General features: G+C 40.9%; 30 protein-coding genes across 40 annotated transcripts in view; 16 read left to right on the top strand and 14 right to left on the bottom strand.

Annotated features, from left to right (window-relative positions):
• The window catches only part of dip2a (disco-interacting protein 2 homolog A), a gene marked incomplete at its 5' end in the record, with an annotated part of 73,153 nt that extends 54,610 nt beyond the window's left edge, over window positions 1–18,543 (bottom strand). For all 5 annotated transcript variants that reach the window (XM_079230755.1, XM_079230757.1, XM_079230754.1 and 2 more), the window contains one exon: window positions 18,420–18,543. In XM_079230755.1, coding sequence (XP_079086881.1) covers window positions 18,420–18,543 — 124 coding nt within the window. The remainder of the gene's footprint in view (window positions 1–18,419) is intronic.
• Window positions 18,544–19,759: 1,216 nt separating this feature from the next.
• On the bottom strand, window positions 19,760–24,160 carry LOC306748010 (CASP8 and FADD-like apoptosis regulator; the record flags this gene model as incomplete). The annotated part of the gene is made up of 9 exons (XM_079231121.1): window positions 19,760–20,583; window positions 20,669–21,173; window positions 21,996–22,074; window positions 22,188–22,234; window positions 22,466–22,535; window positions 22,625–22,674; window positions 23,406–23,541; window positions 23,663–23,768; window positions 23,871–24,160. 9 exons carry the CDS (start codon window positions 24,158–24,160, stop codon window positions 20,454–20,456), a joined length of 1,413 nt encoding a protein of 470 aa, XP_079087247.1. The 3' UTR covers window positions 19,760–20,453.
• A 19,831-nt stretch (window positions 24,161–43,991) lies between these two features.
• LOC306747944 (hyccin 2) lies at window positions 43,992–61,341 on the top strand (the record flags this gene model as incomplete). The annotated part of the gene is made up of 11 exons (XM_079231051.1): window positions 43,992–44,042; window positions 45,814–45,915; window positions 46,957–47,136; window positions 49,048–49,128; window positions 51,207–51,322; window positions 53,090–53,185; window positions 53,924–54,040; window positions 56,354–56,441; window positions 56,636–56,792; window positions 57,494–57,670; window positions 60,656–61,341. The coding sequence occupies 11 exons, from the start codon at window positions 43,992–43,994 to the stop codon at window positions 61,339–61,341; spliced, it is 1,851 nt and encodes a 616-aa protein (XP_079087177.1).
• A 7,152-nt stretch (window positions 61,342–68,493) lies between these two features.
• Window positions 68,494–82,044, top strand: trpm2 (transient receptor potential cation channel, subfamily M, member 2; the record flags this gene model as incomplete). The annotated part of the gene is made up of 32 exons (XM_079230700.1): window positions 68,494–68,663; window positions 68,922–69,090; window positions 69,186–69,366; window positions 70,193–70,356; window positions 70,475–70,655; window positions 70,759–70,820; window positions 70,890–71,090; window positions 71,624–71,726; window positions 72,579–72,700; window positions 73,154–73,519; window positions 73,843–73,980; window positions 74,073–74,202; window positions 74,285–74,430; window positions 74,717–74,829; window positions 74,964–75,062; window positions 75,260–75,485; window positions 75,605–75,723; window positions 75,818–75,950; window positions 76,423–76,594; window positions 76,728–76,908; window positions 77,031–77,212; window positions 77,672–77,804; window positions 78,552–78,639; window positions 78,791–78,875; window positions 78,968–79,113; window positions 79,229–79,293; window positions 79,458–79,487; window positions 79,584–79,670; window positions 79,767–79,845; window positions 79,985–80,086; window positions 81,054–81,170; window positions 81,352–82,044. 32 exons carry the CDS (start codon window positions 68,494–68,496, stop codon window positions 81,466–81,468), a joined length of 4,407 nt encoding a protein of 1,468 aa, XP_079086826.1. The 3' UTR covers window positions 81,469–82,044.
• A 20,695-nt stretch (window positions 82,045–102,739) lies between these two features.
• map3k13 (mitogen-activated protein kinase kinase kinase 13) lies at window positions 102,740–110,516 on the top strand (the record flags this gene model as incomplete). The annotated part of the gene is made up of 13 exons (XM_079231143.1): window positions 102,740–103,403; window positions 104,573–104,756; window positions 104,880–105,071; window positions 105,630–105,788; window positions 105,891–106,049; window positions 106,247–106,355; window positions 106,551–106,660; window positions 106,885–107,001; window positions 107,556–107,699; window positions 107,934–108,684; window positions 108,784–108,854; window positions 109,855–110,146; window positions 110,282–110,516. 13 exons carry the CDS (start codon window positions 102,740–102,742, stop codon window positions 110,375–110,377), a joined length of 3,048 nt encoding a protein of 1,015 aa, XP_079087269.1. The 3' UTR covers window positions 110,378–110,516.
• Window positions 110,517–114,509: 3,993 nt separating this feature from the next.
• Window positions 114,510–124,843, top strand: pfkla (phosphofructokinase, liver a). The gene is made up of 22 exons (XM_079230843.1): window positions 114,510–114,597; window positions 115,313–115,386; window positions 115,511–115,588; window positions 116,378–116,567; window positions 118,638–118,803; window positions 119,254–119,298; window positions 119,374–119,482; window positions 119,691–119,786; window positions 120,018–120,110; window positions 120,354–120,479; window positions 120,579–120,643; window positions 120,802–120,865; window positions 120,982–121,128; window positions 121,226–121,296; window positions 121,980–122,067; window positions 122,174–122,326; window positions 122,637–122,801; window positions 122,889–122,950; window positions 123,350–123,461; window positions 123,605–123,704; window positions 123,852–123,957; window positions 124,043–124,843. The coding sequence occupies exons 1-22, from the start codon at window positions 114,513–114,515 to the stop codon at window positions 124,188–124,190; spliced, it is 2,343 nt and encodes a 780-aa protein (XP_079086969.1). The 5' UTR covers window positions 114,510–114,512; the 3' UTR covers window positions 124,191–124,843.
• A 255-nt stretch (window positions 124,844–125,098) lies between these two features.
• Window positions 125,099–129,789, bottom strand: LOC306747539 (uncharacterized protein; the record flags this gene model as incomplete). The annotated part of the gene is made up of 8 exons (XM_079230596.1): window positions 125,099–125,229; window positions 125,404–125,461; window positions 125,542–125,677; window positions 128,487–128,529; window positions 128,622–128,809; window positions 128,912–129,001; window positions 129,105–129,231; window positions 129,738–129,789. 8 exons carry the CDS (start codon window positions 129,787–129,789, stop codon window positions 125,099–125,101), a joined length of 825 nt encoding a protein of 274 aa, XP_079086722.1.
• Window positions 129,790–131,946: 2,157 nt separating this feature from the next.
• On the top strand, window positions 131,947–132,964 carry tmem169b (transmembrane protein 169b; the record flags this gene model as incomplete). The annotated part of the gene is made up of 2 exons (XM_079231455.1): window positions 131,947–132,220; window positions 132,330–132,964. 2 exons carry the CDS (start codon window positions 131,947–131,949, stop codon window positions 132,962–132,964), a joined length of 909 nt encoding a protein of 302 aa, XP_079087581.1.
• A 2,678-nt stretch (window positions 132,965–135,642) lies between these two features.
• LOC306748212 (X-ray repair cross-complementing protein 5-like) lies at window positions 135,643–143,287 on the top strand. The gene is made up of 21 exons (XM_079231348.1): window positions 135,643–135,684; window positions 135,982–136,095; window positions 136,199–136,382; window positions 136,982–137,030; window positions 137,175–137,297; window positions 137,802–137,984; window positions 138,123–138,237; window positions 139,324–139,462; window positions 139,540–139,652; window positions 139,784–139,846; window positions 139,933–140,070; window positions 140,313–140,403; window positions 140,562–140,692; window positions 140,912–141,108; window positions 141,322–141,409; window positions 141,575–141,644; window positions 141,757–141,866; window positions 142,083–142,179; window positions 142,389–142,456; window positions 142,576–142,650; window positions 142,817–143,287. Exons 1-21 carry the CDS (start codon window positions 135,670–135,672, stop codon window positions 142,829–142,831), a joined length of 2,178 nt encoding a protein of 725 aa, XP_079087474.1. The 5' UTR covers window positions 135,643–135,669; the 3' UTR covers window positions 142,832–143,287.
• Window positions 143,288–143,384: 97 nt separating this feature from the next.
• LOC306748213 (collagen alpha-2(VI) chain-like) lies at window positions 143,385–153,025 on the bottom strand. The gene is made up of 28 exons (XM_079231349.1): window positions 152,907–153,025; window positions 151,444–151,608; window positions 149,828–150,438; window positions 149,731–149,751; window positions 149,558–149,623; window positions 149,412–149,465; window positions 149,250–149,294; window positions 149,122–149,148; window positions 149,001–149,027; window positions 148,830–148,874; window positions 148,676–148,729; window positions 148,366–148,428; window positions 148,149–148,211; window positions 148,005–148,058; window positions 147,875–147,910; window positions 147,719–147,781; window positions 147,179–147,241; window positions 146,843–146,905; window positions 146,653–146,715; window positions 146,511–146,561; window positions 146,335–146,433; window positions 145,916–145,978; window positions 145,783–145,818; window positions 145,638–145,683; window positions 145,408–145,560; window positions 144,235–144,687; window positions 144,101–144,139; window positions 143,385–144,020 (listed from the first exon to the last, which is right to left on the bottom strand). The coding sequence occupies exons 2-28, from the start codon at window positions 151,601–151,603 to the stop codon at window positions 143,419–143,421; spliced, it is 3,120 nt and encodes a 1,039-aa protein (XP_079087475.1). The 5' UTR covers window positions 151,604–151,608; window positions 152,907–153,025; the 3' UTR covers window positions 143,385–143,418.
• Window positions 153,026–159,962: 6,937 nt separating this feature from the next.
• LOC306748138 (E3 ubiquitin-protein ligase MARCHF4-like) lies at window positions 159,963–169,586 on the bottom strand (the record flags this gene model as incomplete). The annotated part of the gene is made up of 4 exons (XM_079231265.1): window positions 159,963–160,384; window positions 161,962–162,154; window positions 162,972–163,127; window positions 169,164–169,586. The coding sequence occupies 4 exons, from the start codon at window positions 169,584–169,586 to the stop codon at window positions 159,963–159,965; spliced, it is 1,194 nt and encodes a 397-aa protein (XP_079087391.1).
• A 2,742-nt stretch (window positions 169,587–172,328) lies between these two features.
• smarcal1 (SWI/SNF related, matrix associated, actin dependent regulator of chromatin, subfamily a-like 1) lies at window positions 172,329–182,017 on the top strand. Its single transcript, XM_079230597.1, has 17 exons — window positions 172,329–172,708; window positions 172,799–173,150; window positions 173,506–173,556; window positions 173,682–173,942; window positions 174,074–174,124; window positions 174,228–174,411; window positions 174,654–174,804; window positions 175,987–176,148; window positions 176,303–176,368; window positions 176,924–177,064; window positions 178,009–178,227; window positions 178,981–179,051; window positions 179,279–179,381; window positions 179,635–179,817; window positions 180,667–180,767; window positions 180,954–181,050; window positions 181,183–182,017. Exons 1-17 carry the CDS (start codon window positions 172,370–172,372, stop codon window positions 181,378–181,380), a joined length of 2,730 nt encoding a protein of 909 aa, XP_079086723.1. The 5' UTR covers window positions 172,329–172,369; the 3' UTR covers window positions 181,381–182,017.
• Window positions 182,018–183,350: 1,333 nt separating this feature from the next.
• Window positions 183,351–190,789, bottom strand: LOC306747541 (thioredoxin domain-containing protein 6-like; the record flags this gene model as incomplete). Its single annotated transcript, XM_079230598.1, has 16 exons — window positions 183,351–183,445; window positions 183,618–183,874; window positions 184,820–184,964; window positions 185,069–185,220; window positions 186,075–186,182; window positions 186,259–186,403; window positions 186,931–187,127; window positions 187,442–187,596; window positions 188,201–188,293; window positions 188,393–188,475; window positions 188,632–188,716; window positions 189,077–189,193; window positions 189,750–189,821; window positions 189,991–190,094; window positions 190,591–190,648; window positions 190,757–190,789. 16 exons carry the CDS (start codon window positions 190,787–190,789, stop codon window positions 183,351–183,353), a joined length of 1,899 nt encoding a protein of 632 aa, XP_079086724.1.
• A 39,052-nt stretch (window positions 190,790–229,841) lies between these two features.
• On the bottom strand, window positions 229,842–242,020 carry LOC306748253 (UPF0524 protein C3orf70 homolog B-like; the record flags this gene model as incomplete). The annotated part of the gene is made up of 2 exons (XM_079231398.1): window positions 229,842–231,430; window positions 241,837–242,020. 2 exons carry the CDS (start codon window positions 242,018–242,020, stop codon window positions 230,718–230,720), a joined length of 897 nt encoding a protein of 298 aa, XP_079087524.1. The 3' UTR covers window positions 229,842–230,717.
• A 1,138-nt stretch (window positions 242,021–243,158) lies between these two features.
• ehhadh (enoyl-CoA, hydratase/3-hydroxyacyl CoA dehydrogenase) lies at window positions 243,159–250,832 on the bottom strand (the record flags this gene model as incomplete). The annotated part of the gene is made up of 7 exons (XM_079230836.1): window positions 243,159–244,858; window positions 245,265–245,606; window positions 247,848–247,952; window positions 248,484–248,595; window positions 248,917–249,086; window positions 250,025–250,128; window positions 250,759–250,832. 7 exons carry the CDS (start codon window positions 250,830–250,832, stop codon window positions 243,606–243,608), a joined length of 2,160 nt encoding a protein of 719 aa, XP_079086962.1. The 3' UTR covers window positions 243,159–243,605.
• Window positions 250,833–251,966: 1,134 nt separating this feature from the next.
• On the top strand, window positions 251,967–254,978 carry tmem41aa (transmembrane protein 41aa; the record flags this gene model as incomplete). The annotated part of the gene is made up of 5 exons (XM_079231393.1): window positions 251,967–252,145; window positions 252,611–252,761; window positions 253,367–253,528; window positions 254,332–254,470; window positions 254,758–254,978. The coding sequence occupies 5 exons, from the start codon at window positions 251,967–251,969 to the stop codon at window positions 254,976–254,978; spliced, it is 852 nt and encodes a 283-aa protein (XP_079087519.1).
• A 4,321-nt stretch (window positions 254,979–259,299) lies between these two features.
• On the bottom strand, window positions 259,300–301,589 carry igf2bp2a (insulin-like growth factor 2 mRNA binding protein 2a; the record flags this gene model as incomplete). 5 transcript variants are annotated; one of them, XM_079230752.1, is made up of 16 exons in its annotated part: window positions 259,300–260,566; window positions 261,211–261,324; window positions 261,691–261,822; window positions 261,948–262,022; window positions 262,431–262,547; window positions 263,236–263,304; window positions 263,853–263,990; window positions 265,708–265,843; window positions 267,571–267,693; window positions 270,596–270,730; window positions 271,135–271,425; window positions 272,353–272,416; window positions 274,761–274,812; window positions 276,260–276,308; window positions 300,192–300,252; window positions 301,415–301,589. In XM_079230752.1, 16 exons carry the CDS (start codon window positions 301,587–301,589, stop codon window positions 260,468–260,470), a joined length of 1,830 nt encoding a protein of 609 aa, XP_079086878.1. In that variant the 3' UTR covers window positions 259,300–260,467. The 5 variants fall into 5 exon arrangements, with proteins under 5 accessions (XP_079086878.1, XP_079086877.1, XP_079086876.1 ...); XM_079230751.1 differs by having other exon boundaries at window positions 262,431–262,550; XM_079230750.1 differs by having other exon boundaries at window positions 262,431–262,553.
• Window positions 301,590–305,100: 3,511 nt separating this feature from the next.
• Window positions 305,101–309,526, bottom strand: tra2b (transformer 2 beta homolog). Its single transcript, XM_079231153.1, has 8 exons — window positions 309,422–309,526; window positions 307,525–307,670; window positions 307,182–307,344; window positions 306,826–307,014; window positions 306,614–306,729; window positions 305,741–305,977; window positions 305,519–305,589; window positions 305,101–305,431 (listed from the first exon to the last, which is right to left on the bottom strand). Exons 1-8 carry the CDS (start codon window positions 309,452–309,454, stop codon window positions 305,421–305,423), a joined length of 966 nt encoding a protein of 321 aa, XP_079087279.1. The 5' UTR covers window positions 309,455–309,526; the 3' UTR covers window positions 305,101–305,420.
• Window positions 309,527–310,586: 1,060 nt separating this feature from the next.
• Window positions 310,587–315,033, bottom strand: LOC306747542 (high choriolytic enzyme 2-like; the record flags this gene model as incomplete). The annotated part of the gene is made up of 15 exons (XM_079230599.1): window positions 310,587–310,600; window positions 310,691–310,815; window positions 310,899–310,980; window positions 311,081–311,259; window positions 311,380–311,497; window positions 311,583–311,735; window positions 311,814–311,873; window positions 311,988–312,039; window positions 312,140–312,213; window positions 313,476–313,609; window positions 313,699–313,780; window positions 313,990–314,168; window positions 314,503–314,620; window positions 314,743–314,898; window positions 315,000–315,033. The coding sequence occupies 15 exons, from the start codon at window positions 315,031–315,033 to the stop codon at window positions 310,587–310,589; spliced, it is 1,560 nt and encodes a 519-aa protein (XP_079086725.1).
• A 995-nt stretch (window positions 315,034–316,028) lies between these two features.
• Window positions 316,029–317,708, top strand: LOC306747543 (uncharacterized protein; the record flags this gene model as incomplete). The annotated part of the gene is made up of 5 exons (XM_079230600.1): window positions 316,029–316,079; window positions 316,357–316,457; window positions 317,141–317,278; window positions 317,373–317,494; window positions 317,573–317,708. 5 exons carry the CDS (start codon window positions 316,029–316,031, stop codon window positions 317,632–317,634), a joined length of 474 nt encoding a protein of 157 aa, XP_079086726.1. The 3' UTR covers window positions 317,635–317,708.
• Window positions 317,709–318,630: 922 nt separating this feature from the next.
• Window positions 318,631–323,929, top strand: ankzf1 (ankyrin repeat and zinc finger peptidyl tRNA hydrolase 1). Its single transcript, XM_079231142.1, has 16 exons — window positions 318,631–318,675; window positions 319,055–319,196; window positions 319,282–319,400; window positions 319,510–319,612; window positions 319,701–319,906; window positions 320,007–320,116; window positions 320,480–320,633; window positions 320,979–321,201; window positions 321,302–321,400; window positions 321,570–321,734; window positions 321,833–321,961; window positions 322,214–322,496; window positions 322,624–322,735; window positions 322,818–322,985; window positions 323,067–323,125; window positions 323,250–323,929. The coding sequence occupies exons 1-16, from the start codon at window positions 318,673–318,675 to the stop codon at window positions 323,374–323,376; spliced, it is 2,202 nt and encodes a 733-aa protein (XP_079087268.1). The 5' UTR covers window positions 318,631–318,672; the 3' UTR covers window positions 323,377–323,929.
• Window positions 323,930–323,943: 14 nt separating this feature from the next.
• Window positions 323,944–328,769, bottom strand: glb1l (galactosidase, beta 1-like). The gene is made up of 16 exons (XM_079231141.1): window positions 328,634–328,769; window positions 327,640–327,809; window positions 327,414–327,564; window positions 327,062–327,122; window positions 326,880–326,974; window positions 326,624–326,804; window positions 326,470–326,528; window positions 326,244–326,365; window positions 325,984–326,024; window positions 325,761–325,879; window positions 325,589–325,663; window positions 325,415–325,504; window positions 325,173–325,286; window positions 324,860–324,991; window positions 324,292–324,519; window positions 323,944–324,185 (listed from the first exon to the last, which is right to left on the bottom strand). Exons 1-16 carry the CDS (start codon window positions 328,697–328,699, stop codon window positions 323,982–323,984), a joined length of 1,908 nt encoding a protein of 635 aa, XP_079087267.1. The 5' UTR covers window positions 328,700–328,769; the 3' UTR covers window positions 323,944–323,981.
• Window positions 328,770–337,719: 8,950 nt separating this feature from the next.
• On the top strand, window positions 337,720–388,984 carry myo10l3 (myosin X, like 3; the record flags this gene model as incomplete). The annotated part of the gene is made up of 41 exons (XM_079230840.1): window positions 337,720–337,740; window positions 351,131–351,229; window positions 359,515–359,673; window positions 360,568–360,755; window positions 360,903–361,037; window positions 361,376–361,500; window positions 361,619–361,632; window positions 361,774–361,858; window positions 362,170–362,276; window positions 362,505–362,634; window positions 363,651–363,769; window positions 365,448–365,594; window positions 366,419–366,519; window positions 366,877–366,943; window positions 367,462–367,554; window positions 368,533–368,601; window positions 370,627–370,709; window positions 370,823–370,931; window positions 372,236–372,316; window positions 373,879–374,003; window positions 374,158–374,272; window positions 377,037–377,143; window positions 378,789–379,196; window positions 379,291–379,321; window positions 379,428–380,252; window positions 381,054–381,177; window positions 381,515–381,758; window positions 381,905–382,000; window positions 382,185–382,278; window positions 383,035–383,090; window positions 383,201–383,343; window positions 383,509–383,703; window positions 383,871–384,028; window positions 384,460–384,583; window positions 385,047–385,344; window positions 385,448–385,655; window positions 385,835–385,971; window positions 386,113–386,236; window positions 386,326–386,784; window positions 386,912–387,103; window positions 387,193–388,984. The coding sequence occupies 41 exons, from the start codon at window positions 337,720–337,722 to the stop codon at window positions 387,295–387,297; spliced, it is 6,300 nt and encodes a 2,099-aa protein (XP_079086966.1). The 3' UTR covers window positions 387,298–388,984.
• A 583-nt stretch (window positions 388,985–389,567) lies between these two features.
• pttg1ipb (PTTG1 interacting protein b) lies at window positions 389,568–393,075 on the top strand. The gene is made up of 7 exons (XM_079231232.1): window positions 389,568–389,682; window positions 390,125–390,180; window positions 390,300–390,408; window positions 390,968–391,070; window positions 391,487–391,552; window positions 391,970–392,016; window positions 392,465–393,075. Exons 1-7 carry the CDS (start codon window positions 389,580–389,582, stop codon window positions 392,506–392,508), a joined length of 528 nt encoding a protein of 175 aa, XP_079087358.1. The 5' UTR covers window positions 389,568–389,579; the 3' UTR covers window positions 392,509–393,075.
• A 752-nt stretch (window positions 393,076–393,827) lies between these two features.
• Window positions 393,828–397,643, top strand: sumo3b (small ubiquitin like modifier 3b). Its single transcript, XM_079231204.1, has 4 exons — window positions 393,828–393,917; window positions 394,957–395,085; window positions 395,252–395,323; window positions 396,509–397,643. Exons 1-4 carry the CDS (start codon window positions 393,897–393,899, stop codon window positions 396,569–396,571), a joined length of 285 nt encoding a protein of 94 aa, XP_079087330.1. The 5' UTR covers window positions 393,828–393,896; the 3' UTR covers window positions 396,572–397,643.
• Window positions 397,644–401,440: 3,797 nt separating this feature from the next.
• fmnl2a (formin-like 2a) lies at window positions 401,441–448,127 on the top strand. Its single transcript, XM_079230796.1, has 26 exons — window positions 401,441–401,807; window positions 416,694–416,777; window positions 420,444–420,524; window positions 424,936–425,012; window positions 427,874–427,957; window positions 428,746–428,901; window positions 432,221–432,329; window positions 432,528–432,604; window positions 433,448–433,541; window positions 434,736–434,810; window positions 436,492–436,602; window positions 436,938–437,087; window positions 437,542–437,643; window positions 437,756–438,074; window positions 438,220–438,411; window positions 439,775–439,899; window positions 439,981–440,183; window positions 440,526–440,760; window positions 440,906–440,974; window positions 441,061–441,141; window positions 441,233–441,362; window positions 441,455–441,618; window positions 441,702–441,803; window positions 442,291–442,386; window positions 442,855–442,978; window positions 446,289–448,127. Exons 1-26 carry the CDS (start codon window positions 401,694–401,696, stop codon window positions 446,396–446,398), a joined length of 3,264 nt encoding a protein of 1,087 aa, XP_079086922.1. The 5' UTR covers window positions 401,441–401,693; the 3' UTR covers window positions 446,399–448,127.
• Window positions 448,128–448,254: 127 nt separating this feature from the next.
• prpf40a (PRP40 pre-mRNA processing factor 40 homolog A) lies at window positions 448,255–460,444 on the bottom strand (the record flags this gene model as incomplete). Its single annotated transcript, XM_079230797.1, has 25 exons — window positions 448,255–449,035; window positions 449,238–449,393; window positions 449,503–449,564; window positions 449,661–449,751; window positions 449,901–449,987; window positions 450,086–450,181; window positions 450,283–450,420; window positions 450,571–450,687; window positions 450,851–450,942; window positions 451,293–451,407; window positions 451,600–451,733; window positions 451,873–452,023; window positions 452,192–452,300; window positions 453,200–453,364; window positions 453,464–453,528; window positions 455,018–455,123; window positions 455,394–455,609; window positions 455,809–455,833; window positions 456,134–456,254; window positions 457,288–457,398; window positions 457,567–457,608; window positions 457,761–457,777; window positions 457,875–457,893; window positions 458,444–458,527; window positions 460,301–460,444. The coding sequence occupies 25 exons, from the start codon at window positions 460,442–460,444 to the stop codon at window positions 448,946–448,948; spliced, it is 2,553 nt and encodes an 850-aa protein (XP_079086923.1). The 3' UTR covers window positions 448,255–448,945.
• Window positions 460,445–486,174: 25,730 nt separating this feature from the next.
• rprma (reprimo, TP53 dependent G2 arrest mediator candidate a) lies at window positions 486,175–486,486 on the bottom strand (the record flags this gene model as incomplete). The annotated part of the gene is made up of 1 exon (XM_079230562.1): window positions 486,175–486,486. The coding sequence occupies one exon, from the start codon at window positions 486,484–486,486 to the stop codon at window positions 486,175–486,177; it is 312 nt and encodes a 103-aa protein (XP_079086688.1).
• Window positions 486,487–492,843: 6,357 nt separating this feature from the next.
• Window positions 492,844–520,032, top strand: galnt13 (polypeptide N-acetylgalactosaminyltransferase 13; the record flags this gene model as incomplete). Of its 3 annotated transcripts, XM_079231468.1 has the most annotated exons (12): window positions 492,844–492,985; window positions 500,064–500,232; window positions 502,517–502,683; window positions 503,155–503,362; window positions 504,873–505,043; window positions 505,743–505,860; window positions 507,007–507,187; window positions 508,957–509,096; window positions 511,176–511,274; window positions 512,001–512,135; window positions 512,416–512,445; window positions 514,819–515,004. In XM_079231468.1, 12 exons carry the CDS (start codon window positions 492,844–492,846, stop codon window positions 515,002–515,004), a joined length of 1,746 nt encoding a protein of 581 aa, XP_079087594.1. The 3 variants fall into 3 exon arrangements, with proteins under 3 accessions (XP_079087594.1, XP_079087596.1, XP_079087595.1); XM_079231470.1 differs by lacking the exons at window positions 512,416–512,445; window positions 514,819–515,004 and adding an exon at window positions 519,892–520,032; XM_079231469.1 differs by lacking the exon at window positions 512,416–512,445.
• A 10,614-nt stretch (window positions 520,033–530,646) lies between these two features.
• kcnj3a (potassium inwardly rectifying channel subfamily J member 3a) lies at window positions 530,647–549,654 on the top strand (the record flags this gene model as incomplete). Its single annotated transcript, XM_079230849.1, has 3 exons — window positions 530,647–531,324; window positions 532,187–532,403; window positions 549,059–549,654. The coding sequence occupies 3 exons, from the start codon at window positions 530,647–530,649 to the stop codon at window positions 549,652–549,654; spliced, it is 1,491 nt and encodes a 496-aa protein (XP_079086975.1).
• Between the last annotated feature and the right edge of the window lie 27,062 nt (window positions 549,655–576,716).

Here is a 576,716-nt window from a genome sequence, read left to right on the forward strand (position 1 = left end):
AAAAACTATAGGAAAGATATAAGGGAAGGCTATAAGAGGCTATAACACAGCACCGCAGTCTGTCTCACTCTCTCAAGTGGAGGTGCCAGTGATCCAGTTTTATGCTCTTGATCCTAATGAAATCCAGTATTCAATAGCAGTAATCTCAAGCACCTTCTTTCCTTCTCTCTCTCTCTCTCGCAGCCTCATGCACTCACTGATACACAACACATATGATGTTGCCTGCCAGGTGTGACCTCATTGACCTTTGGTTAATTTGGTGGTGATGCAAGGCTGCAACGGCTCATCCGAGTTGCCTTTAGTTGAGCAGCTGAAGCTATGAGGGGACTCAGACCAACGCAGCTTGGAGGTATAACTGTGTAGGCAAAGCATTAAAAAAGGTCAACCTCAGGCCATAGACTCTTTTGAAGCTGATGGCTCCTGACTGAGGCCCGCAGCACAGTGTTTGTGACACATGACCTTAGGATGTAAACAGATTCCACCGGGCTACAAAGTGAACATCTGAATCCATCCGGGCCGGCTGACCTATGAGTTCAAAGTAAAGAAACAAGTGGCTGAAAGTGCATCACTGTAAACAAACCAAACGTATTTCAATTTGATTGAATGATGCATTGATTTGGCGGTCGTATTCAATGCATTGTTTTTACAGAACAATAGGGAAAGCCTCATTAAAATGCCTTTTAAATGCTTCATACTATAGATTTTTTTTCAGGATGAATTTAAAAGGAAACAAAGACATACATCTGGATAATTATAGAGTATTAGAAGGTCATTTTGTCAGTCCTACACTAAAGAAAATTAAATGAATTAAGTGTTTGTCAAGAAAAACACACGCTCATCAGTGCGTGACCCAAAAGTCGGAAATACCAGCATCAAGGAGAGCCTTAGGTTTGATCGCTCAGCTGATGACGGACACTTCCTCCTGCAGTCTGCCTGATAACGCTGTTTACTCTGGCTACCTCATAGCAAACTCCTCACCCAAAAAGACTTTACTGCATTAGCAGCCACCCGAACAGGCGAAAACCGAATATGTCCTGAAAGATTGAATCGCAGCACAGCCTGGGTTCATTTCAGCACAATACCTAAAGGAAAGTGGCACTGAATTTCAGGACCTAAAGGATTTAATAATGTGTTTTACTTACATGCCCATAGGCAACAAGCATTTCAAGGAGGTGAAATATAATTTGGGAATGTAACTTTTCTGTTAAGGCCTCAGGAAGGTTCTTTGGGACTGAACACTATATGACAAGAAAACAATCCAGAGTCCTGTGCTGGAACAAACAGAGATTATGACCACAGCCGAGTGTAAAAATATACATCTGGGGGCCTTGCTTTTCTTCTCAGTTGTCTTTCAAAAACAACAATTACATGATATACCCTCACATTCTCACATTTAAGAAGAGAGAGATCCAGTGACAGAAGAGAAAGAAATAATCTACTTCCTTGAGAGTCAGTGGAAATCTCCTTTGCTTGACTATTAGATAAAAACGACACCATCGTCATGAAAGCGACAGCCACACACTGACTCATCAGATAATCAGCAGGACCGTGCTACATATTGAAGGACAATGAGGACAAGAGTGCAGTGATTCTTTGGAGGATGGTGTTAACCACTACCCACTTCAGGCAAGCTGCCCAGTTCCTGGAAAGAAAGAGAGAGCGACGGAGGGAGGGAAGTGTGTGACTGACTTAGGGCCCTTGCTGACTCGTGACTGTGCTATGCTTGCAGATGCTAACGTAACGCACATTCCAGTTTGCGATCACAGGACACACATCATCCACTTTCCCATTTGCCTGAGCAGGCAGAATGCGCGCACACACACACACACACACACACACACACACACACACACACACACACACACACACACACACACACACACACACACACACACACAGTTGAGGTAAGCAGGGGGTGAAGAACAACATATTACAAAGAAGTGTGTCCCAGCTAGGGATGCCTGGCTGCTCAGTCACACATCCCAGCGCTGGGATAAAGCCACTTCTGAAGCCCTTATCTGGAGACAGGAAGCACACAAATGGCCTGAATGGCGAAAAAAAATCAGAGTGAAAGTGTTCCCCTGTGACCTGGAGGCTCATTACATTTAGAGGAGAACAAGTGCTATGGGACTAAGTGCTGCGCAATGGAACCTAGCTGGCTCACTTTCATATATTGTGTGTTAAATTTGGCTTAAACTAGAGTGCTTGAGATGACACCTACACTTTCCTTGTGTTTTCTGATGCAGCATTTATGTCAGATCTATGCCACACAGACGTTCATCCATTCATTATCTAAACCCACTCATCCAATGCAGGGTTGTGGTGGACTGGAATCTATCCCAGCATGCATTACAAAATGCCAAAATACTTAAAGTGTACACACCCTGAACAGGTCAGGAAATTGTTTAGAGGGGATGGTAAGTGTCAACCCCCCATCCCTCAGTTGATCACAGCTAATACTGATGACACAAGACCAGCTGGTCAATACGAACCTTAAACTGACTTCAACTCACTGGAGAGTCTATTGGGCCAAACATGTTCCAAGTGGGGATCGTCAAACTGACTTCAGCCGGGTGGTATCTTTACAAAAACTCAGAAGGCATTCTTTTTTTCCTCCGACACTACAATGTGCTGCTCTTATTATCTTATGAATTACTTGAGAAAGGAACATACGATTGATGATCAATCGATCTCCTGCCCGTCCCATCTTAAAAATGTAACCGGTTCAGGAGACCTCAAAAGAAACGTCATCACTGACTGCATTCAAGTTAACCACAGGTACTTGTACAATACTCAGAAGGGCAGAGTATCAGATTAACATCTTAGTCCTCTAGTGATGTCAAAAGAACCTGTTGGATCCTCTCATCTGTGACCGTGTGCAAACTGACACTATCGCTAGTTCACCTGCTGGCTGAGGTAATTTAACCATCCAGCAGAGAGCTTTTTTCTTTACAGCCTGGTCGTTTTACAGTTAAGTGATTTGGAGCTTCTCAGCATTGCTTTCAGACCATCTTTCTTATCTTCTTTTATACTGGACCTGAGCTGAAAGTGAGACATTGACAGGCCGATCCCATAGCTGACATAGCCTGAAGTCCTGGTCTGTAACGCTTACACGCCTCTATCTACACACAATGTACAGTAGTTAATGAGTCTTCCAGGCCTGTAAAACATCAGTTATGTAGGATATTACTTCTGCCTGTTGACATTTTTTCCTGTTTTATCAGCTTTTTCCTGATTTTAAGTAAACATGTCCACTCTTTCTCAGCTAGTTTTAGGGGTGTCGGAAAAAAAAAAGAATCCAATTCAAATTATTATACATGAAATATGAAATAGCCCATGTCATCAATAAGCAATCATTTCCACAATGGTATGTTTTATTTTCTTACCATGTTGAGATATTCTATTACTTTTATTCCAACCATCACATTACCATTGTTTGTTCTACTTTATCTCGTTATCTTCCCTCCATCCTTTACGTCCATCCTGCCTCCCACTGCCTGACATTACTCCCCTTTTCACAGTCTCCCTCATGCGGTCCATAGCTTTGCTTCTTCATCCTCCAGCTCCTCAATCAATGGCCTCCCTTCTGAAATCTCAAGCGTTATTGTCAGCGGTCAAAGCCCTGAATGAGTCTCACAGTGAGGAAACTGACAGGAAGACAGAAAGAAATTTACCCAGAAAAGATATAGTAGAGTCCAGCCAGAGGTGAGCTGAGGTTAGCCGCATGATATTTAAACTCTGTGAGGGAGAGAAGAAAGAGATGGATGGGTGGATCGCAGACAGTTTCGGAACATCTGTGCTGCAGTAACATGCAGTAATGTGCCTCAGAGAAACGCAACCTGCGTAAAACTAAAGGGAAACTTTCATTCTGACAAACATGGTACTTCACAGCTTTACCTTAAGAACAACAACTTGTAATTTTGTATGTGAACAACGACGCAGATGTATGATAGATAATTGATGTTATATCATGCACACAAACAGAATAGCAGCAGCCATGGGGGCTTGTTTGCTGATGTCTGTCAAACAGACAACAGCCTGAGGTCCATTTCACCAGCTTCCTGAGGTATTCTGCCAGCTCTCACAGCTTCCCCATACATGGGGAAAAATATACTGAATAATTTGCTTGTTCTAAAAAAAAAATATCTCAAAAGCCCTCCCAGGCCTTTTTCCAGCTACACATTCCACATACGCCCACAATTCAAAGTCAGGCAGCCTTTGGACCAGGCAGCGGCACGGCTGCTCACTGTCCTCCAGGACATGTGGAAGATAAGACAGAGTCAGCTGTGGTGATATTGTTCTTGCTCAGTAACACCAGCCAGCTGATACCGTCTGCCAACTCCACTGCAGGCTAATCGGCCTCTATTAGCTGAGACGGCGGAGCCTCTGCTAGGATAAGCCTCGCTCGGGAAATAAAAGTTTCAAGCACCTCCCTCAGGAGTTCATTAGGTTAAGTTGCATTTTAAAAAACAGACCTGTGTCAAATATTTGCAATTAATTGCATTAGTTTCAACCTGCTTGGAGCGAAAGATGGTTGAAGCTTAATGAGTGCCAGAGAAACGGGCTGTTTCAAAGTAAATAAAGTAACACTTTAGTGTGGCTTACACTGTGTGAACTGTTAAAGCAGTAAACAACATGTGTGTTAAAATAAAAAGGTTTAGTTCAACCTCAGGAATTATTGGCCCTTCTCGGGGATCTCGTCAAAGGTTTCACCGCAGGAATGCATGAACTTCGGTAAGCTATTGTTTTAAAATAATCATCTCCAAAAATGCAATTAATAAATACCAGTCCATAACACCAGACAAAATAGCCCATATTTATGGAACCAGTGTTAGATTGCTAAGGGTGGGGTTGAACTTGTTAGACGATACTTCAAAAACAAGTGGAGCGGATTCCAAGACAAAAACAAACTCCTGTCCCGGCTAAGTCTTGTAATAGCATTTTTCACAGAGCCAGGCATTCAGTGCTTCAAACCCCTCCACCACTCCTTAAAGAAAAACGACATGGTTAGTTCCACAGAGAGACAGACAGGGCAGCCAGCACTGGGTCTGCTTTTGCACTTATCCTCACACACATGTAAGCCAAGGGCCAAACCCACAGCCTAACTCAACAAACAGGCTGTGACACAAAGGAAGGGGGAAGGAGTATCTGTGTGTGTATTTATGGGCACACACATACACACACACACACACACACACACACACACGTGCAAAGTCTGACGACGGCAAAAAAAATAAAAAATACAGAACGAAGTCCCAGATGATTGTCGGAGCGAACACATGGTCTCTAGCCAGCGGCCTATTCCTTTTGCCCTCAAGAGAAAGTGCAGATTGATGGCGGCCCTGCTGAAGCTCAGCGTTAGCCCATCATTCGTCTACTGGAACCTGCAGGGGATACAGCGCTCATCCTAACAGTGGGTCAGAGGTCAAAGCCTCGAGGACGACACTGCAGACAGTTCATCCTCACGACACTCCAAGAAGACGAAGGGGCACTGAATCATGACCCAGATGTTGGAGTTAGGCGTAACTCCAATCCAGATACACTTTTAGAAGCATAGATCTTTAAAAATCTCTTCAGGAGTAGTTAAAGACAAAAGATTAAATCAACAAAATCGGAAAAAACACCTTTTATTAGTTAATGGCAAGTGCTTTTGATAAAGCATAATAACAATACGCATCTACTAAAAGCAAAGTGATTGCAAACTCCTTTTCAAAGACTGCTCAACAGGCAGTCTCACACACACACACACACACACACACACACACACACACACACACACACACACACACACACACACACACAGAGTCCAGCATTTGTGAATACGTAGCCTTAATTCTCAGCATTTGTTTCAACATTGTATTTACTGCATCTGAATGACTATAATCAGAAGTAAGTCATCCCAAAAAAAGATAGACTTTAAATAGTTTTTCTGTGTATGTTACTAGACTCACTGTTTTAGTCGATGTGGAGAAGCACACACAACTGGTAAAAATAGGATTCAAACAAACAATATTAATAATTGGTCAATGTTGATTTCCCTGACATCTAACGTGCTACAGCTGTTTCTGTGTTAGGGAACTCTTAAATCCAGGCCTCACTTTTCCTCCCACTCTTCCTCCCTTTTTTCTACTCCTTCAGCTGACTCTCTGGACACAGACATACAATGGTCTTTATAGACTTGACTTTCACCTCAGAAAACCAGACCAAACTGCAAGTCTGAAGTGGACTTAAAAGGCATTTCATTTGCAGTACATTTTCAACAGCTTGTTCAACATGACATTAATTCAAACATTTCCCCCAAAATGAGTTAACTACTCAAAAGGCAAGTAGAAAAATGTAATGTATACGATCCAGTATTAAATGATCAAAAGAATTGCACAAGACAAGTTGTGTTGTCTTCATTACCAGCAATGCTTTGTTGTGTAAATCTTTGTGTAAGTCCTATTGATCAGACCTTCATCAGACATGGCAGTTGTGCAGGAACTCATCCTCCTCTTACTACTCTCTTCTCTCTGCATTGGTTATCTGAGTACCTATGTCCTGCTGGCTAAATATAAGCCTGGCCTGACCTCAACAACCGTACAATTAAATTCAGTTTGTCTCATCAAATTAGAAAACAAGGAGGCCAGAGAGCAGCAATTCTGTCATGGGCTTGCTTTCTGGTTTTCAGGTCACATGGCTTACTCACTTACTCACACCATACAATTGCCAATTACGCTGCAAATTGGAAGCTGCAGTAAGCCTCAGGAGAAAGTTTGCACTTAAGTGTGTGTGTGTGTGTGTGTGTGTGTGTGTGTGTGTGTGTGTGTGTGTGTGTGTGTGTGTGTGTGTGTGTGTGTGTCATCTGGGCAGGGCATAACACATATGGTGACCTCCCAGCAGCTATCTGCCACTTGTTGACATTTCAGACTGCTTCCCCGTCCTAATGACAGACAGGGTGGAGTCAGCGTGCACAGTAATGCACATTTGGGCTCGCAGGAATTATTATTAATTAGTATATCTTACTGTTATGGCTGAGAGACAGTTTAGACACACACACACACACACACACACACACACACACACACACATTCTACATTCTTAAACGCTCAAATTCTGTTAAGAATCACAACCCACCCACACAGAACGCCACACTTAGTGCCTGAAATGCTTAATACCGAGAAAGGTTTGTGAAAGGTTAAACTTATACTTGGCTGTCTAATGAGTTTATCGGGTGGGGGCAATAAAGACGACGGAGAGGGGGGACACGAGGAATGAAGAACAGGCTTCTGAGATTCAACAACTGAGCTCCAACTGTCATCGTGAGGCTAGTCGCACACATGTTATGGGACCGCAGCCACGAGGATCAACCGCAGACTGCAGAGGCCTGTGACCTCTATTTCAAGAATGTTGTGAGTAACAGCACTGAGACGTGACGTGTGCATGTGCGTTATATTAGATTACAGGTCAGCTTAAAGTTGTATCCACGTCATTGTTCCTCCCCAAGCGCCTGGGATTCCACAAGTAACACTCTGTAAAAAAGGTTATTCAAAATCTTGCGGATGTGTTGACAAGCAGCACAACTCTGCTTGGCGCGGTGACAAAAAGGGTGCATTTCATCAAAGTATTCATTAGCCAAATACTGTACACAGACCACTAGTGATTATCACGGTGTTCTCGCCGCCGTAATGTTAGGGGGGGCATTTTGAATACTGCTTAGCACCCTATGGATTAACATGGCCTGAGTATAAACACTCCATTTTTAGAGTTAAGTTAAATGCAATTAAAGGTAAGAAGCATGGTTCAGAAAATGTGTCCAGCTGCAGTCTAGAGTTCTCGCTGAACTCCTTATCGGTGAAAACATCTGGTGTGTTAGTGGTAGTGCCAGGGAAAACATTACAGTCATTACTTCAGACCAAGTACATGCGTACATTACTAGACAGGAATGGAGATTGGATGCAATCTCCTTAGTAAGTCCTAGCTGACAATGAAAGCGGGTTTTAGTGATCTCTTAATAATTACAGACGAATACAAAGAATATAAGAGAAAGGCTTCGGGGTACTCAGAAGCCATGTGGAATAACATTAACCTGCTGTTAGTGCTATTATATAGAAACCGCTGTTTCCAAATCAAAGACAGAGTTATCAAGCGAGGGGAGGCGTTAGTTCTTCATAACAGTCTCAACCTTTAATTGTGTTGTTATTTCATGGGTATATATTTATATACATTAATTTTCAATCACAATTTATCATACGTGCACTCAGACAGGCAGTTCAGTTACAACTCTCTCCGTGTCGCTCTATTTCTCTTTTAAATGTGTGTTGGTACCAGCAGATGGTTGTGTAAGTTAAAGCAGCAGGATTTACTCATTGTTTTACAGTTTTTTTAAAACATCTCTATCACTGTCTCCTTACTTCAGCATTAAAAGGGTCATTTCAGTTTATTGCAAGTAAGGTCTCTTGTTAGGAGGCCATCCTTTTTTTATAAACTGTTGTTTCATCTCCTACCTGCATGGCACTGACTCAGACTGGTTGAGTGCGGGTAAATGTCCCCTCAGGCTGCTTGGAAAGCACATGCACTAGCTCTTACATATATGCAGCAGCACCAACTGCAAGAAAAACAGCTTGGATGTTTAACAAGATGATTTGCAACTTGTGACTTCCAGATATTAGTTAGTAACAGTTTGTCAAATGCAGAAAGAGTCTCCACACTTTGTCAGTTATGCCTTAGGAGCTTTAAACACAGTCCTGACTTGCCCTCCCGTCTTTCTGGCTGTACAGGTACACTTTGAATAACACACTTGGAAAAGTCTCTGGAGAGCAACAGCAGCACAGCTTGCCTAAAACAGCATGCTCAATTGGAGCACACGTGCTGAAAACACATTTTCTGGTATGTTAGCTGACTTGAGTTTTAGATCTAAAAAAAGTGCTTTTATTTTATTCCTCCTCTCCCATATTCTATTGGGACACCTCAGGGAAAGAGGGAGGGGCAATTTGGCCTTGTTCTTTTAAAAGGCTGGGACAACCTGCTATGCTTTGTGCCTGTTTGTTGTGTGTAGTCGTGCCCTCCAGCAGTGATGGGGATTTGGAAACCCCTCTCCTCATGGTTAAGTTGATAGGTCACGGCACATTCCAGACATTTTCTGTGTGTTTGTTTTCCACCAGGAAGGATCACAATGCAGCCTGCCGCTGTTACAAAGGGCTCTGTTTGTCTTTAATCTGCCCATCACACCTGAGTAGGCCTAGACATTGATTCAGAACATGTTTATGATCTTCTCAGATATTTCATCAAATAAAAAAAGTATAAAAAGTCTATAATTGTTCAAGTGATGTTGCACTACAGTCAGAGCAATGAGATTATGGCATCACTCTTGGCAACAAACATCCACATTTGAATTATACATTTCCAGGCTAAATTACATTACATTTAGCTGACGCTTTTAGCCAAAGCAACTTACAATAAGTGCATTCAACCATGAGTACAAACTCAGAACAACAAGTACAATTTCTTCAAGAAAGCAAAACTACAAAGTGCTATAAGTAAGTGCCATTTAAGTGCTACTAAATTGCTACTTTCTTTCTTTCTAAATCTAAGGGATGTAAAGCAGCAAGAATTAACCCACTGGGTTTCCCAAAAAGTTCCTCTTTATAGCGCTTCTTCCTCACTTTCTCTGATGCTGCTTGTTGGCCAGCTGTTGATGGAGCTAAGTTCATAGCTCCATGGTCCTGTCATACTGTGCAGGCTGACCTCTGCTAAGAGAAGGTCAAGAGGTGTTGATGCCACTGACCAGTACATAATTACACCGCCTCTCTGGAATGAATTATCATCACTTATTTTAATTAAACACTGCCAGCTCCTGTCATTGGCCGCCTATTTTACTGGGATTCCAAGCAGCACTTATCATTAACACTCTCTGTCAAGGCACAGCAGATTATTTGATAGAAAATCTGAAACTTCTGTGATGCCTCTTAAGTTGTTTTCACATTTCAAGCCTTTATTATAAACAAAACCTGACTATGAATATTATGTGAATATGGAGCCAATACACAAAGGAAGTAAGAGCAGTTTGATGGTTCAAGAGGTTGTAATAGTATCACTAAAGTTAAAATATTTTATTACACCAACTATCACATGTGCACTCTTTTGCTTACATGTGCAATATACAATCACAAGGCACTGTACAAATAAATGTAAAATGTATTATTATTAAAGTATTAAGTGTTCAGGAGTTGATGGGAGTATTGGAGGCTGTACAGTCAAAGCAATCATTGATGCTACAGAATGCATGTGGGAAATGGGTATGCCAGGTGCTAGGTCAGTGTGGCTTGGCTGTTTGGAAAAATGTAACATGTTTTATCGTGAAACGCACAAATTTAATATTAAAATGAGAAAAGTTGAGATTAAATAATTAAAAAAATACAAATAGGAGATGTAAAGAAGAACTTAATTACGTTTTGCCTTAGCCTCTAAAATACTTTGAGTATGAAAGGCTCTCTTAACAGCTCACTGACCTTCTATCCTTTGCAAGCAATTCACTTAGCACCTTGAAATCATTGCTGTACAATTCTTTATCTTTTGGAGGTGTGTAATTCACAGCATTTAGAGATAATTCAGCTATCTGAGGAAGACTCTGTATGTGTGTTTTACTGTGACCATGATTGGACCAGAGGGGACAGATTGAGCTATGTGTTACGGAGCTTTTTTTCTGGCTTTATTCAAGAGTGTGGTCTTTCAATGTGAGAGCAAGACTCATTGATTTCACGTTTAGATTTGTGTAATGTTTTTCTCCGAAACCCTATGCTTACACACAAAAAGCCCCTGCTTGCACTTGGATTTGGTCTGCTTCTGCTCAAACTGTATTCTTGCACTTAGATGTGTTGTTGCTTACACAGATTTCCTGTGCTACAGCCTCAGCCGTCCTCACACTCTAAACACTAAAATAGTTGGTTACAGTAATGGTGGCTGGGTATTACAGTAAAATAAAAAGTACAAATAGTGATTTTATTCCAAAAGTCATAAAGAAAGCAAGGACAGTAGGCTACATAAGAAAGCCTTGGTGGGCTGAAGTCAAGCAAATGCACCAGGGTTCATTTCATTGGTCAAAATTACACCTAGCATTGTATTGGTTGGGGAATTTGGACAGCAGACATTTCATGAGCACACAGAAGAAGAGTGTGAGGAGAGGAAATCTGTGCAAGCACCAATATATCTGAGTGCAAGCATACAGTTTGACCAGAAGTGTCCCACATCCAGATGAAAGCAGAGAATATTGTAATGTGAAGACAGGGTTTGAAGGGAACGCATTACATAATCTGAACATCAACATCAATGAGTGTCATCTCATCTCAAATTGAAAGCGCATACACTTGAATAAAGATAGGGAAAAGCTCCATATGGTGTGAACTGAAGGGGGGCTCCATAGCTGGCATCAAACTTGTATGCTAAGCCTCTCTCTCTATCAGATGGGCACAGGGGGGGATGATACAAGATACACACTCACAAGTAGGAGCATGGACAGCAAAGAGTTTACATCAGAGAGCTGATGGGGGCAGAACAAAAGCCTTGCTGGGCAGACGGATGTATTGCAGAGTGAATTCTGCAATGTGTCCTTGAAGTGGGACATGCAGCTCGTTTGGTCAGCAGATCTCTCTGCGTCAGTGCCCGCTGCACTGTACTGCTCTACACTGCATATGCCATCTCTCTTGCAGCAAGGACACACCATGGGCATCGTACCTGCCACCCATTGTGACAAAAACATGATTCTGAAACTGAGGAAATATTTAGGGTTGTGCTCAACCACCCCTTTATTCATTTAAAAACAATCTCTGGTTGAGTGCCACCAAATGCACCTTCTGGCCCATCACATAGCTGGTCTCTCTGGAGCAGGATGGACAGGATGGACAGGATGGCGGCCTGGCAGGAGGCTGGCACTATCTTTCTACTGCTGTCGTATCAAAGGGCAGGGTCTCTCCAAGTCTCTGGTTGGCTTTAAAAAGATACACTTCCTGGTTTTACACAGCCATCTGATTAAAAGGTCAAGGGAACTCAACTGCAATTGCTTAAGACAACAGAAATAGCAGAGAGACATACAGTATTATACAGTAGGAGACAAGTATTGGGTGCTAGACATAGTCTATGATATGGGGCTTTAATGTATGTATTTGAATACTGACAGAAGCTTTGATATAGTGGAGTCAGCAGTCATTTTCAATCGACAATGGATTTTTCAAACACATGAATGAACAGTTGGAAGATTGTTTAGCCAGCGGGCATTTTCAGCGCTTGATTGTATAGACACTGCATTTATCTATGAAATATTGAAACAAACACTGTGCTGTGTTTTTTTTTTTTAGCTAGCTGTCTTTGATCGTAAACACCATGGTCCATGTCCGACCAGAGTAATTCTATGTATTACATGTCAATTTAAGCTTCACTGATAGTAAATGTAAGATACTCTTTCACTGGAACCTTTAACTTGCGTTCTTTCTTACACAGTACATTGGACAACGCTGCAGTTAGTCACAGGCCGGTGACTGGAGGAAGGTGGCAGTGTAATCAAATTGTGCAGCGATTTGTGCCACAGCAATAAAGCGCTATATGCAAAAAACGCTGCTGAAATAGCACCAGCAAGTCGCTTTATGGGTGAGTCGGTGGAGAGAGAATGAAATGTCATATTTTTGGCATGCCCACAGAGAGGAAAACTGTTTTGTATCTCAAGTTTCAGAACAAACTTGAAAAACCCTGTGAACCGAAAACCTTTACGATACTTCCATAGGGATGTACAAAGTAGCTGGGCAATGAAATAAATCAATACAGAAACATTTAGTTAATGCACATGCTCGTCATGTAAAATGTAACTAGAGAACAAATGAGGCGGTTGATTAGATGGAAGTCGGTAAAAACAACCGTAACGTCAGTTGTCAAATAACAATATGATGGCAAAGATGTACTGCTTTGAAAGTAAGATGCCTTCTGTTCTCCATTTTGGATAAACTTTGCATGAAAACCTTTGGGTTTGTTGACGAGATTGTGGTATTATTTTTTTCAATTTGAAATGCTGCTTTATTAAATACTTAATGGGTTAAAACAACAGCTCAATTGATAATGATAACCAATATTGAAAACCTTAAATTCCAAAGAGGAAAGCCACAGGGACGCCAAAATCCCAGAGCTGGCATGAATCTCTCTCTGTAGACTCTTCCACAAAAGTGGGAAAAGACATATTTCAACATATTACGATCCCATTCCATTAAATATTCACGACTCCTATAACGACAGAGACAGGATGAAGAAGAAGAGCACTAAAGAAAACAAACAGGCAGCTGCAGCTAGAGCTACAAAATACAGTGGAAAGCGCCAGGACAATAACTGGTGGTGTGGATAATTGTCAGGCTAAAATGAAACAGCTCTGTGGTTCGTAAGGAGCACTTTAACAATCCACAAGCAAAAAGTAAATAGACCAAACACGCACACACTTCCATGTGCACGAACTCTCATATACAGGCAGAAGCATATGAGAGCAGCACAAGAATCTGAGGCTCTACTCCGCTCTGAGGCACACCCTTGAAATATTTATGACCCTCCTCGTTCTGTCCTCCACTGTGGCAGGGGCACGGCATAGCTGCCTCTTTATCTCCGAACTGGACTTCACAGCAGCCACGGCAGCCAGCAAGCTCGCTCCAAGGCTCAACATTCTTCTCTTTTGGATCCGATTACAGAGCGACCCAGCAGCCATGTACAAAGTCCCTTCAGTAATCGTCACAAATCCTACCGGTTCTCAAAGCTCTTAATGCAGAATGCGATTCTAAATTCATCAAATGCTGGGTTTTGCATAACAATGGACTGAACTCACTGGGTGAGTCCGGTGGATGTTCTTTCTTCATGAGTTTGGTGGTGGGAGTAAGTGACCACAGAGAGGAATGAGTCCTTCTCTGCACGGTGTGGTCTTTCTCGCTCGGGTTTCCTGTACACTCATATTTTCCCCAAAAGAGTTTTTATGGAACTCCGGCCATCAAAGCTATCCACTAACCCCACCTTGTACACAGGTCTATGACCTTGGCTGTGTTGTATAACAGGCCAATATAATCCTTACTTAAGGATCTGGGTAAACTATGCCATTAATGCCCATGCATATTGGGAATTGGGCTAAACAGTACTTGACACATCAATTAAATAGATAGGGAATTCTGTTCCACTTATTGTGGTATAAGTTACAAAATAAGTTATCACAGCAGTACTGCCATGGATACCAGATGATGCTGAAAGTCCTGTAGGCTCTGTAGAAGTCTCAGACAGCTGCCAACTTGTTCTGCAAAAATGATCAGAAGCAAAAAGGGCGAAGCTGCGAGCCTCAGGTCACATAAATGTGGATCTACTGTAAACTCCAATAATGAGAAACTCATGACATGTATGAAAAAGTATCACGTGTTAAATTGAAAATGTTGCACACGACAACAACTTACTGATTTTATTTTTATTTCTAGCTTCTCTGCTTCACATAGTGTACTGCCGTCTTGTTTCAGACTAGGGAGAAATTAAAAGCTCTTGTTGATGAAACAGCTCCCTGCGAATACAAGTCCTAATCACCATCTCATTACTAGAGTAACCCTCTTTACCTACAAGTCTACAGTGAGAAAAGTTTCACCTTATCTAAGCAATTAGATAAGATGAAACTTAAATGATTTCCATGGGGAAATTGGGTCATTGCACGAGCAGATGCCAGGGTATAGATAAGAGTAAGAACAAATGAAGATGGCGTCTACCATTAAACAAACTGTCTGGATAATCTCACTTATAATAAAGACAATTTTCATGACGCATTTGCAGAAGATTTGCCAAACAAAGTAGTCACATCTATGCTGCTGGATCTTCTTCCAAACACCTCAAACCTGCAGCAAACATGTTCTCTATGAAAACAAACAACCATAAACAAGCCGGGCACCACGTAAACTACCAAAAAACCTGCGCTGCCCCTCTGTAAATGCAAGCAAAACAAGCGCAATGACCAACCAGTACTGGACTAAAAATGACTTTGTAATCAGAGGTTTTGGACAGCAAACAAAAGAAGAGGGAAGAAAACCAGAGAATGGAATAGAGTGAGTCTATGAATTACTCAGCAGCCACGTCTCTCCCGCTTTCCTCCCTCCCTGCAGGAGATAATGGGGATCATCCATTTTCTTGCCCTCCTTTACACCCATCTCTTGGCCACTCATCTGCATCCAGGTCAGCTGAGAGATACCACATGTCCTCTCCTATAACTCTGATGTGCAGAATTTGATAGGAGGGGATTTTAGTATCGTAGCAATTTTTGGGGAAAAGAAAATAGTAAATGGGCTGCATCTAAATAGTGCTTTTCTACCTTACCGGCTCAATCAGGATTTGGCAACACCCGATTCAAAATCTTATGACAATTGGTGGGTTGTTTGGTTACTGTCAATTCATTCTGATCCGATCATGCCCACATGGTCCAGATGAAGCAGATTGGGTAAATTTTTGACTGTTAAACACTTGAAGGAATGTTAAAAATGTTGGGAAATACAAAAATGTGCTTTCTTTCCAAGAGTTTAATTAGAAGATTGACATCACTTACTGCCTGTGCCCAGTACAGCAAGTATGTTAGCTGATAGCTTAGCAATAGCTTAGCATGGCGCAAAGACTGAAAACATGGGGAAACAACTAGCCTGGCTCTGCACAAAGGAGTCAAAATTAAACTACTCTTACCTCTAAAAGCTCACTAACTATTAATATATTTTGTTTGTTTAATCCACACAAAAAACCCTAATGTTGAACCATTCCTTTAATAAATAATGCCTTTTTACTTTGATTGTTGCTTCTTTAGTTATGAATATTTAATATTATGGAGGAATGCGAAAGATTCAAAGCAAAATTTACAGCGACTTCAAACCTAGAAAAGCTCTTTCACTTACATTAAGTCCATTTTCCACATTTAAAGCGATTCCAGGTTTCAATCAGTGAAGGTGTCCAGATTATTTAGTAATCCTGCTTCATGAGGCAGGCCTCAAGTGTACACAGTGAAGTGCTTTTCATATTATTAAACATAGACACACTGAATAAAAGAGAAGCATTGAGTGAAGGTGTCAATAAAAACAACAAATGCACATTGTATAAAAAATGGATTCTGATTAGCATAGAAACTCATCTAATGACAGTAGAGGGAAGTAAGATAAATATTTTAAGACACATGTTGACTAAGAAATAAAACCAGAGCAAGATAAATTGAAAATAAATGCATCTCTGGAGGAAACTGCATGTATTATAACCATAATAATAGTGCACACAGATTGTTTATTTCACTCATCAGCAGCCCAAAACTGCTGACGGCGGAATATTATTCATGCTGAGCTGCTGGATTGTCTCAAGCTCATGTTATTCCAATGGCTGCTGATGCTAAACTGCTAAAGTAAACATACATGACACATCTATTCAGCTTCATGAATAATACAGTGTTCCTGCACACCTGCTTGCACACTCAGGCTAAGAGATGTGTCACTTAGTGTGACACAGACATGCCTGACTTAGACATGCCTATAAGCCAAACTCAGTGAGAAGGATAGAAAACCTGCAGGATCCACAGGCTCTCATCTCCTTCCAATAAAACGAGTCGTCTATTCTTTCCTGAGACAGGATGTACCGGGGAGGCAACCAAAGGGCATCATCGCGAGGTGAAGAGTTCACAGCAGCGTATGGGGATAGGATTTCATAGAGCAAAAGGGAGGTTGATTTAATTTTACCCGAAAGAGAATTACACTTTCTTCTTTGATCGGGGAGAAAATGGAAGAAATATGGAGTTTGGGGAAGTTGTGAAATGAGGCAACAGAGTATATCAGTGGAAGGGAGAGGACGGCAACAGAGTCAGGGAGATTCGGCTATCAGAGCTCCAACATGGCAGGATGTGACATGTGGAGAGCAGGAAGAGGAAACTGGACCGATATAGATTAATTTGGTTGCCGCTCCTGAAAACATGTCTGTCCCATTAGGGGCCTCAGTGGCAGTTATTGTGCTTATCAAAGCGTGCACCTTTGGTCTATTCCTAACCTTGGTGTGGGGCTGCTAACACACAGCTAGCATGGAGAAAGAATGAGTGAACATATTCTTTGGAAATAATTAGGGTCATACCCTGGGGTCATATCCCTAATTTAATCAGAACAGTAATTATGACTTTATCACAGCTCAGCATATTTGACCATGTGAGTACCGCTCATATAAAAGGAGCAATTGAATAAGGAGTCTCATTCAGCAAACATATTAAAAGAAAAGCTTTGTGAAAAACAAAAACACCCTTTTCATTATTTACGGTGTACTGAAACTCTTAAGGATTTCAAGACAGCGGGAGGATGAGCCCAGCTTTATTGACTCTGTACAGCGCTGAGAGACGACACCTAAATGTAAAGTCAAAGTAGAAGTGGACATTTTTTATATGTTTAGCTACAGAAATGTTACATCCAGTACTGTGACAGTGAAATTTGTCCTCAAAGCAAACATCAAGGAAAGGGATTATTAGGTTGCCTAATAAATCATATCAGTAAACATGCAGGACTTTGAACAGGCAAATTATGTCTTGGTGATTCTAGCAGCAGGTACCAATGATAGTGAAGCGACATGTCTGAATGGACATGTCTGTTTCTCACATAAAAAAAAGAGCAAGTTCAAGCATAAATTGTATATAATGTTAAGCATAGAGGTCCGCACATAAACAAGAGTACAGATGAGCAATATCAGCAACATTCTTGGAAAAACTTCATACAGATCCTAATATTCATTCCCATAAAAATGGGAAGGAAAGCAAGGACGTTAGTTAGCGTTTCAACTTTTCTCATGACCTTCTAATTTCATGAGTCAGAGAGAGAACCCTTCATAGAGCTGGTCCCTGGTCAGATAGGATGAAAATGGCCATTGGTAATATTCAGATTTGTATTAGTTACCAATTAGTTACTTAACCTTCCTTTTTCATTAACTTCAAGTAAGGCCAAACACAACTTCTGTGAAAAACAGAGCCATAGCAGCAGCATGGGTGTGTCAGCTGACTCGGCTCAAATAGCCATCTGATCAAATATGGTATTCTAATCTAGTTCCAGGACAATAGGAACATCTGGTCTTCGTTAGAGGTGAAAAGGAAAAACAGAGCAACCTATCAACTAATGTAATTTAGTTTAGAGACCCCCTGTGCTGCAGTAGGTAACAAACTTGAGGAGAAAAGTACAGAAGAAGTTGAGTTTTGGGGGTATGAGTGGTAGTAGCAGAGAGGCTCTGGTGATGCTGGCATGTTCTCAAACATGAGCCACAAAGCCAAGATAAAGGGCGGTGGTTCTGATAGCTGTCATGTGCATGAACCACGTTTAAAGTCCACTCCAGGAAGGAAATAAACAGCATGCAGTGGCAACACGGTGCGGTAGTTTGTGTCCATGTTGTTGTGAACTTACCCTCAGAGAGCTCCAGCTCCAGCTCCGCCAGCTTCTCCCGGACCTCCGCCGGCAGGGTCATAGCGACAGCCGGCGTGGGCTCCAACATCATCGTCAGCAACCCGGTTGAGGTTCTCTCCGCCATGGTAAGAAAGCACGGATAGGTCCACCGAGTCTCCGCTGAATGAGGACAATGCGACTGGAATTTTTGTTTAAATTAAATAAATAAAACAAGCCCTTCCTCACTTGGTTTCGGCTATCGAGGGCAAAACAGGGTGTTGGTGCTCGCCTCGCTGCAACGTCGCACAGATGTGAGAAGGCTCTCCGACGTGCATGACACGGAGAGACGTGCATGCGAGCGGATACACCTGGCCGTGTGTTTGCAGGTAGAGTGGCAGAGGACGGGGGCCTGCCGGTGTCTCTGTGCCCGCTGTCTGTCCCTCGGCACTGACGGCGTCCTCCTTGGCTGTCGGCGGCTGCTTCACTCCAACTGTGGAGGGAACTCATTCAACTCCTCGCTCGCTTCCCACGGCGCAGTCGCCATTGCATCATAGCAACAGCAGCCGCGGCCGTGCGCGTTCACGAGCCCCGCTTGTGCGCGTGTCTCCTTAACTTTGCTCGTGTAACTTGCCTGCCTCCTATTGTCGCAATCACAATGCAGCGTGGAGTACTGTAGGCTGTTATTGACAATGTGTGGTGTTTTTTTGTGTGTGCATTTGGTCATTTCTTGGATGTCGCACAACATCTTTGTATCCCATACAAACATCACTTTAATCATTTCAACCTGTGCAATGTAAATACACTGTTCTGTCTGTATATAATATGTTATTGTGAACTCCTTACTGTTTTACTGTTTATTTATATACGTTTTATTTGTTCTGTATCTTGTGTTTGCTGCTGTAATCCTGTAAATCCTGTAAATATGTAATACTATATAATGTTCACATGCTAAATTGATTTATACAATGATGTGCATTATATGTCTAAATTGATACAGAAAAACTAAGTATCATTCTTTAATAAAAGTAGATATTATATTAGTCTGGTGTGCACTGTTTGGACACACTTGCTGACTTTGATGCTACTTGTCATCTCACCGCCACCGTGATTTTGTACTGTTCTGTGTAGTTAATATGTTTACTTCCATTCGTGTTTACGTTTTACAATACTCTTATTTATTTTTCACTTTCTTATTTTAGAATTTTCCTTTTGGGATCAATAAAGGCAGTCTCAACTGATAATCGTAACAGATTTTTGATTCACTGGTCAAATGTCACTGTGAGCTCACTTTTCTTTAAATATTGCATGGATATAATATCAACCACATAATAGTACTCTCAAAGCAGAACAATATTCCAAGGTAATGGATGCAAACTAGTTGTTTTACTGTTTCTACTTCACATTCACTACACATTTCTACTGCACACATCTAGACAATGCATAACGTTAAACAAATGAAATACAAAGTACAAACATATAAGTAAAAATAGATATAATACCAGTCATAGTCGTAATAATCCTTCATTCAGATAATTACTTTCACAATTGTATACATTGTATAAAAAATTATAGTTACAATAATTAAATACAAGCACTACAAGCCTGTTTCAGATGCATTGTGAGGCAAGAAAAAGGCATTTCACATGAATGCTTCAAAACAATAAAATCAGTTACATTTGATTACATTTCAGTTATGTGTGATTAAAACATTGTGTTATTTTTTTTTTATTACTCTTCTTTTTGTCTTGCATGAATAGATATTTGCATCTATTGTGAGGCTCTGATTGTTATTGTTGTCATTATTGTTTTGTCTTGCCTGTATATTTCTATGTATGTTATGAAACTATAAAAATATGTTTCAAACATGAAATAAATACATATCAAAAATACATATCAAAACCAAAACAAGCGTTAGTGTTTTAAGTTCCTACAACCACCAGGTGTCACTGTATACACAGTAAAAAAAAAAAGAAAAAGGTTCTTCTTAGGCTGAATATGCTATAAAAATAATATGTGGCTGCCAGAATTGAGGGTTTAATGATAGTGATTAACCCTCTATTGTAAGTAAAGATCTTTCCTCAAAGTATGTCTCAGATCGATGTTGTAGTTTTCGCCAGGATTCCTCTTGTTATGTTCAAAGATGGCCCCATTCACATCGGTATGAACATCAACAAGATGTCTTTTCCTGTCGGGACACAAACAACTGTTTAGTCTTAATGCTGACATGAAAACTGTAAGATGCCAAAGTGTGAAAGAGTGTTTGCCTTTACCTCCTTTGACCTTTGTGCAAAGCGTCTGTCAGAGCCTTCAGGTAAATGGAGCGATGGTGCCCTTGCTCCAGTTGACGTTCATCTGTCCAGCAGTGACTCCAGAACACATCTGCATCTGTAGGGATGCGATCACATCTGGACAGCCCAACACAGCCATCTGTCTCCAGATCCTCATCCCGGTGCTCCATCCTGGCACGGGGCGGAAACTCAGGGACGTTGTACCTCTGGATGAAGAAGAGTTTGGGCTTGCCAACCAGCATTGGGCATGCATCAGCAGTGAAAAGACGTCTGACACTGTCCAGATGTAGACCTGCGCCGTACGAGTCTGTACCCAGGAAATGGTTTGCTTTACCGCGGCTAATGATGCAGCAGACAAAGCCGTCGCCTTCAAGGGTCTCTCTTTGTCTGTAGATCCCTCTGAGAACGGAGAGCGTCTCATCCACACCCAGCCATTTGTGGAGGACCACGTTGAAGTGAAGAGCCTTAAATGTCTGTTCCAACATGTCTGAGTAAAGAGATTCAGTTTACTATAACATGAATCAACACTCAACATGGTTTCATTTGAATAAATGTTCGAAGCCAACAAAAGAAACATGATCTATTACTTAAAAAAACTGTTTTTTCCCTTCTTTCCTCTCCCACTAAAGGCAGGGTTGTTATGTACGTAAATTAAGGAGCATGGCTCTTGTTGGAACTCACAGCTGTCAAGGTAGCAGCTTGCAGAAGACTACCGATACTGTGATGAGCAATGAGTGTAGGGGAAGAATACACGCAGACAGTAGGTAGGTAGACAAGAAGGTAGCCCATTCAATCATTACGTTCAGTGCCAAATTAAATGATTGGATGGGCCTGCGACAGCCTAAAATAGGATTAAAATAGGATTTTTTTTTTTTTTTTTTTTGTCAAAGCATTTGATTCATTGATTGTTGTTCGACCGAAATGAGAATTTCAAAAAGATATCAAGCTTGATAACCAACACTACCTTCAATCACTGCACGACCCTTCAGCTTTATCTTGTGACCCTTTGTCCGACCCCTGGTTTAAAACTAATATAGTAAATAAAGTAGCTAAAAGTAGCTTCACCTCGACCAGCTACAACAGTGAAATGCAGCTAACACATTTATTCATCAGTATCCATTTTTTCCACAGAATGTGTACTTTTACTTTAATACTTTGAGTAGCTTTTGGTGATGATACTTTTGTATTTTTGCTAAAGTCAATTGTAATGGAGGAATTGTACAATGGTATTGGTACTTGTACTTAAATAAAGGATCTGAATATGTATTCCAGCACTAGATTTATAGGTACAAAGTGTTTTGTGTCTCACCTCCGTCAATACCCACGCAGTCTACGATAACACAAACTCCCCTGGGTTTAGTGTTCAATGTATACCAATCTAGTTGACTCTGTAATGTAAAGGAGCAAGCAAACAAGTTTCATAAATGCACTTTACTAATTAAACACACTCAAACTAACATGTAGGGGAAGAAACTGCACCAATAGTGAGTGAAGACCTTACCTGAAGGTTCTGCTCTGTGTCAACAGGCACCGGAATGTTTTCTGTGGCTGGTGAAAAAGATTCATACGGTGTTATGAATGTCAGAGTGAAATACAATGAGATACTTGGGGCTTTCCAGCTGTGTTACTGTGTCACTATAAAGCCCAATGTGAAATGTATTTGCTTATGCTTGTTCCGTTGATTTGAAAGTTTTTTTATTAATTATTTCTTTACAGTATCTCTGGCAATAACATATCTTTTGAAGTTGCTATCATTTTCTAATATGCATGCTTTCTTACCAATGTGGAGGGGCTGTGCTTGACTTGTTTGCTGCAGAGAATGGGAACCATTTGCAGTGGGGAATGGATACTGAAGAAAAGACATGTTTTTCAAAAGTATTAGTTGTATAATAGAGTGGAAAAATGTCAAACGTTGAATACCTTTTGTACACTACTTACAGGACCTCTGTGGCTTTGCTGCAGAGATGAATGCCCTTCAGATGTTACAACTGTGAAAGATTTGGACAGAAATACAAGTGAATACAAGCACAGAATAAAATATATGTATAGTACTTTGTGATTGTTCTTTCACATAATAACATGATGAATACAAAGTTTAGTACTGAGACATATGTAAAATTGCATGTGCCCAAAAGAAGAAATATATATATCTGTGTCCAAGTGTTCACAGTACATATGTGAACTGGATGTTATGCTGGTATCAATGAACAAGATAAGATGTGTCGCTTTGGGTTAAATGAAACACATTTTGTTTTATGCTATACTATATATAAAGAAACAGAATCTAACACTTTTTGTTGAAGCTTTTGCATTGTCAGAAAACAGTCTGGACAATGCATAAGACCACCTAGGCAGCTTTTATATTCAGGTTTCTGTTCTGGGTAAAACTTAGTTTTACTTTTTTTTCTGTGGTTTAGGAACTAAATATTTTCTTTGGCACTTGGAAGAAGTTTTTTCTTCTTCTTCAAAAGCGCCATGGACCATTTCAGTGGGAGGAGAGACACGCAAATATTAATTTTCAGCATGTTCCTTCAAGAGCATGTAAACATTCCATACTTCACATGAAACACACAGTGTAAATGTTACGAACCATGCAACGTGCCACCCTCAAACCTCTCTTGAGAATTTCTTTTTCACATTGTGTCACATGAATTTTCTTTTTCACAAATCGCAAACTCTTTTCGAATTTGAGCCATTCATGCAAAGAGTACAGTCTCACCTGACATCTTGTATGCAGTCACTTTTTTGGCGAGGTCGATCCTACTAATGTTTCTAAAACATTCTTCTACAAAGTCGACTCTTTCAGGTGAAACTATATCCAGCTTCTCAAGTTCAATGATCACATCCAGGAAACTCTGTCAAAGGAGAGAGGGAGAAGTTGTTCTCTCTGAGGAAGTTCGAATTACTGTTGTATGCAGATTTGACATTTTGAGAATGGGAAATCCCTCATGATGTCAAGTGATAACAAAACTTCACCTGTGCTTTTTCCATCTTCTCACGAGGCAAGGTGCTGCTCAACAAGAATTTCACACTGCTCAGATCTTCATTGGTCATATCCTCATTTATATTAGCCATCAATACTCTACAGTAAGGAAAATCACGATCACGTTAGGAACTTGAAGTATAAACAATTGGAATGTAACAATCATGCCTTACACACATCTAGATCAGGTACACATCTTACCTGAATCTTGGCAGAACCTTTCTGTGTAGCAGAGCCTTCTCCGCCTCATCCCTGTCGGTGTTGTACACCTTCCTCAGGATATCAAAACGTTTCAATTGCAGCATCAGCTCTGTCAGAAACAGCTGTCCCCTATCGTGGCACGTCACTTTAGATTTCAGCATGTCCTTCATACATGTCACACTGGTGTCCGTGTCCAATATTTCACACAGGTAGAAGAGCCTCCTGCGTTCACAGCTGTCCAGCGCCTCTGCTGTTTGATTGATGGCCTGAAGTTGGTCCGGAAGAGCCATTGACTTTTGTAGAAGAAGAGTGAAGTCTGATGATCTTTAATTAACAGCACTGAAGACCGATATAGTGATCAACAAATAGCAATTTGCCAACCTGGACTGGAATGCCTATAAACTGGTTGAGATTAAAAACAATGTTAGTTAGTTCCAAATAAATAAAATAAATAAATATCATTAAAATATAACAATTTGCAAAGACTATATTGAAGAAGAACACAACGATACCTCATACCGTCGAAATCGGTCAACAGAGTAACATGAAAAGGAATTTGAAGTATGACGAAAACCACAGCGGAAAGATGACGCACCATTAAAAACGCTTCTGTGGAAGTACCACAGTTTAACACAGACCTTAAACAGAGATCTGTCCCACCCTTGCAACATCCGCCGAGTTACTGGAAGCCATAAATGGGTCTGAGCTCTCGATTACGCGTTAGGTGAACGGTAATACCCCCAATTCTTCAAGGAAAAAGAAAAACGACACAAGCGACAAAGACAACAAAGTGAAAGTGAAAGCACAAGGCGGCACCTTAAAAGCACATCCGTTGCTGCGGAACAAAGTCCGTTGAATGAAAATGAACACATACAACTACAGACTTAATGGATTCAGCCCTTTATTAATAACGTATTAAGACTTAAAACTGCAGATACGAGTGAGAACCCCATCAGTATTCATAAATGTATTTATTACCAAATAGAAAAGATAAACACAAGCAGTGGAGTTTTTCACAGCAATCCACTATTTGTTCGTATTAATGGCTTGTTAATGATATGTACACTATTAGTAAACCATAATCAAAACCATTAGATTATGTTAAAGTTAAGTAAAATACCAAGGAAATAATCAACATAATATATAATACATATATTATAGTCATATTTTAAAGCAGGCTGTTTTGTAGTGTTTATTAACAACTCACAATGGCGTCTGTAAGCAAATTATATTTGGTGGAAACAAATACGTGATTTATTGTGTAAAAAGTGTTTACATAATAACTATTATCATCATTTACATTTTTAACACTGAAGCAATGCGCTTGAACCCCGGTGTTGAGTTTTCCCAGTTACCACGAAGGCATCATTTCTGCTCCTCCTGCAGGTCGCGCGAGCGCTCTTGCTCACCAGAGCGCACCGAGTTCCGCTCACTCTGGCCAATCGTGTGGCGCCGTACAGCCCCATTGCAGTGTGGAGAGATCTTACGGAGGTGTAGCTCGCTGAGAGAGAGAGAGAGAGAGAGAGAGAGCGAGAGAGAGAGAGGGGCCATTTAGAAGAAAGACACTCGACCTGGGTGACCGCCCTGAGCAAACACCACCCCTACTTCCCCGATACAGTCACCGCGTGACATTGCCGCGAGCAGCTTCAGTCGGGGTGAGTACTTCATTAAGCTACCTGGTTATTGGTAAAACATGCCGATTTTCTTGCCAGGTAGTCGCAGTGAAGGGCTGCTGGTGACTTGAAACATCATCGGCACCGTTGTGACGCTTTACGCTTGATGCTAGCGTACTGGCGGCAGGAGCGTTAACTGTCTTAAAGCTAAGAAGCACGGGGTAGATGTGTGTTGGAGCCAGGCAGTCAGCTGCTTCGGCCTCGGTCACGACTGGTGAGAAGCGAGGAGGAAGAGGAGGAGGAGGAGGAGGAGGAGGATGTCCACCAGCTGCTGACTATAAACTGGCACGCTAGCGGACACGCCAGCCAAGCTACGGTAGCTAACGTTGGTCTGGTCTGGCTGTCGTGGCAATTTGTTGTCACGAATGTTTGCTGGTGTGCAGTTTGCTGTTCGAGAGAAACACTGAGATAACACCGTAGTTAGCTAACGGCACGATGTCAAAGGTTAAACGGCACGTTGTTGTCAGCATTTTTATCCTGCAATATATCTACAGGAAAATAAACATAATTTCCACCGTGGCTTCTTGAAGTTTGAACTCAAAAGATAGAACGTTGGGTTTATTTTGAAAGTGTGAGCGGAAGTATCACTCTATAACTTTTTGGTGGTAAAAGCAGCACAAACGTTAATTTATTACACACCGACACGTAGTAACCCAACGTGGATGCTCTCAAACGACTTGCTACGTCGTAAATCACTGTCATGCACACAAAAGCCGAGTGAGTGGCTTTGTGACTTGAATGTATTTCTCGCTGTTTCAGTTGCTCGTCATCATACCGTCACGTGTGTTGCACTGGCACCATGTGATTTTAATGACCACCACACAGCTATCAGTATGTACTTATAACACACATAGCTCAGATGTGTTAATTCCCTCAGCACAGTCTCTGTCCAGGAGCCTGGTGGTGCTTGAGCTCTTCACCTGGAAACATTTCCTTTGTTATTTAAGCCTGGCTCTTACCTACACAATTGACCTGAAGCTCATACCCCAGTGCTGTTTGGACCGTGCTGGGACAGAACAGTGTTTCATCAGACCAGTAGTCCTGTTTTCTAAGTTAACAGCAACCAACAATCCTGACAATGGCAACATCACATTTCCTCTCTGCTCCATCATCCCAGTTTTTACTTGTGCTGACTTGTTGATCCTTTGCTGTTGCCACGTTGGTGACATGCAATGATGCCATGAATGCTGCTTGGTGTGATTTTGTTTAATGATAAGTAAACTACCCCTCAAATAATGGCGTCATCATGGGCAAAGATATAGAGTTGAAGATCCAGATAATTCCTTGCCATCTGCTGCTCACCCTCAAACATCATCAACATCCTCCTCCTCCTCCCGTACTCTATCTCTGCCACCATGTGTTTTGGGACGAGGCTATCATCAGAGCTGTGGCCTATTTTAGATAAAAACTCAATTTACCCACTTAATTGTTGTTTATTTCTCCAGGAGTTGAGAGATTCTTCTATTGCTCACAAATGGTAAATTATTCAGCAAGTGCTCTTTGATGAGCAGAAGGCCCTAAAATGATCATATTCTTGGTTGGTATACTGTGGTTGCAAAGCCATGTACTGTATAAAACGCTTAAGCCTGCCTAAAAATGTCAAAGAGGATTCACGAGAAGCTGAGGTAAACTCTTATGAACTTTGAGTTGACTAATAATGCTCAACATTGTCGTTTTCTGCCTGCATGTCTGCAGCAGATGTGAGCTTATTGAGACTGCTCTGAACCAAAACAAATCTAACTGTAAGTGTATTGAGCCTGAGAGTATGTTACCTCCCTCCCACCTATGGTGATGCACACGCCTAGGGGATCAAAGCTGTAATTAGCTTGCCATGGATTAGCAGTGGGGACTATTTTCCACTGTACTCGCTCCCGCAGAGCCAGAGGATCACACAGGCAGAGCCAACCCACTGTCCTTCCTCTTCTTCCTGCAGAGAAAATCAGAATTGCCCTGTTTGTTGTTGTCCCCTTGGGGCCAAGCAAATGAGACGCATCAATATTCTGCCCTGGACAGTTTGGGCATTGGGGCATTTCTTAAGTTGATTGTGGTACGAATAAGTTCTGGTTGCGTGCAGACAGCCTTGAGAATCAGCTGGACATGTGGTTGGCATGCAGAGAGAGCTGTGGTGCTGCTGACTCACTGCACACTGCCAGGCTTGAGGTCTGTCTGTTTGTTGGCTGTCTGCATGATGTATGGTATGTCTCTCCCCTAGCACCCCCCTGCTCAGAGACCTGTCTGTCTGTAAGCCAAACACGAGTTCATACTGCTTCTCTTGGGGCTCCAAAGAGGTGGAGTAGCATAGTGTGTGTACTCTCTTGTTTGTAAATGAATCAATGCTTTCAAAACTGATTGCAACAAGGTTTGGAAATTCCAGGATATATTGCCCCGGCTAATGATCGCATTACCATACAGGAAATTCTGCAAAATACAATGCACGTCCGAAGAGTCAACACTTGTGTTTAGGTCTGCAGCAAACAGTATTTTTCTAATCAATTAAGCTACAGATTTTTTTTTCTCAAAGAATTGATTAGGCGGTAAAATTGAAAATACTGGAAAATGCATGTTGTAATTTTGCACATTCAAATGGGATGGATTCCAATTGCTTGCTTTTGTCCGACCAAATGTCCAAACCCCAAATATAATCAGTTTCATATCACGACAATGAATAGCATCACATTCTCACATTTAAGAAATCGGAACTACTGGATGTTAGGTGTTTTTTCTTATAAAAATGACAAAAAACAAATAATTAATTATTATTATTATTAAATCAACTAATTCATCAATTACAAATCCCTACAGCTCTAGTTGTGTTGCTGACGTTATTGGATTTAGTTGCTGCAATATTATTTAGTTTTACAGAATTTTAGAGGAAGTGTAAGTGTCCAGCATTTAAAAGTGTACTCATAAATCATTACACAAGCAACAGCCATAAATGTGTAAAGGGGCTGAAGTGCCTGAAGCAGACGTTTTGACAGCATAAAACGTGTAGTAGAGGATGAGTACACCTCAACCACACATTAATGTATCTCAAATATTGCTTAAAAGAAGTTACAAAAATTGCAAAGTAGGATAGCAAATCCATAACAATAATCCATGCTTTTGATCAGTGTATCAATAACCTCTTTAAAGAGAACACAGTGGTCCATTGTACAAATTACCGTGGTTGACATATGAAGAGGAATATATATATATAAATATATATATATATATATATATATATATATATATATATATATATATATATATATATATATATATATATAAAACGATATGTGGCAAGTGGCCCGTGCTGCTAAACTTTGCTGCCATCATCGGAGTGCTGGTTTGCTGGAGGTGTGTGAATGTTTTGATTAGGTGAGATCAACTGTATTAGCCCTTCGGGGAAATGCCTAGTTCCCATGGAAGTGGTGAATGGCTTTGTTATTGTTCTGCTGTACAGTATGACCGGTTGTTTGCCGTAGACTCTCACCTCCTTCAGTTAATTTCAGTGGGAGATATGTTCACAACCCTCCATTATCAATACAGTGCTGTGTTGGCGGATCAAGTGGGCAACCTTCAATCCACCACTCTGGATTGGACCCAGTGAATCGTTAATTTACTGCACGTATTTTAGCCCAATTTGTCGTCTGATAATACATCTTGTTGTTATTAACATATGCCTCTCGCGACTACAGAAGAAAAATGGCCTCTTGGCTAACTCCGGTGCATTTACATAAATGTTTGTGTTAATGTGCACTGTCCCCTTAATCAAATAAACCATTATTAGAGGTACTGCACACTTGGACATTTGTTTTTAGCTGTAGACTAAATTGCGTAAATGTACTGTGATGAAACACGGGTTGGAACTAATCTATGTTATGAATTTTATGTTTATACAAATATGTTAATGCCCTCTAATCAGAAGCCAGGGAATGGCACTGAGAAACTCCTCTAAGCCCTTTCCCCATTATTTTAAAAGCATTTTCCAAAATGATGCTGTGTGTAGCTAGGCTCAGAGCCGCTCAGACCTCAGGGTGAAGTTACACTTCAATAAATACATAAAGCTATAATTTTTCTGTTTTTGAAAGTAATTTATTTGATGATGTATCGCAAACTACAGACTATCTCACAGCTGTGGACTGTGTTATGTGCTTCAATTAGGAAGAGCAGATACATCTAGTTAATACTCAGTTTCAAAAGAAAGAGAGAGAGAGAGAGCAAAACTTGACTTACTTAACATTAGCTACCTGACAGGAACAGACTGAACGAAGTAAAAATCTGACCAATTTCATTTAAATCCAGTGTTTACACTTCTGGTAACCAGATAATACTTTGTCAACAAACACAAATGTAGAGTTCAGATCAGAGTGCAGAGTCTTTCTTTCCAATCTGTACTGTTACTGGCGCTCATGCTGTGGAACTATTCTCCTTTCAGTTCATGGTATTATTGACAGGTAATGGTTCAAACGGTCAAACAATACTTTTTGACTAAAAGTAAAAATGTTGTGCAAGTTGCAATTACTACATTTTCACAATTAGTAATTTGACTCAGTGGAAAAGCAAAAACTCAAAGTGCTAAAATGAATTGGATATCCTGACCAGCACCCTCAACGTATTACATTTACTGTGATAGGAAAGCAGCAAATCCTTACACGAGCAGCTGGAGCCTGTGAATGTTTGACATTTTTGTCTGATGAATGACCAACCCTGCTGCTCAGTAGTAGCTCTGTTTGCACCAGAGGTCAAAATGGCTTGCATGGTTGAACATCACACAGGTTTCTTTTTGTACACTGCAACCAAACATACCTAAAGGACTGTGTGGAAGAAATAGTTAAATTTCTTTGCGATTCTTTTACATAATGTTTGACAAAGAAGTCGCCACACAAAGTGTGTCGAATGAGTCATGTTGTTATTTAAGACTGTTCTCTGCTAAAAAGTTACAGCTGCATTGAGCAGTTTGATTAGATGGGCTCATTTTTGAAAAGCTACCAGCAACTCCTGAATTACCCTGCTGTTGACCTGAATGCAGTTTACAAGAGACTGAAAGGCACCTGATCTTTCCCATTGTTGTACTGGATGCCAGTGGGGAAACACACGCCCTGTATCATAAATGTGGCAGCACGGACAGTTTGTTAAAGCCAAGATAATGGGTCATCATCCTCTCAGAGCCACTGTTTTCTGCTAGGCTTTGCCTTCCCGTTGATCGGCTCTGTGCTCTCCTGCTCAGCTTGCTGGTCACGACTCGCCGCCTGTCGGAAGTTGCCAAAGCCCGGTTGATTCCAGGAGCCTTTGAATTATTGCCAGTTATTTGTTGTTATGATATGATGGGAAAGACATGGAAGGAAAGTGGGGGCTTTTGCTGCATCGTGCTGTGATCCATGTGTACTGGAGGGTAAAACAAAAGCATTGTTTGGTCATGGGGGGCAATCTGATCAAATATGGGCAGTTAAAACTCAGTCAAAAGAAACCGTTTGCATTGCATAATTACATTTTATTTTAGGTGTGTAGAGTGTTTCATTGGCAAGCTAAACATCTGGCCAGGGCTCCATGGGTTATACGTATTAACTGTAAAGTTTCCCGCAGAACTCTGTCATTGTCCAGCTAGTGTAATCTCTTTGCGCCTGCTGCAGTGCTGTAGATGGAGCCAAAATGTCGCCCACATTGTTGTTGTTTTCATACTGGAGGAAACAATTTGATTTAACAACCATTATGTGTCTCTGGGGTGGGAGGAAGTTCGGAGGCCAAATTCTCCGGCTTGATTTTCTTGCTATTCAGCGGTTTTGCAGCCCCCCCTTCCCACCGTCTGAGGTCGTAGTGTAATAATGCACCCACTATTCTCTACTTTCCCCACTGGTGGATCCTTTGGTCACGCAGACTGCGGTCTCAGGCCGGTGGGCAGTGCGGTGGTCTTGGCATGTCACAAAAGCTCAAGGTGGCCTTTTGTTACGAGACTGCTGAGCGGCTTATTTGGCAGTAATTTTCCTCCGTTTCTCTGGGGTGAAGTTAAAGGCTGAGCAGCCCCCTCACACACCATGCACCAAGTCAGCAGCCGTGCTAAATACTGTGGAATTTGTAGTCATGTGTCCGTAGTTTGAACTGTCAGCAGGTGAACTTGTGACTGTCCAAGTCTTCACAGAAGAAACAATCCCCTCCACCTCGTGGCTCTTGAGCTACAGTGTGTATTGTGTACGCCTGTACAAACGTATGCAAAACAGTACAGCCCTGCTATTACTTCCTACTCGTGAAACTTGTAATGTTCACTTTTCGTTGACACCTTAAGACAAACGATGATTAACCTCTCTGGTATTCTCTGAGGATGTAGCGAGTGGCGGTGCTATATTGAGCAGCATCTCTATGATAAGGTGTTTGTAATGTTTACTCCGTCTATATACGAGGGAAACTTAATATTAGAAATGCCTTTTCAATATATTGCAATCCAATAAAACTCCATCACTTCTCACAGTTTAGAAAATTGACAGACAGAATTCTTTGACACTGTTTCAACAACTGAACATTAAAACCTTCATGAAGTTTTATTGCTCCACAGTGGTCCCCCCCCCCCCGCCCATTTTATGTGCTGTACACTAGAAATGCACAAGAACTCTCAATTTACTACTTTGACAATGAGATTTCAACAGAGAATAATCATACAATCGCTTGTTTATCATGACACAAATTAGGGTGTTGTACACAACAACCCATTGTATGTTATCGCGAATAAGATCACAAACTAAATGCTTGAAGGAAAAAAAGAAGATATGTTCTTCTTTGATCCCAGGGTGAATATATGTGTGTTAGTGAGGTTAGTGTGGGGCACTGTGGACGGCATGTGTATATCCTGTATGTGGATGTGTGTACACGCAACATTTGCAAGGAAAGCATTTGTATGGAGGAGCCGAAAGGAAGGAGGCAGGATGCTGTTGGCATTCACCTGTGCTGTTGTGTGTTGTGGCTCACCCTGTCTAATTGGTGGAACTGTGTGTGTGTGTGTTTGTGTGCATGTCCGTGCGTGCTTAGTTGCAACACGGGCCCATCCCAACACGTCTGGCCCTGCAGCTGCAGCAGAGCTAATTTTAGCTCAGGATGTGCGTACGCCTCAGTTCCCCTAGCCTGGCCTATCAGAGATGAGGAGAGGATGAGGTAGAAAGAGTAGCCAATCTTTCACTCTCTCCTTCTCTCCTCTATTCTGTGTCCCTATCTCTCTTTCATTCTTTCTGTATTATTACCTGTGGTATGTATTGTAACATACTGACGCTAGTCACTGTTGCCTGCCCGTTGGTGACCTTCACTCACCAAAAGTCCTTTCAGTCAGCTGCCGTCTCACTGAGGTGTGTACCTGTCGGCCTCACCATCTTTATAACTGTGAGCCATTATTCTGTATAGAAAACCAGGCACTAGGGATACATTTATAGTGCTGTATTTGCTATTAATAAACCTCATTACATTCCTGTGCAGACAGCCTACTCCACTGGTGAGTAGCTGGTTCTTCTTACGAATGAGAGGCAACAGGGATGGAGATTACAGCAGACTGGTTCACTATGGTCAGGTATTAGAGTTAATCCTCTACCTAGGGGAAAGTGTCTGGATAAAGTGTGTGTGTAGTATGAGTGTGTGTATCATGAAGAATAGCTACCTAATGTGTGAGAGGAGTACTTGAGCAAAGAGAGGAAGCAGAATTAGTGTGTGTTTTTGTGCTTATGCGTTTCGGCTGTGCTACGTGTTTATGTCAAAATCAGCAGACTGTAACTAACTCACAGTGGTGATGAACCTGCCCCAGATTCTTGTGAAACCTGGCTTTTTGCCCTGTGTCATCTCACGTCAGTTTAATCATTGGTCTAGACTTATATTTTCTGATTAGAGAAGTCCAATGACCCTGATTTAGAAAGTACAACATATTAATCTCTCATAATATTTGTACGTGCTGTATGAGAACAGCATCACACTATTGAAACAGCAATATCTGACCGTTCTCTTGTAGAGATTAAACACAGAAAATTTCCCAAAAATAATATTAATAAATTGTCACACCATCGTTGTTGGATATTTAGTTTGTCACAGCAAACAAACTCTGAGGAAGACGAACAGCGTCAGAAGTGGCACAAACAGAACAGGCACAGAGCTCAGGCTCAATAATTCATGGCTGACTGAGCTAGGTTGACCTTGAAAAATCCCCAGTGCTGGACAGTTGAAACCTGGCACTGCTCATTTAGGGCAGAGAGGAGAAGTGGAGACAGACGGATACAAACTCTCAAACAGTTAATTTCAGTTCAGTTCATATCCGTTTTTTTCTTTTTCCATTTATTGATGCCGGCTAAGAGAATCAACCATGGCATGTTTCATTGTCACAGAGAGCATTCATTTGGGATTTTCATCACTGTAGTTCACAAGTGCTCTCTCTTTTACTTTCTTTTTCTTTTTTGTATCTTCACTACGTTTGAGTACCATGTGCGACTTATGTTACTCACCGTATCACAGTAAGGAGAGAAAAGCAGCCTGCCTTCTGTTCTAATAGATATTATTGTAGAAAGTATAACAAAAGAGATTGCAATAGGTGACATTTTATGTCTATAAAGAAATGGCTCTTGACCAGCAAACACTTGTACAGTCTGTACAGATTTTCATATTCAGCATTTGTTGTTGCAGCATCTGGTACTGTGTAAACATCAGGAACAATGGTAATGAGCACAGACCCGTCATGCTTTGCTAAAGCAACAGGGACTGAAATCAGATTTGCTCCCCCATTCTTCCTCTGCTAAAGGCTCTCACTAGTCTCATGACATGACGATTTAACTCATACCAGTTATACTGTGAACTGTAAACAAACAAAACATGAAAACGCAAACACTTTTCAGCTGTGCGGAGAAAAACTGTTGGCGCGATCGCACACAACAACGACCGGCCTTTTGCTCGATATGTGTGCAGGACATTTCTCCACACGTCATGCTGAAATTATTGCACCCAGTTATCACACCCGCTGACTAAGGCTACTGCCACATTTACTGCAACACTTATTTTTCTTCCTAAATTGGCCCCTGCTTTGATGGCTGTTGCGATGACTCACTTTTGCAGGCGCATGTTTGAAACTGACACGTGTGGGGCAAGTAGTTGACTTCGTGGGGAAAAAAATGTTTGTTTGTTTTTCTTTCGATCACGTAGTGACTGCAGCAATGGAAAAGCATCAATGGAAAAGCCTCCTGTAACACATATCCTAATAATAAGCATTGGTTGTGTCAGATGTTTCAGTGTTTTTTAATGCAGTTCATGACCGTCAGCGGTTCATTCAGAAGACAAAACTGCTAACACTGCAAGGGAAATTGTGTCCCCAAAAAATAACTAATCCAAGTTCAGTACTGATTAATTTGTCTTTGGTAAAGCCAAATTCAGACTTGAAGTCCTGGTTTTCCCACTATGTGACTGACTGGCGCCGGGGTCACACACTATAAGATCTTTCACCAGGAGGAATATTTGATCAGTAGCCTAAAACACAGGCGATAAGTGACACGGTAAATTATGTAATACCATGCATGTCGTTACACTTGTTGATATTGTCGTTGACAGATGTGTTCACAAAATAGCCTGTTTCCACATGCGTTTACCTTTTTAATTCATTGTCCTCAAGGTGCAACAACAACTTTCCTCTGATTGGGAAATTTAATCAGGGAGCTCCAAAAACTGTTTGCGAGTTGAAAATCAGAGCTTAAGTCCTGCAGCGTGAACGAGGCGTTGCATAACTAAGGGCAGTTTCTACTTGGACAACTATTTAAATCATCCATGTCCGGCTCCGGCTCCTCTCGCCTGTCCTGGGTGCAGCAGTGGTTAAGAGTAGTTCTCTGTACTTTGAAGGGCTGTGACCTTGTGTATGTTTACATTGGTTGAATGAGTCACTTAGTCATGGATACTCGTATGATTCATCCTTCTGTAATGAATGATGAGCATTGTTAGGTGCATGAGGAGCCCTCATTTCAGTACTCACTTAAAAAAGGCCGGTTACTTAGGGGATAGCTTGTGGGCTAAAGTGGCATTGTTTTATGCTGTGCATTGTTGGTTATGTGTTCTTTTATCGGCCAACTCATCAGTTGTACTTGAGCCTGCCGGCTAATGCTGCAGCTGTTGTTAGTCCTGTACGTCCCCGACAGAGACGGAGAGGACTGGCTCAGACGTTGTGTGGGTAAAAGTGGAGTCATGGTAAACTCGCAGCAGCCGTGCTTGTTGTTTGGGATTTTTAGCACTGACTAGCCTGATTGCATAAAGGGATTTTTTTACACAGTACTTACTGAGTGCTGAGACTCCAATATGAAAACAATTTCAGTCAGTGTCTGAACAGTGAACACTGCTGTCCCCTCCCTCATAAGTGCAGTTAGGAACAACGCGTGACATCTGCCTGACTGGGCTGCTCACTCGCCCTTTTCTCAGTTATGTATTAATCAGTAGCCCTTTCGAAAGGTTCAACTATTTTAGCCCCATAAAATCAACATAAGAATAGAGACTAAGAAAGGGAAGCTTGTGCACCGTGATGGATTGAAAAATAAATAAAAATGCAACGGCTTTTTGTAGCCATGTCAATATAATTCACCGTGACCGTATATTTTACATGTTTGATTATTTTTTTTCATTTGATTTTGGTGATCCCTAAACCTTTCCTTCAGTGCCATCAACAGGTTACTATCCAGGGAAATATTGCTTGATGGATTGACACAATTTGTACAGACATCCGTCCGTCTGCAAATTCCCACAAGAACACATTGTGTGTTAAAACTGCTCCGCCATCAAACTAAATTCCCCAAAAAACACTTGTTGGCTCAGTTTCAACCGTGTACACCGTTGAACAGCGTGTTTAGCAGCAGCATTGTGCTTTTGGGTTTGAAGTGCCGTAAACAGGATGGGCTGACACTCTCCTATTCCCTTGTGAGCCTCGCCACAGGACAATAAGCAGGTCCTTTGCAGAGGAAGAGCAGCCCTTGAAGGGAACTTTGCTTATTGTAATTTCGCCAGGCCTCGTTAGGTGTATGACATATTTAGCCAACAGTGACGGCTGGCTGGGGAGTGCGGTTGTTACTAGACACACAAATACTTGGGTGAGATGGATGCAGAGGGGGAGGAATTACACTGTAGTCCCAAGGTAAGGATCCGACTTATTGCTGTAACCAGATGGGAGGACAGGGTAGTTGTCATTATTCCCTTTTCCCCAGCATTAGCTAGATGCTTACTTAGTCTTATTATTACAGCAGTTTTGCATTGACTGTGGCTTTTGGTTTGCATGAGAACCCTCCCCGATGGCCGAGGCTGAAGGTAAACACCCTTTTGTTTAGACTGAAATTGTTGAAGCAAAGAAAATGCATGTTCTTTTGTTGCGGTGTCATGTAACTGTTTTATCTTGCACCGTATCATTTGCTGTCTGGCTTGTGGAAAAATTCAAAGACCAATCCAGTGCAGCGCAAATGATGGTGGTTTCTTTCACTTGCCTGTTATCACCTTTAGGTCCTCTAGAGACGCTATTGGTGGAGATGCCTCCTGCATTAGTTATAGAAATGTGCTTTTGAAAAGTCAGGGAGGAAATAGACAAAGGGACAAACTTAGAAAAAATATCTAATACAATAATTGTAAAATTGAAAAAAAAACACCAATTGAATTTTTTGTGCCAGTGTTTGGCATTATGGATGTAATCCTCTATTCAGTAATTTGATATTGCAATATCAATATAACCGTGAAACTGTATTATACATTTGTTGCTAACTGAATTTAGGTATTGAATAAAACAACCAAATGGATGTACTGGTTTTGGCTAATCCAGCTACTTAAATGTCTGATAATAAATCAAAGCACTGCATTACTCTGATGCAAAAATGACATTTAAAATAAAATACTGCCAACCAGCCCTGCTCATTGGAGGCCTTTATATACGATGTCAAAAGGAGAGAGAACTCAATGCAAACAGACTGTACTATTTCTTCTGAATTTATGGAGTGAGATGAACTTCTCAAATTAGTTTGATCACATTTAATGAGTACTAATCTCTTAAAGAACTCAAAATATGTTCCTGTCAAACCTTTAACATAATGAATCATCTAATACATAATATATCTAAGATTGTGTTATGTTATTCATCACTCATTCCTCCCTTTGCTGTATTTACTGGACCTGGAGCCACTGTTACCCTTGGCTTTGATGAGTCATGCAGAATAAGAACGCTTTATCTGGCAAAGCGCAAATAAATACCACATCACTCTGGACAGGTGGGACTTGTGATGGCAATTTCCTTGAGTTTCTGTGATTAATTGCTAATGTAAAAGTCCTTCAGATAAACACACGACTCTGTTTAAAATGCAGATGGAGTGCTCTCAGCGACTCGCAGCAGAGCAGAATCGGCTCTCTATTGTGTCTTCTTTTGTGCCACTGAAGCTTTGACTCATTCTGCCAAGTACAGTAAATACTATGGGCGTGGACCCTCAAGATGCCTTTTTAGCCAGCGAGGACAACAAGTTGGCCAGCTGACTGTTATGCAACAATAGGAAAACTGACTCTTCGCACCTTGTCTCAAAATACCATTTTTGTGCACATTCTTTATTATGAAATAAAATGGATGTTATTTGTAATAATCCTAATATATGCAGTCAGGCTTCCCTGCATCTCACTTCCTTAATGTTGAATCGTTTAGTGGAGGGCTGTGCTGTTGTAGCAACAATCTGTTGGTTTCCAAGTCTCCATGTTGTCGGCTGCTTTGCACATTGCCTTAACTCAGTGTCCGTCATGTATGCTGTGTACTGCTGCGAAATAAGATTTAAAACCATTGTTTGAAAAGTTATTGGAAGTTAACTTTAAACAATGCTTCAAAGACCTCGATCTTTCTTTTAACAAACAATTGATTAATTGTTTGGTCCATAAAACTTCAGAAAAGTGTCGGCTTGTCCCAAATACCATATGTTGGGCTCCGAAGCTTCGATAGTAATCAACAGCAAATATTAAAACTCTTCGGTCGGGGGGAGTGGGTTCAACCTGCAATTCGTGGGACCTCCGAGACCAGAGGAGTGCTTTAGCCTCTCGGTTAGCACGCAGCACAGACTTGTGTCAACAAAGGAGCACAATTTCACACTTCACACGTTTCTATGACCAAAATGGAAGGGACAAGCTGTCTAAATTGAGTGAATTTTTTAGCTAATGATGGGAGCATCTTTTATTGGAAACATTTGTAACACTGGGCTGGATTTCCGTTGGATCATTTTAAAAAAAAAAACAGCGTTTTGTTAGTTTCTACAAAGGAAAAACGGGGTAGTAATTTTTCCGGAGTTCCTATTATTTTCCTCCTAAAGGAGTAATGTTTCATCATTTCAGAGCGTAATTACTAGCCGTAGCCAGTAGAGTTGGAGCAAATATTCGGAATAAACTCTATTGGAGTAAAACAGCGTGACCACGCCCAGTACGGTTCCTTAAGTTCCGTTTCCGCCGCCATGAAACCTCTCTCTACGCTAGAACGAGCTGACGGTTTATGGGATGGAAGAGAGCTGAAAGAAGTTGAATCCAACATATAATTCAATTCTATATAGAATTAAATCCAACTCTCTATAGAATGTATTCCAATTCTAGTAAATGTATTATCATGTAGCGTTAAATGGAGTAAAACATACTCTGAATTATTATCTCTGAGGCAAGAGTAGATTGTACTCTATTTAGACTGGGGGTACATTTTTTTTTCAATTTGAGTAAAATTTACCTTGACAAATTTACTGTGTAAAGATTACCAACTCCGGCTTAATGCGTCATGTTTCCTCGTTGCAGGTGACCCTCAGTGATTGACAGATGTGTGACACTGCGGAGAACCATTTGCCTCTCCTCGTGGAGATCTGAGTTCTGGGACACTGAGGTAAGCTCATTTTTCTTTGTGGAAATTCAGAGGTGTGCACAAGTTATAGGGTCGATAGCGTCATTATCAATTAGTTAAAAAGCTTTTTTTTTACTCTGGTTTAATGTGTTTGTCTTTTATGTCTTCTTTAGCAATTAAACCAAGAAGAACAACATTAGCCCTCACACTTTAACAGTAAAGAGTATTCCTTGAACCTTGGGTGCTCATGGCAGAGAAGAAATACAGAAAATCTAAGAGTTATAATAAACGGTTTAATTAAAGTTCAAATGGTCACACAGTGTACATATACTCAGATGAGGGTCTCCGAGCTTCCGCTCCAGACCGTTCCTCGCCTCATTGGTTCAAATCTACGGCATGAGATTGGCTAAAAGTCCCACAGGGGCGGAGTCTCTCTTTGGCGCAGGTTTTGAAGATGGCTCCATAACATTCTTGTTTTCCAGTACCTGAAGTCCTCACTCCGCCCTCCTGTGTTTACTAACCCAATATTTGACCTAGAAGGAATTGTTATTCAGTTATATATGTTACAGCTCATGAGAATCTTATTACAGCTCAGTCATAAACTCTTCACCTCTCCTGGCTGAAATGCAAATCAAATCACTGTCCTGTTCCTTATCTCGTGTCATAAACCACAGGACGAACCACAGGTGGTCCATTCTCTTTGTTCCTTAAGACCAAATGCTCCTTTGTAAACCCTCAACCACTGTCTGTGTGTAAATGACCTCTGCACTCTCCAGTACAGAGTCCAGGTGACCCTCAGCAAACTAGTGACTCTGTGACCTGATAAACAATAATCCATCTAAAGCATTGCAATGTACACATGGACATCATTATACAGTAATAAAAATGACCTTAATATGCATACAATTACAAATCCTTCATAATAATATCCCGTATTAATTATCATATTTCATGCATTGTAATGTACACAATAAACAATTTCTTTATATAGATGTGCAAGTCCAACTGTGACAAACTAAATTATTAAAACCCATGCTGCTCCTGAAATGTGAAAGATAACAGAAACACAATTTGACATCCTTTCAAGTTTCATACACTGTCTGATATTAATTGTGGTAGAGTATCAGCTCCTCTTTACCGACACTTACTGCACCCCCCTGTTTTATACACCTAATGAGAACATTATAATCCACAAAACGTACATTTCCTTTTCGATGGATATTTGCCATCGCAAGAATGTCATTTGACTACAGTTCCCATGGTAACTGAAAAGCCTGCCCCACCGATGGAGAATTTCACATCAGCGAGTCTTTGACAGTTTGACAAGCCGGAGGAAATGAATGCGTCAGCCTTTCATGAAGAGCTGAACAAGCTTACTAAATGGAGCCTTTTCAATTCACACACTCATATTTTAAGGACTGTGCTAAGGACTGTGCACAAAAACGGTTTTACTGGTTCAGATAGTCATCTGCTCTGAGCAGCGAACATGATCTGTCTCTTCCAGGCACACCGCAAATAGGATATTCTGCTCTCCTAAGCCTGCTTTTTAACATTTTCAGGCTTATCTGCACAGTTCAGAGAGACGTGCATCATTTTATTTTGGATTTGTTTAAGTCGATAACCTCTAAAGTTTGGTTAGAAACACTGAAGTGCCTTTTAACTCTTACAGGATACAGACAGTAGGTAGTCCAAGGTAGAATTTTTGAAGGAGGATGTGTTTATAGAAAATTAGTTTTGCCTCTCAAACAACAGAACAACACTTACATATTGTATTAGATTATAATAGATGAGATATAAACAGCTGTTTATTTAATGTCATATAATATGGCTAATAAAAAATAATGGAATTACATTTTACTTGCATTTAACTACATTGTGTCTGAAATTGTACTTCGAAGACCTTGAATACAGCTTTCATTTTTGCATTTATTTATTTTAATAATTTCTTCAGAAATTTTAATCCAGAGAGACCTTAAAGCTTTGTTCAAGTTATCTGACCTGTAATGATTTGGGTGTACCACATATGATTAAACAGGGGTGTGTCAACATTATGGCCTACTGTGGGATGGAAAATGAGTACTGTGCACACAGTCTTACATTGTTTGGTACTTACGAAAAGGAACAGCGCGTGAACATTTTATAAGCAGGGGTTGTTCAATCTGACAGCTTGCGTATGCATATTTAATATTTTGTGCCCACACAGCTTTTCTCTCCTCCTTGAATCTGAACTGTTTCATACGTTCTGTATGTGTCACAAAGTTAACCGAGGACGCTGACCCAGATACGGCAATGAGTTTACTGACAACACTCCTCTGTCACATGTTGCACACCGTGGGAGCACATCCATGTGTCAAAGGGAGGAAGAGAAAGCAGAGAGACGAGTGAATCGGTCAGGTCTGAGATTGTGATCTCTCTAATAGTGGGAAGGCATATGCTTTAATTATATAGCTCATTGCAAAGCAGTCTAGTGTCTACAAATAGTTGTGGCATACTGCTACATGAGCTTGTGTGTGCTCTATACTATAATCAGTTAATTTGACAGTTGAACATCCACAGTATTTGATAAAAAGCTAAAACCAAGGGAATTGTCTTGACGTCTGACGAGAACACCTTACAATCAGCCAGCAGAGGCTTTTCCCTGAACTGTAATGTGGGATCTTCCCACTTTGAAATGAGAATAAGTTAATTCTAATCACTAATCCCGCCAACTCGAAACCACAACAACTTTACGAGCCACACAGTTTGGCTGCATGGTCAACGTGAGTGAACACGGGGGACAGAAGTAAGGAACTCGACTCCATAATCAAAAGATAAGAAATGGAGCATGTTGAGGATGCATGTCATGTGAACCGAACGATTGGGTTTTCAAAGAGGCTGCGGTGTGACCATGACAGTCCCCACATTACTGAGATCCGGGTCAGGGATTTGTATCTATAAAATTGTGTCAGTTGTGTGTAGTTGCCAGTAGTATAGCTCAGGTTTGGTTGCTTTGCCATTCAATTATCCAATTTCTTCCTTTTTTATTTTTATATATATGACTTTGCCACCTAGTCTAAGTTGCTGATTATAAAATGTACTTAACACTATGTCTTATATATTTAATTTGTTCTAGTTGTGTTACAGGTTGTTGTTGTCACACGTATTGTGTGGGCTTTTGGCTGTCTTAAAGGCTAACAATGGTAGCTCAATATTAACAGTCTGAAGTTGTCAAATTGTGTAACAGGATTTTGCCATTCATGGTAAAATATGCCCAAACTCCAGAAATACAGAAGCATGGTTTATGTCTGTCATTTTGGCTGCTTGGCACATTGTGTCTTGTTATCGCCTACAGGCTGTCTTCAAACTGTCTCTGGAGTCTGTCTGCTCCGCCTCTCACTCCACCAATCTACACACACTGACCTGAGCCATGTGCCTCCATCATAGCTGGCCTTGTTATGGGATAATTACGAGAATATATTTTCCATGGGATGAAGTCTGAAGGAGAAATGGCTTTTTATGTTGTGCAGTTGGCTGAAGCTAATTTTAGCTGCTGGATACAGAAACAAGACCAAGGATAACAGTGTGCCACTGCCTGTAGCTCGAGCTCAGGATATATACAAAGAGACTCGAGACTAACTGTCTTATGTTATCTCATCTCTCCTGATGCACTGGGATTTTTTATTATTTAGGTAATTCAGATCTCTAGCTTTATGTTTTTAACATCATTGCTAGTCAAATCAGTGGTTAGCTGCCTGCGATGTGGGGCTTTGTGTCTTTCACAAGATTTAATATGAATACACAATAAAGACTCTGGCTTGAGCATCACATATTTAATTTGAAAAGGGAAAGCCCATTTGACTTCCAGTAGTGGTTCATCTTCATGTCATCACTTATCCATGGTGACAGGCGAGGTCACTTAGGTAGCTCCTTATGTAACAGTGTGGTCGGCATCATTGCTTCCACACTCATGTTGTATCCCATTTACTACAATTAACACAGCTGTTGACCACTTTCCAAAGCATGCCATCGTTTGTGATAGATCACTAATTACTGTTAACCATGCAGGAAAGGTTTTTCATATTTATTTCAACATGCAAGGCTTAAAACGGGTAATCCATGTCTGTGAATATTTAGTTTCCGTTATTTTAATCTTTACGAGGGATGCATAATATGGATTTCTTTCTTGAGCCGACACTAATAATTGCCTGCTTATAATGGCCGATTCCAATAAGATAATTGATTATTCCAGATGCTTGTATTTTAAAAAGACATTTATAACCTGTAGTTTGTGTTCACCTGAGGGTAAGAAATGCTAAAATATAGTTGTCAAAGATGGATGCAAAAAATCTGCAAAATGCAATTGTGTTTTGTATATGAAGTGCGTTTACTTTGAAAAAAGCAAATGGTCTCAAACATGAAAAAGCTCAATTGCCCCTCTTCCTGTCATTGCAAGCACATATGGAAGTGGAGTGAGTACTCACTGCTCTCCTCGTTCTCTCCCTCTAACCATCGTCTGCATGGCTTCTCTTCCACTCTGACCCGCCCATGTCTCCTCCTATCTCACAATCTCTGTTGTTCTTCTCCTTCTCTATCTCCATCTCCCCTCTCTCTTCCTGTCTTCTGTCGTTTTCCATCTCCTCCAGGCAGCCAAGGGGGGGGTCTCTGAGGAAGATGCTGAGTTCAGAGCGCGGTGCTGTCGAAGAATGGCTCTCAGAATTCAAGGTAAAAGGCCCTCCTCTCCTCTGTTGTCCATCATGGCTCATGTCAATGAAATGTTCTCCTTAAGGTCATCCTTTTTTCATTTTTTTTAACTGTGATGAAAGTGTGTTGAGTGTGGACGTTTGTGCATATCACCACTTCAGCATTTCAGTGCTTTCTAAATTGTTACTAATTTCAGTAAATGCAAGTGAGAACTGGCATGTAGGACAGTGAAGACTCAGGGTCAGCTCTACTTTCCTCAGTGTGAGCTGAACTCTCTCACAGAAGAGATGCACTTCATGTGATTACATTACATGATCAGTATCGTCATGCTTTCATTGAAACTTGTATGAGAAGTCAAAGGTATGCGTTACAAACACAGGCAGTCATTCAGATCAGATTATCCCTTAGTTTCCAAACTACAACAACTGTGCAAGCCTTGATGTTGCCACCATTACAGCTTCACAATGTTCTCTCGGGTGCGAAAAGCTGATGAAAAAGACTAAAAATTGCGAATTGGTCAACTTCACAAACCCATACCTGAAACTCAAACATTCTAAATTGATGACAATAGTTTTCCTGCTCTTGGTTGTTTTGCTTTGGATTTTTTACTTGCGTTTATTTAAACATGAGGAAGTGCAGCACTCCGACTGACACAGACCTAACACCAGTGACTACTACGGTGTCTTTACTCACAGATCTATTTTTGACACACAATTTTCACACGCGCGCGCACACACACACACACATTCATTTATTTTAATTTTATTATATATATATATATATATATATAAAAAAAATGGTATTGTTTCCCTTGTGTTGCATACATTCAATAAAACGAATGGAGCACAGCAGCAAACTGTTATAATCTGTTACTTTACTTTACAATATTGGAAATGTGGCTGCTTGAAGATGTACCGTTTCTAAAACTCGGGTAAACATGACAACATGGTCAGGGCCACTGTAATTAACATTGTTTTAATAATCTGTATGAGATCTAAGGAAAACAAAAAGAAGACGTGCTAAAATGAAGGAATGCAGCAGAGAAAGCACTAAATTGTGAAAGAGAGAAAAAGAGGGAGTATGATGAATAGTGAGGGAGATGGATTGGTATGACTCATTGTGTGAGTTGGTGCAGACCAGGCACATTGTGTTCTGTCCTCAAAATGACCATACTTAGGCTGTTAGGAGAAGATTTCTCTGCCTTCTGTCATCTGCAGACTAACAGTCTTGACCATTTAAAGAATTTCACCACAGGCTATTCTGAGCCTGTCAGATATCATCACTCTGACATTTAGTCCCTTGAAGAAAGTTATTTTGTGATTCCTTTTCATGAGTTGTATCCACCTTCAATTAGCCTGCCTCATTGAATTGCTCGGTCAGGGATTTTTTATTAACACTACCCAAGAGAAAAGGCTTTTTTCATCAAGACTTTTTGACATGGAACTGTAGGAAAAAATGTGAAATACACAATTAATGATGACCGAATTCAGTTCAGCAGTTTCAGGGTCCCGGTATTGGGCCTGCTAGCTCACTGTCCGAGCCATTTTCAATGTTATTGGGAACACCTTTGATTTTTCTGCTGTGGGGAAAAAGGCGTCGAGGTGGAAATGTGTGCCATTCGGGTGTGGGTCATAGATCTAGGTGGGGAGAATTATTATAACTAATATAGCATGAGGTTTAGAATAGACTTCCAATAGATGCAAATTATGATATTTTTGGGCAGCTGCTGGTGAGAAAAAAAGGTATGTGTCAGACAACTACTCTACTACATTTTTCTCTCTCCTCGCTCCAGTCCTTACCAGAAACCCGCATCCCCAGCTACGCCGGCAGCCTCCATCTAAAGAAGTCCTTGGTGCCAGCTCTCTACAGAGTCATCCAGGACCCCAACAATGAGGTGAGAGGGCACAGAGAGACTCCCAAGTATGGCTGTTTTTAGCTCTGTTGCTTGTGACTCATATAAAGTTGTCCTAGTTGACAGTGAGCAAGACCCTGACACACAACTGGGTCTTCGAGCTACACATGCACATTAAAACACGAGCGCACAAGTATGATGGACGGGTGCTTGATGCCAGCCGCTCTACATGTGAGATGGCACAGTGTGTTCTCTAGGCACACACACTCTGACAGACTGGAACATCTGCTGCTCATACTGAAAAGATGCATGTATAATCAAAGATAGAAACACAGATGCATTATATACACAGACTTGGTCACGAACAGAGTTTAACATTAAGTGTGCTGCAACACACAAACCTAATCACAGGACCTAATGACAATGTTTGAGCAAAGGCCTGAGGCACTCATTGAGACGGGACTTTAATTTCACCCTAATGATAGAGTTGGTGCCTCCAATTCGCTTCATCCCCCCTTTTCACTCTTCTATGGTTGAATTTGGGTGTCAAGCAACCAGGGATCTAAATTCCATTAGGGTTGTCAATCTGCCTGCATAATCCCATTAGTTTTTTGCTGATGACATGGAGGGCCAAATGCTTTGCCAAATTCATTAATGAGTTGCCGCTTATTTCAGGGGCAGCCACAGTCCAGTACACAAACACAAAAACACACGGGCGCACACTTCACTGACCCCCGAACAGTATAAACACATTGGCTCAGCTACCGACTCCCCTGAGAGTTTATCTGACCAGACTTCCATTGTAGTGATGTATCCCCTCCGCTCCACTATTGATGTGCAGCAAAACTTTCCCTTCATCTATCCGAAAGTATATAGTCAGGATAACATTCATTCATGTTTTGAAGCAAAGACACTGTCTCAATGTGTTTTATGTTATTCAGTAGACCGGGCAGGTTATTTAAATTTTTGCTATCACCATAGGCATACCATACGTTCATGTTAAATTGATGAACATTTTATTTCCACTTGGGTCTCAGACCTTTACTTATTTGCATTTACTTCTACCCACCTCTCTCTATCCAGCTGCTGGAGCCTGTCTGCCACCAACTGTTCGAGCTGTACCGGAGCTCTGAAGAACGCCTGCGGCGCTTCACGCTGCAGTTCCTGCCCGAGCTGGTGTGGGTATATCTGCGCGTCACAGCCAGCAGGGATCGCCAGAGCAACGGGTGCATTGAGGCCCTCCTCCTGGGCATCTATAACCTGGTGGGTGTCTGTAGTGTGACTTGAGGGGGTAAAGGCAAGACCTTGTACAATATGTACATTTGAGGCAATCAATTTTCACATGCTGGCTTTGATGTACATTTTTGTGAGCCATTTTGCATATCCAATCAAAGTATGTATTTGGTTACTAAGAGGAATGTAAAAAAACAACTGTAAGGTGGCTACAGACAAGGAGCTAATATTCAACAGAACAAATGATCAGTAAATAATAACAAAATGAGTATTGTTCCAACTGCCCTAGTGGATAATTGTCCTTTACATGGAATGTGTGTGCTGATGTGACTGCAAACATCATCCAGGTAAAGTATCCTTTCGGGAAACTTTAAGTCCATGCAGCTTGAGGAATGTTGCCCTGTATCTGACCCTGACACCATTGTTATCACCATCATTATGGCAATGACCAGCAGGGATGGCCTCAGTATCCAAATTCCTGCAGTTGAACTTTGCTCTTCAAACACATGATGCGATAATTGGCTAACCAGGATGGTGTGGTTGTATCGCTACATCACTGTCCGTCAACAAAGACAGACTCAACTCTGTCCAGAGCTCATTACACTTGTACATGATTCATTAAGAGCCTCAGTATCATACTGTGAGGACAGCCTAATAGTGTACATATTTTCTTACTGATCAATATTAATGAATATAGGTAGTTATGATATCTGTAGAGTAAAGGCTGTGCTTTTCTTTGAAACACATCTGATGACATTTGTTTCTACAACCGTGATGATGGCTAGGTGACTGCCTGCACCAAAACTTGCATATGCAAATCCCTGGTTATCGTTGAGACCAAATACAGGTAGAACAATGGTGAGGCTGTACATCTGTTGACATTAAAGACGATCTACAGGGAAAGCCCTGGTTAATGGATAGACCCAGGATAGATTGCATCACCAGGAAACACCCTTGGGGAAATAGCCTAAGAGCTTGAGATATCAATAGAAATGGCTCCATGTCAGCCAGCACTGCTAAAGGTATAACCATGCATAATTTATTCCTCTGCCTATAACACACGCACACACTGTACATGCTCATAGACCTCTCTCATTGATGACTGAGCTCTGATAAACAGCTTTGCTCTCAGCAGTGCCATCAGATATTCAGAGATATACTGTGAGGCAGTGAAGGAGAGGACAAGGCCTGAACCGATTGTACACCCGGGGAGAATGGGAGATGAAAGGATAAAGCCCCTTTTGGTGCCACATTCCAAAACCTAGATTATGGATGCTTGGACTGGTGGATTGATATGTTGTGTTTGTTGTTCAACATTACTTACACTCAGCCAGGATATAAAAAGCTGACCACTTTGATCAGCACATGTGGAAAAAGAATGGCAGTAAAAGCACATGTATCCATATTTAAGGATATTTTCTATATGATGTAGAATATAATTCCCCCAGCATGCACACCTCCCATAAATTATACAGATAAAACGGAGGAAAGTTGTACACTCAAAGAAAACATTGAATACCACTATGCCTCTTATTTAGTTAACAATGCCTATTGTGCTGGCTAACTCCACACCACTTGAATCCTCCTCAGCTGCAGATAATTGGTTTACAGAGCAGAGTAGGAATATCAACCGCTTTCTGCCAAATGAAGAATGCTCAACTCAACGTCTCTCTGGTTGTAATCATCATTGTTTTGACCAAGGTTGTGACTGGTGGAGATAATCAGGTGTCACTACTAGAAATGGTCGTCATTTTTGTGCACCACAGTGTGAAATTGGAGTTGAGAAGTGTGGCAGGGACATTTAATCTGTCAGTCGGCTGTATGCTGCTAAATGCGTTCCCTGTGACTTATCTGGGTTAAGGTTATGGAGGTATAAATTAACTTTTATTATAAATGACACTGCTTTTCTGTCTCTTTCCCCCCCTCTCTTTGGTTTTGCAGGAGATCGTGGACAAAGATGGCAACAGCAAGCTCCTCTCCTTCACAATCCCATCTCTGTCCAAACCATCGGTATATCACGAGGTAGGGCTCTTTTCTGTACCATCTACCTCTCTTCTCAGTGTACGTTGTGGTGGAGGGCGCTTCGGCTGCTTCTGTCTCTTCCTCTCTGTTTTTGCCTTTAGAGACTTTATATAACTGGCTTTTTGGACGATGACACCTCCTCAGTGTCCCAACGCTACAGGAGGTCAATTTGCATTAAGCTCACCTCCAGGGCATATCCATCTGTGCGTTTCAAGGTGTCAGTGTGTTTCTGACACCGGAACTGGGGGGGAGGGGGTTTCCACACAGTTACTTCTGTCACTTTGTGTGTCCTTCTCTATGACGGCCGGCTTTTCACCCTGCCTGCGAGTGTTTCCGTTTTGTTTTGAAGTTCCTCTCTGCCAGAGTTTCTTTTCCTAGTTTCTGTGTCTAACTTTGAAAACATTCAGCTTAAAGTTTGGGCAGGCCAGGAATAAATCCTTTACAGTTTGAACTTATACTGAAACTTTTCTCTTTCGTTTGAAATGAGGGGACTTTTAACTTTAGTTTTCAGCCCTCATTTATTCAGTTTTAGTTACTCTCTGTCGTGGTGGGTTTGTGCAAACTCCCCAACTTCTGACCTGACTGCTAAAACAGGGAACAGTATTGACTATTGTGTTGAACTGGAGTCCATGAGGTGTTTTAACAGGACATGCTGAACTAGGACTATTTACTGAGGGCAGAAAGAAGCAGTGTGTCTTGTTGGCCAGTTTTATTTTCCTGCGACCCAAAGGGAGCGGAACCACGATCTTTTCCAATACCTGACACACTGGGTTTGTTGCCTGAACCTAAGGAGATATTTGACAGAACAGGCTTATACTGTGTGCAGTATATTTTCATACAGTTTGACGGCCCTTAGTGTGTGTGTGTGTGTGTGTGTTAGTGAGTGTTGATGAGACTACAGCATGTGCTGAGGGCAATTTATTGCTGTAATTACAAGCTTCAGAGGCTCTTTCCTCCACGCTGTGAGAATGGAAAAATCATAGAGAGGGGGGGGTTGTGTCGTGAATCACAACAGCCTATGATGCTTGCATCACAGGCTGTAGTACGGCTCCACACATCACGGGGCCTCATCCCCGGGCCTCCAGCATTAGCATACACTCTAGCCTCTCTTTGTGTGTTCATCCATCCTCCCCTCCTTCTCTTCTCAGAACCGCCCAAGAGACACAGAATATCAATTCAATTTAAGAGTTACTTTTGCTCTGCGCACCATCAGGATATAGTGGCCTCGTGATATTTTCTCCGCTAAACATAAATCAGTCATTGGTTTCTTTTTTCACCACTTCCTCTTTCTATTTTATGACCGAAAGAGATGATTTAAGATGAATTTACCATATCAACAAGGTTTGCTAGGAATGTGTCTGATTGCTCTAAATTGACTCAATGTCGGACAAAAAGTGTAGTATGCTCTACATACCTGTTGCCTTTTAATTATGTAATAAAATCAGAATTTTATAAAAAAAGAGCCAGAGAATCAGAAGATTACAGGTTTTAAAATTAAAAACGCCAGGAAATTGTTTGGCAGAAGTGGTAAGTCATCAGGTTGCTGACGATTATCATCTCATGATCAGCTCAGTGCTGCTTAGGTGCCTGACTAAAGGTATGAATAAAGGTATCTCATTTGATGTGTGAAGAGGTTCATGTTTAATTTTGAGTATAAAACACTGGAGGAAACCCTGACCCGTCAGTATAGGTGTGCAGAAATAGAAACATGGATTTATTAGTTGAAGGGAACTAGTGCAGAAATTCTGTTGCGTGAAGGACTTTTTAGAAACTTTTAATGGAGTCGTTGTACAGTCGGCAATCTATCAAATAAAATTGGAAACGAATCCCAAATTTGGAAAATGAAAGGAGTGCTGCCAGCAAATTCAGTCAGAGGTGAGAGTTTGGCAGAGGTCCAGTAGTAATATCGTGCCACTGTAATAAAGTCTGACCATTTATCACAGCACAGGAAATGCCCAGTTTGTCACTCGACAACGTGAAGGGTACAGCGGCTTGTTTGCAACATCATCACTGCCAGTTTACTAGCATGGAGTAAGCCGCCAAAGTGTTGAATTAACTTTGTTTTCTTTTGTGTGTAGCCTTCTAGCCTGGGGTCCATGGCATTGACAGAGGGGGCCCTCTGTCAACATGACTTGATCAGAGTGGTGTACAGCGGCCTACACCCACAGAGAGAGACCTTCACAGCTCAGAACAGGTACCACTCTGACTCCACCAGCTGTTCACAGAGAGGCAATAATCGGAGACGCAGAGACGTCACAAAAGAGATTACATTTCTGCAGCTTAGAGAAGTTGTGTTCAGTCTATCGTACTGAATAACTTACCGGAGGGTGACACCTTTGGATACAGGGAAATGGCAGCGCTCAAGGCCTGTCAGCCTCCGTTAACACAGGTGGCACTACCAGACTGTCATCATTCTCTTACTTATTTTATTGTTGCTTTCACCTCACATCTCATCCTTTCCTTTTCCTTTCCCATAATGTGAATGATACCTTTTGAGATGATCAGAGCTTCACCCTCGACGCTCATTCAGCCAGACTCGGCAGGCCTGAAAGCTTTTTTGGCTCTCCCATTTCCTCTGCTTCTGTGGATGAATGATAATCTCAGCATAGTAATGAAGCATACTGAAGCCCTGCCTGAGATGGGTCTGCTGTTTGCAGGGACACATGCGCAGAGACGCACACATCGGCAGCTCTGACACTTCGGATGTACAGTATAAGAGCAGCACGGATAGCAATGTGGTGCTTGGCCATGATGAACATCGAGCGTCATAAATATAGTGAATGGATTTCAGCAGGGCCAAGCCTCATAGCTTATCTGGAAACCCATTTGTGTGCCTGAGCCGGAGGTAGTGTTTATGAGAAGAAAGCCCGAAGCTCCCAAGAGGTGCCGGCTCACTCCGACGGATGATATATAACCAGGACATTTACCTCCCCCAGCGCACAGTCAATTATGGCCCTTACACTCGAAGTCCTCCTCCTGGTTGTCCACCATCCACACACACACACACACACACACACACACACACACACACACACACACACACACACACACACACACACACACACACACACACACACACACACACACACACACACACACACACACACACACACACACACACACACACACACACACACACACACACACACACACACACACACACACTAAAACGCACATGCACCAAATAGGAATGCACAATGCTGATATTTGTACTGATCTGAAAATGTATCATTTCAAGTAGATAGTTTCATCTCAATACCACCATTTATTTTTTCACCAGAAATATGATGCCATACACACATCTCTAAACAATGCACTGCTCTCAAGTATATTGAGTCTGTCAAAAGAGATGATCACAAATCACTTCAACTCAAATGTAATATTTAATTGTTGCTTTACATTTACCCTAACCCCATCACATTTGTATAGAAATGGCCTATTCTGGGTTTAAAAAGGGCACACTTATAATTAACAGTCGAATCATACCTATTCATTGCAATATGTCAGACATAATTTGGATGTCAATTCCAGTATCAATGACTGCCTTCTGGACAAATATTGCATCAATTAACTATATTATCACTCACCCTGCGTTTGGCCTGACTCTACACCACTGACATGGTGTGTGTTGAGAGTCTTGGGGTGATTACTGCAGTATAGTGGGATATGTGTGCATCTACATTCAGTACAGTAGTTCACAATGGACAAAACTGCTGAGGGAAGGCGTTTGCTTAACAGACTATTTTACAGTTCATAGTTCATAAATTGCTTCAGCAGCTCAACATAATTGTCTACAGCAAAGGTGTCACAAAACTTGTTGGATGGACTGGGGTTTAGCTGAAATCAGGTTAAAACTGAAGCTGAAGTTTCACATGATGATGCTTTCCCTTTAAATTAGTTAGTTTGAACCATAATAAAGGTCGATTACAGTGTTTGATTCATACTTTTTTTCTGTTTGCAGGTTTGAAGTGCTGTGTTTCCTCCTGCTCTCCTACAACTCTGCTGTGGTGTACATGCCCCTATCTTCCTATCAGTCGGTCTGCAGAATGAGCTCACGGTGAGGAAAACCATGCGTCTTTAAAAAAAAAAACACATCACCAACAGTGTTGTCCTTTCTGCACCTAATTAGTGACCACCATCTCCTCTTCCTCCTCCATTATTTGCTCTACTGAACTGAGCGATAAGTCACCTCCCCTACCCTGTAGCCATACACTGTCCTGGTTGCAGGGCCATTTGATAAGTAGGATTTCATTAGGGCTCAGTTGAAAGGCCAGATGAAAGCATCACTGCTGGATACCTGTCTGAGTCTGTCCGTCTGGGAAACATTGAGATTCCCGGGAGTTAAGAGAAAGGATCAATGCGGAATTTACAATATGAGGCTCTGTAGTGGAGCCGCCGCCCGGTGATTGTTCCACCGAAGCACGCAGACTGTTCAGGATATAAAGACTTCCCGACTGTGCCGGAGCAGTCAGACAATGCCTGAAGCAAGCTCGGTCTAGACAGACGGCAAACTGTGACTGTGAAGCTCTCGGGGCACGGCGCACAATGCTCAGTGTTTGAGTTTAGCCTCAATGTGTAGACCCCAAACACTCCGTCATCTAACCTGACCTCTACAAGTGTAAATGTGTCTCCTCTTGCTCACTGTTTGATGCGTTTGCTCTTTTTGTAGTTTATTCTGGAAGTGACTGATGATCTCTTTTTTAGTTTTTTTCTCATCAAGGCTCATCTGATCTGTGCTGCCTCTCTTTGCTGTATCCCTCCCCTTGCTTACGTGTATGTGTGTTCTCCCTTTCAGGCTGTGTGTATGTGGCTTCCCCCGACAGCAGCAGAAGCTCTGGAGGGAACCGTGCAACCGCGTGCTGCTGGACCCCGAGTTCATGGTGCAGATGCTGACTGCCGTTTATCACGCCATGTATGTATTTGTAAAGCTGCATTTCCTGATAGTTGAGTCCAACTTGTTAACCAACATTTGCTCATTTACACATCCAGCACTTACGGAGCAACATTATAATTGATTTAGAGTTGTGTTTAGGACCACATGATGGATACAAGTAGAATTTTCCATCTCTGTTAGCTCTGCTTTACTAACTCTTGAGGGAGATATCTGCCTCTTTTAGCTGCTAAATGTTCCACTATGTTCACTAGCGATCCACTAACTGTCTGCCTGCTGTTTGGTGCCAAGTATGTCGTCTACAGTGGGGTTCTATTGTTCTTTTTAGAGCTTTTTCTATTAAATAAAACGCTGCCTGCTGCACCCAAAATCAGAATTTGGTTTATTTAATCAGGTTTAAATTTAATGTTATGGGAGCGGTGACATTGAAAGAAGTTGCAGCCAGACCGCTTAACAATGAGCTGTAAGATGCTATAAATCTCTGTTAAGCCGAACTGCAGATTCAAGTAATAATTCTCTGCAGGTTCATCGCTTCAAGCGACCCCTTTCAAATTGTCACATTCTTTTTCATTGTCATTTGATATATTGTTATTTAAACAATATCAATTATAGCTTTTCATCCATGTTCTTACACAATGCCACTCTTTATTGGAAGGTCATTGAATAGCACATAATTAGGAGGAACATAATCTTACCTTCAAAGATCTCTTCATGTACATGATGAGATCTAAGGCTGCTAGGGTCGTTTTGGTCTTAGTTGACTAAGACTTTAGTCAATTAGTCATTTTGTATGCTTTTTTCATGCTGACTGATTTATTTCCAAGAAACTTATGAGCACATCTCTGGTAAACGAAAGATTTAAGTTGGTGCTTTTGTTCGATTGTTTATGGAGAAACTCAGTTTTACAGATCTGTCGACTAAATCAACAAATCAATTTGTGTGCTAAGCATTTTTTGTAGCGGACAACCCTAATGAGTTCCTTTTTGAGCTACATAACACAATGTTTCTTATTTTTGTTATTGTGCCTCTGCGGGACATCACTAATGAGCCAAGTCTCTATTCTAGTTTGCTGCCGTCTACTGCAGAAAATCTCCGAACAACATATGCTCACACTCTACCAAGGATAGACACTCCCTACTGTACAGACTGATTACATCAGCAGTGCATTGTGTTTCATCCACTATGAGGACAGTCGTTGCAAAGCTGATTATGGCTCTTCGATGATAGCTCGTCCTCGTAGATGGATCCCCTGATATGTTCATGACTGGAATCACCACAGTTGAGGATGTTGGAGCAAGGGTGTGTGTGTGTGTGTGTGTGTGTGTGTGTGTGTGTGTGTGTGTGTGTGTGTGTGTGTGTGTGTGTGTGAGAGAAAATAATAGCCTTTTTAGTAATCCTGACCATGGGTCACCTTATTGCCAGCCTGAGCTCTCACATTCACCCTTAGCTGGAGCAGGAGATAAACACGCATTCACAGCACCGCAAAGGGACCTTGGCTCTCGTCATGGATACGAAAGGATTTAGGTTAATATGTCTGCTAATGCTACTGCACAGTAATACCACGTGGAGAGAGGGAGGAGGAGGAGGGGGGGTGAGAGGGGAGAGAGAGAGACACCCAGGGATATCAGAACAAATGGACACGCCAACTTTTATTGTGATTATCAGGTTTAAAATGTATTCTGGACCAATTTTCCAGCCCTCACAACATCAGAGTCTGTTTTTACTTGCCCATTCATTCCATCCGTTTCATCTTGAGTCTAAAGGGGAACTCATGCATTTGTCCAGATCAAAGACAGTTCAGCCGTACGGTTCTTTTTTAAATTATATTTTTAAATTGGTATTGTCTTTATTTCTGGTTGCTGTTCCTTTAATCACTCTTGATTGATTCCGAGGTTGTGGCACCTTATGCAAAGCTAAAGACGTCCCTCATCTATAGCAGAGTGCCAGTTGATGAAGACAAAGATTTACCTCTACATGCCCTTATGTTCATTCTTTATTCACACTATTTGCATATATTTTGAACTCATGGACCACACAAATTAGCAGTTTTAACAGTTTCATTATTTTTGTGAATGCCTTTTTGTGATTTTCACAGAATTTCCAAGGAATTAATGTGGTCCCTGTTAACAGTGAGGTATATTCACTCGGACTGGACCGCTTCTCCTTTCCTCCCTTCCTGAAGCTGCAGACATTACTAAATTACTAATAATAGTCCACAGGGATGTGACTCAGACATCAAGGCATCTTGTCAGACACTCGTGTTTACTTAAATAAGCTCACAACATGATGTTGTTAAATGTAGCCGTGCATGTGTTTGTGTTCTGTGACGTGTAGATACAATGGAGAGTGGGAGATGGGACGAGAAGCTCTGGAGGACATTCTGTACAGAGCCCAGCTGGAGCTTTACTCCCAGCCGATATTGGTAAGAAGTCAATTGCATAGTCTTCAACTGTTTCGTGAGCTTGAATCAAATACAAAACACTGTCGTAAAACAATGCTTCTGCCATGTTTTACACAAATCAGCGCAGGCCTTCTTAAAATCAGACTTCAAATGTTGTAAAAACAATCCTGCTTTAATTGTGTAACTGCTTATCGATCTGCATGTGTCATCTCCAGCTGGCGAATGCCATGAAGAACTCGCTGCCAGCGAGCGCTCCCGATGAGCCGCGGGGGCGCAAAGTGCTCCAGGTGGAGGTGACACCCACCATCAGCCGCATCTCTATCTCAGCCATCACTACTGCCTCCATACGACGCCACCGCTGGAAGAGAGAGGGTAAGACTGCAGCAGCCCTAGAAACGGGAAGACCTGCCATCATGACCGCAGCACACAGCGAAGTGAACCAGGCCTCAGTGCAGGAGAGATCACAGTAAATGTGACGGCACAGTAGATCCATTACAATACTCTTTTAAGTTGTATGCAAGAAAAAGCACCAGTATTCAGTTATGATTTAAGCTGTAAACTTACAAACTTTTTTTTTCCGATCAGTGAAATGCCACGATGGAACTATTTGGTATCTGCTGTTTGCCCACAGCAGTGAGAAGGAACCCTGCTTCTGTGTAAACCAGTCACACCATTAGCATCGTCCAAGTGGTGTTTCATGTCAGTTATTGTGTGTACTTGTAGTCATGTAGTCTCTGTGTTGTAGTGCTTCAGCCACTCGCTGCTCCTTATTGCTCTTTATTTGCTCGTCTTGCCTCTCAGGTGTGTGCTGACCTTTGTACCACCGGTAAACTTCATGGCTTGTAGTTTATGAGAAACCCAAGACGAAAATGGTGCCTGTAGATTCTACTGACTCCATTTTCCCCGGCAGACAAGCGATAAATGGGGCAGTTCATTTCACAAATATCATTGTGTTCTACAAGTGAATTTACAAACGACTGTTAGGCCTGCTGTGCCCATGCTGAGGCCCAAATCGGTTGAGGCTTGCTGCCACTAAAGACACACGTTTCCCCATCTGTGTTGTTGACTCCCAGATTGTTTTGACTACTCAACCGCACCAGAATTGAGCTTCATCGTCAATCCTCCTAGCCTCGCCCGGCACCACCACCATCACCACCCTCCTTGGGACCCCAGAGCCAAAGAGGAGAGAGAAGGGCGGCCTCACAGCCACCACAGCAGCAGCAGCGTCATTCCCCCGATCACATTTGAGGGTAGGGGACAGGGGCGGACACTCAGAGCAGAGAGGGTCTCGGGAGGAGGCGCCCCTCCGACCTGTATCCTCCCCACCATCCTCCTCCTCCCTCTCCTCCTACCCCTCCTCAACTTGAGGGCATTAACTGTGCCGTTCCTAATTTGGCTGCCTCTTCACTTCCCCAGAGTATACTAACTCATCCAGTCTATAAGACCCTCAGACAACAACCCTCATACTTTAGACCACTACTATTCTTCGTCTCAACAAAGGAAGAGTCGCCTATTCTGGGTTTGAAGGAAGTGCGGCTCGTGGCCATTTTGCATGGGCCTGTCATCATGTCATATATCCTCTCTCTTTCCTCATCATGCCTCCAATGTATTTTAGACTGCTGCCCTTGTCACTCACTGAGCATGTTAAGTGCCCAGCCTGCAGCTTGACCTTTTACTCCAGGCTTTTTCAACTCTCCATGTCTGATAATTGGTTTTATAGATTCTTTTCTTTTTTTTATAAAATACATCCGTTTTACAAAATTGGCTCAGAAGCACCCGCCATCTTGTTTCTGTTGTACTCCTCGAGGTGTTTGACAGCGCCACAAGTTTTGGGTCACGCAGGCCAGCAGAGTGCCTTCCATTTTGCGTTTCAGTCCGGCAGCTTTATTGTATGCAAAATGTGTGTTCTGCCGCGTTTCTTTTCCTCCGCTCAGTGAGTGGGAACGAGCCTCTCATCATGCATGTGCACGCTACAGCAAGCTTTAAAGAAAAGTCAAGTAAAACACGGAATCCTGGACCACAAACCTGCCGTAGGACAAGGTCAAGTGAGCGGACTGAACTTCGTCACGGTTTACAAATCCAATACTTTGAACTGCAAAGTCATACGACCCATTATGTCTCGTTTAATGTGTAGATATCCATGTGTGGTTGCTACATGTTCATTTTGAAACACCATTGAGATCCTTTTGACATGACCGAGGAGCAGCTCATTTCCTGGCTTTACGGTCAATGTCTGACTGAGTGCCACCCCATCTTCATGAAACTGAGTGTGGCTGGTGAAATAATCCTTAAAGTTGTTTCATTACATAGAAATCTGCTACCCAGTTAAGATAGAACTGTGATTATTGATCACTCGCTGTCTGTGTACAACTACTGGATATTCTGTTGCAGAAAGAAATACCTTCCTTATCACATGTCCTTTAGCTTGGGGCTGCGTTGCAGTGGCATTGAACATTACCAAACTGATGACTTTGCCTCTTTAATCCTGTTTACTACAATTTGCATTTACTTCACAACGTCAACCATTTTTTTCTTTGTATACGATACATTGATGATTAGAAGTACATCCTTCTTGGGGAAATTAAATTCCTTCTTGGAAGCCATTGGTTTACATTCATTTTACATGAAAATGAAAAATAATGTGCAGACTCAAGCTAGCTAAACATGTTCAGACTTACACTAGCTGCTCTAATAGTGAATATTTCATCACTTTTTGTTCTGCTACTGAGAAAATGGCAATTTTATAAAAACTCTCACTATTGGTGTGTTTAAGGATGTATGGATCTTTTAATTTTGTTAATTTGGCTGCCTAACATGTTTTTAATGCCCGATATGGCAGACCAACGCAGTGTTGATAATGTAGCCAAGGCTTTTTAACTTGAAGACTTGAACAAAGCAGCACGTTTTGAGTTTTGGACATGCTGCTTCGTTATGTGCTTCAGACAATATCTCTCTCAAGCACATGTCAGGCTCTGCAGACTGATTTTATATGAACTAATTTTGGAGCCATGACCAGAAACCAATAGCAAGCATATTTAGTAAATGAGTTGCACAAATAAGCAAACTGTAGTTACAAGGCTAAAACATCAGAAACAATTCTTTAATTGCGAGGCTTTGAGGAACTTTGAGCTCTTCATCTGGCATTGGGTTAACTCATAATGGCTTGCAGACTGGCCCATTTAGTCTTGTGGGCTGTCAGCTCTTCCTGGAGTGCTATTGATCTGATGAGGTGTGCGGACTCGCCTCAGTGCTCTCCGCAGATTGGCAGGCTCGACTCGGCCGGCTGACCATCTGATCGCTGGGCCGTCGCTGCAGGATGAACGAGGGATGGGGCGGGAGAGCATGGGTCTTCTCCTCATGTTATGTGCATGTCAGTCCAGACCTTTTCTTCTCGGTTTCTCCATTTCTTTTCTGGTGATGCCTGCGGTTCCCTGTCGTCCAATTTTGCTTGTCCCAACGGTGCATGACGGAGACAGACGGTTGATCCTCTGTCTCCTCTGACTAACAGGCTTTAGCCTGCATACTGTATGTCAATAACATGCTTTTTTCTAACTCAATTTATCATCTTTTTCCCTTTCAGCCTTCCAACAATGATGTCATAGATGGATTGTTAAATGTACAATTGTTTGGATGTCAATGTTGTGCTTGTTCTGTCAAATTATCAGTAAATATTCTCATCCAATATATTTTGAGTACGACACCTTTTGCTAGACACGCTCTGCTCTCTTATCCGGCAGGTTATTGAACTCTCACTTTTCCTAAACAAACAACTAGTCCGATTTTTAGTCGATCTGAATTACATCGGATGATCAAAGCTCAAGGCCATCGTGTCCTGAATTGACTTCTCCTTCTGTTTGGTGCATAATGTTGGAGCTAATGAAGTAGCCAGGTCTGTTAATTACTGTGTGTTAGTGGTAGCTTGCTAGAAGGCTAGTCATTCAGTCTGCTAATGTATAATACATTATTTATATACACTAAGCATTTTAATCCTATTGCTCAGATTAATCAGAGTTTGTTGCAGGCCTGCTCACATCATAATGAACAAGAAGCCTTTCTCTGGATTAAGATAAAATTGTCTAGATTCTCATTTTGGTGTGCTGTGTCAAGATTTTCTTAGAGTATTAAGGTCACATGTCTTGTTTATGGTCCGATTTTAAAATGTGTCAACATAACGTCAGTCGTCTGCCTTGCTCATCTTTCTTATTGTCTATCATGTTTTCATTCTGTCTGTTCAGATGCTGATGGGATGAGCGCCGGGGAAGATTCTTTCAACATCAACGACCCAGACGAGGGTTTCTCCTCCGGGGCGTCCAACAGCAGCCAGCCCAGCGGCACCAAGGCGGGCGGCAGCATGGGGCCGAGGGGCGGCAGCCTGAACAGCAGCAGCAGCAGCAGCATCAAGAAAGCCATCACAGCCCGGCTGTCTCGGGAGAAGGATCGGGAGAGAGATCGGGAGAGGGAGCGAGAGAAGGAGCTAGAGAAGGAGAGGGAGGCGGAAAAACAGGCAGATTTGGCAGCGGATCACCAGGCTGCTGTGAGGAGGCACCACCAGAGGCAGCAGTCGCCTCCAGCCAGCATCAACTTGGATGCCATCCACCTGAGCCCCATAAAGAAGCGCCTGAGCTTCCCTGTGGGGCCCACGTTGGTGCGGACTGGCAGCACCTCCTCCAGCAAGTCCTTTGACTGCATGAATTTCAACCTGAATGGAGATAATGGCGAGCGAGAGGAGGTGGTGGCGGGGGGCTCTGAAAAGGAAGGAATGCCTCCAGCAGGCGGCTCCCACCGCTACTCCACCATTAGCCTGCAGGAGGAGCACCTAATCAGGCCAGAGGACGCCCAGGACCTCCTGTCTCCTGGAGCTCCTCTCACCAAGCAGTCCCGCTCCCCCAGTTTCAACATGCAGATCATATCACAGGTCTAACAACACAGTGCAGGGCATGACACACACACACACACACACACACACACACACACACACACACACACACACACACACACACACACACACAGACACAAAATACCGGTTCATAACACTCATGCAGTTTTTCTCTGCAACTTTTAACAATCCTATGACAACTTGTGTGTGTGTGCGTGTGTGTGTGTTAGTTTGTGCTCAAGAGTTGTGTCTCCACCCTTTTAACGTCTATTACAATCGTGACCTGCAGTCGTTGCTGGTGGGTTTAGCGTTACTGAAAATGCAACGAGAGAAAAGTAGTAAATGATGACTGCCCGCTGCTGTAAGTACAGTCCAGCATGTCGCTGCATCCCCGTCTGACCAAGCTGAGCATTCCACATAGAAACTTGCCTCAAAGGAAGGAAATGTTGAGAGAAGATGCGTAAGGATGACACGCTAGCTGTAGGGGATATATATAAATATATATGACATTTCAGAATTTTTTGTTCTTGACTGATCAGTCAGAAATGAATCAGCAATAAAACTTACCGTCGCTCATGTTTGAGAAGAGTGAGGATTATTGCTCTTTCTCTTCATTCCTTCCCCTTTCATTCCCGGGCTCACGTGCAATCGATCTTGCTGATTATCTTCCTTGTTAATTGTTGTTTTTAACGAGGCAGAAATGGTTTTAATGAATAAAAATCATTTTGAAATGTTTTTTTTTTTTGTTTTTATCACAATCCAAAGAAAGTAACATTTTGTTTTTCTTCACTTGTTTGACAGTGATTTGGCAAAAATCAGTCGGACCAAAGTGGTCCTCTAGTTTTTCAGCCCATGACCTTTTTTTTTATTTATTCTGTAATTATAATTTTCTCATTTTGATCTGTAAATTCAAACTCTTAAAAATGTTGCAAACTGAAATGTGGTTAGGGTTTGTCTGCCCCCAAGCTTTTAGCTGGACAAATCTGAGGAGAATCACTACTGTGCAGCTACAAGAGGAATGAGTTCATCTTGTGACTTGATTTAGTATCTGACGGTGAATCTTTGGGAAGAACTGGATTAAAACGGTTTTGCAAGTTTGGGTCCGAAGCTAAAAGGCAATGGCTGTATTTTATATTGGATTGTTATGATGGTTCAAACCATTTTGTGTGTGTGTGTGTGTGTGTGTGTGTGTGTGTGTGTGTGTGTGTGTGTGTGTTTTGTCATAACTGAGCCTGTGACGTCTTGCCTCCCGCAGGCTTGTATTAGTCACTGCGCATCAGCAGTCGCCGTGGCGATGGTCTCACGTTTTGTGCTCTGATTGGACGCTCATGAAACATTTTGTTCTACCTCATTGTGTGTTCACCCTGCCACTCAGACACTCGTCTCCCAATCAGACGCAGGAGTTAAAGACCCCATTAGGCTCGAACAGTTAGGGGGATTAAACCGTGGGGACCAAACTGCTTTCACACTAGAACTGTAATGACACTGTAGTGTGTGTGTGTGTGTGTGTGTGTGTGTGTGAGGAGTTGTGACTGAATGTCTCGGCCTTGCATTTCAGTTCAATCCCACCGCGCACTAAACCGAGCTGCAAAACAAGAACACGACTGTCTCCAGGATTTTCTGTCAAATATCAAACACCCACATCGGGATAAGCCTGATTATTTGAATTCCCTAGAAATGGCCGGCTTATATTCTTTTTTTTTTCTCTTTTTTTATGTAATGATTTTTGAAGTGCAATTTATTTTTGTTTTAAGCTCATATGCATGGCGTTGGAATCTCTGCTGTTAAATGCCTGCATCTGAGAACAGTGCTTGCTAGCCTTCTGTAGTGCTCCCTGCCCAGGCTGAGTGAAGTGAACATGCCGTGCTTGTCTGCATGTTTAGTGCCCTGCAAAGCACCGCTGCTTCAGATGTGTGAAACAGCCAGCGAGCCAAACCCAAGTCTCGTCCTCGTCTTTGCCAGATGTGCCAATACACATCCTGTCCTTAAGGAAATCATGTTTTGCTTGGGTGTCTTAACTTGAAATGCCTATTTTTCTTTCTGTTTACTGGTCTTATTTTAACGTTAAGAGACGAAAAAAAGGGATGTTTGGACGTATGGCTCAACGTGCCCTTAGATGCAGCTTCACCTTTTTTGCCATGTAGTCGCTTGTCACAGGTGTGTGCGTGTGTGTGTGTGACACACTCACTGTTTGCTGTTCACATGTAGAAGCGGTTATATTATGCGTCCGTGTACTGTAGATGTCCGCTGTTGTATTGCATTTCCCTCTGTCTTGCTCAAGTGCTGGTTTAAAAATGAGTGATTCATGTATATAAAAGTTATTTCCGTCAGCAGTGAAAATCCCACACAGTCGCGCTCCTGCTGTGCTGGAAACCTTCTCGGCTGCTGCTCCTGGTCCCGAGTGAGTCCTGTCCTGCGCTTTAGCCTTAAACATTTCAGGCCAAAAAGCCTCGGCTCTTTGGACTCGCATGCTCCTCCTCCTCCTCCCGCTGGACTGGACTGTGGAGGAAGAAGAGAGGAGTGCAGCTGCAGTTCCCACTCGCCCGGTCCGTCTGCTGTCATCCCTGTGCTGTGTGGCTCACAACGAGCCGTGTTCCCATTTGCTGTCTTCTTGCCGTGAGTTGAGTGGCACCTTTTTTTTTGTTGTTGCTGTTTTTAAAACTGGTGTCGTGTTCATGCCCCTGACCAAGGTGACCAGCAGCCATGTTGGTACTGTGTGTGGACTTAGAGTAACGGATAGACAATTATTCCTCAGTGTCTGGTGTTATTTGCATGTGATCAGGGCGGGAAATGAACACCAGCCAGTGAATGTTGATACAACTCGACTGTGACTGGAAATGTTATCTGCTATTCATTTTAGTAGACTAATAGACTGAAGACAACTCCTCTTAAGGTCCACTTACATTTCAAAAAACGTCTCAGTATGGTAGTAAAAAGTTGTTCTTGGTCAGCCACTGTCGCTGGTGGACAAAGTTCATTTCCTGTCCTGCATGTGATAACTGTGGGCTTTGTTTTATGCACTTTAATCCATCCACCTCTCTCCTCATGATAGTTATTGAAATAATATATACATATATATTATATATGAGCAAATGTGTATACACTCAATGCAGGGTTTTAGTCTCTTTTAAAGTAGTACTTTTATGTGATGTCACATCCAACACAATGCTATTTTTGTTAAAGTCTAAGGGTACAGCTATTTATTTTTTTTTTCTTTTCAAAACCAAAAAAAAATGTTATGGGGGTCTGGAAGGTCTCAGGAGTTTATCAAAAAGCCACATTTAAAAAATGGCAGCACCAAAATTTCTGTTCTTAAAGTCAGAATTGATTCTATGCAACATGTTTTCCCCTCTTTTTATTTGTACCAGCTTTTATTGATCCGTCAACGGTGGGACGGTGCACATGCATTTAAGCTGATTTGTAAGGTGCAAGTCCTCAACAGCGCCCCCATCCAGCGGTTCTGTTCATACACCCTGTCGTGGTGCTGCAGAGCGAAGGACCTCTCATGGGGCTGAAATCAAAGGACCATCCATTTGTCATCCGACTGCCCTCACAGAGAGAAAGCCACGCTGGGATGTTTGGTGCATGTCGAGCCCTTCTGTCAGTTTGCTGCTCTGTGGCTCAAAGACGTTCTTGGTGTATGAAATATAAACAGATTATCAATGATGAATCTAATCTAGTTGCTTCGAGGGAAGCTGCTGGGCGATGTGATAATACTGTACTATTGATGTTGTATAAATGGAAGAGAGAGACTTATTTTAAATCTTGTATATAGAAAATGTACAAAGGTGAAAGCAAGATAAATATAAAAACTGCAGATCAGTCTGAGATGTAGAGAGAAATTCATCTGTATATTGTTGAATAAATATTGTGCCGTAAGGGATACGAGTGTCTGTCTGCTTCTTGTATAGAAATGGTTTAAAATGATAACATCCACAGCACAGTTTACTTTTACTACTGCTACATTTTTAATATGTCACCTAGTAAAAAAAGTTATTTTACTAGGTGACTTATCCAAAATATAAAAGGGTTGAGACTGATTATAAACAGAAGCACTCATTTTTTTTCTAACCTGTGAATATTATTCTACACTTTGATATATCTCCTGAAAAAATAGTTCCTATTACGATGCAATACATGTGGAAATATAATACTAACATTGTACAGCCCATTAAAATGCATACAAATGCAAATTAAAGCAAAACTTCAACACAGTCGTCTTGTTCCAGCTGCTCAAATATGAGGATTTGCTTCTGTCTACTGGAATAATAAACTGACATTTCATAGACCAAAGACTTAATCAGAAGAATTACCCACATATTCATTATTAATGAAAGTAATCGTTCATTATAGTATTGGTATATTTGATAATAGAATAAGTGAGAACAAGAAGCATGGAATACATCAAAGATATGTATTATTCTAGCTCCAGCTCTGGCTCCAGCTTGTGATCGGTGGTGCTATGCTGACACCTAGTGGTGGTATTTCAGAACAACAGTCGATCAGGTAAATCAGGGGTCTCAAACTGGCGGCCATTTTCGGCCCCCTCGCCCAACGACCCGCTACATAATGCCAAATTATTTTTTTTATAATAGTCTTTTCTTCATATAAATTCGAACTACCCCATAATATACAATTGAAGTAAAAAGCAGTTTTGGATAAGAAGCGAGCAGCTGTTTGCAGACCCCTTCTCAGCAGATTCAGAGAGGCACAAGGAAAACCAGACATGACTGGACAACTTATGAGAGAATTGCCTCCATCCTTCCCTGAGCAGACAAAAGTGAGCAGTCGAGTAGTGTGCCTTTTTGGAAGCACATATCTGTGTGAGAAACTATTCTCGACAATGAACTTTAATAAATGCAAGTACAGGTCCAGGCTTAGTGATGCCTATCTTGAAGCTGTACTCAGGGTTTCCACTGTGACCTCGATCAGGGTCAATGTGGCTCAGCTGTGTGAGCAGAAGCGCTGCCAGGTGTCTGGCAAGAAATAGAATAAAGTACAAATGTATTCAGGGATTGCATTTGTTGATTCGGTGCAATGTTTCAATACGTTATTTAAAAAAATCAAATATGTTTGCATGGTTAAAAGCTAATATAAATATGTATAGAAACTGCTAGTTGTGACTTCAATGTTGTGGCCCACCTATGAGATCACAATACCAGCGGTGGCCCCGAGCCAGATTGAGTTTGAGACCCCTGACGTAAATCAATTGAACCTAAAAATTACATAAGACTTAATGACAAAAATAATTCAAGGATTGATCCCTTTATCCAAAATGTACTTTTGTTTGATATTCAAAAAAGTCCCTTATTTGAATCATTTCCATGATTACTGAGATTGTTGTGCTTTGTCACATTGATTTGAGCTCAAACGCCTGAACGCTGCACTTTACCTCAAATATCCCTTAAACAAACAGCCCCTTTGGTGGGCTGGGCCCTGACCCCTTTTACTGGTGGTTACATATTCTCCAGGTTTTACAGCAGGGACCGAACTTAATAGAGTCAAACATTAAAATGAAGACCTCCAGAATTGTTTTGCTTTCATGAAACATAGTTTTACCTCAAACCATTAGATATTAATTTCACTTACTGTTATATTGCTGATTATCTAAAATCAGGTAGTTGTCATAACTGCTCACTTAGTTTATCCTCACAACAAAGCAGATAAACACTCAGCACTGTCAACCACAAACACAAGTGTATACAACAGCTAGCGAGAGCCAATCAGAGCTGCGTAACCAGATCCCTAGTTGAATGCTCTGGAGGTGTCACCTGGCAACAAGGGCCTGAAAGATCTCTTCCACACGCCCAAAAGTGTGTGTTATGTCAAATTATACACCAGAGCCGACTTCATACTGCAGTCCAGCCAAGTGAAAGCAGGATCTGAAGGCAATAAAAAGGGTAATGTGAACTATGATACATTTTTCTATTTTGGTGTTGTTCTGTTCTAATGTTTGAGAATGAGTACGCTTTGTTTCCTTCCACCTACGGTCCAAAAACACGGACTGACATGTGTTACGGTATGTATATGAAAAACTCAGCATCGTGACTGAAACTGTGTCAAGCTCCCATTTATTAAAATATATCTTACTGGTGTATATTGGTGGTGATGTGAGGCCTGACTGGCCTGTTAATGTGGTTTTGAGAGGGTGGAGTTATTTAACGACATTTGAGAGTAGAGGAAGATAATGCAGAACAGGTCACATGTTCACAAGATAAAGTATGTCAGGATACGACATTGTCAGGCTCTGCAGGTTTTATAGATTAAAGGTCCATAATTGACCAGATGCACACTCTTGCACGTGTCCCTTCAGACTTCCTCCACATGAAGCACTTCTTTCAAGCGGGTGGTTTCAACTGGACCCTTTTTGTCTTCCTGAGAAATGCTGCCTCCACGAGAGAATAAGGTTCAACCGCAGAAAACAGTTAAGTGGAGCCGAGAGGTTTCTAGATTTCAAAAGGTGAGTCTTTTCCTGTCTCATTAATTGAACTTGACATCAGACAATGTGACACTTAACTACAAGTAAAAGTCCTGCATTTAGAATTTAATTTAAGTTAAAGAATATATTAATTATTTTACTATACTATGTACTGTATTATACTTCTTATAGAGAATCGTTATGTAATCATATTATTGGATCATCATTATTGATGAATTAATATATAGCCTATTTAACTATTGCAGTTAAATAAATGTAGTGGAGGCAAGTGTGCAATCTATTCTGTGAGGAATAAGGTACCATTAAATGGAAAGTACCTCAAAAGTCCACTTAATTACAGTACTGAGTGGACTGAGCTACTTTCCACAACTGGATACTTTTGTCAGTTTGTAAAAAACCTGAACTACTGTATATCCCCTGCTTACAAGTACAACAAATAGTTTTGATTTAATGTGTTTAATCGTTTACAAAACACACAATGCATCCCTTAATCAGGCGGCTAATTAATCCACTCTGAGTGACGCAGTTCCATCTGCATCTATCGATCCAGAACTAGCCCGTATAGGTGGGCGGTTTAATCAGGTTTCAGCTGTTGGCTCAGCTTTAGCTCGGCTCTGACATCACTGATGCAGTGCAGAGTAAGCCGGCCCCCGCAGCACTGACTGCAGAGGCTCCTCTCTCCTGTCACGCTGGGAGCTCTCAGCCTGAACCAGATCTGTGCACTGTAGCACCCCCCACCCTCCCATGTTGCATTCAGGATGGGGGAAGATGCGGTTCAGTCACGGCTGTTTCACACTCTTGCAATCAGCGCAGTCAGACCCTCTAAGCATCCTTCTCCCTCCCCTTCTTTCCAGCGATGCGCCTTCACGTCCTGGACCAAGGAGAACATCCACAAGAGGGAATGCTGCTTCTTTGAAAAAGGTGTAAGGTAGGATAAGCTGCTCTGTGCTGTGTTGGTGATGAGCGTCTCCGAACTGACTTTGTAGATCGCTGCTGCTGCACTAATACAGAGACACTGTACGCGTCTGCCCTCTGTTGTGTTTAAGTGCAGGGAGGCATCGCCCTTAATCGCTGTGAGAGCAGTTGTGTCAATGTTGAGTTAATTGTTTCCAGTCATTGTTGCTTTCCTCAAACTGTCTTGTTTGCATGAACATATTACAACCATTAGCTTTTGCTTCTCCACTAGAGAGGATGTGTGTAAGTGTGGCTACTCAAAGACGGATCATGTGGATGAAGCCATCAAGCCAGAGGATTTCACAGGCGAGTCTTGGGACAAACACAGACATGCCCACGAAGTGCCCACGGATGCTTTCGGAGACATCAGCTTTGGTGGTTTGGGACAGAAGACTGGCCAGGTGAAACCCTCCTGTCCTCCTTCATAATTGTATTACATGTGACGGCACATCTGTGTGTTTTCACCCTCGTCTTTGCATGTGTTTGTCATCCTCAGTATGCACGAGTGTCCACAGACACAAGCCCGGAAATCCTGTACCAGTTATTGACCGAGCAGTGGAAACTTTCCCCTCCCAACCTGCTCATCTCAGTGACCGGAGGAGCGAAGAACTTCTACCTGAAGGCTCGGCTCAAGAACATGTTCCGCAGAGGTCTTATCAAAGTGGCCCAGACCACAGGTGAGCCTCAGATCTCTAGGTGGACCAATGATTAGCCAGAGCCTGTGAAAGCATGTGTTTTACGAGTACATGTGTATTTATGGAGAGCGGGTGTCTGCATGTGGTAAAACATGCAACTGTCTAACCCTTCTGCTCAACCTCGTGCTATTTAAAGTGCAGTGTTTCATTTTTTACTGCTCACTAATCTTACTGACACCATCCCATTTCATACTGCTCATACTCTAACTGAATTAAGTCTATGGTATATAGTATATACACAATACTTAAGTCGATAGTGTCAAAATCAAAACACTGACTGTGAACTTGGCCTTATCGCCCAATCCAATCAGTGGCCGATCTCTTGTGGCTAAATGGGAGCAAATCCATGTTGCTACTTTAGCTGCCCAAATATTGTGTAGCTTGTATAGCTGCTTATTAAAGGAATAGTTTGCTATTTTGGGAAACACGGTTATTCGCTTCACTGCTGAGAGTTGAATGAGATGATTGATACAACCCTCATATGTGTCTGTTATACAGTATATGAGGCTTCATCCAGTTAGCATAGCTTAGCATAAAGACTGGAAGAAGGGGAAAACAGTAAGCCTGGGTCTCTCAGAAGATGAAAACATATTCCTACCAGCAAAAACAAGTGGAGGTTTTAAAAGGGGTTATATGTGAACCGTGACCAACGAGCAGATTTTAAAAAATTTCAACCTATGGCTTTGATGCCCATCCTTTCATTTTTCAGTTCTGGGTGTATATCCACATATTTTGCGCATGTAATATGTCCACATACTGTACATATACATGTAGATGTATGTGAAAATGGGACCTTTGTTGTTCTCAGGAGCGTGGATCATCACTGGTGGTACGCACACAGGTGTGATGAAGCATGTGGGGCAGGCCGTGAGGGACCACGTCCTGAGCAACTCCACGGAGGGCCAGATTGTGGCTATTGGCGTTGCGACGTGGGGAATAATTCACAACAGGGACGCTTTGGTGCATTCAGAGGTGAATGAACACATTCACTCATGTAACTCATCGCTTTCTTTTGAGGAGATTCATCACTTACATTGCAGAAGTCTTCTGTTTTCCTACCTTTCTCTCCTCTTCCTCCTCTTGTCTGCAGGGATGCTTCCCAGCCCATTATGAGATGGACATCGAGGGCCAGGGCCGACTCTCTTGCCTTGATAACAACCACACCCACTTTCTGCTAGTGGATGATGGGACTTCCGGACACTATGGAGTGGAGATTGATCTGCGTAGCCGTCTGGAGAAATGCATCTCCAGAAAGCGTCTGGGAAACAACGGTAAAAAAATAGCTGATGCAATGTCACAGATAACGTCTCAAATGTGATTCTTTTTTTATCTGTCTTGCATTTGATATTGATTTTGATCTTATCTTATCTCCAGAGGGTGGCATGACAATCCCTGTGGTGTGTGTGGTTTTGGATGGAGGACCAGGCACTCTAAATGTGAGTCATCAGTTTTCTGCCCCTCGCTGTCTCGGCCTTTGTCTGACTGTCTTGTGTGTCTCCTCGCAGACCATTTATAATGCCATGCTGAATGGTACACCGTGTGTGATCATGGAGGGCTCTGGGAGAATAGCAGATGTGATTGCCCAGGTGGCAGGACTGCCAGTGACCCGGGTCACCATCGCCCTCATCCACCAGTTAATGAAGAAGTTCTTTGGCAAAGAGTATGAAAACTTCCCCCACCTCAAGATCATAGAATGGACCAAGAAGGTATGTGAACTTACTGACGACCTCAGTAATTACAGACCAATTTCGAAGCTATTGTTTCTTTCTTATACAGCTTACTACTAACTTAACGTTACCGTGCGGAACATTTAACTGGATCCTGTCGACCTTAAGATCTTGCATAATCGCTTTGACACAGCTCTGGTCTTGTGCCGATATTATCTCAATCATAGAATGTTCACTACTACTATCGTCCTCCACCTCCCGTCTCACTTGTGGTGTATCACAAGGCTCAGTTTTAGGTCCTCGACTGTTTTCTGCTCTTTCTCCCTCAATTAAGGATCTTAACAAATTCAAGGAGACGTTATCACATCACCACTGTCTTAGCCTCCCTTCTCAGGGTACCGGTTGATTTCTGAATAGATTTCACAAATGTACTGATTACTTTCATAGCTAAAAGTCTAGCCCCAAAATACACACAAGGACTCTTGAAGCCTTATGAACCTGACTGGAGCCTAAGATCCCCGGGCATGGGTTTTATGTGAAACCCGACTCGTTGTGTCTCCTATCTGTGCCAGATTCAAGACATCATCAGGATGTCTCACTGGCTGACAATATTCAGAATAAGCGAGGACAATCACGGAGATGTGGATGTGGCTATTCTTCAAGCTCTACTCAAAGGTAGGGATTTGTTGTTCACGCAGATGCTCAGTGCTAGACTAGACTGCTAGACTAGACTGACTATAGGCGTACAACACAGCAATAAGTATAACGACGAAAAAGCTCTTAGCAAGTATAATGTTGCTTCTCAGAAGACTAATCGAATGGACTGTGGTATCAAATGTGGCGATCAAGACAGGAAATCCAACACAGATACAGATAAAATTGCTTTTCCATACAAGGAGACACTTAAAGCCACACGTAATCTATAATTAATTTGTTTGTAATTCACAAACAATATAAATAGATTCCTCCCAATACTACCTAATAATTAGGAGATTGATGAAACCCATGTAGAGCATGCTTAATGCATATTTTTTATAAAAGTATTCTGAGCCAAAGTTTCACTAAAAGTGACTCTACATTCACTTTTTTGATTGTGATTCATTATTCTAGTTAAACTGCTTTGCCTTGGTTTCCATCTTAGAGCTCTATTATCGATGGAGGAATTAAAATGCATTTCCCATCAGTCGCCCTGCTCACTCAGCAAAGACATCCGCTGCCTTTTTTGGTCTGTGGCCAAGTTTGTAGAATCTTTCTTTGTTAGGATTTTGCTGATTATGAGATAATTGCTGCTTGACCGTGCAGTGTCGCCCCAGGTTATGTCAAAGAGTAAGTTAATTTATTTACGTGTTGAGATTAAAATGTATCACCAGCAAAGCAATCATCAAGCCAACACTGTAAACTTCTTCCAGCTTGATGATTTGCCGCTTTACTCCACTTATATGCCCACATTGCTGTACTTGAATAATTGAAATTGAAAAGAGAATTCAGTGTCACGTAAAATCTTGTCGCTATAAATTGTCCACTCAGCTTCGAGGACCAGCGAGACACTGGGAATCGAGAGCTGGAAGAGGCAGCTGGAGCTGGCTATAACCTGGAACCGGGTGGACATAGCTGAAACGGAGATCTTCACTGAGGAGAGCCAGTGGAAGGTGGGTTTGCCTGTTATACAACATACTAGATCACCAACACCAGCCGCAGTCTTTGTAAGACCCTCAGAATTTACAAATAAAGGCCGTCCCCTGAACTTGACCCTGTATTGCAACCAATCTTGTCTTTATTTAGATAAGAAAGTGTAATGGACTGACTGGGAAAACATGGGAAGTGACCCTATATTTATATCTTTTTCGCAGTCATTGGACAAAAAAGCAAAAAGCAGCATAAAGCCAATTTATAGTTTCATAAACCTTTTATGCTATGAGGGGCAGTGGACTATTGCATTATAAAATATTTATAATAGTATCATAAAATACTGTATTTTGCTCCACACTGCTATTACAGACCATTTACATTATTGGCTAATAATAAAACATAATAAGTTAAATAAGAGAAGTATGTCGCTCTGAAAAAAACTGTTGTGTTTTTCCTGGCCTGTTCACATCCAGTCCGGTGACCTCCACTGGGCTATGTTCTTAGCCCTGGTTGGCAACAAGCCTCAGTTTGTTAGTCTGCTGCTGGAGAACGGTGTGAGTGTGAGGGATTTCCTACAGGACGAGGAAACTCTGTGTGATCTCTACAAACAGCTGCCCAACTGCATCTTCCTCCGCAAGCTGGCCAAGCGGGTCCAAAGCTCTAAACGCAGCCGGGGCAAGGCGTTTCGCATCAGGCGTCGAGCTCACTTGGGGCAAGCTGAAATGATCTCTATGACTCATGTGTCTGATGAGGTGCGCCACCTGCTGGGCAGTTTCACCCATGCCCTCTACCCTCCCTCCAACATGACGTACAGCCTCAACCTGTCTGCATCTATATCAGTGAGTTTGTTTATCCATCATCCACGGTTGAATGAATGTGGTTTGACAAGCAAAACTAAGTGATTCATACAAACCTTGTAATCAATTTAGGGTTGTAGTGTTGTGTGTTCTATTAACCGGGGTTTTTAATTTCATTATATTATTTATGTTCATTTTTATTTATTTCATAATTCAGTATGGTGGACAGGACGTTTAGATCTTCACATTGGGAAATATAATTTAGAGGAGGTAGAATTCAAGAGTTTGATGTCATGCCTTATGATATATGGCTCCATCCATAAACCATTCGTTTAATGCAACATATTACTGCCCTTTTAATCTAGCTGTCTAAAAGTCCAATGGGTTCCCAAGAGCCACTCGGGGAGGACAATGCTGATGCACGGAGGGACCCAGGCAGGGACTTTTTCCTTTGGGCTGTCGTCCAGAACAATAAGGAGCTGGCGGAAATTGCCTGGGAGCTGGTGATCAAAACACTTCCCCTTATCCAGTCAAAGTTTGCAAATAGTTGTTTGTGTGTATGGTGTTGCATCTTTCTGTATCTGCATGTGCACAGTGTAGAGACTGCATGTCCGCTGCTCTGGCCGCCAGTAAGATCCTGAAGACAATGGCAGAGGAAGGAAGCGATGCAGACGAGACAGAGGACATGCAAGAGCTCGCCAATCACTATGAGAAACATGCCATTGGTATAATATATGGACTTCACTGATGTGAGATATAAGTGATGCTACAAGTTTAGCATGTGTCCTCATTGTGTGTGTTTCACAGGTGTGTTCAGTGAGTGCCACAACAGCGATGAAGAGCGGGCTCGGAAGTTGTTGGTTCGCGTGTCTCCGTTTTGGGGAAGGACGACGTGCCTGAGGCTGGCACTGGAGGGCGACGATAAGAGCTTTGTAGCACAGTCAGGTGTTCAGGTGCAATTTCAGATTTGTTTAAGAATTTAATTTTGAGACTTGTATGTTTTGTAGTCTATTTGCACCGTAAGCTGGAACATTCACTATTGAATTCAAAACTTTGCAGTAAAACAGTGATCAGACGGTCATTTTGTCTCTGCCCTATGTAAAGCGTCTTTCAGTACCTAGAAAAGCACTATATGAAATTAAAGTATTATTATTATTAAGAAACCCAAATATGAGTCATCAGTATTTCATCTCAGCAGCAATTCATTGTTTCAGTCTGATAAACATGTCTGTCTTGAAGGCTCTTCTGACACAGATCTGGTGTGGTGAGCTTTCAGTGGACAACTCAGTGTGGAGAGTGCTGGTCTGCATGGTCTTCTTCCCACTCATCTACACTGGCTTTCTGGTTTTCCGGTGAGTCCTATCAGTTACATGTGTGAAACTGTGAGAGCAGCCATCTTCTCAAAGTCAGTCTGAATGTATTAATACATTAGTGCTACTGCGTAATGTTTTGTGAGTTATAATTAATGTGTTATGATTCTCCCTAGACGCGATGAAATCATTCATAGAGAAGCTGAGAAGAAGGAGGAGATCAAGACAGTGGAGACAGTAACGGGAAGTACACTTCGAACGAATTCTTATAGCCTGTAAGTCGGCAGTTGCCTTTTAATAAACCAACAGCAAATGAAGCTCTGCACTTTCTATCTGCTTGACCATTTCCTGACTACAAGAGGCTGTACGAGAGTTTATACACATCTTAATATTGTATATGTTTGTTATTCTAAAAGTGATTTTCCAGGTCAGTTAGGGGAAAGCAAGTAAAGAGTGACCTTTCTGTCCCCAGTGACCGCTCCGGCCGGAAGCGCCTGAAGCCTCTGAGCTGCTGGTACCGGCTGGTCCATCTGTACAGCTCTCCGCAGGTCAAGTTTTACTGGAATATCGTCTCTTACTTTGCCTTCCTCTTCCTGTTTGCTGTGGTGCTGATGATTGACTTCCAGGCTACGCCCTCTGCTGGGGAGGTGCTGCTTTACATCTGGCTGCTCTCTCTGGTGTGTGAGGAGGTCCGACAGGTGAGAGAGAGCATTCTAGGCCACGAGGTGTTGCTGCCTCCAGAGTATGCACTATTCTAAGAAATATGTATTCACTACATCACCTCACTGCCAAATTCAATGTGTCTTTTCTGCCTCAGCTGTTTTATGATCCTGATGGCTTTGGGTTTCATAAGAAAGCCAAGATGTACATCAATGAACTGTGGAATATTTTAGATGTTCTGTCCATCCTTCTCTTTATTGTTGGCCTCGCATTTAGGTATGTTTCCTTCGCCCCAGACAATCCCTTTTGGCCATGGAAGTGCTCTCCGCCCTCCTGGTTATCGATAAATCACCAAGTTTTTCTATTTCAGGCTGACAACTGAGCTGTTCTATGCGGGTAAAATCCTCCTCTGCATCGACTTTGTGGTCTTCTGCCTCCGTTTCATGGCCATCTTCACTATCAGTAGAACCCTGGGACCCAAAATCATCATAGTCAGGAGGATGGTGAGAGGCTTACTTACAAATGTGATGAATGCCGACCTGATGTAATGTGGGAGCAACTGCAGAGAAATGCTATGCTCCAAAACACCTTTTATCTAATACAAAGAGAGGCTTCTGCCTCATTGGGCCTCCATCTGGTGTCGGCAAATGATTATATGGTAATAAAAGATGTTTTTGAGCAAAGTGTTGCAGCTGGTCTGTTTGTTCCCAACCAGTCAGTCACACTGCATCATTGTTTGTGCAACCTTTTAAATAGTGTAACTTGTCACTGTTAAATATATAATCTGCTCTACGTGTGATGCTTTAGGCAGCGTGCAGACTGAAAAATCAAACTCTCTGAAGTTTAAAATTCACAAACGTAGCTCAGTAAAAGTCACTCACCGGAAAAGTGTCTGCTGTACACATTACATGTCACAGTTTGCAGTGCTCAGATGTGTCCAAGCTTTTCTGTGACTGATGTGTGTTTATCCTTCAGATGACGGACATGTTCTTCTTCATGTTCCTGCTGAGTATCTGGGTGGTAGCGTACGGAGTGGCCAAACAAGGCATCCTCATCCACAACGACAATCGGCTGGACTGGATTGTCCGCGGGGCAATTTATGAGCCGTACCTCATCATATTTGGGAATTTCCCCAATAATATTGATTGTGAGTGTAGTCGAAACACTGCAGTTTTGTCAAGGGAAAAATTACTAAACAAGTAATGACATTTACAAGGCTCAGACCTGATTGTTTTCTTTGTCGTCATATTTTAATTAAACAATCTCTTTGCCCTCTGCAGATACTGCGTTTGAGTTGGACTCCTGCAGCATGAATGGCACCAATCCTCTGAAGCCCAAGTGTCCTGTGCTGAATGAAAACCAAATGCCAGCCTTCCCCGAGTGGCTCACCATCATCATGCTGTGTGTTTACTTGCTCTTTGCCAACATACTGCTGCTCAACTTGCTTATAGCCATCTTCAAGTGAGTTCCCCTCCACATCTTTGAGTTTTAATTCCATCATCGTTTAAACTTTTTCTCTGCAATAGCGTCCTTGTCCCAGTTTCCCCTTGTCATCATCTGTATCTCTGTGTGTTCCTGCACAGCTTTACGTTCCAGACAGTTCAGGACAACACAGACAGAATTTGGAAGTTTCAAAGATACGAGCTGATCAAGGAGTACCACAGCCGCCCTGCTGCCCCTCCTCCTTTCATCATCTTCAGCCATTTTTACTTCTTCATCAGGAACATGGTGCTGTGCAGACCACCCATCATAAGCAAGGAGTTTAGTAAGCATTGACTTATTTGTTTTCACCCATTCTGAAAGTAGACTTTGTGGTTATATGCTGCAGACTTGCTTTATGTGTCATGCAATAACACTCTTCCGGATTTTTAGACTACAATGATGCATTTATAAGCCACATTTCTGTCATTGTGGTCAAATCCTTGAAATATAAAATGTCCTATTCATAGATCTGCTTTGGCAAAACAAGCTCTCTGGTCTCTAATCAGAATGTGAAGGTGCATTGTTTAACCACAGAAATGTATTAGCACAACATCCACTTTATGAAAATGTTCCCAAGCTTTCAGGCACATCTCATGGCCTTCATCAGCAGGCGAAGTTTACTCTGCCGCCTCTTGTTAATATCATGTGACCTAATTACGACATTTTGGTTTGGTTCATGAGGGAGGATCGCAAACCCCTGACCATTCTCCAGCCATCCAATGCATGTGTCGCTGTTTTTCAGAGAGCGAGCTACCTCAGATGGAGGAAGAGGAGCTGTTGTCCTGGGAGGCCTTGATGAAGGACAGATACCTGCTGTCCACACAGCAGGAGCAGAGCCAGAGCATGGAGCGACGCATCCTGGACATGGCTCAAAAGTAAAAATACCACAGAAATGCCGTCCAGTGTAACTGCATGACAATCCTCCAGAGCCTGTATATGTGAGACACCACGTCACACCTTAAAGTTTCAGTTTTTATAGCATATGTAGCATTTTCTTGTTATCATCTATATATCATTAATCATCATGTGACTCCTCAGATTGATCTGGCAGCGCCCTTCTAAAGCCCTTCAGGCAGTTGGAAGTGGACTTTAAAGCTGGCCTAATCAATGTTTTTGTATCAATAACGGGTCAAATATCTATGTGTAATGTGTGAAGGTGGAGGAGCTACCACCCTCCAGCTTTGTGGAGTTTGAGCGTCTTTCAGCTCTTTGTTTTGGTTCTGGATTCGTCAGCTGAAGTTAGTTAATGCAGTTGCAAAGGAATAGTTCAACGTTTTGGGCAATGTGCTTATTTGCTCTCATGCCAAGAGTTAGGTGAGAAGATCAATTCCACTGTCATTTTAAATATGGAGCAAGAGTCAGGGAACTACTAGATTAGAAAGTGTTATTTTTGGACAAATCGGATGGCCTGGCTGGATAGTGTAGCTCCATCTTTAAGAAACAAACATGAGAGTGGTATCAATTTTCTCATCTACAGCAATATTTGACAAACTATTGCTTTAATGCAGCAACATCGTGTATATTTTAGGTTAAATTCTACTGCCTAAACATAAAGAATAAGGTTAAACAGGAGGAGTCATATTCCAATGAATAACAGACACTGTGCTTGTTTGTTTCCTGAGGGTTTCCACCATCACTGATCGACTGGAGAGGGAAGAAGAGACGAGCTCTGCTGCCGTGGCTCAGAGACTGGCTCGACTAGAGGAGCAGGTTGTGAGCTGATGTTGCGCATGTCTCTGTAACATTTCACACTGTATGACCTGTGGGAGCAGGTCACGATGCAGAAAAGAGATGACACACTTCTTAATGTGTAAAAATCGCCATCACAAGTATTTGACCCACTTTTATTTTGTCTCACCAGGTCGTCCAGTCAGCCAAAGCCCTGCAGTGGATTGTGGACAGTCTGAAATGTGGGGGTTTTGCAGCAAAAGAAGGACAACCACAGAGTCAGCAACCAACTTCCTCTTTCATTATTATTGTTGACATATTGCAGGTCAGATCTCCTCTTGTTTGTGCTCACTGTTATCCGTCCCTGCAGCATTGACTACAACAGACGAGTCCCCTGAGCCTTCGACAAATACTTCAGAGAAAGAGGACGGGTTCCACGTGAAAGCCCGTCAGTTTCACTACCCGAACAGCAAACTCGCACGCTTTCCTGTGCCTGAGGAGAAGGTGCCATGGGAGGTATTTCACAGACACTTCCACCCAAAAAACACCAGCTGCTGGTTCCCCACAACACCACTGCATTAAAAAGATGGTTTATTGGATCCAGGTTGATTTCATGTCCTTTTTTTTTCAGGTCAACTTCAGCTCATACATGCCGGCGTATTATGCCTCTGAAGATAATGGGGGCCATGTGGATGGGTATGTTTTTACCAAGAGAAGACCGTACATGATGTTTTGATCCTATTAGGTTTCATGGGTGTAAATATGTGCAGTTAAGACAAATTATTATGGGTGTTGTTGTCAAGATATCAAGAGAGTCTCCTGCTTATCGCTTATGTTTCATTTATTATTTCTTCTTCCAGATCAGAATCAGAAGCCTTAAATAATTACAGGTATGATACGAGATAAGATACATAAGGCATCAAACAGCACACAAGTAACTTTACAGGCATGCCTTAATGTCTGATGTGTATCGGATCCGTCATTAGAAACCCAGGAGGAAGGACTGGCATCAGGGGACGAGGTGCACTAAGCCACCTTGGTCCAAATCGGAGTGCAGACCTTGTACTTACATGGTCAGTCCCCTCATGTCCGTACAGTACTTTTAAAAAAGTCGTTCAGCACCATTGGATTGCAGGGCCTGGTCGATGACTTTGACAATTTATGTTTAGCATGCGAGACAGCGAGAGATCCGTTTTTGAGTACCTGGTGGTTTGGGATGAGAGCCATGGAACCTTGGCTTTACCCGGGGTGAGTCCTGCTGTTTGTTCACCTCAGCTGTTTGTTTGTTTTTTTTACTTTCGGAGCTGTTCAAATATAAATATTATATATACATATATGTGTATAATATAAAATAAATACCTTTCTGCTGTGGCTTTGAAACCTTCAGGGACCTCTCCAGTCTGCTGATCACTTGCCAGTGACTCTTAAGAGAACCATGGGGAAGACGCTGTATGAAAAGATAAATGCAAAAGTTTCAGAGGGAACAAAGGTATGTCTGTTCAACACTTTGGTTTTCCTTTATAGAGGGCTTGAATGTTCCTAGAGGGGATATTTGGTTTACAGACAGACAAATGTGAAATTAAGTACAGAGGCGAATAAAAAGCAGCTAGAAGATGTCTCTAGGGGCAGCCACGTGTTATTTTCAGCTGCCAAGAGAGATTTTGTTGAAAAGAGCCACCCTCAAAGCCAAAACCTTTTAGGAAAGTAAGTAAAGCCACAATAAAATGCATTCAATATCATATTTAAAGAAAATTTTAAGAATTGTTAACAAATAAGAACAAATCAAGTCGAGGAGTTGTCTAGAAAATGAATTTAACAATGATTAGGTCTTGAGATGAGTTTTAATCACTCAACATAGTCTGACCTCCAGAAGGAGACATACATTAGAAAAAGGTCATGGACTTGAGTGTAATTTAGAATTGGTCAAATCCAATTACCCCCACAAAAACATGCTGACATCAATGTATTTTTTGAAGATGTAATCAAAATACAATCAAATAAATGTTGCCAGTTTAACGATAATCTGATTGCACATTTTGTTCAAATGTTAACCTGATTACATGTAATCAGCTACTACCCACTCCTGCTTGGCAACAAACACTCATCAGTTTACTAAGTCCACCAAAACAAATGCAGTCTTAATACAGCCGCCCTGCCATCAATCCATCCAAATCCATTTAAACTGAGAGGTGCTGATTCAATTGTATGATCACTTGGTAAACTGTTTAGCCTGATACTGACAGGTGTTCCTGACACGTATTGATGTAAATGAACAAAAGCAAGAGAGTTTGTGTCTTGTTTAGAACACACGGCTGCTGTGAGGGACAGAACCTGTTGATTTGATTACTGTCTAAGAATGAAATTAATTCGATGAATGATAAGTAATAAACATGCTTCTTTTGACTCTGAGGAACTTGTTGATTCTGACTTACAGCTGCTGTGTTGCTGTGTTTTAGGTGTTTGAGGGTTATGTGGATGACTGCAGGAACACAGATAACGCCTGGGTGGAACTCACCGTCCTAAACATTCACCTGGACAGAACGAGCCAGTTGATGGTTGATGTCAACGGCATGGTGAGGACATTGTTATTATTTCAGGGTTTTAAATTGTATTGTATTAAAGAGAATGAACATGACTGATGGAGTATTTGTTTCCTCTGCGTTTTGGGTGATATTTGGGCATGAAATTCAGGTCATGACTCCCCCTACAGTGGAGGTAGAAGGACTTATTGTTTCGTGATTATCTCTGTCTCAGGTGGCGAGCAGCCATGGCGCTCTTCAGTGGCGGGAGGTGAGCGGCAAAACCAGACTGAGCGCAAACCAAAGAGACTCTCTGCGGCAGGTTGCTGAGCTGCACAACAGGAAGTTCTGATGTTCAACACTGCTGTAGCTTTAAATGTGCCTCTCCATCCACAGGGTTTCTTCTCCCCGTTCATGTGGCCTTTGTAGTAATTCAGTTGTACTGAAAGCACTTGAAACAAGACAGTATAAAGCCATAATGCATGCTTTTGTACAAATGTTATAGCACAGCAAACTAAATGTGAAGCCAACACATTGCTTTACACTTCCTGCATGTGTAAGGAGTCATTACTCAGAATAAATACCTACGTTTTGAGGGAGTTGTACATTAAATTCCTTCCCTACATGTATATGATAGTACAGTTAGTTGTTACTTTTTCCATACAAAACATACAAATGTAAATCATCATCTTACTGTGTATAAAATATGCATTTTTCCAGATCAAAATGCCCTCCACTATATTAAGTACTAGCCCAACCATCAATAATAATGCAACAACAACATTTACAGTATAATGTTATAGTAATATAGACCTCTGAAAGGGACCATAACTGCATAATGAGGACTGAAACAGGAGTTTCATGCTTTGTGGTAGCTTTCTGTTGCTTATATTTATACGTAACAAAGTAGTGCACTATTAAGATACTTAATCTGCAAAAAAAAATCTGTATATCAAGGTACCTTTGTATATTGCACTTAACTCCACTTGTGACCTAATCAGCACCCATGACCTTAACAACTATTTAAAAAAGCTTCTGAAATTGAATTGTCTCGGCTTCTTTTGGTGTTTATTATAATGTGTTGTCTCTCACATTGTTCTGCAGGGATATTGAACTCAAGCTGAACAATTTGGGATGTATTTTAACACAGTGAACTTATATTCCTTTGTTATTATAATATTACTACTAATATCTGACAGTGATTTTGTCCTCAAGCCTGCAGCCTTGCAGTAGTTTCGGAGCAGCGCATAAGGTTTGCTCATTGGCTCAGGAAGGTGTTCAGTATCGTGTTCACACCCTCTTCATTCCGCTGCAGGTTTTCTTCCTTCAGATAAGTCAGTAAATCACGTGCGTTGACTTAAATGTGGTTATTCCACACATGTGGTCTTGTGGACTGATGGCAAAGTTCCCACCGGCACCTGAATGAAGACGTTTCTTGTAAAGATTTCACTCTCCAAGCAGTCCTGCTAACATTAACATGTCTAATCTGTTCCAACATCCCTGCCTTTATTATTATTTGTCCCTGTAAATCCCCGGCGGCCCAGCGCCATTGAAAAGATACAGGTGCTATTTTTAACCACAGTGTCAGAGAGGAGACAAACGAAGAGCCCTCACTCTGTTCGTATTCCACGATACTGTAAACAGCGCCACAAAGCGCAGCTTACCAGAGTCACTGCACTCAGTGAATCACTTTATACACCAACACGATTTCAGATCGCAATGTGTTTGTCAATTCTATATGTCTAACCACTTTTAATGTGGCATGCTGGCATTTGAAAGAATTATGAATTTTGTCAAATTTCCAGTGTGAAAACAACGTAATCAGAAGCAAGTGTTGCTCTTGAGTGACCAGTGGTTTAGACAAATACAACCTTTATGGCATACCACACACCTGATATTATATTATTATAATACCCTTGATTTGCATATGGACAACCCCAGCTTATTAATCAGGTTAATATGGTGATGATAAGGCGTTAAGAGACCATTCAAACAGCTGCAAGGGTTTTTTAAACACTGAGATACACAAATCCATTAATACATGTATATAATGGCAGTGGTGGAGGAAGCATTGAGCTATTTTACTCAAATAAAATTATAGCAGGCCTAATAACACAGTATTGAAAAACTCTGTAAGTAAAATCCCTGCATTGAAAATCGAAAGTATTAGCATCATATTGAATCAAAGTATCAAGTAAAAGTTCTCCTTACTCAAAATGTGTTTTATATATTCATAACTTATTATTGGCATAACGTTGATGCATTTGCGTAATCATTTTAACTAGGTTACTTAATATACTGTTAAAAGTAAAAAGTACAATATTTCCTTCTGACATGTAGTAGAGTAGATATATGAAGTAGCAGAAAAAGTACCTCAAAATCGTACGTTTCTTTTGTCAGCAACATTTCCAGGTGTGATATGGCAGAACCAAAAAACGTGTATCTCCCGTTGTATAGTGGAGGATTAGAATTTTTTTTTTTCTGTTGAATACTTTATTCATTTTAGGTATTTTTTTTGGGAGAACTAACACTATAGTGCGAATCACGTATAAGAAAATGAAAACAGTAAATACGTAAATACATTCATTAGAGTTATTAGAATATACTCTATTTTAGCTATTGTTTGTTTTGTTTTGTTTTGTCTTTTATTAGGTCCTGATTATGTTTGTATTGCGTGATCCGTTTTCTACCAACAACTGATGATAATGATATTACTTACAGATGTTATACATTTTCTACTTCAATAATATAACAATAAACATTTTTTATAAAAGGACTCATTTTCTAATACACGATCTTCGATTACGAGCGGTTTACAGGTGCACGGGCCGCAGAGTGTCCGGAAGTGACGTAGCACACTCACAAGCGCATACTATGGGATTGGACGATACATGGACAGACACAGAGAGAGAGAGAGAAAGAGAGACATGGGGAGAGAGCAGTCGGACGTCTCTGAGAAATTCAACGGACCTTAACGGTAATATTCTCAATTTTGTGTGACTTTTATCGAGAGACGGAGATATTAAAGCACTTCTCGTGTACATTGTTTCTCGATAAACGGTTTGGTTTGAAGAAGCTAACGTTAAGTGTGCTGCCAGCGGAGCTCCGGTGTGTAACGTTATGCAGTAACACGACCACGGTGGACTGAAACCTCAACTGTTCATGCAGCTTATGAGCGAGTTGTTCAACACCTAAAACACCTCGGTGTCAACAGAGACAGACGGCACCTCTAGTTTGACTAACTAGGAGTCAAGCAGCATAAAGTCTCGAGCATACACGCATTAAAAGGCTTGAGTTGTTTTTGCTTCCTTTTTGCAACCAAGTGGATCATCTTGCTGATTCATTGAACGAGAAAAAGACTCTTTCCTTCTGAGTTTTAACCAGGAGAAGCAGTAAATTATAGGTTGCTGCGTGCTGCTGCAGGAGAGGAGGCTAGATTATAGTGTTTGGTGAAGAAGTGTTTGTCTTTTAGAAAGGGGGCGTTACTCAGAATATACTTTTGTTTAGTATTTTTGACTACGTGGCTAAACAAAACAAAAAGAGTGAAAAAGATCCTGGATCCTTTGGCTCTGAGTTAATATCCTGTCAATGCACTACTACACTATTACTTGTTTTCACTCAGTTGCCAGTGTGTTAGTTACACCTGGCTTTAACTAATACAGTCTAACACAATAACCATGCCTCCATTAAAGGTATAATGTTCAGCTCTTGTTTAAACTGTTTTATGTTAAACCCTGTGGTCACTTTCGAGGTGTAGGATTGCATCACAATAAGCAATGTTTCTAATAATTTGTCCAACCCATTTATGTAATGTAGGGGAGACTGAATAGTATACACACCTCTTAGTACAATGCAATACATCTAAACTGCTTGTTGTTGGTCTTGAGTCTTGCTTTTTGAAATTCTTAGACAAATCCAAGTCATAAACAAGTAATTATGCACCCTTCATAAAATTGAATGCTATTACAAAAAGAGTGATTGTATTATAATAGAAATATCGCCCGTTAGTAGTTTACTTTATATACACTTTATAAGGTTTAAAACCAACATGATCAGGTTGGTCTTATTACTGAGCCACATGTTTTGCATGTTTCCTTCCTTTCCAACTCAAACAATGTGTTTGGAAGGAGATGATTGGCTGCACAGCTTTTTCATAATATACATTTCATCTTTGGGCTTTAGCAGGATATCAAGTCGTTACAAAAAAAAAAGTTCAAACATAAGTGGAAGTCAGTGGTGTGATAGTCAATGTCAACTTTTTGTTTTTTATCAAGATGATTCTAAAGGCACCAGATTCATGAGTTGAGTCTGACTCGACACTTCTGTCAGAAATGGCGGAGTTGAATCAACACCAACATAAAAAAGTTTCAACAAAAACAGATCTTTAGATCCTACGTTTTATGAATAAGTGATGTGTTGCAGGATTGTTGTAGTATTACTTTTCGCCAGGCGTACCTGATTAACTGGTGATGCGTCAGATGTGTGACTGGTAACATCTCACCCTGCATGTTCTCCGTGAGCAGCTCTCAGCCGACATCTGAAACAAACTGCACACAATCATTCACCCATCTTTCATGTCACAACAGTTCATTTCGGTCCCATACTTTGACAGTCACTCAGCGGTTCCATGTTTGAGCGGTGGATGCTGTGCACTGTCACGCCGGCAGCATCGTGTTCCACCCTCATTGTGCTGAGCGTGACATTTCAAGTAAGTGTCCACGTGTGTTACTGATTGCGTCGCCTCTTTTGTAACTGCTGCCCGTCTGTGGTGCAGTTACAGGTCACACACCCCAATCAGCCAAATGTGGTCCCCCACTAACGGCGTGTTGAAAGCTACACCTCTCCGGTGTTCTTAACTACGGCACGGAGACACCAGGTTTACAGCAAACATGAGTGACTACAAGTAAGATAAGATAAGTTGTGCCTTTTCAAGCTCTTTGGTTCTTTTTTTTTAATGTAGGAAGAACTCTTTTTATACAGGAGAGCATTGCCATTTTACACCAAAGGGAGTGCAATTTAACATTGTTAAACAGGGTTCCTTTATTGCCATAAATAAGTATGTTTAACGTAAGATTTACGTATTCAAGAGAAGTGGATGGTATTGGCGTGCCACAGGATGTCGGGGAGTATTGAAAGATACGGGTTTTTTTCATGGGATTTCTTGACAATAATACAAATCTAGAACAACACTATGCTGACACGATGCTGTTGCATGGCAACATGGTGTTTGTCCGGGTGTCAAGAGTACCTGCCCCTCCGAGTACCACAGTTTTGAGTACCACGTGGAGCAGAGCGTCAGAGGGGGGCGGTCCTGATAACGGCGTGGAGACAGGAAGCTGTATTTATGTAAGTGACATGTGTAGCCTCGCAGCTGGTCTGATCTCCGTAATCCCAGCCCAGGAGACTCGGCTTGTTTGTTTTGGGTCGCATTTATACAGCGGTGACTCCAGTCATGTCCCATCAGGCTTAATGAATAAGCTCTTTTCTGTGTTTCATAAGATGAAACAATAATGCACATGTCAGGTTCTTATGTGGCGTCAGCAGTGTGCTGCCCCTGATGAAGATCAATTATTATATTACAACCGTGATGGCTGTAATGTGGGAAAAAAAGTAGTCTACTAAGGTTTATGTTTGAGAGAGTGATTTTCTCTTCATTAGTTACTCCTCGGCAATTATTACATAATCGCTTTATTGTGATTATTGTTACCATTTTGCGTAATCGTTGGATTCCGCAATCGAGGGAATTTAAAGCCAGTGTTACAAATGTGGCAGGACATGGAAAGTCAATTCGGTGCGTTTCAGCTGGATAAACAGCGTCTACCTGAGCACCAGGTTCCAATGTCCAGATAAAAGCATGGAGAAGGAGAGCGTGGCTGGTTAGACCGTTCTGCTGTTTGAGCTCGTAACAGGTCATGTGTGTGTTGCTTACGAAGCAAGAACATAATGACAGACAGGTGATGAAAACGGGTCTCCTTGAGGGCAGGTTTCCCTTCGGGTGCAGCGGTGTGTTTGACAGCTCTGGGGAAAGTTATGCTGGGGTTGTAGCATCCACACAGCTTTTCTAAATCTAGAGCTCAGTGACGTTTGAGATCAGAGCAGAGTGTAGGTGATCGTAGCAGAGAAAACATTGGAGTCAAACTGCCAGGGGAGGCCAATACAAATGTTTTATAACATGTTGTTAAGGATATTAAATCTATGTGCAGCAAAGCAAGAGGTGAAACATTGTTTCAGCAAACTATTTGAAGACTAACTGACACTGCCAATCACTGCACCATTCCCAGGAGCAGCCATTGAAATTAACAACAGGGATTTCGGTCTTGTTGCAAAAGCAAACACAACAGCACCGCTGTGTGGCATAAATTGAACAAAAATAGACTACTATATCGTTAATCACAATTATTTTTGTGTGAAATTCACGATTGTGTCATAGTTACTCCCGTACACGCCCATAGTTCACCTCCACAGGTGCTTTCACTTTTGGTTGATTAGACTGCTTGATTGACATCTCCATCACTCTGTTGTCAGCTTTGATGGCAGTGGGACTAATCAGAGCAGAATAACACCTCTGTGGGTCTGCAGCTTGTTTCTTCAGTTGTGTTATTGATGCATTTGTACAGGAAAACAAAATGCAATTTTGTCTTTTTGGAAAATTGTTATTGATATTACCCATAATGTTGACGGAGTGCTAATTTTGGGCTTAGTGATGCTCAATGTTTTCTATCAAATGCAATTTTCAAGTAACCGGTCCGGTAGACAATGTGACACAAAGTGTGGCAAACAGAGATACTCTATGAAATGCAATATGCACTTTTATTCTCTGTAATATGTTGTAAACCCAACCAGCTCTGAAATGATTAACCGTCTGTCAAGCAGAAATCCTAAACAGAACAAACGGATCATTAAATACACAGTAAAGAAAGTGCATCATTCATAATCTCCCTCAGGTTTAGTGTGCGATTTACAATGAATGCCTGTTAAAAATAGACATGACATTGGTTTATGTGCTGGATGTTCACATGGCATGTAGCACAGCCATTGACGGGCAGTTGAGTAGAAAAAAACAAACAACAAATGTTGGGCCAAAGGATGTGAACATAAATGTTTAGCCCCCTTCCTTCTCGGTCCCTCTTTTATACTCACTCACCCTCTCTCTTCCTCCGCTACCTCAAGCCCTCTCCTCCCTTCCCTCCTTCTGAATGACATGTCTGTAATGACACTGTCTGAGCTCCTGCCTCCATCCCTAGCTTTCTGTGCAGGGCCAGCTTGTCACACCAGGATCCCGCCAGGCACTCCTCACATCTATATCGGACCACTTAATGCCAATAATGGCAACTCGGCTAGATTTAAGAAGGTACGCATCCTCCATCTTCCGGGCCCCTCCGTTTTGTTGGCTTTCCTGGAGATGGAGTTGTCGTTTGCCAAAAGGGTTTAATGGACACACTCAGCCTGTTTGAGGATTCGGATTCTGTTTCGAAGTGGATTATGTCCAACGTGTCTTTATATTTGGGCTGGGGTATTACACAGTTTTGACTGTGAGGGGGGGTTAGATTAACTAAACATTGTTGAACCCCAAGTGGGCTTGGGCTTTGCTGCTAATATTATGCAGGCTTTATTTCCTGGAGTAATGGTTGATGGATTTTGAGAGTGTTCTGTGTCTACTGGCTCTAGGTTAGTTATTAGTGAAACATTATACATTATTTATATGAAGTGTGTCCAAAAGCCATGAAAAACACTCTCAAAAGAGCAATTTTATATGAGAAAGTTTGATAAAAATGCAGTTAACGTCAATGATACATTTTCATACAATCATCTACAATGTTTTGGTAGTGTGCGTGTGTGTAGCGTGCATGCTTTGGTTTGTGTGAACTGTACTGTATTCAGGCAACTGCACATGGCTTTAAATGTACTTCTCTCTTGTGATGCGTCTGCTAACCGAGCTTCTATAATTACCGCAGCCTGCAGCGCCTCATGGGGAGCATATTAACACACACGAGTGGAGGAGCAAGAACCAGAGCACAAGTCATTGTGTGTGTGTGTGTGTGTGTGTGTGTGTGTGTGTGTGTGTGTGTGTGCGTGTGCGTGTGCGTGTGTGTGTGCGTGCGTGTGTGTGTGTGCGTGCGTGCGTGTGTGTGTGTGTGTGCGTGCGTGCGTCAGTATCTCCGACCGCTGATGTGTACATCTGTAGAATAATATGTGAATAAAAGGGATGCACTGTTACTCGTAAATCATAGTATAATGCGTTCTTATCTGACCATGAGTTATGCTTGTCTAATGCTATAAGGATCAATCCTCTCAGTCAAAGACAAGGTGTTAATGTGCAGCATGCACCACATGGTAAACTAATGTTGAGCAACAACAGGCCTAAATATGTATATGTAGCCCGGCCGATAGTGATTCTTTTCTATCTTAATACCAAATTGATAATGGAGAGTTTAACTTTTTAACTAGAGCTGCTACAATTAGTTGATTGTCTTTAAATATATTAATAGCGTTATTGATACTCATGTAATTATTTAAGTCATTTATCAAGCGCATTGGTAAATCTTCTCAAATCGTCTCTGTTTTAAACACTTTAAAAGGGATTATGGATTCTAACTTCATGATGGGCACAGGGAACTTAAGATGGATATTTTCCACTCATACTAAACGATTGATCAATTAATAAAAAAACAATTACTTGGTTGATAGATACATCTAAGGTTAGTTGCAGTTAAACAACCATTTTCCAAGGATATATATTATTTATTATTTTGAGAAAAAACATATTATTACTCCACTTTTGGAAAATAATTGAGATTTCTTTTCTGCTAATCATGCAGCTGTATACAGTGCATACTTTATGTTCAGTGTATGCTCTGCCCTGCAGTCTCCTCCCCTCTCTGTATGTCTAACCACACGTATTCGTCTAACCTCTCACTCCAGCGAGTATAGCAGCCCCATACACCTCCAGCTACACAGTTGAGATCTCAGGCAGACCACCACTGACTGCCACCCACTCTTTCTTACCGCCTCCATTCAGAGATGTGGAAGAAGGAGGTGAACTGTATGTGAACATGACATCCCAGCGCATGTTCATTTCCTCACACTGTAATTCCGTTTCGTGAAATAATTAGCCGCAAGAAGGTTGGAGAGATGTCTTAAAACGTTACGTTATCTAAGACTGGCTGCTGTGAAATGCATTTATAGGTCTGCACGCAATCCCATAAATCACACCTGGGATTACCAGGTTCATTCAGTTGGGAAGGAGAACAGCACAGCAGGCTTTCTGTCTGCCGCTCCTCGTCTGTTTGCTCCGGCAGTCTACCCTGAACTTGTGATAAAGAGGCAACCAGGATAGATGTTGTGTTGTGGTGCGGGCAGAATCCTGCAGGAGTGATGAACAGCCATTGTTATGTAATTTCCTCTCAGCGTGGATTGGCCAGGCTGTGGGGTTGTTGGTGGGCTCAGCATGATAATCTCACAAGCATTATCTGTCTCTCAGAATCAGCGGTTGTTGTGGGATGAAGACTCACTCATCCATGCCTGCTTTTGTAGACCGACCAATGAGCCAGGCCGGGCTGTTTTTATCATCCATCTTAGCCAAACAGGTTTAGCCTTGTGCATGAAGTCAACATATTAAGGACCAATACTACTCATTAGTTTAGACATTTCCCTGATTCATCGTACTTCCTCTCTCCAATTACTCCATATTATCCAACGGCTGACCAGCTGGCTCTGGGATGCATGATTTATATATTCAAAGATGGTACAAACATTTGGTAAAAGTATGGGAACAGTCCCAACAACAACAACAACAACAACAACAACACACTGGCACACCACCTAATTACAAGGATTGTTTATGCAACAGCTGTGGCCGGAGGCATTAGATTTTCGGGTTGTCCATCTCACTATCGTGCACATTTGGCACAAACATCCTGTTGGACTCGAAGTTGAACTGATTAGAGTTTTGCTGGTCAAAGGTCAAGGTCACTCTAACCTCACGTCAGTCCCATTCTCGTGAACTCAATAATTTATACGCAGTTGACAATTTCACACAAAAGTGATGATACTTTTGACCGACATGTATGTACATGAAAAGAAAATCCAACCAGTCATGTGTACGTACGCATGACTAATTGGATTTTCTTTTATTGATGGTTTAATTGCACACACTAGATCAACATATTGATCTCTCTGTTAGCAAAAATGTGCAATGGATGCGCAATGCCCAAGTCAAGTCAGTTATTGGGACAGGCCTACCTTAAAGTGTGTGTGTGTGTGTGTGTGTGTGTGTGTGTGTGTGTGTGTGTGTGTGTGTGTGTGTGTGTGTCGGTGTGTGTGTCGGTGTCGCAGAGTGTCTATACCTGGCCGCTGCATGCGATGGCAGATTGTAAAGGTAAACCACTGTAAACTGCGATGGTGCTTTTTCTCTTATTAATGCGGAGGACACAGGAGCTGTCAGTGCTGTTGTTCCGCTGCTGGTGAAATAGTAATGAGTGTGTGTAACAGAGCTCAGCCAGTGTGCTTTACAGCCCTGTTGGACTTGGTGGCGAGCCAGGGCCCATGGAGCACTGCCTGGCTGTGCATCATGTATGTGTACCGGTGATGGAGACCCAACAGGAGGCTTTTGGCCACCGCTGTAGAAAATCTAAGATTTGTTGCTTTTATCTGCTTTTTCTTATTGTCGATTCAATATTTTCCTTTTTTGTATTCTTTGTCTGACAATACGAGAAGTTTGGAGATGCCACACTGAGCCCTGTGTGGATTTCAGTTTTAGTTTGTTGTCTTTCCTTTTGAATATCAAGCCTTAAATTATTCACTTTGCTTGGAATGGATTCTGATTTTACTAAAAAAAAATCCATTTTCTCTATGGCTGAATCAAAATATATCTTTGATCAAGACAGATGTCTGAGCTGTCTACCCGTGCTATTCAGTTATGACTTAATTTATTTTGTTTTAGTTGTAGCTTGACAAAATCACGAGTGGCTCGTGATTGCTGATGATTAAAGACATTCAACACCTCTGTGGCATAACAAGCAGTGGCATGCTACGGAGAAAAGAATTTACCTGCACACTACAAACGAAGCGTTTGGAGCAAACAGAGGCAAAGCACATCGTCTCCTCAAGAAGTCAGGCAGGCGGCTTGTCCATTTTTTTTGTTCCAGCAAAAGTAAATACAGCAGATGGTTGGTTGGTGATCATTTATCAAGAAATATTATACCCAAAGGCAGTTTGTCAGCTGCCCTACTTGTCGCTTTCAAAAGTTATTTGAAACTTTTAATTAAAGTTAAATGAATTTAAATGTGTTTTAATAATGAGGGATTGAGGAAATGCAATGAGAGAATGACCTTGAGATCAAAGCCTCATCAAGCTTTCGTGGATCACTGTAGCTTCTGTTTTTTTTATGTGATACTGAAATTAGTTGTTTTATGTTGGTTTACCACTGTTTATGCATTATTTCATGGATAGATGGGTAGAAAGTCCTCACAAATCAATACTGCTTTGATGAGTTTAAAGTAAACATTTAAATATTTGTTCAAAGCTACTACTTAGTTAGCATTTTGAAAAGTTAACTACATATTTAACAAACTGGAAAGCCACTTTAGCTTCAGGCTAAGTGGCAATGTTTGACGTAACACTGCAAATAAAGACACAACAACAAACTGATAATGTCATGTCCCTGCTAATATTAGAACAGATAGGCTTTAATGCGCTTACACGCCATGCTTTTGTGAGACATTATTGGCAGAGGGAGAAGTTTTTATGTTTTTTTTAACAGAAATATAGAGTATCATTTGGCTATGACATCTTATACAATATAAAGATAAAAACTGAAGTTGCTGTCTTGGCTTTACAATTGTTTATTTTCTATTGAAGAACACTTGAAGGGGAAGGTTTCTTAATACAATGTGGCATTGCTTGTTTCCTCGTGAGCCCACAGGCTTGTGATCTGCTGACCTTTGGAATTTCAGCCATTGAGCAAAGCTATATGTTCTCACTAAGCAAACAGTTCAGGTATTTCAATTCCATGCTCCTATGGATATCCAATGCCTCTCTATCTCTCTTGCCAATATTTAACTAGAACTATATTTTTGGGAGTTCCCCTTCTGTGTTTTTATGTGTGCAGTGTTCACACGAGCGTGTCTCCAGCAACGTGGCAAGAATAGTAATTCCGGCTCACACCCACTCTTGTTCTCCTCAAGGTCAAGAGAATCCTTGACATTGTGTTAATTTTGGACTTTGCATCACAAAGGTGCAGTTTTCTATTTATCTATTTTGTATCTGTTTTATTATTATACTTGTTTTATGACATCATTTTTAGGACATTGTAATGTTGTGTAAAGTGTCTTTGAGTACCATGAAAAGCGCTATATAAATTAAATGCATTATTATTATTATTATTATTATTATTAGTTTTCACAGGTCCAACTATCAGCTTAACACGCACCATTACCTAACGTCAGTCCCATTGGAGCCAGTGTCCTCGGCCATCTGTACCGTGACTCATTTGACTGTCATTTCACGCCATTTATAGTCCGTGTTTAGAAGTCTACCCCTCAGCCTCACCCAAGGATACCGGACCCTCTCCTTTGGCAGCCCCGCAGGGGTGTGGCCTGAGGATGGAGATTTGACAATGCTGCTCCAATTTCCCAACCCCCCAACCCACCATGCATCATTACATTCCTACTACTCCCTCCCCATCTTTATCTTCCCCATAGGTTTGGGCCTGTAAAGAGAATATGGGGTAAAGCATCTGTTCCCCAAGCCTTTCTTTCCACTCTCAATCAGTCTCTTCTGATATACCCCCTCTGGTAGCACTTATTCTCAATCACTGTCGTCACCACTCACAAACTGTGTGTGTGTATATATCTATATATCTATATAGATATATATATATATCTATATATATAGATATATATATATATATAGATATATATATATATATATATATATATAGATATATAGATATATAGATATATCTATATATATATATATATATATAGTGTAATATATATATATATATATATATATAGATATATAGATATATATATATATATATATATATATATATATATATATATATATATATATATATATATATATATATATATATATATATATATATATATATATATATATTACACTCCCTTCGTCTGAGCTGCACTGCCCTTTCTCTTCAGTCTTGATTATCTGGTAACCCTGAAAATGTTGCATATGGCGATAACTTTGTTAACGCATGCATTTTCATTTATACCAGTCCTCTGTCTGTACTTGATTTACATGTCACTCAATTATGAACCTCTATGTGTGTTGATGCAGTTGAGGAGCGTGTACACAACTGCAGACAAATGCACAAAAGCTAAATGGCTGAATGAAGTGGTTTTACTTCAGTACATCGTGAGAGACATAAAATGACCTTTTTGTGCAGATAAATAGGTTCTTCTGACTTTCTGGATCTGACCTTTTAATTTGTCTCGGACTGTCGTAGTCCTTCAGCCTTGAAGCTTGAACTTTCTTATTCCTCCTGAGTATGGACTTCTGTCTTTGAGATTTGAGTGCTCCGCATCATGATACACTTGGCAAATAGGTCGAATACGTCTTTGCCTACCAAGAGAGAGAGCAACTGTGCAGAGCATTTACATCCTGTGGAGAGTTTATATTAACTACAGGCGCAGGTCTGAACTGAATGAAATCCTTTGTCACAAATTTACAGTCCCTGCTAGAATACAGGATACACCATGCAGTCATATGTGGGATTGTAATGCAACTGGCATGGAGAGAAGTGATTACTGATTTTTATACAAAGGGATTTTCTCTTGTGCAGAAACTGTCTGTCCTACTTACAGAGACGCCACTGCAGCCTAACCTGCTGTTCCCAGCTGGTGCTGCTTTGAAATACATCCCCGCCCTCCTCCTTTTCTTCTCCTCTCCTCTCCTCTTCATCTCTCTTTACTCCTCCTCTCTGAGTCTGTGCAGGAGGCTCCACTCCTCCCACACCCCCCTCCTCTGCTCTTTGAGCCGCGTCCTCTCTGCGTCAGACAGCTCCATTCATGAAAAGTGTGACGTGAGCAGGTCTTCAGCGACCGGGTGACGCTACCAGCCACCCACTCACATCCCAGGTGCTGCGGGAGTTAGAGGAATGTCCGTCACTCTCCAGCCTCTGTCTCACTCTATCCATGCTTTACTAGCCGTTTTTTCTTCATTTTGACCATCAGTTCAGCCTCTCTCACGCCGGCTTTTTTCTTTCCTCCATCTGTGCCTCAGAGCTGTGCGAGGACCATGAATCTGAGCTGTGTCTGCTGTGAGTAATCTGCTGATGCTGTGTCTTTGCCGTACATCTCAGTAGAAACAGTGTGATGTGGAGGTTCTTCTGCTTGCAAATGTGTTTTATATATTGTTTTCTTTGATTGTACTTCTTTGATGTGCGTATGTGTGTGCGTGTGCGTGTGCAAGGAGACATTCAAGTGTGTGTGCTGTTTGTACTGTACATGGATCAGCTGTGTCAGTGTTTGTTCAGTAGCAGTGCTGCAGGAGTGTGTTGAGCGGTCGTGCGTCGGTGCGTGCAGGAGCTATTTTAGGATCAGTGGTGATGCTGCTGCTGCTGCTGCTGCTTTTTGATGCAGTACGTCTCCGTGCCCTCTGAAGGACAGGTTGAGATGTAGGTAAAGGTATACGTCAACAGAACCACCGCCCTCCACCTCCTGTCCCAGAGTATCATCTGGCTGCTCCTGACGGAGCAGCCAGATGCTACTCTGAGCCTGAGGCATTATAACGCTGGTGGTCAGAGAGGGTAGACCTTTCTGGGACACACGTGTATTGCACACAGCCACAGGCTTTTCAGTACGTGTCATAAACAAATCATATTCACTCTCCAGGTTTTGTCTTTAACTCTGCCTCTCTTTTTACCCATCTTCACCATATTTGACTTTTCTCTCCCAAATTGCGTATTCATCTGTCTCTTTATTTTACTCTGCTTGGCAGCAGGAAAGCTCTGTGTATGCCCACCTCTGTCCTCTGCTACTAAACATGTTTATATAACTGCACAGGATGAGTAGCCGGCAGCCGGGCTTTAGTGGAGAGGAGGAGGAGGAGGAGGAGGAGGAAGAGAAGGGAGAGAGGGGAGAGCTCCATCCATCCATTCTCCACAGAGCGTTAAAAATAATGGCTGCCTATTGATATCCATGTAGAGTTTGCCATTTGGATTATATTTCTATGGTGTCTAACATAGGATACTGTATTAAATATTAAAACATAGATGAGCTGCATGTTGCAGGAGCTAATAGAAGCACTAATGTGTATTGATTTCCGGGCTTTCTGCTGTGGGGTCTGTATTTACTCCCACTTCCTCTTGTCTGACATGCCCCATTTTTTTATTTTGCGCTGTAGCTTTGTGTATTTCCATATTGCGACCATTAAAATGGCGTCAGTCACAGCCAGTCTCCTGCAATATGGGTGTTTGTCTGTTGTGTCACTTTTTGTGTATTTGTCTGTCTCCTCGGCCCTTGTTGGCGGTGCAGGCAGGCTGTCCCTATTAAAAGAGTACAAGGGGGATTGTTGTGGCAGCAGCTGCTCTGGTGTGCAGTGTTGAGTGTGTGTTTGCCTGTGTCCTTCTATATGTGTGTGAGTGTGCCGCTGTCTCCTGGCCGTGCAGGGCAGACAGGCCCAGTTCACATGGAGCCGGCTCCCCTTGTGTCCTTTGTTGTCGCTCTGGGAGTCTTTCCCATTGGAGCGTGGTCAGTACAGTATCATGCCGCAAGCAGCCACAGCAGCAGCAGAAAAGCAGTTTCTCTTTCTCCTTTGTGTCCGTCGCTCATTTCTTTTTTGGGTTTCCAGCAACAACATTTTCCTCGCTATCTCCCTTCTTCATTACCCCCCATTTTCTTTTCTGTCTCCCTAATCTTCTTTTCTTCTTCTTCTTTTCTCTAAGCCATTCTGTCCCTCCACTGTCTCCTTGGGCCCATCGTCCCTTTCTGTCTGTTTGCATTCGTCATCTCCCGAATAGATCTGGTTAGCATTCATACTGTAAGTAGAGCTCTGTAAAGCTGTATCGCCAATCTTTGCTGGGAACAAAGAGTCTGCTTTGCTCAAAAGGGAAAAGTAAAGATATTGAAGCCCTGTGAGCTTTTCAGAGCAGAGTATGTGTGAAATTGAAGATTTGGTGGTTGCAGTGCTCACTGAGAGGCTGGGAGAGTGAAGCTGAAGGGAGAGTGTGTGACGTGTCGATGGCGCGCACTCTTTCCTTCAGTTGTTTATTTTCTCCAGTTCTGGCTGACACTGGCTGTGGCTATTTGAGGAACAAGTTGTGCGCGTGTGTTTGGAGTGCTAATGATTCACAGCCCTGAATTGTAGTGTTTTTCTCTAGAATGTGTTGGTCAGCTGAGTTCTGTTTGTTGAGCTCGCTGACGAACAAGGAAACCGCACAGTCAGACTTTGATGTTTTGGACTTCAGAAAGAAAAGGCAAAGTGTAGCCTGTTTTGTTTTTGCACTTTCGTCCTCTTATCAGTCGGCTCTCTCTGGCAGTTTCATTCATCCACCTGACCGCCTCCTCCCCTCTCTGAGAAATCTCTCCTTCACAACAAACCAGGTGATCCCACCTGGCATTTTCCCTTTGGCCTTAGCAGGAGCAGCTTTGACCTTGTTCCTGTTTGCCCAGGAACACCAGTCAAACCCTGAGCAGGCAGGTAGGCAGGCACGGTGTATTGCTCTGTGTCCTGCTTTAGGTATTTTAGTCAGCTCAGGTGAGTCCCCAGAGGGAATCAGACTATGACGAAAGAGAGATTATAGGGAAATGTCAGCCATGTGACGGCAGATGCCTGAACGCTGTGCCAGAATTTGTTTATTTTCCCCTCCGCCGCTGTGCCCGCACCAGCAGATTACTTTCACCCACCTACATAAGGCTGCCCAATCCCCTCTGGCAGGACTCATGGCCATGGTAGCGAGGGAAAGCTGATTTAGACATCGGCCCACATCCCGACAATCAAATCAGAACTGGGTGGCTGTGTTGGCACGGTCTTGTTTCCGAGACCTCTGAATTCGATGCTCATATTGCTAAATATGTTATAATTCTGTCCGCCTACTACTATGAGCAATGGGTTTTGCTGCTTCTGTTTTCTAACATTGTTTACTCGCACGATGAACACCAGCCATGAAAGTCCATAGTCTGCATTGACGAGGGAAAGAAGTACAAATACCAGAGTTCAGCTGTTCAACTGTGACCCAGAATAACAGATGGTCATGTGTAGTTCAGACTGTAGAGACTCCAGACCTACTGATGGTAAGAGACTCTTGTATCTGTCCAGTTGATTTTTTTTCCAGTTTTCGCTCTAAACCTTTCCCTTTATTGGTTATTTGAGGTGCTCAGAGGAGACAAGTGCTGCCTTCGCCATTCATTGTTTGTTTTAAGACAAGAGGTCGGGGGGGATAGAATTGGTTCGGGTTGTTTAAAGCGAATATTTTTTTCCCTGACTCTGTGTACTGCAGTCATACGTCTCTTTAAGCCTTAGCTGTCTAATATTATGAAAGTCAGGTGAATTATAAATTAGCTTGGGGTGTTGGTTGCTTATGAGATTTCTACCCATCTTCTTTTGAGGTAAAGAGATATAACATGTACGTTGTTGTAAATATATATTCAGATTAATGCAGGATGCTATTCTGGATGGTTTACCCACTATTAACTTCAAAGATAGTGAAGACCTCTATGCTGTTATTCTTTAAAAGCTTCAATATTCTGCTTTCCCTGTGTGTGACACGCTTCATGGAACTCCTTTAGCCTCTCCAACCCCGAGTGTTGGATGGGAGTGAGTGTGACTGGCACCAGAAGGTCAGGATGGATGCTGTGTTGACATGGTGATGTGTGAATGATGAGGTGGTATAGCGGCTAAATTGGTTCTTTGTTGGTGGCGCAGCTGTCACCTAAAGGGAGGTTCCCCCTATGGGGCCCAGCAGGGCTTCCCTTAATGAGGAGCAGAGTGATGGAGAAACAGATGATACTGTGTGAGTGTGAGCATGAATGCAATGTGCACCTCTGTGTTTGTTAAAGGTCCGTTTGTTGCTGCATTCATATAACGTGAAAGGCCCAACTGCTTTTGTGAAAGTAGAGTTTGTCTACACACTAACTAAACAACCATGTTGCTGTTTGCTGAGAGCCACACAAAAAAAAACTCCCTTCCCCAGAGAATTGCTGCGAGTATTGGGATTAATGGATCCTGCCGGACACGCCCCTGGTGTGTATGTATGTATGTGTGTATCTCAGAACCTGATCCTCCTGCACCACCAGCTGCCACGTAAACACACACACACACACACACACACACACACACACACACACACACACACACACACACACACACACACACACACATACACACACACACAGTCATGAAGTATGGACAGTAACAATATCGGTGAGGTCTTTCTCTGCCAACACGGCTCCACGTCTATAAGTGGGCTCATATGCTAAAGATGTATTTGTCCTGATGCACAGTGCTGTTGGTCGTTGACATTAGGTTGCGTTTAGAGAGGCAAGAAAATGACAGGAAGTGTTTAGAGGATATATGGAGGGGGAGGGATGAATAGGGTCTGTGTGTGTTTGTACAAGCTTGTCTCTAGAGCCCTGTAGAGGGATTAAAGGATCAGTCCTTGATAATTTATCTCTCTCTTTAGCTCTCTCTCTCCCTCTTTATTCTTTTTACCCTCTCTGCTGAGCACCCGCATTGTTTCCTTCGCTGAAGCATTGTATACTTTATGCAAGCATGTAAGAGAATAAACTTTAAACATGAGAGGGACAGTCTGTGAGTTATTTTGCCCAGTCACGGCACTTTCGGAAAGTCCTGTAAATAAATGACTGCGTAAATGAAACCCTGAGCCCTTTCTTAATGAGGCCCAGACAGTATTCATGGGATTCTATGCACATAGAGATCTTCCATTAGAGATTAATGGGGGAGAGCGAGAGGTGCGTTTCCTATTCTTGGCGTGAGATATAGATGCAGACAGAGGCTCAGTCCTGACTCCGCCTGTTAGGGAAGAGGAAAGAGACTGACTGGGCAGAGAGAGTACAAATGGGTGAAAATAATTAAAGGTTGAAAGGCATCAGTTTTTCTGTCAAACTGTGCTCTGTCGTCATCATTTAGTCAGTTTTAGTTGGGTTATAGGGGTTGCTGTGTGTGCAGGCTTATGTCTGAACGTGAGCGTTTCTGTCCAGCCGACCACATCCAGCCTCTGCGGTCCACGTCAGTTGCTCAGCTCCAAGAATCGTCCGTGGGGTGGAATTTCAGCACAGGCCTCTACTCGCACAGCTCGATTGTCTCTGCTGTGGAAGGGACAGATTTATTGGATACCTGAGAGAGCATTCTCTCCTTCCCCTGCACTCTCAGCAACCTGCTTAGAGACAGGCCTGCATTATAGATGAGCTTCTGGCAGCCACTACACTCTCACAGCGCTCGGGTTACCCCCCAGTAGATACACAGATACAGTACATGCATTTGCACAAGCATCTGCGTGGACCAACGGACTAGGATGCATATCATGTAAATGTGAGCATCTCCACTTTGAGTCCTGTCGGGACGTTTTTTCTCTCCCCTTTCACTTTCCCCATCTGTTCTTCATTTTATTGTCAAGTACCCAAAAAGGCAAAATAACAAATGCATCATTAAACACACACGTTTGGCTCTGAAATTAAGACATGTTGTTTTGGCGTTGCAGCATTTTAGCAGCAAAGTTATCTGCATCAGAGGCCATGGGATCAAAGCTTTAACATGAACAAAGTGTGTTTCAGTTGGACTTCATGCCTGTCCCCTTCTGGAAACCTCCACGTAACACAGAGCCAACTCACTGCCTCTCTGTCTCCTCCCTCCTAGACTTTGATCTCCTGTTCCCAACTGTACACACTGTACAGCCTCTCGCTATCTCCCTCGCTCTGTGTCCCTCACACTCTGTTCTCTACGGCCCCTTCAAAGTTGATTGGATTTCTAAGGGCATGTCCTCCTGAGTTTAAAGGGGGTAACAAATTCTAAAAAGAAATTGATTCACTGATTTGTGACGTTTTGTTTGCCAAGATTTGGAAAACGAGCAGTCAGACTGTGGATAAATGGCCATCTGTTTGTCTGAAAACACTGTGCATACTACAGTTGCAACAAATTAAAGCCCCCGTGTGTAGGATTTGATCGTTTCTGACTCCCAGTGGTAATGTTGAAAAAGACCCTGTGGCAGACAGCAGTGCAGAACAACACACACCACAAACACTTAAATCTGACCCAGATGAAGAGAAAGAAATAAACTCATACTTTCGCGCTATAGTGGCTTTACTACATCAGGTTTGGTAGATTAACAAATGCAGTTTTCGTTTCACATGTTTCTTTGTGAAGCACAAGATATTCGAGCATGAACATGAATAGTGAGAGACTTAGGTCACGTGATGACACCTAAGGCATTTTGCTTATAAAGACTGAGATGCAATTAATAGCTCAGAAAAACATGGACTATGAGTTGAGATTATTATGTTTCATCTTTGTTTATTCTTTAAGCCTATTCTCTTTGGCTGTACATATATTCGCCCTGAGATCATTTGCCATATTTGAGAATTATGTGTTCAGGTGTTGGTGACTAGGTTTGGGCAATATGACAACATATACTTTTATATGATCATGTTCATCAGAGATTTTGCCATACTGTTGTGGAAGCTGTCCCCTTTTAATATATCTGAGTGACTTTGCGGACAAAGTGGCTAAGTCCTCCAAATCAAATGGCAGCTCTAATTAATGGAAATAATTAATTTGTATCTGATTTTTCATTAGTGTGATCATTTCTTGTGGCTATGTCTTGATTGTTCTAGTTTTTAAGTAGCCAACATAGACACTCCTCTCTGGATATGATATCTAACAGTTTATTATCTTTTCAGAAAAAATGTCTGTCTCACAATATATTTTAATACATCCATTAATAGATGGTATGAATTTAACTTGCAGTGATTCAATGACTGAGCTACTATGTTTGTTCTGCGGCTGGCTACTGGCCTGTGGTGGCTATGGCCGTTCCTGCTGGTTAAGCAGTGAGAATGGGCTGTGTGTGCCAGATGTTTTGCTCTCAGCGGTCCTAATACACAGCAAGACTTTTAATCTCTGCTATACTGTTCCTGTTTCACTGAGAACATGGTAAAGCCCCGGTTGTGTGTGTAATTGGTTTAGTCCAACTGTTACCCAGACATTTCTCAGAATGACATTATTTTTATCTACTCCGCAATGTCTTTCATTCAGCAACTCTGTCTTATGCTCTGATTTAAACCTATCTGATTTTTTTTTGGACCTCGTCCACCCTGCAGTGTTTGCACTCCATAGTTAAAAATAATCATCATTAATGTAAGCTCTCTCAATCCCAGATCTATGAGAGGAAATGAGAGGATTGCATTTCTCTTTGTGGAAGTATTAGGGCCCCATGGCAACAGTTACAATCCTGTTCATGTTTGGTGATGCATCTACAATCATCCAAATAGATTTAACTCAGCTTTTTATTTTGATCTGCATCTTATATGGACTTTATTAAAGATAACATGTCTCTCTTTTTTGTTCTCTGTAGGTGATTTTCAACATTCAGAAGTCAAACCAGTGTGTTAGGACGCGCCCGACTCATTATCAGTGGGTAGTCCATGCACATGCACGACATCATGGGTAGCTCCCCTGAGGTGCTCACGTGGACTTCCTGCCCCAGTCTGCTGGTGGACAAACTGAAGGAGGAGCTCAAATTTACCGTGGTTGGGGACACCGTGAAGAAATCAAACTCGCCCAACTCCCAACCTCAGCCTCCTCAGGCCCCTCTGGCCATTTTACCTCCTCAGATTATCACAGACCTCGCGCCGCCGACACACCTGCCTGTTCCCCTGCAGACGCTACAGGCGCTGCAGACTTTGCAGACGCCCGGCCAGGACGAGGACTCAGTGCTGGGGGTTGTAAGTTCCCCAAACGCAGCCTTGAGTGTGGACTCAACTCGGAGCGAGGGTGGCCACTTTGACAACAGCGTGCTCCAGCTGCAAGAGCAGGACCACGAGGAAGCTGGATCACCGGCCTCCTGTGAGCACGGGTGTGGCAGTGGGATGGAGGAGCAGACGGGGGAAGGGGACTGTCCCGTGGACCAAAGTGGAGAGGGGAGGCAGTGCCACCACCATCACCCTCACCCTGATGACATCAAGCTGCACTTCCAGAGAGCGGGGCCTGGGTCGGGTGGGTTCTTAGAGGGGCTGTTTGGTTGTCTTCGGCCTGTCTGGAATATCATAGGGAAGACCTACTCCACAGAATACAAGCTACAACAACAAGGTTAGTTCTGGCTTTCTTCGTGGAATCAATTTAGGAAACAAAGTGCACTGTTGTGCAATTCATGTCTCTTTCAGGCTCCCATCTAGTTTCTCCTGATATAGTTTGAAACTGTAATTGAATAGCCAACCCCGGCTTCACCATATTGCTGTTGTGGGTGAAGCTCTACACCTGTCAGTTTGAATTGAGGTCATGGTTAATGTAGACTCACCTTGCTGCAGGGCTGCCTTCACAGGCGGCACAGAGATGCTGCAGGATCGAGTCACGGTCAGACAGACCGGGGCTGGGTCTCGTTGTCCGTCAGCTGATGTCCAAATGTAGCATAGCTTCTGCTGTTCGCTGGTTTCAAAACCACATAACGAGGATGGAACAGCATATTGACAGAAATGTGTTTAAAACAACCTCTTTACAACATGAGAGTGTAATAAATACCAGGACGAGTCGTATCTGACCCTTTACCACTGTTAAACAGCTATAGCTGTTGAGCACAGGGTGTTGTTTTTGCTTAGTATGGCGAGAGAATAAGATATTTAGTGTAAGCTATGTTGGGTGTGTTTTTCATTGTGCTGTAACTCTGAGATACTGTGTTCACATGAAGATGGTTTTAAGGAGCTTAAAGTAGATGACATTTATTTTGTTGTGATTGTGTTTTTGTCGAGGAATAAACAAACAAACAAGATATACATTTTATTCCCTTTTGGATTAGGGCTGCACTAAAGTTGACATTTAAATACTAAATCAACATTTGAATGCGGAAATACATACACATTTCATACATACATATCTTATTAGTAGGCTATTATACTCTTTGTAAAATCAGATTCCAGAGGGGGCTGCGTAGTCGGGCAGGTTCAGGAAAGCTTATCAGAAAATCACAGTTTCAAGCTGTCTGGTGACAAAGCAGCGTTCCGAGTAAGTAAGTTATAACTTGCAGAAACAGTGTGTACAATAGTCCACCTTCTCTTCCCCTCGCTCTGTCTTTCTCTCAAACACACAAACAGACAGCGAGCGCTTCAGTCTGCCTCTACATGTATTTATGTTGACGAATCTACTCATCAAACTCTCAGAAAGAATATTGATGGACAAAAACAATGTGAAAGCTCAAAATTAGACAATTGTGTACAATTTAAAAAAATACTTTAATTTTGACAAACTGTAATGTACTTTTGCAGACATGTGGGAGGTGCCATTTGAGGAGATTTCTGAGTTGCAGTGGCTGGGCAGCGGTGCACAGGGAGCTGTCTTTTTAGGCAAGTTCCGGTCTGAGGAGGTGGCCATCAAGAAGGTGCGTGAGCAGAAGGAGACGGACATTAAACCCCTGAGAAAACTCAAGCATCCAAATATCATCAGCTTCAAGTAAGTCTACAACCACTTGATCTTGCATGTTACCTGTTAACACACACAGTTTTCAACACAAGTTTCTCATTATCAGGATCCGTGTCTCTTTTAAATATGTTTTATGTATTTTGTCTGTTTTAGGGGTGTGTGCACCCAGGCGCCTTGTTACTGCATCATCATGGAGTACTGTGCCCAGGGCCAGCTGTATGAGGTGCTGAGAGCGGGGAGGAAAGTGACCCCCAGGATGCTGGTGGACTGGGCCTCAGGCATCGCCAGCGGCATGAACTACCTTCACCTGCACAAGATCATTCACAGAGATCTCAAGTCTCCCAAGTGAGTTTCCTCTTTTCCTGGTATTGTAAGATTTCTTACTCATTTGATCTACAAATGAGTACAGTCTGTTTTCTTGGTTTGTCACTCGTATGCAGCAGCCCACGGGTGCCGTGGTCACATTCTTAAAGTTGATCAGCCTTGTCTAAGATGTCTTAGCCCACAGCAACAACAAAGTCATCCTTTTCAGCTCTGAGGAATCTGACAACTCAAATGCCATTCTCAGAATTGAAAGCTAATAGCACTGACTTAAGACAATGTCCGGTCTCATCCTCTGCACACTGTAGCCCTCTAGTTTCTCTAATCAATATCATCATGCTGCTGCAGTGCTAAACACTGTATTAGTCAGCAGAATGGTAGCAGGCTGAATTTGCTGAAAGGTCCGTCTCATTCAGCTAATGGGGTGTTTCAGATGCAGAAATGTGCTCCTATAACAGTTTATATAGATTATTATAGGACTACCATAAACTTGTAGAAGATACTGTCTTCTTTGGGCCGCTTAATCAAACAGTCTGACATGGCTAACAAGTCTGTGTGTTTTCTGTTTGTGTCTGTTTTTAGTGTTTTGGTCACCTCCAACGACACTGTGAAAATCTCTGACTTTGGAACGTCCAAAGAGCTCAGTGACAAAAGTACAAAGATGTCATTTGCGGGTACGGTGGCCTGGATGGCCCCAGAAGTGATAAGAAATGAGCCTGTGTCTGAAAAAGTAGACATCTGGTGAGTATTACAATTGCATTGATTAATTAAATAAGAAGACATTAGGGCAGTGTCACCTGTTGATGTTGCTGTCATGAGATCTGACTTACTTTTCTGTTCAAGGTCATTTGGAGTTGTGTTGTGGGAACTTCTGACCGGAGAGATTCCCTACAAAGATGTGGACTCCTCAGCCATCATTTGGGGTGTTGGCAGCAACAGTCTTCACCTTCCTGTCCCCTCAACCTGCCCGGATGGCTTCAAAATCCTCATGAAACAAACATGGTGAATGCGGATCATATATATTATGTTAGTACCGTATTTGGCCAGCACATCTGTTAGAATATTGCTGTTAAAAAGTATTTTTACTGCATTTATACTTCAAAATGAACGCTAACAATGCACCACACAGGATTGCCTAAAAGTACATTCTAATCATTCTCATTTAATCATATCTTTCCCTGTTTTTTTGCTGATTACAGGCAAAGCAAGCCCAGGAATAGGCCTTCATTTCGTCAGATCCTCTTACACCTCGACATTGCCTCTGCTGATGTCTTAGGAGCTCCTCAGGAGAACTACTTCAAGTCTCAGGTCAGCACTCTTACTGCTTTTATGATGAGTTTGATATGCAACAACATTGTGTGTAGTTCACAAGCCGTAGACAGTATTTACTTGTTCTATATATATATATATATATATATATATATTATAGGTACAGTGATGAGTCATTTGATGGCTTTTGTGTTTGAGAGTTGATTGCCAGCTTTTTGTCCCTCCACATTACAGTCAGAATGGAGAGAGGAAGTGAAGAAACATTTTGAGAAGATCAAAAGTGAAGGCACCTGTATCCACAGGCTGGACGAGGAGCTGATCCGACGCAGGAGGGAAGAACTCAGGTGTGTAATAAAAGAGAGCCAGAAGGAGACATGACCAATTAAAAGAAAAGCAAACGATAGTAAACATGTTGCAATCCATAGCTCCTCCTGATTTCAAAATGACTAGTGTAATTTACCATCAGTTCCATTACTTGTGCATGTACCTGTTTCTTTGTGTTAATTATGAGGTATTGAAGCAGAAGTTGCTAGAGATGAATATTTGTCTGCATTTCTCAAACTCTCAGGCACGCACTGGACATCCGGGAGCACTATGAGAGAAAGCTGGAGAGAGCCAACAACCTCTACATGGAGCTCAGTGCCATCATGCTGCAGCTGGAGGTCCGAGAGAAAGAACTAATGAAGTATGTGAATAAGTTATTTATCACAGTAGTCATCAGATTTCTTTACTGCTGTCCTGCTCCTTTCCTCATTATCAGGCCTTACTGTGTATACTATCATTTCCTCTTTATAAAAGGCATTTCTAGTCATTTATGATATTTGAAATTATTACAATGGCTGGAAAGACAACTGACCATATATTCAGCAAGTGAGAAGAACAGAATAAAAAAAGTAATTGTTTTAGGTCACGTCCTAATGTTGTAATGACTAGAATAATAGGGCATTTTTAAGCTTCTAAGACAATTACTTGCCTTGACCTATTTTTTGTCAGCCGTCGGAATTTCCTTCCTCGTCTGAATAAATCCTGTGTATCTTGTCTTGTGTGCTCCCCCCAACAGAAATAAACAGAAAGTCAGATAATCTGTATAGGTTTCAGATACATTAATATAGATTTGTAGACCTTACTTGATTTCTGTCTTCTGGAGCTTGGAGTAATGAAAGTTCAACTCTACATAGAATTGAATGTGAATTATTTTCATCGTCATATAACTCCTTATTAATTCTGCCATCCCTGTAGGAGAGAGCAGGCAGTGGAGAAGAAATATCCTGGATCCTACAAGCGTCAGCTTGTCAGACCCATCGTCAGGACCAACGCTGTAGAGAAGCTCATCAAGAAGAAAGGAAGCATGTCCCACAAACCTGGGATGCCGCCCACTAGAAGGTCTGAATCATAGCAATTCAACAGCTAATTGTAAAAGAAAAGATTTTAATTTCCCGTTTCAGTTTTCTTTTTTTGCATTTTCAGGATTTTCTAGATGATTAATATTCATTAAATAAGTGACAATTCTCTTTAAAGTAGTATGAATATGTTCTGGTAAAGATAGTATATACGTTTTGGGGAGAATAAATTCATTCAGATACATCATGTTTATGTTGTCAAATGTATTTATTTCAGACCAGACTTGCTCCGTTCTGATGGCATCCCCGGCCTCGACCCACTCCCCTCCCCTTCACCTCTATCAGCCAGCCCGAAGCTCTCCACGCCTCCTGGCAAAGCCCGCTACCGAAGCAAGCCTCGTCACCGCCGGGCCAACAGTAAAGGAAGCCACAGCGAGTTCCCCGGGCTGCTGAAGCCTCTTGCTGCGGCATTGGAAGACACGCAGTCTCTCCAGGAGCAGCCATTCCTCCCTCACCACCACCACCACCCACAAACCGAGGGGCCCTTCCTCCCCTTAAAGGGCCGGGAGGAGGCCGTTGTCAACTGTGCCAACAACCTGCGCTACTTCGGCCCCGCCGCTGCCCTCCGTAGCCCTCAGACAGACCACCTCCAGCGCCGCGTTTCTGGATCCGGCCCTGACCTCATATCCACTGCTGTGGATGCAGACACGCGACAGCGGACTTCGTCCACCAGCTCCAATCTTGTTCCAGGTTCTAGTGCTGGTACTTTGTGTCCCTGCTGCCAGGCTCACCCCTTCCCTGGCTGCCTACACTGTCAGGAGACCCCTCCTGCATCTAGCCATCCAGAGTTGCCTCACTACTCTTTGCTCAACACCCAGGAAGGCATCGCATCTTCTTTAGGGGCTCCCAGCAAAGATCCAGCCTCAGACGGAGAGGCCACAAAGAAGGCTCAGCCACAACTACAGGCATCCCAGCGCACTCGCAGCCTGCTCACTGCACTGCCCCGCTCCCTCAGACCTCTCAGGAAGGTGAGCAAAGCTGGTACCCTTCCATCATGTAGTATGTGTTTGTGTTTAAGAAAACTGTGAAAGATGACTTATTAACAGCTGCAATTGCATCTCCTACAGGGTGGTGAAGAGTCATCTGAAGAGGAAGAGGGCGAGGTTGACAGTGAAGTGGAGTTTCCAAGGAGACCAAGGTAAAATACAGTTACAATTCATGAAAGCTGGGGTATGTAGTTTCCCAGTAGCTCACCTGGTAGTGCCATCTCTCCCCCTAAATGTCCTGTCTCTCTCCAAACTATGTCTATCAAATAAAAAAGAAATGCTGAGGAAATATCTTTAAAAATAAAATATCTTCTAAAAAATGTCAATCTGGCTTGTGACAGGAGACTTTAGTCGAGAGCAACAGAGATGAAGACTCAGCTGACAGCTAAGAAGATAAAACACTATAGTAATTTCAGAGAGAGGATGTTCCTATTGCCGGTTTTAGGAATGCTAATGTGCGTTAACGTCTCTTCAGATGGTGAAAGCCCGATTCAATGGCAGAATATCCTGCAGAAAAAGTTGCTATTCCAGCATTGGCAGCAAATGCTGGAATAGCAACAACAACAAAAGGAAGACTGATTTATCAAAAAGAGTCTGCCAATAAACACAATAAAAGACATGTCAATATTGGCAAAGTGTTACAGAGATGGAGAGAAAATGTTGCTAATAGTTTAGCCTTCTGCTGACCGTAGCAAAGCTTTAGCAAAGCTTTACACGCCCACAAGTCTGCAAAGAAAACAAAACTGTAGTTCTCATCTAATTGCCACTATATAACGGTATCTGGATCACATTCATGATCAGAAGGAAGTTTGAACTGAATAACTTGTGGTCTTACAGGTTACTGTATTAAGTGTATACACGTTCTCGTCTGGTGGGAGGGGCTTAGGACAGAGAGGTTGGCTGCAGGATGAGAGCTGTATTTTCAAATTCTTTCCGGTTTCCAGAGAACTGCCTGTCCTAGCTTTAAATTTGTCACTTTGACCTTAACTGTGCTCTAACACTGTTACCATCATCATGTGATGCAACAAAAGAAAAGACCTTCCACCACGTCATGACCAAAATAATCATTATAGTCTGTAATACTGACATGTCTTTAAGGCACTGAATTAAAACGGCGTCAACATTTTTTCCACTTCTTTTGCGCCCTCACAGACCTCATCGCTGTATGAGCAGCTTCCAGTCCTACTCCACATTCAGCTCAGAGAACCTGTCGGTGTCTGATGGAGAGGAGGGAAACACCAGTGACCACTCCCACAGCGGCCCCCTGGAGAGAATGAGCACCAGTCAGGAGGAACATCTGGATGAGCTGCTGTCACACACACCGGACATCCCCATCGACATCTCCACCCAGTCAGACGGCCTCTCTGACAAGGAGTGCGCTGTGCGCAGGGTGAAGACCCAGATCTCACTGGGGAAACTGTGCTCCGACGAACACAGTTACGAGGTCGGTACTGTGGTGTCATTGTGGTGCCATTGTGTTAGCTCTCTAATTTTAGCAACGCAAGTGATGATCAAAATATACAATCAATATTCTAAAGCAGATACTGAATCTGTGTTTTCACTCTTGTTTTTCTCCCAGAATCCACTGCAGTTTGGGGATTCAGATACGTCAGAAGCGGAGTGCTCCGATGCCACCATTAGAAACAACAAAGTCGGGCCTCCTTCCTCGTGGTGAAACCCGCCCCAGGGCTCGGTTCTGTTTTTGCCTGGAGGCCATTGTGTCCCACTCAGCCCTGCAGAGAATACAGCAATAAGAGGACGACATTGTAAACAAAGCTCCTTATAGCAAATCCCCACGCAATCTCTCCCAGAACCATCCCCAAAACCACCCTTCCCTTCATAAACCCTCATTTCCCCTCCTCTCTTTCACAGCATCCAGGCAACCCATGGCAGGGATTCCCTTTTGAATGATACTGTACAATAGATTGTGTAACATTCATAATTTATTTTTGTCTGAGTTTCAAAGGTAAAACTAAATTCTCTGACCATTCAGAGAGAAGAAAAAAAACTTTTTAAACTGAGCATGGGCTAAGTGTGTGTTGTGAGAATGATGATGATGATGAGAAGGAGGATGTGTTGAAGTGTCAGTTACATAACTGTAACGGTCTCTCAGGTGACTGACGCAGACAAGAAGTGTCACTACAAGCCTTTTGATCATTGCTCTCAGCATCTTATTGTTTTAGACCGAAATCCCCAACCAACAAGGACCCCCTCTTACTAAAGTAAGATCAACCTGCTTTATCATGAGTTTACAGTGCAGATCCCCGTTATCCTACCTCCACCACTTCCATCCCATGCCCACTGTGGTGGGTGGGGAACCGGGAGCTTTTGAAAACAGTGTGAACACCAGCATGAACAACTTGCCTCGCAACCGGACTCCCTTCCTTTCTAGAAACCAACCACGTCTCTAGTCGGTCATCAGGATCCCCGCTGAACTGTCCAAGCATGCCTGTGCAGATCGCAAATCCGCAAAATCTGCCAGAAGACTGCATGAAGCGGACGAGCCAGCAGAGCAACAGAGATGAAGACTCAGCAGACAACTAAGAACAAAAATAAAACACACACAAAAAAGAGACTCTTCCTCTGTGACCCAGCTCATCCTTCTCCGAGATGCGCCAATGTCGTTGTCATCATCAATCAAATTTCATGACCAGAGTTGTTGTGGGACTGTGTGTGTGCGCTTGTGTGAGTGTGAGAGTGAGAACACAAACCCTTTCCTCTCCATTAGACATTACAGTTTCAAGTCTCATCTCAGGATTGTTCGAGGACTGTGAGAAACTGGACTGGACCAATTATTGCACGTAGGACTCTTCTTTGAGTGGCACATAATATGGACCATACAGGAATTATTTAAAAATAAGTCTTATAGCCTTGGTGTTCAACCCTTTATTGCTATAACAGACATTAATGTTATGTAGAGATGTAGAGCGTTTTAGTTGAAATCCAGGTGCAGTAACCCATTTCTTGAAATCACTAGGTGCAGCGTGTCCCATTTACTATTTTCTAGCAGGGTAATTTCTACTGGCTGATGCACAATGTCCAAAAATAATAATAGTTTTTATGTGCTGTAGTGAATAAAACAGCAATAATGTAGGTTGGCGCTCAGGTGAGAAAGAAGCCTTGCTCAGGATCTGAGGCGTCTAGCTGGCTAGACACAAAACAGTGACTGGTGGTTGTCGGAGAGCAGCAAGTGTTAAACGGCTTATTATAGATGCTGTGTTTTAATATTTCATGAATTTGCCTTTTGGGGGGTTTGATGCTCAGGTTTTATGTTGCTGATTGAGAGCAGGAGCAATATATCAACAGCCACTAGATGGGGAAAGTTACACTTATTTTGCTTGTGTTAAGGTAATTTATCTGGAAATCTAAATCCTAGAATCCCAGCAATATAACTCTTTTTGTCTTGTTATCTCTGAAAGGGGATACTGCACCTGTGAGAGCTTTTTTTTATTTATTCATCCCTATTTGAGTGTTTGTAATCCTCTTAATTCTGCAGTTGAAAATTTGCCAGCCAGGGTTGAATTTAACGTTAATGATGTCAAGAAGTCAGCTCATGTGTACGCAGACGGCTGAGATTCTAAGTTAGGAATAAAAGCCAGAGACGAGGCCACAGAGCAATAAAGCTGCTCTTGGTTTTCAACAACCTCATCTCAGTGTAAGTTACTCCCGTATATAAACATCTATAAATGTACTGTAATCTGTTTTTTCCTCCCTATAACGTATCGCACAGCTCTGACAGCCTTCTGTCACTGTTGATGAGCCTGACTAGTTAAAAATGAGCCGGAAATTCTTTGTATTACATCTGTATTGAACATTGCAGGAGGGCGTGAGTCGTGAGAACTGAGGAGCACGAGGTGAATCTAAAACTGTACTGATGGATCAATTACTCTTTGCTTGAAAGCTTTGGGAAGGCTTCCACCTGATACTGAAAGCAGCTGCTGCTTTTCCTCGAGCCTCCTTTCAACCTCCTTCACTCTGTTTACGTACGTGTGAAATAACCTAGTGTATTGTAATAACTGGGTAGTCCGATCAAGCTGTTAATAACATTGTCTTTCTGGCATAAATCCTGTGAAGTTTGATTGTTGTAAAGTTTTAATTTAATTTTGGTTGTTCTTTTGTTTTTTTCTTTGTAGCTGGCCTACGTGATTATTGAATTAATTTATTATGAATGACTGGCAAGGTTTCAGGCAGCTTTAGAAATGTTATGATCTATGATTTCTCCTGAAAAGTATTATTTTAAAGGAAGCACAATGAATTGGTGTGGGTAGAGGACAGTATTTGTACGGGAGAACAAACGCATATCATTGGCATTGTCTTTGTGACCCTGCAGGGGATCATTCATCATTGAGATCATGAAGTATTGATTTGACAGACTTTTTAATTAGAAATGTCAGGCATTCCTAAAGTTTTTGTTTCTTTTCTTTTTATCTCGACAAAGGCTATAAGGAATCACTATTGCAACCAAAAGCCAGGCCGTGCTCTCAGGGTAAATGAGATGTTACGGCTGAAGGCTTGTGTGATGCTGATTTCTCTACTTCTGCAGAGATCTTTTTTTAAATCAAAATACCAGTTACTCACATCTGAATTTCAGTGAATGTGTCTCCAACTGTTGATGTCATGTTGCCTCATCCAATGTATCGAACATCTGTTTCTTTGTTATTCTCATTTCCAACTCCCTTTCCTGTTGAATGGCATTACGATCAACCAATCCTGTCAGTTTCCTGTATTATCCAGTGTACAGTGCAATGGGCATCTGGGAGAATAAAATCAGAGCTAACAACTGCATGGAATAAATGCTGATGTACTGTACCCAACACACTGTGGTCCAGCTCGTTTGTTCTAATTTAAATTTATAGTATAGTCATTTATAGACTAATTGAGTTTTAGAAGTTAATTCTCTAACTGTTTCACATGTATTATAGAAGCCATATAACATCAATAATATGAATAATGTGAAATCTGACCATAGTCTGGATTTTAGAAGTACTGAAGTAGCAGAACTTCACACCCCTAAGAAATGTATGTTCTACAACAGAGCTCCCAACATAAAACTGTAGCAAAGTCCTCTCAAAGCTGCCAGGAATTTGGTAACTTTCCTTTTAATACCAGGCACGAAGATGCTAGACAATAGAACATGATGGGTAGCTATGATTTATTTATTTGTTTAAGTCAATGTAAGATGTAGGTTTTTCAAATGTTAAATGTTTTAAGCATGACTATTGATTTGGTATTTTCCAGTCAAGTCGAGTGTGCACTAACTAGTATAGAATTTAAATAAGGCGATTTAAAAAACAAAACAGAGAAGGAAATTAAGTAAAATCTTAATTAAGGGCCACTATTTTGTTATATATATATATATAACAAAATAAAGTACACAATGAATATATATTAATTTGGAGTACGCTCTTAGGCAATACCAAGTATTACACATAATATAAACTTAACTCCGTTGACGGTGTTTTCTGGTCTGTTTTACGTCGTTGTAGTAAAACCTGTTGAAACGGTGGTTCGTGTTGTACGTGTTGTACGTGCTGTGGTTGAACTCGTGGAGGAGGCGGGGTTAACGTCGTAAGACTTGCTGAAGCGATAACACCGTTCAGCCGGCTGGTGCGGAGCAATAAAATAAGCGCTCACTTGGACTCCTCGAACGGGGCGGAGCCAGAGCCTGGTGTCTGCTCGTTTACTCAAGTTTTACTCAAGGAAACGACACCTGGATTAACCCCGATATACCCCACGAACCACTTAATTTAACTAGTTTACGGCCATTTTTGTTTGTTTTCACCCGGGTTTCTTGTCGTGAACTCGTCAACATGTCCACGATGGACTTGGAGAAGCTGAAGATGACGGGGACTGGTCGAGCCATGGCAGTGCTGACCAGCGGTGGAGATGCACAAGGTGACTTTTAACTCACACAAATGAAGAAAATGTTGCAGTTAGTAGCCTTTAAATAGGTGTAGCTATTAAGCTTTTATGTTTCATGCAATAAATGTCAACATAAGCATGACATAATAGCAGGGGTTTGTTTTTGGAGAGGAGTGAATACCATTTGACAGTTGTAGAGAGCTTCGCGCTAATGGGTCAAAGGGCGTGTGTGGATCACATAAACAATCAATGGCTGCGGTCGAAAAGTCAAAAAATGACCCTCTACGTCTATTCCTAACGTTTTTCCCTTGACCTCGATGGAAAACGTGTCAAGGAAAGATGTGAAGGAGAATGTTATGTAGAGGACAACCTATGTGCTTAGGCCCAATCTTCTCTCTCAGGCGCGCGCCCTGCAGACAGGTTGAGCCCTTTTCGTAAATCCGCATTTCTACAGACTTGGCCCAAGGGAGTCACCCACAATTCATAGCGATGTGACCGGGGTAAAAAAAAAAGAAAACAAAAAAGGTCAACAATGGGCGTTTCTGCCTGCCAAATTACATTTACACAGAAACATGAATTAATTAGTAAAGATGGAACATAAAAACACATGAAATCAGAGGAATGGAAGCAAAGATTTTATTACAGATGTGTATTCATCTAACATGTAATTTTGTCATTGTGTAGCAGCTTATGTGTAATGAAACTCGTAGGCAAGTCTAATATTTTTATGCAACTATCCTCGATCCAGGCATGAATGCTGCTGTCCGAGCCGTGACCAGAATGGGCATCTATGTGGGGGCCCAGGTCTATCTTATATATGAGGTAAACAAACTTTTTTATTAATAGCACCATATTAAACATTGAGTTAAGGTCTCAAGACTATTCCTGCTTGACCAGTCCGCATTCATTTTGTAATTAATACATCATTTGGAAAATGACTTAACAGGGATACCAGGGCATGGTGGATGGGGGAGACAACATCAAACTGGCAAACTGGCAAAGTGTGTCCAACATCATCCAACAGGTAGGTTCAATATTCCTGTAAGTCCCTGTTAACAGCAGGGTTAAAAGTAGCTTTAATAGGATTTTTCATTGCAGACATTTTGTCTTTTAATTCTAGTAAAAGCACAGGTGTTACAAATAGCATTAACGATGGCTTTGTTCTATTCATGCTGTGCTGTACGTAGAACCATTACTCATTTTATTATTTAAAACTGTGTTTTTAAAATCTCTTCTGTGAAAAAGGTCTACTGTGTCTTCATTTTCTTCATTTCTTGTTTTAATCTCATGCTCTATTTCTTTCTTTTCTATGGTTTTAATAGGGATTTTATTATTTCATCCATCTCCTCTGAACTCTTCTCTCCCTGCCTGTCTAATACTGGTTATAACCTGGTAAGGGGCCTTGCTGCATGTTTCAGCCATGTCAGGTGTAGAAACAGCAAGTTGCACTTTCTGCATTAGTAAATGATGGAGCAAATGTGTTGAAGGGCACGTGATATCTTTTCTAAAGCAAATCTATTGTTCACGACCCACATGTTGGGAACCACTGCTGTATAGGGAATGAATGGCAGTTACAAATCAAAGCACAAACGTCTTTGAGTGACTACTTGCGATCTGTCTCTGCTTCTAATCCCTGCTCAAATTCCATCTAATCTTCCATCTCCGATGTTTCATGTAACTAACATTACCACCAAGAACCAGAGAAAAAAATTCAGATTTCTGTCATTTAGCATGCTCTTATTCAGTGACAGATTACAATGTCGCGTTTGTCTTTATTTGACTCGTCGCTTGTGATATGACGTCTCTGCTGCAGGGTGGGACTGTGATAGGTAGCGCTCGATGCAAGGCCTTCACAACTCGTGAGGGCAGGATCGCTGCCGCCTTTAACCTGGTGAAGAAAGGCATTACCAACCTGTGTGTGTGTGGTGGAGACGGCAGCCTCACCGGGGCCAACATCTTTCGCAGTGAGTGGAGCAGTCTGCTGGATGAGCTCGTACAGAAAGGTAAGGTGCTCTCATTGTTCATTTGTCATTGAGCCTTGAAAAATACTCAACCCTCATTATGTTCTCATGCTTTAGTGGAAACAATACTGTAAATAAAGTGACACTCTTTACTGAAAATCTTTTAAAGTATGAGTTCATTTTCCAGTTTATTTCATGGCAATACAGATAAAACAAAGGTGTTTTAAAAGCATTTATACTTTTTGATTATTCAACCGAGTAATTTAATTGGACAAGAAGTATTCCATGAGTGCCAATTTACAGTACAACACATAGACTGTATAGAAGAAGTGGAGTTCCTCTTTGCTGTCATCGCCGTATTGGTCGTTGGCCATCACCAAGTACAACCGAGCGTTAAATTATACATTGGTTTACTTGACCCACAAGGTTTCAATTACCTTTCATGAACTGAAAACACTGTGAAAGGGTTAACGTTGTAAGATGAAAACACAAGGTAGCCACACCCTAAAGTCTATCCTGCTTTATTGTCTATTTTATTCTAGATGTTACCATAATTTACTAAATTAACATCATGGTGGTTTGAAGAAGAATTGATGGTAACAATTAAGACCATGAACTCATGTTTACAGTTTTAGTCGCCCCCTGATGGGCATTAAAAAGGATACAAGTTCATAATTGGATTAACTTTTCAGACCCAGAGGCTGCTGCCCTTGTACAACAGCACTGTGTCTTTTAACTATGTATCATTGTGCTTTACAGGATTTAATTGTTAAACATAATTAAGTATCTTAGATTGTAACATATTTTGCACTGCTCAGATGAACATATTACCATATTTTAAATTATGAATGGTCGTCAGGAGAATGAAGGGAAGGAAAGAAGCCTGGAATGTTTCAGTGCAAACCTCCAGGTGTGCTCATGTGAAATCAGCTGACCTACACAAATGAAAGGAAAGCAAAAATGAAGCGAACACAGCTCTCGAAAAATGATTGCGCAAAGTTCTGCTTTCTGCAAAAGCACTCCAGCTGCAGCCCAGGAGGGTAACAGCTGCAGCAGACAGCTTTTGGTATACCAGCTGACACAGATGTCACCCAGGATGTGCAAAGAGGCGTGGGCACGCACGTCTTGCATCAAGCACAGCCTGAGACACACTGTCATTCAGAACCTGATGTAGGACTCGAGGCGAGGGTGATCATGGCAGTGTGTGGGCATAGGAGAGATGCTTTATGTAAACACACAGAGACTATGCTGTGAATTAGGATTTATAATGAACATAAAAATGATATGAACACTTGGAGGTCTGATGAGGCTCTTTACTCATTGGAATCAACTGTGGCACCAGACTTTTATTTCACTGGTTGTCTGGGAAAACACGTGGGGGCAAAACATGTTTGCAGGGGATGGATCCAAACACAGAGACTCCCGGGAGCAGAGGGATATGTGACAGGGAATTCTTTAATAAACCAAAACAAACGAAACTGACAGAACATGGGAGTCCAAAAAAGTGTCACAAAATCCAAGGAAAACAGAATGGGCAAAAAACAAAACAGGACAAGGAGCAACACGGGGAACCTACCATAGATCTGGGCAGGGAATGATAGCAGAGCAGGTAACATGACAGGCGGACTGAGATAAGAGACATACAGGGTTTAAATACACTGGGAGGTGCAGGTGATTAAATGGAGGAGGATTCAATCAGGGGCGGGGCTGACAATCACACAGGCGGGAAAACATACACAGGCAGGAAGTGAAGTGAACACAGGACACAAGAGGCAGGGAAATTCCAAATAAAATATAATACACACTCTACATAAACCCAAGACCGTGACAGGTTGCACAAGAAATGTAAACTGATAAATATAAATAAATACAAAGTATCTGGCCTGCGGTAACATGACCTACACAACGCAGCAAGCCAGTATGCAGGAAAATGTTGTGTTGCTCTTGACAACAGTCCTGTCCTAATTTTTTTTTTTTATATTATAAATTATTTATAAACAGACAAACGAATCGAAATATGTTGTTGCCTATTGCCATCAACTAATAAATGGTGCATATTGTGATAAGCAGATGATTATTTCCTTTGGTGTGTGTGTGTGTGTGCTACTTCAGGAAGGATCACAGACACTCTGGCCATGCAGCATGCCCACCTGAACATCGTGGGGCTTGTGGGCTCCATCGACAATGACTTCTGTGGTACTGACATGACCATCGGAGCCGACTCCGCACTGCACCGCATCATGGAGATCATCGACGCCATCATGACCACAGCACAAAGGTCAGACACCGTGGGAGATTGAACACTAAGCACAGCTGGTGTTTAATTACGGCGCTGTTATGATGATGATATTCAGTCATTGTGAAGATATAACACAGTAGTAAATATACTGGTATCTATTTTGGACAGTTTTGCTGACATAATGACTATAACTAACTCATGAGAATAGTTCACAAATTTATAGAAAAACTACAAATTATTAGATTAATTGATAGTGAAAATTATTTTAAGTTGCATCCCTATATTACACCCAAAGTGTATTTATGCCTTAAGTTTTGTTGTAATTCAACACACCCATTTAAAGCATGTTTGGCATGATGTCCATGATCTTGCCTGGACTTGCTCCCTGTGATCTCGGCATGCTGCTACAATATGAAAACTCTCAGTTTCACGGTTTGTATGCTCACATACTTGCAGCAAATGAATACAAATGTTGTGTACCTCCCACAGCCACCAGCGCACTTTTGTTCTGGAAGTCATGGGGCGACACTGTGGGTGAGTACCACTTCAACACACTTTGCTCTCCTTCATACTCGGTCACTGAATAAAACAAAAGTGCTGCTCCTCCAGATATCTGGCCTTGGTGTCTGCGCTGGCATCCGGAGCCGACTGGCTCTTCATCCCAGAGGCTCCTCCTCAAGATGGCTGGGAGGACCGTATGTGCGACCGTCTAGAGGGAGTAAGACTGCACAGTTTATTAGCACCCGGCACATTTGTATTCACAAGAGAAGTTGCACTGTTTTGAAGTAGAAGAAAAATAGACATGCTTTGGTCTGGAAACATTTTCGGACTAATTGCTGAATTGCTTCTGTTAATACACAGTACACAGAAGCAGGATTGTGTTAACTGATTTAGTGGCTAATGCGTATGTATCTGTTTCACTCCAGAGCCGCACAACGGGGTCGAGACTCAACATTATAATCATCGCAGAGGGAGCCATCGACATAAATGGCAAGTCCATCTCCTCAACCTACGTAAAAGATGTAAGTTTAAAGACCTGAGAAGAAGAGTCTAATTGATGGGTGTCTATTCTGTATGTAACAAATACCTGCGATGTTAAATATCATTCAAAGGCTGAACTAGCAGAGTTCCGTGTTCAGAGTTTCCTCTCAGATGGTTGAAAAGGACTTTTCTCTCATAGTAGATCTGGTGTGTGTCTGCCTGCTTAATGACAAACTCATAACACACTAAAATGCTCCCATGTGTGTTTGAAGCTGGTGGTACAGAGACTGGGCTACGACACCAGAGTGACAGTACTCGGCCATGTTCAGCGAGGAGGAACTCCCTCAGCATTTGACAGAATACTGGTGAGCTGGACAACATACTGAGTTGTAATACTGCAAAAATGCTGCTATGACACATGAACAAAATGTTGAGGCCATACAATTATTAATTCAGCAATATTTTGCAACATTAAACTGCAGATCTAAACTGCCCCAATGTATCACATGCCTCTCATTTAGACAAATTATTGTCGTAACCAATACAATATATGACTGATGCATCAACATTCACTATCTATGCATGTATTTGCTCTCTGGTGTTTTCAGAGCAGTAAGCTGGGTGTGGAGGCGGTGGTCGCCCTGATGGAGGCCACTCCCGACACGCCACCATGTGCCATCGGCCTGTCGGGTAACCGAGCTGTCCGTCTGCCTCTGATGGAGTGTGTGGAGATGGTGAGTCGCTCTCCTCTCCGCTATAACTGTTTTTAATGGACATATTTGGAAGCAGTGGGATGTTGCTGTCATTTTTTATGACTGTGCCGTCATTTGCAGACTAAATTGGTGCAGGCTGCCATGAACGAGAAGAGGTTTGATGAGGCTATCAAACTGCGTGGAGGGTGAGAGATGAGACTACCAGATAGTTTGAATACATGATCATATTAAAATATAAAACTGCCTTGATGTATGTCAACATAGTCTGTTGTAAATGCATTATCCATTCTTATTAATTTCATCATGCGCAAGTCCAAGCTAAAAATAGTGATTTTTCTTGCAGGAGTTTTGAAAACAACTGGAAAATCTACAAGCTTCTTGCCTTCCAGAAGCCCATCCAGTCGGAGGTAGGTTCATCACTAACATGAACACACACATGCGGTAGTAGCCCCAATATGTGTAAATGAATCATCAATGTTTAATTAAAATGTGTTTATTGATATCAGACTCATTTTTCCCTCAGGGCAAGGTCTCCTTGGCTGTTCTGAACGTAGGCGCTCCGGCTGCAGGGATGAACGCAGCGGTGAGGTCTGCTGTGAGGTTGGCGCTCGCTCAAGGTATGAAGGTCTACGCTGTCCATGACGGCTTTCAAGGACTTGCCGACGAAAAGGTGAGGGCTTCTACCTCTACATCTCTTCCATACTGCAGCAGAGTTCAGCAACAAGGAAACTGTTCAGTACCGACTCTACGCGTCTGTCTGTCTGCAGGTTATTGAGATGCAATGGCGCAGTGTGGCGGGATGGACGGGCCAAGGAGGCTCACTGCTGGGGACAAAACGGTGAGGAACAGGACACTTTGGTTTCTATCGTACGGACTTATTTAAGAAATCTGAAGGGTACTTCAACAGTTTAGTATTGTACATCCATAAAGTTATGGAGAGATGAGACAGATTTTAGAAAAGGCAAAAATGTATGCATGAGAGGCAATATGACAACGTGTACCATCTTATTAATTGTTGTCATTCCAGTTACACTGGGTTATGGGTCACTGGATGTACTGGCAATGTGGAAATTTATTAGAAGGAATGCATTATAGCCAAATTTGAGTTATAATTATATTATTAATCATCTATATTTTTGGATTAATGTGATCAAGTACCTTGATTTACTGAAACAAACATTTTCTCAATAGATTTTTCATAAAATGTACTATATATATTCCAACCTTTAAAACAAAAATATACATAGTAATCTATACTGTGATAAAGGATTTTATCAATATTGTCACCGCATGTTACAGTTCCCATAATACAACCTTCCCTCCCACATCTTTCAAATCTGGTGTAAAACAGCCAGAGGCCAGAGAGATGTCACTCGAGTCATTTTATCAGATTTTTTTTCGACCCACAGGAGAATTTAAACAATTTATTACAGGCTGTGCGATACAACCTGTGAGCAAATTACCACTTAAAATAGTCAGGAGTGTCTCATGAAGGGATTTTTGATTTATGTCCCATTTCAGAACTCTTCCAGAGAAACATATGGAGAAGATTGTGGAGACCATCAGCAAGTTCAACATCTCAGCTCTGCTTGTAATTGGAGGGTTTGAGGTACAAAACACAACCCCAAATCACCAGAATTGCAGGACTCGTAGATTATTTTATAGTGTCAATGTCACATCAAAGAGGTTTTCTCATCTCTCGATGACTTTCAAAGGGGTATGCAGGTGTGCTGCAGCTGTTTGAAGCCCGGAGCCGCTATGATGAGCTCTGCATCCCCATGTGTCTAATCCCCGCTACCATCAGCAACAACGTCCCTGGAACTGAGTTCAGCCTGGGAGCAGACACGGCTGTCAATGCTGCCATGGAGGTAATGCTGAGCAGATGGCAAATTAACAGTGTGACTTTGATGTTTCAGGATTAACACGAATAGAGACTGAACCAGGCCAGAAAACAGGACATGTAATATCAGCTGCTGTATTCCGAAAGTACACTTTGAACTCGGTATACTACGTCAAAACATGGGTTGACGGTTAGTATTTAGAGATTTAGTTTTTAATCTTTAAACATTGAGCGGAAGGAAGTTGGGCCAGCACTTTCAGATCACCCCTGTTCTTCTATATTAAGCACCACACCAGCTACTACTACATTCACGCTGCCAGTTTTGCTTTCTTCCTCAGGGTTGCGACAAGATCAAGCAGTCTGCCTCTGGGACCAAGAGACGAGTGTTTGTGGTGGAGACCATGGGTGGGTTCTGTGGATACCTGGCAACCTGCACTGGTATAGCTGTGGGTGCTGACGCAGCCTACATCTTTGAAGACCCCTTCAACATTCACGACCTGAAGGTAAGACCAAAAGACAAACATCTGCTGTTTCTTTTCTTTTGTCTATCGTGTGAACAGCTTTCTCTCTCTTTCTATATATATATAAAGACCAACGTGGATCATTTGACGGAAAAAATGAAGAAGGACATCCAGCGGGGTCTCATACTGAGGTGCATGACACTCATTCAGCCGTATAGAGAATCTAATGCTATGCAAAAGCTAATGTGGAGCTCTTCATCTATGTTACATCTTTGTTTTCACCACCTTAGTTTAGCGTGTTACCATTTTGACATTTGCTTCACGCAAAGTAATGCTGAGGCTGATGGAAATGTCTGTAGTTTGCAGATATTTAGTCAGTAGGATTTATCTTCTGGGCAACATTATTGTTGTATAACATTTCATATCAATTGATGTCAGAGCTACACCAGAGGTGAATACACTTTAAACTATTTAATTTCAACAAAACAAATTCAAAAGGACATACTAACACCATATATGGAAGATGTCACACTGTATATATTTGAAATGTTGTACGATTGATTTGTTGAACGTTTTCTCTGTCGTAACAGGAATGAAAAATGCCACGAAAACTACACGACAGATTTCATCCATAGGCTGTACTCGTCCGAGGGGAAGGGCATCTTTGACAGCAGAGTCAATGTGTTGGGGCACCTTCAGCAGGTACGGAGCCGCCATACAAGTCGTCGACTCTGGCAATTCATAAATGTCTTCAATTACAGTCGCAAAATAAGTCACGCTCATATACTGCGAAGAGACAGAATCTCATAATATATGTATAAACTGCTTGTGTGTTTGCACTCCAGGGAGGGGCACCTTCTCCCTTTGATAGAAACTATGGCACTAAGTTGGGTGTGAAGGCTATCCAGTGGATTTCAGAGACTCTGACTAAAAACTTCCGTCAAGGTACAGTTACTGTTTAATGTCAAAGTTGACACACACACACATATCTATCTCTCTATCTATCTATCTATCTATCTATCTATCTATCTCTATATCTATCACGGCAATGTTATGATTAAAGCGTTTTTTTTTTTTTTTTCTCCCCACCAGGCCGTGTGTTCGCCAACTCACCAGATTCAGCATGTGTGCTTGGCCTCAACAGGAAGGTCATCTCATTCAGCCCCGTCACTGAACTGAAGGCTCTGACTGATTTTGAGTAAGCAATGTCACAGTTTTTGCCAAAGAACAAGAGTTCATTATGAATAAGTCTTAATAAAATCTGATTTATGACTATTTTTCAGGCACCGGATGCCCAAGGTCCAGTGGTGGTTTAATCTTCGTCCGTTGCTAAAAATGTTGGCAAAGTACCAAACCAGCTTCTGTGAATATGTCCCTGGAGAGATTGAACATGTGACTCGACGCTCCATCAGCATTGACCATGGGTTCTAGGCTCTAAAACTACAGTATGCTCGCTGCACTTTCTGACCCTTAGTTGTCCTTCCTTTGTCTCTACATACTTTAGGAATGTGCTTTAACCCACTGCCGTGCATGTTAACAGGACTGAAAATTATGAAAGACATTCTGTTGTCAGCATCATAGTAGCTATGAAAATGTACTTAAAGTATTAATTTATCCAAAGAGTAGATCTTTCTATTCCTTATGCTATTCTAATTAAGCCTCTGTGTCTCTAAAGCAGCTGTGCCACAAGCTAAAACTCTTTTGATTCACGACTGAATATATTAAATAAAGCAGATGTATGTGGTGTGGTATGGTATGATCTGAACAAGATGGAACTTAAGTAAAATATTTGTGTATAATGCATGTTATCCAGCTACATTTTGGAGCCCCTCTAATGTGCCCAGTGGGTGATTTGAGTTTCTGAATTCACGTTTAACACACTTGATGTCAGAATGTGCGATGACTCATGGGACCAGTGAGATGTTAAATACATTTTATTTATACACTAGTAAATACTGCATGGAAATGAACAACAAAATTGATAGTGTAATAAACGTAACTACTGTACTTACAATAGAGAAATCTGTAAAGAAATATGAATGTATGTTGTGTATAATTGTATATCTTCCATTAAAACAGTGATACAGTGAGCAAAATGTTCTTTGAAATGTGTGAAGAGATATTGAAATAAGATATTGAGTTAAACAGACAGCCGAATAGCATTTAACAGAACAAAGCTTAAAACTCAAGTTTTATAACCATGTTAAACCGTGAACCCTTACCTAAGATATTTGTCATTAACCACTGTATGAGAACGTTAAAGAAGAAAATAAGGAACAAACTGATTTTACAAACACAATACCGGTAATTCAGCATTGCAGGTGTTTGTCTTCCAATTCTCAAAAATTGAATGAAAATGGAAAATCCTCCCTGGTGTTATCTTTGTTAGTTGGCGGAGGGCTTTTGGAGGCAAAGGCAAACTGGAAGGCTTCATTTTGCTCCGGTTGTCCAAACAGGAACTCAGGACCTGCTAAAAATCATAAACAGTACGTACTGGTCGTTCTAAGAAGGTAATGCACATGACAAAAATAGAGGGATTTGATTTGATACATACAGGTTGAAGACTTAGGTTCTGAAAAGATACGAACATACAGTAGTTTGGTATTTTGTTCTAGTAGCACTGTATGAAATACAAAGGGGTGACAATACAAATGCAGTACCTTATCGTTGAAAAAAGGGCAGGAAAAAGCGAAAGGTGACTCCTGCAAAGAAACTTATGGTAATTCCAAAACTGAGAAACAGATTTCTGTCAAATCACGTATTCCTTTTGCTCACGCCTCACCTCCTCCTGGGAAGAGTTCCCGTCAAATCCAAACCCAGAGAAGCCCGGGGTGCTAGGATCAGAGTTCAGAGAGAACAAGAAAGCTGGAGATTTGGTATCGGAGGGGCCTCGACGTGGGGAACCAGCGGGGCTAAAGCTGAAATGAAGAAATAATACCGCTCAGTGTCTGTCTTGACAGTGATTCTAAGTGTTGGACAAGTTAGATAAAGTCTTACTAAAATGGGAATGTTGAGGTTGAAGGAACAGCTGCCGTTTCCACCGGGGTCGGCCGAGGATTTTTGTCTTGAGATGACGACTGAGAAAAAACAGGAAGTCCCTCATTGTCCTCTTCACTCAGCGCCTGCTCTTCATCCATAGCTGCCTCCACCTCAACCTCCACTGCTGATACAGTGGATTGCTGTTCATATGCAGAAAACACCTTGTATGTTAAAGCATTTCCAACAGGAAAAATTGAAATGGCTAAAGTAGCATTTACATCATGGACCATAATTAATAAGTACACAATATTAGAGATTTACACAAATGTTAAATTTACATTTGAAAAATGTAACTGCAACATCTCTTTATCGACATATGTAATGACTTAGTCTTTATCAGCGGTCATACATTGGTAGAAAATTGTTCTCAATGAAAACCGTTTACTGAAAGTGACGTGTGGATAACCCTCAGTAACTTGAGATTTATTCTGGAAAGAGACGATGCTACTGGTTTTCTCAGATGTGAATAAAATAGTACTCATGAATTAGTGATTTTAATTGCATAAAGTTGGGAAACTTGTAGAGATAGATTATTAAAAATGCAACCGGCAGACGCAAAGATAACCTGACTTTTAGTTTCTGTAAGGGTCAAGCTCCAAAAAACAATGGGAGCTTGTGGGTTGTTTTTTGGGCGTACAAAGTGGCCATTTTGTACAAAGTCAAGGTATAATGAAACAAAAATTACCAAGACTTGATCCTCTTGTTCAGTTTCCTGATCCTGCTCGTCGATGTGCATCTCATCTGGCTGTCTTTGCTCTGGAGAAATAATGGTTGATAAGTTTGATGCAACATAAACATCCAAACTTGATGTCTGGTGCGGACAAAGTGTTGACTGAAACACATTGTGGACTCTACTTACCATCCAACGGCTGAGCCCACAGCTCATTGATTTCTTCTCCTGAGGACGGACTGCAGACGGTAGTATACTGTACCTGGTTTTCCTCAGAAATTTCCTCAGCATCAGTTGCCTCTACAGTTGTTTTATTACCATTCTGAAAGATCAATCAACACACGTAATAATAACCACAAGGCCAAGGTCTGTGGAATTGGCTATATATTCCCTTCCATTACGCAAACCGCTTATTCTATTAAGGATATAAAGTGAGTAAGATAAATATAGCAGTGTCAGTAACATCAAATGTAGACATACATCAACATCACATGACCAACATACATTATTCACATATAACAACAAGATGAAATTCACACAGTATTTACATGATGTATTTACAAAGGTTTTGATACATAAGGTTTTAAGAGCACTACATCTGCCAGGGCTGGTGAGAAGTGTTCAGAGAAAAGACAGATGGGACGACAGAGTGAACAGGGACCTAAAGCACCTCCTCCAGGGCATCAGCGGGAAGAGGTGGTGGGCAGGGAGAGAGGGGTCAGATTGTATTCTTTTGATTGTCCATTTTTGATCTAGTGACTCAACTGATGGGGGTTGAGACAATAATCATGGATGATGTATTGTCTATGAGCTGCAGTTTTTTGCATGCTGCTGTACCAAAAGAAGAAGTGAGCATGCTGTCAATGATGGCAGAGTAAAACTGAAGGAGGAGACTTTGCTTTACTTTGAATTTTGTCTTTGGAAAAATAGTCTTTGCTGGGGTTTTCTTTGGTGATGTGGTCTGTTTTGATGTTTCATTTTAGTGTGTTGCTGATGTGTGTGTGTCAATAACTTTGAATGAATCAGTGGTTATGAATGCTCCTTAGATGTGAATGGCGGTTTGTGGGGAGGGAGGCCTTGCTTGAAATCTATAATGAGTTCTTTTGATTTAGCAGTGTTGAACTGGAGGTTGTTATGAATCCACCAAGTGACTGCTCAGGCTACCCGCTCACAGTATCTGTATGGTTGTGCCGTCTGCTTGTTTAGGAATGGTGATTGAGCTGAGGTGGGAAGTGGTTTGTGTAGAGCGCCTGTCCTGAGGGCCAGATGAAAGGCTATTCATCTAAACCCTCTGTTGCCTTCTCAAAAGGAAGCTCCTGATCCAGTACATATACAAGGGTCAATACTCATGTCCAACATTGTTGTGTGGCTATATTAACAGCATGCTCAGCAAAACTATTGGCTCGGGAAGCAAACTGGTAAATAAATATCAGAACGATGCGCTTAATATTTTCATGACCACATTGGGGGCAATTCGTCTGAAGTTGATGAGGCAGGAGATCTTATTTGATTCTGGTTGAATCCTTGAACCCCTGTGGTACTGCACATTGACGGTGGGAGGTGTTAAAATGTGAACATTGAGCCTGTGGTTCACAGTGGTGAGTGCAGTCTGGGCCCGCTGCTTTCTTCTAGTTTGTTTTCCTGAAGGTGGCCCTCACCTCCTCCTCCTGAATGTAGAATGGTGAGGGATGTGGGCAGCGTAATGTGGGCCTGGAGACTGTTCAAGCCTCCCATAGAACTCATGGAGTTTGTCTAGGAGGTCACTATCAATGTCAGACCATGTCATAATAAGCTTCATAATTCCATTAGCCTTGTTCAACATACCTTTGTTTGGTTGAGATGAAGAGAAGAGATGTCAATGGAATAATTACTTTCCTCCTCTGTCTGAGGATCTAATTGTTTGTCTGGTTCTTCTATGGGCTGCTGGCCAGAAACACTAGAAAGAAAAGAAAGACTAAGTTTTGCTGGAGGCTATGTGTCAATATTCTTTGATATCTATAAAATTCACTGAAGGACACCTGTCTGGTGGTTTCTCAGTGGAAGAAGAATCAACGTCTGGACCTGGGCAGGCAGAAATTGAATTAGCTGTATCAAGAACTGTAAATATTTCAGCTCTACCAGAGCAAGTTATGAGGATATAAAACGCTTATTACCAGTGAGTTGGTCCAGCTCCTTCTGTTTCATTATTATTTGATCATCACAAGTCTTGATCCTCAACTCAATCTCCTCTTTTCCAGCCTGCAGCGTGAGGAGCTTTTGAGCAAGGGGATTTTGGCAATAATATTCTTTATGCGACTGGAAGGTCTTCCTGCAGGTTGCAATTCTCTCTGCATAAACTTCCCTATTCATGTTACAAATGAAGAACAATTCAGCATTGTTTATTATTGCCCACAACAAACAAACATTAAAAGCAATTCAACACCACAGCTACATCTGAACCTACATGTCGCGGTTGTAGCTGGCTTTTCTGCTCTCCAGTTCTGCTTTTAGTGTCTGCTCGTACTGAAGAAGCAGGCTGTTAGTCGCCTTCATGCTGAAGTTACATGGATGAAAAGCAGTGATGTATGAATATCAATACTAACTCTGCACTGCCTATCTTATATGTCCAATCTGTATGTATTGCCTAGTCATCATACCTTTTAGCATTCTCCTTATTATGTATCACAGTGTTTTGCTTCACCCTGATTTGTTCCTCAAGTGTTTTGATATTTCTGTGGATCGCCTCAATGAACGACCTCCTCTCAGCAGCCTCAGCTCTGCAAACTGGAGACAAAAATGTGAGCATGTGATGGACCATTTCACAACATAAAATATATCAAACTATTTGTTTGTTATCCCGCTTTACATACAATGTTCTGCTCTTGTATAACTAGTAATGTTAGTTAGCTTAATAAGAATTACTGTTCGACACACAGGAAACATTACCTTTAACTTGTTGGCTGACTTCATTCTTCTTTTGGGAAAGCTCCCTCGTTTGAAGAGCTATCAAATACAAACAACATCTTGTTTAAAAGAACACACATCTATTTATATAATTATTAGTAATTGAAGTATAGCACATATCTCCTCACATTAATTATTTTAGGTTATTTAACGTTAACCTTTAGCTTCACACCAAAACTAGCTTAGTTAGCCACTGACGTCTGTTAGCCAGCTAACGCTTAGCTAGTGTCAAAACCATTACTTTGCACGTCAAGCGAACGTTAACTGGCAACTAACTCGTGTAAAAACCGAAGAAAACGTACAATAAACTCAATAACTGAACTCACCAAACTGAAAAAGCAGGCCGTCGATGGTATTAAGAGAATATTTGTCGTTCATGTTCACACCAGCTTCACCTCTCAGCTCCCGGCCGGCTGCTGCAGTCCGTGTTGCCAGGTCTGTTCGACAGGTGTCGAATCACAACTTAAAACCGACCCAAATCATAAACTTGCTAGGAAATCGTGTAAAATCATAAGCTTACAATTGTCTTATATCTGAATCAAATAACCAAAGCGAGTATGTTAGATAATTAGACTGTCGCAACCCACAGAGGGACTTATGCCAATCAAATATGTAATACATATTATTCAAATAATGAGTCAGTGGACTGACATTTGTACCTGTATTTTTAACTATAAAATGACATTGTTTTTATTGTTTTCACAATACTTTCAATAACCTAGCAAATGCGGACCAAAACAACAAAAATGTCATCTACCTGTCTGTACACAGTATATGCTACTAGCACAATGATATTTTCCCGCCCAACTTAATCAAAAGTAGCGCAATCGGGCGGAACCTGCCAGATCTGGCAACCCTGGCAACGTCAGACACGAGCAGCCATTCACCATATAATACATTAAAAACCTCTTTTCTGTTACTGGTGGAAGAGACCAAAACCGATTAACCCGATTAAAGTTGTAGCCAATAATTGTATCTAAATATTTAATATACTATATTATTATATATTTTACTTTTAAAAACGTTTTAAACAGATTGTTGGGGGCCAAAAGAGATATAAATATTGACAGTGTGCATGAAACCATTTGACTGAAATAAGGGTTTGCAAGTGGGCAGTGAATAGAATATTGATAATAAATTAAATTATTGGATTTTAATTATGATGCATTAATCTATGCATCACTTTATTGTTTCAGCTGCTACTAATGGCGGTCATTTAAATTACTTTGTATACAGCTGGGTAGCTAAATTAATACTTTGTATTCATAATATAATACACAAGTAAATGCAACATTTTGCTGAACAAAAAGTACAGAAGTATTTTCAGCAAAATTGCTCCAAAGAGTATCCTGCTTATCATTCAGATTAGCCCCATGGTTAAAACCAAATAACGAAAAATACACTGCTGTGTAGTTTATTCTGTTAATGCATCATATTATGTGATTTTATTGTAGGCCTTTATATTGGTGTTTCCTACTTAGTATTCTCGAGGACAGATGTGCTTGTTCCCCCCCCCCCCCCCCCCCCCAACACATTATTTTTTCACATGATGGCAGTCAGGATCATGGACGGTTCGGGATTGGTGTACAGAGGTTAGAGGGGCGGGGTTAGTGCTATTCTGGAAATCCTTTTGCGTAGCGCATCTGTATCTGCAAAACACACCGCGCTGTGGTGCGTGGGGTCCTGCATTGTTCCACACAAATCCAGTGATTTATCCGCGCACTGTGTAGTTTGACTACCAGTTGCTCGTCCGACCTCTTGAAGGTAAGATTACATCTCCATTTCTACGCTATTTATAAGTGCATGTTGTTCTGCCGGCTGGCGTCTGCAGACAAAAGAGCGGACATGGGTGGGATTTAAATGGGAGGGGATCAGCTGTGTGAAGAATGGGTTGCATTGTCGATTTCACCCCCTACTATAAAATGATGCATTATTTTGGGAAAGCACTATAATCTTTCAATGCCTGTGTAGTTTTTCTGTTGATATGTCTGTAAAGGCGATGGGATGATGTTAATGCACTGAGCTCCCTGCATATCCACTGAGTAGAGCCTATCGGTGCGCTGTCATGCAAAAGAGAGAGACAACCTCCCTTTTTTAACGAATCTATCACGCTTTGTTTATCATCTATCTGGAGTGATATAGTCTCTGTCCGTTCAGATACATACTGTCCTTAGATCAATGATAATGTGATATTTAGTAGTTTTATCAGTCATCATCACACAAAAAGCGACTGTGCAGAATCTAGGCCAGGATCCCTGTAAGGAGTGCATTATTGTGCCTGTGGAAAAGCAAAGCTGCTATATAATGTCTCTCTCGCTCTCTCTCTCTCTCTCTCTCTCTCTCTCTGTCTCTCTCTCTTTCTCTTTCTCTCTCTTTCTCCCTCTCTCTGTGTCAGCTGGAAATCTTCCTTAGATTGAACACTTACAAGTAATGGGTGGACATAGGCTGTGCTGCACAGGACTTCCCTATTAGTCTCCATATAACCCACCAAAAAGAAGCTTCAGAGTCAAAGTGTTTTCTGGATCAGGTGAGAGCATGGCACAGGTAGAGGAGTCTCAAACAGAGGGAGATGGCAGCCCGCAGATGATCGCCTTAAGATCGGACACATCAGTGAACCATGTGGACGACGGAGAAGTGGCGCCCTCCATGAGGAGGAAGAGGAGGAAGAAGAAAGACCCGCGTCCAGAGTCCATTATTGTTTACCGCTCTGAAATGGAGAGGGCGCCTGGAGAGGACCAAGGCGGTGAGGAGGGAGCAGAGAGGAGCTCAGAGGAGGGAGCTAAATTCCTCAGCACACCTACAGGCGAAGGTGAGAGGAGTGTGAGATTCTGCTAAGAAGCCACAAGCATCTTCTTACTTGCCTTGCTTTTTAAAATATGTCATATATAATTGTCTCATGTTGTATTATCTCTCAACAGGAGGAGGATGGAGCCTTCCTCCAGACAGCCGCTACGTGACCCTAACAGGCACTATCACCCGAGGGAAGAAGAAGGGCCAGGTAGTCGACATTCACCTCACTTTGACAAAGAAGGAACTCAGGGATCTGAATAAGTCAAAGGAACGTCTTGATGCAGAGTGCGAGGCAGGGGACGGCGCTAGACGCACCTGCAGCTTAGGTGTGTGCCAGGGACCCCATGTCGTCCTGTGGAGCCTCTCCTGTGCCCCCGTGATTTTCCTCCTCTCCTTCATCACTTCCTTCTACTACGGCACTCTAACCTGGTACAATGTCTTCCTGGTGTACAATGAGGAGCGGACGTTCTGGCACAAGATTACAATATGCCCCTTCCTCATCATCTTCTACCCCATGCTCATCATGCCCATGGCGCTGTCTCTGGCTCTGTACTCCGCCTTGGTGCAGGTCTCCTGGGCCTTCAGCGAGTGGTGGCAGGATGTGAGAGACCTGGAGAAAGGCTTCTGTGGCTGGGCCTGTGGGAAGCTGGGGCTGGAGGACTGTTCCCCTTATAGCATAGTGGAGCTGCTTGACTCTGATACTGTTTGTGGCACTCTGCAGAGCAAGGCCCCCAGTGAACTCGCCCAGACGTCCTCGGTGTGATTGTTGTGGGCTGGGTGGGGGGATGCTGAGGTCCAAGGCACATGTTGGTGTTGACATATTTTCAAGTGATATGACAAACCTGCTAGAACGTTCAAGTCAGTCACAGGAAAGCACTTGAAAGCTGTTTACTTTTCTGTAAATGAAAACCTACCAAACACTGCCTGAATTGTCCTGAAATGCTGAAATATTGTGTGTAATTTTGTAAAACATTATTAGTCAGATCACTGTAAATGATTCCTCCTAGCATGGGAGTGGTAATATTGGGCATTACATTTAGGTTGTCCTCCAATCACTGAACCCTAACTCATGACCTTTTGACACATGTAGGCCTGGGTGCTTCCTGTAGTAAAGCTTAGATAAACTAGCGGTGGAAACCGGTGCACATGTTGTTGGTGCCCTGGAATCCCAACCAAGTTTCACTTCATCTGTAAATATCTGTAATTATGTGTGATCACTGATCTGTGCAGTGACATCCAAATGAAGATGCATTTCAAAGGCAACACTGTTTTGTCTGTGAAGCCATCACAATCCCTCTGTGATGTTGTAGTTGGATCACCAACTGGAAAAAGTGGGCAACTGCCCCATGGGCTCCAGATGGGTCAATTACTTTGTGGAAATTAGATTTGATTGTGAATATACACCATTGAGCATAATATTGACTTTAACAATTTAAGCACCTTAAGATGAGCAATGTCCTGTGAGGCAATTCTGTTCCAGCATTTAGTTTGAAGGATAAGGATGACAATACTTTATATTTTTCCCATCAACAGTTTCAGCAGTGTGCCTCATTGATGTGTTTTAAATATGTTTCGGAGTACAATGGAAGTGTATGGTTTGGAGGAATAAGCTACATAAGGCTTTGGATACACAGGATTTACATATTGGAAGCATGAATTCAGTGTGGATTTTTATGGGTTTTGTTAAAATTAGGAAAAATATAGAATATTACTAGCCTTATCCTTTAATAACTATTATTCTGGATGATATTGTGCTTACATGTTGCATATTCTGGAAATGAATTGTGTTTCATCAAGAAGTACACCAGCATATGAGTACTTGTTGGTGTCTGGGCATCTAGGCTGATTATAATTAAGCAGCCATGTGTTGCTGCTGTGTGTTCTGTATATGTAGGTGACAGAGTACATGAAGAGAGGGGGTAAGAGGAATCAATAGGGACCCATGGGGTTAATCCAGCCAAGATGCAAAGCCATAGTCAGGACGAGGTGAAACGTTTCCTTGGTGAAGTAACATGTTTCATTGTCATTCAAGGCATCAACACAGATGTTTGTGATCTTAAAGTACTTGTTTTGTTCTCACAATCTTGTTTCACACGTGAGCAAGTTCACTGTCATTTTCCACCTGTGAGTTCCTGTTACATTTCCACACAGTAATTTTTTTGAATGTTGATTTAATTTATTTTTAAATATTTAAGTCTAGTACACTTCCTGAAATAGTTCTAGCTCTGTGTTTTATACTCTGGCATTTTGAAGTAAATGTATTCCAAACCGCTATTATGCAATGGTTGAAATGCATTGCCGAGGGGGCTGGTTTGGGTGCATCAGATCTGATGTTTATGATCAGATCTGACTGGGTGGAGTAATTCAATTTTGTTTTCATACCGGCAGAGACATGGATCAGGGGTTCTGGATTGAGTCTGTATTCCACATTACATGTTGTGAAACAGGATGCAAAGTAAAGAATTACACAAATAAATAAAGTGTTATGTCATTACATCACAACTGTGATCATTTATTAATTTAAATTGTGTGTATGTGTGTGTGTGTGTGTGTGTGTGTGTGTGTGTGGGGGGGGGGGGGGGGGGTTTTAATCTGATTATTGGCCATATGCCCCAAAACAGTATACTAGACAAAAAGCACTGCCAGGGTCCATACTTATTTACAAACTTGAACTGGGTTATTTGACAAGTAATTTGGAAACAATTTAAGGTGAAAACACTGAACACAGACTATGGGACACAACTTTGAAAATGAGCCAGGGCCATGGAACTGTATTGAGGACAACAAGGTCATGTCCTATGTATTTCTTCCTGGATATTTTGGGGTTTTAGTATGTTTTTCTTTTGTGAAGTATTAAGTGCGGAGAAGGTTGTATTTGGACCTATATGTAGATAAATACAACTTTTAGAAAATACAATAAAAATAAATTGAAAATGAACAATCCAGTTATTAAACATATTATATTTGGTTGGGAGTGGGTGAGTTTGTTTGTATATTAATACATTAATTTTTATAATTTGCATTATTTATTTATCATAGCATTTTACCTAAATATTTCTGAATCCCTGGCCACAGCCATGAAATTAGCCACCAGTCGACTCTATTTTTCATAAGAGCCCAGACTACGCACACCATAATATTCCCTGTGTGCACAGTGGCAGATGAAGCGCTGAAGGGCGTTTGACCTACATCTCATTATTACATTTCATTGCATTGCCTCGTCTCAAGCTCAAGAACACCGCAACTGACATAATCACAGACTGATATAGGTCTGGTATTTTTCGTTGAAGAGGTATACACTAATTTATGGTGAACAGCTAATAACAGATCGTGTCGTGGTGCTCTGTAAAATTGATGCGGAACAATTACCACTGGAAACCGGAACTATATTCTTGTTACTGCCGGTCACAGTTTCTCTTCGGAGCCATAATAGAGTAACGCAGAGTTTGGAAGAAGGAAAAAAAGAAGATGGCAGGTGCCAAAGTAAGTTGACTTTCTTTCACATTTCTTAAATAATGTACAGACTCTTGTGTCCAGTCTGTAAGCGTAAGTTTGCTGTGTTGAATGAGCAGTTTACAGACATTATAAACCATTAGTTCTCTCTCATTGAGCTTCAGACGTTCAACGTTGGCGACATGTTGAGACATGTTAAGACCGAAGCGTTCATGCGCCCCATTGAATGTATACGGAACATTACAAATATGTGAACATATAGGGGCCCTACATTATGCACGTTTAAAAACATGTAAAATACTGACTTGTATTGTTGTTTTTTTGTAGTCAGCGTTGGTGTTGTGTATGGATGTTGGGTTTTCCATGTCCAACTCTGCCCCGGGGGAAGAGCCTTCTTTTGAACTTGCCAAAAAAGTAATCCAGAAGTTTGTCCAGCGCCAGGTAAACTTTGACACATACATACACACACACATTGACAAAAAAACAAAAAACGTTTTAGGATCTCTGGAATCTTTGACACACACAGAAAAATGCCTTTTGACAGGTTTTTGCAGAGACCAAGGACGAACTGGCTTTAGTTCTGTTTGGCACAGACTCCACCAAGAACCCACTGGACAAAGACGGCCACTACCAGAACATCACTGTGCATCGTCACCTTATGATCCCTGATTTCGAGCTTCTTGAGGAAATAGAGAATCAGGTCCATCCAGAGAATCAGCAGGCTGATTGTATCCTTTTGCTTACTTAAAAAAAATACAGTCTATAAAGGTAGCATCTAATGGTACTAAATATTTTACAGTGGCAGATTTGTTACAAACTTTTTTTATTCCCAGGTAACAAAGTCATTTGTGTGTTGAGATTACTTTTATCAGACCTGCTAGTTTATTATTGTGGCTTTGGATTTGTGTGTCATTGTTACATCGATGCGATTTTAAGTAACTTGTTTTGACATATTTAATTTCCTGGATGAGCCAAAATAGGCAATCCTGGTATGTTATTTTATACATTAACAATTTCTTAATTGTTTTTTCAAATAGTTTTATTTTATGACTATAGATGTGATCGATTTTGATATAAATACACATGCAACATGAAGGGCTTTCTTTTTTACTCTGGCCATGTCACACCAATCAGAGCTACTCTTTTTGTTTGTGAAACTGTGATCAAAACATGATTTTACTCTTTTAAAAGTTAAAATAGAATATTAACAAAATGATACAATATAGCAGACAATTCTGTGCAAGTTGTGAGTGTATTCATGCATCAGATCCTGTTTGTCCTCGATGGCGTGTGAGAATCAGTTTCCTCCTTAACTCCTGTTTAACAGGGCTGGATGCTCTTGTTGTGTGCATGGATCTCCTTCAGACCGAAACAAAGTAAGGAGCCGCCTGTATCGCACACATGATTCTCACGATTAACGGAAACAAATAAACTGATGTCTATGCACTTAAATGTTAATTTTGCTGAAAGGATAATTGTTCTTCCAATGATATGACATTGTGTTTGGGGTTTCTTTTCAGGGGAAAGAAGTGTGATCGTCTCAACATTTCCCTCCTGACTGACCTCAACACTCAGGCCAGCTCGGAGCAGATAGACGTTATCATTGAAAACCTGAAACAAGCTGGCATCACCCTGCAGTTTTTGTAAGCTTCAAACACATTCACTATGTGTCGTTTCTAAGCAAATATGATTCAGAAGCTCCAAATATTTCCATTAAAGTTATAGAATAATATATTAGTAATGCATTTGTGTGCGTCGGTAGTTATTTTAATAAATGGCAGCCATTTCATTATTATTACAATGTCAATCACAAAGCTGTGAAAGAGAGCTTGACTAAAATATTTAGGACCACCACTGGTCATCAAATTTATTGGTGGGAGATATTTTATTTTCACTAATAATTAGTATTTTCGATGAAACTTGTTTTTCATTGAAAATTCAATTTGTTTACTTTTTTTTTTTTTTTTACAAACACACACACTCTTGTTCTGGATTTTCCCGAATACTAACTGTACAGTTATTAGAAGTCACTTCTGATTCTGATCAAATACACAATGTTAAATGGGTTTCTTCTAATGTGATTTGAGTTTAGTTTCGTGGTATTTACTCATTCCTATGTATGCTTCCTTCCACCAAACCAATCTCAGCTTGCCTTTCCCTGTGGAGGAGGATGATGAAGAGAGTAGAGGAGATGCGGACAGAGGAAGCCCTGGTCACCCGGGCATGGGCAAAGGTCTGTCCAAGGAACAGAAGAGCAGCGTCGAAATCGTGAAACACATCATGCTAAACCTCGATGAGGAGAACGGACTGGATGAGATTTACTCCTTCAGGTTAATTTTTTTACTTTCTTTTTTACGTGTGTGTTTCTCTCCGAATGATATGGTGCTTTTTACACTTAAAAGTAATTCATACTATTATTAGTTATTGAATGATGACTTTGCTTTCCCTGTGCTTCCCTCCCGCTGTAGGAATGCAATTGAGCAGCTGTGCATGTTCAAGCGTATCGAGAGGAAACCCATGGCCTGGCCCTGTCAGCTGACCATCGGCAGCTGTCTGCCCATCCGCATTGTTGGATACAAAGCAGTAAGTGTACTGTGAATTGCACTGGATGAATATACACTACATGCTTAATACAAAGCTAAATTGAATAAAGGAATGCTGAGTTCTATCACGTCTGAAAAAAACATGATATAGATATATTTGCTCTGACACGCACACAAAGGCGGTGATAACCTCACGAGATCGAGGCGGCTGCAGTCTCTAGAGCCAGGCGCCGCAGCTGCTCTCCACCGACTGCAAGACCCAGAGCATGATGGGAAACACGTGTTGCTTTATCAAACAGCTGATTGGCTCTTAGTTTCGACAACGCCATGTTTTCGAGGTATTCCTAATTTTCTGTAGGCAAGGCAAGTTTATTTGTATAGCACATTTCAACAACAAGGCGATTCAAAGTGCTTCACATAAAACCATTAAAAGCATCAAAACATAATGCAGATTTAAAAACAGTTAAGAAAACATTAAAACTATGCTATAGGCTATAAATCTCATTAAGGTTTTAATCTGTTCACGAACATCCTGTGTAGTTTATAGTAACAAAAAGACTTACCAAAATAAGTATTAATTAAAAACTAAAAAGAATAAATGACAGAATACAATACCAGGTGTGCACTCAAACACACACACACACACACACACACACACACACACACACACACACACACACACACACACCTGTTTATTTACAAATAAATATAAATGCATCTGAACGTGGTCTGCAAACTACAAGTAGCCTACAGCTTGGATCTAACAGTCTGTAACTTCCTGTGTATTATTTGAAGGCTGCTTAAAGCTGTCTAACTTTACCGCAGCTTTTGTCACCCAAATCCACTTTCCAGTCAAGGTGCAGTTCATCTTGAACGAGCCCAATATTATCAGAAAGCGCTGATAACGCCAACTCAACCCATGGCTACGGAAGTGTAGGCGCCGTGGGTTGAGTTGACCTCATCAGCGCTTTCTGAGTGCAGTGCAGAGCGGCCGTGATTAGCTAGCCAGCGGGGCACACACAGGGACTGACATGCATGTGCTCCAGACTGGCTTTAAAAAACAAAGCACAGAGATGATTGCAACACACACACACAGTGGGAGTGTGACTTTATTCTCTGCTTCCAGGTGACAGAAGAGAAACTTAAGAAATCGTGGACTACAGTTGATGCCCAAACCAACAAGAAAGACGACGTGAAGAAGGAGACTGTCTATTGTCTTGATGATGACAATGAGACAGAGGTGCAGGGGGATGATACCATCCAAGGTGAGTAATTGTATTAGATTACTTAATGTTCTACTTTTTATAAAATAACACTCTAATAAAATGTCTTTTGTCCCCAGGTTTTCGTTATGGAAGTGATATTGTTCCCTTCTCCAAAGTAGATCAAGAACAGATGAAATACCAGCATGATGGGAAGTGCTTTGCTGTCCTTGGCTTCGCCAAACAGCACACGGTATTATACTTCTATGCTGGTGTGATGTGCCTGGGATCTAAAACAAATCTCAGATCAAGTAAACCTGAACCTTTTTAGACTGCACTGGTTACTTTATTCACCTCCTGTTTCTTTCTACCGTCTGCCTGCAGGTACGTCGCCATCAGTTCATGGGGAATCAAGTCATCAAGGTGTTTTCTGGCAAGGATGATGAGGTACATGAGGATGAGGAACTGCCACATTGTTGGTGACTACACGTTGATACTGACCTGTTTCTGTCTCTACCGTTATGTCTGAGTAGCATGCAGGAGTTGCGCTGTCTGCTCTTATCCGAGCGTTGGATGAACTCAACATGGTGGCCATTGTACGTTACGCCTATGCCCGTAACTGCAACCCTCAAGTGGGAGCAGCCTTCCCCTGCATCAAGAAGGACCATGAGGTGAGATCTGACTAAACATGCTTAAGTTTATTAAAGGGCCAGTGTGCAGGATTTACTGGCATCTGTCTGTAGAGTTGCAGATTGCAACCAACTGAATAACCCACACTCGCACCCCTCCCTTTCCAAGGCTGAACATATATTCCATTTCTGCTATTAGATCACCCTAAATCCTACACTGGACCTTTTAACTGTATTTGTGTCAAGAAGCACAGAATTAATGATCTGTCTCTCCCCCTCAATAGTGTCTGATCTACGTCCAGCTGCCCTTCATGGAAGACCTCAGGCAGTTTACATTTCCTTCTCTTGAAAACAACAAAAAGTTCACTCCGTCAGGTACAAAACACCAAACATTTGCAGTTTATAACCAGTTAATATGCTTTCTGAACTAATGTCACCTACACTGTGTGTATCCTTCAAAGAGCAAAAGCAATGAGAAGCCCTCACTAAGAGATGCAGGACTGGACTTTTGTGTGTTATGTGGTTCCTTTTAGATACTCAGCTGTCTGCTGTGGACTCTCTCATTGACTCCATGATGTTGTTAGAGGAGAACGATAATGGAGACCCAAAGGACATGTTCAAGGTCCACCACATTCCCAACCCTGCCTTTCAGAGGCACTTCCAGGTACTGCAGCTTGTATTTGAGAGATACAATACTTATATTACTTACTTATCCTGAGTTGAGGCAGATAGTAAAGGTTTTAAGGCGACAGGGGTGTTATTTTTTTAAATCAAATTTTAAATAATCTATGTGACTGGAGCTTTACCAGCTTGAGGCTGTTCATGTTCAACCAGGATTGCTTCTCCCTCAGTCACTGTCTGTCTCACCCAACCTTTCTTCCAGTGTCTGCATCATCGGGCAGTGAGCCCCGGCACCCCTCTTCCCCCCATAGAGCAATGGCTGAAGGCTGCTCTTGAATGCCCTGATGTCATTACTGCACGTTGCCAGGGTCCACTCAAGGAGGTGAAGAGGAAGTTTCCTCTCACAGAAGTGGAGAAGAAAAAGAAGCTGAAGACAAGTGCAGATATTTTTGGCAAAGAGTAAGTTTGATATAGTGAGGTGGTTGGTTTTTTGAATGTTACAGACAAGAAAATATTCATGTAGAAGATTGTGTTTTAAAAGAAATTGGAATGTGATTTTTTTTTTTTTTTTTTTATTATCTTACAGTAGTGTTGAATACATCTCAGTACGGACCTTTTACTGACTATAAAACCATTTTTTAGTATCGTAAATGACCTCTTTGCCGTTCACAGCTCTGAGGAGCCAGATGCCAAGATGGCAAAAGGAGACGAAGAGGAGGATTATAACCTGGCTGACATTGCCGAAGGCTCTGTTACTTCGGTGAGAATCAGGGGAGATGGATTGCATAATAATCTGAGAGAGAGCGAGAGAGAACCACTTTCTATAAAAATCAGCTATTCCAAAATAAAGTACTTTGCCACTTGTTGTAACAAGCTTACTCTTCCATTTGACCTAATTTCTCACTAATTTTAAACTCCTAACCAGGTGGGAAGCGTGGATCCAGCCAGAGACTTCCGGACTCTGATCAAGAAGAAGAGTCTTCCATTCGGAGAGGGTGAGATGCACAGTTTTTTCTATTTGAATTATAAAGCATTGTGAGTCATGTTCAGCCTTTGTAAATTGTGTTTCTCTTTGTTTGGTTGTGGTGACCCCCGTGTCCTTCCCAGTCTGTCAGCAACTGACTCGCAGGATAGAGCAGTTGCTTAGCAACAAGAACACACCATACTACATGAAAAGCATCACCTGCATCCAGGCTTTTAGAGAGCAGTCTGTTAAGGTAAATAAACATTCACTATCTTTCATTTCAGCAAATGCATGATGATGTGGGGGTTTCTGGCGCAGAGGTCTGTGACATTATCAGAACACATAGTTGTCGGTTTGCTATGGAGATTATGAGTCAATTTGGGAAGATTACAATGAGTCTGTTTAATTTCTCGCGACTTGAACCAAGGCCAGTTCTTGTGTGAGTATATGCTTATGTTTCGTCACTCAGCTGGGGGATGCCAATCTGTACAATGGCTACCTTCAGTCTCTGAAAGGAAGCATCCCAAACAGAGGGCTGGAGGTCTTCTGGGACCTGCTTGTTCAAGGTACGATAAGCCTCTTTACTCTCGGCTGCTGGATTTCCTCTAAATCATTTCTCCCTTGAGATGAGAATTCACACATCATTTTCTGGGGGCAAAAAATAAGTAAATAATGCAAAAGTGGGAGCTGATGGATGCTTAAAAATGTGCTGTGGCCTGAATCAAAAGTTTGCTGAAAGTTATTTTAGACTTATTTCTTGCTGTTTCATTGACAGATGCCGTAACTCTGATCAGCAAAGACGAGGTTGAAGGAAGCAATGTGTCCAAAACCGATGCTAATCAGGTGATGGCCCCTTTTACACCATTGTGAGCTGTTCAGGAAACAATGAATGTTTTACATATTGGAAACAAAGGTGCTCTTCAGAATGTACTTCTACTGACTGAAGCATATTTTGACCTCAGTTTCTGGTTACTGGTGAGAAGAAAAAGGAGGCGGCTGCACCCCCAGCTGAAGATACTGGAGATGTTGATGACTTGGCAAGTGTGATTTCTTTTATTCAGACCTCTTCAGCTTTTAAATATTTAACTGCAGTTGCCAAAACTCGTGTTCAGACCATTTCCTGTCTTTTTAGGATGGCCTATTGAGACCTTTCATATAAGCGCTCCAGTCTTAAAACTTTTTTTTGTCTCTCTACCCATGCAGCTGGACATGATGTAACAGTGGAAGCAAAGGGAGCGTCTGCAGTGGACATGCAGAGAAACAAGAAGAATGCTATCATTCAGCTCGACCCGACCAAACTAATTCAGCCGTCCATTGTTCTGCCTCCCACTTTCAGCCCCATGACACTCTTAACACTGAGTAACTGCATTGACCAATGATTGATTTAGCTAATGTTTGTACCAGTACTGCATGAAATACTTTGTTGAGGGCTTGAGATGTTTTTTGTCTTCATGTCAAAATGATTTGAAAAAATGATTCAGTTCTAATTCCTTGGGAATGTTGGAAGTGAGTGCTCTTAAGATTTTTGTGTATGAAAAATCCTTTGTCATTTTACACAAGACATCACTGCCATGTTCAAGAAACTGCAAGTTTATTATCTTAAAGCTTAATGCTCGACTTGTACTTTGATTTGTATAACAAAACATTGTAGATAAATACAGTTTCCTGACAAGAGTAGTAAAGCGCAATGCCGTGGTGTCATTTGCAACTTGAACAGTGCAAAGTATAATCTTAGTAAACCAGTATCTGATGTTTAAAATGCTAGATGAGCAGCAGTATGATGTCCACATCTATGTGGCCTTTCTTTAACATACCCACTGGATAAAACGGTCAAACAAACTGGACGTGGACAGATCAGAGAAGTCTTTTCCTTTGAAGATGGCGTCCTTGTCATTCATGGCCAGCTTCATTAGAACGTTTTGGTCGACGTCACTTCTTGTGGCTATCACCGTGGAAACGACCTGTGCCCTGCGCATGGCACTCACGGCCTCGTTCAGGTTGTTGCCGTCAGTGATGCCGTCTGTGATGAAAACAAATGAAACCTCTGCGTTGCGTCTCGTCTTGCGAACATTCCCTTTACCTACGATGTTGTCGATGGTGTATAAGATGGCAGGCCCTATGCTTGAAGAAGAATCAAGGTAAGGCAAGCGTGCGATGCCCTCAGCGATGACGGCGGGGTCGTGTGTGAGAGGAAAAGCCATGTGGCTCTCGGTCTCCTTGCCAAATTCTAGTAACGCAAGGCGGGCTCGCATACGATCAGTCTTGCTGTCGGCCAGTCCCAGTCTGTCTGCCACCTTCTGGACAAATTCACGGACGTGCCGGAAATTGTCCATCCCAAGGCGCTCTGAGCCATCGAGCAGAAATACCAAATCCACCGGCCGCTGGAAACATGGAGCGACATCCGGCTCTGTAATGAAGGGAACCAAATCAATCACTGAGCTGCACTCCATTATACCAACAAATCGCCTAACCGTAGATGACACCTACCACTTCTACAGGGGAGATCAGGGCACACAATCACAGGATCTGGAGGGGACATTAAACGGACATACGTTAGAGAACTGGTCAGAAGGACAAGTGTTGTCATCCTACTGTGTGTGTACTGCTGTAGACCGTCTCACCAGGACAGAGAACAGTCTCCATCTTCTCTATGAAGTCCTCGGCCACCAAGTCCACGTAATGCTTCATCCCAGTGACGCGCTCCTTCTTTTTGCACGCGATCGACACCAGGATCTCGTCATCCTGTTTCTTTTGAAACATGTCACCGATCCCGATGGCATTCACCACCACATCGTTGTCGCAAAGGTAATTGAGCAAATCCTCATCATCACGTGGGTCAAAGCGGCCGTCTGTGATCACCACTACGGATACTTTGGCTTGGGCTCTCTTGCCGTCCCTGATGAGGTGATCGTAGGCGAACTTGAGAGCGGAGGGTGTGAAGGTGCCCCCGGCTATCCACTGTAGCTTCTTCACAGCCGTTTTAAAGGCAGACATGGAGTTGACGTTTGGGTCGTTGAGACGAATGGCCTCAAAGGTCCCGTTGTGACTGAATTGAACAACTCCGACTCTTGTGCCTGGAAGAGGTAGACATGTCAAGTGGTGCAGATGAGGCTCGCCTTAATCTCTGAGTCATTACTGTCAAAAAATCCCCAAACATTTTTTTATTATTTCTGTCTGTTTCTCAATACTTTACAAAAGCTTTAACCTAAAAAACTGGATCACAAATGATTTTATAATTTATTTTTTTTGGAAATTCAAACAAGTGTAAATTGTCCATTTGTCGGTGACTACTTTCAGTCACGTATTAATACAAACATGATGCTGGTGTGAGTATGTGTTTTTTGTTATTTTTAGACATGCAGGTAGACCAAATAAGCTATATCATGCCTGGGCTGCACGGAAAATACTTTTCTACATCATAAATTAATTAACCTTATTCATAAATGTGTTTTCAGCAATTAACAGAAACATTCAAACCAAAACATTGCTGATCTTTTGACTTAATGTTCACATTAGTTTAAATGAGAAAGTGTTTACAGTAGGATGTTGAAATATGAACTGGCTACACTTCCGATGGCTGAAAATATGCAGTGCTGCAAATCTGTACTTTCTGTGCAGGATTAATGATCTGTGTAGTGGGGTCCTGTGTGTTGGCTCTTGACTGTATATTCAGTGGTGGATTAAGTGACTCACTCTTTGGAAATGGTTAATCTCTACTTCTTGTCACTTGAAACTGTGTCTGCTGTGTCTGCAAAAAGATTTGCAGGGATGTCTGGGCTGTGTTTTTACTGTACCGGTTGATGACGCAGGGTCGCTGGCCATAGATCCCAACCGATTGATGGTGTTGATAACAAAGTTCTTTTCCAGGGTGAAGTTTGTCAGCCCAACACTCTCTGAGCTATCAATTACAAATACAATATCCAGAGCTCCACACCGCTTCTCACAGTCTGAGGAAAAGAACGCAAACTGGATCAGTATGTTGAAAGACACTGAACGATGAAGCTGTTTGATCAGTAATATTTACCACAACAACCACATGTCTCCCTGATGTAAGTCATGACATCACAGTCCTGCAGTGACAGGTGTGCATGTTAGAAGTAATACAACCAAGAAAATGTAATTGCTATATGGTATTTTCAAAACTGTACTGCTTTATGAAGTTGACTCACATTGAGCCCAGGATCGCCCACTGGTCCTGGGTTCCCCTGCACACACGAACACGCACAAAGCGAGCAATGCAGTTGGATCACAAATTTGCACGCATGGCCAAGTCATTATCTGAGTGGTTGAGCTGTTACTTACATCAGGTCCAGGATCTCCTCTAGGTCCTCTTGGTCCAAACTCACCCGGCACACCTGGTTCTCCCTGCTCAGAAAACATTTTTCAGTGGAAGTGTTTCTACATGAAGTTGCTTTCTCAGTAATTTCTTTATTGACTGCATCTGTGATCCTGTAGAAGACTAGCAGAGCATCCAAACCACAACACATGTGGTAATGTGTGGTCTTTCTTAAGAACTACTAGAGCAATAAATAACTCAACAAAACATCTCTAACTGTGCAGCTACAGCTTTTACAGTCTTTGAGGCTGAGCAGCATACACAGCATATATGTTAAGGCATTCTCTGCACATGCATCATGAACATCAATTGACTCACTGGTCAAAACACAGGTTGCTATGACTGAAACCCGACTGCACTTCAAACATTTTGTTATGTAGCTTACAGGCTCTCCTGGTGTTCCGTTATCTCCAGCTTCTCCTTTGGCACCACATTCCCCTCTAGCCCCCCTGGGTCCTCCTCTACCTGGATCACCTCGGTCTCCCTGGAAAGAGCAGAGTTACTTTAGACTCAATGATGCAACATATGCAGGCATTTTGTGAGGGAAACAGAAACTCGTACAGTAGATCCTCTCGGTCCAGGATAGTTGAATCCTGGTCTTCCATTGTCACCCTTTAATAGAAAGAAGAACAAAAATCACATCACTCACAAATTGTCAGAGCCTTTTACATGATGAAAGTGATTGCCGGCATGTTTTACCCACTTTAGGTCCAGGTGGCCCAGAGTCTCCCCTTGGTCCAGGATCCCCAGGATTTCCCATGGTGCCCTGCAGCCACAGAAGAAACTCAAACAATGTTTCATCGTCAACAGTGTATTTCACACATATTTTGTGAAGAATATACTTAAAACACAAGGAGACAATGAGCAGTTTTAGCATGGTATTAACAACACACATTTCCTCCGGGGCCCCCTGTTCCTCCGGGCTGACCTCTCGATCCTGGCAGTCCTTGGTCTCCCTGGAAGAGAAAGTACAAGGGAAAACATCATTACTGGACACGACGTTCACTCCAGCCCACATACACAGACTCATTCAGGCTGATGTGAATTTGGCAATGCACAATACTGAACAACTAAAAAGAAATAGCTTTCTTTTGCAGTACAATTTCCCTGAAAGATGTGTTTACGATAACAAGCTCATCTTGGCAGCGGGCCCAGTACATGAAGGCGAATCTCAGGATGCTGCTGAGTCATCCCTCTGCCAAAATCCACCCACAGCATGATCCCCTCACCTTTCCGCCCTTGAGTCCATATTCTCCGGATCGGCCTCTGCCTCCCTGTGGCCCAAGTTCTCCCTAGAAAATAAATGAGTGTGTCAGGATTTGCATCACACCATTAATCATCAACTAATGTATACAAAACATAACGGTAAGGCAATAATTCTATTTCAGTCGAATATGGGCGTAATTATCCAGAGAATCTGATTATGAAATGACCAATAGCAACACTTAGCTGAATCAGCCCAGCAAGGAATATTTGTGATCTTTCTCTGGAAGATTACATCCCTGCAGAGGGATTTGAAACTCATGGGACTCATCTTTTTAATGCTGTTACAGTCAACAGAGTCCACTAGGCATTTTGTTAGCGTTTCACAATAAGTCGTTATTTGGCTCTCAGATTCTCAGCACCAGCTCTCTTTCCCACCATGTTCCTCTCTGCGTGTTATTTTTAAAGCACATTAGCCTACGTTGAGTCATTTTTCTGTGGAACTGTATTTTCTGCTGCTGTCCCAAGTTGGACTTTAAAAAGCTTCTTTTGAGCGCTGAACTTACCTTCTCTCCTTTTAGCCCATCAGGACCTTGTTGTCCCTTTGGCCCAGAGTCTCCTCTTCTTCCCTGTTAATGTTTATTTAATGATCATTTATAACAAACTATGGCAATATTTCTCAAAATTATACCAATTCTTTTCAATAAAAGTGTTTGAGATACCACTTCGCCGCTTTTTCCAGGTAGGCCAGTATGCCCCTGCAAGAGTTAATAGAATTGAGTCAGCTTTATAACTTGTTCACAGTAATATATAGCAGAAGTAAATATGATGACAATAAATGTTGTTCTGTACCAGAGAGCCCTTTAGTCCCGGTGGGCCTGGATTTCCAGGATTTCCATCTTCACCCTAATGAACAGAGATTTTTTTTTTTTTTTCACCAAATAATAATCTTCATTTTCAAACAATGTTTTCTGTTGTGTTTAATTGAAAGTGTACCTTTGTTCCTCGGTCACCCTGAAGGCCAGGTGGACCCGACTTTCCAGGGTGGCCCAGATCTCCCTAAACAAACAAAAGACATTATCTACTGCACATTTGAGACGTCTGAAAGTCTACGGGGCCCATAACATTATGAAACCAGCATGGCTGAAGTCTCTAAGTCTTGTTTTTAATTTGCCAGGGTAAAGAAAGATCCCAGTTTTGATTTGACACTGACCTTTCCTCCTTTGTCACCAGGTGGTCCAGTGTCACCAACTTCTCCATGGTAACCATCTGGTCCCTTTCAGAGACATGAAACAGAAAAATACAGTAGTTCAGTGAACCAGTAAAATAATGCTTATTTTCGATCTATAGCTGATGGATTGTAGCCACGTGAATCATTCCATAAATATGATTAAATAAGACGGTTAGAATACCACTGGATCTACCCACAAATGATCTTACCAGAGATAAACTCTCTCATATTGGTCAAAACATTTAACATGTCAACATGTAAAAAAAACATTTAATAAGACCACTAGACTTACCTTGTCACCTCTATCACCTTTGCAACCAGGAGCTCCAATTCGGCCGATTTTACCCTGAAGATTTCCCAGAGACAATGACATCATGTCAGTGAGCTGAACAGATGGAGAGTCACTGTGTATACTGTACATTTTACTTTGTCATATGAGGACTCACCTTTTGGCCGTCAGTTCCATTCCTGCCATGTACTCCTGCCACACCCTGGTTATTCGGACGTCAGTGAAGACAAAAAAAAAATCACTACAGTAAACAAATGCTGACCGTATCGGATGTAGTAGGATATTAAATATAAAATATGTGCAAGCAAACATTAAAACTCTTATTGACCTTTGCTCCACCTGATCCGAGTTCACCCTGATGAGAAAAAGAATAGCCATCGATTTAACAGAATTTCATTACATTTGACGGATGGAACAGAAAAGCGAAAACAAATAAAGATTTCTCTCACCTTGTCACCTTTCAAGCCGATCTCTCCCTATGAGCACAGAAGCACACGTTACTGAGATGAAGAATGACCAATTAGTTAACTATGAATGTGTAGCACACAAGATCATCAATCAGTGGGCTTCAGCAAACCTTCGGACCGGGTTGTCCGATTGGACCTTCAATGCCAGGATCACCCTGTAATATAATAAATCATACTCAGCATTAAAACGGTACAATATAGGCATATATTTTATTTTTATTTTTTATTTTTCAGGATTCCAAAGTGTAATAACGTTGCTATCTTCGACCCACCTGTCGACCCCTTTCTCCTTTTGGCCCAATGTCCCCTCTGTCTCCTTTCATACCCTAGAAATAAGTAGTAAGAACAAAAATGATTTTGGTACAAGCAGAAATATACATAATAAGCATATTTTTTTATTTTGTTTTTTGCTACTCACTTTTGGACCTTGCGACCCTATTGGTCCAGGGAGCCCAGGATTTACAAAGCATTTTTGTTCAAAGCACTACATGATCAAACAAAACAACAACAAAAAACATATTAATTGTAGCAACACATGAAAAAATGTCTGATCAAATAATATGGATATAGTCATTGTTAATTCCTCCTTACCTGTAAATAGGCTTGATGTTTCTGCAAAGAAAAAACGACAGTAAGTGAAAAGTCCCTCATAATGATACTGTAAGTTAAGTCTGAATTAGAATATCACCATAATCTTTATGATACGATCGATGGATTCGGTCTTTATTTGTGGTTTCCCATCAACGATGTCCACAACTATGTAGTCCTCCCGGTACACTTCAGGGATAGAGCTGGCTATCTCCCTCATTCCTGACTCATCGATGCTCCTAGACGCTGCCACGGAGAAAATTTGGATGCCTTTCTCCCGGGCCCTCTCTGCCATTGCCTTAATCCCCCCACATCGATCTGCTGTCACATGCCCGTCAGTGATGACCACAGAGAAGAGGACGGCCTTCGTTCCTGAGAAGTGGTTGGTCATGTGGTGAGTCATTTTTTCAAGGGCGCAGTCGGTGTGGGTGCCTTTGCCTTCGTATATAATCCCATTGAGGTTCCTGATGAAGTTCTCCTTGGTTGTGAACGGACTGAAGACGTGCTGCGACTCAGAGAAGTTCAGGCCTCCGATGGACCAGGAGATCTGGATCTGACCCCTGTACTCCACATCAGACAGCCTCTGGGCAAACATCTTGGTGAACTCCATAACCTTTTTCACCAGGCTCCCAGGTGGAGACTCCTGTAAGGCGATGGTCTCAGAGGTGTCGAGGGTGAAAAACAGCTTGACGGGACAGTCAATTATCCCGGCTGGAGGAAACATTGACAAAGTGTGAACATCTTTACTGCGTCGTTACCATTGGTAAAACAAAATAGGTACATTTACTTAAGTACTGTATTTAAGTACAGTTTTTAGGTAATTTTCTATATTTTTCTCAATATATGCACATGACCTCAATATTTTTTACGTTATCAACTTATTGTATTTTAGTAACAAAGCCTAGGGGTCTATTTTATTTATTCTTCTGATTGGTTGTTCAACTTATTTAGCATACTTTAATATGAATTCACATTCCAAAGTTCCAAGGTTTTTATTTGTCATTGTACAACAGGGTTGTCGCAATTTGCTACATAGGAAAGAAAACAAAAACAAAACATATTTTATATTGTATATGGATGGTAGAGGATGAATTAAGAAGTCTCACAGCCAGAGAAAAGAAGCTGTTTTGAAGTCTTCTGTATCTTTTTCCAGACGGCAGCAGGGTGAACAGGTTGTGGGTTTGTCTAATATCCCCTTAGCTCTTCGCACCTCCTCTTCTCACCAATATCACTGATGCTCAGCAGAAGGGGGCCAACGATAGAGCCCTCCTGTTCTGTGCTGTACACATCCCATGCAGTGTGTTGTCAGCAACAGAATCTTGATTAATATTTGATCAGCGCTGACTAATTTGATCGGAGTTTACGAGCGTCACAAGTGATTGACAGCTACGTTAGAGACTTCTCTGCTAATTTTTTTTTTTTTTATTTAGACGCAAAAGCCATAAGGAGCAATAAAAGAAGGCAGAGGAATCTTGTTTTTTTCCACAGATTATTAATCAACATATAGTGTCAGTTTGAGAAAATGTGAAAAGAATGATTATTTGTATTAATTATTATTATATTAATTAAATATTAAGTATATTTCATTGCAATTTTGTGGTATTTCTACTTTTCCTGAAGTCAAGGATCTGAAGACTTATTCCACCATTGAATACATTAAAAGGCCTACATTATTTGATGACACTCAACAGGTCAATGGATATTAACGGAACTCACTCGTACAACCTTGAGGTCTGGATATTGGCTGGCCTGGAGATGGAGTTGGAGATGGACTGTCACCTCGCCCAGGTATTGGTCTGGGCCCACGAGGGGTCAGACCTTGAGGGATTGCAGCTTGGAGCATGCACAGAAAGATGAACCCTGCAATCATCGCCATTTTTCCTACAAAGAAACAGACAGAGAGGAGAGGGCAGTTGTTGAAGGCTTGCTTTTCCCTTACTTTTTTTTCCAACGCTCCCTTTAAATGCAGGAAATAGCTGTCAAACAAGTGAGTCTTCGCAGAAGGCGTCTTCACAGGGCTTAGGAATGTTTATCGTTGTTTTAAACACTGTCTGTGAATAACCACACTGTTGAAAAGAAGGACAATTTTTAAATTTAGGGCTGAAATGGAAAAACATTTTGTTGCATCCCACCTGTTTGATGAGACAGTCATCGATGCTGGGGGTTCCCAAACTATTTCATGTCATGCATGATAAAACATAAAAAAGACAACAGAATCAGCCCTCCTGTTTGGTGAGGGCTGATTAGACAGCGGTTTGCTTTATGTGAGTATAACTTTTACTAAAAGCACAACATACAAAACAAAGATATAATTGTTGGTTAAGTGTCACCTAATCCACAGGGTGGGTTTCCAAAGCATAAAGCTGACAACCGAGGGATAAGATTTTATCGAGGGGAATCGAAGCCAAGCAGCTGCTGTTGTACAGTGCTGGAATGTACATTTTCTTATACTACTTTGAGGTACTTGTACTTATCTTGAGTATTTCCTTTAAATGCTGCTTTATATTTCTACAGCCCATTAGGGAATACCATATTATACTTTTTTGCTCATGCCATTTATTTCACAGCTATATTTGACATGCTTTACACATTCACATTATATATATATATATATATATATATATATATATATATATATATATATATATATATATATATATATATATATATATATACTTTTAAACTTAAAATGTTAATTATTAAATAATAAAGTTATAGACAAAATGTAGTGAAGTACACGGTGCAATCTTTCCCTCTTAAATGTAGTGGAGTAAGAAGTATAAAGTATTATCAAATTAAATAGTCAAGTAAAGTACAAGTACCTCAACATTGGATTTAAATGTAGTACTTGAGTAAATACTTGTTACTTTCCACCACTGCTGCTTATGTATTAATGCATTAGTAATTGTGGTCCAAGGGTATCATATTTAATAATGTAAAACTCGGACCGTGGCCATTCTGGATGATCTATACTTTTACTTATGATAAGCACATGTTGCTGCAGTTACAGCTGACAGATGACTTTCACTTGTAACAACGTATCTCCCACAAGGCGCCCACATCAGTGACTCCTTAAGTTATTTTCTTCCAAAAACACGCTCAGCTGTGAAGTACAAACCGAAGATTTAAGCACTACACCTCACTCAACCTTTAGAAAAGTTAGATAAAAGTGTACTCACCGCGGCGACTGTACGGACGAAGCTCTTATTGTGAGATGCGATAAGAAAGTACCGGGAAATTGAACCAGTTTTCATGTAAACTATAGATAATCTTCTCAATCAGAGTTCCCATATCATTCGACTGGCCCAGGATCAGCTCTTGATCGAGAAGACGCCCAGTTTTAATCTCAATTGACGCACGAGCGCGCCTGGGGCGCGCGCTCACACGCACGCGGAGAGGAATTCCATTGGAGAGATGATGTTTAGATCTTCGGCTGGTGTTTGACACAGCAGCTGGAGTCAAGGGAGACAGCACGCTGTCCAAAATGTCGGTGTAATTCTGAAAAATAAAGCAGCTTTAAATAAACACAAGATGCTTTCATGATCTATTTATCTGCCTGGTTTGACAGAATAAATGTGAGTCACAGACTGAATCCCTCCAAATAGCAGCTTTACAAACACTTCAACACCACTGCTGCATATCCTTACATGGAGAGAGCTGCAGGCTCCCAGTCTGTTTATGCTTCACGACTGTACAGCACCAGAGATGTCACGTTGGAATTGAACCGCTTCAGCTATCCAAAAATGATTGTTTATGAAAGACTGATTTGATTAATCAATCGGTCAATTAAAATAATAATAATTTAATCTGCTTACTTTAATCAGTTTAATTTTTTTTCATGAATACTCATGAAAATTTAATAAATAATGTGAACCCATTGGCCACTCTGGCTCTATTGTTGTCCAAAACTCCACGTGGGTATTTTTCTTAAGGGATCCGCTATTCAACCTGTAACTCAATAACTTGTTACTTTAAAATACCACCTTTTAAAATTGTGTTTTTTATTATATACATTTGATCTAAAAAAACTAACTCAGAGTATTTGCCATAAAACACCCACACATGTCCTCTGAATTTGATGGCACTGCAGCATGAGCTTAGTTCTCACTGCCACAATAAAATCTATTTTTTATTGTGTCCTCCTGAAGGACATTTTTCCTTTCAAACTCTGCTGATCACAAATGACATGCCTGTCTTTTCATGCCTCTATGACATTATTTTTTTTTTATTTTTTATTATACATCAAGGTCAGAGATCTAACTCCAGCGAGGTCACTCAGTGGTCCTGATGATTGAAACGTTATGTTTCATTTAACTTTAGTATTTAAAAGTACAGATATGCTTTGGTGAAAATGTAATGTGAGGTACTTAACATACTGGAGTGCAACCTACAAAATCACTGGAAGTTTTGCAATAGCTAACCAAGGACTCATATCATTAAGATTAATCAATTATGTTTTCATACTGGGATACAATACTGCTTCTTTTTAGCCTCTGAAGTCCATGATATTTTATTTTTCCAATGAACAAATATAATGCCAGAAAACTGAAATGTATCTAGTAAGATACCAGGAGCGAGGTAGCATTAAGCTTAGAGAGAAGGGCATATAAGGAGAGAGAATAGACCTGACCCTCAAGTAAACCATTTGCTGTTTATCTAGTTCCTTGATCACATTCATTTGTGGATGAAACTAAATACAAGATCTCTATCACATTTAAAATATGATCCTCAAGCGAATGGTGAAATCTTCACATTCAAAGCAAAACAAAGAAAGGAAAATATAGAAAATACATTGAAAAACATAAAAAGATGTGGAAAACAGCAAGCAGGATGTCAGACCTGCCCTGTCAAATCTGGATATAATGCTATTTATCGCTGATTCAGATTTTGCTCAATAGCATTGCCCAGACACTGTAAACAAATGTTGTTTAGAAGGATTGAGCATTTCAGGGAATGTGCCCTAGTTTGAGAGATGTATTTTAATCAAGTCACACTGTACTCTGACACAGCGTGACAATCAGCAGGAATGCACTAGTGCACTGGGCGGTCTGTTTATCGACATTCAAAGGCTTCGTGCTCAGGAAGTCGCTCATCAGTGGCTCAGTTAGAGAAATGCATCCGCTGCTGCTATTGACCTGCTCACAGAGTGCTGCTGCTGTTTGTAGAGAACCAACGAGTGTGTGTGTGTGTGTGTGTGTGTGTGTGTGTGTGTGTGTGTGTGTGTGTGTGTGTGTGTGTGTGTGTGTGTGTGTGTGTGTGTGTAGGGTGGGGGTGCATCTGAAGAGATGCTGAGCTAGCATGTGAGCGATTAAGAGAGAGGCAGGCAAGGTGGCAGGCAAACTCTTTTTAAATGCCTGCTGCATCCAGATTAACATTTACAGGTCGAGCAGCTTTGCACCACGAGGAGCAAGAGTAAGGAACAATGAGTTTAATGACCTCCTCAAACAGAGCACTCAAGTATCTTGCACATTAATAAAGCAATGACGTCCTTCACTGTTTCTTTAAAAAATAAAGGCCAGACATTTTTTTTGGCAGAACATATTCAAATAGTTAGTTATGTGTTTAACCAATGCACGGTGGTGCTTTACCTTTTTTTTTTTTAACTTTATTAATATCAATACCACCATGAGGGATAAAAATTGACATTTTTATTCTATCCCTGACATGATATGTTGTATTTTTATAATATATAAGACTCAAACCACAACGCAATCATACTACAAGTAAAAGTCCTGTTTTAAGAGTGCTAATATACATGATTTGTAATGTAAATGCTTTTAGTGCATGTTCGTGCACGAGAGAATGCCCCACTGGTTAGCTGAGGGCAGCTGCTGCACTGCGCTCAAACAGCCGGTACAGCTGATCCCGTTGCGGCAGTGCACCCTCCATATGGCCCTCAGGTAAACACGGTTAGTTTGTTAGTGCTGTTGCCCTTGATTTTCACTGTTAACGCTGTTAGCACTGTTTTCTGCAAACTGCCAGCTCAGCTGTTGCCATGTTGAGAGTCATTGAGAGGCAATCAAAATGCTCCTAATCTCATATTTAGCACATTTAAAATGAATCAGTCATGATTGGGGTTGGGGATCATGATGGCACCACAAAGTAATTATTGATAGCCTACAACTACTGAATGGTGCCAAAGTTAAATTTAAATGAGTTTTTACGTAGTGGCTTTATGTAGAAATAATGGCTACATATTCTAATATTGTATTATTATTGATGTATTTGGACACAGCATTTCTGTGTTGTAGCTCGTGGAGCAAACTTTATTGGGTTGGTACCATTTGTCGCATGATTGCATCATATTTTACGAGCTGGTCAAATGTTTTGGATGCAAAATATCTGAATCTACAAAGTAAGAGCTGTAGTTCAAGGACACTGAGTTAATGTATTTTGTGTGTTTGTCATTTTATGTGGGGGATATTTGAGGAGGAAGTTCTTAAGTAAATATAATTTGTTACTTTCCACCACTAGTGATGCCTAAACTGGATATTATCATGGTTTCACACAGACAAGCAAGATCTATTACAATGGCCAGTATGGTCTCTGCTCTACTGTTTGCAGAGACATGCCACTTGTCACGTATAATTACTGTTAGCAAGACAATAAAGGCCTACTTGTAGTTTGAATTGTATTATTGCAACTGTCTATCAAAGTATGTAGCAATGTTGAAAGAGCATACTAAGAGTTTCCTGGGTCCAGACCTGTAAATCACTGTCCACACCACAAATGTTGCCACTGAAGTGTAAATATAAAGCTGTCTTTACTCAAAGTGGCCAGAGAGAGCAATTCACCAATGGGCCACTAGGGGGAGAACACACGCTACAAAAACATGTTACTGACAATCATTTCTATTACTGATCTTACAGATTTGTGAAATGAAGTACAGAATGTGTTTTCACAAAATTATTATTTATTTAGCTGTGTTTAGTCTTGTCATCTCACACCAAGGCAGTTGTGGCTGGAAATCTCCTCTGTAGACTTCCTGTTTAGAGTTTCTTCCTGTGTGCGTGTAGGTTTCCTTTCCAGTCTAAAAACATGAAGATGCATTGAGCTGGAGCCTCTGAATTGCCAATATGTTTTGTTTTTCTGTGACAATTAACCCAAATGGTTCTGCCTCGGGCTTCAGTAGCCCCTGACTCCGAACAGGTGTCTACGTCTGGACTAAAAAGGATTCAAAAGATGAAGAATCGAACCATAAGTGTTGATGCTGCCTCTCTTGAAATTTCTCTCAGCATTATCACTGATTCTAGCCTCTTTATAACAACTGTCATTTCATCTCACCTCAAATTTTCAAAGGAAGGTGAGGCAGCAGAGAGTGAGTGCGGTGTTTTCTGCCCGTCTGATTCAGCTTGAATAGCACATTAGCTGTATGCAATTTACCCAGTTTCAAAGGTTCAGTATTGTATAGAGTCTGCAAAAATCATTTTTGGGTCAATTTTCTGCAGATGAAAGCAATGCTTATTCAGTGGTTGTATTACACAGTACAACCAACCAGGAGAAAGAAAATCCGTCTGAAGTCACTGCTTTGTATGAATTTCAGACGTTCAGTCTCTGCAAAGGACCCCAATTATTTGCCTCAGCATAGATGTTTGAAATATAAAAAGCCTTATCATTTGATAATATAATTGATGAGCTTCATGAATTACTTTTTGTCATGTTTGCCTCAAGCTCAAATTTACATAAATCTACAAACCGCAACAGTAGTTCTGCTTTGGTTTACATTTTGTCTCATTTTATATTGACATATTATCTATGATTGGAGAAGTATTGAGGTGATCCAGTGATCAAATTAAACCTGAGAATGGCTGCTACGCGACACAAAATTTCCCCTTGGGGATTAATAAAGTATATATTCATTCATTAATGCAAATGGAAAGTGAACCTTGAAGTGTTTGGTTAATTGTTTTAAAAGAATGGCCTTAAAAACAGAGAAAGTTGAAAAAACAGAGTTACAAGTGTGTCTTCATACTCCATGCTCCAACCTTCATTTTTAAATGGAGTATGTTATTTCCAAAGCATGATATAGATGTGATCTTATCATGTCCAACTGAGCACATTCAAACTGCTGGAGACTTATTAACACATATTAATCCGAAAACATGCTAGTAATATATTCCTGTGCATTTGGTTGTTTTCTGAGTTTTATCAAAGCTAAGTGTGAGTTCTAAGAGACAAGGTGTGAAGAAAACTGAGGCAAGCAGAATCATGATGAACTCTCTGCAACCTCCCAGCTCTTTGCAAGCTGGATCTATACAGCAGCTCCCACCCATGGATATCAGCACTTCATGGCTTAAATAATTCAGCATAAAATCATGGCGCTATACCTGACTCTCTGCAGATACTGTACTCCTGGCTTTTGATTATGATAAGGAACAGCAGCTTCAAAATAGCACATCCACCAAATAAGATGGAGATTAATTAGGAGGAACACTGGAGACTAAACATAAAGCAGGAAATGCATTTCATGATCACTCTTTGTTTCACTTCAGTACAGCAATGAAAGTCTCTGCTAAACAAGTTAACAGCTTTATATTGATAAGACAAGGTTACAGTGAACTGCTGCTTTGCATATAAACCCACAGGAATACAAATCAATTACATGATATTAAGCTTCTCATTAATATCAGATGTATTTTAAGCTAATGATTTGTTTTAATGTAATACATGTTGGAAAAAAAAGAGCATTTGAGGCAAAGCTCCTGAAATTTTTTTCACACTTTGATCAGCTTTGGGTTTTTTACATATAATGGACTTTTTTTTTAGGAGAATGCATCTGAATGAGAGACCATAGAGTAATGAGTAGTTTCTTCTGCACAGCATCAGTCAGTCTATTGAAGTTGTGGAAAAGAATGAGTAACATACAATAACTCCGCCCTTCTATGAGCATGTTTTTAACAGTGTTATTTCCCTCACATAACATGCTTTATAGATCTAGAGTCCCCTGGGATGAAATGAATCTTTCATGGACATGAAACAAGAGCTGTGTAGAAGTATCAAAGAGCATATCTGAATATGAGAAACAAGATGTGAGCTTTGTGAGCCAAATGTGATCATGAATATGTGTCTAATGGACTGCAAGTGACACCACTGCTTTGGAGCAGAAACGTGTTTTCATGCTTGAAGATACTGGCAGGAGCAGTTACGCAAACTAGCTGATGATCTTTCCTTAGTGTACTTTCCCCCATTGTTGTACGGACGGATAGTATACTGTAAAAGGCCATTTTGAGAAAAAGTGGCACAAAGTTGGGTTACGAAAAGAGCAAATGCATTCTCGAAAAATCAACAAAATCATATAATGGTGTTTGAAAAAAAAATGATGGAACAACAAAATTGCTCAAATTGTACAAAACAATGAACCAAACCAGGCATTGACTTAGAAAGGCAAAAATCCCTTTTACGGTTTCTGAATTATTTTTGGTTGCTTGTTTACTGCTCCATTTCTTGAGTTTAGTTGTTGCTGCCCATTTAGACATTTTCCCAGCTTACAAACAGCAACTGCAATTCATATTATCTTTGCTTCTATCTTTTACATATATTTGATATATTTAGGTGGTCAATCTACACCCAAGAACACAATGTATGCAATGCTTTTGGAGAGTAAAGAAAAGCTGCTGTACATCAATTTAACATGCAGAGATATGTTTTTGACATAATTTTCTCATGAACTAACTTCACTTATTAAATAAGGAAAATGCCGATTGTATCCCAAAATTGTCATTGCGTTAGTGCAGAAGGGTTGAAGGTTTTCTAATGTAAAAATAAATTTAGAGGAAGTTCTTTCGACCATTTTTTTCTCAGACCATTGCTATGTAATACTGACAGATTAAAAAGTGATGAGATTCTAAGCTCAAAAGTCCTTTTATGAAAGATTTGGAGTTTTCAACCCAGAAGTGTCACCAGAGAAGCGACGGAAAGCGTTCAATCAATAGTAATCAATAGTTTCCTTCAATGTGTATTTTTTTGCTAAAATCTAAATTTACAGTAACTTCTATGCACATGTTAGCAAATATTCTTTACCCCAAATATGAAAAAAATAATACATTTCCAACCAATTGTGCAAATCAAACCACTTTTACTTTTATTCAATGCATGTAAGGACATCAGAGATTCATTTTGAAATGAACAAGAACATGGTATTAATCCAGTGCAGTTGAGATAAGACTTTTTTTTAAACTGTCAGCTGGTTCATAAATTGTTCACCTCCATGTGAGATAAGGCCTCAAACTGACTCTTCAGACTGTAGTGACTCTCATGACCAGCTCTCGTGTGCTATTGCTGGGTTGGCTGCGGACCTCTGGCTGCCTGAGGTGGCTGAGGAGGTGGAGGATGTTGTAGGGACAGTGTTGGTCTGGCACTGTGTTGTCGTTGTTGGGGTCCACGTGTGTTCCCAGTCCTTCTGCAGCCGTCACCACGGCTGTAGAGGTGGAGCCATCGGCTGTGGAGGCCACCACCATCAGTGAGGAGGTGGAAGTGGACACTCCCACCCCAGTCTGATAACCCGGGCTGGGCTGTGACAGAGTCCTGTTCACAGTGGTATTCTTCAGGTCGTAATTGTCCATGGACTTACAATAGTTCAGGACCTTCCACTGCTGGTTCACGGCCTGCCAACGGTGGAATATACGAAATACAGACGGTCCCTCGTGGACAATTAGTGCTGTGGAGATCAGAGCATCAATTAGACTATGTCACTGCCTGCCGGGGAAGTCTCAATGACTCCACAAAGTGATATATAGCTCTGCAGTGGTAGAATCACTGTGTTAAGGTATTAACTGAGAGAATAGCAGAACAAAACAACTTATCTTTCAAGTACTGCATCAGAACCTGAGATATGATCGTTATTTCTTAGAAAAATTGTAGACATGGTACAACTTACGACACAGCAGCAATCCTCACCACTTCTGGATTTAGGTTAGCAAAAATGATGTATCTGCTCTCTGGGGTTGTTCGATAAAATCTTATCACTCTTTAAAATTGCTTATTGATTTATGTTCATTGAACTCAGTATCCGGAAAATTGAAATCCATGTGCAACTGCTGCTTGGAACCCAACATTTTACTGCTTTTTTTCCATTTGAAAGTAATGTAGAGAGAAATAGTGTACGAATAGGATGTTTTGCCTGCTTAACTGAGCTGATTACGTTCCGCACAATTGCCACTTCAGCCAGTACAGAGAACTGTATCACCATACAGCTGAAAGATTTGAGTTTTTAATGTCTTTTATTATAGTTATGGTAGAATTGTATCTTCTGATGTAAGAAGTTACATACCACTCTCTGCTGTAGCAGTCTGCTAAAAATGGACCCTTAATAATTCCCAACCTTTCCTATATTTACAGAGTCTCTTGATAAAATCCTGTCTCTCCTCTTCGGCTCTGTTTCTCTCCCACTCCAACTTGGTGGATAAGTGAAAGTCAGGTCTTTGTGTCTGCCCAGTGACAAGTTAATCTCTTTAAAGTGCAGAGTTAATGACTCCACAGTCGATCCTCGCCACCAAACCGGAGACAATCAATCTCCCCTTCCTCTTATCCTGCTGTCTACTGCAGTGGCAGTAAAGAGTTTTCTTTTAGACGCAGAGTAGGGCGTTTCATTCCACGGCCATACCAGGAAAAAACAATCAAGAGGAAGACCGCAGGCTTAAAGTGGATGCTACAAGTTTAAATCTGGACACCCAGACAAATCCAGAAGATGGTTAAAGATACACCTAGTTTTCTGTAGTGTTATCTCAGCGCACGATGGTCATCATTGAAAATTTTGTGAGTGAAACGCATTTCAATTTATGCCATAAAAAAACACTGCAATTGCTGAATGCTCAAAAGTTACATTTATGTTTAGTTAATCTAATACATTTTGACTGAGCACTTCATCACATTTAATATAGTAACTGTAATAATACATAAATATAAATAATAATGGCAAAAAATCATGTGTGTAATTAAAATATAAGCCAGTGTACCATGATAAGACTATTGAGATGAAGAATGTGCGGTATAGATTGATTATCAATAATGTAAAACTTTCTTGCCACAGCTGGCGGGAGTAATTATTGACTCTACTAAAAACCTTTGACATTATGTTTTCTTTGCCTGTTGAATGCATAATGTACCAGACTGAAAACATGAAATGTCATCCACAGTCTTAAAATGCACACAAATCAATTCCAAGAGGAATTATGAGGTTCAAATTGTACTAAACAAGAATAATAAAAGTAATCAATGTGAAATCTAGCCCCTCACCGATGCAGACGATATCCATGAAGCCATACATGCCGTAGCAGATCTGGAATAGCAGGTCTTGTCGCTGCCAGCGAGCTGACGGGCTGAAAGACGACCACACCAGCCAGGAGATACTGGCCATCAGGAACAGGGAGCCCAGGATGGCTGCTGCTATCTGCACTTTCTCTATCACTGTCAAGGAGATGGCCTGCCACTGCAGGAAGACACAGAGCACAGTACAATTCTCTTTTAACTTTAGTGAGTACTTGAAAACCCCTATGGACAAAAAACAGGAACAAGTACACTGAGAGTAAGTGCCAACAAGAGAAAGATACAATCAATGTGTACGATCACTGATTAAAAAGCATTAATTAAAAGATTCACACTATAAGGCTGATAATCACAAAACTATTCCTCTAAAAGGAAACGCTGCCATGGGGTGTGAGAACAAAGACAGTGGGCAGGTACTGTACATACGGTTATGCAAAACAGATTCATTATCTATATCTGTGAATTTGTTTAGCATTTCAATGTCCACTCACAGAAGCCCCTATCGCACCACCAACGTCTAACACTGAGAGACTGCTTCTGCTATGTTTCTGTCTTAGAGATCAGAGGGAAAGCAAACCTTGTTTGATTAAAAAACTTTCATTTTTAGTTGAGCTCCTCCATTTATGATCAGAGCATTACTAGAGCCTCAGTCAAGACAGTGTAATTCCTGAAAATGGTGCTTTGCCCTAAATACATTTTTATATGAAAACCAAAAATGCATCCAAATGAGTCTCAGTGGAGAAGGGTCTGGGGCTATTCCCTTTACTCATAAACTCCAACAATTATCCTATAATGATATGATAAAACAGACATTTTGGTACTAGTGTTTTGAGGTTTTCATTGGACTGGTAACTTGCCAGGACCTCCTATTTTCAAGAACCTACAATTTGTCAATATTTCCATGCTTTGTATTTTCATGATAAAACCTTCACTTCTGATCCCTTTAAATGTCTACAGTGCCCTTTACACCCACAGCTCACCTGAAGCGGGTTCTTGGTGCTGATGGCAATGACCTGATATTTGTAGTAGCAGAGCTCACAGGCCCAGGATCCTCTCTCGCTGATCCATTTGATGAGGCAGGGATGGTGGGTGCAGCGTACTGACCCACTGCACCGACATGGGCTCAGGAGCTCCCCCTATGAGAGAGAGAGCTAATCAATACCAGCAACCCAGGACAAGAGTTTTTCATAATTCAGCTCATTTAAATGCATACATATATACTTAATATTTATAACTTCAGTGGATATCTTGTTCAGGCAATCTGTGCTGCTGCTGCTGCTGGAACATTAACCTTGCTACCTGTGCAGCACTGTGATGTAAATGAAGAAAAGTCCTGCTCTCATACTGGGTTGCATTTTTCAATAGAAGCACATGGAATGCAATGAACTGCTGCAGACTACAACAAGAACATTGGTACACTTTTCACCTCATAATACTGGACTCGATCTTTAGAGCGGCTCAAGTGTTACTTTGTGATTCAGGAGAAATATCTCCCTAAAGCAATCATTGACATCTTGATAATCCTTTGTTTACTCACTGTATTCACTCTGTGCAAATAACCTTTACTGTGCAATATACTACAGGTTAAACTACATGAATATATATTTTTTGCAGTTCTTTTGTGCTGGCTTATTGATTTTCTGAGAGCGTCGCATGCACAATGTAATGGTAAAATATAGCATTGCTCAGGTTACAACAGGTTTTAGAAGTTACATAGAGAAATTGTTTGTGTCTAATGAAAAAGTACTTCTGACATAAGCAGAAAGTGATTTGAAGGCTCCCAGGCCAAGAGAAGACAATGGGCCTCTGTCTTGAGATAGCCTACCCAGCTAGCAGAGGAAACAACGTATCACAATGTGCCTGGGAAAGCAAACCTAAAACATTGATAAGAGTTGATTGTATTGTGATGTGAGAAAAATGCTTACTGGGCAGAAACCATATCTGGTTTAGACTAGTTCAATTATACTAGTGTTCAACTAAAATATACTGCATAAATATACTGGTGACTTTTCATATGTCGAAGAAATCGTGCTGCAGACTGCCTTGGTACGTATTTCATGTTTCCTCCATTTTCTTGCAAGAAATAAATGGACAAAAGACAACTTTGATTCTTGAGACTTTATTCCTCCTTCCCAGAGTGACAAAGAAAATCTTCCATCACAACAGTCAGAAAAGCACGCACACGCGCACACACACACACACACACACACACACACACACACACACACACACACACACACACACACACACACACACGTGGCTGTCACTTAATCATAAATATTCTTTTGTAGTTGTAAATAGTAACTTCAGACCAAAAACGAGGTAAAAGAGGAAAGAAAACAATTAATTTTCACTTTTACTCTTCCTTCCTCCACTTTCTGCTCTTAGCGCCTTCCTTCTCTGCCTGCACATTATCATTAGAAAAAAACATAAACTTGTGTGGATGGCTGTCCTTCATTTGTCTATTATGAGTGTGTTTTAAACAACATCCAATATGTCTCACTGTTATTGTAAAATATATGGTTACTTGTCATACTGGTCATCATGAAATGACATTTCTGTCAGTCAGGATGTTGGTTGAGGGCATTTCAAATCCCTGGTTCAGTTTAGTGATGGGTACGTATAACTGATTTCACTGAAAGGCAGATTAACTCTGTTTATATGGCTTGGCTAAGCTCTAGGCTGCAGTAGCTTGGATCTTAAAGAGAGAGTTTAAGTAGCTGAAATAAAACCACACCTTCACTACAGCACCTCAGAAATTGGAATAAAGATCGTTTTTTGAGAAGCATTTGACCAGGGCAATATCATCAATTTACTCCTGAAGAGGTGCTCAGGCTTGAGAACTTCAAACCCATCATAAGATAATACAAAATATACAACATTTGGTATGATAAGTTTTTCACTTAAGAGCAATATGTGCCTAACCAGTCATTATTCTTAAACCTTATCCAGCCGTAGGATGTGCGATTTATAATCTCTCACCCTGGGCCCCAAGCTCGTTAAAATATATTAGTCTTGTCATATTGGATATAGACGATGAGCCAAAGGCCTGCCACCCTTTTTAGGTCCTGACCTATAAAGTACCTTGGATCCATAAAACTCAAATTAGGACCTTCTTGTATAGATATGTTAATCTTAATGGGACTGAACAAAAAGCCTGTAGTGAATGAAAAAATAAATTAGCCAACCACCTCTGCTGCATAAAGCTCTCCACCTCTCTAAACTGAGGCATTCAATTCCTAAGCCACCGTATTGTTAATTAAATATTGAATACCCCCAGTCCCTGTCTACCATCAATATGGCATGGAGATTGTGGGAAGAAATGCAAAACGTAGTAAGTTTCCAAATGATTTCTCCAAGGCATTATTGTGCTGACATCTCTGACAGACGGAGCAGCACCCAGGTCGAGGAGAAGGGAGGAAAAGGCCCATCTACAGATGGCCGGGGTGGGAGTGTATTGGCAGGACCACGAGAACACTTCTGCCGTGTCCAGTGGGACTCAGACCGCTCACTGTGGCTGGCCTGATCGCTGCCAAGAACTGAAACCTAGAACATTCCAGTACAAACTGAGGCTGGAGAGCGCAAGAGAGACACACGTACAAAAAGGGATAGCTAAATGTGTGTTTGTTGATTAAACAGCAATGGTCATTAAAAAAAAAAAAATCACAATAGAACAATGTTTTAAAAAGTTGATTGGTCAGATAGCTTTGGCAGAGTTATTCCATTTCTCTGCGCTTCATGATCCTAAAAACACCCCAGTGCACCTCATTTTCTCATTATAGAATTGGACCCACTCCCAATGTATGTAAGGACATGAAACTACATTAGAGATGGCTATTCACATTTATTTAGGGTCTGAAATCAATGCAAGTGAACTCCATTAACTCTACAGTAGGTGAAGGGAAATTGTGGAATAATAAACTAGCTTCCAGTGACATTCAGTCTACAAGCATGACCGTGTAAGTACCTACAATACTGCAATCATTTGAAAAACTGTTTCATGTGCACATTTTAACCACATTCAACAAGTTAGAGGGTGAATAATAACAGAACATTTGATTTGATATTAAATACATTATATTATATTATGAATGTATACATATTTACCTGTTATTAATACTGGGGGACGTTCTACTCATTGCTTATTTTACAGCTATAGCCCGTTAAAAGTAGTAATAAAAGAGGAACTATGGTTTATAATTTAAAGTCTATAGACTTCAGCAAGACCAAAAAATGTCATGTTGCGTGCTTGCGTAACTTGTTGATAACCCTTTCCGATGTTCATATGATGGAGTACAGCAGCATAGAGCCTCTGCACTGTGGGGCCAGATAGAAAAAATGATGCTAACTTGACCCCTCAAGGCTTCTTATTGAGTCTCAGACAAGCACAGCAAGTACATTATCTGGGTAATGATTTAGGAGGGAAAGACAACATTATTTCAAAGCAGCAGGAACTCGCATATTCTCAACATGCAGCTCAAGTAAGGTCAGGGCAGTAAAAGCATTGGCCCCAAAGGGCACTTCAATATAATTGTGCATGACAATTCAGGAATAAAGTATTCCCCACACACTGATGCATTTCATTACTTTTCTTTGTGAATTACTTTTTAAATATTCTTTGAATAACTTTGTGCACTACATGACTATTACTTGGACATATCTAAGATCTGAAGATAGAGCAGAGAAATTGCTAATTCTTTGAGAGACAAGCTCAAAATCAAGCCTGAAAACACAGTCTGGAATAAAGCAAGCGCTCTTTGATGGCAAGCCGGAGCCCCGCATAAAGCTTGTTGCATGACCTTTAGCTAAGTAGAACATTTAATCGATTTAAATCTGTCTCAGGTTAGCTATAAAATAATACACGAAAAACCTCGGAGATTGAGTAAAAAAATTCATGCATTTGTGAGATTGGCTCAGCTGGTCACCGTGTGTGTCTGTGAATGTAATTTATCCTCCATCAGAAATAGTCTGGCTTCAACGAGTGTGAATATTTATACATTTAAGTACAAAACTCTCATGTCCGTATAGACTGAAAGAAATGACCAGTCTATGTAATCATTCCACCGCCCTGAAGATATCGCTTCATTGTGTCAATCTATTGAAGGTAATGGGTGACCAACTCCACAGTGTTTGTTTGGTGATATCAAGTGGATATTATCCAAAGTCTTTTAGTATTCAATTCCCTATTTGTGTTTCCTTGTATAGTGTTTTCTTGCTGAATTATTGGAAAATAGTAGAACACATACCAATACCTTTCAATGGGCATGCCAGTAATGTGTTATAGTTTTAAGACAGATTTAGAAAGAAACCTTTCCTATCTTAAAAAACAGAGGGGCTTTGGTTGAGAATCACAAAGGGCACCTCAAAGAAAATGGCACCAAAAACAACGACAGAAATTCGATTACACAGACTTATTACATCGTTTGGTGTCATATTAAATCAGTGTACAATCATTTTTCAACGGATGCATCTGTCAGACACTCAAGGCCCTTTTCTAGTGCGCTGCTTGAGGAAAGCAATGTCTCTCGCTCCCTTCTTTACTCTGTCTTGAGTATCTCAGCCTTGGGGATGGAAATGTTTTTGAGGTGGATTGTCAGATCAGATACTGGCTGCCTCTGTCTATGTGACATCCTGGAGGCTAAGGGAGAACAGTGTATAACTAATGTGTCCGCTGCCTGTATCACACAGTGATACACAGACAGTCAACTCATCTCTCTTTTCAAATGAACAGGCATGCTCTTTGTAGCCATTTACAGCTCAGCAGATTCATATCTGGAATTCATATATATTCACAAACCAACAGTAGAGATGACCAGACAGGGAAGACCAGTGAGAACTTGCATAATGAAAAGATGGCATACAATCAAGTGCTATTGACTAGCTACAATGTCTCAAAGAAGCATCGATGAGATGAGTTGAAGGAGGCCATGGGAAACACTGCAAATTACGAAAGCGGTACTTTGTATGCACTGCAGAGTGTGCTGACTATCTGGAGTTTTTGAAAAAAGAATTACAAGGATGAGGCCTTGTCTTCCAATCTCAGGAGTAGAGTCTATGTCAGTAATAATTACAAAGTATGTGCTTAGGGGTGGAATGATGCACAGAATTGCTGTTGGAGTAATTAGTTGATGAAACATTGAGAGTTTATATCGACCATACACAGTGCAATAGCCATGAAATGATACAGTAAACCTGATCCTTGGGTGAAGGAAAAGCAACCATGAGCACAGACAGCCGGATAAGTCATGTTCTACACCTCAGTTATCATGCTTTACACTTTTTGTAACCTCCCGACCTCCATTAACAATTGCTGAGGTGTGACATATTCGTCAATGTGGTCTCAAAGGCTTTGTCAAACACTGTAACTAACGTGTCGGTACATTGTTAACTGCTTGCTGCTCTGATAAAATGTATTAATATTTATTGTGGCACACCTTAGCCATCTTGTTTCAGATTTTTTTCCTCTCCTGGTTGATGTAGTGTGACATTATGGCCCCAAAGATGGAGGCACACAGTGTGAAGGCTCTTCCCTTCTGCGCACATTCTTCTTCTTTTGTTGCTGTTGCTGTTTCCAGGTGGTGCGTGTGAGCAGCAGAGTGAGAATTATTATTGGATTTTTGTTCATGCATGTAATGCTTCGATATGAATTCTCAGTGTTTGGTTTTAATGAGTTGGTACTGAATCTCTGTGTATTCTCCACACTTGTCAACCATGGGGCCAAGGTCTTTCATTATCCTCCCACTGCTCTAGCTGCCTTTTCAAGCCACGCACGAGTGCAGGATGCAGTGAGTGTAGGATGCAGTGAGTGCAGGATGCAGTGAGATCCCTGCTCGGAGAGCTCTCAGTGTGCATGCCCTAATAAGACATGGGGGAGTGGGTTTTCTCAAAAAGCTTGATCAGTGCACCCTCATGTAGAGGCTCTGCCAGGAAGGGATGATTTGGGGATCTAAATGGTAAACATTCCCATCACCTGGTCTGGTATATAGTTAACATACTCTTTGGAGAGCAAGTATTGGGAGATTCCAATTTAAACAAAACACAACAGAAACAGATTTCATTCAGATTTCAGACAGAAGTTGTAAAAAAAAAAATCTTTCATGGATCAGATGCACATTTCCTACATGATATCTTATTTTAACGATTGAATTATGAGGATAAAAGCATTGACTTACGTATTCTGGTCCCTGGAAGCAGATCCTGCACAAGGGAGTCCAGCCACTTTCCGTGTAGCTGGTGAGGGAGAACCTCTCCTCCAGTTTCCCCTTCGAGCAGTCATCAGAGGAGCTGCTGCAGCCGCGCAGGGCCGCCGATAGCTCCGCAGCGTCGACCCAGCACGGCCGCTCTCCAGCCGATGTCCCGGTGGCTCCGGCTGCAGGTGGGGCGATTCGGTCCCCCGCGTGCTGATGGCTCCGCGTTAACGTGTTGTTGTTGTCGGGGACGGTGACGCCTGTTTCGTGGCTGTCCGTGCCTTGGACGCTCATGGGGGTCAGCGGAGGCAGTGGTGTCGGCGGTGTCGGTGGCCCGAGAAGGAGCACCCTCAGGTCACCGAGCAGGACGCAACAGCGGCTCTTCAGCATGCCCTGGCTCCGTAGCATCAGGCTGTATCCGGCCACACACTCACAGCACCATGCGAAGGTGCTGGAAGACAACACTTCTTCATCTGTCGTGGAATGAATCGTGGGGATGCGATTTCCAGTGTTTGTTGGGGTTTGAAGCAGCCTTTTAGTTTTCTATGTTGATATCCGTCTATTCTAATTGAAAGTCTTTTATTGTCTTGCTACGAGAATGTAAATCCAAAAGGCGAATAAATTCCATCGATGCAAACAAGTGTCTGAAGCCATTAAGTTAAAAAAATGAAACCGCTAAAAAAAATTAAAAAGAAGGAAAGCCACATGTTAGATTGATAGGAATACATGCATTCAAGTATTACAGCTATGGCCCGCCCCGTTCACTCGGTTAATTGTCTGCCTGCTTTGTGCAACATAAACTCTCCAGACAGGTTTCTCCCTCCAGATTCACGAGTGCACAAACCAAGACACAAATCTGCCTTTGGTACATTGGACTGATAGAGACTAACAAAATGTCAGCGCTCATACAATTCAAATGGGCTTTTACAACAACATCGAAAGACTCATTTTTAAATCACCAGAGCTCAGATTACTGTCGATGTCTTGGGCTTTCAAAGCAAATCAAGTCAATCAATGGCGTGCCACGACGCAAAATCTGCCTTACCTGGCGAGCTATACCCAGATTGCTATACGACTCGCAGTTTCAGGATTATTTTTCTTCATAAATCTCCTGCCAGACTGCAGGTCGCCGACAAGTCTGCGTGAAGCTTACATCCCAAATTTACCGAATTTCCATGCCCGAGGAGCAAGCCGATGGGTTAAAATCCCTCTTTTAAAATCCAACACGATTGTCGGACTGTCCTGCTCCGGGTGAAAGCGTCCGTAGCCCCGGATTCTCCTGTGATCATTGGCTGCTGAATTGGTGCTGCAGCTTCAGCACCATGATTCCTGGGACAGCTCCCAGACGCCACACGTCACCACCGCACAGTGATGCAAGCAGCCAACTCGTACAACTGAGACAAATGCACAGGAAAATGGTTCATTAAGCCGAGACATCCATCAAGGAGACACTTAGTTAGAGGCGAGAAATGCGTTTTTGTTCAAAGAAGGTGATGTGTATTACCTTTCGTCATGCAAACAGACAGCAGAAAAAAAACAAGTTGGACCCAAATTATTCATAAACAATTCAATTATCAGGCAACACATGGCGAACACAAAATATTCAGAGCAGCTGCTCGGTTAAATGTGTCATTTTGCTCAACACAAATATCAACTAGGTTGAAAACAGGCTAACGACAAAAAATATATAATTAGGCACGACACCATGAGCACTTCATTCACCACATTTTCGTAAATATTAAAAAGAACATGAAACCAAATCACACAATCAAACCCAGTGAAACTCTTAATCTGCTTAATATACCTAAACCTATAATATACTTAATATACCTAAACATGTATATATATATATATATATATATATATATATATATATATATATATATATATATATATGTATATATATATATATATATATATATATATATATATATATATATGTATATACGTATATATATACATATATACGTATATATATATATACATATATATACGTATATATATATACATATATATATGTGTGTGTATATATATACGTATATATATACATATATATATGTATATACGTATATATATATATGACATGGATATTACAATCATAACGCAAAATCACCCCTTACAAGTGCTATAGCCTGTCATTATATTGGCTATATCATATAGGCTATCCTTGTTATTGATGCATTAACATATAAGCAGGGCTTCACTGTTGTTGCAGTTCAGCTAATCATTTCAAATAATGTGTATATTGTTTAGTATAATCTATCATATATACATTTTAATCTGAAGAAAATAATTAAAGTGCAGTTAAGTACAACATTGCCAGTGGAGTAGAATTATAAAATACTCCAGTAAAGTAGGCTACAAGTAGGCTACCTCATGAGTAAAATAATTCAGAAGGCCAAATGTGCTTGATTCATTTTCACCACTGATGAATGATGAGACGTTTGCAAAAGGGGAGATAAATTAGTCAGGGCAGCTGTGTCTTGATTAAACAATTGGAATGAACACATCTGTGTAAAACGCGTTCACGTCCACTGGATCCATTATAACTCCATTACAAGTGAACATACTTATGCTTTATCTTTCAAGCTAGCATTTTAAAGATACCTGTCCAGGTCACGTACATTTGCTCGACACGACAAAAAATAATGTAAAGTTATTATCTAAATACCTTTTTTTTTGTATTGTGACAGCTGTGTTTTTTTGCCGTCTCTCTACCTCACCAAAGCAATCGCCATCTCCACGTGCCCGCTTGTTTTTCTATGTCACTTCCGGCGCGGCAGAGCGCTAACCAGCGAGCAAACGTCTGACTGCTGTTAGCTTCAGGTGCTTTGTTCGTGTACTCTTAGCAACCTTTGTCGTCTTTAGATCGCACTATTGGCCTTCTGCCGCACACAAATTAATGCTCACGTATGTTTAAACCGCTGTCGATATTGTTGCTATGTCACTTATGTTGTTACTGTCACCACGCTAGCAACGTTAGCTGATACCGTTAGCAAGGGAGGCTACAGTACAAGTTGGCGAAGTTTTAAAAGTAGCGGTCATAGTTGTACTGATAGTCCAGATGGGTTTACAAGGGTCACGTGCTTGTAGGTAACTCGTGTTAGATGTTTTGGCTATAGTATGACTGATACTCCTCTGAATGTGTGATTGCCTCAAAGTTTGCATTAGTTTCAGCAAAGTTGATCATCATGTCGAATCAGCTGACTGTAGAGCAGCAACGAAAGATTGAGGAAAACCGGCGGAGGGCCTTGGAGAGAAGAGCTCAAAGACTAGGACAGACCACCGGCAGCAATGCACAGGCGTCAGTCGGCTTCAGCAGCGCTCCAGTGCATGTACAGCCCTCCACACGGAGCGGTGCCTCGGATCATGCTGCCCTGGCTCTTCACGGGCACCCAGAAACACTCGGCTCAGCTCCTGCACGAGCACAGTTTGTTCCACCCTTCAAAACCGACTCGAAGAGCTTCAATAACTCCAATCATCTACAGCCATCGAGCACCAACCAAATCAAACAGAGTACGAAAAGACAGGTGAGATGTGTGTTGCAATATTCAACCATTTATTGTTTTGAGGGAGAAACAACAAAGTTGAGTAATTCCTTGTGCTGTCTTTCCTTGTAGATACAAGTCATTGACCCACTTCCTCAGGCAAGAAGTCAACATGTGAGCAGTCCTGTTTTGTCTATTGGAGGAAGCTCTGGTAGGAAGCTAGCTCATCCCAAACCTAACGTCCCCTCCAATAGCTCTGGTGGTGCAGTTAATTCATTCTACAAGCAAACTAGTAAACCTACCCAAAGCTCTGTGGCACGGCTTCCCTCCAATTCATCAACTTTGAATGCTGTACCTGCTAAAAAGCCTGCCATCTCTATCAGAGGAAAATGTGTACCTCACACAGAGGGCCACTTCAGGGTAGAAGTGGGCTACCACGCAGCGTTGATTGCTGTTTTCAAATCCATCCCCTCAAAGAACTATGGTAAGTATCTGCTCGTGCAACCATGCTGTTTGGCAGCTCGCACCCTTCCTCATGCAGGGAAGATGGCCATGAATACATTTTGAATCATTAATAAATGAGCAACATTTTCTTTTGTTTAAATATCAATTACCTAAAAAAGCCCTTCAGTGTCAGTACAGTTTTAGAAGTAGTATAGGAATGCAAAATCATATATTCAACAAATGTCAGCATTCAATTTCTCAAGCTGATCGTGTTGCATCACATCTAAGTAAATACACCTTCAATAGACAATGTAAAAAATCTAATCTGGTTTTATATGTTCATCTCAATGTCTGCACTGTCTTTTAGAATAAATAACTATTCTGTTCTGCTTTAGACCCTGCCACAAAGATGTGGAACTTCAGTCTGGAGGACTATCAACCGCTAAGTATGAACATCGGGGAGATTTTAATGGGAACATGCACTCTGCAGAAGTAGCCTAAATTACAGGCATGACGGTATTTATTGGTCTTCTTTGGGCTGCGGCTCCTCTGCCTTTACCCCGTGTTGCAGTGAGGGAAGCGGCTGCTATTGCCTCTGTGTCTCTGAGGCCTCTGGAGGGAATGGAGGCAGTGGACGTTGCAGAGGCCACCAGCCGATCTGGTGAAGGTGTGGCCCTGGGGGCCCTGCTGAAGCTGTGTAACGGCTGGCAGAAACCTGAAGCCAGTCTGCAGGGCCAGTGCATCATGGTGTCGCCGACAAAGTTTGAGATTGAGATTGGTTACAACGTTGATGTCATTGCAGCATTCAAACAGATGCCAACAAAGAACTATGGTAACAGTGAAATTATGCTATTCATTTAAGTTTTCTTTCTTCATGACAATCTTTTATCATGTTGTAGATGCATGTTGCATTTCACAACTTTTGATACAGGATGTTGTGTTATTTTTATTGTTGTGTGGCAGACTTGAAAACAAGAAAGTGGAGCTTTTCACTGGGGGATTACAAGAGACTTTGTGAGTAACAGCATTTGCTTTATTTAGATGGTTTATCACTGTGGTTCTGTTTGTGTCTGGTACATTTGCCATCTTGTCTGACCGTGCTGTGTTCCACACCCAGTGGATCTCCTCAGTGGGATAGCAGCAGTGGAGGTGGAGCCTCTGCCCAGGGCAATAGTCCAGGCTTTCTCTGCCAGGTTTGACGGGACTGAAGCCAGGTCTTTAGACGTCCCTGAGGCAGACCTCTCCAGCATCGACCCCTCGCTCGCCTGCAGCCTCATGCCCTTCCAGAGAGACGGAGTCAAGTAGGTATCTATGGAAAGCCAATAGTGCTTTTTCTGCATGGTGTCGCCAATACCAGGAGACAGCTATTCATTCATCTTTGATTTGATGAGTCTTGTGTAAATAAGGAGATAGTTATCATACCAGGATTTCTGTGCCATTCTTCTGTAACCTTAAGTTTGCAGATTTAAAGGGTTGGAACCGTATGACTTGTACTCTCTGTCCGGCTGTAGCTTTTATTTTTAGCATTTTTGTGTCCCTGTAGTTTTGCAGTGTCTAAACAAGGCCGCCTCCTCCTGGCTGATGACATGGGCCTGGGAAAGACTGTGCAGGCCATCTGTATTGCAGCCTACTACAGGAGTGAGTGGCCCTTGCTAGTGGTGGCTCCCAGCTCTGTACGATTCACCTGGGCAGAGGTAAAAAAAAAACTTCTGCAGATTGCGTTTTGAGAGAAAAATGGCTCATTGCACAGTAAGTGTTATAGTTGATCACTTTGTTTCCATTTAATAGTGCCAATATCGGTCTGCATTAAGACAGCAGACAGCCTCTTAAGTATATTTTTCTCTCCTTTGACAAAAGTGCTGCCCGATACATTATAATGCTGATAATGCATTTCAGGAATCGTAATACCAAGGACTGCTTGTATTCTGTTCATCTTCAGTAGGGAAATTTTTAATTTCTGTCTCTAATACAGTTTATTTACTTTGTTGAATCCTGTCGTTCCTACAGAAACACTTCATCTGATATTGGTTGAACTTTACATGTATTTACACAAATTAATTGATATGGCTTTTTGGCTTTAATTTGATTTTGGACAGAAGGAAGGTATACTGGTCTTAGACCACAAGGCCATTATGACGCACTTGCATCATTGAAATGTTAGCCTCTCTTTGTTCCCACTTTCCTTCTACAATTTCAGTACTTTCTATTTCCATGTCAGGTGTCCTTTTTCTCAGATTGGTGTCTGATTTTCTTCAGCATCTATTCTCTGCCTAACTCTCAGCAGCATTACCAGGCTGCACTAGCAGCACATTTTTAGAGGAGCTTTACTTGGCCTTCTGTCTATTGACAAGACAGTCTGTTCTCCAAATGGATATGTTGGATAAAATACCATCTCCGAATCAAGAGTTGGAATCGCCAAGGATGCTTTAGTCATAGGACGTCAACCTATTGAAGGGCAGTTAATCTGTCTATGTTGGATCTTATCTGCACTTTTCTTCTGTTGGATTTTGCCAAATCTACTGCAAAACATGAGCGCTGTAATTTAGGGAGTTTAATCCAGGCGAATGGGAATCAAGCAAGAGAACTGTCAGAAATATTTGGGCCACAGGGGACATTTTTATTTACTACATGATGGTTGTTTCTAAATGGGAACCTGTTATAGCAGTTCAAATTAATTGTTAGCAATTAGTAACATTCAAACCAGCTGTCAGTAACACAATTCTAATTGAATGTTTCTATAGTGCTCATTACTAATTTCAGAGTCAGACTTATTCCTGGTGATAGGGAAAAAGTACAGCCTGAAATCCAGTGCTGTTATTCTGAGGAGTTTTTCTTCCCTCTGCTTCTCTGACATGAGTAATGATCTTTGCCTGTAGGCCTTCAGACGCTGGCTCCCCTCCCTGAGTCCTGACAGCATCAACGTGGTGGTGAAGGCCAAAGACGATCTGCGGTCTGGTTTGGTCAACATCATCAGCTACGACCTGCTGAGCAGGATGGACAAGCTGCAGCTAGGAAATCCCTTCAATGTTCTCATCATGGTTAGCTCTGTGATTCAACTGTGCAGTATTTAGAAATGGCTGTTTCCAGTTTAATTATGCTTGTTTGTTATGGGTTCTAAGTTCTTGTATTTTGTCCTTAAAAGCAACTACTGTATGTTATAAACTAAATATATGATTTTGTCGTTCTATGCAGGATGAGTGTCACTTTATGAAGAACATGAAGACTGCTCGTTGTAAAGCAGCCTTGCCTTTGCTAAAGGTGCTTATCCTTCCTCTTTCATTTCATGTTTTATTTTGATTGCTAATTATGTAACGTTCACCGAAGAGGTTATATTTGTACTTGTTAGTGACGTTTAAAATGATTTCAGCAGAATATCTCAAGCATATCCAAAGCAGCAGATCAAAGAATACCTAATTCAATCTGTTCAAAGAATGAGATTTACTTTTGTATCGAGGTATAATTTTGCCGGGTCAAACCTGGAAAAGGTTTCTTTACATACAATTTGAGTTTCCAGGTTTTGCAAGTTAAATTATCTGGACAATTCATGAAAACTCTTTTAAATAAATATTTCACCTACCAGATATATTTTATTCTAAGCATACATCTCCGATAGGCACCGTTTTCCCTCTGTCACTGTATTAAAAATAAATCACTGTTTTGCATATGAAGTGTATATTTACCTGTAACACAGATCCACAAACCAGCTGAATCCATAACATTGCAGCATTTGGCTCATGGATAGGTTTAATTTCTTGCCTTGTCAGCTAGTCTCCCTCAGCAGTATTCTGATCAGAGTTGTTTTTCCGTCCTCAGGCAGCAAAGAGAGTGATTCTTCTGTCTGGGACCCCTGCCATGTCCAGACCCTCCGAGCTCTACACCCAGATTCTGGCTGTCAAACCTACACTCTTCCCTCGCTTCCATGAGTTTGGGATGCGCTACTGCGGTGCCACACAGGTAGCTTAAGCCTCTTTTGTTAAAGTGGGATGCTTAATACTGTTGAGCTGTAGTTGGCTGTAATTATAATACACCTCAGAGAACATAGCCAGCTTTTGGTGCGGGATTAGTGAATATTAACTTATCTGCCTCACATGCATACAGGTAGATACATGAAATTGTGTGACCTCTGAGTTTAACCCCTTCTAAGCATTTAAGAGCAGTGGGCTGCCATAAAGCACCTGAGGAGCAACTTGGGGTTCAATGTCTTGCTTAGGGACAGGAGGAGCTGCAGTTCCTCAAATGGGAAGTCCAGCTTGTGCATTGGGGTGGGGCATTTTACAGGTCTGCTGAGAACAATAGGTAATAGAACAATACAGGTGAAATTAGTTCATTTTAAAGTCAGTGTATCTTGGTGAACATTGTATACATTAGAACTGCTTTTTAAGTGTCAGCCGATTCCTCTACTGTGATTTTTTTAATTTTATTATTTTTTCGTCTCCTTTCGTTGCTCTACTCTTGCCACTTAATCTCCTAATTAATTTTAGTGGGTTCAAGTATCGAACAGGCTACACTATTTTAAAGGCCAATTACATCCCTTATTTGATCGTGATGACTCATTTTGAAGATTGTGAAGATTTTCTGTGCTCTGTAGATTTCCATTTTTTTCCACTATGAAAGTCCCATATCAAGCTCGGACTGGAACATCACTGTTTGATTCCTGTGACGGAAGTCTGAGCTTTTCAGTTAGTCTCGAGCTAGACTTTCATTAAAACTAATCTCTATTTTTGGTGAAAAAGAACCATGACATTGGACACTTCAAGGATCTGACACATGCTCTTGAGGTTTTTCTGTAAAATTTACCTCCATATTTTTGTCTCCATTCTTTCTTTCTTCCCACCATCCTCAATTATTTTCTTCATTTCCACTCCTCTATATCCTTGTCTATCCTCCCCCTCCTCTAGTCAACCTGGGGGTGGGACTACTCTGGCTCATCTAACCTCGGGGAGTTGAGGCTGCTGCTTGACGAGTCTCTGATGTTGCGCCGCCTCAAGTGCGACGTTCTCTCACAGCTTCCTGCTAAACAACGCAAGGTTGTCGCAGTGACCATCGATGGTGTCAACACCCGCATAAAAGCTGCTCTGTCCGCTGCTGCCAAGCAGTTGGCGAATGTACAAAGCAATGTAAGTTACAAATGTGTCCCGCAGTTCCAGTAAAAACCTGGAAAAGTCACAGGATTTGTAGTTTTTTTTTTTATTTATAAATAGAAATATTCACAAACCGAAAGAAATCTGGCTCAGCGGGACTTAACAACCTTCCTATATTAGGAATGACTACAAAATTAATCAATCTTTCCAAAAGTGATCAAATTGGAAGAAATAACCCATTTGAATGAATGGAATAACCAAAAATGCAGCCTGCTACATTAGTGTTCATCAGAAAAGTGCATGGTTTCTGTTGCAAAGATAACAGAAATTGAGAGATGTCCTGAAAGTTTCTTAATAATCCATCACTGCCATATTTAAAAATCTCAGTTGGCTGAAAATAGTTTATTCTGACCTTTGAGTCATTCATTACCCAAACTTTTTGATTAAATGTATCCAAAGGACAGAATACAACAGTATGTTCTACTTCAAATGGAGCTTCTGTGATTAAAAAGGCATCTCAGTTAAAATAACTATTTCAACTCAAGAAAGTCACGTTAGTTCTGTCCTCGACACACGAGGGAGTCTTTTCAGGCCACAAACGCGCACAAGTGCTTTTAAACTGACCTAGAATACTCCAGCAAGTCTTATTTTACACTCTGATGAGAACGAGTGGCTTTGCGGGATTGTTCATTTCACCACTGCTCCTCTGAGTAATGGCAGTCTTATCAAATCATCAATTCAAATCTACTGTCTGTTCTTATCTTGTGCTTTTCCTTATCCCTCTCTCAGAAAATGCAAGAGAAGGAAGCCCTCCTCGTCTTTTATAACCACACAGCTGAAGCCAAGCTACAAGCCATTATGTAAGTACAAATACCCTCTAATGGTCCGAGATCAGTTTGTCAATTCAGATTAGATGTGATGAGCACTGAGATTAAAATGTAAAATGAATCCAAACCTTTTGTCACGCCATTGTGATTGCACTGGATTTTAGATGACTTGAAGGGTTTTAATAAATACACATGAGAACTGAACATTTCGCTGCTTTCGTTGAAGCAATCGAGAGCTATGTTGTTTCTGCCTCTGCCAGGGAGTACATCACAGACATGCTGGAGTGTGGGAGGGAGAAGTTTCTAGTGTTCGCCCATCACAAGTTGGTCCTGGATCATATCACCACCCAACTGGTCAAAAAGGTGAGTAGGATACAGACTTCACAAAAGCCTTCTATGCAATGAAATTTGATTTTGACTCAAGAGTGCATCTTCACTTTTTCAACCAGACTCTTAAGTCAACACTCATCAATAGCTGCAGGGAACAAGTGTATGCAGCTAATATAAGCTTTGTACTACTGCTACTACTATGAAATATCATAAGTTTCAAGGAAGGGTTGTTGATTTGCATTGGTCAGCTACATAAACCCATCCTGGCCTTTGATTTCTCCTACAGAATGTCTGTTACATCCGTATTGATGGGTCCACTCCTTCAGCTGAACGGCAGCAGTTGTGTGAGAAGTTTCAGTTCTCGACCAAGACCTGTGTGGCCGTACTGTCCATCACTGCTGCGAACATGGGTATCACCCTGCACGCTGCTGACCTGGTGGTCTTCGCTGAGCTTTTCTGGAACCCCGGGGTAAGAATTGGAAAGTTATTACTACAAAATACTGTGTACTTACTGTGACTGCTTTATCTGGAACACATTTTATGTTGTAGTATTTTCCTTTTGGACTCCATTTTGGCCCCGGCCCAACCCGTCTTGTAGCTTCTTTTAGCTCACCTTGACTTTTAGACCCACATATTTACTGTATGCCAACACCAAATGATAGACGGAGAAGATTACAGAGTGGCTGGTGAAGAAAGTAAAACATTTAGCAGCTAAAGAGCCAAATAACTTTCTCAGCAGTAGGGGGAGACCTAAAGAGATGAACCTGATGTCCTTGTCCATATCATGGAATTATAAAGAGAACTGGATACAGTGTTGAAGGAGCCTCCTGTTCATTCCGATGATAGTTGCTCAGTGGTGCATGAAGCCAAAAGAAGTTTTGACTCGGTCTCTGGCTTTCGCGCATGGGCAGCACAAAAATAATGATCTTTAAAAAAGGGTTATTTTGTACTGGGAATTTCATTTACCTAAAAAAAAAAAAAGGTGCCCAATGGCATCATCACAGACCCAAAAGTTGCAATCCCATGGTTTGGCCACTGTGTCAAATTGGTTTCAAGGCCCAGTGCTGTTCCTGGGGGTTTGATTCATATATGTAAATTGGGACCTAGTTTCACTATGTTGACTGCCAGTTTTCATCCAGGCATTATGGGAATTCTCCATTCCGAGTTTTTGTGGAGTTTGCACTGACCATAGTACATTTGTATTGACATCTTTCCTCAAACGGAGCATTCAAACCAATGAATGAACAAACGCAGGAAACATTTGTTGATACCAAGAAAACTCAAATGCTCTTTTTTGCAATGCTTTTTTCTCCTGCAGATTCTCGTTCAGGCGGAGGATAGGGTGCACCGTATTGGACAAACCAGCAATGTGAACATTCACTACCTGGTTGCCAAGGGAACCGCTGATGATCACTTGTGGTATGTGTCAATCAGTGCCAGTACGTCCCAATTACAATGATAAAGTCATTCTCTTCTTGAATTTATCAGTCTTCCACTACTGAAACGGTAGAGGATCAAGTCAATGTGTGTTCTCTGATATAGTGACCAGCAGTGAATTGAATTGTATCTGCTCTTTTATTATAATTGATCTCTTCATTGATCCAGGCCAATGATCCAGGAAAAAATGAATATCCTGGAGCAAGTGGGCCTCTCTGAGTCCAACCTCTCAGACAAAGCTGTGAACATCAGCTTCCACTCTAAGGTGAGCATCTGCATCTGTATATAAATACATGTTATACTGTTTCTCAGTAGCATTCACACAGAGTTTAGCGAGCTAGATTAAGAATGGTGTCTATAGATTCGATGATGAACCTAATTAATTGGATTTGTGCAGGACCCTAACCAGAGGAGCATCATGGAGATGTTCCAGAGGTCTTTCACGGAAGACGACGACGACATGGACGAAGCCATCTTACTGGAGGCCGTCAACGACTGGGAGGACACACCACCTGAAAACAGTTCTGGTCAACAACACGGCGCGGCCGGACAGAGCCTCAGCAAAAAGAGCACCAGAGATAATTTCAGCAGATGAATCTGAGACTGTTCGTGTTGACAAATGATATTGACATGAAACTGGGACTTGTTATTGGAACAAGTCCCAGTTTTTACCTCATCATGATGACGAATGTGAACTTATTTTGTTTGAGAAAAAAGTTAGCAAATGCGTCAGTGAATTTAAATAGATGTAAAATAATAATCTAATGAACTTTATATAAATTTGTATGCTAAGAGTAAATAAACAAATGTCTGACTGAAGGTTGTTTTAGAATCCCTCTGAAAATGTTCAAGTTTCCTAAAACAGTTACTCTGGTGTTACCTTTTTAGTTTAATTCATAAACCCCAGTTATCTACCAGCAAACTGATAATAATGCCAAGAACTCTGTGGTACAGCTTTCATAACTTAATATTCTCGACATTCACACAGTTGATTTATCCTCAGTTAACAAGCAATCCTGCCATCATTAAGCTAACAGAAAAAAAAATAATCACAGCATGTAATAGTACAAATTGATAATGGTGTATTGTAGGCAATCCAAGAGACTGATTGAACTGTTTGGATTCAGCTAAAGGCTTCTCTGAAATTATCAGTTGCTCTGTGGGGACTGATCTTTGTCTTAGTCAGGAAGTAGCTGCTGTTGCGAGAATGCCTATAAACTGTGACCATCAGCAGTATTTAAAAAAAAAAATTTAAAAAAAACTCAAGTCTACAAGTACTCCCTTTAACTGTCTATTGATCCTCCACCTACATTGTACACACAAATGTGTAAATGTCAGGTACGTGTCGTCTTGTTTATTTCATGATTTATGGAATGATGGACATTGTTCCCATAATGTTTCAGAATTAGCCCACAATACAAAAGAAACTACGAAGTGTGCCGATTCAGTTTGGGTGCTCTTGATTGTCACTTCCTTCTGTCTCTGGGCCGCAAGGATTCAAATTAGGTGGCTCGCCTGTAAAGTAAAGAGGGAATTGGCATAAATATTCTGAATGACGCCCACATATTAATAAATCAACCACATAAGGAAAGATCCTGCAACCAATAAAACGGTATTAGATAGTAATACATTTTACACCAGCCACAGGACTCAGAAACATTTTGTCACTTAAACCTATTAATACTTCAACTAAATGGAATCATGAGAATATATTGCACATTTGAATTGAAATGATCCTCAATGCAGCTGGTCAAGATTTACTTCACACTCTAGACAAAGTGACTATAACAGCTCTTTCATTTCCATTTCAGCTGATGTTAAGTGACATTATGAAGATCAATGGCCTCATTTTTCTCTGAATCAGATGAGGTGCCTCTTCTTGCTCATGGAAGCTATCTGCACTGTCAGACAAGAGAAATGTCTACTTGCTAGTTCCTCTCACATCCCAGGACGTAATGCAGTAATTGCTGTGTCTTAATTCAAAAGATTGATCCGTTTGAATATGCAGCCCACACAAAGAAGGACACAAATACAATTCTAGCATCAGAAGGATAAAATGACAAAAGTAGTTCTGTTTTCGGGCAGCCCCCATCAAAAGTGTAACATTTTTACGAGCTGACAAAGTTGAAATATCAGCGGTACCAAACTCAAGGATGAAAATGGCAAATGGTGGACCAGGTTAACTATAAATGTTCTACGATAAATATATAACTAAATATATCTATACAGTTAATATATATTATTCTGTAATGTTCTGTAATTAACAACTTTATGTTTATGACATTACAGCTTCCAGAGGCCTGGTCTTAAATAAATGGGATATATTTACTGGTGAGTGATGACCAGCACCTCACAAAACTGATGGGGATTGCCTGTGCTCAAACTGACTGGAGCGCAGTGCATTGTGGGATACTAAGGGCTGCAAAGGCATATCAACTGGTTGGTTGTTGTCTATGAGTCTTTGGGCAGAAACATTTGTCTCTGACATATCTAATCTAAAGATGCAAACTGAAGGCTCAAGCCCTTGAATTGTGATCACTAACATGTCAGTGAAATACTTCTCACTCATTGCCAACCTTCTCGATGGTTATCAGACATTTTTTCAGTTGGAGATCTGGACAGTCTTGTGTTTTCATCTGCAGAATTGTCTTGCTCTTTTTCTGCAAGAAATGGATCTTTATTTCAAGCAGTATTTTTCTTTTCAACCATAATCAATATAGCAGGATGAAATATCGTTTCTAGCAGGAATAAACATCAGAACAAAATTGTTATTTATTTGGAACCAGATGGTGTGCCAGATGGAAACGACTGTCTCACACATCTTATGATTACCTAAACTGGTTGTGTCAGTCTCTCCATCACCGGTGAGCTCTGCGCAGATGTCACCGAAGATAAAACGGATCTTTTCCTCTGCATGCTGCTCATTGGAGGAGCCGTGCACAGAGTTATGGAGGATGTCGGAGGCAAAGCGGGCTCTCAGGGAGTTTGGGGATATCGCCTTAGCTTGATCAGGGTCTGAAGGGCCCATAGTGGCCCTCCAGTCCTCCACTGCATTTTCCTTGGTCAGTACGAGCATCATACAGGGACCCCTGGAACAAACAATGTCAGGGTGTTCATATATCACTTCTTTTTTTTTTAAACCTAAACATCTAGATGAATACTGATATGCAAATCAATAGATCAGAGCAATATAATATAACTAACTATACAGAATAACTTGGCATTCACAATGCATTTTCCGGCTGATCAAAGAGGGTTTTTAAAGAGTCTATTCAGCTCAACACAAGGAACACTGCATCCTTCAGTTTATTACAACCATTCTAAATCAACACATCTGGAGAAACGTGGTATTCACTGGACAACAAGTTGACGAAAAACTGTTATCTGAACAGTAACTAAAGCTGTCTGAAAATTCTAGTGCTGATCAAATGCAATATTTGATAATTTGATATTTGAGGAATAAAAGTACCTTGAATTTGTACATTCTAGAGTAAATGTTCTTAGTTACCGACCTGCTGGGTGTGCTTACACGGCCACACCCAGCAGGTGAAAACAGGCCAGAAACGTCAAACCAGAGCTAGCAGCAAAACACTTACTGGTGTTAAGTTACTCCTTGAAGACATTGTTGGATATAAAGTGGTATACCTTAGCTATAAAAACAAACATAAACATTCCACAATGGTAAGAATATAACACTACAATTAAGGGTAAAACCGAGCTGATCTTGAGGGACAGTGACAGTAAAGGTAGCTGCACACATCTCTCTGCTCATTGTGTCTGAGCAGTTGTGTAACAACCGGGTGAAGGGACTAATCGGAGCGGAAGATCACTCTAAAATCTAGATGTGCGATGGAACAAAGGATGAAATTGAGATGGACTTTCCTGGCACTTGCCTGGGGCTGCCTTGATTTTAAGCAGCTAAGATTACTGTGAAAAGTACTGGTGAAACTTTGGGCGGCAACAGGAATTAGGGCAGGTCTGCTGCTGTGCTCACTTTGGCCTTTTCCTTTGGCTGTGTTCAGGTAAAGACTTACCGACACATGAATTCCACCAGTTGGCTGAAGAAAGGCTTCTCTCTGTGCTCTTTGTAAAACTCCTCAGCCATCTCCCTCGATAGCACCATCTCCTTCAACTGCGTTACAGAGAAACCGCTGCCTCTGACCTCCTCCAAAATCTTCTCTGTTACAGTGAATAGAAAATACATTATGAAGATTATGTGATTATTTGTGCACATCTATACAAACACAAGTACATTTGTATTGCTCTAGATGACCAGAAAGGACCTCCATGCTGATTTAAGGCATCCGGTTTGATCACTGCCAGCGTGTGCTGTTTAGGGAAGAAGAAGTTGATCTCTCGCTTGGCGTCTTCATGACTTTCACTTCCATGCAGCTGGTTGATAGGCTTGTTCTCCACAGCAAACTGGGCCCTGAGACTGAGTGGTGAGGGATACAGAAGTCAGCATGACAGGTATGACTAGACTGAGTTACCATCTATATCTAATGGATGAAGTGGTTGCCCAAAGTCAATTTCTACTTGTCCTACAAACGGTTGGATTTATTTGGTCAAGTAAGAACAAATACCAATGTTGTCATGTTTAATCTTTAATCGAGTAAATTAATCTGTCCACCCACATCCTTGAACGCCACACAACTAAACTCCTGTTTCCAGCATAACTGCTCGCTAGGCCTAATCTCATCCATTTTCTCGCAAGTACTGCGCATGTGCAACTGTCAACACAGATGAGAAGGAAGCGAGATAGCTCAGACCTTAGCTACTTCAATCCTCAGCTCCAGATAACACCATGTATTTAAGTATTTATTTTCTACTTGCTCAATCAGGCAAGTGAGTTGCTAGATTGAATAGCCCAAAGTGGCATTTTACTTGCTCCAGGCAAGCGGGCAATCCTTATTGTTGAGCCCTGGGTGTAATATATTTTACTTTTCTTCACTTTGCCTTCTCTGCTTCTGGTTCAACTTGTGATTTTCCACATTTCTAAGATAGCCTTTCAAGGGAGCATTCAACACGGGGCATTACAGGCGAAGAGAGACTACACTAGAACTTTGTGTCAAAAATGTATCTTGTGACAGCACTATTGTCAGAAAAGAAAATGTTGAACGATGAGCAAATTAAATTGGTATTTAATAACCTGCAAAACCTGACAATGTTAAACAGAGAAATAAAGAGTTATTTTGAACAAGGTGTAAGTAGGATTAACAGTTCATTCTACACAGTGACTTCTCTGGACTCATTTAATTGGGAAAAGAAATAGAGCCACGTATCACTCACCATTCAGGACTCTCCTCTCTGGCTTTATTAACATCAGAAGGACCAAGGATGTTCTTCCAGTGATGGACAGCTCCCGTTCTGGCCAGAGCCAAAGCTAACACTGGCCCACTGTAAATACACACATGCTAAATGCCCATCTGCAGTAACACACTACTTTTATTTTATTTGCGCATGTGTAAGTTACCTGGTCATGCTTTGGAGCAGTGCAGGGAAGTAGTCCTCTTCAACATGTTGGAAGTAAAACTGTTTGACCTGCTCTTCTGTCAACATTAGCTCTCTTTGGAGAGCCACGGTGAAGCCTGACTTGTGGATTTGAGCCAAGACCTCCTCTGCAAAACCATAATACATATAAAATACATGGCTAATGTATAATATAGATACAATCATTAGCCAGTTTATTAGGTACAGCTAGCTAATACAGTCCAATTCAGTCCTGCAATAAATCCCACCTTCATGAAAGTTATACTGTTGGGTTTTTGTTGTTGTTTTAGTTTTAGTTTTTAGATGTGCTAATTGATTTAGTTGCATGATTATATAGCATTAGTTTTAGCTCGGTGTACCTACTAAACTGGCATAAATGATTGTTTTAATATAGATAGTCATATTCTAGTTTGAAAGGGTGATCGATTTTTATGCATTGATCAATTACATACAAAATCTGGAACTGCACCTTTGTCATGCAACACCTTTGCTCTGGGAATCAAAAAGCAGTCATGTCAGTATGAACCACCCGTGTGTGTGTGTGTGTGTGTGTGTGTGTGTGTGTGTGTGTGTGTGTGTGTGTGTGTGTGTGTGTGTGTGTGCGCACGCTTGCACACGTGTGTACTTGTGCTTGTTTATTTGGCACGGGCATCACCTCTGTTATCTCTGGCAACGTCAGGCCGGATAAGAGCAAGTGTCCTCTCCACAGGCTCTTCCTCCCCATCCTGCTCCGTCACTGAGGCCGTCCTAAAGTTTGGGAAAAAGAAGGCGAGCTCCCTGCTGGCCTGGTCCATGTCCTCACTACCGTGCACTGCGTTGAACAGTGTCTGTGTGCCGTATTGTGCCCGCAAGCTGCAGGAAGCCAGGGGGAAGACAGGAGAGGAGAGCAGATGGTTGCTCAGCTGGTGCTCAACCAGAGAGAAGCATAATGTTTGGGTGTGTCTGACGAAGCAGGCGAGAATATGCTGTTCATTTGCTTTTTCCAGACTTAAGCCTGAGATTGTTTCACACTGTAATCAACAGTGCATGAATAAATGTCTGTGCTATAAAGAAATGTTCTTCTTTACAAAGAGCTCTCCATCATATCGTTTCTTACAGTTTTAATGCCATTGTTGATGTTTTTGTTTTTTGTGAATGTAGCATTTGCATCATTTCCAGTAACTAACCTTTTGGGTTTATCTCTCCTAGCTTCCTCGATGTCAGCTGGGCCAATGAACTCTCGCCATACTGGCACAACATTCGCTGAGCTCTCAACCTGAGAGAGTACCAGGATATGGGACGGCCCACTGGACATAAACTGCACCAAGTCTTCAAAGCCAGCCTAAAACCACCATCACTCACTCACACACACACACACACACACACACACACACACACACACACACACACACACACACACACACACACACACACACACACACACACACACACACAAGAGCATACACAAGCGCATACACATATACATTTACAGGGTGAGAAAAACAGGAGTAAATCAGTATGAATATCATTTGAAAAGGCAGATACAATACTGTATGTGTACTATTATATTATTTCATGAACATTATTGCTTTACCTATCCACCTTTCCTCACATGTTTTGTATTTCTGAATCTCTAATCATTTAGTCTCATCACAAACAGCACGATAAGCAAAAACAAAAGCTGCTTACACAGCGGATCTATTTTGAGCCCTGTGCAGAATTGCAGATGGAAGTGTGATGTATTGCAAACTAATTGAAGTATTTTTTGCTGGTTGTGACTGCTCTCCCATTAAAAAGTTGACCACACAAACATACAATGGACCAAATAGCAGTTTGACTATTATGTCAACCTCTGCAGTGAGATACACACACAAGTGTCTGCATCTGGCAAATTGTTTGTGTGAGATGTGTCTTTTTGCTACTTTTCTATTCTACTCTCGCAGTACCTCTTCTGCTTTGTGCTGGTAAAAGTCTTGAGCCTCAAGCTCAGTCAGCGTACGTTCCTCGTGGGCCAGGATCTCAAACCCAGCATCTTGAATCTAGCCAGGGGAGAAATGTCAGGATAATGAACTGATGTGAGAAGGAAGGCTTGAGACAATCTTATTTTCTCAGATTGTGAGCAGTATTAGTCTCTGTACCTTCATAATGATCTCATTTGCTTTGCCGTGAGCAACAGCATCTGGTTTGATGATAGCAACTGTGTAGGATTTACTGGCAGGAACTACAGGAGAAAAGAATAGCTTGAGTCATGATCAGTAATGCAGATTAAATACTGAACACACTCATGACGATGCTGGTAAACAACAATGATAATCACGTTAACAACATTACCAGCAATAAACTAACCACTAATATGATTAAATAGTTTCCACAGTACCAATTATGCTTTCTTCATTTTCTGACTGCCGTGGTGTCTCCTCCTCGTCTTTCTTCTCATCATCCACCAGACCATCATCTTTAACCTGATAGAAAAAACAAAACCGATTTCTACAATTTTTTTGAAGAAAAAAATACTTAAAGTTGCTCATTACTGTGAGTCGGGGCAGCTAGTTAAAAATAAGTTAAAAATAAAATATTTAAAAAATAATTCAACAATTAACTGATTGTCTAAATAGTTGCTGATTAATTTCAGTCTTATGACTAATTGATTAATTGACTATTAGGCTTTTTTTCACAGAAACTATTTTGACATGTCAAAGTAGGAAAAACTCGAGGGATGCTGTTATTAGTAACACCAGTTGCTATAAGTCAAAATGTCTACTGTGAGAAAGACCTATTGTTTCAGCTTTAGAAATGGAATGTGTGTGTATCGTACTGCTCACCGTTTTGCGTTCACCACCTTGCTCCAGGGCCAACTTCTCCTTGGACAGTTCCTCCACAATCATCCTCTGAAGGGAAGGAGCATTGGCCCCTCGCAGAACAGCCACTAGTTCCCCACCCTGCTCATTCAACAAAAATACATTTTAATGTTTTTTTAACCCATCTTTAATTATATTTAATTTAACATGCTGTAACATACAGAGATGCCTTGAAGACACCAGGCCCACGTAGGTGCAAACTAAATGCAAAATGAAATGTGTCTGCAACAACAGACAATTGGACTGAAAGTTCAGGAATGAGCATAATTCTAATACAAGTAGATGAATAATACAAATGAAATAATGGGTAGCATATTGCATAGAGAATAGAGATCAACACTCTATTCACAGCCCTATTTCCTGGCCTACATCATTACATCTCTGAGCATTATAGAGCCCGCAGGATAAAAGAGAAAAGAAATACAGACAGAAAACATGTGAAATAACTGAAGATTGAAAATATAAATATGAGACAGAATCTTATACATTGTGGACCATAATACAAGACAGTGATTCTATATAAAGGACAAAAAGGCAATGCATAGAGTGTCTGTTCATGCTTCAAATATGTTGAAGCATGAACAGACACCGAACACAAATGCAAACACACACACAGTACATAAACACACACACTCACCCCATAGAAGAGGAAAGTGGGCTCACATTTCCCTCGATACCTCTCCAAAGCATCAACGCTGTCTGCCTCGGCCTACACCGGCAGAACACACACACACACACACACACACACACACACACACACACACACACACACACACACACACACACACACACACACACACACAAATACTCGTTAAGGGCTGCTGAAAATGATGGTTTGAAATGAAATTGTTCACGCTTTAAATTCACTTGTGTCTTACTGTGGCAAAATGTAACAGGTCATCAGCGAGTTCGTTCTTTATTTTGCGTAGGAGACTAACCACAGCTCGACAGGGACCGCACCACTGCTGGTACACATCTACAACTAGAGTAGAGACAGAATAGGTGCAAGAATTCAATCTGCAGTAATCTCAATGAACACAGTGGGGCAGCAACATACAATAAATTACCCTCACAATGACAGAGCTCATTCGCACTTTAACGTTATTATTATTTTTAAATACATTACAACTGTACGACAGTATTGAACAGATGCGTAGTGTTTCTGTTTCCTGTTGCCTTTAATTGAACCTTTAATTGAATCTCACTACTGCAGTTTATTTCTTAAACTGCACTGCAACTTGTATTACATTTTTTGCTTTTTGACTGTTTTTTATGTTTTAAAATGAATGTTCTTAATTGTTTTTAAATCTTGTTTTCTTCTGCATTATGTTTTGATGATTTTAATGCTTTTATGTGAAGCACTTTGAATCACCTTGTTGTTGAAATGTGCCATACAAATAAACTTGCCTTGCCTTGATGATTAGTATACATAGTACACTTTTAACGGGACATAACAGGTTTATGTTTTAAGTTCTTACCCGTTAAACCTTTGGTTGCGAGCATCTCCTCCCACTGCTCCTGGTTTGTGACAGAGTTCTGCGCAAGAACAGCTGCATTAATGTCAGAGCTTCATAAAGTTATTTCACATAAAACACACATAGAAATACTACAGTCAACATTACAGATATATTGTGTTTGTCCAACCTGCAGACTCGCCTCTTTCTTCTTGCCTGCCATTAAATGACTTAAATGGAAATATTTAAAGCGATATTTTAAAGGAAAGGGTCAATTAACACGAAACGCTCATATGTAGAGTTTCTGCTCGCGCCTGTTTGGGCACCTTGGTTGCTAAGCAACGGTGCTTTCCGCCATCCGGGTCCGTAACCGGGATCTGACGTCAGATTAAGACTCGTGTTGTCGCCAATAATTAAACCCAAAACAGGTCCTATTTTATCATCGATGCGCAGTTTAAAGAGGGTGATGCTACCATGTCAGTGAAAATGAACTCTTCTACTCTCTCCTTTACTTCCTGGATGGTTCGCTGTTACTTTACAGCCCGTTAGAAACCGGAAATAACGTCGCATCTCTGTGTTACCTGTATTGCTGTTCGGCTCATTTCTTTATTCTTTATTTATGTATTTAGCGTTAAATAGCCTACAGTTTTGAAGAAGGCATTAGGCTACTTACTATACTACTATAGGGATGAAGTTATTTTAACGCCACTACAATACTTATTTAACAGCTGTAGACATTTTTTATTTTGCATATGATCACTTCAGAAAATAACATGCATTATCGTATATTAAACTATCCAACACTATAACATACAACGTTTGAGGATACAACAAACATGTTGACGAATCAAGTATAATAATCCCATGATATAGTAATATGGGACTGACAAGAGCCATTCTGCATCATGAATACTTCATACTTATTCAGTGCAATTTTACTTCAGTAAAATGTTAAATGCAGGACATCATTTTAATGAGCATTTTTTTAAAGGGTGGTACTTTTACTGAAATCCCTGAAAACTTACTTTCAAACAAAAGATGTAGAGATACATAATTAGAACAGTTTGGATCCAGCATTTCTAGATCTTTACCCATTCTAGGGACTAGAAGTTAGGTTATCTCGGTCTTTTTGCATCATTGTTGACTATTTCTTTTTTCTCCTGAAACATTAGGGCAGTGCAGTACTAAATCAATTGAGTACCCATTTAAACACATTTATTTAGGAGTATTCACACAATGCAAGTAAAATAATAAATGTATCAAAACGAGCTTTTGAAACCACCCCCATAGAAAGAGCCTTGCCTTCTTCCTTTTTCTTAATATTTTTCTAGTAGTACATTCTAGTATATATTCTTACTCCTTATAGTTTGTGTTGCTACAAGTGCTGTAGTTATTTAGGTCATTTTCTCGAGAGAAAAAACACACACACTATAAGAATACCTATGTCTTCCCTTTGGTGTTGAAACCCTTCCTCACTCAGAGCTATCCTGACACCTCAAAGAGGTTTCCCACAAACTGCAACATTTTATTTAATAGTGAAATAGGTCTTCGAAAGAGATCAGACCACTTCGGCATGTGCTTCCCGCATGAATTTCAATGAACTGCTTCCACTTAAACGGTTCAGCTCCACCCATACAAAGTGCCCAGAAAAAAAATTGAACAATTAGAGTAATTTTGTAAAAAAACAAATCACAGTGCATTGCGACAGTGAGCGAGTAAGAGCATCATAAAATCAGACACTCAAAAATAAATTGCACAGCACCGAAGTTTGTTTTGCTCCGAATGTGCTATATTGTATGGCATGTTTCTATTAGTAAGCCTTTGTCTTGCTCTGAGCTCATTATGCAGCCAGATAGAAACTAGAATAACCTCCCCTCCATCATTCCATCATGGCAGCCGTGACAAGGTCCTTGCCCTCAAAAATAAGATTTTTGTTTTGTTTTTATTCTACTTCTTTTTTTAGAGAATTGCAAGGAAGTGAATGCCTTTGTTTCATGTGCCCAATTCAAATATTGGCCTTTGTGTTGTCAAATGTCATCAGTAATGACTGCTTCCGCGTGTTTGCGGTTGACTGTACGCTGAACAGATATGCTCCTGCAAACTGAATTGTGATTGCTCTGTCACTGGGGAATGCACTGGGAGAAGATTGTTGGAGGGTATTTAGATGGGATGTCACTATCTCATTCAAAGGGATGAAGCTAAAATAATCACTACTGCAAGTCAGTATGGCACATGTTCAGACAAGGGATGGCTGTACTATCTTCAAATTAATACGCAGCACTGTCTATATCTTAGGTAGGTGGTGAGTAATCAAGCCCACAGAGTTCACCTTCATGTTACGAATATTCTCCACAGTCTGCATTCATCAAACAGAGAAACAAATTGGTTTTACTCTTATTTAAAACATGTAGTTGGTCTCATTCAGGTTCCTCGTGCAATTACTGACAAACAACTTTGGTGTACTTGTCTGTTTAGATTATGTCTTAAAGCAAAGGCTTTTTAAACATATCTTGGCCTCAAACATTGTGTTTTATAAACATCAAACAAAATACTTTAATGAAAGACATGTAAATCCAGCAGTACTTTACTACTGACCCTCGACTGAATTCAGAGAAAATTATTCTGCAGGATGTCAGAGGCTTTGCCACGGGCCATTTGTTTGAAAGACTTTGAAGGTCTTTGCTTGAAGCTGGTTAACATACTAATGTAAAAGGTTTCCATGGTACAGTGCAGGTCCTTCCCCAGTTTACAAGCCTTCAGCCCTATGTGGCCTTGAAGAAACCACTTATCATTTTCTCTGGTGGATAACTGTTAATCTCTCCGCAGTGGTGAAAGACACAGAGGATTTCAGGCTACGACAGTTCTGAAGATTAATCTCCATTAGCACATCTTACACACACAAGTACTATTTAAGACTAATTATCAGAACTCCATTTGTTGGGTTTATTTTGTAAGAAGCTTGATCCTACCATCTTTAAAACAAACGCCCAAAGGGCTTTAGTCTAATGGTTCAGAAACAAATGTTGTAGAACTCCCAGTTGGTCTGTAGCTTCCTGCTTTTAAGGAATTGTTCAAAACAAACAAAATATATTTATTTGTTTACTTGTTATTTATTTTTTTCTTCTTGAGATACAGTATTGTACAAACATGAGACTAAATATGGGCAGCGGTTAACAATTATTTTCATCATCGCTGAATCTGCCCATAATTAGTTGGATTATTCGGCTAAAATACATAATTTGCAGAACCAAAGGCGACATCTTCAAAGTCCCAACGTTTCTAATTTGTGAAGTACTTGCTAGTAGTCGCTGATTTTTTTCCCGTCGATTGTAGGTCAGGTTTTAGATTGCCGCAGTGTAAAACAAAATGCAAATAAATTCAAAAAGCATTATGAAAATGATGAGTATTGATGCTGTACACAAGTTCCCAAATCACAGATTTTTGTTACAGCTTCAGTAGATGAAGAAGAAGCCAAAAATGTAAATGTAATTTCACTGGTGACATCGGTAATTAAACAAGAGCAGAGCAAAAGCCAGACATGTTTAACTGACAGATTTGCAAATATTAATGCTATTTTTATGCACAAAGATCATGATGCAACATCAAACAACAGATTTATGTGATAAAACAAACATCCAATGGCATGAATGAGGCTTTTTTTCCCACGAGGGCACTGTTGTCTCAACATTGAACCACTCCTCCTCCCCATCTCGCTCCTCCCAACAGTTTGTAATAGCAGGAAAGCCCTGTGCTTTCAATATGCTGGTTGCATGCTTATCAGCTCTTCCAGGCCAAAAATGTATCCCATACGCAATACAGCAATTGAATACAGAATAGCTTAATTTCCTGCCAGCATAGTTGTTAAAAGTCACGGTGTATAATGCAAGATTTAGAAATACTATGTAACCAGCGTGTGTTTAGGAGTGACAGCTATGCTTCTGAGTGACATGGTGCTGGATGTATTGAAGCTGAGACACAGTTTTAGAGCTGTTAGTATTTCATCAGCCAACTTCCTATTTTTCTTTTACATCATGACAACCATGACATCAGGCTCTGTGCATTCATACACATGAAGGAGTCCAACTGGGAGGTGGTTTGTTCTCTTTTTGCTGCACTAATGGATAATTTATACAGAGTGAAGGAGAAACAGTGTGAGCCAAAGGGGGTTGAGGGGGAGTGTAGACTGGCAGACAGTCAGTCTCATAATATACAGACAGCGGCAGTGATTGACTTTCAGACTGTAGAAACAGGAGCAAGCTTTCTTCTCTTTTCCCTGACAGGCGGCAGTGACAGAGGAAGCCAGTATGGAGGAAGTCATGTGCATCTAAATAAAGACCGCCAATGGCTTTGTCAGAGTCCATTAAGCAAATTGCCATGTTTGATAAATGCAGCTACCATCCTTTTTTTCACCCATTGGTACAAATCAGCCTGAAGCAAAAAAAAGGCTTTTGTTTGCTTTCCTAAAAAGGGAGAACATGCAATAAGACGTGAGAAAGGATTCCTCTGAAATATTATTTTGATGCAACTTAGGAATGATTTGTGCATTGTATTATGGGTTGCCTCATATCAGGTGCTCAATGAAAGAAAATCCCTTGTGGCCAGTAGACCTGTTTGGATTAAAATGTGGAAATGCATGATTACCTTTGTATGGATGCCACTATTATAATCATTCATTATTATTTGCTTATCTTTTGTTTGTTAGTGGTCACAAACAGCAACGGCGCAGCGGATTGCTTCACATTGTAGTTTTAATGTTGATCTAAGGCAGCGAATCTTTGTTCTTTCTCTCAATTGAAGCGCTCGATTGTTTCTGTGATTCTGTCTCATCATTAGAGGCAGGTCTCTGTTATCTGTCACAGCGGAAACAGCTCCAGGTTAATAGCTGCAGTCACACAATCTACTTACTCAGCTCTGCTGCTTCCAGAGAGCCTCCTCTCCCAGATCTACAGCTCACTTTCTCTCTTTCTTTAGTATACAGTTTTGATTGGATTGACAAATCTACCAGGGTTATATTTTCTTTCTGTAAAATATATTCTGTATGCAGTCTCTGATATTGGGAAATTAATGATAATGATGAGACAACGTGTTTTACAGTGAAACAACGGTAAAACAGTAAAAGATGTTGAGAACATTAATTGGAAGCTATTTTCATAATTGAATGCCAAACATTTGATGGTTTCTCTTGTTTGTCTTTGTTTCGCATGACGGTAAACTGGAAATGTTCTGGTTTTGGACCTCTGGTCTATTAAACAAGACACCGGATAACATCAGCTTGCGTTTTAGATGAATATGTTTTACTGTTTTCTGTTGTTTAATAGACCAACTGTTAATATATAATTTAAATAATTGTTAGTTGCAGCGCTAAACATAAGGCATAAAGATAAATACATGATATGTAAAATATGCAAAAAAGAAAAGAAAAAGGATGGTTATTCCTGCAGACTTGGGGTTAAGGTTAAATCTAACTAACTGCACCAGTGAAGGTGTGTTGCTGAACTGTGAATCCACATGTTTAACATCTGAGGACTTAGCTTTGTTCATCTCACCTCTAAAGCTGTCATCAACACCCCCTACACAGAGAAAACACTATCAGGACCTCCAGGGTATTAGCTGGCCTGCTATCTCAGATGTGCCCTCAATACTGATAATTCAAAGTGATACCTTGTCCTGGTTGGAGAAAAAAAGCCCCGGGGAAGCAGTGGTGGAAGGGGAGAAGAAAAAAGAAGAAGTAAAATCAGACCTATTAAGTGGATTACGAGTTATCTGCTGCATAGTGTGTAATTGCTTTTGTGTTATCATTGTAACGTCAGATAGGTGCTAATTGAAAAGCCAGTTTATTCGTGGGTAGACAGTCTTCAGAGGGTTGGCTTGTGGTTTAATGGTCTTGTTTCAGATATCCTCCCAAATGATTATAGATAATAGACTTGAAGCTTTCAGCTCTTTTAGATATTATTCTGCCAGTTTTTTTTTGCTGATTTCATCCGCACTTTGCCTCCAGGTCTTATGAGAATATAACTCAATTTCGAGGTAATGATATGTTCAATATGTTTCATTCTGAAGTTAAGATTTTATTTCTAGTGTCATCATATTCTTCAGCAATTTTGTATTCCTCTGCAGGGCTCTTACAATAGCAACATTCTGTACGAGACAAAAACAATCTGTGTGATGGCCACTGTGAGTCATGAGGCAAAACAAGCAAACACTGCAGTGCTCCAATCTATTTTGTGGGGCTTTTTGTAAAAACTATAGAGACAAGCATCGTCTCAGAATTGCTACTTTCATTACTTTCAATTGTTCTGTCTGTTACTTGAAAGGTCTCTTGATGATCCAAGTGTTTAGAAAATAGCAGTGAGCATTCACACAGAGAGCACGGACTCCACACACTGCCAAGTTCTTTGATTTGAGGCATACAGGTTTTACATGGCAGCAGCTGAGTTACGACTGCCAGACCTCTTTGGCCACAACCAGTGCCAAAGGATAAAAGATGAGAAATGCCTCTGTCTCAAACTAAAAGCACATAATCCTAAAATATCATACAAAGCTGCAACAATTGAGATATGCAAAGCATCTGTGGAGGCTGCAAGAAATTCTGCATCTCACAATGGTCAAATCGAAGAAACCGCTGGATGACGGCATACAGTTGGAGACACGCAAAGAGAGCATGGGTGATTTCTCTGAGGTCATGTAGGCTTTTGGAAATGCTTCTCAAATGAGCTGTGGGCTCTAACTGAGGGCTGCAGATGGCACAAAATGAGTTGCGATCTTTGCCATTGGAATGCAGAGAGAGCTAAGGTGCCCAACTACTAGCTCTGCCTCCATCTTTCATCTCTCCCGTCCAAGAAATTTGGTTGACAAAATAAAATAGACATATGCACAGACAGCAATGTACAAGCAAAAGAGCTGTTTATGACTATGTTGGGATGATGGTCAAATTGTTTTTAATAAACAAATAGAGAACAGATAAATGTCCTGAAAAAATAACGAGAACATTTAAATGAATACGCAAATAGTCCACATGGCAGATAGGAAGGCAGTGTTCCCTTTATGCAGATAGACTATGGATTGCTGTAGCACTGGTGCTGCTTTTTTCAGTGCTGATGGGTGCAGATGGGATGCGTACAGTCTGGCTGTGAAGAAAGACCATAGATGATTGTGCATCTGCTGCTGATGCATGCTAAATGAATGCCTTATTAAAAGATGGAATGCAGTAAAGATGATGTGCTTGACTCACATTGATGGATGAACTGCCACCACAAGCTCTAATAGTTAGCTTAGCTGTTTCCCTTAACACTGCTCATTATTCAGCTCGGACGGTTTTCATTCAGCATTAATATTTGTCTAACTAAATCCCTCCAGCACGGGTATGTATTCCCTGAAAAGGTATAAAACAGCACAACCTTTGTGATGCTGTTATTTCTTGCCATAGATGCAATAAAAATGCAGCTGGCTTTCTGTTTATCTCATAACAGAGAGAGGATCTTTTCCCACTCTCAGCACAGTAGATGTCAGCTACCATTCACGGTGTAAACAGAAAATGAGGGTTTATTGAATTAGCTTTGTCTTTAAAGTGATTTGGAGTTGATTGTCACATTCACTTTCGTTCAGCTGTGCTTTTATCACCAAAAAGTGTTCGCAGCAGGCTGAGCCAACCTGCTTTTGCTTCAGCGCTGAAAGTTAGCCTCTATTCCACAGCATTACACTCACAATACAAGATCATTTAAATGGTAACATCCCTAAATGGAGGAATTGGCTTGGTGGATAAGCTATAAGCCTGTCATTTTGTCCACAAGCTGCATAATAATTACGTAAGGTGTTACCCAACACACAATCACTACTAAACGCTACACACAATGTCAAGCTGCAAAAGAAGAATGACTCCTCTGGAATTTTTATTTGGGCTTTTATCAGCCTGCAAACTGTATGACAGACAGTCTATGATGTCGCAGGACGGACTGCAGCAGAGCTCATTCAATCTATCAAACTGTTAAACAACACTGGGCTCAAAGTGGGCCAATGTGGAGCATATTGTTAAAACAGAGATTGAAGACTTGTTTAGTGAGGTGGACAGTTATGCTGAGACAATGAAATATAATGCAATGCAACTTTGTGAATATTGAATGAGTTGTTTCTGAATGCATTGACACATGAATTCCCTTTTAAATAAAACATGTGACAATACATTTCTAATCTAATCTAAAATAATCTAAACTGAATCATGGAAGGTTAAACCGTTCCATAAAAACCGAGCATCCTGCTGAAGATGTTGTGTTACCCAGTAAAAGCTCCAGAGCAAAGTGAATAAGACTTTTAGTTGAATCTGTTTTGTCAATTGATTAAATCTAATCTCATTTCCTGTCTCCAATAAATTATGGGTATATACTACTGATTTGTTTAGAAAATTATGTTGGTCGGGCATTTTAATTACTGCCTCTATTAGGAAGTGTTACTTTTATGTATCGGGTGCAGCTCTGGTTAGCTTGTTTTAAAGATTGTGGTTGTTTTAAAACCTGCAAAATGTTTGGCCAGAAATAAGTTGAATACAGAATGTATTTGAGCTGAAATTGTTATCAAATAGTTGCTTATTTTTACATCACTTACGTATTTACATTGCAACAACATTACTTATTTGCAGTCTTCTATATATATATACTGTACATAAAGACATAAACACGTATTTGCACTCCACCCTGTCCATCAGCGATAAACTGTGAAACCATTGCCAGGAAGAAGTATTTAGTTGTGGTTGAGCAAGTACATGTGAATACGATACAAACAAATAAGGGACAATACGTAAAAACATTGCTATAAGGTAACTGTTAGAAGAAAAATGTATTTACTCTTAATCAAGTACTGTTTCACAGTTATATTATTAATCATATAATGTGTAAAGGCTTGTGGCTTCTCAGCTGCATCATAGACCCCTGGTCATAGACCCCTGCAGCAAAGCGCACTTCATAGTATTGCTCGGGCTTAATAATAATAATAATAATAATAATAACTAGAAAATTTCCCAAGAAATTTTGAAAGTGCGGCTACTACTGCCGTAAGACGTCGCAATATATATACATTACCGGTAGTGAGATGTGTGTATGAATAGGACAGCACTTTGCTGCAACATATCACGTGATTACATATGAATACCAGCCCCTATTGTCCTTGATCTCTAAAGAATCAATAACTCCTTGACTTTAAAAAAAAAAAAAAATATATATATATATATATATATATATATATATATATATATATATAAATATATTAATTCTTTGCATAAATATGATCAAAAGTCAAGAGTCTGAGTGCACGTGACCGTATTACCACGTGCACGCGCGCGCACCTATGTGTGGATTGGATATATATATAAATGCCAACATTAGCTGTGAGGGCTTGATGGTGTAAATATGAATGGGACAGCACTTTGCTGCAACATATCACGTGATTACATAACATCATATTGTGTACAATTGTCTATTTATTTTCTATTTAATACAATAATCCTCATTTTAGCTTTATGTTAAGATACACTTAAATCATGGGGCTTTTATGTTGAAAGTGAAGACAGAGAGACAGACAGGTAGACATAAAAGTCCCTTGTCCCGCATGTCACCAGTTGCCATGGTGGCAGCTTGATTGATTGGCTAATTGGTAGCAGCTGTGACACTGTCACAGAGCAGGAGACTGGACTGTGGATTTAATGAGAAAACAACCTTTCAAACTATTGTATTTAACAGACAACCGTGGATCCCATCACAAAAATAACGCAATCATAAGAAGCACAAGACTTCTGAGAACGTTTCCGTGTACTTAAATATTTGTAAGGATTTATAAATGAGAGCGTAAATTGAGTTTGTAAAGTGCTCACATTTCCGTCATGAGAGAAAATTGTGGTCCGATTTAACATGGAGGTTGATGGAGCAGTTGGCCGGACTTCATGTCGCTTTCAAGCTTGCTGACAAAACAGTATAAATTTGTTGGATTCCACGACGCATGAGTAAATTGTTCTAACAGTAACATAAAGTAGTCATTTTTTAGGACATATTTGCTGTTGGAAATTAGTTTACAAACGTAATTTCTATGAGATAGGGGTTTCACGCGTTTTTCCTTCTCCCCTGAATAATTACTCCAGGTATAAGAGCAATCTCTCATGTGTTACTTCACATCTAATTTTAAAAGAACATATGTAAAATTATGCAAGGTGCTCTCAAAGCGGTGCTTCACTGTGAATTTAATGATAGTGTATCTGTTTAGTACTCGTGCAGTTATAGATAAAAGCCCTTTTTTGAAGATTACTGAATGACTATTTACTGTCATAAAGAACTACAATCAAGCCTTTTCAAAAGGCATCTCTGGATGTCTGATTATCTATGAATATGGGCTGACTAAAGCGCCTGTCTTCCTTGGGCCCACCCTGCTTCGTGCCTCCCCTCCCTTCCCTCCTCCTCCTTCCCTCTTACCATCACGCCCGCCCCCGCGCTCTGAACTCTACAGCCCTGAAAGTTCAAGGGAAAATCAGCCCACCATCAATCACTAATGCAGATGAGAAAAGCAGGCTCTCTGGATCAGCTTAGCCTGTTGAACATTACACAGCACAATTAAAATCCCTGAATGCAAATCATCTTCAGTAGACCACTAAATGAAAAGAGCCTTCCTTTCAAGAGTACTCAATAGTGGCAGGCTTTTCAAAGCCTCTTGCCCATGTGTGCAGTTTAATGATGAAAGTGAGGAAGGAGGCTGTGTCAGAGGGAGCCTGCACCCTGCTTTGCAAGGTTGTTACCGTGACATTTAGCAACAATATCAGGCTCATGAGGATGCTGTAACACGCTGTTTCAATGAGTTAAAGGTGCTGGGGAGGATTTTCAGTGTCATTCATAGTTAGATACGCCCTGCATCCTTCCTATGTTTCAAAGGTGGACACATGAAGGGAAACTTTGCTCATTAAGAGAAATACCTGAAGGGACTCTTTGATTATTGGTGTTTTAAGTCTGTTAATTTCTTAAAGTCTTTGACCTTGCTGCCTCTGTGGGGAAGTTTGGAATAAAGTAAAATTCTTCTCCCAGGACTCTGGCCACAACGACGTAATTAAAATGGGATCCACAAGGCCCTAACCTTATTACTACAGCCTTGGAGGAATACCTTCAGATGTTCTTAAACACTCCTCAATGGGCCTGGGTAAGAAAGCTTATTTGGACGGAGGGTCTGAAAAAATTCTGCGTCAGTGTACACTGTGACATTTTGAAGACTAAAAGCCACTGTTAGGACTGTCTTTGCGCTGCATTTTCTACAGCAGCTTTGTTCTCTTTTACTCCAGGGTGCACTATGCTTTCATGCTGACTCGTACTCAGTGAACCTCACATGATACTGGCATAGTTACTATACAAAACATGTTGGCTGTGTTCTCCAGAGGCAATGCTACGAGTGTCCATGTACTCTACTGCTGGATCTCTTACCAACGCAGTCGGAGCCCACATTTCTCAAGGTGGTAAGTGTAGGCGTGGATGATTCAGGAATATTAACTGAAGCCTTTCCACGAAATCTTCCAAAAATATCTTTAAACTCTAATGGTCCTAAATTCACAATTTCTTAAAGAACAGTTCATTTTGGAAAAATAAGCTAAAAAGCCCTACCGAGTGCAGCCAGGCCAAGGCTAATATGGTGCACTGACAGGGCGGTTAGCTTGCATTCTCTCTTAGCATTTTCAAAGCTGTCTTGAACACTTTCAGAGAGAAGTGCTACAGAGGCTCAAGGGACCTTTTACCAGGGCCTTGAGCTCCACTGGCATTTCCTCCTAACCCCCTGCAAGACCTTAAAAAAAAGTCAAAATCCTTGTGGCAGGATGAAATGGCCACTGTACATACTTCAACTTTAACAGTGACATGAGACAGGACTTTATCCACCAAACACAAGAAAAGAAAAGGAGAATAGAACCAACCGCACAGGACAAGGAATCTTACCTCCTTTCCTCACACCAGGGGGCCGGAAAGGTGTAAATCAGCTTTCTTTGTCATGACAGGTGTGCAGATGTGTCTACCCCAAGGGTCGGATCATCCTGCTGTTCCAGGGAGAATCATAGTCACATCCTTCTCTTTGCCTAACCTTTTTTCAACAGATGTTGAGTGTAGTGTGAATGGTAACCAGGCGCCACTTGCGCTGCTTGGCATCCAAGTGGAGGCTTGCAAACCACCTCTGCAGATGTCGCATTTGCAGCAGCCCCAACGGCAGCCCCATAGAGTCCAGTAGAGGGCTCTATCTGTGCTTATAGAAATAGGGTAACCTTCGTTTCTTCATTGACGTCATCGTAAAAATACAATTTATTTTCAATTTATATATCTGTGAACTGGTCGTTGCTCTGTAGATGCAGATGCCATGCATTTAGGTGTTGGAAGCTCCACTCCTCATTGTTTCAAATAGCTTTATTTTGAATACATAAATTGAGTCTGAAAAATACATGACCGTCCACAAACAGTTTCTACACTGCTGTTAAAATTGACCTTGTAATAGAGAAAATCAATATTATATTTATATCAGATAGCTTCACAGACATTAAGTGTGTATGTTCTGTATGTCAGTACAACACAAACGCTTTGACTGATTGATTAGACATCTTCATTTTGTCAGTGAAATGAATTTTCTCAATGCTGATTAAGTGCTGCGGACCACAGTTCTTAATCATTCCTCAGAATATGAAAAGATAATTAAAACAAAGTACAATAGAGGAGGCCACCCAGTGTAATCACAGATCTAATGAGGGTTAAAGAAGAAATCCTCCTACACATCTTAGGACACTTGAAAACAGAACACCTGTAGACCCGATCACTCCTGTAGAGAGGACATCCATGATTTATTTATCAATCAGGAAACACTCTGTGACTAATTGGTGTGCGTTTGTATGCATGGGAAGCATGTGCATGTGTGTCTCCGTCATGTACGCTGACGTTAATTAAACTTGTTACCTAGTTTCCAGGCAAGTGGCATCCTATATGTAGTGAGCCTTTCAGCATTAACATCCTGTTCACACCTTTTCTTCAACAAAGCCAAAGGCAGAAGCTGAATGTCATTTACTTCCCCAGTATTGTTAAAGACTCACTTGATGTGAGCGATACATCTGTATATTACTGTCTGGTAGAAAAGCAGTGAGCTCCTCCTTGTGTTCTTGCTTTCTACCACTGAGCCCCAAATGCCTGAGCTCGGCTGTTTAGAGATCAGTACCACCTGAAATCAATATGTTTACTGTCCAAGAGGCAGCTGTTGATTGCCTCAGACAGGACACAGATGAGAAGATAGCAGCCAATCTAAAGGCACTGATCCAATTCACCATCTGCTCACGGAGACAGAGGGAAAGGCTGCATGAATCAGATGCTCCTCTCTCATCACCTTTGCAATGTCCTCAGCCTCTTCCAGTAGAGGTGAAGAGGTCTGAACCAGTGGTCTGAAAAACAGCAGTTGCATAGGTGATTATCTTTGACTTTCATCAGTTTTGGGCAATGATTATGAAATTAGATGCCAGAAGAGAAAAGAGGATTTAATTATTTATTTTCAAGGATAATTAATTTAGAAATTATGCTCACTACTTTTTCTTTAAGATGGTATTAATACTTGACAAACATGTCAGCAAACAACTGCCTATTTATAAATCCAGCAGACACAGTGCAACGTCGTGACTGTAAGTCCAACAATACTTTGAGCTCTGTTTTTGCTCTCAACCAACTCTTGCTCTTATTCTGCTAGATGCTCCGCTATGTTCACCAGCTTTCTAACTTCATCTGCAGACCATTTGCTTCTGGGCAGATAGCGTATTGTAGGTTGTTAGAGCTGTGAGAGTGAACAAAAATAATAAAGTTGTGGGCCGTGGAACCAAAACAATAAGCTGCAAGAAGGTAAAATGCACCATAGAGCAAACGGGAGCTCTGGGTTCATTACTACAAGCGATTAATTTCACATTACATGTAGTCATTAGACCCATAGTTTATATGAAATTGTGGATTAATGTAGCATTAATGTACCAGGCATTCAATATCGAATTAAATCAAAACACTATGAATATGAATGAGACATCAATTTTGTTTCAATGCTATACGAATACAATTGTTTTCTTGGCTCTCTTGGCCGTCTTCCTGTCAATTCCTCTTTTAGATTCTCTCTGAGGCTTTCACTCTGTTTCATGTGGTCAGCTACTCTCACCTGAGGCAGCAACAACACTGGGCTTTGTGTGAAGTGTTAATAAATGTGACAGACACTCAAATTGTCAAGGGACACAGCGATTCACAGATTCAATGCTTCAAACAAGTACAATAATGCAGCTGTTCACCTTTTTTATTACCTCTGGGCGCTGGACAGGCTCATGCTGAAGGCTGCTGCAATGTTATTGCATTGATGATATTGGATTATAATTGAAACCTGTTGAGCATTTCAGCTTGTCACACGCGCAGAAGATGTTAATTTAATTCACAATTAGGGGAAAAGGTTGGTATATGTGTCATTGCTCTTCTACTAATGCTGCACTTGACACCAAAGACAATAAAGAATGCATGACTTATTTAGATCTCACATTGCATTCATTAATCAAAGAAGAATTTGAAAATCCCTCGCAGTATGTATATTTTTGCTTGTCAAAGCATAATAGAAAGTGAAATGAAATATCCACAACATTTTAATCATCTCATGATGCAACACTTACACTTACAACCTTACATTAATAAATGTCAAAACAAGATTAACTGATGCAAATACACATTTTATTGGATTAGCAAGTTCTCCCATTTTCTCACCACAATTTATTTAGACTGAATAATTTAACTGAATAAAAGAGACTTTCACTAATTTTACTAATTAATTGCAGGTACCAAAATAACACACCACATTGTGGAGGCTACCAGCCTTATATACGTCTGTGCATATCTTACTGTGTCTTTGTTTCTTGCATACATATTAATTCAAGGCTGCTAGGTTCATTAAGTTGCCTGCAAAAAGCTGTTGAATTCATGCATTTAGTAACAGCACGACCTCTGTGTCTAATCTCAATTTAGAAAGGCATCCTGTGGAAACAGGAGGCAGTGATCTTGTGCAGCCTATGACAGCCGTTACTCTCAGCGAGGAAGAAAATTCACTCTGGAAAAAGACTCTCCCTCCCACCCAAGATCAGATATGTTGATTTTTCTGAGGGAAATAAACACTCCGGCAGCTCCCTCTCACGCCCACACGGCCAAATTAGCTGTCACCGAGGACATTAATCTGTCATCTTCTCAAACATGTTTGCAGCATATAGATGCTCTGTGAATGTCGCTGCCCGAAATGGCATTTTGGAAATAGCAATAGATGCACTTTATGTTGTCTCTCTGCCCACATAACAGACTGGATAGAGGGAAAAATACATGACAATGATGTCATGTGATGTTTACAGCCTTACTGTCCCTAGGTGCATGCAAACTAACCACAGAAAAACAACAGCTACCCTGATAGTCCAACATTACACAACACCACTACAGTGCCAGCCCTTGAAGTTAATTTGCTCCCTGTGTGCGAAGATGAAGTGCACCTTATTGTGCATACTAATAGCCCACATAAGGCCTTCACAATGATAGAATGGCTCTGTTTTGGAGATAACAATTCAAAGTTAAAATTAGTTTCAGTTTATAGACACATCTCTTCCATCATAATGGTTATAATTATGTTGGTGTATTAGCATAAAACAGTAAACGAAGACAATTTGCTCTCGGGTCTCCAGTGGGAGAAAATTATGCTTTTGTGTATGGTGTAAGTTTATGTTTAGATTCAATGTTTTTTTTTTGCTTTGAAACAGCAGGAAAAAAATGCTGCTTTTCCATTCCTCATTAGCTAAATCTCCGTGAGTGGCACTGCTTTTCACTGTCATCTCCGGACTAAGGGTAAAACAGATGTCACTCTGTTGTTGCTTAGTTATTATCTGTCGTAACTTTGCCCTGTCAAGCAAATGTTCAGCAGTGCATACACGGCAATAAGAGCTATTTTTTTGCAGTTAGTTTAGGCCCTGTTGAAAATCCCAGACTTCTAAAAGGCAACAACACTGTTTTCAGCATAAGACAGTGTGAGGTAGCCACGCGTAGGCAAACACTACAATTACCCATCACCAAGGAGGCGGATTGAGGGCAGTGCCTACGTGGCTCTGTCACTGATTCAGAGCATTTCTTTTAAAATAACAGCAGCACTTGTTTAATCACTTCACACTATGTGCCACATTAACACTTTTCTATTAAAGAAAGAGTTCATAAGTGTGCAAATCTGACAAAGCCTTTATCACAGGCTTTGTTCTATTAAATGATCCATTTCAACAACAAAACGCTTTTGTCATCTGCAGCAGTACGTAGGTTTTAGGGGATGCAATGTTGGTCTGTTGGCTGATCTATCCGCCACTTTAGTCTAGACTAAATGTCTCAACAACTATTAATGGATTGAAATGACGTTTTGTGCAAACATTCTCATCATCCATGACTTTGGTAGTCCCCTGACATTTCTCTTTTTTTAAGTATCTGTACATTTATTTGATGGATTGCCATACAAATTTGGTTCAGATATTTAACCCCGTCAGGATGAATTGAAGTCATTTTGGTGATCCCTCTTACTTTTCCTCGAGTGCATCATCAGGTCAAATTGTAATTTGTTCTATACTTTATTTGAAGATCAAATACCAGCATAATTGATGACATTCCCATCAGCATCCGCTTTGTGTTTAGTTCTAATTAACTAATGTTAGCATGCTAACATTACCTCTCCCCCCCACACCTCTCCCCCACCTCCTGTGACTATATTGCATGAAGCTCCTGGTCGTTCATCTTGAGAGCAGGAGGAAAAAGGTCAAATCAGTTGTGCTGGCGGCCAGTCTTGTGTCAGGCTGAAGACTCTGATCTGATAACTTCCTCATTAGCCGGCCTCCGCCCAACGGAAACCACGTCCGGGAGCAGGAGGTCTGCTCTGTCGGTGACAACCACCGCCTCAGGGCCGTCATGGGCCAGATGAGCCCAGATGGCAGCTCACACACCTCTGGGCTCCATCAATCACAACTTATCTGTAAGAGAGAGGAAGGGACAAAGTTAAGAGGCTGCTGCTGTTTAAGGGTGACTTTGATGTTTCCTTTAGTAGGTCAATTTGATCATGTGACAGAAAAATATAGCACCTAATATCATGTATGGGAAGAGCCAACAGTCGTATGTGTTTATACTGTGTTCTCCCCTCTTTCATCTTTCTATCTCCATCTTATGACGCATTACATAGATTGGAAAACCAACAGGAAATCACACCAGCACATCTGGCGCTTCAGCTTTGAGTATACTCTCAGAATAATATCCCAATAGAAAGCTCCACTGTGGCAATAATCCTGCTCCTGTACATGCTGCAGCTGCTTATTGTCTGGTTTGGCTGCTTTGTTTCTCCTGTGACAGAGATCAGTTTATAGCCTCGGTGGCCTTTATAGCCCTGAATTTATTTCAACTATCAGCAAAGTCAGCATGAAGAGATGCCCCCTGAGTGTGTACACAAACATGTTTGATGCTCCAAGATAACGCTGCCACAGCTGAATGGGACAGCTAGAGAAGGATGGTGGAACTTTTTTTAGGAATAAAGATATGTAGTATGGAATGGAAATTTTATTCGGCTCTTTTTTAACATTATAGGATGCTACATTCTCTTATTCGAGCCTCTCGAGATTAAATGATTATATATTTAAAATCTTTGTTGGGCTCTTTTTCTCTAGTTTCTGTTATATCTTAAATGAAAGAATGAGGCAACAATTTGTATCAGCAGATTGATTTATAATGAAAATGATAATTTGAACAGGCCTCCTCAAGAAGATGAGTGTGGCAATTATTGTTTAGTGGATTAATTATGCGTATGTTATTTCATGAGCATTAGTCCCAGTATAGTCACAGTAGAAAGAGGGTACAATAAAATACACATATGGTCTTGAAAAAAAAACGATGTGCTTTCAAATGTGTATTGTCCAACTCCCTATTTCCCTACAATATGAACTCATCACATAGAAAAGTGTTGCTTTCATATGTGATATTTTACATTTAACATGTGCAATAATGAAAATAACATATATATCATGTGAAATTACCAGAAATTAAATTATGCAACAGTGAAATGGTGCTCCACTTGTGATTAATTCATTTAGGGAGAAAGAGTTTTGAAAACAATCTTACCACAACGTCAATTCAGTAGCTGTTCTCGAGCTTTTGATCATACCACATGATCTTCATTAACAGATGGAGTTCGCCAAATTGTCATGTAATTGTAGATTTTCAGATTTATAGAATTTCTCGTCCAATTTGCCAAGCGGAAGTTCAACGTTCATTCTTGACCTTAAGAATACAACGCTTCAGACATTTCTTTGCCATGCGGTCCACTTCTCGACAAGAAAAAGAGATTTCATTTAATTATCAGTTTATTATTACACACAATTTAAGGTTTTTTCTTTGGCCATTTGTGCCTAGTCTAAATGAAATGTTAATTAGGACAGAAAGTCAGAATCAGAGTATCAATAAGGAACAAAATCCCTCTGAGTGATTTTCTAACATACTATCTTTAGATGAAGACCATTATTTTTCCACTGTGTGAAAATAGTTTTATTAAAAGAATGGGTTTTTTGGCCAAAAGTTAAAAGTAAATAAACTGTTATTGAGAGAGAGAGAAACCCTTCATGACAAACAGTGATATAAGAGGTGAAAAGAGGGTAACTGCTATATAATGCATCTGAAAGAATGATTGAATGTGGTGCATCTCGTTTGACCTTTTCCTTATTCATTGCTGCAGCGTGCGCTGAAGTTATTTCCTTGTCACCCATAGCTGATGCAATCTGACCATCACCATTCTTCTTCCTCTTTGAACATACAGGCAGGATTAGCAGCAGTGAGCATACACGTCAGCTGTTGTTTTCCAATGCTCTGCCCTTAAAGATTTCCTTCTTCAGTTTCTCATCGGCCATCTGTCATTTCCAGATGCCATCAGCGCCAAACACTCTGGGCTCGTAGAGAGTATAGAGGCTGTCTTACATGCATTTCAGTGACATAATGTGTTTAGGCAAACACTAGCAAAGGCCAAGCAGTCTTTGCGGTATGTTTTCTGTCATCTCGTTGTCTCTCAAGTAGTATTCTGGCAAAGAAAGCAGTAAGGCTGAGAGTAAAATCATGTAGTGAGTCGAGAAAAAGGAAGCGATGACGCTCCCAGTGGGACTTGCCTAGCCAGCTGGTTTTAAAGGCAGGTGTTTTTAAGACATCTCAAGATGTTTCAAATATTGTGTATGTCATTTTTTTGTTTTCAAGCCAGGAGCAGGGAAAGGTGTTGCAAATGTATGTCTGAAATATTGCTCTATTTTGGTATCAGAGTATGAAATACTGTATGTAAGTGAGTCATTATGTCAATCAGCTAGCCTAACCCTGAAGTCTTTTGTGTAATTGCATGCTCCGTCTCTGAAGCTTGTAACTCAAGCAATTTCTCAAGGTTTTGAAAGCCTGTCATTGCAGGACAAGTTCAGCTAATCAGTCTCATTTTGAATAGTGATGCCATATGAACTACATGCGTAAACAAGACCATCAGCGAGAAGAATGGCTATTTCTGTATAGTTCTTGTCATCGGTGCCTCCAGGTCAGATTCTGGCAAAATCATATGAAATCATGCAGGTTCACCAGAAACTCCTTCAGCTCAGACTCTAGCGATGCCTCTGGCAGTGAACAGCCCGCCGCTGACAGATCAAGATCCACCTTTGCGGACGCCTTCGACCTATACCAGCGGCGTCTCCTCCTGCGGCTAGAAGCAAAGCCCACACCGACACAACGTTGCATGAGGCTGTATGCTGTACATTTTTACATCTTCAGTAGGGAGACTGAGGACCAAACAGTAGGATAAGAAGGTAGTCTCAGAAAGACAGAATAATGGTCTGAGTGAATAGTTGATTTGTTGACAATAAGAAAAATATAGAGTAACAACAATTTCAAGAAAGCACCATTGAAAGAAACCATCTATAAGAAAATCTGCTCCCTTGCCGACAATGGTGGGCATCACAATTATGGTTCCACAAAAGGATTCTATATTTGTAAAACACATTAACACTGAACATCTGTTTTGTAGCTAATCACTTGGTTGTGAGAATATGCTTTTTTAAACATTGGGTGGGCAAAACTGTGGTTCAGAAACTGTCTTGAGGGTGAAAACAACGAAATATGAACATTGAATCCATAAAGCAATAAATCAGATTTGAATCATTTTCCAAGCTGTTTGTGTAACCTTCTCCTACCGGGGGAGTGATCTGCACCGCACACCACTTTATCGCGCTGCCCTTTATGTATAATATGTCGTCTCTGGTATCTCATTCTGTTGCCTTTTTGTAATATTGGAAAAGTTGACCACCGCCATTATCTGAAGCTTTTTTATTCAAATGTATTTACTCTGCGCAGCTTTTTCTATGATGGGAGTTTATATTACATAAAAGAAAGAAATAGTGGAAGAAATACATTTCTATTAGCCAATGAGTGATTTCTAGAGTACCCCTGCCAGCTAAACAGTGTGGTAGGCATGTCTGCACATGTCTTTGCATTGTAAACATTCACATCCGAGTGTAAGGGCTTTGCAGAGAAACCACGGTGCTGTGCACTTCTTTGTTTCCCCCGGGTTACCCGGCACAGTGTTGACATGGCTCGTAGTTATTCCTGCTCGCTCATTCATGCAAGCGCTCTCTTCCTCTTGCCTTACATATCTCACAATATCCCTCTCTCTCTGCCTCCCTCACTTTGCTCTCTTTCCTGCTTTCCATCCCCTCTCTCCAGACCCATTCATCCGTAGCTGGTACATCGGTGGCTATCCGGTGTGCCGTGCCCGATGCTTATAGGCTGTTCTCAGATCTCTTGTCTCACCCCTAGGCAACAGCACAGATTAAATACTTAACTTTATTCATTTTTTTTCTCTCTCTCCCACCCTCTCTCTTGCCTGGCATTACAAATTCATCCACTCTGTGTTGTGTTAAAAGCACATTACGCAAGACTCTAAATATACCCCCTCCCGGGCAGGAACCGTTTGTCCCTCGCTGCCTTTACATCTGTGCTCTGTCTGTGTGTATGCATACATTGTGTGTGTGTGTGTGTGTGTGTGTGTGTGTGTGTGTGTGTGTGTGTGTGTGTGTGTGTGTGTGTGTGTGTGAACTGAGAGCTTTTTCAAAGCTCTGATGCTGCATCTATTATGTCTATTAGGTCTCAGGAGGGGGGCAGCTACAGTGCTCAGGAAAGTCCCCTTAGGTGGCAACAGGGTGATACAGTAGACTGACAAACAGGACCTCTCAAATCAACGAACACTCATGCCTGTTCAGTTTTAAACAGCACATGCTTATATTTTGCTCTGATGATGATGGAGCTGGTTTTCTACAATGAAAAAAATGTCTTATTTAGTGCAAATACTTTCACCTATTTTACCTGTAAGAGGTTGTAATTGCTGCAAAGTTTGACCGATCACTTGGAACGCAGTTTATCACGTAGAGATGGACATTCCAAGAAAAAGAAAGTGCTGCTGTGAGCTTCAGTTTCTCCCAAGGCTGGTCTGCCTGTCTGCCTTCAGCAACAAAAGCTGACAGTCGAATCGTTTGATGCTGCCTTCTGGATGAAAAGCCTCTGTAATTGGCAACTATTACAAACTGTACGCCATCCTTGACTATGGCAGTGAAAAGAAATAAAAGAAACATGTTCCCTGAACCATCTTTTGAAACGTTGTATCTTCCAAAGAGCAAAGAACAAACTGATTGTTTAAAATGGAAAATAAGCATGTTTCTAATGTGGTGATTAATTTATCTTCTGCTTTATTCAATTGCAAAATCTCCGCTAGTGTCTCACTACATTTATAGATCTGCTACCTAATTATTCAATATAAACTTAATATACTGAATAGTGCAAAACCCTTCTAGTCCACTTTTGAAATGTAGTTTGTTCACTTGATGATTCATGTGTTTTCACGTCCATAATGTTGGGCAGCATTGCTGAAGTAAGTATGTTTAATTCCCTTAATTGGATATATACAATGTGTAACTAATACGTGTGGAGAATCTAATTTAAGCAATAACATGCTGAAGCGCTGCACAGAAGTAATGCACACACACACACACACACACACACACACACACACACACACACACACACACACACACACACACACACACACACACACACACACACACACACACACACACAGTCCTCTGGCGCTCTTGTGCAGCTTTTTTAGATGTCGGGTGCATGAGTTCAGTAGATCTAACCATGATGAATATCACATGGCTGGCTTTGACAGAATAAGGGTTTATTCTGTTCCAACAATCCACTCCACATATGACACCTTGTGCTTGCCAGCGCGACTCTCCATAGACAACACCTGCCAGCTCGTCTTGCCAGCCTCCACTGATGTGTGGCATTCCTAACTCGATCACGATCGTGAACACAACACCTGCACTCTACAAAGTTGAGGGAGCCGCCAAGTTCCTCCCATGGTGAAATGTTTCTCTCTTTGCATGTCTTCCTCTCTCTCTTCCTGTCTCTTTTATGTCGCCATTCATCACCATCTGTACCAGGTGTGTGTGAGAGCCACTGCATCGCTTGTCTTTAGCGGGTACTGGGAGCAGAAAACAATGCATCTAATCCACACCTATAAATTCTTGCTCTGCTCCACAATAGATAAGACCACCACGCCTCGAAAATAATTAAGTTTCAAGGGAAGACAAAAGGATGTAGTGTTATGCTGCAGTACAATTCCAAGGGCATATATTAGTTAGAAAGGGCTACACTGTAGAGAAACATCTGGTCCCTCGTGGCCAATTCGTCTGCTTGAGCACGTTACGTTTCCAGTGTCCCCTTCCTTGCTCTCCTCAGCAGAAGGCTGTCTGAGTGACAGTAGTTTGCTGCATGTTGGACTGTTCTCTCATCCCCCGGGTCTAATTTGTGCAAGCTCCTTTTAAATTGTTGCAAAGAAGATGCAGGAACAAAGCCAGTTGAGGGGGCTAGGGCGTGTGGGACCTGCTGTTCCTCTGTGCCTTTGGTTCTGGTGCCAATTCATCTGCATGCTTCTGTTCCTCTCTGCCCTCCTTCGTCTTTCACCCCAAAATGTCAGTATTGTGTTTGTACTGTTTGGTGATGTAATGGAGGAGTGGTGGTGTGAGGTAAAAAGGTTAATGAAGCACACTTTAATGACTAATTACATGAAAAACACATGCAACAGGTAAATCTGAACCACCAAATGTTCTTGAGTCATTATTATTGGTCATTATTTTGTAGCAATATACAGTACCACATTTTATGTTATTATTTACAAAGTTTAATTGCAGTACATATTGGTCCAACTGCTTCCCTGTCTTCTCACAATGTCATCTTAACCTGGCATTTGCAGCAGCAACTAATTATATCATTCAAAGACTTTGATTACTCTGTGACTCAGAGACTCTGTCCCCTTAAGGCACAGCCCTGCGTTTAAAGTACAATAATCATACTGTAGTTATTTTCTCTACAGTGAACAGGATAAATCAGCAACATCCGAACTCTGCAGGAAAAAAGTCAACAGAATGAGCTGAGACCTTCAAAGTGTTAGCTTTAAAAAAGTCAGCCTGTCTGTTTGACAAGTGAAGATTAGTCACCTGCAACTTCCAAAGAGCCAGGGAGCAGAGCTTCAGCAATACAAATGTGTCATTCCTCTGCCGAAGGACAGCTCAGTTTGTCTTTGTATGTTGGCTTTTTGAACCTGGATCTCGCAAGCGAGAGGAATAGAGAGATAGATGGAGATAGATAGTTGACTTAATTAATCCCCGGAAAGGCAATTCAAATGTCAGACACATTAATATAAGACAATAAAACAAACACAGATTAAAATAGAAGTTTAATATTAAGCCGGTCAATAAGAACAATACTAAAGTGTGCTGTCCAAAGGATTCAAGTGTTATTTATTGTTCTGGACTTGCAATAAGCAAAGTCTGATAGGATCCAGCATGAATGATCTTTCGTAACGCTCCTTTGCACAATAAGTCTGCTGCTAAAGGTGCTCTTTGGCTCAGCTGTCATACTGTGTAGGGGGTTGGAGGTGTTATCCATGATAATCAGCAGCTTTGCCAGTATTCTGCTCTCCGCCACCTCCTCCAGTCTGGCCAGCTTGGAGCCAATGACACACCCAGCCTTCTTTATGAGTTGTTTCAGTCTGTTGGGGACATTTGCTTTGATGCCCTCGCCCCAGCACACTACAGCAAAGGAGATGGTGCTCACAACAACAGATTGATAAACATGTGGAGCATCCTTTTGCAGACGTTGAAAGACCGGAGCCTTGCCAGGAAGGAAAGTCAGCTCAGGCCCTTCTTATAGATGGCCACAGTGTTGGTGGACCATTACAGTTTGTCGTTCAGTTCCAGGTTCTTGTATTGAGGTGACGATCTCCATGTCACTCCCACTGATGCGGACTGGAGGAGGTAGGACTTTATTCTTTCTGAAATCCACCAGGATCTCCTTCGTTTTGACCACATTCAGCTCTAAGTGGTTTTCCCAACATCTCTTATCAAAGCGGTCCACCAGGCCCCTGTACTCCTCCTCCAGGCAACCCTCCACAAACCCCACAATGGCAGTGTCATCCGAGAACTTCTGCAGGTGACGCATTTCGGAGTTGTACGTTAAATTCGACATATAGATGGTGAACCGGAAGGGAGATAACACTGTACCCTGGGGGTCCTAGTGTGACTCACAAGCTGTGCAGACAACACAGCTCTGTAGCTTTACAATCTGGGAACTGCCCAATGGGTAGTGCTTGATCCATTAGACCATGTAGGCATCCACCTGCACATCCTCCAGTTTAGTTTGTCCTTCAGCAGTCTGTGCTTGATGGTATTAAAGGCACTGGAGAAGTTGAAGAACATAATCCTCACCTGTCTGTCCAGGGAGGAATGCTCCTGACACTTAAGCTATAATGACATGCCAATGTACAACTCCCCAATGGAGGAATTAGGAAGGTTACATTAGAAAGTGAACTGTAGCTTTGTCAGTGCTCAGCATCTTTAAACTAGGAATTTGCATCCATCAAACTGTTGCCAGTAGTGCTTTTTTCGAGGATTTGAGATCCCAAATATTGAAGGAATAGTGACAGGAATTTAAATAACATGTTTGAAGTTCAAAAATGAAGCTCAAGCGGTAGTTCAGAAAGGAAGACTATCTTTACGCTCCTTTTCATTCATAAATATCCTTGTCTTTATTTCTCCCTGTGATTACTCTATCAGCTGCTTGGGGGGCGTCCTTAACCAACCAGATGCTGCACAATTTTCTTAAGCCAATCAAATCATTGCTGTCAGACTTTTAAATAGGTTCTCCTCTCTGCTGCAGTCAGTTGTCATTTCAACTCGAAACCATATGCAACCCTCCTCCAACACAGGCACCTCCAGTCAGCATTCAGTCATGCTCCTCATTCATCATCGGATTGCAGCATCTCCCTTCTTCACCCCCATCTTCGGTGTCTGTTTTCTGGGGGATTCTGCCTTATCAGAACTCAGCATCACTGCCCCTTGATTATCCTAATTCGGGATAGAGTCCTGATGCCGTTCTCACACATTCTCACACCAATGCGTCAGATAACACTGTGGTCAGTGGCATTAAGCTTCAAACTGTGGTGGTAAACTTCTGTCTTCTCAGGAGGTTTGGTTTAGTCAACCAAACCTTTTAGTTAGGTTGAGGAAAAGAGCGTGGTTGATGTCAACTGACTACACACAAGACCACTGCACGTGAGTTCGGTACCTAATGACTAATGTGACAAAAATGACTGTTTACTTTTAGTTTAGCACAGGAAATGAACACCAGTCCTCGGATCTCCCACCTTGGGTGGAATATATATCACTCTCTAAATTACGTCAGTTACTCTGCCCATAATGCGGGGTGGGTGAGTTGCATGCGCACCAAATGTGTATGTGTGAAAATACGCTAAATGTGCATTGGTGTCAGACGCCGAGGAGCACTGACTAAGCTGCGTAACATGACGCCTATGAGTGAGCACGGGTCATGCTGTCACCCACCCTCCGGTTTCTCCTCAGTCAAACATTGTTAGTTCTGTCAGCACCGTTAGCAGATGGCTGCTGGCTCAGCCGTCATCATGTTGAGCGCCATATGGAGGCAATCCCATAATCATAGATTTGCTCTGAATTCCTTACATGTATATATTATGTTTACTGTATAGGAGCACACACCCACACATGTGGCAAGATTACAGAGGCTGAAGGTAGAGTAGCCCGGAGACTCATCTCTTTTAGAACATCCTCATTTACTGACTCTTCTCTTTTTCTCTTGTTAGCGGGTATTTAAAACAGCTGTGGGTGGCATAGGAAAGTAAGAAAGTAACAGCTGGTCTTGTCCAAAATGTATACAAAACGTATGCCCAAAACATAAAACAGCTCCTATTTTTATAATCCACAATTGTGAAAGTAAATGCAAGGCAGAAAGATGCTGGGAGGTTTATAACAACATCTGTAATGATCCATGATGGAGGAGAATGGAACATAAATCAAAGCGATATCCAGCTTAAGAAAATGGGAAATTAAATTGGGTAATGAACTATGCAAAAGCTTGCATCAAATGCATGCAGAACTATTGACAATAACAACAGAAGCTGTGAGGCTGACATGTTCATCTCTGAGTCTCCTGCCTTGTCTTTTGAATAAAAAGGAAGGGCGCCATGTTACAGGTAGCAATGTGAACTACCTCATCTGATTAAATAATTACGCTTTTAGACATTTATGACCTTTACCTTTATTTGCACCTGTTTCGCCGAGGTATGAGGAGTTCCAGTCTTCAGTATGGCTTCCCAGTCCTGTTTGTTTTTTATTTACTTGCTATTTACAGTTCCAGCCAGCCTTTAATGCTTCCAGGGACAAAATGAGACAGCCGCTAACCATGGTCCCACGCGCATTGTGCGTGTCCTCAACAATGAGCAGAGGCAGTGCATGCATGATGTCAAACAATTATCCCAACATCATAAAAAATAGCCTCACTGCAAACTCTGGGAAATATATTTTCGAGGGTAAAACATATCTCTTGGCTCAAATCTCCAGATCTTATTCAATAAATTACATAACACAGCATGTATGTGGATAGTAACTCACTATTGTTTTATTAAAAGAGACACATTAAAGAAACATCAAATCAGGAGGTTTTTTTTCTTGTCTGAAAGGTTTCCTTCTTAGTCCCGCTGTGTCTTGGGCCATGTGAGGAAGCAAAGAATGATTAGAAAACACTCTCGAGACATTTAAGAGACACCGACTGAAACAGTTTTGTTTTCATTTCGTGTGAGTTTTTTTCAGCCAGAGGCCATTCTGAGGCAATATCTGCTGCTTAACATTATTGCTCCACAGTGACCTTTCCAACTTGCATTGATGCATCTTGAGACAGTGAGCGTGACGGAAATACAGACGCTTTGACAGGATGGATCCAAACCATGAGGGAGATGATGGGTGATGATTATCTGGAGTGAGAAGGATGACAGCAGGCCCCAGACAATCACCAGACATCTCCTGACTTGGCATTTTGTCGGTTTAAAAGGACACACTGCCAACACTTTATGTCCGTGTGTTTTTGTGTGCATGTGTGAGGTGTGAGGGTGAGTAAAACCTTGCACATTGTCATTTTGAATTTAAATCTAATTATACCAAATGAATTCAAAGTATTTGTGTGCTTGTCTGCCTTTGTCACAGACACAGTTGAGCATGTAACTGAAGACAGCTTTGACAAAGTGTGAAACAGAGTCAGACGTGTTGATAAATACTGAGCAGCATGCAGGTTTTGTACTTAGGATGGGTTTCAACTGGGGGCTAAAGAAAGTAGAATCAACTGCTTCCTCTCTTGACATTTTTTCTCTGAAGCTAATGTTGCTAGTTACAGCATGAATGGAAACCAGGCTGCAATAAAATTAGTTTCTAGTATCTGTTAATCATGCTGCAGATCAGATGCTGCCATTACTTTTTGTGTGTAGGTAGGAATTGAAATAATTGAAAGTACAAATATCTGAATATGCACTGTAGTATTTCCCCAGGTAAGTGCAGAGGAAAAAACAGACTTTACTGTTCTGCACACATGGATTTGCAGCGTGATAGGTGTAACAAAAGATCTAGGTGGTCAGGTGCTGGGAGTGAGAGAACTCAGTGATCATCCATCACCTTTTTTTAGGGTTGATTAGTCACACCTGAGGATGAGGAGAGATGGACTGTCACATTCAGAAAGGCGTCTCAGTGTGGGGAAGTGGGGGCGCTGGCAGCGAGATAAAAGGCAGCAGAGGTTGAGTTGAGGACTGAGCCACCTTTGTTTGGACCTGGCTGCAGCCACCACACTGAAATGCTCTTTAGACACACAGCCATCCTCTCCACTGTGATCCTGCACCCTCCAAAGAGATTGGTATTTGTTCCTGCCTGGCATCAACACATCTGCTTGGAAACCTTGACTATACTCCATTTGCAGCAGCGAATTCTGAACCAGATACCAGCCCTGTGATAAAGCCACTACAGCCATATTTCTCTGCCATGTTATTTCCGGCATCGGTGCCCCAACTCTGTCTGCCTCTTCTTGGGCTCATGGGACGCAGAGGAGAGGCTGTTGGCTTTCCTCAGAGATGGCTGCTGAGTCTTAAATAATTTAGCGCTGCCACAGAAAGCTCAGAGCAGTGAAGGACACATGCATTCGCTAACTGATGTATATGGAAGCTATATAAACCCACAGCAAGGAAGAGGCGTTTCATACATCTGTGTGTGAGTGTGAGTAAATTGCTGAATAAACTACCTTGACGTTTGTAGACATCACAACAAATGAAAGCACAGCAAAGGTGAGATATAGCCTTTAGTTTACTGGAGTAGCTTTGTGTCAATATCTGCAGTTTCACCAAGCAAAGAATGCAGACTGCAAAAACATTCAGATCAGGATGATGGCAAATAAAATGTGCAGGTTTGACCTGACTTGTAGACACAAACTGAATAATTCACAGAGAGTACAAGTTATTTTAACATTTTGCTCTGAGTAAATTGGGCGAATTAAATGTTTGTTTATGATGTGACATGTACAAGCCTGATGATTAAAGTATACAAATGCAGAGTGAAGTCAGGCAGTAGGATACAGTTGGGATGCATCAACTGCACTCCTGCAGAAGTCAGGATGAGACAATAAAAAAGGAGGTTGATCAAAGGAAGCTGCAACACTGTACAGCTCTAAATACTTTATGTGGTTGTGAATGTTTTTTTTATTAAATGGGGGTGGGTTGATGCAAGATGTGATGTGATGTTCATCAAATCTTTCTGTAGGATTTTTGCATACGCCTCAGTAGCCCCATGCCTTTTATTTTGCTAAACGATCATTGCAGCCTTCGGCTAAAAATACCAGCCTAAAAGTCTGCAATTAATAACAATTATCTTTACAAGCCTCAATGTGCTGCACAAAAATGAGGAACCAACATCGGGAAACACAACACAAAGTAGCAGCATTGAAGGCAGAGGAATCAACAATAGGTACATGGTGAAGATGTATGACTTTCTCACAAAAAAGTCAGCTGCTCGTGTGTGAAAAAGGTTTCCCCCTGGGGCTTTTTAGTTTGGGGATCCAAAAAGTTGTTAAAGCACGGTAGTGTTTTTAAAGGCCTTCTGTGTTCGCTGTTTAGTCACAGAGGCAGTTATTAAAGCGCTCATGTGTTTCAGCCATTAAGACCTTCATCAGGGCAAGAACAATGTGGTTGCCTTAGGACTGGTCAGCAAGTAGTCACATGATCAGTTTGGACAATTTAGACACTTAATTAGTGTAGATTAGTGTCATCTTTAAGGATCTTTAGGTCAAAAACTTGAATTTCAGTGAAAGCATAATCTAGGCTAAACTTTACATTACTGTCAGTGTTATTTAAGTGCAATGTATCACTGAAATGACAGAAAAATTGTATTCAAAGCATAAACCTACTCATTGACCTTGCTGCAAAATGCATTTAATGGAAACTGGAAATGATTTGTTAACATTTGGAGTCTCTTTACTGATTTTATCAGAAAGGACATGGACTCTAATGCATGTTGATTTATGTGCCCCTCAAAGATTGGCTTAATGTAGGCCTTCTGTTTATTTGATATTTTGGGAAATATGCTTATTCTATGCTAAGACACGTCTGTACGGTAAATATAAAGTTACAGCCACCAGGTTGTTATCTCAATTTAGCAATATCATAAACATATAAAACAAACGAGATCTAACATGATCAATTTTGAGTTTAAGAGGTGCTGGAGAGCAGATTATTTTACTTTTGTCCCCGGCTTCCACTGTCCTTGACATTTAGTGCACTGCACAGACATGGTATAAGTGGTATCATCAATACAGCAAATAAGCTTGTTTCTCAAAATGTCAAACTATTTATCTAAGATAATTTTCCTAAAGCACACTCATCAGACATCAGACATTATAATGTGTCTGTGCAAATTCCGGCCTGTTTGGACTCTTTTTCTTGGTTGTGTTTTTGTGTGCACCTGTTTAAAAAAGTTACAAATAAAACAAAAGTAGAGACATCAGTTAGTGATTAGATTACACGATTTCTCTGCCTTAACGTGCATTTATTTCCACTGCCTACAGATGCTGCTGGACTGAGGAAATTATTGTAAAATCAATAACAATGTAAGCTCCCATATGACCTTGAATAAGTGGGAGAAGAAAATAGAACAAAAGGCAGCTGCATGGAAACTGAACATGTCTTTGTGTTAACTGTTTGTCTCCCAGTGGCATCTCTCCTTTCCTGATCATAAAAGTTTCTCTCCTGTGTGGTGTTCTGTTGCAGAAACCTTCACAGCCAGAACTGCTGTCCTTGAGGGAGCAACACTGCTGCCTCTTTATCCATTAGAAGTGGTGTGAATCTCTACAATACAACAACCTTTTATATTCAAGTATCAAGCCAAACTGACCGCTCCACACCCAACATAATCCCACAACAATGAAGAAAATTATATTAATGCACCGAGAAGCTGGAGGTCTGGTTCAGCCTATCAGCACCCAGAGGCGAAGGGGCTCAGCGCTCATTTACATGCTAATGGTGTTAGTGGAGGCGATGAGAATGGGGCCGGGGCAGGGGGCCACGCTGTGCTGCAAGTTGGGGCGTTTTTATGAGGGGCCCTGGTTCGAAACAGCTCAGATACAACCCCACGGTGTGGAAAACCATCTGCTGGTCCTCATCTGGTCCAGCCAGCAGGTCCATTTACACACTGCTTAATCAGACGTGCCTCCTCCTCCTCCTCTTCTCCCCCAGGCACACAGACACAGCCAGGCCTCCTTTCAAACACAAATTAGTCGGTCTTATTTCCTACTGCTTGTTGTGCCCATGGCTTTGGCCACCATTAAATGTCTCGCAGTTCGGAGAAGTCTGTTTTCATCGTTAGCATTGAACTATATGACATTGTTTGTGGACATTCATGTGTGTTTTGAGTTGAAATATACAGCTATTCTGTGTGATGTCTGTGTGTAACATACCTAGGTCTTCATGACCATGTTGTGTCACTGACAGCAGGATTCAAGCAACCTTTATTTTTCCCCCACACTCTCACTGTGTTGTGTAGGTGTCCTCCATTTAGATGCAATTCAAAGGTTGGTGTGGGTGTACTGCAACTTAAGCCATCCAGAGAAAAATGAAAAAGCCCAAGAATAGCCTTCTACGGTAGAGCCAGGATTGAAGTATGCTGGTAACCACACCAAACTGCTCTCACATGTACACTAAATATGAAGCAACAGGCAGTAGCAGGTTAGCTTTGCTTTGCAAGAAAGGGTATAGCACATAGCAGTGAGATATAAACGTGTTAATTAGTGACATATGGAGTTGCTATAAGGCAGTTTTTCCCATTTCCAGTCTGGGCGCTAAACTTAGCTAACCTACTGCTGGCTCCACAGTAGACATGCTTGGACATTTACATTACTGCTTATATTTTCTGTATTTGTGTATAATTGTACAAAAACAGTGAATTGATAGAAGGATATGAAATAATATGTGTGCCAGTGTGGAACAATGTGTTGATGTGGGTGTACTGTAACTTAAACCACCCAAAGAAAAAAAAGAAAGAAAAAAAAGAACAGACTCCTAGATCATTGATCAACAGCAATCACCTGTGAAATAAGAGATTATTGCGTGTGGTTAGTTGGAAAGCTACACACTGACATCTTAGAAACATAAAGAACCTGTTCAAGCTTCTATAACTTTTATCATTACTTTTCATACTTGAGTTACCGGATGATGTGTTTTTGAGGACAATATTTTCCTTCAAGATCTCCACGCACATTAATGGATCAACAAAGCTCATCCTGAGGCACTATAATGGCTAAGATCTCATAATGCAATAATTCCCCCGAAGCCAATGCTTCTTAAGGTTGACAGGCAGTAGGCATTTAGATTTAGAAAGCTTGCATCCCATATTATTACAGTCATATCTGCTAGAAGCAATCTGGGTCCAGTGCTGGCCTAGTTCTGTCCCTCTATTCTGGGCAACCTTTTAGAAAGTATTAAACAGTGGAGAACAATGACATTTTTGAGCGACAGCATTATAAAATACTCTCGCAGATGAGGGAAACATCTGTCCAAAGTGTTGTGGGAGAGGACTGGAGCAACGTCAATTGTGTGAATGTATACTGTGATGCTAATCAACCCTTGACCGGTGCAGACTGAGAGGAAATAGTTTTATAATGTTACAGTGTGTTAATGTCACATCTGTAATTTCTCTGTAAATCCATCATTTCCTGACTTTAAAGTTGTTGTGTGTGCATGAGGGTTGACACGATTAAATACTGCAGTTTTGTGTCCTCAAAGTTCAAGTGATTGTAAGCACCCCATTGCACACTCAGGCACACTGCTTTGATTAATTCCTCAAGTGATTTTAGCTGTACTGACCTTTGAATTGGGGACACGGTCTCTCCACAGGTACCGGTACTTTATGTTTTATTTCAGTGCCGTGTGAGGATGAAAAGATAGAAAATGACTCTCTTGTCATCATGTTCTAATAAAATGTTCAGCCGCTTCAGTGGTTACACATGAACGTGAAACGATTTCTATGCTGCACTCCTTCAAAAATAATTAACAGAAAAATGAATCAGATAAGGGAGAAGTAAAATGAGTGTGCATAGAGAGTAGATAAATCTGCCCACTCGTAATGATGGTAGTTAACTTTCCCTTTTTTCTGTTCCTAAAAATCAAAAGAAGAAAATTTATGCGAGGAAAGATTGAACAAACTGAAAAGCAGACACTATAGAAGGCGGCCATATTGACTTCACTCGCTTTCAAGTTGAAAGCCTGTATAGGCCTTCCTGACATCCTCTGACTCTTTGATGAGATTAAGATGGATTCAGACTTTCTCTCAGTGTTCAAAAAGCACACAATTGCTATGCCAATGGCTGCTATTAAAACAATGAAAACTGCAGAAAAGTAAGCATGTGCTAGCTTTTTTAAAACAAAGGATTATTGTGTAACAGTGAACTAGTTGAACTCAGGCTCATTGAGTGAGAAATGTAAAGTTCATTTTAAACGTAAAGGTATTGCAAATGATATGCACAAATGTGATCATTCATAGAGCACTTACTCTAACTTCAGAATCACCATCTAATACTCAACTAATTCACAGCAACAAAGCCAACTAATCACATTACGGTATATCACTGTAAGTCATTCTGCCGTTGCGCAAAAGCACTTACAGGCTCTTCAGCAGAAAGGATGAATCACCAGTAGCTTTAAGCAACACAAGGAGAATACTTTCAAACACAGCACTGTCTGTCCTCACAAGAACTTGAAGCTGTTGTCGGGAGTTTGCAGGGAGAAAGTCACGCTCTGTGTGTAAAAGGAAAAAAAGTGCTCTAAATCCATTTCAAAGACGAGGGCAGGCAGTGACGGAAAAAAGTAATGAATATTTTACAGGCAGGGAGTGCGAAGCTGCACTCCAGGTGACAATCTCGCGTTTATAGAGCTTATCAGAAACCCATCGCCCATCGAGCACGACCAAGGCAAAGCCATGTGTCTGATTGTTTATCAGCAGCCTGTTGGTGGGCCTCTGGTACCTGCTTACTGCCTGCATCAGGCCAATCACAACGACACTATGCTGTAAATTGGACATATAAATGACCCATTTGATGGAGTGCTGCTGTTGAAGTTTGGCTCTGAATGAGATGGGGCTGTACGAGGAAGCTGTATGCCGGCAATATAGTGCAGGTTCCCTGAAGGGAGCTGATATGGATTTTCATGAGGTGCACTGTCAAATTATAAATGATGTTAACCCCATAACTTCTGGTTTCCGCTTCCAACTTTCCCTGAAGTTTCTTTGAAGTTGGTCAAATAATTTGTGTATATTGCCCTGTTTGACAGATTCACATTCTGTATCTGTATCAGCTTGTTCCAGCTCTTCTTTGAAGCTGCATGACCTTCACATGATGTTAATGGGAATTTGTGCGCCGTTTTATGAACTTGAGATTTCCCCAAAAACTGTGACGTCCACTAGATTTCAAAATAAAGTTCTGTTGATTTGAACAAAACATTACCGAGGATACGAACACAGCTCCTACTGCAGGCGTACAGAGACCGGATGGCCCGTGCCAACGGGTCCGGCACCCCATACTCCCGCAGCACCCCACACAAAAACCCCCGAGGGACCCGGTCGAAAGCCTTCTCCAAGTCTACAAAGCACATGTAGACTGGTTGGGCGAACTCCCAGGACCCCTCCAGTAGTCTTGCAAGGGTAAAGAGCTGGTCCACTGTTCCACGACCGGGATGGAATCCGCACTGCTCGTCTTGACTCTGAGGTTCGACAAGCGGTCGGAGCCTCCTTTCCAGCACCCTGGCATAAGCTTTTCCCGGGAGGCTGATCAGTGTGATGCCACGATAGTTTGAGCACACTCTCCGGTCCCCCTTCTTGAAGATGGGAACCACCACCCCGGTCTGCCAGTCCATGGGCACTGTTCCCGACCCCCATGCGACACTGAAAAGGCGTGTCAACCAAGACAGCCCAACAATGTCCAGCGCTTTCAGCATCTCAGGGCGGATCTCATCCACCCCTGGCGCCTTGCCACCAAGGAGCTTTTTGACTACCTTAGCGACCTCTGCCAGGGATATGGGTGAAACCACCCCAAAGTCTTCCAGCGCTGCCCCCTCTCCGGGGGACATGTTGGCCGGGTTTAGGAGTTCCTCAAAGTGTCCCTTCCACCGCCCGACGATGTCCTCAGTCCGGGTCAGCAGTTCCCCCCCCCCTGCTGAGAACAGCCTGGGGTAGCCCCTGCTTTCCCTTCCTGAGCCGTCGGATGGTTTGTCAGAACTTCCTTGAGGCCAACCGAAAGTCCTTCTCCATGGCCTCCCCGAACTCCTCCCATGCCCGAGTTTTAGCATCCGCGACCATCGCAGATGCAGCCCTTCTGGCCTGCCGGTACCTGTCAGCTGCTTCAGGAGACCCCTGGGCCAGCCAGGCCCGAAAGGCCTCCTTCTTCAGTTTGACGGCTTCCCTCACCCCCGGTGTCCACCACCGGGTTCTCGGGTTGCCGCCACGACAAGCACCGACGACCTTCCGACCACAGCTCCGAGCAGCCGCGTCCACAATAGAGGCTTTGAACATGGTCCACTCGTATCCTCGGTAATAAGTCAGACACGTTCCCGGTGGGTGTTGGCCTCCGCCAGGGCTGCCCTTTATCACTGGTCCTGTTCGTGACCTTCATGGACAGGATATCTAGGCGCAGCCAGGGGGCGGAGAGGATCTGGTTCGGGAGTCTCGGGATCGCCTCTCTGCTGTTCGCGGATGATGTGGTCCTGTTTGCCTCCTCGGACTGTGACCTCCAGCATTCACTGGGGCGTTTTGCAGCCGAGTGTGAAGCGGCAGGGATGAGAGTTAGCACCTCCAAATCTGAGGCCATGGTGCTCTGCCAGAAACCGGTGGATTGCTCCCTCCAGGTGGGGACAAACTGCCTACCCCAAGCGAAGGAGTTCAAGTATCTCGGGGTCTTGTTCACGAGTGAGGGCAAGGTGGAGCGGGAGATCGACAGGCGGATCGGTGTGGCTGTAGCAGTAAAACAGGCGCTGTACCGGTCCGTCTTGGTGAAGAGGGAGCTGAGCCGGAAGGCGAAGCTCTCCATTTACTGGTCAGTCTACGTTCCAACCCTCACGTATGGTCACGAACTCTGGGTCGTGACCGAAAGAACGAGATCTCGGATACAAGCGGCCGAAATGAGCTTCCTCTGTAGAGTGGCCGGGCTCAGCCTTAGAGATAGGGTAAGGAGCTCGGACATCAGGGGGGAGCTTGGAGTCGAGTCGCTGCTCCTTCGTGTCGAAAGGAGTCAGCTGAGGTGGTTCGGGCATCTAGTCAGGATGCCTCCTGGACGCCTCCCATTAGAGGTTTTCCAGGCACGTCCAACTGGCAGGAGACCCCGGGGAAGACCGAGGACACGCTGGAGAGATTACATCTCCCGGCTGGCCTTGGAACGCCTCGGGATCCCCCAGAATGAGCTGGAAAGTGTTGCAGGTAAGAGGGAGGCCTGGGTCGGCCTGCTGAACCTGCTGCCACCGCGACCCGACCCCGGATAAGCGGCTGATGATGGATGGATGGATGAACAAAACATGAGTTTGTGACAGTTGGGTGCTTGGTTGATTTGACTATTATGCCTATATACTTGGGGTAAAATGATGTGTAAAACCCAATCTTTAGAGAGAAGCGTAAGAAAAAATGGTTGTTAAATTATTTTAACAACATAACATTTTTTAAAACCTTTTTTGAAGAATAGAGAGGGACTTAAACTGTATCAAATGAATAAAGGTGCAATATACAAATTATGCGTTACAGGAAATGCTTTGATTCAACCAAAAGCGTCTCCTCTTACTCAGGTAATGCACTGCTGGCGCTCCATGTTTTGATTTTGTCACTTAAATCTCCTCTGAGTATTTGGGTTCCTGATTGTCTAATATGTGGCCACTGGAGAGAAAGTGCAATTTTATGAAATTAAAAGGAAATCTGTTGAGGAAGGTAATCTGTTGGTACGCACATCCAAAGAGCTGACAACATTTCTCTACCTCTCGTGTGACTCGTGCTGTGCCAACCCTGCTTCTAAAGCAGTCCTTGAGCAAGGGCGTTTTTGATTTGGCGTGTATATTCCTGTGTGTGTGTGATAGAGCGAGAGAGAGAGAGAGAGAGTCTTTGAGTTCTCCAATGCTCAAGGTGCCTGCCAATTGAATGACTTTGCTGCAAGGGATTAACAGTAACAGCGATCTATCTCTTCATGAAATCTGTCTGTAGCTCATGGAAAAAAATATTTCAAGATTTTGAATTACATGCAACCCTGTGTGTGCGCACACACACACACACACACACACACACACACACACACACACACACGCACACACACGCACACACACACACACACACACACACACACACACGCACACACACAAGTCCGTGCAAAGACTTTACATGTGGTTGCATCATCATCATCCTTTTAATTGAGCTTCCTCTGCCTGTTGCTGCACTCCATCCATGCACTCATACTTTCTCCCCTTCTCCTCTGCTCTCTGTCTTTCCGTCCAGCCAGTAGCACACTCCTCCTCTTCATCACTCAGCAGAAGAATGAATGCATAATATAAAAAAAGATTAACATTTCATCCCGGCCTTAGTTTTCTCTTTGCACTGGCAGAGTACAAATAATCAATAGACTCAATGAAGCGGGAAAAGAGAAGCATGGAAAAATCAATCTGGGCTCGAAGTCAAGGTGAGAGAGGTACTGGCATTGTTTCTCAGAAAACCAGCTGCTAGGTGAATACTGTCTGGTGCGGAGACCCAGAGGATATGGCTGGACTGTCTCTATCCCTGGTCTGGATCAATAACAGGAAGCCTGTGGGTCAGAGGTGGAGGGGCTCGACTCTAACCTGCATTGCATTTCCTACACTATAATTTACACCATCAAATTGAGGCACAGGTTATCTTAACTCTCCACTCTTTCTCTCACTTCAGTTTTGTTTTTCTTTTGGTCTAATGTGATTTTTCTACGCTGGCGCAGTGAAAGAAAATAAAGGTTACAAAAGATGGAATGTGAGACACAAAAACAAAGGACATTTGTTAAGACATGTCAGAGGAGAAAAACAACCACCGCTAAAGTAATGACTCAATTTTAGTATATCTCTCACTGTGCTTTGCTATTCCACTCAATCGCTGGAGAGATTAGTCATCTGTGTGTCAGGAGAAGAAAGTTATTCAAAGAAGATTTAAACTGTCTTTTTCCAGAAAATGCTCTACACTGACAAATTGAGGGAGAGAAATTGTGAGTGTCATTTGGATTTATTCATATGAAAATAATATAACAATAATAAGACCATAACATGTCTTAAATGCATGAAGAGGGACTGTGTTCAGTGTAATGTCAAGGGCTGTTCCTGAAGAAGAAAAACACATTTAAATTGAAGGACAGATATAGGATTCGTTCACTTTTTGAACACTCTGAACCACACATTTGTTAAATTGTTTTTTTACTTGAGGGACTTCTGCAAATGAATGCAGTCATGCAAAATTATTATTTATTTTTTTACATCTAACGTATCATTGTAGCAATACATATTTGTGAAGATTTTAGTGCCTTTTGAGGATCCAAAAAAAAATAACTCTTGAAACATTAAAACATTTTTTTAAAGACCCAGCCCATCTTCATTTTACTAACTAACTTCAGCTGTCGCACAAATATTATATTTGAGTGCATTTCTTATAACATCACAACACACTCAGCACCCTATTCCATACTTAAATCTCCTCTTTCTTTTAATCGCATTAAGTAACATTTTTCTGCCCCATAACACAAAATAGCTGTGACATACAAGTCTAACCTGCACACCTTTACCAGGCTCCCTTCGAGCTGGCATCACACAACATTTTACTGTCAAGCCCAAAAAGCAAATAACAATTCATATTTTATTGTTATATAAGTGTATATGTATATATATTTATATATATTAGATATATTCCCTCTTCCATAGGTGCTAGTTTCTGCTGTAACAACGTGACTCCTACTTTTATCACTGTAGCTCTGCCAGAGACACGTCTGTGCTATTTAATTTCTTGGCTGCTAATAGAGGTCAATGCAAGTCATGTTTTGCTTAACGCCCATTTTAACCTTGAACAGCAGAGCAGTTCAGACCAGGATGACCAGAATATGTGGTCTAAACAATGTGTTAATGTCTGATAAATGGTTTTATAAGAGTATCCTTGGCCCTCGCTGGCAGGAACAGTATAGGAATGTGCTTCTGTGTAATCCTTGATTGTCAAACACTGACCTACCTACCTACCTACCTACCTACCTACCTACCTACCTACCTACCTACAGCTTGTGTTGGTGTCAGTAAGGTGCACACAAACTGTAGGCTGGGAATCTTTTCATTATCGTGACAGAAGCAGTCGTGTCCCAGCAGCCCAGAGGTGAGTGGTTAACAGGCTGATGTGCTTTAGGCCCATGAGAGGTAGCTGACCTTGTAGTTATTATGCTGAAGTGTTATAATTACTAATATGTGTGGGTGGCAGCCATTGACCAGAGAAACAAGAACTGGCACATGTATGTATATGCCTCTTAAAAGATGAATTAGAATAAAGTATGTCTGGCAGATTGGCGACTAGAGAACATTAAGAATTGCCTAACTGCTCAATATCATCAGGAAACCTACTTAAACAACTTTTGTTTATACAAAATTGTGTTCCAGTAATATATGCCTAAAGAGAAATCATAGCAAAAAGTCTCACTTTTTCTCTTACCGCCTCGTACTGAAGTGCATCTACTATTGAGTCCTTTTGTATTTACGTTTTTTTAGTGCGTGAGTACTACATACAGGAGGTCTATTTGGTCCACTGTGCATGTGCTTAATATTATTGTGCTTGTGTCTTTCTTCTGTATTGAAATAAATTCTAGAAATTCACTCCATGCAGGGGGATGTGGACAGATTAGATGATGTGTGCGAGCGCCGACGCACAGTCCTCGGCCACCTGCCGGAAAACACATTCACCCAAACAACCAGGCGAAGCCCAGCTGAAGCGTCAGAGAGGGGTTTGTGTCCTATTAGTCTATGTAGAATACATCCTCAAGTGTTCTTCTCTGTATTCTCATTATATCTGCTCTGTAGCTCACGCTCCCTCACAGCTGGTGTCCATGTCGATGTTGTGTCAGTTACACAGTTGTTTCAATCTTTTCGATGATCTCTATCATTGACTTGGAGGGGGAGAGCAGAGAACAGTCGTCCTGATCCCAGAGGCTGCCGGGGCTGGAGTTCCCATCTGTGCTCAGCTCGTCCTCCTCCTCCTCCTCCTCCTCTTCCTCCTCTGTCTCCTCCTCGCAGGACTCCAGGTAGTGCAGACCCAGTGCGTTGATGCCGGAGTCCTCGGAGCTTGACGGAGATGAGCAGTGGTCCATTTTGGAGCCTTTTATCTTATCCACAGGGGTAGGATGTTTGTGTTCACTGTACACTTGCTGGACCTGCTGGACCGGCTGCAAAGGCGCGGGCGCGTGCTGGGTTGGCGGGGCAGGCTTCACTGGTTGCCGAGGCTGAGCGGGCTTTTGGGGCATCTGAGGTGTAGAGAGAGCAGGTGGGCGAGCGGTGGGACAATGAGGAGGTTCTGGTAAGGGAGGCGCGGGGCGCTGCACGTAGCACATCTTTCCATTGATGCGTTTGACAATGTAGTCATCCACAAACAGATCCGCAATGACGCAGTACTTGGGAGACTCCAGGTGAGGCGGGGACTGGAAGCAGGGGGCGAGTTTCAGGAAGCGCTCAGCCAGAGAGACGGACAGGTCCATGGTGTTGCTGTACTCAGTCTCAACAGCTGGCACGGTTGTACTGGGCAGCTGGCACACATTGGTCATGGGCTGGTACACATACTTGCCTAAAGGGGGAACAAAATAAAATGCTTTGATTAATTCACTGAATGCTTCCTGCTCAACAGCAAACAGAAAACTAACACAGTGAGAAACTTGTAGGTGAACAAACTGAAGCATTTAGCAGCTAAATATGCTTTGAGGTCAGAGCATAGAACCCTGAGGTCAGATCATAGAACCTTGAGGTCAGATCATAGAACCCTGAGGTTAGAGAATATAACCCTGAGGTCAGAGCATAAAACCCTGAGGTCAGAGCATAGAATGCTGAGGTCAGAGCATAGAACCTTGAGGTCAGATCATAGAACCCTGAGGTCAGAGCATAGAACCCTGAGGTCAGAGCATAGAACCTTGAGGTCAGATTATAGAACCCTGAGGTCAGAGCATAGAACCCTGAGGTCAGATCATAGAACCCTGAGGTCAGATCATAGAACCCAGAGGTTAGAGCATAGAACCCTGAGGTCAGAGCATAGAACCTTGAGGTCAGATCATAGAACCCTGAGGTTAGAGCATAGAACCCTGAGGTCAGATCATAGAATCCTGAGGTCAGATCATAGGAACTTTTATAGACACCAAAACAAAGCTAAAAAAAGAATGAATATTGGCTCTATTACTGCCGACTAATATGTTCACCACATCAACTTAAAAGGTGATTATATGTCAGTGTTGTGTTTACAGCTTGTTTTCCTCCGCCTCAAGGCAATTAAAAAACACTTAATGCAGGTTTAAATCAATAAAATATTAAACTCCAAACAGGCACCATGTGGAGACATTTGGCAGGAATCCCGACAGCAACATGAAAATGCCCTGTGAAAACTGTAATTAATGCAAGCTTTGCTTTTGAAGACAGGGAAATAAAAATATTTTTTACAACTTGTTATCCTGTGCCTCAGCCATAATTGTTATGTTCACTGCACCGATAAATGTCCCAAACAAAGCCTTTTTGAGCATTTACATATCAAATCTCTATCTCTTCTCTTCCAGTCATCTGGAAACGGATAGGCCAAATAGATGACACTTGAGGGCGTCTACATCATCCATCCAATCAAGTGTAAAGCCTTCCCGTCATATAGAACTTCCGTTCACTCATACATCGTTCGTTGTAGCTAGCAAAGCAGTAACAATCATTGTAAAATGTGTTAATTAACATGTGTTTTCAGTCAGTCTCGACCAAGGACAACGTTTTTGACGCCAAAACGTGTGGGAGGCACAAGTGAATGGTGTCTCTGTGATAACGTATCATCTGTCCTTTCTTTAGGTGGTAGCAGTAGCAATTATCACATCACAAAGGATTCCCTGCTGCCAAAGGCAAAACTACCTGCCTTGCCATCTGAAATGAAGCTGCAGCCAGAGTGTAACATCATTTAAATTGCAGGCCCTCCAGAGCAGCGCAGCAATCATTTTTTACTCTAAGAAGCGGCTACAAGGCTTTATGAAAACATGGCAAAATAGTGTATAGGATTAAAGCCATATACACAACAATGTGGTTCTTGATTTACATCTGTATTACTAACATACTGACTTATAATAGTGTAATATATAGTGGCACATGCATCCTAGAATAGATAAAGGCTTTAATGTTTTTTCTGGAAACTGTCCACTTCTTTTAAAAAATTCTAACGCCTTCCATGCAAGTTATGCCTCCCATCTTGGCAACCCATATACTGGTGGAGATTGTGCAAAATGACTGCTCCCAAATGTTACTCATTGTTTGCAGCCCACTGCCTCCGACTCTGAGTCGCGCTGCCTGAACAGTGCGGCTTGGATGTGTATTTAACTTGCTCCCTGAAGAGAGAGGAACTACAGAAGATGACAGGCCTACGCATCACTTCCTCTCACTCTACGTCCTTTTCTGCTGTCTCACTGGCTGGGGAACCATTCAATCAAAAGCTTTTCCCAGGTTACATTGAACACTCCGTTAATTTTATGGAAATGGCTTTGTTTTGAGAGGAGAGAGGAGGAGAAACACTGCACCACATACAATATATTAAGTTTAATTAAAGTGGCAATCTTGGCTAATGCAGGATTTCTATTTGAGTGAAGACAAAGGAATTGTGCTTCGAGCAATCTGGGAGTCTTTTGCTGCGTCCGAAATCCATAATAACATGCTATTTTTAGAATTGTGTTCATATTTCCATATTTTGTGAAAAATGGAGAAAAAACTCTGATGCAGCATTTTATCCAGGAATATTAGTCCAGACACATCATAATAGTGCAAATATACATAAAAGTATTGCAATACTTTCATCAGTGGGCCAATTGGCTCAATTATTATTGTTATTTGTTTCAGCTATAGACAGTGACTAAACTTAACTGACATTTATTTAAAATAAAATCTTCAAGATTGCCACTTAAATCTGTATTTACTGCCCACAAGAATGGTTAATTTAATTTAGATGACCACATCTTTGTTAAGGACACAAAACTGCATCATCCACCCATGTGAAACCATTAAAAGAGTCTTAATGTCTCTGTCTCTGACTCTGTATTCTTTGTAAACATTGTTAACACAAAACACAGGAGCTTATAACAATACAGACAAAAGGGGAAACAGTAGCCGTCCTCTGTTTAATGAGAGAAACTCAATGGTCCATGTTCAGACTGAGATGAGGCCATTCAGGCAGACACGATAGCAGCAACAAACGAGAGCTAAAGCTGTAGACGGCAATGTGTTGGCATTTAGTTTTTAGCATATCCAGATTCATCCATCTGGAGTTGCAAATACTGAGAGCAATACTGGGGACAGGCAGATGCATGGGCAGACAACAAAACAGACAGACATATGGGGCAACACAACACTGGTTGTCCTCGGCAGCCTTAGAAGGAACACGGCCTGTAGATTTATAGGCTGTGTGCGGAATGCAGAATTAGTTTGCAATAAATTCACTGTTTCCCCATCACTGTTTACATCAGTCCCAGAAGAGGAGAATCATAATGTTAAAAAGAAATACAACTTTCTGATTCCAAATACTTGAACTGCATGCTCTAAGATACACAGAGTTGGATTATTACAAATACTGTACATTAACACATATTATTATTATTATTATTATTATAACAAATAGTGGTAGTTACTTAAAATATATTTTGTTTTCAGTCTCTCTTAATGGCATGTGGAACTACAACAAATAAGTTGATTGACAGGAAATTAACCAGCGAATATTTTGATAATCAATTATTACATTTATTAAAGCAAAATTGCCACACATTTGCAGATTTTAAATTGATTAATTGTAAATTGAATATTTGGGGATTTATATATATATATATATATATATATATATATATATATATATATATTTGAAAGATGAATCAATATTGAAGACATTTGTTTGTTTTAGCCCAAGTGTGATTATTTCCTTTCACATTCTTGCATGACTGATAATTTAAAGGTACCGTGTGACGTTTTGAACACTAGTAGCGCTACAGAGCATTGCTTTTAGTTTTGTTAGCATCATGCACGCTAACCGGAGCAATGCAGCCGAGATGTAGACTGCAAGCCATCATACACTAGTGAACAAGGTGCACAATTTACACTTTGCAAATGTTGTAAGAGGGAGAAAATGCAGCATGTTTGTCAGGCCGTAACGCCATATGTACAATAGTTATTGGTGAGTTATGATGGTTTGTTTACAAGTCAACTCAAAAAGGGACACCTTTTATGTAAAATTCCTGTCAAAATGTTGGTTGCTAGGAATATACAAACACTGACTGACAGCCAGTGAACACTGTCTATGCAGCTTTATTGATATTCATTTATACTCCTTCTGTGTTTCCCAGTGCTGGAGCCCTCAATGACAATGTCAGTTGTTAAGCGGCCTCTGCTCTCTCTGTGTGTGTGTTTGTATTTCCATACCAACAAAGACCAGACGTCCTCACCAAGAAATAAAAGAAATGGCTAAATCCACAATACTGAGGACATTTTTCCACCCTTCACTTAGTTTAGATTCAAGACATGAAAGATGAGGCTGGAGTTATATTATTTCCTATTGTCAACAAAGTCCATAAAAGAACTAAAAGCAACAACATATTCAACCTTTTTCTTTTCACTTTCTGATTTCCTTCCCCTGTCTGTGGTTCTCAGCCACCCTCTCATTTGATTTACTAAGATGTACATTGTTGAGCTCAATTTAAAAAAAGAATCTTATTATTATTTTCTAAAACAGCTGGGCACCATGGCTTTAAGCAAATGTTACTTCAACAACCGCCAATGGTGGATTTGTAGGGGACTATTATCTGTGGATGATTACACACTTTAGTGGGCTGAGAATGTATGGCAGTGCAGTGTGTGTGGGATTGAATCAAAATAAACTACTGTGTCCATGTTCATGTCAGTAAAGGAATATGTCACAAGGTGCAGACGTTTGTATGTAATAGTTTCTGGACTCTACAGCACAGAGGGAAAAGCAGTATCACAGCACACACACAGGATCAATACTTTGTTGCATTTTCTTTTTTTTAATGAGAGTGCAAAATGTTGAATAAATGTAAGATATATCACAAGCAAAGTGATATATCTTACATTTACTGTCCTTTTGTGCTTTTATCGTGTGTTGTCTTCTTCTTCCTTTTGCACTTAGAGTAAAGCAAATGACTCCGTACTTGTTTTCTTAACTGGAAAGCCTTTCATTACATTATAATTAAGAGCCGCTGAAAGCAACAAGTTCACTGGAGGCTGATGAAAGGCATTCTGGGGGATGTAGGAGATCACAGACTAGACAAGATGTAAATGAGGCATGTTGGGTACATCAAAAGAGGAAGCAACACAAATGTAATTATAATTTCAGGTGCCTTTAAAAACAGTGGAGGTGACTCTTTCCCCATCTTTTACAGATAAGGAGTGAACTTTGTCAGTGGAAAATACAAAGAGAAGTGGCTAAAGATAGCAAAAGACCATAAAATGTCTATAATAAAAATGTGGTCAATTTTGGATTCATTATTCATTATTCGAGCAGATAGAGAATGTTATATACAGCCAAAGGGGTTTTATAAATAAATGAATTGGTAAAAAACAAGAGTTCAACAGGTTAATGAGAGGGTGGAGTGTAGGAGCTGAAGTATGAGTCACTCCCACCTGCCTCCATCTTGCATGCCTTCTCGGCTCTCTGTCTCTGGACTGTGGCTGGCCGATGACTGCACACTCTAGTTTAATACAGGAGATCGTCTCTGTGAATAATGCAGCGTGTAGATCCTCAATATCTCTCTATCTCTCACACAGAGCTTCAACATCACTCTGTCTAAATTTCAGCTCTAGTGTCTATTACAGCTGAAAGGAAAATACTTAAGGTGTTTTATTAAATTCATCATTTAGTGAAGATGAATGGACATGACACACATATTATTTCATGTTAATATCAGCGTATATCAAAGCCTTAGTAGTAACTGAGTCATGAACAACCCCCTCAATTAGATTTTTTGGTATGTTTGAGCGGAAGCCAGAAGTCTTCATGTGCAGTCTGAGCAAATCATCTACTATAAATGCAACACACCAGTTCAATGCAATGTGTTGGCAAAACCAGGTGAACAAAATCATTTCAGCAGATTGTTTTCATACATCAACAGCTGCTGCACCCATTTGGCCGATGTATACGTCCCGCTCACACATCCGCAGCTCTTTGTGTTTAAATCTGTCCGAGAGGCTACAGCCGAGGCAACAACATAAGTTTCAGGTTTCAGCGAAGGGGGAACTCAGCATCATGTGAAACTCCTTTCCTGTTTCCTGCCTCCAGAGGCAAAAAAAAGCTGTTCCTGACTTGCTGCCAGCTTGGAATTCACTGTTAAGTCTGTCATCATGGTGAAAAAATGCAAGTCGTTGGACTGTTTTTCCTGAGAGTGAGCATTAAGCTTCAGCTCCTGTAAAGGCCTAAAGGATAGGATTTCTTAAAGTCTGTCTCATCCCCAAATGTACTTTTAAAGAATGTATACTTCCTTCACAGGGATCTGCTCTATGGATCTACAACATCAATCAACTCCATAAAAGGCATTTTTTGCAGCAGACATTTAAAAAAAAAATCATTTAAAAAAAGCACAGGGGTTAATAATAACGTTAACGATGGCTCTGTTCTGTTTGTGTCCCAATATGCTCTGACAGAGAGCCAGCAGGCACAAAAGAGCCTGAAACTGAGGCAGCTAAATGGAATTCAACCATAATTTTTTATCATTTACACCTTCTGCTTTTCCAACTGTGACATGTCAAAATATCCTCCTATGAAAATTGTAAATGCGTGATGAGCATATACACCAAACCATTTGGATTCAACATCATGCAGGGCGAGCGAGAGAGAGCGTCGTGGATAATGGTGAAGTTGTTTGCTGCCTTTTCAAAGACATGACCACAACAATGACTGTGGCTAAGTGGTTAGCATGCCTATCTTTCAATCAGAGGGTTGGTGGTTTGGGCCCCGGCTCTGCTAGTCCATGTTGATGTGTCCTTGAGCAAGACACTTAACCCCTAATCGCTCCCCGTTGCTGTGTCTACAAACATGTAAGTTGCTTTGGATAAAAGTGTCAGTGTAATGTAACAACAAGGCTTTGGTCAGCTGTTAGCAGGTCAAAGTGAGGTCACCAGGATTAACAAAACAATTATTAAGCTAATTGGGTTTTGATGTCTTTAAAAAAGAGACCTTGTTGAAATGATAATATGCGTTGTGAAGCTCTATGCTCTAAGCTTTATGTTCGAGAAATCAAGTCGGTATCTTTAAAGTTGCAAATCTTTCTTTACATTATTTCCACTTTGTGTTCCTTTTGCCGAGCCTCAATGAGGGAATCGTAACACAAACAAATACATTATTTTGTATTAAGACACTCTGCAATAATCCTTTAAAAACTTGTTGAACTTTAGATTGGGGCTGCCCTGTTTCCAACATTGACAGACGAGCAGTTAAAGTGATTCCCAAACATGAACAACCAATTGAAAAACATCCACTCTGGGCTGACAATGTATCGACCCTTTAATAATAGCTGAAGTGTTTTATGATTCAGTACTGCGGCATATTTTGAATTGGTCAGCAAATCAATCAATGTAAGGCAGAGCTTTACCCAATAACCCTCCATATTCCCTTTAGAAATATTTGCTACAGCTGCACGATGTGACAGATGAGATGAGGAAGTCAGACACAAAGATCCCTATTTCTTGCATCTCCAAAAGAAATACACATTGTAATGTACAAAATTGGAGCTGGCAGAGAACAAGCAGACTGACAATAATGTTCAGGACGCATTAGACTCTGTAAGACTTCCTTAATGAGTAATTCAATGCTCTGCCTGGTAATTGTAATCAGTTAGTCGAGGATAAAAAGAGAGAAAAAAATATTCAGACCAGGTGGTTCCAGCATAGCTGTGAGCAGAAGCTCTCATCAGACATGACATATTGGCGGTAACTCTAAACATAGCTAATTACTACTAAGAGGGTTGGACTGATGTTGTCACCAGCTGGGAACACTGCCTCCACATGCACCCAATTGTAGTTTTCCCAGTTTCCTCTGCCAAAGGTTTCACAAAGCTACAACTGAGTGGAAACTAATGGTCAAAACAGCACTTTCCTTCTGTAGCCTGCAAAGACGATGCAGTCTGGGAGCAGACAATGAGAGGGAGACAACCTGAGTATTTCGCTTGCGACGGCACGTTAAAAAAATAGGAGAAACCAGAAAGTCACAGGTAATCACTGCTCCACAGGTACGATAATGGAAATACTTTGTGTTTGAGAATTCAAATGCAGAGCCAAAGTCTTACGACACATTGACCTTTTGTATTTGTTTGCCTGGAAACCTATTACAAAATGTAATTAAAAAAGCAGTCTAGCAAGGCTCCCTGTAGTGAATGCACAATTATCAGCCTCAGAACAAGTGTATACTCCAGACGACAATCATAGGAACGTATAAAATGAAAAACTGACGAGATAAGGAGCATTACAACATTTTACTCTTTTGCATCCAGCGTTATTATGTATTAGCTAGAAAGAAGGGTGTGAGCTAGGGAGAGCTGGCGGGCATTTCATGCAGAAGCACGCTGCTATACTTTTCTCACTGGGTGCCCTGTTTCTGCCTGATTCAGCAGTCTAAGCTGGTTTATTCTCACTGTGGTTCATGGGTGTCCTGCGAGGGGAACCTGCATATTACAGTGGAAAGAGATGTGAAGGTGAAAATCTCCTTCATGACGTGGCTGTCTTTTTCTTCATAACAAGCCTGAATCAAATAATGGGGACTAAGTGCTCCATGTCCATTGTGCAGCACATTATCAGCTTGAGAGATGGATATTTCAAAGCAGAAAGGAGGCGCAAGACTAAATGTTTACAAATGATGTAACACTACACTGGCTTTGCTGAGAAACATAAAATCCCAGTTGTGGCTCATCATAAACACCAGAAAGACTCCATCGTTTTTCTGCCTCATCAGATATTTCAAATCACTGGGCTCATTCTGGACGGAGGCAGGCATCTAAATCCAATGATTACACGGCAAAGATTACAATGTGACTTGTGCAGTTGCACACTATAAGCCCCGACTGAGCGGTGCAGAGTGGAGGGTGATTGTGTTTCACACTGATCTGAGGATTTTCAGTGCAGCCAGATATGGGATAAATTAGTGCAGCACAAAGAGACGGACATCCTGTCAGGTTCAGGCACAGCCATAGTGGTTCTGTGATGGTGTGGAGGTGGCAGGTCGAGAAAGGCTCAAATGGAGATAAAGTGTCTAATAGGTGGTGAAAATGACACTAACACTTCACAGAGAGAAAATAAAATGCTATGTGTTTGAGTGGAGCTGCTGCCATGTAGTCTATTACCAATACAGTCAATTCAACAGTAAATATACATTATATTGATTACAATATGGTAATACTATTGAGTTAAGTTAACATTATCAAATATTTTACCTACAACTGAAGGATATCAGCTGATGAACATGACAAACGGCTTGACTTTGTCTGAACGTGGGCTGATTTTACTTTCAAGGATGGTGCTGATGATATGTTTTCTTTTCTTGTCAATAAGTCCCATTAAAAGACCAAAGCAGGATGTTAATTAACCGTTCAGTACTTTCCAACATTGCTACACTATCTGTAGCACTCAACACCCCAGCCCAGTCTTGCATACGGAAAATGTAAATCTTTCAATTTGGGTCCCAACTATTTTTTGTAAACATAGATACAAAATATTGTCCTAAAACAGCTGGGCACTGTAGTCTTTAGCAAACATTGCTCAAACAGGAATACATATTTCATTTTTTGGAGAGTATTTTCAGCTGTGGATTAATACACATTTGGTGCTTTATTGTAGTCACTGCACTTGGATTGTTATGTGGGATTGGCTCATAATAAACAACATGTTCATAGTTATGTAAATAATGTGTGTAAAATAGAAAAGGAATGTGATACATCAGGGTTTGGCAACACAAACAACACTTCTTCGTAGAATAAAGTCATGGTTGCTTTTTGGTCTTTTACTGGGTCTGAGACATTAAGAAAGATATCACAAGACATTCTTAAAAGCAGAAATGAGAGTGTGATGTCACTTGTCTAAGTATCTCCATTAACAGTGAAGTAAAGGAAGGCACTGTGCACTCCATTTAGTGGTTTTACATAATATACTCTCTCATATGTAGGATGCAAGACAGACAGATGCATTCATAACAGGCATGCATATGCTACAGTATAAGCCTATAGGCCTACTTACAAAGTGGATTGCAAGACACTGGAATATCAAAAATTAAGATTATTTTAGTTGTTTATGTAAGTGTTTTTCCATAACTACATTTGAATACATTATCATTAACAGCAGATACATGCACTTCCAGAAACATAATTCAACTCAACATCATTATACTTATAATAATCTGTGCTTGAAATGTAACACACTATTACAACTGACTAAAGCTAAATATTCAAACAATATAGATACAGGAGGACTGCAATCTGTTTTAGTCGCTATACATTGTCATGGCCTGCAATGAACTACAGCATACTGTATCACGACAGTTTGGGCTGTACATTCAAATTGGACACAAATAAAATAGTAAAAACAAAACCAGTGGAATAGAAGTAAACACCATAACCAGGCCCCTGAAACATCTACTTCCCTGCTTCTGAGTGTTGCAGCCTCCACTGTTTAGATCACATAAACTATTGAATACTAGGGCGTCTCTTTGAAGGTCTCTGATCCGGGATAACGGTGACTCGAAAAGTGTGACCTCGATATTATTGCAAAAGATTACAAACAAGACTAACATATTATTACGCTTTATCAAAAACGTAATAAGGCAGCAAATGTTAATATATATTACATCTAGGTTTTTTTTAGAAACAGTGAACTGGTGCTTCAGCATTCTCAGCATGGCAATGTCAACCAGCATATGTTGCCACCACAGTGCCCGTGAGATTCCCGGCAATACAGAGAGCCATTAAAGCACGTAAATAAACTTACAGTGACACCAGCCCAAGTGGCAGCACCAGTGCAGCTTGAAGCACTTCCCGTGGCTGTGGGTAGCGCAGATGGAGAGCCCGTCGCAAGGCAGGAAGTCTGGTCTCCCCGCGCAGCTCCTGGCCAAAGCCTGCGCCTCGTCCAACTTCTCACTCTTCGGACTCTTCTGTGCTCGCGAGGCGGCCATGCCAACATTTCATGTGTCCCCCCTCCACCTCCCTAAAAAAAAGACTTCGCCCCGAATAAACTACCACATTACTGCGGGGGACCGAGTCGAGGTTTTACGGTCCACGCAGCCCAGGAAGCCTCTCAACTGGGGGGGCGGGGGACAGACGAGCAAGGCGGTGGATCCAGAGCCGCTGGGTTAAAAAAAAAAATCTCGTCAAAGTAAAACAAAAAATAGAGCGTCAATTAGCTTCGTGTAATGTGACGTTCAAAGGCTCCCATGGTCGCGAGCCACACATCTCTCCATCCTACCCTCGCGTCGGGAAGCTCCTCTCTGTGCAAAGCTGGTGACGCGCGTGCGGAACTACGGCGCGCATCTGAACTTCATCACACAACGGGAGGAGTCCGCCACACAAAGCCAGCTGCTCTGCGCACTTCAAACACACCGCCGGGCTTTCATCGGCTCCTTTAAAACTTCAAAACATCGGGGTCTTGATCTGAAAGAAACACTCCTGTTCACCTGAATACGATTCTCAAATAGGTTACATTTTCGGAATAGGTGCTTATTATTTAATCTTGGTAATATTTTTTAATCATATTGATTTATAAATCTTTTGTTCTGTCATGCTTTTAAACAACGAAATGTTCAGAAGTAGTGTATTTGCAGACAAAATGGAGCACCATGTTTAAAATCCAGCTGCTGAGTTTGAGGTCTTCAGCCGCTAGATGGCGAAAACAACATCGACTCATTGCTGAGGTGTGAGATTTATTTGGGAAGTGAGCCATTCATTTATATAAAGGCAGTTCAGCTTCTGTGTGTCTCCCTCAGCTCTCCTGTCACCACTCCAGCTGAGTCAGTAGAAGAAGAAAAAACAGGAACCCAAGTCACACACCACATGAAGAAAACATTTAAATTGTTCTTCTCCATAACAGGTTTGATTGCTGAAACAGATCACATGAAATGACACAAGCACGTTCCTGAATAACAAGCCAACACATGTGTACCAGATTCAGGTAGGACTGTATATACATCACAAAAAAATACATGAGTCTATAACCGGTGTTTATTGAGGTATCAGATGGTAGATTTTGAGATATTGTAAATTAAAAGAGTACTAGCATTTATTAAACATGATTAATTAATAACCAATCAAGCCTGATATAGAAATGGAATGGTCTACTACATTTCAGAGCATTACACAAAAGATTTAACTGCAGATTGTATTCTAGGATCTTTATACAGATCTGTCATTTCAGAGTTAGAAAATATATTTACATTTCTGCAATACACTGAATTCCCAGTTTATCATATAAATCTGTACAATATAATTTATTCCAATATAATGCAAATAATGCACATCAAATTGTTGTAAAGCTTGTCATATTGAACTATATTGTAAGGTGTGTCTATTGTTTTGGCCACCCAGCATTTACAGGAGGATACACAAATAAGACAGACCAGACAATTGCATCCATAATCACATCATAGAAAAATATCTAAATGATTTATTCAACACAATACAAGTGCAGTTCATTAACCGCTCATCACAGTATGATACCCTCATTATTAAAGTGAATAAAGAGATTAAAGCTGACATGCTTGAGATTTAAAGCTGGCTATGGAGTTTCTTGATGACTTCCCTCCACCTGTGGACAGGTGGGCTGCCACTGGCCACCAGCCTCTTGAGGAGGCTGCAGGGCTGCAGGTAGGGCACATCAGGGTGAGCCTGGTGGTAGTGCTCCAGCCTCTCCAGGACCTTTGCCAGCCCCACCATGCTGGCGTAGAACATGGGACCTCCGCGATGCCTAGGCCAGCCGTAGCCAAACACATAGATGACATCGATGTCTTCGGGTCCTGCAGCTATTCCGTCCTCCAGAATGCGGAAGCCCTCGTTGATCATGGCATAGAGGCAGCGCTCCAGCACCTCCTGGTGGTCTATGCTGCGTGCCACCAAGCCGTGCCGGGCTCGGTACTGCTCCAGAAAGCTGTGCAGCCAGGGGTCAGACCTGGCCACCCGACCGCCGGGTTTATCATAACGGTACCAGCCCCGGCCTGTTTTTTGGCCAAACCGTCCCTGCTCACAGATCAGGTCTGCAATGGGGCTGTACCTGTAGCCTTTTCGGATTCTAGCTGATTGCCCTGATGCCGCTACAGGCTCCGCTAGCCCGGCACTCTTCCGGATTCTCCAGCCCACGTCGAGCCCAGCAAGGTCGGACATTGTGAACACACCCATGGAAAAACCAAACTCCTTCAATGCTTGATCTACCAACTCAGGTGTAGCTCCCTCCTCCAACAGGAAGAAAGCTTGTTGGCTGTATGGCATCAGCATGCGGTTCCCCACAAAGCCCCTGCAGTTGCCTACTGCCACACTGACTTTGCCCATTTTCTTTCCCAATTGCATGGCAGTGGCCACGGCCTGAGGAGAGGACCGTGGTCCATACACCACCTCCAGCAGCTTCATGACATGGGCTGGGGAAAAGAAGTGCATCCCAACCACAAGCTCCGGGTTAGGGGTTTCAGAGGCTAGCTGGTCCATGTCTAGAGCAGAAGTGTTGGTGCACAGGAGAGTTCCTGGTTTACAAACAGCCGACAGCTGCTGGAATACTTTCACCTTCAGGCCCATGTCCTCAAACACAGCCTCGATGACCAGGTCGACATCTGCTACAGCCTGGATGTTCTGGCTGTAACTGATCCTATCAAGTGGAGGAGCCACCCCACGTCTCTTAGCTCCTCGCTCCAACATGCTAGATATGGCCTGCTTTGCCTCCATCAACTGCTTCTCCTGGGTCTCAACGGCAACCACAGAAAACCCTGTCTGAGCAAGGGCTACTGTTATGCCTCGCCCCATGGTGCCGAGACCTGTGAAGACAAAATCACATGGCGATGACAGAAATATTACCTCCGAACCAGTTGCACATATCACAGACATGTCTGACCAAGACAAATTACAGTAAATACAAGTTTAGAGCACTCTACACAATGCTAGACTGTAAATAGTTTTAGCCTGGGAGCATGAAGTTGTTCCAAAGCGTGCAATGTTAATGCACAAGCTGCAGAGCTTCACATATCCAGATTGTCATGCAGCCAATCCTCCCTGCAGGGAAGAGCGGGGTCATCCATTTACACTCAGCTGAACTATAAACGAGGGCTTAGTTTCCATAGGCAACATGAATTTGGAAAAGCCACACAGATAGCTTGATGAGTGAATGTGCATGTCCTTTTTGAAAGCTTGGACAAACAGAGATTACTAGTCCAAAGCTCTTACCAATGACCGCTGCTTTATTTACGGGCCTGGGCTTGCTTGTGTCCCAGCTGGCTCCATTGGGCATCCTCCACCTGCCAACGGCTCTCTGAGCAAAGAATATGTACTGCAGGGCGCGGGCCTGGCCTGAGTTGAAGAGAGTGGCCATCAGCTCTCTCTCCCGCTCCATGCCCTGAGTGTACAGCAGGGTGGCAGCCGCCCGCACCGCCTGGACACATGCAACTGGCGCTATAGCTCCACGGGCACTTTGACGCACCTTCTGCATTACCTCCTCAAACAGAGCATCCAAATCAGACGGCTGCGGACACGGATAAGTACTTATACGACGGGCATCCATTGACTGACCTGAAATAGAAACATGGAAGAAACATGACTCCAAAAGGAATTACCTTTTTACCTACAGTTCTCAGAATTTTGCTAAAAGAAAATCACAAAATTGACTGTGTAATAGCATTTCTATACAAGCTCGTCATTTCATTTTCTAAACTGAAAAGCGCTTCTTAGTTTCCATTTGTACACAGCTTTTTTACACTTTTTCAGCCAGCAGCTGACCATTTCCAGCATAATTGGAAGAACAGTTCCCTTTGAACATCACCGATTTGAAACTTAAAAAAAACTATTTGGTTCCGGGTAAAATAGTCTATTTTTTAAGCCTGCAAACAATGAGAATGTAGAAGAAGGCCACTCTGCTAAAACCTTGTTAAACGCATCTTAATACCCATTTCTGTCTCCTCTGACATGATTACATGAGACAGTAGTCAGAATCCTTCACAGCTCCACTGAATTACACTCAGCTGAGGGTCTAGGCCAGTATCTGGGTCACCATGGCAAAGCTTAAAGGGGACAGCCCTGATCTGTTGTCTCCAATTACTTATAATTTAGCCTAATGAAAGTCAGTATCAATATATCCGAAAGAAGAATGAATGTTCAGTTAAAAGTACATTCTGAAAAGTCAGTGAGATGCTGTGTGGCAGAGCAATGTGATACCAATGTACTTCAGGAGGACATTATTGCAGCGGTTAATCTGTAAATGGTTGAGCTGTGTCGATGGATTTGTTGTGCAGCGGGTGGAAAGCCTGGTCGTCCTGACAGATGTAGCGGGCAGATGTTGCAACTACTGGGGCAAAAACGTTAATCTCTTCCCCAGTAGAGACTTGAATCTGTGCATGTGTGTGGGGTGTGGGTGTGTGTGTGTGTGTGTGTGTGTGTGTGTATATCAGCCTGCACGTGCCTACATACACCCATGTACCAGCTTTACTGCTGTGTAGTGTTTTATGTTTGCATGTATGGTTGTGACAGACTAAATTATTCTGCGCTGGTTGACTCACCAGCCGTGCATCTCAATGTCACTAACATTCACACTTTTTTTGTTGTATATTTAGACACACATTTCGCGTCCCAATTCAACACGCCTGCAAATCAGCATCGGAGTATATCCGTAAGTCTCCACAGATTTCAGTCCTATCTTCTCAAATCGCCCATCGTGTGAAGTGTTAGCTTCTCTGTGTGACTCACTCTAAGCCTCAGCGTTATAAACACTCACTTGCTCGCCCACTCAAAGTCATCTTGGCAGTGTAGAGTAGGGGAAAAAAGTATTTGTAAAAAGCACAAGACTTCAATCATCTTTCGATTGTGAAATTTTTACATGCAATCCTGGAGACTCACTGTTGACATTTTGCACAGACGTAGTACGATCGTTTGGTATTCGGCACAATCTCTAACACAATTATCTGATTACCTACAATATAGTATGTAAATAATATAGTATAAAAACATCCTCTCATATTCACTTCCAACCAAGGCTCTGCTAAAACAAGAGTAAACACGTTACTCCTACCCCTCATGTAATCTGACAATGTAAAACATACAAAATCTCACACCATAGTGGGTGGTACGTGGATTAGTTCACAATACCACTTACAGGAATAGTTTGACATTTTGGGCAATACGCATATTCATTTTCTTGCCGAGGGTTGAATGAGATGTTCAAACACGCTCTCATATCTATAGGTAAATAGGACGCTAAAAAAATAAATACAAAATGTAAACTAAAATGTTTTAGATTTTTCATTTCAGTTGAGCCTAATAGTATTATCAGTCAGTATTAGAACGTAGCATGTAGCAAATCTGAATGGTTAGCCTTTACACAGACAGCGAAATCATTCCTGGTAAACTGTAGGGATGTGGCACACATTAGCGATCCATTCAATGGGTAAATGAGTCTGATTCTCGTGCACAAAGACATTTTCATCCTCCTAAATGAATGGCGAGGGCATGTTATTAATATTCTAGGAAAGTTTGTCCCTTTTCGCCCTTCTGAATAATACAGCAAAAGCAGTGAAGACATCAGAGCACATCTGACAGAGCCATGAAACATTTATGTCTTCCGTGGTGGAGGATCTGCCTGCCGTGTTTTCTGCTTCCTTTGACTTCCACAAACCCACATGTTGACACTTCTTGATGTCGGGCTGGCCCAAAATAACTGCACTGGGAAGAATTTTTCTTTCTTTTCACCGAGTCCATTTTTAAACCCCATGAAGAGGGAGTGGCTTTTATACCTCGTGCGATTTGTTTCCTGCGTCTCACCTGCAACACTCAGGGCAAACTTCACAGCCGCGTCAACAGTGTTGTGATCGGTAACCTGATCCACGATGCCAAGTTGCAGTGCCTCAGCAGCAGTCACATGGCGGCCTGGGGGAGATAGGAAGGGCATCAAAGGTCTATCAGGGTGACATGTGACATTTCAAATGATTAGATAAGTAATAACGAGCCATCCAGGTCCCGTAAAATCCCCTGTTGGATTCTGACATTTATCAAACAACAACACAAAAATAATCGTAAAAATTATGAAGAAATCTGAATAATTTGTTTAGAACCGAGCAGTGAATCACAGAAAAGGCTTCTGTAGCGGTGAGTGGTGTCAAACTAAACACATGCTGCCTTCTGCTGGTCATCAGAGTAAACACCAATCTCTACATGTTAGCAGCTGGACTCTTCTGTACAGGGTTCCTGTGCAAACAGTAGTGCAGTTAATTGCAGTGTCATCTGCAAAAAGCACAACTAAAATACGACAAAATGCGGATGCACAAACAAAACCCTGGAAGAAAAACAGTAAAATGATGACTTCTTTATATGTATTGATACTTCCTTGTATCTGGTTTGGTACTTTAAGGAAGGTCTAAACTTCTACCGTCAACTCTGTAATAGTCAGGCAAGGTAAACCTGTGGTGATGAGGTTCAAGGCAGCTGGGACCCCGATGAGCCTTGGCAGCCGTTGGGATCCTCCTGCAGCTGGCAGCAGACCCAGAGTCACCTCTGGAAGACCCAGTCTGGCCTGAAGGGACACAACGTTTGATGAATAGGAAGTGCTGATCAATGTGGGGTTTTCATGACATTCATAGAGACAGCTTTAGTAAATACATTACATTGGTTATTACATGGAAAATATTATTTTACATTACAAAAATAACCCATCTAAAAAAGATGTCATGCTCAAGCAGGGCTGTGTTTTGAACTGGTCTTATTTCTAATGAAACATAACTATTAAATTAACAAAGCCACTCTGTAAAGTGAAAGACAACACTGTCAGTTAGACACTGATGCAACTTGACATTGACCTTAAAAGACAGACACGAGATATGAAGCATGGACTAACTTTAGAGTGCGCGATTCGATAATGACAGCCAAGTGCCAGCTCAAGGCCTCCGCCTAAAGCAATCCCCTCTATGGCTGCCACCACCGGCTTGTTCGCAGCCTCGATGGCGTGGATCATCGGTATCAGTGGAGGTCCGAACATTGCCGACCCAAACTCCTTGATGTCCGCCCCTGTTATGCAAAATGTAATTCATGCTGTTACCAGGGCTTCAAACTTTATGACATAAACAAAGCATTGTAATAAGAAGTGCATCTGATTCCACAGAGATGTTTGCTTCTAGGCGATTTGAGGGCATCGAAAATGTCTTAAATAATTAATGTTTATTAAGTTTGTTAAATAACACACGTGCACTTTTTATTTAATAAACACAAACTATTCTTTTTTTTTAAAAATGAGCCTCCTGATTATTTAATTTTCTTGATATCTGTCATAGAATTCTTGCTCTAATCATTACCCGTGACGGTGTTTATGTGAATGCTGTGCTCGCATGTTTTTGATTAAATCCGGTGCAGAGGTATGTAAAACAAGAATAGTAATATCCTCTCTCGTTTCTCCCCTACATGGTTGCTTCCGGGCTAAAGTGTATCCCATAAATCATCTAAAAAAATCGGTAGTTGTAGTCAAAACAAAAGCCCATAAGCATTTCCATTAGTTTGAATAGCAACATCTGTTATATAACAATTAAAAGTAGTAAAGAAAAACACAACGTTAACATTTTTGTCTCCCAAAATAATAATGTGTTTCAAATGTAACAGACACTGATATTAAAGTTCAATCTAATTAAAGATTGTACCTGGAATAACTTTCTTTTATTTTATTGCTTGAGAAGACAATTTGATTATATATATATATATATTCAACAGCTCGTGCTACCTTGCTTATTGTAGATTATAAAAATTAGTGAAGGGATGATATCAAGCGTGTGGTGTGGGACCAATGACAGCCATCATTTCCAAACCACATAATGTCATGGAGTTTTGTAATTGGAAAAGATGTTCATAAACTCTCTCTCTCTTTATCTTTAAGGGCACACTGACATCTGGCAGTAACAATAACATGATTTGCGAAGTTACAGGAAATAAAAAAGAAAAAAAAAACATGTCCATACCTCCACAGAAGTTTCCATTCTGGCCACAGATGACCACAGACTTCACCTTTGGGTCACTGAGTGCTGTCTCCACCTTGTCAACAATGCCCTGCCTCACCGCTGCACTGTATACAAAAAGACACATTTATACATGATACTGAAGTCTACCTACACTACATTACAGAGCTTTCTGATGCAGCCCTTCCTCCTATTAATAACGTGCATTATCTAGAATATGAATGAATATGTTTCTGTAAAATGAGGCGGTGGCGGTCTAATTACATTTTTGTGAGACACAACTTAGGTGCCCTTGAAAAACTTTAAACCCTGCTGCAGTAGATCATTGACCAAGAGATCAGACTTTGCTCGTATATCATACTAGAAATTATCTGCAAAGTATACTTAAAGTAGTAAAGGTTTAAGTACTCATTATCTGTCATAATATTTCATAATCACATTATGACAAATAATATTAAGTACAGATCTTCAGCAAATATTGTTACATTCCACCATTGAAAGTATTTCCTCTGACGCCACCCTCTGGCAAAATATAGATATTTTTCTCTTGTATTGACAAATGTTGTTATTCTCTCTCGCAGACAGAAGTTATATCTGCACATTTTGCTCAAGTCTAGAAAAGTTATTGCATCTCGAACACCCAACATATGGATTTGCAGCAAATTGTCTTCGGACAAAAAACAACAAAAACAACGTGTGTGACTGGCTCTGCAGCCTGGTTTTTGACTTCAGCTCACCTGAGTGCGTTGACAGGCGGATTCTGGAGAGTAATTAAGCCAACAATCCCCGAAACACGAGTATACTGAGCCATCGATCCTGTCGACCAAATACAAGCTATCGCACTTATTTTTTAGGTGTGCAAAGACTGAACTTTGTAAGTAACTCCACCCCCGCTGACAAGGCTGCATTACATTTGACTAACTTTGATCCCATGAGACGCATAATCAGAATTTTTCAGCGTCGGAGGCGGCGCCACGTTCATGAAGTTGCTCAATGCCGCCTGAAGCAACACAAGTTCGACTTACGAGTGGAAGTCATATGAAAATACCCGGATCACTGGGCGCACAGAGAAAGCGCACTAGCGTTTCTCTTAAACCTTCCTGCTAAATATTGTGAGGCAACAGCCAACTCTTGTACAGACTCAATCAACCATTGTAAAGTTATATCATCACAAGTATGTGCTGTTTGATTTTAAGTATAATACATATTGTATTCTTAACACAAAATACCACATCAACAAATGCAAATGCAATGGATCCAACACGGTCTTTTTCCAAGTTAAGTGGAGTTAACACCATGAATATATAGATGCCGTAAAATAGTCAAATAACTTAACCTTTGTGACCTCGCAAGACTGATTGACTTTGACTGAAATTGGTACAAGGATTTTGACTTTTGAATGAAAGAGCCTTACTCTTGGCTACTTTTGCCCGTACTCCTGGGCTTTGTATTGTTGATGTTGTATATTGGGTGTCTTGGTATGCCTTATATGTATTGTATATTATATTACAGTTTTTAATAAAGTGTTTAAAAACCTGCGCTCTTTATGTGGTCTTTCATGAGACTCCCAAACTGTCTTCTTCGTTGTATCTTTTTCTGGTTTCTACTGGCCTTTGATGGTATTCGACTCGGACCATTACCGTCCCCATCTGGCCCGGAGTTAAAATACAACTAAATCATATGTATTTATTATTCCCTTGTTTATTTAATATTCTCTATTTAGTATGTTATCATATATCAATAGAACAATATAATTCGATTAAAATATTATAATATTAGCCGTAGGAGTTGGGCACTTATTACGTCCAGAAGAGGGCAGTGACGCACACCAGGATGACAGCTGCCATTAAAAAGAAGAAGAAGAAGAAGAAGCAGCGGTTGGCCATTACTTCACTCGCTGGCATCAAGGAGGCGAACCCGCGTTCCGGCTCACTAAGTGAGGAATATGCGCGCACTTGTCGGACTCCTCGCTGTTGTTGCTGCAGCTAGCTTGTACCTGTACTCGTTGACATTGTTCCTGCCTGCGGCCCCGCGGCGACGTCCTCATCCACCTGCCGAGAGCAAACATGTGGAGACAGCGGAGTCCGAGCAGCAGCCCGATGACAGCTCCGGAGAACCCGGCAGGTAACTGACGCGTCAGTAGCTTTCAGCCAGAGAAGATAGTGTAACCCTACATCTCTAGGTTATTTGTTATTTTATTCTCATTAAAAGAGGTATTTAACTTTCACTAGCTAGCTAATGTAAGCATGCTCCCATCTCGTCCAGTCTCTCCTTCACTCTCTGATTACTAGATAATAACAAAATGGCTCTTACACTGACGATGTATTGTCTATTGATCAACCAACTAATTAATCTAACGTTACTAGTATTATCGTCAGTAAACAATGGGGAAAAAAAACAAATGTCAGAAATAGTTTTAAACTTAGTTTGCCAGTTTAAAAGTATCACTATTTGATACACGACCTTGTATTTGTTAACAGGAATTAATTTAAATATTGTATAATCCAATTAGTTTATACCTTGTATGCATATTTCCCAACCCTGTCTGTTAATAAAGTAGATTGGATGATGTGTAACTTGTTCCTGCAGGTTGAAGTTCCCCTCAGACTTGGAGGAGCTGAGGGAACTGGCTGAGCTCCTGCAGTTTTACAAGACCGAGCACACTGGATATGTTCTGCTACTCTTCTGCAGTGCATATCTCTACAAGCAGTCCTTTGCCATTCCTGGATCCTCGTTCCTGGTAAAGGTTTAAATATACAAGTGTGAAATGCTCTCTGGTCTAATGTGTGTTGCCAAGGCAGAAACAGGCATTTCTTATGTTGGATGAAATAGGATTAAAGCAATTTATTTGAACTTCATGGATACACATTAGTCACAGTATTATTCTTTGTTTTACATGTTCACAGAAAATATGATGCATGGTTTAAATTAGCAATACAAAATGCCATGGCTGGTAGGTGTAAAAGAAAGTAGGCCCACTTTAAGGAAAAATGAAAAGGCTGGGTCTCTCTTCTCTGAAGACTCACTGCAGAGGATAAAAATATCCGGCTAGCTCAAACAACAAAGAGATGCCAGACTTGCTTTTGTGTGTCTGCAGGCTTTTTGTGACAGTTTGTCTTCCCCACTTGCATTAGTTTAATCATGCTGTGCAGCACAGTGAGAACTCCGACACACTGCTGGTTAAAGTGACACCCAAAGTCTCACGCTTAAAAAAAACCCACTGTTAGTATTTCTCTCTCTTCACAGGAAAAGATACAGTAGCTGTGCGTGTGTCAGAGCTGATCATTACACGTGCATGTAGATGATGTCTAATAACCCAGGCCCTGTCCACATGTCATTGTGCAGAACATTTTAGCAGGAGCTATATTTGGACCATATCAAGGATTGCTGCTAGCCTCTGTGCTCACCACTGTGGGCTCCACCATGTGCTACCTCCTGTCCAAGGCCTTCGGAAAGCGCTACATCACTAACCTCTTCCCTGATAAAGTCTCCTTGCTCCAGGGGAAGGTAAATCTACGAGCCTATTTAAAAACAATTCATTCCAAGCAACACATGTTGAAACTAATGATCAAGATGCTTCTTGATAATATGTAAAGCACTGATGAACCAAGTTTAAGTCTCTACAATCAACAAAAGATGAAAAGATATGTACAATGCATAGAAATACACAGCTAGGCCTACCTGTTACTTCTTAACTTGCACATGATGCTGAATTTGTGGGGACATTGCTCAAGTAAAGAAGTGAAAAGACAAATGTGAACGCAATCATCAGTGTCTTACCAAACTCCCATCAAAGATGCTTCTTAAAGTGAGACGTAGCCCATATTGACTTCAGGTTCACCTTATTGCCACGCACATCTCAATGCTCTGAAATCACACATACACTTTTATACAACACTGCCAAGATATCTCATTACAACATAACATATATATTGGTCACATAGAAAATGATTTTACTTTGAATGTTTATTGATTTCTCACCTGAACGCTCCATTTTCGGGTCCCAATGAATCCTTGCAATTCTTTTTCTAAAATCCCTTTAGGATATGTTTTGTTAACCACAATATTAAGTTGTATTTTCCTGGCCTGAGATCTTTACTTACACATGTAATTGTTACGTGTAAATAAATATGCAGCGACTATCAAATATTTAGTTCTGCAGTGTTATTTACAATAATGTATCTTATTCTACAATAACAAGTTAATCAGAAGGTAGGTGGCATAACATCACAACAAAACACATGTATCTGCTGTCCCTTCATAGACTCTTGCATCATCTTACGGCCTCTCATCTCATCTTTATCTCCCAGATTGAGGAGAACCAGGATTGTTTGTTCTTCTTTCTGCTCTTCCTGAGATTCTTTCCCATGACCCCCAACTGGTTTCTGAACATGTCTGCACCGATTGTCAACATCCCCATCACCTTCTTCTTCGGCTCAGTCTTCATTGGTAAGCACACATGGTCACCTGACTAGTAAACAATGTGGCGACATATTCATCATATTCGTCATGAAACTCACACATTAAAGTAAAACAATACCAACCATTTTCCATTGTTTGGCTCCCCTCCAGATAAATAATGTAAATACTAAGAGAAAAGGGACTTCACTTTCAGCTAAAATCTAACACCTTTTTATATTTAAAGTATTCATTGAGCATTTCTGCAACTGAAAGTTCAGCTATAAAGCTTTGTATAATGTCTAACTCCATTTTTGTTCTGCTATCTACCTTCCTAGGCCTCCTGCCGTACAACTTCATCTGTGTCCAAACGGGCGTCATGCTGTCTGAGGTGGCGTCGTTGGATGACTTGTTCTCCTGGGAGAGGTTACTGCAGCTGCTGGCCATCGCCTGCATGGCTCTGCTGCCCGGCGCTCTTATCCGCCGGTTCAGTCAGAAGCGTCTCAAACTGGATGTCCAACCGCAGAACGGGCTAATCACAGATAAGAAGGTCCAGTGATGTTTTTTTTTTTTTTTTACTGGAGCCACCTGGAGCAGGAAAGCTTTTGGGAAAATAAGACTGGCGCATCGGAATTTGAAGCCAAGTATTTTGTATAACCAAATGTTGGTGTTTCTCTGCCACAACTTTTATGGGCACAGTGTATATGTATAAATGTACAGTTGTCATGTGAAGACTTTTCTCTTGTTTTATTATTATACTGTAAGAGTTTCAATGTAAACAGATAGCATTTTAAGTGCCTGTTGTGCAGTGATGGTTTCAAACTTCTACCTCCAAGATGGACTTGTGGAAAGGTTAATAAGACAGACTGCTCATGTTAAACGTGGCTGGATGGTTCAGATGATCATTTTTTAGGTTTTTGTGAATCATTATACTTGTAACAGAAATATGTATGATGTTTGCAACATATTGTACAACTGGAGGTATTTATTTTTTCTTGTTTGACAATCACATTTTTAAACTCAGTTTTTCAAATCGTGTAATTTGGCCTGAGTTTTTTTTGAGTAACTAATTGAATTACATATCATGACTAAATGACATGATATCTAACTAGCTGGATTCTTCTGAACATGAATGTGCAGTTAGTTCAGGCAGTGCAAGGCCTCTGTTGAATAGAGCTTAAATATCACTTATCTTTGCTGCCTCTTTGTCTTTTGTACTGAACTGGTTTTATTTTAAACTCTTTCTTCATGTGGGGCAAAATGTTGTCAGCTTTCTGTAGATTCCAAGATGTAAATTATTTTTAATGTAATGCATATTTATAGCGTCTCAGATCACAAATGGCGTGCCATCTTTTATTTTACAGGTGAAAAAACTTTGAAATAATTAAACGGTAAAACATACAGCATTTTTTTTTTTTTTTTCAAATATTCTTTATTGCTCAGATCCAGGTTGCTCAGCAATACAGTTCACTCACAACTCAAAACAACAGTATGGCTGTTATCAGAAAGGCATGGATCCAAAAGATGGATTCAAAAATGGATCATATGTCAGTCCAGCGCTCGGCCACAAATTACCTTGAGGTGTTTGGGACCTTCAGGCCCGTGGGAAATGTAGGACTTGAGGGTTGTAACAAAAGGAATCTCCCGAATGGTGAAATGCAGTTAAGAAATGGATCCATGTAAAACCACTACTGAAAGTCTAGTGCTATATGAAGTGTACACACTGGATCGCCTACAACAGTCTCATGCAATGCTTTGTGTTTTCCCATTTAACAACAAGACAGTACAAAAACACTGCTGTGGTTCTGCATACATCCAACCAGACTTTACGAAATTCTTCCTCAGCTGTTATTTTTGGATGGCTGTTGAATGCCCTCTGTTTCTGTTCAGTTGCAAAGGCAGAACAATATTTTATCAGTTTTTTAACAATATAATCATACTTGGATACTCTGTCAACCTTCCTTCTTTGCATGTCAGATTAATTTATTTTGCCAATCTGATTCTCAAATCTGTTAAAACTCCCAGCTAGGAAATGTTCCAAACAAATTTTAACAGCTAGTATTATTTGTAGTGATCTAAAAGGAATGAATATTAAAGCAAAGAATCGCAGCTACTGCTCCGGACTACATTATTAAATCAGTGTAAATGACGAGAAAACCAGATCAACAGAAGAAAAAAAAAAACTAAACTATCAAACCACCATGTGATATGACTAACAACACAGTACAGTGATGTGTGTATTTGTGATTTTCTGGTACTGAATATTAATGTCTAGCAACACCCCACAAAACCTAGAAATACCAATCCTTGGAAATAAAACGAAATAAAAAAGAAGAAAAAAAAGGTTACTATCATCTTGACAAGTTTCCTCAGATTGCGGTCGACCTGCAGATGTCTCAATAAGAAGGACGCTGTGCTGACAGCACCACAGTGAAACCAAACCAGCTGAAAGAAAACCTGCACTTGCTGTGTAAAGAGCCAAAAACACGAGCGCGACAGGTCTGAAGAGCCCTCTGTGATGCAAGAAAATAGCCTCAACTTCAAAACTGCTCTAAAGAGTTACTCCCGACAAGTCAAACAAACCACGAGTGACAAACTACAATTTCCAGTGCTACCGTGAAAAGACGTTTTCTCCTCGACATGCCCTTCTACAGTGAACCAGACCACCACAGGAGTCACACATTCCAGTAGAAGCACCGTACTGCATTTGTATGGCTACGGTCCGGGTATCTGAACCAGGTCTGGTGAGCTATCATCATCATCATCAGCAGCATGAGGTACTGTGCCGGCTGTGGCGGAGGCTTGCTGAAACAGCCTCAGGCATTGTGTGAGTTAGATAGACCTTTTATGTTTATTTTAGCACTGCTAGTCTGTGTTTACTGGGATGAAAAGGATCCAACTCATCTGATGACAAAAGTCTGCCCTCGAAAAAGTAAAAATCAGCTCTCAACAGGTAAAAGGACTCCAAAGAAAAACACTAACTTTCACTATATCATTCATTTATTTAATTATTTTGCCCTACATTGGTTTTAGTAACTAAAGTCAGCCTTGGATTCTGAGAGGTAATTCTGAAATGTACAGCACAACAACAAAAAATCTACTCTGTAGGTTGATGAGAACCATTTAGAGGTCAGTTTTGAGGGAAGCTGTGACGCTCTAAAATTCTCCCATCATCTCTCACAGCGCAGGTGCAGACTGATAAGTGTTATAGAGAGACAGAAAATTATGCATTTATGTGTGACTATTGTACATGTTTACAGATATACAGTTATTTGTCGTACACAGTGACATATTAACGACTAGAGTTGTTCTACATTCTACACAGAAGACTGGGGTTTTTACACCATGTTCAAGAGTCCTGTCAGTGTATTTTTGCAGCTTCATGTTTTAGTCAAATCAACCCCAGAGTATGCTGTTATCAAAAAGAGCTGGTAAGATTGAATTGGGTTGTTAAAAAAAAAAAATGTCACAAGTGAATAAACTTCATTGTTGTTTTTGTTTTTTTTTAAGTCTAAAAAAAAAACAGGAGGTACAGTTGGTTAGTTTTTGTTTCTATCAACTGATTTGTATCTTTTTTTTGTTTTTCTTTGATGGTGAAATCAGTACACAACATCCACATTCAGAACCACTTCGGGCAGGTATGTACCCCTTACATCCTGCTCTTTATTCCTTTCTAGCAAAAATGTACTTTTGACGTGTATCATTAAGAGGTTGTATGGTGTCCAGGCAGAGACAGTCCATCAGAGTTGACTATGGTTTACAAAGGTTCACTAGTTGGCTGGACCTGAAGAGTTTAGTGATTAGCCTACTGTAGATATTTTGTCTTGTTCTTTTTTTTTCATTAAAAAAGAAAATTAAAAACGCTCAAATGATCAGTTAACAAGGCATACAAAATGTGGAAAAAGGGGAAATGAAAGATTGGACTGAGGTACCCTGAAGCCTGAGGTAGATCACAATACTGACATGCGCACTGTTCACATCCTGACCGAAGTTAACGCGGTGGTTCACTTTACTGTTCTCCTATTTTTTCAGGTTTTTATTTATATTATTATTCATAGTCTAGTTTTCAAGAAAATAAACACTTCCCTTCAAAATAATATGGCAGTGTCCCACTGAGGAAAAAAAGAAAAGGACTTTGTTTTCTTTTTGTTTCTTATCAATAGCTCTCATCACAAAATAGGAAAAAAATAGATTCATAAATATTACTCTCTCTTTTTATATATATATACACACACACACACACACACACACACACACACACACACACATGCGCACACACACGGAGGAAGCTGTGCGAATTGGCAATAACCTTGCGTCTGGAAGATGAAGCTGATGGGTGATGTCTGAAAGGTGACAAAATAAGGCAACAAGCTTCCATGGTCTCCAAAGTAAAGCACAAAGGGACACCAGGACCTGCGTGTCCAGCGCCAGCTCGCCAAAATAAAAGAAACACAAAATAAAAGTTAACGGAAAAGAGCGAGAGTGATAGGGGCAATGACAATCTGTGCCTGCTGGACACAATCTGTGCATGCTGGACACGGCAGGAGTGATGTTTCTAAAAAGGCTGCATATCGTACATTCACAGCTGTCATGCCGTTTTAGAAAGCTCCCTGACAAGAGAGGGTTGAAGCCAAACGCGGCTGCGGTCACGTTTGCGGTTGTGTGTGTACCACAGGTCATACAGTTCCTCCCGGTGCCTCCTCAACCCCAACCACGACCCACCCTCTACCCAAAAACGTTTCTTCACTGCCACTCCACACACCTCAAGTCTGCACCCGGCCGCCCTTAAGCCCACGTCTCCTCTCTGGGCCCTCAGCTCACATGTCGTGTCGGCCCTCGAGACGTCATCATAAGGCAGAGCGTGTGGCGGTACACATTCAAAATGCCTGTTAGCAAGCAAAGGTGCATACTTTTTTTTTTTAAAGACGTCAATTTTTGCTCTGATCATTGAGGAGAATGCCTTCAGAGACATACTTTTGATTTTTTCTTTTTTTATCAGGACAACAAGCATGAATGTAGATATAGTCTACTGCACATTATGGAAGAGTGATAGTTGTTGAGTAAAAGTGGCAGTCAGTTCAATGTTATCAAAAGGCTACGGGGTAAAAAAAAAAGAAAAAAGTTTTTCTTGACAACAAATCTTTTCATCCTATTAAAAAATGAGAGAGAGAGTGATGAGAAAGTGAAGCAGAAATTAGCAGAAAAGAAAGAAACAAAAAAAGAAGTGAAGCGTCAGATATGAATGGTGAGAGACATTTCAAAGGGACGTTATACCTTTTACGTGGGCACAAACAGGCTGTTACAAAGACCCATTCACCATATTTACTTATAGAGGTTTTTTTCATTTTGATTTTAGTGGCCTATAATGTGAACAAACAAGGGAAACTGCTTTATGTGGCTGTCAGAGCCCAATCAATCTCTAACATAGTAAAAACTACACCAAATTGTACTGCCATTTTGATATCACAAAATAACAGTGCATACTCTCAGTGTGTATCGATGTACTTATCTACACTGTGTTAATACTGCTAAGGATATTTCATTTTGCAATCTGAATATCTCACACTCTTGTGATAGAAGGTGTCCATTGTCACTCGCTTTCATTCTAACCCAAAATAATAATCACAATGCCTTGTATATGCTAATGTTAATACCGCGGCTTTATCAGTTTGTTAGGCCTATGTTAGTCCAACTAAAGAGATAACGTTATGCAGGGCAACATACTATTTCCTGTTTACCTTTTTAACTGTGAGAACAACAGGTGCCAAATTTTCTGCCATTTCTATCTGTCTTGTAGATTTTTTTGGTCTTTTATTATTATATCATATCAGTATGGTTTCTCCCACTCTATCTGCTCTCACAGGGCTGGCAGTGTACACAATGCCCTCAGCCTTTGGCTCTCACTTGTTTCCCCCCCTAGTGAAGTTCTTTGGTTTTGATCCCGGTGCTGCTGGTCTGCCCTGCATGTCCCCCTTGGCCTCGGCCTTTGTCTGGGTAGTTCTCTGTCCGTTTGGGAGGGCTACATTCATTGGCTGGCCGCCCCGCTGGTCACTTAGAGTGGTGCGGTGACACGGTGCCGGCCTGCTGGTGCTTCTGTTCCTGCTGTTTGACCTGCAGAATGATCTCCCGGATCTTTCTCTGGGCAGTCTGTTGGAGAGACACCACATGCAGGACGAGGCGTTAATGGATACCTGACTAGGTGGTCATATTCCCCAAAAAAGAGAGAAATAGACTGACTTCATTATTACCTATATGTCATTTATGTTAGTTAAATCTTAGATACTGTTGATGTACAGATCACGTTTCTATGAATTGCAAAGCATAAAAAAAGGCAGGTTGTAAAGTGTGGGTGAATTAATTGCATTGTAGTGTACGACTGGATAAATGAGACTTGATTATACTGCACACCAGTTGTGTGAGAGTTTGTAAACAGATGTTTTGATAAAGTTTTGCTGTTGTAAAATGTGGCCCTCATTTACTTTAATTTATCAAGACTGCTCTGCTCCAGCTAAACTCACATTCTTAAGCATCACCAGTATTGGCTATCATACGTTTATTCAGGACATGCACGACGTCTTTGCTTTGCTTTGTTTATTGTAGATTACATGATGCCCTATGCACTTAATAAGGGACCGTCTCTCTGCACGCGCCACCTACATGATACATGGTTGCCAATGCGTTAATAGCAGTCATTCTTTTGTCACAAGTGTTTAACATTAACTAACTAATCAGCCCAATTGACTGACGCCACCTGTGTCAGATTACAGGGCTTTAAGGCTTGTTGTACGTACCTGGCTGGCAAAGAAATGACCGCTGATTTTCACAAAGACCTCGTCGTTCTCGTCTGGAGTTTGGTCCCGAGGTACGATGACCTCAGCACTCGTGAGGTTCTGCAGCTCGTTTACCTGGGGGAAAAAACAGACTCCAGTGATCTTCTTTTTTTTCTTTTCATTGATTGCTTATTGTTTATTTATAATACTTGTTTTGATCTTGTTTCTTTTCTACTATGCCTTGTTTACCCTATGCTGCTGTAATCCCGTAATTTCCCCACAGTGGGACTAATAAAGGATTATCTTATTTGATCTTATCTTGCTTTGAATTTCACCTCCAGCCTCACTTACAAAATGCACATTACTCACTGAGGCTGAACACCCTTTAATAAAATCAAGCAAATCAGGTGCTAATTGATGCTTATGTTAAAGTAACGTTAATAAATGCAACTTTTTTCCCATCCTCGACCATAACTCAGCTCAGTTCAAGCATCAACTCACCGTTTTGCCGCCTTTACCGATGACCCTTCCGGCTGCAGTTGAGGGAACCTTGATCTGCGCCTCCAGTTTGACCTCCTCCTTTGCTGAGAAGAAGTTCTCCTCTTTCAGCTTCCCAAATATTCGACCCTGGGCCTGGAATACAGAGGAGGGAATGAGACATGGAGAGACTGGGGGAAATGCTATTTTATCCTCAAAATTCCAGTGTTAAATTATTACATTTTGATGCATATTCATACACATATTTATTGTGCTCTTACCTTAAACTGAGCCTCTGGGGTTCCAGTAATGATAACCATCCTTTCAGTAACATCTGGGCTCTCCGCTGGGGCAATCTGAGAAACACACACAGACGGGTTATGGAGACAAATAGGGAGAAAATGTGTCCAAAAGCTAGTGATCTTACGCCCTCAGAGCACTGAATGTACTGAATATACTGAATACTGAATCATCTGAGAAGTCTGCAAATGCCTACGAATATATAGCTTTAGAGTACGTTATGACATTCATTGACCAGCTGTTCAATCTCTCCAAACCGAGATGCTCAGCGTACTAGTCATCTCCTTTTCTGACCATTATTAACTAACATCCTCAGCTGTGGTCCATGACACGCTGCTGACTCAGCCAGTACTGACCGCCAACTTCACCCTAACACTCGACATGAAGCTTCTAAGAATGCGTTGCATGTTGATCAGATACGGTTTGACCTCCTCATTCCCCTTTATTGACGCTGACAAACCCACCTTGATGGAAGCTCCAGCAAAGTGGGCGAGTTGTTTGATGTGCTGGCCCTTCTTGCCGATCAAGGCCCCGACTGCCTGAGTTGGAATAAAGAGGTAGACAACCTCCTGTTCTGGAGCCTGTTGCTGAAAAAAAAGACCACACAGAAACATACATTTTACTACATGTTTACTAAACTCTGTTACTGATTGTGACAGAGAAAAACATTTCAAAACGGTTTCAACATGTTATATTTCGTACTGAAAGCGATGACACCACATGCAAGGAAAGCTAAACTGAGCTCTCTTTGAGGGTTTTCTCTTCGGGTAAACATCCCGCTGCGTCTATGCGGAATATTTCCTATTAGGGCCGAGGGTTGCCCTATGTTTTTGTTTTTCTTAGCATGGTAACACTCATGTACTCAAGGTTTATGAAGTGATTTTTTTTATGAGCCACAGGACAACTCTGGGAAAAGTCCCCTTCCAGAAATATTTGTGGTGTTCTGGTGACTGGGCGCAGGAATGCCAGACTCAACATAGCTGCTGACTGAGAGGTTGTCATGGCCTCTTATTTATGTCCTCCTGTCCATTAGTCCTACACCTTCCTCTTTTTCTTCATACTTTGGCAATCCTTCATGTATACCAGAAGTCACTTGCAAAGAGAGACTTTATAGAAAGCAGACTAAGCTTGAGGCTTTCTTTTTTTTAAAGCTTTTTGTGTGCAAAAAACATTCTTTCAACTATTACCTATTTATCTAGCTTCACAAAAACCGAGAAATTAGTGGTTAAGTCTCTGTAGTGACTGTAGTGCATATTTTAGGGAACATACTGAGTGCTGGTGGGTGATGGCACTTGCTGGAGGAACCCCGTACATGCCACTGAGATGTGAAGAGTGACTCTGAAAGTGAAGCCACAAGCAGACCGTTCAGATGGCACACAAACAACTCACATTTACAGACACATGCGCATACTCTACTCAAGCTTTTATAAGGGGGGATTTCAGGGCATTAACTCACAGTGAATCAGACATTAAGCTTCTTGACTACAAAGCACGCAAATACATTCTCACACACTGTCTCACAGCACTTTGACTCGACCTCGCCAGGCAATGTGTGGAGACTTTGTTTTACAGACAAACTGACTCATCTCTGGAAAAGATGGGGGGATTCTGGTTGTTTCTAACTGTGTTGTGTACAGCATCATGCAGGAAGACCTGAGTCAACACTGTGTTGTTTTTATAAAAAACACTCCAAGGAGAACCTGGTTTACCATGTGTTGGAAACAAATTGCTTAATCAAGTCAAAACTAATCCCTGCAGGAGATGTGCATTGCTGAGCTGGGCGGGAAAAACCAACAGTGGCAATGTCCTTCTAAAAGAAGCATTTAAACATATTTCTTCACCACCTTTTATGTCTGTGTGCAGAGGTTAAAAAAAAGCATACTCACAAAATATGGATTGTATCCAGCTGGTGCCATTTGGGGCAGTGCACCACGTGGTCCACCAGCGGGGGGCAGAACCGGCAGACCAGAAGAGAAGATGCCCAGAGCATTCAGGTTCAAGCCTGGGATAAGGTTGGCCTGTTGCTGTGCAGAAGAAGAATTGTAACCACAAGTTGAAAGCTAGAAGAAAGACAACAAATCAGAATTGAATTAAGGCTAATTTTTTACAGAAAAACCTGCTGATATGCTGAGGAGCAGCTCAATTTAAACTGGGTTGTTGTGTTTCCTTCTCTGAGAGGACTCTGACTAATACAATTAACAGAAAAAGAAAATCATTCTACAGTAAGCACACAACTTTTACTGCTAATAAATAGTAAAAGAGAAAAATGAGAAGCATTACTGTATTACTGTAAGTAAGGACCGCTTTTTTATTAAAACAATTATAACAAAGTCTAAGGTCTTTTTCATGTTTTTCTCTTCATCACCTGAAAGATAAGAAAGTTAAATGTGTCCTCCATAATGTAACAAATAATATTAAAATGATTTCTCAAGCAAAAGGTGTAAAATGGTTTCCAGTTTCTTAAATATAAGCAAATGCTGTGTTTCTTTGTTTTCTGTTCCACTAAATTTAATTTATTGGGATTTGATTGTTCAGACAAAACCAGCTAACAATTTCAACTGATTCATTGAGAAAATAATCAACGGATTAATGAAGTTAATAACAACAGCTAATTGCTTGTTTTGTGAACTGTTCCTTTACGCCTACTAACTCCCTGACAGCGGCTGTTTCACTACAGGACGTTCTGACAATCATGTGAAGTGAATTTTATTTGTGTATTTTGTCCTGAAAAAAAAAAGTATCAGATAGAAGTGAAGGATTAAGTGGTCTTTAATGGGTGGAAAAAAACCTCCCCACTTCTTAAGATGAAAAAAAGATGAGCATTTTAAAAGCCACTTGACTAGGGCTGAAGAATGCAATGTCACAACATCGAAAACAGGGCTGCTTGCTGTCGTGATGGCATTACAAAGATATTCCGCTTTTTGGGGTTTCATGTCCGTGAAGAGACACGCGGCCTCCTTTCACTTCCTCGTTCCCAGTGCGCTTTGTGTAATATCCACAGTGTCTCACTAGATGGCCCTCACCGATTACTGGAGAGTCGATGCTCTGCATGACAGGTGCCAGATCGGCTCTCCCCTGCCAGTACAATCTAACCGCATGCAGCGCGATACTTCTTGATGATTATTTCTGAGGCCAATATATGTCCGATCAAAACATAGGAGAACAAAAGCAGATACTTGGACATCAATTCTGAGTAACTGCTGCTCGTTGTGCAGAGCATCATCACAGTGAATACAGCGGTCATTTTTGTGTTCTAGGGAGTGTGCAGCGTGTGATATCATCACTATCTCTCCTCCTCTGAGGTTGACCTCGCCGGCTGGCTGCAGCACTGGTGATGTCATCGGGGCAGTGTGAGAGAGGAGCAGGGTGAGAGAGCAGCCTACAGATATCAGATGGATGCTGGGAAAAGCAGTGTGTTACAGCAGGAACACAGACACACACAGCGGGGAAGTGAGCGTGAGTCAGAGGCTGCATGGAACAGGCACACACACACACACACACACACACACACACACACTGTCGTTAAACGCTCACTGATGAGCTATCATTCACTGTTATCCATTTACCAAGCAGACACCAACGGGTATTACTAATGCTGGAGGTAACACGCACTGAAAGGGGAGGCGACTTCCTCCTGCTGTATGTCATCACTACGCTGTTCACCTGTCAGTTTACGTGAGTCAACCTGAGATCATAACCACACACAAGGCTGGCAGATGGTAACCTTTAAGCTGGGCTTACGTTCATAGCAGCAATGTCATTCTCGTAGGCTTCTCTCAGTTTCTTCATGATCTCCACCTCGGCTTTACAACTCGCCTCCAAGCTGCCCTTCACCATGATGGTCCTCTCAGGGTTGTAAATGGTTAAGTCTTGTTGCCTGGAAGAGAGATCACACACACACACACACACACACACACACACACATAAATATGTATGTGGAACTACAAATACAGAGGACAGAAACACTCACATTCTGCTCACCATTTCCTCAGAGTTGACTGAGCTGATTTTAATTGCATTTCCTGTCTTTGTGTTTGTCTAACTTTAGTGTAGTTGAAGACTGTGTTATTACCATCCAAAAATGACGTTTTCTTGCGAGCTAACAAGCAATTTAGTGTTGCATTTCCATAAAGTTGGAGGACACAGAAGAAGATAAAAGAATGATGAAAACTGAAGAGATAGCATCATAGTCTGACTTTAAGTTCCCTAGTGTGGGTCAAGCGCCAAATCACTTCCCATTACGTAGCTCGATAGAGTTTCAAAGCACCTCATTCACATCACATCATCATCAGAGCATTCAGAAAAATCAGACTATTCAAGCTGTAATCAACAACTTAGATGTTGACACAACTTACAAGTTCTGTAATTAAATACATATATTTCCTGTCTGGGAACACAGACACCTTTTGAACCCTATCTCATCAATTTGTCATGTCTTTGCCCAAACTAAGATGACAATACTCCTCCAAAGACACAGATAAGAATACATAATACAACTCTCTTCACAGTTTTAGTATTGTACTTCTGATGATGATTAAACACATCGTTATGTCAACGCTTGGTGGATCTCCCTTTCAAACAACTACTTTGTCCCTCTCAGGATGTGGATATTAGCACGGTGACACATGTGAGAACAGATGGAATGGATTCATCAATCCCCTGCACTGCGGCAATATATTTAACTTAATCTTATCGTGTTGTGCCAAATAAGAACCAATCTGTCTAAAATCAAACCACAGACATCAATCATTTAGGTCAGAAAAAGTTGAGAAACTATTTTGCTCTGAAAGTCATTCACTTGAATCTGGTAAAATCTTTTTCTCATCTTTACAAGGCACGTATACAGCAGGTGAACTGACCACTTCACAACTGAGAAAATAGCACAGCAAGACTTAATCCATTATGACATGAATCAAATAAGCAACTGCTCCATAAAGCCTGGAAGTTGTGTGAACAATAACAACTTTGTGCCTCTGAAGCAGAACCAATCTTTTCTCTCATCGCTGTCAGTGGATGTGGAGGAAGCTAACGATAACATCACATAACCGATACTATTGAATGTGCCGTTTGCCTCTTTTTAAAAAGGGCCCTCCCCTTCTCTCTTCATCTCTATGCCTGTCTCCTTCTCGGGGCTCATTACGTCCTCAAGAGCTCAGAGACAGAGCAATTCATTAGCCCTAAATGAACAAAGGTCGGTGAGCACGGCCTGTTAAACGGGGTCTAATTACCACTTCTCTAATATGTTCTGGAGTGTAAGCAACTTTTCACATTTGGTCTCTAACAAATCAGTTAAGTGAAATCACATGCCAAGTGGCTAATGAGCCCGGTTGTAGAAAGGTGTGGCGCCAAGAAGTTGGAATCGCTGCCTATAATTTGTGCTCCGGTTAAATTGATAGCAGTCAAAATTGCTGGTGTGCCAAAATGCCACAATCACACAAGCTCTCACTACAAAGTGTTCAAATACTCCCCAGTGTGTGTGTGTGTGTGTGTGTGTGTGTGTGTGTGTGTGTGTGTGTGTGTTTGACTCAATGTGCTAGTATAGCTGCAGAGCACTGTAGGCGTGTGTGAAAGCAGAAGGCGGGAGCAGCGGGAGAGGAGACTTACGAGGAGATGACAATCGTGACCCCTGTGTCCTCCTCGATCTTCTTCAGGTTGCGGCCCTCCTTCCCAATCAGCCGGCCCACGAGGCTGTTGTGGGCGAGGATCTTCAGAGGGATGTCCTCCGTCCTACACACACACACACACACACACACACACACACACACACACACACACACACACACACACACACACACACACACACACACACACACAATCAGGTTAGATAATAGAAGATATAAGTGCTGTGAGTGTCACTGATGTGGTGTGAGATATGTCATGATGTGATAGGGATGAACAGGAATCTGGACAGCTGATCAGCTGGTGAAAGCACGGGGCCCAATGTTAAGACTTGAGCTATTTATTTAGTGATGTGTGAACAATTATTCCTTTATGTCTTTTACAAATGTTCACAGAAAAATACCCAGATTTTCTTTTACGAGAAAGAAGAACACTTTCATTTATTCCTGCTGCAAGAAGACAGCGTTCACTGCAGTTTACAGTAAACAAACTACGGTTGCAACAACCACAGCTTCTGGTAATAGGAGGAAAAGAGAAAGCAGGCTAGAAACCAAAATGATCTGCTGATAATGTGCTGCAGTCCAACTAGGCATGTGAAAACAGTACGACTACAGATTTAGTTTAATTCCTCATTAATTCCAAGGAAGTTTCCTGGAAAGAACCAGAAAATATTGGTTACATTGTGACAGTGTTCAATTGATGTATTTCCATTTAATTAAAGTTTTACCTCTGGGCAAGCATGCAATTTGACATAATGAATAATAAAGTTTATGGGAAATGATACCGCTTGTCAAATCCAATATTAAGGTTTATCGTCAGAGTCACAGTTGAGAACTTCATTTTGCTGTTGATGTTGGTAGATTAAAAAAAATATGCTGGAGAAAAACAGATGATGTAAACTGTAATTTAGGTGAAGTGGAATGATTTACCAGAGTTTATTTTCTATGAAATGGTCCGACAAAACCATAATTATTTATTTGATACACAGATTGGCAAAAATTGTAACGGTTGTTTCATTTTGATAATTATGTCTCGATATGATCTCAGAAGCCTGGACAAATATTGATTCAGATTTCTCCAGTATTATATAGTAAATGTGTTGTTTCCAGTGATTTGTATATTGTTTTGTAGACACTGAAGGATGACGATTTGTTTGTGAAATAATAATTCTGACTCAATATTTTATCAGGATAAATTAAGCTTTTATTTTAAAGTAATTTATCTGGAAATGCTTTAAAACGCAATACGACTAACTAAACTATGTCAGCTCTCAGACCCTTGTCTCCATTTTGCCCATGCAAAATTACATGGTTATCGCCAAGATACTTTCAAGAAATTAATAGAAAATAACAGACCCATACATATTGATATTGGGACAGGAGGAGCTTACTTTCTGTATGATCTATATTTCTGTGGGACAATTGTTAGTGTGAATGTAGGTTGTGGAGGGTAACCAGAAGCTGGGGGTTTCTTTTGGGCTGAGTCACAGACATGGCGGTGTGTGTGTGTGTGTATAATTCTTTTGATTTTTTTTTTTTGTATAGCGCTTTTCTGAATACTCAAAGACGCTTTACATAGGAATCATTCACCCACTGATGAGAGGAGCTACCATGCAAGGTGCCACATCAGGACTATGGAACATTCATACACCGTAGGCGCAGCTACGGGAGCAATTTAGGGTTAAGTGTCTTGCTCAAGGACACATCGACACAGGTTGGCGGAGCTGGGGATCGAGCCGCCGATCCTCTGATTGGAGGACGACCCTGCTCACCACTGCGCCACGGTCGCCCCAATGTATATGTTTAGGAGGAGGGGGTGGCAGGTCAGGACATGTAATAATCTGTAAGCGTTGATTTTGCTGTAAAATGGAATTAGTTTAGGGTGCGCTGAGGGGCAAGTAAGGAGAGATGATGTGTTATGCGCTAAGAGACCAAGTTTAGTGATTCGGGTTTCACTGGGTCTTGGGACTACTTACGAGAAAAATTATAGGGTGTGAGGCAGTCGAGGTGAAGTGTTAATTTCTAAATGTGTTGCTGAAAATTGAATGAGAAGATCGATCCCACTCTGTGCAGTAAATAGGGAGCTACAGCCAGCAACTAGTTTAGTGTAGCACAAAGGCTGGAAACACAGCTAACTCGGCTCTGTCCAAAAGTAAAACAAATCCACCTAACAGTACCTGTCAAGTTAACTAATTAAAACAGGAAACAGTGAATTGTATTTCAGTTTTCAGCAGACGAAACAAATGAGATATCGGCAAACTAGCCGTTTCCTCAACCTATTTTCCAAAATGTCAAGCTGTTCCTCTGACGGTATGAACCTGGCTTTGATGTCTTCCTAGCAATCAAAAGAAGAAGAAGACCACAGATGTGATCACAAAGATTTAAGACCTAACTTCCTCTAGATGTCAGGAGATTGGCAGGAAATATGAAATATGTGTCTATGCTCAATGCTCAAATATTCTCTGATTCAATAGGATACAAAAACACCAGCCACGAGAAACAACTTACAAAATAAATAGCCTTTGATTCAGCAAATTCAAGCGTAAAGTTTCCTCGAAATGCAAGTCTGTGGAAACATGTTGGTATTTAAATGAATGCAAATGTCTTTTTCTGAATGCAGAATGTAGTCCTTACAACGCAGCGGTTAATGTAAAGGCGTGCAGCCCCCTCGACAAACAACGCACTTCAAAACAAATATGGACATACGCAAGCTGGGTGTCGATGCTAAGATCCAAGAGTTTGAAAGGTGCAGTGTCTTGTTCAAAGTGTCAAGCTCAATTAGACAAGTTGGCCTCGTTTCTTAAATGCTAAGCTGTGATCACGTGTTAGCCTATGTGTGTGTATGAGTTAGTGGTCCAAGCGAGAGAATGCACAGTGAGATTAAAAGGTGCAGGTTAAAGGATAAGATTACAGCCCTGCAGACATTATGGCTAATCTCTCTGCGGGAGCGTATACATGCGCTGCATCAGCAACATCTCAGTGTGTTTATGCATGTTTGTGGCATGACTCACGTCTTGGTCTCGTTGGCTTCCTTCTGCATGATGTCCAGGATCATGCGACAGGCGGAGGAGCAGCCATCGGGAGTTGAGTGGATGGTGATGGGCTTTTCTGCCGCACCTGCATTTTCCTTCCGATGGATGTCCACTCTGAGAGAGGGAGAGACAGACAATCAGAGTGAAGTCGAATTCATAATTATGTTGCTGATTAATGTAATGAAAAGAACATCACAAAAACAACAATTTAAGGTATTAAAAAGAAGGAAAACGATTTAATCGGATGGTGTTTCATTCACAAAAGAAAAATCTAAGGTGACAGTAAACGTGCCTTGAATAATTTGGACTTCTCATTTCCAAAACTGTATTGCGTGCTATCTTGCATAACATATCAAATTCGATAAAGCTTCGATAAACAGTGCCAAAATGCCAAATTCATTCAAGCCCCAGCTAAAAAAAAGCAGAGCTGTTTGAGAAGTTAATAAAATAATAATAATAAAAAAACAGGAAAGCCAAAAAATAGCAGCAGCCAGGCCAGTTCATCAGAGTAAGCTTACTTGGACTGCGTCTGTTTGGTGACATTCTTGATGGTGAGGCCCTCCTTGCCAATGATGGCTCCCACATACTGAGTAGGCACGAGCATGCGCAAAGGAAAGTCGTGTTGTCTGGAGCGCGGAGCGCCAAAGTCTCCTGAGGGCCCAGGTGGACAGTTGCCCTGGTCCCGGGATGACCGTCCCCCGCGCCTTGTGCGGGGAGCCTGGTCGGGCGGAGCAGCATCCATGTCCACAATATATGACAACTTGAAAGAGTAGTCTTCAAGCTGGTGTCCCGTTAACTTCTCAATAGCTCTGGGGGGAGGAGGAAATAACAATAAAATGAGTTTGCAAAAGTTGATTACTATATTTTAAAATGTGACACGACAAAATCTAATTTCTTAAGATAAACTTGCTTTCAACTACGTGTGTACATGATGCACTGAAACATTCTAACAATAGGAAAACAGCTCAAACTCTTCTTCTCTCTTTTTCGTCAAACAAGTAAACAGCACATGAGAGCATAACATCTGGTAAGGAATGGCGTTGACACAGCCCAGTTTGTCTACTGAGTCTCAGCTGATTAGACCCTTTTCTTATTGACATTTTGATTTGTCATAGTTGGAAAAGTTGTATTAAATAACCTTAATGATAGTTGCATTCCCCTCACAAGAGGCTGTGGCACTCTGGAATAGCTTACTGGGGCATGCAGTGTTAATGTTATCGATTTTTATTTTGAATGAATAAGATCTCTTTCTGCTCTCTGTGATCACCTGTTACAGACAATAAATATATTTATTTGATCTTTCTGACATATTTTACCTTCACACAGTGAGACTAAGCTAAGCCGGCTTTTGAAGATTCATCCACTGTGGGCGCCATTATAAAAAAACTGAGCTCATGGGTGAGAAAATGTGAACAGAGGACTGACATGGAGAGGACAAGATACATTCAGCTTCATGTGGATGTACGCTCTAATAGAAGTTGTTGGTTTTTTTCTGCCGTCCTCTAAACAAGAAGCGACTTCCTTGGGTGTCACTGTGTTTTATTACACTCGTAAAGTGTGAAGTTCTGAATGACTTGGCCCTGCTCCTTTTGGATGTACTTTTTTAATTCTCAAGGCACACACAAAGTACACAGACAAGTAGGTCAACACTGCTGCTTGTCTGTGCACACACAGGTACATCACACGCCTCGCTCTTAGTAACTGGCTGAATTAGAGTCATTATTTGTGCTGCTTACTCTTTAGCTTCCTCCTTAGTTGCGTACGTAACATTCACCACCGCTGTTTCTGTGTCCGTGTTCACTGTAAAACAAGACAGAGAGAGAGGAAAAAGAAAGCACAGGATAAAGTTAACAAATGTTCGGGCCACATTTACACATGCCAACAGTGAGTCTTTGTTGTTGCTGTATAGGTGAGTCAGACACGTGTCCAGGTTCCCGCGGTGACCCAAAGAGTCTCTTCTCTGTGTGAATCCATTACAGCCATCAGCACACTGGCTTCCCTCCAGACCAACAGCTGCCTCTACAGGAGCTGCTAAATACAACAGCCTCTCTTGCACTTGCACAATAACGGATTTAAGTTCGACACGACAGCCCAAACAAAGTTATCGGTGATAAAGTGTAACCACTGGGTCACACCTTGGGAAGACTCAGAGCTAACGCTGCCACAGTTATGGGTTTGATTCCCACTGCAACCACACATGCTTTAAATTATTAAACTGTGGGCTGACTTTGACTCAGGTGTCCACAGGACAGCACATGCAATGTTAGAACAGGCTCACAGTCAATTCATTAATTAGTTGATTGACAAATGATTAATTGGCAACTATTTTGACACCAATTAATAATTTAAATACATTTTCAAGCCAAAATGACAAACATTTCTCAGTTTCAGCTTCTCGGTTAGGGCAATTTCAGATTTGTTTCACCCTTGTGATATGGTAAATAGTATATACTTAGACTGTGACTACCAATAACTAAAAGCTAAGTAGTGTGGTAAAAGAACAAGCACATCATCAACACAGTATGTCTTATTGATGAAATGTTTTTTGGTCTACCAAGTCCTCTGTCAGAGGAGACAACAACATCTCTGCTATGTCAATGAAGGATATGTTTGTGTAACTGCAAAATGTCAAAATGATGAGTCAACAAAGAAGCCACTGTTCTTTGAGGGTCAGGAATGATGCCAAAGCCTGCTCGAAAAAACATCCACAGCAGATGCTTTAGATTTGAGAAAAAGTAGACATGGGAGCCATATAAATAGTGAAACAAATGTTTTAAAGTGGTTTTAAAGTGGCGGAAATCAAAATCATATCGAGTCTCTCTGTCAATGAAAACGGAAACTTCCAAACCTTCGAGCGCGCTGGCGGACAGCAGGTTTGTAAGGGTTAAAATCAGTGAGAGTGCCCAGCTGGCTTAGCAAGGGTGAGTGGGCAGAGCCTGGCATGGTGCCCGGCCCCATCGTTCACAGCCAGCTCTGCCCCGCCCCACCCGCCCTGCCCCGCCACAGGCAGCCTTCACCACGCCACACAAGACCATGGGACACCTCCAAAGCCTCCCCTCGTAACAAGAGCGCACGGGCATGGGCAGAGAAAAAGTGACAGACAGACAGGAAGTTGGACAGAGATACAGAAAGCGACGAACGCGGGGACAGATACACGAGCGAGCTGGCTCTCTTGAAGCGTCTATCATACACTGCTACTGTGCTGCCGCTCGGAGAGCCGGACTGAAAAGGAAGGATGAAACGCTGCGCTGGTGTCCGCTACGGTACAGATGAAGGGGGCCGGTTTACGGCCGAGTCTGGGAAACTCTGAGTGGAGTAATTTCTCTGCTGGGTTTTCTTTTAGCACCTGTCATGAATACAGTGGGTGGTAGTTGGAGTTGGCTGCTTTGACACACAGAGAGGCTGCGTGTGTGTGTGTGTGTGTGTGTGTGTGTGTGTGTGTGGTGTGTGTGTGTGTGTGTGTGTGTGTGTGTGTGTGTGTGTGTGTGTGTGTGTGTGTGTGTGTGTGCAGGGTAGTCAGTCCTATTTTAAGTTTTAGCTGTCTACACACACGTGCGCGAGTAGTAGATGAGCACACACAGAGACAAATAAACACACACACACACACACACACACACACACCATCAGAGTGCAAAAGCCTCACCACACGTGTCCTCCCACATTACCCTGATGTACCTCAACAAAACATACGCTCATGCAAACATGTATGGATATAAACACACACACACACACATATATATATAGACACATTACTGCTGAACGTTTGCCATGTCTGCCCACTTTAATCATACACTGAGAGCAAGGCCCCGTGACAATACACAGTGCTTATTAAAGAGGCTGCCTGTAATTCAAACACTGCTTTCCCTGGTCAAACTTATATGACACACATGCACATAGACAGAAAAGAGGATAAAGGCTGATTTATATGCAAAGATGGGTTATGTTTAGATAATGGGTGTGTGGGATGGTGGTAACGAGGAAGTCAAGTCACACAGGAGACTTGACTCACTGGGAGATCTGTGTGTGTGCATGTGCGTGTGCGTGTGCGTTTGCGTGTGTTGCTAAATAGACACATGTGCATTGAAAAGCTGAAGCCAGATGATGATGTGATGTGAAGAAAACAGAGAGGAGGAGAGTTCTGTACCTTGTTCCACATTTTCTACAGTACCATACTGAGCTAGAAGGCCGTCCAAAACCTGAGGGAGAAATGAGAGCGTGGGTTAGAGACACAACTCCAGCCACTGAAAACACACATGGATACACACACAAGCACCCACACACACGTCTAGTGCTCCTGGTGCTTTTGTGGGTCAATGATCAAGTAACAAGGTAGCAAGTGGAAGCAACAGAACTTAAGAAACTCATTCAAAATCCCTTTGACATTTGTAATGAAAAATATCATGTTTATACATTGCATTTTATTTAGCTGATGCTTTTATCCAAAGCGACTTACAGAACAACAAGAATCAAGAAAGTGCAATTTCTTCAAGAAAGCCAAACTACAAAGTGCTTTAAGTAGGTGCCATTTAAGTGCTACTGAAGTGCTAATTTGTATTTCTTTTTTTTCCCTTTTTTTATACAGTTGATGGCTTGTGATTGGACGTCTTTACCGCTGTTTCCGAGCAACTAATTTACACAAACTTGGATTTTACTAGCTGAGACATTATATAAGTTTATAAAAGTAAGTTTGAGACTAGTTATTAAGAACTTATTCAGACATGGTGAATGTGTTTTAAAGGTACTATCAATAGATAGTACCTTTAAAACACATTTACCAAGGTTACATAATTGCTATAAATCACAAAATTGTGTTTTTATTCCATTGGTGCCATGGAAGGCTGTTTACATTAGAAATGTAATTTTGCTATGTTTTATTCTGTTTTATTCCAAATAATGATATATAATAAAAGACCACAAAGGTCATTTTATATTTTATATGTTTATATCTCTATATGTCTATCTCTCTCTCTCATATATACATATGTATATCTATCTATCTATCTATCTATCTATCTATCTATCTATCTATCTATCTATATATATATATATATATATATATATATATATATATATATATATATATATATATATATATATATATATATATATATATAGATAGATAGATAGATAGATAGATAGATATAGATGGGTCCATACATTCATCTATAAAGATCGGAGTATCGGAGATTAGGGAAGGGTTTACTCCCCATTTAATTTACTACTACACGTACATATATATGACAACGTTTTATATATGTATATATAATCGCAACCCTGAATTGTCAGGCTTGATGATAGAGACACTCGCACTGAAAAAAAAAAATAATCTGGACCCCAGCGAGGTTGCAGATATTGACGCAAAGAAACAGTCTCATTCACAAAGAAACAAACGCTGACGAAGATATAGGCGAACATGCACCTAAATACTCAAGTCCACAAAGAACACAGTATAAAGGCTGGTGACTCATGATCGGGAGACTGGTTCATGTGCTACCTGGTGCTTCACTGGGCAACACACAACCACACAACACAACACGCACACGCACACGCACACACACACTCACACACACACACACACACACACACACACACACACACACACACACACACACACACACACAGACAGCCTCTCACACAACTGACCTCCCACTGTAGATGAGGGGGAATGTTCCGGATCTGGATCTTCCGACTCCTGCAGAGATGAGAGACATAGACGGAGTTGATTTAACAGACCTGAACCACACACTCTTGTGTGTTTGAGAGTTACAGTCATCTGTTGTGTTGGTACAGAGAAGCCAAACTCATTTACAGTATAGACAAACAGCCGAGGAGCAGATGTTTCGGTGACAAGGGTAGAAATACAGAGTCAGAGCGGTGCAGTAACAGTCAGTGTCATCTTTACTTTGTGAAACACCCACGGCTCGTTAGACAGTGTGACCAATCAAAAGAGTGTTGTCGAGCTGCTGAAGGATGTGCAGGTGAATATGTTTCTTAGACTGCAGCTTGTGACTCTCAGCAACACCCTCCTACAAGTGCTAATCTTAATTCTCTCACTACGAGACGTTGTCACATAGTGACACAAAGTGACACAAAACACGCGAATAAGCAGATTTTAATAAAAATATCTGTTATTGACACAACAAGAATGATGAAGCATAATTTGATAAATGAAAACAAATCTCAAGAGATTATTATTTTTAAAAAAAAACAGTTTATTTCTTTTAAATAATTTATTGGACCTAATAAGCAACAATCTTTTTTTAGATTAGTCTCTGAAAGGAGAACTCAAATGCACTAAAAACATATTCATAATGAATTATAATCTGTTTATAGCACTGTATAATTATAGTAGATAAGATCAAGTATTATAATACTATATAATACACATTTTTCGTCATAATAATACATTATACTATTTCTATATGGCAACATAATCAATACAAAAATTATCTTTACTTTAATTGAAAGCAAACAATTAACCGTTTAAACTATAGTCACATTATAAGAGTGAATATTATGCATTACAAAAAGATAACAATGGGAATTATAAAACGTCAGCAAGTGACCAGCAATTAAGTATTATGATACTTGACCTTAGAAGTTATGAATATTGTTATAAAGCATTTTGTATGTGTATACGTTTGTATAATATAAGTATACATGATATCAGCAGATCATAATGCATTAGTATTGTTTATAATGCATTATAGACATGGAAGTCATAGTAAGTGTTAGCAAAGTCAAAAATAAAACAACAATATCAAGTCATACAAATCACAGATTAAAAGTGCTGGAAATGTACATGATGAATAATCAACTGAAGAAGTGTCAGTTGATTATGTTGTGTTTAGAATAGGGAACAAAAGAAAGCAACAAAATATACTTATTTATTTATTTTCTTAAAAATCTAAATTACATTAATTTCCGTGCATCTATACTTTTCTATTGCCCGTCAACTTTGTGAGTTTGATTGACAACAAAGATGATCAAATCCTGAGTTGTCAAGATGAAAATAATTTGAACGAGGTTGGTTTAACCACAACTAGTGATAGAAGGAAGAAATATGGACGTGCGAATGTGGCAGCGTCCCTCTCCGGACAGTCATTTTGGGATACGGAGCTTCCACACAGGCTTCCACTCTCTCTTGTGAGCGTGTCAGCTCAAACAGCACAGCCACCCGAACCGCCTGCTGACCACAGGCTCTTAACAACTACATCAACGTGAGAGAGTCCAGCTTTGCAATGAGAGCTGCTGATTTAAAAAGTTAGGGAGGCTGGCGGAGAAAAAGTCACGCTGCTGAGCAACCGTATCCCCCGGAAGCATAATTTAAGGACAATTAGGCGGAATTACAGGAGCGAGACTGGAGGACAGAGTACAGAAATAAAGTAGAAGAGGAAAGGTAATAAAAACATGATAAAGGGAGGTGGCTCTAAGTTCAGCAAGATTCCGTACCGGAGATATAAACGCACAGATGCAGGCATAAAACACTGAGTTAAGTCCTGCATCCTCGCTCTGTATTAAATGCACGTGCTCACACACTAACACACATTACTACATTTACTACACAAAAAGACTGCAGGTCAGAACTTCCTGTCAGCAGTAAAGAGAGCACGAGAGCACGAGAGGACCGAGCCAGCGGCTGGACATGAATGAATGAGTCTCTCATTGTCCTGCTTGAGGGGGTGAAAAAACACGAAGAGAAACACAGTCACAGATTTAGGACCTCCTCTCTCCTCTCCTGAAGTAACCATCCATCTAAACTATTGTTAAACCATTGAGTAACAGAATAGACTGCTATATTATTAAAATGATATATATTGATTAAAAGATAAGCATTCACAAAAAACGGCAGACACAAATAGTGGAACCTTTTCCAATTTCACATGTAAATGGCATTTATACAAAGGATTCTGGACATCTATATGAGTGTCCAAAAGGTAAACGCTTACATAAATAAAACAACAGGCAAAATGAGTTACGTCGTGTGTTTCCTACAACAGAAACTAACAGCGGACACAAAAGCCCAGGAAACCAAAACTATTCCCTGATTATACGGTGGCCTGCAAGCTTTCTGTCACTGATGGTGGTTTAGAGCGAGTGGCTTGATGAAAGATCTCTCTTGGCAACCGGTATCCAAACAAGGCTAAACCAATAAAAATCAGCCTGTACCACAAAGACACATCACCTTTTTTTAAACGTAGTAAACAACCTCCCGCTGTCCAAAAGCAGCCAATAGCTGAAAAGCGTTTGGCCAACTCCAAACCTCAAAACAGCCCCAAACTCTGGCATCCCCGAGCCACCCAATAAAGAAACTAAAAGATCCTTTCATTCAGCGTCCTCTGCTTAAATAGCCCTGTGGATTCTTTTGGCCAAGCTCGCTTTTGTGTTTTTACTAATTGATTTGCAAATTGATGTACTGACTATAGACGCTGAACTGCAGCACAGTGATGACCTCCTCTGGATTCTTAAAGAAAGTTAGAGAGTTTACTGTCAGATGAGGACAACTCCTGCAGGAAAAACTTCTTTTTTTTGATCAATAATGTCTCATCTATCTATCTACGATCTATCAGCAAGACCTTTGTGGCTGTAGTTTCTTCTCTGTAGCTTAAACATGTTCAAACATGTTTATCTCATCCTGAAATATACAGGGCCAGCTCCCTGAATGGACATCCCTCGGAAAAAGTGACAGTGTCTCCCGACAGTTCTTCAAGGTCTCATTTTCAGCATGCCTGTGGCTGCAGGCTAACCATAAGATCACTGCTTTCCGTCACTGTCTGTCTCCAGGGTAGGGAGAGGCCCATGATATATGCCACCCTGCAAAATATACTATTGTCTGTCTGCAGTGTTTAGGTCGAGCTACTACAGACATCAACTGTCCTTAGGTTATGTATGGTGCTTTATAATCTGGGAATAACCCTATGGCCTTATATGAGGCAGCAGGCTTCTGCTAATATCTGTTTGTTTGCATTCAAGGTGAACCCAGCGCCCCTTTCTCAGCTCCTCCTTTCCCAAAGTCCAAAATGAGCTGCAGTAGAAGATTGAAGTCAACGGTTACTTAATGTTTGTTGAATGTGACCGAGCTGTCTGCTGTTGGTTTGGAGCAGCCAGCCAAGAAAAGAAAAAAAAGAGAAAGCGTCTCAATTTAGGCCTTTAAATATCTGAGGGTGGCCATGTTCATTTGAAAAGCTAATATTTACTGCACCCACCTGCATGAGGTAAGAAACTGTGCATGGGAACACGCGTGCGTACTAATACACAAACATGCAGGCGTAATAGGAATTTAACCTCTGAGAGGGCGGGCGGACAGAGGGGTGAGAAAGAGGGTATTCATCCCTCGCCAGAATTTAGCAATGTTCCTAAAAATGAACATCTGATCATCATAAGTGATGAATTATACATTGAAAAACAATTTTCCTAGATTTGTGTGTTCTGCAGTGTTTTTACTTTTGCTTTTTGATTAACATTAAACATATTAAGCCACAGGAAGTGTCTCAGCAAAGTGATGCAGTAATAAGCCCTGTCGCCTCACAGCAAGTATTTCAAGAACTCGGAATCAAACCCTGATGTGGAGTTTGAATGTTCACTTGATTGATCACTTGCTTGTCACAAGTTGAAATAACTGTAATAGTGCCACAACCATTATTTGCTTTATCTAATAGTTGAGAAAATGTATCCATAATGTAAGGCCAAAGTGCTATGGTGGTTCATGTTTATGTGAGAATTGTTCCTTTTCTTGGTCTTACCATGAATCATAATGATGTCTTTGGGTTTGAATTGTCGGTCGGATAAAATAAAATCTTTGACGGCGTCGCTTTGGGCTCTAGGATATTGTGCCGGCCTTCTTTTTTCACTGTGCTCTAGTGTTATATTCAAACAAATAATCAGGTAAATTAACAGCTGATTAATCAGTAAGTAAATAAATCATCCATAGTTGCAGCTGTATAGTAAGGAACAATGACCTCTCCATATTCATATGACCTGAAAGAATTAGCAACTTCAAAAGTTTGTAATCATTTCCACATCCTCTACAACTGTAGTCCGTCATACATGAGTCACAGAGCTGCATGCGGGGAGAGATGATTGAATAAAGAGTGTGTGTCTGTCTTTGAAAGCAAACTATCTTTGGTGGAGGCAAAGAAAAGTAGAGGGATGAGACGTCAACAGCTAAGGACAGTTTGGGAAGAATTATACCACAAATGATAGACTTAAAACATAACACAATCTAAAATATGGGACGCATTTACAAAATACTGGGATGTTTTGCGAGATATGATCTATTCAATTCGACTACAAACTACCACATAGGAGAAGTTGTTATCATGTGACCTACACTTATGTCCAGCAGCAGAAGATATATTAAGATCTCTTACTTGAATTGAAGTAGCAATGTTATAAAAATATGCAACTAAAGGTCCTGCATTTAGTGCAGAATTATTATGAAATATACCACTTTAATAAAGTAATGTATGTATAAATATACATAGTTAATTTATTATTTAGGATTCATCACATGTGTTCTTCTGTGATAGAGAAAGGGAAAGTATGAACAGTACAAAATGGCCTTTAAATAATAAACTAAATTACCTTTGGTTTTAAAAAGCCCCCTAAAAATCTAATGCCGTGTTCACACCAAAAGAGTTGCGAAATATTCACGGGAGTAGATTAGCTTTTTCGCCAGGCGGCGCAATAGAGGCGAAAAGGCGTTGCGAACATTCGCTTTTCCGCTTTTTCGCTTTTTTCTGGCGAACATTCGCGAAAGCCAATCAGAGTTGAGAAGCGCCGCCCGTCGTCACCGCCGTCCTGCTGTCGCTGAATCCAACTGCTTGTCCGCTGAAGGAGCGCTGGAAGCGGCTCCATTCAGACACTCGTCCTGGAGGAGTCGGAGCTGTGTGCGACTACGGATAATATAACCCAGACACGGGGGCGTTTGATGTTCCCACGTGTGTGGGACTTCCTCAACAAGTATAAAGCAGAACTAGTGGTTATTTCAATGGTGAATGGCGGAAATGGTAAATGTTTTCACGGAGTAAAGCCACCGAGATAAGCCACGCCCCCTTTCCCCAGCGAATGTTTGCGAAAAAGCGGAAAAGTGAATTAACCACATAAAGTCGAGCGAGTAAAGTCAGGCGAAAAAGCGTTGCGAAAATTCGCAAAATCGTTTTCTTTTTGTACAGAAGAAACGTGCTGTACAGAAACTCAAAGGAGTGAATGATTAAACATGTCCTTCTCCACTCAAGAATTGGGTCTAATGAGGCATTTAAAAGCCTGGTTTACTTTTCTGTCCCTGCTCTGTGTGGATGCCCTTGCTGTCAGAGATCGGCTCATAAGGCACGCTGTCTTGTGCCCAGTGGGGAACCTCCATCTCTGGACCAATAAAAAAGGCATCCTAAATGGCCTTTCAGTCCAGCGGCCCTGTCCGGCGCACACTGCCTCACAAACACTTCTGCGCACACAGTCATCTTCGATAGAAACCTCACACCTAATTGTTTCTACATGGAAAATATACTTGACTGATTAGGTTTTTTCTCCATTTAACTGCAATTTTCTTTTCTCCTGTGTCCATTTAGCTGTCACTGCTCTCACCGGCTGACTCTGCAAAAGTCTTAGTTTAAAACCTGTCTCGCCGTTGTTTCACACCAGCCACATATTTACTGCTTAACGCATAACAAGATAATTTATTCCTTGTGATAAAATGGTGAGCAATATCACCAAAGTGCCTCGCTTGATGACAGACACAGGGAGTCCAAATCCATCCCAAAACAGTTCGCTGAAAGACTCAATATCACACGCAAGATAATTGATGACTTTCAAACTGAAAGATGATCTAGCATTCATCACAGCCATTTATGTGAAGATAAAATAGGAAATGAAATCCTCTGCGGTGATAAATCACACTGGAGGCATGCGATTATGCACCTATTATATGATCATATTACAAATGATGTGTAATGCACTGTCCAAGTACTCATGTGTCTGCTTCTTTTATGTGTAGTGGTCCAACGTTTTAGTGGAGAGTGCAGTATAATGTGATCGTCTGACAATCAGCAGCATTTACAGCTACATGTGCATGTACGTGAGCTCTCACATCATCAGTATTGTAGACTGTAAAGCTCAAAGCTGACATAAGTCAGCCTTGTTCTTATTCCTTTACATCTTACCGCAACTAGCACTGATAAAAGGTCTAATTTATACCCAATCTAGAAGTGAAAAAGCACTACCTTGTATGGGTCAGTTTGAGTGGTTTGAACAAATAGGCTGGCGGTCCGAGCCACAGACACGTCTAATCTGAATTGACCCAATTTCTAGCTTTGACCCTTAAGCTCTTAAGCGCTTAAATGCCCTGAATCTCAGAGAGGAAGCAACAAGTCAACAATATTCAGTAGACCCTACTGTGTGGGAGATGTCCCTCTGCTCCTCTTTTCAAACTCTGGCAGCACTGTGTCCCCATTGTGTTGTTCAATTAAGACAAGCTCAGGTCATTTCTTTGTGGTGCTCCTATAAGCGCTTCTCTAGGGCCCATCCAATTGTTGTGGAGCAGAGATAACAGGATTTGTATGAGAGAGGTGTCTATGCTTTATTGTTGTCCTTCAGCCACAAAGATGTGTTGCTGTTTGTCCTCTGAAAGGACAAACAAACCCTCAAGCGATTCCTTAGCTCGGAGCAAGACGTCGTAAAAATTCGGGGCTCAGCCCAAACCCAGAGGGACATCCTCGATGAGGAAGCTTTTTTCCCATTTCCTGCAGTTATATATATCAAGTCATTTGATAAACATGTAGTTACTTTATCCACTGTTGAATGTAAAAAACGTGATTATATCAGCTTTAACTTACTGAATTAACGATCTCCCTAATTACGATAACAAAACATATCACATCATATTGCTTGTATTTGAGAGTGAATGAGAATCTTCTGGGACAGAACATTGCTTATTTCTCCTTAAAGGAACAGTGTGTAAGCTTTAGTGGCATCTAGTGGTAAAATTGCAGATTGTATCCTACTGAATACAACTACGCTCCCTTTCCAGGCACGTCAGAGTACTACGGTGGCCTACAGGTGACATACAGACGATAAAGGCCTTCTCTAGAGCCAGTGTTTGGTTTGTCCATTCTGGGCCACTGTAGAAACATGGCGGTGGAACATGGCGGACTTCTGAGGACCCGCTCTTTATCTAGATATAAACGACTCATTCTAAGGTATCAAAAACAAAAAGAGTGTTAGTTTCAGGTGATTAGACATGAATGAAAACTTAGTTATGAATATTATATTCCATTTCTGCCAATAAATCCCCCTTAATCCACCACACTGCTCCTTCAAATTGTAAAGAGACCCTTGAGACCAAAAACAGGGTTAGTCCCTGGCTCATCTAAAAGAAGATATACTGTACTGATATTTCCAAAGTAATAATAATTGGAAGTGTCCTTCCATTCATTCTCATTAAATCCTTTCCTTCCTGCAGGCCTTCATTAGCATTAATCAAGGATCTTTCTGCCCATCCTCTAACTAAGAAAACAGCCATTGGATCTGCTCTTCTTCATTGCTCCTTCACCACACATTTTTCACACCGATACTGCAGAATGAACAAAGCTGCCGCTCCACGGCTCCGCTAACCATCTCATCTCAGCGTGCATCTCGCTCTGGTACCTGCTTCTGTTTCCCCTTCCAGTCCTCAGCGGGTGAGAACTCATCAGAATTCAGCAGGCTCACCTGCCTGCCTGTTTCTCTTCACACATTAGTTTTCTCTGTGCCACTGAGGCAGGTGGGCTCATGCTGCTCCAATGGAAGCCACAGTCTTCTTGTTGACGCCTGTCTGCTCCTCGCTGTCGATGCTCACTCAGCTGCTTAACAGAAAGGTGTAAATACGAAGAAACGGCACGTTGCTGCTTCATCCATCACGTGTGGTACAAAGGGCATTGACGAGGTCTATTGGTGCGCAGGGAAATTTCAAGCAGATTAATATTTTGTAACAGGGAATGATTCAGTGTCACGTGACGGGGATAATTACAAGCGACTCAATAGGTTTTAAATGACCCAGGTGAAGCAAGACAATCCTGTTTGAGATCCACCGACGTGAGACACTGTTTCACTCTGATTCAGACAGTCTTTGCTCATTATCAACTGTGTCAAAAGAAGCTGATTTGTAGAGGCTGATTTTCACGACACGTCAGCTCAAAGATATGCAGATAATGTCATAAAGAAATGAAGAAAATAACCTCTTTCCAGCAAGTTTTACAATTGCTCTGCATCAGGGAGCTCATAAATGGCCATGTGTTACTCCTGCCTGGATAATGAAACATTACTGATTACAAGAAGAAAACTATATTTTCAAGATCATCTAAACCACAAAGATTCATCTGAATTGGGAGCTTCTACCCCACATATGTATTTAAATACACAACATGTTGATCCTAGTCAGATCTTCATCCATGTAAAATATGATATATATAATCTAAAAGGTCCCAGGTAAAATGAGTCTGTGTCTGAAATAGTTTTTCCACAAAAACTTAAATTGTGTACTGCACACAATAGTCCATTCTCAGTGTACTTACGCTGGAGGTTTTCCACATCACACGTGTGCTAAGTTTCATATTGGATTGTGATTGGTTTGCAAACTCCAAACTCACATCTAAGGTGTGAAAACAATGAAGGTGTGAAAACAGCCGTCTTATGTTTAACTGCACATAAATCATTCTGTACAATCAGAGTAAAATATCCAAGTGAAGAAACAATAAGCAAAATACATATTTGAGTGGAAGGGGACTTTAAAAATGGTTACCACACCCACCCACATGTTGTTGGTATATATATATATATATATATATATATATATATATATATATATATATATATATATATATACCAACTGTCCAAGTATATATATATATATATATATATATATATATATATATATATATATATATACCAACCGACTGATTCTGTCACCCCCAGGACTACTTTTCGGACTACTTTTTCATTCTTTTCTTTCCTCTTCTTTTCTTTCTTCTTACCGGTCACTCCCATGCACACTTCATATTTAAACACTCATGCCACTTACATACACTTTAACTTAAACACATGTCACTTTAACATACACTTACATTAACGTTATCTGTTTGTCTGAGCACTTTATTACTTTACTTGATTTAATATCACTGCACTGTTGTTGTCGTTGATTGTTGATTGTTGTTTGTCTCGTGTCTAATGTATGCACCTTCCGCCTAGAAAAATTCCTCGTTTGTGTAAACATTCCTGGCAAATAAACGGTTTCTGATATATATATATATATCAACAACCAACCAACAGCCCTTTAAAAAGAAACAAACTAAAACAAAAGCTCATAAATGTGATGGATAGGAAACATTACGTGTATTCCTGTTCAGCAGTCATTTCTGCTAACCATGCACAATGCAGCACATTCAATGAGCTGCAATTACAGCATTTGGTTCAATTTACTGCTGCTAAAACCACTGCCCTTGCCACTGAGCCACACTTGTCAGACTAAATGAATAAATAAACAAGCAGAAAGATGATTCAAGAGGACTTGCAGAGTCATGTGCCGCGCTGCTCTGTCCTGTTCTGCGTACATCAAGCGCTTGCATGCTCCTTCACACTGCTACTTCGCTAACGGAGGACTCCTCTGAGTCCCCCCTCACAAAGCCCGTAGTCAGCACTGTCACTGACAGGCACGCAGGGAGCCCACAGGGACACAGCTGACACGCAATCACACACACACACACACACACACACACACACACACACACACACACACACACACACACACACACAAAATTTACAGCTGACTGTTACGCCTACTTTTTGCTACATGCACACGCTGATGTCTTTTCTGTGTCTCTCTCACACACCTCAGTGCTAAAAGCTACTGACAGGGGGATACCAGCTCATACTGCGTCGGTGCAGTGTGGGTCCGCTGTTAGCTGCTCCTCATGGCTGCTGCTGTTGCTTTATGTTGAGTTGTGCAGCTTGCTCCTTAGGTCTCATCCTTTAATCTGCCGACCATGAGGTTTTATACTGGAGCTGGGAGGATGAGCCCGCCCGCCATAGGTGTAGCAGGTGTGGCAGGGTTAACCAGGATCAATACCGCATGCAAACCACTCAACATTAATAAAGCCCTCAAACTGTTTCCCTGCCTGCCTCCTGCTAGTCTACAATCTTTCTCTCACGGTCCCTCTCTCTGCCCATCTCCCTACTCCATTCAGCTCCCTCTGGAGAGCAAGCTATAATTGTTCACACACACACATAAACGCACTGCCTCTGCTCTTTCCCTTCTTCTCCTCACAGAGTGAGTGAAAACGAAGATTCATCCACTGAGAATCAGAAACACTGACAAACCTGGTCAATAAACAGCATTTTTTTTAAACACTCATGCCAGTCACAGCTGTCCTCGTTCTCCAAACAGCGGCAGAGCAGAACTTTGGGAAACAGCGAAACACACACTGTGTTTCTCAAACACAGGGTCGAGGACCGGTGCCAGGTCGGGTGACACTAGTTGATACGTGTGCGTGGTGGAGCATTAGTCTAATTATAGCTTGTGTTCACTTTTGATCATTTAAGTTCATTTTAAAGGATCTGAAAAATAACACTGTTGGTTTATTGTTTTTACTCTGTATTTATTTTATTGGACCATTTTTTCAAAACTATTATGGAGTGCGTTACAGTTGTTTTAGCCTGTTTATGTTTGTAATTATTTATTGAAACATTTATTTGAATCTCAAACAGACTCAGAAAAATTTATCAAATAATAAACAACAAATTTAGGGAAATGATCAACAGACAAATTGGCAATGAAAATTATTGTGAGTTGCAGCCTTGACATATTTAATAAAATGCTTCAATAGAGACCTTGTGGTTATTAATAATGAATTTGAAAAACAAACAAAATCAACCATAAATTAACAGTTATCTATCAAATTTATTAGTTTGAAATTGCAAATATAGGAAAACAGAACTTGCGATACATAAAAACCAGATTAAATGAATTGCATACTAGCAGCAATTTTACACAAGTGACTAAAGTGTAGTAAAGTAAATAAAGTGTCGTAAATCCAATAAATCATCAAGAGATTTGCAAGGCGTTGGGATTATCTATACAGGAAGCACTTGTGCGGGGTTGTAAGGGCAGCACAAATGGGTTTAAGGTTAAAATTACATCAATAGCAGCTTTAAGAATTGGAGAGACTGGATTATATTTACTGACCGCAGAGGGTGCAAAAGTGAGCGTGGAAAAAACAACGCATCATTGTTTTCCTCACCGTAAAAGTGCAGTTTTTATTGTTTATGGGTGATCAGCTCTACTATGGGTGGAGTCAAATGGATAAGGGCCTCCAATACATTAATTACATACGTAGTGCTCCTCTCAAAACCTTGAATCATCTTGTGTCACGTGACTCACAAGTGGCTGAAGTGGCATTATCCCTGTCAGACTGTAATCCTGCGGCTAAAATGGCTCCAAATCCTGACCTACTCTCTGAAATGAGGCAGGGGGCTTGAGGAAGAAGTTGATGCTGAGGATGGTTCAGACAAAGAGCTGTGTCTGTGTGTGTGTGTGTGTGTGTGTGTGTGTGTGTGTGTGTGTCTGTGTGCGTCGGTGACACGTTTGGAGGACGCCTGTATGCTGTGTGGGAATGTAATATGTAGACTAATTCCATTATCGGAGACGCTCAAGGGGTTTCAAGCCCTGATCAATATGCAATAAATACTTGAGTAAATATCCTGAGTTGACATCGATATCTTAAGTTAGGAAGCTCCACTGCAGAGGGGAGCGAGTGCAACTGCTTGTTGTGTGGGCAGCATTTAAAGCGAGACAGAGAGGACGAGGGAGAACTATTGGTGATTGTAAGGAAGCCTGAGGGGAAGGCTTTTTGTTGGTACCGCTTGTATACATGTGACTATAAGGCACTCAGTAAACGTCTGCCGAGCCGGAGCGAAAAGCCGCAGCCTCCGTGACGGGTTATGTTTGTTTACTGTCTGTCTTCCGGGTTTGATTTTCGGACAAAATCCCAAAGTATGAATGCAACATTACACAAGCACAGTAGTGAAGTTAAAAACTAACCAAACACATGTCATTGTACCACCTGAGGGTCAATATGAAAGGATTAATAAAAATTAGAGACTGCCTATGTTTTGCTAGATGGGATATACAAGAGGGCAGTTCACTAATTTAACAACTATTTCCAGCCCTACTTGGGCTTGTGACTCTCCTCCACACAGAAACACCAAAACAAATCTGTAAGCATTTACAGGCCGACTGCTTTAATCATTCCTGGCAGAAAACATACAAGGCTGGTTCCCCTCTATAACAAACACTGTGTCTAAGTTTAAGGAGCTAATAGGAGTGAGGGCTGACCTGAAAACCTGTCTATGGGACAACCAAATCACAACTGCTCTGAAAACCAACAGGCAGGGTTGTGAAAAGCAAATCTAGTGGCATTTCTGTTAATTAGCACTGACGTTTTGTGTTTAAATCAGATCCCATCTGTGTGTGTGTGTGTGTGTGTGTGTGTGTGTGTGTGTGTGTGTGTGTGTGTGTGTGTGTGTGTGTGTGTGTGTGTGTGTGTGTGTGTGTGTGTTTGAGAGAATGATGTGCCTTGAGCATAGGGATGCGGCTGCTTTGATGATGTGCGGTGATGGGGAGGAAGAAGCAATACTGTTAATGCTCTTCAAATGCTTGAGGTGGCCGGGCATCCATCAAAGAGCGCAACAACTACACTTGAAGCAGGGAAAACAAACACAAGTCCTGTTCTATTACTATTCTTTAAGTGCAGCATATTCAATGTCTCATCTTCAGCGTCTCCACATCCAAACCACTGTCTCTTTGACATCAAATCTGCCTTTGAAGCCTGTCATTCTACGTCTCTGTAATTTATTCTCCCGCAACGTCAAGCGTTGGGAAACCGTCCTGCCTGGAGTCACTTCTCACACCACTTAAAACAAAACCATCTCAGCAGCCATCTCTGAAATGAACTGTTGCCTCCCACTCAGGGGAATGGCAGGAACAAAAAGACACTGTACAAACACACACATTGTACCATGACACACGACGTCTACTGTTGTCAAAGAATTCCTCTCGTGGTAACCACGAATAAGAATAAAGCGTCCGTCTCTGTTACACTATCTGATAGGGTGGCTCGCATTCAGCTTACAGTACATAACGTAGAGTTGTAGGCTACGCTATTTACTCCCGGTCATGCTAGCACACAGCTGCGCCGCTACAATGTGCCAGGGGAGCTGTGACATTGTGAGCTGGAAGGAGGCGGTGAGAGACAATGCACGCACTCTAGGTGGTTCACATGACATGGTACACTGACACAAAACATGTGCATGCTGGGAAGAGGAGGAGGAGGATGGAGGGTATACGAGCGCCAAATGCTGCAGTGTAGACTGTGCAGCAGGGAGAGTGTGACCAGGGAGTGTGACTCTCCCTGGTGTGAGGAGGCAAGCTACAGCTGCATCTTGTGGAATTCAACAATTATTAAAAAAGGAAATCACCTAAATGTGCACAGAATGAGCTTGTTGATGTTCAGTAAACATTGGGGGGAAAGAGCAATCTCACAAGACCGCATTAACTTCTGGAATCCTCCGACAAGAACTCATGCATGGCTGCATCGGCATCAAATATTTAAAATCCCGGTGTGCTGAAGATCTGTGCGTGGTTTCTTTTTTTTCTTCTTCTTCTTTTTAATGCAAGATCGTGCTCTGCTATGGGGCACTCTTCAATTTTAATTGGATTTGTGTCAGCGTTTGCTTCATTTAACCTGACAGGGATGGCAATTCATCAGTCAGTGTCATGATGTTGTTTGCATGCAGGAGACAGAGCTGCTACATTTCTGGCTGGGCAACCAGTGTGTAGGCAACAGCTGAAGACAGATGGTAACAAAAAATATCAAGAACTCATTACTAAACACAAACGCTCAATCGATCTCACGTACATTTTGTCCGTTTCATTCGTGATGTTTTACTCATTAAACAGGAACATCTTAAAAACCTCAGGTTTGCCATCGTACTCCTCGTGTAGACTATAGTAGAGGTACCGCAGGAGCTACTGCACCCATGAACCCAAGTATAGATGGTTTAGTGAGAGTGTACACTTCACGATAACACCTTCTGCGCCTCCAAGGAAATATTAGCCGAGGGTCATTAAGACAACAACTATTTACAAACTGTTTCGTCCTCATTCTGCCCCTGTGCGTGCAGCTCTCTGCAGCGGCTGTCTGAGAGCACTCCGCTGCAACCTGACGTTTGGTGTGAAACAATCAAAGGGACTCCCATGAGGTTTTGTCTTTTTTTTACCTTGCAACTTTCTTCTTCCCTTTCTGCCTTTCCATCACTCTCTCACTATTGCTTTCGCACACTACGACTGACTGGGTATTGGCATGTACTGGGTCACTTGGCAGGGATGCAGATGGAGCTGTACTCTCTACTCTCCAGCACCTGCCTGTCCCACATTACCCAACTCATCTCTGGCTCAGCAAATCATAGCAGGATCAAGCCCAGCTGTGTAAAACAACAGGCTTTATGGCATATCACAATTCGCCAATTGCTAAAAACTACTTCTGCTGAAACTAAACTGCCACAGCTCAGTTCTATGAAACTTAAGGGGTGGATGTTCAGAAATGTGGACTTATAGACGGACATTTAATCAAGGACGCAACAGTTATGGTACACTAATTCTCTTTCTTGCCAATACCCCTCTCATATTTGTATGCTAAAAGCATATGAGAGTGTTATACTCGGTTAACTCATCTGAGCAGGAAGACCAGAAACAAGGAGAAAGAGCACGTCTGTATACTCGGCTCCTATCTTCATATGAAATGGACAAGCAACCCACCCAGGGGTCGGATCATACCAAAAAGATCACTTCACAATCTCCTCCTCCTGAAATGGGAAGACCACTTCACCATCATCCAGAAGAAAGCTCGCCAAAAATGATTGCGATCATTATTAAATTATCTATTACAGAGCAGTAATAGAATCTGTGCTTGCTTTCTCAATAACAGAGTTGTGCGCACAGCTTAAAAATTGATTGGCTCAATACATTTCAGAACTATATCACATCTGCATCCAGCGGTTAGGTTTGGACATTTTAAAGGACTCCTCACAACTTACCGTTCCAGTGTTTCTAAAACTTTCCCAAACACTTTTAAAAAAAGCAACAACAACAAAATATGGCAGACCAATTCCCAATAGGCCTCATCTACAAATAACGAGAAGAGGGAATGTGTGCGTAATTCAGCGTTCCTGAGTATTTTTACAACACGTGTTAAATAACTGAGACAAATAAATTCATTATGTGAAGTTAGCAGACTCTCACGGTAAACGCTAGCCTTTCATGTTAGATTCAATGTTATACGTAGGCTACAATTATCAGAACAACACAGCCTCAAATGTGGACTGTATATCAAAATGTTAATAAAAGACTATGGAAGAAATTCAGCAAATTTATTTGGCGACCCGAATAAAATCTCCTGCTATATTGGACTTTTGGAATGACGGTTCAATCTTCTACTTTCAGGTTAAAGACTTCACAGTATTAAGACGTCCCTCCAATATAATCTATCCTGGAGCAATCCGCATCCCAAATGATTCAAGGGTTATTATATAAAAGAGCAAATGCACTTTAACTTGTCACTTCAAGAGCATAAGTCATCTGGTTGTGCCATTGCAATTAGTGTATGTTCACTGTGTAGTAATTGTGGCAGAGAGGTTTGTGATTTTGTCATTATATGTTTTATTGTTGAGCACACCAAAACATATTCCTAATCTTCTGTGATTGATATGGCAATACATTTTTTAATCTTGACAGGACAATTTAAGAGACTACCCAACATGTGTTGTGATGTAACATCCATCCTGCAAATACTTGTATTAATTTTGTTGTCATGTTGGTCTTACCTATCTCCTATTTTAGTTTTTATGTTATTTTCTAACAAGACTGCAAACCAGGGTTATACATACACATAAACACTAGCTATATGACCAAAATGCCTGTGATTTAATGCAGTGAACCTGACACCTTTTAAAACTAAAACTAAAACAAAACTTCACCACGACAGTTTCAAGAGTGAAGTTTAATAGGACTGGACAATGTTGAAATATACCTTAAATAATAATAAGGGATATTGTTTATTATTTAAACAAACTACTAGCAGGTGGTTGGATAATAAGTTAGGCTACAAACTCATTGAGGGACCAAAAGCAGTTGATAAGAAGGTAAGACTGGATGTGACAATATATACACTGTCACTCTGAAACGAGAGAACCCCTCCTGTTTGTGAGCAGACCCATCACTGTTGAGAGAGGCCAAAAGCCAAAAGCAGCCTCCCTGACAGAGGGAGAAATACTGCCCTCTATCAGCGGTGCTCATGTCTCCCCCACGCAGGAGCGCACACACACACACACACACACACACACACACACACACACACATGCACACGCGCACACACATACACACACTGAGAGGAAAGCACGTCTTTCACTCGGAAGTCTTCTCCGTGTCTTCCTCTTCCGTCAGAGACAGTGTGAATTAGAGGAAACACAATGGTCAGACTGTGCTCCAGGTTGTGTTGGAGGCTCAGCTGTGTGTGTGGACCATACTGTAGAAGACTGTTCTGTTCTGTTAGGAAGGGAGGGGGGATTTTCCCAGCTTCCGTTGCATACATATGGAAGAGGATGGAAATGGTGGCTCCAAGTGGGTTTATGAATAAGAAAGGTCACAAAAGGGCTGTGGCGGTGACATAGATGGACAGCCCACTCAGCAGTTTTCCCTGCAGCACTTGTGGGAAGAAAAGGAGCATGTGAAGGTTTCTGTGGAGCAGTAGCTGTAGACAACTTTATTAAGGCACCTTACCAGGGACTTTACTGTCATATAAAATCAGCACTATAACCACTGCACCGCCCATAGCGTCAGCCACCAACACACAGCTGAACTGCCGTTATGACCAGTAGGCAGTTTCCACTCTCTTGGGAAATGAGTGAAAATTACAGTCACAAAACTGACAGCAGTTCATAACACATTTAAGCTGTAATCGTGGGATGCTGACAGTGATATCAAAATATTTGATAATGATCACTTGCTGAGAGAATCTTAGGGTGTTGCATGCAGTAAACTCAACTTGTGTGTGGTGTTCTGTACACTGGAGGACTTTGGGTTCATTTCTGAAACCTTCATCATTAGAGCTCTCCTCCTATAACCAAGCAAAACACTCAAAACTGGTTCCCATGGCAACATGGAGAACCTAACCTGGAACAGTCGGGGAACTGAATACAGTGCTACCTGTAAACACACAAGGACACACATATTCACGAGAGCAATGCCACAGTTTTGCTCCAAAATCTAGGTGCTGTAAATGTCAGATGTCTGTATCTTTTTCTGTTGGATCTATTTTTACATTCACAGAGAGCTGACACTATACATTAAAAAAAACACCTCCACATGGGAGACATGGTGTATACAAAACAATCCACGCATATTATTCCACCATATTATATGGTGGATATAATTACACCATATCCAGATGTTCCTGGAACCAGGGGCAGCCTTAAAACAATTTGAATGGGGGAACCAGACTGAGGCATTGTTTTAAAGAAGGAGTAAAAATGTCAGGCCTGCAAACTCCAGTGGAATAAGAAATGTGACAGTTCTGTGAATAGGGCTTTGCATTGCAACAAATCCTTTTAAGCTTGTTGCCGTTGGGCCAAACTATGCTAATGTAGTTAAGGAGGAACTACACATGACATGATCTCATTATACACTTCTTGTTGGCATATGATGTTAATACTGGTGATTAAACAAATTCATACTGTGTGTAAACCAAAGTTTGGTTCAGTCAAATTCTTTGGCCCTTCGCTAACCGTGACATAATATATAAAATATATATGTTTTTTAATATGGAGGAAGAGACGTTTTTTGCGGAATTTAAGGGTGTAGTTACCCTTTAATCTTACTTTGGAAAGTGACATTACTGAAGCTCAGTTAAATAATAAAAATGTCAAGTTACTTTGTTTAATTACAACTATGAGGTCAAGCAGGGTCCTGGGTGAAGCTTCAGGCCAGCAGCATTCCCAGCTTGAGGCTCTAAGCCAGTGTAACATAGCCTCTTCATGGGCCTCGATCCATACCACTCAACCTACTTGCATACGATTGGCTGCATGTACGCATTGCGGCCCGTGGCTCACTCTGATTGGCTGTTGGAAGTTTTCACCATATTCATTTCACCTGCTCAAGACCCATCAGAGCTATAATGTTCCACCAGGGTTATATGGTGTTGATATGGGACAAGGACGGGGTTTGGCTGTGTGAGAAATGCCACCTGCTGTGCGCCTCAGCTGCCCATCCTTCCATGGAAACCACACCCTTGAGTGCCCACAGGGAACACTGACACACTGAGAGGTGAGTAACACAGAAGTTCACATCCGGCATTTAGCATTCAGGTTGGATATTACAGTTCTTTCTGTTTCTCTAGTGTGTGTGTGTGTGTGTGTGTGTGTGTGTGTCCATCCACACATGATGTGCACACACAGACAGAGTGATCAACAGAGGGATATAGAAAAAGAAAGGAGCGACGGAACAGCTGTTACATTTTTAAATTACTTCCCTTAATAAGAACTTGGGTACAAACTGCGACAACACTCGTAATCATTATTTATAATTAATTAAATATTCACATAAAGCACATTTAAGATTACAGCAATTCATCAAACCCTGCTTAGCTCAAACAGCATCCTCAAACATCTGCTCAAACCAAATGTCGGTCTATTTGGCTGAAGATTGGGACTTTTTTACAGACAGGTATGTACGAAGATCTCACGGTCACAAGGTCAGCACTGAAACACACCAAAACGTGTGCAGAATTGGAAACGTTATATCTTATTTACTGTTAGTAGAAAATAAGATATAAAGTTCAACAAGTCAATGAGAATGAAGAAAAATTATCTCAGTGGTTCAATTCAAGTATAGGCTTCCTGCCTCTCATCTAATCAATTAGTGTTTATTTTACCACTTGGTCCTCTTCTTTACCCTCCAAATTCAATACTGAGAGGTAATGTTTAATGGTCAAGTCACAAATAAAAACAGGCAGAGGAAGCATCCCTTCCATCTCGTGATTTAGTATTAACAGAAAAATGCGGGACTGGGGGCGGTCAGCTGGAGAAACCCTCCTCATCTCGGCCACACCTTCCACGGCTCCTCAGTCATCTATAATGACTTAACTCCTGGTATAACTCTGCATTAAGATATTACTAATGCAACAGGTTGGAGGGGAATATGAATGACAGCTAAGAAAAATTGAGAAAATGGTCTTTACGGTTTCTGCTCTGATGCGCATGCAAGTGTCTGTTCAAAGGAGGAGATTCCAACTCTCATGGAGCTAAAACAGCGATCCCACAGGTCTGATAGACACACAATACATTTACAATGCTCTCACATCGTATCTCGCCGCTCCCTTAAGCTATGTGCTCAAGTCTTTTCCCAATTCTGGTGAAACATATACTACACCACTTTCATGAAAAAGTTAATAATTGCTTTACACATCTAGCAGAAGGGCTCAAATTTAAATTCAGCAGCTTGAACAAACTAAAAATAAAAGGCTTCAGCCAATACCTGAGAAGTATAGATATTCACTATTTCTGGAAGTGTTTACAGAGAACTTTCTCATTTGGCTTTTTTTCTTTTCACGCCTCATGAGCATTATTTAACACAATAAGGGCTTAGTCAAAGATAATTTGTTCTGCGACAGAAAGTCTGCTTCACTCTTAATGAGACAGACAAACCGTAAGTTAAAGAGACATCGACAAAGCTCTTTGAGGCATACGATCATGGTGAGGGGACAACTCTGGGATAAGCTCCCCTCACTCCACGAAACAGATTGCTTTGCGCGATCCCACAGGTGAGGGGAGGCATGAGGAGGTAGGAGGAAGATGCAGCGGATGTGGCTTTGGAGGGGAGCAGCGCAGTGCCTCCTGCTATCAGTCCAACCAAAACCAGAGTATGAATCGGAGAGCTTCCCCTACACCCAGGATCAACTGGGGAGTATTAATGGATTCAGAATGGATCAACTGATGGCTATCGTATTTCGCTGTTTTGACTCCGTGTGCACTGACGACCAAACTCACACATGTGCATGTGTCCCACTGTGGTGCATTGCAGATGTTTACACCCATGTCTTGGTTGGTGTCCTTTTGCGAGAGAAAAAAGGGTCTCGCAATCAATTTCACTTCCTCAAACAACATTATGCTGCAAACTTGGATTTATATGAAGAACACAAAGAGTTCAACCTGCGTTTATTGGGATACAGCCTAATGGAGAGTAGCACACGCGTTAGCACTCAATCTGAAATGTATCACCTGTTTATTTGAATTAATTTTCAATCCAGATTAAGTCAAAGCTGTAGAGATATCATTAGAAGCAGGAAGCTCTGGTTTTGTTTCTATCAAGGGCTAAGCAAGCAAGTAAACAAACTTGTATACCTTTCAGGAAGACAGCTTTAAATGTGTTAACCCCACAACAACAAGGCTGTCTTCACATGCTAGATATTACTCATTAATCAAGCTCACAGCGAGGGATCATGTTAGTCCCTCTGTCCACACCTTCAGCACCTCGCCTATTTGATAGGCAAACAACACCGCATATAGTTTATGTAGCACCAGTTTCAATAAACACCAAGTCACACTCTGAGTCCTGGTGTTGCAGACACTCAGCCACTTGCTTTGTTTAACAAGGAAGCTTAACAAGGGTGAGCACAAATTGTGATATCTAAATAAGCCACAATTAAAAAAAACAAAACTTGAGCAAACAAACTTAATTATCTTATTAAAGTAAGAGTAATTCTTCCAAACAAACATAGACTATACACATTAGAGAAGCATTCCTATTCTACATCATCCATTTTACATGAAGCTACCAAGAGTTTAGTTGTATTGGTTATTTCACCGTCAAATTATTTAACAGTTCTTATTTCAAACTCAGGTGAACACAATACCTAAATAATATGTATCCAAAAAATACCTAATTGACTCATTTTAAATAACAGTTATCTCAGCACTGAAATACAACATCATTTAACATTAAGTAGCCTACATTATTATTATTATCAATAACTATCAAGAAAATCATTTATATACAAAATAACAATGATAATTTCAAAATATCTATTTGAAATATTACTAAAAAAGTACAACTAATTAATCGGTTTCCAAGACAAGAAGTTTTACCAAATAAAATCCAAAAGATTGTTTGCTTCTGCTTAAATTACTAGTATCTAAATAATATGAATGCTGACACATTAGAACCAATTTGGAATATCAAAATATAAAATGTATCTAAATGAAATAACGTTAAAAAAAATATATAGGACAACAAAACTTCAACAATTCAAAGTTGTACTTAAAAAGGCCCGATCTTAAACCCACTAACAAGCGAAATGTTATTACAAAGAAAGTATAATAAACAATCAAAAATGTTTCCTTTAAAATAGACATAATTGAATAGTTAATCCTGTATACCTATTTGAAAATAGTAAACAACAAAACACAGCACAGATATATAAACAAACAGTATTCACAGCAAGCAGCAGCTGAAACTACAGCAGTCTCACAAAACTATAACTAGGCCTGAAGATGAAATCATAAGCTGCTTCCTAAATGACAAAACCAAAATGAATGTTTGGTTTACTCCTCAACTCACTATAGTAATATGCATATTAAATTAAAATCACAACGTAATTATTATATGATTATCTAAATAAACAAAATACAGTATTCTAAACCTGTATTATTAAATATAAAAGTTATTTCTCAATATGCCTGAGACAACCAATGGATTCAAATGATGTATCACTAAGATTGAACATGTGCATCTATTAATTACAACTAATTAGTAAATATTGTAATAACTGCAATAGCAAACTAATTTGCATATTCAGTTTTACATTTTAAATCAATGTAAATATTTCCGCAATATTAGACAAAGGCTCTAATAATCTGATAATAACTGGAATACTATAGGGAGGCTATGGCATTCAATGAAATGATCACCGTGGAAAGCGTTCTCACAACATGGCGTTTCACCGCCACGTGATTCCGCCCAGTTTCCCCTGATCCAAAATGAACACCTGTACGTGTTACACGCTGCTCTCGTGTCGCCCTCGCAGACATGGCGGAGAGAAAAGCCTGCTCAGATCATTCAACGGCTCCACACGGTTTCGATTGGACACATGCGAGCAAACGTATGGACATCTGCTCCATCTGATTCCGCCTATAGCCGAGCAGGGTGCAGGGCCATCATGGCAGCCATTATGAGGCTCTCCAACATTGCCATGGCCTACGTGCACACTCACTGTGGGGAGTGGCGCAAGCTTTCATAGCACGTTGCAGCTCACAAAACGCCTTCAAATCGAGCCACTGAACGAGAATACGGCACAGCGGCTCGACCGTTCAACATTTCAAACGTACACATTGTTCTTTAACACAGCAGAAGAAGGCGAAAGCTGTAAAGCAGGAAAGTGTAGCCTGCACTGGAGGGGGAGGACCCGTGCTGGTGGCGCATAAAGTATGGGTCACGTGTTCCTCCACAAGGGGCTTGAATATTTACCTTTCTGTCACGCAATGTAGTCTTTCCCTTAAAGCCAAAGGCATTGTTTTGAAGCCCACTATACGTGTTGAGCGTGTCGGCTTCACAATCTACCACAAACGTAAGGAGTTTATTACGCATTGCGCTGGGGGGAGGGGAGGCATGTTTAATTATTATTTCCATGCAATTAAAAGCTTGTGGATTTCTTTTGTTTTGTACACTGCGTGGACAAGCTGACACAACAAGCACACTATAGGACGTGTTGGTGGCGTGGAGTTCAGTGTTGACCGACAGATTTGCTCAAAAAAACGTTAGACTCTGGCTTTCCTCGCATGCACGCGCACACCCACACAAGCCGTGTCCCTCACATACGTACGCACGCGTGCACATAGTATCCATAGAGGAGCCTCAGCTGATTGGTATGCAACTCATCGTGCATTGCAGTGTTGCAGTCAATAATGAAACCTAACTTTATCGCTTACATACAGGGAAACACAAACATGTATGAGAGATTAACAAGCAGTTATTGTGTGTGTGTGTGTGTGTGTGTGTGTGTGTGTGTGTGTGTACACGTGTGCGCGCGTGCACGTGTTTTACAGTGGGCCTTTCTGCAGATCACGCGACACGGCAGCAGCCACCGTGTTTTCTGCGAATGTTGGGACTAAATTGTTTCTTTGTCGCCGTCTTTGTTTTGTTCAATCGCCATGCAGTGACATTTACATCGCAGGGGAGTAAAACAACAACAGCCCGGTTGAAAATCCCACATAGAAGCCGAGAGAAGAGGGAAATCTGCGCGCTATATTTCACAGCGGAAGCATACAGGTCACACAGTTTTACCATGGGGCACAGTATAGGCGTATGACACGATGTGTGTGTGTGTGTGTGTGTGTGTGTGTGTGTGTGTGTGTGTGTGTGTGTGTGTGTGTGTGTGTGTGTGAGAGAGAGAGAGAGCAAGAGAGAGAGAGAGAAACAGAAAGAGAGAGATTGTAGGCCTACCTTAGTTTTTTGGGAACAGAGTAGTCTACCTCTATCACCTTTCCGTGTAATTCAACTTTACCTGTAGGGACACAAATGATAGTGTAACATTAGCTGTGTGCCATGAAAGCAACAATGCAAACTGGTAGACCTACACAGGAACACTTTGAATCACTTCAGCAAGTAGGTGCGTCCCCATTCAAACAGCTACCCTCTAAAAGAAAAAGTACTGTATCCGGGCGCGTTGTGCGCACGGTGGCTGGTAAACTGGGTATGTTTGTATTAAAAACACCACAGAGGGACATTTCGAGTGTCACAATTTAGGGGAATCGGCGCCAAAATGAAGCATGATAAGCTTATATAGTATGGGGGGGAAATAGGCAGCCATGCTTTCCACTCTCACAGCCCTCACAGTGCAATGAGGGGTATTTGTTTCTGCTCTGTAAAAAAAAAAGCAACATCAAAGAAGATTTGGTTTGAAAGGAGAATGACTTATAGCCTACTCTTTCTACTCTAGGTAGGTGTTTCTTAATTCTCCGTGTTGACCCAACCGGGTGTGAATTTGAAGCGCTCTTCGGCGAAGCTTGAACACGGGTTTTCGTTATTATGAGTGGCCTGGCGCAGCACGGAATTAGCGTCTCACCTCGTCCCCCCTCAGCTACCTGTTTATTAGCTCTTTCCTCCGGACCCCCATGACCCACCTCCAAGACACCTCGTAAAAACATACCCAGACATCAGAGGAACATGGATCTGACAAGTTTTCCGCGGTCGCTTCGCTCTGCTCTCTTCAATAAAATCAAGATAAAAAATAAGTGAAAAATAATTATGCCTACCCGAACCATCAGACCATCCCATACATTCCAGCGGGTGATTGCAAAGTAGCGCACCAGACTATCGGAATCTCCAAAATATAGATTATTGTGCGCGTTTATAGCATTACAACGACTCGTGTTTTCTTTAGGCAAACGGGCACTAAAGCCCCAAGTGTGTCCTGTGATCGATACATTTTCCATTTTTTGTTGGAGCGTGCATGGCTGAGCGTTCATCTAAACTCTGATGGCACACGGATGTGATCGCAAACACTGTCCCGAGCAACAACAAAAAGATATTAACACAATCTATGATCACTATTTCACATTTTGGACACCCTGAGCTGTAGTGTTTTTAACCCGATCGCGCAGTTTGACTCGCCGAGAATTTTTTTTCCTGTCACCAGCAGCATCACTTATCAAATCCACACTTACCAGAAAGAGTCTCTATAGCCTTTATGGCCGAGTTCTGGTCGGGAAAGTCCACAAAAGCATAGCCGGATTTCAGCAGGACCTGGTCGGCCACTGGCAGCTTCCTCTCCCCAAAGAGCTCCTTCAAGTCCTCGACAGTAACCGAAGGACTTAAATTCCCAAAATGTAGTTTGTTCATGATCTGAAAGGAAAAAATCTCGAAGGGGTTTCAGATCTTGAGAGTGAGAGGGTGGCGATATTTGAGAGAAGTAGAAAAATAAAAAAATTGAAATAAAATAGAAAATCTGATGGGATAAAAAAAAAAACACACGCAGCAATTACCCCCCAGGAAATTACTAAACTATAAGCGACCCCCCAGCACCAACTCTGGCCCCGGTCTAACTCTTTTAACAGGGACTGGGGGGGAAAAAAGTGTCGTTACGACGCTACTCTGGAGCCAACAAGCACCGCCTCTAAATAAAATCTCCCTTAAAAATCACAAGAAAAAAATGTTTGGAGGTGAATGTGGGATCACTCCGGGTTCTCCAGCATAGAAGCCTACATTGGGGTATGGAAGTGGCATGATGATCACTGGGTACATGCAGCGAAGGGATGGGCTTAAAGGAGGCAGAGGGGTTATTTCATCAAATCATAATAAGGGCCGTGCCTTGGGTCCCTCCAGGCTGGGGGAGTGAAAAAAAGACTACTGTGTGGAAAATCAAGTCGTTGTCACTTACTTGTCGACTCAAACAGTGTCACTGATCCCCACAGTTTGCCTTTTATTTATTTATGAGAGACACAGAACTATGGATTTATGGAGCTATCGACGCAGGGGGTCTAAACCTCGTCATGGATGCCTGCATGAGATAGTCTTCTAGAATAAAACATGATCTTCTAGGATTTTACTACATTTATAAAACTGTAAAAACAAACAAACAACAAAAGACAATTACGGCTATCTTCTTAAAAACAATACAGAAAGTGAAACCTTGGACCAGCCAATCTTGCACATTCTGTCCTCGTGCAGAAATAACAGTGAAATAAACAATAATGTTTTGCATGCTTATCAGGGGCCACGGATTAAGGCCTCCGACCTGCAGCTTTACACACTGTTATTAAAGGTGATGCCACTCTCGCTTTGCGTTTAGCCTGTGAATAGTGATAATGGGTCCAATGGCGAAGTGTAAAACTAAGCAAATATTTACCTTAGATGCAGATAAGGAGACATGGGGGGATTCCTAGCCCTCAGTTTTATCTTTGCATGGGGGAGGTGCTCTCTATGCAGTGTCACTCAGTCAGTCTGAGCTCATACTCCAGGCACAGACATGGTATAGCATCTTTTTTTAAATGTAGGTGTGTGCATGTGGGTGTGTTTGGGAAAGGAACAAAGCATCTAAGCTACTAAGTAAGGAAGTAAGGTGGATTTCAAAACAAAAGCTGAAATGTGAGAGGAAGGGCTGTGGAGCTGCAGTGCTCATGCATGGATGTGTACCTTCAGCAGTTACCAAGGGGAGGAGTCTCCGCCTACAGCACTTGAGTGTTTCTACATGTGACTGGCCTGCACCTGGAACATTACTGCCACCCTACTGTAGTGGAGAGTGCCAGCAGCAGGAGTGACCGTTCCTCGTCTTGTTTACGTCAGTGTGTGAACAGAGGAATGTTCAAGCTGTGGCCTATTTACAAAACAGCTCTTTAGTTACTTTCCTGGTGACATGCTAACACAGTTGTTGCAGGCCTATGCAGCTGAGATTCACTCAGTTCAAATAAATGACCCGATCATTTTCTTTAATGCACTTAAAATGTACATAATCATTTCTGTTAAACTCTTGAAATGCATTATTTGTAAATTCAACTGTCTAATGACGACATTTACCGTTAACCTACCTGCCTTTGCGTAACGATTTATGTAGCATTTACATTTGACACTTTATTTTCTAAGTGGATAAACACTTAGCAAATTAAATTGCATTGAACATTTCCCTTTTCCTCCTGCAACCACCCAAAATGATTTCCACACAGAAAGAAAAAATAACCAGAACGGAAGGGGATGTGACACTCGGTCACACAGAGTGACTTGCTGACCAAAACAAACAGCACACCTGTAGTCTAGACTTAAAGTACGAGAAGGAAAGAAATGAGCGGATGCTGTTTCAAAGGTGTGGTCAGTGGTGCGACTGGTGTCTTTTCACTTTCCTCCGTCATACCCCTGTATTACATTTTCTGTGTTAATGATGCGAGTACCTTTGCTTGTCTTAACAGAAGAAAAAAACTCCCATTCTAATCAACTGATGCTAATAACCACAACATAGGAAATAAAATGGCAATTAATACAATTATAGGTAGACCAGTTACATTCATAAAAACGAGGGGGGTGGCTTGGAAAAAAGAACAATCCAAACAGCAGCATAATAGCAAACTAGGATTGAAATGGAATTCATATTTCAGTGTACATCTTCCTGACATGTTTCTGGTTGTACTATGGTAACCCCTGAGAGATAAAACGTGGTGCAATAACAGTTTACGCATTCATATTAATAGCTAGACTGTCTCAAAGGTCCGTTCTTTTGTTGTGCAATAAAATGTGTAAAGTAGCTATTTACTTGATTTAGTCAAGTATTGCACACAAAAACGTTCTCAAAACTGAACAGAGCCATCAGTTAACTAGTAACCTTTCTTTCCTTGCCTGTAATTCAGGAGGACAGTTGCATGCAGAACATGCGCTAAAACTGTATAAAGTACAATAGAAAAAAGGATAATTGAGAATTTACATGCAAGTGCATCAGTGTACTACTGGCTACCTCTTACATTTAAAATTACTTTTAGAGGGTTAGCTCGCTGTGAGCGCCACAAATAAAATTCATTCACCTCTGCTGTATTGGTGTGAAGGGCACAATATCTGAAGGTTTCAAAACATGAACAAATGATCTGCAATGCTTGATCCCACTAGTTGATATTTCTTTTCATCACTTTGTTGAATATACCCTTTAACTAAATCAACAGGCTACAATAAACTGGAGATGTCAACAAGTCCTTCAGTGTATCATGTACTCTGTGTGACCAGCAGGGGTAGACGTGAGACCGGACAGATCGCGCCTTATATGTTGAGCAGCTGTTTAAACACTGTACTTGGTGAAATTAACTTGTTTAGCTGCATTTACTTTTGGATTACTCTTCCCAATAACTTGTAAATATAGTGACAGTAAATTAACCCACCTATAGTTTAAACATGTGCATTCCCTGACTAGTAAAACAGATGTACAGTTTCTGGTCGGGGAGTATTAGTCTGAAAATCAGAAGAAATTGAGATGTAGGCAAATATTCAAAGATATGAAACCAGGCAGAGGGAATGTGTAGTTTTCTAATGCATGCAATCATGGAACAATGTGGTTCTGGAGACCCTTATTGTAGCGGGAACTATCACGGAAGTGGTTTTGAGTACTTTACCAGGTGTTTGTCTCGGTCCACCTGTGGACAGATCTTGTCACAATTTTGTGTCACAAGTGAGCAAGAAAAAAAACTTTCCAGGTGTGTATTTTACATAAAAATGGGGTCAGAATTTGAGGATGTGTAGTCTGAAAATTCTGCAAAAGTCAACACAAAGCAATGTGGTAAAATGAAGGTGTTGTATGTTTGTATCATAACAGCCTTGCAGCAGAAAATGGTTGAACTGTAGAAAAGCTGTAAGTAAGGACGAGTCAAAGGAGTCAAAGTGAAAAAAAAAGCTTCTTCCTTTTAATCTGTTCAAAGATGAACGTTCACTCGATCTTGTATACAAAAAATACATTAATAAGAACATTAATATATTTTTCATGGAGTTGTTGCCTATACAATTAAAATCATGAGGGGACAGTTTAGTCACGTAAAATGACACTTCTTCAAAACTGATCCCAGCATATATTTACTGGTCATACACGTTAACAAACAGAAGTATGAAGATCACCTTAAGAAAAAAGATCAATACTGAAATCAATCATTCCACTCAGAAACATTTCCTGTTCGTGTGTGGGAGTTGGAGGGGCTTGACCAACGTTCAATAGCGACCTGTGAAACAAAAAAGCGAGTAAACCCATTGCAACCAGTTTAATGCATGAATTAAAAAAAGTGGATAATTTACTAAAAAGTACTCACGGGGAGAATAGGATCGCGATCTGGACCGAGACCTGTACGCCCCTCTGTAGTATGGGGACGGAGAGCGCCTTCTGAAACCAGACAAAATTAACACATTTCAAGAGTGTAGCAAAAACAAGGAGAAAAAAACACGCACAATTAATATCCTATTGTTATTCTGAGGAACTACCTTTAAAAACATGATATAGATAGATAGATAGATAGATAGATATATATTTTTACCTGTATGATCTGTAGTGGTCCCTGTCGTCATAGCGTTCACAGCCACCTCTGTCGTATCCACGGTCGTACCCGCGATCGTATCCACGGTCATAGTCACGAGAACTGCGGCGAGGGCCACTTCCACCGCCGCCACTGCTGCTACTTCTGCCGCCGCCGCCCCCGCTGCTACTTCCGCCGCCACCCCCACTCTCCCCGCCTCCTCCTCCTCCGCTGCTGCTGCTGCCTCCACCACCACCACTATACAGAGGACAATGCAAAGATGAAACTTCATTTCCAATTTATTTAGATTTACAGTTATGTCTAACTATATATTCTATCTAAACAATATCATTTCAATTTAAAAAAGACAGGTACCTATTATGTCAAATATAACATTCAGGTCATTCTAATGTTTTAATAAACTCAATTTAAGTGCTCCTTCACATAATCTGTTATTTCTTTCTGAGCTCTGGATCTGGTACAGTTTTAGCAAAATAACAATACAGCTGGAAGTTCTATAAATATGGTTGTATGGGCAGTACTCTGCGTCTATTTTATAAGTTACATTTAGTTTATGACATGACACAAGCAGTTCTTGATTACTCACCTGATGATACACTTCTAATATAACACAACATTTCTTTTCCAGCTAAATTTCTTACTTCAGTTAAGGCAAAATAAAGTAACCAGAGCTGAATCGATTCCATAAATTACAGTAACTTTAGCTCCTAATGGCCAAAGTAATAAAAAGCCATCTATTTGGAAGATACATACTTAAGAAATTATAAGCAGAGCAAATAAGATGCACCCTCAACCCTTTAATGGATCCTATCTTTATCTTTGATAGATTAGAACAAAAAATAATCAATCCACACAAACACTATAATGCCTTACTATGTGGGCCGACCCATGTAGATTCCAGGGGTTGGTGTGTGGGGTCTTTTTGTAATAGAGAAGTCCACCCTGATCCTACGACCATCCAGCTCCATGCCATTAGCTCGTTCCTTTGCCTGACAGTGAACAAACATAAATTACCTCTTTAGACCCAGAAAATATTCCAGGAACAGGTTAGCCAGGGGACTTTTCCCCAACTTGTGTTCTTATACCTCGTTAGCGTCATCTTTTTTCTCGAAGTAGACGAAGGCAAAGCCCCGAGAGCGCCTCGACTGCTGGTCATACACGATGGAGACATCCGCCAGGGGGCCATATTTAGAGAAGACGTCCCTCAGATCCCTCTCTGTGGTGTACAAGCTCAGACCAAACACTCCCACGCAACCATTTGGGTCTGGATTGGCCTGCAATTTGAAAGATATTAAGATTCTGAGGAGTCCTTTATAATCAAAACACAAGTGTTTTTACAATTGAGTTTCTTTTCTTTCTTTAAGTAAGACATACTCCAAGATGAATATAGTCAGACATTATGCAGAAAGCTGACTTTAAAAAAGGTCCATTGAGCACTTACGCGATTGCCGATATGCCTGCGGCGGTTGGACATCGGTGAGCGGCTATGACTCCTGCGACGGCGCTCTCCACTGTAGGACCTACTGTGAGATCGGCGCCGAGAGGACCTTGAGCGGGAGCGAGATCGGCTATAGTGTCTCCGTGAGCCACGATGGGAGTGAGACCTATGGAGACAGAATCACTTCCAACATTCATACTGGTTCTGCAGTTATTCAAATCCAATTTCCTTACAGATGCTTCAAAAGACAGATATGTATCTACTGTATATATCCGATCTATCAAATGGACAGATTGGATATGAAGATATACGTGGAGTGCTTAAAAAATAAATAAAAGCCACTCACCCCGATTTTGACCTGGACCGAGAGTGAGTTTTAGAGCGGGTGTGTCGTGAGCCTTCTTTTGAACGGGCAGGTGACCGGGCTGGGGAGCGGCTTGCCGACTTCCCAGAGCCCCTTGGACTCACACTTCGGGAAGCAGAGCGAGACTCCTGAACGAACCACACACACCAACACACCTCTTATCAGCATCAACGAGAGGACAAACTGAGAAATGTGCCTGAATCAATCATTCTATGCAGTAATTAAGACTATCCTTTGAAAAATACAGAATTTAGTTGCCGTGGATTAGGAATGCAGGTAAATGTTATTTAGTTGCCGTGGATAATATGACATCAACAGGATTACAAAAATCAATATAATTATATAGGCAACATGATGAAATAACAGGAATTTGTCAGTTGTATAAAAATTGCAATGATTAAACTGTTTGTTGTATTCAATAACAAAAACATGCACGCATTTGACAAACAGACCAGAAGATTACTTAGCGCTGTGGCCTTATCCAGATTACTTCCTTAACTTCATTTCTGTAACTTCATTACTTCACATTATTCTTCTTTCTTCAATTGTTTTACTTCTTCTTACTTCCCCCATCTCACACACTGCCCATACTTCTTCCCTCCTCCTGTTTTAGCATGCATTCAACAATTTCAGCTTCACACATCAGAGCTTCATATTATTGAAAATTAAGTGGACTTCTTCCGCACTTTCTTCTTCACCTTTATGAAAAAGAAAAGGATGAAGAATATATGACTCCAATTAAAATGGCACCCTCATTCAACTTAGTGTTATTATATCTCATGACAAGCATGGACATGTTTAAGAGCACACAATACAACGTTTCAATGTAAAGTTCAATACATATTTCACATGCAGCGGTTCTACATTTACTCTTATGTCATATAGAGGCTTTTTTTTTTGTCAAACATGCAACACAGAACAAACATTGTCCTGTAGAATAATATGAGCTGTGATTATCTCATATTTTTTAACTTTAACCTTTTGCAATAAATATACTGTCTTCCATTTTAAATGGACCCTGTTCAATTAAGTTATGTCAAGTGGCCTCCAAGAGTACATCAAACCACTGAATGTGTATAATACCTCCTAAACATTAAACCCCACCAACAGTTATTTCCTTTAACACAAATAAATAAATGTCGGTTTAAGTTAGCTCTAACGACCTCAAGATGCTTCCGCACAGACACGACAGACATCTTGGGAGTAACACTGTAAAGATACATTTTCTTTAAAGAGAAACTATTTCGGTTAAACACAGCGGCACACGCAAACACATAACGCTACATTGTGGCCTTGTATTGACCATTTGCTTTACTTTAACAAAAGCATTACATTAAGACAATTACTATGCAACGGGACAAGGGGCTGAACGTGTGTTAATGCAAATGAATAAGAAGACATCTTGAGGCCGTTTGTTTTCGTCTAAAATCGTAAAAATGTTGTTGGATTGACAGATTGTTGCAATGCCCAAAATGAGAGATAACCCACAATTCAAGTTTTAGATGAAGAATATATATATATATATATATAACATGTTATTCCTTCAAAGTACAATTCCTGCACATTTTAGAATTGACGTTAGCTATTCAGCCCACACGGCCGACTGCGTAAATAACGCCATTTGCCAACGTAACGCTAAATACATGGTTAAAAATGATTAATGTTGAACGAGTAACATTGAACTCCTCTCAAACCCGCAGGTTGGGGGTTTTACTAGATTAGTTGGCATGTAATGTGTGGACTGAGGCCTAGCTAACGTCGATCCACGAGCTCGTGAGCTAGCGTCCGTCCACACAATGTGGAGGCTGTTAACGTAACGTGACCTTTAAATTCCACACGACGAGTTATTAACGAAACGGCAGGACGCCCTCATACGTACCCGCTCGCCGTAACCTTTGTCGTTATCGCTCATTTTTGTTAGTGCCACTGAATATACTACAATGCCAGGTTTTTATGCCGCGGAGCTAACCAGCAGCTAGCTACAACAGCCTGTGTGCGTGGGTGTGTGCGCACGCGCGTCACTGCCTCCCCGCCCTGGACGCTCGGGATGGATCCACATGATTATGATAAGCAATCAAGCTACTTTCTTCCTAAATATACTCTTATAGTTGCTTTAACTAATTTCAGCCTCTTAAAGAGTTAGGTCCATATTTCCTATTTGACTCTGTATAGCCTAATAACAAAGCAAATTACAAAAAATAGTTTGGGGGAATAATGGTATGAAGGATTTTTTTTTAGATTGCAATGTACTGGACATTGATCAAGTTCACTCAATCTTTTACCTTGAGGGATTTCTAAATGAAAACAGGAAATGCTAGTATACTGTTAAAATTCAATAGGAGATGTACTGGTTTATTAAACCATAAAACAATTATATATTGAACATGTTGATGTGCACTATTTCAAAGAGAATCTAACTGCATGCTCATTTAGCCAAAGTTATGTTAATATTTAATGTTATATCACACAGGAGCTAATAAGACTATATGTTTTCTAAAATAAAATGTTTTTCTCACATTGTTGGCACTATGTATTCCATTAGAAACACTGTCTGTTCCTGCTAGTGTTTCTTTGCCTTTCTTCCTTTTTCTCTTCCACTACAAATGTATTTAGGCAGTGGAGAGCAGAGATGTGACCAAAGATAAAACAGACTATTACTCCATTACAGTTGTACTTTCTTTATTGCAGGTGAGCAGAAGTTGAGAAGAAGGCAGACAATGGAACAAATTGATTTAAAGATCAGATGCAACGATCTAATTGGCAGCAGCCGGCACATCAAAACCACAGTGCTCGTTTGAGCTATGTTAGAGAAAAACAGCTTTCAATTCTTGCCCCTTTTATTCATCCATATCTTTATCAAAGGTTAGTAGATTGTCCTCTATGGTACAGAGTAGAATTTTTTTTATAATAATTCAATTATAGAAAGATGAAATTGCTAGAAACTAATATTGCCCATCTTATCTATACTCAAGACCAGAAGTTACAATGAACCACTTCACACATCTGACAACAGAATATGACAGAATTTAACACTCTGGATCCAGTTACTCATTGACACCTGGAGTGGGGAGTAGAGAGAAAATGCAATAAATCATTTTGAATGAAATAAAGATTTTCTTTCGGTCAGAATATGTGTGAGTTCACCTACCACAGTTATATAGGACATTTATTTTATGAAGATCTAGGTTACTGGGTCCATCTCGCTGGCCAATGGGAATGTAAGGATCTGGTCTGGGGATTATTGTTGGTCCACCATCTTCAGAGAAGGCATATCTGTATGAAGGAGACATACAAAATATGGTATTGCAGGACAACATGCAAAACCAATAACTATGTTGCCTCGAAGAGCAGCTCACCTTCCATAATGCATGACAGAGTTGTAGTCATATGGACTATTGAGATTGTTCGTCACCTGTTTCCTAAAGTTATGAATGCGGTCTGTCAAAAGATGAAAGATCCAAGGAAATTAATAAGTAGGTAAAGAGAAGGCTTTCTGAATGTAACAACATAATGTTGAGAAGTCATCACTCATCCAAACCTGGCATGATGTTTCTCCATGCAATTGAGACATACTGGTCTCGGTCTGAGCGAGACTGCTCATGTACAAAGCCCAGGGCGTGCATGAACTCGTGGGCGGCCACTCCTGACCACATGCACCCAGGACTCTGCAGTGACAGGACCTGGCTTCCTCCAGTCTGCCCCAGAAACGACCAACAACTTGGGGTACATAATCAAAAAAACAAAATGTGTCATCATCGCAATACACTCTATGTAAGAATGATATTCACAGTCCATTTCAAGACGTTTTAAAAAGCCACATGTAGCAGTCATGCTCACCCATATCTAGGCTGAACGTCGAGGAAGCTGCCTTCATGAGTGCGTGGAACAAATTTAACACATGTCCCAGAAGCAATGTCTTGCATCCCAGTTTCTATGGTGATTCTGTCCATGTCGTCTACCGCAAAAAAAAAACATTTGAGTTCAACAGATTTGAACTCCCAATGCCTTTTCAACACCTCTTTAAATCGGTGTATTCGTACCATATAGTGGAGAGAGCATGAAGGGAATATAAACAAATCCATCAACTGATTTTGGCCACAGACAGGCATTGCCTGGGCAGGTTATGGCACTCCGTACATATGAGTTGGCGATATCGCCATCTCTGAAGGACATTCCTCGGGGGGCTCGCAATCCTGATGGGAAAAAAAAATCACATTGAATTAGTCTAGGGTGTCCCGAACAACTTTTACCCAAATACACAGCTTACTTACTCCTGTTGACTTCCAGGATTTGATCCATTGCATTAATGTCATCGTACTCTGCAATTTCATCTGAACACAAAAACAGACAGATCAATACAATCTTCCTCAATTTTCTAATATGTAGAGTGTTATTATTTACATTCACGATGACTGTGAATGTAAAACTTTTTCAAAAGAGCCCACCTGAGTATTTCCTTTTCAGCCTCACTTTTCCCTCATTCACTCCAGTAGAATTCTGTAATTAAAAAGGTGCATTATAATACATTCTGGTTGCAAAAAGAATTATGAGATTAAAAGGGTCTTTTTGCTCTAAAATATGTTTGCACGGTACTGACCTTAACAGGTAGAGTGTATGCCTGGGTCAGCAAGCCAAACAAAACACCCAGAAGTATCATGGTAGAATGCATTATTGGGTTTCAGACTGGTGGACCGTTTCAGTCTGCAGTCTTCCGATGCGAGCGCTAAATGAACTCCTCTCCTCCACTGAATCTATATATGCACCTATCCTCCTCGGCTCTGTACTGATTGGGCAAATGTTCTGTGATGAAGCATGATTAAGACCCCTCATCATCCAGTGTGTGTAATTTACTCAAGTCCACTGCTGATCCTTAACAGGTGGTCCTGATGCTGACCTTGACTTGTGTCCTGTACTTAGTGCATGTAAGATTCAGCACTTTCAGAAATGAAGATACTTTAAAGGTGTATTGCTGTTGGATTTGCTACAACTCAGCAGTTGCTATCACGAGAATAACTGTCCACCCAGTCCAACAGACCAGCAATTTGTGTCTGACTGTACCAGCAACCAGTGATTTAGCGATAAACTATCACTTGATAACTGTCTTGACCACGATCATTTTGTCGCGTGGGTGAATCTATAAAAACAAACCCTTATCCATTTCCAAATAGTGTTTCTATTTTAATCAAGGGGCCAATTTGAAGGGCAATGACTGATATAAGTTTATCATATGTCACTGCAAAACATTATAGTACTATATAATATACCTGGATCTGAGTTAAGGGTGCATGGTTTCAAGTATGGATAAATTTGTGTCTTGGAAAACCACAAATTGGTTCTTTTTTAATCCAGGTCTGTTTTTCCAGTCTTCATCTAACTAAAATGTACTTCCATCTAGTTATCCTTTAATGTGATCACATGACCCATGCTTTATGGTTTCAAAAAGTTTATTTTGCTGCAGTATTACGTATATGCTAGCATGTATGCAAGTAGTATTACATTTTCTTCACATACATCTGTTACTGATTCTTGAAATGACATGCTGTATACTATATATTGGGTGGGGAAGGACATTTGGATGACTGTTTCTCTCTATACTAAAACAATAGTTTACACCCTGGCTCACTTTCTCAGCCTTCTAAACATCAGCAACATGTCTTATTTAAACACACACGACTGCATGCACACCGGTTAAATGCTGATACAAAGCTTGAATCAATCTTTATTGAAATTGTTTCTATGATTTGACATTGTTTTATTGTATGAGCTTTTAGCAAATTCCTGTTTCAACTCAGTTCAGTTGGGTTAGTAATCATCCTTGCCACCTGTGGAGAGAGAGAGAGACAAAATGACATGGTTGGTATTATATGTCCATTTTGCAATATGTTGGCTCTGAAATAGTTACTTGAGGTTAGTTCAAGATGTTTGTTACTAACCACATTTATAAAGCTTGTTGATTTTCATTTTGTCGATGTGGCTAAGAGTTGATGCCTGGCCCAGCCTTATGTCCTTGCTGTTCTGGACGTTCTTTGGAATGATGGTTGGCTGCCCGTCCTGAGAGTATGCATACCTAAACATATACATATTATGTGTTACATCATAATACACACACCACAGTAGAATATATTGTTGAGTGATCTACATCCAATTATTACTTACGTCCCAAAGTGCATGATTGAGCCATAGTCATATGGTAGGTCCAGACTGTCAGTCTTGAATTTCTCAAAGTTCCTCAACCGATCTGTTGAAAGTTGGGAAATATTTAATGATTCATATTTGTGAGCATTCATTTATTTTGATATATTTTGTTGTTGTTGTTGTCAATATCTCAGTTTTGTTTTTAAAATTGGTATAGAAATACAGTTAATCATAATTGTTCTTAACTTTAACATTTGTGGAGATCTCATTCCCCAGCACCACCACCCCCCCTTTCTGCCCCTTTGAAATTACCCCTCCAAATGTTTGGCCACATGATGGTGACATAGTTGTCCCGGTCAAAGCGAGATTGCTCGTGCACAAAGCCCAGGGCATGCATGAATTCATGGGAGATCACGCCAACACGGAGGCAGCCGGGACTCTGAAGAGACACGGTCTGTCTTCCACCACGAGCACCAAGGTAGGACCAACAGCTGGATTAACACACACAGACAGACACACACACACACAGACACACACACACACACACACACACACACACACACACACACACACACACACACACACACACACACACACACACAGCACATATCATTCAATCAACTTCAAGGAGTGAGTTTAGTGCTGTACCATAGAGCAGGGAAGTTCATATTAATTGATAACTGCAGGTCTTTCCATGAAAGTTCGACTTATAGTTCTAAAAGATGCTCCATTTCCCATCTCTTCCACACAGAAACATTTGGCAAAAATGTGGTAAAATGTTCAAAATAAAGACTGCATGGATCAAACTCTTGCAAAGACTCTCACCCAGACTTTTGCTGGATGTCGACGTAGTCTCGTTGGTGAGTCCAAGGAACAAATCGCACACAGGTACCTTTCTCTACACTTTCCATCCCTTTCTTTATGAGCTTTGTCTCCATTTCAGCTGTAAATTTATGGACAGAGTAGTATGGAACAAACAAATGATAAATCGTCAAATACAAAGTTAGTGAGTTCTGACTGTAATGTGTTACATTTGTTTACACATAGAAAAGTTAAATAGCATACAGTAATCAGGTGAGAGCTTGTATGCAACATAGACGTGTCCATCCACTGATTTAGACCAGAGGCAGCTACGAGCAAAGCAGACTTTGGAGCGCCGTCCAGAAGAAACAGCAATGTCTCCCTCTCTGAGACTGGTAGTGCCGTCTATAATTCGGGAGGCTGAGACAAATATCAGGGAACATTAAATAAATCTAGACATGGCAACAGCTCATTTATTGTGTAAAGTGCAAAAAAAAATAAGTAAATTGTGAAAAACTTACCTTGGAACTCATTCGCTTTAATTATTTCATCCATTGCTGTCCCATCATGCTCTTCCCGTTCTTTAAAAAAAATAAGCTTTTCGTCAGCAAAGTGCGTTTTTACTGCTGTCTCACATAAACATTTAGATCAAATCCAAATTGCATTTACCTTTGTAGCCAGCAGGACCCCATTTTGGGCTGAACAAAAATTTCTGCAAATAAGGTGGACAAAGTTGTTTGCGATTCTATTTAACGGTGCTGTTGAACTTGTTAAAATCCCAGCCCCACTCCAATCCTGAATATTTACCTGAGCATGTACGGTCGATAGAAAGGTGGAAACCAGGCACAAGAGGATAATCTGCTCCATCTTCAGTCAGATGTGTCTTCAGTGTTGCCATTTTACCTGCACAAAGACCTACGCTTTATAGGTGTTCCAAATCACTGTCCAGAGATAATACCCATGATTATATCAGGTAAATTACTAGGTTACTGTTATTTGTTTGTGAGTGAGTTTAATCCCCATATTAGATTGATTCTTTCATAAACAACAACTCCAACAGTAGGGTAATGCAAGGTCTCACTGTGGGTAATTACAGCTCCACTTCAATGACTAGCTTAAAATTAAATGGTTTCATGTTTGGCACAGGTTTCTGGCCAATTTTAGGCTTTGGGTGTCTTAACGTCTACCAGGAGGGCTGTTTTCTCTCTACTGAAGCAAAGCTCACCAACAGTTAACATGCTATGTTGTGCTGCTAATTTCAGATGATAAATTACTATTGCAAAACACACTAGCTAATAACATATAATCATTCTAAATAGGTTGTAAAAAGAAGAAAATGCTACCGCCCGAACAGGGACTTGAACCCTGGACCCTCAGATTAAAAGTCTGATGCTCTACCGACTGAGCTATCCGGGCTCTGGCATTTCATCCGGAAGTGCTTGACATAAACGGGACAGGTAGAAAGACAGGACCCGGGATCGATTCCCGGTATCACAGTTCTATAAATAGTGCCAGAGATTTTAGGAATCACTTACGTAGCAAATGTCATCATGCCCGCTTATTTTGGTGCTACACTTCAGTCACAACACTGTGATTCTACGGTAGGTTGATGCGAATGCTATTTACTGTGTGCCACGTAACTTGCATAGGTCAGTGTTAACGTAGCTCATTTATCGTTACATGTGCAAAGTTTGATGTCGGTGACTACAGCGAAATACGCTAATGTGAAAGGAAGATTGCATTCATGTGACGGCTAAAGAACCTGCTATGGCAGCTTGCCAACAGTATAGCGAATGTTGGTGTTAGTTACCTCTTTCTCAGAAAACTAATTTACGGTATGTAACTAAACGCTGCGACTCCCCTGTCATTAAATTGCAGGAGCAGATCAAAGAGCTGCAGCATGCAATCCAAGAACACATTCGTGGACTGGCCGAGGTCAAGCAAAAAAGACTGCGTATTGAAGAAGAGATCATTCAATGGTACTTTTACCTTTATTATAGTCCACATATTTAGCGTTAGTATGGTTAATTTGTGGTGCATTGAATTTGGTCTCTTGGGAAGAAAATGGGGGCGGGGGAAATACGACTTTGTCTCCACCTGTGTCTTCTGTGAAGTTGTTGCATACGATGGCATGTTATTAGTATGGGTATTAAAACGTTGTTCTATCTTTAAATAACAAACACATGAAAGCACACTATTGACATGATGTTATGCAGTAGTGTGTTTGGCCCATAGGTGAATGTAGGTTTAACAAAATTACAAATGTAAGTTTATTCATACTAACAACCATGGCCTAATTGGTGTGATAGAAGTGACATCCCTGCTCTACTGCCAATCTCTGGTAATATGCAGCATGCTTACCAAATGTAAAGACACAGCCGCATGTCAATACCTTCATTCCAACAGACATTTTTACTGATCATCGAAGAAAAATAGTCAAAATGACTTCCATGAGAAGTATGTATTGGAAGTGTTTCATGCTTAAAGGAACAGAACATGGATCCTTTTTACATGATGAACCTAAGTTGCTTAGTGTCCTGTTACCCAACAGTTTTTAGCTTCACTCAAGGTTGACCAAACACTACTTTATAGACTATCATATCATACAGTTGTGACTTTGTTCAATTCGTATTTGTCTTATGGGTCCCGTTCTTATTTGCAGTGAAGTAGAAACTGTGCGGAGAGTGGATCTGATGATTGGAAAAGGTGACGTTTTAGATTCATTGGTGCAACTGGGTCATCTGCTGCAAGAGGAAAAGCACCTTTCTGAAGAACTGAATAGACAAGACTCTGAGGAAAGGTTAATGTGCTGTGTTCCATGCATATAGAGAGTGAGAATGTAACCTTGGATAAACCCTGTCCAGAATAATTTCACTATACTTATTGTCTTTCAGAAAACAAAGGAATGATTTGCAGGAAAGGAGTGAGCGCATCACAAACAAAGCGAGAAGTCTTGCTGCTGAAATTCGGGAGGTGAAGGAGCATCTGGCAGAGACTAAGGCTCGTAATATGGCTGGTAAGGGGAGCTTGTAGTATAATAAACTTGGCTTTGAAATACAGTAGTTTGTAATTGGCTGTCTTTCTTTGCCAACAGCACAATCTTTGATCCAAGCACCAACTATCAAATCAAAGAGACATCGACGCAAACCCAAGTGAATCAAAAATGTAATGTTTGTTTTCAAAGATTACACGCGTGTTTGTTTTTATTTCCCAATGCATTTCATATTCATACATCCTTGTGTCTATTTTTAGTTTCACCTAATAAAATGTTTGACTTGATCTTGTCCCAGAAGCTCTTGTATTTAATAGCCCAGTAGGATATCTCTTTGGGTATGAATATTTGGTTTGTTAAAAACAAAAAGCAAGTGGTGGTACTCGATGTAAAAGCTTAAAAGGAGCTTAATATGGAAAAATATGAAAATCCTTCATCTAAAAGGATAATTTGGTCACTGATACTCCTGGTTTGTTTACCTGTCTAACTATTACAGTGCTAAAATCTACTACAGAAAACTCTCCATTTATTTCAACACTCAATATACTCTGTTTGACTAGTGATGTACACAAACATACAGCCCTGTACATGGATATAAACTTCTATTGCTGACGCTTCCCTCACTATGCATACAACTGATTAATGCTTGTAAAAAAATAAATGAATAAAGGGGCCTTACTATTTAACAAGAAAATGGGACAAAACTCAATGTACCAGAGCATAGAAATACTCTGTTACAAGTCAAAGTCCTACACTGAAACAATAACTAAGCAAACATATTGAAATCAAAATATAATGAAAGTACTAAAAGTAAAGCACTCATCATGCAGAATGGCCCACTTCAGAGTTAATGGATAGTAATTGGTGATGAATTGGAGTGGGGGTAAATCACACAACTACTGGGTTCCTTAACCTATGATAATAAATCCCAACTAAAGTGATCAAATACATGTAATAGAGTAATCAATATCCGTTTCAGAATTGTATTGGAGTAATGGAAATACTCAAGTAAAGTACCAGTACGGTCAAATTGTCCCTTCCTTTCAAAGTAAATGTACTTCTACAGTCCGCTTTGCAGTCCACTGCCTGCTGTGGACGCCTTCTCGTTGACGCGTTATTGTCACTTTCGGGCTTCCGTAGACATATTATGAGGAAACAAGGTAACACAACGTTAGTAGCACTGCTTTTCGAAACATATTTTTATGGTAAGTTGATGACTATTTTTAAGTTAGTTAATTGTAACTTACACAAGCTGTAATATACTAAATTACCTATTAGAAAAAGATAGACTGCACACCTTTTTTATTGAACGATAATGGCTATTAGTCACTGCTACATGTGGCGTTCAAAGAGCAGTGAATGTTACATCAGCTGAAATAACGTTAGCTTTCACAATAGGGCCAAACTGGTTTGCAGTCTGTTGCCAGCTCATGACAACAATGTTGTAAGAGCTAGACTAAGCTGTTAACTGCAGACTTGGCGTTAATTATTGTGGCAATATCCGAAACTAAAACGTATTGTTTTGGATAACTCCGATCAAAACTTACCGTCGGTTTCTCTGTTTCTTATGTCCTAACTTGGCAGGCCAATGAGATCCAGAATATGACGACTGGTGTCGAGTACCGCTCGATCTTTCATTTGTGCCCAAACGATGAGGCTCTGGACGGACTGAGAGGAGTGAACCCCGTCCTGGGTCAGGCTGTAAACAATGACCCAGCCTCAGACGGTATGTATGAATTGTAGCTGTGGTTTCTGTAGCAAAGACAGTAATTTTCCGTCTATTAAGCTGACATTAAAAGCCTTCCTCATAGAGTTGGAAGACAAATCGCCAGAGGATGACAGACAGCGGGAGTCCAGCCTGGTTAGAGAGGTGTCAGGCAAGATGGTCTGCTCTGCCTGCAGATGCACCTTTATTAGTCGCGAGGAACAGGTGACAACGCAACTTCAAACTATGCTTTATTAATATGATGCGATTCGTTAATGTACTGAAGACTGTACACAAGCATGGGTCGAGTAAAACATTGTCTTTTACATTTCAGACGGAGCACTACAAGCTTGACTGGCATCGCTTCAACTTGAGGCTAAAGATTTCGGGGATGCCGCCCGTCACAGCTGAGGAGTTTGAAAGGAAGACTGGAGCCGGTGAGGAAACTAGAGTCCTGCACAATGAACACAAGCGAATGTATAGTTTGTAATTTTTTTGTTTTGATTTTCATTCATTGCTTTACAGGTGACATGTCGAGTATCTCGGGCTCGGACTCAGATTCAGAGGACTCGGATAGTGAGAGTGGAGGAACAAGCAGCAATGTGACTGGCACTGATAATGACAGCTCAGTTGAAAGCAGTTTATTTACTGGCCGGCATTCCAGCAAGGTGGTTTTCCAGAACTCAGCCGGACAATATTTAACAGTGTACCGCTCCATTCTACAGGGACAGGTGAGGCCCCGTGGGTACAGTGTGTGATGTGTATGTTCACGGACATGTCATGTATTTTAGTCTACGTTCTGTTGAATGTTCTGTTCCTGTAATATTTCAGTCGGACGAGGAGCAAGAAGTAGGATCCTCCCTGAGAGCCATAAGTGAGAAGACTGTGTGGGTCATTCTCATGACAGGTGGAGGCCACTTTGCTGGCGCTGTATTCCAGGGGTGAGTCTGAGGGAACAGTTTTTTGGTTATGTCATGGAATAAGTAAGAATTCAATATTGTATAATAATACACATTTTTACAGTAGTCTTCTGTGGATAACCTCCCATGTAATGGATGTATTCTGTCATTTTTGTTGCATCGCACTACTTTAATGCATAAAGAATACACTAGTAGTATAACCGGTCACGTAAAGTAAGGTATATAAACTTGTGGTTGTGTATTAATAGGTTGTGAATGGTCTAAGAATTTTTGAAAAGTTATGGGAAAGTTTTGAAATCTTGTCCATAAAAATGTGTGGGGACCCTATAAAAGCCAGCTCAGTAGTGTGTGAGCATCTGTCCAACACAATGTGTTGAATTACAGAAAAGAAGTCCTTCAGCACAAGACCTTCCACCGCTACACGGTGCGAGCGAAGCGCGGCACAGCTCAAGGACTCAAAGACTCTCAGAACCGCAGTCACACGCCTAAGTCCGCAGGAGCTGCTCTGAGGCGACACAATGAGGCGGCGCTGGTCAAGGCAAGCTTACAGTTCATTGTCATTTCTTCCTTTAGAATGATAGTTAGATATACTTTTTGTATTTACCGAGTACAAACTAATTTGGCTATGACCTTCTGTCACATGGCTAAAGAGGATCCATGCTACTCTTGACTTCCATTCTTTTTCCCTTGTACCAAATACGTTTCTGTTGGGGTATTTATCCTCCTTTTGACAGGTCATTTCGTTTGAAAGTAAACCATGAAACATGTTTTGATGTAATCCATTTTTAGTTTCTTTTCCGTAGTGTTTTCTACAATTCAATTATAAGGTGAGGTAGCATGTTTTTCATGTGCACACACTAAACACTTGTATATAATTTTGCAGGAGATTCAGGATGTTCTGGTCAGCTGGGCTGAACACTTAAAGGAAGCCTCTGCAATATTTGTACGAGCTCCCAGCTACAATAAAAGCATCTTTTTTGGTGGTCGTGCAGCTGCGTTTGACAAAAAAGATCCCAGGATCCACACAATCCCCTTTGCCACACGCAGGGCAACGTTTCGGGAGGCACGGAGGGCACATGAGGTGCTTTCCACTGTCCATGTTTATGGTAAGTTGAATTACATATCCATGGAATAATGACATGTTATCTGCTCATGGCCGTACAGCCAGGGTATAATCAATACTGTGTGCAACATGTCTTGTTGCAGGGAAAGACACAAACATGTCTGCAGTGCTTGCTCCATCTAAGAAGGCCTGGAAAAAATCTGTTAAACCAACAGCACAAATAAATACAGATCAAGATAAAGGTAAGCTTAAGAGGTTATCATGCACCGTGCGTACACTATGGGCTGACATTCCAATGTGGGTCAAATATAATTACTTAACTTAGGAGTTCATATTATTGCCGTTTCAGCACATTTATTTACTGTGAATTTTGGTATTTCAGCCCACTTTCTTAATTTTTGGCATCAGCAGATGAAAACCATGATGGCTCTGGTGAAGAAGAGGTCGGAGACATCCAGCTGGAGATGGTGGAGCTGACCATAGGAACACTGCACCTCAAGGATTTTGAAACCAATCCCTCCAGGCATAGGAGAAGAAAGAGTAGAAAGAAGGAGGAATCCAAACTGCAAAATGAGGGTAGGTCGGGTCCAGGGTGCTCCCACATAGGTGGCTATAGCTACATTACAGAACCCCAAGGAATGCTTACATCACATAGAAACATCATTGTGTGACAGAATTGAGTCCCACAGAAGCAGACAATCAAGAAGAAGTGCTCGAGGCTACACCCGAAGAAGAAGCCCCTCAAGAGACACAAACAAAGCACAAGAGGAAGAGGAAAGCACAGAGTAAGAAGCAACTAGAAGGTGAGGAAGTGCTTCTTTCTCACTATGTGTTCATTATGTTGCACCATCATGCAACTTGCCACCTCTGTGATATACAGCAGGTAAAATAACCCGCTGTATGTATATATATCACCATTTTGCTCAGTAAATATATTTCCAAAGGTGCTATTGACATGATTGATATTACTGAGCAAAATGGTGACGTGTTCAATACTTATTTTACCCGCTTTATAATGTTTAAGATACTTATTATTTAACTTTCTGTGTCTATAGGAATTGTTGATGCATCGTCAGAGTATGGCCTGAGGGATGAAGTGTTCACAGCCTGTAAGGTTGGGGATGTGGACGCTCTACGTGGACTCCTTCAGCTACCTGGAGAAACGTCACAGAGTCAGGACCAGTCGGAGAGCAACCCTTCTGATGTCCCAACTCCTCTAATTCTCCTCAATCAGCCCATAGACTCGGCAGGGTTTACTTTGCTGCATGTTGCCTCAGCTGCTGCACAAAAGGCAGTGGTCAGGCTGCTCCTGGATGCAGGAGCAGACCCAGCCTGCAGGTATGAAAAGGATATATTCAACTGTAGTAAAGGTTACAATTTCAGTGTGATTGTAGTAGCAATTGTAGTGAATGCAGTGATTCTATGCCCAATCTTAAACATTATTTCTGAAATATTCCTTTTGCAGGGATAAAAAAGGGCAGACGCCATATATTGTCTGCCCTGACAAAGACACAAGGAATGTCTTTCGTAAATACATGGACGAGAATCCTGACAAATATGACTACATCAAGGCACAGGTAAGATTGTAGTCTAACTTTTACATGTATGCCATTAAATAGAAGCAGCGCACTTATTTTTGTTTTACACTTACACCTCTAGGTCCCTGGGCCTCTAACAGCTGAGATTGAATCCAAAAAGACAGAGAAGAAAAAGGCGCAAAAGGTCTTAAAAAAACAGCGAGAAAAAGAGCAAAGGGAGGAAAAGAGGAAACAAGAGGCAGAGGCAGAGGAAAAGAAGAGGTTTGCATCTCTGACGGATCGTGAAAAGGTGAGTTATGTGCATTTAATCTGATATTCAGGTTGTTTTTTTAAATCTTGAAAATTTGAACCGTTTTCTTTTTTGTTAAAGAGAGCTCTGGCAGCAGAGAGGAGGTTAGCAGTGCAAGTAGCTGCAACATCTAATGTCACGTGAGTCATCCACTCATTGAGTGCAGTCATAATGTAACTAAGGACTTCACATCAGGGAATAATGTAAAGGCTTTTTTTTTTTCCACGCAGAAATACAATTTGCTTTTTGTGTTTCTGTCTCCAGGAGGTGCTGGTACTGTGGAGAGTCTCTGCTTGGGAAGATCCCATTTCATTACCTGGAGTATTCGTTCTGCACCCCTAGCTGTGTCCAAGCACATCGAAAAGCCCACACTCTTACGGCCAAGACTTAACACCCAAATATGTATATTTCTATGGTTTGACTCTATGTGGAAGAGCTTGGTTGGAAGGAAGCTACCTCATTAAAACTACAGTGAAATTGGGCAGCCTTGATAAGAGTTCTAATATGGCCGTCTTGTCAATGTGCTAGTTTTATTTTCAACTCAATATGGATCTGAAATTCAATTTTGTCAGATAAAGACAACGGAGAATACACCTTAAACATAATACATGTATTTATTCACAGTATCTGCAACAATGGAAATGGTAAATGAGCAAATGCAATAAAAAATTTAAAAAACTTGTTACGTCGTTGTCATTTTTCCACAGGCGTCAGTGTATGTTCAACCTTTTAAAGACAAAGTTATCTTTGAGTCAGATTAACTAATTGGCTGCTGTTTTAAATCAGTCAACATTGGTTTGCTACAATTATGAATTGGCTACAAATGATACACTGAACTCTGAAGTGGTTAAGAATAATGGTGCCACCGAAATAATGCTGGAAAAATCTATTTTCTCATGTCAGGTGAATTATTCGGAGGACTGCTTAGACCTGGCTTTAATCAAACTTGCTTTATTCAGATATTGGCATGTGACATTCAAAACTCAGTGCGCTCTGTTAAGACTTTCCAGCAATGACATTGATCTGAGGCCGGTCCATGAAAAGAACCCGTAGGTGTGCTGGGGCCCTCTCCAGCTCAAGCACTGTGATGTTGTTGGGTAGGGTAGTGCTGAGCAGGGGTCCAGGGACATAAAGAGTCTGTTGAGGGCCCCTTGCTGGCCAGTATCGTCCCAGATTCATACCATTTATCCAAATCTGACCCTGATGTAAAAAAGGACAAAATGATAAGGATACAATTATTTTTCCCCTCTGGAATAATGAGGTAAACCCACATAGGAATTAACAGATACAATCAAATTAGCATTACCTTTGTCCATTCATGGAGCTTGACAAAGGTGTCCCAGGCCAGGCCGTTGGGCTGTAAGGTCCCCATGTACAGGACTGGTCCACCTGATAAGTCTTTCTGAGGGATGGGGAAGGACTTTTGACTGTCTGAATGAGGCCATCCTCCAGTGATGGCGCCATCAATGTCCAAAGGGTAGATCGTCCAGTCAGACAGTACATCTTTACCCAGGATCAAGTTGCTCAAGAGGCCCTGAGGTACATACATTCCATTTAATAGCTTATGCTTTGTAAGTAGGTCAGAATAAACACAGTAGCCATCAAGCAATAGGAATAGTCTTCATTTTTTTAGTAATCATTTCAGGGTTTTGTCAGGAACTGTCCCGATACTATGGCTCTATCAATCTTTACGGTCATTTTTAAAAGCCAAATAATATTTACAAATATTTGTTATAATACATTTTAGCTATTGGACAAGTAATTGAACAGATTAGTAGCCTTATGTGAATATCCGTCATTGCAGTTGAAGCTGTGATTTGTGTGTCCATACAAAAGTAATGTACTGCCTACAGGATTGGACTTTGTTCTCTTGCCTTGTAGTCGTTGATCTTGCTGCCAAAGTTCACCCTGCCCATGTTCTCAACAAGGATGTCCAGAGTGTCCCCCTGCTGTCCCGTTACGTTCATCACCAGCACAGTGTCTCTCTGCAACAGACCCTCGAAAACCTGTTCACGCAGACACACTCAATGAGTATGGACATTCAAAAATAACTGAGAAAGAATTAAAACTGTCCCAACCTGAAATTTTTAGAAACAATCATGCCTAGTTTTAACCTGTGATGTTTTCCCTATACCTGACATGACACATCTGATTGCTAGACAACAAAAGTTCATTGTGAAGGCTTACCCCATTGACGGACACATATGCACGGTCATGAACCCCATTCAGTGGAGAGATAAGTGGCGTAGGCGCCGAGAGGTCCCGGGGCAACGTGGTCCGATAAAGCATGTATCCATAGTACTGAACACAATAGACATGACAGGTTGCAGACACAATAGTCTAGAAGTTCTCCACGTTTCAAGAGGTTAAATGCCACCACAACACCAGTCCCCTCCCCTGTTGTTGCCTTTTAGACAGACATACTATACCTGTTTCAGCTCTTCAAACGTCAGAGGGTACTGGGATTTCACCGGCCCGAGGGGTGAGAGCGTGTTCAACAAGCCGCCGATGTTGCCGACCTGAAAAGGTGGCCAATATTGGCATCAGTCACAACCTCTGGCTCTTTACACTTTTTGTACTTTAAAAGCTGAAATTATTCTTACTTTTTTCAGGGTCACAAAGCCATAGGCAAACTTAGGAGTTGCTGGTGGCATGGGGCCAGAGGGAATATCTCTAAACTGTAGAGAAACAGCGTTGCATTAATCATGTCTTAGACATATGAACAAGTGTAATCAGGACATCAGCCTCAGTGGGTGGCAGTTAAATCAATGTTACCTGCTTAATGACATCTCTGATGGCCAACAGCTTCTCTGTGGGGTCTCCTGCCTCAGACAGCGGGGCGTCGTAATCATAACTAGTCACCACTGAGCGGAACCTTGTGTCATGATCGGCACCTTTGGGGAGTTACAAAGGAACGAATGCGCCATGAGCTGAGCCTCCATCTTCATCTAAACCGTGTGAACAACTGAGGTACTGGTTATGAAACCAATGACTTTACCGTTCCAGTAGCCAAAATTAGTGCCTCCTTCAAACATGTACCTGAGACGAGAGAGGGGAAGAATGTGTTGCTTAGTGGGGAAACTTACTGTTCATCACGTAGACGGGCGCTTTTCACCTTTTGTGGAGCAGCTTCATCTCAAACCGGTGGCTGATGCATCCTAAATAAAAGGCTAGCAATATTCTACATTCATGGGATTTGTTGATAAGAAAATCTAGAACAATGCCAGGAAATGTTTGCAAGTGTTCAAGGAGACATACATGTTAACGTTGGCCCCCATGATTAGCATTTCTTCTAGCACTCTGCTGACCTTCTGAGCATCAACCACAGCATGCGGATCTCCCCAGTGGTCCAACCAGCCAGTATAGAACTCAGAGTTCACCTGTAACATAATGTAAAATGTAATGTAAAACATTTACCATCATACACTTGGTTTGAGTCAGTAATAACTGCATCTTAAGATAAGTGAATGAATATATGACTAACCAGGGGCCCTTGAGGTTCAAACCGCCTTTGCCGGCTGAAGGCTTGAGTTATGTTGGTGTCTGTATTAAGGGATAATTTGTAAAAATTACAACTTTCCGCATGAATAACAAAGCACAGGGTGCCATCTTGTTAATCATGTTTATACAATACCAACCTGTCCCAAAGTCCACTGTGGCATATAATCCCTCCAGAGTCCCACATGCCATTTCCTTGTCTGTGTTTCCATCAGTGGTGAACAGGACTGTGTCTTCCCCGAGAAAGAGGCGGGACAGAGTCCGCAGGTGACGCATGTAGTTGTAGTCACAAGCAAAGTAACTTCCATATTCATTCTCCACCTGTAGGCAAAGAAGATGAATAATTAAAACCAATATTATAATAGTAATTTATCCAAAACGTACTTCATGCTCTACCTGGACGGTGATGATGTTGCCCCCGTTGATATACAGCCAAGGCTTCATTTTGGGAAGAAGAACAGCAAACCAATTGCTGACTGCCTGGATATAATCTGGGGCAGAGGAAAACAAATCAATGGCATAATAGTATGAAAAACAAAAAAAACAAAAGACACATGCAGTAGGTGCAATAGTCATACCTGTATCAGCTGAGCGAAGTATGATGTTTGGTTTCTGAAGTAGCCACGCTGGCAATCCACCCTGGGTAGAAAGATCAAACATCAATAAAAGACTGCAGCAAATAAAGCATACTGTTCAATAACAACAGTATTGCTCACTTTGATTGTACATTTCCACTTACAAAAATGTGACAGGTAAACCTTTTATTTTTAAATGTCTTGATTTAAATCTGTAATATCTAGTGTTTTATTTATTTTCTCAATTTCCACATTGTAAATCTTGGTTTAGGACACGTTCTTGATGATTTATCACGTATTGTACTTTCGGCGTGGATGTTATGAACTAATCTGTTCAAAAAGATACATTTCTCACCATTTCCCACTCCGCACAGATGTACGGTCCGGGTCGCAGAATGACCAGAAGACCCGTCTGATTGGCCAGATCCAAAAAATGCCCCAGATCTCGATCCCCGGTGAAGTTTTGGACCCCCTGTACTGCTTCATGGAAGTTCCAGGGCACATATCTGTGTACAGGCAGAATAAATGTCTTGTCAAGAAAGAGCATCCCTAATGCAAAATATGCAATGTGCTGAACTTACACTTGGATAGCATTGAGTCCAGTCATGTACATCTTTAGGAGGCGGTCCTTCCAGTAGTACCGTGGGATTCTGGAGTAGTGAATACTACCTGAGATGTACTGAAAAGGCTTCCCATCTTTGAGAAAACAGTTGTTTTTGTAGTCTATAGAGAATGATCTTTCACCAGAGACCTGCAAGAGATGGCATCGTATCTAGAAGCTTGAAGTTTGTATTGACATTGTAATCTCTAGATACAATCAGTGGTGTAGCATTTACTCAAGTACTGTACAAATAAAACATTTGAGGCACTTGTAGTTCACGTAGTATTACTATAGTTCCACTACATTTGAAGTAAATATTCTGCTTTTTACTCCGCTACATGTATTTTGAAGCTTTAGTCACAACTTACTTTGCAGATTTGTCGTATGTGTACAGATTGTAAAGCCCTCCGAGGAACATTTTAATTTGTGATGTTGGGCTATACAAAATAATAATCTACATCTATTCAATTCTGTTTAATACAAAATATAAAATCAACTAATACATGATGATATATTATTGGTTAAGTTGCACAGCCGAATATAAATGATTTTAAAATAGCCCCTTACCTTGACCATGCAATCCAGATATATATTATCCTGAAATGTGTCTCTTTTTGGTACTAGTAAAGTATATTTGATGTCAATACGTAGGATCTTACTTGACACCAATTTTGAATGCAGGAATTGTACTTGTACACTATGGCTATGCTGTTTGTATATCTGAGTACTTGCACTGCAGTGTGGTATTTATCTCCATTAATCGGTCTTTATGGGATCATATTAGCACTAGAATAGATAGTACACTTTATATCGGTCAGACTCAGCCTTGAATTCAAAGAATGTTCCAAAACCAAGTTGAAATGGAGAACTGTGTCTACTTTACTTTATAAAAAAGTTCCAGGAACTGCGGATGTGATCAGGTGACTTTTTCTATAATTAATGTAACGTCAGTCAACTATTAGTTTGTTCCTTACCAAGTTTCCACTGGCGGATAAACAAGCGAGGTTCACCGCAACGAAGAGAAAGACCGCAGCAGCCATGTCCGCTGCCTTCCAGAGAGGACCTCACCTTAAACTACTTCATCACTAATAAGCATCACGCGAGTACCGTTTCATGTTTGTTAGTGAAGTTACGTTGCATCCAGTATTCACTTAAGTTCGGGGAGAAGCGCCAAACACTGTCACGTGATTATCACTGGGCATCCCGCAGGGTCCTAAAGGTCGACACGTTCTCCTCCAGATTTATCCTGGCTTGTAAAAGGTCCCAATGCTCTGCATGGTTGAATTCATTCAAGACTTAAGTTTCATAAATAGTCCTCTTTTTGGTATTTTGTGAATAAATAACGAATATATATATAAGAATACAAATAATTTGACTCTAATCTACGAAAATAATGTGTTTACAGTTTTATTATTAGATGTCACTGTTCACGCTAAACTGCTCATTTTATGAGACAAAATAGATTTAAACTAAGTGACATATTAATCCTCCTGCATATGTTTAGCATAGTATATCAATTGTTTAAAGCTGGATGGAGTATCCATACATGTCAACAACCCAAAATAAATAACGATCAAATGAATAGATTATATCACATTAAAGTGGTAACTGTGTAGGGGAAGGAAAAAAACAGAGAGCCAACAAGTGGTGTAATGCTGTCACAACATGCTATGCATTATGTAGCTTTAGAACAATTCCATTGTGTTTGGCATGGCAAGATAACAAAGCAGCCAGTTCAGGAATGGTTTTGCTTTATCGTAGCTGCAGGACATGGCTCTGCCTCGTCCTTTTCATGTTGTTTAAATGATGGTTAAATGTCAACCTTTCAACATAAAACTCACATCATTTATTCAAAGGTTCAAGGCACTTATAATACCATAACTATAATTTTGTAAAGAGATGGTAATGTTGGTGTGATGATTTCAGAACATTTGCAGTTAGACTTCTGATAACAATTAAATGTATAATAACTTCACATACTCATATAGAGCACTAGATGGCGCTTCGATACCTTAATGGGAACTCAAATGAGCTGAAAGAAGTGAGTCCTGATTGAGATGAGACATATAGTTTCTTAGAAAGAGTTATGCTTTTATGTTCAGATTTATTTTTCCAGCAAAAAATACATACATCTGTCTTGTCACTTCATCTGTTGCAGTCCTGACTGTGATGACCCATTTATAGAAAATTAAACGTGCTTCCAGGACACATTTGCTGCTGGCTTGCACATCATTATGGTTCTAGAAAGCTCCTAAGTGATAGTGAAGTGGCTGATGTTGAATGGGAACAACCGTTTATCTTAGTCATGTAAACTAAAAGCAGTTGATCTTGCTCATTTGGGTTAATCATGACTGTATCAGCCTGCTGGCCTGTCATTGTTTTCATATGTACACATACTTTTCCCACTTGGTTTATCTTTTTCCAGTCCCACCCACTCAACAGTAATGATCGTCCATATAGGCTCATTTCCTGCACACTCCCTCTTTATTCGCCAATCTACATTTTAAGAAGACTGAAAGGGTGGGTGCTCACAATTGCTAATGGAATGTGATCTCAACTGCAGATAGGACAAATGCTATGGCTCTTTGGCTTATTAGCCCACTGTCTGACGCTGTTAATTGTCCTGGGAATGAGAGGATGAACGACATACATGGGCTTGTAATTTGGTTATGAGCATGGTAGTGCCTGAGGATAGCTTTTCAGTATCCCATCTTTGAAGCCCCCGAGCTTGTAGAAAATGGATGTTCAAACCACAAAACCCAAGTGAATAATGCACTGAGGACAATACCACTTACTGAAATACTGTAGAAATACTGGAAGTCTGAAGGAAGTGACTGAGACTAATACAAACACCACAGCGACTACTTAACTCTCATTGCTGCAGTCACAGCCACTGAGATAAGATCAGGCTGCATTTACTACATTACATATGGTTTTAAAAAAACTTCTTATTTGACTTGCAAAACCCTGTTGTTAGTTAATTACTGTGTAAAGGTACGGACCAGTCTTGTACTTGGAGAGGCCTGTCCCTAATATGATGGGAGACACAGAGAAAAATCACCCTAGGGTCGGGAGTCACCTCAAAGAGGTCATCTACCCAGAGTCTGTAATTAGATTGGAGCCACACTGACCTCTGAGATAGCCCTAGCTCTTTGTTGTTTCGGATGGAAGCAGGTGTATTCAGAAAGCCCCACCCCCACATACTTCCACCTCTTGGAAATACGGATCTGTCTGTTTGGAACTGCTCAAAGGTCTGTCAAAAGTTCACTCCATCAATTTGCCTTTCTTTATATTGAAAATCACAATTTACTTGTCATGAGGAGTATCACTCTGACGCATTGACGGTGGCAGAGATTCAATGCAAGGTGCTCACCGGGCCATCGGGGAAAGCTTGATGGCACTTTGACATGTGGACAAGAGGAGCTGGTAATCCAACCATCAATCCGCTGATTAGTGGACAACCTGTTCTGGAGTATTTTTCAGATCATTACATATAACCTCTACATGTCCTGTGGAGATATGTATAGTATACCTGTTTAACACCAATGTCTGTCTTTACCCATCCTGAACATATAAGTTAAAGCTCATTGATTAGTGACGTGTAAGGGGCAATCGTCCATGATTCACACAGTTGAATCACATGCCATGAGACAGAGCTGCAGAATTCCCCACCGTCCTGAGCTCAGGGTACAATGAGGAATGTACCCTGTCTGTTTTCTCAGCCTCTGAATGGCCAGTGAGTCACTGCTGGACTCACTCATGCTGATGATGCTCTGGACACTGAGAGAAAATTGTTCTGAGAAACGAAACAATAAACAATAACATCCCGGCAACATGACAAAGGCCCAGTGGCGTGTTTGCGTTTTATAACAGATTTAACTCAGCAGTTGTCTACATCCTTGGCTTAATTTTACAGGTTTCTGAAAGCAATTAATCCAGATATAGGAGCCGATATAGAGGGTAGAATACAATCTTACTGTGGGAGCACTGACACATGAAGCTCTATAAACAAACAGGAAGTTGACAGTGTGGGGGAGCATGGGAAGTGTGTGAGCTGGGCCTCATTCCTCAGCCTCGAGGAAGGTATGGTATGTGTTTGGGGTGCAAGCATGTCTGAGGAGGAATGTTTGTGGTGAGATATATTGTGAAATCTTGCTCCCTGCTGTCAAAGCTGATGAAGGGGCTTATTAGGCCAAAATTAGTCAGCGATTTACGTATTTATTGCGTTCTTTCCCCTCCTTGTCATATGTTGATCTATCAATCCATAAGCTTTCTCCGTTTTATTTGTAGCTTTATTTTAAGCCATACTAGCAGCAGGGCTCTATGGAAAAGTGTGTTAGTTGGTTGAATACTTTGGTTCCGACTGACAAATCTATCAAAAGGATTGCCATGAAATTCTGTATTGACATTCATTTCCACTGTCCAAGAGTATAGCTGCACAGAGCTGATGGCATGGCTGGAGACTCTTATTTTATTTGTTCGGATAATCTTTTAATGTGCGTTTGTTTTCCTGTTCCTTTAAATCAAATACATGTATTGCAGAGTTGTATTTGTTGATACAAAATATGTATGCAGTACAGAATTCAAGGAAATAATATAGCTATATGTACATAATACACCAGCTTTCACCTTGGTTTCAGACGAAATGGCGCCACATGAAACCCATGATCATTTGTTTTTCTTTTGCTTTTGCAAAATAAAAGTTTAGATTTTGTAGATTTGATTGAGATGTTTTGCTTTCATTAATAACTGTTATTTTTCAGTTACCTGGAAAAAAAACACAGGAGAAAACAACAACATTTTATTGAAAACAAAACCACTTATAATTGAATCCACTGAATCGTTACAGCTTACGGAATATTTTCGTTCCATCGTCTTTTGCCCTCCATCATGAAAACCGCAGACACTGTTGACAAAGGTGTGAGTAATGCTTTCAGTTGGCGACCTGTCGGCTCTTTGGTGTTCCAGGATCAGCCACATAATTTAATAAATGTGGCACCAGGATTTGTCATCGACCATATTTACACATTAATGTGATGCTGCCAGCGAGAGTGATCCAATAAAGATTGAATTGCCTTTGTTTACTGATATTGTCAGATGTTCCATTTTTATCTCAATGTCCAGGTTATCTTCTCTTCTCTTGCCATCCATGTTAGATAAACTAGATTTATTTCAATCAATGTTATAGCTTCTGCCTCCCTCTTCTTTGTTTGCTTTGTTTCCTGGGTGTGTCCAATAAAGCACTGCTCCCCTGACACAGCGGTCCCTATCCTGAAAGATGAATAAGCAATGACCACATCGATTTCATTAATGTAATTCAACAATATATCATTCCATAAAAACTCTCATCATGGCTTGACTAAACGTGTAATGTGTAGCTTCAGCTTCACACATTATATTTTTACATAATATTCTATATCTATACCGTATTTACATAATACTGTCCTTTTGTTTCTCTTGAGGTTTCTAATCATTTTCGTTTTTAAAGGTTATTTTGTGCATTTTTCCTTGCCTGAATTGAAAATAAATGGATAGTGGGTGTGGTATGTTGCACAGATTGTAAATATATCCACGATTTTATGTTCAAAAATAAATCTTTCCTTTTCCTTTTCTTTCAGCAGTTTTTTTTCCCGCCGTTCGTTCCAGATTGACTGTGTCAACTTTGAGCTATAAAACAATGAAAATAATGTCTTGGTACCAGGGAATGGGTTTTCAAGATTTGTATTACGGTAATAGCTTAGACATTGAAATGACAACTCCAATATTGCGAAATAGCTTTCATCGGTGTTTCAGATTAACTGTGTCGACATCACAGAGTTCAAACATTGTCTATAACACAACATCAGTATTTGCAGGTCTGACACCAATCACACATGTCATATTTTCCGCTCAATACAAAGAAAGTGTGTATGGATTTTCAGTACTTGGACATCATTGAATTTGACATGTTGCCACGGACTTTGCATGAAGCATACGTCATTAGAAAAAAGCAGGCGGTGATATAATGATTTCACAGTGCATAGATCAATGGTTGTGCTTGTTGTTCAGAGGGCACTCAGGGTTCCGGCAATAATACATGGATGGATGCTTTTTACATAATCAAGCCTCCAGTTAAGTAATTATTATGGTCTGGATGTGACTAACACCTCTTGTCTGTGTAGCGACTAATCAAACATCGCTCTCAGCTAGTGGGACCTCCATCACATGTGCTGAAGCAGACTGTTTGACATGAGGCTGAAGTATCCCGACCTGAATGACTTTGCCTGAGGTCAAATGTGCGAACACGAGGGTCATCAGAGACTCCATTAGCCCTCCACATACACAATTCCTAACAATTCATGCACTGTTTTCATGCTTAATCAGACATATATTTAAAAGAGCTATTGATCTGAAATGGTCACATTCCCTCGGCTTGGTACCTCGGTTGGAGTACATCATCAACATATATAGCACCTGGCTCTGTTTGTTGGCGCCATTGCATGTCCGCACAGAGGCCATTTCTGAAGCCACAGATCTGTACACAAATGTACTGCATGCTGTAAAAGCAGGAAGTGGGGGCAACGATTGCAAATTAGATCCATATTAGTGCTGCTTCTTAAGTTTACAGCTCGCAAATAGCAACATTAGAAAGCTTTTAAAAACATTTTGATACCGTTAAATATGCCTTACAACTCCATCTTCTGATGTCTTGTTTCCCCCCTTATATAATAAAATATGAGACCTCCTTATTGCATTTGTCGCTCCTGCAGGATGAAGGACTGATAACCATCGTCTATTATGAAAGCACATCTGTTCGTGATTTCCAATTTCACGCTGAACACAAATGTACAGTATCAACCCTGCAGACCGGACACTCAGCTGTGTTACAAGGCTGTAGATGGGAAGACACATGCCATTTAGTGTTCATTGGCTCTGACATATTGCTGTTGTGCCTGATCTCATGTGAGCAAAATTAGCTTGTTTCCCCTCTTTAACATACGGAGCCATTGTCCTGCTGGGATGGTCCACAAGTGTTTTTTAAATACTGAACATTGTTCACCTGCATGGTTGTTCTCCTCAAAAGACCAAACCAGCACATGTTGACTGATTGAGACCATAGCAGGAATCAAGGACAGCAGGTCTTATGATCCCTGTCCCTTCCCCCGGTCCCTCTGGGGATCTTGATGATCAAATGGATGTTTTGTTCTTGCTCTCTTTGTTCTCTCAGGTAGAGTCAAAGAAAGCCTTGCTCGAAATCTACTCATTTTCACATTGACGGGTCAAATTAATCACTCACTTCAAGAGCACTTCTGTCCCTATTGTTAGGTTTTGGCGAATGGGTAATAGGTCATGCTTAGTCAATGCAATGCTGAATATCCTCAACATGCCACCCTGATGACTACTCAGTCAGTCTGACGACTCAGTCAGAGCTGACAATCATCCCTGATTTCAGGAATAACGTCAAATCACCTGAGAGATGATGTAAACGGTTCCTCCACAACGTTAATTTGGTACACTCCTGATGCTGCTCAATACAGGACCACTCACAAATCCTTCAACTTTCTCAAAGCACACTGGATGTTTCGGTAATAAACTGTTCCGAACTAAATATAACTGTAACTTTTAGCCCTTGTGAAGATAGTAACTACAAATAAAAAGCACTGCACACAATTTCCTTCTTAGAAACATTAATAAACTCTATGAAATATACTGTAAATGCATATTAGCATTTTTTTAAATCAGCATAGTTACAAAGAAATGGTAATAATCAAATATTTTGGAAATGTTGCTGCTATGCATATCTGCCAACCTTTCACATCCATGGACAAGCCCCCCATTTCAGTCTCTGAGCTTTGGCATTGGCAAAGGTATGTTCAAGTATTGTTCTCTTCTTTGTTCCCGGCTTTACAAGAACACAAAACAATGATTGTGTTTTTCTTATTGAAGCTGCTTCTTGCTTCATAATCAAGAATTACTAACTCACTCCATTAAACTTTTTGTACCGACAAAAAAATTGTAATATACATCCATATATCGTTGTCATGTTGATCAACTAACCATCACAAAACTACATCACCACATTTTACCATACACCCAAAACACAAATCCCGAGAAGTCCAACCTAAGTTTAGTAGATCGAGGAGAAGAGAAGAAGATACATTTATTTATTTTAAAATAGTATCCAGATGGGAGAACAAAATGCAAAAAAATCCAATAAAGAGCTTTGGGAGCTCTAAACCAACATTACCAAAATAATTTCAGAGACTGCGCTCTGCCATGTCACTTTTATTAGCTCCACACAATCAACACTGATTACATAATGGACGCGACACTATTTGCCAGTCTGGATCTGTTGCATGACTATTGCATATAGATTAATTTGTGTCGGTCTATCCACTGTTATCCCCAGGTCATGAGTGGGTGGCTGATCTTACTGGCATAAGGGCGCAGATTAAAAAGCTTGTGTTTTTTTCTCTCTGAATTGATTGTAAGCTTAAAAGACAACCAGTAAGATTCCATCTGGTGACTGTGGGGAAAGCGTACAATAATAATAAAGCTTGGTTTATTTTAGCTTGTGCACGAATATCTATATGCCCCAACGCGACTGTTTGCTACAATGCAAATTCTCTCACTGGATAAATTATATTAAAAAATGAGAGAACAGAACGTGTGGCATTTATTTAGCCTCAGATTTTGAGGCTAACACACGTTTGTTTGTCTCATTTTTTTTTTTTTTTTTCTTTGTTTATTTGTGTGTTTACATGAATGGCGTAGTTTTGATTACTATATGCACTGATTTTAAGACTGTAAAAGCGGGACATTGTAATAATTACTTGAACTATAAATACCATCAAGGGACTGGTTTGGAAAATTAGATTTGGTTATATAGTGCGTTGAACACTGCAACTGTTATTGTTTACCTGTACTTGTCCTTCACAAATCAATAAATACAATTAATCTGTGGGCCAAAAAAAACAAACAGAAAATGGCTAAAAGCTATACTGCAAAATTGAGCATTAGCAAGCTATTTTTCAGTTGGTTCTTGGAGTTTAAATTCATGACTACACCATAATGAAATCCCAGTTTTCTCACTAGCTAGTCAATTTGTATTATCGGTACAAAAATACTATGTTTTGTAAGCAAAGATTATCGGTGGCTATTGTTTGACATTTTTGATGAATTAGTAAAAAAAAAATCTGTTTCTAAGAATTTAATGCTATCTGTCAGTACTTGGCAATTTGATAGTGTACTTGGTTGCTAGAGCCATATTTAAGTGTCTCAGCCAGTGACCCATCTATTGGACCAGTGTCAAAACGTTCAACCTGTATTGCATAATGTCTGTATAACAAAGCATTTATATATTCTATACCAAAAAAAACAAACTGCCTGGTGACCCACATCACATAAACATCTTTGACAAAGATGCCATGGCTACCGCTTATGTTCTTCTTCCTTCTCAGTTTATTTTTCCCAAAGGAGGAAGTCAAAAATAAGGACTCCTTATAGTACACACATACTTGGAGTGAATTCAGTTTGCTGCAGAAACTGACCTGTAATTCATTTGCAACAATTTCTCCCTTAGTACACATATTCCTGTCATATATTCAACAATATGCATTGTGTGTGTGTGTGTGTGTGTGTGTGCGTGCGTGCGTGCGTGTGTCAGTGTGTGTTGAATAACGCAGGGGAAACGAGCACATCCTTTAAAATCATCAGGCCCTTTGTAGGAATGGGCACAAAAAGGGCGTATGCCGAGGGGAGTGGCCGTGGCCCTGCAGGCTCCGCCCCTCTGCATAATGTACCGGGTTCATTGAAACGACTAGACAGCAGAAACACAGCAGCTCGGCACCACACAGGCTTCACGGGACACTCGTCAAAACGGGGAAGAGAACTCTCAAGTGTACGAACATATGACCGCGAAATGGCTCGAGTCCTTTGAGCGACGGGACGGGACGAAGAACTTTTCTTTCTCCTGACGACGCGGATGGAAATCACTTGGAAATACAGCTTCCTCTCCTCCTCGACCGTGGTACCCTGAACTCAGACTACAAAGGGACGAGAGGCTTGGGCACCGGTGGAAATGGAGACATTCTTTTCAGAGGTAAGTTAAAAACGATTTTCTCCATGAGGATGCAGTGTTTTTGTGTTCGCTTTCTACTATAAAAGTGACTTCCAAACCACCGACCAACCGACCGCGACGTCTTTGTTTTGTTTTTTTACTTACACTGTGCGCGTGCCTGAGCCTGGCTGGTCCCGTTCTAGTCGATCTGTACAGTGTTAGTTAAGTTATCACCAAAAACACCCCACTTTTTGACATTAAATCTGTTATGATTTTGGTCTTTGTGATGCTTTCTCGCGCAGTGGAATATACATATCCCAGACTAGCACCGGGCTGGTCTACAGGATGCAACTGTAATAGGAACAGCAATACTCCAACAAGCTACATGTAAGGGCACTATTGCTGCTGCAACTTGGCTGTAAAAGCTGAGTGTGTGCCCTTGTAGGTTTGATGTGTCATCTGCAAATCAGACACCGACACACTCACACATATAGAGGCTGTGTGGAGACTGGCTGTAGGTCTGCTTTGTCACCCTCCTCTGAGTCAGAGGATGGCACACACACGCACACACACACACTCACACACACACACACACACACACACACACACACACACACACACACACACACACACACACTCACACATGTGTGTCTCCTCCACTCATCTCCTGTATCTCTCCCATCAAGAGTACTTGGCCCTCAGTGATGAGCCGTGTTGTGACTCGGTGTAGGTTCAGTTTCATGCTGTTTCCCACTTTGATGCTCCATATTTAAGTTGTACACAGACTGAAACATTGCTTTAAAACTGATGTACACAGACATTATAAGACTAGCTTAGGTAATTCATCTCTTGACATGATAGAGACATAGAGTTTTGACCAAAGCAATGTAATACCTGCACAGTACAAGGTTGGGGAAATTACTGAATTCTTGTCATTTTCTGGTTAGACTGAGTGGTATTTCCCTACAAAATAGCGCCTTTCTCTGACTTCAGTCTATTGAAGTAAAAACATCAACCGTAAAAAACCCATGCAAACTATAGTTTTTAATATTCTGTTGCATAAACCCAGCTCTGTAGCAAACAGATTGAGGTGAACTGGATTTGGGGTTATAATCAGATTTGCTGATATGCTTTCCAGAGGAAGGTTATCATTTCAGATCAGATCGTTATAGAGCAAAATTGTTATTTGGCGCGTGCTCTTCATTCTGTAATAACTGATATCCTCAAACATTGATTTGAATTTGATCCAGGGTGCATTTGTTTGTTTTATTTCCTAATGTGGGTATGTAATATATTGCTTTTCATCCTGTGATAACCAAAAGTGCTTCTCTGTGTCTTCAATTTATTTGAAAAGGACAAAGGTTAAATTGCATCAATGTTTTGCTGTTGTTGTTTTTTTCAATCAAGTAAAACTCTACCTCGTACCTTTAATGGACAGCAACTGTAGAAAAAGCAGCACAATGGGTCCTTTTGGTGGTTATTTCACATTTTTATGAAAACTGCATTAAAAGGAACGAATGGACTGTCCTGTTTTTTAAATGACTGATGGGTCAAGGAAACACATCAGCTCCCTAAAACTCCTCAGTGCAACCAGTGTGGATTTAATTAAGGAGGAATTCTGGAAGTGAAGTAAGACGAGGATTAAACTCAGATTCAGCCAAAACAAGTGCAGCAGGATAAATCTTCGGCATGATTCATTACTGTGCATCCAGTGAATCCGTCTCAGTCTCATTTCGACGGCGAACATGATGTTCATGTCGACACATAAATGATTTGATCGGCTTTTTGCATATAACGGCATGTTTGAATCTGCTACCTGATCTGAGAAGAGATTATTTTGAAAATCAGGTTAATTGAAATAAACACTGACCAGCCTTCATCAAAAGTCAGTCTATCTAGAATCTTGAGTCATCTTTCCCCTTGCATGTCACTGTTGGCGATGGGGAAGGTGCTGATGGGTATTGAGGTAGTGGCAGGGACAAGGGAGTGTGCTCAGAGGTTTCTCCTGAAAGCCCATCCTGTCCAACGAGGCCTTTGCCCCCAGGAGCTGACACGACACCGTAAAACCCTCAGCGACGCTGCCTCGACTCCACACCCAATCCGTCCTCTGGTCAACGTAGACTTTCATATGCCAGGAATCCCCGTGATAATATTCCCGCATCTGTGGCTTTTTTTTTTTACGTGTGTTTGAAAATAGAATCTTTATAAGATTGTGAAGCCTCCTGTGGATGAAGTAAAATCCCAGCTATGTGGATTTCTAAACTTGGTAATCAGTTCCTTTATAGCATCAGCTGTTACGCACTGTAAAGCCACATGAGGACCTTTCCACACCCATTAACTACTTCCCTGCACTGCACACCAAATACCTTTCTCTTGAAGATACTCTGACAGAGGGAAGCCCAGATTCCCAGCCCTGACCCCTGACATTCCCGGTCATGGCCGACCTGTCATCCTTGCATTGTAGAGATGTGGTGACGAGGCTTTAGGTTTCACACCATCACCAGAGCCCCCCCACACCGACAGACACACTCTCCCCATCCTGAAACATGGCTCACAGCCCTATGTGCTGTTTATGTCTGGTTCTTTGAAGCTGGAGCCGTGGGTCAGCATGCTCAGTAAGCGTTCTGCGTTGAAATGGGTAACGTGAGAAAGGCCAACCTGCTCCGGAGGCTGAACTATTTTTCTACCCAGGGTCTTTTCTACCCAGTTGTCACTTCCTCCAGCTGCCACTTTAGAGAGCTGAGAATCTGAGATCATCGCTCTCCACTTCCAACCACGCAGGCGGCTCATGGAGTAAAGAAGGAAGTCAGGAAGTGCAGTTAGGATGTAAGGAAGGAAGGAAAGGTACAAAAATAGCGAATGGATCCTGCATTTCTTCAGTCTCAACATGTAATTATACTTGAAGTGGTTATTGTATGCATTGTCACATCAAATGAGGGGACTTTTAAACAACGTTGTTGCCTGTCTTGAAGTTGTGGTGAAAGAACAGCGCTGGTTGTTTATGAACAAACAGAGGGAGGAATTATTAAGGCATTGGTTTATGTGTGTCAGCAGAACTCCTGCAGCTTTGGTACAGTCTGGAGGTGGTTTAATCTGTCACCAGAACACTGGGACTAATTACCAACAGGCATTGTCTGACCACACACACAATAACACAGATAATCCGTTCCCGTAATGACACAGATGCGTGATATTAGGGAAGGCGGTTTAGGTTCGGAAACCACCGTTCATAACGAAAATGTGTAGTTTGTTGAATTTGGATTTTCCATTTTAACATAACAAATAGTTTTCTACATTCAAGGTCTGCTTTGAAACTAGAATCAACATGTTTGAGTCTGAATCAAGCCTTTTCCCCTCGCTACCTTGTGTTTGCATTTCTTGTGTCTCTATCAGTAACCTGGACCCCGTCTATCAGCGAGCTGACCGTCACACGGGGAGCTGTGATAACCTCCTGCTGACACCACGCTGTTGACTTTAGCTTTAACATGCTACATTACCAAGCTTTACAGACAGAGCTGTCTATTTGTGGCGATAAAAGGAGAAGAACACCTTTCCACAGTTTGTTCACAAACAACAAATAATGCACCGCGGGAGCTCGTCTTCCTGTCGATGAGCTCATGATGATGGACAAACAGTTGCTCTATGAAGTGCTTTGACAACATTTGTCATCATCTAACGTTTGGCCGAAAAGAGAATTAAGCCATTTCTGAAAATGTTGAACTGTTCAGCAGCTGACCTTCACAAACATCCAACATGTCCAGAGGACACAGCTCATACAACATATTAGTAAGTTAATGTTCAATCTACTCTCTCCACTCTTCAACACCCATCCTTATTGCCCCCAGTCTGTGTGTGTGTGTGTGTGTGTGTGTGTGTGTGTGTGTGTGTGTGTGTGTGTGTGTGTGTGTGTGTGTGTTCATATCAGGGCAGTCCTGGGTGTGTCATCCTCTGAAATAGAGATCATCATCTTGGAGCACTTGTGCAAATTGCTAACTGCCTGCCATCTCAGGTCATGATGAAAGAGAACAACTATTGTCTGCTGTATCTAAATGAAGAAGTCTTTGTACAGTCATGCAGAGTTACGTCGGGACTTGTTGAAGCAATAGCTCACGGGTTGATGTACTCACCTTGTTCAGTGTCAAAGCAACAGCGACATGGAAGAGTACAAGTGGCATATTTCTTTAAGGGAGTTCAGAAAAAACACTATTTCAGTGGAGGAAGCTATTTTAATTCAGTTGTAAACACTTTAGAACATGATTATGTATTTGATTGCTGAGAGTTAAATGAGTAGCTTTCTGTACAGCAAAAGTAGCTGAGGCATGGGGTTAGTTAGCTTAGCTTAGCGTAAATACTTCAAAGATGGTGAAACAGCAAGCTTGGCTCTGGCCATAGGGAACAACATCTACATGTTGTGTCACGTTTGTTTAGCTTTTTGCTAAACTTAGCTAATTGGCTGCTAGCTCTCATCTCATATTTACACATATTACACATGTTATGGATCTGCTAATTTTCCTCTCACCAAGTGTATTTCTCAAAATGCTGCTTGTGTTATGTTTGGCCGCACACACGTGTGTTTAGTATGCTGTTCTGTCTCTTCTTCATGTCTCAATAACATTTTCAGTAATCAGGTGAAACTGGTTTCTCAACCAGATCAATCCGGCCACACAACATTTTTTTTATACCAGATTAGAGTGCATTGTATTTGTGGAGCAGGATTTTTTACGCAAAGAAAATCATCGTTGCAATATATCACTGCTTTATTGCTCAGCGATAAAGGTCTGCTGGCCTTCACCTTGGCCGCCCCACCTGACAGACACAGTGAGCTGGTAATAAGTGTATAGCTTAAATCCTCTGAGTTCAGAGGTCTCGTCTGGAAGCTTAATAACAGCCAACCTGTGATTACTGCTCCCAGGCCAGATGGTGACTTTCCCTTTTTAGCCCCCTATGATTACTGCTCACAGAGGCAGCCTATTATGGGATGTCTCTATACACACTTGCCTGTATATTACATTTTCCTGTTTAAACACATTGCCTACAACAACCACAGGAGAATATAGCCTGAGGTAAAACAATATTTTTAATTTATTTTTTTATGTTGACTCCCTCGTGATGAGGTTACTGCTACAGTTGTATTTTCAGGACTAAGTGTCGGAGGAACACCCCGCCGAGCCTAACTATACACCCCACACTGCATGAGCCTTTACTGCCGTGGCCTGAAGAGCCTTACTGACACCTTGGTGCTTAAAGAGGCAAACACACAGCATGGCACAATCCACAGTCATGACCGGGTAGCATTCCCATCCATTCCCAGTTTGTTTTATTAGACATGAGTGTGTGTGGTTTGGCCCCAGGTTGCTTGTAGGATGGTACACTGAGATACTGAGACTCGCATGTTCAGTGTTTTCAAGACTCTACATATGTGTATACCTCCCACTCAGGCCCAACCTTCCTTCACATCCTCATCCTATATAAAATACTCCCCACATTCCTTAAGAGAGCACATGAACTTTCAAATGGTGCACAACCTCATATACATATCTCCACTGCATCCAATCAATGCATCATATTGACCACCAATGCCCCCTCCCTTTAAACAATTATAATTGATTAATCATTTGGTTTCTAAAATGAAAAAAGAAAACAACATTTTGTGTCACATTTTTTGAAATAACTTCTTGAAATTCCTTGTTTTGTCTAACCAACAGTTCAAAACCCAAAGATATTTACATAAGACAGGAAATGAAACAAATCTAGTTTGAATATATTTGGCTTTTTCGTTAACTTAATTGATTATTAATAAATGTTCTGTCTATCAGTTCATATACTGACTAATTGTCTTTCATGTGTGTGTTTTCAATTCAGTTTATGTTTGTGTGTGTGTAGTGCTGCCAGTCAACAAATTGGCAGATGTTAACAAAAGCCCAGAATGCATCAAGTTATTCAAAGTATTCAATTCAAAATGACATTAAACGGAGAAAAGCAAGCACATCACATATTTGAGGAGTTGAGACGGGCAAGAAATCAAGTTTTTGTCATTTGATTAATCAGTCATTTGTGTTAGCAAGACAACACATGTCCAAAATGTATAAACTGTGTAAGACAGGACAGTTATATTATAGCCCATAATGATCCACCTGGGACAGTGAGGTATGAGTGAAGGTTAAAGACAATGTAACAGGACCCAGGTCCTCTAGCGATGGCTCCTCTCAACCTCAACAACCAATCCCCCACTGGCCTGTCCCCCGGATGACTCACACAGTCAAACACACACAGTCCTGACAGCCGCATTCCTGAAATATCTCTGGGATTCCCGCTGTGTGACCCCACAACAGTCAACAGATGAGTACAGAGGAGGCTAGATATTTAGATGGCAGACAGGAGGAGGAAGGCCAGGTGGCTGTGTAGATATTCAAAGTAATTTAAGCTTAGCTGACAATCAGGTCAAACCTGCAGTAATCACATCATGTGTTGCCTCTTGGTCCGAGCCTGGAACCCTTTCTGTTGTCAGAAAATGTATCATAACCCCGAGCACAGGATCACACTAATACTTTGATCACTCTCGAACAGTAGTGGAAGGGAAATATGTGCTCACAGGGTAAGGAAGTAACGCAGGATACGGTGACAGAAGTTTGTGTCAAGTGATGCTCTTCTTTATGTGCTCCTGCAGACGTGATTCGTTATGCAAATTCTCTTCAGTAAACTAATTAGCAACATGGCAGATTAGCTACATCAGACGATGACAGAGGGGAGGTGTGATTAAACCCCCAGACACACACTGGCAGAGACAGGAAGACACAACAGACACACAAACACACGTAAACCTCCTCATATTTGCTTTACTTGCCCCTGCGATTCCGTTTAGTATGTTAATGATAGGAGCTTAAAAGACAGCGAAGACAGCAAATTGCTGGAGTGTTGCATGTGTTTAATTTCCATTAACCCAGTGACACAGTTGCATTCATAACTTCATCATCCCCTAACATGCTCCTTGAACAAAACCAGTCTATGAATATGCAAATGAAGCGTGGGTTAACTGGTGAGGCGGCTGCCTCCGGGCCATCCTGCTTTGAATCTGTTTATAGCTTCCTCAGCAGGGGGTCCAGGCAGCTCCTCGGAGTCGAGAACAATTGATGCGCTGCACCCTTTTTCTCTCTCACTCCCACCTCCACCACAGTCTGGGGGAAGCCCTGCTCCCTAAGGGACTCCTCCTCCTCCTCCATTAGCTAATTTCTGATCAGCTGCTCCCTCCATCATTAATTCATACGTCTTCCAGCACAGATGCTGAAGGTTGCCTTTAATCATGTGGTTTCTCCCCTCCGTCACACTCACCCTGCCCCACCCCGCCCTCACCTCATGCTGGTTGTGGGCATCAGCAGGCGGACATCACAGTGGCAACAAGGAAACAAAGAAACAAGAAAATGTTTGAGGGACACGCAGAAGCACACTTGGTATTACATAACTGTTAGTTATTCTTGATTTAATCTCCATATTGGTCGGTAATTAACAGGATGAGACAGTTAGTTGCCTGGTGGTTACAGAAGCAGAATACATTTTCCTCAATAACTGCTACTAATGAGCTCCTGAATGACACCTAAGCCGTGGTTGTGCCCAGAAGAACAGTGGATAAAGAACATAAAATAGAACGTCCCGACTTTGCCCCACTGGAAAGTTTGTGGCCAAAGACCGAGAGGGATCTTTGCCCAGATTCCCCTCTCAGCTGCAGTCAGCCCATTTCTTTAATCTCACCAGCTACTTGGCAGTTTCCTCCTCGTTCCACTCGCTCAGCATTCAGGAGATTTGGTTACAATCCCTGAATTTGGCTTTTCTCCCTTTTGATGGACAAAGCAATACACTCCTGCATTGTTACTGTTGTTTGTTCTTCGGGCTACATGCATTCATGTGTCGTAGTTATCCCTTTCAAATACTGATTATATCCAAATTTAAAAGTCTACACTTTACACACACACACACGCACACGCACACACATACAAACACATACGCAGGAAACATGGAAGTGTCAATATGCTGTTTGACCTTTTTAGATGCAGGGTGTCCGTCCAGCCAGTGTTCTGGACTGCACATCTGCCCAAGTGAGGTCACACAGGGTCTCATGCCTCTCTATTGTTATGGTAATGAGGTTACATCTTGGTATTTGAAGTGTAAATAGCGTGCTGGACGATGGTCATATATATGCTTAAAAACAAGATGTGTTTTTGAACATCTGCTTCTAAATGAGATGCATTGAGAAGTTTTCTCCGGCCTTTGGCAAACACAAGTCACCTTGAATGAACACAAGAAAGCATATTTGAGTGAAAGCGGCTACAGCGCGAGTTTCTTTGAGACAAATATGTTCCTGGTGGGTACGTTCCGGTGTTACGTTTATCTTAGCACAACAAATAAGCTGCTGGTCTGAATCCAGCTGGATGTTCTTGTCCCTCAGCCAGCCATCCGTTCTGGCCAGCAGACAGCAGCTGACTGCAGGCGCTCACTCACCGCCCCTTGAAACCACGCTATGATCCAGGAAATTGGCTTATCATAACTAACTGTTCAACCGTGTCCAAGTCAGGATGAGTTAATTAGCTTTCTTTTATTCTGGCTGATCCGATCACCCGATACCGCCTGTGCTCATGCTCCGCCAGAGAGCATCGAAAGAGCCGTGGCACCTTTTACTATGTCTTCCCCTAAATATTTAAAGCTCATTCATTGGCAAATCTCTGAGCTGGACATCATTATACGAGCTGCAGAAACTCAAGCCTCCAACTCTGGGATCACATCGTTCAGCCCCAGTGGTTTCTGATTCAGAGAGTATGATGGCACATTGGTGTGCGGACAGTTTTGGTGGCTTGGATTACTGTTGTCAGCTGGGTTCTGCCCGAGCAGTGCTACACGTGCTCAGTGACATGTAGCATTAAGAATGTTAAATTAGCTTGAGCTGGAAATGTCCACGCAGCAGCTATAATAGAGCTGGTAAAACATCTGGTAACCAGAGGCATGGGGGTGGGGGTTAACTCAATAATTAAATCCAGTGAAGGATTTGTTTCATTATGAGATTAACGTTGCACTTTTCAATGAATCATAAGAATCTTATGCAACAAGAACACACACATCACTGAATACATTGGTTTAGTCAGAACAGTTAGTGGTGCTGCAGCAGGTGACAGGCAAGTTTAGGGGCCTGAACAAGCTGACACCCGTGTCTGTTTTGCGTCCCTGCTGGCTTTTGTTTGGGATATTTCCGCCTGGTTAACTTCTGAGCTCTCAGTCAAAGGTGGTTGTCTTTGTCTTGACTTAGTGACGGAGCTCCTGAGGATGGAGGAGACAAGGGGGAGGAGTTCTGGTGAGACCATCTGTTGCTGGGACAATTCATCTCCACTTTATACCCTTCAGCTTCGACTCTTTTGGCAATACACACGCTCTCAAACAAAGACACAAACAAATGGACAAACACGTCTGGTGTTGTCTGTCTTGAGCCCCGGGGTCACTGGAGAACCGCACCACTCAATTTAGGTTTTACTGGCTGACTGTCATCCAGACAAATCCCTGAGTATAAATATCCAAATGTTTTGGGAACAGACTGTTTTATAGTGAATGACAATTCCCCGCAGCTGATGGGGTTATGCTGACCCCTGAGATAACATGACGCTTCTGATGAATTTTACTAAGACAAAGCAATGAATGCTTCCTCATTCTGCGATGGCTTGATATAAAATCGTATAAATGTGAGCTATAAAGGCAAAGCATGTTGCAATCGGGATCAAGTGTGCACCTTCTTAGAGAGGGTAATGAGCAGATCTCAGAGTAGGCTGCTGTAGTTGTTCTTGAATGACTAGCTTTCAAGATTATTGATGATTTTTGTAGTTTGGTTGCTTTTCTCCATTTTACTTTTTCTAATTTGGAAAATCTTTGAATCACTAAGCCAGAAGGCTGTATTTTGTATCTGGTACAAAGTTAACAAATGTTAAAAGGAATACAAAAGGAAATAACCAAAATTGAATATATTTTTTTCAAATGATTGGTAGAATATATATATATATATATATATATATATATATATATATATATATATATATATATATATATATATATATATATATATATATATATATATATAATATATATGTGATAGATGTGCAACACAAAACTAATACTGCTTTTTTGTTTGTTCGACCACTACTGATGTGGCTTTTTCAGCACAATTTAGATTATAGTGCTTGGTGGGCAGTTCTCCAGAGAGCAGTTCTCTGCACAGACGCTGGTGCAGTAAGCCAAGCCAGAATTGGCATCTTTATGTGCCAGCTTGTTGCTGACTTTTAGTTTACCGTATAGTGTTGACTCATTTAATTAACCAGATATTATGTGAATTATTGGGTCCCTTAATTCCTGAACTGTGCAATGAGTATGCTGTGTGTAGCATTGTGTCTGACTTTATCCATACAATTGTATATGGGCTTCTTTTTGTTTATGTGAACGGAAAACCTGTGAGACTCTGACTCAGCCACAAAACCATTTCAATCTTGGAACATTTTCTTTTAATATTTGCGTCACTGAAAATGAAGCAATACCACAATGTGGTGTAGAAAAACACAGCATCATGAGCCATCTCACTGCTTTCCATGTCGTGGCTTGTCTGCTGCTTCACTCTGTGTAGCGTCTCATATAATCTACCTTTTGTTATAATCCACTCCCTGCATGTTACTTTGTCAGCTCCACTGTTGGAGGTTTGAGTACAAACAGCCTCTACGAGACGACCAGTGCCAGCTATATTCTGCTGCTTTCAAGTCCCTGTGATTTGCAGTTACATAACAGAAGTGATCTTCTTAAAATCTATAGAATAAATCTCCTCACTGGACCTCAGCGAGCGCACGTGAAGTAGCTTTTCCTTGAGTAGGCCGTGCATGCTCGGCTTGTACCAGGCAGATCCAGTCGGCCGCTGGTATGGAGGTCACCAATGGTCTCATATTAAATAGAAACGGAGTAATACACGTGGCCACGTGTTAGAGAGTACCGCTGTTCTATTTGTGCCCTGATGCTTCTGTTTGTCTGCCTCTTTTTTTCCAGACAATGGGAGGCGGGTCATTATCAGGTGCCTGCACCCTTCCTCTTTTCCCTGTCGCCTCCCCCCTCAGCCTCCTCTTAATTTACACGACCCCCTTTATCCCACTTACCACTCTCCCTCGTGGTTTGAGAGTGAGCTACATTTAGCTGCGCTCCATTAGCCGACTGAAAGGAGAAGAAAAAAAAACTTGATGATGGAAGTAGGTTTGCAGACTGCCTGGTTGGACTGAGTGACCCTTTGTCCAAAAAGGAAACCTTCATCACAAAATAAAGCAAATAATCGAGACCAGTCATCACTCTGAGCGGGGGAGCAAGTTAAATGAATGGACACTGAATAATTCTTTACTGAACCAATTTCCTCTTTGTCTCTGTGATTCAGCACTGTTACAAGCAGATTGTATTTCACTATTAAAAGCACAAAAGCATCTCCATATTTGCCCTGACCCTGGTGGCAAACACATTTGTGTTCCAGGTATGAGAGGACGTGTGCACACGTGGCAGCCTGTTGTTAATAGTTAATGAGGATTGATGTCTGGTTGTGGTGACCTTGTATAAGGTTTCCTACAGGAATCCATGCACATTGATCTCTCTGGTTTTATGCTCCGTTGGACACACAATTCCCTTTTGCTGCGTGTTTTTCCCGGCCACTTTAATGGGGGTGATGATTAATGGTGCTTAGTTTGTCAAACACTGGCATCTTACAAGAGAGGGTCACTTACAGTCCGAATTTTGTGCACATCCAATAAATGTTCAACTAAAAACCAAAATATTTAATTTGTGTGACATATTTATAGTTGAGAACATCAACTGAGGAAATAAAAAAGTAATCTTCTTAAAGCAAAATTTCGAAACATTTTAAAGTGTGCTTTCTTGCAAAAAGATAAGTTAGAGGATCACTTTTATAAATGCAAATCACCAGTTTTTGACTGTTTAAACCAACCAGATAGCTGTTTCCTCCAGTCTTAAGCTAAGATAATGATATTCTGGCTCTAGCCTTATATTGAATCAACAAACTTGTGGCATCCATCTCATTTAACCCTCGCCAAGCAAGCAAATAAGCACATTTCCAAAATTTTAAAATGTTCTAAAGAAGGTATACGTTTATCATCAGATGGTTTACAGTAATTTATGTTGTTTAGCCAAAGGCCACATTTATTGTTTTTGACCGTGACGAGTGTGGATTTTGTCGTCCTAGAAGACTTACAATTTAGCCCGCGCAGGCGTTCACTCTCATTCACCACAGTCATTAAAATGCAGCCGGTTCTATAAATGTACCTTCCAACACTGTAAGGAAATGACAGTCATTCTGAGCAACCAGCCTCAGATTCCTGTTATTGCTTCTGGTTACTGAGCTGCTAACAAACATGTCTGGGAAGACCAGTGACTTCACATAGATACACTGCAAAAACAGCCCTTCTAGAAAGAAGCAAAACATTCTTATATTCAATCAAATCATCCTATATCAAAGCAAAAAAAACTTACCCCATTGGCAGATTTTTTTGCTTGACAAGATTTCTTAAAATAAGCCAAAAATCAAGAAAAAGTAAGGCATACTTTCCTAAAGTTAGATATTTGTTCAAATCAAAACATGCTTGACAAGATTAATATTCTTTTTTTGGGCAAATATGACTTATTTTCTTGATACAAGGCTTTTTTTGCTTTCTTGAAATTCCTTTTTTGCAGTGTACACAAACACAGGAGAATAGGCCGGTCAGATCAGCTACTGCTGGTGATAATCTCCATCTGGAACAAGGACTTGATCCGGGTGGTTTGCCTGATTGAAATATGGGAAGAAAATAAAGAATGGGGGGCATGGACACATTTCTTTTGTGGAAAATGCTCTTTTGGGTGCATATGCTTCTATTTTATGTAGTAAAGCAAGACTGAAAGCCCTTTTGACAGTTTTACTGAGTGTGTGACTGAGTTGTAGTTTCGGTGTCTGACACACCCTCTGCATGCAGGCCTGGCACGCATCGTTTCTCTCCTAAAAGGGAATGACAGTCTAATAAGAGGATAACGGTGCCAGTTTAGTGTGGTGAGGGAGTTACTGTGTGGCAGTGTGGTGAGCAATGCTGGGAAAAAGAGAAAATGGTGGAAAGACAGAAGCAATAAAACTATAAGATGTAATCTCTGCTTAGAATTCCTCTACTGTCTCTTCTGACTGAGCAGTTGTTACTCACCTGGTGTTCACATTACAATTAAATGGCGAAAATATTTCTCTAGTGTATTTCTGGGTTGAACTTTGCCTTTTTCTTGTTCCTAAAATGCAATGGTAATGCCAATGTCCGGTACTTTCTTCCTCAAACCGATGACTCCAATAAGACTCCTGGATGTGTCCAGATGCTAACTTTGTGCTTTTCTGACTATTGTGTTGCAGGGGGCCCGTGTTTGGCTGAGACACAAAGATCAGCTCCTCCCCTCCACCGTCAGCTCTTGTGATGATTCGTCCTTGGTCCTCACAAGCGACTATGGGAAGGTAAGAAGAGTTATATTTTTCATTAAAAATTCACTTTAACCCATCCAAAAATTCTCATTCTCATTCTCAGTGTGTCTGCACCATAACGTATTTGTCATTGGTTTTAGGGCTCTCACATGATTTTATAAACCCATTAAAGTCAGGAAAAAAGCCAACACATATGTTTGCAGGCTTTAACTGGTATCATGTACATGTGAAGCCTCCCCTCATATTTAATTTATAATTTACATGGTTGTAGTATAATGTAGGAGAGGAGAGGCCCAGTGTGTGTGGGAGAAGGTTCATTGTTTGCACACGTGTTACATCTCAAAGGCTCAGCGTTGGAATCAACACCTTTTGTAATAAAAAAAGAATGACAGGAATGGGCTCCTTGTGTCAAGTCATTGGCCCAAGCTTATCCGTTTTGCAGTCCAGGGTGGTCTTTGTGTCTGGAGGAAATCCTGTCAGAGAGAGAGAGGGAGGGAGAGAGAGAGAGAGGGAGGGAGGGAGAGAGAGAGAGAGAGAGAGAGAGAGAAAGAAAGAGAGAGAGAGAGAGAAAGAGAGAGAGAGAGAGAGAGAGAGAGAGAGAGAGAGAGACGGCAAAAAAAGAGTTTATCAGTCAAATGTCAAAAAATGTCAAAAAATGATCGGCCATCACCACTCTTATCTTATGGAATGCCTTTGTACTGAACAATCCCTAAAAGCAGTGCATATAATCGTCCTTTAGTTCCTGACTGTCCAAAGTCAGCCGCAGGTCTTTGGTCAGGTCAGGGCTTCGGGAAGGAACAGGGTAGGGCCCAAGGACTGCAGGATTTCAACATCCAACATCATTTCCACATCTAGACGGCCATCATCCTAACCACAAGCCTGAGCCCTGCTTTATTCCTTCACTGGAGTCCTTGACTGTTCATATGAAGAAGGGTTGCATAGAGAGGTCGCCAAGCACTGACATGTCGGTTCTCTTAGTTGGCCTGTGTGTTGGTCTGCATGGCTGGAGCTGAGGCTTGGGCTGACGGCAGTGTTCGATAGGTAGAGAGTTATCAACGATGAGCGAGAGGGAACATATGAATTCATTCTGACGATATGTGTTTGATGTTTCTATAATCAGCACCGGGGATTCTTTTAGTGTGAAGTCAACCCTGTGTTTTCAAAGGGACGGGATGACTCCGACCAATGGAAACAGCATCTATTTACAGCACCAGGTTAAAGGTTGAGAAATGAATCGGTCTTATTAGGACCGGAGGATGCCACTGGGTGCTGCCTTCACTACCCGCAGTAGGATTAGAAATAATAACATTTGGTTGATGTGATGTCATAGTGTATATGACTGGGTGTAGCTGAACTGAAGCTGGACTATATCTCAGATGATCCTCACATGCAAGCTCAGGATGTGTTGGTTCAGGCCAGGCATATGGTCGAAGGCTGCAGCCAGAATGACAGGAATGTAAGACTGAAAAACAGACGGTCTCCACCTTCAGGATCACCAGCTGACCTTATGTGATCCCCTGTTTCTGAATGACATATCTGCTGAGGTTTATTTGCATCGCCTGATTAAGTTGTAATCTCTATAAAAAGGGATAGTTTAGATGTTTTAAAGTGGGGTTGTATGAGGTAATTATCCATAGTCACATAATTACATTCTGTAAATGTAAACAATGCAAATGATCTGAACTTAAAACGTATACATTCTCTCTTCAAAGCCAACCGACTCAATTGACTAAAACAGTATAAATAACTTCCACTTTCAGTTCAGTTCAATGAGATTTAGCATGCACTTAAACTGATATTGATTTTTTTAGGTTGGCCTTTCTTTTAGGTGACTAAAATACATTTCAGCTGCCCGGGTCCTCAGCAGGACATTGTTGTGTCCTTGTTGGTACTCCTGTCTGCTTCACCAAACTGTGTGTGTGTGTGTGTGTGTGTGTGTGTGTGTGTGTGTGTGTGTGTGTGTGTGTGTGTTGTCTGTCATTCTGTCTTTGTCTTTGTCCTGGTGTCTTTGCTCCTGTGTGCAGTGTCAGAGGTGGTTTGGTAAATGTATCTTTGCAGCATTTTACATTTTACCTCAGGGGGGTGGGATATACCATTATCCATTGCTTCAGTGCTCACACTAAGGTGCAGCCCCCTGCCTGAGTGCTCATCTTGCAGACTCAATAGTGTATCTTTACCAACACTGCATCGGCTTTTACAGGCTGACCTGGCTGCTGTCACATTAAGCATCATATCAGCATTCATCACTGTCTCATCCCCGGTACACCACAGACCTGAGTGGACCAGTATTATACAGCAGACACACTCCCGCTGAGATAAATGTCTTGTGGCTTTGTGTGTGTTTGCATCTGTCTCTGTGTGTGTGTGTGTGTGTGTGTGTGTGTGTGTGTGTGTGTGTGTGTGTGTGTGTGTGTGTGTGTGTGCGTGCGTGCGTGTGTGCGTGTGTGTGTGTGTGTGTGTGTGTGTGTGGTGACCAGATGGCACCAGCTGGATTATCAGTGTGTGAGTTATCCCCAGAGGGGCGCACATGTAAAGAAAAGGCTCTGTCACCTGAACTAAAAAGCTGCGGGTGATGTCATCTTTGCCCACCTGAACAATACAATTGAGATTGATGGTCTGTCTACGAGCCACAAATACAATTTTTATGAATCCATCATGTGACACTTACAGTACATATTATTGCTAAAACCAAATTTTTGTTGTTGTTGTAAAAAACGGAACCAAATTATGGCCAGATATTGTATTTGTGATAAATGTAAAGAAAAAATTAGTCGATTAATTGAAGTATTGATAATCAAATAATCATTTAAGTACATTTAAAATAACAAATTCCATTAATTTCCTTCAGTTACAGTTTCAAAATTCTGTTTCATTTGATATTAAACTGAAAATATTTGTGTTTCTGACTGTTTGTCAGACAAAACAAAAGCAATTTGAGAATCTCATTAAATTCACTGATGTGTGTCTGTTTTTTAAAATGTTACATGGCATGGCTCCGCCTCCGCTTAGTGATCCTATTAAACAACAAACTCAAAGTGGCAGACACACTAGATCTGCTTCAAGAGGTGATTGTGCCATTTTAGCTCTTTTAGCAAATCTGCATTTTCGGTGAATTCAGCAAACTCATGGAATGCTCTTCCATCACACATACGCACAAAAGGAACGTACAAGACATTCAAACATAGCCTTAAGGAATGGCTTGTTGCCATCAGGTGTGAAGCATTAATGTACTGTCTGTCCTGCCTGCTTATTTGGTGTATGTGTGCATTTGTCTTGTTTAGTGTTAATGTATTGTATGTGCCTCCAGTGTTTTATATATGCATCTACTGTGGATACACTTTTCTTTGATGTGAATTAGTTTTGTCTATACATTACTGTCTGTCTATCTTAGTTGCATTGTGTTATTGAAAATGTATTTACAGGCTGCCATAAAAAAATTCTGGCCAGGGACAACAGATGAAAATTAGCCTATCTGGCTAGCTCTGGCTCACTTACAGTTTTACTGTTGATTAGTGTGCATTGTCCCTGCAAAATAAACAAATAAATACAAAAAAATTAAAATAAATGACAGAATTGTCTGGGAATGGTGATTGCCTTTTTTTGTGTTTGTTTAAAAAAATGTAATCGTTAACTTGAGAAAGTAATAAACAGATTAATCGATAATGAAATTAAGTGTTATTTGCAGCCCTTAATAAATATATTTAGCTAAAGAAGGATACCACAGATAAAAGAGTCCCTCTCCTTGGTTTTGGATCTCATGTTTTTGTCATCGTGTGCACAAAATAATATTTACACAATAAACATTACTCATTGGGTCAATGCCTTGCGTTAACATGTGTCGCTTAATAAGTGTGATGTCTGACGTTGCCCACGGCCTGCAGCCATCCATTCGCTGAGGTTTAAAATAGGTCTTTGATGGCCCCTCAGTTTTTTTTCTGGATTATTGGTCAATGGAGCCATTATGTGAGTCTTTATGCAAGTGATGTGTATTCATGAGAAACAACATGCACACTCAAACGCCATTGTGAGCATCTGTGTGTGTGTGTGCTTAGCAAAATTGTTTAGGTTTGGGGCTTGCTGCCATGTTTTTTGATATTCAGGATGTAATGTAAAACTCTCAGTTTTTTTTAACGATTTTCCCCATTAATAAGCCTAACTCCGTCCTCCCCCCCATGTCTCGGGGGTCAGGGTGGGATCTCCCTTCAGCAGATGGATTCTCTGTAAGACAGGGAGAGAGTCAGAGGAAAAAAAAGATAAACAAGACAGTGTTTGTGTCCACAAGCCCTGTGATTCTGTATCTGCCCATGTGTCATTTCTAAAGGCTTGAATCAATCTGCCAATAAAAGGCCACAGAGAGACAGAGGCTGACGCCGCCCACATGTGAATATTTAGCAGAGCTGGTGAACAAAGCAGCAGCAGGGTGTGGTTTCATGAGGAGGGAACAAAAGGGAAGAGCGTTAAATCTGCAGGAAAGTTTCAAATGTATATTGTCAATGTGGGTTTTTATTTTCTTACACAAGGCACGAAGAAAGAAAGGAAATTAAAAGGAAATACCAGCAGAAACAATTGACTGTCTCTCCCAGCTTATTCACTTAAAAACCTTCATCACAAAATCCAAGACTCAAAGAAAAGGTGTGACTTCTATAGAAGCAACATTTCCAGTGTTGTTATTAATTTGTCTGCTTTGTGTCCAGCCGTGTGCCCGGCAGTGTAGTGTACTCTGTCAACACCAGCCTCCATTTAGAGAAGATTGATTTTTACAGTGAACATTTTCCCTAATCAATCATGTGAGTCACATGTTGCGATAATTGGCATGAAATTATCTCCAGCCATCATTACACCAGTCAGATCATTAACACTGATGAGGCTGCATCCCCACGTGAAACATTGTGATAACTGTCTGACGTGCACTGACTGACATCATGAGCAGAAATTAAACAACCGCTTTAATTAGAGCTCTAAATAAACTATATCTGCCATGTGTGCTTGAGAACAGGAGACAGTGTTACATCACTGCTTTTGTTGAAAAATGTTCCAGTGTGTCTAATAGTTTTAATGGACACTAACGGAACATTATTGTCCCTCCAAAGGATTGAAATGGAAATAGTAAAGAATATTAGTCTGCGTCTAGACCTCATAGGCTCTCATATTCCATCTTAGTTTCCTTTTAGCCGAATCTTCTGTGGTAGTGTTGTAAATCATTTGGAAACAAATTTGAGAAGACGTAAATGGACATGGATGAGAAATGTGAGAAATGTGAGGACAAAGCTCGGTGGGGCAAAAACGGAGGAATGTGAAACCTCTTTTGAAGCTGGAAACTCATCTCTGATGTTTCAGGAATGAAAAAGTCCCTCGAGGCTTACCCTGTGAAATTTGAACAGTAAATTAAGTCACATCATGATGCAGAGACGCGGCAGTTCAAGACATACTGTAGAGTATCGGGCACGCACACGCACATAAAGATGTGACGACACAATTCCTCTCTCGTGTGTTGTATATTTTTCTGCAGCCGTATTTGTTTTCCCCTTTGAGAAACTTGAGGTCCTCACTGCAATCGAGAGTGTAACATGGACTTGAGGCCTCACCGCGTTGTTTGTTATCTTGCCATATCCTTTTCTCCCGGCCACCTCAATGTAGCTTTGAACCAGACCAGAATGATAACACGGGCACAAGACGTGTCCCCAATTTCTTTCTGTCAACAGAAAGTGAACTCAGACCTGGGAGGTCGGTAGTGTTTTCAAATAAATGAAAGGATGAAGAATTTAATTAATATTTCTTATATACTATGTTTCAAAGAAACTATGATAAACGGTGCGATCAAATGTACTTTAAAAGTGCTTTTTGTTTATCTTTAAAAGTGACACTCTAACACATTCTTCCTCTTGCAAATGAAAAGTTTAATTTATCAGCAACAAAACTAACAATGTGTCTATCCAGGACACTTTGGGGCTTTGCTGCAACAGCCTCTCTGGGTCGGGTATTACCACTAGCTCAGGGTGGCTAATGTTAGCAAACTCTCCACTTACAGCAAAGTGACAGAGTCTCCTTTTAAACACACAAGATGTCATTTTCTGCTGCGAGGTAGCGTGTGATCGTGGGAGTGACACTGACAGGTCTCCTCCCTTCTAAGAAAAGCGGATTGGGAGATTGAAACCGGTAAAAAAAATTGTGTCCCTCCGACACAGGACGTCCCAGAGGTGCTGTGAGCCGACGTGTCACTGACTTTTGCCCTGCTTGCTTCTCTCATAACTGAAGTTCCAGATGTCCGATGACTAACATCCTTCATCAGGTTAAAAATACAGTCTACAGTTTGAAATGACTGAGATCTAAAAAGGTGTTTTGTAAAAATGTGGCTTGAAAGTGGATAAAAAGACAAGACAGCTTCTGACAGACAACCACAACGTTGACATATGAGCAAAGGGAATATTTTGTTGCGTGGCAATTTGGGACATTTGGGAAAATGATAGTTTTTGTAATGTAACAAAACAGACAACATTTGGTCATTTTTTTAAATGATACCTTTAAAGATCAAGAGTCATGAGCGAAATCCTATATGTGCTTTTAATATGCCATTTAAAATGATGTAGTTCAGTTGCGCTTTTTGATGTGTTTGTCAAATAATTTGCAGATTTTTTTAAAACTCTGAAATAGATTGAATATGTATTCGTATGACGACACTTTAGTCAGTAATCCTCCAGAGCCCAGGTGTTGATACTGATATCAATCACATTAAGTGAGTGATGTTATTGAATGTAAAATGATAATACTGGTTAAGGATGTGATTTATCAGCCAGTTCAGCCCCGCCTGGTGAATCAGAGACAATTTGTTAGAGAGGAGAGGGTGGGGTTAAGGCTGAATGTTTACGGACATCTGGCTGTAAATCTGCAACCTTCTGCTCGGTGGATGACATCACTGCACGTTCTGCTTTTCTCCCTGAGGTCCTCTTCACCCTTTCCCAAACCTTAATACCACATAAAAATGTAGCAACCCACTGATGACTGCATTGTTATTGTGCTATTGTCCCATCGTACACCCATTCTCTAACGGCCATCATCTCACATATGTGGAAGGCCTTTTCCCAACTTTTAATACAGATTCACAAAAGATGGAATCCACACATGCACATCAATGTAATTAATCACTACTACAGTTTTTAAAATACTAACCTCAACAGCTTTTCCAAGCAGCCCCACTGTGCTGACACAGCAGTTCTGTGAAAACTAATGTGTGCTCCCAAATGGGACACAAAGAGCCAGAAGTAATTCACTGGGACGCCACAACCCCCAGCTCCTTGGCCATCAGTATTGATCTACAACAGTGCTTCCCATCAAGTGACCATCACAGTTGTAGTCTGTCTGTTCTCTTATCTCTTGTCTTTTCCAGCAGAGTTTTGATAGCCAGAAAGTCTGCCAGGCTCTATGTAGAGCTATGTTGGTGTATGAGGCTTATTTCTCCCTTTGTCTTTCTCACCAGCTCCCATTTGATCCATTTCAAGTCACACAAAAAAAAGGGTCTTTAATGTCCAGTCAAGGACATTTCCAATCATCACATTTACTCTGCTGTTGCATCTTATTGGCCTTTTTGCTGGAATGCGACATGGAGAGGGATTGTTGTTTAAAACTAATCAAGGAGAGAAGTCCGGGCATGAGCTAGACGGGGGGTTCCCTCGCTGTCAGGTATACTGGCAGCATGCACAGATAGGCACACATCAGGGACTCAATCTGTCATTTTGACCCCAGTTATTTATGTATCATCGCTGGAATCTGCTGCCATTCATGCAAGCGGCGCCACGGTCACAGTTGAAGAGTAGAAGAGAGATTTATAAACGTTACTTATGCAGAATGTTCTTCTGCATAAGTAACGTTCAGACCCCGAGGCTGTGGTGCCTGTACAGTAGGACTTGTCAGCTACTGAAAGGGAGCATGAATCCCTCGCCTTTTTTAGTATTTAAGATATATTCTGTGGAGTTCACCTTGACAGTGGTGTTGTATTGAAATTATATGTTTTTCTGTCGTTCGTCAACAATTTTGATAATTTGCACGGCTGGCAGACACCATGTCACACTGCAAAGGTCTTATATTTCATGAGTGTGGCTGCTGTTTAGGCCGTCATCTACTAATTACATCGGAAAAAAATCAATAAACCGTAGATTCATTTACCAAATAAAAACATGAAATCACTGAAAACCGAATTTTGAGGTGTTTTGGGTCCTGGGAAATTGTTTTTGGTCACTGTTTTCAGACATTTTAAAGGCTAGATTTTTTAGACTAGTTTGTTTTGTGGTTGTGAAACCTTTTGGACATGTGTGTTGTTCCAGGTGACCTACCTGCAGACGGTGGAGCTGAACAGGGACACGGTGTACCCGATGCACCCCAGCAGCATCCATGGAGTTGAGGACATGTCCACACTGGCAGAGCTGCATGAAGCTGCCATCATGCACAACCTCTTCCTGCGCTACCAGAAAGACAACATCTATGTAAGGCACCACCACACTGTCTTAATCTGTGCACCGCCATGATGTACCTGGGAGCTGTGGGTCTATTGTCCTGGTCGGGGGGGGGTCTTTGTGTTTCTGGGAACTTTGGATGTTCAGCACAGCTAGACAGAGACTTCAAAGTGTAACAAATCTCAAACCATCAAAAAACATCAACCAGAACATTCAGTTTTTGGTGTGTTTTTTTTGTTATGCAAAGCAAATGCAACGTAACAACAACATGTTCAAACAAGTTTACACACAGTTTTTCGGGACTTGTCAGAAAGCAGGGTTGGAAGTAACCACTAAAATTAAATGTAAGAGAAGCAAGCCAGGCAGACCAAAGATAACAAGACTAAATATCAACATTTAACAAAATGCAGAAAACCCCTGAAGAGTATTACAATTTCAGATGTATTTGTTTGACCCTGTTTCACTCCCAGTATTATTTTCACGGCAGGGTTCTGAAGTCCTCTTGAAACACTACCCGTGCTTTGTTAAAATAATCATTGCCCACAGTCACATGGTAACTATGTTATTCGAAATCCTATCTCCTAATCTGATCTCGGAGGGTTTGTGCTGGTCTGTCTGCATGGCATCACAGAACGATATCATTGTGGAAAGATGACCCACAAACACACTTTTGTTGAGCACTCCCCAAAGCGATTACCCGAGCGAAGCAATGGATTCTAAAATACCACCAGCCTCAGTGTAAACTAGGCCATATGCAGTAGTTTAAGATTGTTACAGGCTACAGGTACTGTGTCACAGGAAACTGTTTGTACAAGATGTAAACATTGCAACTTGTGTATTCTGTCATCTTTCACTGATCAGTGTCTTTCTCTCTCATTTCCTTTTTCTCCCTCAAACTTTTGTCTGCTTTATCATTTCCCTCAGACCAACATAGGCTCGATCCTGGCTGCAGTAAATCCCTATAAGCAGATAGCGGGCCTGTATGACGGCACTGCAGTCGATCTGTACAGCAAACACCAGATGGGGGAGCTGCCTCCTCATATCTTTGCCGTGGCCAATGAGTGTTACCGCTGTCTGTGGAAGAGACACGACAGCCAGTGTGTTCTCATCAGGTGAGGATCCACTTTTAACACAATTATTACAAAATCATTTCAAACTAATCCATGGTAGACAGTTCTGTCTATAGCATTTTAAAACTCCTCGTGGATATTTAAAGTTAAACGGGTTCAATCGATCCTTCTTTGTCTTTGTATCGTCAGTGGGGAGAGTGGAGCGGGGAAGACAGAGAGCACCAAGCTGCTGCTGAAGTTTCTCTCAGTGATGAGTCAAAACACAGCAGGCACTCCTCTGTCAGAGAGGACCACCAGGGTGGAGCAGGCCCTCGTCCAGAGCAGGTACTGTTTGAATTCAAGGTTCAACACCTCCTGTCTTTACATCATACAAGTGTCAGAGCAATATCCATGTTTACTTTGTTATTAAGTGTTTGTTTAATGAGTCGTGTTACTCTTTGATGTTGTCCGTATTTAAATATATTTGTTTGCAATGATTTACCATTATAGGTCCAAATTCATGACATACTATAAAATACTGTGACCAGGCTGCACAAACTCTATGGCTCGCGGATCAACATCTGGATCCAAACACACAGCGATGGAGAAACATGTGACGTGTAAAAAAGGCTTTTTTAATAGATTATTTTATTTGCATTTCCTCTCTCTCTCTCTCTCTGCAGTCCCATCATGGAAGCCTTTGGGAATGCTAAGACCGTATACAACAATAACTCCAGTCGCTTTGGGAAGTTTATCCAGCTTCACTTTTCCCAGGATGGAAACATTCAGGGAGGCTGCATCATTGACTGTATCCTTCAACGGTTCGCTCTATGTACACTCTAAACTAAGAAATCACACGTCCATAATGTCTGTTTCAGAGGATGTATTGGACATTGTCAATGTTCTCCTTGACTTTCAATTATCAGATTTGCTGGAAAAGGTATGGTTGTGTTGAAACATTCAGTAGCAGCGCCTGGGATCAGCAAGTTGAATATTTTAATTAATCAATCAGTCCTCATCAGAATCCATTCTCTCATGAAACACTTTTAATATTTTCTTCTAACCATCTTCTCTCTCCAAGAACCGCGTTGTTCGACAGAATCCTGGAGAGAGAAACTACCACATTTTCTACGCTCTGTTAGCGGGAGTAGACAAAGACCACAGAGGTTTGTGTGAGAGAATGCACCGTTTTGACAGTTTTTGACCAACGTAGATGTCAAAGTCACAGTTTTCCTACATTCCTACTACTTTCCTAAGTACTAACACTTAAATACACTCAACCCCTAATTACTGACAACATGTGTCTAAAATATCAGAGTTACAAAAACAAAAATCTATCTTAGGCAGCTCTTAAGGATATGTGAAATCATTTTATTCTAATTTAACAATATTCATTCCATCTTAAATTGTGGGAAAATCTCTCAGTTACATAAAAAATGTGATAAAAACAAATCCACATTTTGTGTCTGTGTTGCAGAATTGTACCTGCTGTTAGAGGGTCCTGAGTCGTATCACTACCTCAGCCAGTCAGGCTGCATTCAGGACGGCAGTCTGGACGACAAGCAGCTCTTTGACAGTGTGATGGTAAGGATCCGTCCGGTTAGTGTAAGTAGTTTGTTTGAACCCCAGAGGGCGCCATATGCCTTCATCATGAGTGTGATCGTGCCTTATGAGACTGACTCTTTGGCTTTGTAGGCACATGATGTATTATGTACATATAAGTGTTTTAAACAAGATTTTACTGCGGTCACATATTGAATTGTGTCTTTTTCTAGTGAAATGTTTTCCAACTTTGTCTGTGTTGTGTTGCAGGAGGCTCTGAATGTGATGGAGTTCACTGAGGAGGAGATCAGAGACGTGTTCAAGTTGCTGTCGGCTGTCCTCCAGATGGGCAACATTGAATTCATGACTGCTGGTGGAGCTCAGATCACTTCCAAAGGGGGTAAGACAAGGAATATAACATGTATATAACAGATCTACTCCACAGAGTATGTTAAATTGATCCTGTCATACACATCTGTCACCTGTACCGTTAAAACTTTGAAGGACGCAGATAAGTTCAAATAGGAAATTGTGGGAATGCTTTACCTCTGTAATTTTTTAACTATTTCTGAATTATTTCCTAGGAAGTTGTCATTTGGAACTAATTATATTTTATTCGACACTAATTAAAAGATAGGTCAACATTTATGGAAGTTTCAAGTACTAAATGTATATTTACTTAGGTTTAAATGGGGTAAATGGTTGTTCCCCCTATAATAATAATAATAATAATAATAATAATAATAATAATACTAAATGACAGTTATTTCTAGTTCACTAACTAGGAAATCATTATAAAATGATTTGGAAATTACATATAATCTGATGTTACTTATTCCCTTTGAAAACCAAAGTATTTTAAATCATGTAAGCTCAGTGCTTTGGTAACCAGACAAAGATTGTTTTTTTTCTAATGAGCTAAACGTTACGGCAATGTTAGGGAAATAAATGTGTGTTTGAGAAAACTGGATACAAAATGTATCTGATGTTTTTCAAACAGTGGAAAATTATTTAATCTCAAGAACATTTTGGATTTTAAGCAAGGTCCAATAACAATGAACTTTTCCAATGATTATTGTAAAAAACTGTTTTATGAAGCAGATAATTAGATGTTGGACAACTCTGCTGTACTCTTCATGCCCCTGAGTTTGATTGACGTTGCACTAGCAGACAGCTCTGAACAAGCTGTAACTTGAGCTCAAGGCTCCTTTGTTTGCTGTGTCTGACCTCTTTTCCAAAGAACCAGTGAACTACAGTGACAGCAGAGAACTGCAACCCAGCCAGCAGGGCTGAGTTTCCTATAGACTGTATAGGATCACAGCCTATAAGTCACGTCCGTTGTTTGACATGAATAGGAGACACCTGCACGTTATATACACACTACACCTGAGACATTTGTTTATATGTGTGTTTCAGTTGTCAGTAACGTCAGCGAGCTGCTTGGCCTGGACTCCTTCCAGCTTTCAGAGGTGTTGACCCAACGCTCCATGATCCTCAGAGGAGAGGAGATCTGCTCACCGCTTACTGTGGAGCAGGTAACGACCCATCCAAACTTCTCATTTCAAGAATCAAACCGCGTAACACAGCTCCGTTATATCCCAGAATTTAGGGATTGTTAAGATGTCTCCACTGAAACATACAGTAAATGCCTGTTTGTTCCCTCTGTCCTCACCCCCTCTCCCTCCCCTTGTCTTGGTGACACACACGCACACACACACACACACACACACACACACACACACAGCCTTTCTCCGTCACTCTCCCCCACATGCCTCTCCAGATCCCTTGCGTGACTCCCAGCCATTTCCTGCTTTTTGTCTGCCAGATTCCTGGCACAATAAACCCATCGTGATAGTGATCTGAGTCAAAAGCACAATAGAGCCAATGACTGAGGGTGAAGCGAGAGTCTTCTCCTCTGGAGGCAGCCCAGCCGAGCACCAGGACGTCGGTGTAATAATTCTCTTGTCGGCTTCAAATGTCCACGGCGTGCTCTGTAATTAATGTGAATATTTCACAAGTCTGTATATGTGTGTGTTATCCTATTCACCACACGCCACATTCTGACGCATGACGCAATCCGTTTTGACTGAGCTCAAGCCTTCAGCCACCTCATATGCATAAATATCAGCAAATATGCAGCATGGACCTTTACTATTATCACAGTGACACAAAAGTCACAAGGAAGCTTTTCATGACCAGACAAAGACCTCGTGCTGTCACCCTGCTGCTGCTCGTTCTGCCTGGCCTTGGAAGCAGCTTGTGCCTTAATAGAGTTCATTATTCCGGCCCTGGAGTCGGTAAGAATGGCTTCTTCTCACAGCGGCCAGGGGTCACCCACCCCACGACTGCCTGCGCTAGCCCCTCTCCCTCGCCATCCTGGACAAACAGCCATTCTTCTCACTGCTGTGACGGAGATCCTGGAGCCACCAGCGCTCTGTTCACACCCGCTAGTTGCGAGAGGTGACGGGGGCATGATGGATTACTCAAAAAAGCCCAGGAGTATTGTTGGCCCAAATACAGTACACAACGCGGCGGTCTTGTTTTGTTTTCAATTCAAGCACAATGTCTGTGGAGGAAGTGTATAGCTGGCAAGCTCCATCTTTTTTATGTTCACACACGGATGCTGTCTGGCTGAAAGGCCGACTTCACTGCAGCTGGAGAAAATCAAAGCTGTACGTGTCTCGTGTTTTTTGTGTGTCATATTTTCTTCTTGTTTCCGTCTTGTGTGGAGTGCTAAATTAGGGGAATTTGTCGCAAATTACAACACCTACCTCATTAATCAATCAAGTAGGGTTGATTATATAGATTATGATGTTGTAATTATGACTCAAAGTCCACTTGCTCTCTTTTCTGGAGCATGTGAGGAGAACGTTACACTGGAGTTTTTAAATAGACCAACAAATAGTGCAGTGCGTCACTCTTAAGATATGTAGGTGATAAACGACGCTGTCTATTGTGACAACACAGACATTGCCTGCTGTCTGCAGACAGACGCTGACACAATACACTATTTGTTTTACAGACGCCCCACTGAGGCCACACACACATCACATTCAATCATGTTTTTATCCGCCATCTGACAGAATTAATGACATGTACATGGTGATTGATGGATTGATGCTGTGTTTAAGACGCAGACTGCAAAGTTTCCTCTATTTATTCCTGCATTGGTATCCATGCTAACCTTTCATCTCTCCATGTCATAATTTGCAGGCGGTGGACTCGAGGGACTCGGTTGCAATGGCACTTTATTCTCAGTGTTTCTCCTGGATCATAATGAGGATCAATCAGAAGATCAAAGGCAAAGACAACTTCAAGTCCATTGGGATCCTGGACATCTTCGGCTTTGAGAACTTTGAGGTGAAAGTCTAATTTAAGCTTTTAAAGAGGACATATAATAAAACAATCACTTAGTCAATGCTTTGGCACATACAGTACATTTGGATATCTGGAGTGCGTACCAACCCCAAAACTGTGAAGTAAGTCAATCCAGTCAGTTTTTTGTTGGCTGCCTGGATCATGAATCATTGTGATTCAACAAGCCCCTTCCTGTGTCACATGCAGGCTCATTAGAATATACCGATTATCTCCACACACGGCATAAAAAATACCTTTGCAAAGGTGCATCATATTTTTCCCACAAGCCAATCAGAGCAGACTGGGCTTTTTCAGAAGGGGCTTAAAGAGACATGCATTAAACTGAGCGTTTTAGACAGAGGATGAATGCAGGTTTATTCAGGAAAAAAAACAGTTGGTGGGTTGTTTGTCACTGTCTATTAAATCTGATCTGATTTAAAATCATAATTTATTCATATATTTTAGAGAAGTGAGATCACTTTACCAGCAGGATTCTGTGACGTCTGAATTGTGGTCCAATATGCAACTTACATACGTGCGGTGTAGAAGCTCAAATCTTTCAGTGCATAAACACTAAGAATGGACTTTTCTCTGAAACAGGAGACACTTTGTCCAGTCGTGAAACTTCTAAAGGAAAAACATATTTGATGTTCATAGATTTGGGATTTTTCAATTCGGGAGACAGAGAAGAAGTGATTTTAACACAGTAATTGAATATATTCAAGCAGTAAAAACTAATTATGAATCAAAGCAGAATATTTTATATGTCTTAAAACATGTCTGAAGTGACAGAATTGTTTTTTAAATCATGCTCTTCCATCCTGTAGGTGAACCGGTTTGAACAGTTTAACATCAACTATGCCAACGAGAAACTCCAGGAGTATTTCAACAAGCACATCTTCTCGCTGGAACAACTGGAGTACAACCGGTAAAGACGTTTCTCCATATCTAAACAATTAGAGGCATCCATGTATTCAGATGGGGCTTGTTTGCTGGTGAATACAGTGAAAAACAAAACAATTCTCATGTGCTGGAGACAGATACAGCTGTGGATCGGGGATGGGGGTTGGGCCTCCTCACGGCGATGCAGGCTAACTGCCAGAGGTTGGGGATTCTTGCCCAGACAGTTGTTTTCTTGTATAGTGAGCCAGCAGCTTGGACATGGATCATTTCATCACATGCTCATGCTGGACAATACAGCCATTGTGTCTTCATAGTTGTTTATATTTGTATATATATATATATATATTTATATGAGTGTGTGTGTGTGTCTTTGTCCTCACAGGGAGGGGATCCAGTGGGAGGCCATAGACTGGATGGATAACGCAGAGTGTCTGGATCTCATAGAAAAGGTAACCCAGAGAGAGCAAAGTCACCACCGGGGGCGGCCGCTAACCGCCAGCCAGAGCGTACAGACCCAGAAGCCACACTGTACTTACATTGACCTCCATCTCCCACAGTATCTTTATGCATATGTCTCATTTTGCATATTGTGTGCACAGTAATGTACACCAGTCAGTGGCTGGAGGTACGGTTGAGGTGAAGCATGGAGATGATTTGTTTTATTTTGTCACCATGATTATAATGATGGGGGAAAATGAGCTTCTACAGAGGTGGGCTTGTGTCTGAAAGCTTTCTGGGTCAAAATCACAAACGTAGGGGAAAAGTTTAGAGGGAGCGAAAACCGTGTCTGCTCGGTGAACCTTCTTTTGGTAAATAAAAGAGAAAGTTGAATGAATTATTATGCTGTTTCCTGTACGCATTGTTATGATAAAAGCTGCTAGATGTGCTCCAATAGGATTATAACGAGTTTCATCATGACTGCGTTGTGTTTAACTCTCCCTACTCCTCTTGTCTGTCTCCCCTTTAGAAGCTGGGCATGTTGGCTCTTATCAATGAAGAGAGTCGCTTCCCCAAAGGCACGGACTACACCCTTTTGGAGAAACTACACAGCCGACACGCAGTGAGTCCACACGCGCACTTGAAAACATCTTTCACACATGTCTGGGAGACCCTCACAAAGACATAAAAATGATCCATATCCCTCCACCAAAGCGGAAGAAACGCCTCCAGCACCCACCAGCTCACACAACCCCAAAGAGTTAAATCTTTCTTAGGGCCGTTGAATCGCCTGTTGCCTTCGGTGAAGGGTTGAACGTCTGTGCAGCACTTACACGCCCCCGAGCGCTCTCACATGCAAACACAACAATGCTGAAATGTGATCAGCCATTCTGATGAGCATTGTGTGCAGGAGAAAAGAGTGTCCTCAGAAAACCCAGCAGAGCTTTCTATGGCTGATGGAAAAAACAGAAGAGGTATAAAGTGAGACTTAAGAACTGTCTGACCTCTCCCTGAGGTGTCTGTAGCACAAGATAAGTTTTAAAGTCTTGGTCAGAGCAGTAGGAAGCTTTCATGCAGGCAACATGATTAGTGCTGTAATCATTCATTGTCGATTACTTGATTAGTTGATGTTTAAGAAACGTAAAAAAAATAATAAACAGCTGTTTTGATTATCAATACAAAAAGGTTCTAGTTTTTTCTCAGTTTTGAGTAGTAGCAAATTAATTTATTTTTTACATTAAGTCAAAATAACAGACACAAAAACCCACTCAATTCAATTGTAACACTAATAAAATACAGTGATAGGCAGCTATTAAGCTATTAAGCTATTAATCAACCCACATTTCTTTCATCTGAAACTAGTGCAGCAATGGTTCAAGGCAGGTTATTAAAACTAAGTTTCTCCACATTTATGGCACAAATCAGTTCTTATAATCATCTTTGGAAACAGGGCGAGATTGTTGTCTTTGTAAATGCATTGATTGATTTTTGGATACAGGACTGTTCTGGATGATTATGAGAGATATTTTTTCCACTTTTTTCTGACATTCTTCAGACTAAGATTCTAAAAGTCAGTGGTCTCTTTGTGCTTTCTCCTCAGACAAACCCATACTATGTGAAGCCCCGAGTGACCGATCACCAGTTTGGCATCAAGCACTACGCTGGAGAGGTAATTAGCAACACTGGCACACACATACATACAAGCACACATACAGGGGAAAACAGGGTTCCTCCTGCTTCCTGAACAAGTGTGTTGGGGAAGTGAGGTAGTCGTTGGATGGGCAGGAGGGCATTCTTTGCCAAAAATCAGCTTTTTCCTGAGTCAGGAGAAACCGCTTCACTGCCATCCTCTCCTTCCTTTGCTTCCACGATAAACAGAGATTACTCCTGACGGAAGTGTAGAGCAAGTCAAAGAGATCAAGGAAGAGAGATAGAGTGAATAAGGCTGTGTGTGTGTGTGTGTGTGTGTGTGTGTGTGTGTGTGTGTGTGTGTGTGTGTGTGTGTGTGTGTGTGTGTGTGTGTGTGTGTGTGTGCGGTAGGGGGGTAGCACATGAAGCCCTCCTCAGACAAGGTCTCCTCAGTGTGGCAGCTCAGTCACAAGCCTGGCATGGATTACTATGGTAATGACTTGGTCCAGAGAGGACAGGCAGGCCAACCAGTTGTTCTTTCTCTCTCCAGTGTGTCTCTCTGGGGAGTTCAGTCGCCTCTCTGAAAGCTCCTTCTGTTATCTGAAACTGTGCCGTGAGTTCAGCGGGGAAATAGTAGCGTCCTTCCATAGATTTGATTATCAGCGTGGTGCTGGGGGGCGGGTGGGGGGGTCCTTGCTGGACGTGAACTTGTTGTTAACAACAAAACAACTCACCACATCTTGTGAATTTAGGAATTAAAGAACAATAACCCAAGGAAGCAACTTTGATTAAACCATGCAAACACAGAATTTCAGATGAACTGTATATTTTCTTTTTGTGGATTCAGTGTTTGCATGGTTTGTGCACCTGTACGATTTAGCATTTTTTGTAAGATTAAATCCTCATTTCCCTGTAGCATCATGAGACCATAAGAGTAAACTTAACCTGAAAGTGACCAACACAGACAGACTATTGTACGAGTCTATACCCATGTGAGGGCAATGGAGGGCAATTAGTGTCCCTCTAATTTATAAATACATGTGTTGTCTAGTTTGTATCTCATGGCTTCCCATAAGCCTCAAGGCTTGTGAGAGGGTTGTTATTGAATTAGTATACCCACACACAGCTGTGAATACGAGCTCACATACACGTATACAAATGTGCCTGTGATTAGATTACAATATGTTTTATATTATTATTTCCATGCACTTCTTTGCATAAAATACTTTCCTTCGAACGTGCAACAAACACACACTCAGAGTGCATTACATGTGGGTCAGGGCAATGCTGAGAATGGGGTGTCGCTAAGATGAAGGCTGAACAGAACTCAACAGGTGACTGCATTAGCACAGGCTCTCTGCTGGCCGGTCCCCATGTGTCAAAACATTAATTTACAGCCCCCAGTCATGTCACACTTTGTGCATGTGTGTTGATGAATGTTGTCATCAGAAAACATCAATCACCCAGTCTGGATAATGAGCCTCCAGAAGATAAATATAATTCATATTAATACAGACAAATGAGCTTCATTGTCTTTCTTGTGTCCAATCTGTGCGTCAATGGCATTCATTTTCTAAGCATTTTAAATTACGACATCTTTGAGATCAAAAGGTTTTAATTTAAAGTTTGAGTCATCTGCACACAGTTTAGGAAAAGCTGTGCTTACAATAACACCCAATTTGCTGCAGTGCATATGTTTGCACACATATAACAACTTTTGGTTCATTATCTTATTACATTTGAACATGTTATATATTCTTTTACATTACAATTGGAAATATCTATGTGGTTGTAAATCTTTGTTATTTCTTATGTCTTCATAATGTATTCAGTTTCAGTATTCAGCCATTGATGTTTAGGCAAATCACTCTCAAGCAAATTGAAAATGCATTGCTTCTGCTCATGTAGATTAGTTTATTCTATTTTGTTGCATTTCATATTTGATATAGCTCTCTTTTTATTTTTCTCGTACGGTTGAAACATTAATATTAACATTAAGTATTGTCTTATTTTAAATGTAGACACAATCTGCCCTGACACTTTTTTGTTTTAATGTCTGTTTTAGGTGCTTTACGATGTGCGTGGGATCCTGGAGAAGAACAGAGACACCTTCAGAGACGACATCTTGTTTATTCTCAAAGACAGCAGGTGAGCATATCCCACTCTTGTCCTTTAGCATGCTGAACGCACTTCTGCAGGATTCCGTTCATATGCAAGTTTTTACATTCACGCCTCCTGTTCTGCACCCTGTGTGTCTGCAGGCTTGACTTCATCTACGACCTCTTTGAGCGCGTCGGTAGCAGAAATGGAGATGAGACCCTAAAGATGGGCACGGCCCGACGCAAGCCCACCGTCAGCTCTCAGTTCAGGGTGAGGCCGAAGCTTCTGTGATCTAACTGTCACTCTCAAATCAGAGCAGCCCAAGCACACAGACAATGCATTAATAGTCTCCCATGTGCTGCTGCCGATGAGGATCACATAACCTGTTAACTCTTGGCTGGCATGATGAGTGTGAGTGCGATGGCATAGACGGGAGAAAAAAAAGAGGATAGAAATCATGGAGAGACAGAAAGGGAAGGAGAATGCAGCGGGTGCATTTGATCTGCTGATGATGGGTGATGGGATATATAAAATATGTGGTTGTGGCGGTGGAGGGGGAGCAGTGAAGGGCTTATCTAAGCATGTCCTAACTGCAGTGGGGAGAGAATGAGCAGGGGAGGAGTTGGCAGGCTGCCTGGGCTACAGCTTCTAAAGCCAGGGGATTAGGGTTGATGCCTAGGCAGAGAGGGGCCAACCAGGGGCCACTCATGCTCAGTTCTGCCAGGCCGGGCCTCGCTGGAGACAGACTGTCTGAGGCAGCGAGCAGAGCTAGGCTGACATAGCCTGCGAGGTTCAAGGGTCCTCGGTGTGTGTGTGTGTGTGTGTGTGTGTGTGTGTGTGTGTGTGTGTGTGTGTGTGTGTGTGTGTGTGTGTGTGTGTGTGTTATGATTTGTATGGACTGACTTCTGAGTAGTAAAGAAAGAAAGTATAAAATTACATTTAATCTGTATCTTTTTATACATTTTGTCAACAATACTTAAACATGTTTATTTTAACATTTCTAATTTAAGGACTTTTACTTGTATTCTACAACAGGCCCTCTGACAGTGCAGTACATTTACTACTAAGTACTGTTATATTTTGAGGTGCATTCATTGTGTCTGCTACTTTTAACTTTTACTAATTTCATAGAGAAATGTTGTACTTGTATTCATAGTTTGTAGATTAGCATTCTGCATCATGCAACCACTACAGAAATCTTAATGTTACCAAGTAATTTGTGTAATTTAATCCTAAAAGTCTTAGTTTCTTAAAACAGATAGAAAAAGGGCATTGCAATGTCAACTGTTTAGATGTGAACTAGTTTTATGAATTTTCTAAGTTAAGATTCTAAAGCAGCAATCTCTCATTCTGTCTTCTTTCAAGTTCATCACACTCACCAAAGCACAGAACAAACAATAAAGTCAGGCTTTTATAGATTTCAACTTTTCTTGGTCCTTTTTATTATTGTCCACAAGGTGAGAAGCACATGCATAAATGAATAGACATGAAGTCATATATTTAAATAACTTAGCCTAATTGTATAGCTTCTCTGCTGTCTTGATCTTGATCCTCTCAGTGCTGCTGTGTTTCAGGACTCTCTCCATTCCCTGATGGCCACACTAAGTTCCTCCAACCCTTTTTTTGTACGCTGCATCAAACCAAACATGGACAAGGTAGGTCATGCAAATTTCATTGCACAAAAAAAAAGAAAATGTGAGAAACCCTGCCAAGTCTTGTCAAGGTCAGCGCCTGCAAAGTTAAACCTCGTTGATGCTATTCATAGTTCTCATTTCCCAGAACTAATCTTTAGTCATGTAAATGTTCCACTTGAAAAGTAACTATTCTTTTTGTTTTTGCTGCAAATTCTCTACTGCTCTCAAGACTCTCATTGTACTTCCTCAAATAAAAGGGCTGTGTACCAGCACATTCCTACCACTTTATCCTTTACCGGAGGTCGGAGGTCACAATTGGCCACTCCAGCTGCAGCAGCTTGGCTGATGCTCTGCTGATCTGGCTGCATCAGTGGAATGCCAAGATAAGACCACAGTGCTGTAGCTGTTGTGAAACCAGGCAGACGTTTACATTTTCTCTGTTTAAGAGACTGTTATTGTTGTTAGTTAATAATGTACACAGATTGTCCCTGTCTGATTGTCTCTGATTGTCCTCTTCTGTCAGCTCCTTTCCTTTCCACTCCTCCTGGGCATCATTCCATACTTTTCGCTGACATATTAGCATTGAAACTGCTCAGCCTTCTTCCCTCACCCGTTCCCTGCTCTCGCTGGCTCTGCCTTGCATTCGCTCACCTGGCCTCAGTCGGTCAAGATGGAACAAGCCTCTGTTAATCCTGCAGTGCGTGCATGCAAACAGACACCACATACTATGTATTTGTGTGATTTACATGCACCCACCCTCCTTGGAAAATATGTCACTGAGGGAATGGTCAGCTTGTTTTCACTCAAACAAGTCAACATGCCGCACTTCTTTCAGCTGCCTAAATCCCCTGCTAAAGAGCAGAGTTTAGAGCTCAGAGTGGTGCACATTTATGTGCGTGTGCTTGATTATGAACATGAACACATGCAAGCGTGCCTTTGTATCCAAGTGTCTGTTTCCATGCCTAGTAGCATTAGCCCGTAATTAGATTGACACATTTGGGGAATGCTTCGGTCCTGTGTGGGGCTTATCTAGTGCTGCGTGCCCTCTGGGAGACAATGGCCTTCATGCGGTCCTTGTAAGCGGCCAGGCAGCCTGTGTAGGGGGGTGTAACTCAGCAGATATCACAGATCCTTTCCGATAAGCAGACCTGAGGATCATCTGTAACTCAGAGCTGTGAACAATGCAGCTGATTATTTCCAGAAAGAAAGGCTTACCCAGTTGGCCAGGTCTTGTTTAACACTGTTTGTGTTTCTCTCCGGTGTGTGTTTGCTTTGCAGTAACCTGATTGTTAATGTAAAATGATAGCACTCCCCATGGTAATTTACTCTTTAGTTCATTTTAAACATGACTCAGCAGAAGAATGATTTGTATAGGTGTGTAGGCTCAACAGTGGAAGAGGATATTTGCCTTCAGTGTTTTGCTGTCCCATATCAACAACCCAAGGCCTGTTTGCATCTTGACTTTCAATGCATAGCTGAGAATGACTTTAAGCATAGAACTGTGTTGTTATCATTTGAGAGCAATGATTAGGCATTTTGGTTGTTTGTAGTTTTCATGTTGTTTTCTTGATTGTCATCTCCAGAAGGCCAACCAGTTTGATCCTGATGTGGTCCTGAACCAGCTGAGATACTCTGGGATGCTTGAAACGGTGAAGATCCGCAGGGCTGGATTCCCCGTCCGTAGAACCTTTCAGGACTTCTACAGCAGGTCAGCAAAATACCCAAAAAATACTGGACACACAGAGGCTGATGAGTCATCTCAAAATGATTGAACTATGTCTTTCAGGACTGGTGAAAGAAACAGCCAAAGCCAAATAAAAAAGCAATCCCTGTACTGAAATTCCCAATATTTGTTTCAACAGGTACAAGATGATCCTGAATAACAAAATCCCCTCAGACGATGAGAAGCACAGCTGCTCGGAGCTTCTCACACTTTATGACAAAGCCAAGACAGCGTGGCAACTGGGGAAGACAAAGGTGGAGCACATACACACACACACACACACTCACGCACACATATGCCCCAACTTGTTTTTGTCATCTAGGAGGACATTGCTTTGACACACTGTCATGCCCTAGATACTCACAGCAGTAACCATAACCACTACCCAAACCCAGTCCCAACCCATAACCCTTAACCGTATCCCAACATCGTCCAAAAACAAGGTCTTAACCCTAAAATTGTATTTGTTGCATTGGAGAGACCAGCTTTCTGTCTCCAAAATGCCCCATAATGCAACACACATGAACATATATTTGTCCTCACAATGTAATTAATACAAGAGCAAACCCACACATACATTTTCCTGTAAGATGGACTCTGAATACACCAGTCAAGTTCTTAAAAACATGTTCAACAAGTCACAAATCTTTTTTCACCATTTCTTTTTTCTTTCTAAATATGTGGGATTTGGACAATTTCATGCAGAACATCCGGAGAGCATATTGGTTCAATCTGGTGTCTTCTGGGTCTGATTTCTTCCTCAAGAATTCATGTTGCTGTCATTCCCAAGCTGTTAATGTGTGCCACAGTTTGGACAGCCCCAACTGTGACTCATGTCGTAAAGATTTTTTTCTGGCCGGTTGTGGTCAATCTTCTGCTCTCCAGTTGACAACTTACAGAGTTATATGGCTACTCCTCAAAAACCCCTAACACCAACAACTGTTACTTTAACTGTAAACCAGCGGCGGGGCTTACAGTAATCCTGAGGCAGCCTTATTGTAGGTGGAAGAGTGTTAGCCTCCTGACACTCGTCGCACTGTTGATTTAATAAACTAAAATCTCAGTCAGTGATTTGGAAGCAGTGCTGAAGGGTTGCAGAGGTTAGAGGAAAGTCATGCCTTCATCTTGTAGAAAAATTATTGTTGCGAAATGATCTCCATCGTTTTCTTTCTTGGCCTCTTTATCTCAAACAATCATCAACTCCCCTCAGCAAAGGCCTCTCTGTTTCTCTGCACTACCATTGAATGATTAACCTTTAATGACTAGCACGATCTGGACAACAAAACCTCTTTTCTTCATGTTGAACTCAGCAATAAAAAGGGTAAATAAACCTGTTTTATAGGCTTTCTTGAAATCAGCTAAATCCACATTTGTCCCACTGTTACTTCCTGCTCTAAGTTGTGGTTCCCCTGCAGCCGTTAAATCCCTGAGACACAGTGTTTTGCTGTAATATCCCATTTGGCTGGCACACCATGCATAGTGTGAGCTGCGCACATGCTGAAATACACGTCAAGACCAAAACATGTTTGATGTGTTTGCTGTGTTGGTTCTTATTAAGTATATAGCCAGAGCATAACCACTTATGTGCACATGCCTATCTATATTACATTTTTCACACATGCACATAGTATAAATCTCTGGAATCACTGAGTATTACAGACTTCAGAGAGAGAAATAAGTGTTTTTTCTGTGTGGATAAAACTTAATTATGCATCCAGGATCTGCATTTTGATCTTTTGCTGCAACTGCTGATGATGTTTCACTTTACACCGTAAACTAAAGAAATAGAAAGAGAGAAATGTTTTCAATTACGACTGAGTCTGTGTCATTCTGTCCACATGGTTGTGTTTTTGATGGCAGCGTAATATTTCTGGGCTCAGGGAATTAGGGTAGTGTGGGTTGTGGGAAAGGGGTCTCAGAGACAGATGGGGGCTACATTTCCTTTGGAGAAACAATCTGTGTGTAATTATATACGTTCTGATTGTGTGCAGAGGAAGTGTGTTGCCTAGAATTAGGGGCTTGGGCGACGTTGCACGAACTGTGTGTGTGTGTGTGTGTGTGTGTGTGTGTGTGTTTGCCAGACATTTGTTTTACAGACGAGGGAAGGATGTGGATGAAGAGGAAGCTTCCTCCTTTCACAGACTTTGCAGAGGCAGGCAGGGCTGCAGCTGTGGGATCCTTTGATTAGTGGAACATCTGGGACACACACACACACACACAGTCACTCAAAGGTCCCCCTCCTAGTTGATCCTCCAGGCTAGCAACAGTTATCGCATTATCACATAAACCCAGATACACAGCTGGCTGGTTCTCCCAGCCTGCTAACATGGTCAGACAGAATAATCTGATCATTTATAATGTCGAGTTACCACTCTCTGCTCATTTCTGTTAGAGCGTTTTAGTTTAGGAGGAGCTGGAAGCTGTCATTTGTCCCACAGTAACCAACTTTGAAAAAAAAAAAATGGAAAAAAAATCTCCAGGAGCGAGGAAAGGGTTAACTAAACTTTTTCTCCTTCCTTCACAAGAGCAAGGAGGGGTGTGGCTTTCTATCTGGACACCAGCCACCACCCCCCTCATCCCTCCATCCCTCCTCTCCCTACCTCTCCACTCCCTCTCTGTCTGTGCACGTCAGTCGTGCTACCAACGCAGCAGCAGCAGCAGCAGCAGCAGTAGTAGGGAAATGTTGAGGAAGGACGCCTGAATACAATGAGGCTCTGCAGTGGCGGCATTAGCAGCAACTCTGCAGTCCCCGTGCCAGCTCTCCGCTCTGCTCTGCTTTGCATTCAGGAGGAGCTGCTCGCCTGCTAGCCTCAACTGCACCACAGCTTCCTCTGCAGTGGGCACAGGGTGCTGCCAACAGACAAACAGGGGCCCTTCACATCTCTGCTGCTGGCCCATCTTTTGCAGCCTTACCAAGAAGAAGGAACTAACCTCGTCCTATTTCCTTCCCCTTCCTCCTCCTCTCTGTGTCTCCCTGTCTGTCACTCCCTGTCGGCCGTGGCGCTGCTCGTCCCACAGGTGTTCCTGAAGGAGGCCCTGGAGCAAAGGCTGGAGAAGGAGAGGGAAGAGGTGCGGCGCAGGGCTGGCATGGTGATCCGCGCTCACATCCTCAGCTATGTGGCAAGGTGAGTGGTGGAGTGTGGAGGAGGGGCTGAGGGCTGAGTGGCAGCGACTGTTGTCCTTGTTTAGTTTTGTAAGAGAGGTGTGCAGCCTGTGTGTTTTTGGAAGGGGAGATTATGTGCATGCCTTTGCACTCCATATTCGTGTGGGTGTGTATAATGTGGGTTATACAGTGTCAGTGCAGAAGTTCCCTCCCAGATTTTCTAGTGCAGTAAAGATGGACAGTGATTTGCTAGTGGGCCAGTTATTATAAATGCATGCTTTATATTGTTCATATCTACAGAACATAAAGTGTAGCCAAGATCCCAGAGTTTCCTATAATACCAGATATGTCCTGCAAAATGTTGGAGAAAATTCACTACAAATGTCCTGTACTCCAGAAAGTCTTATAGAAGGAGTGTGGAATCATAAAGTCTGATTGCAAAATAATAATACAAAATCCTGCACTTCGTATAACTTGATTTCACTTTATCAATAACGTTCCTCAGACCCTCATCAGGTAAAATTGATCAGGTCAATTTAATTTTGATGCATTGAGTACAATTCTTTTTTTGTATTATTCCTACACAGTTGGAGGAATGTGTATAAAATGATGCACGTAACATCTAGTATATTTCCATATGATGTAATGGTGCAGCCATAAAAAGCCATTGTATGAAGATATTATAGTTCCAACAGATTCAGGATGAGGAATAAGAGGATTTTAACAACCCTTAAGCAACTTCAGGACAAATGGGGGATAACTGCTTTATTTTTTTTGTCTAATCTGAGGGTTACAATGTGGTATGCACTTGACAAGTATATCTTGAAAACACAATTTTATGTGGAATTCTGGACAGGTCATGCCCCTCAGTTGGACCACCCCATGGCAAACAGGCTTTAATGTATTGGTAAACTATTGGCCGTGCAGTCAATGTTGTTTTATTAAAAGTGAATAACTCATTCTTTTGAGCCTGAGCGGCAAGTTTCCCCCCTCTCTACTCTCCCTGTCAGACAGTAGGGCATACATCTGTATTGTGGTTAAAAAATGTGTACATGCAGGCGCCCTCAGGGATGTTAATTGCACTTGCGTGCTACAACATATCATGTCACATACAGTCCTTCGAAGGCTCTGCTGGGAGAGTATAATGGGTCTGATGACTGTGTTCAGGTTGTGAGTTCCCTTCACTTCAGAGGCACTCATACTAAAGACCCAGGCTAGGAAAGTTCCCTAAAGACCCAAGCAAAAGCATTTGTATTATTATATGTAACATTATCTCTGTCCTGAGACCAGTCAGAGGCCACGGAGTCAGGCTATGGGTAGAGAGTCAGAGCAGTGTGTGTGTGTGTGTGTGGTCCTTTTGCAAGTTACTTGTATTTGTGTGTGCACTGTTTATATATGTGTGTATTCAATGCATGTGCAGTGTGTGGGTGATGGGGTCACAGGGCTAAACACAGCAGCCCACATAGCCACAATGGAACAGCACAAGCTCATCAGACTCAACATGGCACAGTTCACAATGTACAGGCGTTTATACCTGTGTGTTTATTTAAACGGAGAGAGATCCTGATGCTGAGCGACGTCACAAATAAGTTTGTGGTGACACACAACATTGGATTAAATATGCCTATGTGCTTGACTGAAAGGTGCGTGTTTGATTTTCTCCCTAGGAAACGATATAAGAGGGTTCAGTCCAGCGTCGTCACTATCCAGAAGAACTACCGCGCTCACTTTTGGAGACGCGTCTTCCTGCGGCTGCGCTTCGCCACCATCGTCCTGCAGAAACATCACAGAGGCCAGCTTGCCCGATCCCTCCATCGCCAACTCAGGGGGGAGAAACAGAAGCGAGAGGAGGAGAGGAGGAGGAGAGAAGAGGAAGAGCAGAGGAGGCGAGTAGAGGAGGAGAGAAGGAGGATGGAGGAGGAGAGAAGACAGATAGAGGAGGAGAGACAGATGCTCATGGACAAGGAGAAGAAGAGGCGGGAGGAAGAGGAGGAGTCAATGAGGAAAGAGAAGCTGAGACTGATGAGGGAGAAAGAGGAAGGGCAGAAAATGGCAGCTGAAGCAGATGAGAAAAGGTATTCACTCTTCATGACATGTTGAATATGCATATATTAAGATCAGATGATCATTCCTTTAATCCTAAATGTTATTTTTTTTCCATTTTTTTAGGAATTTACTGGTAAATGGTGTTTGTCAGAAGGTAATTCCTTTTAAAAATACTGTCCTTCAAATAACAAAACACCTTATGAGGTGTGTATGTGGTGGCATAATATTACTTAACTTCCTCTTTCCTTGTCCATTTACAGAAGGAGCTGTCCCAGACCCTGTCCCACAGTCACACCTCTGAGGAGGAGAGCCGCCAGATGGAGGAGATCCTGCGGCTGGAGAGGGAGATCGAGCGTCTGCAGAAGCAGCAGGAAGACGGCGTGTCCCTTCTCGGGGACGTCTCCCACGAGGAGCTGCGGCAGATGAGAGACGCTGAGATCTACAGACTGGAGAAGGAAGCTTCCCGTGTGGCTACTGAGTTTCTGGAGCTCCTGGACTTTGGTGGTTTAGAGCCATCTCTCTCGAGTGAGGAGAACCTCCACGACCCGACTGAATCTACCGCCCCTCTGGCCGAGGAGGAGGTGGACGAGGGTTTCCACGCTGAGGACGAGTTTGTTCCTTTACCTGACTTCCCGCCTCCGGCTGCAGTTCCTTTGGACAAGGAGGTATTCCGAAGTATTCCCCCTCCTCCACCTGCCTTTGCAGAGGGACTAGTTGCCACCCCCTCCATTGCCTCCTCTCCTGCACCGGCAAAGCTCTCCCCACTTACCCCCAATGGACTGAGTCATGGCTCAGATCTTACAGACTCACAAACCTCCAGACCTCCTCCTCCTGTAGTCACTAATGGAGAAAGGGTACCGTGCCATAGAGCCAGCGGGGGATCAGACTTTGAGCCTGTGAGCGAGGAGCCGTCCCACTCAAACATGCCAGACGCAGAGTCCGACTACGACCAGGAGGAGTTTGAGGAGGCTCATGGGAGCTCAGGTGCTAGCACCAATGACGGCCATATCACAGATGAGGAGGTGTTGCGAAAATCCTCCTGTACCCAAAACAGCCTGGACTCCTTCAGAGGCAGCGCCGACTCGGTGAGAACTAACGGGCTGAGACTCATGTCTGTCTAATGCTACAGATCCAATCCAGATGGATATTAATGTGAACCATAAAAAGTGACAGGAATTGCTGTTGAACCAAAAACAAATAAGTGTTGCCCTTAAATTGAAGCCAAACATGGTATTGCTGCATTTTCCATTTCCCATGTCAAATCACACGGTGAAAGCCATTATTCACATATACACTGACACACACCTAGCTTTCTTCTGAGTATAGTAATCCCCCCGTGCACTGACTTTACACTTATGTGTATATGCAGCGTTTGGCTGCGCGTGTGCAAGCCTGAATCTCCTCTTCACATATCAAAAGGCTATGCTCGTTTTGAATCACAGTGAAACACTGTTACAATTATTTGTTTTGCCTCTGCAGATGAGCATGTTAATCTATTCCCTCATACAGCAAGTCCAGCAGAGAGCTCAGAGCTAACTCTGTCTGATCAGCAAAATGTCAAAGGGAAAGGAGGGAATGTGTGTGTGTGTGTGTGTGTGTGTGTGTGTGTGTGTGTGTGTGTGCGTGTGTGTGTGTGAGTGCGTGCGCATGCGTGCGTGTGTGCGTGCGTGTGAGTGTGTGTGTACAACAACACAAGGTCAAGACAGACTTTGAGCACTGATTTAGGTACTGAAACTAAAAACTTCCAGTAATTTTCCAAAAAAAAATAAACATGATGGTAGTAATGTGCAGGTTATATAAATTGTAATTTATATGAATTGCTTGTGAAGGACGAGGTATTCTCATGGAGGACAGCAACGTCATGAATGTTGATGTTTGTGTTTCAGTTCATTGACAGTGATGAGGACAACGATGGCTATGTGGACACAGACGAGGAAGTTTCCAATGGGAGAGTGAATATGCTGAATGGCAGTGGGCCTCCTTACTTCCACGGCTACCTTTACATGAAGAGTGAGTAGCTTTACCAAATCACTGCCCAGCAGGCATGCAGATGATTTCTGCACAGCTCAACGCAGCTCAAATGTCGAACAGGCTTTCTTTGTTTCTTGCTTATCTACATTGTCGGCATATACTGAATTGTATTTGTTAAATGTAGTTTATTGTTGTTTTGCATCATTGTGTGTTTTGTTTCCAGAGGATGCATATGTGTGTGAATATCTGTGTCTATGGTTGATGGTGGGAGCTGTTTTAAGGTGTTTTTACTACTGCCATTCTACTGAGATTCCACATGATACATTAGTAGATAAACATAGTTTCTCTCTGCTTTCCGCACCTTTCCCTCTTTCAGGTGGTCTGATGATCCCGTGGCGTCGTCGCTGGTGTGTCCTGAAGGACGAGACCTTCATGTGGTTTCGGGCCAAGCAGGACTCCGTCAAATCCGGTTGGCTTTACAAGAAAGGAGGAGGAATGTCCACTTTGTCTCGGCGCAACTGGAAGATGCGCTGGTTTGTTTTGCGGGAGTCAAAGCTCATGTACTTTGAGAGCGACAGCGAAGAGAAGCTGAAAGGAACCATCGATATCCGCACAGCCAAGTAAGATCCTGTTCTCAGTCATTGGGGTAAAACTGTTTAGTTTTCGTGCCATTTGTTCACTTATTTTGGGGGTCTAATTATTGCTCAAAAGAGACGGAAAAATTGACGGTTCATTAAGTTTTGTTCCACTTCGGGTGTGACTGTAGGGACATAGTGGACAATCATGAGAAGGAAAACGCGCTGAATGTTGTGACTGAGGAGAGGACCTACCACATCTATGCAGAGTCGCCAGAAGATGCCAGGTACATTATATCCATAGTACCACATAAATTCTGAACTACATGTTGCTGTTTTGTAGGTATTGTCTTTAAAAGTGATGTGTGGGAAAAAGGTCCCCCTTGTGGTTTCCAGTGGAAGTGCATGGTGTAATTTTCAATTATGTGTTTGCTGACTTTCACTTTCTGAACTCCCTCTGACCCCGTCTAGTGGTTGGTTCAATGTGCTGAGTCGGGTCCACAGCGCCAGCCCGGAGCAGCTCATGGAGATGCACAACGAACAGGCCAACCCAAAGAATGCAGTGGTTAGTGCTGTTTTACCTCTTTCCTGCCGGGGCCCCAGCCTCAACTCTGTTTTTCAGCAGTAAAGATGAAGCGCATAACTGAATCAGCTTCAGTATGATGGTTCAGATTTGGGTCATTTAGTAATTTAAGCTGAAGAAGCAGAATACACACAGTGGTGTACCATTGTTAATTTGTATAGACATTGAAAGATTGCAGTGGAGTTAATGAAATTTGCTGATTTTCCGAAATCAAATGAGCTAGAAATGTAATTTAACAAGATGATGGAAAGACAAACACGCGAGCCAAGTTTCATCGAAAGAAGCTTAACATATATGTACAGTATACCCTCATTTATTAATACACCCATTGCCAAACTACTCTCTTAACACACATTTGCTTTCAGACATGGTTGGATGCCATGTTTTACAGACTGCTTAGTTTCAAGCATATCTTGGTATTTACTCCCAATAAACTAAACTCCCTTTGGAACCTCTTCGCTATCTCACCCAACTCTCTATTTTACAGTATTTTACTGTAGTAATAATCTGTACTTTACAGCAAGAAGTTTTATTTTCAAGGGAAATCACAGAAGAGAGATGACAGGAAATTATAGGAGAGAGAGAGAAAGGGAATGATATGCAGCAAAAGACTCACCACTAAGGAGACCAAACAAGTGTGTTTGTTGCCTTCAACTCACCTTGAAGAACATATTAGCGAATGGTCAACCAGCTACTAACATTTCAATATGTCAATCCTCCCCTCTTCTCTCTGTCCAGGGCACACTAGATGTGGGCTTGATTGATTCTGTTTGTGCATCAGACAACCCCGACAGGTGAGGAACGACTAATATACCTAAAGGATCCATTTAAACTGCAATCTCAGTAGTATGACGGCATCGGTGTAACTACATGTGTGTGTGTGTTTATGCGTTCTGTTCTGCAGACCGAACTCGTTTGTGATCATCACGGCTAACCGGGTGATCCACTGCAACTCAAACACACCAGAGGAGATGCACCACTGGATCGGCCTGCTGCAGAAATCCAAGGGAGACTTAAGGGTTGACGGACAGGAGTTCTTAGTCAGAGGTCAGTCAGTTGAGACACAAACTCGTGGGACGTTTTTGATTTAAGAGTTGATGCATGTACTTAAGTTTGCGTTGGGATACCTCTGGGTAGCTCCATAAATGGCGGATGAGAAAGAAAAATAGTTTGAGAGAAGAAAATATATTAAAAAGATTTATCCTCCTCCAGGCTGGCTACATAAAGAGATGAAGTCAGGAGCCAAAAGCTCTTCTCTCAAGCTGAAGAAGCGCTGGTTTGTTCTCACCACAACCTCTCTGGACTACTACAAGTCGTCAGAGCGCACCGCCTCCAAACTAGGAACTCTGGTCCTCAACAGCCTCTGCTCTGTGGTGCAGCCAGATGAGAAGGTCTTCAAGGACACTGGTGAGTTCATGATCCACGTTATTGTCAGTCGTCTTGAGCACCAGAAATATCCCTTCAAGTTTATTTAGTCATTCCTCAGGTTTGAGCACTTATTTCTGATTTGTTCAATCTTAAGCTCCATCAGGGAGTTGTTTTGCCGCTACTTACCTTCTGTCTTGTTCACCCAGGTTACTGGAATATAATCGTCCATGGACGTAAACACTCTTACCGTCTGTACACCAAAATGCTGAATGAAGCCATGCGGTGGGCGAATGCCATACAGGGAGCAATAGACAGCAAAGTTCCCATTGAAACGCCAACACAGCAACTCATCAGGGACATCAAGGTATTACAGATTTCATTTGCCGGTTTCTCCTTGTAATGCTAATAACTGCTCGTCTTTGTGCAATGTCTGACCAATGAGATTTTACGTGCCGCACTAAATGTGCTATTAATAATTGACTAATGAGATGTCATTAACATATTGATATTATTTGAACTCCAATTATTTTCAGTCATGCAAACCTTTGGCAGGGACACTGTAGTAAAGTGAGGTACTTGTACTCACTGAGTGTGTGCTGTGATCTTCTTTAAAGTATTTTGCTTTGCCTGCTTCAAAACAAATATGCTAACTCGTTTCCTAGCTTTACTGCAATATTAATATCCATCACTGATATTGCTACTCTGTTTTTTGCCAACACTGACTTAATAAAGGAATTCTCCCTATTTTGTGATGCTTTACTTTGTTACAAAGGTAACTTGTTTTCTGTCTGTCAGGAGAGCAGTTTGAACGTGGAGGCCGTGGAGCAGACGTACTGGAGGAACCCTATCTTGCGATATACCCAGCATCCTTTGCACTCCCCTCTTCTACCTCTGCCCTATGGAGATGTCACCGTCCTCCGTGAGTGCGGTGGTCTGGAGCTACTGACAAAATGAGATACTGTGTTTAAATTGTTGGGTGTAACACAGTGACATGCACCTCAATACATGCAATCTTCTGTTTTCATCATTCTTATTATCTTTCTTTCGTAATTCCAATTTTACAACATAAAAGCTCACTAGATGGAGGGGAAAAAGACAGGCATCGTTATTTTTAACAACATAATTAAATGAGGAACTTCCAGTTTGAGTGCATAGATGAAGACTACCCCTTTGCATTGAAAGCCCCCACATACATGGTGCTCTATCAGCGTTAGAAGGCATTAAATGATCATTTGCAAGCACATTGTTAAAACCTATGGCACAATATTTGAAGTGATCTAATGTAATTTAATTGATACTAGGTGTAAAGTAAAGAAATATTTGTATGCAGTTAAAAATAATTGTCCTGAACTTTAAATACCCACTCTATTTATCTCTCCTAGTGCAAAAGGAAAAGGGTTATACCAGCCTGCAGGATGAAGCGGTGAAGATTTTCAACTCACTGCAGGAGATGGAGGCTGTGTCAGACCCTGTCCCAATCATCCAGGGAATCCTACAGACCTGTCAAGACTTGAGGTCATTAAGAGACGAGGTTTACTGTCAGCTGATCAAACAAACCAATCACGTCCCGCACCCAAACAGTCCGGCCAATCGCGCCCACTGGCATCTCCTGACCTGTATGTGCTGCACCTTCCTGCCAAGCCGAGGCATCCTACGCTACCTCAAGTTTCACCTCAAGAGGTGCAGTCTATTTCTGGGCACGTGCCATGATTCAAAACAATCCTATGGTCGGAGATTACAATGGGCTGGAACTTCTGTTTTACTGTTTTTTGTGTGTTTTCAGGATTAAGGAGCTGTTTCCCGGTACAGAGATTGAAATGTTTGCCCATTTCATCTGTGAGTCTCTGAAGAAGACCAAGAACCGAGAGTTTGTTCCCTCTCAGGAGGAAATCACTGCATTGCTTACCAGACAGGAAATGACCACCACAGTGTACTGCCACGGAGGAGGCTCCTGCAAGATCTCCATTAACTCACACACCACCGCTGGAGAGGTGAGAGCTGTCGTCATTGGAACACAAGCTGTTTTAAATGTCCCTCTGCAAGATATTACTGTGATTACTTTACAGAAACGCTGATACAGATGTTTTGTTTTCTAACAAGGCAAGAGGAGTCGCTGTACTAATATATTACAAGTGTTGTGATTGTTGTCATCTTGGCTTGCTCTGTCCAGGTGGTGGAGAAGCTAATCCGAGGTCTGGCTATGGAGGACAGCAGGAACATGTTTGCACTCTTTGAACACAACAACACCATAGACAGAGCTGTCGAAAGCAGGGTTCTTGTGGCTGATGTTTTGGCTAAATTTGAAAGGTATGTTCCCTGTGATTACGGGTTACTCTATTACATATTATATTTGATAAGGTTATGATGAATTCCGGGTCCTGTCATATAGGATAGCTAACACCATACAAAATCGATATGTAAGTGACAAGTCTGTGGCTTTCCCACCAGACTTGCTGGCAGTGAGGAAGCTGAGGATGAAGGCCAATGGAAACTCTATTTTAAACTCTACTGCTTCCTGGATGTGGAAAGCATGCCTAAAGAGGGGGTGGAGTTTGCGTTTATGTTTGAACAGGTGTGTTTTACTCATCCTTTTGCACTTTATTGACTCTTTTCCATCACAAGTTGGTGCTCATGACGTTAACTCTTGTGCTGATCCTCCAGGCCCATGAGAGTTTGACCCGGGGCCACTTCCCCGCCCGCGAGGAGACCCTGCAGCACCTGGCCGCGCTACGCCTGCAGTTTCTGTTTGGCGACAAAGCAAAGGTCACCTGGAGTCTGGAAAATGTCTACCCCGTGGGGCGTCTGCGCAGTCGCATACTCCAGTTCACCAAGGTGGGTGACCGCGCCTCGGGGTCAGGCCAAACTCTGGAGCGTCGAAGGACTAGCTTCCTGGACGGGACCCTGCGACGGGGGTTGAAGACGGGCTCAATGAAGAAGCAGCGCATGGAGGAGGAGCAGATGTTGGAGATGTGGATAAAGGAGGAGATGTCTGCCACCAGGGCGAGCATCGTGGAGAAATGGTCCCGCCTCAGCGGTCTGGACCAGCACCAGGCCATGCTCCGATACATGACCGTCATCAACGAGTGGCCTGGATATGGATCCACACTGTTTGACGTCGAGGTAAGTTTACGCGTCTTTGATTGGTTGATTGGTTCCCGATCCGATCAATGCGTCAGATGTGTCAAGCTGCCAGCCCAATGCACACATTGGATGATGTTCATAACGCCTTGTGTTTGTGTCTTTCTAGTGCAAAGAAGGAGGCTTCCCTCATGATCTCTGGTTGAGTGTGAGCGCTGAAAATGTGTCTGTCTACAAGAGAGGAGAGCCCAAGCCTCTGGAGACCTTCCCATACGAGCACATCATTTTCTTTGGCGCTCCACAGCCCTGCACCTACAAGATTACTGTGGATGAGAGAGAGATGCTCTTTGAAACACCCCAGGTGCGTAAACGTTGCTGTAGATATTAGACTGTTTGTTTGGAATAAGAAACAGGATGTCTTCTGATTGTGTTTCTTCTGTACATTGTCAGGTTGGAGAGATCACAAAGATTATGAAAGCCTACATAAACATGATTGTGAAGAAGCGCTGTAGTGTGAAGTCTGTCTCCAGTTACGGAACCAACTGGATCCGGTGATTGACTTCCAGGACTCAACACGTATTCGCCTACAGTAGATCCGCCGGATAAAAAGCAAGAATGGGGAGAAGAGGTAAAGATGGCAAGAGGAATAAATCACCTCTCCAGAGATTGTTTGAGAGCTTTTGACCGGCTACTTAGTAACGCAGACAAACTCCACCCAGAAAGATTCCTTTCAATAAAGACACATACAAATGAATCTACTGCTTGAGACAAAAGTGGGAACATTAAGCTTCTGCACCATTTTAAGCTTTACAGTCGTCCCAAGTGTTGCTTCCCTCTATGCAGTCTCATTAGTTACACTGCTCATATGTCACATCTTATTTTCATTGTATTTCAAGCATCTTTTCATGGATTCTTTTTTTTGCTAAATATCCAAGAAAAGACTGTCTCCAATTTCGAAACAGGCATTCATTCAACATCTGAATTAGGACTTTTCAATTTCTAAAAGTGTATATTTTCTTTAAACATGCATCCAAACTACAAATAAGAATGTGTTACAGTGGCAACTGACTGAGTTGTCACTTTTTTCCAAGTGTTTTTCCAACAGATGTTGCTCCCCATTGTAACGAATGTTCTCCTTAATGGAGATCCCCTCAGGTTTATGTGTAATATACTGCAACTGTCCCAGGGAGATATCCCTCATCTTGCCTTATTTAAGATTTCATTTGAGCTATTTTGGACTCAAAGATTCAGTGTATATGCGGCCTTTCAGGAATGGAATATAAATTGTGGGGTGTTGTGTATATTGGTCAGTGGTAGTTATGGCCTCCACTGGTGCATTTGCTACAACAGCACACCCCTCTCTTTTTAAAAAGAAAATTCTACATGAATAACCACTGCATCAGTGGAGATGCATCGTCTATAACCACTGCAGTCAATTTTTTTCTCTCAAAATGCACGATTACTAAAAATCAATCTAACCAAAATATACTTCTCTAGAAGAACAAGTACTTTTTGCTGAGCTGTTTTATTGTGTACTTTTATTGTGACTTGAGGGTCTGTAGCTCAAACTGATGTCCAAGGTTGTGTTTTTAGAAACAAGCAGGATAGTGCTTGTTCAGTGTGTCTGTGTCTAAAGACAGTTTTACTGGGTTTTTCTCAGTGACGTCAAAGGCCTTGTAAGGGTAGGGTATTTATTTATGGAAGTGTCAATGGATTGGGAGAACAAGCAGAGGTGAACACAGGGCTGAAAATGTATTGATGCATTTGTCCTAATACTGTTGATTTTCTTTTATTTGTGCATTCTTTGACACAGAATTGTAGATTCAGACATTGTGTTCATAACCTACTATTGATTTTCTCCAATTTGTGCCCTGTTTCTGAGCTTTTGTCAACATAAAATAACTGAAGTGTGTTGCCATCAACACCCAAGATGCTCAATTAATTTTATTGATCTAATAGGATATTTCTCTCTTCCAATGTACATGAACACAAAGTATGCCTATGCCAGTTGACTTACCATACAGTTCATAATAAGAGACATATTGAGCTTAGTATTTACCTCACTTCGCATCACTGTCTTCCATCGCTCTCCCATCGTACTCACTTAGGCGATCTGGTCAGCTGCCGGCGGCCACACCAGAGACTGATCTTGCCATTGATGATGACTGTATTTCTGAGATTTCTGATTGTTTTGAGGAAGAAAAATCAGAAAATGTTTTATATCAGAATTTAAAGATGCTCTAATAAATTATTGTATTTGAAAAAGCTGTTTTGTGTTGATTATTACTGTCTCATTGTCATGTCTCACAAGGGACAAAATTGCACTGACAGTAAATCTGTCTGCCAACTCTCTGGATCTTAATCTGTATGCACCAGATGAACAATATTAACACACTACGACATATTACTACAGCTGATACCAATGTTGGTTGAAACACAGAAGCTTAGTCCATGTCTGTGTATATAATGAAGAACAGCAAATATGAACAATACCATTACACCTGTCAGAGTGGAACAATTATACCTTTAGCGAGCTTATTTTATTTTTATTACAACCTGGCAACCCAAAACGTGATGTTAATCATGGCTTAAACGAATAGGTATATCAAATGAGCATTCATCAAATCATTCATATCATTATTTTCAAATACAACATGACGGGACGGACACAACATGTTCTGGAAGATGTTTCCCTTTTCGGCCGTTTCATGACACCAACGTCAGGAGTTGATGACGTCAGCCCTCGAGGAGGTCCACCCTCCAGTTTGACTCCTCCGCTCAGGAACGTTAGTTTGCTCGTTACTTCCATGCAGTCGGTGCTCTGCTCTCGTCTCACGATGTCCGGAGTTTACAGAGCTTCAGCCTTTGTTTTTGCCTTGGTTTTCTGCGGTGGTTTCCTGAGCACAAAGGCGCAGGAGCCGACTGCTTCTCCAGCTCCGAGTAAGTGTGTTTGTGTGTGTGTGTGTGTGTGTGCGTGTGTGTGTGTGTGTGTGTGTGTGTGTGTAGGTGTGTGTGTGTGTGTGTGTGTGTGTGTTTTTGCTTCTTCTTTTTCAGCTTTCGCTGTTGCACTTTGTTTTGTATGACCAGAGTGAAGTCAGGAGGAGGTCACATGACTGCAGAAAAGTGGAGGCAAAGATAACCCTCTGAATATATGATACTGGTTCGCAAGCTAACTTCCCCCTAGTTTTACTTGTTGCACAGTGTGTCTTAATAACTGTAAACTCTGTTCATGATTTGTCATTGGGAATACAGTTAAACCTCTATTAAGATTGTATGTCCTTCCCTGTAAGGCCATTTATACAACAGCTTGAACCTACCAAGTAAAAAGAGGGCCAGTATGCCATAAACAAATATAACACACTCTATTGCATCTCTGTTTCAGCTCCTTGTGCCTTGAGATCCAACACCAGTTGTACTGAATGCCTGAAGAATGTGACAGTACGTCTCATGAACTCCAGCTCAGTACTGTAACTGGTTTTAGCTCTGTTAGTGGTGTATTACTATACATAACAGCGCTACAATACTAAGCCCAGTGTTGACTGCTGTTTTTGTTGCAGTGTTTGTGGTGCGCACCAACCAAACAATGCATGGACTATCCAGTGAGGAACATCCTGCCCCCCAGCAGTGTGTGTCCATTGAACGACGCACGATGGGGGTTGTGTTGGGGTAAGACTGACAGAACTTAGACCTCACAGCTGGGTATGTCATGCAACATGGGTTAACCCTAACTATTTCATTGTTTGAGTCATTTTGCCAAACATTCTCTTGTTACATCTTTTAATTAGTGATGATTTTTTTTTATTTCTGACTTAATAGTAAAGTGAATATCCCAAAACCTATTTGTAGACCTGAACTTGTGCTTTAGGAATTTCTAATATGCATTTAACACTCATTTCTGACATTTAAGAGTTGAACAATTGTTTAATCCGTAGAAACAATTATCAGCAGAATAATTACATTAACTACATAACATCTTAGTTTGCTAGTAGTCATGTAATGTCAAGTAATAGTCAAGTAATTAATTGGTCGTGTCCGACTCGTCAATTCCTTGACTGAATTGCATATTATGGTGCTCAACACAATATTTGTATTGGTCTATTAAGACCTGCACTACCAATAGTTAAATTAAAAAGGCACAGTAGTGTTTATTTAATATGATTCATAGTATGATGCAATTCTCATCATAGAGTGTTTTTCTCTCTCTGTTCCTGCTTTTGATTTCCAGTAAACTTCCAGATTTTGATCATCACCATGTCAGTGCTGGGTGGTGTCATCATTATTGGTATTCTGGTTTGCTGCTGCTGCTGCTGCAAGTGTGAACGAATTGGGTGAGCATCGAATCACGTTGAAGTGTCCGCTGTGGCATCTGGTCCAACGTGGAAGGAGGAGGTCCGGGAACACAATGGGTCGTTTTTGTGCGAGGCCAGGCTGATACCGCTGTCTCCAAAAGCCTGCCAGAATTTGTAACTGCAGTTTAGCTCTGAAAATAATAACATTGATCTTTCTATTTAGCCGTGGTCTAGCCTCTTCTAAAAACGTGTTAATTTAACAATGGCATATGTATTTATATATATATGTATTGTTAGACTATGAAACTGATTAACTGACTGTTACTTGTGCTGTATGAGGCGAAAAGAAAATCACATCAGACTTCTGGTCTCACTATGGTCATTTATATTCCAATGTGAGCTTTTATTTACAAAAACACAACTATGATGAATACCAACACAACTGTATATTCTAGGAACAAGAAGGAAGACGCAAAAGTGGAGCGACAAACCCGTGCGAGGAAGAGCCGCCAGAATGCGAAGTAAGTAACTGTTGAGGAGGGGATCTAAAAATAACAAATGTAATTATATATTCAGATAAACAAACCCCTATTCATGTTATTATAACAATAACCATAAAAAAAACATAAGATGGAGTCTCCTTGGGCACATTGTGGACTGTCCACATGAGCCTGTTGATAAATAAATATTCATGATAAAAGGGGCAACATTTGCTTGCCTTCTCAAAAATGATGCAGACAGAAATATATTGTATTTTGATGTTGTTGTGTATTTTTAAGTGGCATGTATGTAAAATGTGAAATAGGTTTTGTGGTATTTACTGTCAGCATATTACATCAGTACTTTGTGTTGATCCTTAACTAAGGATTCAAACAATGTCGGCGTGAGTGTGTCCATTGTTCTGTGTTGTCCAACAGCTTGTCTTTGTTTCTTTACAGGAGAACAGAAATGCAGCTGAGACATGATGAGATCAGGCAGAAATATGGTGAGATTACTTTCTTGGTTGTGTTATTTGAGTGGGATAATAAATGCAAATGCTGGAATATCAAAAATGCTTTTTTCACAAAGCTTTGCTTACATGCAAAGTGCCAAAAGAGTTGGAAGATAGTGGAATCTGAGCCAAGGAAACTAGGAACAACATTTAAAAGAAAAGACAAAAAAAGTAGCGCCATCTACTAGATATAAATGACACTGTCAAAGCTGATGTATTATAATTCAATTATAACACTTTTTACTTCAATGATTTTTGGAAGACATGGATTTTAGAAATACAGTTATTTTACTTGCTTTTAACCCACAATTTAAATTATATGCAACCAGCCAAACACTTGCTAACTAGTCTGGATATGTTCTATTTCTAATCCAGTAATATGATTGTCCTGCTGGTAGCCATACAACGGGTTATACAATGTGTTCTCCATTGTTTTTTTCAGGTATGGCACAGGGTAATCCATACGCCCGTATGAACGATAAGTGAGAAGAATTTCAGCGATGATTCCTTAAGAAAATCCCATAAGATGATTTTATTGATGCCAGTGACTTTGAAATACATCTGTAGCATATAAGAAACTGTCATTATCTAATTCTATTTCAGTGTCTGCAAAAAACACCCAAATGTTCTGAAATTATTTTGCGTGCACTATATTTCAATGTTTCATTTATATACATGTTGCTCTCTGTTGGATATACCAGATTCAACTTTGTTATGCCTTTCTTAGATGTCAAGGATTATAGGAGAATGTGTTCAGTTAACTTGTTTGTCTGTCAAATCTGCCAAAACATATTGTCCACCATGATATACAAATATTAGTGTCATTTTGCATAAAATGCACTATTGATGAATTGCTATAACTCAAAAGTGGATCAGAGCTTGTGGTGCTTCTTTTATAACTCTCATTGTCATGCTATAGTAGTAATACACACCATTTTACTGATCACCATTCACATCTCAAGTACAACATTTATTTTTATATAAAACATTAATTTATCACATGTAACTCATTTTACACGTATTGCTTTTTTATCTGTGAATAAATATCAGGATTAGAAATTGTTTGAGAACTTTCCTTGATCAAAACAAAAATTAACTACATGTGAGGGATTTGATTTTTGTGCAGCTTTTGTGAAACAACTAATTGTGACCATTTAAAAAAGAAATGGATGCAATTTTTAATCAATTTACAATTTCCCCATTTACCTCAATCCCTACTCTGCCCAAATACAGAAACAAGAGAGGACAAAAGAAGATATTCAGAACTGAGAGAAAGTATGGAAACATAATTCTTATGTTTAAATAAATGTGATCTCGGTGCTTTCATCCCACCCTCCTAGATCTATCACTTTCCAGAAAAGGAAGCACTCAATGTATGTTTCTGACAATAATTTGCCTGTGAGATCCACACTATGAATCCTAATCCAGAATTGTTTGTTTTTTTTGGGCCATAAATAATGTTTCATAACCAACTGAGGGACTAGTTTTAACCATGTACAATCCTAAATTGCATACATTTCATCCAATGACTATTACAAGTGTAATATCCAGATACCTTCTTCTTATTTTATTTTTAGGTTGGTTTGTTGTTGTTTCTGATTCCAACTGCCAGTTCAGTGTCATGCTTTAGAGTCTGTCTTTGCAAAACAGACCTTTTGTTTTACCTATGTCGCGGGGATGCGCAAAATTAGCTTGCGCGTTCACGTATCCGCGTCCCCGAGGAAAGGTGGCGCACGTGACCCATTTCGTCGAATTGTGTTTTAAATTTCAGTGCGCGCTCCTGGTCCTAGCGAAACGCCGGAGGAACCGATAACCCGCTTCACCGCAAACAGTCTGTCTCTGCGTTATTAATAAACACCGGGAACATAAGCACAATGTCCGAAGAAAAGCCAAAGGTCAGTAACGTCTCTGTGTGTCTTCGTAGCAGCATGTTGTACGTGTTTTGCGTTAGTTGCTCATGATGCTAGTTGCAAGTTAAAGTCGGCTCGCACGCTCGGCTAAGCTAGCCGAGCTCCTGCTACAGTCACCGCATTTTGAGCGGGTCGACGGAGAAAACAAAGGTTGACCAATGTGCGGATCTTTTAGCTTTAGACGCACAGCTTCGTGTTTGCACAGTCCCGCTGATACAAACATCGGCTGCTGCCAGTCACACACACTGGTTTACTTTTGTATTAGGACGTGTTTTTTGCGAACATCGGCGCCCGGTAGATTTTCAATGAAATGCACGATTTGTGTTTTTCCATTCATTTGCGCCATTGTGGCTTTCTGCGCCAGTTTGAGCACGGACTAGCATGCCATGCTAACCACACGGGGAAGCGAAATTAGTGCGCGTGCAGTGTTAGGATGTGGTACGCCTGCCCCACGGGGTCTAGGACATGTAACTTAAGTTATCCGTCTCGTTGTGTTCGCTGTGTGTTGCTAGATGGACGTCAGACTACCCGGACACCGGTGTTCAGAGCTCCTCGGGTCAGATTAGTGAACCGATTGTGTGCGGTAGCTTGTTGTTACGGCAGATGTTGAGAGCATAATGAGGAAGCAGATCCGTCTCCTGATCTGTATCTTCTCTGATTAAAATGTCTAACATACTCCAGCTTAGATGTGGGGAAATAAGGCACCCAGCAGGTCTGACTAGTTGCAGTTTGAATGTGACCCCCCAATAACATCATCAGCATATAGGAGTCTATATCATTCCTAAATAGTCCTGTGGGACCAGGCCTCTCGCGAAGGAGCCGGCTATATCCTGCTCAGACTGTGTCCTCATCGCCTGTCCAACTGACTTGTACAACATACTGTCTGATTGATTTGTGTCATCGTGCACGGTCCCCTTTTTTTTTTTTATTTATTATAAAACTTTAAATTCACAGATGGGAATAACATTATCATAACGCGGGTGTTTTGCGTCCACTGATGAGTGTTTTTTTTTTTTTGTTGCAGGAGGGAGTGAAGACTGAGAACGACCACATTAACCTCAAGGTAGCTGGTCAGGATGGGTCGGTCGTACAGTTCAAAATCAAAAGGCATACCCCACTCAGCAAACTCATGAAGGCATACTGCGAAAGACAGGTAAATTCATTCTGAAAGGCTGAAACTTAAACGTGTATTTCCATGTGCTAACAATAGGCTTTTGACTTTAGTCCGAACACTAGACTTGAAGAAAATAACTTTTATTGAGCTCAAACTGGGTGAAAAGTCTCCCTTAAATGCTATTTCTGTCTGTTCTGTTTTACAGGGATTGTCAATTCGTCAGATACGGTTTAGGTTTGATGGACAGCCGATTAATGAGACGGACACACCTGCACAGGTTTGTAAAAGCTGGATGCTTCAAAAATCTCCAAGCTGTTCAAGCTCAAGTAGTCTAATCGTATATGATTATTTAATTATTTTTTTGACAGTTCAGTTTGTAGTTAACTGTCATGGCGTTGACTTTTGTACACTGTCCTAATTGGTCAAGTGTGTGTGCAGTGGAGAGTAGTGTAACAAAACATAGATGATGTGGTAAATAATGGAAAGGGTTCTTGTTTGTAGAGTATTCAGTATTAGCCAGTATTCTATTTTTTTTATTTTCACCAGGTAACTCTAAGTAAAACCACAACCTATCATTTTTGTGTGTGTGTGTGTGTGTATATGTGTATATATATATATATATATATATATATATATATATATATATATATATATATATATATATATATATATATATATATATATATATATATATATATATATATATATATATGTATGCATGCGCTCCTTAGTGAACTTTAAAGATGCTGGTGGGAGGATTTTGTTTCATTCGGACAGACTAAGGGTCTGTGGCATGACGTTTGCCATTGTTTCTAGTCTTGTCTAATCACCAGATAGCACTGGCTTCATTTTTACTTCACAGACATGAGACCCTATTGATCTCAAACTCATCTTAGTCAAGAAGGCACACTGGGGTGTTTTAAAAAAAAAAAAAAAAAAGGACTTCTGTAAAGCTGCTTGAATGCTGAGCTCAGGATAGTACTATTATTTGCCCAAGATGGTACTAGTATGATACCAGATTTCTGTTACTGAAACCAAAGCAATACTTTCCTTCAATACCTCACTGTGAATATGAACATATTGTATACGAACAGCCATCCAAAAATTAACTAAATACATTTGTCTTAAAATATTTGTGACTCAGGAACTATGTAGATGGAGCAGATAATTGCTAATCTAACAAGACAAGTGATGCTATTTTATGGTACTCTTTACTACTCTGTGCAAGACGCATTGCTGTCTGTACCAAAAGGTATTTAGGCTTCTATACCCAGCTCTCTAAATATGTTGGGGCATGTCTACAAGGTATGAATAATGTTTCATAACCAGTCCCTCGGTTGGTTATGAAACATGTAAAATCCTAAATTGCATACATTTCATCCCATGCCTAGCAAATGTGTAATATCATGAGACCATTTTGTATTTACTGTAGAATAATATATTTTTGTTTGGTTCATTTCAGCTGGAGATGGAGGATGAGGACACTATTGATGTATTTCAACAACAGACAGGAGGAGTTTCTTAAGTCGGATGTGGACTCTTGGAAGAACATCCACATTATTTTCTTGTCTTTGTTTTCTCTTAATTCCCCCCTCACCCCACTGTGCTTGGTCAGGCTGTTCACAACATAAAAGAAGGTAGATGGTTTTTCATTTGGGCCAAATCATAACTTTGAGATGCAGGGTAATTTTAAAAAAAGTGTTTTATTCACATAAATGGATGATTTGAAATTGCCCAAGGCAGGGACACATCTCAGATAGATATGGCTTGTAATTAAGAACAAATAACACACTGCGATCTTTTGATGTTGAAATGACCTAATGCATGTCTCATAAACCATAAGCTGAACTACATGCCAAAATCCTTTTCCCTTTTTGTTTAAGTTTTCGAGATTGTTGGGAGCATATACATTCAGGGTGGGCTCAACCATTTTTAACTCATGTAATTTCTCAAGTAATAGCCTTTTAGCAGTCTATTTTTTCTTTTTTCTTTTAGGAACATTCAAAATGATTTGTATCTCTGCCCAAGAAAAAACTGTTTGTGCTGAGAAAGATCCATATGGATGGTGTACCTCAATACTGTCACGCTCGACTCATTGGTAAATAAAGTACAGTAATGTGTCTGGACCAAAAAGCTAAGTGAATAGTGTTCTTTTATAAAAGGCTATGGTTAATATATAATATGTAGATATAAAGGGTTACTGTGACTCTTTGTCACACAGCAGAACAGTTCTCTTAATGTGTTATCTTTCCATCTTTTCAGGACAAAAAAATTCACCATAACCAGTCCAGAAATGGAGTGTACCATCCGAGGTTATATATTTCAGTCCGTGTATAAATATATATTGAGTCAATGTTGTGTTGCCAATTTGAATACATTTGTCCAAAATCTATCCAAACATTCTTCGTTTGTTTGACTCTTGTGTGTTGGTAAGTAGAACTCTTGTTTTATAAGAATGTCCTTCATTTTTGTGTTTTCATTTGTTAGTTTTGCAGGGTGACATTGGCAGATACCACTCCCCACACATTTTTGTTTTCGGGATTTGTACATTATTTGTTGTCCCTATACTGTATACAATAAATATAGTTTGATACTCAGCCTCTTGCATTATATATTACCTTCCATTTGTGTGCTGCAAAATATACAGGACAAGATTTTTTTAATATTCACCACTTTGGTCTAAATAAACATGCAGTTATTAAACGGCTGATTACATTAACGTTAAAATGTTCCTTGGTGGTTTGATTCATGTAACCATAGGTGCAAATGCATTCTGGCCTCTTAATGCTATCCTGGAAACTAAGAGTGATTGTTTCCAGCTTTGAAACCCAAAATTATATGACTTTTAAGTGTCTCCTAAAAATGTTTGTGTAATTAAGCTGAAAATGTTGTTAAAGTAGTTTGATCCCCTGGACGCAATACACTTTACATACATTAGAGGGCGTTGTTGTTCTGAAGACTCTGGATTTCTGCTCTCTCTTCTAGATCAGCATCTCTACTTGTTTGAATCACTAAAGTTTTCAGCCCCTTAAATTAAAATACAAAGACACATTTGTTGCTCCACTCCAGCCTTGTGAGGGGCCATAACTCCACGAGCCTTCTTTCGCTGAAGAGAACTTCATTGCACAGATGTTACTTAACTGAGCAGCCAAATGAACTCCCTGTGAGCCTCCTCACACAGTGGTTTGATTGTGCTGCCTTTATTTCTGGCATCTTCTTTGCATTTTTACATTTCCTTGTGGACATATCTGGAGTCTCTCATATTCCCAGACATCCCAGAGCTGCAGCTGAAAGGTGCCCCCTCCACCCGTACATTAAAAAACCTCCTGGATATAAAAGCAGCACACAGACGTCAACTAACATTCAAGATATCGTCAGGGCATTACCGTTGTTAGTTGGTGCTGGGAGTAGCAATCAGCTGTGTCAGGAACCACATATACTCAATTGTTTTTTTCACAGCACATAATGGAGAGAAGCTTTGTACAATCGTTATTGTTTTAAAGCTCATTCATAGTCTATCTTATGTCATGCACGGCTCTGCTGTCAGAATAAAGTGAGGATTGTTTGTTTATTATTGTGACAAGATAGTAGGTGGATTATTGAGTCCAACTACAGTTACATGTATTTAGAATAAGAAGGAATTATTTGTATATAAGAATCAAATGTGTGCTACACAAGTTTATGTTTATGAATAACTAATAATATTCTTCTGTGTATGAACAATCTAATTGTATGAATGAAACTTGGCCCGCCTCCACTAGTCGTATTACCAGCCGGGTCCCCAGACCCCCACCGCCCCAAAGATAAGAGCCTTCATGTGGGCCCTGTTTTTAAGATGGCTGATGTGTCAACAACTAATTAATTTGTGTTTAATGAGATTACAACACAGCAAACATGGGGCCATGTAATAATCCATCATAGGAATATTGTACACATGCACTCTAGGGAGCAATAGGGGGGCCCACCTGCTCATTTCTGCTCCGGGGCTCTTGTCCCTAATTCAGTTTCTTCCTTATCTATTGATCAGTTACCCATTATTTCTTCTTTTTTTTAATATTTTTGTTGTCACTTTAGTGTTCACATTCAACACAACACTTAGCTGTAATCTGTAGCAAATTAATACGCATGATGAAAGTAAGGGAAGAGAGAATTCATATCTAACATTACATGCCAGCTGCTCTAAACACATAAACAACATGGTCATATGTTCTCCTGAGATATGAACACACTAAACATAAAAAATATGCATTAAGTTGACAGCATTTAATTATTTGATCTTTGTACATTTTCTTCCGTTTTGAATGTTGAATCATAAATTCCACATCATCTGTCTGATTGTGTAGCTCCTTCCTTCACAGGGGTAGTCGCGGTCTTGTTGTGTGATTTGAAAGAACATCAGAATGAACAGCATCCTCTCAGTAAATAAAATCGGATAAGTGCCTAAACATGTTATACACATGTACATACATTACACAACACAAGGGAAGGGGTCTTCAGACAAAGCAAACCAGCTGAACTTGGAACACATAATGATCGTATGAGGTCAGTCAGCCGTGTTTTGCATCCTCAATGTGCCCAGCCAGCATTGTCAGATGTGGCACCCTCCCTCGTTGAATCAGTCCAGCAGCCTGAATGAAACCACTGTGCATCTGGAGAACCTCTGGATTGTCTCCAGAGCGCTACATGCTGATGTCACCCTCTTGTGCGTAATGTGGTCCCCACCCTGTCGCCAGATCAGATTTCCCTCCAATGCATAGAGATCTTGAGGGAGCATAAACGTGCCGGTGGCTGTTTTATCATAAAATTGTTGTTGTACAACAATTCTCGAGTTTTTCTACAGTTGACAACTGTACTAGAGGTCCTAGAAGTTGCGCAACCTTTGCTTAACTTGTTTTTGTTTTTGCAACAGACATTTGCATGCCATAGTAAGAAAACACATGTGCTTTTTATGTCAAATGTCTTTGGTGAACAAGGCACATTGCTCTCACTCAGGGAATATTTTAAAGTCATAAATCCTCAGATAGAATCGGGACAAAAGACCTGTCTATATTTGCTCAAGGCTTTGTCCCGTAGATATTGGCTGAAGAGAGATGTTAGAGACAAGAGAGACAGGAAAGGTTACACTACAGATTCCCTCCAAATATATAATTAAATTCTAGAAAATAGATTCAAGAAATAAAACATGTTTCTCTGATTATCATTGAAACCATCTCATATAGCCATATGAATAAGTGAATGATATTGACTGAGATTATGAACGCAGCAACACTCACACTTAGTTAACAGTGATTCAATTCAATTTAATACAACTGTATTTAGTCATTACTCATTTACCCATGTAAGAGCAAATGTATTCCACTTCCCAACCCAGATAAACAAATACACACGATAGATAAGAACAGAAGGGGAAAGCACAAGTCATATCTGTAAAGGCTCTATAATATTTGCTTTTCATGCTTTGTTTTTCAGACATGCTTTAACCGATACCAATGTTAATCATGCAGGTTTAAGACACATGCACCTAAAGTATAGTAGTAATTACTGAGTGCAATTTACGTGAATTTTTCACAAATCAAACACAGGTGTAACCAATTATGATAATAATTGTTGCATTACATTCAGAATCAGGTGTGCCAGCTCCAGGGTCTTGGTGATGTACAGTGCGCCAGCCATCACACTGGAACATTTCATTATTGTTAGTTACACCTGTGTGTACAAGTCCATAACAAGTCCAAATGTCTGCTGGGAAAAAAAATGCAAACCTGTCACCTGCATGGAGGGATTTCAACAATTTGATGATGATGATGAGAGATGATGGCCCTATAATCAAGGGTGTTTCAATCATAAATTGAGGGAAAAACACATACACAAGAGTGAGTAATGAATCCACCTAGCACCCCTGTAATCATCTCTAAACAAGTTTGTTGTCTCTCACAATGGACTCGAAGTACCACAATGCAACACAGACAAATATCATCTACTTAGCTACGGCTTTGGGAGCTACGCCCCAAGAAGAAGTGGGAGGCTTGCCCCTGAAAGAACTCATTGTAGAGAAGGATGAGAGGGTGTGCAGCCGCGGTGTGACTGTGTGTGTGTGTGTGTGTGTGTGTGTGTGTGTGTAAACGCGCGTGCGTGTGCATGCACGTGTGTGCTTGAGGAGCCCCCTCCTCCTTAACTAGCTGGTCAGCAGCGGAGGGATTAGCGAAGCCATCTCCACTCACCACTAACTCACTGGGGGGGAGGGAGGGGGGGGAGAGATATGCAATACGCGTGAATCATGGTCGTCGTCATTACTACCGGCTGGGAGTGGAGCCGAAATTGTGCAAGATACGGATAGCGGCGAAGAGAGGTCCTTGCGGATCGAGTCACGCTTCCAGGTCTCCTCACTGCGCCGTGGAAATGCCTCACCAGGGGCTCCGCTGCTGCCGCCGCCGCCGCTGCCTCTCCTCGGACCCGTCGCCTGCCTCCTTCACATGTGCTTTATGTTGAAGAAGTGACCGGGATACAAACCTGCTAAAAAAAGGAGTTCTGCTAGGGCGACAAAACCAAAAGGACTTGCGGATATTTTTTTATTTATTTTTACTTTACTTTTCGCCGTGCGAGAGAAAGAGGGAGAAAAGTTGTACTTGTTGGTCGAAGAGGAAAACATGGGGAACGCAGGGAGCATGGACCAGCACACTGATTTTAGAGGACACAACATGCCTCTGAAACTCCCCATGCCCGAGCCAGGTGAACTGGAGGAAAGATTTGCAACCGTTTTGGTAAGAGGAGAAAAAAAAAAAAAGCCAACACATTTTCATCTGTCTTCTCTTTGTTCCCTCCCATGCTTCGACGTCCTGGGACGGGGACAGCTGTGTGTAGGTTGGACCTCTGTTTGTCCAGCACGCCTGTCCTTTGTTGTTTAGGCAAAAGAGGTATTCCGAGAAAAAGAAACAAAAGCCACTTGTGCCAGAGGTACAATAAGAAACGCATCTGTTGCTCTGCTAGAAGACACACGTGAGGGTGAAGCAAAGTCTTTTCAACTCTTATCAAAGTAGTGATGAAGTTGCAGCTGGACTGTGAGCATGTTGACACTTACATTCATCTTTATTTTTTACTCAAAGTTTAACTGAGCCTTCTCAACCTTTTGCCACATCAGGTTGAAATGCATCAAACTTCACATTTTGACTCCCCAGACTCCAAACACAAGATAACAAAACATTTTATTGTACAGTAATCTTCTCATTCAGCAGCCTACGTCCTGCCTGGTTTGCTTCTGTAAACCAGACACCTGCAGTCAAATATTTTTTTTTTATGGCAACCCCCCAGCCCCCCACACACACAACTTTGAGTCCAGGCTCTGGCTCACTACTGAAACTCTAAGTGCCCAGCATGTCGGCTCTTTTTCAAACATCTGTCACATCATAAAGTGTCAGCAGCGTCTGTCAACAATTATGTTACCTGGGAGTGAACGCTGAACATTCCCGGTGTTGTTGAAAGATCCACCAGACTTTAATGGTGCCTTCAGGTCATTTAGGAGGAAAAGTGTTTATGTTGATGGTTGACTCAAACTTCCATTGCCAATCTGTTGATTAATTTGTCTGAAGGACCTCTCTGGTGCTCTGAAGCATTATTGTAGAGGCCATTATTGTGAGTAACAAATGCTGATGAGGAGACTTTCCAGCACACAGCTCCTCGGTCAGTGAATAAAAGGCCTAGATGGAAGAACAGTGTAGCGATGGTGAAATTTGAGAGCTGGCAAAGTGTGGGTCAAACGTGATTGTCGCCTGGCCTACTGCTCTTACGAACATTATCTGCTCGACTAAAGGAATTTGACTTGAGCAAAAGCAGGTTCTTGCGGCAGCGTGGTTTTTGAAATGTCTCGTGTTATATCTGTTTACCGTTGCTGCTTTTTTCTTCTGGCACAGGGCTTTGTTTTTGTTAACATTGGGCATGCTCTTTAATGGACAGAGATCTTTTAGTCTGTAAGCCTATCACAGAAAGTGGATCAAGTTTAGGTGGAAGTTCAAATCGTTGTGTGCCACCGTGTTGTGTTGAGTGTGATTGCTGCTTGTCAGACACTGATGAATCTCATTCTGCGCTGGAGGCTGCAGACTTTGGGGAGAGAGGTTTGACGTCACAACACAGAGGGATTTGGGCCTTCTCCTTAATCATGTCTGCTTTTAGAATCGCCTACTTTATTTTCTTTGAGCATCGAGGTATTCCCCCCTTACATCTGGGTTTATAAACCGCAGTAAATATCAAGGATCAGAGAACGATTCGATCCATAAATATGTTGTGCAAAACTAATCCTTGTTATGCTTTTAAGAAAAAAGAAAAAAACAACCTGTCTAACACAAGTATTTCGTGGGCTGCATGTCAGAAAAGCCAATCCTCGCAACACGTCAGGATCCCCCCCCTCCCCTCTCTCTGCTGCCAGCATAATGCTCTTGGCGGGATGGAAGCCCTCCAGCATTAGAATAACTTAGTGCTATAATCACAGCATTTAGTGTTATTTACTGCCATTTAAACCCTAATGTGTCTCAGCCGTGCCTGATGGCAGTTGGCTCCATTGATTACGAGAGCGAGTGGCACTGTCTGACTCTGATGACCTCACTTTGGTTTGAATAGCAGATGATCTTCTTCATATCAGTTGATCCCAGACCTGATGAATTAACATTTAAAGTGTACTTGGCTGCTGATCAATAGTCCTTTCACCCACTCGTTAATCATTTCTTCATCTATTCCTTTATCAAGTCTGACACTTAATAGACACTTTTTGTTTGACAGTTACATGTATTTTTGACATGTTGCTAGTTTTCCCTCAACGTATTGTCAACCTAGGCCTGATAGAGTAGCAACCATTTACCTGCCACTCATATGTTTGATCAACGGGCAAGTTTTGGACACAGTGGGGAGCCGTTTAGATTAAAGGCTTGTGCTGTGTGCCACTTCATTCATGCACTCGCCTCACTAAACCCTTGACATTCTTATCAAGGACGTAGGGTATATGAATTTGGGTCCATACTGTGTGGTGTGAAAAGGCTCTTTTCATATATTGACTAATGACCTGCATCGTTTGAGCAGACCAGGTATGTGTGTGAAACTATAGAATAAGGCTAATTTCTCCACTCAAAAATGTTCCTCATATAGATTATAAAACGCCCTATGAAATAATAAATCAACACGATCAAGAACCCCTCAAAGCATTTGTCAATACCCAGCCCCATTTACTGGTTTTGTCCGCTGCTCAGAGTAATAACCAGGACTTTGTTTACATAGAAACGTTTTGTACAGTGTAAAGAAACTTTTTCCACAAACTTGTCAGCTGTTTTATCCCGATTAAACTAGGGCTGTCATCGACCAAAGGAATTCTTAGTTGATTTTAGTTTAGTTTCAAGTCATTCAATATGACAAAGAAAAACATTAAAAAAAGTCTTTTACTTGACCAAATAATTCTCAGTCAAATAAGACCAAAACGGCCCGACAATAAACGTAAGAAAAACGTGGTTTACAAAACCGTGTCCACTAAAGGTCAAAGGCTCCAGGAACTTGTGGTGAGTGGAACAAGTGTCGAAGTGGACCTTGCGTGGAGATTGTTTTGTCAACTGCTGTTGCCAAGGTCAATAATGAACTGTAAAGCTCAATGATGATTGTGTCTTATCATTTTGTTATGTCTAAGTTTAGTGAGTTTTCTATGTACACAGATGCGCATTGTACTACACTCTGACGTTGGTTACGAGACAACACTAAGAAAGTCCCCCACCAGGAAACAACTTATTATTCGTCTTTTTACAGAGACCGTGTTTTATTTTAAACCAGTTTTGCCAGTTCAAAGTAGTAATAGTAAATGAAACGTAGCCCAAAAACTATCTACTTAGCACACATATTGTATGCATTTCCAAACTGTGTATATTTAACGTAAGCAAACATAATTTAAACTGACTTCAACTCATTCAAAGCTTTTAACACTGTGCTATCATACCATCATTCTTCAGCTAGCATATTCGTATTTCCAGTCTGATGTTATAACTCAGTCATTATTAATGATCTGACTATATGATTGTAGTATCACTTCCTTTTGTTGGGGTTTACTACTTCCTGAGTCTGTGTTTACTACGAAATGAAAAGCTCCCAATGAAGTCTCTGTCTCTTGAATCCCTCGAGGCACGGGCCGATCTTCAAAATAGACTTTGGCTAATTGTCATGCAAGGCCTCTGCCGTGATAAGAGAGGCTAATTCTCATGTGACCTTGGCCATGAAGTGAGGTGTAGTTTAAACCCACATATTCATTGTTTCAAGCACTATAGGGGAAGGATTTCCATGCAGGTGAAAGATGGAATATATTCATTGTTCACCAAGCAGTTGCTGCGTGTTTATTTCCTGCTCTTTGCTTTGTGTGTCTTGTAAATGTTGCTGGTTTTAGTGTTTTAAGGGGTTAAGTTTTTCCACAGAGCATCCAGGGGAAATGGCTCTGTACTCTAGAAAGCATGTTTGCAAGTCTTCACCTCTCTTGTGGTTGCCATAGTGTTGGTGAGACAAGTCTACAAGAGGAAGATGGGTCACACATGGTGATGAGCCAGTATCAGGGCGGCCCTCTTAATGTTAACTCTGCACAGCACTGATCTCCCAGTGACTCTACTGGTCATATCAACATCCCAGTAGATCACTCTACTCTGCACTCATTGCCTCGTCAATCCAACACTGTCATCCAAGCCAACCATGAGGGAGTATAAGCAAGGCTTCAAAGTGGCAATTATGTGTCTTGGCCTGTAAGTGCACACTGGCTGAAAACACGTGAAATGACTGCAGTCAATCTCTGTGAGTCACATGTACAGTATGAGCTGGTCTATATGCTTCATGCAGAACCACAGAGAAATGACTCAGGCCTCATGTCGGCTCCTCTGCCTTAGCTCGCCACAGAGCTGACTTCAAATGAAATTGTACCCACATCCAGGACACCATCCATTTCAATCTCAGGGCCGTCCCTGTTTGCTGAATATCATTGCTGCTGTCAGGCAGGCAGAGACGTTTACAGCCATGACATGCTGAAATGCCATATGGGGACTACAGGCTTAGCTGTTGTTGTAGCTGCTCTTCTTAATGGTCTGTCCAGCTTACATCTAAGCTACTTTGTTCAAAGGCTGCTGAAGCACTCTGAGCTGCTGTTCTTTGTGATGTGAGGTTCTACATCTGAAATGTACTCCTCAGATTAATCACATGAGTATCCGTCATGTTCAATTGAAGTATAATTTGTCACACTGACGGTGTGTAAAATGTGTGTGTGATGTTCAGCTTGTGCCTCTAGGCAGCCAAATACATCAATTAATGCTTCTTTGAGTATTTGCTTCATTATATTGTTGTGAAAACATCAATTTTATATATATATATATATATATATATATATATATATATATATAAACTAGTAATTTTGTAATTCAATATCTATATATACTTATTCAGACATGTACAGTAGGTGTATGCACAGATGAGTGGCAAGAGATGCAGATACTTTCAAAAGAGCATGAGGAGTTGCTGAATCGGTTTGATAATAAAATAATAAGAATCATGTACACTGAGGTGCCACCACATCTCAACCCACATGCACGGAAGATGTTAGTCTCTTCCACCATCGTTACACATGTTTATCCGTACAGTGAAGTTTCACAGATGTGAGAAGAAAAAGATCAACTTGGATGGTGGCGTTATGTACACACATTTTAGTTTTCTCTGATAGACAGTTTGACAGGCTGTCTGTTATCTTGTGATTTGTCTTAATGCTACTCACTTTACTTTTTAGCCTTTTGTGCAAGCACAGCCATCCATCCATCTCCTACATTGATCCATAGGACCCCGGAAACGACTAGTTTTTCCATGTTGACTCTTCTTCATTAAAAAGCTGAACAATAGGTATTGTCTGAGTAGCAGAGGGTGAACACTGGCTGAATCCCGTGCAGCAGGCCCGGGAAACAGAGCTGCTCTTTATTCTGTGGAGAGCCCAAGACGGAGCCTGGCACTGGACCCAGACCCGGCAGGCTGCGAGAGGCCACCACACATACCCAAATGTGTGTGTGCGTACATGCATGTGTGTTTGTGCTGTAGTCGAAGCCCCGGGATGCTCACCCACCAATTAGCCGTAACAGAGCTGGGCATGAAATGCTTGGGGAGCGATGAAATGTACTTCTGCAGCCAGTGTGCTGCCGGAGTTCGCAGTCTCTCGGAAGACATGTGAAGGGCTGCGGTGTTGAGCGATAATGTGTTGCTCATACCCAGGAGCGTAGCCTTGAGGCATCTCGTCTCGCTGGCAGGGTCAGATGATTATGTGGGAACAGGTCTCTCTTGGCTGTGTGCAGGAACCGCTGAGTTGAGACCACTGGGGCTTCAATCCATATTGTTGTTCCCAGTGCAGTTTTGACATGCATACTTTTGGAGGTGGTTTGGTTTTCTTTGCACTGCAGCGTGGGCGGCAGCGAGCACTGACCAGGCTAAGCGATACAATTACTCAGAGGGTTTTCAGCATGATCACACCTGATCTCAACAGTCCCTGACCCCTGTTTGGGTGCTGGAGTAATAAAGTCTCCAGAGGCTTAGTGCCCCTTTGTCTCAGCTACCGAATAGCAAGAGCAGTTGAGCTTTCTTTCTCTTAAAGTTACTGAAATGTTGTACTGAATGCCAGCTATCAATAGAGACTGTTTTAAAAGAAAGAGAAACTTTCCCCGACAGCTTTTTGTTGTCACTCCTTAGTAAGGCTTTATTGGATGTTGCTTCGTACTTTGCCATGAATATCTCCGCTGTAGGTCTTTCTGCGTAAGTAGCAGGTGTACGATGATGCAGCTTGGAACTGGCCAGCTCTGTCCTTTCATGTCGGTCACAGCCAGTTTCCAGTGTTGTCCAGCAGGACCGGTCCAAGGTCCACACAAAAGAACAGGAGGGTCACCACTCTGTGGAGAAGTGCATTATGGTCAGGATCTGTCCCGGCTCCAACATGGCAGCTGCGCTAATAAAATGAGATTGCTCGGCCAATGTGCTGCACAAGAGTGGGTGCTGTGTTAAGAACTGTTAAGAATCAGATGTTGATGTCCATTGTGTTGAACTTTTTTATCAGAAGCCAATTCAGAAAAGCCTTCAAATGTTGGTGTCATTGTGACAAATGAGTTGTGTGTTGTGGCGTCAGGGTCAGCTTTATCTTGTGGCATTAATATTATTGTTTTCCTTTTTTTTGGTGGCCTTGAGCAATGTTGAGTCTGTTTACAGTCTGGTGCTAGGCCTCCTCTGATCTGCAAAAACCTCATGTTGTTTTCAATCTGACTTACTTACTGCTGTTTGTTGTGGGTTTTTGACGTTAGTATAAATAATTACATGGACGAATAGTCTCCGCTGATGTTTTTGAGTTGTTGGAACACATGATAAACGGTTTCACAACCTTGTACATTATCTACGATATGTCTGCACACCTTCTTGCATGTTGGATTTCAACATGCAGTATAACACCATATTCTTCGATCAAACTTGTAGTCTTAACATTTTTGTTGTTGCAAAGACACAGAAGTTCCCTTTTCAAAGTGGCCTAGTTTCTTTTTAGGCTTTTCTTCCTGAATTTTTTTTTTCCGTGGGACGCATTCTGCTTTTGCCAGAGTCACAAGGGCAGGTTTTGTCGGGTAACGACTTGCCAGAATTAACATCTGCAGAATGGGAGGTCCTGTTGCATTTGAATGTACGATCCCTGAAGTACATTCACATGCAACAGGACCACGCCAGAGTGTGATATAGGCCTCATCACAGCTCCATACAATGCAGCAGTCTGTTGTTCCAAGCTTCAATGGCCTCTCACCCTGGACCCCCCACATGAAACCAAAGCAGAAGGGACCAGCCTGAGTATCATGGGTTAGGATTTAGATTAAGCTATTATGTATTTCCAGTAAAACTCAAAAGCCAAAGCAGGGACTTGACAAAATGTCTTCCTGAAAAGAAAGCATTCTTTCAGAGGGTCTGAAGATTCACAGCCCCCTTTTGTTTTTGTAGGCTTTATTTTCTTTTTCCTACAGGGCTTCAGCCAGTTTATTCAACTGGTATTTGGTTAAAAACACATTGAAATAATTCTCCCACAAAATATAGCAGATCACAGAACTTACTATGAAAGGATCACAGGCTCAAAGTCATCCGTGAGCCTCCAAGGAAAAGCCTGTAATAACTGGCCCATGAGTCACAATGCATGATTAGACATATCTGTTTCTTATAGACTTGTGAGTAGCTTCAGTCAGACATTTAGCTTTTAACAAATCTGACAGTGAAGACACACATTGGAATTGGGCCAATCCTAACTCAAATTGCAAAGTGGGCACTTTGTCCTCACTGTATCTGCTTGATGCACTTCTGCCTGGCCCTACGGACTGCAGTGGTTTTCTTGACTTAGGGTAAAAGGTAGTAATGCGATCAGTGAACATGTCCTTTTTTGTGTGTTATTAAGCTCTTAATTGAGCCATTTTTCTTTTAATCACAATACAGAAGCACATTTCTGTGTTGCAAACCTCAAATTCAGCTTGCATTAATCATCTCATTAGAATAAGTGCATGTTCTCTTTGTGTTGGAGAGAGGATGTTTTCCCATATCAAGGAAATTGTCACATTGTATTTTCCAACCTTTCTGAGATGTTGTATTGAGTCTGTTATAGCTATTTGTTGTTATTGTTGTCTATTTGTTTCTACATTTACTCTCCTAGATAACCACTCTATGGGTAGTATTGAGAGGACAGACACTTGATTGTGGCCTCAATGCAGGAGGAGGTGGAGATGTTTACTGCACCACAGAAAACATTCCAGTGTGACGATTCGAGAATACATCTAGTTATGTAATGCTGTGCTAAAACGTTACCATGACATAAGAGAAGACGCTCCCTCCCCCCACACACATGGACAAAAAAAGGATTCACTTTATTCTGTTTCCAAAAGGTGTATTGTGAAAGTTTTGGTCACAGGACCATCATCAACACAACTTCTAGATACATATTGATATTTCACAACTTTACAGTTGAGTGTGTGGTCGTCACAGGATGTTATAGTTGATAGAAGATGGTTTAAAAGCTTTAAAGGATTATACTTAGTGGCATTATTTAATTTGTCAGCCTCCTTTTTGTGAGCTCATACATTTCCTGTTCATCCCACTGCCACCTACTAAAATAAAGTTTAAGGTTGGACAAATAACACAACTTTATCTTTATTCTTTCAATCTCCCCACATTTCAAGTAAACCAGTGATTTAATTCAACAACCCACTGCATTTACTCTCCATTGTTTATCTCACCGATAAACAACTTTTCTGATTCATACTTTTTTTCACTTGAACTAGAACATGGACTCCACCTCAGTCCAGACACTTTCGCAACCTCGCAACATCTGGCCTGGCTGGAACTCATCTGTGTTCATGTATCACTTGTTTTGTTTGTACAACTTCCTGCTGCTCCAAACCATCTCCGTAAGGTTTTCGTTATTTGGATAATGTCCAACATGAAAGCCATCCTGTATCAAGCCAAAGTGTTTTACCCACAATGTAAACATTGCACCAGCCTTTTTGCAATGTACTGGGTGTTTGCAGCCAAGTAGCAATTTCTTGATGTCCCCCCCAAGATATATTAAACACAAGTTGAAACTGCAAAGCTTGGCTTTTCACCAACATATTAATATATTGGAAGTTGAATTTGATTCCTCCCATTTGCAGCTGCTGTATTCTGTGTGTATCTCCATTGGTTTCACTTTGTAATTAATAATGCACATTATGGTGTTGCATGTCGAGGCTCACTGAATGCATTTACAGAAAGTAGTTTGATGACCGTAGGGAAATGTGTTGAGAAAATAAGGCCAATGAGGTGATGTCTTTCCCCAAGAGTAGCTGTTGATGAGCTGCTGTTGGAGGATGCGAGGTTGACAGAAGTACAGAGCGATCATACTGTCTTCACACGAGGTAAATGAAGGGAATTTCATTGGAATGTGCTCGTAACGGGGGAAGATGATAGGCTATCCTCAAACATGTTAACTCACCGTTTAGTCGACAGGCATTCCAGAGAACAGCTTCACAAACAAACACTACTGTCCTGATGGAAGGGGCTGCTGAGCCTGAGCAGGGGGTCCTGCGGATTACAAAACTAATCTAAGAACAGACAGGGGACACCTGTGCCCTCAAAGAAACGCCAAGGATTACGGATCCACGCTGCGCTAATGAGGGGAGGACAGCTCGGTTTGGATAGCACAGGCCTCGGGGCGCCCTACTCCTTTCTCCCGTATGTAGGCACTTATCACTATGAAAATGATTTAGATTTGTATGTGTGAGCTGCAGGGCTCCTTCACCACCCTGCAGGGTAAACAAGAAGAGAAACGGTGACATATTGGTACATCTGTAGAGGTGTTTTACAACTCACAGGGTGGCCTGCAGAGCTAACCTCATCATAACTTGAAAACATAAATTTCCCCAGTGACGGATGAAGCAAGCATCGGGAGAGAACAGTATAGCATCCAGTCATTTCCGGAGTATTGAGCAATTTGAACATATTTGTCAAGACTAGTCAAAACATCTGACTGCAATAATGCAGTCAGATGTTTTCTTGTTGTGGCCTGTAGTTCTTTGTACGTAATGTTCATTTAAAAAAGACAGCGAGAGGTATCCAAGAATAGTAATACATTAGAGATTGGAACATTGTTTCGAGTGATGCAACTGGGTGTTGACAACAGGAAGAAATGTAATCTCTTGAGGTCATTAGTTATTGCCTAAAAGAGAGGAGAAAACATACTACTGGGCCTGCTGCTGACTCATTCTGAAAGATAGGACTTTTTTTCTGGTTGTGATGCAATAGCAGAGAAAAAGGTAGAGCTGGAAAAAAGAGGAGAGTGTGGGTGTGCCCCAAGGTCATTGTAGTCCAAGTCCCCAAGGACAAATCAACGCCTGCTCTGAAAGATATCTGAGAGGCGCTGCACTGTACACTTTTGTCTGTTTCTGTCTCTTGCTAATGTGTATAATACGTATATTCGAGAAGGGTAATGCAGTGAAGCATGGGCCTGTTTTCAATCACCTAAAATACTTTTCTTTGAAGGAGCTTTCTTGCCATGATAGGTTGGCTTTTAAATTGTGTTGGAACAAGAAGGCTATCTAATGGGGCATGAATCAGAAGCTGATTACCTCACTCACTCCCTTTCACCTCCATTTTTTTACTTTGCTTTATGTTGTCAACACACCACATTTATTGCAACTTCACTCTCCAAAATGAACTTGTGCACTCAAATAAAAGTTGATTTCATGTTCAAGAGCATTTGTAGAATCAAGTGCTGATGTGAAATCCAGGATGTGGAAGTTGACTAATCATCCACTTTGTTCAGTGTGCTAGAGATTTATTCCTGGAGTTTTCTTCCAATAAGTGCACACACTGTCTGCAAGAAGATGAGAGGCATAACCCTTCTGATAGGCCGCATTAGAGGAAAATTAAAGATCTGCAACATCAGCACGACAGCGATGTTAACTTGTGTTCAGCGACCCTAAGAATGTCCATTCGTATATCTATTACTCAATGCATGTGGAAGTCTTAAAAAAACTACGGTTCTTGCTTTCCTCCACGGTAAATGGAGATTCGTTCGCAAAAGAATTGATCGACAAATGTTATTCCGTTAAGACTTTTTTGCTTGTCCATGTAGTATGTACTGTTTGTTTGACCCGTTTGAAGGCTTGTTGTGAGCTGGTCTGGAACATGCATGTATAAGTGTGACTGTATTAGGTGTGTAACAGGTCTGTTTACACACCTACGCTTGTAAAATAATCCATTTAGACGTAGCGCTATTCAAATAGATAGTCAGACTACATCTTTTCACAGTAAGAGCACCCTTCCCAGGCCCTTCATGTGGGGTGTGTTTGCTTGTTTAGCCAGCTGTGCTGTGAAGGCTGTGCCTCCGCAGACCTCCTGGAAGGTAGTGGGTGGTTGGTCGGCTTTGAGCCGGCTGTCTATTTTTACTCTTTCTATGACTCAAGCTGCTGAATAAGAGGATGCATGCACACTAATAAGATCTGTCTATATTTCTCAGCCTTGTGGCCCGATGGGAGTTAAACATTGACATTTATTGATATCAGTAGCAGCTGCTAAAGTTAAACGACTGATTGTAGTATTTACACATTTCTGACTGGTCCAGTGTGGCATACTTTAGTTTAGCGGCTTTACCTTGTCAACCTGCTTGGGAGCAGAGAGCCAAAAAATGTAGCAGTCCACACGCTGTTTGTGTGACTGAACATCCACATGTTTACATGTAGAGTGGTGCTTTTTGGGTAATTGGTTGTCACTGATTTTACAATATGCACAGCGACTTACAGTAAAGTGCATCAAATGCTGAGTCTCTCTTTTTTTTTTTACGAGCATCATTTTGCCAAGATGTATTTGTAAAGCTCAGAGATGGCTGACACACACACACACACACAGACACAGACACACACATGCCTCGTACAAAGTCTACAGCAATAACTTATATGGCTTTTCATCCAGTTTATTATCCATGTCTTTGAAGATATATAGCCCTTCTTTGGCTGGGTGTCTTTGTAATTAACTTGTGAGGCTCTCCTTTACTCAGCAAGAGTTATGCACACTAAAACCAAAAAGGCTAGAAATACTGTTAAACTGGCAAGAAGGAAACTGATTATTTTGAATTTTTCCGATAAAATACTGCAACTGTAATTATCTGCCAATGATGCACTTATCAGATGATTTTGTTTACCTTTTTAATATATAAAGTTCAGAATCGATAAGAAATTAAATGCATAAGATGACTATCTATATATAATAATGTAGCTTTGTGTTGCAATCTGACATGTCCTGTGGAGTTTTCTGTTTGCATCGGGGGAGTCCCCCATGTGTGAGCCCCAAAACTGTCGCCTGGAGTGGTTTACAGTCCAATATTGGATTTATGTTTGAGCTCAAACACACAGTTGTTGTGTTTTCCAAAGAAATTACCTCACTAGCAGTACAGATGCGGGACAGCTGCTCTGGAGATAAAATGTCAGATTGGCAGAGAGGCTGGAGATGTTGAAACCCCACATTTCACATAAAGAGGGATGGTCATCCAGCAGAGTAAAATCCATGATTCCCCCATAGAGTTCAATACACACATTTACATTTGTCACACGTTTTTATATCAAACTGTAACTGTTTATTTTGCTTAAAATCCAGAATAGTGTGGTTGTAGACGTAGGGTAAATTGACCCCAGCCAGCTGAGTGCCTGTCACAGCTCATTAGCGTTGGGATGAAATGAAGGCTGGTAGAAGTGGTTCTTTGCTTTAGTTGGAGCCTCACCAAGCAGGAAGCCCGCAGCTCCATGCACCCACAGCGACTCAGCCAACCACCAGCCTGCAGAAGCACAGCACCTAAATCCAGCACCTACATCATTACCTCAAACCATTTGTCTCCAGGCCAACAGTTCTCCAATAGCCTAACACAACAACACTGAAGTCTAGAAATAACTTAATGATTTACCCTCCTTTTTAATTTGAGCTTGCAATCCATAAAATGTCTGTTTTTACTTTTCTGTGTAATATAGTGAGACTGTTAGTGGCTTTGTGTCATTAAATGTCACATTCTACTCAGGTGTCAGATTGTATTTTAATGTACTTAAGGAAGGAAAGTGGGTACTAACTCTAGTCATCTGGTTAGCGTCCAGACTGAGTCAATGGAGCCTCTCCAACTCCCGGTTCCGTTCAGTCAGCACAGCGGCAATCAGCCGGCCGGCAGCATCTGCTGAATACTAATGTAATTTCCTGCTCGCTCTCGTAGAAGAGAGTGGATGGGCTACACCCTTTGTTTGCCCCAAATACAACATAACTGCTGTGCTTTAAATTGTTGTTGATTCATCTATAAACATTGAAAGCAGATTGTACTCCTATATTGGGATTTGTATACATTTTGACGATTTTATTGGCAAACCTGTGGAGGAAATCAATTGTGCTACAATTGTGCTACTGCCTGAAGAACAACCGGATGTAATTATGGAAGAGACAGAACATGATTTAATGAACATAATGACATCATCAGTTAGCTAAAAAGTCTACAAACTTGGTTCACTTTATTACTATTGGCTTCCATTGTTATCAGTTAACTAATTTGTATGAATCTTCTCTTGACATTAGTCTTCTTTTTAGGAGCAATTAAGAAAGATGTGTACGAGCTCTATCCCTGCGCCTTCTTAGCTCTCGCTGTATTGATTTTCTTTTACGAATGCACTCTCTTAAAAGTGTGGATGATTGAATAGATCAATAGCCAAGCCTTATGATAGTATACAAAATGAAATACTTTTAAAACTCCACAGCAAGTTGGGGATCAGACCACTCTGTCAGTGACAGACAGTATCCTGCTATTACTTGATCATGGAAATATGCTGGATCCCAGGATTTTCCTCATCCATCTTCCTCACGCTCCCCCTGAAAGCGTTGCTGGAAAATCCAGCGAAGGAAAAGTGGAGTCTGAGCACTGAATGCACACTGATAAATGATCCAGCGCATCGAATGTGGAGAGGAAAAGAACCCCAAGCTGAGCAGTGCAGGATGGCCACGTTTCCCCTTTTTCCTACACTTTAGCAATGAAAACATTCTCACTAAAACAATGTATTTTAAACTGAAAACTGCCGACGACATGACTGTTTTTAGAGGAGCTCACACCCCCTATACGATTGTATGTTTTTAATGTATATTTTCTCTCTGGATTCTTTTGTCCGTATGAAGTGTTTGTTGGCTAACCAATCTCCAGCTGCGACACACGTTTTATATAAAAAAAAAAATTGCTGACATATATGTTTGTCCTGTGCTTTCCATGCTGTAGGTGGTACGATTTACGTGCCGGTTAATTGTTTCAAGCTTATTTTAATTCACATGAGGGCGGGGTGAATCATACAGGATAAAGAAATGAGTTGTGTAACACATGTTGGATGGGTCACATGGGTCAGATTAGATTTGTCCTGAACATCACATTTCTCAGGAAATCACTCTGAACATCATGAAAGAGGAATATAGTATTCATTATAATCAGAAAAAGGAGAAAAGTTTGGAAGTACAGCGCGGACAAACATTCGGACATCCTTAACTTCAAACCCACAATCAAATTTGGGAAGTCTGCTCATCTGACGGCTGTTGAGTGACGGCTGGATACATTGATGCTGTTTAGTGTGCCGGTGTCCAACTCAGTCGCCTGGTAGTCAAATTCAAAACGTTGACTCTGACAACAGAGCTTCGGTGTTGCTGCTCTACGTCTGTGCCACAATCTATCGCTCATTATGGAGACGCCTCCTTTTCCCAGCTGTGTTGTAATATTTCCTCTGTAGGTATTTTGGGATTGTCTCATTAGTAGCTTTTGTGTCAACCATATATTCTGTAACTGGGTTGTATAACATAGAATAAATTTATGTAAGATGTTTTAACCTGGAGGAGTTTGAATCCTTAACTGTAACGTGAAAAATAACGGCCAGATTGTCACGAGATTTGCTTTGTACATGCATCTCACTAATATTGGCAGACAATTATTTTGCATACCGTTCCCTCCTGTGTATGAGCTTAATTGTTTTTAGTTAATCTGGGATGTCAGTTTTTACCAGACTCATGTGACTGAAGCCGTTTCATTATCCACATCCAATTAACTCTGACCTTTTTCTCCCTTTCAGAACTCGATGAATCTTCCTCCAGACAAAGCGCGACTGTTGCGGCAGTATGACAACGAGAAGAAGTGGGAACTCATCTGCGATCAGGTGGGCATCAATCTCTCGTCTGTATGATATGGTGCAATGTAGTGCCGTGCAGGTCAATGTACCATAGCTGCATAATTACCACTCGGGGAAAAAAACATTTTGAAATTAATTAGGTTTAGGTTCACAGTTGTATGGCTTTAAAGTGGTGATTTATTACACTCCTCAGCCTTTGATACAGTTTAATCTCATATTACTACTGACTATGTAATCCACTGTGTGTCGTGACCACAGCACCCACGCTCCATTGCCTCGCCTTTTATTCTTTACACACTGCCCATGCTTCCCTGGTCAAGAGAGTAAAGCAACGCAGCAAGGCGCAAACATCAGTTCACCAGTTAAAGCACTCAGTCGGTTATTGGCGTCGGCTCTGCGTGTAGGAAATAACAGAGGGTGCACGTTGTGCAGCGAGCTGTGGTCTGAGTGCTCCACTCAGCCTGCAACCTCCATGCCAGAGAGTTTTTCTGCCTCGCTAAGCAGAGAAGAAAAACTGAGCCGAGATCAAGACCACCACCCACTCCAACTGTATTGATGGCCACTGACCCTGAAGGGAACGGTGCCAAAGAGAGCCCACCAGGCCGATGACCGGCAGTCAGAGATCCTTTTTCACTTTGAAGTGGACTCCATGTTCCTCTGTCAGACCTGAAGGGAAAATAGTTGGTTTCCCTGTCATTGTCAGTCTCCACAAACATTTCCCAGGGATTTTGTTGACTGGCATCTTGGTTTCTCACACTTTCTGAAGGAGAGCAACATGCAAGTTAAGTGTGTCCACGTCAATCAGTGTTATATATGCTTAAAATAAATACATCTACTGGTTGAGTGAAGTTTCCTAAATACACTGCATCATAAATAATTTGCTCATTCATAAAGTGCCAGAGAGAAGTTGACATTATAGTATAAGATAATTCATTTTTTTAACATGTTTTAACATAAACATTTCTCAAAAAGCCTATACCGTACTTATGACAGCACACACAGCCCTGGGAGGAAAGTACTTTCTGTGTCATAGCTACAGTCAATCTTTTTATGTAACCATGGCAACAGTGATGAAGGGAGTCAGAGAAGCAGAGATGACAGGTACATCCCCTCTGCAAAACAAGCCCTGCAAACTCAGCCAGAGGTTGATATATATTTTTCTGGCAATTATGGGGATTTATTAAACATGTAGGATGCCGATGATTAAGGTTAAAACATACAAATAAAGGGATGTTATGAACTCATCGCTGTCAAAATCTGAGACTCAAGCCTTTTCCAACCATCAAAATATGTTTTATAAGGTTCACAGTTCTTCATGCATGAATTGAAACCATCCTAAACAGTAAATGACAAACAACTACAGAGAAAGAAGTGTACCTCACCTCTCAAATATAACCCCAACCAGCTCCCCCAGACAAACTCTTTTACGGCCATATAGCATGTTAGAACCTGCTCGTATGTGGGTCTAAAAAACAGACGTTCTCTATGATTTAGTCTCTTGCTTCATGTATTTACTGCCCTCCATTCCTCACATTGCTTTGCATCCAACAGGACATATACAGCACTTGTCAGCTCATTTATTTCCCAGACTCACGGATAATTCTCTAGCAAAGAAACGTTCAAATAGGGCTTAGCTCTCTGTCTGCAAGCTCTGTTTCCTGACGCCACTGTTGTCTTTCCTGTTTTTCGGAGACAGACACACTCTGGCAGTGATACGTGTGATGTTTCTGAGAATACAGTGTAGTTTAGAGATTTGATCTGATCTCAGTATCTGTGTTCCGAGAGGGTGGCATAACGATGTGAACACTTTACAATACAAAAGCCTGATAGTGAACGCTACCTTTTATGAGTAGAGTTTTCAGAGAGGAGTTTTTATTTTTCAGCTGTATTGTTGTGGTGCTCTTGTGTTGGAATTCTGTTAGTTGGCATCCCTGATGGTATACAGAGGGAACATCTTCCAAATGAATATGCATTTTGTCGACTGAAAACCTCCTTCCCCCTCCTCAACAAGTCCATGGCCATTGGCTTTAAATGACCAAAGACCTTCTAGCAAATATCTTCTAACTCATGTAAAATGTAGGAAAAGACATGCCAGGTTGAAGGGACATTTTTGCACACACAATTGTGCTATTTCCCTTAAAGAGTGTAATTGCACATCACAAAAATAAAAATAAATAAAATAAAATATTGTTTTCAGAAAATTGCACACACATTTTCTCTGACCCCTGCATATATTTAAGGCTCAGTTTCCAGTTATGCCACTTTTCCCTCCGAAGATAGACTGTGCAGTGGATGGAGACAAAGGACGAGAGCAGAATAGGACATCCCAGATTATAATAAAAAATCCAGCCAACACCAAATTGTCAAGATGGCACAGAGAACTTTTTGATTTCAGGGCAGATAGTCTTTATTTCAGGTTAGGAGGTTCACCTCACTGTAAAACTCTGCATGGAGCTTTGAACCACACAATGTAGAAAAAATGCATCGACTCAGAAAACCACACAGTTAACGACTTTCCTTGAGCGGCTTAATGAAGGTGTGACTTCATGCAGCACTTTTCTTCTGATGTGCATCTGAGATCCTTGCATACGCTGGTGTTGCATTAAACAAACACAAATGGATGATATGTAACAGTATGTTGCCTCAGGCAGAAAGTGTCTTTTGTGTCTTTGCCCACATTATATGAAGAATGTAATTCCTAATTGGCATCCTCTCCAGTCTCTCTCTCTCTGGTGCAGTGTAATGGGATAAATACCTTAACAGAACCATTCATGCTTCTGTGGTGTGCCGCTCAGCCGGATACAAATACTGTTTCCCGCTCTACTCACCGATCCAAATCCAGTACTAATCTCTTGTATTTATATTTAGAGGACAAGCAAGAAGGGAATTGACCTAAAACCTGTTCCTGGCTGTGAACACAAGACATGCACGCACACAGCCCCCACATGTTTAGGCACAATCCCCAAGATAGGTTATGCGTTTCAGCATATTAAAACGTATCATGATCATTCACCGCAAGATCGTTCATCTCACGCAGTCACATCGGAAGAGTTCATCACCTTCCTGCTCATCTACTTCTCAGTCAGCTTCAGTCAGCTAAACAAAACTATTGATGTTTAGTTTGAATATTTTGCGGAATGGAAGAATGGAAAAGTCCTCTAATAAACATTACATTTGCAGTCCCAGGACAGTAGAACTGTTCACACGAGAGCTATTCTTAAATATAGTTTTCTGAGAAGCAAAGTATTGCTGATCTCCAGTCAGATCTGCGTCATAAAGGCGTGTCATGTCCAGAGAAGACAAGGATTATTGTTATTTTCTTTCCGCCTCTTAAAGTAAAACATAACCTAAGGTTCCCACCAATTGAAGGATGAGTCATGTTGACTGTAATTTACTTAAAGCCTGTTCAGTTTCAATCTGACAGCTTTACAACAGTTTGCCTTTTACTGGTGATGTGTAGGACTTGTGAGGGTGTGGTTTGTCTTATTCCGTTGTGTGTGGCCACATTGAATGAACAAAACGGTAAAAACAGAAAAACTGCATAACTGCCTGAAATTAAGCTAAATTCATAATTGTACAGTAAGTGTAATGTAATTATGACCTTGTTACTACAATTATTAAACTGTCACTCTACTGTCTTGTTTTCTTTTGCTCATCTCACTCTTTTTTTTCTTTTTTTCTTGTTTTTGACAGGAGCGATTCCAAGTGAAAAACCCGCCTCACGCGTACCTCCAAAAGCTGAGGAGTTATCTCGACCCAGCAGTCACAAGAAAGGTGAGTGCCCTTGCTAACACGCCATCCTTTTCCACTGCTGCAGCTTTTCCTTCCCCTCTGAAGCTCTACTATCGCTTGTCCAGGATATCCTTACAGCTGAGAAAAGATGGCTCACATGACTTCTGGGGCAGACAGCTTAGGAACTTAAGTTCACAGTCAACAGTGTGACTTGGTGAGAAAGAAGACAGTTGTTTATCTGGAACGCCCAGGATGGAGAAACCTCTGTCCAGTGGAAGTGTGATTAAAAAAGTAACTGAATCCCTACCGATCCCTTGTGGAGCGCTTCTGTGGCGGACAGCATGCTCTGAACTCTGAAAACTGAAAAACACACAATAAGGGAGGATAGAATTCTAGTTCTAGTTTGCTAGTTTCTGCATTGACATTATCTTGCAGCCAGGAGATAGAAGAAGTGTCGTACCTACATGATGAATATGTTCTTATGTCATCCGTTTCCCTGGCTGCTTAGAAGGGAGCAGTAAAGAGTAAGAGGAGGGGCTCAATGAAGCACAGTGCCAGCCGGCCTTCAGACTTTGCCAAAGTGAAGTCCTTTAGGCCTGCGAGCGCTGTGGGGGCAGTGCTGGGAGAGCAATCTCTGTGATAAACACATTAACCAATAGACTCTGCCAGCATAACAACAAATCGCTGAAAAATTCAATTGGCACTTAATATTTTACATCACAATATGCCAACTAGAGCAGCGTGAACAGCGCTTTAATGACATACATACTCCTGCTAATCGCAGTACACATGCAAACACAGAGCTGTTGACTTGCATTTCTCCTTCTTGATTTGGTAAGAAAATGCAAAAATGTGTTGTGCAGCCTATCTTGTGTGTGATATGGTTCAGAGCCTCTTTATTGATGTGCAGGACAGAGATTCTCAAATGGTGTCATCTCAGTTGGGGTGGTTTTGCCATGTTTATGTGGATAGATTGAGGAGTAAGTTTACTACATTCATGAAAAAAGGGCCTTTTCCCTGAGCAAAAATGTTGTATCCAAATATTCATAGTCAGCTATAACACCTGGACACCATGTGCTGCTGTGTGAGTTTATTGAGTAAGAGTACAAATGCAAACTAGACCAAACCACTCTAAACATTGACAGTTCTGATGCCGAAAGTCATGCATGAGAGATTACACACATATATCTGATAGAACCTGGAATCCAGAACAGACTTGACGCAGGTTGAAGCAGACAAAACCCTGTAAAGTATAAAGCGTGGTTAAAACAGTTTGTCCTGGCAATTGTCTCAAGGTTAAAGAAGCATGTGTGTTGACATGTGATTTGAATATCTAGGGTGGCTGAGAATAGAAGTAATCCTCTTCCCTGCTTCTACACCTACTGCTAAAGTCCTTTTTGAGCAAGGCACATCCAACTGCTCCATGGGAGATAGTTTGTGGCCGTCAGTATGTGGAACAAGACACGTTTCCTGTCTAAATTAGAGATTTGAGGTGGGTGCACTGGATATATGAATGCGTTTTGTGCAGTTGGGAATGTTTGGAGGTGTCCCATGTTACAAGAATCATTTGACATATTTGACTTCTCCCACGTGCGTCTATTAAATATGAAGCACCAGTAAGGAGGCTGTAGGATTAACTTAGCATAAAGACTGGAAACGGAGGGAAACGGCTAACCTTGCTCGATCCAAAGTAAAAAAAATCCTCCCAGCACCTCTAAAGAGCATTGCTTTGTATGTTATATCCATACATAAATGTGTAAAAACACAACACGTTTTGATCGCTTTAGGTAGTAGGTGGGTCTTTTTCATCGGTTTCCTCTAGTTTTCATTCTTCTCAGCTAACTCTTAGAATAAGTGTATTTTCCAAAACTCTTCCTTGAAGTAGATGGTGACCATGTTTGAAGCTCTCTGGATGTAAACACACAACATGTTCACGGCTGAAGGACTTTAGAGAGACTACACAACATTCACTGTTTGTCTACAAGAGCTGATCTTAACCACATCCCCCCTCTTGTTTTCATTTAACTCATCTGTGTCTGCATGACTAGCTGGTTGTTGGGTCTATATTAAACCACTCTAGATGGGGCAACATCTAAAAAGACATGCCCAAGCCTCTTTTTGTTTATCCTTCATCTCGTTTTCAGAAATACGTGTGTTTTGGAAAATCATCCTGGCGGGAATTGCCTCTGCCTAGTCCTGGCCTTGATCAAAGACTTGAAGCAGACAAGGAAACAGAAATTTCACGAGAGAGTAAAGTGAGAAGGGCAAATGAGAGGGAGGGGAGGGACAAGACTGAACAATAATGGTGAGGATTTAGAGGGCGAGAAAGAGATGGACAGAGAATGAGGGAGAGACAAAAAAAGAAGCGCGATAGAGTACGAAGGAAAAGAAAGAGTTATGGGCTACTTTCTACATTCCTGCTCCATCCCCCTTTTCTTCAAACTCAAAACAATTGCCACTTTGTGCCGCTGTGAGAGAGCTGGAGGTCATTGCCTCTGCTTTCCATAGGCAGGCTCCGGTGCATTCCTCTGGGCAGCTCCCAGCCAATAGGCAGCCAAGGAGGAAGAGCTGCAGTCCAACTAGTCCCCGAGAATGTATCAGCCATTGATTTGTTTCCAGGATGACCCCTCCTGAGCTCACACTCCCCAAAATCTCTCTTTTTCCCCCTCCCTCCTGTCCACACGGTCTCTCTTCTCTCACTTTCCCCTTTCAGTGCTCCCTCCCTGTCTTCTTCTTCTTCTTCTTCTTCTTCTTCTTCTTCTTCTTCTTCTTCTTCTTTCCCTTCATGCCATCCTCACGGCTCCTCTCTCTTCCTGCTCGTTCTGTGTTGCAGCTGGTAGTACTTAAAAAGTGTGGCGTGTAGGGCGTTTGGAAGAAGAAGAAGAAGAAGAAGAAGAAGAAGAAGACGAAGAAGACGAAGACGACCACCACCACCCCCCCCCCCCCCCCCCCCCTTTGGGAGCCTGCGCAATATGCTTTGCTTTCCACACAAAGGGCTCCTCCCTAATAAAAACACTCTGTTTCTCATCTCCTCATGTGCCAAACACACACCGCCCAAAGACACCGCAGACTGGAGAGAGACCCTCGCTATGGGAACAGCTCTCTTCTCCGTGGATGTTAATAATAGGCCAACACGGGGCTGAGCTGTTTCCTCCCTCTCACCAGCGCATCATGGAAAGTGACCAGGCCCTCCAACTCTGGGTGGATACTGGGACCGCTCCTCTTCTTTTGACTGTCGCTAGAAAAATCTAAACCCTTTTTTTTATGTTGATGTTGTTGCATGATTAGAGCGAGTCGAGACAATTATTTTCCAGATTTGCCGGTTAATGGCCCAGTCTATTAAATGTCCGAAAATAGTCAAATTCCATCCCAGTTTTCATGAATCCGGGTGACATCTTCAAATGTCTGTTTTGTCTGACCAAAACTCAAATATATTCAATTTCACAATGACATAACACAAAGAAAAGCTGAACCGTTGTAATTGAGGACTTTTGGGCATTTTTGCTTAAAAAAATGACTATTAATTTTGAAATAGTGCTCAAGATAAATTTTCAGTTGATCAACTTCTTGGCCTAGCGCTCAATAATGTTTTACACTGAAGACAGAAATAGTTAAACATTTTTTATATTAAATAAATCCTTACTTTATTGTTATATTTTCCCATAAAACATATAGGACAGTTCATTTGTTTGATTGACAGAGGAACATTTTAGATGAACTCTCCTCTCTTATACAACAGTTTAAATCCCTCATCAGGGATTCCTCTCCCGTTTGATCCCCACCGATCGGTCACTCTGCTCGTCTTGTTGCTGCGGTTGTGTCACCGCATGAAGGCCCTGTTTGGTCTTTCTATCAGAAAGCTAAACCAGCTCATGTTCTGTTGTTCAGTTCATACCTTCATGCTGTCGCTCACACACGTTCACTCTTGCAGCGGTAGCCACAGTAACAGGATAGAGAGAGAGTGTGTGTGTGTGTGTGTGTGTGTGTGTGTGTGTGTGTGTGTGTGTGTGTGTGTGTGTGGCTGGCTGGCTGGCTGCTGGTAGGGCTTGAGAGGTAACCAATTAGGTTACTTGATTTTATCACAGTGCTACCAGGAGGGATTACTACCATATAAAGAACCAATGTGAGCAAACAAGATAACAGGAACTCCATATTCACAGTTTCCAATGAGTCAGCTCTCCTTCTCGGTTAGCCTGTTGAATGAGTCCTGGCAAGTAAAATGCCCACTTAAAAATCTTAAGAGAACAATCCCAACTCTTTATTTTGTAATCGGAGCACGGCTTGCCGGCTTTCACATTTGAATGTCACTGTGGTTGTGTCTGTTTTGTCTGACCTTTTCGTCAGAAAAAGGTTTCTCCAGCCAAAACATCGCTGGGTTTCCACTCGATGATTTACTATTCTTACTGCTATGATGAAATATTAACCCCTCTCCCTCCCTTTTTTCCTTCCACAGAAATTCAGACGGAGAGTTCAGGAGTCCACTCAAGTCCTGAGAGAACTGGAAATTTCGTTGCGGACCAATCACATAGGGTGAGTCATTCTGGGATTGTGTGAAGTGTTGAATATCCTGGACCTGGTTATATTAGATTCAGGGGGAAAAGTCTGACATTCCAGACACCCGGAGACGCAGACGTTGACACTAACCACCACCATCCCCCATTCTCCTCACTGCTCCGGCTTAATATTACACAGAAAGCCATGTGGCGATGGTGAAAAGATGAATCGATTGATTGTTTTATGCGGCTGACATGTGAACGGCCTGGGGAAGGAAAATAAATGTTTCTTGTTGCCCAACTTGACTTCAGTGTTTCAGCCTGCCGGCCTAAACTGGCCTTATTGTAGATGGGACTGAAGAGATGAGCGTCACACAATGTCTCCGTGTTTTGTGTTGCTGAAGATCCCAGAGCCTGTCTCCGTGATTACAGACCCTGATAGTTAAAGACTGATGGATTAGTCAACATTACGATTGAGGTCTAATGCATTCTGGGATCTGTAGGACCCAGGTCCCTTATTTATGAAGGAAGCTTTTAAACAAATAAAGGTACACTACAACGATAGAACATCATTTTATTCCATGTTATGGGTAATCAAAGAATGGCAGTCCACTCGGTCCATTTGGGAGTTTGACTTTGTTGTGCAATGCTCTTTTAACTACATATTTTCAAAGTTGATGAATCTGAATCTAAATTTAAAATTGTAATAATCACACACATACATGAAACCCATCCCAATGCAGGCGGGCTGCTGTAACAGTGTCTCTCTCTCAAGGACACGAGGCATCAAACCACTGAGCAACAGACGGCTCCATTCTGTGTGCACAGCTAGCGTATGCATGACTCAAGCACAACACTGTGCATACATGAGGCCCAGGATCCTTTGGTAGGAATGAGGATGGGGTCTAGCAGCTGGTGTTGAAGGTGGGCGGTCACAAGAGACATGGAGACCCTGACTAGGACAGGAAGAGGCCGCCACGACGAGCGTCCTCTGGCCACAGATTGTTGGGACGACAAAGACACAGAGATGCTTACATCTTTTGCGCTGCTTACACAACCATCACCAGACCTCTAATACGCATTCAAGTAATCTAGACCTCTCCTCTTAATCCCTCCGTTTCTCTCTCTTTCCTCCCTCCCACATACACACACATTACTGGACCTCAATTTGCCCACTTCAGTGACTCTCACACAAATCATCCCATGTTCCTGACAACATCGGCTCTCACACGCCTACACACTGTTTACACACACACACTGATCAGATTCTGCTTCTCAAACCAAAGTAAACTCCGACCACAGCCAGAGACGATGTCCATCTGGCGAACCAGTGGAGGCATTGTTGACATGGATTAATTCCTTTCAGAGACCGTATGTTGGTAAACTAGATTACATAAATAATCTACCTAATCTAGATTAGACAAAGCATTACCATAATGGCAGAGGGACAGGGAGAGAGATTGAGATAGTAGAGGGAGGGGGTGGCGAGGGAGCAAGATGTCACCCACTCAGACAGTGAATAGTTGCTGCTTCTTTTCAGAGGTGAAATAGAGAAATATATCTCCCATGTAGGCTGTGTATAATGGGTAGCTTGTTCCTGTATGAGCGCTGTTGAAGATTACCCCATCTCCCTGCCTGCCTGCTCCTCACATGTTGCTCAGTGCTCATCAGCATGTGGTGAATGGGAGGATTGTTAGTTAGTGTCCTGCGGTAATGATTACCATGTGGCCCGACAAGCCCTTTTTTAAAACACGACGGGCCCCACCAGGCACCTCTTTACTGGACGCTCTCGTTAGTCTTACTCGCTCCCATGCAGTCAAACCACAGGGGAGCTAATAAAGAAGCAGCTAGTGGACTTTTAAAGCAGTTTAACTGTACATCTTCATCAGCACAGTACCACTCAAAAGCCTGCCTGCGTGTTATTAAGTTTATGCCCTGTACATTTATCTAATCATCAGTGAAAAGCAACTTCAGAGAAGCGATTTAAAACATATATTTTCTGTGACTCAGCTCGCATTGCTTATAAATATGGAAGGAAGAACAGCACATGTCAAAGGTTGCGGGAGCTTTCCCAGTGAAAACCTGGGCTTTTTTGTGCAGAATAAAAAATGAAAGCATGCCCAGTGCTGAATGGCTGGTCCACTTCAGTGCCTGTAAGGAAGGTGTGAATGGGCTTTGGATCGGTCTGGGTGCTCGTAGGGAAAGAAACGGAGAAAACAGGCACACTCAATGATGAGACTCAGTATATGTGTGTGGATGCCTGTGCTTTGGCAAACACATGCGTGGATATGTTTGCTGCTTTGAGCCACAAAGCTTTGAAGTCTGTCAAACGGGTCATTCCAATTCTTCTTGGCAAAGGGAGGTAGACACCAAGGGAGAGAGGGTGAACGCTCTGCAAACATCTGTGTAGCAAGGTCATGTATGGTCAAAGCCTGCATAGAATATTATTAAACACTGTAAACTATACATAATGCGAATCTCAAAAATATCTTAATGTCATTGTAGCCAAGTCATTTTCCAGATCTAGGACCAAATACATTTTTTGTGAAGTTTGTGTTGATATCGTTTTTTATTGTGATTCTGAGGCGTGTCAATTACAATGTTATGTTAAACATTAATTATGAAGCATCCAGATAAGAGACAAAAGAACATGAAATTCTTCAAGTTTGTCTGTCAAAACACGTTTAGTTGTTGTTTCCAGACTCAGAGATTTTTAGCTGTGATTATCCCAAAGGAGTTAAGTTTTTCTTGAAAACAATTTAACTCAGAAACTCACAATATTATAAAAGCTGTTTGTGGTTGTAGCTGCTGATAAAGTATATTTGAACGTGTGCTCTTTCTAGAAATGATTTCGATAAGCGTCTGTGTGCTGATGAACTTTTGTCCGTCTCTCTTCAGGTGGGTGAGAGAATTCTTAAATGAGGAGAACAAAGGTCTGGACGTGCTGGTGGAGTATCTTTCTTTTGCACAGTATGCCGTCACGTAAGTTATTCTCCGTTCTTTCTCTCTATATCACTATACTCTATACGTAGAATTGACAAGCAGCATAATGCTGCTATTCTGCACAGCCGCTGATGCATCACCACTGCTGCTGACACATTGGCACTGTGTATTATACCAACCATAGGCTTCTATTCATAGATTGATGGTGTGATTATTAGTCAGTCACAAGGTCCTTGTTCTGGGCCAAACAGCCACACAGTTAAATTTTTAATTCACCCTCCCCGCTTCACCATAAGTTATTATGGTCTGTCCACATTATGAATGGTTAGCCGTAAAAGTGTGTTTACCCTCGGTACCACCTCAGCAGCATATAGAGTCATGAAAACGACCAGTTTAAAAGCTGAAATAGATCAAAAGGTATGCCATAACTACCAGCTTTTTCCAAGGTTTCTGCCAAGTAAAATACAACATGAGACTTTTTCTTTACCTGTCCAAACCAAAAACCTCAAATGTTAGCGGTAGCAGCAACACATTTTCACCTCTGCCAGCACTCATTAATTCAAGCTCGTACCAATTATAAGAGATGCAGTATGAGGGATATTGACTTAGCTTTTTTATCTTGACCCTATTTTCTCATGATTTCATGTGTTAAGTAACTAACTGAGGATCTTTGAAAATGTTATGTGTATAAAAGCCTCAGATAATTGTATTTACATTGTTGTTGTTTTTATTGCATTGTTCACAAATACTTATACTGGCTTCAGAAATTCACTATAGGGTCGAATGGCAAGTTTCTCATTGTATGTCTTGTTTACGTGGTGCCACAGGTTTGATGGAGACTGTGAGGAGAACAAGCCAGAGGCTGCTATGGATAAGTCTAAGCCCTGGAGCCGCTCTATAGAAGACCTGCATGGAGGAGGCACCCTGCCGTCTTCCATTACTGGGAACAGCCTCACACGTGCTGGCCGACATTCCACGATACGGTATAATACACACACACACACACACACACACACACACACACACACACACACACACACACACACACACACACACACACAGATGGTTAAGAAGATTCACCACTAACCAATGTGTGTTTCTGTGATTTGTAAGTGTTTACAGCTAACTTTGCCTTTCAGGGTTATTTTCTTCCCCCTAGTTACCTAGTGTTCAGCCAGGGCAATGCGGTTGTATTGTGATTATTTTGAGAAGTCACACTTTTCATATGATGCCCCTTTTATAAAGTCATGAGGTCTGTAAGACTTTAAATAGCTTAAGACACATTTCTGCAGCAGGAGGCCAAAAGCCTGTGTGGACCTTTAGGATTGGTCTGGTTTCGCACACGGTTGTGACGCATAATTGACAACAGTTTTTCATGTGACAGACAATGAGGCAGAACAACAAACTTTTTTATGGACCAAATCAGTTTTGTTTTTATTAACACCAAACCAAATCCTATGCACAGTGGACTTCATTCATAAAGCCATGCTAATATATGCTCTGAAGCGCAAATCCCATTCGGTTGTGCATTATTTCTCTAATCCGCCCTGTCGTTCCATTGATGTTTTGGTGCAGCACTCGCCCTGACTTCTGTGACTTATAATGTGTTCTAGCTTGAACTCTACACAAAGAGCACCATTGATTTAAGGAGGCACATGTCTCTTTGATATTTTCCTTGCATGATAATCAAGTCTGTTGTTTTCTATCGCCTCTTGTCTCAAAAGTACTTAAAATAACATGTGAAATAAATTAACGTAGCATACTAACATGTTCTGTTTATCTCTTTTAATTCAAGTTTGCGATGAATCATAACCAGTCATAGTTATAAAAGATGTATCCGGTTCACAAAGCCACACCTAGTACCCTGTTAAACTACCTCTTCAATTTTGTAATATCCAACGATCATCAGACAATCAGGGCTTGATCAATCCTTATTTCCATTTATTTAATCTGTGACTCATTGACGGATATTTCTTTGGCACGCCTGTAATATCAATATTGCCCCATAACTGACGTTCACTATACATCTGCCTCCTCCAGATGTACCGGTGTATCATCAGCATGTAGAGTGTGTCAAACAGGTCAGAGTGTCTTCTGACTGTCTCCTCTGCTCTGTCCTGGTGTCCCTCCATAGTCATCTGCTCCTCTGTCTGCCAGTCTTCGACAGCAGGCAGGTCTCGGGTCTCTCACTTTGCTGGCTCACAGTGAGCTTTCTACAGCTTTAGCCCTGCATCCCTGCTCCCTCCCAAGACACACACACACACACACACACACACACACACGCACACACAGACAATCCCCCTGCCTCATTGTATTTTATACCGCCCTGCTAGCGCTGCCCAGTTTATTTGTCCCGCTGTCTGTGTCGGGGATGTGAATTATTTGTACTGCCAGCCTCCCCTCCCGCGCTGGAGACGGAGTTCTCCTTTCCTTGGAGCAAATGTTTTTTCTGCACTCATTGTTCTTGTCTGTGCCTGTGTGCTGCTTGTGTGGCTCCCTAAATGCCAGTCTGTGAAGAAGCTAGCCTAGTTTCGACAAAAGCTCTGTAAAAGCGAGGGTTTTTACTCTGCTTAGCAGCCTCCAAACATCTTCTGTATTTTGGATACACTATCTGTTTTCCTGCTTGATAAGAGATGTCACTCTAATTATGAAGCATTGGCTCTGGTGCTATACATTCTTAAATGTCCATTATACAGAATATTTGCCCTTTTTATGTGTTTATCTTTAGATTAGCTTGAAGTTAGAATAATGTGAATTCAATAACTGCAAACAACCTGGTGTCAAAATACGATTTGTATGTGTCTTCTTCAAACTGCCATCTTGAAGGACACCAAGCACGCTGAGCTGTCCAAAGTGCTCTCAAATTAGACGGTATGGAGTTTGCTAGGAATGTGTAGCTGTGTTAGACCTGTATCTTATAGTTATACTGTAGTTATAGTTGTAGTGTTTGATGTTGTTCTGTGTTTTTTTTAGAACATGTTCTGTTGTTTGTGGTCGTGCCATTTTGAGAAAATGCGCAGGATCTTTTAGTTTTTCATGTTTTGTAACTAGGGCGTAAGATTCTGGACGGCTCAGAACTTTCTCCGGCCTGATGAAAATAAATCTGTCCACAGCATCTCTCACCTCTTTTCTTCCTCCAGTTGTGGATGCCTTGTTTCCTCCGAGTCATATTTGATTCAGTGTGTTGTGTTGTATAAGTTGAGTAACTTCAGACGAGTCAAAGCAGGTCAATGTATTACATTTTGCTGGTATTATGTAATGCTTTATCATAACCTTGGTTTGAGATTAAGCAACACTTTTACTCATGTCCTCCTTCTGGTGCCACGCCTCAAGTTGGATGTTGATTACCTGGTAGAAGAAACCTGGATGAACTCCTATTTAGGATGTTTGCTTCTTTGAGAGGCCGTAGCAGCATGTCCTCTGAATTGACTGCAATTACGTCAGCGAACTTGTTTTACACCCGGCTAGTACCACATCCTGCTGAACACATGTAGAATGCCCATAATTACAACGATTGCATACATGTCGGACACACACAACAATTTCAAGGCATGAGTTACTGTTTTTCCAGCTTATTTCAATGTGAGCCTTTCTAATTAAGAATAGTTCTATCTTTGTCTCAAAACGGCTGACTCTTCCATGAAAGCACTATCCTTTTACACACACACACGCACACTCTCACAAATACACTGGCACTCACATAAACACCAGGTTGTGACTCACACGGGAGTCATGCCTTTGAGCACGGGAGCTGATGCAAATCGGTGTGTCTATCAGTAGCCTGAAGACTAATTTCTCCTCAGAATTTATGCCTGTAATTGAAGCTTGTGACAAAAGTCTGAAAATAAAGCATTATGCTCTAACTTGCTATGCATATTATTCAGTAATTCTGCTGCTCCAGCATTTCTCTTTGTATCGTGAGAGCTGCACCAGGAGAGAAAAGGCCTTGTTTTAGCTGCACAATCACTGCGCTGCATGCAAATGACTGGCTTCTATTGTACTAGCTCTAAGTGATATCTTTGTGAAGGACATAAAATTAAAACGAAGCGGGAATCCCGTGGCCCCTGACGAGGCTGTAGATTATGAGGTATATGAGGTGCCGTGGCAGTTTAACAGCCTCCCTATGTGAAGGAGGTGGTGTGCGTGATGGTGGCTCAATGGCAAATGGCATCTGTTTTCTCATTTATCTGGGCCTCGGTCGCTCTTGTTTGTGTCCAAAAGCTCATAGACTCAACACTTGTTTCAGTAAAGCACTTTCCTATTATCACTGAATTGTTTTGTCTTTCCTATAATTATTTTTAGCAGCAACACACTGCCGAGCCGGAGAACTCTGAAAAACTCCAGACTGGTCTGCAAGAAAGACGACGTTCACGTCTGCATCATGTGCCTGCGTGCCATCATGAACTACCAGGTCAGCCCTCTACTATGTCCCTATGGACTGAAGCATACTTATCTAACTGAAGACAAATTAAATTAGCTCCACTGCTAGTGCTCCATGTTTCATTTGATATGCAGAGGAATGCACCTCTTGTTTATTCAGTGGCTTCTCTCTGTTAATTAGCTTATTTGTCTCTGTCCTTCTCTCTGTGGTTTGTTTCTCATCTCCCAGTATGGCTTCAACATGGTCATGTCTCACCCACATGCTGTGAATGAAATTGCACTAAGTCTCAACAATAAAAATCCGAGGTAAGTTTTAACACAACATTGTTCCAAGATAGATCAATTGTTTGCTCTTAAATCTAAATGAATACCTGAATGTTTTTAAGTTGCTCTTTAAAAACTCTGGAAACCTTAAAATTCAAGAGAAATGTGTAACATTTGGAGCTCAACACATCCAGATATTTTACCAACAAAGACTGAAACCCATAATGGAACATTCAGAGTCCAACATTGGCCTCAGTGCACCTGCACAGTCTGATCCAGAGTGAGTGTCTTTGTAGCTCAGGGACACATTCATGCCGACAGACGGGTCAGGGCACCGCTGGCACACTCCACTTCACTGGCAGCTGCTCACTGAGACGGCAACCAGAAGGACTCACTTCTGCGTGTGTGTGGGTGTGTGTGTGGGTGTGTTTTCACTTTTTGCCAAGAGGCTCAAGGATTTCCTCAAAAGTGGATGTGAAACCACTCCGCATCACCTGTCACATATCGTCTCATCCAGGCAGAGAAATCCTGCGCGCGCACACACAGACTGGGCCTGAAGTATTCATTTTTTACGAGTGCCTTTTTAATTCAGAGGATAAAATAAAAATGTGGAGCTCTTTTATTTTTTTACTTTGAGACATTACAAAAACTTTTTTCAAGTTTATTTAAAGTTTGTTCAAGTTGATTCATATTCATAAAGATGGATAAACTTAAACAAATATATTAATTGAAATGAACCACACGTAGATCCATTCTACACAGAGGTTTCAACATTGTTAATCTTTACACTATTTTCCATTTTGATTACTCCGTGTTAAAGTCAAATTTCGCCGCAGCACTTGTCATTTGCTCACCATTCCTGCCTTTTATTTTCCTGTTTTACAGAACTAAAGCTCTGGTCTTGGAACTCCTGGCGGCAGTTTGTCTCGTGAGAGGAGGCCACGAAATTATTCTCTCTGCGTTCGACAACTTTAAGGAGGTACGAGCTGCACAGTGAGGGGAAGTGGGGTCTGAGGAGATGTCATTACATTTCAACTGTGCAATTTCAAACCGTGACTCAGCCCTGGTGGAATGCTTCCCCGGCAGATGTCAGACCAGCAGATTCCTCAGGATAGTGTCTAGTAATGAGCTCTTTGTCAACAGATTACAGACACTGAATTTAACTGAATAGCACAGCAGGACCCACTCGACTTCCAGAGAAGTATGTAAACTAGATTTCAGACACATCAAAGCTCAGAAAAGCAGAGAGAATGACGCAACAGTCAGCCTTGCCTGACCCTCGTCTGTCTGAGTGAGGTATTCTGGCTGCTTGAGAAAGGAGTGGGGGGTTTATGATGGAGTAGGCGCTAACAGCAGCCCCATTTTATAGCACACTGTACGGCCCGCAAAAATGGGCCGACTGCAGTTAATGCAATATTTACACCCCTGAATGAAATATTGAGTGTTGCTCTCAGTGGCATCGGCATTAGTGGGAGAATAAGGCTTAGGCAGAACGCAGCTTCTCTAATGAGATGAAGGGTAGTGTAATGATAGTGCTGGAAGCATTTGAGGACTCACTCACATTTCTGTATCTCTTTGCAGTTTTCAGTTGTTTTTCTCTTTTATTTAAAAAGCGTCGTTAGATCTAGTTTGCTAAGTGACTTTGATATCCTGTGTTTGATGAGAGGGCTGTAAGCTGAGAGTCGAAACATTATTCAGAGGTTTTTGGATACACACCCATCCTCTTCCTCCCCCCTTCCTTCTCAATTCTTCATCATGCTCCATTTCCCTTTTTGCCCTCCAGATGAACTGTCTGAACTGCAGAGCATCTCTCTCTCCTTTTTTTCTGTCTCCCAAAATCTAGTTCAGACAGGCAGGACAAAAAGTGCAGTAGAAGTGGTGAAGGTTGGACCACAAGCAATATTGAACACAGATGCTCTGTCATGAGTTAACAGTCATGGCTAAATTACCGGTTTAGAGCATTCATCTCTAGTGTCACTGTCTACGTGCAGCATAAAAGTTCACACTGAACTTGGAGTTTTCTTGCTTCAGGCTCTGGTTTGTGTGAATTACGAGGAGTTGGTGGTGTCATTTATGCAAATCAGTGATTGCTTTCATAAATAAATCACTGTGGGTCGCTCTCTTCCTCTCGACTCCAGTAAATACATCAACTGAGTTGTTGTTTGTTTTGCAGGTGTGTATAGAGACTCAGCGGTTTGAGAGGCTAATGGAGTATTTCAAGAATGAGGACAACAACATCGACTTTATGGTACACACACACACACACACACACACACACACACACACACACACACACACACACACACACACACACACTCAGTCCTAATGACTATTGACATCTTGCATCATCAGGCAAACCACAAATGGCTAGTGAAGGTTTTTGAGAGAAGGATGTCTCTTTCTCATCAGTATCGAGATTGTAGATTAGTGTCTCACAAACCTCTTTTTTTTCTGGTCACACACTTTTAAAAATGATAAACCACCGCAACCCAATTCACAATAGGCCATAAAGCGAATTTGTGTATAACTGAATGTTCCTGACCAATTTCCGTATCACATTATATTATCTTGAATAGGTAAACTAGCCAGAGATATATATTGACGCTTGTGTTATTTAAAAACATATGCTTATGTTAAATACTTAGTAAATGACACCAGATAATTAGATTTAGGTGGAGTTAACAGACTCACTTACGTTTCCTCTCATCAGTAAAACAAACACTATGTAAGCTAGCCTTTAAGATGAGAGTCAATGTGATAAGTGGGCTACAATTATCAGAACACTATGAACATTCAGGCTCCATCATGTGGCTCAAAGGTGTTCTGCAGATATAAACACTATAAAGACTAATGTGAGTCCCGAACCAGTCTTTAAGAATGATTGCATCAGAGGCAGTGTTTAGTTTAGCAACTGGCATACTTTTCAGCTGGCTAGAAATGTAGATATTTTGAACACTGCTGCTCATGCGTCCTGATATGTTTGTTAAAAATAACAAATGGATTCAGTTTTGCTTCCAGTTTCACGATACACACTCACAGGGCTATCAGTCTTTGTGCAAGCCCTCTAATTGTTCTCATCACAGCACAAACTGCACATATGTGATGCAATACATCAAACTGGAGTGCCACAAATCAAGAACCCTTGCCACGTCTGTCATTTCCAGGCCGAGTAGTGCTAATTAGCCCGACAGATGAGAATAAAAGACACTGTGAAGTGCCAACTTAGACAGTATTTCATTCAGTTTGTGTGTGTCCATTTAGGTGTCTTTAATTTATGTGAAGCAAATGCTGCATGTGCGTGTGAGTGAAAACCAACAGCTGCTGTGTTTGAATAGGACGTCTCTCACGAGTCCGCTCACAGTCGCTTGGTGGGCCGTCGTCTGACAGCAGCACTAAAGCAAACAGACTTTGTCAAAGCTGCAGTGTCGCGCCGAAACAACTGAGCTTCGTACCGCGAGTTCATTAAGCCAGTGTCAGGGTGAGAAGAAGTGTGTGCATTAGACACTTAGAGGAGATCCCCCAGATCTGTTTACACAGGCTCCCATAAGGCATCCGATGGAGTTGAATTGACTGGTTTTGTTAATTTGTTTTTTTCAGATCCTCTTAATCTACCAGATAAGACACTGTGTCAGTCAAGCAAGCACAGGAATGACATTTACACACACAATATGAATTCAAGTCACATTTAAATGAATTACATGTGATAATGAGCATAAAACCATTTAATAGAGATAGATAGATAGATAGATAGATAGATAGATAGATAGATAGATATCTATCTATCTATCTATCTATCTATCGGTTGTACATTTGTTTATTAACACATTTTGACTGTATTGTCAGCAGGCGCACACAAAGTACTTAATATTCAGGTTTTTGAAAACATTGAGGATCCTCGTTCACCGTTTTCTGTTGTTTTCATTCCCCAGGTGGCCTGTATGCAGTTCATCAACATAGTCGTGCACTCAGTGGAGGACATGAACTTCAGAGTTCACCTCCAGTTCGACTTCACCAAGCTGTGTCTGGACGACTACTTGGACGTGAGTTGAGACAAACCGCCGACGGAAAAATTCACAGACAAACCGAACACTCCTGCTCTTAATATCCAGCTCAATCTAGAGCACAGGTTGTCATTATAGCACCCCTGAGACAGCAACCATAGAAACACAGTCGATAATGACTTTTCCATTACTTGAGAGAGAAAAAAAATCTGTCAGTTCTGTAAATCCTTGTCTCCGCCTCACTGCACAGGTGAGATCAATGCTGGCCTCCGGGTCTGAGATGTCAGCCTCAAAAGTGAATGTCTCCTGCTCTCACTCCCTGACTGCCTCACTCTTATCATCACGGCATTTCTTTTTGTGTGCACGTTTTCCAGAAACTGAAGCACACAGAGAGCGATAAGCTGCAGGTTCAGATTCAGGCCTACTTGGATAACGTGTTTGACGTGGGCGCCCTTCTGGAGGATGCGGAGACCAAAAACGCCGCCCTGGAGCGCGTGGAGGAGCTGGAGGAGAACATGTCGCATGTGAGAGCCCTTGACTGTTTGATTTTACTCTCTGAAAATCCACAAAACTGACTCCTAAATCTCACTTAAATGTTCCTGTATGTATTAATGTCCAGGATGTCAGCGTGGGATTTGCTAAGATCTCATTCTTTCACCAAACTGTCAGCCACCATAAAAAGACTAGGAGGCAACACTAAATATGGACACACTTTTTGTAACACTAATAACTTTTAAATCGTTATAATTTGTTTTAATCCAGATTATATATATATATATATATATATATATATATATATATATATATATATATATATATATTTGTATACATCTGTGTATATATGTATTATTATTTATATATATAAATGCTTACATTACTGCCACACTAAATTTCTTTGACATATTGACTTGGATGTTTCCATCACAATGACTTCATGTCACTGTGTCGCCCTTTTCCTCCCGGCTGTTGTTCTTGTAGATGACAGAGAAGCTGCAGGATACGGAGAATGAGGCCATGTCCAAGATCGTGGAGCTTGAGAAGCAGCTGATGCAAAGGAACAAGGACCTTGAATCGATTAGGGTCAGACTCCAACTCTGAACATTCACATGTCAGAAATATATTTAAACAAAATATGATTATACAATACTTTATTAACAATTCTCAACTCCCTGACTCCCCCTCTCCCACACAGGAAGTCTACAAAGACACCAGCTCCCAGGTACACTCACTGCGGCAGATGTTGAAAGAGAAGGATGAGGCCATCCAGCGACAGAGTAACCTGGAGAAAAAGATCCACGAACTGGAGAAACAAGGCACCATCAAGATCCACAAGAAGGGAGATGGAGACATCTCCATCCTAACCTCGCCCTCCTCCTTTGTGGGTGGCTTGCCAGGTGTTGCGATGGGAGGAAACGGTGCAGCTGTCACTCCAAATCACGTGGGCGTCGTAGCTGGCACGCCGGCTCCACCACCTCCTCCTCCACCCCCCCCACTGCCAGTGAACGGCACATGTAGGTTCAGTATTGGTGCAGTTTATCAGCATCTAAACTGTTAATCGTGTAATGCAGAAAGAAGAGAGAAAATGGGAGGGAAAATGCAGCTTGTGTGTCGAATAAGACGTATTATTAAGCATTGAGCGTCTCTCCTCTCTCCTAGTGTCAAACGGACCATCATCAGCCATTCCTGCAGCTGCAGCCCCCCCACCTCCACCGCCTCCCCCTCCACCTCCGCCTCCGCCTCCTCCTCCCTCACATATCTCAGGACCTCTCCCTCCGCCGCCTCCTCCTGTAGCGCCGCCGCTGCCCGGCTGTGGGACGCCCACTGTCATCATGAACTCTGGGTTAGCAGGTATAGAAAGAAAATACACACACTGAGTCAGGCTTGTGTTCACATGTGAGTTATGTGAGGAATAATTATGCTGTGGCATAACCGTTTCAATTGGTTAAAATAGAGTAATATACAGATATTTTCAGCAAAACATTGATACCCTTTTATTATATTAGACTTGTATTCCAACTACTTTTGTCGATCACAAAATTGTTGTGGTATTCCCACCTCAACACTTATTGCAGCGGCTTCATGGTAAAAGCCTTCCAGTTGCGGGGGCTGTGATGAAAGCATAAGCAGGAGAAAAGAAGAAGTCTAGAAGGTGCTGGAAGGCTTTCACTGTGATGCAGCTGCATTTGTGAGATGTACCGACTTGTCATTTGCCGGGTGTCAGTATACCGTGGAAACCCCTTTTTAAGTTTTATATGAAACACACGGATCCTCTACCTTACCTTGTGTGTTTGAGATGTGCATGTGTAAGCGTTCTCTCACTAACTCTGCTGATTTCTTAACGATTTGTCTTTTAATTGTTTCTTTTTCTGCTAACCAGAGGGACCCATCAAACTTTTCTGTAGGTTCTGCTTGTCGTGTTTGGTGTTGTGTTCCTCCAATGTTCCCTTTCTTTATTTCATTTTTGGAAAATGGTATTTCCAGTCTCTGAATCGAAAACGTTCTGCTATTTTTGCTCTCACGGTGACGATTTATGTGAAACATTAAGAGGATTTTAAACGACAGAGAAAATACCACATTTCAAAACCCTGCATGGTTTACCTTCACACCTTGCTGTAGTCTTGTTTGGTGTGTGTGTGTGTCTGTGTTAGTGTGTTTGTGTGTGTTGCATTAAGTATCGCCACATCTCGGTGCCAGTTGCATGCTGAGACACAGTGACCTGCAGTGGCACGCAGAGGATAGAAAGTGATGGGCTTTATGCAGAGCTGTTGGAATGCTGTTTACCCTCTCGTGACGGCCTTATCTTTCTGTCCCTGCTGACACCTCGACTCTGTGACTAAACCAGGCGCCACCTCCATGCTCAGCTTCTGTGAATCAGCCCAGGTGGCCACAAATAGCCATAATCGGTCCAATAAAGTATGTCACCGGGCCAGGCAGGAAATCCTCAGCATGTGCACCATTTACTGTACAGGGTATTTACACGTTGGCCTTGTTCTCCTCGCCAGAGGCCAACAGGCCGTGTCCTTTTTGTGAACCCAACTTGAAGTAGGGATGTATGTTTTTAGAGATGAAACGATCGTATCACTTGTTCGTCAACGATTCACATACCTGTCTCCCTTGTGTGTGTGTGTGTGTGTGTGTGTGTGTGTGTGTGTGTGTGTGTACTCTCATAGTAAATAGCGATGTGTTGATAACTCTTGTGTTTCCTACTCAGCTGTTAAGATCAAGAAACCCATCAAGACAAAGTTCCGTATGCCGGTCTTCAACTGGGTAGCCCTGAAACCAAACCAGATCAACGGGACTGTCTTTAATGAGATTGATGATGAGAGGATACTCGAGGTAAGAATCTGCTTTAGTCCACTTTCTGCCTCATTTCCACGATGACGGAACATTAACAGATTCTTTGACGTCATCTTTAAGGACCTAAACGTGGATGAGTTCGAGGAGATGTTTAAGACGAAAGCTCAGGGTCCGGCTATCGACCTCATCTCGAGCAAACAGAAGGTCATCCAAAAGATGCCCAACAAGGTGACTCTGCTGGACTCCAACAGAGCAAAGAACCTGGCCATCACACTGAGAAAAGTGGGCAAGCCTCCTGAGGAGATCTGCAAAGCCATTCAGATGTAAGTCTCAAAATACAACAAAAGACCCCAACTGATGTCGTTACATGCTTTCTATGCTTGAAATACTGTTCCTGAATGAAACACATGATTATTACGGATGTATGAACATTATTATCTCAAATTTACAAGTTAATATATAATTATTTACTTGTTTGAAGTGAAAGTCTTCAACTTATGGTTCGTGTTCCTTTTTTGTTATTTGATGTCCTTCATTTTCCTACCATAAGGTTTCAACAATGAATGGCATAAGATATACAATGGTCTATGTCTTTTTACTTTGAGTTTTAAGTATATAACATACTTTGCATATTTCTCCCCCACCGCGTCTCACCCGTCTTTCAGCTTTGACCTGCGAACTCTGCCGGTGGACTTCGTGGAGTGTCTGATGCGCTTCCAGCCCACAGAAAATGAGATTAAAGTCATGCGGCAGTTTGAGAAGGAGCGCAAACCGCTGGAGAGCCTGACAGACGAGGACCGCTTCATGATGCAGTTCAGTAAAATCGAGCGGCTCATGCAGAAGATGACCATCATGGCCTTCATCAGCAACTTCTGCGAGAGCGTGCAGATGCTCACACCGGTGAGAAACTGGGACCAAATGTTCCGAAACTAAAACACTGAATATGATTTGAGGCGGCCTATTTAGGATGCTGTGACCATCGGAAGTGACCGTGGTTTCCTGAATTCAACATCTTCTCATGTCATCCTCTTTGTTCGCCCCACAGCAAATTCACGCAGTCATTGCAGCATCTGTGTCCATCAAGTCGTCACAGAAGCTAAAGAAAATTCTGGAGGTTACTCATTTATTTATATCCAAACATAAAGTAAAATGAATGCATGTATTTTTTTTTACACATTATTGTTCCTTCTTGTTTGCCAGATTATCTTGGCACTTGGAAACTACATGAACAGCAGCAAAAGAGGAGCGGTGTACGGATTCAAGCTTCAAAGTTTAGACTTGGTAAGTTGCTGCTTCTGACTTTAAGGCCTTTTACTTTTTCTATAGAGATGTTTTCTTAAGTTTTTAGTTTTCTATTTTACTTTCTCCACAGCTACTTGATACCAAGTCGACGGACCGTAAGATAACGTTGTTACACTACATAGCCAATGTGGTAAAGGAGAAATACTCACAAGTTGCTCTCTTCTACAATGAGCTGCACTATGTGGAGAAAGCTGCAGCAGGTGAGTCGGATAGTGCACATGTGTTCTTCTTATCTGACTCTTTACAACTCAGTGCGTTGCACGTGCACTCATCCGTACGCTGGTGTTCACAGTGTCGTTGGAGAACGTCCTGCTGGATGTTAGGGAGCTGCAGCGAGGCATGGAGCTGACCAAAAGAGAGTACAGCATGCACGGCCACAACACCATGCTCAAAGACTTCATCACACACAATGAGAGCAAGCTGAAGAAGCTGCAGGATGATGCCAAGATTGCACAGGTAACATGAGCACACCTCGCTTTGCAAACCTAATGCCTTGTTTGTTTGTTTTTCTAAGTAAGTCAACTGTCTGTCTTTGAAAGGATGCCTTTGACGAGGCAGTGAAGTTCTTCGGGGAGAACTCCAAAACAACGCCACCCTCCGTCTTCTTCCCTGTGTTTGTGCGATTCGTTAAGGCTTACAGGGTGAGTTGGATAATCATCTCTCATGCATGAGGCTGGATATGTTAATCCTTGTGTATGGGAGTGTGTCCATATGGAGAGTATATGACGAGACATCAATACGCCCTCTGGTGTTATCACTACAGCACAGTATTCTCTTCTATATCAAAACTAATAAGTATTTTACAAATAAATCTGCACACTTTAAGCAAGACGCACTACAGTACCACAAGAAACAAAAACCCATCCCACCATGTGTTACTGCTACTCATAGCGTGACTCTTTCCAGATGCTACCCTCACAGCTGCTGTGCATCCTTAACTACTCCAAACCATGTTAATGACTTCATTCATCACATTTCATGGTTCGGAAATGGAATCTCAGCTTGCACAACACAAGCGAAACTATTAGATGCATTTTAAATGACAGTTTTCTCTGATACAACTACTATATAACAGTAGTATATTTAAACAAGTTGTAACTGTGTGATATGTTTATGTAATATCCTCAGCAAGCAGAGGAGGACAATGAGCATAAAAAGAGACAGGAGCAGATTTTGATGGAGAAACTTCTAGAACAGGAGGCCATGATGGAGGAAGACAAGAAGGTAAGCCACTGTTCTCTCAACCCCCTCCACCCTCCTTTTTTTCCTCATCCCCTCCCTCCCTATACCCTCATCCCTTCTTTCTAGGGCAGGTGGCTACAGTGGATCCTGAAGACCACTTCATCCCCTTTCCGCTTCATCCTCCCTTCCTCCAGATTCTTGATCACAGGATTAGTTGAACACTGACTGCCTGCCGGGTGTAGTTATATCTGGTTCTCCAGTCTGACACCCCGCTGAGCCACATCACATCGACTCAGGATCAGCGGTTATACTTCTTAAATGGTTCACTTAACGCACACATGCACAAACCTGCAGAGTGAAGCGATGTGTGGAGCAAAAGCATGTTTGAGCTATAAAGAAATCGTGGGTGGGAGAAGCCTTTGTATATTATAGTGGACTGATGTCCAAGAGTATGACTTATTAATTAATACATGTTAAAAGAGGTGTGTGTATGTGTGTGTGTCTCCTCAGTCTCCATCTCATAAAAACAAGCGGCAGCAGCAAGAGCTGATCCATGAGCTCAGGAAGAAACAGGTGAAAGACAGCCGCCACGTCTACGAAGGCAAAGATGGCGCGATAGAGGACATCATCACGGGTAATATCACCTGGGCCTGGCTGCAGTCTCTTGCCACACACACACATACACACACACACGTACAGTACAAGGTGCTCTGCATGAAGGTCTTCTCCGATGCTATACATTCAGTCATTAACAAAGGGAATCTAAACCAACTAATGCAATGATTTTGGCTTTTTATAAATTCAGCTGTCAGATTGACAACTGAAGGTGTATAACCTAATGAGTACAAACATGCCACTGGCAGCTAATCCAGTGGCATTCAGCTCCAAATGTGTCTGATGATCATTTCTCATCTATTCTGCTTTGTCATTGCTTTGTAACACCATCTGTACGTAGACGGGGCCGGGTCATTCCTTATAATGGAATAAATACGTCTTCTGTTTACTGGAGTGTGATAAAAGTACTTTTCTAATGTCCTGTACTTAAGTACAGTTGTACTTTATATGTTATATACTATTTTTAGGCCATAAACACATAACATACAAACAATCTTGATGGTAATCCCTTAAATTAATTTCATTAAATACTGGGCGGAACATTTTACAGCTAAGAACTAAACTTACAAACTAACAAAGTAAGGACACTAAATACAATTAATTCTGCAATTTCTTCGACATTCACCCCAGTAAGATATATATATATATATATATTTGTAAAAAACTGATATCAGTCGATATAAGTCTAGCTCTAATACTTTACTCTGAAAAATAGGATTTTACATGTAAAAAGTAATAAGTTAATACAATGCATTGTTGTAGATGTTGTACTGTTAGTTAGACACTGAAATACTACTTACATATTAATGCACTAGTATTAACAATACAATATGATGTAAAACTGTGAGTACATTTTGTCAATAGCAGTTTTTGTTAAGTAAGATTTTAAACTTGTAACAGTATTTTTTCACTGAGGTATTGCTTCTTTTACATGAGAAGATGTTCTTAATATTGTTTCCTCCACCAGGAATGTAATGATGTAAATGGGATTCCAGGCGTTAAAGACCTCCGACAATTTAAATTCAGATCTCTGTAACAATAGAGCATTAACTGCTATAATTCTCTTAAAGACGTTATTTCCTGGCCCCTCCTGATGCTGTTGTTGTATATTTGCTTAGCGCTAACCAGTGCTAAACCCTGTAGAAGTCTGCTTTTCTTAAACTGTGTGTGTCTTGTTTTGTCCTGGCTGTTGTCCTTGTTGTTCTCAATGCAGTGCTGAAGACAGTGCCCTTTACCGCCCGCACAGCGAAGCGTGGCTCTCGGTTCTTCTGCGAGCCCGCCCTCAATGACGAGTACCATTACTAAGCTTGTAGAACTGTCTCTCTTCTCTAAGGTTGCTGGAACAAAACATTCTCTTCTTTACGTCTCTCTCTCCTCCATCCTTGCATGCCTCTTCACACTTCCTCCCTTTTTTTAACCGTCACACTCAACCCTCACACTTTCGGACCCGTGTTTGTGCACAGTGCCCGGTCTCATGGTTTTTGCACACACGGCTGACCGCGTGTGCGTGTGTGTGTGCGTGCGTGTGTGCGTGCGTGTGTGCGCGTGTGTGTGTGTGTGTTCTCTCTCCTGAGCATGACTCAGTGTCGGTGTAACGGTTTTCTCTGCCCACCTGCATGAAGTGTGACCCCCTCACTTATCATCATCATTTTATCAACCATGGTAAACCATAATGCCACAGAGGAAACTGTCTCCAAGGTCATACTTTCATCTGCAGTGACAGGAGATGAAAATTGGTGAAATAGTGAACGTTTTCTCATCAAGAACTGGAGTAGAAAGTTAAGCTGTGTGCTGCCATCTAGTGGTCACGGATTGAAAACCAATACTGAGTCATGAGTCGAATACTTTAGGGTTTATCACTGATTTATATTCAAATTTAATGATTATTTAATGCAGTTTGTGTGTATATACAATATACATATATAATCTTTAGTCATCTACATGACAGGTATGACTCATTATTGTGTAAGGGCCTGTGGCATTATAACTTGCTTTCTTTGTGTTTCAATCAATGTTTTAATGAAAAATGAATGTTTGTGTGTTCGTTATCACATGTCATTACTGCTGCTGAAACAGCTTCTTGCATGCTGATTGCTTAATTCCTAACACTTTCCCACAATGCATCCCTGCCCTCCCAGTCAGCCCATGTGCTGTGCTTGCTCCTGCTGCTGGCTGACAGGTCCCCTTCTCTGTCAATGACGCTCTGTGGGGTTGCAGGCTCACTAATATTCTGCATGACGTCAACATATGAATAATGTCTTACATTGCAGCAGTCTGTCTTTGCGGCTGCATTGTGTGTGTGTGTGTGTGTGTGTGTGCTACTAACACGCAGCCAGAGTTTACACCTGTCATCAGTGCTGGCTGGCTGCATGCATGCTTTGGTTGCTTTTTTGGTCAAGATGCTGTTGAATGTAACAATGTCCTGGAACCATGTTTGTTTAATTTAGTTCACAATCTCGCTGTACTGGAAGTTTGAAATGGGCTCTCTTTTTCTATCCTGCTGGTAGCCGCTCTGCAAAGCAGACTGAGTTCATAACACAGAAAAAAAGAATCTACAGACGCTTTGATCCTCCTCCCTGCCAGATGAACCAGTTAACATCCTCCAGCTCTGTCCCCTCTCCTCCTGCCCTTACCTCCTCTGGCCTTTTCCCCCATGCAGCCTGCTGCCACTTTGCTTTGCTCTCGCAGTGCTTTCTTAGCGCTCTATTAGCAAAGCAAGTGTGAATATGTCAGGCTGACATGCTCCTGTCGGCCTCCTCATCCTCCATTTTTAACCTCCATTTTGTCTTCTCTTCGTCTAGCCCTAAAGAAGAATAATATTACTAAATTTCCCAATGTCTACTCGAGGGTAAGGAACTCCTCCAGTAGCATACCTGTAGTGGTGGATGTGTCCCAAACCTGGCAAGCATCACTTTATTACCTCCATTTCCTGTTTTACTGTATTTTCATTTAGGGTTCACTCAGTATTGACCTTCCTCTTCCTCTGTTCTCCATTCATTATATCTCCTTCATAACAATACATTTGAATGTCTAACAATACAAAATAGCAACTCTTTTCGGTTGATAATTCACCCTTTTATTGGTTTCACAAGATCCATGTAAGGTTTTCTACTCACAAGTCAAAACCCTGTGGCCTGTTCCTGTCATAATACCAAGAGACAGCTGACCTGCAAGGCTGTTTTTTCTGTGTAGAACTCGCGCTGCTTTGAAAGACAGGCTGCCAGCACTCTGAGCATGTGGGCTCATCAAAGTGCCTCCACAAAATGACTGATGGTTCTTCTACTCCCCTCCCCCAAAACCCCCCATCCGATCCATTCTACCCTCTTCAGATTTGAGGAATCAGCCTTACAGGCGAGCGGACGCTGTGCGAAGGAGTGTCAGGAGACGCTTTGATGATCAGAACCTGCGGCCGCTGAACAACGCCGAAGTGGTCGTGTGACGAGGGAGCATGTGCTGGGGGCGGGGGGATGAAGATGAAGATCGTGAGGATGTGTATGAGAGGGAGAGACGGGAGGGTCGATGCAGAGTGAAGGATGATAAGTGAAAGATGACGAGTGTAGCAACCATAGAGACGATGAGATGTGTGTGTGTGTGTGTGTGTATATATTACATAAGAATACATGTTACTCCATGTCTGTGGTATAGCAGCAGCTTTTCACTATGAAGGACTGGGACATGTGGGAATTTTAAGTGTCAGAAAGGTTGATTCAGAAACCTTAGACAAGCCAAGTGCCTGAACCTATTTTTGTGGGCTGATGTCACGCCGTCCTGTTTAAAAAATATATATATATATATTATCCACAAGCAATACAACCTGACCTTGCTTTAAATGTAAGACTTGTAAAACTGGACTTGCGGTGGCCTTAAGAGCCACGTGAAGAGACGCTTCCTTGGAAACGTAATGTAGAATGTATGGGACGCGTTCCCTTTAGCTGTTACAAAAATGACATCTTTTAGTGTTGGGTTTGACAGGTATGTGGTATCTTGGTACATTCCGGTGCTGTTTTCCATTCCTCTTACGATACAAACGTGCTCAAACATCTCAAGAGGTTTTTCAATTTTTTACTAGAAGGGCTGATGATCAGGCATTAAGGTGTAATTAAGAAAAGTAATTAAGACTTTATATTTGTACTAAAGTATGTATAAGGATGATGAAGAATGAACGAAAGACTTCAAAACGAGACTGGGCTAATGTGAATTCTATCTATCGGGCACATTCTATGCTTACTTCTTTCATAATTTGTTATGAATCAGTTATCAGTTAATGGATCAAGCCTGAATTTTTAGCTCTTAATCCATAGAAGTAGGCCGCTTGCTCTCGTAAAACTTTACCGTCAATTTAAAAATGTTGCATTTCTGTAGCAGCAGTCATTTATTTGGGAACAAATCACAAGAATACAAGCCTGTAAAGCAACATTAAAACACAATTTCTACCAAACGTAGAAACTGCAGGAAAGATACGGAACCCTACATGATGGTTCTCATTGTCGAAACTGGATCAAACTTTGCATTTCATCTGCCAAGTTTTTTTTTTTTTTTACTGATTTATATTTCAGGCTACTTCGTCTACTCACTTTATTGTAATTTTAATGTATAGTATTTAACCACTGAAAGGATTCCTTTAAGCTCATCTTTTCTTCTGTGTCCATGTCCATGAAAAACATGGAAAAATAAAATACAAAACAAAAAGTTTCCGAACTGTACAGATATTTTGCTACAAACCATGTTTTATTTCTTTTTTCTTAATTCACATTACCAGATGGTTAATATTGTACATATTGTTCAAACAAAAGTTTTCATCGCCTTGTGCTATACAACTTGAATGTTATTTTTAACTTATAGTTTTTGTTTCCATTTTTTTGTATATTTAATTAAGCCAAATGCAGCCAGAAGCTAAATCACACACACACGGTTTAATCAAACTTGTTTGTTAGCAGACCTGTGATTAGCTGGTTTTGTGGCTTAGTGATGTGCTGCCGTTTCTCTCAACTTCAGTCTGTAATAGTAACATTTGTCTAACTGGATATTACTGGCATGTTTTTCTTTTTTACTTTCACCGGAAATGTATTTTAGGCAGTTTGTGCTTATTACAAAATAACAAGCTTTATTTTAAAAATTAGGTGATATGAGATTTTCAACAAATGATCAAATAAACTATTTACATTGAATATATCGCAGTTGGCCTTGGTACTTCTTTTCTTCCGATGCTGCAGGACTGTTGCATTAGTCAATGCTAGATGTACCTAATAAACTAGCAGTGCAATGCATTATTTAACTGAATTAAATACTGGTTACAAGATGGATCCCCCTCCAGCAGCTGGCTCATCTATTAATGAAACTGTCCATTTTTACTATATCCTGTAGAGTTTGAAAATGTCTCAAGTACATAAAAGAACCTTTGACTTTGATTGTATTGATCTCCTGAAGTATCCAATTACACATAATCCATTGAAACATTTTATTACAGTTCACTACAGTATGTCAATTTAAACAGATGCTCAAATTAAAACCTGTTTGGATAATTAGAGAATACAGCTACAGTTAACTTAGACCAAATCAAAAACATTATTTCATTATCTCTGAACATGTCCAGAGATAATGAAGACACTGTATGTTGTCCTTAAACCTAAAAAAAGCGCTACTTCTCAGGTGAAAGACAGTCCGTGTGACATTTAAGATATACTTTTAATTGAATATAAAAATGATTGGCAATGGAAAAACATGTACAGCTAGTCAACTAAAAAATACTAACAAAAGCAACAAAAAGACAACCTGATATTTAAAGGTTGATCAGCTGATCAGTTTCCTGATATCAAATTAGTCACCAAATAAGTGTAAGCTCAATGTCGCACATTCCCATGAATACCAGAGAACCGTTATGTCACACAGTCCGTCCAGGTGGTACGCCCAGTAGTCATGAGCTTGGAGGGGAATGCTGTTTGTAGAAGTGTACAAATACAATTAAAGGGCAGCTGAGGTGACATCATCAAGGTGCATCCAGCTGTTCCAGTAAAGTTCTTCTCCTTTTCTCCAGCTCCCCTTCACTCAGCTCACTGCCTGATGTATCCCAGCCACCCTGAACACAACACAAACACTCAGTATGATATAAACTATGAGAAATTAAACTTGATTGCTGAAAGAAAGTGAGTCACTGACTTTTCACATGATGGTGGTTAATGGTAACTTTTACGAGTTAGATCTCCCTCAAGATCAGGTAACCATAACAACATTTAAAAACAATCTATATTCATATTTTAACCGTAATAAAGAAAACCAACCTCCTCTTTTGCAGGTTTTCTTTTAGGAGACTTCTGTTTCGAGTCGGAGCGAGATTTAGCCCGAGACTTGTCGTTCTCTTTATCTTTCTCTAAGTCCTTTTCACGCTTTCCATCGCGTTCTCTTCCTTTCTTCTCATTGTCGGACTCTGGCGATGCCTAGATGTCAAAACCATCATCAGTTCACATACAGACAACATGCACATTCAGATTATACGCGTTAACATAGTTACAAAAATTCATTTGGGGGGTTTTCCTGGATACTTACAGACTTGTGGCGTCTCTTCTTGCCCTTCTTCTTGTGCTTCTTGGACTTTTTATAGCTTCTCTCTGGTTTCAGGCAAAAAATGTCAATCAATGTTAAGTGCTGCACTACTTATTCCATACAATGATGAATAGATCATCAAAGCTTTGAAATCCACTCACCGGATTCTCCACTGGATGAGCGCTCAGAGGGAGATTTGGATTGTGACCTCTTTTTCTTCTTGTGGTATTCATCGTCCTCAGACTCTGAGCCCTGTCAAAACATTTAGGTGAAGTAATTCAGAGATTAACAAGACTGGATATGGAGTATTGACATCAAGGTAAAAGGTATATTTGTAGACTATTACTGCTAAATTGTCTCTGCAGCGCCTTGTCTTGTCTAAGCACAACAGGACTACTTACCGATCGAGAGCGGGATCGTTTCCTGTGGTGCTTCTTGGACTTCTTCGAGTGCTTCTTTGTCTTGGAGTGGTGATGTTGGCATTCATGCTGTTAACAAAAATAAAATACATGCCGTGGTAAACCTTCATCACCTTCTCATCAAGATCGATCATTTCAGCCCATTACCACTGTCCTGGCAGACTTACCTCTAAGACATGCATGAAGTCTTTGAATATCCGTTTCCTCTCTGACTCCAGAGTCACGTCTTCAAAGGCCGATTCTTTTAAGAATCTGTCTCTGATCTGAAATCACAAAACACTCAGTACAAACAGAAAAGACACGCTACTGTGAAGTTAATATAAAGTTTAGAACTAGGAGAATATATTTTGCATAAAGGACGAACCGCCTCCCATGCAGTCTCTGGCTCCAGTGGAGGTGTGGCCAGCTTCAGCATGTTTTTAAAGGCTGCTTCTTTCCTTTTCATTTTCCTGGCCTCCTCCTTCTCTCGCTCTCTCTCTCTGGCTTCGGCCTTCTCCAGTAACTACACACAAATAGGTGGACAAATGTGTTAATCTAATAAATATAAACAATGAAAACAACATCAATACCAGCATCTGTGTTCTTCTTACGGAACTATGTAGGACTTAAGGAAAGCTAGTGGAGGAAAATGTATGTAGGACAAGAGTCTTACACTGTTGAATGCCAGCTTTATGTTTCCTGCATCCAGTGTGGTGGCTCTCTTGTCTGAGCTGATGACTGATCCAAAGTCATCAAAGCTAGTGTTGACTTCCACCAGAAAGCCTTTGTCCTAGCAGCACAAAAGCACAAATGAAGCAGAAGATTAACAATATGTGACATAAAAAGAACAAAATATCACAACAAACCTCCTAAATGAAACACTGATATGAGCAGATGTGAAGAGAGGTTCCTGTGACACGATGCCAGATATAAACATACCAGAGTACCCTTACCTTAAGAATATCTTTGATGATTCTCTTTTCATCATGGTAACGGGCCTTCAAGTCTTCCACATAGAACTTGAACAGATCGAGGGGAGTGGAACCTGCAGAATAGACGGGACACGTCAAAAGATGGAGACTATGTGTGTTATGCTGCAAAAAACAATTATAGTCCACCAGCAGAAAAAGGTTGCAAACAATGAAGCAAAAACATTATAATCATAATAATTATACAGAAATATGTGTGCTGAATGTTTTGTTAAATGTATTTGCTAAATATATAAAAACAAACTATCTGAAATGAATGGGCAAATTTTTTTTTTTACTTATGCGTGAATTAACTGTTGTAGTTCATGCCGTGTTTACGCCCTGAGCTGTGTATGCTTTATTTCCATGTTCATGTCATGCTGTCTGCATATCATTCAGCTCATGTGTCTGTGGCCTGCTGTCCTACCCGGCTGGCCCAGCATGTTGGCAAAGCGGATGTCTGAGCTCAGGGTCGGGTACATCTCCATCCAGGCCGACATGGAGTGGAGCTGACCGTGGTCGTGGAGCTCGTCCAGGAATTTCTGAGAAAAAACAACAAAACAAGAATTCAGGACAAAAACTGACATGCAATATTAAGGTGTCTCTTCTGTGCAACAATTTACTTTTGCCATTTAAAAAAATGTAACGTGAAGTAACTTTAGGTCATCAAGCCAGCATTCCTTTCCCTAATGTGGTTTGAGATGCACATCTTTTAGCCCCCCATTCCCTCTCACCTGGAAGGACTCTCTGTTCTTGCGTTGCCGTCTCCTCTCTCTGAGAAGAGTCTTCTGTTTCTCCTCTTCCTCCTCCTTCTCCAGAGCTCGGATGTGCTCCTCAAAACAAATGAGGGCATCCTCTTTGTCCATATCTGTCAGCCGGGAACAACACTTATCAACATGGAGCATTGAGAACCAAGTAAACCGATGATTATTGTAAATATAATGAGGTAGAAACTATTAGCTCCAAACTAATTTGGTCAATAAAAACATGACTTTATGTTCTCATACTTTGCAGCTCCTCATCTTCTGCAAAGGTGGGGTTGTCTAGCAGGTACTGCTGGGCCTCAGACCAGGTGGTGCGGTATGTGACGTTGGCCATGTTGTCCAAAATGTTCTTCAGAGCTTCCCAGTTTCTCTTTCTCAGCTGCTTGGCTTGCTCCTGGAACATTTTATAGAGGTGGAAACCAGGATGTTAATTGTGCCAGTGTTCCCAAAGCCCGCGTCTTTAAGTAACATCATTTATGATGACTGACAGAACGTTGAATGATTCTACAATATTATGATAAACATGCAGACTAAAGCCTGAGACTGTAGAACAATGCCTTACCTTCTCTTTCTTAGCGAGGTAGAACAAAACATCTTCATAGATCTCCAGCCTGTCCCTCTCTGGTACACAGCTCCACACCTCATGCTCATTAAACATCTGTTCTGCTTTCCTGGATAGCAAGTACACACATACGTTTAGGATATTTTCATACAATAACCCACATGAGGGCAGCAATTCACTGGGAAAGTTGCCCCTTTTAATGCTTAGTGCTAGTCGTCAGCTGCACAGATGCGTAGCGATAATATCAAATTAATTACATGTTAATAAGAAAAGGTACAGCTGAACTTATTGAGTGCAGCTGTCTTTCATGAAACTCCTTGACGACTGCGCTAAACATGATAGTCAGAGGCGGTGGACTCTAGTGAAAAAGGTATTACATGCAAGGAGACACATTATCAGCCAGCCCATCTATCAAGTCAGACTGCCTGATGTGTGCCATCCTAGAGTACAGTTGGTCAGCACAACAACCCCCCTGCTAGAAGAAGTCTGGAACTGGCTCATTGTCAAGGTCAACGGTCGATCTGTCCGGCCCCTCGGTCTGTCTGTCACGATGACTTTCACACAAATGCCAAACCAAAGAGTGCTGGTGAACTGGATCTCACAGAGAATGATCACAACTCAAACATGTTAAATGTTTGACTCCCTACTACATGTTTATAGAGGGAAAAATAAACCCTGAGCCAACTGAATAACTAGATATTTAGTAAAAAAATGCTATTTCTAGTTTACAGCATCTCTGCTGCATTTATGCAAGTGTGAAATTCAATGAAAAGGGTGAGAAAAAGTATAAAACAGAGTTTCCAAATCCAAAAATGTCACAAGCACCTAACCCCCAACATCAGAAACAACAAATCACAGTGTTCCTTAAGTGCTGTAGCCGCATGATGGCGTGCAAAAGCCACTGCTGACCTTGCACTGATCCCATCTGCATAATCATATTGACAATACAGGGAATCACAAATCGATATAGGAAAAAACAAAACTTTACGAGATCACTGCAGCACTTACTTGTATCTGGTGGTAGATGTCATCTTGTCGTGGTTCTCCAGGAACCTCTGAAAGGTTTCTTTGGACTCCTTGTATTTAATTCTGGCCTCCTCTTTTTCTTCCTTCTCCGTTTGGACTTTGTAGGCATTGAACGCCTGTTTCTTCTCACTCAGTTTGGGAAGGGCACTTTGTTGACAAAGGAAAGTGAGAAATTTAGGTCAGAAGGGCATGATTATCACCTGCCAATGGTAATAAGGATAAACCAAACCAAGGAGAGTAATGTACCTGTAGCGAGGATCATTGATAATCATTTTCATAGCCTGTTCCCAGGAAGAGTTTGAGGACACACCCTGAAATATAGAGAATACAATTTAACGTCATGATGACTTGTACTCATTGACAAGTTAAACTGACATTAAGATATTTCTAAAATCTGAATTTTTCATTTTCATTTTCATTAAATAGATCGTTTTTTTTGCAAGTTGTTAGAAAAAGCATGAGAAACAGTTAGAGGAACTATGAGATGTGCTGCTTTGTCGCGTAAAAGCCCAAACATTTTCTTAATTACTAATACATGTCTGGGTCAAAGGTGTGGAGGGGCAATAATTCAAAGAAGTGCTGCCGAGGACTTATGCAAGCGCCCTTTCTGCCCCTTGCCTCTCGGGGAGTGACTCCTTCATCCATTATGAACGGAATGAACGGATTCTACAGCTTGCCCGTCTTATACATTGTCACAGTTATTCTAACTCACTGAGGCATGCCACTTTTTCTCACTGTCTTAATCTTAGCCAGCCCTGTGCCGTTGATCCAATAAAACTAATCATAAAGACAGAGCTATTAAGATCTTGCAGGAAATGGCAAGCAATCTCAGAGGAGAGCTTTGTGCACAGAATTGAAGAGCCTAAATATAGCAGCATTCAAGGTGGGTGGTGCTACGCAGCCCTGCAACAAAACACATCCACGGCAACCTGAGGGTGACGCTTAACAATAGAGCTAAGACCTTCCAGTGTCTCATGAGGAGGGACAGGGATTAGATCCAGATCATAATGCAAAACATGTGCTGGTAAACACGTCAGACATGAGAGACTGACCTGATTTAATTAATATTAAAAACAAACCTATGTATAATGGTGTGCAACTTAATCATCAAAACACTTGCTGGCAGTTATAACATTTATATATAGTATGCAACATTTATCCCAAAACACCTCATTTAACAATAACATGGCTGTATAATGATCAACCAGTTGTTTGGTTGGTTGGTTATTGAACACACAGCACTTTTTAAAGAATTTAACATCTATACTTTTTCTTTTACTGCAACCAGCAACTATATAGCTCACTCTGTCGGTCACACCGGTTTTTCGCCCAAGGAGGATGACATTTGACAGGTTAAGTGTATGGGTGTTGCAGTGAGGGTGGCCTATAACAAAAGGTACATAAACTATGTACTAACTAACAAGGTCGCAGCTATTGAGAATTTTCGTATATTTTACTACATTTTAAAACAAGCTAATAATTAATGGCAAACTACAGCCACCGTGAGGATATTTTGCATTGGAAACAGAGCTCCACCCAAAGTGATGAGGCAGTCAGCCCTAACACTCTTTGTAGCCGGCACATGCAAAATTAAGTCTAAATTAATAATGGATACTAATGTATGTGCAGACAAGCGCGGCGATACAAGCAGACCAATTTTGTTCTTCTTCTTCTATTTGACCTGCTAAATGTCAAGTAATGCCATCAGGCACTACAGGCAGACAGAGACAGCACAGCACTCTCCTACAGTGAGTAGCCCCAGTTCAGATACATTTTAACCCTTTTGACAGCCTGACTCACCTTCTCCTTCAGCAGCTCTTTGAAGGCCTGCTTGGCCTCCTCTTTTGTGTTCCATTTGTAAGTTTTCTTCTGAAGTTCTGGCCGTTCTTCTTTTGTGACTTCAATACTGAGGACAAAGGAAGATGTTAATGCATCAACTTAACTGTGTTTGCATGAAGCATTTAAGACGTTGAGCATTCATCACATCGGGAGATGGGAACATTAAATAAATTTATGAGACGCAAAAATAGACCTCCTCAACCATGAATACATTACGTTGAAAGGGTGCCGTGTACATAAACCCAGGGTCATTATGACTATTCCTGTCCTGATGAAAACAGTGTATGTCCGAGTACTAGACAGAGTACCTGTCTCCATATCTGACATAATTGTTTACCTGGAAGTGGCCTCTGTGGCGGAGGAGCTCTCTGAGGAAGCCACAGGTGCATCTGCAGTCTTGACCTCAGCTGCGTGATGCATGGCCACCTGAGACAAGTGTTCCTCTGAGACTGCTGTTGCAGTTTCTGCCTCCATAACGGTTACCATAGTGGCTGTATTATCTGCTTGCACTGTAGGAGCTGCTGCGGTGCCAGGAGCCATTGCCTCTGCCGTCCTGAAATCAGACCATGACGGGTCAAACCACCACACATGATGGAAAAAATAGCAGGACAGTGTAGCAAAAATGAAAAACATTCATTATAAAACAAAAAGGGTTGCGATCATATTTAAATTATTTTCAATAATCACTGTATTTGTTGTTCATAATACATGCAGCATTGAAGAGTAACCTAAGGTAAATAGCAAGTACTTACCCATTCTCCTCTGCTTTGATCATAGCTGAAATAGACAAAAGGTGATCGCTGTTAGGGAACTTGTTTTGATTTCAAAGCATATTGCTAAGACAACAAGACAACAGCACAGAGATAAATGTGCTGCAGGAGCCACAACGTGCTTCTTGCATTTGTACATCAACAATCCCTGAACTCCCTCTAATGCATGACATGTATAACAAGCCAGCGGCCTACCACCACTCTTCATGCTGTTAAAGGCTCATCCATTCAGCGCAGCACAACTTAGTATGGAACATCAAATCCTTCCTCACAACAGGTTTGACATCATCAGAGAGCAATTCTTTACCTTCCAGATCCTCCAGGTCTTTGGGTTTCGTCCATCTGGACTCCTTCGTCTGAGAGTTGTAATAATAAGGCTTCCCTGTGTCTGACTTGTACTCCTTCCAAGGGCAATTGGACAGCATTTGCTAAAAAGGTGGCAAACCAAAAGGGAAGGCATTTCAAGTAAATAAACTGCACAAAGATAACTAGTGTGATGTTACGATCCATATAAACATACATATTGGCCACGATTCAATTAAAAATCGATTCTCTATTAAAAATGTATTCTCAATTTAGTATAAGGGGTGCCAATTTCAGGATATACTCCAGTTCACAGAACGCAATAAAGACAGTCATGCAAATTATGCCATGAAAGGAGGGTAAAGTGTGTAAAAGATGATGGAGTTAATAGACTTAAAAAAGTTATACAAAAAGTTATGTCAAAAAGAAATTATACACAAAGTAACACTGTAAAACAGGTATTTTGTGTGATTTTTTAACAACTCACATTATTTCCATGACAATGTGTCCTAACTGTCCGCAAAGAAGGCAGCATTACACAGCACGACATTTTGAGCTGAACTTTTGGTGGAGGCCCAGATTCTATTTATTCCTACTGACTTTTAAAGCGTCGCAATGGGTGAGGAACGGCTTCATGAAGTTGAAATCAGGAGTTAACTATGTGACAACACCTGGCTAGAGGTAGACTGCCAAAGGGTTCCTACTTGCTGTTGACTATATTATATGTACAGTTAATAACACGATATACTGTTTAAAAAGTACAAATGTTGGAAGATAGCAAGTACTATTCACCCATCATTTAAGTAGTTGCATCTCTAATCTGATAGGTACGTTGTTTGTTTATATGACGTAATGCAGCACTTGTTAGGACATGGTGTCACTCTCTGCGGCCGAGTTCTCTGCCATCATTATGGGGGTGAGTGGTATCCACCATATGAGCACAACGCAAAGCGGCGGCAATTAGCTGGTCAGTGCCACATGCTGTAACTCACGGACCAGCAATGTAAACAAGAGAGCACAGAGAGTGACTTCATTCTTTACTCAGGTTGACATAACTCCACTATATCTGTATGTATCAAATTGCTGTTTGCTGCTATGTTGACGCGTTTCAAATGTATTACATTTAAACATGTTATGAAAGTAATAAAGGTTGTGTACCTCTGCAGGAGATTTGAGATCATCTGGTTTCTCCCATGTGGACTGCTTGGTCTCTGTATTGTAAAAGTAGGTCTTCCCATCCAATGATTTGTGTTCTGTCCACAGGGACTTCTAAAGAAGGAACAAACAACAAATAAAGCAGGTCTGTCAGTTCTTGAAAGAAAAGAAACAAAGCAAAAAAACACTTCACTTTGTGTCGATTTTAAATCTTTTTTACAGCTCCTAGTTAATATTGTCACGTCTTTTATGTCTATCTGTCCATTTTCAAAGTGTACAAACCTTCTTTGGTAGTTCTTCCTGTGGAGATCCATTAGTGGTGCTCTGCAGGGACAAAGGAACAAATTCAATGTTGTCAGACTTCAGTTATTGAGGAGACAGAAGACAATAGTCTGGAGCTAATGATAAGTACACTAAATTGTCACAATTGTAAACTTGTAATTACTGCATATAAAGAAAAATTATGCTACACTTACAGCCGTTCCAGGTGCAGCTGCGGTGAGGATAAAAACAAAAATCAGTCAGACACTTTACTTCTAATGAATACAAAATATGCAAGAATATGAAAAGGGACTAATTAAGGACCTTACCTATGGAGTCAACACCAGGCTGAGGAAAAGACACATTTTTGTGTGAATTATTACCCCAAGAAACACTCACAAATAATGAATTCAGCTGCGAATACAGACTAATCATTCACAATACACAGTAACTGACAAAGCCTTCCTAATGGGTACAAAACGCCACACTCTTAAGCTGCAACAACATACTTGAGATGATAAAGTGGAAGTCTTATGATCTCTAAAGCCGTCTGGATGTTGTCACAAAATATTTATGTCTCATATTACTCATTTGCATTACTTGTTTATCTCTCAAAATAAAATTGACAGAACTGTGTATCATAACAATTGCAGCTGAGGCAAAGACAAAACAAAACAGTGACAATAAGGGAGTTCATTTTAATTTGATTGTCACTGTATAAAAGTATGTTTTTGTTTGCTGTTTCACTTCAACGTGTAGTTAATGTACAGATTTGTTTTGTGAATGACAACAGTGTTACTGGGCATTGCAAATTATTAATTTAGCATTTCACAGATTGCAGTGAATTTTAAGATGTGTGAAACAGAGGACTAAGGGAAAAAGTAGTGAGGAGTGTTACCGGTCCTGTTGGTTGTACAGCTGCAGCTGGCATGCGAGGAGGCATCATCATCCCTGGCATCATAGGTGGCATCATGCCTGGCATCTAATAAAAGAAGCATCATGAAATATTCATCTGGCATTTCCATACCACCCAGTGCAGGAAGAAGTATTAAGACACAGTGTGAGACAGGGTGTTTGTGTCTGTGTGAAAGGCTGCTTGCAACTGGGGGGGGAGAAGGTGAGACTGAAACAGAGTTCGCTGTGCTTATTTAATGGTGTGATGCCACCGCTTGCAATCTGTGAAGCAGAAACACACAAAACTACATGCCATGTTTTTAGGCTGGTGTTGCTGGCACCTTGATCAAACACCCTCCAACATCACACGTATTAATAAGTATGAAAGGACCACATATGCTTGCTAAATGTGAACTAGTTTTGCTTCAAAAGATAAATAAATAAAACCAGAATCCGCGTGTTGCGGTTGTACGCCTTCACCAACTAGTCAGGCAACAATTTACATCATTGTCTGTCAAAAAAATCATCATTTAATAATGTTGAAATTGGTCTAAGATACTTAACCCCAAATGGGTGTGAATGGTTAGTTAGTCCTAATGGACAGGGTAGGCTCTGCCATCAGTGTATGAATGGGTGTGAATGGGTGAATGAACATGTAGCGTTAAAAGTGCTTTGAGTGGTCAAAAGACTAGAAAAACACTATACTAGTCCATTTACCATTAAACCTTGAGTGAAAGTGGACATTTGCACTAAATTCCCTCCAGGCATTCCTGTGATACTGCATTCACGAAAATAGGACAGACAGACAGACGATCTGAAAACATAATGCCCCTGGACACGGCTGTTGCCAGCACAATAATAAAAAAAGTAAGTGACTCCCTCAGCAGGATTAAGTCAATTGATGGTAGAGGTGTAAAAAGTTGCACACGTTAAATGTCATCTCTTTAGGAGGACTATGGGCACTGAATGGGCACTTTAGCTGAACACATCTTCTGTGCAGAAGTGCTAAACAAAACCAGAAAGTTCAAATTAGCATTCTAATAACGAATACATGATTGAGTTGATTGCAACTTGGGTTTTATTTTTGTTTATATCTCGCTCTAGTGGTTATGATATTGTCGTAGTCACCAAAGTAATTTCTGAGAACAGTGACATTGCAAGCCAACATTGATTTTTTACAAGTTAGCTGCAATTTTAGTTGAGGGATGCTGCTAATCGTCCCTTATGCACAGGAAAATCCATGAGCTACAGTGGGTTAAAGTTAACCCAGGAAGTCTGTTTGTAAACTGTGAAAAATATTTAATATTTACCTTTCTGTTATTTTCCAAATAAAATGTGACTAACATGGAGTATTATTCTTCTGACCAGTCATGTGTAATGCCCAGTTCTTTGAGAAGTTGCCGCTTTTGGATATCTTAGCCATTACTTTGGTGGGTACAACCACCGATAAAACTAATGACCAGAGCAATCAGTTACAATCGGAAACAAATGACTAATTAACTAACTAATTAACAGAACAAAGTGTAGATTTAATTAACATTGGCTTATAAACTAGTTTGGAGCAAAGTTGTTATATACAAATAAGTATTTTGCAGTACAGTGGTTTGAAAAAATTAATTAAAACCTATAATACTGTACTCTAGAGAAGCACCATATGTTTTTCTTTATTTAAATAATAACATCTGCCACCTAGCTTTTTCACTTATCTGCTTTGGAATGTGTACCATGGTATGTCCTTGTTTGACTCAGGAGCAAGATGTCTACTGATGTGAGAAGAGCAGCAACACAGGCTACCAAGCCCTTAGAAATAACAACTCCAATAAATTAGAGACAAAACCTAAAAGCTTCCTACAAGGCTCACCTGTCCCATTGGCGGTGCCCCCATTGGTGGCATTATACCAGGGGGAATTATACCAGGAGGCATAGGGGTCATGCTGGGCGGTCTCTGTCCCATCGGGGGCATTCCAATGGGAGGGAAATGAGGCGGTATTCCTGGTGGTCCCATCTAGACAAATTAATAGGGAAAAGGAGGATGCATTTGGTTAGACTTACATTAATAAAGACCTTAATATTTACCACTCTCAGTTCAACCCGGTATGACCTCTGACAACAAAACGTGAGAACCTAATTGTCATTAACATATCTGTCACTGACTTACAAATGGGGGAGGTATCCCTGACGGCGGCACACCTGGATAAGGTGGCGCTTGGCTTGGGCCATTATTAGCGTCCGATGAAGACTGTCATAAATAAGAAACACCACACAGAGTTAGTAAACTCAAAACAGTAAGTGGTGTAACGCAAATGTATCAGCGTGCTTAATTCAATAAAGCCACCATTGTGGTTTCTCCAAATATATCCCGATGTTTTTAAAAGGCTGTTTAGATTTTCTCACTACAATTAATACTGCTGTTAATATAATACATAAATCAAGTTGACATGTTAGTATTATTCCACAACAACTCCAAGTATAAAGGCAGAACAATTCAACAGCACCACAAACTACAGCCTCCAAAATCACCATTAGGTGAAATTAAACAGCTCTCTAAAAACATTTAACAAAATGTCAACATTATAACCATCACGATGATTTATTGCAGGACTGTATTAGCATGCACTAAAACAAAAGGTCTAATCAGTCTCCAAAACAACATTTGTAAGCACACAGGCATGGATTTGTAAGAGTGGAATCAGATGTCTAGGTGCAATCCTGATTATACACTTGATCAAGCCAGATCTCTCAATTTTCTTAATAGCGAGCGAGCAAGCGCGCGCGCGCACACGCGCACACGCGCACACACACACACACACACACACACACACACACACACACACACACACACCAGGGCCATGTCTTTTTCAAAGACCACACCGGGTAAAAGCAGTGCAGGCAATTTTGGCAATACTATTGGGACAGTGCAACTAAAGTACAATATCTTCCAATAGGTCGTTGTGACCAGTGTCATGAAAGAGACACAGTGGAGCATATTCTGGTAAAATTCAAAAAACCTCATGCACATAAATCATCATGAGCATGATACCATATTGTTGGCTCAAATAAAGCTACACAATTTGTCTTGCTTGATCAAATAATCTGATAAATTCAGGACAAACTGTGCACTCTTAAAGGTTGTCTTGCAGACTGAGTAACACTCAATTGTATTTTGAGCTCTCTCAAATCTTTTGTCGTCACTATAGTCCCAGATTTTAAGAGAGTAATACATGCTCAACAAGCGGTTACATATAACCAATGGGTAAGTACATTTTAAAACACCCCTAACGTTAACTAGAAAATTAAAACTTTTATGTGTAAGAGTCTGGCCGACCTAACTCATTAATTTGTATTGCAATCCCGTGAGAATGTTAAAATGTAACTAATATTGCTGCAGACTCGAGGGATTTAGGTTTATGGAACTTTACTTAAAAAGGGACAGTAACCTACATTAAGCTAACCTTAATGTAGGTTACTGCGTTAAAGTTAACGTTACCAGGGAAGCTAAGGTTACTTCGCTATAATGTTAGTTGTGTCTGACAGACTGTTACTTTAGTTTGTATCCATGCTTCATGGAAAAGTACACCTTTGCATCTGAGTAACGCTAATTTACCAAGCAGAAGAACTGTTACTGTGTAAAATGCTGTTCGTAATGAATGACTACAGACTTCGTCTAACAACTGGAGGAGAATAATGGTTCACGTAAAGCTAACGTGAGCATTTAGCGTTAAGCTAGTTAGCCAACTAAGTTAACTTATTCAGCTAGCTATACGCGACTTTATCGGCCTCGGGCTGTGGTATAGCTAAATGTCGAATATCGTTACACATATTTATCAATGTGATAAATAACAAAAGTCAACTGCACGTGAGTGGCCTCTACCACTATTTTATGAAAAGTATCTGTTCCAGGACATAGTCGGAACCATGACACTATGTGTGTGGCGCTATCATAGCTCAGCGCTAAGCTAACAAGACATGCTTGTGATGTTATAGGACATGCAACAATATTATAGCCTCGTGAAGACAAAGAGACGGTCATTAACCAAACGCCAAACAAGTACACATATCATCTTTACAGTTATTGGCTTTTATTTTTCGTGCGATTCGTATATTCTTTTGAATGGTTGTACTCACCATGTTGACGAGAGGGTATCAACCTCCTAGAATCCTGAACACCTCTCAACAACGAGCACAACGATTGGTTCAACTTCCTCCTCGTGCAGCGAGGTCAAAGGTAAAGATTCTGTCGCGTCATTCTGCGGTAGTAATGTGCAGAAATGCGCAATAACTACCAGACAGAGTGGCAATATTCTGATCCTAATACTTATTTGAGTTCCTGGAAAATACAATCAGCCACAAGAACATGCAACAACTGAGTCCTCTCCATCTGCGAGGATGAGCGAGAAATGCAAAAACAGACCGTAAGTGGACAGATAATTTCAAAGTGATTAAAGTCACATACAAAAATAAATGGTGCTAATAAAATACATTATTGTAAATTAAATATAGAAATAAAATTACAACCTGATGATGAAATGTAAGTACATATATAGATTACATTGTTTGTAGATATCCCAACTTCCAAGAGTAGACATAAAATACCTTACTGCTAAAGATGCAGACAAACTATATTAAAAAGCACATAGACAACAAGAAATACAGAAGAGTTATAGAGCTGCATCGTATAGACAGAAAGGTATAGCAATTAACAACATTGGACAAAACAACTTTTTATTTTTCTATACAGGTTAAATTCTTCCTGTATACGGGATTGTAATAACTGTGTACAACTGTGGCAGAACATTTCTTTACACAGTACAATAAGACAATGCTCTATTTACACAGATATTTGTCAGAATCAGAAACCGTTTATTTGCCAGGAATGTTTACACAAATGAGGAATGTTTGTGTATTGCTAGATTAAATAGGCTTATATGTATTATCTCTTTCCCATCACAGCTGTTTTGTTTTTGTTTTTTTTACAGTCAATGAAATGGATATTGTTTAAAAAGGTGGATCATTTAAAACATTGTGAAACAACATTAAATGTATTAGGACCTTATTAATATATTATGTATTATGTTAGATCATTCATTATTTCATTATAAACATGTTTTATTGTTAATGAGTGATTTCCTCTTTCTGCCGGCAGTGTGTAGCTCTAATGAGTCCCAAAGATGGTGGAAAATTAGAATGAGCTCAGTCTACACACGTTTCACCTCTTTAAGTGCCATTCACATGCACGGCTATGGTCTTCATTCGTTCTCTGTTCCTCACACAAAACAAGGTTAAGCAGTAGCTCACCCATTATGAGGGCTATTCAAACAGAAAATTAGCTTGACGGCCTAATGAACACATTGATTTTCATGTATTGCTGTTTGTGTTCTGTAAAGATGCTAGTTCACCTTCTTAAACATTTTGAATGAGCAGAGTATGTATTCAAGATCTTTTTAAAATGAAAAAACAGATGTTCATCATATAGCTGCTGCTCAGTGCTGTTGTTTACTGTGGAGTTGCCACTGGGATTCAGAGTGCTATTGGAGTGTGAAGCCACAAAGAGCTGAGAAACAGATGAGCCCACACTCAAGGTAGACTGCAATAAGCTCTGATATATTTACTGACAAGTGCAGGAGAATTCCCTATCCATTCTCTTAACAAGCCAAACAGACTACAAGGCGACAGTTAGGGCAGTGATGGATTGAGCTTCAACCTAATGATGGGAGTCAGTCAACCACAGAGCATCACTTCTTTTTCTTCTTCAGGGAAACACACAGACATAAAACAAGCCATGAATCAGCAATAGCTGCAAATGGTTTTGGTTGGATTGAATGATTAAAAAGAAAGATCATTTAAAAAACAATATTAAATGCAGGCCTACTAGAGAACAGTTGAAATGGTATCAGAAGTTAGAGAGGCTATTCTTTTCGCTACTCAACAAGTATTACACTGTTTATAGCCTTTAATCTTTACAGTCAGTGTGACACAACTCATATATCAGTTTTGTTATTACGAAAAACAAAAACAAATACTGAAAGATGCTTATTCTTGATAGCAGACAAAGAATATACATCACAGAATACATGCTATATTAAAAAAAACATATACTTTTTATTTTATGTCAATTGAATGTGGATTATATGAAATCAACATTTTTTTTAAGATAGAGTTTCGAAATGAAAACAATTACAGTTCTTAACTCAACAATATATATTTGTTATTAAGAATTTAGAATACATTTTAATTAAAGACATTTTAAACAGTTCAAATTATATAATATCCAACTGGAATCAATAAGAAATATTTCGATTTAGAAAAAAACAGCTCTGGTATGAACAGTTTGCATTTTTAACTCATCACAAATAAATATGCAATATAAAAGGAAAACATTTTAGATCGTAAAACTGCTTGCTGTTGTGTTGCCTTAGTGTTCTTGAGCAATGCACCAAGGTCCTGCTACCAGCAGGGGAGCTGTTCTCCAGCTGACAACAAGAGTATTGCTGAAGAAAGATTCTCTTAACAGGAATCAATAAAAGATGTCTAACACAAATCAAATATCACTTTGGCACAAGTTTTTGGATTCATATTTTTATTGATCTCACTATTATCTTTTATCTAGTATCCATTTGCTTGCAGATGATTGATGTTAAATTTGCTGAAACCATTTCTCAAACCGTCTTCATACACTGCAGATGTACACAGTATAGTTATTCGCTTTAGTGTTCTATTTATACGTCCTAACACAGTTTGTCTCTGCCTCACTGTTGTGTGTGTTATTGATTCACAATATATGAGGTGGTCAATGTTTGCCTCTGGCCATTTTAACTTGTGAGCTTTGAGTCCAGCCTGCGACTGACCTGCCATACAGGCACACTTTTCTCATCTACCAATTGGCTTCCTGTCAACAACATTCACATTAACTCTCAATAGCACACAGTATGACATTTGTGGCATGCTTTTCAATTTCCATGTTTTAAAATAAAGATCATATGAGTTTGTGAAGATCTGAAGAGAGCTTTCACAAAACAAACATTTGTGTGAGAAAATTGTTGCAACGGAACAGTTTTTTTCTGATGATTTGAATCTTCATCATGTAGGGAAGAGTTTCTCTAACTTAAGCAACTCTCAACCGATTGATATGATCACTGATTTAGCACAGTTTACTTTTTACATTTATTGTGTTGCTTGAGGGTAACGTGTTTTGTTTAAAAGCATATTTGTCCTCTGGATGATTATGGACTATATGCCACATGATCAATAAAAGCATGACCTCTGAGCCCAAAAAATCAAACATGATCTATTTACTACATGCTACTTGCAGTCTGGTTGACTTTACATGGCACTGGCTTCTATCAAACCCCAGGATCCAAAATGTAAAATTTGTATCAGGAGTCGAGAAACTATTTTTGGTAAGAATCCTCCCTGGGTTGTAATTATCACGCGCAAACACACAAAGCTGGTGATTGCGTACCCGTCTCCGGTTCTGAGATGTTGATTTCATGGATACCATTTATATCAAAGGGTTTACTGTACTTGGTCATTGCAATGACACACACACACACACACACACACACACACACACACACACACACACACACACACACACACACACACACACACACACCATAAAACCACATTGTACAGAGCTTTGTCTGATTGAGATGACGTCAGAGCACAGCTGAAAAAAATAGGAATAAGACATGCCTGCTGAATGTCACTGTAAATGTCAGACACTATATTTTGTCGGTCTTACTCTTTTCACACTTTGAATAGAAATTCTCTCTTAAAAAGTCTTCTGAGCTACATGACGACTCAGAAAGATCCCCAGGCTCAGATAGGAATATCTCCCGTGTGATAAACCTGACATTACGCTCAGCACTTCTGCTTCTGCTGCATGTGTTGTTCTGTGGCCTGTAAGGACATGGGGCACTTTGAGAGGACCGGAGATGCATTGTCATCTGTCAGAAAATAAATTGGTCAGGCTTCTGACAGGTTGTCACTCAAGGCTGTTTGTGTTGAGGCGAGATAGACATAAAGAGAGTGTCACACACTAGCTGGGTTCGAAATCACATTTGTACCGCCTCATACATCAGTATGCAATGCTACTGCCTATGAATGATTAATCAACACACTGTTCACGACTATCACATGACTAACGGCCGGTCTCACCCAGCGACAACAAAAAAACACAGAAAACTGCAAAAAAACTCTGTGATTGGGCCCTTAGCCTGGCTCAAAATCTCAGACACTGCACAGTCTGAAGAGACACAATGCATTGTGGGGCAGCTCACTAATGGAAGGTATTGGTATAGGTATTTTTGTAAATACATTTAGTTACTTCTTTGACGAGAGCGAGATGAGAAGATTGATACATTAGTGACTGATTAATCTTCTCACTAGTCCTTTAAAGTGAGACCCTGAGTTATAAGATATTTCTTATGTATAGAGTTCAATCCCACTAAGATACACCATCAACTATTGACACAATTTTGCTAAAACAAAAAGTGTATTTCATTTTCTGAAGTTTATTTCTGAAGTTGATGACTTGCAGCTAGGGAGATGAAAGGACTGATGATTTATATCGAGCCTGGCAGTGACACACATATGACTCTTCATGTGGCAGACCAAACCACTACACTATCTCTGTGCATTAGTAAAAGCATAGGTAGGATTTGCATGACTGGTGTCAGGCATGTCGTGAACCCTGTTCTTCCTCGTCTGAAAAGCATTCACAGCATGAGCATTATTATTTAAATTGCAGCTTTAGTTACTAAAGATGTCATGCACTTTGTCTTTCCAGCAATGCCTCTGCCTCCATAATGAAACGTGAAATATAGTCTCTTTTTTTAGGCATATTGGTAGGAATGAAGGTGGTTAATGGTTTTAATTTGAGGACTGATGTCCAGCTGTTGTCACTCGCTGTGTCTGTGGCATAGTGAGAGGAAAATGGCTGGGGAAAAAGGGGGAGCAGCAGGAGCCGGGGGATTTATGTGTAATAGCAGTCTATGAAATGGGACTTTATGCTCCATGTCCTTCATTCCCAATTTTCTAAAGAATAGAATGTGTTTTTTGTGATTTTGCTTGAAAATAACTTGGCTTACATGGAACATGGTGTTATATCTGAATATTACGGCTGCCACTATTGGAGGTCTTTTAGAAGTTTCATTTGCTGTCGGTGATTTTCATATGAATGTGTTCATATCAGGCCAGTTTTTGATGGCTTATTTGATGCTGTTCAAATGAGATTTCTTGATTAGTTTTTTTGGCCTGAATGTTTTCAGGTAAGTAGGCACCTGTTTTGTGCTAGTGTTCTTTAAAATGTCATATTTGTATCTTGAAGACTAAATAAGAACAAAGTCAGCAAAAAGCAAATTTATGCCCATAAACTATTAATGATATACATTTTGAAGATACAGAATATCATACATTACAACCAAAGTAGCCAAACAACAACCTATTATTCATCTTTTTTATTATTCTTATTACATTTCTTATTCTTATATATATATATTTCTTAAAATGTTATAAAGTCTGTCCCAACCCTTGTTTCAATAAACTGGCGCTACATTTAACATGGAGATTCTGTTTATCAGAATAAACCGAGACCAACCATAAAGAGATCCTATCGCCTATCTTCCCGACACAACACAAAAGTCCACTAGTTACATTTGGCTTACCACGCACCCTCTGGAAACTATATGATGATGTATAGAGGCAATAGCTTGCCTGTCTCCTTGCTTTCTTGTTTACCCCATCATATAATCAACAGCATATTCATGAATAAGGCACATTTATATTCCTTCTGTGCAGCCTTTTAAATAAGTTCAGCAACTCTGTACAGCATCTCATATTAAAGGCACTTTACTTAAATGTATGCATTATGCAGCCACACATTACAGCTTTGTACCACAGGTTTAATTAAAACATGAGAGCTCTCCACCAAGTGAGTGCAATATCACATACACTAATAGACATGAGAACGTATGCTCAAACGCAGGATGAATATTTTAGCCATTGGATATTTTCAGCTTATCGCGACGAAGAGCAAGTAGGTTACGATGTAATCTCTGGATCAGCTCTGGCTTTTAACCACACTCACCACACTGCTCTAGCAAGAATACTTTGAAATATCGACTGATTTTAAGAGAGAAGCCCATTTAAACCCATCTGATATTAGTCCTATCTCCAAAGAACAGCATAGGGCTTTCTTACCCAAAGGAAGTGAAATATACACAGAATCAATAAGCACATTGACTTCCACTGCTGAATGTAATTGCTGTTATACAGTCCCTCCCCTCTTCAGAGAACATTGTGTTCAGGACATGAATGAGCGGTCAATTAGCTATTACATTGCTCATTTGACTGTGTGTAATACTCTGCCTGTCAGTCAGTCAGAGTGCCTCCATGGAGATAATGATACCCACTAAACTTTATGAATCTAAATGTGTGTGAGCCGTCCTGGCGCTGTGCAAACAATCAGAGGGAAAATATCTGCACCGTCTGTAGGTCTGAAGTGGCATCTGTTTGTGAAACTGAGCGTGGTTGTTTTTTGAAAGACTGACGAGATCAGGTGGGGAACCAACATCAGGTGTGGAATGAGACACAGATCCCAGAGGGGGGGCCGCTGTGTGAAGTGTACTGCAAAATGGGGCCGCGATGGCAGGTTCACCACACCTTGTTGAATCCCTCAGTACTTGACAAACTGGAGATAAATATCCCCCCACCCCACTTAAAAAAAAGAAGCGCATCCAGAGGAACCATTGGACATCTGTTACGCAGGAAGACTAATTCTGTAACACACTGGAATGCTTCTAAACATCTGGCAATACCAATTAGACATGCACGATTGACCACTTGGACCACAAGAGAACAGAACATTTTGTTTGAAGTTTTGTTGAGATAAATTCACTAAATTCAATCTGTGAATATATTATGTAGTAGATGGAAATGTTGATCTGTAAGGCGGTCCACCACTTTGACCCAGACTGAAATATTTAAATAATTGTGGATGGATTACGGACATTCTTGATCCCCAGAGTGTATCCTCGTGACTTCTGTGAGACGTCTCTTCCAGCGCCACTGAGAGGTTAACATTTGGGGTTTTGTGAGAAATGACCCAACAACTATTGAATGAATTTTGTAAGCTCCCCAGAGACCACTCTAGCACCATGAAGTCAAAAATCTACCTAATTAGCCAATGTTTGCATGCAAACACTAAAATCAGCCTCACAGAACCGCAAGCACGGCCGTAGTCTTGTTGTTTACAGAATTCAATTGTAGAAAGAGCGTTGGTACATCACATGATGGTGCAAGGCATTAACGTCTGCAAACTCAGTCCAAGTGTTTCAGCATTATCAAACTGTAAGTGTAATAGAAGTAAACTGACATCCAAAAAAATATTCAAAAGATTTTTCATTTCATTCTTTCTTTGTGTAAGTGGCCTCTCTTAATCATTAAAATGGACAGTCAACAATGGTAATTTTAATTTAAATGTCACATATCTATTGATATGCCATTACTTTTTCAATTATAACGGTAAAAAAAAATATTTTCCATCTCGCCTTTTCATTTATGTGAATTGTAAAGTAAACATTACATTTTTGGTCTTTTTGCTGATCTTTTTTCTTACTTGCATTGAATGCTCTATTTCCAAGCCTCCCAGGGACCCTCGGCGAGTCAGACAGACCCATTGTACCCCCAGATGTGGTGTGACTGACACAGCATTGTGATATTCAGTTAGTTGAAAGCACCTGCTCCCAATCTGTAATAAGTATGCAGAGTTTGCTGCACATGAACCAAATGGCAAAACCTGATGGAAACTGTGAGCCCAGGCAAAAATGAATGACCTCATGTCTGGAGCTCAGGTGGGGTGGCTCCATTTTAAAATCCCTCACCACTTTAACTCGCTGACACACTTGATATTTCATTAAAAATGCCATAAGCCGCCACTGGAATGTGATGAACCGATCTCATGTTGTTCTCTGCACTCTTCAGAGGTTTGTTTTCATAATTATTCTAACCTGCAAAGCAATTTCTCACCACGTAGTGAAAGGTCATTATTTTTTTCTAATCAAAATGTAGTAATAAAGAATAAGGGTCCTACATTTTTACATTAGAATCACATTGCACTCTCAGCACTGTGTCTGACCTGTTTACTGAACACAGCATTGCATCAAATAAGGCACTTGTTTTAAAAATATTCTTTAAATAATATTTTAAGTATTTATAATATTTTTGCTTTTGCTAATTGTACATTTATTTCATTTACCTTTGGCTGACCTCATTGCATTAGGACCTGCAGTATAGTATATACAGTACACTCATTTTTGTTGACTATTGCATCCTCTCAAAACACTAAAAAACATTGAGTTGTTTTTCCCTCTGCGATAAGTAATAGCTGCTAATGTGGGAAATCTGACAGTTCCTCACCCAGTGCTACCTTTCAGCCAACTTGGACATTTCTGAATGTGTCAGCATCTGGCAATCCTTGATTGCCAATTAGATTTTGTGTTAAACTGACATTCTCTGTTTGCTTGAATTATTTAATTTGCTCTATCCCGAATGCTCTGTTCCCCCTTATCTCCAGGAAACAGTTGGGCTGAAGCCATCTCTCCCTGGCTCTCATTTATGCTGCTGCAATCCTGTTGACTTCACACGTTGCTAAATCCTTTTGTGCTGTTTCTCAGCCGCTCTGATACCACAGGTCTGTCCTGGCATTTAATTAAAATAGCATTGCTGAGTTGTTTTTCACTGTCTTGCCATGAGCCATATCACTCCCACTTCACTGGGTCAAGAGGTATCTAAGGCACTAACTTCTGGTATTTCAACTTCTAAAATTTGATATATATTTAGAAATGTATACACTTCTAAGTATCCATTTGATAGAAATTGATAAGCCTTAGGTTTTGGGGATAGATTTGTTGAAATGAACTGAATTAAATGAGATTGCCAGGAAACACATTTTCATTTCATCACTTGATGCTGTGTTTGATGTCTTGATTAGCTCTATTAGCCAGCAAGATCTGACACCACTTTTCATTTCAGAAAATGACATTCTCTGAGCGTCTAAACCTGATAGAAGAAATTACCCCTTAGAATTAGTAAGTTATGTATTCCTCTATGCTTTTTTTTAAAGAGTGAATTGTATGCCAATCTTGCTGAATTCAGTACAGTGGACAAACCATTTCTACAACGTGTGGGGGACATTTACGTCATAGGATTTAGGAACATTAAGAACTTAAACGATTGGTGGAATAGGCTCTGCTTCTGCAGGTGCTCCCTCGAGAGCTATGCTGGAATCATTTGGGGCCGTGCAGTAGTCTGTGCTACCCAGAGCCGTACCCAGCTGACACATCTCACAGAGATATCAGACACATGCACACAGCATCAGATGCCGTCAGCTTGTACATTAATAAGAAACTATTGTAGGAGGAGCTGGAAAAATCAGTCAACAAAGCAGCAGCTGCAACATGAGTGAGAAGTTGTCAGAAAATAAAGACTGCTTCATTGACTTCATGTCTATGATTGGTGTGTTTGAGCATGATTAGCAATTATAATAGTGTGTTTATTCTGATGATGTACACAGCACTAATATGATTCTTCACTGTTACACTCTCTATCTACGGTCCCTCATCTATTATCAACTCCTGGTTCCATCTGATGGGAAGAAGCGAACCAATTACCAGCCTCAGCCTCCCTCTTCATCCCCAGTTGCAACAAAAGGCTTCATGTGACAATGACAGCTTCCTGTTGGTCAATGTAGCAGCTATATGCGCAAGGTCTCCCAGCTTGCCTATGGGCAACACGCATTTGTGTGTGTGTGTGTGTGTGTGTGTGTGTGTGTGTGTGTGTGTGTGTGTGTGTGTGTGTGTGTGTGTTCTGCATTGTTAATGGTGTTTTTTTTTCCGTTTCCACACTATTTTTCCAAATGAGTTGTTGAAGCAATTGGGATTAGGCTATAAGTGGTGTTGTGTGTACAACTGATGTTCTCTTCAATGCAGCATATAAGCATACAAATTGACCTATTTACTTACTCTTTGTAATGAGGGGTTTATACACTGCAACCCTTCAACGTTCTAGATGCCACAGTCTGATCATTTGGACTTTCGGAATGTGGAACAGTTGCTCTTCTGTCTTATTTTTCATTTCACTTCTTTCCCACAGGAATTCTGAATGTCTGATCTTTAATGGTCACTTAGATCTTTTCCTCTTGCCATTGTCCATTGTGATACAAAACTGATGACGGCTCAGCTTAATCAAACAGAGCATGATATGATGTTAATTGTGTAATTGTATCTCACAGTATACATGTATAGAAGCAATTGTTACATAATACCAAATGTTCAATGATGTTTTTTTTGCTTTATTTTTCATCTGTCTGAATATTTTTGAGTTTTCTACATCAGCTCTCATTTGCATTTAAGGAGATCACCTTCATGAACTCAACATCAACTGAAATGAACAATGCAGTCATTTAACACAAGTCTTTTCATAACTGGTTTACATTTGTTTCAAATACTGATTGAAACAAATTATGAACTTCATGCATTATCAGGGATTGTGGCGTTAATGTTTGAGTGGCAGCTGCTCCTTGTTAGAGTCACTCATTAAATCTGTAAGCCCACACATAAATTCACTAACATGCTCATTTCCATAACAAGAATCTCTGAAGGACGTGATGGCTTTTATCTGTAGACCTGAACATGGAAGTAAAGGTCAGGAGCTGTGGTTATTAATTCAGTATTTGAGGACCGAAGAGGAACGAACACTCCTTTGAACAGCAATTTGTTGTCTCTGCATGACCAGACAAAAACCAGGTTGGAGAGAGACACAAGCCACAGCTGAATATGTATTTATTTATCCACCATCTATCAGATTCAACTAGTGTCCAAGCTCATGTCAAAGTGTCAGTTGCCTTCTGTCAAATCTGTTCAATCTGCCAGTAATCAGCGCCTGCATTCAAAGGCTTATCTAATTTGACAGTTTGTCAAACCCATAACGCAGGTCCCCTCCCACATCCCTCGAGGAAAACACAGTACGCTGCTCACAGCGATTCATGGTGTGTTCGTTAAGAAATGGCAGTGTCCATCTTAACATGTCTTCATGGTCTTTACTCAGAGGTGTTCTATTTGTCTGCTCATCACATGTGATACATATTTGGTATTCAGAGTGTAGCTGTCATCAGAGGAGGTAAATAATGCTGTTAAAAAGCTTTAGTGGAGTTTGTCAATACTGTATAGACTGTAGAGAATACTTCATTTTGGAGAGGAGGTACAATGAGAAAGACTGAAGATCACAAGTTAAAGATTTTGAGATTATGGTGAATTTAGAATAATATAAAATGTTTGTCTTCAGTGTGTCAGAAACAGCCCATGCCAACATAATTGTTTCAACTTCATTTTTGTATTAGTTTGACCTTGATTTTTTTTATTCATTCATATCCTGCACATTGTCTTTATCTTTTTCTTCTGAGTGTTGTATTCTCAATGTTCATCAAAGTCAAAGCATTTCAAAAGTGATAACTATATGTGGGTTCATCACTATGAGCAACTTCTTTCACATAACACATGCAGTTGCTTTATCCATCCTTAATATATATTATTGTATTGTTATTGTACTATTGTTTATTGATTAGTGCAGCTAACAGGTACCAGAAGATGTTTGCAGGTGTACATTTATTTATTGAATCTGACTCATTCTACCTTTTCCATCCGACTGTCGTGTCTGCACCGCCAGGCGCTGCATCTGCATCTGTTGTTACAGTTCAACCCTGCTTTTTATAGACCAACACACAATTAGCAGTTTCTATATTCACCCCCATGATGTAATTTACATGTCTTAAAGCTGCAGTTGTCCTCTCTCTCTTCTTATGGATCTTCACGAGGGCGGTACCCACAAAGGAGTATTTCGAGAAGAGCCTCTGAAATTGGATGCCACAAAATAAAGTGGGGATTATGAGGCTAACCAGTACTGAGACACTCAACAGCACTTGTATTATTTACGACCAGAGGCATGAGCTGAGCACTCCTATTCATCCACAATAAGACCGATCGATTACAGACAGACTGCCAAATGTCTTTAAAAACAATAACAGGGTTGCATTGTTCTCTGATGAGACACAACAAGTCAGTTCACCAGAAAAATGTCCTCCATGTTAATGCCAAAGTTAATCACCTTACCTGTCTGTTATGGCAGCTCCGCTGTCTTTTACATCTCTCCCTGCTCTTGTTTCCAGGTGTGTTGTTGCTATGTACATTGCTATCTACAGACCCATCATTCTTCCGTAAACACATTATCCTGTTTATGGGTATTATTAGGGTTTAATTTATGTTCCTCTTAGCCTTGAGCAGTCTGTCAAGCACTTATTACAAAAACACTGCAGTCATGTTATTGGGTGTGGGAGCAGCTTTATTGTCGTGGTTTGGTCGGGAAAGATGCGGGTGTATCTAACCCCCGTGAGAAATTTTCCATTTGCATTCACAGAGCCAGGTGGTAGAGCCTGGTGGCACTGAAACCAGCTGATGTGTTTTGACATTGCTGTCACCAAAATGCCGGCTGAAAGAAAGCAGAGGGACTCCAAGGACCCAAGAGAGAGTGACACTCACAGAGAGATGGGAAAAGGTAGAGAGAGGCGGAATGAAGACCATTGGACACCAGGGGGACAAAAACACAGAGACAGATGCAGAGAAAGAGAGAGACAGATTTGATTTTAGTCATCGTGAAGTTCTAATATTTTCCTGCCTAAAAAAAGCTCCATTTCAAAATCCGACAGCTGACATATGCTGCTATTACATTTTCATCATGAAGTGAACAATTTTTTCAATGTCACCCGGAGTTTTCAGGGGTTTTATCCGTCAGCAGATGACCAGCAGGAAAAGACTGGAACGGAGACAGCTTGTCATACACTTATAGAAGTCTTTGTCAGCGTCATTGCTTCCTCTGACAGTTTATTTGTGTATGTGTGGATGTACTTATGCATTATATATGTGTGTGTTGCTTGTATTGAGAGTGCTTGGAAGTTCACTGACCCTCTATCGCTTCAGGGGGGGACTGCTGTCACTTAGCTGTCAAAGTACGTTAGTCCCAAAAACACATAATGTAATGTCATGCCTAAGAAGACGAGTGAATCTCTCAATACTTTCACCACAGCCTGTGATATAAATTTGAGATTAAAGGAGGTAGCAAAATCATCGGCTCATTTTGTGCCATGACACTCCCTGTGCATCATCACATCTGCTGTGTAAAAATAACGTGGCAGGCACCACACTGACTTATTTTTAGAGAAAACCTTTGGAAACCAATTTCTCTCTCCAATAATCTTTCAAATACGCAGACAAAATAATGTCCATGTCTGACATATGACGAAGAGACCCCCCTCAGAGGCTGCCTGTTTCAGGATGTGCGTTGCGTGATGAAGGTGGGAGGCAGCAGAGCGCTGCTTTCTCTCTCGCTGCCCAGGGGTCGCTCCAACAGGGACCTGCTCAGCCTTTACTGCTGGCAGCTGAGGGAGTCTATGTTGAACTGGTCTAACATGGCAAGCTTGCTGTGCTGGCTCCTGGTTTGTAAATGCATTTACCAGTGTAAGAGGGAGACTTGTCTTTGCTTGTCTTGACTTTTACTGGTTTGAAAAGGACACAGACAGGACAGATGTTTGGTGTCTCAGGCATCAGAGAAAGTCCCATTGACAGGTAAATGTGTGATGAGAGGTGTAGTGAAAGGCACCATGGGTCAGGTGAAGCCCTGAGGCGTTGTCAAGGGATGTGATCAGGTCTGCCAGCGGTGAAGGAGAGGAGGTCAGAGTCAGAAAGTCAGACTAAAATGGTGCACACCAGCTGCAGCTGCTGAAATTGGCTGCGACGAAGGACTCAGATTAATGACAGCCATGACGCTCTTGCACCTCTCTCACAGCGGCAATGGCGTGGCAGGCTAGCACTCTAAACACCTCTAGATCTCCACTTAATGAGTATGTCTATATCAGACATCCCCATATATTCATGCCGAGTTTATGCCAATCCTGGATGAAATAAGCCATCTAAATTTGAAAAAGCCCTTTTTTGGCCCTCCATCCATACTAACCTGATGTCTACGCTCACCAAATGAATGGAAGGTTTTTTAAATTGTCATTGAACTGGGGATGGGGAACACAAAGCCATTGGCAAAAGATGACTAAAAGCCTGCATGATGTCAGGGACTGTGTGCCAGTGAAGTTAGAAGACAACTTTCTGTTGGATCGATTTTTTTTCAGGACTATCTAAACACAACACACACACGTCAATAAATGTGTGGTCAGACGGAAAGCAAAGCAAATGTTTGTTGGCCTTATTTGTGTGAATTTGGCCACTCGACCATCTCTGTGTTTGATGTTTATTGCCCTAAACAATCAGCCGACAGCGCAAGTATTAGCTGCAATTAGCTATCGTAGAGTACATACATGAAACCCTGGGATAAGTGACATGTTTGGGCTCAAATTAAAACATTAAACTTGCGTTGACTTTGCTTTTATAAATTAGTGATTGTCATCTTAGTAAAGTCGAATATTGTTTTCCCGGAATGTGAATGGAGATGTTTACCAAATCAATCTGAAAACCCTGGTGAGGACACTTTTTTTAAAACTTAAATGGCACTTCTAGATTTAGCTGGTATTTGACGTCATCACCTCAGTCACAGCCACGGCTAGTCTCTATTCTGTAAAAGCCACCAACACAACTGAGAATCTGTTTGGACACAAAGAAGCCTCTCCTCCTCTTTCCTTTTTTAATCACAAATCAATTTCCCCTCACAGGGACCAGAGAGCCGTTTAATCGTTACAAAGAGGGGAAGAAGCAAAGAAATAGATCAAAGCATCTCTGCCACTAGCCAGCTGCAAAGCCCTGAGATCCAAGCTTTTATGTGGCGACTCAAGCAGCTGCGTGAGTAATCCACAATATAACAGCCAGGCTTTGTTTTGTTTTTTTTAAATGGGTGTTACAGCTCAGTCCCAATGCAAATGAAAGGAGGTCACATAGGATAGTCATGAATAGGCTAATCATATCTGAAATGCTTGATTGGATGACTAGTTAGAGGATCTGTGGCTCATTTATGACATTTCATAAGAGCTACTTAAAAGCTAAATGGCATGTTAGTGATTACTGATTAAAATGGTATGTTAGATTTAAGAAGATGTTCAAGGGGAACTGGTGTGATTTGTGTGAGTCACCATAAAAAGGTATTCATTTGCGGGTGTCAAACTAAGCACATTTTATTGGGAAATTATATGCTAAATAATCCACAGAAACCAGCTTTGTGGGACTGCTAACATGAGTTGATGCAAACTGACACACTCAAACCGGTCAGACAGTATTAGTCATGTGATGCAGCTTACCTATCGTTTGTAAGAATAAACAGTGAGGACAACAGAACAGCAGAGGTCTTTTAGAAAGCAGCTCCTGGAGTGTGGCGGTCTGGATAATGATCCTCTGTGACAGCCGTTGTGTTGTAAAGGTGTGGCTCTGACTGCTAGGCTGGGATGTCACACTGCTGCAACACTCCTGCACTCGTGGTGCTGACCCTCATAGCATATATGAGCAGAGGAGACAAAGCTGTCACACACACACACACACACACACACACACACACACACACACACACACACACACACACACACACACACACACACACACACACACACACACACACACACACACACACACAGACGCCCACCAGATAGTAGAAGACAGCTAAAAAGAAGATGTTATCGGGGTGGTTGTAGGTTTTTTAATACAGTCCAGTTCCCGTATATTCCACTGTTATTTTGGCACGTAGAGCTGTGAAATAACACGATGGATTCAGCATGTATGGGTACTGTCAATAACAGTTGGTGTTTGGCTGCTGCCCATACATTGACTGGGACTGGGATCGTATGTGTTATATTAGTGACTTTTTCCGGATGTCATCCTGTTCAGTGGCTGTGAAGTTGCACACGGCTTGTGAAGTGAAGTGAATGATTCTAACACTGAGTGATTGATGCTCTTTTTCTGCACTCAGATAACATCATTGTCACAGAGTAACATTTTCATAAGTCACTTCCTTTTCTGACTCATTTGCTTTTACTCCCTTCTTCCAATCTTCACGTTTTCTCGCCCTGTCTCCCTGTATCTCGTCTGCTTCATGATAGATCTGTTCTGTCAATGCAACTGCTTATCCTAGCTCACCAAGGTGCCCCTTTAAGGAGTCTGTCTTTTTTATGAAATAGTATTGATGGGAGTAATTGTTCTCCATCACAAAGGCAGAAGAAAGTTCTGTCGGTTAGTTGCTATCGTTTATAATGTACTTACCGCAACTTACCTTAACTTTATGCCATTGGAAGTGACCCAATTCAACTGTATCACTCTCATTTTAATTATTTGCATTTACATTAGTGGAATTGCTGATTTGACTGTTTGGAGATTGGCAGCAGAATGTTGTATGCTTGTTTTCTCTGGAGCAAAGCTACAGCATAGCTTAAATGGAGGAAGTCAGAGATGTGACCGAAGAGCACTTGCAGGCACAGCCAGGCGATAATGGAGCCAGGCCTGAGGGAGGAAGAGCTTGCAGCACTGTGAGAAGCAATTTGAGGAAGCTCAATAAGTCATGACGCTGTAGAGGTTTTATCATACAGCTCTCTGGCTTACTATCATGTGCTGTGACAGAACCAGGAGGTGCACCATCAGGCATGAATTCCTAAGGTATAGCATCAGACCTGAAACACATGGCAGTGTTCGGCTGTCTAATCAGATTACCATTCATACTATGTGTCAACAGTATAGTTTGTGAACTTGGTGCCTCTGTGTTGAGGTTTCGTATACACAGACTGTAAAACCATAGATCTCCAACAAAAAGGATTTTCAGTACACACAATAGATTTATTCTGGTACAAAAATGTCGTTAAGCATAAATCCTGGAGGGACTTAAGTGTAGAAACGATGCTGTGATTAGAGGATGATCAGGGGAGGACATACTGTATCTAGTGGTAAAGGATGGCTTAGCCAAAGGTGGTTCATAACTGGTACAGTGACTGAGTGCAGCTGACAGCTGGGGCACGGGAGTGCGGCACATAGGCAGGCAGGACACTGCTACTTGGTAGGCAGGTCCAAACTGTCACCGCTGATTTCTACAGTCAGGTCTGAAGGGACCACTTCTCATCAGTGTATCTTTGCTCAGCCAAGAGTACCGAAAGGACTTTTGTAAATGTTACAGTTTTGATTTACACAATTATTTATTTTGTGGTATGTAAGAAGCAAATCTTGAATTTATAAAGATACTATTTAGTACCATTAATAATGGATATTTGCAGTATCACTTACCATGTTGTTCTGCTTTCGACACAATCCTGTACAATCAGTAACAGCTTCACTGTGACAGTCAGGTGTCAGGGGTTATACACCCGGATGATGGTGATGGTGATGAGCATGTTGGTGACATAAGGCCTGAGGATGAGCCAATATCTGAGATGCCAGTGTGAGCCAGGTGTAGAGCTGAGGTCTTGAGGTGCCGTCATGGCCACTAACCACCTGTCAGAGCACAAAACAAAAAAACTCTGCACACAATTGTCTCAAAGACCCTTTCAACCAATCCAGTCACACAGCAGTTTCATAAATTAGTCACTAAATTAAAATCTACTTTGATTCGTGACACTAATGTTCCTTTTTCATCATGTTGCTCTGCACAAAAACAATGCTAATGGGGTCAATAAAGATCCTTTTTCCTGGTGGACACACAAATTATACCCATGTGACTATGCAACGGTGGATAGGTCTAGCAAGACATGACTTTCAACCTTGTGTCCCAAAGTGTTGTTGTGAACTGATGTGTTTGTTGCAGTTTTCCTGAACCTGACTGAGTGGTTTTGTTAACTAAACCTAGACATACTTATTTTAATTAAGTATCCAACTATGATGTTTATCCTATATCTTACTAAGTGGTTTTATTGCGTAATGTTGAAAAAACTACACAAAAGATACTTTCAACTGAAAGTTGTGCCAACCTAATTAAAATGTGTATCCAGGTCTACAAATCACCTGGTTAAAATGTTGTGACTATTTCTCAAACTGCAATGTTTTAACAGTTTGATTAAAATACATCAGGTTAGGAAATTGTTGTACATACTATGATGTGCATCAAATTACTATGAAAGGAAGAAGAGCATGAGAGGGGGCTAAATTCATCTTTGAATCAGAAATACTGTAACAGAGAATGTAATCGAGAATCTCTTGTTGTGACAGCCAATTCAGTAAATGAGTTGTACAGTACAGTTAACCCCTCTTGCATATTGTGAAAAAACACCAGAAAAGGTTTGGATGAGCTGAACTTGTTGAATAGATGCTGGAAAAGTGAGAACAGTAGTAGGCTATCCAAACATGTATGACCTACGTCCTACGGTATACAAACAGCAGACAGACACGTCCACGGGTCGAGTGTGCCAAGACAAGCTGTTGGCTGAATAATGCATATTTCTATTAAAGATCTTCCGCAATGATTAGGAAGCTTTGCTCCTCACACCTGCCATACATTATTGATGGCTTCCCCAAGCTAACAGGCATTACAAAATGTAGGTTTGCAATGTTGAAGTGGATTTAGAAAATGACAGCTAGTGGCGTCTTTACTTAGGCTCAAGGGCATTAAGCTGAATAGTGTCAGAGTATGCGTGCAGAGTGTACTATACAAAATGATCGTCTTAAGCTCTTTAGAACATGATGGCTGCGTAATACTTCAGGTAATAACGATTTCACTGGGATAAAAATGATCATGAATACACTGTTCACTGTCCTCATGGGAAATAGTGTACCTGTATTTTATATATACTGTATTTATACCACCAATAAATTGTAGTTAAGTACACACCATCTTTACCAGTGAGTTGAAATGCTCCCTTGAAAGTTTTTCTCATTGTAGAAAAAAAACACCCACTTGAAACTCTATCTGTGAGTTTGAGTGTTTTCTTGAAAAGGTTATTACCAGTGATGGTTTATGGAGAAACCTTCTGCTGAAAGCAAAAGTAATAGTTTGCTCTCAGAGACAAGGCTGTGCTGACGCTGATGTATGTAGCTGCCAGGGAATTGCATGATTAGAAGGTCAATATGGCCTCAACACGCTCACGTAAGAATCAAAATGGATTTCAGGGTCAATATTAAATCATCATAGCTATTATTTCTGAAGCAAGCAACGCTAATTACACATTTGCAGTGAATACCTGCTGATCATCTATAATGATGCTGCATTGTGTCACTTGTGTAAATAAAGGCAAATATGATGATGCTATTTATGTTTAGGCAATCTATTGAAGCCTCTCTATACAAGAGTTCATTATTGTTTCTTGAACTGATGACCGACTTTTTCTATAACTACTGGCTGCATAACCCCATCCTGATAATTTAAACCTTAAACCTACATCAATCCGTTATTGTTGACCACTTTGGGGCAGAACTTAAAAATAGCTAGAAGTCACAACATGAAATGAGAACATTCATATAGAGTCGTGTTTCTGACCAGCTAACAAATGTAGGTCCAATATTCACATCTCCTCTTAACTCTATTTCGGTCCCATCAACTCTTGAGGGAAATATCTGAATTAGGTTGTACCAGCTATTCCTTAATCCATTACTGAATGTGTGTACTACTTGTGCTGATAGTTTCAAATGAGAGATTACAATCTAAGACTTTTCCAGCTAAAGGTGTTTGTGATGTTACTATGTTATTTAAATGACATTTTGTAAAATAATCAAGTGTAATTTAATTTTCCCCTTTACAAATGCAGGGTCACATATGTTGACCATTTTCCATATTATCTCTTTTACTCATCACTCTGAATGAGTTGTATATTAGCAAGTTCACTGGTTCAGTACGAAACAGTTAAATGTGGCAGCTACTGGGTTTAAATCTTGAGTCAGAACTAATATCAATGTCAGACCTCGTTTGTGTGGTGCAGTGTAAACCTCAACTTCGTAAACACTCATTTTATCAGGAGGCTAAATTTGGGGTTTGGGGTAAATATGTTGTTGGGCTGTGGGTTTAATTGAACTAATCTGAACACACACACACACACACACACACACACACACACACACACACACACACACACACACACACACACACACACACACACAGGATTACAGTAAAGTGTTAGTGGCAGGATTGGTCAGATGCTAAATCTCTGTGATGTTTGATTGTAAAACAATCAACGGTACAACAGAGCCATGACTCATCCCATAACTGGAATCAAACATGTCAACTAATGGAATCATTCTTCAAAACCAGTCTGCATGGATTTATCACAGCTTGACTTTCACAATTACTGCCGCCGTCTCAGAACCTCGATGCCACATGATGTCGGCAACAGCTTGGTTCAGACTGAATAGGCATTGCTGCTGATGGAAATGTCAGCATTTCACAGCCTGTGGTCAGTAGAAGAAAAAAAAAAACGATCGAGTATCGTTCAAAGGTGTAGTTCCCACTGGAGTCAAAGATCTAACTAAGGCCAGAATGGCTTTTAAGGAACCACAGTAGAAAATCAATGTGGTGTGCATCAAATATTATTTTCATGAAAAGAGATACAATGGAAGAAAACGTAATATAAACTAACCACAATTTATAATATACCATGAACATAAACAAACAATAAACAGACAATATACAGACATAAACAATACACCACAATAAGAGTGTATCTCCCACCACACAATAGCAGAATAGCATAAGAATATATAGCATGGGAAGGATGGATGAGGAACTGTGGGAAAGTAGGAGTAACCAGGGGAGATGATTGTGTGTCTGCCTCGCTGCTATTTGGAGCTTTTAGTCACCATCCAGTTCATCGACTAGACCTCGACTGGACAGCCAATCACACCAGAGCCAGACAGGAACGGAAGCCTTTTTTAGCTCACAATCAACACCCTGCAGATGCTGTGACAGTTGGACACAGCTTACATACAGTAGACGTTGGATACGTTGACGCTGTCTTTGATATAGGTTTCTCTAACTTGACTGCAGGTACACGATGAAAACAGTGATTGTTCCGTTTTTCTTGTTTGACCTACAACAATGTATGCCTAGGGAGGAAATGTGAGTACACACTGTAAAACCAGGCAAATATTTTGAATTGAACCATGTTTTTTTTATTACCTGAACTCCTGGTCCGCTCCTAAATATCTGAGGTGTTTCCCATAAGCCCTGTAGAGGATTGTCATTTTGTTGACAGCAAGAGTGCCAGGGGCATAGATAACTATTTGCTGCAAAGATCTCTTAAATCTTAGTATTGGAGTATTGGTGTGAGACAGGTGTGCGCAATCTTTGAGTTGGCAGTATCAACTGTCCATCAAGAAACTGACTCCATGGACAATTCAGACAAAAATGTGTTTGCTTTAATCTCCAACTTTACATCCACTTCTTACAGGCTCTCTGATATCAATCAGAATCCAGTCTGAATACATGTGTATGTGACACCGCAGGAGGAACTAACAATGGTTCATCTGCACACAGAAGATGGTTGCTGCTGCCACTACATTTTCCTGAGAGCTATTCCCAGCTCTCCCTAATGAAAGCAATCACACACAGTAGAGAGAAACACATGGTGTGACGTAGAGAGAATTATTAATTTTACATTGTGTTAAAGTTGTTCCTCTTCTACTCACAGCAATCATTTATGTAATTAATGATTGTTGGTCTGATTTATATTAAATTTGAATTCAGTTTTGTTACTTATTTTTTCATGATACAAATCTTAATTTGAGATAATCTTAATCTAATCTTCTCACTGTGCAGAATCCTTCCTGAGGTAAAAAAACAACAACTAATTTTACAGTTATGAGTTTATCATACATAAACTATGTATCTGCTATTTCAGGTCGAGGTGAAAGTTTGATAAATGAATAACATATCATGCGTCATTGCAGCCTTTTTCTTCTTGGAGGTTAGTTAAAGGAGACAATAAGGGGATAAAGATAATTTTATAATAGCAGTTTATTAAGTCCTGGCTGAACGTGCATACGGACTTATAAAAAACATCTGCAAATTATAATACAATCAAGTACAGTAATAATTACTGTGCTGTGTTTGTTATATTGAGTGATATAACGTTTTAGAGGAATCTGAGCCAGAGAGGTGATTCAAGTGTGGTCATTTTAAAAACCAGTGATGTTGGTGGTTTTGCATCGAATATTACTGTGTTGCAAATCTATAAACTATACGGCCTCAAGAAAAAAATATTTTGCACACCTCTAAAGAAACCTGCAAATATTCAAATTACTAACCACTCATTTGCTTGCGATGGATACATTTATATCTTTTACCTCCTCGTATTTTAGCATCGGCCTTCTTCCAGAGATTACATCCTTTTTAAATTCACAAACACTTTATCAATACTTTTTGTGATGATTGTATTGATTTCTTTGACTACAGCATGAGGACTTCAAGTGTGTGGTCAGTGTTACTTAACAAGCTGCAGCCATCCACCATCAGACAGAAAAGGGTATTGACAAGCACACAAAGGACACAAGGATGGAGAAACTACAGTGAAGGATTTTTAATTTTTTTTAAGAAATAGATTCAAACTATTTAACTTTGCATGTGGAGCGCAGGTGGGCAATCAGACAGCAGCATATTGCCCGGTGGCTTCATATTCCCCGGGTTGACAAGACAAGTCATTTCTAAAGCTGTCGGTTTCACCCTGGGGAGAGTGGCATCCAGGTGAGCTGGGAGCAGAGCACAACAGATGCTCTGAGAGGAAGGAGGAGGGCATACAACTCTACATTGATCAGAATCTGACCCGTGCAGAAAATACTAGTTTTTTTCCCCTCACGTAATAGGAATAATTTGACTTTTGGCCTACCTTTTGCAAATATAGATACAACCATTACATTCACATTTAGATTGTGACTATTTATGCAAAAAAACTGAGAGGAAAACTGTTTTTTGGGAAGCCATTTCTTCAAAAAAAATTACTGCTCCTCACATGTATGCCCGAGAAAACACTCTTCATGCCATTTGAATAGATAGATGCTCATTAGACACCCACTTTCCTGTTGGGTTTAATAGCACTAACAACATATTCGGTCTTAGCAGCATGGTTCTTGAACGTATCAGCATCAAATAGCTCTTTCTGCAATCTAAATCACTTTGGCAGAGGGCGTGGCGAGGGCAATATTCATGGAAGGAAAATAGACTTTAATTAAGAGGAAAACTTTAATTACAGAACGAATTTACTCCAATTAACAGGATACATGGCATGCTGAGCTTTTCTCCACCACCCACGCAAACACTCACACAGTCATCAGCAGGAAATCCAGAGAAATACACCGATTAATACATTGCATATTGTATGCAAAAACACATACAACATACAGTACATGTTTAAACATTCATTTCTCCATTGCATTAGCAATATGAGAGGGTATTTTTAAACAGCAAATACGCAGACTTTGCCACTTTATGACAAAGGATGCTGCTTGACAAACGGTGCTCCAACTACTGAAAGTACAACAGTGCTTGATCGAATACTTCATAATAAAAGAGGCTTAAACGCACTATTGTAATTGGAGGTGAATGAGTCTTTGCTGGCAAGAAAACGCCACAAGGTGAAACCCTGTGAGCCGCATCAGCCACCAGCACGGTGTGGCTCCCATTGAGGTGTTTCTAATTACCAACATAAAAACTTGGGTTTGTTTAGGCAGTTTATCATCGTCTCCCATCTGTCACCAGACTTCAGAGCTGATTCAAATCATTAAAGATCCTCGTCAGTCAGTAGGCTCCAACAATAACTGCCTCCGCTTCTTTAGACGGTCTCCTGTCCGTTACTAAAAAGTTGATCATTCCCTCTGACTTTATGAGAAGGTTGCAGCCCAAGAAGAAGATGCCAAACACCACCGTGAGGGACAACACGCACATGACGGCGATCTGGACCACCCTGGTGACGAAGAGGCTCCTCTCGTCTCCCGGAGCGGCGGCCACGAAGCCGTTATCCGTCACCACGGAGGAAAAGTTGCAGCAGAAAAACTCCTCGGTCTTGTTGAGCAGACCGCCCTCCGTTTGGTTGAAGCCGGTGCTGTTCATTTCCACTTTTTTTGTTTTCTATTTTATTTTAAAAGCAAACTTTCAGTGCGAAAGATTTGAGAGGCAGAGATGGAGAGACGCGCTTAGAACAATCCCTGTGAGGTGTGTCATCAAGTGGAAAGTGAAGACGATGATGACGAGCCGCTGGGATGAAGAAGTTCCGTCGAATCAGACAGCGCTCTTGTGGAGTTGGACCAGCTGCTTTGGCATCGCATTAATGAATATGTCATGTGGTCTGCAGCCAGTTTCAGAGCAGAATGAATCCACCAGCCCACGGTTTAATAGACAGACTGGAAGCTACAACAAGTGGCACTACGACATAGCAAGAGCGCCGCCATCTGACCAGACTGCACACGTGTCACGAGGGTCCACCAAGTAATGAAGTACACTATGTTCTGTTTGTGTGCTGTCAAGTATGTTTGTGTGTTTGTACAGCCTGCTACGTGTATATATATATATGAATGTAGCCTGTATGTACATTGAGTACCAGTGTGTTATACAATAAGCGGCCTGCAATACATCATATCTATCTCTCTATCTCTCTATCTATCTATCTATCTATCTATCTATCTATCTATCTAAACTAATTCATTTAAATCTGCTTTTAACCTGTACTGCTAGTTTTTTATTTTTCACTATTGCCATATTTCTTGTTTTATTCTATTGTCTGTCTTTACCATGTAAAGTGCATTGAGAACCTTTTAAAGCGCTATACAAATAAAATGTATTATCTATCTATCTATCTATCTATCTATCTATCTATCTATCTATCTATCTATCTATCTATCTATCTATCTAAGAAACACTCACACTCACACACTGAAACTGAAGCAGCTAAATAGAATGCAGCCATCAGTGCTTTTATAATTTACACCTGCACTTTTCCTACCAGTCAACTAAAGCTGCTAAAGGTGCTAAACTACCGTGTGCCATAATGAACCAGTACAACAGAAGCTAACCAACGACAATGAGAGGTTAGAGACTTTAGATATTGGGGGTTAACGCATTATAAATAGACATAAACTCTAATTGCTCAGCTGCACAAAAGCATGACGTGTTACTCCCTCTCTGGACCAAAGAGGAACTAGGACATCTAGTGGATGCTTGGAATCGTTTGTTTATCTGCAATCATGGACGTTAGTCATCTTTATCTTACAGTGGATGGACCACAGTATATTAGACAGCTGTTGAATTATAGTTGATTTCAATGTAATGTCAGTAAAAGCTTTAAAATAAAAAAAAGGTAATTTACTTCATTGTCAGTACATCAGAGTGCTGCTGAATGTTAATTAAATGCTATAGGCTTAGAATGGCTACTTGCCCACAGGCCAACCCAACCCTGGATGTCTCTCATCAACAGCAGCAGATGGCAGCATTGTTCAACATGATTCTGCAAAGGCCTGCCTTAAAATAGCTGCTATGTAGGCTGCTATGTAGACACAGTGTCAATCGTGTAAAATTAATTGGTCACACACCAAGGCCTATGCAATTGATGGTGTTGATTTAAGTGTTAATTTAAATACTGACGCAGTGTAAATTACTTTCCAGTATATTGCAACCTACTGCCTCCCTATTCTTGTAACAATGTGAAAACAAACATCAACATTAAGACTCCCTGCGGATGTCTATGCATAAGGTGAAACTAGAAACTTAAACTAAATAAACAATGTAATTTAACAAATATGAACATTCAATATTCTAGCTAACAGTGTTAATAAATAACCTTTTACTTTGGGTCAGAATAAGATATTATAGTTGACCTGAGCTGAAAAGCATATACCTGAAACAGGAGTACAATACAGTTAGGTTTACCTTCCCCTTCTAAACAGAAATACATTGAACATTTCAAATGAAATTAAACATATGTTATTTTGTATGTTTTACACTAAAATCGCAGCACTAATAACTGCATTCTGCATGCTGCGATGGTCGGTGCACGCGCCTACGTTTACGCGCCGCCCGTGATGGTCCACCGCGTGAGGATTTCATGAGCGACGTCGCGTTCAGCCAATCAGAGAGGAGAAACGAGACATTTTGAAGGTCGGTCTGAGCTGAGGTTAGATTGTGCAGAATATTATCTCGCCTGTCCTCCTGCCGTTAAAATACTCAGCCGGAGAACCGGTCCGTGCACAGACTTTACGTTGCATCTGCGTTAATCAAAAACGAATCGGGGGAAAATTGATGGAGACCGGTCGCGTTCGCCGGTTTACTGCGGCTCAACTGGGGGCGCATCCTATCAAGGAGTCCAAACAGGTACCACGGGAGGCTTTGCTGGACGGACTTCATCACACTGCATTGAGGACTACTCTGTACTGAGATGGACTGCAACTTAGGTGTCGCTGCGAGACGTCGTGCGTGTGCAGGAGCTGTTCGCCCAGTTTGATTCGGCCACTGATTGTACGGTATATCGGGTCATGCTGTCTGCGTTCAACACGTTGCCTGAGAGGAAGCTGGAACAGGTCACTGGTTCACTCCATCCATAATTTAGGTAAGCAGAGAGTATCCTCATCTTCTGTCGCGTGCATACCTTCCTTAAGGAAAATCATGCCGCTGTTTAACTGCTTTACACAACGTGTAAGTATTGCATGAATGCTTTTATATTTCATTCAAGGGAACCATAATATCTGTGTCGACGAGGACGAGTGTTCATCGGCTCCTCACTGCTTTTAGTACAATGTTTGCTTCCATCTCTTGTCACGTCGCACAATTAATAGTATAATCGATATCTAATCTACATGCACATGAATGAGTCTCTGTGTTCAGTACACAGCCGACTGTGTATCACACCTTTTAAAAGTGGCAATCGTTTTGTGTTTTAGCTGCAGTCACTGGCCTAATGGGCTTATTGGGATCAGCTCTATAATCACCTCCTGTTCCTGGTATATGGCTGGGTATAGATTGGCATTTTTTTTATTACTGGTGCCAATGCTAATATGACGCCTGCAAGGGCAAGGGAGCAAATTAATTTTTTTTGTCCTAAAATATGCCAAAGTGTAATCTTTGTTTGGTCAACACATCATTCAGTGCCAACTTTCGATGCTTTCCAACTCTTAATGGCAGAGACACAATTTGTTCTGCACAACTCTTTCTGCTCATCACAACAGAGACAGGTTTGAACCCCGGCCAAGACAGCTCTGAGCACATCAATGTTCTTTCTGAAATGCCCATGAGCAAGGCACTAATATCGCAGTCAATCCCTAAAATGTCCATGTTAGAAAACTGTCTTGCCTTGGTCACACACACACACACACACACACACACACACACACACACACACACACACACACACACACACACACACACACACGAGTGAATTCATGATTAAGGAGCAGGATCTGTTCACTTTTCTTTCGGCTTTGTCATCATATATTTGCTGCTTATATTACTGGTTCAACATCAAGTCCAGTTGTTTTGCTGTGGACAGCAATGAGTTAACAATCTGGCAATTGCATACAGTAATATGCTATTGAATAAACGAGGAATACTACAGTTGGCTCATAGCACTGCACCAGACATTTCACAACAAAGGGAGTTGCTAACAGGACAATTAACTGTGACACCATGCAGCAATTACTAATGCCTGCTGGTGGTTGACACTTGTCTTGACAATACTGGAAAAAGTGGCGTGTAAAGACTGAAGGAACCTGTTTTTAGCGCCGGGCAGAGCAGTGAAGAAATATTCCGCTGTGCAGATGGTTAGACTAATTGACTCAGACTTCGGACGTGACTCCAGCAAGCTGCCGGCAGCGCGGTTGGTGGTACCAAACCCAAACATGTCACTGCCACTGACGCACCAAAGCAGATGGTTAGAGATGCAAATAGACATCATAGGACTTCATTATCATTGATCTGTCTAAGATGTGAGCTGAGGTGATATGCTACTTTACTGAGACTTTTGTCCTGGTTAGATTCATTATCTTGAAGTCTAGATGATGTACTTCTATTCTGGTTAGATGCCAGTGAAAGTTGTGTGAATCGGAAATCATCCGCCACTCTGTGATTTGTGAGTCTGAAGCTCTTGATGCAGCTGGACGGAGGCTGCCTTGTTTTTGAATGAGATAAGAGTTAGCCCAGGGCAGCGGTGTTGGACCCGGTGATGGACATTTAGACAGGGAGCGGAGAGGACAATATGTGTGTGTGTGTGTGCGTGTGTGTGTGTGTGTGTGTGTGTGTGTGTGTGTGTGTGTGTGTGTGTGCACAATCATTACCATGCTGCAAGTGAAAGATAAGGGAAACTGTCAGATTCCCCACAAGGGATGCTGCAGGCATTTTTCACAAGTCGGACAAGTCAAAGGTGGGGCAAGTTGTTTTACATACATGCATTTGCAGTTAAATGCACACTCAGGTATATACAAGTATATGTAGGATAAACTAGGATGTACTACACTGTGTGATATATATTATAGCGGATATATTTCTGAATTCATAAAAGGCAAAGGTTTTTTTTTTATGTTTGATTTTCTATGGCTGAGCATTTTTTCCCATCATCCCACTTCCATTTTGATTATACTTTCATACGCCTTTCAGTCAACAAAAACCTATAACTTCAGTCAAGTAGGAATCCCATTTGACAGAAAATTATGTTTTTTTTCATCAGAAATGTTGTGAGCCATACATTCCATGCCAATGAGATATCTAACCTCCACAAATTGCCTCTGGTGTGAAAGCTTCCCAGATGGTCTGAGCAGCACTACTGATGTAGTGGGAGAAGTCTGTAAAGGGGAAATGAGCATTCACATTCTTTGAAATGGAAAAATGGGGACAGTCTGAAATAGGAAGTTGGTGTGACCTCCAATGTACCATCACCCTTAAGGTATGTGTGCCAAAGGCAATGACATGCGTAACCCCCCTATAAAAAGATAAAAAAAACTCTATTAAATAAAAAAAAGGAGAAATTAAGTCTGAGGTGGTCCTCACTCCTGTCAGTCACCGTCTTCTGGGGTACCAACCTTTACAAACTCAAGTTGGCATTATTATTATTATATAAACATACAGGTATTTTAGAGCTTTACAGATGAATCATTTGGGACAGTATGGTCCAATACTAGATTTGGTAGATTGATTTAGAACCTGTAAAAACAATAATAAGAAAACAAAACAAGAACAACCATTAAAATGTAAAAACAGGATACATATAGTGCAAATACTTAAATATATGTCTGAAAAGGAGTAGGCAGAAATAAACACTTGGTATACCAGTTTCTACAACTTTATTAACGCTAATAAATAATGAACTTCATATTCATCACATAAATAATCACAATAAGCAGAAAAAACATCAACATTAACCATCTTTATACCTGTACCTGTCCAAACATTTTTTAAATACATTTTCTTAAACAGACTTATATTTTTACTTTGTTTAATTTATTAATTTAACCCAGTGGTTCTCAAATAGGGGTATGTTAAGGCACTCCAGGGGGTACGTGAGATTTAAAAAAATCTATTTAAAATTAGCATCCATTCAAAAATAGTTATTTAATAAATATTCAATAACATATTTTCTATACTCTTCTATATTAAATCAGACACCGATGGCAGACCGCTGTGTATTGCATCTTTTTTTAAACCAAACACGGTTTGGAGCTGGTTGGAGGGTACTCGACTGAAATAATATTTCACAGGGAAACAATATTTCTCAGTGAAACAAGGTTGAGAAGCACTGCCATAAATTCACCCCACAAACTGATGTGATGCTCTTCCTAGTGGTAAGGACACCATCTTTTTTTTCATAACATTTTTCCCCACGGTTTCTGTCTGAGAAAATATTTTGTCCTAATGGTTCTTTTTTTTTGTATGCATAATGCGCACAATGTGCTTGTCTAGGTGATTCAGATACAGTGATACAAGTGACAAATGCAGAGACCGACAGTAGCTCCGTCCGAGGGGACTTTGCCGGTTCAGGTCCCAGCACAGACCAAGTAAGGAGTGCGGACTGGTAGCTGGACCAGTGCCAGTGAGCTGCCTGGGCACAGCCGAGGTGCCCTTGGGCATGGCACAAGGTCCCCAAACTGCTACATGGAGAGCTGTATAGTAGCTGCTCATAATATAATTAGGGGCTAAATACAGTGGCTTTAAAGACTGTGTGCTGTGCTGCACAATTAACTTTCGTCCCCGAATGACAGCAGGAAGACTAAAGTAATGATCACGATTCCTGTCGTCATTAGATGTAGTAATCCACCTTCTCATTCAGTATTTTCTTTCTCCTTTTAGGATGACGCCTCTTGGTCACACCTGCTCTGTCTCCTCCCTGTTTCCTCAGCCGGTCTCCAGAGTTCAAACGCCTCATAAGCAGGCTGAGCGCTCCTGAGCACTTGCTGTGACCCTCCCATTCCTGGCTGACGTCCCGGGGAGGTGATGCGCCGGTTTGCCTACTGTAAGGTGGTGTTGACCACCTCTTTAGTGTGGGTGCTGGTGGATGTGTTCTTGCTGCTCTACTTCAGCGAGTGTAACAAATGTGACGATAGGAAAGACCGCTCGCTGCTCCCGGCCCTACGAGGTGAGTATTCTGTTTCTCTTTATAAAAAAAGTAATACGGAAAAAAGAAAGGGGTTCACAGTGAGTGGATTTGAAGATGTCTTGGATTTAAATGTTAATTCATGTTTAGGCTGAAAGATTGAGGGGAGGAAATCAAGTCCAGTTTCAATTGTGATTTATTGAAGGGAGTTGGTCCCTTCAATGATAGACGATAGATTTTTGAATATGTAATAAAGTTGAGTAATTTCTCAAATTAAATCATATAGAATACATTTTAAGATTTCTTCAGACAATCTCAACTACATTAGTGTTTATTTAGAATTACATGAAATAGATTAGAAGACTCGTATTACAAAATAATCAGGTTAATCAGGGAACACCCACATTTTGAAGCATCTTAAGAAAAGTGCTTTTAGATCTTGCAGAAGATAATTATCTTATTTTGTTCTTTACTCTGCAATTTAGATCTTGTAGAAACAGACTTTTGTCTGCTGCTGTAGACTTAAAACATTGCCATTTAACCAGGATGTTTAACTTCATTATCTTCATCAACATTTACAAATCCTATTAACATGATAAAGTTCATTGAGGCGATAACTTTGCCTGAAAGGTCAGAAAAACATGAAAGATCTGAACAATATGTCATTTTTAATTGTCGACAATAACGTCACAAATACATGATTTGTGGTTGTTTATGTAAGAAAATGAAAATGCTCTGGTATAATTGTCTTGTGATATAATTAATCTATATGTCTAGTGGGACTGATACATATCCAGTTACTTTACCTTTAATATGCACTGTAACCTTGAAACAATCTCTGTGTGTGCATTAGTTTGTGTATGTTTCTGAGCTCAATCTAAAGCACAGTAACTATTTAGCAGAGTTCATTTCCTCACATGCCCTGCAGTAAGCAGGTTTCTAAGAGGCTCGCTAAGCTGCTTTTAAGGTTAGAATGAGGCAGAGCTGCCAGCTACTGAGACTGATTACCATAGCAAAGTCTCATGTTACATTGGATTATGTATGGTTACTTTGCTTATGTAATAGCTTAAATATGGAAATTTGCGAAGAAAAAGAGTGGAGTGATGAGACTTTAGCACTGTTAGCTGCGAGCCCCCGGCTCAGCCATCGCCACGTTGAGAGACAATCTAAATGCTCCCAGTACTATATCGCACCATGTAATAGTTGTTTAGTCAAAGAGAATGGAATCCTTAAGGTGCATTATTACATTACACTAGGGAGAACATTCTTTAAACAAGGTAAAAGTATTGGCTAACCTGTTTGCAAAACAGTTTCCTAGTATCTACACATGCTGAGCTGGTTGTAGTCAGCTTTCAAAACAATTTTCCGGCCACCTGACTAATGTTCATTCATCATTTACTCTTTATTTTGTGTTCTCTACCAACTACTGAGGTATGTATCTGTAGTCAGTAACTTACCTTTTCTTTTAACTTAACTTTAGCTTTCTTGCTGGAAACTTCTGCTAATTTGTTGCTTATTGTGGCTCTGACTGAACTATAAAGTATATATGGTTCTGTTAAAACCAATACGATGGGCTAAACATTGACTTACTGTAATAGGACTAGCACAAGCCTGTAGTCTGACGTGATGGTTTCCAGTCAGTTTTTACTCCATTACATCCATTTTAAACAAGGGGGGCCACTATCCTACACTGTCATTACCAGGTTGATAATAACCTTTTCAAGAATGTCTGCCATGAGTTCCTGTTTAGTGCATGCACTCCTGAGCTCACTTCAGTGTTTTTCAGTTTGACAATAATTAACTTTATGACCAGCCCATTATGTTTATGTAAGGTTTTAGGTTTGTTTGACAAACTAAGGTAAAGTAATATAATAATATGTAAAGGAAAGAATGCTGCATAGACCCATGTCACCACAGGTTCTTGTCAGCAGCATGTTTATGTGAAGTCCTCTGTTCTTTTGCACCACATTGCAGCTAAATTAGCGCTGCCCTTTATACAATCTTTCTTCAGTCTTTTTTGCAATTGTTTTGCCCACTTCAAATGTGCATGTTTGAATCATGCACATTTGCGGAAATCTACCCGGATACAGCTACAGTGAGCATTAAAGCTAGTGTCGGCTGTATAGTTTTTATCATCATTGGGCAAAAATTCCATAATCACCATATTGTAATTCAAGTGGTCTGAGAGAACTAGACTTTGGCATCTCCTCTTGGCTCTGTTTGCAGGCTTTAGAGAATCTAGCTGGTGATGGGAGACTTTGGTCAATCACAGGTCATGCCAGAGAGACGGCCTATTCCAGCAACAGCTGTCTACATGGCAAAGCAAGCATATACTGTATATATATACAGTATATGCTTGCTTATATATATATATATATATATATATATATATATATATATATATATATATATACATATACGTATATATATACATATACGTATATATATATATATATATATATATATATATATATATATATATATATATATATATATACGTATATGTATATATATATATGTATATATATATATATATGTATATATATATATATATATGTATATATATATATATATGTATATATATATATATATATATATATATATATATATATATATATATATATATATACACATATAACTTGTGTTCATTCATTGAGAACAGTCAAAACAAACAATCTTTCAAATAAATCCATTAGAGCATTTTTTTTATTGCAATTAAATTATATTAATGTGCAATAGCTCACCGTGCTGGAGTGAGAAGACACTAAAGGGTGTTTTGCAGAAAGCTACTTTTAGTCTTTTTAGACAAAAATAGCATTCTAACTGTAAATTATTCTTTTGACTTTCCACCCCTCCAGGCACTCATACTTTTTCAGTTATACAAATCATCTGATCCTAACCTTGAATCTCTAATCTTTATGTGAGCATCACCTCACTGGGAGTCGTGTAGAAAGACAGTATGTTGCAGTTATAACTAAAGTGCACATCGGCAGGGAGGCACCGACTTGACTTATTCATTCCTGATACTGGTACCTGGGCTTTGGGCAGATATCGGCAGATATAAGGATTCAATCCAAGTGTTTAATTATTGAGTTGTATGCCTAACTGTGTAAAAGTGTCTGAGATCATTATTGTATGTGTAAGGCAACATCTTTATAAAACATAACAAATAATGGCATTTACTGAATTGTTATCTATTGTTAAAAATTATAATTCACCAGCAACTTGGTAAAAATTCTTTAAAATGAACAATTTAAGAGTACACTTTTTAAATTTAGCAAGAGAATAAGAATTTGTACCAAAACCACACAGTAATTAAAATTACACAATATACCGAAGTAGTTAAACATATTAAGAAGTAGTTAAACATATAGTTGAATTGAATAGATTGGCCCTATTGTCACAGATATTTGATCCAGCTAATTATCGGTCATTATCGGCCCGATATCGGGAACATATCGGTGCATCACTGCTCATCAGGACAGCGGAGCCGTACTCTGCAGGGCATTTTGTTCATGGCCTGCTGTGGTTTTGTGTTCAACGGAGCTTTTCTGATATTCTAATGTATTCTAAATGCCAGCTGGGTCCGAATCGCAGTCAGAAAGTGGAGCAGAGCAGCAGAGGGAAAGAGGTGAGGTACCGTTTGAAGGAAAGAGAGTGATGCTTGAGATGGAGCCTCAAACTGTGCACCATTACAGACCTTTTTCTGCAAAGTAAATGAGAATAAAAAGCGCTAGAGAACAATCTACATGCAGATTCATGTCTTGAGTGCATCTTGACAAGAGAAATCTGGAATCAAAGAATCCAGCTGAGCTCTCACAAGTCATTTCAATAATGACACATTGTATCGAGAAGGCTAACATGTACCATATGTGGCAAATGTTGTTTGGAGCGTCTAGAGTTGCACTCGCGTTGCTAATTTGTCAGAATTACGAGCTAATTAATCACATCATGGACAGCTTGACGGAGAGACTTGTGGCACTTTATTTTTGTTCAGCACTGAAATGTGAGTGATCGTTTCTCAGAAGACTCATTACCTGCCAGCGTGAGGGAACCTTTTCACTGTAATTGCTTGGAATAAAGCTGAAGGCAGGCACATTGAATTACATTGATTGACCCGAGGACAGACAGAGCAACTGTTTTCTTCCCAGATGATCACACTCATCTTTTATAGTGAATGCTCTGTGTCAGGAGGAGATTGTGTCCGGCTTGAAAAACCACAGAGTTTGTTTCCTAAGGCTCCTCTGATATGTGTGTTGCTAAGAAAACCAGATTTATTTGACTATTTCTAGACTTTATGTAATCGATCGGACTTATCTGAGTGGTTTACAGTCACAATGAGGGAGTGAAGTAGTCAATTAGCTTTTACAAGAAAAATAACTGGCTTAAAAATGCTAGCATTTGGTATTACACATACTGTAAAATAAAAAGTAAGAAAATAAGTTTAAAGCTTGAAAAGAAAACCTTTCTTGCAAGTATGAGATCCTTGATGTATCCCCTCACTGAAATGTTTAATCTATCACATTTAAATACACACTGAAAGCCACAAACAAGACATACTTTAGTTAATACAATGGAGAGTCTGCAGCTATGCTAGCGGCTAGCAGCTTTCTGTGAGCTAAATGCTAAAGTCAGCCTGCTAATGTGATCGCAATGACGAGAAGGTGCTGATATCTAGCACATATGTTTACCATGCTCACTATAGTAGTTTACTTTTAGTGTGGTAGCATGATGAGTAGCTTCAAACACAAAGTCTTGCTGAGGCTGATATGGGTGTTTAGTCATAAATCAAATAAAAATAAAAATCTTGACCACATGATGGCATTAGATGAAGCATTATTACTATTCACCCTGAGGGAATAATGGCCAACATGATGGCAATAGTTGCGTCATGATGGTATCATGGGGGTGCAAGAGGAAAAGTCAGAGGATCCTTTTAAGTCTAGAGGTTTCATCCTCAGGGGACAATTAATGCATGTACAAAATGTCATGGCAATCGATGAAACGGTTCCTGAGCAACGAGGATGCCCGGTTGACGGACAATTCCTAGAGCCATGCATCTAGTGTAGATGAAGAGTGAAAGAGGTAAACAATGTAAATGTAAGACAATTTGTTGTGGAAAGCTCCAGTAGAATCTGCATTTTTTTTTTCTTTTTGCAAAATTCATCCTAAATGTGATTCTTATTATTCTATACTTCTCAAGTCAGTTACATTTGACTTTTGCGTTGCTAGAAATTACATTGAAAGTGCAACAGCAGTGAAGTGATAAATATATTGTGTGATCTTTTTTGTTTTAATCAGTTACACTAAAACAAAGCCAGGTTTTATAAAATTACTTTTTTAAAGGGTCTACCAAAGGGTTTGCACATAACTAGTAAATTATGCAATGAACAACTGCAGTTCATGTGCAACAATGTTTACATTTTAGATTAGGAGGATGCTGAAATGTTTGTAAATAATTCAGTTCTACATTTACACATCCTTTGTAAAAGGCGAGTAATACGGATCATGTTAGACCTCGAATAATTTAGACTTGACAAGACTTTGTTAATGCTGAATAGTTTACACTTAAGTTTAGCGGCTGCAAAAACTTAAATATGTTAGTTCAGATCAATAGAAATGATCAAATGAGTCAATGTTGAGAGGTACGCAGAATTCTCCTTACTTCTCTTCCTATTAAATAACATAAACCTCTGATCTTACTAATGTTGTGTTCACAGAACGAGCACCACAGCCACAGGCTACAAGTCATTGTCAATGGAAGTCCGATTGAAATACTTTCTATATAATTTTACACTTTTAAAATAGTCTATAGGATTTGTTGTTTATGTTGTTGTGAAGGCAAACAAAGCAAAGGCGACTCAGATTGGTGTTGATGGCAAAATCATGGAAAATCATATACTATGTTTATCCGTAGCTATAGACCGATGGATTGGAGAGGCTGAGCATCTGTTTGATGGACACTTTGTTCAATCATCCAGCCCAGCTCTTATGCTTTGTGCATCAGATTTAAGCCTGTATCCAAATGGAAATTGTCAGCAGCACCATAAACAAAAGAGTAAGATCAGTCGAGGTTAACAATCCAGCAGATCTCCACGAGGGGTCGTAGGGAATCCTCTTAACCTGGGACCGTGCAGCTAATGTGAACTGTGTGAAAGGGGGTTTCATGGAAATCACTGCCTCTGTTCTGAGAGATTATTAAAGAGAGCACAGTCATAAATCTGTGGGAGGTTATTTATCATTGGTGAAGGCAGCTGCTTCGGTGCAGCAGCAGCAATGCTGATGTTTTGCAGGCATCTGACTGTAGCAAAGAAGTATAGTAGTATCTTGAGAAATAATTTTGCTTTACGTTCTCCCAAATCTCAACATTTTGACAACCCTTTTTATATGTGCACATCCTGTATACAGTCCATGCTGCCAGTACATGAATTTATCTTAAAACACACACGTTTGGTACTTGCACATTGATCTTGAAAATGCAGTCTGTGTGCTGGCTTTTTACCAGTATAGAAAAATACACTTTACAGAGTGTAAAGAGAGAACTAGCATGCTTTGCTGCACTCTCCTCCGCTTTAAGAGTCGGGTAATAAACCCTGCACAATGCTTTCAATAAAACAGGGTTCTCTCAGAATGAATTGTAGTTCATTCCCTTTGTCATAGACCAATTTAAAAGATAAAAGAGACATGTATTTTCTCAGAACAGCAGATTATATGAATGATCAAAGAAGTACATTTCTGAGATATAGCCACTATGTGGATAATTTTTTCCTTATTGAGGCATAATTTAGTCAAAACAGCACCATATTTATCATGTTTGCAGTTTTTGAAAAACCATCACTACTGTTTTCTTTCTCCAATGGTTGGAACAGCCAACCTACTGGGTTTAGCAAGGTCAGTCAGTACTCCCATTCAGAGAGATGTGGAGCATTTGTAATTTAGTGCCCATTTATAACATAGTTCATCTCTCCAATGGTTTCCTTATCAAGAATAGTCTGTATACAAAATGATGTATTGTGCAATGCAGTTTGACATGACTTCCTACCTCCTTAGTGAGAATACAACAATAAGGGGGTTGTTTTCTCATCAGACATTCTTTTGTTTTGCCTCTGCTATGTTACAGCGGTGATATCTCGGAGCCATGAGGGTCCGGGGGAGATGGGCAAAGCAGTAAACATCCCCAAGGACAACCAGGAGAAAATGAAGGAGCTATTTAAGATCAACCAGTTCAATCTGATGGCCAGCGACATGATCGCACTCAACAGGAGTCTGCCAGACGTGAGGTTGGATGGGTGCGTAAGCTTGGGTGTCTTCCAGATGCATGCTGTGAATCACACCACTGACTCTTTTAACACCTCGACACGCATACATTCGCTTCTCAACAGAGCAGCATGACATAGTCCTCGCCCTGCTCCTCCGCTGCCTGCAAACGTTAGTACCTTTCATACCAGTCACACATTGCAAGGCGCTGTGGTTTCTGTATCAAAACGATGACATTTCGTCTGATGCTTTCTGCTTGTTTCGTCTTTATTTCTAAGGATTTCACTCCTTAATGTATGCAGACTTGTGTGTCAAGTTCACTAGAAACCGCTCCAGTATTCAGACAAATGTGCTGAATGGCTCAGCAAGGATTCGTTCTCTTGTCAAAAGAGTCTCAACAGGGTTGAAGAAAGTGATGCAGATAACATGCTGTCAGCAATGTTAGTTAGATGATTAAAGTAATTTTTAGTTTGTTGAGTACATTGGATTTTATTGGTCTTAATAACTTCATCTAATGTGAAAAGACATCTCTAATTATGGGCACCGTTTCAATGCAGAATCCATCAGATAGCTCAATTGTGTACATTAGGCCTGACATTAGAATGGGAGTGAGGTTTTGTTTACTGTCACTCAAGATCCACTCGAGCACTTAATGAAAATCCAAGGAGCAATTTGTGTGAAACATGAGCGTGTTTGTCTCGGGCGGCTGATATGCACCAGTTTTCGCCTCTTGCGGAGACATTATCCAAGTGATTCATGTTTAAATATTCCAACTGAACACAAGTTCTCCACAGCACTTTCATTAAGTGGATGCCAAAGGCTCTGCCAGTCAGATACACAATGAGAAATAGGCCACAAGAATGTCTTTTTTCACACCTACATTACACAGATTTTATGCAAATCTTGCTTATACCAAGAAAACACCAACGCTTAAGACTTTTGGCAATGTGGCGATGCAAATATACAGATAATTGTGCCTGCAAAGCGCAAATGAAGACCTATATTAAAAAGTGAAGATTCAGCTGATTGCAACACTTTTTCTGTCCATTATGGCTACATCCTTCTCTCAATATAAATATTACAGCAGTTTTATTGCAGAACATAGCCTAGCTTTGCAAAATGTATCCTGCTGTGTGGTAAAATTATTCAGAGCCATGCAGAATTACCGGTCGTTGCCTGTGAACGGCAATAACATTTTGTCTTGAAGGCAACCTCCTGGCCTAGTTGTGTCAGTCAGTGCTGTCACTTTGAATAGACAGGACTGAACTAGCAATGCTGTCTGCTCCAATGGCTTCTTTCACCCTCCGTCACCTACCGTCACCCTTCCTCCTGCCCAGGCCGTCCACCTCCTCCACTTCTGTAACGCAGCTCATTCTTTATTCAACCTCAACCTCGGCGATGCCGTCGAAAGTTTGTCACATTACCAGTCTTTGGCTTTGACGGACGTGCTGACATAGCTGTCAACACCGGTTTTACATTTCCTACTTTCTTTGGACATATTTGTCAGTGAATCTCGTGCGACAATGTTTCTGCTCTAACGGCAGCATTGGATAGCAGCGGGCACCACTCTCTTATCAGACACTTTTCATCTAATATAGTGAGCTGTGGGTGTAGAGAACCACTGTGACTACCGTTTGGAAACAACACTGCCTTAGACCAATATATTTAGACCAGTTATGTTTTAAGTTAAGGTATTAAGATAAACATGATTATGTTCAGGTTTTACATTGGTCATAGTTTAGTTCAGTTTAGCTGCTACAAATTATTTTCCGTTTTGTAGAGTGAATTAATTATTTAGTCTATAAAATGTGTCTTCAAAACATTCATATTCAAAGAAGCTACAAGCGGCAAATGTGTGGGATTCTATGTGATTAAAGGAAAATATGTGACCAGCAATGTTAGATTTCATTTGTTTCTTTTACTTAATATGAAATAGGCTGACAGTTATAGTTCATTATAATTATAACAATCTGTTAGTTAGAACTGTAAAACAGTGTTTCCAAACCTGAGGAGACAAGGGGACCTGACAAGAATGTAACAACTACGGCTGAGTAAATGATTAAAAATAACTTTTTGCTTCAAAATGTTATTTTTCATCTAGAAACTGTTAAAATGAAACAATCATAGAAAGTGGAATTGCACTGCGTCTCAAAACTCAGACAGTAGATATGATATTTGTCATGAGCAGTCGTAAATAGACAGGGCTTTAAATTCACTTTCCTCTTCCCTGGAACTCAGCGATACTTGTGGTTCGACTTTGCTTTGTTCAGTTCTACTTTACTGATTTCATTTTGTTTTTAACTGTTGCTCCATCAGCTGTAAAACCAAGCTATACCCGGATGAACTGCCAAACACCAGCATTGTCATCGTGTTTCACAACGAGGCGTGGAGCACCTTGCTGCGGACAGTTCACAGTGTCATCAACTGCTCCCCCAGACATTTGCTCGTGGAGATTGTGCTCGTCGACGATGCCAGCGAGCGAGGTTGGAAGTCTACACTCACGGTTTAACTCTGTATCGAGTATATGGATGTACATGTTGAGCTTGAGTAGGCTGATGATCAATGTAAACGATATGGGACACAAAACTCAGAGCTTGGAATGTATGAAAAATAACACGGCACTGCAACTAACAATTTTTGTATGTTATCAATTAATCAGCTGATTATATTCTCGATTAATACATGAATTATTTGATATGACATATATCAAAAAAATAGTGATAGTAGTGATGGTAATAATACTTTCACAGAGCTCAAGTTTACATTATTTAGATTTTTCCAACAATACAAACCCAAAGAATTTAAATTTAGACTTTGACAAAAAAACATCTGTTGGAAAATTACAACAATTCTCAAAATCAAGTCATGTTTCAGTTGACAAATAAATAAATAATTTCAGCAATGTTGAATTTCATTACAAGTGCACCTTTTCTGAAATGCCGGTTCTGTTTCAGACTTCCTGAAGAAGAAACTGGAGAACTATGCGCGGACTCTGGAGGTGCCAGTGAGGATCCTGAGGATGGAGCAGCGTTCAGGTCTAATCAGAGCCAGGTTGAGGGGCGCGGCCGCCACCAAAGGGCAGGTCATCACCTTCCTGGACGCTCACTGCGAGTGTACTGTCGGCTGGCTGGAGCCCCTGCTGGCGCGCATCAAAGAGGACAGGTAGGAGCCAAAATGGGCCACACTGAATGATTCAAATTTAATGATGACATTTAAGAAGTAATGCAAAATAAGGACTGGATTCTACTCTCTGGGTGCTTATGATCTTCTCATTTTCAATCTTTTTAATCTTTTGCCTGTTCAGTCCTGAAACATGCTTTAATAACACTGGCATTATCACATTTCACTTCAGTTGCATCATCGAGTGCTTGAGCCAAAGCTCTGTCTGAATATTGATGGGACAGCAAACTATCAGTTATGAATACACTGTTGGAGCCTGACGCTGCTGATAGGAGAAGATACTCATTCTGCATCGTCTGCTTCTGCTGCTTCCTCAAAGGAAAAGCTCCAATTACTCTAGCTTCATTTGTGCTAAAACTGGAGCTAGTAGAGGCTGGTTAAATCAAGATTAAAGTGGACAAGAACATTATTAGAGACAAAAGGGATTTATTTTTTATTTTAATGTGACATGGTGTTATTCATCAGAACATTAAGCTATTATTTCCGGATTTCTCTACTTCCTTTTAAAAGAAAACATAAGGTGTGTATCTGCGGTGTGTATTTGTGAGAGTGACATGAATGGATAGATAGCGATTCTCCTGCAATCCATCTCATATCTGAGGTCAGACGCTTTAATTTTCCCTCAGGAAGAAATCAGTGTCATATGACTCAGACTATTATATCATGGAGCCATTACACCTTTACTGAATGCTGCTGCAGATGTATTGATGTCTGTAACTATGGGCACAGACAGATGAGAAATGCAGATGCAGATTTTTGTATTTGATGCTGTAGCATCTAAACTACATTAAGTAATACAGTGTTAGAGTCGAGACCTAAAACAAAGATTAATCAACAACAACTCTGATAATGGATTAATCAATCAACCAAAAATGCTTGATATTCGCTGGTTCCAGCCGTTTAAATGTGAGGGTTTGCTGCTTTTCTCTATTTAATATCGTTGTAATTTTGGGGTTTTGGTCTGTCTCCCAGACAAAACAAGAGATTTGAAGATGCTTGTCAGAACGATGGCGGCTGTTACTCAGGAGGTAGAGCGGGTCCTCCACTAATCGTTAGGCTGTTCGATCCCCGGCTCCTCCAGTCCGCATGCTTAAATGTCCTTGGGCAAGATTCTGAACCCAGAATTGCTTCCGAAGGCTGTGCCATCAGTGTGTGAATATGAAAGCGATTTGAGTGGTCCGAATGCTCATCCATTTCCCATGTATTCTCTGATCTACATTGAGTTTTTCATTGTCATTGTTTTATTTTAGCGTCAATATCCAGTTGATTGAAAATCATCCAGCTATTCTTTCCATTTTAATAAATTATACATTTACAGAATAATCCACAATATAAATAATCATTAGTTGCAACCGTGTTGAGATTAACACTTGGCTTCCATTACCTTTAAAACACAAACCATCATCGGATTTAATTTCCCTTTCTTGTGTGTATTGTATTTTTTTGATATAAGCATTGAATATTACACTGTATTTTTTGTTGTGTCTTTCAGGTCAGCGGTGGTCTGCCCTATCATCGACGTCATCAGCGACGAGACGTTTGAATACATGGCAGGCTCAGACATGACCTATGGGGGATTCAACTGGAAGCTGAATTTCCGCTGGTACCCAGTTCCCCAGCGGGAGATGGATCGACGCAAGGGGGACAGAACCCTGCCTGTCAAGTACACAAATACAACGTCCTTCTTTTAAAGCTCAATCTACATCATTTACATCAAACTGTTAATTTGTGTAATATATTTTGATTTAGAAAGAGGAGGTCAAATTACACAAAAAAAGTTGAAGAGACTTATTTGTAAGTCCAAACTGATGTTAGTTCTCAGTGTTTCTCATCTGAGCTAAGAGTGTTATCTGGGACGGCAGCAGGCTTCTGTGGAGACGTTGATAGTGAGATTTCTCCGCCCAAACTCCTCATGAAAAGTGCCATTTTTATCTTGCTGGTATAAATAGATATCTTTTCCTCTGTGTATCCCACTGATGCAAACAACTGTCTAAATATAATCCTGATAGTTGTGATTGTGCTCTGTTGAAGCCCAAGTGTGTATGAGCTCATTTATTTTAATAATAGAAAAGCAGAAACTTTGCCGTTGCCTTTTTTTGGGCTACACCAAGCTAAGCACAATTTGTCATCTGTATGCAAATCACTCCCAGCAACCAACACAATCCTTAATTAAGGGCCTACTTTAACATAGAACGAATTAAAAGATGAAAGTAATCACCCCTCTGAGGCTTTGTTTAAAATTTTCTAACAAATTGGTCTTTTATTATATTCTGAATTAAATTAATGAGTTAAATTAAGGTTCTAATAAATGAAGTAATAAATAAAGTAATATTGCAAAAGGATTGTTTTGCTTTTCTTGCAGGACTCCCACCATGGCAGGAGGATTATTCTCTATAGACAAGTCATACTTTGAAGAAATAGGAAGCTACGATCCAGGGATGGATATTTGGGGAGGAGAGAACCTGGAAATGTCTTTTCGAGTGAGTGACAGACTGGGGAGGATGCGTCTGTATCTTGATGTTATCATGTCACCAGAGTTGGTTGATGTCACCGGGTACATGTCATCTCCCTTTATCGCAACCATGTTTCCCTCACTGGCATCTTTTCATTGAATCATAGCCACTTCCACTTAAAATTCAAGTGAGGGATTCAAGAGAAAAATGAAGGGAAAGAGAAAATACATTTTTATTGCAGATTGCAGATTGCGATAAAAACACTATTACAATATCGCCACAGGAGTGACTTAAAAAATAGTTTGCTATTAGGTTAGAGAAGTGTAAAATAGAGCCTGATTTTTCTTTTTTATCTGGAATTATCTGGTAAGAAAGAACAGACTCACACAATGTTTAAATGCATTTATCCTTTATATATGCAGGTGGGCCGTATGACCACATGTAATACATGTATTTGTTTCTTAACTAAATGTAATTACAGTACATGTTAGTGACATTTTAAGAGTTTTAAGCATAGTTTTATGATTATCTGGATACGATCGTGAATCACAATTATTTTTCCCAGGATAATTGTGACTTGAAAATGTATTATTGTCCAATGACAGCATGTAATAATTAGCTCACATCAAATTGCACAGTGATTAAATTGCAGCTTCACTTGCGACTTGCATGGAAATGACACAGATTGACAATAAACCATGTGTTTTACTAAAATACAACAGGCATCGGTGACAACCTTCTAAAAAAAGTCCAGGCTTAATACTCCCTCCATCTCATGGTCTATAAAAGGAGGTTAAAAGAGAAATTAGCAAATGATACAAAGGCACCTCTTTATGAATGATAAAACACAAGAAGAGCATACAAGTTATGTAATGCGGTCTTTCTTAATCAGGCATACAGTTGATACACATCCACTCTTATCTTAACTAGATTTTGAATAAGAAAACGCATAAAATCTAGGTATTTGGGAAGAATCTGATCTTTTGTTTATTTGCTTGAGCCTCCTTGCTTACAGATTAAGAGCATCGTAACGTTTCTTTGTTACCTGAGAATCAAGGATGGAGGCTCGGTCAAATAAGGAAGGTTACCCACATTCAGTTTGTATCGAATGTATTTGTCTGCTGCCATGCCTCACGCGCTATATAAAGCTCCATTGTGTGTATGTGACTGCAGATCTGGCAGTGCGGTGGCTCGTTGGAAATAGTAACATGTTCACACGTGGGCCATGTTTTCCGGAAGGCCACCCCATACAGTTTCCCCGGAGGAACGGGCCAAGTCATCAACAAAAACAACAGGCGCCTGGCTGAAGTCTGGATGGATGATTTCAAAGATTTCTTCTATATCATATCACCAGGTAAAGAGCCGCGGAGCCACTGTCTGGCTGCATCTTTCTGCCTCTGGAATAGTAGCGTCACACGCGGATGGCAGTTCTAAAATGAATCGTTGCAAGTTTCAGGGAATGCATAGTTCAGTCAGGGATTTAATTGACGTTCGCCCCTCTTTGCTGCTTATGCGCTCGCTGATAAAAGAATTGCAAATTGGTGTGAAAAAGAAAGACTTGTCTGCTCTCTTTGATTCTTTCATTGTCTGGCATGAGACTTTTATCTAGCTCATTTAAGAATTTATATTTCTCCTTTTACTCTTTCTCTCATTTGGAGTTGAATGCTGCATTTGTCATCTCCAAACTGGGATTAATTCATTTCTTCTTTTCAGACACATTTTTAATTGCTCCTTTTGATCTTTTGAGTTAAACAAATTTGTCAAAGATGGTTTCCTCTCCAGCACGGACTTCTCCTCGACAAAGCTCAAACACACACAGACAAACTGGAACAATAGGACAGTGCAGGATCAGATTGAGAGATGAGTACCTCTCCATCTGTCGATTTAGAATTGTGATTACCCTTTTGCGGACAGCAGTGTCCCGGAAATCTCTGTTTAAGTGTTTTAGATGCAAGCTAACCTATGAGGGATCATCTGTAATCTGCCGGTCTCATGGCTCAAATTGTGACCTTCTCCTCCACACAGTCGTACAGGATTCTCCTACAGGCAAGGCTGCAGACGGAGCCGCGGTTGTGATGGATGAGTCTTTATTTGCTTATTTTGGGCCGGAAATGACCGTCTGTTCCTTGAGGACATTAGGGAGAATGATCTCGGCCACGCTGCTGCCAGACCTCACTTATTGGCACAAAGGAACACAGTATGTTGCTTAGGCTGAGTTTGGGAGTGGCATCTAGTGATCCTATTAAAAGTGCATCTCTATCCTCGTCCCTCATGTGCGCTGGTGATTTCCAGATCAAAGAGGTTATTCATCATTTGCTACATGTGATGCTCATTATCAACAAAGAGGGGGGAAAGATTGAAGGGGAAATGGAGAACCAGCGGAGGAAGAGTGGCCTTCAGCTCTTAGCTTTCATCTGCCAAAATGTCTATTTTCTAGTTTAAAGTGTAAAGCCTTGTAGGTGTTACAGAAGGTGCTGTTTGCACTGCCTTTCTCCTGTTTGATAGATAAATACACCACCCTTACGTGTTGGCTGGTTGTATTGTATTTCCCCTTATTGCAATCACAATCTTTCATGATAAACTATCAGCCTGGATCTATCTACATGCAAGCTATGAGTCCTTAAGAGGCGTTCTGGGGAGAAACCATCTGACTAATGTGTTTGTAAGTGTCTGTGCCCAGTCGCTGTCTAATCCTTCCTCAGTCTTCAGTTGCATCAAGGCTGATACATTATGCAGTCTCTATGTTGGCTAAAATAACATGCATCATGGCACACAGTATTTCACAATTGTTGCATTTGTGCATTTCTGAAAGAGCAGTTTGTTTAAATCCAATTTGACTTAGTTTACTCATATGCCGTCGTTGCAGAAATTAGGTGATTTCTGTGTGTTTATGTGTAGATCCTTCTCTGGCCACCCACACAGCCTATATTTTCAGGTATGGCGCAAAGTGTTTTAAAAAAATATAGATTTTATGAAGGGTCCCTCTGGTGTTTAGTCTTGGTGGTGCAGGACATCAGGCCTGTTCTTCTATTTTCTGAATTTAAACACGTAAATACTAGATAAACACTGACTGATGATGCTCACTGATACTGCTAAATCCCTGTCTTGATATTTCGTCTGCAGGCGTGATGCGGGTGGACTACGGAGACGTTTCTTCCCGTAAAGACCTCCGTGAGGCCTTGAAGTGCAAACCATTTTCCTGGTATCTCGAGAACATCTATCCAGACTCCCAGATCCCAAGAAGATACTACTCACTTGGTGAAGTATGCGCTTTCTCGTATACTCTGATCTCCCGTAATGCGGCTAAATGATAGATGCAGGCTGCCTTCCTCTGCATTCAGTCAGATATGTCCTTGTAGCTTCTGGGCTGTGTTTTCAGAAAGACGATATCGCTGCGAGATAAATCAGAAAATCTCAGGATCCAGCAAAAGCTGAGCGAAACGAGATGAAAACAAACATTCCCAGCTGTTCGTATTGAACGCGTAGCATAAACAAACAAGTAGATGTCCGTGCAGTCAGTATTGATGTTTACACAGTTCTGCTATGAATGCTGGGTAGCTGAGATAAGGCTCATACATTCTACACAGTCTCATGGCAAAGATTTGTGTTGTTCAAAAATGATTATGAAAATATGTATTCTCCTCTTCTAAAGATCTGAAAAAACAGAGGGCATTTTTCATAAAATGATCCCTTTAAAAGGCAGAGATGAAACATACAAAGTAGTTTCTTTAGAAATTAGAAAGGGCATTGTGGGAATTGTGCGATAATTTGCAGCGGAACCGTGAGAACTCATAGCTAATTGTTTTCAAGATAATAGAAGTTTTAGTTCCTTTTATTAGTTAGTTTCCCTGCACACAGAAAAGTTTTTAAGCGACCTGAATTTGCCTCTTAACGCCCATGGCGCCTTGTCGACGGCGTACAGTCAGCAGCACTGACATGCAGCGTGCTGTCTGTACGATAGCCATTTAAAAGTAATGCCAGTTGCAGAACTCATGGTGAAATGAGCTCGTAATCCTCCAACATTCATACAGCTGAGGATGAGAGGATTTTAATCTGTGCTGCTCTGCTGTACTGCAGTACAAGCTGGTTCTCTCTCTCTTTCTCTTTCGCCACTGCAGCACCTCAGCTCCCATCTTCCTCTAAAGCAGACCTCTCCCGACTGATTATCATCCTCCATAACACACAGTCAGCATTTCTTTAACAGCTGAGACCATTAGGTTTTATATCACTTAATTATGAACGGCGTTCTGTTCCTGCGTGAGGGGCATAATAAGTCGCTCAGACGACATACAGAGCAAGCTCAGTTTTAGCTCTGTGAATGTGTGAGTGAATTTAGAAAGCTGAGTTGACTGTGAAGTCAGTGAGAGGGGTTACTGAGGCTGTGCAGCCAGATCACTTTTCATCCATTCCATCTTCACAAGCAAAGATAATGGGTAGAATTTGAATTGGCGACACAATGTATGTTATATAGACGATTTCTAGGGCTTTAAATAACGATTAGATAATTTTGTCTCTGAAATGTCAAAAAAATAAATAAACAATGCCTGCAATTTCCCAGGCATCTTCAGATAATCAGGTTACATTGATATATGAGAAAGTAAAGCCTCAATTCCTCACATTTACGAAACTGGAACCAGCTAATGTTTGGCATTTTTGCTTATAAAATTACCAATACGGTCATCAAAATGGTTACAGATTAATATTCTGTCAAACAACTATTTGTTTATTTGATCAATCGCTCTAGCTTTTTTAGCTGATATTGTTAAATTATTTTGGAATCAAACAGTGGACTATGGCCAAATTTTTTTCATGATTGCAGTTCCAGTTCCAGAAAATAAATCACTAGTTTGATTATTTTGGGCTTACACTACATTTGATTGGCTGTGGTGGCCGCTGTCAGTTTTTTCTGCCACTTCAAACGTGTCAAGAAAGTTTCCACAACATTTTCCAAGGCTTTGACTTGTGTGTGATCAGTTATTTATTATAGTAAAGAATAATGTCTTGTTTTGTTTACTATTATATATGGAAAAAAAAGCTGGAACCGGAAAATAGTATAAAATCATAAATAATGTAAAATCTAAGCGTATCACTAAAAGATCATATTATATCAAAACTGAGTAGCAATAAAGAAGAAGACATTCAGAAAAAACAACAGAGAAAAGGGGTTGTAAAAGAGATGATTAACTTTTAATGAGAAATATAGAACAGGATCTGGCTGGCTTCTGTTTGGTGAAGTTGCTAATGAGTATGAAATTAGCCCGTCAAGAGACCAGAAGTTAATTTAAAATTAGAATTAAAGTAACGTTTAATAGTTTTTTTCCCTTCTAATTATCTGCCTGTAGATCCGAAATGTTGAGACCAACCAGTGTGTGGACAACATGGGAAGAAAGGAGAACGAGAAAGTTGGCTTTTTCAACTGTCACGGCATGGGTGGAAACCAGGTGATGAATATGTATTGTTTGTAGTCTGTATTCTGCTTTTAAACTATGTGCACACAACGTGCTTTTAGAAGTATTTTTTTGTAAGTGCAATGTAGAATACATCTCTCTTCGATTAACATTGAACAAGCCGAGCCTTTGATACCGCTTCATCCTGGATACATGAGCTTTAGGATTCTGTCTTGGCTCGAAAGCTTGAGCTCAATCAGGTTGGACGCAAAGTGTGTGTGAATTGCCAACTTTTAAGTCAATCCACAGATTTTCAATTCAAATTGGGGTTTTTGCCAAGTTTTTCTTTGTCGACTCTAAAGTCCTTTGTTGATTTGGCTCCATGCTGTGGGTCATTGTGAAGTATGCTTAGTGCCAAGAATTTGATTGTACTTTGGTTTAATCCTTGTTCCCTCTGTCCTTGCACCCCGTTATGCGACGTTGCGCGTAGCTGCCCATCATGAGACAGAATCTCTATTTAACCCTGAGATAACAGAAAAACATGGAAAAGGGGAGAGATAGCACTAAAGCTCTCCTCATTTTGTACAGTACAGAAAATCTAAATTCGACTTGGCTCCACAAAAACTACGAGGACTATAAATCTAAATAAAATCCAGAAAAAGTCTGCGCACCTCATTCACATATCCTTTCATCAAAGACACTTTGCAGCACATTGATTATACACATTTAGCCATGATGTTGATGTTTCATCTTCTGAGAGAGAGACATCTGTTTTTCCAGGTGTTCTCTTACACGGCGGATAAAGAAATTAGGACAGACGACCTCTGTCTGGACGTCTCCCGCCTCAATGGACCTGTCGTCATGCTCAAGTGTCACCACATGAAGGGCAATCAGATGTTCGAGTACGACGCCGAGGTAGGATTCATATTCCCCATAGCAGCCAAATAATCCATAACCAGACGGCCTTGCTCTGCTTCCTGATGCCTGATGTTGTGAAAAATTACTTTGATGAAATGCTGATTGATTTGGTTTGCTATTAGTGCCATTGGGGAGGATTTGGGTACAAAGTAGGAAACACCGTACCTGTTTTCTGCCACCAGATGGTGCTGGGTGTCAGTTTATTTAGCTGCACAGAAGTTGCTTTCTCCACCCCAGCATCTGTGTCTCTCCTCTCATGTTCTCTCCTTTCACTTAGTATGTTGGCAAGTGGGAATATGATTTTGAGGTAAGCTGTTCGAGTCATTGCCCCTGAATATTGCTCCATAGTTTGAGTCCTGTGATTTGAGTGTTGTGATTTACCCCAGATCTCTGTGTAAGTGTTAGTAGAGTAGATGATATATGGTTTATTATTTTTTGGCAGAGGATTGAAATTGAATCTTTAAATTGATTTTGGTCCTGCTGTTTTATTTAAAAGTAATTATATTTATTGACTCATTACAAAAACAGTCAGCAAAGAAAATACACGACAGTCCATATACCTAAAACAAATGCAGTCTAACACACCATTTCTGCAAAACAAAAATAAATGAGACATATATATATATATCATTTGTTGATCAACACCTCTCTTCAGAGAAGTGTTGATTCCCCTGTATGGTCATTCTGAAGGGTGTAGGTTTTTGTGCTGTTGCTGCTATTTCATCTTCCATATATTTAAAATAATGGGTGTACAAAATTATAGAAACCTGCCAGTTTGAAAAACAAAGCTAATCCCAATGCATTCTGCAATGCCGTGTGGCACATTACAGATCTTATGGCCTGTAATGTGCACTTTGGCAAGACACTACTGTATTTACGCAACATATACATGTGTGAGTGACTCATTGTTTATTTATAGTAGCACGCCAATGAAAACAAAGATTAGATGAATGTCAATGCCAAAAAACCAGCATAGGTACATTTGACTTAATATTCCTGGTTATGCAAGCTGTAATATTCTTACAATGTCATTATTCAATGAAAGACAGAAACAGATGTTGCATGGAGACATTTTGAGTCCCCTAGGACAACAAAAATATTCTCCTCCACCCCTGTTGACTCAGAACTCAAAGCACATTATGGATTATACAACACAAAAAGCATCTTTTATATTAACAATGTATGTGTTTTCTTTTTAAACCTCTGGGAGACGGTTAGAAAAGCACTGAATACAGTTTCCTCTCTCAGTGATTGAGATGTCCTATCGCTGACATGTAGGTATGACAAGGAGAGGAAACCGGGAGGCCTTTCCATCAAGCAGCGAACAAACCCTTGGAGAAATCCTTTCATTACACTTTGTTCTCTGGGTGCATTCTTAATATGGAAAGAAAACTGAATAATTCATAAACTAAGAGGACTGGTCTCTGCTGTATTGAGGTTTTCACCGCTGACAGTGGCAAAGCTTATTTTAAGCCCAGGTGTGATGGACGGGGACCGACTCCTGTGTGACTACAGTACCATTAACATTTCATCTGCTCATCAGTTTCACTTTCACAGGAATACCTGACCCCTCCATATTCCTGATGTATTCATTCACAACCCTGACAGACCGCCTTCCCTCTTCTTTACCTGCTCTACTGTTTCAGCCAGAAATAATAATGTGTTCACTCTGCTCTGTCCAACAATCACACATGAATAGACATTGAGGCAGTCAAAATGATTCCCCTTAATTAAAATGAGAAAATCTGCAGATTTTATCCAGCTCTGCTTTTTATTTTGGTACATGTGAAGTTTTACGTTAGGAAGTAGACAAACAATTTCATTACTGTATTGTTTACCACGGCAGAGTTGTCGGGTTGTTTTAGCCTCAAAATCGGTCAGCTGCCAAAATGTAAGACTTTGTTCCTCAGTTTTCTCCTGTCCTCACAACTGGACAGGTGTGTGGGGAAATCACGTGAAAACAAGTACAAGTACAAAATATAAAACAGCAACACCAACAACAACAACTCCATACTAATATCACCTCCAATAATATGGGTAGAGATCAGTAAGATTATCATGTTAACACTTTGCATGCATTCTGTGCATTGATGATATTACATATTTCCATTACATTTGGGTTCCCTAAATGCTATTTACAAATCTGAAACTCGTTATTACTATAGCTCTGATATAGCAAACACCAACGCCACAGTTTGTTTTAACCAATCAAAAGGGGAAGCAAATGCATAGTAGTCCAATTAATACATTTTCTTTTTGATTTTCATAAATTGATAAAATAACATTGACAAAAAAAGGGACAAAAAAAGGGAGTAAAACCAAAACCGCTAACCAATTTAAACTATTAATATCTGTATTGTACAGATATATAAATACATTGTTGTATTTTAAGGGTGTTTTGATCAATTATTGATATGGTATTAATTTGGCTCAGGGTTAAGACACGTGGTTTCATAATGTGAATTTAATGCCGAACTAAAAGCTTTAACGCTGACTGTGCAATCTGTGTCCAGGATTTGAACATCCTAAATAAGTGGCACATCTTTCCTTATTGAATCACAAAAAAAATCACCTCATTAAACTGTAAAAGCTGGCTGTGGAGAACAAATTAATTTAACAATAACGAATGACTCTCGGACTTACCTTCACTACCATCTGTCCCTTTCACTCCTGACTTCAGAAGCACACCTTCCTCCACATCATCACCCAATCATGTCTGACCATCAGCCGCCTGGATGACGGCACCTACGGCCCCACAGTGGAGCACTGTAACAAAGGTCCCATACAGGCCTGGGTCCTCCGCAACTACACGCATCTGGAAGTGGCTAGACGCCTTTACTTCAGTCCCACTGATTATTTCCTCTGAGCTGTGGGGCCTGAGGTGAGCAGGTTAGCACACATTAGGCTGAGAGCAGAAGCTGGTGGTCGTTTTAGCTGCTCAGTAGTGATGTAGTTTGTCATGAGCATTGTTAGTAGTGGATTAGTTTGACCTGTTCTGGCTTCAGTAGGCACCTTTGTAGCTGTTTTTAGCCCTTCTTTGTTCTTTTCTTGTTTTTGTCAGTGAGGGGCCGATGAATGCAGATGTTGTTATGATGTTGATCTTTCAGGTAATAGTCAGAATGTGCATGCAAATTGTTTTAGGAAGCACTAAGTAGCTTTTATCGGTGACCTTTCAGGGGAACGTATGAAGACAGGGCAGAGGCACATGGAGCAATGACAAATGCCCCATCAAGATGGTTCCGTGTATAAGATGCTATCTGCAAGACCTTTAGCCAGTCTTCATGCTAAATTAGATCTTATTTGACATTTATTTTCCATTTTTATTTTGATATGAAAATCCACTGGCTATCCACTGGACGGGCTGCATCTGGTGAATGATGCCCGAGATGCAGGAGGACGTGTTTATTTTTAGCTGATTATCTACGTGCAGGACTAATTGAAATGGGCTAACCATTGTTTGCAAGTTCTTTTGAAGTGATCCTTTATTGTGAACCTGCCTTTCATGGCCCTGGCCTCTCAGGCCACTCTCCTATTGGCCTGAAGCAGCTGTGTGTACTGTGTGCCATGCACATATTGTAAATCCAATGAATCTCAATTATCAGCGCTTTTCACCACTCGGCCTGCAGCTTATTTACATACTTTTGTGAGGAACGTTTTTTTGGGGCTTAGCATTTCGGTCAATTTCAGTGTTGTTGCTCTCCTGCTTTTTCCAGTCTGTCTTTTTCTCCGTCGGCTACTCCTTTCTGCTGAGTTATATGCTGTTTGCACCTCAGAGTCCAGTACTGTTGCGTCTCTCAAAAAACTAAAGAGCAATTTCACTGTAGCATGCCACCGATTTCGTGTGCAAGCACGGTAAATTGGGTAAGGAGCTCCCATGGCTGCTGGTGTGTGTCAGAGTTGCGGCAGTATAGAGTGACCTGCTGTCAGATGGCCTGATTTGCTCTTCACACTCAGAGGTCCTCGTGCTATAGCCAGCACCAGAGGAGAGCAAGTACACAAGAGCAAGGGCACCATTAGAGAAAATGAGACTGTTGCCTGACTCTGCCTTGAGACAAAAGCTTTTCTGTTTCTCAAAAAAAAAATGCAGCCCAGCCCTCTAGATCACCAGAGTCAGCACACGATCACGCCAAACAGGAACTCTTGTGCCTTTCAGCAAGTTCCCTGTGCTTCTTGGTGACAAAAGGATAATGTTCGTCAACCGGGACTTACGGTTAGAAACCAACCTCATTTAATTAGCCGGTCTCAGCTGTGTACACACTCAGCGCCTGGCTCCGGAGACGCTAGTTGGTTTGCTGGGAGGCTGAGATGGGAGTTTTCTCTGCCCCAAAGGAGGCATGAAATAATTACCAGCAAAGGACAAGACCTCCATTTTTTTGCTATTTTCATTAAATGTGGAATGTTTTTTCCATCCTCTACCGTTATACTCCTCTTCTGCCATCTCTGCAACGAGAGCAGGTTTGGATCTTTGAATGAAATGAAAAAATACTATTCTCATTATTGCCTAAGCCGGGTATTAATGATTGATGGATTAGATCTACCTCCAGTTCAGTGTGCGAATACGCCTTTAGAGAGAAGTACTTGCTGATTTTACTCCTTCTCATTTGCCATTTCTGCAAAAAGGATAATCAGACCCATTACCTTAAGCAGCTGATAAAAATAAAATCTTTTCACAAAACAAGAGGAGTACAAAGTCTGTAGTCTGCAGCTAACTTATTGTTCTTTTCTTTAGTTTTTTGGCAGGTGTGTAAGGTCAAACGTCACATGCTCTCTTTGTTCTTGTTCTGTTTGAACAAATGTGCCCAGTAGGGCAGTCTGCAATGTGTACCTCAGGAAAGGTGTGTGTGTGTGTGTGTGTGTGTGTGTGCGTGTGTGTGCGTGTGTGTGCGTGTGTGTGTGCGCGTGCACTTCTTGTATCCAGGCAGATAATGTCAGGCCCTTGTGTTTTATAGCTTCAGATCAAACATGGCCTGAGCGTCTCTGTGTGCTCATTAGTCTGAATGCCCTCTGTCAACAGTCAAAGCACAAGCTTATTTTAATGAAGAATTATTCCTCAACGGCAAGACAAATAATATGCATGTGAACATCTATAAACACAGTAAGCAGCAATAATATTGCTGTTTACTGTGTTTATAGATGTTCACATGCATTTTCTATTTCTCATATGTGCACTGCTGTTTAGTTCCGCGATAACAGGGTGCACACTGGTGAAACTGAGGTTATCTCTTATTTTGTGATACTTTGTGCTGCACTTTTTAAGTCCCTCCACTTACAAGCATTGCAATGCATAAAGGTGTCCTGTTTAGGGCTGTACCGGAGAGTTCAAAGCGTCATTCATAACGTTGACATCCAAACTCTAGATCAACATTGAAAATGTCTTTTTTTTCATTTATATTAATTCTGTTTATACATATTATATATTCATATTATTATTACTATGCTATTTGTAGAATTAGATTCCAGTGGTGGCTGTATGGGATTGTTTCTGACTTGTGTGATCCAAACATTTCCTCCAGAGCGTTGTATAGTCCAATAGCCAACATCTTTTGAAAAACAGGTAGATGTTATTATTTCCAAAATTAAAAGAAGACAATTATCTAACAAGATATTTTGCTTCAATTCATATTTGTTGTTTTTCAGCATTTCAAAAACAACATTTTCACTGCTGTCAAAACCTGTTTGCTCTCCCCTAGTCTTACACAAAGGGAGGTGCGCACTGACAACTTCAATTTATTAAGACTAAATTAAAAGAACCTTATTAAAACATACTGATTAATTGCTTTATTTAATTTGAGGATTTTGATCAATGATTACTTGTTTTTATGGTGATGTCATAGAATATTATGACAAACATTTCCTTCGAAAACCTCATGAATAATGAAGTCCAAGTCTTAGTAGCACCTACAATTAGATTTTTAACATAATTTTCTCTGTTTATTGCCATGCCTTTCTTCAGCAGTGGCTCTGCTTCTTCTTAAAAAGCAACTTCAGCTTATCTCCTTCTCTGCATGGGAACATTAGGGCGAAAAAAGCAACTCAAGAGAGCAGCAAAATTGCGGAAGCGTGTTACTTCTGAGGCGATGAACATAAATGGTTAATCAAGGCCATTGAGAGCTCTCTTCCAGTTGTTTGTGGGGTGTTATCTCTGCAGCCTTTGTGGCAGATAGCCATAGATTTCTGTGGTACTTGCTCATGTGGTGCTTGAGTTCAGCTTATCACAATAGGTGTCTTTTTCCAGTCTGGACATTTTAAACAAGCTTGTTCTGTCTTCTGGCTTTTCTGGTTTGTGATGCATTTGAGAGGACGTGGTGCACTCCAGAGTAAACTCTCACCTTTTACGAATATGAATCTCATTACCTGAGACAGTTATGCTCTTATATATTAACTATCAATTACAGTATATTGATTACACAGTTGGAGTATGAATTGTGACAATCGGCTGAAGGTGTTACTTATAACATAAATAATGGCTGTGTTCTATTAAAGTGTCCCAGTAAGACATGATGCATGTGACAGGGAGCCTGATTGTTATGTTCTTTTAACCTTTTGTTTTGGTGAAGTGAACATTGTTTCAGTCCTAATGCGAGAAAAAGTGACCATAATTTATGTTTTGCTAATAAATAACAAATATTAGCATTCAGATGTTAATTCACACATATACACAGGTCAGCTAAAGGTCACTTGAAGGTGTCACTATATCAAGTATAACGTCTTTAGATTGCAAAGCAGCTGAAGAGTCAGAGAATGTCCTCAGGAGTTGGTAGAGACTCAACACGGAGCTAAAAGGACAGGGAATCGTGTACATACAACTCACCAGAAACACAACAAAGAACTGCATGATAATGTTGTACTCACTCTGATGTGGTAAAAGGTAATGTTCTCCATATTGTCTCAAAAGAAGATAATGTGTCAATGTTGTTTTCACAGCTTGTTTCTGCTGCCCCCAAGTGCCCAAAAAGTCATTTGTTGCAGAGTTAGGATGAGAACACATCTGTTAATTAGTCCTCTTGGTCTGACATCTTTGGGCATTTCAAGGGTGGCCACATTTTTAAGCTGTTAGTAAATTTGGCCTGCTCTTGCTGTCCCACCATCTGATTGCACCTCTGTGTCCAATGTTTGCCGGCATGTTATCCCCGGTTTGGGCTGCCAACACCAAACTAAAACCCTGAGCCGAAAGTAACAGACAGCTGCTGACTGTGAGCTGCAGACTAAAAGGAGTTGCTTATCAGTGCTACTAGCAAACCTTTTTCGTTACAGCAACGATCCAAAATGTCCAAAATATTGCAGCTAGTTTTATTTTTAAAACATGTTGATGCTCAACAATCATTCACAGAGAAAACATTCCTGGGAAGTGGCCAGGACAACAGTCTCCCCACCGACAACAGCCTCACAACATTCACCTCAGTACATGTTGTGTTGTATGAGGGGCAAGACTCAGGCTTTTTCTCAACTTGAACATCCTGCACCCTTGATTTTTTTCCTTGCTCCAGCTACTGAGTGTAACAAGCTCTGGCCATTTACTTGTTTCAAAGGGTATTTTTGTGAAATGTGAGAAATCAATATTTGGAATTGTGTCTGTTCAGGTTCATCTTCGTCATCCAGGTGGATTCAACTTTCTCCAGAAGTACTGGCAGGATAGAGGGAAATTATAACTGAAAAGCTTTAACAATAAATAGGTCTCATATTAAATATTATGTTTGTACATATGTACCGTGTTCACATCTAATTGCCTGCGTCTTCGTCCTTCCCTCTCCAGCGACTCACCTTGCTGCATGTGAACAGCAACCAGTGTTTGGACATGCCGTCCGAGGAGGACAAGATGGTTCCCACCCTGAGAGACTGCAACGGCAGCCGCGCTCAGCAGTGGCTGCTCCGTAACATGACCCTGAGCGCCTGATCCCTCGCCTCACCTCTCTTCCCCCACCGCTCTGTCCTCATCCTAACCAGTCCTGGCTCTCCACACCCTCGCCAGGTGGCTCTTCCCACAGCGCACCATACGCCTCTTCCTGTAACAGCCTGGCCATTGAATACAATGTCCAGGCTGCATCGGCTTATCTTCCATTATGGAAGCGACTCCCTTTTCAGCTCGCCTCAGGTTTGAGAGAAGCTGCACCTGCTGTTCAGGCGGCATGACAAGCCGGGGCTTTGGGGACCTCGGCGTGTCCGAGCAGGGAGAACAATGTGTGAGGTCTGTGCATGGAGAACATGAAAATCAAAGCACTCTGCTGGCTGTGCATCCATTGTGCTGCTCAGACTGCTGCTTAGCCGCTTGTCAAACAATTAAACAGAAGTGCATCGATAACAAATATTGCCAGGCACATCTCTGCGATGGTTTTGCACTGTAAGTGACCGTCCTTGTGCTGTGGACATGCAGTTCACTGGTGTCTACTGTACATGTAGGTACAATCTCAAAGCAAGACTCACCTTATCTCCATATCAGTGTCTGAGTTACCTTCACACAACAAGAAGTGATGTTGATAAGAAGAGACCGACCAATACTGGATTTGTGAAGCTGATAGCGATGTTGATAATTGAGGTTTAGACATTTCTGATAACAATGCTGTATGTGCACTGATATTTGGTTTTCAAGTCAAACTGAAGTGTGATGCCCTCAATTTTGAGGCAAGGAAATGTAAACTATAGGGATATTTCATGACATTCTGTATATTTTTCCATTTTTTAAGAAGAGGATTAAACACTTTGCAGACATATTTATTGAAACAGTGTCTAAACTTGGAGCCACTGGGTGCGAGTTTCCCACAGCAGCTGGTAACTGACATTTTAGGTGCGGTGAGGCACTGTCAATGTCCGTGATGCGATGCTTGCTGAGGAACGTCATAATCGTTGTTTTTTTTTAACAAGCTCACATCATGTTGGCTATCAACCTGTAGGAACCATTTTTGTTTTTTTTAGAAACCAAATAAGTACAGTCGAGACGAAAACAAATAACGTATGTAAAACTGAATTGTTATTTCAGGTTGAATTTTAACTAGACAAATAACATAATATACGTATGTTTCAGGATTCCTTAAATTTGGTTATTAAAGAACATAAACAGAGCATTTACAAGGTCTACTTATCAGAGAGACAAACTATGAAATGACACACAGTCTAACTATAAAGTAAGGAGTGTGTGTGTGTGTGTGTGTGTGTGTGTGTGTGTGTGTGTGTGTGTGTGTGTGTGTGTGTGTGTGTGTGTGTGTGTGTGTGTTCTCAACTTAGCGGGTGCATTGCTGGACCCAAGGACAGGTGACAAGTTAAATATGAATAAACTTTGAATAAATATGTGATTTACAGCCCGCAACTCAATGACTGCAGCAGTTCACTTTTGCTGCTGAATGCTGGGTTTACTCTGAACTTAAATCTTTTTCACTTCCCTGGAGTCAACGAGCCATGAGCGTTCTTAAAAACGCAGCGACTGCACTAGTTTCTAAAATATCTCAAACATGTCTTTGGAACTTCTGTGCCACAGCTTACATATAGGCAGATAATACGACACCTGTGATACGCTAATATCGGCTGATTTATTGGTCGGGCTCTAGTCGTTAAGGTGGATTTCTTAAAATGTTTGGAAAAAATATGAACCTGAACATTTCAAACCATCATCTAAAATACATTAGAAGAGTGCAGCTCTAAAATCCTCCCAGAGTAGTGAAACAGGAATTACAGGATGAAAAAGTGAGAAAGCTCTTTGTATCTGTACAAAAGTCTTATTAATAACTAATTGATGGAATGGAAGAAACGGCGGCGGGAAATGAAGTAGCAAGTAATCGAGACTCTTCTATGAGTTAATGAAATAGATTTTGAATGAATGTAAATGTTTTCCCGAAATGATAACAACTGCGTTCTGAAATACTTAAACTGCAGTGTGTTATCATTACTAAAGTTTCTGATTCCTGCAACGATATCTTGAGAAATCCCAATGTCTTGGAACAGAATGGTTACGTGTGCCTTTAGAAAGTTGTTTTGTATTTGGTTCATTGGCTTTTAGAAAATGTTTGATTTATTTTGGTGTTGAAAAAGAAGAATGTTCATTTCGAGTAAAAAACAAACAAAAACTGCATATTGATATTCAACAATTTTCATATCTCATGAATATGTCACTGTCATATTAATGGTTGATCAAACATTTAGTTACTGTAAAGTCAGTGTATCAACACTCGCCCATCACACATGCAAATGTGACTTTTCACTACATTGTTGATCAGGCAACCAATGTTATTGTACATAAAGCTGTTAACATGCTTCTATCACCATTGTTCTTGTTGTACATACAGAACCAATTATTTTTCTAAGATGCTGTAAAACTTGAACACTTCTGACCAAGACACTGAATGGTAAAAAGATCACGAGGTAATGCATTGTTTTATTTGGAATTGTGGTAATAAAAACCAGTGCTTACCTTGGATTTTGAAATTGCGGTGTGTTTTGGAAATCATCAGCGGCATAACAAAACCAATTCTCCGACCACCTTAAGGACCGCAGGCGGGCGTCCATGAGGGAGCAACTACGGGGAAACACTATCAATGCTGCTCGGAGACTGAATCCTACTTGGCATTCAGACTAAAAATCAATCAACTCTTTTATATTCCGCACATACATTTATTGTTTTTCATTATTCTAAAGTGCATGGTGTTGAAATAGGTATGTAATATTTCAATGTACTGGTTGCAAAGTGATGTTACCTGTTTGTACCTTTTTTGTAGAAAAAAAACCAAAACTTCGACTGAACATAGATTTAGTACTCATTTCAGTGTCAAGCAAACACATCACACTAACACATCAGTTGTTTAATAAACCTTGTTCTTGAAGCTTTTAAGACCCCTGTACATCTCATTACCTGGCTTTAGTTTATTGGTGGTACATGGCAGCCTCAGTACAGCAGTATGAAGAACTCCATTGTAATGGAACTACCTTCCTCTTTGTTTAGTATCTGCAAAGGCGCCTGCCAGCAGCTGATGAAGGCCCTTCTGCACAAAGCGCGTTATTCTACATGTAAGCGTTATTCTACATGTAAGCGTTATTCTACATGTAAGCGTTATTCTACATGTAAGTGAGGAAGGATCGACCTTTCAGGTGACTGGCTTTGTTAAAAATCTGAGAGGCAAAATGTATTTTCCTCATTGGAATTATTGGGTCAAAAGTGGGGAACAGGGAACATCCAATGACCCTTAGAATAGTGAATATAATGGGGCTGAAACTAATATTTACTTTAGTTATTGATGAATTCCTCATCATTTTGATCAATTGATTAATGATGTAGTTGATAAAATGTTGCTTTACAAGGTTTTTACAGACTCACAGGGAGCTACCATGCAAGGTGATGGATTAATTGATGAAAGGAACAGTTTGACATTCTGAGAAACACATTTTCTTTCAAGAGTTAAGTGAAAGATTATACTGCTACAAGCCATAACTGATTAGCTTGGCATAAAGACGGGAAACGAGGGTTAACAGCTAACGAGTTGTAAGGTAACAAATTATATTTTATTAGCACCTCTAAAGATCACAAATTAACACATTGTGTGTGAAAGTGTGAAAACAATACCTTCTAGTCTTTGTTGCGCTAAGCTAACCAGCTTCTTCTTGCACCTTCAAACAAGATTAATATTTCCTAAAATGTCAAACTTCCACTAATCACTTTAACACTACAATATTATACAATTATCATTTTTTTTATGATATTAAAACAGTTTTTTGTGTATGGTGATGATTAATGAATACAGAAAATTAGTTTGCAGTATTCCCTTTTTAATAACTCTTAATTTATTGCATGTATTGCTTCTATTCATTTCCCTCACTTAGGCTTTTAAAATATATTTGTAAGCCTCTCCAGGGTAGCCATTACAGAGGTATTAATAGTTGTTGTGGTGGAGCTGACAACACATCAGCGCCTCACCACACTCTCAGCAGGGGCTCTGTGAGGACCAACTGTGGTTTCAGACCGTCTCACACCTGTAGCAAGCCAGCCCCAGTTGGTTAACTGGGCCTGTGAGGATAAGATAGTGGGTCTGTAACTGGGCCTGGGGAGTCCATTAAGGGGTACGATTCTTTAAAATAACAGCCCTAATGGAGGCCTTATCTGTGGGTATCTGTGGCTCACTGTGGCTCTCGGCGGTCATACGCGATCAGAGCTTCTCACCGTGGAGGAGGTATAGTTCTGCAGGATAATATAAAGCATGATCTTCGGAAAAGTATATCTGTAATCCTCTGGTCTCCAGAGATTAAGAACCATATTACATGCGGAATAAATTCTTCATTAATTTTTCAGTAAAGCCTTTAAGTTAAGTTATTCCTTTAAAATTTGTTTTATCAATTTTATAGTGTTTCTGTTGTTCTTCTCCAAAACATTCAGAGGGTATTTGGAAACCTGAGGTATAAAAGAGTCATACAGACTTTTCTTTTCACCTTATAAAGGTTTTGGAATCGCAAGTAATGTTATTTTCCAATGAGGCCACATTCTGCTCAGTGATAGTAAATCAATGAATACAAAAGTCTATAGAAGTTTACTTGTGTTGTTTTAAAAGCCCCAATACAATAATTTAGAAAAAATACTTCCAAGGGAAATCACCCTTTGTTGGACAACTAATAGACATCAGTAACCAGGGGGTCCTAAGTATGCACTACTATTTTTTCGTAAGGGGTTTTCTACTGTATTCCTGTTTTAAATGATTAGTCTTACTTTGAGAATCAATACAGTTACTGCACCTGCAGATACATGTATTGCAGTAAAAAGTACAATATTTCCCTCTGAAAGTGGAGGAGATATAATGAAGTAGCCTAAAATGGAAATACTCAATTACGAGAACTTCACAATTGTACTCAAGTTACCCAAGTTAACTACTTAGGTAAATGCTCTTAGTTACTCTCCACCATTGGTTCACTGCAGCAGAGCCCCTCGTCGACAGAAATACTGAAAATGCGAAGATATTCTGAAAGTATAGCGGATGATGAGAATAATATTTTCGATCAGGCAGATCATTTAAATGCAGAATTGGGGTTTGAGTACAACAAAGCTACCTCAGAGACCATTGGCAGAGTGGACCACTGCAAGCATACAGCCATGTTGTTATGGCCACAAGACAATGACTGAGATTTGTGCTGTCTAATTTGTGTTTGGTAAATGCCAGTAATTTAGCAGTAACAGTAGCCTATGGGTAACAGTATAAATGTACATGAAAACAATAGGCTCATTTTATTTCCCATCTGGAAGTATAAGGCTATATTTGAAAACCATCCATCCAGGCATTTTAGGGTGAATTCAGGCAATGTGAAAACACCTCAAACAAAAGCTCACACCTTTCCCTAATTTGCAAATATATTTGCTCTTATCCAGGGCAACTTTCAAGGGCCCGGCAGCTGGACCCGAACCTCCTGTCTGGTTATGTGATTGTCTCTTTCACCTGTTTCCATTAGACCATCACGACAAGAACACTTCCGTGCCTCGACTTCAAATCCGATGCTGTACATTTTCCATCCTATTTCTCCAAGTATCTCTGGTCTGCATGTCCCCCCATGCTCAACATATGGGGTTTCATCAATAAGTGAATCCAGTAATAGGTAGAGGCAGACTGAGAGAGAGAGAGAGAGAGAGAGAGAGAGAGAGAGAGAGAGAGAGAGAGAGAGAGAGAGTTAGAGAGAGGGGGGTGTGTAATCAACCCTCTGGATTTGCTTTTACTTCTCACTTGAGACTAGAGAAGAAATCCTGCACTTAATTGTTCAGGGAACCTGAAGTTCCAGAGCGCCTGCATTGAATAGCAGCTTTAATTAGACATAGTTTAAGGCCAGTATCTCAGTGGGGGTCAGATCTACTGCCACAGAAGGCATTCACCCACACACTCACACACACAGAATAACGTAGTGTACCAGCCAAGGTATTCAACCAACAAATGTCTGATGTATGCTTGCAATCTCTTGTGTAATTTTTACTGATTCGTAGGGGAGAAAGTGCCCTTAACAAGCTTCTTCTTTGCGATAATCTCCTTTTAGCGACGAAAGCAGTGATTAGGAGGAGGAGCCCTGCTGCTTTCAGCATGTAATTGTGTAGTAATCAATCATCAATCTCCAGGAGCTGTTCCACAAAACGCTTCTGTTTGAATGCTATTTTTTACCACAGCGACGACTAATAAGGTCTTCGCTTCAGCTATTGAAAGAAAAACGTGTAAAAAAAGTGTACCTATTAAGGATTGTGTTTAGAATAATTCCTCATCTGACATGTGGCTGTATCACTGTCGTTATCAGATGCAGCTTTGCCTCCAGTGAGGGTTCAGTTTGTGGTTAAATACGGCTGCTTCTTTCACAATTGCTCATGAACAGCTGTAATGTCCTTTGATTACCACAAGATGCTGACAATTTCATATGTCCCTTGGAGGCTCCATATTTTGACCCAATTGCTGTCCCCCTTGGAATCACCGGTTCAGAGATGCTGCTCTTCTTATCCACCGCATGGCTTCACAATACATGTCAAGCATGGAGGAGAGTCTGTTAGTGCTTCAGCATCCTCCTCTTAAAACCTAATCTTTGCAGGGAGAAAATCGTTGTGCATGTCTTTCATGGGAAGAAGATTGTTTGTTTAAAAAAATCAATAATGTAGCAGCAACGTAAGGTTACAGAGACATTTTAGGGAGGAAGTTGTACAAGTTGTGGAGGGGGGGGGGAGAAATAGAAGGACTGATCCATCAAAGCAACATCAAAGCTGAGGCGGTTTCCCTGCTCTGCCTCTGATTGTGGAGATTATAAAGGAAGATGGAAAATTACAGAAGATTGTCTGAAGTGATTGGCGGATCTTCTCGGAGGATGACCTCAAGTGCTGTGCAAGCTGATTCGGAGAGGAGGACAAATGCATCTGATGTCCTACATTGGTCTGATTAGATTAATAAATCAATCCCATCCCCACCCGCCCATCAGGTTTTGCTCGGGCTATTTTTATGAAATGGGTTACAGAGGATCATCAAAGTATTTCTGATAATTAATAACCAACGGAAGTTTGTCATATGCTGGTGCAAGAGGTGCCAACAGTATACACACTGGTCAATAGTTGTGATGGAAGATGGTGTTTCGTCGTGAAGAAAGCAGTCGTTTTCTGAGAATGATGCAAAAAACTCTTTCAAATCCAGCCACTATTAGATAAGAACTAATCTGCATATTCCAATTTAGTGCACAGTGTTACACATCAGCTGCCTCCTGGTGTGTGACAAGAACAAGCCCGGACCTTAACCTCTTTCTTGTATTTAGCTGTCAGTGACAAAGCCTGCATGTGTGTTGAGCACAATTAGAAAAGTGTTTCTGTGCGGTTGGAAGTGTCTGAATCATTGTTGGAATAAGGGTTTCTATACACTCCCTTGTCCCTGATCATTTTAGAGACATGGCATATTGTGTAATGGTATCTGGGGCTATCACTGCACCTGACCTGAATTCACATAGAAATGAGATCCTATAATTTTGAGAAGAAAAAATAATTGTGTGTGATGATAATCCATTTCTGTAACCATTTCTGTTTCAAACAATTTAGTATCACTTAAAGCCCTACTTATATTTCCCCCTGGATCAACATTACATGAGTGGATTGTTTGTCATCACATACATACAGTCCTGATTAAGCAAATTAGCAAAACATCTATTTTGACTGTTTCGTACTTAATGAATAAGACCGTGTTTGTTTTAAACTTAGAAATTTGCTTATTCAGTCATGAATATTTATAGAAAAAATAAAAATGCTTTGATGTGAAGTTTTCAGAGGCGCTAAAACTCAAGGACACAAGACGGTAATGCAGACATATTGTGTCTCAACACAACTGCATCCTGAAATGAATTGCTTTATCTAAATGTACATGCAGAAAAGATACTTTGCCAAGAGTTGTGGAGAAAACTTTAGTTTCAATGAGTATATCTGTGAAAAACAGCAATTAAAAATATTCTAGCTGGTTATGACGGGCTGACTGTTGGCCAATCCAAACTAATAGCCTTATTTTGGCTCCACAAATATGTGAGTAGCCTTTTTCCTCCTAATGAGGGCCAGAATGCACGGTGGCTGACCTGTGTCCCCCTGCACTCATTATAAAAGTCTCGCAGAAGCCTTCGCTAATGTTCACCTGGCAATTATGACGGCCTGGTGACTGACGGGGAAATCTTTTCCTGTCGTCCCCCCTCAAGGGGACTGAGCCACAGAGCCTAGCAGACAACACTTGGAGGCACATCAACGTTGCACTGCGCTGCCATGCAATCGGTCATTTGGGAACAGTTATGTCAGGCCTTAGTGCTGTTTTTAGAAGCTACCATTTGTACAGTAGGGCACTCTGAGCTCAGACTGAACGTGGAATATCATGCGGTAAACCACAGGGAGCTGCAGGATAATAGGAGAGGTAGATTTCGCTTGGAACCAGACTGACTCGACAGCATATTGATCCCTGTGAGATGAAAAACTGGATCCAAAAATGGTTAAATAATAAAATCAACGAGCTGCTATAGAAATATACAGTATATCTCGGCATATAAAAGATCAACAGATATTGCATGCCATGACAACAGAGTGTAAAAAAGAGCTATGCTTCATTTTCACTAGTTTTGTGTTGTGCAAGTAATATTATCTAGTGGATGACTGATACGTTTGATTCAGAAATAAGGAGGTTCAATTGGAGAGCTTATTAATGTATTGCTCTACTGAGATGTACTCATTCTTTAGTGAAAATTATCAAAATTGATGCCCAAACTGCTTCACTGCTGTCTCCATGTCTCCACCTTGTCTCCAGCTAAAACTGTCTGCCATAAAATAAACAAATTTAAAAGCTGCAGTCACCAGTGCATTTTGATTAAGTGGTAATTGTGCTTTTAACAGGGAGACATGCTGCTTTAGTGCAACACACAACAGCACAATATCAAGTGGAAAAGGAAAGAGAAAGGTAGAGGGGCGGAGGGAGCTAAACTGTGTGTGAGAGAGGTGCTGGTATGTTGTTCGTCCTGCCTCATGTGTGTTTGAGAGGCAGCGTGTGAGCCCGGGTAACTATGGTGTGGGTGTATTCCTCTGTGTCCATGATCTCGGTAATACGATGAGTGAATTCTGAGCAGTACATCCTGGTTGGTTGCAGCTCTTTGTCCCCCCTGAGATCTAATACAGTTTTGCTGTGAGTGTCAGCAGCTTTCCTGCAGAACTTGTCACTCTGTTGAGATCTCTTGTGTGTAGCATTTACTGGATAAAGTGGGTGCAGTCACCCATGGGATGGAAGAGGGGTCATCAGTGTCTGTTAGCGCAGGTGACCTAGAAGAACAACCGGTAAACAAGGCACATTTGTAAATGTCCCCTGCAGATGCAGGACATTTTTTTTCATTACAATATTGAACTGCATATATATATATTGGAGAGGAAGTTAGATGAACACATACCAGGATGCTTCATGGGAGTGTCTTTCAGAGATAGAGATAAAGCTGTGAATTGTTTTCTTTTATCTATTTTTATAAACATATTGACCAATTTGGTAACTATAAAGATCCAGAATCAAGTGTATTCTCCTGTTGAAGGCTAAACGTGGCGTTTGGTGTGATTGAAAGTCATCATGAGACATTGGCTGCCGTTTCACATATTTGATCACTTGAAAAAAAAACTGTCAAATCAGGCGAACCCTCTTTCCTCCTCCTCCTCCAGATTGTCTGTCTTTGTAGTACCACTAGGCAACAGTGAGCGCATCACTGGAGCTGTAGAAGTGCGCAGGAGCCGCGCAGGGAAATCGACGGGAAAGAGGGATCTAAGCGGCCAAAAGAGCGTCTGGTGGATCTCTATTGCTGAGCCATGAGAATCCAGTCGACATTTCTCTAAGAGAAGGGAAGAGGTGCCCGAAAAGAGCCCCGTTAACCAGCGTCGATGCGCGCAGCCAAAAATGACGACAGTGGGACAGTGATTGTCTTTCTCCATCTCGTCATTTTTTACATTCATATGCTCGGATGCAACTCATCTCATATGTATACAGATTACAAAGGAAGGGCTGGAAACCGAATCATATCCAACACAGACGCAAGTGCGCACAGAGACGTTTCATCCTGGAAACCGTTTCCAGCGACTAATTACGCGGAGATATTGGTGTTCTTTCGGCCGTGGAAGGATTTTGAACTTCCGCATGAAAACTTACTCTGTGAGTACAGTTTCGAACAGGTCGATATAGCCCCAACCTTCACGGGCGATGAGTAATCCACGACGCAGCAACTGATACAAACCTGGACTGTGACTGGCGCGTTTGGATATCGTGTGGGTCGCTTATTTCTTCATATGGCTTCTGTCTCCGGGGTTTGTAAACTACTCGTCCGTTATTGAAATTTCATGGCTGTAGAGTGTCAACAATAGTGTGTGGCGAAAGCGGACTGGGCAAGACTAACTGGCGGCGAAGACACTAGACTTTTATCGCCTTATTTCCAAAGAGGAGACATTGCGCACGGGCATTAACGACTGCAGCAACTACAATCAGACTTTCTTTTTTTATATAACTGAATCCTTTGTTATTTATTTCGCTGCTGTCATCGTAGTATGTCTGCACTTCGAAAGAAATTTGGGGACGATTATCAGGTAGTGACCACCTCATCTAGCGGGTCTGGATTCAACCAGCCTCCCCCCGAGAAAAAGAAGAAGAGGCAGCGGTTCGTGGACAAGAACGGGCGATGTAACGTCCAGCATGGGAACCTGGGTGGTGAAACCAGTAGATACCTCTCAGACTTATTCACAACACTAGTAGATTTGAAATGGCGCTGGAATCTATTTATTTTCATCCTCACCTACACAGTCGCGTGGCTTTTCATGGCCTCGATGTGGTGGTGCATCGCGTACATCAGAGGAGACCTCAACAGAGCCCACAATGACAAGTACACTCCATGTGTGGCCAATGTCTATAACTTTCCTTCAGCCTTTCTCTTCTTCATAGAGACCGAGGCCACGATAGGATATGGTTACAGATACATCACAGACAAATGCCCCGAGGGCATCATTCTCTTTCTTTTCCAGTCGATCCTCGGATCAATTGTCGATGCCTTTTTGATCGGCTGCATGTTTATCAAGATGTCTCAGCCCAAGAAAAGGGCCGAGACGTTGATGTTCAGTGAACACGCGGTGATTTCTATGCGAGATGGAAGACTAACTCTCATGTTCAGGGTCGGGAACCTGCGTAACAGCCATATGGTCTCTGCACAGATCCGCTGCAAATTGCTGAAAGTAAGTGATGCTACTTTTAGTCGGGATGCATCGACTGTTTTAGATCTATTCCCTTTGTTTATCATGTCTCAGTCCACGCTTTTATTTTAAGAAACTGATGCTGAAAGGCCTACACACTGACATTCAAGCCCACTCTTAACATTACGACATGACTGCAATGTTGCAAACAAATACAAATAGACCATAAGTCAGAAAGACATATTTTTCTAAACTGATGGGGGAAATCCATCAAGTTTGCCTACAGGCCTTTCTGTCCATCAGACCTCGGGAAGAACACAATGTTCATGTGCTCACTGTTTATTGTGTTAATACTTGTATAAATGTGCTGATGTTCCATATTAGGAGAACACCATCTATGGATTGCCATGCTGTCCACCTCCTGGCTTCACAAAAGTCCTAAACGTAGACAAACTTTGAAATGTTCTACAATGCAAATATCCACCGATTTTTATGTAATATTTAGGAATAGAGGAATAATATAGGAAATGAAATACAGGCTCCTATAAAGTGTTAAGGTAAGTATAAACTCAGTTTTCCCCAATGAACACTTCATCCATCTTTCTGAATTATTAACAGTTTTATAATTCATAATGTCCATGTGCTGACACAGCAGGTATATCTATAAGAGAGACGAATCCAGAGAAAACAAGATATTTTAACCAGTGGATTTGATGTTATGTCCCAGTGGTACATCAGATCACATCCTAATTTGGATTTTCTTGACAATGTCAATTAAGAAAATTATAGCAATCCATGTGAAAAGCTCCAATAAAGGCTCTGATGTGCTGTAGATAAGTCGGTCTTTCCCTTCCTTCCCCCACTCAACATCTCTGTCTCTGTCTTTTCCTGTACGCTTCCTTAGTCTCGCCAGACGCCTGAGGGTGAGTTTCTTCCGCTGGATCAGTTGGAGCTGGACGTGGGTTTCAGTACCGGGGCAGACCAGCTCTTCCTCGTCTCACCACTCACGATCTGCCATGTGATTGACACCAAAAGCCCCTTTTACGACCTCTCCCAGAGGTCTATGCAAACAGAGCAGTTTGAAATTGTGGTGATACTGGAAGGAATAGTAGAGACTACAGGTGAGTGAAAGCAAACGTGCATTGTATGGGCCTCCTGTTAAATATGAGAGCTTGTTTTGCTGCATGTTGTGGCTGCGGGCTAAATGTACAGCAGCTGAAGATGTTGTCTTCACAATGTTTTGAGGTGCTGAAATATCGATTCCTGCAACAAATCTCGTGGATAATCATAGGTGTTAATACTTCCAAATGGACACACTATTGACGCCTTTATTGCATTTTATTGATTTTTGCTTCTGTGGCACACATACAGAGACACAAGTGATAGCAGCGGTGAACATTCTACATTGTAGATGATTCATTTTATGTTGCAGGCATTAAGTGAACCAGTTTTTAATCCATGCAGTAAAACACCTTCTGGGTTTTGGGAGAAGTAGAGCTAAGATTTAAGCCACATGAGAGCTGTGGAACCATTTCAAACTCCAGCAGGGTCAATGTTAGGCTATATACATTTTCTTTTTCTCATCTGAAACAAATTCCATTCCTCCGCCTTTGTGGCCGTACAGCATTTACCTCGTGGCTGCTTTTCTCTGAGGGGATAATAATTTGCTTTCTAAGGCCCCTGTGGAATTAGGGAATTCCATTTCTACAAGATGAGTAATGCCCCGAGTAAAATTCTCCACTGTGGTCATTTTGAATCCAACCGTTTATTTGACACAGCTGATATAGTGTGGGGAGAGCTCCTTTAGGATTATTGAATGAACGGAGGAACAGTTGTAATTGTTTGGTTCAGAGAAAACAGCATGTGGAGATATGACAGGGAGACTGACAGCACACAGCAATTAGCAAAGATCTTCACTTCCTAATAGATGGTTTTAATCATTTAGTGCTGTTCCATTAAGTCATTCTGCAGTTGAGACGTATCTCAACTGCATTCTTGAGATTCTTTAGTCTATGACTGAAGCATTTATGTCAATTTGATGAGATTTGACATGTTCTTAAGTATGCTTATATATGTTAATGTCAAACAATATGGAGTATGAGTGCAGTCAGAGTTTAGTGCTGCACTTTGTTTAAACAGCTGGAGTATCTTTCTTTCTTTCTTTCTTTCTCAGTTGATTATCTATTTATCAAATTAATTACCAGTAAACATGTAGTTTCAAAGTATTTTTTTTACGAGAGTAATTGTAAAATTGCTGTTGTGTACAAGTTACTTTGGTTTTAAGGTATGGGCATATTCATTGTGGCAATGTGACTAAATTATCATTGATATATTAGAAAGTATTTTTAGCGTGGCAATGACTGTCACAGAAGCACGTGTCCTCGTCCATTTATAATAGTCACAAGAGTTTTGATTAAACCGGTTGTTTTGGGAATGTTATGCTCACATTTGTACGTCATAGATATTTCTGCATGGAGAAGCAGTTGTGGTTATGTGAAGTCGGTGGAAAAAGGCTGATGTAAAAACAATCTATGGTTAAAAATTGATGTACAGTGAAAGTCTAAATCCTCAGATGCTTTCATTCCTGGCCAATGTAACTCTGTTTCCATGGCAACCTCTCCTTGAGTATTCAGGGTTGCAGCACTGCACCTAAACTTAGTTTTTTTTTATTTATTCCTATGGTATAGGAATCATAACACAATTTCAGTAATACAACAGGCAAACATGTGATGCTGAACGTTAAATTAAATTGCTTTGTTGACAACGTGGAGTGGTAGTAAGGAGGATCTCTTCTGAAATGTGAAAAGCACACGGAGGCGTTACTGTACCAAGAAGTGCCAGAACAGGTGTTACAGCAGAGAAAGAATAAGATGAAATATTTATGAGGCTTGGTGTTTACTAGTGAAGAAGCTGCCCAACTCCCCAGATCTAGGTTGTGGTTATTGTTGTTTTGTTATGTGTGGAAAACCGTTGTCTGGAACACAAGTTAAAGTACTTTCCACGACATATTAAAACTACACAATCACTCTCTCTGTGTCCTTTCTACTAGACAAGAACACACAGCAGTGGACCCTTTTTGACACAATAACCTTTTGTTCTGCATTCATTATATATCATATTTTGGATTGACTGAAGTTCTCTTTATGCACAAGAAAACAGAAAACAGTATTATCTTAGAACAGCACATGTGTATAATTATTCCATTTAGCTGTAACCTCTACATTGTATAAAAAAAGCTAGAGCTATTTCTTATTCCTTTTGAAGAGGAGCCAATGTGTTTTTGATCACCACCTGAGTAATATGCACCATCCAAATGAGACAAGTACGATGTCTGGAAGCTGCAGCTTTGCTTCTGACGTAATGCCAGTTGTGGCTTTGTGGTATTGAGTTTGGTTTTCTTACGCAAGATGTTGTGCTGCTGTGGAGGAATTGGCTTTGCGTTACGTTGCAATTAATGTACTGTACTACACTGCACTGCACTGTGCAGTCCTGCAAAACACAATAGCTGCAAGAAAGAAAAGCACAAATAAGAAGCCAGTAGTAACACGTTTTGGTTGAGTTAACAGCACTAGAGATACTGTCTGACACAATAACAATCAATAAGAGCAACACAAATCGCATCACTCCCCAACAAGTATGGAGTTACGACAGTGTCATTGTCTACAGAGCAAATATGCACGTAAGGCTCTGTGTGTGAGCATGTTATCCCCCTGTTACTCTGTTGATGTGAGTCTCAGCACAATAACACCAAGCTGAGTTACTCCTGCATTATTTGTGCATTGCAGGCATGGCATGTGTTCGGATAACGAAAGAGGAATTGAACACGGCCAGAGTGAATAACAAGTAATGATTGCAGCCCAGTGAACATTGATGATCAATACAATTTGTAAAAGAAATTCAAATTTTGTGACAAAAATAAATGCCTACTAGATCTTTATAGCGTTTATGCATTCTCACAGAGTCCGCAGTGCAGTAACATCTGCTCACTTGTAGTATGTCTGCTGAACAAACTCAATATTCTATCTTTCAATTATTATATGATATGTATTATTGTGTGCACAAGACATTCTGTTAATATGCTGCTTATTTGAAACAGCGACCAAACTATGCTTTTTATCAACATATTTAACAATTCGAAAGTTGCAAATGTTCACTTTGAGCGTGTCAGATGAAATCAACAATCTGGTCTCTTGTCAAAGTCTTGCACATTGTATGTTCATTGTACAATCCACCCTTACCAGCCCAGTAATAGGATTCCCATACATTGAGCACTGATACCATAGAAAAAACACGTTGCCAACTCTATTAATTAAGTAGAGGTACTACGTAACAGAGCAACAAAACACTATGGAACTCTGTAACTTTTATTGGCTTTTATTTCAAAGACCATTTCTTCTTGTCATAAAAAGGATAGAAAAGAGAAGTAAAAGAAAAGCACAGGTGTTACATGTCAGTGTCAGTATCCCATCCGTCTCAGCTGCTCGATTCATTCTGCACATGTTGGCCTAAGTATGACGTAAACCGGTACTTAGAATGAGGCCAGAGAGGAGCGACTCGGCAGTGCTCGCTTTTGTTGGTCTGAATGACGTAGTTTGGGTGTTTTTTTTCTTCTTCTCACAATTACTGTATGTTTTTTCAAACTACTTCGGATCATTTTTGGGGGCAAGAAATAAACGTTGTAGATTTTTAATATTTGCAGCTCTACGAAAATGATTATGATGGCCAATTGTAAAATGTTCTCAATGTTATCGGAGTTGAGAAAGCTCCACAAATGAGTTTCAGGGAGCGCTTGTCTGCGGGGGTTGATTGCTAGCCAGCGATATAGTCAGGCCCACAGACCCTGCTGTGTGCTTCTATAGCGGAGGAGCAGAGCATAGTGGGGCTTGCTGAAGGCTGTGTAGGGGCCGTGAGACAGAGGCAGGCGACTAAGAGTTTTATATAGAATTTATATATCAATGATATACTTTTTCTTAAAGCTGACAATATTCAAACTCTGCAGTTTATTTCCTGTCTCAATGTGTTGGAACACCCAGAAAAGTATGCTGGATTGAATACTGCAAAAAGCAACCGGATGCACATTCTGGAGTTTTTGTCATACAGCATTTGATGCATTTTTCTAGGAAGTTTCCAGGAAATCTGAAAAAGCTAATTTATTGTGTTTACTTAGCTAGTGGCATTAATTCTCCAGCCTGTTTCCAACAGACCATTGCAGAAGGAGAGGATGACGTAATTAAAAGAACATTCCCATACAACAGTTCCATAGACTCATGTCACCTCAATCAATCCGAAGCTTCAGTGAACATTTAAGTTACATGCTTCATGTACTGTGCGTTATGATTTATTTATGCCAAGTCTGTTTTCCATTATATTTTATAGCAACACTTTTTTATTGATACTCCAACTTTTCCCCGTCAGTCAAAAATAAAAAAAATGTTTTGCAATATTTAGAATTGGGGGGACTCTTGTTTATGTACAAATTCAAAATGTGCATAAAAGTAGTATGGAAATGCGCTTAATGTCACAGTGAGCCAGCATTCACAATACCAGGAGCAGCTAAAAGGAATCCAATTATAATATATTTAATTATTTCTATCTACCAAAGGACCTCTTCTGAATATATGTTGAAAAATATTTGTATATTGCAAATTTGTATATAGTAACATATTGATAGATTTGCACGGTCTCTTCCAATGTACCACAACAGAGTTTGACCTGACTTTGACTCATCAGATGATTCAGAACTACTACATTCCATCTTGAAATACATCAGAAGTTTAGATAAGTGTCCCATTTACACCAGTAATGCTGTTCAACACTGCAGAGGCTTAAACACCAAGCCAGAGGCAATCTGTTCATTAGTGGAGCTGTTTCTTGGGAACCCAAAATAAACTGTAGCTGCCAGCAACAGACGTTTAGGTTCCTCCATCCATGAAACTAATCAGTGTAATGATTTTCAGTGTCTGATTTGTACATGATGCAGTTACACCACAGCACTCCTATCTGAATGCTGCAGATCCCGTATGATGAAGATCTAATCTAACGTGTATTATATAATTTAAGACCAGGACGTTTTCAGCTTAAAGAAATAATAAGCAACAAACATAAATAAGCTGATGATTTATTTAGTGAGGAACTCATTCAACAGAAAGAGGTTTGTCAGCCCTGACATTTTGTATAGTGTTTGGGGTTTCACATGGTCGCAAATCTTCACCAGCTCAAAGTGTTTTTAAATTTATTTATCAGCCACGAATAGCAATAATTCAGAGATAAACTGAATCATCAACACAAAACCATTTTCTTTTCAAAGAGATGTGACTTTCATGCAAATGTGTGCTGTGTGATCATCACAGTTGCCGTGAAATGCATAACACGCTGCAAAAAAGTCATATTTAGATGTGTTTATTTTAGCAAAGTTGACATGTTTTTTTTAAGAAGTTAACTTTATGATACAACCATGCTGTCTTGTTGTTTTTTTTTTAAATGTTTTCATTTTTTTGGTCAGAGAATCTTCAGTTCAACTTTATTTCACTCTTTTGGTGACAGCACATTCGTACCGCAGGCAAACACTCGCTGCTTACTGAACTAACTAATAATCCCATGTTTCTAAATGATTTTCCGCTGAATGTGTGATGTACACAAAACCCAGCGTCCCACTTCATCTCTTGATTAGGTTATGAGGCAAATGATGGAAAAAAGATGGAAAAGTCTCTTCTCCTCGATAAAGTCTTGTGTTGATTTTGATTATTTTGAAAGATGTCAGCCCACTCTTTTTCATACTGCTACAAGGCAGTGTTATGGAATAAAAAATAGAATATCTCAGCTATCTGCTCATTTTAAAATGAGTGTGGGTGGCAGGGGGTTAGTTGCATATAGACTGGATCCACTGGTAATGTTTATTCATGTGTGCATAAATGCAGTATTGACTGGAGAGATCAGCTTTGAATAATGAATTGCTTACCTGTATGCTTAGTATTTGACATTGTGCCACTCTTTCTTTTAAATGAAGTCTGTGTTTAGACCTGTGTCATATTCAAGTTTTAAGGGAAATATCTGAAAATATTATAATTTAAATTGATGTGCATTGATGGATCCAGAATAATATACGATCAAATAGATTCATTGTTTATTTAAAACAATGCATTAAAGAGACTCTTGCCACTCTGTTCAGGTCAATAAAAAAGTAATTACCTGACTAACAATAATGTTGTTATATGACAATCATCATAGCTTCAATTAAGTAACTGTTGTGCAACAAATATACATACATTGTATATTTAGAAATTAAATTAAGTATAATAATTCCCCCGTCCAGCCAGTCAGCATAATTCATTTGAAATGTCTATTGCAACTGATTAGCGGAGCAGTCATGGCCCGATCTGTGTTTTATCAGCAGCAGCAGTAATTGAATTGAAAATGGAGAACGTTCTATTGTGCCGGAGGCCTAATAGTTTCAATCATATGAGTAAGAGGTCCTCGTCCCGGAGGTCTGGGGTCGCCTGACGTCAGAGCTTTAGTAAACAGTGGCGCAAGTGAACCCCGGATATGAGCCAGGACTGTGCTGTCCTCTGGAGAGACTGACCATAATTCATTCTGAGTCATTACACCGTGAGTGTGTCCTCCCTTCATGGTGCAGCTGTCCCTGTTGTCAAAGAGTTAAAGTGGGTTCATTGGGGAAGCTGAGGCTGCAGATCAGGTGAGAGCAGGGGTTTCTAATTAAAACTATTGTGCTCAGGGTGAGAACTCTGGAGAGAAGTGTCTGTCCCAGCTGAGCTCCACCTGTAGCCGTAAGCCCCGTGTTGGATACCTTACAGCTCACTTGTTAAAATGTATTTCATGCGTTTATTTCATTTGACTTCATCAACGGCACTGAACATTTTTCAGCTACCTGCCTTGAATATTTCAGCATGACAAATATGGATAATGTTAGCAGTATTGCAAAGAGGCTTAAATACACACAAGTATGGACCTAAATAGAATGATATACTAATACACTTTCCTGGTAATCTTTCTGGTAAAGCACATGATGTGTGAATTGCAAGACTTTTAATTGCAATGGAGTATTTACATTATGGTACTTTTACTTGAGTAAAGAATCTTCCTTGTCAGGATTGTATTTTTTTTTTTTTTTTACATTTAAATGATTTCAGAGGCTTGCTTTAAGTAATACTTTGTACATTATATCATTATGGAATGGGTATACAATTATGAAGGTGTATATATTCAAATGAAATATATTCCAATAGTCCTAAAAATATTAGTATGACATTTTATGAGTCTCCATTATGGTGTACTGGATTATAGTAGAGTGTATAATGCATATCTATATTGTAGTTGTATTTACAACATAAGTTCATTACAACAATGAGATAAAATACACCCTCAAAATGACCATAGAGACGAGTCAACACCTCACAAAGTCTTACAAATGAACTGAACTTTAGCTCCACAAAAGATTTGTTGCAAGACTGTTGGATTTGATTACATTATAAAAGTGTTCATGCTATTTTGTCCACCTCCTAGATATTGGCATCTGCTGATAAACTCACTACACTCTGCACAAGAGCCGCCCTGTTTGCTGGAGCTTGCATGCTGCTTTGAATAAGGCTGAAATTAGCTTTACTAATTTTAGACAAACAAACGGGTATTCTAGGAACGCATCTGTGAGATTTCCCTCTTATGTCTACTGTACATACAATAATTGCTCTGGGGATGAACTCCACATAATGGGCATTGCAGTGAACCGGCTATGACATCCTGGATTCATTATCCCTTTTAGATGAACTGTGCTGGCTTCCCTAGGGGCAGCAAGGTAATTGTGTCTTTAGGGATTTGTCAAGTCCGTGCTGGATGGCAATAAATCACCAGCAGAAGAGGTGTGGTGGCAGACCTGGGATGAACTGTTGTGACCAAGTCACCTGAAATGCATTCACCAATAATGCCTCAGCCTTCTTGTCACGCTGAGACGAGTTAGAAATAATTGACTTGGTCCTGGTTGTCTTCATCGTAGAAGACGTGCGCCGCATGCTGTTTTTAGTAATTAAGAACACAAACTGTTAGACTTCGATATTAACCTCTGTCTAGATGGAGGATGGACACTCGGGGCAAAGGGTTACATGGCCATAATTGAGATAAAATTGTAGCTCCACTTGCCTAAGAGGCCATGAGGAAGGTCGGGATGCACTTGCAGTGTCGGTCACTGGCGGCATTGATTGGTTGGGCTGCGACCGTCTCTTAAGTGCAGGTGAATCAATCCTGCGGCCTAAACACAGAGCCACATGAACATGCTGTTCTTAAGACCTGTCTTCTAACAACCCTCCTCTGGGACTCTACTCTCTGTCTGTTTTTGTCACTCAGACGTGCTCGAATTTACTGGAAAAATCTGCTCTCACACTTAAGTGACGGACTTGATAGAACAAGAGGGATGTTTCTTACCAGCGAGTTACTCCTCATTAGCAGCACCTACGTCTGAGATCTCTTCAGGCTTAGAAGTCCCTCTTTTGTGTCTCACTTTCAGCTATAACTCCCCTTCATGACTTAAGTAGGTTTAATACTTGAGATCAATATGAGATTAGGGCTCTCACTCACTCGGTCTGTTTTATGGAGAGAAAAGGATTTTTTGATTTCTGCATTCAATACGAAATGAGGAGAAAGTAATTCATAGCTCCATTTGGTGTGTGTGCCATGGGAGTTTTCCTATATGACCAATAGTGGTCGTTTGGCCTCAAGGAAATCCATCAATTGCTGTTATGCTCAACTGGTTCCCTTTACAGCAGTATTGAGATTGCCTTCACTTGGTAATATGTGCTCTCCTGGCTGAGTTAATGGCCTACTGCCATATGTTCCTATGGCCTGCCTGACATCCCACCTTGTGTGGAGATGGTTGGCAGCCCCTGTTCCGAATCCCTTCCCTTTTCAACAGCCTCCACACTCAAACAATTGCCTCAGCATCCAGACTCTCCCCTCCCCCACAGCAGTGCGCTTCCCCTGCCTTTTCCCTCCATCAGCTTCCTCCTTGCTCTCATTGCTCAGCCGGTGCTGTATGTGGAATCAACATCAGAGCTGCAAACAAGTCGAAGCCGCCTTCACAAATGGATCTCATTGGAAAACAGTATTTAACCGAGGGAGGGGACTTATTTCCATCTTTGAAAAAGTAAAACTGTGAAAAACAGGTCACTGAATGCTTGTGGATTTCTCTACACTTTACCACTTGATGGTGGTCACCATAGAAACAGATTATCAGACAGGACTTGTGGCCACAGTAGCAGTATCTGTATGACAATTTGATTGTTTTTACCCTATTATATGTCGGTATTGTTTTGTCCATTACTCTGTCCTAACATTGAACAGAGTAACGAGTCAGTTGTAAAAAGCCAAACTACTCAGAACCACATTATTCAGACCTGTGAATTGGATGTTCCTCTCTTCGTAAGCTTCCCCCCCCCAGCATCCTTATATTCTCCTCTCCTTCAGCTTTACAGTACCCCAGTCGGCGCAGCAGCTTAGAATGTTGTTACACCGATCCGAGAACAAGACAAAGGGGAATTCCTGTTTTGCGATGTGAAAAAAAGGATAATTGTCTCAAATTAATTGCTGCTCCTCACAATCCAGCAATGCAACAAAGACATTTTGTGGACATCCTTGGCCGCAGCGAGTGCCCGACATTGAGAGCAGGATGAATCTTGGATGGTGTTGCGTGGCGGTGCTCTGTATGTGCAGCATCCAGATTCACATGTTTTTGCATGCATTCTCATACACAACACTTGAGCTGTTGTGTGATAGACTGTCAGGGGACTTTGCTGACAGCACTGCAATGTTGCGTGTCTGTGCTTGCGCGCACGTGCGCGTGTGTGTGTGTCCATTTGGGTGACTTCGTGAAAGAATAAGAGGCAGACAGAAAGAGAGACAGACGGAGGATATTTGTGATTATTTTACAAAATACAAGGTTGCGAAATACTCTTTGATGTCCACCTTCCCCTTTCAGTGATTCACATTTTAAGAGTTCATCTCGAGAAGTCATTTGACTTAACCTTAACTTTTCCCGTCAATTTTGAGTATCACTTGCTTGGTTCCTTCAGTAGTTGAATCATATCACCATCCGCCAAGACACATTCCTTGTATGTGAAAACATACGTGGCAATAAATGGTTCTGATTCTGATATAATAGCACCAATTTAAGAAAATCTAGCTTGAGACTCCGCCTAGATGGTGTGACAGAGCAGCAATAAATAGATCTCTGCTCTCGGGCCTGGCCCTCGACTTCTCTCTGTCCTCACTGTGTCAAGTGCAGATCTGCAGCTGAGAATTTGATTGAGCCAGGCACCAAACGGATATGATCCTTCTACAACTGGATGAGCTCCTTTTGAGGAGAGTCAGTGAATACTACCTCGGCTAGTTTTTCTTTTCTTTTTTATAGCTATACTATCAAGAAACACTGGCAGCAGGCTGCCTCAGAGTTTACAGTGCTTTTCTTTTCCAACACCCAACGAACCCATTTTATCTCCGCTGCCACTCTGCTGACTGCACGGCTGCATCACTTTGTTGGACCTGAGAAGCAAACAGCTCTGTGTTATCAAAGGAAAGTGCATTTATGTAGAGTCTCAAGCTGAGATGGCTTTTGGGCTTCTAAATTTCAAAGTTTATTCTTGACACTTTCTGCCTCTTTGCCTTTTTTTCAGTCCATAATTGAATCAGATAAAAGTCTGTGAAATATTGCCTAACACTGTACAGTGCAGATAGAGCACCTGTAATCTCCAGACAGACATCCCATCTCAGTGCTGTGTCGTCATTCCCAAGGTCCACTTCATTCACTAAAGAAAAACAACAATATTTGATTTTCATGATTATGCCTGGAGATTTCATTTAAAAACATGATTGATGCAGAGATGGCAGAACACGTTTCTTATGCTTTTCTATCCTCTCTGAAGTTACCTTCAATGAGATGCTTTTTTTTTACATCTGTCTTGAATTTGTGGATTCAGCAGAGGATTATTCTAATGCCCCTCATGCTGTCACATAGTTATTGCACACAGTATGAAAGCAGTAAACTGCCTGGTGAACTTCAGCGATGAGGGACTTTTGATGGGATTTTACACTTGTGTAGGATTAAGATTTGCATTGGCCAGTCAATCCGTTCAGCCGAACCTTTATTCTGAAGGTATACTTTCATGAAAAAAATAGATGGAGATGTCATGGAGCAGCTCTAGATATGTAACATTATTAGTAATTATTATTAGTTTTGCAATATTCATTTTCAGTATTTATTCTGTAGTTTTTGTGTTGCCGTTGCATATCCTTTCTACTTTAATAACAAGTTTGTTGATCTACAAGATGTTTTGTATGGTTTTCCTTTTTGCTTCTTGGGCTTTATGAAAACAACACATCATTAGATAATATATTGAACAAGTTATTTGTTCATAATTTGATTGTAATTCTTATTTTCCCTTTCAGGTTTTATTAATTTGTAATAGATGTAAAAACTAATTATAAATGATCAGGTGAGATGAGAAACACTAATCCATCTGAAAGTTGGAAAAGCCCCAAATTGGAGAGACATTATTTTTTTACTTAACAGCAACAATACGAGTTCATTCTGAACAGTAAAATGTAAAATGAAAAACTGCAGTAATGTGACAGGTTGACGAATACAGATGTTGCAGCAATCAATTTCATAAATGGTTTAATATTTAAGTACATTTTACTCTCATACTTGTTTCTGTTACTTACGGCGGTATTGATTTATGACACAACATTGACATATCTAAATCATACACAGTTGTTATAGCAAATATGTTAGCAAAAAGGTGGCTAAGTATCTCGTGCAGGCATAGAGCAACATTAGCAATCTATCATAGTTGTGTTTCTGGCCACCTGGGGAATGGAAGTCCACTATTTACTTCATTTTAACGTTGTTAAGGTCAAAAGGTCTCCAGCAAGTCTTGAGTAGACAGAACACACACACATATATATATATATATATATATATATATATATATATATATATATATGGCTCTTTAGCTGCTAAATGCTCCTGTGTTCCCCAGCTAGTTTATAACCGTGTCTGTTTGGTGCAGGTAGTGTACAGTACAGTGGGTTTGTCAGAGTTGTTTCACTCCTGCTGCTGCTGGAAATGACTGATGCGAAAGATGAGAGTGAATCATAACAGTTAAGTTACTGATACATTCAAAAGAAATGTTCTGCAGAGCTACAGGGAACTGCAAAGACAGCCTTTTTCTGTGGTTGGTTACAACAAGTGACCCTTTCACATTACACATTTTAATGTATAATTATTGATTAGTGCAGCTTTAAGTCATTTTTGAATGCAGTATTTTCATTATTTGCAAAAGGATTTATTGTAACACACAACACTGTGTTTATTTGACCATGAAACATACATTGTAACATGCGTGATATAGCAAAACAGAACTAGAACATTACTCAAGGTGGTATTGTTACGTCCATTGTTTTATTATGAAGGGCCACTCCATCGATTTGGGATTTATTTGTATTGGTTTATACTCATAGTCATAGAGGGAAACAGATCACCATATAATATATATATATATATACATATATATATATATATATATATGTATATATATATATATATATATATATATATATATATATATATATATATATATATATATATATATATATATATATATATATATATATATATATATACATATACACAACATAGGGTTAGGGTTATAAAATATCATCAGAAATAAAAAATAAAAAATCCAACTACAAAAATCCTTTAAATAGTTTTTTCTCCAACATGCAATACCCAAAGGTATAACTTACTATAGTATAATAAAAAAAGAGAAGCAGTACATCCAGTTAAAAATGGCATTTGTTTTGCATTTTGGTTACAAAATCATAGATGATCTCATTTTATCTTTGTGATTTTTAACCTTTCATATAAACTAAGGGCTTAAAGCCAATACAGCCATTGGATTAGAATCAGGTAATTGTCTCAAAAGACGATGGAAAACAGTAAGACGAAAAAAGCATCTTGTTTTTCATGTTTATAAAAAGTTAATGTGAGTAATGATGTAATTTCAGGCCAGTATATTAATGTTATAATTTGCTATTATAGTGGATATAGCCAGGTGTGACGGTCGATTGGTTAAAGACGGAGACATTGTTACCGCAGCGCTCCTTTTGAGAGGCAAACGCATTACAAAAAATCCCAAAAAAAGAGACATATCCAGGTGTACCTACGGAGTATAAAAAGCATGTCCAGAAAATAACGGAAGCTGTGTGTGCTTGTTTTGATTTAACTTTCTTGACATACTGTATGTTAACTGATGATGCCAACACCTCTAACTGGCTGTGAAAACACTGCACACCACACATCTGGGGTGTTTCTACCTCACTGGTGTAACGCCCTTCAGTTGCATGTTTCCAGCCGCAAACAGCAGCAGAGATCGGACACTAATGTTGTTTCTCCAAGTCAGTGTGTGATTTACCTCTTGTGTGTCATAAAAGGTCACGTTTCAGAGACAGTAAAAACATTTTTGGCCCGACTCTGGAGCCACAGGAATGATTTAATGGAAAAATCCATTTTGAGTTGAGTTTGGATGTCGTGATCTGAGAGAGAGACTTTTGTTTTGTGTTGTCACTGTTACTTTTGACCAAACTCAGCAGTGAAGAGGTTTATGGCTGTCACATGCACACATTCCTACAGTTTTGTTTCCATAGAAACACTGAGTGCTGGGCAGGCGTGTGTTTTTGAGTTACATAAGCTTTGCCAGTAATACAAAACACACACCGATATGGTATTCTCATTTGACTGGATTCTTTTAGGAATTACATTCAGCGAGTGGAGAAGATATATTAATCTGGTTTTAATGTTTTTTTGCTATTTTTAGCTGCTACACTGTTCTCTGTTTGATCGCAAGGTCTCTGACTAACATGTTTCTCCACGTAATGAGAACATTTCTATCACGTTGCTAACTGTCATTGGCTGAGTGGAAGTTGAGGAACACAGTTCACTATTGTTGCTGTGTGTTATACTGCGTGCCATATAGATGTAGGTTTTTGCAGAGCCGCTGGTTTTCATCAACAAAATTGTACATATGTGATGCAACCATGTCTATGATTATGCAACGGATCAGGCATCAGCTCATGGATTATGTATAGGAAGTAAATGCACATTAACGGCCATGATTTAGTCTAGTGCCATTGTTAGTTTTTGAAGATTTTGTATAGTTAGTTAGACCATCCCCAGCAGTGAGATTTCTTCCTCTTTTTGTGTTGGGTTGGGTGGCTCTGGAAGGGGAAACAGGTTGATGAGGGATCGAGCCCCCGGCCAGCAGGGTTCATGTCTTTCTAAAGACTGAGGTCTTACAGTAACTCCTACACCATCTGCAGGAACAATAGAGCATTATTAATGCATGTAAGATGAAGCTATTTGGGTCTTGCGAATTACTGTAGGAACCTTTTGCCTCAGGCACAATTTCACTTCACGTGTTCCAACCTTTTTCCTGATCATGCACCAGCAAAGTAGCTATTGACGTCCTAGCCCTGTGTTTACTGTATGGATGCCCAGTCAACATTGCAGCATCGACTGCGCTATGCAATAAAGTAAGTCTGGCTGACTTCTGGTGGTGGTTAAGCAGCTGTTTTAAAATCAAAACACAGAGCACTTTACACCAGAATCACTAAGTGCAACCTGTTAATGATCAAATGGTGACTTTGTTTTGGCTGGAGGCAGTTTAAAAGGCTCACAATGCAATAACATTTCCATTCACACTTAAGTCTCAATCGCTTTGGCCCTAAAGTTCTCATTAGCTTTGCTCGCTTTATTCACTGCAACACACTTCCATATGCCCAAAGGCTCCGGGACTGCAAAGCAATAGTGCAGAAGTAATCTTGTGAATACCCAGAACGCACTTGATGTGCAGTCTCTTGCACATCTGCGATTGTGTACCGAGCTGTTATCAGCGAATTATTTTATGACCTTGGGAATAGGGTGGAATCACAGATGCCTCTAGTTTCGATGATGACATCCTCACAATCAGCAGCGGTGTCTCACTGTGAGCGATCGCTTCATCCTAGTTTTGACCCAACTGTCGCTGCCAGAACAATATTAAGCTGGTAATTAAAACATTTGATAATAAGCTACTGCCGTCACTGATTTCCTAATGGATTTCAACAAGTCTTAACAAGAGTGCCCCCAGCCATTTCGCTATGCTAAAATAAGGGCTTTTGGGACAGATAAAACCAATTTAGTGTTTTGTTTAAGATGTGAACCGAATTAGAGATTTGCCATGCTCACTTTCAGTAAGAAATTAAAGTTGTGTTTTCATCAGAATATTAACTATGCCAAGATGGATGGAGCTTTGCTGTGAGCAATGTAGTATGGTGTAATGCACATGCAATAGCAGCTACACAATAGTGGTGATGAGTTATCACTAATAAGAATCCAATAACTTTTTTTGTCGATCATTTCTTTAAAGCTCAGGATTTGCCTTGATTTGTTTCCGAAGATGTGAGGTGGGTTTTTAAAAGAAGGGATTTAATTCGGAGTCTCCTTTGAGGGATCATTCTCTTCTTCCTTTATCTTGTGCCGAATTTGCAGAGCACACTTAACGGGTAGGCACACAAACCCAGAAAATGGAAAATAGGATACCTCATTTTAATTTGTAGTTAGCAAAAACAGAATTGAATGCTTTTAACTAAATTTTCAGACTCACTTGGGCTTTTGTCCTGCTTAACAATGGCATGTAACGGATACTTCATGTAGCTTTTTTGTGTTTTAGATTTAATTGTGTTTCCTTTCTTGTGTCAGAAAGCTCAAATGAAAATGTAGTGTGAGCTCGACCTCCTGAAGCCTTTGCCTGCAGCCAGCAGGGAGCCTGCAACTCTTGTGGGTTCCAGCAATTTGATTATCTTACCCTTCATCTTTTGTGGCTGTACCAGCCATGCTGAAGGTGTGGACTGAACTGTTAAGTAGCACGAAAGGTGATGTGGAGAAGACCTTTGTTCTGAACAGTTCTGTAGTTTGTGGGTCGGTCAGTTAAAGATATCGCCGGGCGGATACCGACTGAAATAGTTGGATCGGGTATCGGTGCTGAAGGGACCGATATATTCAATTGAATTACATTTTGATATACGTTATGTTAGAGCTGCAATAATTAGTCCACATTGACCCATTTGTTGCTTCATTAAATATGTTTACACTATAAATATAATTCCTGTTAATTCTGAAGATTTCTTTATAAAATTGCTAATATGTGATATTTTAGTAAGAAAGTAAAAATGCACTAATGAATGAGCTCAGCGAAACAAAACAGAAAAAAACTAAATACAAACTAAATATATATTCTTTGATATTCATATTAAAAAAATGCATTGACAGTTCCTTATTAACATGAATTTCAGAATTACATTTTTTATAAAATGAATAAATAGCCATTCTTATAAAACATATTCAAATAACTTGTAATTATCTTTCAATTTAGGCAGGAAATGAGTAATACACATCACATTTGGAAAAAAGAAATATCAATCAAGCTGTATTTAGGCAGCTGGTTTAGTAATACGTTAAGTACTTTGTGATGTGAAATGGCAAGAATCCTGGTAAATAGTGTTTTGTTCATTATTATGGAACGATGCCAATCATATAATTAAATCAGGGCTTTGTTGTTGAGTCATGAAACACTTCATCTTCAGTCCTTACAGGGTCCGTGCCAAGAAATAAATCTGACAATTTATCCGTTCAATGGTCGGTCTTTTTACATGTGTTTTTCTTCTTCTTTTTTTTTAGGGATGACCTGCCAAGCGAGGACGTCTTACACCGAGGATGAGGTTCTGTGGGGACACCGCTTCTTCCCGGTTATCTCCTTGGAGGAAGGCTTCTTCAAGGTGGACTACTCTCAGTTCCACGCTACATTCGAGGTGCCCACCACTCCATACAGCGTGAAGGAGCAGGAAGAGGCTCTGCTCCTCTCCTCGCCCCTCATGGCTCCTTCCCTGTGCAACAGTGGGGAGAAGAACAGCTCTCTGGACTGCCTGGAGACCCTGGAGGACAATGACAGCACCAACAAGCTGTCCGCCAAGCTCCAGAAGATCACAGGGCGGGAAAACCTGCCCAAGAAGCTACTAAGGATGAGCTCCACCACCTCAGAGATGACTTACAGCTTTGGAGACCTGCCCATGAAGCTGCAGCGAATCAGCTCTGTTCCAGGCGTCTCTGACGATAAGCTGATGGGTAAGGTCTCCAAGATCAACACGGAGCACATGAGTAAGTCCGTGGCGGACTTACCTCCCAAACTGCAGCGACTGGCTGGTGGAGGAGGAGGCAGGATGGACGGACACCTGCCGCCCAAACTCAGAAAGATGAATTCAGATCGCTTTACATAGAGCAGGCAACATATTTTAACTTATGCCATCCACCTTTGTTTCCCTCCCTGAAGTCCTTGTACTATCCCTAATTTATTAATGGACAATATTCTTATATGAAGAGAAATGTAAAAATGTGCACATATACCTTATATAAAGTAGGGTGATGGAATTGAGCACATGTGTCCCGGGATGTGTGTACATGCTATGAAAGACCTCTGATATTTTTTTTAGGATGATGTACAATTAGCACAATCTGGCATGTAGGAAACAGCGCATGTAGAGCAGAATCTCAATAATTTTTGGCATGACATTTATTGATATATTATTTTACAAAAACAATTTCATCTGTGATTTTACAGATGGTGAAAAATTGCACAAAGCCATATCATTTACAAGGTACATTACATGGTTCTAATTTGTGGTGACGAACAGCACATACATTTGTTTTGAGTTGATTGCTTTTGTTGTTTAATGTAAAATTGTGGCAATGTTACGTTGATTGCATGCTCCTCTTATTGACTTAGCTATACAAAGGTAATAGACAAAGATGTTTAGCCTATATATTACCTTGTTTCCATTTTCATGTTTGTTCACAGCTGGATTTTTGGTATTTCATATATAGACTATTTTACCATGTGCGATTTTATGACTTTATGAGTTGATCAACTACAGAATATGTTGCTAGATGATGCATTTTGCATTTGAAAATGTATTATTGGCATCATATGACCTGTTTGAAGTGGGCACACTCCCACACAATTTTCACTTGCTTATTAAAGTAACACTTAAGTTGAAAGAGTCAATACTTTTACTTGATAAGCACAAAACCATCATTATATAATACCCTGTGATATTAGAAAGTATTTATGGGTATTCTTCTCATAAATCAACTGCTTAGGACAGTAGTTATGTACTGTGCAATTTCATTGTTCCATCATATAACAAAATCAATTTAAATATATGGTAGGGCTGTGTGGTCATTCATACAAGACACTCAATTAGAAGTTCAACTTAGGTGTTACTTGTTAGATTTAGAGGTGGGCCCGTGAGGAAATCATAACCTTTGTCTTAAGGGCCCATAATCTGCCTCCTTTGTGATGAAAGCAATAATATTATAATGACTATAATCTTGATATAGCCACAGGGTCTACCACAGCCCCATATTCATTCTGTTTACTGAATCCATGCCATGAAATCTGGTTTTCTCTAAATGCGTCACAGACATTGTATGATACCCAACCTCTTCAGGAATAAAGATCTAACCTAACTGTTTAGCATCTTGCTACTTTGACTAGATGTAAAGCATGCTCTTCCCATTCGAAAACATCAAATGTATTACTTATTAAAGAGGGTGGTCAAAATGATGAAAGACCAACAACATGCTTACCTCACTGTAAAGAGCCGGCACTATGGTATAATTTGCCAAAACCTAGGCATATTAAGATCAGTGTGCACGAAACAATTTTGACTTACGTGCTTTCTTGCCCAGAATTAGATAATATATGTAGCTACAGTCTGCAGGTTAGCTTTACCTAGCTAGCTACCTACCTCAGCTAGCGTGGCTCTGTCCAAAGGTGAAACAAGTCTAGCAGACTTTTTAACACGTTATGTCTTGTTTGTTTAAGATGTCTTTTTACTCAATTTGTTTAATCCATTTATTTTAATCTGCACAAAAACTAAAGTGTTTAAACGACACATAACCCCTTTTTAGATGTGCCTTGCTAATCAGTGAGCTTTAGAGATGCTGATAGGGAGATCTTTCTAACCTTTGGACGGAGTCCAGCTAGCTGTTTCCCCCTGTGTTTAGTGGTTATGCTGAGCTTATCTGAACGGCTGCTGTAGCTTCAGCTTTATTGTACAGATATGAGAGCGTTATCAACCTCCTTCTAATTTAAAAATGCATCCAATTATTTCTTGGAAAGCAACAAGGCAACAATCCACACCATAATTTCAATAGCATCTGCTATTTTTTAAGGTAATCATTTATTTGTAAATGTCTCCGAGTACATGTGCATGTACTATATGCATTCAGTAAGATGAGACAAAAAAGCCCCAGTAAAAATGAAATTGTTGAATGAGGACTTTCTATGCCGACTGATACTGAACATGTGCTCAAGTAGATAACTGGACCAAAACCCTGTCAAAATCTCAGGACCAGAGATGCAGGCGATTGTATCTTTTTAGAATCAGTGGTCTGCAGACCTTTTTTCAAAAACACAAAAGATACAACATTCACAATGGATTGCTCTCACTATTTTTGTATGTTTACCTTGCCTTATTGACAACACATGCAGGACAGCAAATTGATGTGATCTATTTCTAAATCTAGACCAAAACTGTGCCAGATACAGGATTCCACATCGAAACAGAGCGTCACTGCGAGAAGCCTTTTATTATTGTGCTCTCGTTGTTTTGATCCCTGCTTAATCATGGCTGCTGTTCATATTTCACAGTACACCCAGTGTTGCCGTGAAATATGCTATGTAAATAATAACTGTGTTTCAGGAGATACCTTAAAGGACTTGTGGAGATAAGTCAGTGCCTTGACTGTCGGTATCACAGGCAGATGGGTTAATTCTGTTTTTATTTTGGGAAAACCTTTTCTTCTGAATCTCTCAAATAAACTCCTCTGACTCTTTGGAGATTGGGTGCAAATCCCTTAAGGCCACCTTAAATCAGCACTTGCTCTGCCAGAAAACAATTGCCTTTTACCACCATGGAGCTCTTTGCTCTAGATGTCACTTTGTTTATGTTTTGTTGTTGTTTTTTTGTCTTATGCCATGTTATGTCTCTCAGGCAGGGCCATTTATGCCTCTCCACAGAAATAGTATTTAAATACAAAAATTATTGACTCAAGTGTATTTGGAAGATGTGGGAGGATTGTAGTAAGAGACAAGAAAAGGGTTATTCAGAGTTTTAAAATCGTGTTAAAATTCCATAACAAAATGTAATTCTTTGAGCGATGTTTTGATAATTTCCATTATCAGGTTTCTTAACAAATATTCGTGTTCCAAGGTAGATATTTGCAAATTCAATTGAAATCCAATTCAGTTCAATTAATTTTGTATAGCCCAAAATCCCAAATTTGCCTCAGAGGGCTTTACATTCTGTACACATACGACATCCTCTGTCCCGCGACCTCACATCAGTAAAGGAAAAACTCCAACAAAGAAAACCTTTATCGGGGGAAGAAGAAAAAGAAGAAACCTTCGAGAGAGCAACAGAGGAGGATCCCTCTATCAGGATGGACATAGGTGCATTAGATGTCATGTGTACAGAACGAACAACATCATAAATATACATCTTTGTTGTCGTTATAAAGGACAATAGGAGAGAAACTTCATTGAACATTCACAATTACATATGGTATGTTGACTGGCTGTTTGAACACTTCTCTCACCACATCACTATGTGTCAGCGTCAAGATGGTTATGACGCATCACATATGAAGAATGGTGCAACATAAGACTGAACTGTTGGGGACTGTGCACTGCACGACACACTGCAAAACAAGATAAATTGCTTCCCATAGTTACCATGGTTTGCTATTTGTCCTTTGTAGCCTGGTTGACCATTTCAGATGCAACATGTCTGTCATCATGTAATTTAATAAAAGGAAAAATGCAATCCATGTTTAGGGTGTGGCATGAACCATCAAATTCAAGGCAAACACTGTATTAGCCCATGTATATATAAAACTTTTTAGTTTTGAGCCATCCAATTGACAGTTTGCTAAGTCCCTCCCCATAAACAGTGATTTTCCAATCATCAATCAATCAGTCTGATAAGCTTTTATTTTTGTTAATCCCTCTCTATAACCAACTAACGTGAGCACCTCCTGGAGGTTCACACTCAGCACTTTACAACTCATCCTATAAGGCTTTTTTCCTGTAAAAAAACAAACAACAAAGCATACATTAGTCATCTCTATTGCTTGTCAAATAGCTAAACAGCCAGCCAACAAGGCTTATGTTGGAATAATGACAATATACAGAATGTACTGTATGTCTGTGTGGGTTGGTACTGTATGTATGTATGTATGCATGTATGTATGTATGTATGTATGCATGCATGTATGTATGTATGTATGTATGTATGTATGTATGTATGTATGTATGTATGTACTGTAATACAACAACTAGCTCTCTCTGCAATACAAGAACAGTTACTTCATATTTCTGTGTCTTACACATGGTTCATTAAGTGATAAGAATACTGACTTTTTGCCTGGTTGGTTTATGCGTAAAAAGACGTGGTTAGGACGACGTCAAACATGTTGGAAAGCCTAAGTGTTTTTCAAACTGTCTAACTTGTAGAAAAAAGCTGGCCGTGGGAGATGCATGCAATAATCCTTTAAATATGAGGATAACCATTCACACTTTCGGACAGTTTTTCCTGGAAGGCATTTGTATTGCACACAGTTTCACACATAAAAAGTGACAGAAATACTAGAGACGGGGAGGGGGGGGGGGGGGGGGGGGATCTAACTTTCTCACCTCTGCCCAGCACTACATAATGTGTGTGTGTGTGTGTGTGTGTGTGTGTGTGTGTGTGTGTGTGTGTGTGTGTGTGTGTGTGTGTGTGTGTGTGTGTGTGTGTGTGTGTGTGTGTTGGATTGACATGTTTGGACAGTTACAGCAATTGTGGGTTGCAGTCTCCCCTATTACTCTACTATAGGTTCAGGAGCTCTTCTGTTTCACTATACTTGCCCCTGTAGCCTCAGTCTCAGCATAATATTTGTTATTAGCCATTAAGAGCATATTTAACACCCTGTTATGAGGTTCTTGTTTTAAAAAGAATCAGGATAGCCAACATAAAAAAGCTGTAGACAGTTCATTTATATATAATCATATTTAGCTAGCTACCCTCATCTGCTGGCAACATTTCTGCAAGCAAAATCAATAGTTGCTGGCTCAAAATGAAAAGTCTTCTTTTGTCTACCTCTGTCTGAAATAAAGGTCCCTTTGTCTGAAAAATGACAGAGGTCGAGAGTTAAATCTGCCTCCATTATCAATATGAACTACATGCCGTGTTACAACAGAAACCTCAAAGACAACAGTCATTCTTTATGTTTTAGCACATATTGGAAATCCAGAAGAGCTATATCACTGAGTCATCCGTATGAACCCTGCTGTTTGGGTACAAAATGTAACCTTGTTGGACTGACAGTCAGAATTTGTCACTGCCATGTACTTTAGATTAGTCTTTAGTCCATCTAACTGAGGAGTGAATCAACTTTTCAAGGCCTCTGCAGTGATTTCCAATTCATTTTTATTGCAACAGCTCCTGACTCATGAGCTCTGGGTGTGATTTACTGAAGTGATGGTTGGGTTGGAAAGCTTAGCGCTCATTCCAGCTGAAGGCGATCATCATGGTGGTTAGACAATATCTGCACCATGAAACAAATACAAGGGTATTGCTGTTTGTTGCTCAACATAAACTGAAGAAAATACAACCAGAGGGGCAGAATTTGTGGGAATGAAAGGAAGAAGTTCTAAAAGTATAGTGATATATTTGATGAATTAATGATGTATTAGTAAGATCAACTAGCTGATCTATTTAAATAGACCATTACGAATTATAATTGTAATATTTATTCATATTCTTTAAACTAGAGTGATTCGGTATGAGTTTCCTTTGGTTTAAGCTTTGCAGTCCATTACAGATCCCCAAAGATCAGTGCCGTCCTCCAACAGAGCAAACTGAGCAAAAGACAAAAGACAAAAGTGACAGGGAGATGAGAGAAGTGCATTACAGACAGAGGAAACCCAAATTGGTTTGTGAGATGAATAATGCATTTGTCTCAATCCTGTAAGTTTGCAAAATGACAGTGATCAAAGTTGAGTCTGAAGGGATGGTATTAAGGGGGAGATTGAAATGGCTGAGAGAGTGTAACAAAGAATACCGTCGGGGAAGAGAGGAAAGTCCTGTCTCTTGTCACATTCTGTCATGACTTGTTTTACATTTGCACCTTTCCCTCTTAATCCGATAGCTCCTGGCATTACACATAGGTGGAACTATTCATTGTGGAAACAGCCCAACGCAGCTGCCATCAAGTTAGCACATATTTTTGCTGTTATGTATAATTATATATGTACTATTTAGAGTGTATTGTTAGACGTTTCCATAATATTGTAACAGACAGGGATGCTAAAAATCCATCATCTGTTTGTCTTACGCACGCACGCACGCGCACACACACACACACACACACACACACACACACACACACACACACACACACACACACACACACACACACACAACAGATGCCTTGTCTCTAGTGTATTGCATTTGTAAGATAACGGCCCGGTGTGGGCGTCTGCGAAACAGCTCAGTTTGCACCTGAGTCAAAATCTATCTCTGCTTTAGTCGCCAACAGCGCTGGGAAAAGGAGCTGAGGAGGACACATCACACCGAGCCCACTCTCTTTGCAGAATACTGAGCCTGCTTGCCTGATGATCTCGCTTTATCAGCTCCCTTCCATTTATTGTTTGTCTTAAGATCAGTAAACAACTGTCGCCCTTTCTTTGAGAGCTATGGAGAGTCATCAGCAAACACATTCTGGATTGATCTAGTTTCTTGTGTGTGTGTGTAATCATGTTGTACCTATTGCTTCTTTGTGCATTTAAACAAATATATTTTGACGTACATACATTTGTGACATAATTCAACTCTAGTTATGACACCTTTCTCCATCATTAACTCACTGATGTGACATTAAAGAATGAGCAAAAACCAGGCACGTCTGTGGCCAGGAGGAATGTTTCTGTGAGCTGCAGTGAACCTTCATAAAGCCTACCACCAGGAAAATTACTCTGCATACTCGAAGGGCACCAAATAATTGTGGTGCTTCAGGCAGAGCCAGTAGGACTGAAATAAAACAAGTGCTCTCTCACAATCCATGCCTGCTAAAAATAAGCCTGTTCAGACGAGGGTGGCGGATTCTCGGCTGCATCCCGGCTCTGCTGTGGAGGCAACTGTTTGATAAGAGTGGAGCTATGAGAAAGAGATAGTACGTAACTGTGTGCCTCTGTTCCTCTGCAAGCGTGACATACAGCACACAGGCATTTGATCTACAATTCGTACACATCCTCCTACATGTAGAAACAAATCAAATGTCCAGAGGCAATTGCCGAGCAATACTTTGCTTTAGAAAAAAATCAGAATTATGTGAAGAAATCAAATTAAACACACCCAGACTGTTACTGATGTGGGTATTAGTATTTAAGATAAGTGTTAAAATACTTTTATCTGCAAATTAGCAATCAATGACGCGTTTTAAATACTTCATAATGAGGGTTTCCCCCTGAAGCACTTGTTACCTAGCAACTGCAACCAGAAGACATTGCGTCCGCATGATGCCGGGACTTAACATGTTTTAATTTATATGTCGATTTATTTTGCGCACTGTATGTGAGTGAGGTTTTACTGATTCATGACTACTCTCTATATTATGAGCAGCAGGAGTAAAACCACAGTTTTCAAAGGTGGTTTCACTTGGCTGGGCAGAGCTTCTGTCCCGCTGTTGGTTGTTCACTTCATCATCGTCTTTTCACTGCCATGTGAGTGCCTGCTGTGGCAGTGGGATGAATATTTCAGGAGCCTACATTGTGTTCCATTTGTTCCATCCGTTGTAAACAGTGTTGGACTCTTCCCCAGGTACAGAAGTCAGGTGTTTATGTGCTGCCAAAAGACATGTTAACTGTTCACCAACACTTGGCTGAAGGCAATTACAACATGATTTTGGCATCTTTACCCATTTCTTTAACTGCAGGTATTACAACAATTAAGTATTTTTGTTGTATTCATTATGCTAAAACATGTGAATCTCAGATGAAAGAATCACAAACAATATACATATATTATATATATATATATATATATATATATATATATATATATATATATATATATATATTTCCTATCTAAGAATCTATAATATGTGTGCATACATTGTAAACATGTAAATAATAATTAAAGTCAGAATTGTCTGTCTCCTTGGTTGGATTTCTAAACAGACCATTGACTTCTTTGCTGCTTAATAATGATGAATATGCCAGTTAGTCAGTACCCTGTGATGCTGAACAACCCTGTGCTTATAGGCTATATGGATTTGTTAGACGTAGCCCTGTATGTAATTCATAATGCACTTCACCCACATGCATTTTTGATTCTATAGAAAAATAGAGCAGCCTTGCAGCCTCCACTTTCCTTCACCACAGGAGCCCAGCCTCCCGACGGCGTTCAGCCTCGGGGAGCTGATTGGACTAAATGTTGCAGAATGAAGCACTGTTTTCTTACCCGCTTTGTCTTACTTTTTCGTTGGGGTCACATAAGCACAGAGGAGCATAATTTCCTCCCTCTGCTGTTATTTTTGAAGGACTGGTGAGATTAATAGGTGACAGGGACGAGGACAATGAAGATGGAGATAAGCGGAGGAAAGTAAGGTCACTTTTGACACAAGGTCCCTGTACGCGTGAGGTGTATCAAAAGGAAACTTGCCTCAGATAATTCACCAAAGGGTTTTCATTTGTATCACTTTAACACGTTAATAGTTTCTTGATTAAATAGAAGATTAGTTATAGGAATAGGATAATTTATTATATTCCACAGTCAGAATGAGTAGAGCCTCTCCATACACACAGAACTAAAACAAACACTTCACCTGTTTGAGTCCAGATAACTGAATGACTGGCATGGCTAAAAACACTCATATGAGAAGTGTTGCTGTATAAAAACACCACCTAATTGGTTTGCTAAAATTTGCATTTGAACCTTCGTGTTCCCCCTATGCCATTATGAGAGAGTTATGCTGGAAGTAATAACACAGAGAAACAATCTTAATTGGGGTAGAATGGGCAGTAGGCTTCCTGGAGGCAATGAAGTCGAACGTGGGTGAGTGTGATAGCTTTCACAGCATCGCGTTTGAAAGCTACATTCAATTATGGGCTACTTGTCAGGCGGAATAAATCATTCAGCAACTATAATGCATAATGCAGTCAAACAAAACTTTAGTGCAAAATATATTCCCACACTGGAGAAATAATGACTATGGTGGTTTGGTGGTTGCCGGGCGCCAAATGTCAAAGCTAATTTCGTCATTGGGAAAGACAAAAAACAGCAAAGATTGAGCTTGTCGTAAACAAAATAAGACATGAACAGGCTGTTATTTGGAGTTAATGTTGAGTGTAATTAATGGACAGCAACTGGTTGACAGTACATTGTCACAACCGTATTTGTCAGTGACCAGTGCAGTAAAAAACGGGGCCTTTCCTGAACATGGGAGCAGATATGCTTGGCATGTCACTCTTTGCTGACTCCGTGAAAAAGTAATTTGTCAAAGCATGAGTTAAAAATAAAAATACTTTGACCTGTTAATTTGATGGAAGCATAACGTCACAGTGCAGAAAAGATTATGTTCAGGCATATTACCTTTTTGAAATGGATTATTCCCCGAGTGCTTCCAGGAAATGTACCGAAAAATGCTCTGCCACCTCTTATTTAAACTGACAGGTAGGTCTGAGGGCAGCTGTCCCCTCAAGGACAAACATCCAGCATCTGAACGTGGAAAGCTAAGCTGCTGTAAAAGCAGAATGTCACACACAGTAACAGCTTGTTTACAAAGGTAAACCAAAGATCATCACAGCGAGGGGAGTGCAGACTAAAGGGATTACAGTTAAAGACAAGTTTGTGGATGTTGTGTTTTCTTTTCACAGTGTGTATTTTTATAATATTCACACTTTTACATATTTTTGCCTTTTGGATCTGTCCAAAAACTTCTCTTAAGATGTGTCATTCCAAGGTTTGTGACTTTGAGACAAAAAAGATGACTCGAGTATAGAACCTAAACTTTGCTCACAACAAGTTGGGAGTTTTCAAAGCTGTTGCTGGCGTTGCTGTGTCATCAGTTGGGGGAATTATTCATTCTGGCTCAGCTCAAAATATGCTTACCATCTGTTTCACTTTATTCCAGTGCCGGCTCATGGCTCATGTTTAATGTATCTGTGCTAACATCATCTACGTACAGTACAATAGCCATCTCTACATCAGGAAATCAGTTAAAGCAACCTCATCTGTATGGATGCCTTCAAAACAACCTTTTATATGAACAATTATTTTGCTCTATAGTGTTAAATATTGATAATGAACATGAATAATCTTCCTTCTACATTATATTACATAAATGAAAGACCATTACGAACACTTTGCCATCCAAATGGCACATTATCAAACATGCATGTGACATGTAAGCAACATATCAGTAATTTGACCACACTGCCGCAGTATTTATGGTCTATTTAAATCATCTGCAAGGGAGGTCAAGTGTGACTCACTCTAATATGATTATCCCCCTGAGACATATGGAAGTGGAATATGTAATAGGCTTTTCATTCAATACACTCATTCAATACAAACCATGCACATCAACACACCTCCACCCACGCACATACTGTACTGTAAATACAAAGTACATGTTCATATTTTATGATCACACATCCAACATGGAACAGCATTTCACAAAAAAGCTGTCTCAAGAAGCAGTTTTTGTAAGTTTCTTAACAGGCTCCAACCTTCTTCTGATAAGGTACAAATTATAACCATATAAGGAAAAGGCTTTCAACCGATGTATTCATAATGTCCTAAAGGCCTTTAATTGCCACATACATGCATACATACATACCTACATACATACATACATACATACATACATATGCCCAGGACAAAGAGTGAAGAGCCAAATAAAGTGCCAAAACAAAGATTGTGGAGTCAGGATGATTTTAGCTTTACTTGCCATCTCATACAAGTAATGATTATTTTCATAATGTATTGTTACTAGGCCAGAAATGCATTAAAGAAATCTTTCAAATAGAAAAACTTCTAACTTGTTGCCAAGTTATTGTATGTCTATCTAGTGATTGATGTATCGACTAATTATTTCAGCTGTTATATGTTTTCTCCCTTCACCTGTTGGATAACAAATGCACTGATTGTATTAATAGCTAATACACCAGTGTCGTAACAACTATTATAGTTTATATATTTGTAAATGGTTGGCTCTGGACACATACAATCTTCTCTGTCGCCAGATCCTCAGCAAGAGGAATATAAAATGCACTCTGTGATGTGCCAAGCCAATCTTTCAATTTATCGTCTAATGATAGCCGCTCTCATCAAAACATATTTGAATATGTGTATTTTCATTTGTGATCTGCTGCCGAGAAAAGCTGGCAGTGGACAAGCAGCCTGTAGGGGCCACATCAAATGGCTCTGGCTTTGAGGAGGATGAGAGAGTAGCATCGTCTTAATCTTTTGCCCCCAGAAAGGGCCTTCAATACTACCTTTAATCGCCTCGCTGCGAATTCTCACTGCTGACTCATGCTTCCTCATTTCATTTTATCCTTGCCCAAAGAGAGCCGCATGGCCTTGAAAGTAACCACCGTGGACAGCTGAGGTGCGCTCATTAACATGAGGCATCTAGGTCCAGGAAATGTTCCTACTAATGGCTTGATTAAGACATACTTCAGGGTTGCACTGCAAAGATTTATCCAACACATCTATGGTAATATTTTGACCTGAAATTGTTGATATATGACATAATCTACACTCAAACTAAATGTATCACATTTTACAATTCTCTCAAGCCGAGCATGGCAACAACACAACACACAACATCGAGTTCCACGTCCATAAACGTGTATTAAAGGAAAATGTGTTTTGAGAATATATGAGGAAAACATTTACTAATGCTGTAAACCATATGCTCAGCCATTAGTCACAGGATTTTAGGAACCCTTGTAAAACTGTGGCTCCAAATGTGATGTTGAAGGGGGGCAATCAAATTAAATATAGGCACAGATTTGAAAAGAATCTCATCTCAGTGGGGTAATATCAGTGTGACATTTCTTTCCTGCTGTTAAAGAGCGATTAAGCATGCAAGATGTCTGTCGATTCAAAAGGGAAAAACTCACACACTCAGTTAACATCTTTTGCTACCGAGACATAGACTTGATAAATGGTCTATTCATGTACAGTCAGCGAGCATTGTGCTGTGTTACCTATACCAGGACAAAGAAGTGGATCTTTTTTTCTTCATACAAAGTATTGCTTCCCCACCCCAAATTCTTCAAGGTGTCTGTCAGTGGTTGCAATAAAAATAAATATGGCTGGATTAATTCAATGGGGCTTCTGGCAGTGGGCTGAACATTATGCACCAGGGAGTTACAAGAGGACTGCAACAGACTGTCAGTCTGCTGTGAAGTCAACCAGATGGGAGACAACATCTTCTTCACCTCAGGGAAAAGCACTGGACAGAAACAGGTGAATAAGAGAGAGAGAGAGAGAGAGAGAGAGAGAGAGAGAGAGAGAGAGAGAGAGAGAGAGAGAGAGAGAGAGAAAGAGAGAAAGAGAGAGAGAGAAAGAGAGAGAGAGAGAGAAAGAGAGAGAGAATGAAAACAAGAATTTAAACAGAATTAGCCTACTCTGGGTCCGACACAAAGATGTTGGATTCTGCAGTCAAGCAGCAATCATGGGTCTTGGTTTGTTCTGGATGGTGGCAGAGGAAGTTAAATATGAGACATGAATAAAACAAAACAGTGGAAGAGGTGGAAGAGCGGGCAGGTGGACGCGTTGCAGGGAAACATGTTGCACCCCCGGGAGGCTTCCTGCTGCATGCTGAGAAGCCGTAGAGCCTAATATTTATACATGTCTGATTAGTTGGATATTGTAGCAGCTGATGGTAAAACCCTGCAGACTGTGTACGGAGGGCTATATCAGGATATTTTTGAGTAACTGAGGTGTTAATTCAAACATATCATCCAGGATAAAGGTAAGATGATTTAGTTAAGGGTTCGGAAAAGGGTAAATAAATTGCAATTCCATGCCAAGACCGACTGTTTGAGGTCTCTACACCAACCCACATGCAGACAGACTCCCTACATGGTGATTCAGAGAGATCTCAGTTGCAATTTCACAAGGCTGCAGAAGTCATGATCTCCTGTCCTAAAGAATATAAAATGTCTGTCAGCCACATGATGAGGAGCCTTTATATGGGCCATCAATTTCATGGCCGGACTCAGGCAAAAACAACACATGCGATGCCATGATTCATCGCTTGCAAACAGATAACCTTTCTGGATTCCTCCTGCCCTCAGCTCACAGCATTCGGATGCACTCCTGCTTTATTTTGACTGCTATTGTGACTCTGCGACCCTGGACTATTGCATTTAATCATTAGTTGAAATATGCAGTATTTCTCTACCTGATTGAGGCCAACACGTAGTTGAATTGTGTAACACCACGATGTATGCATTCAGCCCGCTTTGTCATAACCACGAAGTTGCTCAGTGAAATGATCCTCACTTTTTAAAACTGTCTATCAGGAGTGCGGTACAGTTAATGATATTGCCGAGGTCAAAAACCTTGTTCAGCAAAACACTGCTATCATTCTGGCGATAAATGCTGGTCAGCATTTTTTCTCCTCATTGTACAGAACCTTGCATTCTTGCATCATCTTAATTCTCTTGTCCTAGAAAAGCACGCATGAACAGCCCTGCTGTAAACTACATTTTATCCTATGAATACACAACTGTAAAACTGCCATACATTGAACAACCAGCAGCATACAATCCAAGTTTCAAATGCACTATACATCTTTTGACAAAGCTTACATGGAAATAGCAAAGCAGATTATTAAAGGCGCCCATGAGATGGGGAAGTACTGTACAGTACATTCAAGAGGCGTTGCTAGGAAACGCTACTGCTGGGTGAGTCAATGAGCAATCCACAGGCTTTAAGAGGGGCTACAATAGAACAGACAGCCCAGCAGCCACACAATAATCCCAGTCCACATGGTCATTGCAATTATGCTAATTAATATCATCTTTACAGCCACTCCAAGGAAAAACAGGGTTATTTTGCGAGCACCTATTTAAATCAGAGAACTGGGAGCCGGTTTCAGAGCCACAGCGAGAGTTACCCCTGTGAACATACACAGAGGGGGAAAGTTCAAGGCAAGAGAAAGACAGAGGTTGTCACATTTTAGAGAAAATGTGATGATGTGTGTAAGTTACAACAATGGATACGCTGTAAAGGTCAGAGAATTGTCACATTTAGTAAAACACTGAGCTCCATTCCCCCTGTTGTCACTGTGGGCAATTTATAAAACGTGCCTGTCCTTCGATGGTCACATTGCTTTTGGATAAAACATGACGCCTTCGCAATGCCTTGTCATGTCTGCTCAAAGGGAAAATGTCATTTTTTCACAGATGTACACACACATGTTAAAGCAGAGGCAAACACACACACGCACACGCACGCACGCACTCACGCACACACACACACACACACACACACACACACACACAGCAGGTAGAGCAGATAATGAGTCGCCTACAGTATAATGAGTTCTACTGTCAGACGAGCTCTGTCAGGTGTAGAAGATTTTCCATTTTGATGTGAAGCACGGACCACCTTGCTCCGTAGAGGTAGTGAGAGAGCGTGTCTCTCTCTGCTGCATAATACCCCATGCTGTTCAAACTGTACACCTAGACTGATATCAAATTTGTGGAGAAATAATTGAGATTACATTAGCCCAAGAGGAAATCCATCTTGTAGTAAAAACCCTCGCAGAATAGGCCCTGCAATTATACAGCTTATATAAACAACATGTGTTTTTGTCATTTTGGACATGCTGTATACACCGAATGCTGTGTCTGGCATACACTTCATTCAGCCTTTTTCAATGCAAATGAAGGTCTAGGAAGGAGGGCCTAAATATATGTGAAAAAGCAGCCACGCCAGAGAGGCAAACTCAGTTGTTAATGTTTCTATGTGCTTGATCATATTGCAAAGGATTACAGTTGTCTGAATAACTGCATTGTACATCTAACTGTCTGTATTCAAATAATGTCTTCACATAAAATATCAGAAGTTTGTGATAATCTTTAGGCACATCAAAGAGATGCATATGCACCCTTAAGGTTGTGTGTGTGTGTGTGTGTGTGTGTGTGTGTGTGTGTGTGTGTGTGTGTGTGTGTGTGTGTGTTGTACACTGTATTGCTATGGCACTCTGTATCAAAATACCTCTTCATTTTGTAATGACACACTGTTAATCACCTTTTCATGGATATTTCTAAGCAGATTGGATTACCATGATGTTTTTTTTTCAAAGTCTATTCCTCTGTGATCAGATAATACCAAATAATTCATAAGCACAATCAAGCACTATGCATGTTTACAATTGTGGTTTTGAATAACACTGGGAGCGTATAACATGTATGATAATGCAAGAGAGTGCAAGGTAATCCTTCAGTGAGACAAGAACATATGAAGGCAAAGAGGCTGCAGGATGTAAGCCTGTTAGCACCATGCATCTTCATTTGAAATGACAACACACAATATTAACTGCAGGTACATAAAACAAGCCAGTATCAGGAGGTACCACAAGAAAATAAGATGTACTGTATAAGACGTCAAAGTATGTCACTTCATGCCTTGATTGGTTTTGCATTTGAGTAAATTATGAACATGAAAAATCTAATCTACTGATATTGGTTTCATAATCCTAACAGGAGGTGTCACTGTTTTAATTATTGAAATATCCATATGATAATGTGCTGCAACAATCTGTACCCATGTTACAAACCAGCTGCGTTCAATGGTTCATTATGGTGTTGACAGCATTTCTCTCTTGCGCTGCAGTCGAGTCATTATATGATCACCCATCGCTACTAAAACTTGCATTAATTACACCAAACCTGCAACTATTTATACCACAATAATCATACACACCTAATGCAGATAGAATGATTATAGAAACCATCTTTAACTTGTTGATATCAGATATGCTGAGTGCTTATCTCAGTAATGCTGATTTAAGGACATTCATTGTGGGTTTAACGATCATATAATAAGGACAACAGTGCCATCTAATGTGCAGAGGGAGAACTGTTAACATGTCCACAAATTCAAACTAATGAATTGTGTTGAAGCATTATTCTTTTTACTTTTATCCTAGAAGCATTAATGATAGAAATATTTCTGGCAGTTGCACTTCATCTTGTGTTGTCTTGGTCTGGCAACAAAAGCCTACAAAGTGGTGGAGTGATGGGTTAAAGTAAGCAGGTGGTGCCTATGCCGGCTCTCTGCAGGATTACCATTTCAGTTGGAGACACTCAGCTGGTAGCCTCAGCCCAATGTCCCCTGCAGTTCTCCAGAGAATCTCTTCAAATCGCACTCTCCCCAGCCACTTTCATGTCGAAGAGGAAGAAGTCTGGTGGAGTCTACTAGATGTGTTTACTTCAAACCATGTGTCACTGTTCTATATCTGCCTCCATCAATCCAGATGACTGACAGCAAGCACTCTCCTGTCCACATAAAGGTTGCCAGGTTCTCAAGTAGAGAACCTCAGAACCTTTTTCAGATACAGACATTACATTTGCTTCAACCTTTTTTAAAGTCAGACATTTTTAATTGTAGCTAAAAGAGTTGATACTATATCATAGCAAAGAGACACAGGCAGCAGGAGTAGTAATTAATCTTTAACTTCTTATCTTGTTGAATATTTAAAAAAGTATTACGTTAAGAACTAAAATAAAGAAGCCTCCCACAGCATACATCAACCACGTGTTACAGCATAATTACAACTCAATAGGTGGTGCTTGTCAATCACCATCCCCGGCACATCCTCATATTTTTATGGTTCCAGCTCATTTGTTTTCCACGCTCCTGTCCTTGTTTGGGTAAAAGGTCCATATATTAACTGTCACTTTCATCACCTCTCTCTCTTCCTCTGTCCTGCTTTCGTACTGCCCTCATATTACACTGTAGTGTCTGATACAGTACCTTGTTCAGATGGGTTTGGCACCAGAAACCAGTGTGTTACCATGGGAGTCAGCCTGCTGGCAATTGGGTTGAGTAACATTTTCATCACAATTTATGTTTATTAGTAGGGCAAAATTGAGCCGAGCAAGTACTGTAAGAGAGACACATGCAAGAAAGGTTCTGGCAATACTCAAACTACAGCCTGTGGGGAGAAAAGGAAACTCCAGAGGTAGTTTACTTTACATGTGCGATGTTGTGAAGCATGAGGGGATTGCAGTATGCAAACTTGTTCTATTGAAAAATCTCAAACCCCTGATTTTTCCTATAGTGCCACCAAGTGGTCACAAATTCTGTTTTTCCATCAATTCACATTTCCATAAGATTGCTGTAAGGATAATCATGTTAATCATTGTAGGATGAACCCTCATACTATAAATGCCCTCATTGAAGATATAACAACATACCAGTATTTTCACACAGACTAGAATAGATTGCCATGATATTTTCTGAACAAGACCATGCTCCTAAAGGATGACCTTTATAAAGCACCACCAATGGACTGACATTTGCGTTTGTATGAAAGAGTATGAGTAAACATATGCTGATGTCTTTGGAAACTTTTTTTTTTGCTACCTATTTATTGGGATTTAGCCCTGGTGTGTCATCCAAGTCTACTCATAAAGTCACATTACCAATTACTTCGATGCTACCTTTACCCATGCTTTACTGCTCATGTTGCAAAATGGAAAAAACAAAAGAACAAGAATGAAGCTGTAAAAGCTCTTCAGGGTTCAGTTAAGGAAACGTTGGAAGAAGTTGAGGGGTCAGTTGATATGAAAGCAGTTCAAAAAGAATACATTTTAGTTGAACGGTCACTTATTGAGACAGTTTTATGACTCTACCGTTGCTCTGAAAGACAACATTTAACAGCAATATGAACAATCACTTACATATTGTACATTGTGTGAGCAAGTATAGGTGTTATGGTATGACAACTATAGGAACAGTACACATTTTGGGAGAAACTAGGGGTTCACCACAATATGATAAGACTGAGGCAAAGCAAAGACAGACAAGCAAACTAAAATGATGGAGAATAAATAAATAATTGAAAAGGACATACAAATAAGTAAACCCAAGAAGGATATGGCTATGATATCATACTATGGACAGCACCTGGTGCTGAGGTCTGATAAACAATTTTTTTTTTAAATCTAAGAATTCTGCTGACACCTGCATTTTTTATACTGTTTTTGTGTATTTAGTATATACGATGTGAATATAGATTATGTTCACACTCCGTCGTTTATTATTGTGAATATTTACACTATTGATGCATATCTGTACCGTACCTGATTCTTTTCTTAAACCTTACCTTAAATATGTATGTTAAAGACCAGCAATGTATTAACTTTAAACAAAAGCAATAAGTTCTTTTGATGTTTTCCAGTTCAGTTGTTCTTACTCGGGGAGAAAAGTCCAGTCTGTGTTGCTTGAACAAGAGCATGAAGTCTGGTTGAATGAGGTGGAGATGTGAAGGACAGCTGACAGGTATCAGAGAGAGGGTCTGATCTGTTGAACTTCATCACTAGAATGTTTGTTCTCATGTAGGTAGATCCAAAGAGAACCAATATCTTCTGAGCAGGCCTCCTCATGTGAGGAAAGTTCTCCTCTTTGAGGGAAGAATAAAGATCCAGAAGTGATCCTGACTTAAAGTGCTCTGCCATAGCGGATCAGACCGCAGGTCAGATCCGCGGCGGCTTTGCGCGATTAATGTTCAATCTGGAGGCGGAGACTGCAGCGCGAGGCTCTTTGGGAGGCGTTGGTCTCGCCGGAGCACCCGCTGCTCGCTGAGGACAGAAACTGCAGAACAATACGCTTTCACTTCAGTCTCCAAGTCGGCAACACTGCCCGTCGTGAGACTGCGTAAGCGCGCGCGTGCGCGCACACATAAATCGCCTTCAAAGTAAAAGCAGTGCCGTTTGTATTGCATTCATGGCGTACACCTTATTCATTTAGTTTTCATTTTTGATTGACCTCACGCGAGCCAGACTGGGAGAGCCCGCGGGCCGTAAGATGCCCAGGTCTGCCTTCCTGAGTTTCTCCCGCGGTTGTGTCTGTTTGAAAATCTTCTTCTGTTGCTAACTTCGGGACTCTTCGGGGTAAATACGATGTCTATGCAGCGAATAGGTTTACAGATGCGCTCCTTAGCGCCATCTATCGTCGGGGAGTTTCAAAAGGAACGAACGCGCCTCGGCCCAAAATCAGATTTTTTTTTGCCGTGAGAAATTGGTTGTGTGGCGTGAGTGCGTGTGAAAACATGCAATAGCGTGTGTCACACGGTGAAACCGTGAGAGTTGGTAGCTCTGAGTAGGTGTTATGTTAGTGTTAGCTTGAAGAAGAAGTCGGTGGATGCCGCCATGACACCCACGCCAGGTAAAGGCAAGCTAAAGGTAAACTATCTTTATTCACTGCTATTAACACATGTGAAAATATTTTGGGAACGTTTTAGATCAATTTTAATCGACTTTGATCGGATGTAGGCATTAGTTTTACCACTTGTGATTTCAGTCACAACAATGTTAAAACAAATGATCCCATTCTAGATCTTAGCTAAATAGTATTTAACTGATTTTGACATGTTACTTATAGTGTGGTAACAGAAGCTCTTTTAGTTTTCCTCAGGTCAGTAGCTTTTAAATGTTTTCTATGTGAGTTTTGTGGTTGTGTGCCTTGTTTTATAATGTTATAATGTTGTGTGTTGGGGTGAGCCATCATTACAGCAATGCAATAGTTTATAATTAACGTCTAATTTATAACAGAAGACTTGGTTTGACTCCTGATTTGGTAGAAAAGGTTTTGGCGAAAAAAACTAACTTAAATGGAGAGTTCAAACTACACTTAACTTACATGTTTATCTTGTTTAAAGTGTTATTGTTTACATTATCGATTTCTCTGTCGCTTTTTTCTCATTTAAACATTTAAGTACTACTATTAGAGTACTTGTAACAGTTCAGCTCCACACCCTCCTCACTCTACTTATCAGTCACTCCCTCCTCATCAGTCCAACTCCCTTCACCTGTTCACCCACCTGCCTCTAATCATTAATCAAGCCCCTATATAGACTCCTGCCTCCCAGACACACCTTGCCAGATTGTTCTTTGGTTTTCCATGCCAGACTCTCCAGCACGCTCTCACTTTGTCTAAATGTATAGTGACACAATAATAAAGCAATGGCTTACAGACCACAGATGCTTTCAGTTTGCTGGTGTTGTCCGATCAGTAGTTCATATCCATGAAGATACTCACACACAGTAATCCTTTATGACCAAATTTTCTAATTTGAAGAGCTGGAACCAGACAATACTCATATGCGTATATATTGAGACATATTTTGGTCACTGTAATAATTTCTCCTTCCCATACTGCCCCTGAAGGTGTTCCTTATTAGCATTAATCAATTGAAGTCAAACTAGGAGAGATGAGGATGCAAAATCCACATTCCTAGAAGTTCAGCTGAACTTAATGTGAGGCTTTAGCTGTCTTCAAAATGAGCAAAATCTATTTACTTCATTTGACCAATAATTGAAAGCCTATTAATACACATCACAGCATAAAAGCTGTGGAGGCAGTAACATCACTGAAAACTGAACCTGGAGCAATGGGACGTAAATGGGAAGCACTGAGCCATATAGTGACAGACAACTTTACTTAATGCACTTTATTTCATACGATGTTTATGGCATCATGTAAAAAGTGGTTGGTGACACAATAAGAAAATAATACAGTATGTATTGTATTTCCAAATGAAGTCGTGGCAAGTGCAATTTAGTAAACAAGTGTTCAGTGACACAATGACAATACAATATGCACTTTATTTTCATATAATTTGTATGACAAATGCATTTCAGTGCAGTGTGTTCTCTGCTGACTGAGTACCAGCTTAAGTGCTTTGTTTAATATTGTCAACTGAGAATAATGCTTGAATTATTGGAAAACTTTCTGCCGCTGTCCTAAATTAGTCTTTTACTTGAGATGATTACATCAGCTAATTATGTGAACATATGTAATAGCAATATAAATATTGCTAGGTGGCAGTATAAAGGTGGTTTTCAATTTGTCACTATATAGTAAATATTCTACTTTTGTCTGACAGCTTTTGTTAACTTTTCAAAATGTAGAGGCTGATGAAATACAGAGTATGTTAAAAGAGTTTTGAAATACAATTATTCAATTAGTCAACAGAATTTGGACCCGGTCAAGAATCTGGAGCCAAGTTTAGGAACCAGTGTTTTTATAATAACTGTTTGCCAAGTGAGTTCCCAAACTTAAATCACTGACAAGTAATTAGTGGATGAAAAACTAGATCCGTCACTGCAGTAAAAGTACTATTACCATACTGATGAAATAATCCACTATGAGCAAAAGTCCTGCATTCAAAACCTTAGCAAAGGAAGTCATTATCAGCAAAATATACTTTAAGTACCCGTGCAGTAAAATGTCCCCTGTTATATCTGATGTTTCAGTGTGTGTATATATATATATATATATATATATATATATATATATATATATATATATATATATATATATATATATATATATATTGCTGCATTAACCTGTATGCTGCATGTTTTTAACACTTATTTGCATACTGTTGGTTAGTTTAATCTACAGCAATGCATCACATTCTATAAGATCATCCTATGTTTATAGTGTAAGTACAGTACATTCATGTTCTGAGAGATAGTGGAGTGAAAAGTACAATATTTACCTCTGAGATGTTGTGCAATCTGAAAACCACCTTTTATACTGTCACCTAGCATCTGTGTCAGGAGTGATATCCGGTCAATCCAAAGGTGAAGATTATAACAAATTATATTTAGTGATACAATGGTGGATGAAAAGAAAAGAAAAACTACTTGCGCGTGAGCAGGTGAAAGACTTGCAAGTGTAAGTTTCGAGCAGAAAAGTTAGCAGAAGTTAGCAACACCCTTTTCTTAAAATAATATGACAGTATGACACCTTAATGTATGCTTTATATAAGGCACACAGTGTTCGGTCTAGAAGGTCTAGATTTTGTCCACTAGATGTCAGGGAGCTCCTAGATTTGAGAATGAATTTACATCATCCAGTGCTCAGTGACATCATATTTTTAACTAATTTAATCAACTATGATCAAACTAATGAAAACAATGACATCTCATCACGTACATTTAAAAGAAATGGCCCCATACCCCAGTGATTTTAGAGAGCAAAAGAATATTTAATTTTCAATTTTTACTGCTTACTGCTTAAACCTCCAACATAAAAACACAGTCGACAACACAGTTTCAAAAGCTCAAATCCTCGGATTTCAATAAAATACAATTAAACGGCCGTTATGATCTTCCTATTTTGCATCCTTTCTCGGTGAAGATGATTATTAATTGCAGGAATTTCTGTCTTCTGCTTTCTTTCTGCAGCAGTCCCCAAAAGAGGGAGACATTGCACTAGAAATAAAGAAAAAAATGAGCGCCACTAACGAAACCTTTACATACTGAATATGTCTCACACAGTGGCTCAATTCTCACTACAAGTTATGTACTCCATTTAGTGTATAGACCAACTCAGTCTGCAGATAATTAGCTCTGCTCATTTTTATTTTTGTATTTAATGACCATGGCCATTGTTGCATGCTAAAATGATGCCTTTGTGTTTTTGTCAATCTTTTAGCAAATGCAATGCCTCCAAACTTAGTATAAAGTTCAAGGGTATGATGCTGACACAAAGAGTTATGTGTGGCTGTCGTCAGAAGATGGCAATGGTGTCAGGATATTGCTCGGCTGTCGGTGGCGGTGGGCTGGATGGGCCGCGGCTCTGGGGTAAGCAGGGCTCCTTTCTGCCTGCTGGAGATCTTGTACTGGCTGCTTGAGTCAGCCCTAAGCCGCTCTCCCCACGCAGGGCTCCTTTCGCCAGCATTCACCTAAATCTGTCACACAGATTTGACACTGCATCTCTTAGAGTGCACTCTGAAATGACATGTATATAATGTGGAATATTGTGCACATTTACAGCCTGGACTTCCCTTAGAGCATTAACAGTTTTCTTGTTTTTTATGATTTTTTTTTTTCTTTCTTGTGGAGAAAATAAGAAACACATTTTTTAATACTGCTACAATTAATACAAATTATAGGTCAATGTGACATCACATGAAAAGCAGATTACTGTGCTTGTTTTGCAGAATAGGTTGTTTTTAATTGTTAAATAAATATATTAAAATTAAACTCCCTTTTCTAAATAGAAATGGAATGGGCTAAGAGGTTAATTGTTTATGTTTAATCAGGTTTTAAAGACCAGTTCACAGTGTTACCATATGGGGGCTTTTATCAACTGAATGGTGTCTTTACTTTTCTGTGGCCAGTCAAAATTTTACCGTCAAACATTCGGCATGTTTAGCCCATAAACCTAACAACCCAAATCAACTGAAATTAGGCTCATAGCTATTTATGCGTGAGAAATTACTCTAAATGGGGTCACGTATCATTTTCCCTGTGAGAAAACAATTTGCAATGATCTTTGTTTTAGAATAGATTAAATTCAAAATCCTATTTCAAATAAGTTTTGAATTGAATAGAATTGTAGTGTTAAACGGAAATGTTCAGGGAAAAAATTATAAATAATATAATATTATATATTGAGCATTTTCCTGCAAATTATGTGAATATGTAATATTGTAATAGACAATGTACACATACAGTGTACATTTTTCTCTCTTTTTCCTTACTGTTTTATATTCTTACAGTTAATTTATAATATTAACTGTATACTTGTTTATTTTTTTTTTTTTTTCAACGTCCCTCTCAGCAATATATATTTCCACACTGTTCCACAGCTAGTATATTTTACATATTTGCAGTACAATTTTTTAAATATATTTCCAACAAATAAAAAGGCTTAGTGCTTATTTAGGCTTATGTATATAACCATCTGCCTCTGTCTGTCATCAGTGTGTTTCCTCAAAAAGAAGCCCTGCATTAGGATGAGAGACCCGGCAGTAGACTCAGTGCCCAGCACCAGAGGTTCACTTCTTTCCCTTGTACGGCTCGTGCTCGGTGAATTCCTTCTGCAGTAGCAACTGGCCTTGGTGGCCAGTAAGAAGGATTTTCTCTCCCCAGCTGGTGTAGCTTTGCCCGTTTGTACTGCACAAAGTGGCTTAAAACTGGGATGTGGTTTAAGTTCTTGATGCATAAAGTCTCAGGTTTAAAAAAAATAATGCCGTATTTAACTGAGTACTGTATGGTATAATGGCATTTGTCTTATAGACTTTGCTGTATGCAAGTTTTTTTGCTTCTGTTTTCAAAAACTGTCATCTTTGTGTCTCCAGAAACAGGCCTTGGAGGATCATTATGATGCTGTTGTAAATGGGAAGCCATGGACGTCTGCTCCTTTGGGAATCTCCACCCCGTTGAAAAGAAAATAGAGGTTAAAAATCTGCTAAACGAGTTAGCAGCTACCGGGATCCTTCTCTTCCACAGGTAATGAGTTTGATTAATTTTTGACCTTTGGAAACTTTTCACTCCTTAAGCCCCCGTTTTTATTTTTCCAATCCTGGGATAATAAGGAGCTGTGATCTACAGGGTTTTACACTGAGGACTTTAAAGGAGCACATTGTTTGTACATGAAATTACAGGTACTCAGAGGCCATGGTTAAAATGGCAATTATATTGTATATCATCAGCTTTTTTTCAATATTTTTCTATTTGAAGGTATTCATCAAACATTTAAAGGTGCAAGATCCCGGATTGGGAGCATTTAGATTTTTGCCTCACAATGGCTCTCAACATTGTAGATGGCAAGGCTCATACCTAACAGCGATAACAGCAAACTAGTGCTGACAAAGCTTTTACAGTTTTTACATGACGGTGAACCGGAGGGTCGATGCTACAATTTTGCAATGGCGCTGTCGGTCGGGACAGCATTATCAGTTACTGTAGAGGCTCGGATAAAAACACACCAAGAGGGAGCATAACTTCATTCTCTGCTCAGTTAGACATTACTCCACTATCTTTCCCTACTCGATACAAATGTAAACTATTGTAAAAAAAAATATATCTACAATTTTCTAAGATACTTTCTTAACATAAAGAAAGACAAAACAAACTTTTTGGCCTATAAATAATAATGCATGGGATGCTTATTTTCTCACACAGGTGTTTAGAGATCCTCTCTGATAAATCATGATTTGTAAACTTTCCAATAGACAGCAGTGACAGGTTTCCTCTGATAATGTAGAAAAATGGGGAAAGAGAGGGCTGAGCTTAAGTAGAGCTGTGATTTAGAGCAGAGAGATGCAGCATCTCTCCTTTCCAGTGGAGGCCCTCCTGGGTTTGATTTAATTCTCTCCTTGCACTATTAAAAAGGCCTTCTACTCTCTTCACTGCATGCACCTTGCTGTCATAACTGGCACAAAATCATTTATCAATGCCGCTTGTAGGCAGTGCGACTAAGGCCTTTCGCAGTGTATATTTTTCCATTATTGATTGTGTATGTAATGCATGAAGAAGTACAAAGATGGGTCTCCTCCTGTGTTGGAATGACCATATTAGGCCAGTAGATGAAGGAACTTTTTCTGCCTCATCTACAATCCATATAAAAATCATCATTCCTGCTGGGGAGGAAATGCTTTTTTTCTTCATTTTACTGTTGTCTTACTGGCAGCTGAACTCGACAATGATCCTGTGCTGGACGTACGACGAGCAGTTATTTGGTGCAATAAACTGAAAGGCAGTGAATGTCAGTGTCCCCCTTTGTTGTTTAATTTATTTTATTTTCAAAGTGAAGGGAGGTGTCCTTGCTGTGAGAGTTAGTCATTGATGTGGCTATAGTTAGTCCATCCCCTGCTGCGACTGTCTGTAGGAGATGCTACTTCCTCTCTCCCGCCTGCTCATGGCTTCCTTTGCCCGGGATGAACACCTCACTCGGGTCTGTTTGGCTGTATTTTGTATGGGGGTGGGTGCGCTTGATCAAGAACAAAAGATATAAGTGTGAAGTACAGCGGAGCCACAGTTCCAAGAGTCGCACTGCTCTGGGGTCAAGCAAAGTCCTGTAACCTTCTCAACAAAGCCGACTCTCTTGAGACTTGTACTGTTAGGAGATCGCTGAGATGAGTGTGTCTTCAACTTTTTTTTTTAAGTGAGTTGTGTAGCATGTTGCATAACAACCTTTTAGCCCAGAATATTTCTTGGTATTTAGTCACTTAAACTTTTTATATCATGAAGTTGTTGGTGTTATCAATAGCCCGTTTCAAATAGAAATTCTGTACTGTTGTAAAGAAGATCCTTCGTTACGCCGGCTTTGCCTTTTCCCCATGAAATCCCGGTGGTTGGGGCTGTCCCTTTTCACACAGACGTGGGCTCGGCTCTTTGTCTACCTCTGTTGCTGGCTCAGAGACGGAACAACTTTGTCCCAACATTCCTCCTCCGTACCGTTCATTTCAAAACAGCAAGATAGAACTAGAAAATTTCACAAGAAATTTTGAAAGTGTGGCTACTACTGCCGTAAGACGTCGCAATATGTATACATTACCGGTAGTGAGATGTGTTATTGAGGTAACACATCTCTCAATAACACAATAACCTCAATAACCTCTGCCACCTTCAGAATTATCAGATCAAATGACTTTCTTTGAGAGGGTGAAAAACGTAGTTTTTTACACAATGAAAAAAAAAATCCTTAACCGAAAGCCAAATAAAAAAGAGCCAATCAGACTTCTTCTATGGGAGGAGCCTAATTGGACTTGTTGTGTTGTCCATTTTTCCCCAGCAACAACAGACTCATTGGGTGAAAGGTCGATCCAAGTTGTATCTCCTCACTCACCAACTTTCTGGGGTCAAAAAACGTGCGCGCACACACACGCGGGCGCACATAGACACACACAGTCAATCGTTTTGTGATAATTCTGTGTGTGTGTGTGTGTCTAAGTCTAATGTATGATATATAAGAATGTGTGTGAAACGTTTTTTGTAGAGTTTAAAATAGAGTGTCTTGGATGTCAGCTGACCAACGTCAGTTGGCTCCTCCTGCGTTTGTATCACCGGTTGTCGTGGTGACAGCCCTGATTGGCTAACTTAAAACAGGTGTGACACTGTCACAGAGCGGGAGACTGGACTGTGGATTTAATGAGAAAACAACCTTTTAAACTATTGTATTTGACAGACAACCGTGAATCCCATTACGAAAATAATGACATCATGAGAAGCACAAGACTTCTGAGA

This window comes from Taurulus bubalis, assembly GCF_910589615.1.
Source record: "Taurulus bubalis genome assembly, chromosome: 15".
NCBI lineage: Eukaryota > Metazoa > Chordata > Actinopteri > Perciformes > Cottidae > Taurulus > Taurulus bubalis.

Excerpts from the sequence above, each read along its gene's own strand:
- tra2b (XM_079231153.1), bottom strand. The coding sequence starts at position 309,454 with ATGAGCGATAACGACAAAGGTTACGGCGAGCGG. Across the intron at positions 307,671-309,421 it reads ACAAAGGTTACGGCGAGCGG|GAGTCTCGCTCTGCTTCCCG; the intron begins GTACGTATGAGG and ends TGGTTCGTTCAG. Across the intron at positions 305,978-306,613 it reads TACATGGGTCGGCCCACATA|TGGTGGTGGTGGAGGCAGCA; the intron begins GTAAGGCATTAT and ends TCCTCTGTATAG.
- pfkla (XM_079230843.1), top strand. The coding sequence starts at position 114,513 with ATGTCCACGATGGACTTGGAGAAGCTGAAGATGACGGGGACTGGTCGA. Across the intron at positions 120,111-120,353 it reads CAGCATTTGACAGAATACTG|AGCAGTAAGCTGGGTGTGGA; the intron begins GTGAGCTGGACA and ends TGGTGTTTTCAG. Across the intron at positions 121,297-121,979 it reads TCACTGCTGGGGACAAAACG|AACTCTTCCAGAGAAACATA; the intron begins GTGAGGAACAGG and ends GTCCCATTTCAG.
- smarcal1 (XM_079230597.1), top strand. The coding sequence starts at position 172,370 with ATGTCGAATCAGCTGACTGTAGAGCAGCAACGAAAGATTGAGGAAAAC. Across the intron at positions 173,151-173,505 it reads CATCCCCTCAAAGAACTATG|ACCCTGCCACAAAGATGTGG; the intron begins GTAAGTATCTGC and ends GTTCTGCTTTAG. Across the intron at positions 176,149-176,302 it reads CCTTCAATGTTCTCATCATG|GATGAGTGTCACTTTATGAA; the intron begins GTTAGCTCTGTG and ends CGTTCTATGCAG.
- LOC306748213 (XM_079231349.1), bottom strand. The coding sequence starts at position 151,603 with ATGGCGATGATTGCAGGGTTCATCTTTCTGTGCATGCTCCAAGCTGCA. Across the intron at positions 145,684-145,782 it reads TGGGCGATCCTGGGCTCAAT|GACTGTGATGTCATGACTTA; the intron begins GTGAGTCAACTT and ends CTGTCACTGCAG. Across the intron at positions 145,561-145,637 it reads GGAGACATGTGGTTGTTGTG|ACTGTGAGAAGCGGTGTGGA; the intron begins GTAAATATTACT and ends TCTTTTCCTCAG.
- glb1l (XM_079231141.1), bottom strand. The coding sequence starts at position 328,699 with ATGGCTGCTGCGGTCTTTCTCTTCGTTGCGGTGAACCTCGCTTGTTTA. Across the intron at positions 326,529-326,623 it reads CACAGTGGACTTTGGGACAG|ACACCAACATAACTCAAGCC; the intron begins GTTGGTATTGTA and ends CCCTTAATACAG. Across the intron at positions 324,520-324,859 it reads GCAAGATCAACGACTACAAG|GGCCTCTTGAGCAACTTGAT; the intron begins GCAAGAGAACAA and ends TATGTACCTCAG.
- pttg1ipb (XM_079231232.1), top strand. The coding sequence starts at position 389,580 with ATGTCCGGAGTTTACAGAGCTTCAGCCTTTGTTTTTGCCTTGGTTTTC. Across the intron at positions 389,683-390,124 it reads GACTGCTTCTCCAGCTCCGA|CTCCTTGTGCCTTGAGATCC; the intron begins GTAAGTGTGTTT and ends TCTCTGTTTCAG. Across the intron at positions 391,553-391,969 it reads AAGAGCCGCCAGAATGCGAA|GAGAACAGAAATGCAGCTGA; the intron begins GTAAGTAACTGT and ends GTTTCTTTACAG.
- fmnl2a (XM_079230796.1), top strand. The coding sequence starts at position 401,694 with ATGGGGAACGCAGGGAGCATGGACCAGCACACTGATTTTAGAGGACAC. Across the intron at positions 440,761-440,905 it reads GCGTGCAGATGCTCACACCG|CAAATTCACGCAGTCATTGC; the intron begins GTGAGAAACTGG and ends TTCGCCCCACAG. Across the intron at positions 441,804-442,290 it reads GATTCGTTAAGGCTTACAGG|CAAGCAGAGGAGGACAATGA; the intron begins GTGAGTTGGATA and ends TAATATCCTCAG.
- LOC306748212 (XM_079231348.1), top strand. Across the intron at positions 137,298-137,801 it reads GGCATCACCCTGCAGTTTTT|CTTGCCTTTCCCTGTGGAGG; the intron begins GTAAGCTTCAAA and ends AACCAATCTCAG. Across the intron at positions 142,457-142,575 it reads CCAAAACCGATGCTAATCAG|TTTCTGGTTACTGGTGAGAA; the intron begins GTGATGGCCCCT and ends TTTTGACCTCAG.
- sumo3b (XM_079231204.1), top strand. The coding sequence starts at position 393,897 with ATGTCCGAAGAAAAGCCAAAG. Across the intron at positions 393,918-394,956 it reads TGTCCGAAGAAAAGCCAAAG|GAGGGAGTGAAGACTGAGAA; the intron begins GTCAGTAACGTC and ends TTTTTGTTGCAG. Across the intron at positions 395,324-396,508 it reads AGACGGACACACCTGCACAG|CTGGAGATGGAGGATGAGGA; the intron begins GTTTGTAAAAGC and ends GGTTCATTTCAG.
- ankzf1 (XM_079231142.1), top strand. Across the intron at positions 319,401-319,509 it reads TTATTAGTCGCGAGGAACAG|ACGGAGCACTACAAGCTTGA; the intron begins GTGACAACGCAA and ends TTTACATTTCAG. Across the intron at positions 322,736-322,817 it reads ATGACTACATCAAGGCACAG|GTCCCTGGGCCTCTAACAGC; the intron begins GTAAGATTGTAG and ends TTACACCTCTAG.